General features: G+C 44.7%; 10 protein-coding genes and 2 pseudogenes across 13 annotated transcripts; 6 read left to right on the top strand and 6 right to left on the bottom strand.

The window, feature by feature from the left end:
• Window positions 1-13,166: 13,166 nt before the first annotated feature.
• Window positions 13,167-17,018, bottom strand: TSC22D3 (TSC22 domain family member 3). The gene is made up of 3 exons (XM_028089724.2): window positions 16,637-17,018; window positions 15,821-15,872; window positions 13,167-14,715 (listed from the first exon to the last, which is right to left on the bottom strand). The coding sequence occupies exons 1-3, from the start codon at window positions 16,756-16,758 to the stop codon at window positions 14,485-14,487; spliced, it is 405 nt and encodes a 134-aa protein (XP_027945525.1). The 5' UTR covers window positions 16,759-17,018; the 3' UTR covers window positions 13,167-14,484.
• A 41,368-nt stretch (window positions 17,019-58,386) lies between these two features.
• Window positions 58,387-75,020, bottom strand: LOC114198367 (uncharacterized). Its single transcript, XM_088028542.1, has 3 exons — window positions 74,661-75,020; window positions 73,641-74,066; window positions 58,387-58,588 (listed from the first exon to the last, which is right to left on the bottom strand). The coding sequence occupies exons 1-3, from the start codon at window positions 74,750-74,752 to the stop codon at window positions 58,387-58,389; spliced, it is 720 nt and encodes a 239-aa protein (XP_087884668.1). The 5' UTR covers window positions 74,753-75,020.
• An 18,863-nt stretch (window positions 75,021-93,883) lies between these two features.
• On the top strand, window positions 93,884-94,408 carry NCBP2L (nuclear cap binding protein subunit 2 like). The gene has a single exon (XM_028089759.1). It carries the CDS (start codon window positions 93,884-93,886, stop codon window positions 94,406-94,408), a length of 525 nt encoding a protein of 174 aa, XP_027945560.1.
• A 31,975-nt stretch (window positions 94,409-126,383) lies between these two features.
• On the top strand, window positions 126,384-219,449 carry MID2 (midline 2). Of its 2 annotated transcripts, none has more exons than XM_028089763.2 (10): window positions 126,384-126,456; window positions 139,385-140,100; window positions 152,672-152,767; window positions 195,329-195,436; window positions 197,026-197,174; window positions 207,682-207,809; window positions 208,750-208,893; window positions 216,345-216,506; window positions 217,923-218,130; window positions 218,520-219,449. In XM_028089763.2, the coding sequence occupies exons 2-10, from the start codon at window positions 139,441-139,443 to the stop codon at window positions 218,920-218,922; spliced, it is 2,058 nt and encodes a 685-aa protein (XP_027945564.1). In that variant the 5' UTR covers window positions 126,384-126,456; window positions 139,385-139,440; the 3' UTR covers window positions 218,923-219,449. The 2 variants fall into 2 exon arrangements, with proteins under 2 accessions (XP_027945564.1, XP_027945563.1); XM_028089762.1 differs by having other exon boundaries at window positions 208,750-208,983.
• A 22,653-nt stretch (window positions 219,450-242,102) lies between these two features.
• On the top strand, window positions 242,103-268,090 carry LOC148163005 (NACHT, LRR and PYD domains-containing protein 12-like; annotated as a pseudogene).
• LOC114198364 (testis-expressed protein 13A) lies at window positions 254,169-255,452 on the bottom strand. 2 transcript variants are annotated; one of them, XM_088028951.1, is made up of 2 exons: window positions 254,994-255,452; window positions 254,169-254,906 (listed from the first exon to the last, which is right to left on the bottom strand). In XM_088028951.1, exons 1-2 carry the CDS (start codon window positions 255,450-255,452, stop codon window positions 254,169-254,171), a joined length of 1,197 nt encoding a protein of 398 aa, XP_087885077.1. The 2 variants fall into 2 exon arrangements, with proteins under 2 accessions (XP_087885077.1, XP_087885078.1); XM_088028952.1 differs by having other exon boundaries at window positions 254,997-255,452.
• Window positions 268,091-334,977: 66,887 nt separating the features above from the next.
• Window positions 334,978-354,628, top strand: VSIG1 (V-set and immunoglobulin domain containing 1). Its single transcript, XM_028089737.2, has 6 exons — window positions 334,978-335,135; window positions 344,011-344,209; window positions 348,960-349,115; window positions 349,522-349,641; window positions 352,767-352,920; window positions 353,369-354,628. The coding sequence occupies exons 1-6, from the start codon at window positions 334,983-334,985 to the stop codon at window positions 353,700-353,702; spliced, it is 1,116 nt and encodes a 371-aa protein (XP_027945538.1). The 5' UTR covers window positions 334,978-334,982; the 3' UTR covers window positions 353,703-354,628.
• Window positions 354,629-354,720: 92 nt separating this feature from the next.
• On the bottom strand, window positions 354,721-366,792 carry PSMD10 (proteasome 26S subunit, non-ATPase 10). The gene is made up of 5 exons (XM_028089730.2): window positions 366,614-366,792; window positions 364,317-364,415; window positions 363,286-363,432; window positions 363,025-363,191; window positions 354,721-360,801 (listed from the first exon to the last, which is right to left on the bottom strand). Exons 1-5 carry the CDS (start codon window positions 366,725-366,727, stop codon window positions 360,648-360,650), a joined length of 681 nt encoding a protein of 226 aa, XP_027945531.1. The 5' UTR covers window positions 366,728-366,792; the 3' UTR covers window positions 354,721-360,647.
• On the top strand, window positions 364,341-420,775 carry ATG4A (autophagy related 4A cysteine peptidase). 2 transcript variants are annotated; one of them, XM_028089727.2, is made up of 14 exons: window positions 364,341-364,559; window positions 366,741-367,037; window positions 401,731-401,841; window positions 403,169-403,240; window positions 405,560-405,658; window positions 408,101-408,202; window positions 408,378-408,450; window positions 411,671-411,750; window positions 412,404-412,591; window positions 412,713-412,791; window positions 416,731-416,876; window positions 418,125-418,181; window positions 419,584-419,692; window positions 420,239-420,775. In XM_028089727.2, the coding sequence occupies exons 2-14, from the start codon at window positions 366,785-366,787 to the stop codon at window positions 420,307-420,309; spliced, it is 1,440 nt and encodes a 479-aa protein (XP_027945528.1). In that variant the 5' UTR covers window positions 364,341-364,559; window positions 366,741-366,784; the 3' UTR covers window positions 420,310-420,775. The 2 variants fall into 2 exon arrangements, with proteins under 2 accessions (XP_027945528.1, XP_027945530.1); XM_028089729.2 differs by lacking the exons at window positions 364,341-364,559; window positions 366,741-367,037 and adding an exon at window positions 401,440-401,658.
• Window positions 420,776-423,942: 3,167 nt separating this feature from the next.
• COL4A6 (collagen type IV alpha 6 chain) lies at window positions 423,943-567,599 on the bottom strand. The gene is made up of 45 exons (XM_088028541.1): window positions 567,552-567,599; window positions 565,847-565,930; window positions 483,355-483,489; window positions 482,052-482,096; window positions 476,269-476,385; window positions 472,795-472,863; window positions 471,321-471,356; window positions 468,270-468,332; window positions 467,448-467,483; window positions 467,229-467,270; window positions 466,160-466,252; window positions 464,586-464,639; window positions 461,458-461,517; window positions 460,361-460,405; window positions 459,833-459,886; window positions 458,307-458,376; window positions 457,248-457,361; window positions 456,188-456,328; window positions 455,226-455,330; window positions 454,006-454,166; window positions 453,330-453,509; window positions 452,585-452,768; window positions 449,873-449,926; window positions 447,147-447,218; window positions 446,756-446,863; window positions 445,452-445,673; window positions 444,899-445,060; window positions 443,108-443,278; window positions 442,326-442,469; window positions 441,751-441,876; window positions 441,079-441,260; window positions 439,083-439,146; window positions 437,979-438,053; window positions 437,353-437,460; window positions 437,152-437,259; window positions 436,566-436,637; window positions 436,112-436,237; window positions 432,229-432,345; window positions 431,734-431,895; window positions 431,443-431,541; window positions 429,449-429,595; window positions 428,604-428,720; window positions 427,545-427,736; window positions 426,495-426,781; window positions 423,943-424,203 (listed from the first exon to the last, which is right to left on the bottom strand). The coding sequence occupies exons 1-45, from the start codon at window positions 567,597-567,599 to the stop codon at window positions 423,943-423,945; spliced, it is 5,112 nt and encodes a 1,703-aa protein (XP_087884667.1).
• On the bottom strand, window positions 497,829-498,226 carry LOC114198357 (small ribosomal subunit protein eS12 pseudogene; annotated as a pseudogene).
• LOC114198356 (ubiquitin-ribosomal protein eL40 fusion protein) lies at window positions 503,676-504,213 on the top strand. Its single transcript, XM_028089752.2, has one exon. It carries the CDS (start codon window positions 503,729-503,731, stop codon window positions 504,113-504,115), a length of 387 nt encoding a protein of 128 aa, XP_027945553.1. The 5' UTR covers window positions 503,676-503,728; the 3' UTR covers window positions 504,116-504,213.
• Window positions 567,600-576,716: the final 9,117 nt, after the last annotated feature.

Raw genomic sequence — 576,716 nt, 5'->3', positions numbered from 1 at the left:
ATTGGAATCATACAGCTATGTGGCCTTTTCAGGTTGGCTTCTTTCACGTTGTAATATGCATCTAAGTTCCTCCGTGTCTTTTCGTGGCTCCACAGCACATTTTAGTATTGAATAATCTCCCATTGTCTGGATGTACCATAGTTTTATTTATCCACTCATCTACAGAAGGACATCTTGGTTGCTTCCAAGTATGGGCAGTTATGAATAAAGCTGCTGTAAATATCCGTGCGCAAAATTTTTATGTGGACATAAGGATTCATCACATTCGGGGAAATACCATGAAGTGTGATGGCTGGATTGTATGGTTAAGTATATGTTCAGTTTTATACAAAACTGCCAAACTGTTTTCTGAGGTGGCTGTACCATTTTGCATTCCCACCAGCAATGAATGAGCATTCCTGTAGCGTCACATCCTCACCGGCATTTGGTGTTGTCAGAGTTTTCAACTTTGGCCATTCTAAAAGATACGTAGTAGGATCCCATTGTTTCCATTTGCATTTCCCTGATGACATATGATGTTGACCATTTTTTCATATGCTAACCTGACATCTGTATGTTGTCTTTTCAGGTCTTTTGTCCATTTTAAAATCAGGTTGTTCATTTTCTTTTTTTTTTTAACTTTTTAAAAAAGATTTTATTTATTTATTTGACAGAGAGACACAGCGAGAGAGGGAACACAAGCAGGGGGAGTGGGAGAGGGAGAATCAGGCTTCCCGCTGAGCAGGGAGCCCGACGCGGGGCTCGATCCCAGGACTCTGGGACCATGACCTGAGCCGAAGGCAGACTTTTAACGACTGAGCCACCCCCGTGCCCCAGGTTGTTCATTTTCTTATTGTTGAGTTTTAAGAGTGCCTTGTATATTTTGGGTAACTATCCTTTATCAGATGTGTCTTTTGCAAATATGTTCTCCCAATTTGTGGCTTAGCTTCTCATTATCTTGACAGTGTCTTTCATAGAACGGAAGTTTTACATTTTTTTCAGAAGTTTTTAATTTTAATGAAGTTCATCTTATCAGTTATTTCTTCCTTAAATATTTGATAGAATTCACCAGTGAGCCCATTTGCGCCTGGTGCTTTTTTTTGGAAGGCTATTAATTATTGATTCAATTTCTTTAATAGCTATAGGCCTATTCAGATTGCCTATTTCATCTTGTGTGAATTTTGGAAGATTGTCTTTTAAGGAATTTGTCCATTTATCTAGGTCATGAAATTTGGGTCACAAAATTGTTCATAATATCCCTATAATATCGTTTTAATGTCCATAGGATCTGTAGCAGTGGCTCCTCTTTCATTTCTGATATTAGTAATTTATGTCTTCTTTTTTTCTTAGCCTGGTTAGAGACCTATAGATTTTAACGAACTTTTCTTTTTTTTTTTAAAGATTTATTTATTATTTATTTTGAGAGAGTGAGAATGAGAGAGAGAGAGAGAGTACATGAGAGGGGGGAGGGTCAGAGGGAGAAGCAGACTCCCTGCTGAGCAGGGAGCCCAATGTGGGACTCGATCCCGGGACTCCAGGATCACGACCTGAGCCGAAGGCAGTCGCTTAACCAACTGAGCCACCCAGGCGCCCTTTAATGAACTTTTCTTTATTTTTATTTTTTTAAAAAAATTATTTATTTATTTATCTATTTATTTATTTGAGAGAGAGTGCAGGAGTGGGAGGAGGGGCAGAGGGAGAAGAAGAAGCAGACCCCCCGCTGAGTGGGAGGCCCAATAGATCCCAGGACCCTGGGATCATGACCTGAGCTGAAGGCAGATGCTTAACTGACTGAGCCACCCAGGCGCCCCTTTAATGATCTTTTCGAAAAACCAGCTTTTGGGGCGCCTGGGTGGCTCAGTTGGTTGGGCGACTGCCTTCGGCTCAGGTCGTGATCCTGGAGTCCCAGGATCGAGTCCCGCATCGGGCTCCCTGCTCAGCGGGGAGTCTGCTTCTCCCTCTGACCCTCTCCCCTCTCATGCTCTCTCTCTATCTCATTCTCTCTCTCAAATAAATAAATAAAATCTTTAAAAAAAAAAAAGAAAGAAAGAAAAACCAGCTTTTGGTTTTGTTGATTATCTTTGATTTCCTGTTTTCAATTTCATTAATTTCTGCTCTGTTTTTTTATTACTTATTTTCTTCTGCATATTTTGTATTTAATTTGCTCTTCTTTTTCTAGTTTCCTAAAGTGGAAGTTTAGATTTTTTTATTTTAAATCTAAGGCTTATCTACACTGAGCCACCAGAAATTCTTTAGAGTTTAGGTTTTCCTACCGCAGCCCTGGTTCCCATGGAGGTTTCTGCTTCTGGGCTTTGGCTTCAGGTTGTGATTCTTTGTATCTCCTTGTCTGTCTCCCCAATTTTGGAGACAGAAGTTTGCCCTGTGACCTCACCTCTCTTATGGATCTAAGCTTTTTACTTGTTATTTGATGGAGTAGTGACCTCTAAGCTCCTTACATGCTGGACTGGAAACCAGAAGTGACTGTGGTTTTTCTGTGTGTGTGTGTGTTTTGCCTCCCTGCATACACTGTAAGCTCGGTCAGTATAGGAACCTTTTCTGTCTTCATCTTATATCTTCAGTGCCTAGCACTGTGCCTGTCACATGGTAGGCGCTCGACACTGAATGCATGCATATTCAATGAAAAAATAAAGGACAGGGAGTCAGAAGACCCAGGCTATGTGATTTTGGGCAAGTTCCTTCCTCTATCCCAGTCTCAGCTTCCTCTCTGATGTTGTTCTTGTGGTTTTTTTTGGTTTTTTGGGGGATGTTTGTCTTGTTTTTCTTTTAAGTAGGCTCCATGCCCAGCGTGGGGCTTGAACTCACGCCCCTGAGATCAAGACCTGAGCTGAGATTGAGTCAGATGCTTAACCGACTGAGCCACCCAGGTGCCCCAGTTCTTGTTTGTTTCTTTATGGCCTCCCCCCTCCCTCTCCTAGAATGTAGACTCCATGAGATCAGCAACCTTTGTCAGAGAGCCCAGCATGCAATAGATTCTTCATTGCTTGTTGAATGAACAAATGGATGACCCAATGACTGAATCTACAAAAGAAGGGGGTTTGCCTTGGTACTTCGATGGCAGGGATTTCTGGGAACTTTCCCCTTCCCATACCCTAATGGGGTGCCTGTCTGGGCTAGTTTTATGTACTCCTAAGAGAGCTTAAGGCCTGTCTAGGAGAGAAACGCAAATAGGTCGCATGGGTTAAGATGATCAGAAGTATATGGAAAAACAACTTACCAAACTTTGGAACACAGGGGCTTCGTTTTGTGTCACCCCAGGAGGGCCCAGTCTGTGCTCCAACATGTGTGTCCGACCACAATTGGAGGCTTGATGCTGAGCCCTCCAGAGCCACATAGACTTAGGTAATGTGACCCCGTTCCTTGGTTTTGCAAAGAAGGGGGTGTGTAATGGGGAGAAGAGAAAGAGAGTACCAGTTTCTTCCTAAGGGCAAAAAACAGAATGTTCAGCATTTGTGGGAGGGGCAGGAGTTATGTTCTGCTTGAGGAGTTCTTGCTCACTGGATGGGCAGAGTCAGGTGACAGACTTCCATAGCTCGGCCTGGTACCAGAATGGGCCCTGCCCAATGTCAGGAAAAATGTTTCAAGTCTTAGTTTGCCCCAGCAATTTGGAACGGTGCCCTGCTGTCCCATTTCACAGACTTGCAGGGGGTGGGGGATTGAAGGCAATTAAGCTGTAGGACCTTCTAAGGAAACTCTTGTTGAAGAATTCAACTGGGAGCCCCTAGGACCAAAGTTCCAAAGGACCCCTTGCCTTTTGCCAGGAGAAACCCATTCCTTGATCCTCTGCAAGGCAGAAGTTGCTGAGACGTTATGGATGCCTTTGGGGTGAGAAGAAGGGACTTACAGTGAGTGATCTGTCCTTCAGTGACACTTAGTGGTCTGTGTCATTCTTCATAAGGCTAGCAACTGCTCTTCAGCAAGTTTGAAGACTGTTGGAACAGATCCTGTATTCTCAGGTTTGGGGAACTGGATGTAATTGGGTAATTTTTAACCACAAAGATCTTTGAGGTCTGCAAAAAGCTGCATTCCCATGGAAAATAATCCCTTCAAATTAACATCTCGATGCAGCCTGTCTTGAGTGTGAGGTCGATGGGTGGGGGATGGTGGTGATTAGTGCGATGAGGCCGGACTGGAGGCCTTGCAAGGCCTCCTGCAGCCCCGAGACTCGACAGTTCCATGTGGATGTTACTTTTACAGCCACCAAAATCTGAGAGGGGATTCTCTGGAATTTTGACTTTGGATATCGGAGCCCCAGATTTTGACCTGCAGCTGCCCATTTTAGGGATCACTATCTTTTTACCTCCATAAAGACATTTAAGAGGTTAGTCTGGGCTCCCAGTTTCTAGAATCTCTCTGGTGAGAGGCCTCTTGGATCACATCCTGAGGTCCCCTTGGATGAGCAATTCTGGGAAAATGTTATGCAGCAGCAGAGACCCCCCCCCCCACCACCACCCAACCAAGGGTGTACTCTGCTTGCTCTGTTCTCAGGGCAGATGGCCACACCTGTGCCAGCTCTGGCCCACAGCAGTAGGCATATCCCCCTTTGTGGAAGTCAACAGTGACAGACCCTTCCATGATGCTTTTCTATGCCCTCCTCCTTTCTTCTCCCTCCTTCTCACCTCTCAATACATCCGAACTCCTAGGGAAGAAACTGCTGGTTGCTTACTCTAACATCCGTTCTTCTCTTCCTTAAAAACAGAAACTTGGATTTGTTTGGGGATGGCAATGTACCCATTTAAAGAAAGCCGGCCTCAGGAGGAGTGACCAAACTGAGTTTTGGCCAAGGAGATGTTAAGCAGAAGTGTTGTGCAGTATTTCTCAGAAGCTTCCTCAAAAGGAAGGAGTGATTTTTCTTCCCCTTTCTCCTTTCTGCTGTCTGGATTGTGGATACAATGGCCGGAGCTTGAGCAGCCCTAATGAGCAATGAGGCAACATGCTAAATAGGGTGGGATGGCAGGTTGGAAGAAGTTTAGGTCTCTGCTGACTTTACAGAGTCAGCCTGTCAATCCTGGACTGCCTGCCTTCAGACTTCTCTTATGGGAGGCATAAACTTCTATCTTTTTAAAGCAACTGTTAGTATTTTTTCTGTTATGAGAATCAGAGCTGATCCTAACTAACACGGTACCCACTACTTAAAATGAGACTGTAGCTTGACAAGTCACTCCAGATAATGGGGTGGAGTTTTATGGGTTAAAATATGGATATGGAGAAAAGTGAGCTTCTGTAGAATACCTTAAAGGAAAACAGTGGGGATTTTCTTTTTAATTAATTAATTAATTAATTACTTTAGAGAGCGTGTGAGCGGTGGGGAGGGGCAGAGGGAGAGAGAGAAAGAATCTCAAGCAGACTCCATGCTGAGTGCAGAGCCTGATGGGGGGCTCCATCTCACAACCCTGAGATCATGACCTGAGTCGAAATCAGGAGTCAGATGCTTAACCGACTGAGTCACCCGGGCAGCCCAAAGGTGGGGATCTTCTTAGTCAAGAGGCAGAGAAACACCACTGGGTTGTATGCATTTTCCCTTCACAACAAGCCCCATGAAAACCCACATCACATCTCTCAGATTTGCCCCAGTATTCTCAGTGCTTAGCCCAGTGCCTGACACACAGAACAGGTTCAATTAAAAAGTTATTAAGTTAATAAATAAGTCATCGCTTTCATAATTGATGTAATCAACAGGCCATTGACCTGTATGATTTGAAACCCGCCCATCCCCATCCACAGATTTCTTCTGCAACCCACCATCATCTGCCACAATATCTGAAGCTCATATAAATTTATCTATTAATCAGTCCATGTCAGGTACCGTGTTCGATCCTGGGGTTGGAGCAGTGAGCAAAACAGGTGTGGGTCCTGCCCTTGGGGAGCTTCCAGTGCAGTGAGGTAGAAGCAACAAACAAAAATATGTGAATTAGTCATTACAATCTGGGATAAATGCAGTGAAGGAAACAATAACGAGGGCAACTTCTTTAGACAGGGTTATGGGCAAAAGCGGATGGGAACAAACTTGGCCGTGCCGAGAGTGGGGTGGCGGTGCTGGTGGGAGCATTCTGGACTGAGGGATCCACATGCACAAAGGCTCCGAGGGTGTTCAAGGAATGAAAGAAGCTCGGTAGGGCTGGAGCTTGCTCAGAGCAAAGGAGTGACACGCAGAAAGGCTGGAGAGGACAGCAGAGGCCGGATCACGTAGGCACTTGCCGGCCAGGGGAGGGAGTTTGGACTCTATCCTAAGTGCCATGATAAGCCTTTGATAAGCTCCAAGCAAGGGAACACCAGGAGCTGATTTTGCATTAAGAAAGTCACTCTGACTGCTGTGTGGAATGGGACAAGGTCCACTGGGCAAGCAGGGAGCCCGATGCGCGAGACTTGCGCCCACATGAGACAGGGAGCCCATGTGAAAGATGAGGGTGGCTTATACCGGGTAGTGGCAACAGGGCTGGAAAGAAATAGAGGGGATTGGGGGTGCAACTGTTGAAGGTCAAGTGGACCAGACGGGCAATGGACTGGATGTGGGAGCTGAGGGGGAGGGAGGAATCTAGGGTTCTGGTTTGAACAGCTGTGTGGATGGTGGTGCCTTACACTGAGGTAGGATACACTAGGGGAGCTGGGAGTTCAGACTTTAATTCTCATCCAGTGGATCTTGATATACTCGTGAAACATACAAGCACAGCTGGTGAAACATACACATGGAGCTGTGCAGGAGACAGCTGGATACTGGAGGCTGGAGCCCAGGGAAATGCTTAGGACTGGAAGTGTAAACTTGAGAGTCATTAGGGCGGTAATGTTGCTTTAGACCTTGGAAGTGGATGGCCCCCACTAGAGAGAGAGTACAGAGGGGGCAGAGCGGAGCCCAGAGGCGCTCCAACAGTTAGAGGAGGAGAGGCATGCAGAGGTGATTGAGAAGGGAACGTAGAATTATTTGTGTGCTACCCATCCTCCCCAACAGAATGTTTTAGAGTTTGAGGAGGCTGGTGAATAGCACCCCTTCTCTTCTGCCTGCAATCAGAATCAGTCGACACACACACACACACACACACACACACACACACACACACACACAGGAGAGAAGAATATCGCCTTTATTAAGCATGAAGCAGCCTGTCTCATTGGCTCTCTCCATACGGAAACATTAAATGAGCTCCATGTCTGACTTGGTCTGTGCCTAGCAGAGTACTTGGCACACAGTAGGTACCAATGTTTGTTGAATGAATGGATCCAGATGTCAAGATTGAAACGATCTTCACCCATCATCCAAGAATTACCTGGGGAGCTTTAAACTGCCCATGCACAAGTTCTAATCCCAGACTGATTTTCTCGACATTTCTGGGAATGAGGCTGAGGCAGCGGGTTGCAATAAACTCTTGCCAGGTGACTCCAATGTACAGTCAAGGTCAAGAACTATTGCTCTGATGGGGCACCTGGGTGGCTCAGTGGGTTAAACATCCAACTCTTGGTTTCGGCTCAGGTCATGATCTCACAGATGTGGGATCTCGTGGGATCAAGCCCCACGTTGGGCTCCGCACTCAGCAGGGAGTCAGCTTGAGATTCTCTCTCTCCCTCTCCCTCTGCCCCTCCTGCTCGTGCTTTCTCTCTCTCTAAAATAAAATAAATAATTCTTAAAAAAAAAAAAACTATTGCTCTGGTCCAATTCCTCATTTTACAGATGGGGATACTGAGGCCCAGAGCGAGAGGGTCCATCTGTAACACTAGGGGACTCGCCCTGGCCCTGCTGTCGACCCTGTGAGTAGCTGGGACAAGGCTGTTTCTCTCTATGGGCTTCTGGGTCCTCCTCTGGGGGTGAGGAGGTTGGGACAGCCCCCTCCAGCCCTAAAGGCGTATTACTCTATTCTCTTATCCCAGGGATTACTGAATTTGCTGGGTCATCACTTGCTGCCTCGAGATGCTTCTGCAGGATGAGTAGGTTAGTTCCGCACCTGAAATGACTGGGTTCTGGATGGCAGTAGGCAGCAAAGCTGAGATGTTTGGGACAGTTCAGGACCTACAGAGCCAGTCTTTGGTAGAGAATTTGTTCGGTTTTCCCTTAGGTGGTGGCAGCAGGAAGCTCATCAGGGGAACAAGAACAAAACAGCAAAGGAGCCCAGCTGAGGAAGATCCAATGGGCTGGGGCCACCCTTCTTGTTTGTTCACAATCCTCCTCTTCTAGTTCTTGTTTTCCTTCGCCCACCCCCTCTGACTTACGTCTGCTTCCTGCTCTCTCCAGTTATCTGCATCAAACACAAGTCTTTCGGAGGCGACCCTGTTCCTCTGCCGATCTAAAGACGTCCTCCCCTGCAACTCACCCACCCTCTCCCATTTGAGTTTGGTGACTCAGAGCTTATGTGTGGTCACAATATGGACAACAAGAAGGGCTTCGTGAAACGAGAGAGGCTGGGATAAGGCTGTAGGTGGCTCCTGGCTCTACTAAATCACATGGGGTATTGGGGTGCTGAGCCACGGGTTGATTTTTAAAGGTGGATATTTCTCCAACAGCCTAATCAGAACTCAATATGAGGATGAACAGAATCTGGGGGATGGAAGGAAAACTGAGGCCTAGAGCAAAAAGGTAATGTCTAGAAGTCTCACGGCTAATGGGCTGGCCCTTCCTGGCCTGGGTGCTTACTAAGCAGTGGGCTTAGAAATGATCGTGGGTAATCATTTTGTTTTGCACGCGGGAAATCAGGTCTGGTGACACCAATGACTTGCCCAAAGTCACACAACTTGTTGGCCAAAGACTAGGACTATACCCCAGGACTCCCAACTCTTCTTTTTAGAGTACCTCAGCTGCCCCAAAGAGACCTTTAGGGACTAGTTTATTCTGCTAGATGGTGGGGCCTTGATGACTCTGAAGAGGAAATGCTGCCCCCCCCGCCAAAAAAAAGGACCAAAGGATAAAAACGGAGCCATCACAGACCTCAATGTTCCCAGGGGGGTTTTCCTGTCTCTTTCTGTGACACCACCCCTGCTTGGCCCTTCCTCCTCCCTCATGGGGCCTCTCTGGGGGCGGCCTCCACGGTGTGGCTCTGGGCTTCGGCTTGGCCTCTTCTGCACCCACTTCCGGGGGCGCAGGTCCACTCACATCATCACTGCAGCTCTTGTGACCTGCAGACAATCCTGCACCTGGCGCTCTAGCCCTGGACTTTCTAATATTACGCTCCACAGCTCGTTCTAGGCTATTTCCATATGTGAATATGTTGAGCTCGGCTGCAAATCAAATTTGGCATTCACCTTCCCTCTGAAAATCTGCAGCCCTGTTCCGACACCCGTTCCCTTCGGTGTGTCCGGAGTCTCTCAGTCCAAACTCAGATCTGTCAGGTCACCAGAGGCTGGGGTGGAAGGGGGCGGGAGTGGGGACTCGGTGTTTAACGGGTCCAGAGTTTCAGTCTGGGAAGCTGAAAAAGTTCCGGAGATGGATGGTGGTGCCACGGTTAAAAACAACAGAACCAAACCAAACAAACTCTCAAGTGACCCTTGACTCATGGCTCCTTCGCTCTCTCCTCCCGGGCTCGCTCTGTGACTGCGTCGGGCTGATTTTTCGCTTTGCGCTTCAAAGGTTCATATCCTCCAGCATCACCAAGAGAGTGATCAGCTCCGGAGCCCCACTCCCCTCTTTAGTCTGGGAGTGGGGCCTGGAATCTGCATTTAAAGGAACTTCCCCACCTACCTCCTGCGGATGGATCCCAGACCACGCTTAGAGAAACACGCCCTTTCGGTGTCTCTTGGTTTTGTCCCCTTTGTCTCCTTTCCACGGAGCCCCGCCCCCTGCCCCGCCCCGTGCCTGACCCCCCCCCCCCCCCCCCCCCCCCGGCTGGCCCGCATCACCTCACACCTGCCTTTCTCCGCCCCAGCCTCTCTGGCTGCCAGCACCCATCGTCTGCAAATATCTCTGGCATCACATCACTGCCTTGCTTAGAAGCCTACCATGGCTCCCTCAGACCTATTAGATCCTAGCTCAATTCATTTGGCTGGGAGCCAGCCAAGTTGGCCTCCCGTCCTCTGTCTTTCCCTCTTCCCTGTTCGCTCCCATCCCCCCACGGAGGCCCGATGGTCATGTTTGATCTTACGGTGGCCCCTCCGCTAGTTTGGGGTGGTCTCCTTTCTACCTGTCCCCGAGACACTTCTGCTGACACAGGAGGAATTCCGAAAACTGTGGAGATTCTCTGGCCCGTTTCTCAGTGTATCTGTCTCCCCTCCCCACCAATCCTGGTTCTGCCATCACTAGCTCTGGGACGTCCCCGGGCAAGCTGCTTCCCCTTTTCCTGCCTTACCGTTTTCATTTTCCCATCTGCAAAACGGGGATCTTAATGGTACATCCTCCTAGGTTTGTGGAAAGGATTCGAAGGGGCAATACATGTAAAAGGACTTAGAACGGTGTCTGGCCCAAAGTGTGGGCCATGGAGGTGTTGGCTGTTATTACTAAGTATTGTGATTATGGCCCCTTCCAGCCAGCTTCCCCCCCCACCCCTCCCACCCCGGGAGACCACTTCTGCTTGGAATAGCTACCCAAAGGAGTTCTCTGTCAATCCTTGCCTGATCTAGCAGAGGTGGTTAAATATTAAGTATTTGGGTTCCAATGAGCTTCTCTGCATGAGACAACCTGAGGAACTGGGCTGTCTACAAAGCTCTAATTATGTTCATTAATTGCTAACCGACAAGGAGGAGAGAGGGTGAGATTTGAAAGCAAGAGATTTTTCCAGAATACGCACGATGATGTTAGGGCCACTTCAAAATACCCTAAAGGGACAGGGGGCTGTGGGCCTTTTTTCCTATGATCTTTCTAGACTCCTTCTCCCTACACTACAGTCCCAACCACCCAGCTTCCTGATCTGCTTGCCCCCTGGGTTCCTTCTGGGAGCCCAACCAGGAAAGCCTTTCCCTGCAGTACTTCCCAGCCCGAGAGCTTTGCACCTTGTACCCCAGTAGTCCTTGTCTGTAAATAATCTACCGCCCACATTTCTGTTCTACTTTTCAAATCCACCTCTCTGCTTTTGTGGCAAATACAATGGATTCCTTTAAAAGCACCACTGAATTCATTATGTGCCCCCCCCACCTCCCCAGTGAACACTAAAAATTCAACTACTTTTGGGTTGGGGGAAGTCTGAGCATATTTTTGACATTTTCCGAGGGCCCCTTGCTGTCACAGAGGCTTGGAACCACTGCCCAATGGGGTACATGGGAGCCGTGAGAGGAGCACCAAGCTCGAAGGCTCTCAGTTTAGTTTCCCTGTCAAATGGAGGTAAATCACAACTGCCTCTTTTCCTAAGGTCAAGAAACCGAATGTTCCACATTCATGAGGAGGGGCATGGAGCAGCGGGGCATGGATCCCCGTCATGGGGATCAGGTGAGATAAGAGATATGAGGGTTCTGGGGGAGGAGGCAAGCCCCGGCAGGAGAGCATCAGTGTTGCTGTTCCTCTGGTTCTTGTCCTTGTTCTGGGTCCAGCTGGACCAGCTGAGCCCAGAACCCCAAAACCCATGAAGGTCCTTCCAAGGAGCAGCGTGTTCTTTTTGCCTTTCCCCACCCCTACTGGGTTTTCTGGGGAACAACAACACAGTTCTGCTCCTGGATGTGACTAACAGCCACAAAGTTCCTCTTATCTAGTCTAGCAACCGCTGTGCCTCAGAAGCTGTAGTGTTTGTCTCTGTTTAGTCGCGGTTGCCTAGGAAACAAAGCTGTTCTCTCTTTCCCACTATGGGACCGCGGGCCAGTTTTTTCCCCTTTCTTGTAGGGAAGGGCTGGATGACCAGAGAGGGCCGTGGGTTTGCTGAGCCATCTTCTGGGTTTGTGTTTTGTTTTGTTTTGTTTTGTTTTGTTTGCAACTGTGGGTTCTTGTTTGGCTGCAGAGTGGGTGTGGGAAGTCTCCAGCTGAACTGAAAAGTCGAAAAGTCCCTCAGCGCTTCGTGAAAGGGGGAGGGGCTCGTGGACTGGGGAGAGCCGTGTGTGGGCAGCTGTGAAATGTGCATGCCCTGGTCAAATCGGCTGGCCTGGACAATGACCTTGGCGTCAGGAGTAGAGAGGTTAGGAGCAGGTGGGGCAATTGGGATTTGAGAGGCCAGCAAGCCGAGGTTTGTCATGTTCTCAAGGAGAGTTCTGGCAACTGGAAAAGAACAGGTCATCCATCACGTCTGACCTCTACAGCGAAGGAAGCGTGGCATTTTGAATATATTTGGGCAGCGATTGGTGCAAGGGACGGGGCTGAGGCCTCTTGGTCCTTGAAGTTTGTGGCTCAGGAAAATCGGAGTTCTGCTAAATTTCGAGTGGCAAAGGGATAGGCGTAGATGCTATAGGAGGCTGAGACGGAAGGGGATCATCCCCCCGGGGAATACGGCAGGGCTCAGTACACAGCGCAGGGTCCAAGGTGGCTCCAAGTGAGGGGTGTGGTGGTGGTGGTGGGGTGCATGGAATACCCATCAACAGAATCAGAGAAACGGCAGGACTCTGGACGCCAGAGGCTTGGGGCCAGGGAAAGGGTGATGGGTGAGAACGGACCCCAAAGGGAGCCAGAGGAAGGAAGTGGAGTCAGGATCCTTAGATCCGGCCGTGGCCACACAGCTGGTGGGGTTTGTGAGCCAACTCTCAGCAGTGACAGGTACACCGGCAGGGATCCAGGGCATCTTTCCTGGGGGGAGGGGGATTCGATTTGGGCACCGCATACGTTCTGTGTCCTTTTCTCACGACGGTCCTCTTCGCTCCTTTGCTAAGGTCAAGGGTCTCACGTGGAATGGTATTAAGGAGGATGCACGAAGTGATCCCGATGTTTTCAGAAGAGGGAAGAGGCCCACTCGTGTTTATTTGGTCCCCTCACATGGATATCATGCCCTTTTCTTCTGGGCCTCCTTGGGAGGTCTCCTTCCGCCCAAATCGTCCCCTCAAGCTGAGGTTACGTGTTACCGGTCACCTTGCCACTCACTCTGAAGCCATCTTACGAAAGCAGGAGCGGGACAGAGTGACAGATGTGGGGTGGAGTCCCAATTCGCCTAATAGCCGTGTCTCTGGACAAGTCACTTACACGGGCTGAGCCTCAGTCTCCTCACCTGTACAACGGGGGTATTTATGCTGGATTAAGGACATAGCCCTGGCCTGCCACTTAGGGGGTGCTCACCAATGTTCAGGGAGTCAGAGAAACAGCACCCCCGGCCACCCACTCCATTTATACTCAGACGCCAGGTTTATTTTTAGAAAAAAAAAAAGAGCAAAGTTTATTGAAATTTCAAGCTACATTTGAAAAATCAAAATCCAAATCCTGGAGACATATCAGGATAAGGTGTCAGAAAGTGGAAAGTGTTCACTGCCTCAGAACTCCCCCCAGACACAAACTCCCTGAGCACATCACCCAGGCACCAGTTGGGTCAAAGCCACCCCCTTGTCCATCCCTTGTCCACAAGGGGACACCAGCAAGCCAATCATTCCGTTCACTTGAGAATTTTCCACAAACATAAAGAACAAAAGTTTTTGCATGACAATGTGAAGGCCCCCGGCTGATCTTCTCTCAACCCCATTCTATGTAGTCAGCACCAGTGAATGGTGGGTTTGGCATTCGAAAGGGGGCCTCCCATGTCTTCAGGGGACAGATGGGGCAAGGGCTGCAGCAGCAAGGCATCCGTGGCGGCTGCGTTCAGAGGCTGGCCCCTCCCCGCCTTTACTCTGTAGTCTTACTTAACATAAAGGACGAACTGCATCAACTTGGTAAATGACAGTCAAAGAATTAGCCTGAAGAGATAAGGGACCAGTTGATACCCCCAAAGCCGGTTAGGCCCTTCAACACATAGGTGTATGTGTGTGTGTGTATACGTCGCTACACTAAGATATAGATCTAGCCCTATGGGTTTATATACGCATGTATGGCTATATAGAAAAACTATGCCAACGCTAACCAAACAGAACTTTGTAAGCGGTCATCCCAAAGCCGTAATCCCACACTGGGCTGTGCACAAAGCCATGCATTAGACCATATTAACCAACAGAAGGCGGACTTGGCTCAATCTCTCCTATCTGTGGCCCTGCCTTGGCCAGGCAGGGGAGAAGAGAGAGGTTGCCTCTGCTCAAAACACAAGTGGCTTCTTCATACGAACAGTCGTTGTCAGGTGAAGCTGCTGAAGATGTCCATGGAAATGAAAAAAACAGACCCCTTATGCTTTCTGGAGTAAACTGGCGTCACATCTCACACTACCTTTCTCCTTTGCCAGTTGCGGCTAAGTTGCCCAGGCCCTGGGAGCCCCCAGGGCACGGTGGCATGAGAGGCTCACTGGCGGGGGGGGGGGGGGGAGGTGACGAGGCCCCATGCAACTCAGCCTTCAGAGACCTGCTCTTTGTCAGGGGTCTGTCACTGGAGTGGACCCAGGTGGCCATGTCCTTAGGACATCTCTTGGCACCAGCTACGCTAGGTGTAAAGTTCTCCACGTGAGATGACGCTTGGGGAACCAAAAACAAACTGGAAAGAACTAGGTAGAACAAGTTTAGTGGCTCTGCCCACCCTGAGGACAGAGCCACTTACACCGCAGAACCACCGGGGGCCTCGGGCGCTTGCGGGGTTTCAGGAACCGGCTCCTCAGGGCTCAGACGGGACTGGAACTTCTCCAGCTGCTCTGGGCTCGCCAGGGTCTTCAAGAGGGTGTTCTCGCGCTCCAGCTGGGAGTTCTTCTCCACCAGCTCTCGGATCTGCTCCTTCAGGATCTCCACCTCCTCTCTGACTGCGTACATCAGATGATTCTTCACCAGATCCTACCACAGGGGGAATCACAACAAAGCCGTCCAGTAGCCGTCGCGGGCTCTCTGTGGCACCGTCACCCCGCCGTCGGGGCGTCCCCTGGGCCACCGAGCCCCGACCTCCCCTCAGCACGCTGGCCCCGAGGCCTCGTTCCTCTGAAACACTTTGGCCTCACCCAGGAGAGCTGCACGACTGGGTCATGGCCGAGCTGGGAGCCCAGCTTTGAGCTGCAGAGGATCCCCCTCTGCAAGTTTCTAGTGGCTTTCAAAGCTGGCTGCTTAGGAGTCCTCTGCAGGTTGGTTGCAGGCGCTTGGCTCTAGCCTCACTGCCACCTCAGGTCCTTTTGCTGGCCCACCTCCCAGGGAGGACCTGCGGGCCACCCCAGTCTGTCTGCCGTACACATCTTCCCCAAGAGAACAAAACCGGCTCTTCTGGAGCCTCCTCCCCTCCAACACGACTCAGCACACCAAGCTGGAGTTGCGCCTGCGGTGCGGCCTGGCCTGACAGGACACCGGCCCTGGGGGAAGGTGCCAGGATGGGCACCTCTGCTCCGAATCTGAGGACCGCGCCGGGAGCAGGGAGCGGTGTCCCTGGACACCAGGGCGCAGAGAAGTGGTTGCTAACGGCTGGATGCCCCAACCCCCTGCAGCCATTTTGGCTGCCCGGTGGAGTCTGACCTCTACCTGGTAAGGAGAGGGAGAAGGCTGGGGTGCTTTGCTTCCTGTTTCTTCCCAACTCCTGACCCCAGCCCAGGCTCTGCAGAGGCACTGCAGTGAGCCTGCATCCAATGAGCTCCGGCCCCTGCCAGATGCCGGCTGCAGACAAATGCAAATGTCTCAGCTCCCTGCCCTGCCACCTGCCCAGGGGTGAGCCAGAGGCTGCAGCAAAGAGAGGGAGGAGGAGAGGAGGGGATCCAGCCAGAGCAGACTGCAAATGCCCTAAAAAGGTGCCCCTCTGACCGGACGCTACCTAGGGCCTCCAAGAGGAGGGGAGGCAGGCTGTTGGCTTCCCCAGACTCTTGGCATAAATAGCTTTTGCACCCACCCCCTCAGTCCTGTCCCAAGTTACATAAGCAGCGGCTAGGTCTGAGGACGGGAATGACGCAGTGATGCCACTCACCATGGCCTGCTCGATCTTGTTGTCTATGGCCACCACGCTGGCTCCAGAAGCACTGCCAAGACAAAAAGCAAAGCGACCGCGTTACCCACTTGGTTCCACTCAGAGCACTTGGCAGCTGTGGCCAAAGTCCTCCATCTGCCCCGGTTCTTCCTCTCTCCCGCCTCCCTGGCCCAGAATCCCGGGCACTTTGTCCCCCAGGCCGCCCCGGCAGGAAGCTGCAGCTGCACCTCCCCAACCCTCTGGCTCCCCGCCGCAGCCGCCCAGAGCTCCGCGTGGAGCCGCGCGCGGGTCCCCGGGCGCACTGGCGAGCGTGGCCTGCTCTGCCGGCCCCGGCGACAAGCAAACAATGCGGGCGTGCGGCGCAGGGAGTCCCCCCACCCCCCCGCCGGCGGCCCATTCCGACGCCGGCCCAGAAGGGCCCCGGGCGGACCCACCGCGCTCCGAAGCTAGCTAGGAATTCCTTCTCGGCTCGAAAGCTTCCGGCCTGCTCCCCGGAGGCGCACGGCGCGCGGCCAGCCCCCTGCCCAGCCCGGCCCAGCCCGGCCCAGCCCGGCCCCGCCGCCCCTCTGCCGCCAGCTGCCTCCGCCTCGGGCTGCAGCAGCTCTTTCTCACGGCGCGGCGGCCGCAGGGACGCTCCGACGGCGGCTCCCAGCGCGGCGGTGACCCTCCCCTCCCTGCGTCCCCTACCCCCGCCCCTTCCCAGGATGCTGCACCGCGGGGAACAGGGACCGGCGGCGCACGGCTCGCTCGGAGATCCCGCTCGCAGCCCAGCCCCCGCCGGCGCCTCGGCTTCGGGAGCTGAGGCCAGGGGTTTACCTGTTATCCAGCTTAACGGAAACCACATCCCCTCCAAGCAGGGAAGAGAAGAAGGAGATGTTGAAATTGTGCAGCTGATAGACCGCCACCTCCATGGGGGTCTGATACATTTCGGCGTTCATGGCTCGGGCGGCCGCGGAGCTCTGGCCGGGCTGGGCGGGCTGGGCGGGCTGGGCGGGCTGGGCGGCTGCCGGGCGCTGGCGCGCTGCACGGGGCTGGGCTCTGCGAGTCGGGCCCCGGGGGCTACGAGGGGGGCGAAGGCTCCCGATCGGACCCGAAGCCAGGCAGGCGCTTCAGGGTTGAAGGGAAGTGACTCGAGGGGTGTCACCTAGTGTGTCACAAACTCCACAGCCGCCAGTCCAACCCAGACTCGGAGATATTTCGGCTCCTGCTTCTTTATATAGGAGGAGCCGGCTGCGTCACATGGCGTCAGGGGCCATGCAAATGAGTCCTGTACCGGGCTTTGTGGTCCAGTTAAACCACATCCCCTCCCTGAACCTTAGGCTAGGACTGTAAACAGTTCAGCACTTTCCTGTGCCAGCTGGCATCTCCAAAGAGGGCTCTGGAGATTGGTAAAAACCAAACTGGAGCGGATTCTTCGAGAAATAAGTAAGAATGCCCTAACCAGAGCAGAGAGCGCTCAGTAAAGGGGGGCGCTGGTTTTCAAAGCTCTTCCTCAGGTGTCAGCCGGCATACCCCCCAGGGCTTTGCAATGCCATCGCACACCACACGCCCTGGGTACCCACCTTCACCATCAGGAGGCTCACCTCCTTCCCACCGCCTGCCTCCTCAGCCTTCTCTTCCACACACATACTTTGTCACCTGCATGTCCCATCACCCAGCCAGCTGGCCCGCTGGTCTGCCCCCAACCCCAGCAACTATCCACTGACCCCCTCCTTTGGATGTACCCCTCTGTGTGCTGACACATGCACAGATCTGTGACATGCTCGGGTCAAGAGAGAGTCCCAAGAACTCAGATGAGTGGGGGAACATGTACAAGGGGGAAGCTGGGGGCCAGGTGGGTGACAGAAGAGGTGGGGGGGAGAGACAGCAGGGGAACGAGTGCTGGAGTGACTACAAGATGCCAGCCCCTTTTTCTTTGGTCGCCACACCCTACTTTGCAGAGAAAATCCATTCAACATTATCCAGGATTTCATGTCCGTATTGTTAAAAACAAGATCTTGTCACTTTCCTATAAAGAGCAAATGACAACAAAACTACAAAACAAGGTTACTTACAAACCATCCCAAGAAAACATTTGCTCCATGATGGGTCCAGCCATAGGTAGGGTAAAGAGGCTACTTCAGGAACATACCGATTCCGAGTTACAAGGAAAATGAGGAGATTGTTGTTTACTAAGAGTTACATAGTTTCCATCAAAATACCTTTTCCTTCTTTTCAAGCTTCAAGCTTATAAAAGGCAGCAGAGGCTTGAGGTGCTTTGCTCCTTCGCTGTCCTAAGTGAGGCCACCTGGTGGACAGAGGCGGAATTGCAGCCAGAAGGAGCAACCTAGCCTGAAGAAGGGACAGGTGATGATGCAACCGCATTATTTACACCAACTCAGGGCCATAAGGAGAACATTGGGTTCCACCACACATACAATAGTCTGGATGAAGCTAGGGCCAGTGCCCATGAATCAGTTTGTGATTCAGGCTGTGGTCCAAAGAAATACCCTAATGCAATCACGCTACTGGAAAAGTACTAGGGCCTCTTATCAGCAAAGAAGGTAGTTATTATTTGCCTCAGGATATTTCTCCTAACCAGGTGCCTCGCACCGGCACCCTGGCCGAGGCCCCAGTTAGGCCCAGTCTTAAGGCCTTGCTTTTCTCCAGGCTACCAGTGCACTTATGCCAAGGAACAGCCAATATTGGCCACCATGACACGGGGCTCCCCCTGGGAAGAATCGACAAAGCACTGACAAGAGGACTACCTAAGCACACCTACCCCAGCAGCCCAGTGTGGTGTTTTTCTTCACCCTAGGTGAGGTGGGAGACCCTCCCAATCTCAGGATACTATGTTGCCTTTAGGTCACAAGCCCTCAAAACAAGGTGTTTATTTGCACTCAGCTGTGTGTAGTAGGCAGAACAAAGGGCAGACTCTATTTATAGGTCACTGAGAATATTGGCTGAGAAAAAAAAAAGCTTTCTTAAATCAGAAGCTTAACTGATGCTGGAATTCCATGATATATTAATCTGCCCTCTGTGCCACACAGAGCTTTCTTGGCCCCAGGAAGAGTCTCAGACCTGCCACTGGCTTGTAAATCTTCCTTGAACTAACTATTGCTACCCACCCCCAAGATTCCAAGGGAGATGATGAAAACAAAGAGAAATAAATAAGCTGGGTTGGCAGAGAAAAAAACCACCCCCTGGGAGACAAGGCATAGGACAGAAAAAAACGTAGCTCCTTCCAGGGGGACTCCCTTATATGGAGGCAGAGACAGAAATCAAGGTAGTTTGGGAAGGGAAAGGAAGCAAAGTCAAGTTTGCAAGCAAGGCTGTGTTTGAACTGTAACTTAATGGTACTTCAATTACAAATAAACTGAGTTTGGTGGAGCCCCTGGGGGGCTCTATTGGCTAAACTTTTGACTCACTTTCAGCTCAGGTCATGATCTCAGGGTTGTGAGACTGAGCTCCACGTTGAGCCCCATGGGCTCTGCACTCGGTGCAGAATCTATTGGAGCTTCTCTCCCTCCCCCACTGTACCCCCCCACCCGGGTCGCGCATGCATGTTCTCTCTAAAAATAAATAAAATATTTTTCTAAATAAAAGCTGAGTTTGAGACCCACTGACAATAATGGCTACCATTAAGTGAGTATCAGCTATGGGCCAGACATTTGTGCCAGCTGCACCACAAAGCCTGCTGTGGTGTAGGCACTGTCACCTTCATTTTACAGATGAAGAAACCGTGGGTCTGAGAGGCTACCTTGCCCAAGGTAGCACAGCTAATACATTATAGAGCTGGGACTCCAATCCAGAGACCAAATTCTTTCCCACCACACTTAGTAGTGGGGTAGGGGTAGGTGTGTTGAGTAAGTAAATTAATGCAGTGGGGGCCTGGGTTAGAAGTGCAGGAAAAGTAATGAGGAAGAAGCAAGGATAAGGGCAGGATAAGTGGTCCAGAGGCTGAGTTTTCTGACACTCATGGCAGGGGAGAGCAGCATCAGGGACCAGAAGCATAGCCACAGTGTCCAAGTGAAACCTATAGGGGGGCTGGGCTCTCCCACATCATTTCAAAAGGCATCCCCACAGTCCTCAAAGAAAGCTCGCTCCATCTAGAAAATAGGAGTTATTAATCCAACCGGGTGGCTCCCACAATGAAAATATGTAGCCCTGGGGTAGATGATACCCCAAATAAGGGAAGTCGTCTCAGAATAATAAATCATAGTCCAGTCAAACCTCCAGTTTCTAGGGCCCCACTAACTGGTATCCTTAATCCCCCCCCCAGCTTCCTGCTGTGCTCAGCTTTTAGGAGAATGAAGCCAACCACAAGAAAACAAGCTCCTATCAGGGATTTAGTTTTTAAAAAACAACTTCAGAAGGATGTCCCAGGTTCAGCCCACACTCAGTCTCTCATTCCCTCTACACCTCTAGTTTGTCAGCTGCTAGCCAAGTGAGAAGTGATCACCTTGAGGCCTTAGGATCCACCATTGGCAAACGAAATGATGGCTGGATCCCAGGATCCCAGAGCGCGCTAAGGCAAGACAATGGACCTAAATGCCCCTGTAGAGGGATTTTTCAAACAAGGGCCAGGAGGAAGGGGAGAGGGGAAGAAGGAGGAGGAATCCGAAAGGTTTTCGGCTTAACCCCTGGCACACTAGAAATTCCTCCGCCCAGAATATCTGTGCCAAACCTTGCAGCAAGCGAGTGCAAGTTTGTGCTGTACAAGGTTTCTATGTTCTGATCTAACTTTTCTGAGTAAAGTGCAGATCCATGGGGCTCTCTGTGTCCCTATGTCCCGTGGAGGTGGGCCCCACGAAGGAAAGAGTGGGCTAGGGATTCAACAGCCTGGCCAACCTTGTGTGGATGTATCCAAATTCCCTTTCTTCCATCCTATACCCGACAAACTGGGCTGGACCCAAAGCCAGCCTAGCAACAGTGCCCAGGGCTGATGAGCCAGGTCCTTCGCTGGCACTCAGGTCTAGCCCTCTGGCCACGGGATTCGGCAATTAAACAGACACAGCCGCCCCACCCTCTCTTGGGGGCGACCTTCTAGATGCAGGGTGGCATCATGAGGACAGGGCCAACTCCCTCGGTTTTAGGAAGCCCTGGAATCCGACTTGTTTGAGCTGGAAGAAGTGTCTCAGCATTCCTACCGGTCTGCTCCACTTCGAAAGCCAGACTCTCTAGGACAAGAGCGCTTCCTACTTCGGCTTCCCACGGGACAGCGGGACAGAGACTGGGCAGTCTGGGCCACAGAATGCGTGGGCCGGATCTCAGCATGCTGCTGAGGGGTGGGGAGCAGACTCCGGGTGGGTGCGGCAGGGTTGGGGGTGGCGATAAGGGGGAACATCTCACTTCCCTTTTTGTCACACTTGAAGCATTGTGCACCACGCAGCCCAGAGGAAACTCTTTATAGGCAAGTCTTCCTTATTTTCTACAGGGAATGTTCCACCCAAAGATTTTGGCGATGTTGCCAGCAAAACACAGGGTCTTGTGTCAGGAGAAGCGGAAAAAGACACGATGTGAGAAGTGCGGGACAAGCCACAAAGCAAACACAGGGTTAGGAGCTGGAAAAGGAAATCAAAAAGGATATTGAGCACTGAGGCATGAGCAGTTAATGGGAAGGCTGAAAAACAGCCCTCCCCACTGACTCCTCCACCCCGGCCCTCTTCTGGCTGAAGCTCTGTCTACTGCTACTTACTTACTTGTCCCTTTTTCTGAAGAGGCTGGGGGAATAAGGAGGCTGAAATGCCATCGCTTAATTTGTCCTTGCTTCCGTCTTATCTTCTCTCTTTCCCTCTGGTTCCCCTCCAGTGTGGAAGACCAGAGACAGGAAGGCCACTGCCACTTACATCATCACTCTGGCTTCATGGAAAATCCCCAAAGTCCAGAAGGAGGGAAGCAAGAAGGAAAGACGGTGACAGAGAAAGCGCCTTGTCCTCTGTGGGTCATGTGAACTGCCCTGCACGGCCAAGGCCCAGAACCCCCAAAACTGGGGCGGGCAGGAAAACAGGGGGGAGGATTCGGATACAGATGCAGAAGGCGATGGTGGGAGGGACCCCGAGGAGAACCCTGGTGGAGATGGCCACTGTCTTGGAGAAGCAGCTCCAGCAACCGATTTGGGCCAAACCCTGACACCAAATGACGACAGGAGCAATGAATCGTGCCTTTCAGCTCCCTCGCGGACAGGGTCCCATGTGAGCTTCACAAACAATCTCTGAGTGACGCGAGGGATGGCAGGCAGAACCAAACCCCATTCTGACAGGGCAGTCCGCCCCCTCCCCCTCATTCAGAGAGGTTCAGAAAGTGCTCTGGTCCAAACCATTTTCGTCACCCCAACTTTGGTGGCAAACCATGCATGAAGGGGAGACAGTTTGTCCTGGTGTCTAGGCGAGACTGGAAGTACTGGCAACATGATCCAGGAATGCTGTTTAGCTCAGTGGATCTTAAATCTCATGAACCTTGTGTCAATATTTATGCCTGTCTCCCTTCGCCTTATGCCTCGCAGCTGGGAAACTTTACCTCCATACTTTTTCCAAGCCCTCTTCTCATTTTCCACCCTCCCCACTACCCAGCTCCTGGCCGGAAATAGGTATTCCTGAAGAAGAGACTGCAAAATTAACCTTGGTGAATGGGATCGCCTCCTCCTCTCCTCCCTCTCCACATCGCCCTGATCATTTAAGTCGGTTCACCTCGATTCAGTTCAAGATTGACTGAATGCCTAGTCAAAGTGCAAGGCCCGTTTCAGGGAAATTCAATGAAGCAAACAAACCAACTGGTAGTACAAGTCAAAAATTGTGCTTCCTTCCAGAATAGCCTGGGTTCGATCTCAGTGAAATGTCTGCTTTGGGGAAAAAGCCTAGGGCTTGAGAGTGGGGTAAGGGTAGCTCCGGGTTTGGGAGGGCCACACCCCTGTCATCCCTGGGCATCCCTTAAGACCTCAGAATTGGCTGTGCTTTTTTTCTTCCCACCCTGGCCTTTGGCCCATGCCCATCGTGACAGGGATACCACAGCAGCCAGAAAGTTTGGAGTTTCTATGGGACCGAAGGCTCCTCTGACATTGTGGCCCACAGGAAGTCTCACTCTGATTCTCTTCCTGAACCTTCAGGGTTTAGGAACCGAGGGGTTTGTAAACCTTGTTTGTAAACAAAGCATAGGTCTTTGCTCTCTGAGACAGGTGTCCATGTTTCAGGTGGGGTTCCCCTCTACCTGCCAACCTCTCGGCCTTCCTTCCTTGGTTGGCTCCTCTTGGTCTTAACCTTCATTCCACTTCAACCTCCCAGACCTGCACCATCTTCAGGCAGGCCAATGGCCTCCCCTCCCCCGTGAGGGTCACGTTCCCACCTTCTGGGAATCCCAGCCCACTGCAGCCTGCCCAGGGGCAAGGAAAGAAAGCCGCAAGAACATGGCCGCTCTTCCTGTTTGCCCCCGCCCTCCACCAGCCTATCTGAGCCAGGGAGACACTGGCAGGGCCTCTCCCCATCCCTTCTGCTCTATGGAGCAGCCCCAAGAGCTAAAATTCCAAGCCATTTTTTTCCCTGGCAGTCGCCAGGGTTACTTTGAGTGGTATGTGAAGGACTTGAGGCTATTGGCAATGCTTAGAAGACAAGAACCAGGAAGATCTTATTGGGGCTGTGGAGCCAGCAGAAAAGAGGCCCATGAAGAGGCCAAGGTGGAGCACCCAGCTTCACTGTGGGCCCTGCCAGAGAATGGGTGACCTTTGTAGTGGTACAGGTTTCCTGGGGAACAACAGAACGGTAATAATGCCAGCCTCTTTAGGTGCTTGGGCTCCTGGGCCATGATGGCCAAGCGTTTTGAGCCTCCCCAGGCTCTTGCATTGTACGCCCCAGGCCCTCGCTTACCTCACAGCAGAGCTATTCACCAAGGGCTCCTTTGAGGTAGCTCCTTGATCCTCCGTGGTGGGACTCTGACTGGTGAAGAGGGGCTCTGCCGATTACGAAGGGCCTCCCACTCTCCAGCCACCCCCCCACCCCATCCTGGAGCTTCCTAGATGGAAAGAAGGGAGCCTAGCTGGGGTGAGGGTAAGGGTGGGAGGGCACAGGGGACACACTACTTGGCCGAACAGAAAGGAAGAAGAGACACAAGGCAAGCTCCTCCCTGGGCAGCCCCTCCCCCCCAGCCACGGGAACAGTGCCAGGGATCTCAAAGGAGTCTTGGGAGGGTTAAGGAAAGGCTCCTGGCCTGGTCTGAGAGTTGCTGACAAGGAATATGCACACCTACTCGGGAGGAAAGAGGAGCGCACGCACACACATGTATGTAAACATTCTCTCAGCTGGTCACCAAGTCCCGTTCACAGAGACAGGAAGGAGCGAGGCATCATGCCTATCCTCCCTCTCTGCCTCCCTGTCTCTGGGTCTCTCTCGCTGTTGCCAGCTTCTTCCTGACCCGAAAGAAGTAGAAAGGCAACAGGACATGGCAAGATGGCAAGGCAGGACACTCTAGACCAAGCCAGAGCATCAAAACACATAGCCCGGTTCTCTCTGCCATCCAGAGCTGGTTGCGCTTGGGGCAGGCATCATAGGTGATGGGGGGAGGGTGGTGGGGGGCGGGGAACCAGCTCAAGCCTCACACCGCACACCAGGCCCAGGAAGCCCTGGTGCTGCTGGGCCCACAGGTTTCAAAGATGTCAATCACACATGAAAATAACAGAGAAATAAAAAAAATCAAGCACTACGTGTAAACAATCAATCATATGAACGCCTAAGAAATGGCTCTCACAGGCTCCTCAGGAGGACAGTTCTAACTAGAGCTGGCTCCAGCATCAATGCCACGTGTGACTGGCTACACTAAGAAAAAGTCCTCTCAGCACAAGCTGTTTGCCCAGCCCGACTACTGTAGTGCCTACAAACGTCACTGTCCGAGTCAGACTCCTGGGTTCTCACGATCATCCCCGGGACCTCTTTATAATTTGAGGAATTAGGAACGATTTTTTTTTTTCTCCATGTCAAGAGCCCTGGGAAAGGGCCACCGTCTGCCGCTATCACAAATACTCAAGGAGGAAGTCAATTTTCATATTATTTTGAACAGGGTGGTCATCAGTGGTCAGATCAGCACTGGAAGGCGAGTGGACACACAGCAGGGAGACCTTGCTGGTGGGCTGCAGAGGGAAAGAAATGGGTCCTCATGAGGTTCTTAACATCAGGATCGCCTGGGGAAGCTTGTGGAGAATCCAGACGTCCTGGGCTCCAGGCCTAGATAATCCAGTGGGATGGTATGTGGCTTGGGAAGGATGTTTTCAGATGGGTTGGAGGCAGCTCTTCTGTCCCTGGTCCCTGGGACTGCTTTTGGGAACCAATGGCCTAAAGGTGACAGCCAAGACAGGCTCTACCGAAAGAGTCCCCAGAGTGTCAGGATCACCAAGACCTACTTTGGATGATACACTGCGATGGGGTTCAGCATATTTCAGGCCTCATGTCTGTGGGCTGTTCACTCTTTCCCTTTCACTCTTGAAAACTTGATCAGAACACAAATGAGAGTTGCAATGAGAAGGCTAAACTGAACCTGCTCTGATTTATAAATCAATCTCTGGCAAATTTTGCCTGTTAGGAGGAACAGCTTGCTTCTGAGACTTCACTCACACCAGTTGGTGGGAACCCTTGGCCTGGGAGGCTAGGTACACGGAGGGTGGGCATCCCAGGGCAGGAAGGGAGAAGAACCCCGGGGAGAGGGAGAGAAGAGGGAAGGGCTGATTTTTCTCTAACAGCACAGTTTGGCCTCCCTTCTATAAAAGCCAGCTCTCTGCCTGCCTTGTGGCTGTCACCACTAGGTCAAACGTGGGTCCGTCCGTTCGTTTGGAGGTTGGCTGGAGGGGTGTGACTCATTCCCCCCTTAAGGAGGCTGCTGGGGCTGACTACAAAGAGTCACCAGGATCTCTGCAAACATGCTCATCCCCACCCTGATCCAAACCTCAGCTCCCCTGCCCCTACTGTCCTCACCCCTCCCATGGCTCGTGAGCTCCTCCCTGGCAAGAAGGCTGCCCCCACTGCTCGCTGACTCCGTTCTCCCAAGGGAGGGCAGAAGGGGAATTCGATGCTCTCTGTGGCATGCATCCGGCCTGTGTTTTGGTATTTTATTTTAATTTTATGTTTAATTTACACTGCCTGCTAGGTTTGGGGCTTAAATAAACAAAGGCTATGCTTCCCCCAAGGCCTGGACTTCCTGGTTGCCTGTCAGCAACAGAGTGACCCTTTTAACCTCTTCTCTTGCTCTTTGAGACAGGCAGTGCAGGGGGGTGGGGTTGGAAGAGAAAGATATTTTGGGTCCAAAGCCTGGAAATTCTTAGTGCCAGTTTAAAATACCACCCCCAGCCCCGCCCTTCTCAACAACATGAATGTTAAGTCCCGAAGCCACCTTACCAAGTACAGACTTGTTTTAAAGGCCACGGCAGGAGTGTAAGGGTAAAGCACAAACATGGAAAATTCAGAGTATTTGTATTGATTTTTTTGGGGGGGAAATCTACCTTTGGACGTCTTTGTACCACCAAGCAAAGACAGAAGGGCTCAGGTCTTTGTAGGTGGAGCGGCCTTACACGCCCATGGACTGGGCAGAGCATGGTGGGCCTGCCCGGGAAAGGCTCCCTGCCAAAGCTCATACATCTTAAAAAATAAGAGGAACACAGGCCCCTATGTCCTGGGATAAAGCTCTAACAGCAAAGTAACGAATCCTGGTCAACAGTTCTGACATCCTGTTATTTGCAAAAACTAATAATACTGTGGAGTTTGTTGACAGACTTGCAGAAGAGCTAAAGTAAATATGGAAACTGAGGAATGGCCAAGTATAGACAGTTACTAGCTCAGCAGTTGAGAGGAAGGGAGTTTCACAGATAGTCCTTGGGCATCTTGGGGCACTGGGGTCCCAGCACGGTTGGGAGATAATCCCAGAGGCATCGGTGACATCACTGGGTGATTTCTCTCCAACAATAGGCTGCTGTGATAATAGGCTTGGCCCATGGAGCTGGGTCCTGAGCGCTTAGACAGAGAATAATGGTAAGAATCGAGGGGGACTGCCCTAGTGCGCAGGCCAAGGGAGGTGCTCCCTGAGAAACGCAGCTTTAGCACCCATTCGACATGAACTTGGTCAAGCAGGAAGAAACTACGTCAAGAAGCCAGAGTTTTTTCCACCTTGGCCACTAGCCAGCTGGCGGACTGCTCAGGAGGCTCTAAACCCCCTGTGCTGTCAGCTCCTTATTCATGAAATGGGAATGATGCTTCCTTCCCCAACATACATGCCACACGAGGTGGCTATGTGGACAGACACCCCAAAGTCTGGAAACAGAGATAATAACATCATATTATTTTTTGCAGACTGATGATACTTTTTAAAAAAAAAGATTTCATTTATTCATTTGAGACACAGAGATAGAGAGAGAGAGCATGAGCATGGGGAGAGGCAGAGGGAGAGGGAGAAGCAGGCTCCCCGCTGAGCCAGGAGCCCGACGTGGGGCTCGATCCCAGGATCCTGGGATCATGACCAGAACCGAAGGCAGACGTTCAACCATTTGAGCCACCCGGGCGCCCCAGACTGATGATGTCTTGACAACAATATGTACATATATTTGCCTATGGTTCCAGACTTTGCAGACATCCTGTAGGTGGCATACCTGTGTTCTTTGGGAAGTAAGAAGGGCCACGTGAATGTGACATGCCCTATAATGAGTAAGGGTCTCGGTCCCCAAATGGCTGGTGCAATGGCTTACTGGGTGAGCAGCCCTATCAGTGCTATTTCCAAGTCTGGCATTTCGAACTTTTTGTCCGGTTCCAAGTTTTATTTCCACAGTGTCACAAGTCACTGGTATTGCTTATGGGGACGAGGGTAGCGTGAGGGACTGATGTGAAAGCGGAATCAACATTTAAATTCAGTCTCTTGGGGGTGCCTGGGTGGCTCAGTCTGTTAAGCGTCTGCCTTTGGCTCAGGTCATGATCCCAGGGTCCTGGGATCGAGCCCCGCATTAGGCTCCTTGCTCAGTGGAGAGCCTGCTTCTCCCTCTCCCTCTGCCCCTAACCCCCACGTGGGTGTGCTCTCTCTCTCACTCCCTCTCTCTTTCTATCTCAAATAAATAAAATCTTAAAAAAAAAATTCAGTCTCTTGAAGGTCTTTAGCCATCTGTCCCTGTACTCAGGGCTTGTAACTTGCAGAACGTTCTGGCCTTGAAGGCCTCTCTGATGGCACAAGCAGTCAGTAATCAGCAAGACCGATAGTCTTTCAAGCGGGACTGAAGGCACAGCCAGATAAGATCATGACCGGAAGTGGGCGACGCACAAGGTCTCCAGTGAACATGGATTGGCTTCCTAGATTAGAATACAAGCTCTGCTGGTGTAAGGGCTTATCTTATTCACCACTGTACCACCAGAGTCTGGACCTGTGTCTGGCACACAGTTTCAACATGGTAAATACGTGCTTAATAAATAACCAACAGGTTCGGACAAGTGTTAGAACTTTGCTAAAGGGGAGGAGAGGGTTAGAACTTTGCTAATGAGGAGGAAGGGGAACCCTCTTACACTGTCGGTGGGAATGCATACTGGTGCAGCCACTCTGGAAAACAGTATGGAGGTTCCTCAAAAAGTTGAAAATAGAGCTACCCTACGACCCAGTAATTGTACTACTGTGATACAAATATAGTGATCTGAAGGGGCACCTGCACCCCAATGTTTATAGCAGCAATGTTCACAATAGCCAAACTATGGAAAGAGCCCAGATGTCCATCGATAGATGACATATACATATATATATCCCTATGATGAGTAAGGGTCTCAGTCCCCAAATGCTGCTGGTGCAACGGCTTACTGGGTGAGCAGCCCTATCAGTGCTATTTCCAAGTCTGGCATTTCGAACTTTTTGTCCGGTTCCAAGTTTTATTTCCACAGTGTCACAAGTCACTGGTATTGCTTATATATATATATATATATATATATATATATAGAGAGAGAGAGAGAGAGAGAGAGAGAATTCTACTCAGCCATCAAAAAATGAAATCTTGCCATTTGCAACGACATGGATGGAGCTAGAGGGTATTATGCTAAGCGAAATAAGTCAATTAGAGAAAGAATTATATGATCTCACTGATATGTGGAATTTAAGAAACAAAACAGAGGATTGTAGGGGAAGAGACGAACAAAGAAAACAAGGTGAAATCAGAGAGGGAGGCAAACCATAAGAGACTCTTAACCATAGGAAACAAACTTGAGGGTTGTTGGAGGGGGGTGGAGGGATGGGGTAACTGGGTGATGGACATTAAGGAGGGAGCATGATGTAATGAGCACTGGGTATTATGTAAGACTGATGAATCACTGACCTCTACCTCTGAAACCAATAATACATTATATGCTAATTAATTGAATTTAAATTAAAAAAAATAAAAAAAAATAACTTTGTTAATGGCCTCTGTGGGGGAGAACTATATAGGCAAATTCATGAATTCACCTTCTATTAATACTTGAATTTGGGGACAATCACTGTCTGAGAGCAATTCTGCAGTTAAAAACATGAAAGACTAGTGAAAATCAAACATACTTGGGAAACCCAACCCAAACACAGTTTAATTGAGTAAGTGGCCACTAATGACTTGGAACCAAGGCCCGACCTCTTCAATAAAAGGGATAATTCACCCGTGTGTGCTCCTGGTTCTCCACTAACGCTGGGACTTTGGTCCATTTCCATCTTTAGCTGGAGGGGCTGGGTCAGCTGGGAACAGGGCACCCACAGGGAGCAGTGGAGAGTGATGAAGCCCGGGAGCAGGGCAGCCAAGACTCAGCTGGCAGCAACATCAAAGAGGGATTTGGGGCTAGCAGGCCTGATTCTGAGCGAGTGACAGCCATATAACTGGAACGCTGTGTGTGTTGGGGCGGGGGTGGACAAAAAAAAAAACAAACCAAAAAAAAAAAAAAAAACAAAACACCCTGTCCTGACCAAAAATACCCTGATAGCCACCAAGATAAAGGGAATTCTCACAGTTCATGTCACCATGGGGTTTGAAGTGTTGAGGATCCCTGTTAAAATGAAAAGTCTCTCTCAGAAGGAGAACAGTTCAGTTTTTTCTCAGGGCAGGAACACGATGGCCTGCCTAGTGTGGTCCAAATAGCGGGGGGCTTCTGGGAGACCTGCCCCAGGCTGGCTGGGTCGAGACGGGTGGAGTGCTGCCTGGGAAGGGGCCTCACAAGGGTCCTGGCGAGCTGGTGGCCTTGGGCTCTCGGGGGGTGGGGGACAGGCAGATGTGCCCAAGTATTCCTGGGCTCGCTGTCAAGTGACCAATGTGCCTGAGCGGGTAGCTCTAAGAGCAGTAGAGTTTATGACGTAGGAGATGGTTTTCTCCGGCTCTTCTCAGGGGCACCAGCTCTGAAGAAGCTGTGAGGAGCAGGGATGTGCCGAAGCTTTACGGGGGACATTTATCTTCAGCGTTCCCTATCCAGGGGGTCTCGTTTGCTTGCTCATCAAGGCAGCCTCCCTGGGTCTACCCTCCTCAAGATCGACTTACTCATTTCTAAGCTGGCATAGGTGACAAATGGACTCCTAGGAAGGCCTTGTGGCTGATAAGGGGCTGCTGGGTTCCCCCTCCCTTGGGGTCTTTTCTTTTTACCAAGGGCCTCCCATTAACCCAGAGGAATGAGTCCAGCGGGGGAAGTGCCAGGCAGAAAGGCAGGTTGCTAGGGGAGCTTTCTTTGGCCATTTTCCGCCACTCTCCATTGGCAGTCGCCTTCTTTGCCTGTGCCCCAGGTGACTCTGGCGGCAGACACAATCCTCACACCAGAGTTCGCCAGGGCGGCCCTCGCCCCTCGGCACCCCTCCTTCTTGCTCTTGTAAAACCCTGGCCCTAAAACCCCACTCTAGCGTGACCAGGTGATGGCCAACTGCCTCACACCAGGCAGAGCCGGGTCCACGGAAGGGAGGCTGGGGAGTAGGGCTGGGCAGCCCCCCACCGCCCCCCATGGCCTTGTGAGGCGCTGACAGCTGGGAGAGGACCTGAAACCAGTTAGCCTGGGGCTCCCAGCCAGCAGTGTATTTTCATCTTGTTTTGACTGGGACTGTCCTCCCCTGTGTAAACACGTCCATGTCAGGGGGAAGAAAATGTAGAACGGCTTAAAATAGGTGGGTGGAATGCATCCCACCCATGAATCACCAGCACGGGGAATGCCCTGCAGGTGGACCTCTCTTGAAGCAAACCTGACATAGGAAAGCCTCGATTCAACAAGGGGGGCAGGGATGGACAGCTGTTAGGTCTTGACCTATCACCGGGAGATCTCAAAGCCATGTCTGGTCCAAATAAGAACAGCAGTAGCTCCAATGTACTGATAGTTTAGCAGGCTCTGTACAAAGAGCATTATATATACGTTAGCCTTTGGAACCTTGTCAACAGTTGGGATCCTTGACAGTAGGGGATGTGTATCATATTATCCTTAGGCCCATTTTGTGGATGAGGAAACAGAGGCCCAGGGAGGTTCAGTGACTTGCCCAGGGTCACCTGGCTAGTATGCGGCAGAGGCCCAATATAAACCCCTGGTGTGTGATTCTAAAGCTCTGGGCCGTCTCTAGCTAGGCATTTTGCTTTGTTTTGAGGAGATTTCCAGGCCGGGCTGCCTTCTAGGCACGAATGTTCCTTCCCAGTGAACCCCCTGCATCACAGCTTCAGGGGAACTGGAAACTTTATCAGGGTCAGGGTGGGGAGCCCTAGGGTGGGGGCTGGTTCTTTCCACTGATTAAAGGATTCCCATTGCAGTCCCCTGGGAGCGGGGAGCCCCCTTAGCATGTCAGGATGGGAGAGATTCGCATTTCAACTCAGGGCCTGGCAGACCATTTAAGGGCAACCGCTTGACCGGACTCAGGGAAGGCCCCTCGGAACTGCGAGTGAGTACAAACTGCTCAGACACCAGGCTGGGGAAGGGACAAAAGACTTAGTATAATCTAGTATAAGGAAAGACCAAATGTAAACATGTATGAAACAAAATGTCACAGATCAAGCTGTCGGCGCAGGGCTGGCCCCTGGGGCCCAACTGTGAAGTAGGAGTCTACCTCCAGAACCTTCCTGCTTCCTTTTTCAGGTACCTTCCTCCTCCTGCCTGTCCCCTCGGGCAACCTGTGCTCTCCTGCTACTGGGAGTTTTGTGGGGTCCTTTACTACCATCTGGGGTGCCCTGCCCTCCCTAGCAGTGCCCACTTTAAGGGAGACTCTCAGTCTCCCTCCCCCAAATCCAATGTACCTGGTTTTGGGGCCAATCCTAGAGGACAAATCAGAGAAATGTATTTGTGTCAATGGCAGGTAATGGCTTAATAGGTTTTCCTCAGTCAGATTACAGGGGCTTTAACTCACAGATTTCAGTCAGTGGTATTTTAGGCATGGGTGTGGCGTGGGGGTGGGAAGGGAACAAACTTGGTGGGGGGACGGCCGTGGGAGGGGGGGAGATTGTTTTTCAGGGCTCTTCAAATTTTGCCAAGTAAGCCACATGCTACTCTGACTATAGGTAAGCCTGGCTCTATAGAGAAGGATAAATACCGTGTCCTTATACTTATGCTGTATTCTTTCCAGAACATGGTGGAAAGAGCACTGGAATAGTAATCAGGAGACCTGGGTTCTGGCCCAGTTTTGCCCCTGGCTACCAGAACAAACTTGGAAAATCCCGTAAACATTCTGGACCCCAGTTTCCCCTACATGTAAAATGAGAGGATCGGGGCTGCAAATTGATATTTACTCGGGTGCTTATTTGGTGAATGATACCCCTATTTAGACTGGAAGCTCCATGAAGCCATATGCCAAGGGTCTGTAACAGTGTCTGGCACATAGCAATGCTCAACAAATAGAATGACAGAATGAATGAATGAATGAACTGAAAGAATGAATGGCAAAAGTGACTTCTGAGGTTGCTGCCAGTTCTAATAGTCTCTCAGCCTTGACCTCATCAGATGCAGCTGTGCCTCTGGGTGGAGGGGGCCCAGGCCAAGGGCTGGGTGAAGCCTTCAGGCCCTCTTGTTCGGGACCATGGGGTGCAGGGGCAGCCTCTGGAACCATAGGTAGCAGGCAAGAGTTTCCCTGAGGAGGCCTCCAGGATGCTGGATAGGAGGGTGGTAAGGGCTATAGGAAGGGCAGGGTCGGTCAGGAGGAGTCAGGAGAGTAACTTTTACACAGTTTTCTGTAAAACGGGAAGCCGTGATAACAGAGACCTGATGGGTGTCTGGGCTGAGGTAGGAAAAGTGCCGAGTTGCATGGTGACTCAAGGTCAGGAGCTGGAATGGGGCCCAGAGCTCTCAGGCCTCCGCTCACCCCCATGGGACTACCCCTGGCTCCAGGCCAGCTCCCTGAATAGCTCCCCCACCCCCACCCGCCCCTCCACAATTCCAGCTTCTGAGGCCAACCTGCTTCCTTGTCCAGCCACCCGCTGCCCTCCCCCTCCCCCAGGGCCACATGGACTCCTCCCCCGGCCTCCCTCCAAGGACTCCAGTGCAGTCACCCATCAGCGCTCTCAGAGGCCCACTTCTGGGCAGACCAGCCCCTCATCTCAGTGTCGCCCGCATTCACACCCTGACGCAATTCCTCCCCTTCTTACGCAAAAGGGGGAGCTTTGCCAGCACAGCCTCCCCTCCCCTCCCCTCTGAACATACCCCCTGCTTCCCCTCCCCCACTCCATGGCCAGGGCCCTCTCCCGGGGACACTCTCAGGCATAAATCAGAGGCACTGAGATTTTCTCCCATGGCTTCACCTTTTCCTCCAGCACCCTTCACACTTTAACAGGGGCCACAGTTTCAATCCAATAGAATGAATCTTTAAGAGTGACATTTCAGGTAGTACTTGAAGCAGGAGCGAGCAGAGTGAGAGGAATTTATGGGGCAGGGGGCCCTTCCCAGAATTCCCGAGATAACACTATGGCGGTGCTTACCTCCATACTCTGCTCTGAATGCTCATTAGGCCAATTCTGGCCTTTGCTTCCCCGGGGAATTGGGAGGCCAAAGTTCTGGTTCCATCACTGCCATTTAAACTGTCTGTGTGACCTTGGGCAAGTCAGGTAATCTGAGTCTTGGTTTCTTCATCTGTCAAATGGGAGTCATTACCCCATTCCCTACCCACCTTGCCAGAGCTGTTACGAAAGGACAGCGTGTGTGTGTGTGTGTGGGGGGGGGGGGGAGAGAGAGAGAGAGAGAGAGAGAAAGAGAGTGAGCTTTTTAAATGGCAAGGTCCTGGATAAATATCAGGAATTATTATGTCTCCCTTCTGGTGTGCTTGAAGGACCCATACAGGTTGCACGGTAGTGCCCTCCTTACAAAAAAATGCCAGTGTGCCTCCGGCCCCTTTCCTCTCTCTTGTCCTGTCGCTCCTCCAGGCTTTGGCCCTTAGCCAGGGTTGGTCTCCTATGCATCTCAGCTCTGCTTTAAGAACATCTCCTGCCCTGCCTCTGTCCCCTTCACCACCCCATCACTTTTCCCACAGGCCTTTGTTTACCATCTAAGAGCCTCTAGCCATTCTCTCTCCCTCTCTGGTCACGGTCATGGCCATTGGTGTGCCGAATGACCGCTCTTTCAGCCCTGACTTCAGGCCATCCCCATCAAAAGCTTTGAAGAGGAAGGATTCGGGGGTGGGGGGTTGGGGGTGGTATTGATTGAACTTGACAATTTGCTACAGAGGGTGAACACAGTGCAGAACACCCAGCATGTGCTCAAGAAACACACCATCGTTTGGTTACGTGTGTGTGTTGGGTTGGGGGGAGATTTGGGGGTGGAGTCTGCTTTGGGGCCCCTGAAATCATGCCACCTAGGCAATTGCCTGCTCCACCTCTAGTTTGCCAGGCCGTGCCCACCTGCTCTTCCCGCCCATCTTCCCCTTCACCTCTCAACCCCGACCACGGGCTGAGCTCTTTTATCTCCAAGACCTGCACACGTGCTAGAATCTGATCTTGGGCCTCCCTGGCCTAGTGTCACAGAGCTTCTCTGGTGACCCCACCTTTTCCCCAGGGATGAGAGGCTGGGAGCAGTTTGGGGCACCCTCCGAATTTCCCAGCATAAGCAATCAGCTCCATCTGAAGAACCTCACCCACGAGTCTCTTTACCTGAGAGATTCTGGGTTTCCGTCCCCAGAATGAGGGGCCCCTGAGCTTTTCCTAGAGCCTAGAGAGTGAAGCCCACCAGAGATGTAGTAGCTCTGCTCCTGTACTCGGCCGTGGCAGTCCCCTGGGCTGGAATGTCTCTCAGTCTGGCAAATACCGAAAAGAAGGCTTCTCCCCAGATTGTGGGGGCAAAGCGCTCGCTTTCCCCCCCGAATGCTCCCTCAGGGCTTCATTTCAACACACCCTTCCCCAAAGGAGGAAATCAGAAGCAAAAGGTGACCTTGCCAGGCCTTGCTGGGGACTGGTGACAGGGCCGGCAATGCATGGCTTCATTCTGTTGGCCCTCGCCACCCACCTTCCTCCCTCTGCCTGCTGCCAGGCCCCCAGGGCTGGCAGGCAGGTCCGGGGGAGTTGGGACTCTCTGGAGGCCACTGAGAAGGCTGGTCCTGTAACAGAGATGGTGAAGGCGGGGGGGGGGGGGCGGGGGGGGTGGTCTCAGAGGCCCAAAGGTAAAGCAGCTTAAGAAGTGGTAGGCCTCTGAGATAAGTGAAGGAAGAGGGGAGTCCGAAGAGCAGAGTCGAGGTCTTTGGTGGTGGTGGGAGGTCTGTAAGAAAGATCACGAACTCTCACATTTGTTAAACCAGTAATGGAAAGAATAATGATGCTAATAGGTACTATTTATTGAGAGTTTATTATGTACCAGGCACTGTGCCAAGCGCATTTCATGCATTATTTCATTTATTTCTCACAACAACCCTAGGTAATTTTTTTGTTTTGTTTTGTTTTAACAGATGACACATGAGGGCAGAGCAGCTCAGGGAGGTTGTGACCAGCCCAATGTCACACACCTAGAGCTGGGATTTGAGGACCTCGTTGACTCTGGAACCCACACTCTTCACCCCTAAGCCTGCCCTCACTGTTCCTGCCCCAAGCCTGGGCCCGCTGGCTGAAGGGCCCAACAGGTACCCTCCAGCAGGGTTGGGCCTCCCAACACCCTGAGAGCCTTCATTTCCTGGAATTGACTTTTCTTCACCCCACTTTTTCTCCCTGAAGAGACTAACAATTTCAGTCAGGGATTCTTTTAAGAGCATCCAATGGATGGGACAGGAGTCACACAAGAGGACGGTGCTCTGAATCGAGAAAGAGACCAACTTTTCTCCGGGCTCTGCCATGAAATTATCACGTGACCCCAGGCAGGTTGAATCCTCTTTTAGGCCTTCAGTTTCCATACCTGCCCAGACTTTATCTCTGCTCCCAGACAGAGATCAGTCATGCATAAAATCTAAAGAGCATCAAATTCTTCAGGATGGGCCCCTAACCACCCTCTCCTCTGTGAAAGAAGTCCTGCCAGTTTGAAAGTGTTCCAACTCCCCCACTGTCCACTCGGGGCTTACCCTCTAACACTCACCGCCACCCTCAACATGGGTCTGGGAGCCACTCATACCTCCATGCCAGGAGATGGCTCCTTACCCACCAAGCCCTCTCTACGTGAACATGCATTGGCGTCCCTTCTTGTCACTACTTTGAGATGACCTTGACTTGCCTTTTCCTCCTCTTCTTCCTCTCCTCCTCCCCCCGCCCCAGCCCACTATTGCTCTGGGAACACCATCCTTCTTTCCTCCTGGCAAACACATCTGACGCACACCAGCTGGCTTCCTCCTTGAATGCGCAATCCTCCCCTTTGGCCTACTTGGCATCTTCTGGCCTCTTTTTTGTTGTGTTTTGTTTTCCTACATATTCAGAGAGATGGAAGGAGACCTGAGGACCAGTTAGTTCCATTCCCACCTTTTCTGGCAGGGAGGACAGTGAAATTTGGATAGAGCAAATGACTTGCCCAGGGTGACAGAGCTAGGCAGGGACAGAACTAATACTTCATCTGACTGATTTGGGGGCCACTGTTCTTACTCTCTTTGCCTTTTAGGTAAGGCCTTGGCCCACCAGCCCACCAACCACCACTTCCCTCCCCATCTCCAAATGTCACACCACTCCTGATTGCTTTCCATGTGTGTATCTAGGTTTTCCAACAGAAAAGTAGTCTAGGGGGGCAGGGAGCCAACTAACTCCTACTTCAATGAGGGAAAAAGCAGGGAAATGACCTGCTTAAGGTCATACAGCTCATTAGCGGTAGACGTGGGACCAGGATCTGGGCCTCCTAGTCTCCACTTGGGGCCGTTTCCACTACATCATGATGCAGTGCACCTCTGTGGCTCTCCCATTTTCCCCCTTCTGTCCTCTACTGAAATGTTTCATTCTTGCCTCTTCCTCTCTTCCTTATTTTCTCCTCCTTCCTGACCTCTGTCTTTTTCACAAACCTGCGGGATTTCAGAGCCGGAAGGGACCTCGGGGATCATTTAGTTCCACCCATCACTTAACAAAGGAGAAGACTGACAACAGAAGATGGGAAGTCATTGGCTTGAAACCGGACAGCTAATTAGTGACCCAGCTGGGACACAGGCACAGTTCCCCAACTCCAAGTTCAGTGCTCTTTCAACCACCCTCTTCCCTTATGAGCTTGATGTCTAGAGTCCTTCTTCCTTGAAGAGCCCCCCTGCCCCTGCCATCCAGGTCCAACAAGATCCAAGAGTGCTTGGGCCCAGGGTCCTACGGCATCCCTGGTGAAAGGTAGAAGGAGCAGAGCTAGGAACCACTCCCATCCTCCCACATCCCACCCCAGGAGGCCCCGGCCTGGCCTTGCCGAGAGTGGTGACTATCAAGTATGTGTTGACATAAAGCCATAGCCTCTCGGATTCTCGGTTCATGGCCTAGACGGTGGCGTCAAAGCCCGAGCCGGCTGCAAAACGAGGTCAGTTCACTGTCCTCCCAATGGAAAAATCTTGTAAAATCAATAGCACTTATAACATCAACAGACCCAGAGACCTTTCCTCTGTTTGTTTTTTCCTCCTGAGCCGCTCTTTCTCACCCACCCTGCTGTGAAGGCATAGACAACAAAGGAATCTGCCAAGTGAAGCCAGGAATCTCTGAAGGCCGGCTCCCACCAAACAGAGCCCCTGAACCTCAGGGAGAGAGGGGGCATGTTGAGGTCTGAATGGCTTGTGAAGACCACCCCCCCGAAGGCCCTCCTGGCTCCCTCAAGCGATGCTCATCAGATCCAAGGCCCTCCCTGGCAACTGGTTCCTGGCTGGGTATAACCAGAAGCTGCTCAGAATTCCAGTAGAGATTCTGGAAGCTCAGCCCTACCCTAGCTTTACCACACTGGACCTTCACTAAAGAAGAGAACAACTAGAAAGCCAATTAGACAACACCATGGGGCCTTCCTGCGCTGGGAAGTGTCTGAGGCCCTCAGACTGGAGTGGATGTTGGCTCTTTTCCCAGACATCCTTCCCCCGCCTCCAGTGGGTGTATCCTACCTTCCCTCCATGCACACAGAGGGTGGTTGCCCCTGTGCTGTTATTTGCATGGTCACAAACAGGCTTCTTCCTCCTGTCCCTAAACTGGTTTTACCACAGAGCCTGAAATTCCTACTATCAAATACAGTCCTTTATATGAAAGTATTGTGAGTTTATTCCAGCCTGGATTCATTTGACAAGTAGTTACCGAGTACCTACTCTGTCAGACACTGGCAGCTTCTAGCAACTGTGTTTCGTGCTACTGAGGACGGTTGTGCCTCATGAGTTCCCTTTGAGCACTGAGGGCCAGATGAGATAGCACATTTCTTGCTCTCAGGCAAAGGAATCTTGGGGATGAGATATGAAGGCAGGTCCTGAGAGTGAGTGTGTTCCAGGGTGTGGGTGCCTGGACACTGGGAACATCGAGGCATGGGTGCCTAGGGTGATGAAGTGAGAGATGCCTCTTCCATATAAACTCAGAAGGCCAGGGACAGACACACCCCAGAGGAGTTGTCCTGGGTGGCCGCAAGAGGCAGATGTCAGGACAATCACATGGCACAACTGTGCCTTCTGCCCTCAGTCCCCACAGCAGGGCTCCTTGGCTGTTGGCTTCCCAAGCAAGGCAAAGGATAAGACATTTTGGAAGAAGTGGTTCTCTCTTTTCTGATATGTCCTTGGGACACTAGGTTTGGCTCCTTTTTTGGTCAAGATGTACCCAAGGCATTTAAAGACAACTAGGTACCTCTTTCAGTGGAAAGTTTTCCTGGTTAAACACCCCACCCCCAACCCCATAATGCATGAACCAGGTTTCACAGCTCACCTTCTCCTAGGCAAGGCCTTGGCCCTGTGCCTGCTCCCCCAACCCTGCCCTCTGGGTGATCTTGCCCAAGGATGCCAAGGAAGTTTGTGGCAGGGGCTGGGAGCAGAGCCCAGCTTTCCTGGATCCTGGCCTGGCACTTTTTGCCACCAGACCCTGCAACCTCTCCCTCTCATCTCTTGCCCTTTGTGCTCTGTCTGCACCCTCTGGAGACGTGCACCCCACACTCCCACTAGCGTTTATTGGGTGAGATGTTTCTGCCCAACACCACTCAGCGGTTCAGCCATATGGGGCATAGGGAATCCGGCGGGCCACTGCCCGTGGGGCCAGGCCTGGTGGGGAGGGGAGGACAGGCCACTTTGCTGGTCTGAGATCTGCAAAGCTAGGTCCCTAAGCCAGTCATTTTTTTTTTTAAATCAGGGACCCTAAGTGTAGCCCCTAAACTTGGCATCCCGGAGCTAGGACCAAGTCACCATGGGGCCCCCACTCCCAGGCTTGTTGCTATGACACATGGTTCTACAAGTGCTGAGCGGCATTGTAGGGGCCGGATGCAAACGGCACGCAGCAGGGTCGAGCTGTGAGCCAGTTGGCCAGCTGACATTTCAGGGTCCAAAGAGCTTGTGTGTACTGGACAAGCTGTTTATTGTGGTCTTGGCACTGCCCGGCCCTTCAGACAGCAACAAATGCTCCCAAACTGGGAAAGGAGAGGAAATAAGGAATCAGCCGTAGCCAAAGAAGACCTGGAATCTCTTCCCTCACACCATTTGCTCCCTGCAGCTGACGTGCTGCTGGTGCCAACCATCGGAAGTGCCCCTCTGAGGAAACTGGAGGGGGCAAGCCCCACAAACCCCCATTCGTGAAGACCTAGATCACAGATCGTGTGCATGCTCACGTCGGTACCCTTCTGCCTGCCCAGCTCCCCGAGGCTGCTGCTGCTGGAAGGTCAGGCAGTCCGTATTTGGACTAAGAAGGAGAAATCTTGATGCCACAAGGTCTAAACATGCAGAAGAACTGGTACCCCAAGTAAGTCTGCTGCAGGCTCTACACACACACACACACACACACACACACACACACACACACTACACCCATACCCTCAGGGAGATGGCCATCAGCAGGCCATGATAAAAATGGTCTTTTCGAGTCCTGGCTTGGTCCTTTCAGATATCCTCAGGCTGGGGAAAATGTAGCAAGGACATGTGTGTTAGAGTGCAGGGTGGGGTGGGCAGGTGAGACAAAGAAGATCCCAAATGAAGGAAACCAGGAAGCCAGAGTCCAGAGAAGTTGTGGGGAAGGTGGAACTTTCCAGAAGGATTTGGCCCCATTCATGCCCAGCAGCCAGTCTAGTCTGGCCTATGGCCTGAGGGGAAGCCTTACTTGGGAGGGACGGGATCAAAGCTAAGGGGTTGAACTCTGCCTCAGGCTCTTGACTTCCACCCAGGTTTGTGGTGGCCAGGGCTGGACAAACGACCTGATCTGAGCATCCTGGTCAGGGCCTCTAGTTTGTCAATGGTTTAGCAAGTAGTCAGCCCTATCAGCCCAGCTATGCATAATCGACACCTTCTATACACACGCGCGCACACACACTGCAATAGTAACGAACACCAGCAGTAAACATTCATTGAGTGCCTACTTTGCACCAAACATAGTTCAAAGCACTTCCTATACAGTATGACCATTATATCAATTAACCCTCCCCAAACCCTACAGGGTTGATATTATTTGAATCATTCTCCATGTACAGAGGGGGAGTCTGAGGCTCAGGCAGGACAAAACAACTTACTCCAAGTCCCACCGGGTAGAGTGAGTGGGCTGCATAAGGATTCAAATCGAGCTCTGTCTGGCTCCAAAGCCCGTGCTTATTACACTCCAGGGCCCTTGTGACTCAGCCTACCTGTCTGTTTGTATACAAAAAGCCTCGGGGAAGGAAAGAAGAGAAGGGTCAGAGGGAAGATCCAAGAGTTTGACCTTGGGAAAAGAACCACAACGATGGGAGAGATGGTGGGTGACAGTGTGAAAGAGGGAGGCTGGGCGGCAGAATGTCCACCAGGCACCAGAGCTAAGATCGTCTAAGTCTGCAGCCTCTTGGTGACCCCCACAGACCCCCGCATGGTGCCTGCCACGACACTGGTACTCAGTAAAACTGCCGAAGCACAAATAAGCCCAAACACGGCAACCTTGGGAAATACCTATAGACAGGGTTGCTGCCTTCCATTTGGTAAAACCCAAGCTTTTTTTTTTTTTTTTAAAGATTTTATTTATTATTTGAGAGAGAGAGAGAGAGCTTGAGAAGGGGGAGGGGCAGAGGGAGGAGAAGCAGGCTCGCCGCTGAGCAGGGAGCCGGATGTGGGGCTCGATCCCAGGACACTGGACCCTGGGATCATGACCTGAGCCGAAGGCAGATGCTTCACCAACTGAGCCACCCAGGCGTCCCCAAGACGCATGCTTTAAAGTGGCCTCCGCGAAGTCTGGGTCACCACACATTACTTAAGCCCCCAGCATGTGGCAGGCATTGGGAATAAAGAGACGAAAGCAGTAGGGACCCTAGCCTTGAGATGTGGCCAGGCTGGCAGCGGGGAGATGTTAGATTTGCCTTGAGCCACCCCGAGGGGTCAACTGAGGTGATGGGGGCAGGCTGTGCACAGTCAGGGAACAGAGCTAAGCCCCTGGGCCTCTCTGGGGTTGGGGCTGTCACCTTCAGCTCCATCGTCAGAGCGAGGCAGCCCCCACTGGAACCATTCTTCATCAGGTTGCTTCTACAAAGGCAGCTCAGAGCAGTCTTTTTAGGACAGTGCCGGCCACTTTAACTGGCAAAGCAGAGAGCCTGAGTTGGGTGAGGGCTGGGAGAAGGGAGTGAAACCACAGGAGGTTGCCCTCACCCTCGCTCTCCCTAGCATCTGCCAGTGGACCCCCCACCACCAGAAAGGGGAGAGCACCCTTCTTCGGAGCTCTCCCCCACCCGCTCATCGTCTCCTCCTTCCCTGGGAAGCCCAAGGCTTAGAGAAATGAATCCAAGCAATTAACTAATTAATGAATATGGATGGCAAAGTTGCTGAGGTTGCTGGAAAACACCCTGTTGCCGCCAACACACACAGCCCAGCCAGGCACCCGCCTCCCACTGTGGGCGAAGGGGAGGCTATAGAGGGACTACTTGACTGTGTCTCCCCTAGGCTCCAGCTGCAGCAGCCATGCCCGCCACCCAGCAGGCCCGTGCCCAATGCCAGGAGACCCACTTCGGGGTAGCCCATCCCCTTGCAAGGACAGCCTCCCCCCTCCAGCTGGGGCTGCAATCTGCTCAGTTACTCAGCATCAAGGGTACTCTGTGGTCCAAGGAAGTCCGTCTGTGGGCTCTCCCGACGCAAAGTGCAAGGCTGCAGGAGATGGATGGATGGAGATAGGAGAAAGGGAGAGAAAAGGAGAAGGAGAGACGACGGAGAGACACACACAGCTGGCAGGAGCCCATCTCCAGCTGTTGGGCGGGCTGTTTCCTTTGATAAAGCACTTGGCAGTACTCCCAGTTCTGTAGTTTCTGGCCTGCGAAAGCACACCCAGAGCACGAGCCTGCCTGTGGGAGGACTTCAGCCTTGCTTTGTTTTCTTTCTTTCTTTCTCTTTCTTTCTTTCTTTCTTTCTTTCTTTCTTTCTTTCTTTCTTTCTTTCTTTCTCTCTATCTCTTTTCTTTTTTTTAAGATTTGCAAAATGCCCCTCCCCTTCCAAGGAACCTCACCCCTCCCCACACCCCGGCAAAGTGAAGTTGTACCAACAGGTGATGGGCCACCGGTGTGTCTTCACAGAAAGTCAGTGCCACGGACCCACACTGGAGGGCCTGAGACGGGTGTGCAGTGAGGCCTAGGCGTGTGTGCGTGTGTGCGTGTGTGCGTGTGTGTGTGTGTGTGTGTGTGACCGAGAGACAGAAGGAGCGAGGGAGGGCGAGACTGTGTGTGTTTGTGTTTGAGAGGCTGTGCTTGTTTGTTGTGGCCGACACTGCCTTCTGTGTGGCACATCATCACTGTTCTCCCCGCCTAGGCTCGTTCCAGCTCCTTGATGTCTCCCCGGAAAGGAATGGGAAATAGGGGAAGTCCCAGGGTCACGTGATCATGCAGACCAACAAGCCCTCCCTCCATTCCTTGGTCCTGTGGCTTCGTGGAAGCCTGTCTCCTTCCTCCCTTGTGAAGTGAGGAGCCAGGCTTGAAGGCCTCCAGGGTTCCTCGGAGGAAGCAGAGCGTGGAGTGTCACAGAGCCCCCTGCCAGGCTGTAAACGAGCCTAATGACAAAATGCCCCCACTCTGACCAGCTCTCACAGGGCCTCCACTGGGTCCCCGGTTTCCCAGATTCCTGAGGGGAACTTGATCTGGCCCAGGGGCCTGCACGGGCTCTTCACATCATCCCCAGAAGTCCCCGCTCCTTGGGACCCCCAAAGCACAGAGCTCACTCCCACACCCAGCCAGCCCCGCGGAGGCATGGGAGGCCGGGTCTCTGAGGCAACCTCTCAGGGCTCAGTTGCAAGGCTGCCACCCCCAGGGAGGGGGCCCTGCCCAGCCCAGCCCAGCGGGAGCAACAGAACCTCCTCTGCAGCCCAAGGGGGAGGCAGCCGCGCCACGTGAAGCAGCTCAGGGTGACTGTGAACCACTGATCGCTGCCCCACTGTGCCTGTGGCCCAAACCAGAGTGGCCCTTGGCTCTTTGCAATGGGAGAAACGGAAACGAACACAGCCTGGGAACTTTGGACCAGCTTCCAAACTCACAGTTCCTCAAGTGTCCCTTGTCCCTCACCCCCCCTCCATAAAAAGCACTTACATCCTGAAGAAAGGGAGGACATTGAGACTCACGGGACATCAGAGCCAGAAGGCACTTTAGGAATCATCTAGTCCAACCACTTCATCTTACATGGGGGAAACTGAGGCCCAGAGTGAGGCAGAGACTTCTGCTGGTTAGCAGAACAACTGGCATTGGAAGTCAGGGCACTATCCCAAAGACTTCTGGGTCCTGGCCATGGTTGAAAGAAGATATACCAACCTGAGGCCCAAGCAGGTATTTTGGGACCAAGACGTTATAGACCCAACTCTAAGTGGACCGTGTAGCCCGATGAGCTGAGGGTGGCCATGAGGGTGGTGTGGGGCTCTGAGCACTCTAGGTTCCTTTCACCTGTCTAGAGTCATGACCATTGACACTGCTGGGCCAGATGGACATCATACTGGGGCTCAGTATCAAGCCTGAGTTGAGTTGGGAACCCCTGCTCTTCCTTGCCTTCACCCTTTCTAGAATATATCTTTTAAAAGATTTTATTTATTGGTGAGAGAGAGAGAACAGAGAGAGTGGCAGGCAGAGGGAGAAGCAGGCTCCCCTCAGAGCAAGGAGCCTGATGTGGGACTTGATCTGCAGGACCCTAGGCTCATGACCTGAGCCAAAGGTAGATACTTAACCAACTGAGCCACCCAGGCATCCCTACCCTTTCTAGAATATTTTTTATACTGAGGTTTCAAGGTCTGTAATGGGGTAGAAGCCCAGCCCTAAGTTTTCCACTGGTGGTGGTGGGTGGGAATCCAGATATACAGCCTTTACCACTCCTTGGGGATACAAAGCCCATCTGCTCCTTCCTAGCCCAGAAGTGGGTGGGTGGGAGTGCCTACCAACTTTAAGAAAGCGATAAATCATGGATATCCTCCTCAACTTTGAGCAAGCTCTGGGGCCAGACTGCAGGCAAATGTCAAAGTCCACAAGGCTGACCCTGGCGTGCTCAGGCCAAAATGAAATCGACTGGGTCTGTGCTCAAGCCATGGGCTGGGGCCGAAGCTGAGTTGGCCCTGGCCTCTCCGACATGGCCAGCCTTGCAATACTAGAAGCTGCTAACCCTTTACTATGGCCAGTGTGGAAATAGCACATGCTGTTTTCTGAGACAGGGTGACCTGGATATCTGGGAGCAATTCCATTAAAACAAAGAGCTCAGCATGGAAGACAATCATGCCCACTACTTTCAGTACTTGAACACACACTTTGGAAGCTACTCTGACCACTTCCACTGTCCTTGTTCTTGCTGAGGGCCGTGGTGTATAAGCAACAGAACAAGGTCCTTCTTGATTTTCCACTCATGAGGTTCTGTTCCAAGATTCCAGAAGGTTGCAGCTGCCACTTCATTCCACCTATCATTGTATAGAGCCCATCGTTTTATAAGATGTTTTGGTATGTGTTCTTTTGCATCTGTGGACATGTATCTTTATGATGGTTCTTGAGTTATTTCTCTGCACATATTCCACCCCCCCCCAACTTGACCCAAAGCTCCTGAAGGGTGAGAAGCAGGTCTTGGGTGATTTTTTTCCTCCCTTCCTCCCTCCCCTTGTGGCATTCGGGATAGTGGTGTGGCCAAGAGGATCCTCTCAATAGTCCTTGTTCAACTCAGTAGCTACAACTGAGGAGGCCAGTATAATTTCTGAATTCATCTGTATTCAGCAATGATGGAAATCTGCAGCTGGATGTATCCATTGCTGCAAAGAAAGAGCTATTCTTGAAGGGAGGGCCACCCAAAGCCAACACGTCAGTTGATTTAACCACCCCCTCCCCGTGCCATCTTCATGAAATGACAAATAAGCAGTTGGGAGAAGGGTAGGGTGCCTTGTCCCAAGTGGCCATTAAGCCCAGAAGCTGGACATTCTACTTCCCAGCATCCCCTACTCTGTTTCATCCGTCTTTTTGGCAACAGGGTGTTAGGCTGCTTTCTAGGTTCGTCTTCAGAAGTCGCAGTCTCCCTGAATCAAGCCACATGACTACACCAGATCTAGAGTGAGTTATTGATAGGAGATTATTGAAATTAGAGAACATGTTTGTTCATTTATGGGTATTCATGTATACCTTGTTTATGGGTTTACCTAGGAGAAGATATAAGGGGACTGGTTTTTGATGGTGGGGACACATCTATGGATGGGAACACTGCATATTTATGAATACTTCCCTTAAAATACTTATTCCAATCAGAACTGTCTCTGGATTTTCCTTCCCTCTTATTTCACAAGTGGCCTCCTAGGCTAAGTAGCTAGAAATCTCTCATTTCTAACAGGAAGAATACAAAAGTTGTCCAGAGACCTATGTTTCAGCTAAGACTGAGAATTTAGCTAATATCTCTAAAGAATGAACTACTTACTATTAACCAAGTCATTAATTAGGGTCATGTTTGCACTTCAATTGTCAGCTCCAAACATCTGTTTGTTTAAACCGAGGTCACTTTAGTTTATTACAGTTATAGCCACTGGTGAGATAATCTGCTTAGATTTCACAAGTATGTGTGAATTGCCTACCTCAGCCCTTATTTTCACAGAATAAGAGTTCTCTTGAAGGCACAGGGTCAGACTAAAGATAATAAATGATTTTCCTTCTCAACAGAACTAAAAACAAGGCTTTAATTAATTCACCAAATTCTAGGATTGGATATCTATATTACATTTCTTAATGATGTTAATCTGTCCAAGGGTGACCCATAGGATTCCCATTGATCCAAGAACAATCTTTAGGCAGACATTTCATTGGCTCAGAGATTGTTTCCCAGTCATTAAACCCTGCCCTTCTCAACCGTAGAGTCACCCCCACTTTGTTGGTAGAAACTGCAGGTGGCCAGAGAAAGGGGACGGGGGGGGGGGGGGGCGGGGCCGTGCTAGAGATCATGAAGCAAGGAGGTGGTGGGATTCGGAAAATATCTCCCTAAGGAGGAGGAAGCAGAGGCAGAGAATTTAAGGAGATCTGGGGTAAAGAATAGGGACTAGAGGCCAAGATGGTTCTCCCAGGCAAGCCCAAGACTTGAGGATAGTCCAGACATACACACCCTCACAAACCCTCACCAGACAGACACACACACACCTCTTTCACATACACTTCCTCACTATGACTCTCAAGTTCCATATACAGGAATAGACTCAGATGGAGTGACACACATACATCACACACACAAGAACACCAACTCTCCCAGATGCTATCCTTCCAGCTGTCCCTTCACAAACACAGGTGTCCCTCTCTCCACCCCCACATAAATATATTTACCACCTATTTTTTCATACCTTTTTTGCATACATTTGAAATCTGTTTTTTATGCATATCCACATTACTACCCAAATCCCCTCCACACACTCAAGTCCTGACACATGTGCACAGATACACACACACACACACACACACACACACACACACACACACACACGTCCGCCTTCCCAACAAAGGCAAAAGGAGTCCATGCTCAGTAAAACCTAGTGCTTTCTTCCTTGGTAGAGGAGATCTGAAGGAGTGCCTGGATAGCTAGGTGAATTTGAAAAGTACTTATTCTAATGGCTCTTAGTATGGTGGAAAAGTCCATCAAGGACATTTGAAATCCCTCACAGAGTTCACTCCCTTGGCCTATAGACAAGACACCAGTGGTAACCTTTAGCGACTGCCAAAAGCTTCTAAGACTCTCTTAGTCCTGCTATGTTAGCTGACCTTTGCAAGGAATCATGGGTATTATGAACTAGGGACATTCAGTATAAGATATAAAACAAAACGAAACAAAAACAAAATCTTTCCCTGACATTTAAGAACAATACTAAAGTGTCTGCCCAAATTCACCTGGCAGGCCTGGTCTGCGGCAAGATGGCAAAGAAGGAAAAATTCATTCTAAAGCCCACCTTCCCTGGGTCTTCATCTTGTCCCCTGCCAGGCTTACTCTGCTCTGGCCAAAGAAGACTAGAACTTGGAAAAGGCTTTTGGATTTGACCATGAAGGTAGTCATGGGCAAACTGAGAGGGAGTCTATCAGATCTAAGATCCAAGTGCTAGGCACCGTGACCTACTAGGGCCTTCTGCATCAGAAATCTAGGGTCCAGTGAGTTTTTATCCAAGTCCTACCAGCCTGCCCATTAGAAAGTTCCAATGTGGCTCAGCTAAAAAGCAATGAGATCTGTTATTGACACTGTTTCATTCTGAATAGCATGGAGGACTAAAGGCTTTCTTTACTTAGTTCATTAGTTAGCTAACAAGCATTTTCCAAGCACCTACTGTGCATGGAGCACTGTCCCAGACACTCAGCTCTTGCTGTCTCTGCTCCTGCTATTGAATTTCTGAATACAGGCTGTTGCCAGACATCCAATTTTCTGAGTGCTTGCTCTGACAGGGAACAATGACTAATGAACCAAACATCAGGGAGGGCCCTCTGATCTCCAGCACAGAACATGCCCATAAAGGCAGAGTCTAATTTGTTCAGCAAGCAGCTGCCAATTCTTTTGGGATCTTAATTACCTGGACCAGTTTATATGGGTGAATCCCCTTGGGAGAGAAACCCTAAACCCTGTCTTTCTCACACCCTATCATACCCCAGGCCCCATAAATGGCTTTCACCCCCAGTCATTGCACATGGGTACAAAGTCTGGGCCACAGAAGTTCACCAGACAGGCATTCAGGCACGGCACACAGTCTTCCTTCACACCTCTGTATGCATTTCCCTACACACACACACACGCACACATGCACAGTGGCAGCAGTGGGGTATAGTAGAAAGCACTCTGAACCACGAGTCAGGAGACCTTGGTGTCAACCAGCTCTGCCTCCTCTTTTCTGTGTGACCTTGGGCAACACTGTCTCTGGGCTTCTGCTTCCTTGCTTATCAAATGAGGCTGGGACTAGACCTCCATGGCCTTTCTAGCCCTGGGACTTGACGTTCTGCTTCCTGAGCCTCAGAGGAGCTGTGTGATCAGGTCAGGTTTGTAGGGGCAGCAGCTGGCTCAGGGGCCTGAACAGTCACCATCATGGAGAAGGGGAAATTTCTCTGCCTCCTTGGGTCAACCCTGCCCAAAGGTCCATACTACTTCCCAAACGGTTCACAAACCAGGCTGGTGGATTGGAGGCAAATGTGGGCTCTGCTGTTCGCTTCTATCTCATCTCCCTCCCCCATCATGCCTTGTATAACCATTGTTCCAACTCTCGTTCATTTTAACCAGCCCTTTCGCTCATGGCGCTAGTTCCCTCTAGCAAGCTCTTCAGACAGGCCAATGATTAAATGGTCTCGTGAGTCTCCCAAGTCCGTAAAATGTAAATAACAGCCCCTGCCCTGGTGGCCTTCGTGGGCTTTCCAAAGGATCAAATAAGATAAAGTCTGTGAAAGCGCTTTGGAAATTGTCAAGTGTTATGCAAATGCGAAGGATTATTATTAATGATGGGTGGGGAGGCAGCCATGGATGCAAGGAGCAGCGTGCCAACTTGCCTGCTCTTCTCACCATCTTAGCTGGGTGAAGGCGCCGGCACTGCCAGCCAGCCTGTGGCCAGCCAACACATCAGTAAGGGATGGCGTTTTGCTTGGTGTTACCCCCCATTTTCCCCTAGCAGAGCTCAGGACCAGAGGAAAGAGGACAGGGAAGGAGTAGGTTAATTTGGGCATGGAGAAGAGAAAGGCTTAGAGTGCCTCAAAATTAAAAAAAATTTTTGAAGTAGACCCTTTCTTTCAAACAGGGTCTCAAGGAAAAACCTAATTTATATAACCAAAAAAATAAATAAATAAATAAAATAGAGCTGCCACTGTAGTTGAATAGTTGAGGTTGGGGTGAAGGGCAAGGATCCTCACTGGCTGGGCCCTCTGCTGGCCCTTAAGATCACTCTGATGGGTCCCTAGGCCAAAGGAACACACTGGAAAACTGAAAGTGTAGAGCAGGAGCTCATGCCCAGTGCTCTGAGCATCCAGAGGACAGCCACTGCCTGAGCACTAGGTAGGGATAGGGCACAGAGAAGGAGAGGGGTTAGAGAATGCTGCAGAAAGGTGGACAGAGTTGGGTGCAACACTTTTTGTCTACTCAGCAGCCTTGTCTAGGGCCCCAGGCCTGTGTTCTCGGGTTACCCTAGAATGGGGCTGTAGCTTTGGCTATAAGTGCAGACGGCCTATAAAAAACGCGGATCTAGAAATGGGTAAAACAAAGGCCCAGGAGAAATGAATGTGAACAGTGCTCCTGCTCTCCCGTTTAGCTTTGAGGTGGAAGGAGCTGCTCCCCAGGGTGAGTCCACTGAAGTGGCTCCTTCTAACCTGTGGCCCCACCATGAACGAGCATCCCTGGAATGGGGAGGAGGAAAAGGCCAGAAGGAACTAGTCAGGCATCTTGAGATAGGGGCAGTGGTCAGCCAGGCAGACAGAAACCTGCCACCAGCCCAGGAGCTGAGCAGAGGAGGAGTGTGGGAAGTGCTGGCGAGGACAACGCAGGACCCAGCAATCTAGGTGGGGGGTCTTGGGCCTGGTCAGGACCAGAGCCCAGAAGCGGAGTCACAGAACGAGGAGAGAGAACTGGGGAGTCGGGGGGGGGGGTGGTGGGAAAATGGAGAACAGTTCCCTCCTGGAGCACTTGCTCCATTTTCCCACCCTCCCCACCCAAACAGGCTCAGCAACAGGGCACAGCTGACTGACTAGGCAGAAACCGATCAGATACTGCAGGTACAAGCTGAAGGATCCAGGCCAGATAGGGGTATGTGTGCCCAGGACTTCCACACAGGCAGAACATGGGTGGTTGCTGACCCGGAGGCAGATGGAACAGTGTCAGGGATTTCATTCAAGTCCCTGCAATGGGGAGGATATAATAATAATTTAAAAAATCATCTTAGAGTAAATGATGCTGGCATCCTAGAAACATCCGGTGCTGGTATTTCTATATTATTCAGGCCCTTTGCAAAGAGCCCAGCATCTTTTCTATAGGAGATTCTTATTCCACATGTGTCTTCCCCTGATTCATTTTCCACATGTGGTGGCCTAGAGCTCCTTCTCAAATTACCCTGAGGTAGCTGCTGCAGAGACACGTTTGTTGTGCCAGGGCTGAGCAGGAAATGGGTAACCCAGAGCAGAGGATTAGCAGCAAAAGCTATTTGTGCTTGAAGGAAACGAGAACATGTGGAATTCCGGTGTGCTCGGGCGGAGGGGAAGAGGTCGCTACCTCGGTCCAGACAGTCTTTGTCCCTGCTCCTCTGGAAGGGAGCAGTGGGGCCATCTCGGAAAATGTGTTGGACGAGAGAGTCACTTGGCGAGGGGTTACTTCCCCTGCATAAGCCTGTGTGAGCACAGACATAGGGAAGGAGGTGGAGAGGGGGGCTCCTGAGGGCCCTGGAGAGGAACAGAACACAAGGAGGAAAGAAGAGCAAACAAGCCCAAAATAGCTTAGCAAAAGACCCCTCTGAAGGACTGTAACCCTTGCTCCGTAAGTGGTTAGAGCTCCTCCCTTCAAGCGAGAATGGTTTTGTTATTACAAGTAATTGCCTCACTCCTGCTTTCTCAGATACTTAAAAAGTCAACTGAGTCAGGTACCTATATGGGGTTTTTTCCAGTTTCTTCCCTGCATCTTTCAAAAGCTCATGCCTGGCTGGGTAGGGGGAGGGCACAGAGGCCTAATAGACCCAATTCAGCCCCCCCACTCCCGGTCTTCAGGCTAAGCCGGAGCCTTCCCCCTGATACCCAGCCCCTTGTGTCTGGGCTTCTCTGGGGGGTGGGGTGGGGACACAGCCAGGACTCTCCCAGTTACCTCTGTGAAAGGCAGCCGCGTCCCCAGGGACGGCCTGACGCATGGGTGGAGAGGGTGGCTGCCTGCTTAGTATGATTTGAGGGGTTAAAAGTCAGAACAATCTTGCCCAGAAAGGTCAGCTCCACCAGCCCACAGCTGAGCCTGCAGTTCTCACTTTGCTTGCTCCTTTGGAAGGTCCCAGTTTAAACAGAATTGTGACTTAGGAGGGGAAAGCACATTCAGCGACCGCCAGCTGTTTATACCTTAGCTGGAGCCACTGTATCCCATTAGCGGTAGCAGAAAGCAGGTCTCCCCCAGGGGGATGGATGGCTCAGAGGTCAGGAAGTCAGGAAAGTTCTGGAAGATGTAGTTGAGAGCCCTGAGCTGCTGAGGGTAGTTGGAGGGAGCTTGTGCTAGAAGGGAGACTGGGGAAGAAAAGAGAGTGTCAAAGACAAATCCTACCCAGTTCACCATTTTCCCAAAAGATGGGCCTGCTTCCTCTACCCCGGCTGAAAATGTTTCAGGTTTTGGCAGCAAGGTTTACAACAAGGGAGACACCATCTCCTCTCCAGACAGAGGCATTTCCCCAGAATTCATTCTCATCTCTGCCCACTTAATGCGGGGACCAGGTGCTGGTGAGGTCTGGAGCCAGGGTGCCATTCACCTTCCCTACTGGGCTTCAAGGCCTGACATGAGCCACCCCTTGCTTCCTGAGGAGCAAGAAAACAGTCACTGGTTCTTTGTCATGGTGGGGTGTGTGTGTGGGGGGGGGGATACGTGATCCCTTGGCCAAGCCCCTGCCCTCAGAGACAAAGAATAAGGAAGGAATGCACGAAGTCTTGCACCTGGAGGCCTGGAGTCTGTCTCCACTAGTGCCGGGCACAGACCTGAGTGGAGTGGGTGCTCCCAAAGACAGCTGGGATGGAATTTGCTGGGGTCCCCTTGCATTGCAGAGGTTAGAAGCCATCTGGACAACTAGAGCCCTCAAGATGGAGCACCGCTGCCCAGCTTAGATTCCCCAGAGACACCATGGGAGCCTAATGAGGTTGCCAAGGGAGCGGGTCTGGCAGCCTCGCATCAGGGGACGGGATGTGGAGCAAAGACGCAGTCCCGGGCTCAACAGAGGGCCCAGAGCCAAGATATGCAGGGCAGGCAAAAATGCAAAAATCAATTTGCAAAGACAGCAAGAATTAAGTCTAGCTCTAGCCCTACGCAGTGAGTCCCTCCCCTGCCCCGTCCCCCCCCACCCCACCCCGGGCCTCTGTGGGCTGCAGGGGCTGGAGGAACCCCATCCACCCCACTGCCACAGGGCCAGCCACGGCCACATGGCAGCGGCTGCACACTGCTGTGGCTGGTTCAAGAGTCTTGGCTTGTCACTGCCACACAAAAAGCAGCACCAGCTTCTGTTCACTGTCCTTCACCTCCAGCTCGGCCTCTGGCAGGGCGCACCTGGCCAGCTCTGCTCTGTTTTCTTAAGTGTGGGCTGAGCCAGAGAGTAGCAAGAGAAGGGGGGATGGACTCGAGCGAGGGAGGAAGGATCAGGATGCTGGCCTCCTGAGGCGGCAGAGATTCCGAATGATTCCACTATAGACCGGGAAAGGTAGCCGCGTTGCCTCTTCCAATTCTAGCACTTCTGGGAGTCGTTTCTCAGTTCACACTTCCCTCCTGTGACAGATACATAAATCCTTTGCTGAAGAGGCTGCCGTGCCCCTTCCTGTCTCAGACGTGATTTTCCTCAGATGAATTGCACCACCTCCTTCAGACTTGCATGGGTCAGACGACCAGACCAGGCACAGTGATACAGCCATCGGGCTATTGTGAAGAGGGAGAAGGAGGCTATGATTTCCTGTCAGCAACGTGGCCCTGTATCGCCCCAGGTCAAACCAGGCATCAGCGGACAGGCCTCTTGGAACTTCCTAGACAAATCCACGGCATAAACAACCATACAACATATTCCAAAGACACACAGGAAAGACTTCTGTCTGACAGGAAGTTAAGTGCCACGTATTTCCAGGCGCCTTCTTCCACTTTGCAAAATGTCCATGGCAATACCTGGTCTTGGCTTAGCTTCCCCCTACACCCACTTTCTCCTCCTAGTTTCTGTAGACTCCAGGGATGCAAGCTCATTTTCATAGCAGCCCAAATAATGAGGAAGGCAGAACTACTGAAAAAAAATTAGACCCACAGCATGATTTCAAAGCGAGCAATATGTGATTTTTTTGTCAGATACCTTTTATTTTGGGTTATCCATTGCCACGTCTGATGTTAATTACCCAGCCACGTTAAATTTAACTATGATTGTCTTTGGAATCCATGTATGAGTGGATAACTTATTTTCGCAAGAACCTTCTTTATTTATGCTCAACTTAGACTGGTGTCAAACTGACCCCACATGCCTGAGTACGTAGAGACTCGCTAGAAGGTGGGGGGAGAAGGGGGAGACAACGTGAGAGTCAGTGACTGCCATGGATATCCCACAAAGTGGATAATGAATACAGGAATAATCAAAATGTGACTCTACCCAGATAAAAAGAATGGGGCTATGTGGGTAGGGCGGTTAAATGCGGAGGCTGCAATGAATCGTTAGCACACAATTTAGTAGCATTAAGGAACAAGCATGATCCTGGATGCTCTAAATAGGAAAGAAACACGTAGGGACTATGAGGTCATCTTCCTTCTCTACTCCATGGCCATCGGCCACTAATGAAACTCTACACTGCTCCTGTCTCCTGTCGGACAGCTAGCTCAGGGGGTTAGGGCAGGCGGTTGGGCCCTCCAAGGTTCAGTTACTTTTGCTCCTTTCCTACCTTACCATCTTCCAAATGTGTGTCAGTGGTCAGAGGAGAGATGGAGGGGGGCGGTTGGCTAAAGGCAAAGGTGTGCCTCTTACATTCTCAGCTGTTACACAGGACAGAATGAAATCTCGGGTGGAGAATTTGGACAGTGTCTAGAGGATGGGGAAATACAAACTGGTTCAAAGTGTTTTTTAAAAAATAGATACAGCTAATCTGGCAAAGGGGGCTGAAAAGGGATGGAATAACTACCATTTAAGCATATTAAGTGGTGTATAAGAAAGCTGGAGGACGGAATTTAAGAGGAATGGTCTCGGAGAGCAAAGGTTGTAAAACATTGGAATGTACCACCAAAGGATATTGTGGTATTCCCTTTCTTCGAGGTGTTTGCTGCTCAACTGTCTCTGCCTGGGCCTTTTGCTTAAAGTCGGTTCCAGGGACCAAACAACACAGGAAAGAGATGCAAGGTTCCCGAGGTGCAACCCAGCTGGAAGGTGGGAGACCAGGCCCATAACTTCATCACCTTTCTGCTTCTTTCCTGGGGTTCATCCCCATAATCTGCAAGGTGAGCCCTGGGAGGAAGCAGGGCTAACAGTCACGTTCCCTATCTCAGGGCAAGTGAAGGAGGAAGTGGACCAAACTTATTTACATGGACAGAGCTCATCACAGACTCCCGGGCGGGAATGGGAACCCTGTTCTCCAGTTTGATTTTCTACAAATTTCCCACCAAATCTTGTCCAAATCTGTCCGGAAATCAGCTCCAGTCCATGTAAATTGCCACCGTCACATACTTCCTGTCCTACTGTGGCTTTGTGCGTTCAGAGAAAGATCGTAACCTCTTTGACCTGCTTCCTGGAAATACCTCCTTACATCTGAATTGAAATTGCCAACGAACAATGCTGAGAAGAAATCAGTGGAAGCTGGTGAGGACAGCCCCACTAACTTTCCTGAAGCTTTCCACCCCCCCACCCCCCTCCGTGTGTTCTGGAGTGTGGTAGAGACAGTGCCCCGGAGCAAGGGAAAGGCCTGCTGGTAATCTGGAGTGTTGAGTGTCATGGGGCAGAGCAGGACACCAGGGATATAAAAATAGCAGGGTGTTCTTACACTTGGACTAGGGCTGTCAGAGGAGGTCTTCAAGCTAGGTGTACATGGACGAGATCATCTCAAACCCTACTGGATGGCCCCTACTACCCTCTGGCTCCTCTTGCCCACCTCTGCTAACACTGTGTGGTAGTGGAGCCCCAAATGCCGTGATTTGCTTACCGCTGTCAAGATATTAGCCACATCTGAGTACCACCAGTATTGTTAAGCAACTGACTCTTGGTTTTGTCTCAGGTCATGACCTTGGGGTCGTGAGATGGAGCCCTGCCTCCGGTTCTGCACTCAACACGGAGCCCGCTTGGGACTCTCTCTCTCCCTCTGCCTCTCCCGACCGCTCTCTCTCTCTCTTTCTCTCTCTCAAACAAATCTTAAAACAACAACAACAACAACAACAAAATAACTTAAAGCAGATTCACTTCTTAAAAATGCCCCCGCCTTAGGAATATTTGTGAAATCACAGGGTGTACCCGTTAGACACATTCTCCCCCCTACTACCTGTCAAATAAACAAATAGCCATAAAAATAGAAAAACAAAGTTAGTCCACATAGCACCTAAAATCATCTTGCATACCACCAGCATATGTTTACCACGCTCGGGGGAACAGTACTCTCTGTATAGTGCACGCAGATGGTCCCCACCACCAACAAGCAAGGCTTTATATCCTTCTCCAATGTAAAGCCGGCAGGGCTTGAGAAAGCCCGCCTGGCCCGGAATACCGTTCCTGAGCCCGCCTCCCTCGTGCCTTCCTCTCAGGGCGAGGGCCCGGCCCTTCTTATTTGTCTCCTTTCAGGTGCCAGCACCAGCCAAGGCTGGAGTTTGCACCAGAACACAGGGCCCTTATTCTCAGTCAAGTGTTCCTTCCCTCCGGCTATTTCCCCTGCTGAGAATTCCACACTAGACCTCACTTAGCTCGGACAGTGCCCTCTCTGGAGTGGACTTCTTCAGCCTTGGCCCCAGGGGCTGCATCGGCTGGAGTGCCCCAAGCCCACATCAGTAGCCTGCCTGTCAGGCCAGGCGCTCACACAGGCCCTGGCGACCTCCAGCTGGGGCTGGCCGCCCCGGGAACACATGGTGCCCCTAGCTGGGAACACCGTCTTCCCTGGGAAGCCAGCAACCGGCTCTCTCCCGAGCCTGCTCCTCGGGTGGTCGGCAGGAGAAAAAGCAGGCCCACAGCAGGAACAGGAGAGAAGGGGCCCAAGCATTCTGCCGGCCAGAAAGATGTGTGCTGATGTTAGCTCAGGTCTTTCAGTGACTTACAACTTTTGTTGTTGTTAAACAGATAAAACAGATAATCATCCCCCATCCCTCACCACCCCCACCCCCAGTCTAACCTGGCCACTCAGGGTCTCTGGATAGAAAGTCCTTAGAACAGCAGAACTGCCCCAGGCTGAAAGCTCCGCCCCCTTGGCTGGGGAGGGGCGGGGGGGGCACCCAAAGCCTCCTAACTTCTACCACCCAAGCGAGATGCCTTCTCAAGATCTCTTCTAGTTCAGGGGAGCCCAGCTTGAAAACCCTGTGGTGAGGAAAAGCAAGCCAGGTGAGGACCCAGACCCTACAGCTTTAAAGGATATGCATAAAGATTCTTCTTTGTGACCTTGTTTGTTTGGAGGTGTTAACCTCTATTTGGTCAGGCATGGCACAATCTACCTCCCCTCTTTCTTTTTGTCCTCTGAACTCTCTCCTCCTCCCCTTCCCTCCCTCAAATTCACCTTCTACCTGGCCTCACCTCCCTTCCCCTCAACTCTCTCTTCCCTTTCTTCCGTCTCCCCCTGGGGCAGCCCCTAAGGCGCCAAGGAAGACATAGGGCTCCATATAGTGCAGCACTGTCTCCTGCAGGAATTCCAAGATCCCTTCCAACCTGAGGAATCTAAGATTGATTAACTGAGTGGCAAGAAATGATTGTTGAAGGTACTGAACCACGAAGAATGAGGACTAGTCGCAAGGGAGCAGAGCCTGCGGTGGCGTGGATGGGGGTGCTAGGGCAGTGAGCAAGTGTCTGGACAGGTGTTGGGGGGGGGTGTTCCTCTTCTACTCACTCTCCCTACTGCAGCTTCCCCGGCAGTGGAGGTGCTGATGCGGACACAGGTGGTAGAGGATATTGGAGATGACCTGCTATCCTGGGAGCCCTGCGCCTCATGCCTGGCCCCACAAGGAGCTCTCTGGTTAGTGAAATGTCACCTACCATGATTTACAAACTCTCATCATATAACCCGGGGAGGGGCAAGCGACTCTGAAGGAATCTGAATGCAGTGCAATATACCAAACACCAACACTCACCAAGCAGATTGGTTTCTGGTAGCTCATCTGTGCATTAGTGGGGGTGGGCGGGGGGGGGAGAGTAGCTATATATAGTGAATGTCAAATTCTCAAAGGACCCTGTAGCAGTGGGTCTGGTGAAAGTGGGGGATTTACCAAGAAAGCAGGTTTCTAAGACAAGGGGTCAGTCTAGTCTCTCTTAGGCACTCTTAGATCTGGATGTAAACACCCAAGACTGGAAAATACTCCTAATTCAATTGAGAGTTTCTACAAAGACACATATGAAGAACACGAGAAACGCATTCTGGGTTGAGTACCTGAGTTTTGGGGCTTACAGGGCCACTGGGAGACATTTAGTGGAGAGGCTCATGAGCAACCTCGCATTGACCACACCCCCAAACATCCTAGTTCTCCTTACTAGCTCATTCCAAGACCGTCATCCTTTGAGTTTTGGAAAATCAACCCCAATGTTCTATTCAATCTGGACCCCCTCTTGAGGTCATGACTCTTCACACATTTACCACCTTCTCCTTCCTTTTTCTCGTTCATGTGAACTCCTTCTCCCCGACCCCAGCATTCTAACATTCAGGAGCCCAATGACTTATCCAAAGTGTCTGTGCATCCCATCCATGCACATCAGGATTTAGGAGGCGTTTTCCTGAATATCTGAGTTGGAAGAGACTCTAGACACCGGCTTGGCTCTCCCCTCCCCCGTTTCCTTAATAGGGAAAGCAGCCCACAGAAAGGCAGGGAGTTACTTACTCAAGCTCAAGCATCAGATTGGTGGCAAAGTCGGGACTGGAACCCAGATCTTCTGGATCTAAATCTGACCCACTTTCCACCACCTCGAGCTGTAGCTCCTCCAGGAACTGTGCCTCCTCCACGAGTTCAGGGTCCTCCCCAAGCTGGGGCTCCGCCAGGAGCTGGGGCTCCTCTAGCCTTTCCCCTTTCATCTCACCACTGCCCAGGAAAGCCTTGACTGCCTGGCTGGGGTTAGTTCCTCTTCTCTCTCTCTCTCTCTCTGCACCCCCCCCACCGCCTCCTTCCCTTCCTTCCTCCCTCTCTCCCTTTCCTTCCGTATCTCTCTCAATTGCTCTTTCTGTAGCTGCTGGGCTAGGGCAGGAGCAACTGGAAACTCTCAGGCTCAAAAGAAAAGTGCTCAGGGAGTCTCAGGGCCAGCCTGGGCTGGCTGGGCTGTGGAGGCAGGAGGAAGTTCCCAGCCCTGAGTGCCTTGGGGGCTCCTAGGCTCTGAGGGAAGGCTGGAGCTCCTGGGGTGAGTGCTGCCCTCTGGATCTTCTGCAGAGGCCGGGCCAGCTTCCTAAACTAACTCCCAGACTGAAGGGGTGGGCCGGATCCTCTGGGGGAGCCCAGACGGCGGCTCTGCCAGCCAGCCCCTGTGGTTGGAACTTTCAAAAAGACCAATGTTTCAGCAACTGATTTCTTTTCCAAGCCGAACAGCAGGGCTTTCTGTCCCTCTTGCATGACTGTGGCTGTGGCATGCAGCCCCAGCCTGAGCAGAAGCCGGATTCCAGGGCTGGGACTCCATAACACCCAAACCACTGGTCAATTCTGTTAAATAAAATCAAATAAAAAAAAACACCGTTTTTGGCATCAGGTGGACCCAAAGCTGGTCTCCTGGCATGGAGATATTGTGTACCTACTGGGTTGGGATGTGCACAGCTGTCTAGAGACGAAAAGTCGGAAGATCATTGGGTCAGAGAATCAGGAGACATGGTTTCTCTTTTCAGCTGGTCACTAATTGGCTGTTTGGGGGCAGGTATGCAGCTTCTTCTGGGCCTCAGTTTCCTCATCTGTAATGGGAGGGGATCGGACCAAAGGGCTGCGAAAGCCCCGCTCCTTCTGAGCCTCCGGGTCTCTGTCTAAGATGTGTGTGGAAGCAGAAGGTACTGGCCCCCGACCCTGGGGAGGCGGAGGCTTGGGGTGTTGAAGAGGCAGTCCCCAGCCTCACTGCCCTCTGAAATCCTTGTTCATTTGTTAGCAATGCCCGTAGAGTGCCCTCATCCTTCCATAGGTTTTGATTTCTGGTACAAATTTCATACCTCCCGGCAGCTTGCCCTGCCCACTCACACCCCCCTCCCTCCGACGGAGGAAAGCCAAAAGCCTTCTCAGTCATTTATACCTGAGTGTGAATGAAGAAGGTTTAGAAAGCAAGTCTTGACCAGGAGACAGCCTGCCAGACTGGGTTGCAGATGTTAGCCAGCTCTGGGCAGGAGAGGGTGTGGAACTGATGGAGCAAGGGGAGCGGTCCGTGAGGGGACTGGTGAGAGAGGAAGGCAAGGCAAGGCAGAGAAGGTGTTGTTCTGGTTCTGTGTAAGACTTGCCTAAGGTAATGAAGGCTGGCTTCCCTCTACTGAAGGCTTCCTGGGAGCATCCTCTCACTTAATCTTTCCACTCGCCCTATTCTTTAGATGAGAAAACTGAGGTCCGGGGAAGTCACTTGTCAAGGTCACAGAGTCTGTCAATGGTAGTTTATCAGATGTGAAGCCCCCGTGCTTCATGAGCACACATGAAGACACATAATGTCTTTCTCTGCTTCTTGGTGGCCCCTCCAGGGTCTTCCGCGGGGGTGGGGGGGGAGAGCCCATCCCAGCTCCCTACAGAGGCCAGCACCTCCCACTCCTCTGGTAGAGGGACAGGGAAAAACAGAGGAGGACCCTGCTTCTCTAGGATCCTGGCTCCCCGAGACTCAATGGCCCTGGGCACACCTCACAGAAAATACTAGAATATACTAGCAAAGGCTCCCGCATTTGAATAGGAGAGTAAAGACACAGCATTTTGGAGACCCAGTATTTCTGGGGGCCAATTTCAAGTATCATTTTCAGTGCATTAGTTCTTTATTCTCTTCATTGACCTTCATCCTCTTCATCTGACAAGTGAGCTTTTCAAAGCCTTCCTGATCCTGATTTTCGGCTGATAGGCTATTATGGCCCTTAGAGAATCACTCTACCTAAATGAAGGCTGCTTGATCTAGGCAATGAGAAAATGTCCTTAGGGGCTTGCTTCTCCACGAAGGCCCCAGTGAGCCAGATGAACTCCACAGTCCACATCTTAGGGCATCTTAGTGACTGGGGCTGTTCTGCCTTTCCTCGCTACTGACTTGGAGTAAGAATCGCTCACCGAGGGATACCCGCAATGCCCAGAGTTTTAACAAGGTGACTTCCTTTTGCAGATCTCCTAATCCTAGGGGGAGCCCCCTTAGCTTGTGTTCTCATGGCTTCCTGCACCTTTCCTTCATTACAGTCAATTGTAACGGTGCAGTTATTTATGTAATTATTATTTAATGTCTGTCACCGGCACTAGATTGTAAGTCACCTGCCACAGGGATCCTGCCTGGCTTGTTGGCTGCTGCTGTATCCCTAGTGTCTAATCTTCCTTGGGTGCGTGGAAGGAGGAATCGTCTTCATCCACAAGTAGCTGGGGTGGGCAGTCTTCCTCCAATACCCCCAAGCACAGGAGTGCTCCCCCGATAACAGCTCCCGAGTCCATTCCTCCACCCCATCCCAAGCCCAGGAGAGTGCGTGCTAGCTTTAATGACTGACCTCCTGTGGAAATTTCACAGGCATTTTTATTATGAAAGTATTTTTGTGAAAACACTTCCATATACCACACACGCACTTTGTTCTGACTCAGGAGCACCTGCTTCTGCCTCCTTTGCCTGCCTGTCGCCTCCTGTCCCTGGTCCTTATAACTGGCCCTCTTACACCTTTATCCAGTTCTTTATTTTTACGGCCACCACCTTCCCCACATTTATACATTATTAGAACATGCCATGGTACTTTCATTTAGCTTCTCTGAATGCTTGTTGTCAGGAAGTTCTTCCTATTATCTAATCTCAGTTCTTCGTGCTACAGTAGAGGCCTGTTTCCTCTTGTTCTCTTCCTGGTGTGGTTTGGAAGCAGCTAGTCACCATCTCTGAGTTGTGACTTTTCTTATATTTGAAGATCAACCTCTCTTCTCTCTCTTCACCACCCTCCATTCCACCCTTAAACTCCTCTTAGATCTATCATCTTCGTTCCTTTAGCCTGGCCCCACAGCCCCCTGAAGTCCCAGGTTTATCTCCTGCTGGCTAAATAAGTCTTGCTGGCCTTATCTAGACCCTTCACAATTAGAATCCCTTGGATCACGCTGAGCTCTCAGCTGTCACCCGCCTTGCCATTATGGTGGGGACCAGCCGCTCTCAAATGAAAGCTGTTTGGAGGCCCCTGATCAATTTCTTTGCCCCTCTCCGAGGTGTAGCCTCCCTTCCCTTCTGCATTCAGGTTGTTTTTCAGCCTGGATGAATATCTGATATTTGCAGCCCAGAAAATTTACACCTTGGGTTCCAGAAAGGAGTGCAGCCTGAAGCTCTGTGTCCCACTGCCTCTGTACAACGAGAAGCATTCATAACTCAGAAGGAGGCCCATAAAAAGAAAGGAAAACCCAGACGACCCTCCCCTTCCTTTTTTCTTTACAGTAAATAATTTACAAAACCAAATTTTCCTCCCCACAGGCTATACCCACTTTATCACCGGTCCCCAGGACCAGCCTTTACACATTTCCATACTGTCATGGACTATTTTTAGCAAAGGATGACATTAAGTACTAGTCGCCCCGTGGGCTTCAAACTCATCTCTTCCTCTTGTCAGAATGCTGTTAGTCCTCCTCTTTTGGACCTGACAGCCACTCATGGCCTAGAGATATTTCCGAGGGTGTGAGGAGCTACCTAATGGTACAACTGCAGGGGCTCCTTAGCAAGTCCTCTGCCCAAAATGTCTCCTTAGGCCTGGTCCCGCTGATTGGAATGAGACCAGGGCTGATGATTTCAGTATTAGAGATGCATTTCTTTAGCTTAGATATTACTTCCCCAGGTAGCCTTGTCTGATCCTTCGTTAAACTCTCTGACAGAAGCTTGTTCCTTTTCCCTCTTGGCACTTACTCAGTTTGTAATTATACATTCATTAGTGTGACTGTTTGGTTAATGTCTGTCTATCTCTCCCACTCTGCTGATTGTTCCATGATGGCTGTGACCATGCCTCTTGTGAGTTTCCCCGTTCTATTCCCTGTGTCTAACATTGAGCCTGACCCAGGGAAGGTGTGCAAGAAGTATGTTTTGTTGACTGAATCTGTTCCTGAGTGTAAATGTGAATTCTCTAGAGCACTGGTGGGAAAGGGTATGAGTGTGAGTGCCCAGCATACTAGCTGGGGGAGAGGGTCCCAGAAAGCAAGGGCAGAGTGCTGCTATGGTCAGGTGACTTCCTTCCCCAGGTGACTTGAGGCTGGCTCCTTTTGCTACCCTAGCTCCCTCTCCTATCAGCTTGAGGCTTCCCTCCTTCCTTCGCCTTACCCCAGGGCCTTCACTGGTAGGACATCTGGGAAAGAAGGATTTGAGTAAGGTGCAAACAAAGCGAAAATGGCCTTCTGCAGGGCTGCCAGCAACTTTTGTTCAAAGATATTTGGGAAAATTGTGTATATATTCTCATGGCAGCACCCCGACTTGTCCCTGGTCCTGTGATCTACCTCAGAAGGGGCCTGGTGGAGATCAAGGCCAAGGGTGCTGAGATATGAAGCTCCCGCCGCCCCCCTCAGGCACCTCTGGTGCCCACCCTGGACTGCCCTCCCAAGCTCAACCCACCTGGTTCCCATGAGCTTTCTCCAGGCAGAAAAGCGAGGTGCCTTCCTGCTCTCAGGCCCCAAAGGCCTTCACCTACCCAGGGCTAGCCTAGGTCCCCAAGGAGAGGGGACTAGGGGCCAGCTCGCCCAGAGTCAAATAAGAGCAATGAGAGGAGGACCAGAGTGGGCCCTCCTCTAGTTCCTGAAGCTTGGTGACGCCGGGTTTCAATCCAGGAAGAATAGAAAGTGTTCTTGGCTTCTGTCCCCACTCCAGGCCAGCCCCTTCCTACCCATGATCCCTGCTCAACTGGCAAGGATCCCCTTCCCTGTCTCAACCAGAGAGCCCTGCAGCTGCTTCCCACCATGCCAAAGCCAACCCATTCTTACGGCCCTGCTGGAAGCCGCATCCATGGAGAGACTCTCCCTTCCTAGTTTGCTTTGGCAACGCCCAAGTTCCAGACCTGCGGACCCAGGGCGCAGCAAGCTTAAGGCCTTTCCCCGCAAGGAGCAGGAGTCCCTACTGGACCTGCAGTTGCCTTAGTGGAACTCCTTTGTTCCCTGCTGGCCTTGGGGACAGCTTCTCCACCCCTCCAGCTACACCCTTAGCTCCCGGGGCCCCATCCTGACTTCTGCCACCTTGCCTGTCTTCTTCAGGGCTAGGCAGGGTAGGCACTCAATAAATCCCCAGCAGGTGCTCGAGCAACAGTGGGCCCTTGGTCAATAACTGATGGCTTGATTGACTGAAGCGCTTGGTCACTCAGTCCAAGGCCCAATGAGGGGCTGCCATCATTCATTTCTCCGTGCACCTGGGTTAGCAGAGTATGTTGCCTTCAGACAGAGCAGGGCTTTTTCTTTGTCTGTCTGTCCATCTTCTTTTTTTTACTGCAATGGACTCTGAACTGGAAGGGTAGGGAGGATAGGGAGGAGCGAGGGGCTCAAAGCCCAGGGGGTCTCAAGAAAGGGAAATTCTGCACCTCCACCTCAGGCTCCCCAATATTGACTAGATTCTGGCTGGGATCTGGGGGCCTTCCGGGGCCCAGCTTGCCTGAGCCTTGAGATGATGATCTGGAGTCTGTCAGGATTCCTGAGTCTGAGCTCTGGATACGACCGTGTCTGCTGGTAATTTCCACACGACTTTTCTTTTTACTTTTGTTTCCCTGTTTCCTCCTCTTTTTCTCTAACCGGAGAGCAGTGTCCCCAACTACCCTCAGCCTGTGAGCCATTTACCCACTGGCAGCACAATGATGGGCTCAGGCAAAGACAAGGGAAAAGAAGAAGAGGAACCCTTGGTTTAGTCACAAACTCAGAGCCAAGGAAGTATTAGATTGATTGGCCTACTCTGTGTTGTAGATAGTCAAATGAACTTTAATTAGAGAAATATGTCAGAGAATCCAGTAAGCCTGACTTTGCTGGGGGCTCAGTTGCACCAAGCCAGGTAATGTAATTTTCAGAACAGACCAGGAAGAAAGCTAAGAGTCATTGTTCAGGCCAGCCTGGGGACTTTGAGGCTTCATGGAGAATGGACTGGGAATAGGTCTTCTTTTAAAAGGTCCTCCAGCTTGTAGTAAACCCTTCTGCGTGGGGTCTCAGAGCAGTCCCTGAACCAACAAGCAGATACAAAAGGAAGAGGGACTTCTAAGACATGTCACAGGGCCCCTCCAGATGCACCAGGCTGCCTCTTTAGCAGTGTAGGATCGGGTGATAGAAGAAGTCGCCCTCCATACCCCCCCACCCCCACCCCCGCCAAATGCCCCAAATCACACTAAGTCCACAGCAGCTCACCTGCCTGCTTACATGTGCTGCTGAGTGTGGGGGCTCAGGGGGTATCACCTTTGCAACCTGGTACTTGCCTCTGAGCACACTGCTTGCCTGATGTGATAGGGACAGCAGGCTTTTCCTTTGGAAATAGGATGAGTTCTGTAGACCCCAAGCAGGCTTCTGAATGCCTGGCCCCAGGGAAGCCTGCCACTGAGCAAGCAGAAGCTTGGTGCCTCGGCAACCTGGCTCAGTTACATAAGGCACTATGCGAGATAATGAGTCAGGGCCCTCAGGCTGGCCTAGGCCCAGCCCAGTCTGGGAGTGAGGCTAAGCAAGGTGAGGGAGGGTGGGGGGGGCAGTGGGTAAGCCAGGAAGGAGCCGCTGGAACCACTTCCCTTCTTCTCACCCCCTTCTTCCTCAGGGATAGCAGGCATAGCCAACCAACGGCCTAGACTGCTCTGACAGGAATCCCGGCCAGACCCCTAAGCTGTGAGCAGCTGCTCTCCATCTCCCCTGAAGAGAAGACAAGAGGAAGTGGGTTGAATACCCAAGGCTATTTCGTGAGTAGATTCTTCCTTTGAGGAAGGATGGGGAAGGTCCCTGTGGGGTTCCGTCCACAAGCAGGGCCCTGATTTCAGGCTGGCCTATCTGAGGAAAGCGGCTCCCAGAAGAGGAAGGCTGACAGTGTGCCTGGAACATCACTGACCAAGCCTGCTTCCAGCTCTTGTTTCTCTTCGGGCTAGCGTCTGTGCCATGGGGGGCTTCCCGTTTGGTCTCCCATGCAGGCTGGGATCTCACCCCATTTACACCGTTTCCAAAAGGGCAACAGCCACTTTGGGGCAGGATTTCCAGCTAGAAGGTACAAGTGAATTTGCCTTGCTCTGATGGTCTCTCCTGCCTCAATTAGCATTTGGAAAAGCTTGCTTTCTACTCTTCCAGACCCCTATCTTAGTCCCAGTCCAACTCCTTCCCCCAGCTCGGGGTCGGCATGGTAGACAGTGGCCACCCTAAGCCACTGCCATGACTCCTCGTGAAACCTGCTTTGAGGCTGGGATCTAGGCTTCTGGATTCAAGCAGCTTCCGTTAGCCCACAGGGTTCTATGGAAGGCCTGCTCTGCCAAAGCTGTGGTCTTACAGTGAAGCCCTAACCCTTGTCCCGTTATTGCAGGCATTGGAACAGCACAACATGTCCTGGGCCATTATTGCTGTCTTCATCTAAAAGGGAAATTTCGTCTTTTTGACCCCTGTGGTCATGGAATGCCTTCCCTTGAGTGCACAGAGCACACAGAGTGCTCCACTAAATGGGCCCCAGCTTCAGTCCCACTCAGCATGTTGGCTTCTCTAGGGCTCGAGAGGCGATTGCATGACACCAACCAATTTATTATGTAAACCCAGCCAGCCATGGCAGATTATGGCTTTGTAGTTATCTTGAGGGATGCCTTACATAAGAGGAGAAAGTTCAGGTAGGAACAGCATCGCGATGAGCAAACAGTGCAACGGCCACCACTAGGTGCAGACAGTCAGGGTTGGCCTGGCTCCCCCCACCAGCCCACAAGGTGGGGGCAAGTGCTCTGCTGGGCTCCATCACTCAGAGGACGGGAGACCCTGGCAGCCTTGGCCAGACACATCTATCTCCATTTACCCAGACTCCCTGGCCTTCAGGACCTGTCCTGGAAAGGAGCCAACACTCTACCTGGAATTGAGAGCGTGTTAGTTTATCTTTAGAAGTGCAAATACAAGCAGGAGTGTTAACCTTCTCTTCAAGCAGGGAGGGAAAATAAGGTCACCCTGGAAAGAGTTCTTTTCTGAGGTGTGGGCTCACATGGGTCCATTCCTGGCAAACTGGAGCAGTGGGTGGAATTCCTGCTCCGTTCTTACCATTTTTCTTTTTTTTTTTAAAGATCTTATCTATTTATTTATTTATTTATTTATTTATTAGAGAGAGAGAGAGAGAGAGAGAGAGAGAGAGAGTGAGAGCGTACAAGCAAGGGGGAAGGGGCAGAGGGAGAGGGAGAGGCAGACTCCCTACTGAGCGGGGAGCCTGAGGCAGGGCTCGATCCCAGGACCCTGGGATCATGACCTGAGCCAAAGGCAGACGCTTAACTGACTGAGCCACCAAGGTGCGCCCCCCCTTTTTCTTTAAGACCACAAACCCTCCAGCTACACCTCCCCAACTCCCATGCTGCCCAGAGCCCCATGCTGCAGTGGGCCTTCCATGGACGCCAGCCTTGCCTCTCTACCTCTCTTCTCCAAACTTGGCCTTCCCATGTGTCACTCCCATAGAACCCTACTCCCAGTGAGTTGCCTCCCTGAAAGAAGGTCTGATAAATAAATCCACACAAAGTAGTCAAAGATAAGTAATGATGTCAAATGTGGCTAAAAGGTATGGTAGCCCTTGGCCATTCATGAAAGGGGCACCCTAAAACCTTTGCTAGCCCCTGATTCATGAGCATACCAAAAGCCCACTGTTTCCCCTATAAAACTTCTATTTCCATCACTTCGTTAAACTTTTTAGAGTTCTTTTAATTGTAATCACCAGCCCTAGCTGCTGACTCAGGGAGGGGGGTGTTCTCCCCAAAGAGACAGGGACTCAAAAAGATGCCTGTACACTAGTGTATACGGCAGCATTTTTCACCACAGCCAAGAGGTGGAGGCGACCCAAGTGTCCGTGGACGGGTGAGTGGTCAAACAAAATGTGGTTGATCCACACAATGGAATATTATTCGGTCATTAAGAAGGAATGAAGTACTGTCACATGCCATAACGTGGGGGAGCCTTTAAAACCCTATGCTAAGTTAAAGAAGCCAGATCCAAAAGGCCACATAGGGTATGGTTCCACTTACATAAAATCCCTAGAGCTGACAAGTTCATAGAGACAGAAAGTAGAATAGAGGTTACCGGGGGCTGGGGGGGGGAGGGGAGGATGGGGAGTCAGTGTTTAATAGGTACAGAGTTTCTGTTGGGGCGATGACAGAGTTCTGGAGATGGATGGTGGTGATGGTTGTGCAAGTTCGTGAATGTACCTAATACCACTGAATTGGCTGCTTCAAAGTGGTTAAAACAGCAAATTTTATGTTATATACATTTTACAGCTATGCATGTATATGTTACTTACCTACTTCATATACATACATAAAACACATATATATCATACATACATATATCACATACATACACCAGTGAAAGCCTCTTAGCACATGGAATTCACATCTGTGCCTCAAGAAAAAGACAACTTCTTACATGCTGAGATTCTCATGAGGCATTGAGCCCATGACTGTGAAGTTTGCAGATGCATTTGTGTTGTTAACAGGGAATGTGCCTTAATCCAAGAGTGCCTATTCTTTGTCAGACCACGAGGTACTCAGGAAATAGTTATTTTAAATTACCTTGGGCGAGGGAAGGACTTTCGAAGCTTGATACCAAAAGCGAAAAAATCACAAAGGCAAAGAATGACAGGCTTAACCACATAGAAACCCAAAACCTCACTACAGGAAAAAAAAACTCCATCCTCAAAATCAAATGGCAAATTAGTTGACAAAGGGTTGCAATCTCGAATTCGGGGTTTCTCACGGTGTGGTCTGCATACCACTGGTGCCCTGGAAGAGGAGTTTTAGATGGTACATGGATGTCAAACTGGATCTTAGAGTATGAATTTAGACACTACCGCAGGCAGGTAGGAGAGTCGTTTTGCGCCTCAAATCACACCATGTAAGTGGCTACGCCCTCGGAGGTCAAATCCAGGAACATACACTTATTAAAATCATTAGTTCTAAGACTCACTTAGAGAAGCCCAAATCATTTGTATGCGAATTTTTCTTGGCAATCTGATCTCTGAATCTCCTCTATCTTTCCCCTTGCTGCTATATATCAACTCAATAGGGAAAGTTAAAGGAATTAGTATATGCAAAGCAATTTGACATTTTTGCTATTATTATTTTCTTGTTTTTAAAAAAGATTTTATTTATTCATTTAAGAGAGAGAGACAGAGAGAGCACAAGCAGGGGGAGAGGCAGAGGGAGAGGGAGAAGCAGGCTTCCCGCTGAGTTGGGAGCCCGATGTGGGGCTTGATCCCAGGACCTGGAGATCATGACCTGAGCCGAAGGCAGAGGCTTAACCATCTGAGCCACCCAGGCACCCTGTTATTATTATTTTCTGAGCATCTAAGTGTGGGAACCAGTTGTTGCCAGCTAGAAGCTTATTAAAGTTAGACAACGAGGGCTTTTAGAGCCAGAAGCAAACTTCGATTCAAAGTGTCTCAGGCCACACTGGGCAGGTGCACTTGGGGGCCACAGGCAGAACAGAGCTGATTGAGATGCTTTGGATAAAATCTTAGAAATATATTTGAGGTTACAATATCAATGACAATAACAGACTATGGCAAAAGCTCCCGTTCCAGCTCGCTACACCTTACTGATCAGAGAATTAAGGCCCCTCAAATGTCAACTTTACAAGTTTTTTTCATAGGCTACACTTATTTTAATTTTTTAAAAAGATTTATTTATTTATTTGAGAGAGAGAGAGCGGGAGAGAGAGCATGAGAAGGGGGAGGGGCAGAGGGAGAGGGAGAGAGAGAATCTCAAGCAGGCTCCATGCCCAGCTCGGAGCCTGACATGAGGCTCCATCTCAGGACCCTGAGATCATGACCTGAGCTGAAATCAAGAATTGGACGCTTAACCGACTGAGCCACTTGGGTGCCCCATATTTTATTTTATTTTTTTTTACAATTTTTTAAAGTAGGCTCCATGCTCAATGTGGAGCTTGAACTCACGACCCTGAGATCAAGAGTCGCATGTTCTACCGGCTGAGCCAGCCAGGTGCCCCTCATAGGCTACATTTAAATCGGAAATTTTAGCTGTTTGCCCAGTATATTCTGTCTGCCTCCTAAGTTTTCCAGTTTTAGAAGCATATTCAAATGATAAGGCAGTGTCCCTGAATAAAAGGGTGACCAACCATCCCAGTTTCCCTCGGACTGTCCTGGTTTGAACATTGAAAGTCTTGTTTCCCCAGACTGGAGGGTTGGTCACCCTACCTAGTAAGGACATTTTAACCACTTGATTAGTTTCTGGGCTAATATTTACCTCTGCTTAACAATTCTTTCTTCACAGACAATTCTTTAGTGTCTGATTGATCTTGGGCGGAGTTTTGGCTTTGCTCTTTGCTGTGAGGTATCAGGCAAGTTACTTAATTTTCCCAAGCTTCAATTTCCTTTATTATAAAAGAAAGAAGGGTGACAACAGTACCCATTTCATTGGGTTGGTGTAAGTATTAAGTGAGATTATACAGATAGAATGCTTAGTACATATTGTAAATGTTCAGTAAATGTTAGCTATTAATCTATTATTGTTGTTAGTTACCTAACACAAAATTGAAGGGATGGTATTTATTTATTTATTTTAAAGATTTTTATTTATTTGCGAGAGAAAGAGAGCACGAGTGGAGGGGAGGGGCAGAGGGAGAGGGAGAAGCAGGCTCCCTGCTGAGCAGGGAACCCTGAGGATGTGGGGCTCCATCCCAGGACCCTGAGATCATGACTTGAGCCAAAGGCAGCCCTGTAACTGACTGAGCCACCCAGGCACCCCTAAGGGATGGTATTTAAAACACATCTTCCCTCCTGCTCAGCTCGGAGTCTGCTTCTCTCTCTGCCCCCCCTCCCTGCTTGTGAACTCTCTCTCTCAATCTCAAATAAATAAAATCTTTAAAAAAATAAAACATCTTCCCCTCACCCAGTATTTTAGAGGCACCTTTATATACGAACAAGCTGTGTGCCCATTACCACTTATTCATAAGTATATACACAGCACTGTCCATTGGGACTTCTACCAGGCTAGGAGTAAATGCATGTGGTTCAAACAACAGAAATCACACTTAAATATTAATAAGGATTTTCCAAGACTAGTTTAAAGTTGTAAAATCTTTACAGAGGACCACACCAATAATTAAGCAGTCATCTAGTTAAAACAAACAAACAAACAAACAAAGAAAAAAACAGTTATTGAGTACTGGCTGTCTAACAAGAAGCCGAGGGAAAACCAAGTGACTGTAAAACACGGTCCTACCCTCAAATTGCTTACACTCTTGTGATCCAAGGATTCCAAGAACTAAGCCAGGAGCCGGGGGCAGGTCAAAGTAGACAAACCAGATAGAAATGAAGAATGTGCCCCACCCTTCCTCCCTGGAATACAGGAGCCCTGGCAGCAGGGGAGTGGGCTGCAGGAGGAGAGGCAGGAGAGTTGCTTTTCTAGAGAAAGCAGCCTTGAAAGTCAACAAATTAAAGGAAAAGGACACCCAGGCGGGAATCTGAAATATCAAATCATTAAGTGGAACCAAAGTAGAAGGGATGGCTGAGTTTTGAAGACAGATGCCCAAGGAATAAAGAAGTAAGAAAGAGGAAATTTTCACTTTGGAGAAGGCTGTCCAGCTCAGATACCAGAGAAGTCCTATGACCAGCAATAATGGTCTTCTACTTTGCCAAGGACCATGTCATTCCGGGCAAAACCTAAACCACATTCAGAATCTCCAATCTCTAAGGTCTCAGGAAAGGTCAAGGAAACTGAGACAATGCTTCATCCTTCTAGAACTCTGGGGCTGTTACCATAGAACCCTGTCACCTTCCAGCCTCACAGAAGCCTGAGGGTTTGCTGGTTTGCTGCTCAGCTGTTTGGGACACTGAATTGCTCTGGTTCCAGGAGGCATAGGACTCAGGCACACCTTCTCAACCATTCACCCTGCTCCCTCGACCAATGCCCTCAGCACCCCCACCCCCAACCCATAGTATTTCCAGGCTTTGCCAAGAACCAAGCGTCAACAGGCAGGTGTCAATGGGAGTAGGTGCCGAAGGAGATTTTTCTATTCAAGAAACCCAGACAACCAGGAAACATCCCAAGGTGTGGGGCAAGCCAACACTGATCTCAGGCTCTCAGCCTCATACCTCACTCACCTAGGTCCAACCCTCCTAGGCCCTGAACCTAGGAACCAGAGCTGAGAAAGCATCCCCTCTTAAACTTCAGCAAGGCCATTTCGGGGCAGTTTCTCTCCCCATAGAAAGAGTACAAATGCTACAGGCGCTCTTTCCAGGTTTTTCTGCCACCCCTCCCCCACCACCACTCTCCTACCATGCGGTGCAGGATTGTTAGGAGCCTGTTAGGGCTTTAGCTGGGCAGGGGCTGCCGGTATCTGTGGTGTGAATACACTTCTAGTAATCTTTCACCAGAAAGACTCCCCGGAAACCTGTTCCGTGTGCGGCCTGGTTCCTTTGAGACAATTGCTGCCTCATGCGAAACAATAAATGAGAAAGGGCTTTGACCGCCTGGAAAATGCCTTGTTCGGATAATGCTAACGAAGTTGGCAGCCCCGCTTGTGGGGCTTCGGAGGCAAACCTGGTCTTAGCACCAAGTGAGGGCAGTTCCTGCCAGGGGGATTGCTTTGAAAATTTCCTATGTGTGCTTCACAAAGCCACCCAATGATTCAAAGAATCTGTGGGTGCTCAAAATTCCTTACTACCTTGGCTCAACACGCCACCTGCCCGCAACCTGGAATCTTAGAAGTACAAGGAACCTTAAGAGACCAGAAAGATCAGGGACCTCGCTCAGGTTTGCACACGGAGGTGGAGCTGTAACTCGGAGCAAAACCCTGGTCTCCCACAGCAGGGTTCTCCTTCTCTTACATAACCTGTGTTGTTGAGAGAGAATAAGATCCACCCCACACGCGTGCGCTTACACACACACACACACACACCCCAGTGTCCTGTCTTCATCGTTCTAAGAACACCAAACCTGGGTGTCCTGCTTCCCCTGCCTCAAAACTGCCTCAGTTGGCTCTTACCAGGGTCTCAGACTGGAGGACAGCAGCCACCTCGGGTCTTCCCATTGTGTTTCTCCCCTCCCCCTCCCTTCCCTGCCCTTCAGCAGGATTTCTAGAAAGTCTGACCGCACTCCGACACAGAGCTGCAGAGACAGGGGTTCATCCACCCACCGGTACCAGGATGCTCTCTCTGGGGCTGCTTTTAGCCATCACTGGATATTGAAGGCCGTGATCCATGGAGGAGGTGGGGGTACCCCCATCCAGAGTCTCAAAAAATTCTCACACATGTCTATTTTTTCTTATTCTTCACCCTCCCCCATATCAGCAGCAGCTTAATTTGTCTTGACATTTTGCTTGCCCTCGCTGTCCGTCAGGGCCACTCGGTAATTTAAAAGCCCTTGCAATTTCAATCCGAGTTTGCACATTTAGAAATGGGCTTCTGAGAAGGGTGGAACTCAGATCCCAGGAGCATCCCGTGGCAGAATCTCCAAAACGGCGGCGGAAACGTGCGCATTTGAGGAGGGGGTGCCGCCGGCTACCCCCAAACCGATCTAGGGCTCTGCCCACCTCCTGGACTCCAGTATTTCCCTAGGCAAGTCTCTGCGGGCACCCTTCAAAACAGGGCTCCCACCTGCCGAGCTTCCCCTCTGCCCCACCGGACTCCAGGTAGCCTAAGGGTCCGAGTCAGGTCGCGGCCACCCGGAGCCCCGCCTCCCCAGTGCTCTCCTCTCCCCCACCCCCCACCCCGTGAACGACCCGGACTCCCCTTCCGTCAGAGGTGAGGGTCCAGGAGAGAACGGCGCCAGCCGGGACTGCGTGCCCACCCGTATGCCCAGCCACCCACCTGTGGAAGAAGAGCAGGATGGAGAGCATGGTCTGGTCGATGTTGCGGTTGCAGATGCCCTCATTGATCAGGTAGCAGGGGTCTCGCAGCACGGGCTCTAGCGAATCCTGCCGCATTATGCTGTTGAGCTTGTCGGTGTTGAGGTTCTCGAAGATTAGCTTCTCCTGCAGCTGCCGAAAGTTGCTCACGGTGGGGCTGCCCGGGTTGTTGTTCTCTCCGCTGCTGTCGCGCTGGAGCCCGCTCCGGTGGGCCAGGTCCAGGCAGCAGTTGCAGCAGTCGAGACCGACAGGTGAACGGCAGTCGGTCTTGGGCTGGGCCATCTTCTCAGGCTCGGGGGCCGCCTGGCCCTCGAGGTCAGGGTCGGCTGGCAGGTGCGCGCCCGCCGGGCTAGCCTGAGGGGACTCCAGGGTGTCTGGAAAACACAAGCTGTGAGAAGAGTTGGAAATTAGCGCCCAAAGCCAGCCACCCTCGGCTCGGCTCGGCCCCCTCCTGGCTGTGCTGCTCTGGGTGCGAATAGAAACAGCTGGACAAACAGCTTTGAGCGGATCCTTCGGGCTCACTTCCTCCTCTTCCTCCTCCTCCTCCCCCTCCTCCAGAGGCTGGGGCTGCCCCCCCCCCCAGGTGCCACTCGCGGCCTTAGCGCAGTCCCAAGTTTCCCAAGTGTGAGTGGGGCTCGGCGGACCTGTGGCAGCAGGAAGGGCGGGCAGCAGGGTAGAGGGAGAGCCGGGGCGCGCCCTCGCTCCCTCCCTCCTTTGCTCCCTCCCTCCCCGGCTCGCTGGCTCTCCCGCTCTCGGGCTCCCCTGGGCTGTGCCGGCTGAGCGGTGGCAGGAGCCGAGAGCGAGGGAGCGAGGGAGCCAGTGAGCCAGGAGTCAGCACGGGGCTGTGACAGCATGTAAATTACCCCAGGGGGGCCGGCGGAGAACGCTGTTCCGCCGCTTCCCCGGCGGCCGCCTGGGTCCTGCCCCCCCCAACCCCCGCCCCCACCGCCCGCACCCTCGCAACCCACACGGCCGCTCGCACCCTTGCCCGCGCTCCCGGGAACCCGGCCCGGCTCTCCCCCCGTCCGCGCGCCCGGCGCCGCCGCTCGGGCTCTCTGGCCGCTCAGGGCGCATCCTCCGTCAGGAATCTACTCGCGGCTGGCCGGGAACGCCGCGCCACCCCGGTCTCGAGCGCCGCGGGAGGGCAGATGTTTGGCGTCCCACCGAGGACGGATCCCCCTGCAGGAGAGACGCCGCTCGCTCAAGCCCGTTTTGTCGCTGCCTTAAGCCGTCGCCCCGCCACGAGCCTGTTTCGCCGAGGCGGGGAGGGAAGGGGTCCGCCGACAGAGAGACTGTTGCCCCCGCGGGGAGTCTGAGAGTGCCCGGCACGCTCTCGCGGTGCCCCGGGGAATGCCTTAAACAAAACTCACGGAAGCACGCGCAAACTCGCCTCGGTTTCTGCCCCCTTCTCACTGATCTTCCCTTCTTTCCCCCACGCGCGCTCTCCTCTCTTCCCTGAACCCCATCAGAGGCGATCTCTGCCCGGGCTTCCGGGAATGCCAGCTCCCCGGGCGGCTTCCCGCTGCCTTGCCCCTTCTCCCTCCCTGGGCTCGCGTCTCCGTTTGCCCTTCCGTCTCTGGGCGCTTCTCCTCCACTCTTTTCCCTTTCTTTCATTTTCTTTCTTTTCCGTATTTCTTTCTTTACCCGTTTCCGTTCTTCTTCCTTTTCTTTCTTGCCACCCTTTCCTTATTTCTTTTTTCTCCTTCTCTGCGTTTCCCCAGTTCCCCGCTCTTCTCCCCCATTCCCGCTCTTCTCCTCCGTTCCCCGTCTTCTCCCCCCGTTTTCTTTCTGCCCCTTTCATTTCCCTCATTCGATTCCCCCCCGCGCGTCCTTCGCCTCAGCACCCCCGCTCTCTGCTCAGGTCTGTCCCTTTCTCTTCACTTCACTTATCTTCCCCTACTTTCCCAAGCTTGCCGCCCCCCTTTTTCCGATCCCCGCCTGCCACCTTAGTTCGTCTCTGTCCTCACCCTTTCCAGAGCTGTGGTGAGGAAATGCTCATGGGCACTGGGGGTGGCGTGAAACTGCGAGCGGAGGGGTTCTTGACTCCGAGGAGAGGATGATTCTGGGGCCGAGGAAAGGTGAAAGGTCAAATCCGTGGAGAGCAAGGCAGGCTGGTTCCTCGGGTCATACCCCCGCGGGCTTTACGAGATGTGGGCAAGGGCTGGGTGGGCAAGTGTAGGCTTTCAGGGTGGCTCAAGACTCGGGGAATTGGAATACTCTGAAATGGGGAGGATTCAATAATTATTGGCTCCTGAAAAAAAATTCCAAATATTCATGATGTTCAGTTTTCACATAAAACTCAAATGGATTTCAGTTTCAGTCCGCGCTCCCCACCCCCCTCCGGCACGCTTTTTTTTTTTCCCCCACAAGCCCGGGGCCCTCGCAATAGAGTAGCGTATACTGCCATCTTGTGTTTCAACCCTGGAACATTCCCTGCCTCGGTCACGGAGTTCAATCCCTGGGAGACCACAGAGGTGCCTCCTAGTGGAATCCACACTGCACTGGTTCTGTGAGCGGGAGGAAAACGGAGGCAGATCCATTACGCGAAAAGGGGGCCCCCATGCCCGACCTGAACACCTGGACGCCAGTCAGGGCCAGAGCCACCCTCTTTCTCGGGGAGCTTCACTTGCCTGAGTCCCTGCAGATTGGGCTTTCCATACATTTGAAATTCCTTCTGGGTACCACAAGCAGCAGCCCTGTGACTAGGAGCAAAGGGCAGCCAAATAACTCCCGTTTCCCAGGGCCCTGTGGGTCTTGTGTGGGGGCCCTACGACTTGCGGAAATGGAAGGACCGAGGGAAGAAGGAAGGGCAGTGCTCTCTCTGCTGTAGAGGCCAGAAAACCAGAAACTAGCTGTATCCCTAGCTCCCGACAAGATCCCAGGATCAGAAATAAAGAGGCTTTTGGAGGTCACTGACCAGACCTGCAGAACTGAGAGCACGGTCCTTATGCTCTCACAGTTTAGATGCGTTAATCGCCTCCCCCCTTTTCTTCTTCTTCCCTGTCTTTTTTTTTTTTAATGTTCTTGGGTAAAAGCCAGAGGAGGTATAGTAGAATATGAAATTTCATATGCATTGTGCAGACTTATAGCCTACTGAATTGTTTTTTAATTACGGTGTTTATGATTTTCCCTCTTGTTTATAATTATTTTATGTTAAACATTATAACAAAATGTATTAGCTCCATAAATGTTTACCTAAGTTGTGTTTTGAGAACTGCTGGGGCCTTTTGCTTCTCTATTTGCCTGAGTCCTCTTATCTTGGTGCATAACCTTGGGACGAGGCCCTGGTGGAAGTATTTCCTTCTTGGCATTTGGCACCATTAAACTCAAGATTTTGTCCCCTTGACATTTCCCTTGTTGTAGTCCTTGCTCTCGAGCAGTGTTGTTAATAATTCAGTGCAGCTTTGCATACTATATCCAGGCTGGTCAAGAGCAAATATAACTTAGATATAGAAAAATCTGGATAGTTCAGAGAGAGGGTCCGAAATCTACCGTGTGTTTGCATACAGGTCCAGCTTGTATTGACACACAGTATACCTCCATGGGAGGGCTGACTGGGCAGGACCCCCTTGGCTCCTCTCTGGGAGGCCTCCCTTTGCTCACAGATACTGTGTTCGATGGAGACACCCCAAGCTACAAAATGCTCTTGTGTAAACCCAGAGAGCAGAGGTGGGGGGCACTTCTACTCGGAGCTGGTGGTGGATTTCTGGGTGGAGCAGAAAGGGAAGACAAAGGACATCTCGTTCTCAGATGGGATCATTCAAGAGTCACTTGCTCTGCACTTGGCCTATGCCTGGCATGGTGTTAGTGCAGATTCCCAGGTAAATAAGACACAGCCCAGGCCCTCAAAGAACTCATGGCCTCGCTGGCAAAACAGATACATCAACAGACAAAAACAGTACAAATGGGCAGTGATGATGGAGGCCTGGTGTTTTGTGGGACCAAGTGCCATGGGAGCATGGAGAAGGTGTCAGCTCTGGAAGGAGGGAGGGGCAATCTAGGTGGAGAGAGCAGAGAACAGGGGCAGGGGAGGACCGGTGAGGGCAGCAGGTATGCTGGGGGGCGGGCGGGTGTGGATTACAAAGCAGGTCGGTGTCCTGGGAGAACAAGATGAGAGATGGAATACTGAGAGGTTAGGCTGGAAAGGGATGAGGGACCAGGTCTTAGAGGGGTTCGTGAGACGTGACGGGGGTCCTCTCACTTCACAAGTTGGCCATGCATTTGGCAACTGTTAAAAAGGATAGGGGGTGCCTGGGTGGCTCAGTGGGTTAAGGGTTAAGTGTCTGATTCTTGGTTTCAGCTCAGGTCATGATCTCAGGGTCATGAGAAGGAGCCCCGTGGGGGCGGGCTCCGAGCTCAGCGCAGAGTCTCCTTGAGATTCTTTCCCTCTCCCTCCCCCTCTCCTCTTCCTCCCCCTCTGCTGCTTCTCTCCCTCGGCTCCCCCCCTGCTTGCACTCTCTCTCTCTCTCAGATAAATAAATAAATAAAATATTTTTAAAAAGGGATAGGTATCATTTATTTAGTCTCTGCTATGTGCCAGGCACTTTATTTATTTACTTTTTAAAGCTTTTTCTATTTCCTTTTTTTTAAAGGTTGTATTTATTTATTTGTCGGAGAGAGAGAGAGAGTGCACAAGCAGGGGGAGCGGCAGGCAGAGGCGGAAGCAGGCTCCCCGCTGAGCAAGGAACCTGCCCCACGCAGGGCTCCTTCTCATGACCCTGGGATCATGACCTGAGCCGAAGGCAGACGCTCAAGGGACTGAGCCACCCAGGCATCCCATGCCAGGCACTTTACATATATTATTTCATTTAAGCCTCATGACAACCCTGTGAAACAGGTACTAAATTCCCGGTGATGAAATGGGCTTGGGAAAGGTAAAAAAGCTCTCAGGTCACATACGTCATAGGGCAGACATTCGAATTTGAACCCACCACAGCTTTCTGACTTGGAAGCTTGTGCCTTTAATAATTAGGTGACTTTGTAATGATGGGTTTATCAAACATTTACAAAGTATGACAGCTGTTTTTAAGAAGATTGCACCCTCAAAAAAAAAAAAGGTTGCCATCAACGATTTACTAACATATTTAAAGATTTGTATTTGTACTGTGGAAAGCCAGGAAGGATACTGGCAAATCTGGTATAATAATTAATACTCTAATAGCTGAATTTTTGATCACCTCCTATGTGCCAGCCACCTTGCTAAGTGCTTTACGTGGCACCATCCAGTTTCATTTATCACAACGATCCTGCGAATTAGATACTAACATCCTCACTTAAGGGACGGGGAAACTGAGGCACAGAGAGGTTATGCAGCATATCTAGGCATTTGCAGTCTAGCTAGGTTCAAGGTAAGGCACACAAACAGTGATTTTCAGGCAATCCCGTTTCCCTACCCTCGAAATTCAATTTTGTTCACCTTTCTTCGCTGAGAAAGCAGATTACCCTTCCTGAAACTTTTCACAATTGTTCATCACAGATTTGTAGATTGTTATAGCCAGCAAGGGTTTTAAAACCTGGATCAGGGATTCTTAAACTTATTTGTGCCAAGGACAACCTTGATGGTATAGTGAAGCCTGTGGACCCCTTCTCAGAACAATGTCTTTAGATACATAAAATAGAATATGTAGGATTACAAAGGAAATCAATCACATAATTATGCCATTATCCAGGGCGCCTGGGTGGTTCAGTCGGTTAAGCATCTGCCTTCGGCTCAGGTCATGATCCCGAGTCCTGGGATCGAGCCCTGCATCAGGCTCCCTGCTCAGCCGGGAGTCTGCTTCTACCTCTGCCACTCCCCCTGCTAGGGCTCTCTCTTTCTCAAATAAATAAATGAATGAATGAAATCTTACATTGTTATGCCATTATCCAAAGACCAAAAACAGGAAGTTGTGATATAGTTATAAAAGTGCTTGTTATCCATGTAGTAAATGCCAAGATCTAGATGCAGCTATGATAACCATGGTAACTTCCAAGTAATGAGTGTAACAAGTATTGAAGAACAATACAATACTGTAAGAACAGTAACGTGACCTAAAACTGTGATTGCCACCAGCGACAAAGTCACAGGTGCTAATACTACCGCGGTCTGTTCTCTGCATCTGTAATTGCAGGAAATCTGAATTTCAGTTAACGGTTGCTGAAAACGGAGATGTAACATTTTCCACTGAAGTTTATTTATCCTCTGAATTTTGAAGAATCCTTGCTCTAGACCAACCACCTTGTAATAGTAAAACAATAGCTAGCATGAATGAGCCTTGACTACATGTGAGCTACTGTGCTGGGTCTTTACAGCCATTTCCCATTTATCCCTCATAGCAAGCCTATGAGGTAGCCTTGTTTTATAGCTCTGAGAGAAATGGAATTAATTTTCCAAGGTTACACAGCTGGCAAGTGGAAGAGAATGACAGAAATGTATTTTCTCACAGTTCCAGAGGCTAGAAGTCCGAGATCAAGGCGTTGTGAGGCCTCTCTCCTTGCCTTGTACGTGGACACCTTCTCTCTGTGTCTTTGCATGGTCTTTCCTCTGTCTGTGTCCGTAATCCAAATTTCCTTGTCTTGTAAGGACATCAGTCATACTGGATTAGGGCTCACCTTAATGAACTCATTTTCACTTAATTACCTCTTCAAAGACCCCCATCTCCAAATATGGTCAGATTCTGAGGTCCTGGGGGGTTAGGACTTCAACATACTGGATTGGGGGGAGGATATAGTATAGCCCATTGCAGATCCCAACCACAAGGATTCAGATTTAGTAGGTCTGGAGTGGGGACCAGGGGTTTATAGTTTTAATAGGTCCCCAGATGTTTTTGTTTTTGTTTTTAGAGAGAGGGGGTGGGGAGGGGCAGAGGGAGAGGGAGAGGGAGAGAGAGAATCTTAAGCAGGCTTCAAGCCCAGAGCAGAGCCTGTGACGGGGCTTGATCTTACAACCCTGAGATTGTGACCTGAGCTAAAATCGGGTATTGAGGAGTACACGCGCTGTGATGAGCACTGGGTGTTATACTTAACTAATGAATCATTGAACACTGCATCAAGGACTAATTATGTACTATAGAGTGGCTAACAACATAATAATAATAAAAAAAAAATTCACCTCAAAAAAAAAAAAAAAAGAGTATGACGCTTAGCCGAGTGAGCCACCCAGGTGCCCCTCCTCACCCCGGCTGATTTTTATAGGCAGCCAGGTTTAGGAGCTATTATTTTCCCAACCACAAACTTTCTTAGCACAGTGCTTGGGCATGGTTGATGCTCAATAAATATTTGTTGATTGACCAAGAGGAAATAAAATATGGAGATGAGCAAGTGGGGGAACTTTTAAAGTGTCCTTAAGGATCATCAAGTAGAAGTTAGATAGTTAGAGGTCTCAAATAGACACCTCTGTTTGCAGATAGGGAGCTGGACCTGATGAACTCAATGTCCCTCCCTTCTTACTTTTAGTTTTTTATAATCAAAAAGGACGAGGTGCAAATTTATATGCAAGTGTCAAGAAAAGATGAACTAAGAACTGATGTGAATGGGATAGAGTTAAGAAAACAAAAGTAAGATGCTGGAGCTTTGCCTATTGTTGATATTGTGCGTGCGCATGCGTGTAGGGGATGTTGGAATATGGTTGTATATGACTGAGGATTTATATAGAAGGGTATGTGAATGGGTACTTGTATCAGGTTTCTTTTTAGTTTTTTTTAAAAAAGATTTTGTTTATTTGAGAGGGACAGCAGAGGGAGAGTGAGTGGGAGAAGCAGACTCTCCTGCTGAGCAGAGAGCCTGACGCAGGGGTCGGTCCCAGGACCCTGGGATCATGACCTGAGCTGAAGGCAGACACTTAACTGACTGAGCCACCCAGGTGCCCCATTATATCAGGTTTCTTAATCTCACTTGAGGGCCACTTTACTCTTCTGCATAGAGCTCAATAAATGGTAACCCATTTTAATAATTTTAAAAAAGTAGTAGTAATATAAAGCCCTGGTACTCAAGAATCTCTAGTTTTTCTAGATATTCTTCAAATACTGATTTATTTTACTATAGCTTGGTTTTCCATCCCTCTATTACAACTGGGATTTGCTCTATGCAAAATAGACACATTTTTTTCTCTTGCTGAAATTAAAATATATCCCCCTGTGGAAGGATTCTAGCTAAACTGTTGACAGTGGTGATCTCTAAGGAAGGGGGTGGGATTAGGTGTGGGGGGAGAGGAGTAAGGAGAGGGACTTTCTAGTGTTATCGTTTGCCAAAAAATTAGTACATTGTACTTATATAAGTTAAATACTTGTGTTATTAAAGTAATACAAGATTATTTTAAAAAACTGTTGGTGCAGGATGGTATGAAAAAAGAAGCCTCAGAACTCAGCCACAATTCTGCAAGCTGAGAACAACTTTTATCTTAGCCTCCCTCTTTATAGAACTATTTCATGGAGGTCATATATTATTGCATCCTAATATCTACAGTGTTTTCTTCTGGAGCTTTGAGAGAGAGATAGAGGGAGAGAGGAAGTGAGGGAGAGAGAGAGAGTTATGAGATAAAAGGTGTGATAGATGAAAGCACAGGGTGGTGATTGAAGGAACACAGGGTGGGCATACCTAAGCCAGATTGGAAAGGTCAAGGAAGGCTTCCTGGAAGAGGTGATGCCTGAATTGAGCCTTCAAGATGAATCGGGAAGGCTGAGCCCATTTTCTAGTGCCTAGTAAGCGTTTGCCTAATGTGATAGTAGATTCAAAATACTTAGTGCCGGGGCGCCTGGGTGGCTCAGTCGTTAAGCGTCTGCCTTTGGCTCAGGTCATGATCCCAGGGTCCTGGGATCGAGCCCTGCGTAGGGCTCCCTGCTCCACGGGAAGGCTGCTTCTGCCTCTCCCGCTCCTCCTGCTTGTGTTCCCTCTCTCGCTAGATCTCTCTCTGTCAAATAAATAAATAAAATCTTTAAAAACAAATAAAATAAGGGACGCCTGGGTGGCTCGGTCAGTTGGGCGTCTGCTTTCGGCTCGGGTCGTGATCCCAGGGTCCTGGGATCGAGTCCCGCATCGGGCTCCTTGCTCCAGTGGGGAGCCTGCTTCTCCCTCTGCCTGCCTCTCTCCCTGCTTGTGCTCTGTCTCTCTCTGACAAATAAATACATAAAATCTTTAAAAAATAAAATAAAAAATAAAATAAAATAAAATACTTAGTGCCTATGGGGCGCCTGGGTGGCTCAGTCGTTAAGTGTCTGCCTTCAGCTCAGGTCAGCATCCCGGGGTCTTGGGATCGAGCCCCGCATCGGGCTCCCTGCTCAGTGGGGAGTCTACTTCTCCCTCTCCCACTCCCCCTGCTTGTGTTCCCTCTCTTGCTGTCTCTCTCTCTGTCAAATAAATAAATAAAATCTTAAAAAAATAAAATAAAATACTTAGTGCCTAGCACATAGGAATAAATAGTAGATATCATTATTACCTGACCCTTTCAAACAAATTTGAATGACAACTTTGTGTTCACTATGAGGAATAAATGAGATAATGCACGTAGAGTACTAAAGATGGTGCCAGGCACCTAATAAGTGCACCGTACATGGTGGGGGTTGATAGTGTTGTTGGTAGTGGTTTTATTATTTTGGGGTTCTACTGGACTGAGATGGAATCTTCTGTCTCTGATCTTCTGGGTTGTCTGACTCCGCAGTTTGTCCAGTTACATTCTGTCAGATATGATGTCTCCAAGCATGCTTATGTTCGGAGCTTTTCCTTGGAAGCTTTTCCTCATAACAACCACCAGCTCGGGGCACGTGGGTGGTTTAGTCAGTGAAGCGTCTGCCTTCGACTCAGGTCATGATCCCGGAGTCCTGGGATAGAACCCCGCATCAGGCTCCCTGCTCAGCGGGGAGTCTGCTTCTCTCTCTCCCTCTGCCTCCCCCACTTGTGCTTTCTCTCTCAAATAAATAAATAAAATCTTAAAAAAAACCCAACCACTGGCCCAACCACCACTGCCACCATCACCAGCCACGTGGTGTGCTCATGTTGTAGTCTCCAGAAGCATATAGAACATAGTGGAGCTGATGGTAGAAGTGGTTGCCTCCTGGTTGCCTCAGAAAATATTTTCTGTGTAGTAAAGAGATAGTCTCTGGTTTTCTGATTAGTACAGCCCCTGTATTGCTGAAGACAGCTGGTAGAAGTGAATCGAAAGCCTTCCCCATCTTTTCTAGGCACGCTCATTTTTCTGGATCAGAGGGCAGGGTGTACACAGGCCACAAGTATGCTCCTCACTCCAACCCCATCTTTCCACAAAAGCCAAGAGCAGCTCCTTCCTCACCAGCAGCTGGCGGTCACTTTTTCTCCAGTTTCCCTAGCCAGGGCAACTCTTCTGGTTTTTGCAGAGCTTCATGGGTATTCTAATGGGCATTTATAACTGGTGGATATTGGAGATTGCTAGCTTGCTGCCCTGTTAACCCAGAGTGCCCCAGATATAATCAATCTTCTTAGTGAAGACTTCAGTAAGAAGGCACAAAAGTCCTTTGCTTTTTCTTTTTTTAAAAGAGTTATTTATTGATTTATTTGAGAGAGACGGAGAGAAAGAGAGAGCATGTGCCAGAGGGAAGGGGGTGGCAGAGGGAGAAGGAGGAAGCAGGCTCCCCACTGAGCTGGGAGCCCAAGGGGTGTCTCGATCTCACTACCCTGAGATGATGACCTGAACCAAATCAAGAGTCAGACACTTAACCGCCTGAGCCACCCAGGCACCCCAAGTCCTTTGCTTTTTCCATGGTCCTTTGTGAACTAGTTTTCTGCCCCTCCAGCCTGGGGAGACTGTTTTTAGCAGTCATCTCATTTTACCCAATCCAGGACTCCTTTGCCTTTTTGTGAGGAAAAGCTGTGTTGTACTTTCCTGAAACTTTTGATCTCCTCTGGCAAGAGGGAGGTTAAGGGTAGAAGGAGGCTGAATGAACCTGGGGGCTGCCTGTCAGGGTGTGGGGGTGAGGAGAGTTGTGGGGGAGCCTTGGATGTTGTTTTCTGTCTTCCTCTCTGAGCTGAGAACCCAGGCACATCACGGAGAGCAGGGCAGGAGGGTAACTATCTTGCAGAGGTAACTTGTAAGGCTTTGACTTCGTTTGTAGATCTCAAGCTACTGATTAGGGGCCCCTGACCTAATATAGTAGAAAAATGGTTTGTGTTGTTGTTGCTGGTTTTTAATATCCTTCCCGACGTGTATCTCTCTTTCTGTATTAGCTTTCTGAATCCCGATACTGTGCACTCAGATTGATCTCTTAGCCCTACCTTCCACTCCTTGGGGCATTCTCATTTACCTTCCAGCCACCTCTGGAATTCTGGACTTGGTTTATCTAGTCCTTTGTCCCCACTCCATATATTGACCTAAAGGCAGACTCCAACTCCTACAGAGGCTGAGATCTCAAAGTTCATTCTGAAGTCAATTGTTTGCAAGGTGGCATGCATTTTCCCATAGAAGAAAATATTATCGGGGCGCCTGGGTGGCTCAGTCGGTTGGGCACCTGCCTTCGGTTCGGGTCCTGATCTCAGGGTCCTGGAATCGAGCCCCATGTTGGGCTCTCTGCTCGGCAGGGAGTCTACTTCTCCCTCTCCCTCTGTACTCTCCCTCCCTCTCTCTCTCAGATAAATAAAATTTAAAAAGGAGAGAAGAAAATATTGTTATAAATGGTAGTTACATTTCCAGGCTAACCCAACACTATAAACACACACACACACACACACACACACACACACACACACACACTTTAATGTACTAGAAGTATGGGCCGTTTGCAAGGAAAAGGTTGAAAATCTTGGTCATTCAGCCAAAGCAGGAAGACGATCCAAGGGAATAAGACATGCTTCAGCCTGGACCGATGGCTGGAGTTGGAGTCAAGGAAGTCGAGTTGGATGAGGCAGATGAGGCTTTCATGGAGGTTCTCTAGGGCCATTTCTGACGACTTTGTGAGGCTGCCGGGTGTCACAACACTAGTTTTTTCTAATTTCGCTTCAAAACTGACGGTTTTCAGTAATCATGACTACCATAACCTGGGCTCCTCCTGTGTGAGGATCCTCACATAAGCACTCCGAAGTAAACACTGTGATGACCAGTGTTATTTTACACTGGTTATTTATACTTTACCAGGAGACTGAGGCTCGGGAAGGTCAGTGAGCTTGATGAAGGTTACTAGGTACCGGTACCGTTGGGGAGCAGGTCAGTCGTTTCCCACTCCCCAAACCCAGGCTTTTATCATATGTACCCGGCCAGACTTTTTTCTTTCCCTTATCAGGAGGTACATCGATGGAGCACGGAACATCGAGGGCTATCAGCCATGGTTAGAGTTGTTGGTTAGCTCACAAAGGAAACAAAGAATGGAGCAACCAAGAGAGGTGAAGGAAGGGAGGAAGGGAAAGTGTTTTGCAAGGCAAAAGTTCAACTAAGAACCCAGGTAGGGAGAAGTGCTTCTCAAACTGTTAACTGTGCAAACCAATCATTGGATGGGAGCGATGCAGATTTCTCTTCAGCAGGCCTGGGGAGGAGCCCTGAACTTCCTGCTTTCCTAACAGGCTGCCAGGTGATGCCGCTCCTGTTGGGGCCCAGGGCAACACTGAATTGCAAGGCCACAGAGTGCAAACGATAAACAAAATGATCAAACGTCATTAATACCCCTTTCTTAACTTAATCAGGACCAGCTGCTACACTGAACAGCCACTTTATGACTCTCTTTTCTCCTGTAGGTGGCCCCAGGCCATTATCTTGCTTTGGGTCTGCCTGTCTGATTCAGCATATGCTCAACTGCTCTTTATCTTTCTTTTTTATTTATTTTTTTAAGATTTTTTATTTATTTGTGTGAGAGAGAATGAGAGACAGAGAGCATGAGAGGGAGAAGGGTCAGAGGGAGACGGAGACTCCCTGCTGAGCAGGGAGCCCGATGTGGGACTCGATCCCGGGACTCCAGGATCATGACCCAAGCCGAAGGCAGTTGCCTAACCAACTGAGCCACCCAGGTGCCCCTTTATTTTTCTTTTTTTAAAGATTGATGTATTTGAGAGAAAGTGAGCCTAGAAGGGAGGGGCAGAGGGAGAGGGAGAGAGATTTAGACTCCATGCTGAGCACAGAGCCAGACGTGGGGCTTGATCCCTCGACCCTGAGATCAGGACCTGAGCCGAAACCAAGAGTCGGTCGCTTAACTGACCACGCCACCCAAGTGCCCTTCAGCTGCTCTTTGAAATACAGGTATTAAAGACATATGAGCATCTTCTGCCACTCTGAGCTCTAAGCAACCTTAATCAGGCATTAGTTTCTCTTGGCACAAGCTAGATCTCTGGCCATGGGATTCCAGGCCTCAACAGCTGCTCCCAGCTCTCTTCCACTAGGAACAGTTGTATAAAGGTAAAGCATGTAACCCTGATGTCCCAGCTCTTTCTAATTTCCTTTCTCAGAGCTGCTGCCTTCATCTGTAGCAGGAAACAGCCTGGCTTACTTCTTCTGCATAGTTGAAATAATACCAAGCATTGGTTTAAGGCAGCTATTGGAAAGGCTCTTCACGGGACCCTCCTGCCAATTCCAGAAGGCCAGTAAAATTTGTTTCCTGGAAGGTTATTTGCCTTACCTTGCCACCTACTCTTCCCCCCACCCCCAGGATTTTGATCGTGATCATTCTGAGCCATTCTTCAAGTTTTTCTTCTATTTTTAGAGTCTCTGACTCATTCTTCCCCAATAGCACAAGTCAGGGAGGGCCTTCTATTCTAGCCAAGCTCTACTTTCTAAAGTAGGAAATAGTCTCTCAGTGTCTACAAATCAACTTGACGGTCTGTGGCGCACAATGACTGGATTGCTTTTCCATCTTCTCTCCCTTTTCTCTAACTGTGGCCTTTCTAACTCCCGTTACAGGTAGGTGTTTGCCCAGCCTCCACTCAAATACACTGGATAAGTTCACATTTCATGATTGGATAAATGAAAAACTGTACTGAAAAGGACTTGCAATCTTCCCTTTGTGACTTCTATCCATTAATCTTACTTTTACCATATGGAGCAGAAAGAATCCTTCCAATGTTTCATGACGGCTGTCCTGTCGTCTTTTAAACATCTCTTTGTGAGACTAAACATGTCCAGTTCCCAATCAGTCTGCAGTGGTTTCTTTCCTTCCTTTTTAAAAAAGATTTTATGTATTTATTTATTTGAGAGAGCGAGAGTGAGAGAGCACAAGCAGGGGGAGCAGCAGAGGGAGAGGGAGAGGCAGGCTCCTCGCCAAGCAGGGAGCCCAATGTGGGGCTCCAGCCCAGGACCCTGGGATCATGACCTGAGCTGAAGGCAGACGCTTTCACCGACTGAGCCACCCAGCCCCAATATTTTTTTTAAGGATTTAATTATTTATTTTTGAGAGAGTGAGAGCGTGGGGGGGGTGGGGGTTGAGGGGGAGGGGGAGGGGGAGTGGGAGAGGGAGAGAGAATCTCAAGGAGACTCCTCTCTGAGCGTGGAACCTGACATGGGCCTTGATCTCATGACCCTGAGATAATGACCTGAGCTGAAACCAAGAGCCAATCACTTAAACTGACTGAGCCACCCAGGTGCCCTCAGTCTGCAGTGGTTTCCTGACCCAGATGTAAAATCAGGCACCTGGAAATGGACATACTGCTTCCTGTGTGGTTTGACCTGTGTTGAGTACATTAGGACCCTTCCTTCCTATGATCCTCTAATATGATTTTATGATTCTATTGGCTTAAGCCAACAGGAGGTCATCTCTTCACATGTACTGAGCACCTACTTTGGGTCAGTTACAGTACCTAAGATCTACTAAGCGACCTCTCCAAAGTTTCAGTGGTTGAGGGTCTCTGTTCTCTCTGACCCCGTGGGGCCAGGAGATAGTATGGCTACCCTCTTCCCATACTTCCTGTTGTCTACTGCCCTCCAGGTCTCTCACTTAGTGAAGATGTCAGCACCTCACTTATGGTCTCCCTAACTCTGGCTACCATCCTGAGTGATTTTAATGACTCATCTACAGACTTTATTCTTTCAATCATCTTCACCTCCAATCCACTTCACCAACCCATTCCCATGATCTACTTTGTTTTCAGCAGATAACCTCATCATGTATTCCATTACGCGAATCAAGGCCATCAGATGCTCACTTTCATTTTCCTGCCCTTACCCCGCCCTGCCACATAGCTCCCAATCTCCTTTTTTGGGTTGTTGTTGGTTGTTGTTGTTTTGTCTTACAGGAATAGACATAGCTTGTCCAGTTCAAGGCTAATCCATCTATTTATGCTTTGGAGCCCGTTCTCTCCTACCTCTTGGGGACTTTTCTCCATTGCTTATCCCCTTTCCCATCTATATCCTCAACCTCTCTCTCTCTCTCTTTTATTGGCTGCTTCCCATCAGCATTTAGATCTGCTTGACTCCCATTAAACAAACAAACAAAACTCTTCTTTGACTAAGTTCCCAACTGGCACTCACCCTATTGCTTGCCTTCCATCGTCAAGGAAGCTTTATCAAAACTGAGCAGTCTACACTTGCTGTCTTCATTTCCTCACCTCCCATTCAAAACTCAGCCCGCCCTTTCCCCCACCCAGTCTGGCTTTTCTGACCCCAGAACACCACTGTTAACTGCTCTTGTTAAGGAAACCAATGACATCCTGATTGCTAAACCTAATGAACAATCTGAAGTCTTGATTTTTCTGGGACTCTCTCTGCTGCAGATAACAAAGGATTGCCCTCACTCCACTTCTGTCCTCATGCCTCTCTTGAAAGTGCCTACTCCTTGGCTTTGGTCATGCTGTTCCTCTCCTGATTCTCCTCATTCCTCTTGGTTACTCCTTCCTGTGCCTCTTTGTGGACTTTTCCTCTGCCACCCCTTAAATGTTGGTCTTTGCCAGGATTTTTGTCATTCTATACCTTTCCCCCGATCATCTTATCCATCCCTATGGTTTTATCTACTGTGCTGATGACTCCCTACTCCATAGTTATAGCCTCAGACCTCTCTTGTGAGCTCCAAACCTGAATATTCAATTGTGACTAAACATGTGGGGACGTGTATGTCCCGCAGGTACCTCAGACCCAAGCTCCGTGTGTCACAAATTCATCTTCCTTACTCAAATCTGCCCCCTATCCTCTCTCTACCCCACTACCACCATCTTGGTGATGCAGACCTCTATCCACACAGTTGTCCAGGCCTGAAACTTGGGAGTCACCCTAGACTCTTTATTCAAGCAGTTGCCAAGACTTTTAAGTCTGTCTTCTAAGTCTCTGGTATGTCTTTTCTTTCTTTTTTTTTTAAGATTATTTATTTGAGAGAGAGAGAGAGAGAGAGAGAGAGAGATAGTGAGAGAGAGCATGAGCAGGGAAGAGAGGGAGAAGCAGGCTCCCTGCTGAGCAGGTTGCTTGAAGCAGGGCTGGATCCCAGGCCCCTGGGATCATGACCTGGGCCTGAAGGCAGATGTTTCACCGACTGAGCCACCCAGGCGCCCCTGATATGTCTTTTCTTTATATTACTACAGCATACTAGTCCAGATTCTCCATCCTCTTTCTTTAAACTATTTAAATAGCTTCTCAACTAGTCTCCTGCCTCTTGGCCTACTCCCCCTTTTAATCTGTTCTCCACATTGGGGGCTAGAATAAGTTTTCTGTAATGCGAATCACATCACATCACTCCTCTCTGCTTCAAGCCTTATATGACTCCCCACTGTTTACTGGTAGAGTCCAAGCTGCTCTTTATGCCTTACAAGGGCTTTCACAACCTGGCCCTGCCTACCCGTCCAGTCTTATCTCCTCCTGATGACCTATAATGCTTTCCTTATCCTCGTGTGCCCAGAGAATAGCAAACCAAGCACCCCACAATGCCTCCATGCCTTTGGACACACTGTTCTCTCTGCCTAGAATGACTCCTTGTCCTCCCGCCAAACTCTTACTCAACTTTCAAAATTGAGCTTGGAGTAGGTCAGGAGAGTTACACAAACTAGGAACAGTAATTTGCCTCTGCAGAGAACTGTGTGGCTAGGGCAGAGGTGGGAGACCAGCTTGCCACTTCCATTTTGCATCCTTTTGCACCTTTTGTACTTTGTACCAGACATCTGAATTGCTTACTTGAAACATAAATACAATGTGATCATTAAAAAAAAAAAAAAAAAGACTTGGGGGTCATGTCCTCTAGAAAGTTGCCCCCCCCGCCATTCTTTCCTTCTGAAATCCCCGCCCCCCCCGCTTCTTTGTGCTACCTCTGGGCCTTCTTTGTGCTCCTGGAAGTAAAATAATCACGTTGGTTGTTATTTCTCTTCTAAGCTGTCTGGGCCCCCAGCCTGTGAGCTCCTTGAGGGCAGAAGCATATCTTATCTCTTGTTATTTCCCCAGGATCTAGCACAGTGATCCATGAATGTTTATCCAATGAAGAAATGAGTGGAAAAAATGAAGTATGGGATGCCCCAATGATAAAATAGGGCTCCCAAGCCTGTGCTCTTTCCAGATCTCTCTCCCTCTGTCCCTTTGCCATGTGTCAAATCTAAAAGTAATAAATGACATTTATTAAGTATTATCCATCACCTTGTCAGTTTGGATTTAGCATCATCCAAGGCCGCCCAGATCCATTCAAAGTCCCTCCTACCTCAAGTCACTGGAAGAGTTGATAGGTATTCATATGTCTTATTCTGAGTCACTGAATCACAGAATGGAATAATTTGTCTAATACCTGCCGTTTATTGAACACCTACACCATGTTAATCACTGTGCTAGGTGCTTTTCTTTTTTTTTTTTTACACATGACACTGTCACAGCATATGCTGCAAGGTAGATATTTTGATCCCCGGTTTACAGATGTGGAAATTGAAACTAGCATGGTTAAGCACTTTGCCCAGGGTCACGTTTCTAGTAAGTGGTGAGGCTGAGATTTGAACTGAAGTCTTTTGACTTCAAAATTCATGCTTGATTCATACACAACACTGAAGGAAAGGGGGCCTCTCCACTGCTTTGACTGTTCTGCAAGGGGCTCTCCAAAGTTGGCTTGAAATCCTCAGTGCCTAGTGCTCACTGCTACCCCAGGCAGCCCATTCCATCTTAGGCAGTTTTGACCATTTTAAAAGCTCTTGTTTGTGGTAAGCCAAAATTATAAATGAGCTGAACAAGACACAGCCAAGAATAGAGTCTTTGGCTCACTGCTAGAACTTCCCTTCTGGTCTGACACCAAGCCCTTCCGTTTATTCAACTAGTTATATGCTCATCTCAGCAAACAGCTGGAGCATCCAGCCTATACGCTGCCATCTCATTTACAAGAAAATAATGGGAAACTTTGTCCAATGCCTGGGTGAAATGAAATCCACTCTAGCTATCACATTCTCTGATCTGCCAATCTAGTAACCAGATTTTTTTTTAAAAAAAGGAAAGGAAGTCTGGGAGGGATATTTGTTTTTTAACGGGTCAATTTGTCAATGACTCAAAGTAATGAGTTTCTAGTGGCAGACTTTCAGCCATCATTGACAGGCCATCAGGAAGATGGTTTTTGGGCAGTGGGCTTCCTACTGCTCTTCAAATGACATCTAAATAGGCAGAGCTCCCCCATTTTCATTGCTTTGAATTGCACAGCACTGTTGTTTGCACCTGGTTTTATTTAGGCTTCTATTTCAGTTTTCTATTTAATTTTCCTTTGTGTTCTGCTCTTGCACATATTTTCTGTGTCTGGTTCATTCCCAAAATTTCTACATCCTCCTTCCAAACACACACACACACACACACACACACACACACACACACACACACACCCTCCTTGTCCATTGAGAGTCAGTGCATTACAGCCCCTCCTCAGAAGCCTTCTCTGATGCCCCCACACTGGGTAACTGCTTCTCCTCCTCCTGCGTAATGTAGTGCAAAGTGCCCACAGTGCCCATCACAGAGTAAATCCCCAGTAAATGTTCCTTCCCTTCTTCCCTTTCCTCCATGGATATCTCTACACCAGTGTCGATCATGCCATATTGTATTTTCTTGTTTACTTGTCTGGCTTCTTCCCTCAATTCTGAACTCATGCATGCATTCATTTGACAGATATTTATTGCAATGTCTACTGTGTGTGTGTGCAGATCATTGTTCATGCTTAGAGCTGGGGATACAAATAATTTCTGAACATTGTACTGCTGCCATGTCTTTTTGTTGTTGGATTCATAGCACCTTGCATAGCACCTGGCAAATAAAGAGTGTTCATTAAGTGTTTAAGAGAAAGCATGTCCTCAGCAGGGTTCCTCCAAGTGTGGTCCTTGCACCACTTGCATCTGGATCACGGAGGCCTGAGGGGTGCAGGTTAGATGTTGAACGTGAGTTCCTGGATCTCACTCTAGAGCTACTGAGTCAGAATCTCTGAAGGGCAGGCTGCAAGAGTCTGCATTTCCATCTAGTTCTGCAGGTATTTCTTGCACACTAAAATTTGGGAACTGTTGCAAAACAGGAGGGGGGGGTAGAACTAATGCCTATTTTTGAAAAGTGCAGCTAAAACCGATGGAATCATTTTTAATGCCTCTGACTGCAGCAGGAAAATTTAGTATAGGGGGAAAAGGGCATTAGTTAAAATTCTCTGGGGAGGTTTTTTAAATAGATGGAATATTCAAGTCATTACATCTAAGGCCTTCTAAAGTCTAAGATGAAAAGTAGATTTATTGCTAGTAAAATCCAATCTTAATTTAGGTCAAATTTATGATGCCAGAAAGTTTTCTCTTTTACAGAGCTCCATGTACACTTGATAGTGTCCCTATAGGGACTCTTTGTCTAACCTAACAGTGCAATATATCGATTTCCATATTATAGGCTTGAATGGTAAATTTGGTATTTTAAGTTATGAGAGGGTATACTACAACTGTATTTGTGCTTTGACCCTGATTATATATACCTGATTTATCAGATGCCTGGGCCTCCAATAGGAATGATGGTAGTGCTCATTCTCCATGAAAATTTGATCCATTTTACTGCTTTATGCCATATTTTCCAAGAGCATTCTGTTATTAAATGTGTTCTTTCGTAATAGATTAGGTAGGTAAGAGCTGAGTCAACCGAAGACAGCATAGGTACCCTTGCAAGAAGACTTGCAAAGTTGCATTTTATCACCATGTTCCTGGGACCTGGAACTTTCCATTTTGCGTTTGCCTTGACATGATCCTCATAGTCAAGAGCTATGGTGTCTGTGCATCAGGGCACAAACCTCTTAAATATACACAGGTATGTGTTTCTGTTTCCTTCCCTGTAACTTTAATTTTTTTTTAAATTTAATTTAAGGTTTTGTTGGTGGTGTCATTGCTGCTAAGATGGATCGCGAACAGCTGCCCTCACGGTGTCCACTGGGCACCGTGTCCAACGACCTGAGAATTCTGCAAGGCGATTCCTTCCTGGAGCTGAGCGAGTGCTGGGACCAGCAGTTTGATGGGGATAATGATGATCAGGAGAAATTACTGAAGGAAAGCTCCACACTCTACATGGGGAATCTTTCCTTTCATACTACCGAAGAGCAAATATATGAGCTCTTTAGTAGATGTGGTGATATCAAGCATGTATTTATGGGCCTGGATAAAATTAAGAAAAAGGCATGGGGTTTCTGTTTTGTAGAGTACTATAACAGACTTGATGCCGAAAATGCCATGTGGTTCCTAAACGGGACCCGCCTAGATGATCGTATTATCCACACAGATTGGGATCTAGCCTTTAGAGAGGGCAGACAGTATGGCCACCAACTTGAGGACCAAGTAAGAAACGCGTTTTGTGAAGATTTTGATGTTGGTAGAGGTGGCTCTGGAAAACAGGCTCAGGCCCGTGATAGAAGAGGAATCCATTAGTGAAAAACCTGCAGCTCTGGCCCCTGGAAAAATCTATTAAGGAACGACACCAGGTCAGCAAATAATCCATTTTGTAACAAGTTGAAATTACTTTATGTGCCGAGCAGAGGCCCTTTCGTTGTATTTTTCCTCTCTGAAGCGTTATTAAATGGCACAAACGAGAACATTCTTTTGCTCTTGTCTTAATTTTGAAGCTGGTTGTCAGATTACCAGTTTGACGGTCCGGTAGTCAAAAGTGAAGTGTTCGTTAGGACTAAATTAGGTATAAATTAGGTATCTGAGTCAACCAAAGCATGACTACCATTTCAGGAAGATTTTATGGTCATGTTTCCAGGGCCTGAAATGATTTTTTTAAGAGCTTGTATAAAATAAAGTCAAATCAATGGAAATTTAAAACAATTATCAAAGGAATAAAGGCACATTATTTTAACATAAAAACATAAAAAAATTTAAAAATCTGGAAGAGTTTATAATGAAACAAAAATTCTCTTGGCACACCAATTACTACCCCAGGCCTACTCCCTAGGCAATAACTTTTAATTTTTTTTAAGATTTTATTTTTATTTTTTTAAAGATTTCGTTTATTTATTTGACAGAGAGAGAGAGAGAGCACAAGCAGGGGGAGTGGCAGGCAGAGGGAGAGGGAGAAGCAGGCTCCCCACCTGGCAGGGAGCCCGATGTGGGGCTGAATCCTACCCAGGACCCTGGGATCATGACCTGAGCCAAAGGCAGAGGCTTCCCGGACTGAGCCGCCCAGATGCCCCTTAAGATTTTATTTTTAAGTCATCTCTACATGCAACATGGGACTCAAATTCACAACCACGAGATCAAGAGTCAAATGCTCTTCTGACTGAACCAGCCAGGTGCCACTTAATTTTTTTTGGCAAGTTTATTTGGGGGGTGGGTTCCTTTACTGGTAGGTTCCTTCATATTTCTAAATAAAATGGCTGCAAATAGTATTTATTTTCCTTTTAAAAATCATCTAACTGACTTCCTGCTTTCATAGATGAAGATTTAGTTCACTTACACCCACATTTTCACTTCTCTCCATCCTCTCAATATAGTTTACAACACTTTATTTATGTTTTCTATTGTTACGTAAGTTAGGCTATACTGCAGTAACAAATAATCCAAAAAACCCTTAGTGGCTTACATTCACTAAAGTCTGATCCTCACACTACATTTCCATTGCCGATTGCCTGGGGGGTTCTGCTCCACACCTCAGTGATCATCCTCCTTCTAGGGCCCAGACTGCATAGCCCCCGTTATGAGTGTAAATCAGTTACGGCAATTAACCTCCCTCTTGCTGGCGATGGTTTAGGAATCCAGGCTTAAGCCGATTACAGTTGACAGACCCTGTGATGATAGTTATTCATAAATTCAGGGGCAAACGATGACCAATGGGGACGCCAGCAAGACTGAAATGAAGGATTTTTAGTTTATGTCTTTCCCACTGGATGTGAATAAGTCTGTATATAGTGATTGCTACAAGCAGCCTTCTTACAATCACAGGAGAAACCAGCCCTAGGATGAATTGGACACTTTAAAGGGTGAAAGGAGGGGCCAACGAAACTGCGCCCTGCATGAAATTATGCAGCTGCTGAAATCAACTAACCTTGCCGCGCACACTCTCAGGGTCCTATTGTGTGAGATAAGACATTATTTTATTGTGTAAGCCAGCTTGTTAACATGTACCTGAAAGCACTCTGATACCAAATACTTTTTCTTTTTTTTTAAAGAGAGGGAGAGTGAGAGCACATGAGCGAGTGCACCTGCGCAGTGGGAGCTGAGTGGGGGTGGGGGCGAGGGAGTTGGAGAGAGAGTATCTTAAACAAGCTCCACTCCCAGTACTGAGAGCGGATGTGGGGCTCAATCTCACGACCCCGAGATCATGACCTGAGCCGAAATCAGGAGTCTGACGCTTCACCAACTGAGCCACCCAGGCGCCCCACCAAATACTTTTTCTTAATTATATTCTTGTGTAAATGATTTAAGTTGCTCCCTTGTGAGCCCAAACATATATCTCCAGGGTTCATGACCTTACATCTGGGAAGTCAGATAAAAATCAGCTTCTTGCTCCTGACTCCTTCACTCTCTGACCCGAGGTCATCCTCTCTGGTCAGTAACATTCTTTCCTGAATAAGAGAGGAAAAAGGGATGTCAATTTTTATGGAATGGCTATTATGGGCTGGGCACTTTGCTAGAGGCTTTAAAACAATCTCATTTACTCTGAATAACTCTGTACCTGTGACATAGGTGAGGATACTGATGATCAGGGAAGTGACGTCACCAAGTAGTAGATGGTAGCGCTGGGGTTCAGAGCAAGGGAGTCTATGTCAAAACTGGTGCCCCTAATCAGGGTACTCTTTTGTCTCTTTTCCTTACCTTCAGTCAGGTCACTAGGTCCAAGCCTCTCTTTGAAGTTCCTTTTTCTCTGGAAATTATCCCGCTGAGTACATCGTATCTGAGCTCTCCCTCCACCCCCCACCCCCCACCCCAGCCCCAAGCAAGCTTCTGGAGTGCGTTGTTCTTTCTGCCTTGACATCCAGTATCACTCAGGCTCAACACTAATACCACCCAGCCATATGTATCTTTACTCCCTGGGAGAAAAAGGAGCATTTGACAAGCATTTCTGGCCAGTTTAAATTACTCTGCATACAGTAATGGAGTTCACTAACTTTTTAGGATCTCCCCTTTTGCAACTTCCCTAAAATAGAAGAAGATATGTTTAAAGTCATGGGATTAAAAATTGGATTTTAATTACAAAATGTTTCTGGAGGAGCATCTTGGCATATCTCTCAACCGCTCCTCCTAGTGGCTCCCCACTTGGATTGCTCCCAAGGATGTCTTTTCCTAGGCTCAGAAAAAGCATTTAACAATGTCTTGTGAAACATGCTTTTGGTTAAGTAAAGAAACTTTCATACTGTATGGCTAAAAGAGTCCTCCAGTAGTTCTTACAATATACCATGTTCTTCAAAATCACGCTGAATATATCAATAGAACAAAGGATGAAAATCACATGATCATCTCAATAGGCACAGAAAAAACATTTGAAAAAATTCAATACCCTTTTCATGGTCAAAATGCCCAACAAACTAGGAATAGAACAGAGCTTCCTCACTCTGATAAAGGACATCTATGAAAACCCCACAGCTAACATCATACTCAGTGTTGAAAGACTGAAAGCTTTACCCGTAAGATCAGGAACAAGACACTTTTATTCCATATTGTACTAGAGGTTTTAAGCTAGGACAATTAGGCAAGAAAATAAAACAAAGGACATCTAGATTGGAAAAGAATACATAAAAATATTTTTATTTACAGGTCATATGATCTTGAATAAAGACAATCAGAAGGAGTCCACGAAAAAGAACTATTAGGGCTAATAGCTCAGCAAAGTTGCAGGATACAAAATTGAAATACAAAAATCAATTGCACGTCTATGAACCATCAATTAAAAAATCCAAAATGAGGGGCGCCTGGGTGGCTCAGTCGGTTAAGCGTCTGCCTTCGGTTCCGGTCTTGATCCCAGGGTCCTGGGATTGGGTCTCATAATCGGGCTCCCTGCTCAGCCGGGAGCCTGCTTCTCCCTCTGCCTGCCGCTCCCCCTGCTTATGCTCTCTCTCTCTCTGACAAATAAATAAAATCTTTAAAAAAAATAGTCCAAAATTAAAGTAACAAAGTAATTTCATTTCCAAGAGCATCAGAAAGAAGACAATATTTAGGTGAAAATATAACAAAGTGCTAAACTTATACTCTGAAAACTGCAAAACGTTGTAAGAAATTAAATAAATGGAATAAATGGAAAGATATCCTGTGGTTCATGGATTGGAAGACTTATTAATATTGGTAAGAGGGCAATAACTCCCAAATTGATCTATAGATTCAATGCAATTCCTTTCAAAATCCCAGCCGTTTTTTTTTTTTTTTTGAAATCGGAGAACTGACCGCCAAATTCATATGGAAATGTAATAAAAGAGCCAGAACAATCTTAAAAGAGAAGAACAAAGTTGGAAACCTCACACTTCCTGATTTCGAAAGTTACTACAAAGTGTATATATATATAATAAATAAGACAGTGTTGGGCACCTGAGCGGCTCAGTCGGTTGGGTGTCTGCCTTTGGCTCAGATCGTGATCCCAGGGTCCTGGGATCAAGTCCCGCACCAAGCTCCCTGCTCTTCGGGGAGCCTGCTTCTCCCTCTGCCTCTGTCTCTCTCTCTGTCTCTCATGAATAACTAAATAAAAATCTTTTTTAAAAAAGACAGTGTTGTACTGGCATAAGGGTAGACATACATCAGTGGAATAGAATTAAGAGTATAGAAGTAAATGCTCACATTTACAGTCAAATTGTTTTTGACAAGGGTACCAAGACAATTCAATGGAGAAAGAATAGCCTTTCATTTTTTTCAGTTTTTATTTAAATTTCAATTAGTTAGCATAGAGCATAATTAATTTCAGGTACTCAGTATAGTGATTCAGCACTTCATACAACACCCGGGGCTCATCACAAGTGCCTTCCTTAATGCCCATCACTTATTTAGCCCATCCTTCCCCCCACCCCCCCCCCCCCCCCGGTAACAATCAGTTTGTTGTACTACTAGGTATTTACCCAAAGAATACAAAAATACTAATTCAAAGGGATACATGCACCCCAGTGTTTATAGCAGCATTATCTACAATAGCCAAATTATGGAAATAGCCCAAGGGTCCATCAACTGATGAATGGATAAAGAAGATGTGGTATATACACACAATGGAATATTACTCAGCCATCAAAAAGAATGAAATCTTGCCATTTGCAATGACATGGATGGAGCTAAAGAGTATTATGCTAAGTGAAATAAGCCAGTCATATAACGACAAACACCATATGATTTCACTCATATGCGGAATTTAAGAAACAAAACAAATGAGCAAAGGGAAAAAAGAGAGAGAGAGGCAAAGCAAGAAACAGACTCAACTACAGAGAACAAACTGATAGTCATCACGGGGGAGGTGGGGAAGGGGAGAAGAAGACATCCAGGTGGCCAACGGACACATGAAAAGATGCTCAACATCACTGATCATCAGCGAAATACAAATCAAAACCATGATGAGGTAGCACATCACACCCATCAAAATGGCTAAAATCAACATGAGAAACAAGAGGTATTGATGAGGATGTGGAGAAAGGGGAACCCTCCTGCACTGTTGGTGGGAATGCAAACTGGTGCAACCACTCTTATAGTATGGAGGTTCCTCAAAAAGTTAAAAATAGAACTACTCTATGAACCAGCAATTGCACTACATGAAGAATAGCCTTTTAAACAAATGATGCTGGGACACCTGGATATCCACATGCAAAAAAATGAAGGTGAACGCTTACCACACACCATATATAAAAATTAACTTAAAATGGTTAAAGACTTAATGAGCTAAAACTAAAAATCTTAGAAGAAAACATAGACATAAATCTTTAAGACCTTGGGTTAGGCAATGGCTTCTTAGATATGACACCAAAAAGCACGAATAGCCAAAGAAAAAAATAGATAACTTGGATATCATCAAAATTAAAGACTTTTGTGCTTCAGAGGACACCAATAAGAAAGTAGAAAGACAATGCAAGTAATGGAAGAAACATTTTGCAAATTATATGTCTGATAAGGGACTTGTACCTAGAATATATAAAGAAGTCTTACAGTGAACAATAATAGACAAATAACCCAACTTACAAATGGGCAAAGGATCTAAATAGACGTTTCTCCGAAGAAGAAATACACATAGTCAATAAGCACGTGAAAAGATGCTCAGCATCAGTAGCCATCAGGCAAATGAAAATCAAAACCACAATGTGATGCTACTTCCCAAACACTAAGACAGCTAAAACCAAAAAGTCAGATAATAACAAGCATTGATAAGAACGTAGACTCTGAAACCTTTGTATGTTGACGATAGGAATATAAAGTGGTATGGCTGCTTCAGAAAGAGTTCCTTGAGATGTTAAATAAAGTTGCCATATGACCCAGCAATTCTACCCTTAAGTATATACCCAAAAGTAATGAAAACATATGTCCACACAAAAACGTGTACACAAGTGTGCATAGTACCATAAATTATAATAGCCAAAATGTGGAAACCAACCCAAAGTCCCCTTACCGATGACTGTATAAACAAATGTGGCATATCCTTACCATGAAATATTATTTGGCCGTAAAAAGGAATGAAGAACTGTACATGCTCCATTACGAATGAACTTTGAAAACATTATGCTAACTGAAAGAAACCAGTCAAAAGGGACCACAGATTGTATGATTTCACAGATATAGAATGTCCACAGTAGGTAAATCCATAAAGACAGAAAGTAGATTAATACCAGGATCTGGGGAGAAGTGGGGAAAGTGATTGTTAATGGGTACGAGGTTTCATTTTGGGGTGGCAAAAATGTTTTAAAATTGATTGTAGTGATGGTTGCCCAACTCTGAATATACTATATATAAAATATAATATACTAAATATAAAGCTGTAAATGGATGAATTGTATGGTATGTGACATATCTCAATAAAGCTGTTAAAAATCATGCTGAACTAAAAGCTTATTGGAGGTGGGCAGAGGAAGGAAGAGGCAGGCTATTCTATCTGCGTCTTTTCTGGTAAGATTGAAGGCTTTCCTCTATTAAAATTTCTTACAGAACAGTTGGCCTTCCCTACGACCCTACTTTCGCCAACCCATTTTCTTTCAATTCGTGTTCCTTGATGGGTTTTCCATGGTGCTAGTGCTACCAACACCTTCTTTTGTGGGGAGAGGGAATGTATAGTCAGATATTTGGATTCTTTGCTGTATTCTGTCCTAGAGGAACTATCTGTTTGTCTGGGTAAGGATAAGGCACTGGACCAATTTCTGATCTAAATCCAGGAATAACTGGAACAGATATGTAATGCTATGTTTAGGTTTTTTTTTTTTAAGATTTTATTTATTTATTTGACAGAGATACAGCGAGAGAGGGAACACAAGCAGGGGGAATGAGAGAGGGAGAAGCAGGCTTCCTGCCGAGCAGGGAGCCCGATGTGGGGTTCAATCCCAGGACCCTGGGATCATGACCTGAGCCGAAGGCAGATGCTTAATGACTGAGCCACCCAGGCGCCCCGTACGTTTAGTTTTTAAAAATATTTATTTATTTATTTATTTATTTCAGAGAGAGAGATAGGGAGCGAGGGAGCGAGAGTAAGCAAGCGTCGGGGGGTGGGGAGCAGAGGGAGAGGAAGAAAGAAACTCAAGCAGCCTCCACACTAAACACAGAGCTGATGTGGGACTCGATGTGGGGCTCAATTTCATGACCCTGAGATCAGGACCTGAGCTGAAACCAAGAGCTGGGTGCTTAAACAACCGAGCCACCCAGGTGCCTCCAGCATATTCCAGCATATTCTTTTTATAATACCCCTCCAATCAAGAAATGGAGTTTCCACCCCCCCCTTCTCAAATCTGGGCTGCAACTTGCTCTGACTAATAGAATGGAATAGCGATTATTTATAAAGCTGTCAATGCTGGGCCTTAAGAGGTCCTGCAGCTTTTGTTTTCACAGTTAACTTCTTAGAACATGGTTGTTATTTAGAGAAGTCCAGACTCTCTGGCTGGACAAAAGAGACCATGAGGGAGAGAATTAAGTTGTCCCAGTTGGCAGCCAGCGCCAAGGCTCCAGTCATGTGAGTGGGGCCATCTTGGATCCTCCAGACCCAGTGAAGCTGTCCAATCTGACACCATGTGGGACAAAAATGAGCCTTCCTTACTGAAATCTGCCCAAAGAAGAGACAGGCAAAAACTAACTAAATAAATAAAGTAAAATCTATAAAATAATTATAAATTATAGTAGATTCTACAAAAGGAACAAACAACAGGCTAAGAAGAATAACACAGGAGACATACTTTAGATGCACTGGTGAGGGAAGTCATCTCTAAGGAGTTGACATTTGAGTTCAGACTTGAAGGACACAGAGGAAGAGTGGTTAAGAGTGTACTAGGCAGAAGGAAGACCAAGTGCAAAGACCTTGACTCAAAAGAGAGCTTAGTGTATTTCAAACACTGTTTACCTTCAAACAGGGAAGCTGAAACAAGGAAGATGAGGCCAGAGAGGCCGACAGAGACTGGATTCCCCAAGGTCTAGCCAGTTGGTCAAGAATTTTTTTTCCCCCTAGGTGCACTTAAGGGTTTTAAACAATGGAGTGATGGTGATGTGATCTTTCATTTTGAAAGGGTCATTTTTGCTGCTGTAGGAGAAAGGATGGGGGGGATGCAAGTGGAGAAATCAGGTCATATTGCAATCTAGGCTAAAGCTGAAAGTAGCCAGGTTAGAGTGATGAAGAGAGTGAAGTGTGGCGAACTTTAAGATATGTTTTGAAGATACAGCCTGCTTGATGAGTGTGATGCGAAGAACAGGATAAGGGAAAAGGAAGAATCAAAGATCACGTAGATTTCTGGCTTAGGCAATAGGATTGATGGTGGTGCTCTCTGCTGAAAGTAAGGAAATGATTCGGGGAATCCAGACTTCAGTTTTGGATATGTGAATCGTGATATATGCGTGTGATCTCTCTATACAGGTGTCAAGTGGACAACTGGAACTCAGAAGAGAACTCTGGGAGATTTAGTTTGGGGTCAGCAGGAAAAATGGCACTTAAATTTATGGGAATGGCTGAGATTAGTCAATGAAAGGCTGTAGAAATGAAACGGGAAGAGGGTATAGGACAGATTGCTGAGGAATACCAATACTTAAAAATTAGCTAAAGGAAGAGCAGATAGCAAAAGGGAATGAGTAGTAGCTAAGAAGTTCGGAGGAAAACCACGAGACTGTGGTGTCGACAAAGGCAAGAGAGAAGTGATTTCCAGGGGAAGGAGTGGTCAACAGTGCTGAATGTTGCTGACAGCGTGAGTACAATGAGGACGGATAAGTGCCCGTTACGTTTGGCAATATCTGGGTCATTGGTGACAAGAGCTGCTTTGGTAGGATGGTAGAGGTGGATGTCTGATCGCAACGGATTGAGGATTGAATGGGAAGGCAGGAAGTGAAGACCGCCTATGTGGAGGGCTGTGTCTGTGAAAAGTTGGCTATAAACAGGAATAGATGAATGGGATGGAAGTTGGATATACACTCAAGGGAGAAGGCTTATTTTTAAGATCAGTAGAACTAGAGCGTGCTTGAGCTCTGATGGACATGATCCAAAGGAGAGGGAAGGATTGATGTTGCAGAAGAGAAAAGAGATAGCTGGAGAGAAGACTCCTTGAGGTAAAGAAAAGGGATAGGATTCAGAGCACAATGGAGGGACTGGGTGCCCTCCTGAGGTTTGAGTTCATGAACTTAAAGTGAAACCAATCAGCTTAGTTATGTGATACCCTCCACACTACGCAGCTGTCTGCTTGGGTGAAGGCTCCAAGAAGGCAGATGGCAGAGTTCATTTGGGATTGGAGTTTTGCCAGTAGAGTCAACAGAGGGAGAGAGGTCCAAGGGAATTGACTGTATTCGCAAGGATGAAACACGGATTTGGGACTGGCTGAGGAATGAAATAAAGTCAGAATGGAGGTTGATGGATATTGAGAAGAGTGATGGCCAACAGATTGGAGGGCTTGAAGAGGCTGTGTGTGTGTGTGTGTGTGTGCGTGTGTGTGTGTGTACTGGCAGTGAGGGTGGGTGGCAGAGGAGTGGGATGTTTCAAATAAAAACGGGAGAGGTGATAGAATTTTGGTGATGATAATGTCCAGGGGTGGCCATGGGAGTAGGTGGCTGAGTTGGAGTAAAGGAAAAAGACCATGGGAGATGGATAGGTCAAGGCACTGAGAATCTGGGTGGTTCATCCATGTGAATGCTGAAGCAGTAACTTTGGGCAGAGTAGGAGGCAACATCATCTACACAGTGTGAGTCCATCAGTGTGTTCGCTCTTTTGCAAAGAAGCCAGTTTTTGTGGTTGGGTTCTAACCTCAGCTGGGCCCTCAGAGATACTGGGGAATTTGCCATTTCCCTAATTAGCTCCCTCTCTCATTCCTCAGAACAGCTTCTTTTGACCATGCACTACTTTCCGTATTATGTATCTCTCTCCTCACACTTTGTATGTGACTTTGCTTCCTACTCTTGAAGATAATAGGCCATCAGAAGGGACATCTCTCACGCCAGCTCCTTCCATACAAACTAACTTGCATACGCACAGTTTCATGGTTTCCTCCTTAAGTGGGATCTGTCCGTTCTCCTAAGGCTAATGCCCCATCAATGTGAAGCTCCGTCAACATGCCCCATGCTGGCAACATCCCCTCTCTTCTGTATCTTTACTCTATTTCTACTCGACGTTTGCCCTGAGGCTCTAAACTGGCACACATCTGTCCCAGCTGTACCAAAGCGGCGGTTGCCACCGTGACCACCACGTCCTTCCTCTGGGCTCCCTTCACTGGTAGACATGTTGAAAGTAAAGTGAAACTAGCGGAGAAGGCATGGCTGCCTCCACTTCTTCATCTCAGAATCACTTCTTTGTCTTTTAACTTTTCATTTTGACCGAATTTCAGACTTACAGAAAACTTGCAGTAAGCCTTGAAGAAAAGCCCATTTTGCCTTTTACCCAGATTCCCCAAATGTTAACATTTTTTTTACCACATTTGCTTCATCCTTTTCTCCCACCCCCACCTCCTCCTTCCTTCTCCCCACTCCCTCCCCCACCTCTGGTTCTCTCTCTCTCTCTCTCTCTCTCTCTCACACACACACACACACACACACACACACACACACCCTCTTTTGTTCTGAACCACTTGAGAGTAAGTTGCAGACATATGCCATTTACCCTTCGATACTTCAGAGTATATTTCCCAATAATAAGGACATTGTCTTACATGACCCAGTCACAATGATCAAAATCAGGAGATTAACATTGATACGATATTTACTAATGTACAGATCTAATTCCTAAATCGGATGTCATTGAATGTGTTGATCCAATGATGTCCTCTATAGCAGAACATCTCAATTCACGAGTAGCACTCAGCTTTCACGTCTCTTTTCATCTGAAATAGTTCTACAGTCCTGCGTTTCATGACATTGTCAATTTTGAAAAGTACAGACTACCTATTTTGTAGAATGCCCTGCAATGGGAGTGTATCTGCGTTTTCCTCATGAGTAGATTCAGATTATGTGCTTGTGGAAGGAATGTCACAGAAGTGCTGTGTCCTCAGTAGGCACATGATGTGGATTTGTCCCATGACTGGCCACGTTAACTTTGATCACTTGGATAAGATCCCATGTGCTAGGTTTCTCCACTATAAAGTTACTATTTTTTCCTCTTGTACTAACAGATATCTAGCAGGGAGACTCTTCAAGACTATATAAATATCTTTCTACTCCTCAAACTTTCTTCCACTAGTTTTGGAATCCACTGATGATTCTTGCCAAGTAGTGGCCAAATGCTTTTTTCCCCCAGTTTTACCAGTTCTCCTACATTTTTTAATTGCTGTAAAGATGAGCTTTCCCTTCTCTTCCATGTGTTTATTTCTATCTGTGTGGACTTACAGATTCCTATATTTTTCAAAGGGTTATCATCGTTTACGATGGTACTTTATTTTAATGCTCACATTCTCCAGATTTGGCCAACGGAAGTCTCTCCATGCAGGCTCTAGTATGAATTAGACATGCTTCTCTCACTTCTTAAGTGGTTTGTTACTTTCTTGCACAAACAAGATATTCCAGGCTCATGTCGTACTTTCCTTGCCCTCGTCTTAAAAGCCGTCATTTCTCCAAGGAGTTGGGTTCCTTTTAGTGAAAAATGTCATTGAGGAGCCAAGGTCTGGGTGCTGATTGTGTTTGTTGCCTGTAGAGCTTCACAGCGGACAGAACTATGAGATAGATGTATGTATATACACCTACACTCATATGCACATATGCATATACCTGCAGAAATGAACACGTGTCTTCTTACAACTATGTCTCTTTTGGCACATATCTCTATATGAAAACCAATGAGATCACACCGATGGTCCAATTCCAATTCAACACCACAGAGTCATTCTGTCCTCCTTTTCCATATTTTAATTTTCTTCACCAACAGTAAGATATCTGACTCCCATTATCCACAGTATATTATAATCACTTCTTTACCTACTATACTTGGGCTTTGGTTCTACCAACTCCCCAGAATGATTCTTGCCAAGGACACAAATTTTTGTAATTGCTAAATTCAAAGGTCAATGTGGTCCTAATATTCCTTGACCTCTCCTCTGTGTCTGACTGTTGAAACTGCTCTTTTTTTTTCTGTGTTGTGTAATTTATTTCTTTTATTTTTTGATAGAATATATATCTAGAGCTTTTAAGAGTACATTTTTACCCCTTCTTCCCATAGAGACAATGCGCATATTCTTAAATATTGGACAGTCCACAGAATTGGGGAAGGGTTATGGACTTGATAAAGCCACCACTTGAATTTGCCAGTAATTCAGATAATCCTGAGTATGAATTCAGTCTCCAAAATTTTGGAGTATGGAAAATCCCAAGATAGGAGTTGTATTTATAGTACTGGGGGAAAGATTCTAGGACTCCAGGACACACAGTCCACATTATGGGAAACTCTGCTCATGGGCATCCCGTTACTTTTGGGTCTCAAGGCTTCAGGGCTAGGTTAGACTAGGCCAGAACTCAGGAGACTTTGTGGTTTGAAGTGTTGCTGAGTCTCCTCTCAGTTTTAAGCTAGAAGCTTCCTGGACCTAGAAGCTTTCTGGAGGAGGGCTGGTTGGCATGGGGCCTGTTTGGTTGAGCGTTGTCATCCTATGTGGGGGCCCGAGTGCCTGCTGAGCTGGTGAGTGTGTTGAATCATCAAAACCAAAGCCCATGATGAGTGATGATGAGCATCTTTTCATGTGTCTGTTGGCCATCTGTTTGTCTTCTTCGGAGAAATGTCTGTTCATGTCTTCTGCTCATTTTTTAATTGGATTATTTGTTTTTTGAGTGTTGAGTAAAAAGTTAAAAATAGAACTATCTTATGATCCAGCAATCTGGGTATTTTCTCAAAGAATACAAGAACACTAATTCAAAGGGATACATACACCCCTATGTTTATAGCAGCATTTTTTATGATAGACAAGATATGGAAGGAGCCCGAGTGCCCATCGATTGATGAATAGATAAAGAAGATATATGTATAATGGAATATTATTCAACCATAGAAAGGAATGAAATCTTGCCATTTGCAATAACATGGGTAGAGCTAGAGAGTATAATGCTAAGCAAAATAAGTCAGTCAGAGAAAGACAAATACCACATGATTTCACTCATATGTGGAATTTAAGAAACAAACAAACAAAAACAAGCAAAGGGAAAAAATAAGAGAGAGAGAGAGACAAACTAAGAAACAGACTCTTAACTATAGAGAACAAACTGATGGTCACCAGAGGGGAGTGAGGTAAGTAAGGGGATGGGTGAACTAGGTGATGGGGATTAAGGAGGGCACTTGTGATGAGCACAGGGTGATTTGTGAAAGTGTTGAACTACTATATTGTACAACTGATGTAACACTGTATGGTTAAAAAAAAAAAAAGAAAACAAAACAGGGCACCTGGGTGGCTCAGTCAGTTAAGCGTCTGCCTTCAGCTCAGGTCATGATCTCAGGGTCCTGGGATGGAGCTCCGCATCGGGCTCCTCACTTGGTGGGGAGCCTGCTTCTCCCTCTCCCTCTGCGGCTCCCCCTGCTTGTGCTTTCTCTCTCTCTGACAAATAAATAAGTAAAAATCTTTATTAAAAAAAAACAGACCCTTAAGTTGCTGCACTCCCACAGGGCCATAAGATCTGGCAAGACTCCTCAGTATTTTCACTCAGGCCCTGATCTTCCTTGACCTCTCCTTTGTGTCTGACTCCGTTGAAAGTCCTCCTTCGTGAAACTCTCCACTTCCTTAGTGCAGTAGATAAAATAATGCCCCCCCCCCGCAAGGATGTCCAAGTTCCAATTCCTAGAACTTATGAATAGATCACCGAATGTGGGAAAAGGGCTTTGTAGATGTGATTGAGTTAAGGATCTTGAGATGAGGAGATTATCCTAGATTGTTTGGATAGACCCAATGTAATCAGAAAGGTCTTCACAAGAGGGAAGAAGGAGAGCAGTTAGAAAAGACGTTGTGATGACAGAGGCAGAGGCGGTGAAGGACACGTGACAATACTATGCTACTGGCTTTGGAGATGGAGGAAGTGACCATGAGCCAAGGAATGCGGGTGGTCTCTAGAGGCTGGCAAAGGCAAGCAAAGGGATTATGCCTTATAGCTTCCAGAAAGAACCAGCCCTGTGGACACCTTGACTTTAGCCTAGTGAGACTGATTTTCGATTTCGAACCTACAGGAATATAAGGTAATAAATGTGTGCTGTTCAAAGGCACTAAGTTTGTGGCAGTTTGATAACTAATAGAATAAAAATAGAAATATAGTAGTCCCTCCTTATCTGCAAGGGATATGTTCCAAGACCCCCAGTGGATGCTGAATCTTACATATGCTATGTTTTTTCTTATACCCACATTCCTAGGATGAGGTTTAATTTATGAATGAGGCACAGTGAGAGTTATGACAATAACTAATAATGAAACAGAATGATTATAGCAACATACTGTAATAAAAGTTACGTGAATGTGGTTGCCCTCTCAAAATATCTTAGTGTCCTTCTCTTTAAGATTTTATTTGACAGAAAGAACGAGCGAGCACAAGCAAGGGGAGCAGTAGAGGGAGAGGGAGAAGCAGACTCCCTGCTGAGCAGGGAGCCCGATGCGGGGCTCCATCCCAGGACCCTGGGATCATGACCTGAGCCGAAGGCAGCCGCTTAACCGACTGAGCCACCCAGGTGCCCCACTCTTAGTGTTTCATCTTGTGATGATGTGAGATGATAAAGTGCCTATGTGATGAGACGAAGTGAGGGGAATGACAGAGGCTCTGTGACATAGCATTAGGTTACTAATGACCCTCTCACTGTATGTCAGAAGGGGGATTGTGTGCTTCTGGACCGTGGTGGACAGCGGGTAACTGAAATGGCAGAAAGCAAAACCATGGATCAGGGGGGACTACCGTACCATACAACAGCAATAGAAAACTAATACACAGCTCCACGACACTACACTCTCCTGCTTTTCCTACCTCTCTGGCTGCCCCTCCTCCCTTCTTCCTGGGCTCCTTCCAGGGCTCTTCTTCCTCTGCCACCCCTTAAATGTCAATGTCCCCCAGGGCTCTGCTGGCTTCAGCCCATCCGTCATCTCATTCAGCGTCTCTTCCTGGGTGAACTTATCTGCTCTCATAATTCCACTGCACATACTCATGATTTCCACATCTGTGTCTTCAGTTCTTACGTCTCTTCTGAGCGCCTCATCCACACATCCATTTGTCTCCTCAAGTATTCTGCTTCATTATTCCGTAGACTCCTCAAACTCAGCATGTCCCGAACTGATCTCATTATTCTTTCCCACATTGCCCCATCCTCTTTTCTCCCAAAAGTCTGCTCCTTTTTTCTGCATTCCCTACCCCACATAGTGGCGCCACCACCCCCATGTACCCAATCAGACTGACCTGACTGGTCCTTCCTCTTCCCTTATTTTGTCACAAAGTTCTATTCGAAGTTCTCAATCTCTTTTATATTTGTGTTCTCTTTATTTTTCTTTTTTTTTTAAAGATTTTATTTATTTATTTGACAGAGAGAGACAGCGAGAGCAGGAACACAAGCAGGGGGAGTGGGAGAGGGAGAAGCAGGCTTCCCACTGAGCAGGGAGCCCGACGCGGGGCTCGATCCCAGGACTCTGGGATCATGACCTGAGCTGAAGGCAGACGCTTAATGACTGAGCCACCCAGGCGCCCTGTGTTCTCTTTATCTTTCTTAATATATTGCAATTGTTTCCCAACAGCCGTTCCGCCTCATTCTCCAACCCCTCAAATCCATCCTTCTCATAGCTACCTGAGTAACTTTTCTAAAACACAAATTTCATCATGGCATTCCCCTATTTCAAACCATTCAGAGATGGCTCACAGCTTCTGGATAATGTCCACATTCCTTGGGATGTCACACAGAGTCCTTTGTGATCTATTCTGAGACTATCTCATCAGCCTCTTCTGTTTATTCTACTCTACACTCAACTTATCTGCCTACAATATTATCTATTCATTGCCGTAACCATATTCTCTTTGGCCTCCGTGCCATTGCGCATGCCGTGCCATCTTTCTGAAATGCCCTTTGTCCCACGAATAGGTACTACACTGCTTTCAAGACTCATCTTTCCCTGACTACCCCCCTCCCACTTTCACTGCCTATTAGGATCCCATCCTACATGCTTTGTAGCAGCTTGTATTTATCACATCTCAGTGCTTTGTCACACTTTATTGTAATTGTCTGTTCACTTGCATTTCCCCTACTAGACTGTGGGCTCCTGAGGGCAAGGACTCAGTATACATCAAAAAATAAACTCTTGGGGCGCCTGAGTGGCTCAGTTGGTCAAGCGTCCCAACTCTTGGTTTTGGCTCAGGTCATGATCTCAGGGTCGTGGGGTTAAGCCCCACGTTGGGCCCCATTCTCAGCAGAGAGTCTGCTTGAGATTCTCTTCCTCTCCCTCTCTCCCGCTCATGCTCTCTCTCTCTCAAATAAATAAATAAATCTTAAAAAAACAATTGTCAGTCATTAAAAAAAAAGAAATCTTGCCATTTGTGGGGCGCCTGGGTGGCTCAGATGGTTAAGCGTCTGCCTTCGGCTCAGGTCATGATCCCAGGGTCCTGGGATCGAGTCCCGCATCGGGCTCCCTGCTCCTTGGGAGCCTGCTTCTCCCTCTGCTTCTCTCTCTCTCTCTCTCTCCCTCTGTCTCTCATGAATAAATAAATAAAATCTTTAAAAAAAAAGAAATCTTGCCATTTGTGATAACATGGATGGACCTAGAGGGCATTATGCTAAGGGAAATAAGTCAGAGGGAGAAAGACAAATATCATATGCTTTCACTTACATATGGAATCTAATAAATAAGGCAAATGGGCAAACAGACAAGCAAAACAGACTCTTAAATACAGACAACAAACTGGTGGTTGCCGGAGGGGAGGTGGGTCGGGGGAAGGGCAAAATAGATGAAGACGATTAAGAAGTACAAATTTCCAGTTCTAAAATAAATAAGTCATGGAGATGAAAAGTACAGCATAGGGAATACAGTCGATAATATTGAAATAATGTTGTATGATGACAGATGGTGATTACACTTAACCATGGTGACCACTGAGTAATAGATAGAATTGTGGAGTTAATACGTTGTACACTTGAAACTAATATCACATTGTATATCACTTATACTTCAAAAATAAGGGAAAAAATAGACTCTAGTGTAATGATTTGATTTACATATGGCACCAATGGAAACCAATCAAGTTGCTTTGTAGTCACAGGCTTGTATCTTATTTTATTTTACATGTATACATTGACAATTCCTTGAAATAAAATGTAAGATTTGTATATTAATAGTCATGCATTTTCGTGTAGTTTCTAATCCTCTCATTCTGTCCATCTGGACTTCATTTTCATTCCCCAAAGCTTGTATTTCCTCAGAGGAAAACTTCAAGTCCCTTCTAAATGACTATCTTCAATGAACAGGCAAGTCATTTTCCATAGTTGCACATAACTGAGCTCTTCGTCCTCTCCTGCAAACTTATCAGGAATTGGAGAATCTGAGAGTTGAAAAAGATTTTTATAGGTTTCATTTTCCAGTGCTTCCCATCCCTGATAGCTCATCCAAGGGAGCCGGTATTAAATATACAGATTTGCAAGTCCCACCCCAGAGGTACGATACAGTATAATCTGAGATCGGTATAGAACCCCTGATGGGTCTAATCACCCTGCCAGTGCTTAAATAACCCGGACAGCAGGATAGCATATGCAATTCTTCTTAAACTTGAATGTGGAATTTCACTCGGTAGGTCTGGATAGGGGTCTGGAGGGTCTGCATTTCTAGGAAACTCTCCTGTAATACTATGCTGCTGGTCTTTGGCCCACACTTTGAATAGCAAGGGCATTAAAAGCACAGAGGGCAGAGTCAAAGAAACCTGGGTTCAAATCCTACTTCTGCCACTTTGTTGTTATGCAACCTCGGCAGTTTGCTTCCCTTTCCCAATCAATCTCCAGTTTCCTCCTTTAGAAAACTGATACAATAAGGCCTCATTGAGCTGTTGTGGAGATTTTTTTTTTAGGTATACAAATTGACACAGAGAGCTACTTTTGAAAATTTGAGCAATCTAAACAAATTGAGCTTTCTCTTCATCTTGATTATGCAGAATGATTGGAAGAGAACATCGTTAACGGTATTGTGCCTTCCTATACAGGAATATGTCACTTTTTATTTAAGTCTTTTTTTATGTGTTATGAGACATTAAATGAGATAATGCTTTAAAAGAATTTAGCGCAGTTCCTGGACATCGTAAGTACTCAGTACTTGGTAGATGGTAGCTTTTTCTTTTTAACATTTGTTTATGGAAAATTTCAAACACGTGCAAAGTAGAGAAGATAGTATAAAGGAACGTCCGTGTATCCACCACCCAGTTTCAACAATTATCGACGCATGGCCAATCATGTTTCTTGTGTACAGCAACTCATCCCTCCCTCCTGGATTATTTTATTTTATTTTATTTATTTTAAAGATTTTATTTATTTATTTGAAAGAGAGAGGGAGAGAGAGAGAGAGAACATGAGCTGGGGAGGAGCAGAGTGGGAGAGAGAGGGACAAGCAGACTGTGCTGAGTGTGGAGTCCGACCCAGGGCTGGATCCCAGGACCCTGAGATCATGATCTGAGCTGAAACCAAGATTTGGCTGCTCAACCAACTGAGCCACCCAGGTGCCCCTCCTGGATTATTTTGAGGCAAATCCTAGACACTCGTATCATTTCCTCCATAAACACTTTAGTGTGTATCACTAAAAGCTAAGACCCCCCCCCATTGTGACCATTATGCCACTATTTTCACTTAACACCTTAACATGAAATCCTTAATATATCAAATATCCACTCAGCATTCAAATAACTCCACTTATCTCATAAGCATCTTTTTGAAGTTGGCTTGTTCAAATCAGGATATGAATGGAAGTTGTATTTTTATTAGTATCATTTCTAGTATCATTATTTCTGTCACACAAATATCCAGCCTGGACCCCCCATGACAGGGAGCTTATCAGCTCCCACGGCAGCTCATTTCATCTTTGGATAGCATGACTACGAGGTTTCCATTCAATATAAAGAAGTATTTCTGTCTCCCTGTGTCTTCCATCCACTGGGTCTTACGCAGGACAAATCTACTCCCTCTGACAGCCTGTATTAGTTTCCTGTGGCTGATGTGACAAAGTACCGCAAACCAGGTAGCTTTAAACAGCAGAAATTTATTGACTCAGTTCTGGAGTTCTGAAATCAGTGTGCTGGAGGGCTGTTTTCTTTGAAGGCTCTAGGGTCGAATCCTTCCTGGTCTCTTCCAGGTTCTGGGGACTCCTGTTCTTTGACCTGCGGCAGTGCCACTCCAATCTCTAGCTCCGTCTTCACATGGTCATCTTCCCTCTGTGTGGGTGGCCAGATTTCCTTCTTCTTATAAGGACAGCAGTTACATTGCGTTAAGCAACCCACCCCATGCCAATATGACCTCATCTGAACTAGCTGCATTTGCAAAGACTCCATTCAAAAATAAGGCCACATTCTGACATCCCAGGGGTTAGGACTTCAACATACCTTTTTGGGGAAAATAAGGCCACATTCTGACATCCCAGGGGTTAGGACTTCAACATACCTTTTTGGGGGACACAATATAACCCATAACAGAGCCCTTCTGATATTTGAAGTAAACCATCAACCTTATAGTTTTCCCTTAACCAGGTCATATCTTCCCCGTTCCATCAACCCTTCCTGAGGTTTGGCTTGATTCTTTCCAAACCACTGGCATGTATTGAATAATCCGATTTGGCTCACAGATTGAAATGTTGTTGGGGCCTAGTCTGGCCATGCCGAATAGACACGCACTATCTCCTCACTGGTTCCACGTACTCTATTTCTATCACTGCAGCCTAGGTTTGAATTGGTACATCCCCCTGCCCCGCCCATCCCAGGCCATATTAGGTGTTCCCTTTCTGTTCTTTCGTTTTACCTCTACCATTGCATTTACCACACTATGTGACAGTTATTTGCGTGAAGAAGTATTAAGGGTGTTATAAGTCAAGGGTGTTATAAGTCAACTCTACGTGCCAACATCATGTTATGGCCATAAAATAGCTGATCCGTCAAACATTAATTGAGATTTTACTATGTGCCAGGCACTGTAATGGTGTGATGGATACAATTTTGAATAAAGCATAGTCTTTGCCCTCAGGAAGCTCACAGTCTAAGAAGGGATACAAGCATGGGAACAGACATGTCGGGACAAGTGTTGTGACAGAGGCCAGTTCAGGACACTTTGAAAGTATGGAGGAGAGACTTCTAACCCAGCCCCGGGTGGGGCATGTTAGGGGAAACCTTTCTTGGGGACACCATGCCCTGGGCTGAGTCTGAGAGGATGACAAAGAGTCTGTCAGGCAAACGGGGGGAGGATCAGCGGGAATGGGCATCAAAACAGAGGCTGCCATGCAGTCAAAGGCATAGAATTGTTCGGAGAATTTCAAGGTTGCAAGCTGTCTGGTACTGCTGAAACATAAGCTGTGTGTGAGACATAGTGGGGGATAAGGCTGGCAAGTTTGAGGAGATTTGCGTGGTCCTGAAGTAGCTTGGACTCCATCTTGTAGGCAATGGGGTGTTACATGATCATATTTGCACTCGAAGAAGCTAATTCTGGTGGCTGTGTGGAGATGTGGATAAGGTTAAAACTAGAGGCAGGGAGACCAGCTGCGAGTTGGTGACAGCTACTCGATGTATGATGACTTGAAAAATATTTGAGAAGTTAAACTGTCAAGATTGGGTCAGGGTTTAGCTCTGGGGGGAGTGAAAGACAGAGAGTGAGGAGGCAGAAATGACTTTCAGGTTTCTCGCATGGGGGTGATTCAGTGAGGCCATCATTTGAGACAGGGAATATAAAACATTGACTAGGCTTGAAGAGGAGATATTGAGTTTGGTTTTGGGCATGTTAAACTTGAGGTACCTGTGGGATTTTTCAAGGCTTGGGGTAAGTTCTGGCCTGGAGCTGTAGATTTGGGTGTCATCAGAACAGAGGTAAAAATAGAAACAATGGGAATAGATGGTAGGGCCATCAGGGAGAAATTGGAAAGTGGGAAGAACCAAGAACCGAGGATGAGATATTGGCCAACACCCACATGTTGATGGAGGAGGAGGATCACGCCAAGGACAAAGTAAGAATAGTTATAGAGGTGTGAATGGAACTAGCAAAGTGTGGTGTCATGGAAACCAAAAAAAGAAAGAAAAGAGCAGGAGTGTTAAATGACACTAAAGTATCTAGTAAAATAAAGGTTCCAGGAAAGACCTTGTTTTTTTTTTTTTTTTAAGATTTTATTTATTTATTTGACAGAGAGAGACAGTGAGAGCAGGAACACAAGCGGGGGGAGTGGGAGAGGGAGAAGCAGGCTTCCCGCTGAGCAGGGAGCCCGATGTGGGACTCGATCCCAGGACCCTGGGAACATGACCTGAGCTGAAGGCAGACGCTTAAGGACTGAGCCACCCAGGCGCCCAGGAAAGACCTTGTTTAATGCTTTTCTAAAAACCAAAGAAATGCAAAATTCTATTCCCATTTCCTTGTTCTCTATACTGATTAGCCTCATCAAAGAAGGAAATCAGGTTCACTTGACTCATTCTTAGTGAAAACTGCCTCCCTTTAATCATCTGAGCATTCCAGAATGTTCATTAAGCAAATATTTATCGAGCACTTGCTGTACACCAGGCATTGTTCTAGACTCTGTTCTAGGTTTATCATTGGTAAACCAGACAGACAAAAATCCCTGCTCTCACGGAGCTTATACTTGAGGTGCACCATAGCTATGATTCTGACTCCAGTTCCAATGTGTGGCTGTTTTTCCTCACACCACCAAGTGATTCTTTGACATCAGCTGTGTATCCTACAATTCAACTCAATTCTGACACTATCTATCTGGACATAGTGTCAGAATCCACTGGTTAAGGGCTCAGTCCTACAAGACTGCCCTTCTCCCCACTTCAGATGCCAATCACAAGTCCAGGTTGTCATCTGTGCTTCTGACCCACAGCTATAGATGGAGGGTTCCAGTAACCCCCTTCTTCGGTTCAATTCATTTGCTCAGAACTCAGAGAAATATTTTCTTCACTAGATTCCCAGTTTACTATAAAAAGATATAATTTAGGGGGCACCTGGATGGCCCAGTTGGTTAAGCATCTGACTCTTGATTTTGGCTCAGGTCACGATCTTGGGGTTGTGGGATTGAGCCCCCCCCCCCCCCGTAGTGGGCTCCATGCTCAGCACGGAGTCTGCTGGAGTTTCTCTCCCTCTGCCCCTCTTCCCATTCACATTTCCTTACACACACACTCTCTCTCTAAAATAAATAATAAATCTTTTTTAAAAAGATACAATTTAGGAACAGCGAGATGGAAGAGATGCATAGGGCAAAGTATGTGGTATGTGGGAAGCAGCACAGAACTTCTATGCCCTCTCCCATATCCCAGTCTCCCAGCATCAACATGTGATCACCAACCTGGAAGCTCTCCAACCTGGTCCCTTTGGCTTCATTACATAGCCATGATTGATTAAATCACTGGCCATTGCTGATTGATTCATCCTCCAGCCCTTTCCTTCCCTGGAGGTCAGGGGTAGGGGAGGAGGGACTGAAAGTTCCAACCCTCTAATCACATGGCTGGTTCTCTTGGCAAGCAGCTCCCATCCTTAGGTGTGGTCCAAAAGTCATCTTATTAACATAACAAAAGACATTTTTTTCTGTTCTCATCACTTCGGAAATTCCAAAGAGTTTTAGAAGCTCTGTGCCAGAAACAGGGACAAAGACCAAATATTTATTTCTTATTATAAATCACATTATCCCAATGCATAATACTTCTGAGCTGGATCTAGATCCTGGAATTCTACCTGCTAAACTATGTTACCACATGGGCAAATTACTTAATCTCAGCCTTAGTTTCTTCACCTATAAAATGGGGACATGAAGGATTATTGTTAGGAGGTTATCATTAAGAGTAAAAGAGCTAATACCTGTAAAATGCTTTGAACGGTGTCAGGTGCATAATAAGAGCTCAAAAGAAAATGTTAGTTATTATCCTGGTGTGTGTGGGTGCGGGGAGACAAGTCAACACAAGAAAATATGTTAGTGATAAGTGCAAAGGAAAGAATTAAATTCGGGCGATTTGAAAGCAAGTAAATTCGTAGTTACTTTGGCTTGAATGGTTTACTGTGAGACAGTGATATTTGAGCTGAATTCTGAACCAAAAGCAATTAGCTATGTCAACAGTCCTGGCAAAATACACTCCAGGTTGACCACCTGTGGCCGTTGGGCCAAATCCGGCCCACAGCCTGTTTTTGTAAATAAAGTTTTACTGTTTATGTGTTGTCTATGGCTGCTTTTCGCTGGGAGCTGAGTCGTTGTGACAGAGACCAGATGGCCAGACAAAGCCTAAAATATTTACTGTTCGGTTCGTTACAGAAAAAGTTTGCCCACCCCTGCTTTAGGCGGAGGAGACAGCCAATGCAAAAGCACTAGACAGGGCTGAGCCTGGAGAGTTCAAGGAACAGAAAGGACTGAAATGGGTAAGAGGAAGAGAAGAATGGTACGAATCTTGTCTGTAACTTGCAAAACCCACCTTCTTGCCCTGTTTGAAAGCAGTTCATCTCTAGTCTTAGAGGATCTGGTACTGGCACTTCTCCCGTGTGTCCGACGATTTCCAGATGACAGTGGTTCATTGATCTTATTTGCAAGTTCTCTGTAGCCTCAGGGACTGATTCGCTCAGGCCAAAGGTTTGAACTAATTTAGAGCAGCACTCTTAACCCATCACAGGCCAGTATCCTCCTAATAGTTCAATATCAACAGAAGGCACTACCCCAATCAATGCCTTGTTTAAAATTTGAATACCGTGAGCGCCTGGGTGGCTTAGTCAGTTAAAAGCATCTGCCTTCAGCTCAGATCACGATCCCAGGGTCCTGGGATTGAGCCCCGAGTGGGACTCCCTGCTCAGCGGGGAGCCTACTTCTCCCTCTCCTCCCTGCTTGTGCTCTCTCTCTCTCAAATATATAAATAAAATCTTTAAAGAAAAACAAAAATAAAACTTGAATCCCACTCAACCTCATTTCAATGATATCTTTGAGTTGGAATTTATGGTCACGGATCTTAAGGGAACTCTTATTCGGGTCTATTATTCAGGTACCCCTGCTTTTTGAAAGTTCACATTACCCCATTTTGCATTCACGAAAGACCTACACTAGCCTCTGTTTTCAAGGACCGAAAAGAAATCTGAAGATCCTCCCTTTTACAAAAAGAGATGAAAATCAAAAATAGTGCTCAGTGTTTCAAAGTGAGCCCTCATAGAGGCAGCATGCATCCTGCGCAGTAAGAGGGACGCCACCCAGTTCCTTCCCCTGGACTGACTCTGAGCATCTATCTCAGCGCCAAGCCATCATAACTTTGAACTGTGTCCGAGCACCTGTGCTTTATCGTGACTTATTTTGTGTGTCCGTTAGCAAGCTGTGTCCTAGGGAATCAAAAAAGCCTAAGAGAGGTTATTTTGGGAGCCTCAAAAAATGTTTCATATAATTTCATGGTCATCGCTTCTTTGCCACTGTCCCTTGTTGGCCATTGCCATTTCGGCTTAAGAAAGGTTTTATAGGAATGTTGTACTTTCAGAGAGCGGGGGAGACCTGTATATATCTATAGACCTACATACCGATGCCTATATATCTACATCGACGGTATTTCCAAAACCACATTTTGAGAGATGCTACTGTCCTACGAGATACTAATAAGTGAGAAGAACATAAAAGTTCCATGGTCAAACATATTTGGGAAATGTTAAATAAAGCTAAAACAGGTTTTATGTCTGGCTGGACTTCTTAAAGCCTCGATAAGCTAACGTGCGTTGTATCTCTGAGAGGGAGACTCACTGTTGTAGCATTTCCTAAACTTCTTTTGTTCAAATTCTTTTTTTTTTTTTCCTCAGAAGACCAGTTACTATCTGGAGGGACACTAGTGTTTCTTGAGTCAGTTTCAAAATTGCTGGTGGGGAGGCAGTCAAGGCCCTGAGTAGTGTGTCTGGCCTCCCAGCGTGAATCTGTTACAAATACACTAGTTCTGCCAAAAGGTTCTTTCCGTGTGTGATATTCTCACTGCAGATTGAAGATTGGGGTAGATCTGTATCGGGCTGGGAAGGGTCATCTCTGGAGCATACTCCTTCTTGTTTATTGCCTTTCATCCAGCAAATATTAGTACCTACCATGAGCCAGGTACTGTTCTAGGTGTTGGAGATACACGAGTGATGGAGACAGGGTTCTTGCTCTTGTGGAATGTATGTGCTAGTGTATGTGTATATGGAGGAGGACATATAAATAAACACATACGGTAATTTTAGCTAATGATAAGTGCCCTGAAGGAAATATAGAGGGTGTGTTGTATTAGAGAAAAATGTGAAGGGGTTACTTTAGATAAAGTGGTCAGGGAGGGCTTCTCTAAGTACCTAAGAGAAGGACCCAGACAGCCATGTGGTGAGTAGAAGGAAGAGTATCCAGCAGAGGGAAGAGAACATGCGATGTCCCTGGGATCGCCAAGAGCTTGTGGTCCAAGGCATGTCAGAAGGCCAGTGTGTTTGGATTGTGGTGAGTAAGAGCGAAAGTGGAGCAGGATAAGGTTGGAGAGGTAGGCATGGTCCAGCTAATGCCATGTCTTATAGAGCACGTGAAGCAATTTGAATTTCACTCTAATGGCAGTGAGAAGAAGGAGTAAAATATCGGATTTCCATTTTAAAAAGATCACTCTGGGGGCACCTGAGTGGCTCAGTCAGTTAAGCGTCTGACTTTTGATTTCAGCTCAGGGCGTGATCTCAGGGTTGTGAGATCGAGCCCTGCGTCAGGCTCCATGCTAAGTATGGAGCCTGCTTAAGATTCTCTTTCTCCCTCTCCGTCTGGTCCTCCCCGCTTGCTCGTGCGCTCTTTGTCTCTCTCTCTCTCTCTCTCAAAAAACCACATAAATAAAAATAAATAAAAAGATCACTCTGGCCACAGTACTGACTGCAAAGGGTCAAAAGTGGAAGTGGGGAGACCCAAACAAGACTTGATGGGTTGAACAGTGGATATCGGGGAGAGGAGAAGGTGGCAAAGATGACATCCCGGTGTCTGGTTTAAGCAGTTGGGTGGTGCCATTTACCGTGATGGGGAGGAGTGGAAACCAAGAGCTCGCCTTCAGTCACATTAAGTTAACGTTACAGCTGTCTGTGAGGCCTCCAGATGGAGATGTAAAATAGCCAGGTTTCTATGCACATGCGTCTCAGGGGAGGGGTCTGAGCTGGAGGGATAAAATGGGGATTGTGCTTAAAACCATGGGAGTAGAGGAGGTCACCTAGGGAGGGAGCAGAGATGGAGAACGGAGCCGAGGACTGAGTCTTGGGACACACCAACCTTTGGAGACAGAAGAGCAGGGGGAGGACAGAACAGAACCTGAGGAATAGGCAATGAGATGGGGGAAAAACAAACAAACAAACATGGAGAACGTGGTATCAGAAGCCAGACTCTACGTGACCTGGGGCACTGGTTAGGAAGGCATGGCCAGTGGGAATGTATAGACTTGGGCCTGAAGACTAATTAAAACTCCAGGAAAGGGGCGCCTGGGTGGCCCAGTTGGTTAAGCGTCTGCCTTCGGCTCAGGACATGATTCTGGGGTCCTGGGATCGAGTCCCTGCTTAGCGGGGACTCTGCTTCTCCCTCTCCCTCCTGCTCATGCATGCTCTCTCTCTCCCTCTCAAATAAATAAGTAAAAAATCTTAAAAAAAATAAAACTCCAGGAAAATATTTACCAATGTAATATAAATATCAAAGATTATGTGTGTCTTGTAACAAACAACAATTGGGATAAACTACAAAATTAATAAAAAGCAATACCAAAATATAGATCAAAGGAGGGTAAAGTATCAGGAACGTGCTGTTTCTCCATACAGGGAACATATTTATTTTGAACCACTGTCTCTTAAGCCACGAAATGGTCGGTTCACAACTAGTCTTAGAACAATGTCCTATTGATGAGCCTATGCCAAAGTACCTTTCTTCTCACCATCCTGTTAAGAGCCCCCTGGTTAGAAAAGCCTTTGGTAAACCTCTGGATTTCAGACAACTAGCTGCTTCTTTTGAGAGCAGTATGAAGGTTCCCTTCTGCAGAAGCGACAGTTCTCTTGTGCAACAAAATCTCCCTTCTGTGATTTTTTTCCTTCTGAAACAGACGGGGCTCTGTGCTTCTCTCTGTAGAAAGTATCTGGAGTCATTCCCCCTCTCCCCCTCTCCAATTCTTAGCTGGAAAAAAAAGCGAGCCCATGAGCTGGCCCTTTCACGCTCTAGGACAGTGGTGTGGTGAGTGGGCTTCGGATTAATTCAATTCAACACCTCAAGCTAAATCTGTCAAACATCTTTTTTCCCCCCATGGACCTGATTTATTTTGATAATAGGATCAACACATGTTCTGTACAAAGGTAACCATTAAATAATTATAAACAAATAATTTCATCACATACTCCCAGCCCATTTTGCATCTCCTGCCAGATACGAAACATTTACTTTCATACATTTACAGCAATAATTTGCATAAAACCACTGAACATGGGGATATTTTCAAAGCAGCTGCTTATGTGATGTGATTAGCAAAATCTCCCCCACCCCCACCCCCACCCACACACACTATTAGTCATTCCTTTGAGTTAATACATTGAAGGCCTCTGTTAAAATTAAAACATTATCTACTAATAGAGAGACAAATGGAGCAATTAACATTTTGCTCAAATTAGTTGATTGAAATCCTTAATCAGTAAGGTCCTTTGTGAAAGGGACCCAGAAGCAGTTTTAAGTTTTGACGAGGGAAAGGAAAGGTCCCTAATATGCGCTGGTGCCTGGGGAGGGAAGACGGGGTTCCAGCACTCTGCATGGGACTCTGGCCAGGGACGATCTTGAAAGCACTGGAAACTCAGGTGGAGCTGGGAGGGACACCTGGGTGGCTCAGTCAGTTAAGCTTCTGCCTTTGGCTCAGGTCATGATCCCAGGGTCCTGGGACCGAGTCCCGAATCGGGGAGCCTGCTTCTCCCTCTGCCTGCCTCTCTCTCTCTGACAAACAAACAAATAAATAAAATCTTAAAAAAAAAAAAAAACTCAGATGGAGGGAAGGTTGCTGAAAAGTGAAGGAGAGGGTGGTTTCTGAAGTTTGGTAAAGGCCATTAAAAGCAAATGCTCTCTAAGGGACAGTGCTGCCAAGAGCTAACGAGCTTGATTCAGGTGTCCGTGACCAAAGCAGTCACTGCTCCACGTTTTAGAAAATTCTCCAGCTCTCTGCAGAGATCATATCCAGTGAGGTTAAAGAATTCTAAGGGATCGATTGACTTCTGACTCAACTTTTTTTTTTTTTTTGAGACATAACTTAAAAAATATGTTTCACTACAAAAGAAATTCTCATTGCAGGATAGTCGAACAATTATAAAATATATAGACTCAAACCCGAAAAATCCTCTCAATACCCACCATAATTTCAGGCTCCCGCTATCTAGATGTGCTCCCAGGTTCTTTTCTATGCATTTACCTGCATTTATGTAGGTTGATGCTTGAACAACGCAGAGGTTAGGGGCCCAGACCCCTGTGCACTTGAAAATACGTGTATAACTTTTGACTCCCCCAAAATGTAACTAATAGCCTACTGCCGACCAGAAGCCTTACCGATAACGTAAGTAGTCGATTAACAAATATTTTGTATGTTATATGCATTATATACCATATTTTTTTGTTCTACATTTTTATTTTTTCTTTTAATTCCAGTACCGTTAACATACAGTGTTATATTAGTTTCAGGTGTACAATATAGCTGGATTTTTTAAAAGAATATTTATTTGAGAGAGAGAGAGCGAGCACTAGTGGGGGTGGGAGGAGCAGAGGGAGAGGGAATGAATCTCAAACAGATTCCCCACTGAGCACAGAGCCCAGTCATGGGGCTCGATCTCATAACCCTGACATCATGACCTGAGCAGAAATCAAGAGTCCAACCCACCAACTGAGCCACCTAGGCACCCCGACAATATAGCTGCATTCTTAGGGTAAGCTAGAGAAAAGAAAATGTAATTAAGAAAATCATAAGGAAAATATGTTACAGTACTGTACTGTAAAAAAAAAATCTGTGCGTAAGTGGACCCACGCAGTTCAAGGTCAACTGTATATTTATTTTCTTACACAAACACAACAACCTCTACTTGTTCTGTATACGTCCTTGTTCTTTAAATTAAAAAAAAAATTATTGTGGTAAAATAGACATCACATAAAATTTGCCTATTCTAACCATTTTTGAGTGGCAATTAGTATATTCACAAGGTTGTGTAAGTCCCAACACTATCTAGTTCTAGCACTTTGTCATCGTTCCAAACCGAAACTCTGTAACCACTAAATACTTAACCCCTATTCTCCCCTCTCTTCAGTCCCGGGTATCCTCTATTCTATTTTCTGTCTCTATGCTCCTTGTTCTTTTAAAATTGTTTTTAAAAACGTAATACAGGGACATTATTAAAAACGCGAACAGTACAAAAGGGCGTATACAATGTTAAATACTTCCTCCTATGCTTGACCCCCAGGCAACCAGTGTAATCAGCTTTTCATAGTAGCAAACCATACACCACTTGCTGTTTTCATGTAACCTTTGAGAGAGAGCGAGAGAGAGAGAGAGAGAGAGAGAGAGAGAGAGATACGACATATATATAATTCGTATTTATCCACTCCTCGGTTTTGCCAGGATCAGTTTCCTTCTGACTCAGCTTTAGAAAAAATAAATTTTTTTTTATTGTGGCAAAAACCACATGACATAATATTCACCCTCTCCACCATTTCTTAGTGTACAGTGCAACATTGTCAGCCACGTGCACATTGTTGTGCAACAGATTCCCCAGAACTACCCCCTCCCCGCCCGCCACACACACTCACCCAACTCCTGCATGACGGAAACTCCACATCCATAGAACAACACCTCCCCACTGCACCCACCATTCGACTTTCTGTTTCTGTGAGTTTGACTGTCTTAGATGCCTCCTATAAGTGGAATCATGCAGTATTTGTCCTTCTGTGACTGGCTTGTTTCAAAACTTGGCATATGATACTCGAGGTTCATCCATGTCCTAGCATATGCCAAGATTTCCTTCCCTTTCCAAGACTGACATGAATATGCCACATTCTACTGCATGTATATGCCACCTTTTCTTTATCCTTTAATCTGCCCCTGGGCTCGTAGGTTGCTCTGACCTCGGGTCTAGTGTTAAAATTGCTGCAATGAATGTAAGGGTGCAAATCTCTCTTTGAGATTTTGCTTTCAATTCTTTTGTCTATATTTCCAGAAGTGGGATTGCTGGATCATATGGTAGTTCTATTTTTAATTTTTTTTAGGAACTTCCATACTGTTTTCTGGAGCAGTTGTACCATTTCACACTCCCAGCAACAGTGTACAAGGGTTCCAATTTCTCTAGATCCTCGCCAACACTTCTTACTTTCTGTTTGTTGGCTTGTTTTTAAAATAACAGCCATCCTAACCGGTGTGAGGTGATACCTCATTGTGGTTCTGATTGGCATTTTCCTGATGATTAGATATTAAGCATCTTTTCATATGCTTGGCCATTTGTCTATCTCCTCTGAAGAAATGTCTATTCAAGTCCTTTGCCCATTTTTTAGTTGGGTTATTTGTTTTGTTATTGGGTTGTAGGAGTTCTTTATATATTTTGGATACTAACCCCTTATCAGACATATGGTCTGCCAACATTTTCTCCCCCACTGTTAATTCTTTTGCCGTGCAGAAGTTTTTAAGTCTGATGTAGTCCCAGTTGTCTATTTTTGCTTTCCTTGCCTGTGCTTTTGGCGTGACTCATTAACTTTTATTTCTCTTAGGGTCAGATTTTCATCAGGATAGCCTGGTTGTGATTTTTGCCTTGTTTCCACCTCAGCGCTCTCTAGTACATTGTTTAACAGGGGTGTTGGCTAATTACTATTGGTTCCCTGATGGGATACTCCCAGAGCTACCTTAATTTTTCTGGACTGGTTCCCATGCACGGTAATGGGAGGCTTCCGTGGGAGGGGGGTGTTTCCTTCATTTTCTCTCTTCTTTCCCCTTCATCCCATGTTAGGTGCGGAATCTTTTCTGGGGCATTCTCCTTCTTTCCTCTCCCATCCTCTTTGTCAGTGGGGTAGTGGTCTCTGAGCCAATGACTGGTCAGCGGAGAGGCTGACTCCAGACCAATGAGGCTTCTGGGTTCCAGATGGACCAATTAGCTTATTAGGGACATTGTACCTGGATAGCTGGCATCTGTCCCATTGTCCTCTTTAAGGACCCTCTTGTTTCGCCCATCAAGGATTTGAATGTGCAAATGAAACCCTACTTTCTTTTGTTTTGTTTTTAAATTTTGGTGGCTTTAATCCATCCCCACAACTTCTGCCCAAGGCCAATAAAGCACAGGCATTCTCCCTTTGTAAAAAGAAAGAGGGGTTGGGTTTCCTTCAATTGTCTGCCCTTTTCTGTCTCCTCCACTATTTTTGTTTTACTCTGTAGTTAACTTTGCATTTAGAGCAGCTTCATCTGAGGACCAGCGCGGTGGACCTAGGCACTCTCTTCTCATTGCTGGTTGCAACGGCCTTTTCCTTGTTCTAACCTGGTGGCTTGTGGGACCAGGGGGTTGGCGGGTGGGAGAAGAGTTTGGCCATAGTCTTCCTTCTACATTTCACACACATCCTGCGCTCGCTCGCTCTCGCGCTCTCTCTCTCTTTTGCGCACACACACACACACACGCACACACACACACGCGCACACACACACACGCGCGCGCGCGCGCGCGCGCGCCCGCTCGGGCCCCTCTCGGTGTGTCTTCCTTCAAGATGACAGGGCGCTGGAGAAAAGGCTGCTGGAATCAGCTGGTAGGTACAGTAGTAACCCGAACCCCACCCACCCGCTGCCTTTGCTTGCTCAGGTTTCTCCGGTCACTCCTGCCAGGGGAGAAAACATGTAAACGCGCCTCCACAGGAGGGGCTAGGGGAGCTGGGAGCGGCGGGGGCGGCGGAAGGTGAGCCCGGGAAGGTGGCCGAGCGCCCCTGCTGCCGGGGGCCCTTCCCAGTGCTCCCTCGGGGCGTCAGCCCCAGCCCTGTTTGCCCCCCACCCCCCTTTTCGTAGGGATCGCCTTTTATTTTTTTTTTTCCTCTGCGGCGGCGGAAATGACAGTGTGGTGCTGCCGCGGTGTCATGGTGCTGCCCCTGGACTAAAGGGCGAAAACTCTTAAGTTTGGCTCAGGAGACCCAGCTGCGGTAGCGTCGCGGCCGCCGTGCTGTCCCTGGCGGGGCGCGCGGGCGGGCGGATCCCGGCTGCTGCGCGGCGGCGGCGGCGAAGGCGAAGGCGGGCGGCGGCCTAGAGCGGCGGCGGCGGCGGCGGCGGCCCGGGGAGCTCGCGCCGGAGCCCGAGCCAGCTGCCGGCGGAGGCAGGCGAGCGCCCGGCGCCCTCAGGCGCGCCGAGGAGATGGCTGGCACCCGGGAACGCTATGGGTAAAACGCGCCCCCTCGCCGCGGCCCCGGGAGCCGAGCGCCACCGCCCGCGCCAGCCACGGCCCGGGCTCGGCTCCCGCTCCCGCTCCGGCCGCCTCTCAGGTGCCGCTGGGGCCCGGCGCGGGCCGAGGGCTCCGGGGCTCGGCGGGGCAGGGTGACGGGGCCCGCGAGGCTCGAGGTGGCGGCGGCGGCGGCGGCCTCTCTTCCCCCGCCCCCCCACCTCCCCGGCCTGGCCCAGGCGCCCGTCGCTGCCCTCTTGGGACGGAGTTTGCACTCCGGGGTGCGGGGCGGGGGCGGCCCGAGGCCTCCAGCGCCGCGACCGGCCCGGCGCAGGGCAGTGGAACGGCTCCCCCGGCGCCTGGGCGTGAGTCTGGGAAAGGGCACCGCCGCCTTCCCACGCTCCCGCGGCCCGCAGCCTCCTCGGCCCGGGCGGCGCCCCTTGGCCGGCCCTCCGCCCGGCGGTGGCTGCTGCAGCAGCCCGAGATGCTGCGGACACCCCGCCGGCGGGGAGGCCCGGCGAAACTTAATCCCTTTTCTGCCAGGGGAGCGATCCTCCAGTCTCCGCCTGGGTGGTTTCCTTATTTCTGGCCTAGCTGTGAAACCAGCCCAGTGGGGGAGAGGGCGAACTTACCTATGTCCAGAGGACAGACTGCGACTGAACCGGGGAGAGGTGGGGTTTTTCCATTCCTGGCTCCTAAGAATTAAGTAAATAGCGGCGGAGTGGATTTACAGAAACATTTTTGGTGATGCTAAGGTTTAGGTTACTTAGTACTTGGTGTGTAGCGCGTTCTTTCTCTGGAGGCGTTTTTTGTTTTTGTGGGTTTGTTTGTTTGTTTGTTTGTTTGTTTTGTTGTTCCGCAGAGCAGGAAATTGGGATCCTGGGGTCTTTAGTTTCTTCACTTTCTCTCTTCCACACTCCCCTACCCGCCTTCGCGCTCACTTGCGTTCTTCCTGCGCCGTCACACATCTACCTGCCCACCCAGATCTCCCACCAGACCCTATCCGTCCCCTACACTGCCCCCCACCAACCTGTGCACTCCGTCTGCCGCCCAGCCCTGCAGCCTCTTGCTTCTCAACCCGTTTGCCTTTTTGAGGATTTCTGAGTGTGGAGCGGGTGGATAGTGATGGTTGTGTGTCTGTGAGGAGGAGCCCTTACCCAGGAATATAGTGGAGTCTGTTGAAATAGACAAGTCATGTGTGTGGGTTGATTCCTTGGATTCTCAAGTTGGGCCATAAGGGCTGCCTTTAACCCTATTCTGTTCCCTCCCAGGACACTCTAATCGCTTCTCTGGCGATGTTCCAATAGAAGGGGCATGCTGAATAGAGAGCTTCCCTCCCCTCCTTCTGGCTTAACCTCAGCTGATTACCCCAACCCTCACGTCCCCCTCTTCACCCTTCACCCGTCTCCACTCATACTAACTGCCCTAAGGGGGAAACAGTCTTGGCTATTTTTTATATATTCCTGCCCAATCAATTAACTTAATACAGATATAAAATGTGAATTAGATTTTTCCTGACTGTTCCTCACAACTTGATTTATGTGGTTGAAATACAGGTCTAGGAGTCAAGAAGATCAAGAGTTTATCCCAAATCTGATGTTACATTGGCTTTATGGCCTTAGGACATTCCTATGACCTTTCTTTCATAGTTGATGCACTTGTGTAAAAGGCATAATATTGTGTACTGGGTATTGTGAGTCTCGGCTTGGTCCATTGAAGATGAAAGGGTTCTATAAACCCTCAGCATTATACTTTTCAAATAAAGTACCTCATTTACCTTTTATTGGGCTAATAGATTGACTGGGTGCAAGGAGGAACCCTAGTTTACTGGAAACCTTGCCATTATTAGTCCCCCTGGGAGCCAAATCCATCACTGTACTCAGGACTCCTTTTTTGTTGTTGTTGTTGTTGTTCCTAGTGCATGTACAACTGAATGAAAACAAGCATAAAACTAGGCATGCAGAGTAATGGTGATTATTTTAAGTCGAGGCTTGAATCATATCTAATGTATTCCAACCTAACAGTCTGAGTCAGACTCATTTGAAAACATAACCTCACCCATTTTTAGTCTATATGGGGGCAGTTAATTTCTACTGAAAAGTGGCATAAATAATTGTAGGCATGGCAATATAAGCATGATTAGCATCTAGCAGCGGTGAGTCAACAATATTTATTAAGCATCTACAATGTGCAGAGTTCTCTGCTGACCGGGCTGAGGCCCCAGTCTTGGCCTAGCACTTTGGCCTCCTGCTTGTTTGAGGCCTACTTCCTTACTTGCAGCTCCAGGAGTAAGACAGGGAGGAGCAAGGCAGGGGGAGAGGCCAGGGACAAGAAGGGGTGATTGTTTCCCTCCCTCTTTCGTGACCACTAGACTTCTCATCTAGCATGTTCTACCTTGCAAGGCCACCCCTGGGAAGCAGTGCCACAAATCAGGGTGACTTGGTTGCTTCGTGAATATATCATCTGAACAGTGCAAATTGATTTAGATGAAATTGGTTTAGTTAATCCCTCCTCTAAGTGCAGGGCAACTTGCTCCAACTTGCAGATCCTAAAGCAGTGCCAGTGGAGTCTCATAATTGCATCCAAAAATTGCTCTGGGTAGTGCGCCCATCCATTCCCTCCTCCCTCCTCCCATAAAACCTGCTGACGCCATGACAGTTGAGAAGAAAACTGCAGAAGGAGTAGGTCTTTATCTCTCAGCAAACCTCATTGGCTTGGTGAAGAGGAGAGAATGTCCTCTCTGCACTCAGGTTCTTTCTTTCCCATCAGGGGCACAGAGCCCAGAACAAGAGGGGAGGGGAGGGCTGAGGCACAGAATGTGTCTCGAATGGCTGTTTCCAGAGGCACCTGCTTGACCTCTTGTGTGTCTGTCATCTAGTCTTTATGGATCTTGGGAACTCCCTAGCTGTTAGGCCGTGTGGTTCCACGGCTAGTGGAGGCCAGGGGGTGCTCCATTTCCATTTAGCGTGGATTTTTTTTTTTTTTTGGCCTCCTGTGCAAAGGGGGAAATCGAGGCACTGTGTATATAAAATGCCTCCTTACTTAAGCCGGGGGTCTTGACTTAGAGCATTGCATCTTCAAAATAGGACGTGGAACGGGTTGATCCTGGATATATGACAGTTCGGGAGAGCTGCCCATTGTCCACTTTTTGATGACTGCAATGTTGGTACCCAGGTGGTATTACTGTAATCTCTGTATTTTAGGTCTCTCAAAAACCATTGTGTTCATCACCAAGCAGTATAGAGCAGAGACTAGAAAAGTGTTTCTCAGCCAGTGTATTGGCTCATGCTAACAAGTGAGAAGACCGGATGAGTGGTGTCGAGACAAGAAATTCCAACTCCGGGGCACCTGGGGTGCTCAGCCATTAAGCGTCTGCCTTCGACTCAGGTCATGATCCCAGGGTCCTGGGATCGAGCCCCACATCAGGCTCCCTGCTCAGTGGGGAGCCTGCTTCTCCCTCTCCCATTCTCCCTGCTTATGTTCCCTCTCTCGCTGTGTCTCTATCTGTCAAATAAATAAAATTAAATAAAAAAAAAAAGAAATTCCAACTCCAATTATCCCCCTGGGCAGACTGCTTGCTGGTCTCCTTTTCATTTCCCCTCTCTTCCAAGGATCGATATGTTTTTCTCTCTATTTCCATGAATTAAAACTCTGCTCAAAGTCTTCCGTGGGCCCCAGAGGTTGGTGGCTCTTCCTACTGTTTCTCTTTTTCCATCTTCCGCTTCTCCGTGACCATAGGCAGACAGAATCTTTTGATAGTTAATCTCCCAGCTCCGGCGCTTCCCTTAGAAATCCCATGAGCTGCTCAGACTGCTAGATGGGTTACGGTGTGGGTGGTGGAGGGGTTTTGAACAGTGTTCCAACACCCCACCACTCCCTTGTCCACGTGCGGTTCACCTGAGTGCACACTAGGGTGTTGGTTCAGTCTAAGTGGGTTAGCAAAGTATCATTAGTAAGATTTGTCCTACTTGGGTTCTTGTCTCCCTGCACAGCTCTGACTGCTTGACCTTGGGCTCGGTCTCAGCCTCTTTCCTGCAGGTCAGACTCCTCTGGTTGATGAACAGCATCCCCAGTCTTTGGATCTTTTCTCTAACAGAGACCAAAGGATCTGATAACAAACTCATTATGTAAACTCAAATCCTCCTGAAACCAAAAATCCCAGTGTTTACGGTTTGCCCCGTTAGGAGCATAACTTATGGGCCTGGGAGACAGTGCTAATGTAGGACGGTGAAGTGTGTGAATGTATACAGCCCAGAGATAGAAAAATGGTTTACGGTCCAGAATCCTCAATCGCTTTGTCTATAGCCTTTTGTTCAGTGTTGCTAGGATCCATGTGATTCCCCAGGGAGTAGAAGCTTGATTTCAAATAGGCTTCTGTTCTCTGTCCCTTGTCTCTGACCTGAACTTGGGGTGCTCTCAGCCTAACTCACATTCAACAGTATGCCCTACATACATATATTGCCAGTTTTATTCTGTGGGAGTGGAGAGGGCTGCCCATCCAGGTGTGTCCCTGAACATTTAAACATTTACAAACATTGCCCTGGGTAAGAGAGCTTGGGAAAAGCAGTCCTAGAACAGATGGGAAGCTGGACTGGTAGCACGAGGTGGATTAAGTTGGTTCTCCCTTTGTTCACCCTTATGACTGCCGGTGTGTTCTGCATGAAGATAAAGGTGTCATGAATTGTACTAAGGATTCCTGTCAATTATCCTGGGTTACCTTGGCAAATCCTCCTCTTGGTTCCTGAGATTAGTCTTTTGCCTTCGTAGCAAACGTAGGACTTTTAGTTCTGCTATTGTGATATTCACTGTAATGTTTATGGTGATTCTATTATATAAAATGGCCAATGGTTGACTTTAGGAGCTAATTATTGTAAAGAAAACATCGTTAAATCCACATGCTATAAAATATTAAGTAGGCTTTAATGATCTTTCAGACAGGAACTGGTTCTGGTGCTTTCTGTCAGTTGGTCATCACCCTCCAGTCCTGAGCTCTCCCCGTGCATGATAAAAGCTGAAAAGAAGAGAGACAGTTCTTCCCTTGGGGGGACTCCAGTATAACAGGGGAGACATATGAGCATAAGAAATACCACAATCAGACACATGGTCCTCCAGAAAACTTGCGGGGGAGTGTGACTGTTCTCCATCATGCCAACCGTGTGTTTGGGATGAATTTCCAAACATTTGCTGCTTTCCTCAATAACTTGCTTTGTATCCACCCGTCTGTGAATGTATGATGAGAATATCTCCCTATTTATAAAGCAAGTTAATAATTTTATTTTGTCCTCATGTGATCCTCATAAGAGCCTGTGAGCTGGGGTAGGGCCAGTATTTTTCAAGCCACAGATGAGGAGGCTGTGGCCCAGACACTTTAAATGTCTTACCTAGGACCCACTCAGCTAATTCAGCTTAGAGCCAGGACTATAACCAGGCTCTGTTTTGAGGATCAAATGAGATAATGGCTTTGGAACCATTTGGAAACTATCACACGGTACACAAACGTAAGATGGCTATTACTGACCACCTAGCCTCTTTTTTTCTAGGTTTCTATTTCTAGTCCGGGTCCTTTTAGGGTGAGAATTCTATGCATTGGTTGCCTTTTGTGTTCCCAAATGATCTCTTTTTATCCCCCCCCCCCCCAGCTTCAATGGGTCCTTTCCTACTAAGAGCATTCCAGGATTTGGTTGTCTTTCTTTTCAGTTCCAAAAGGTGTTCTCGTTGTCCTCTAGGAACACCCATTATATCTTCCTTAAGGAAGGTTATACCTTCCTGTTGTACCTCCTTCCTTAAGGAGGTACAACAGGCAAAACCAGCCACTGTCCTTCAGCATCTTGGCTTAGCCAAAGGAAAGTAATGCATTTGGTTCCTTTCATGATGGTGCCCTTCACTGGTCAGCCTTTCTGGTCACACCAATAAATAAGATTTGTGTTTTGAGGAGCTAGTTTTCAATAAAGCCACCGTGTCTTTCCTATGTGGGAGCAGAGAGCGAGAGCTCTGTAATAATCCGATGTCAGAGCTGGAAAACATCTTAAAGAGAACGGCTGGTGATTCTAGTTCAACTTGCACGACATTTTACAGTTAGGGAAACATCAGACTAAGCCGGGACTCATTCTCTCATCCCCCAAGGCAGGGAGATGGGTTTGCAGTGTTTTAAGGAAAAGCTCATGGGACATCCATGTTAATATCCTGAAGAATGTTTATTTTCCATTAATTTGTTTTTAAAACAAGTCCTGCAGCTCAGCTCAATCTTCATTCTACAGCCCAGAGGTCAGGCTTGGTTTCACACTCTCGGTTTTTCTGTGCAGAAGGGATGTGTGTGGGCGGGGGGGGGGGGGGGGGGAGAGCTGTGGCTCCTCAGGGAGGTAGTGAGAGCCCAGGGCTACGCTCTGCAGACCTGGGAGATGAAAACTAGACTGAATCTAAACTGCTGAAATATGGGGGCATTTAATTATGTTCCAATAACATTTGAAATAATAGAATTCTGCCAAGTGCAGATCACAGCTTTTCTCCGTGATCGGAGTTAACGGCATGCCAGATTTGGAGGGCAATGCCGAAATCAATCTTTCATTTGGTAGGTGTAGAATGCATTATTTTTATCTTAACCACCTGCACGGAAGCTCCTCTTTTGTATTTCCACTTACTCACACAGCCTTATGATACCTTCTTATCGTTTTGTCTCATCGACCTCTGTTTTTCAGGGGTCTCAGCCTGAAGGGGGTGCAGGGTGAAGATAAGGCAGGCAGAAACAGTTGTAAAACCAAGCAAGGGCAAATACGTAAACATACTAAATGATACAGAAGGGAACAAATCAGTGTCTGCGGATGTGGGCATTTGTTTCTTAACATGGCAATTGGTATGCCCTCCCGGGCATTTCATCAGTGCATTTGTATGACAAACCATTGTGTTTTCTGGCAAAAGCTTCCTGATTACCTGTTATCGAGTGGCACTATATCAGGTTCACATCCTGTCTTTATCTTTAGCACACTCTCTAATTCTGCAGAGATCAGTGATTCACAGACTTTTGGAAGTTGCAACACTTTGCCATTGTTTCATTTTTGTCATACTGCTTCCCTCTGTGCTTCCTAAAAGTATTTTGTGATATAGGAGCCAAGTATTTTTAAGGAGTCTTATGGTTTTTATTTTATTTCACTTTTAAAGATTTTATTTATTTATTTTAGAGAGAGAGAGAGAGAGAGAGAGAGATCGAGGGAAGGGGCAGAGGGAGAGGGAGAGAGGGAATCCTAAGCAGACTCCACACCAAGTGTGGAGCGAAGCCCGACCCGGGGCTCGATCCCAGGACCCTGAGATCATGACCTGAGCTGAAACCAAGAGTCAGACGCCCAGCCGACTGAGCCACCCAGCCCCACGCCCCCGTGGTTTTTAACGAATACAAATTGGGAGCTGAGAACTTTCTGACAACCATTGATCATTAGAGGTGTTCTAGGATGTTGCAAAACCTAGACAGGGAATCATTGACCCAGAAAAACAATAGAAAGAAGTAATCCGGGAGGGTTTAGAATGACTACATAGTTATATAGATGGCAATATAGTATAGTAGTGATCTGTTTACGCTCCAGGGTCAGACCTGGGTTTGAATCTTCTTTAAAAAAATTCACATGTAATTCATGTATCATAGTGTTCACCACTTTAAAGTGTACAATTCAGTGGATTTTAGTATATTCACGAAGTTGTGCAACGATCACCACTAATTCCTGAACATTTTCTTCATCATCCCCAAAAGAAACTCTGTACCCATTAGTAGTCACCCCCCTTCCCTCTCTCTCCCCAGCCCTTGGCAATCACTAACCTACTTTCTGTTCTTATGGATTTGCCTATTCTGGGCATTTCATATAAAGAGAATCAAACAGTTTTTGACCTTTGGTGACTGGCTTCTTTCACTTAGCATAATGCTTTCAATGCTCACGCATGTTGTGGTATGGATCAGTACTTTATTACTTTCTCTTGATGAATAATATCCCATTGTATGGATGTACCATATTTGTTTTTCCCTTCATCAGTTGATGGACATTTGGGTTATTTCTACCATTTGGCTATTATGACTGGTGCTGCTATGAACATTTGTGTACAAGTTTTTGAGTGAGCACATCTTCAGTTCTTCTGGGTTGTATGCTAACTCCACATTTAACCATCTGAGGAATTGCCAAACTATTTCCTAAAGCAGATGTGCCATTTTACATTCCCACCAGCAATGTATGAGGGTTCCAGTTTTTCCATATCCTGGCTGACATTTGCTATTTTTTAAAATTATAGTCATCCTAGTGGGTGTGAAGTAGTAATAGAGCCATCCCAATGAGTACAAAGTGGTATTTCAGTGTGCTTTTGATTTGCATTTCCCTAATGGCTAATGATATTGAATATCTTTTCATATGCTTACTGATCCTTTATTTGTATATCATCTTTGGAGAAATGTCTATTTAGATCATTTGCTCATTTTGGGGGTCTTTTTATTGTGGAGTTTTAAGAGTTCTGTTTATTTCTAGATACTAGACCCATATCACATCTGTGACTAGCAAATATTTTTCCCCCATTCTGTGAGTTGTCTTTTTACTTTCTTGATGTTGTCATTTGCAGCACAGAAGTTTTAAATTTTGATAAAGTCCAATTTATCTATTTTTTTCTTTGGCTGCTTGTGCATTTGATGTAATATAAGAAACCCTTCCTTAATTTAAGTTCACAAAGATTTACACCTATGTTTCCATCCAAGATTTTAAGTTTTTGCACTTTCATTTAGGTTGTTGATTTATTTTGAGATAACTTTTATATATGGTGTGAGGTAGGATTCTAACTTCATCACCTTTTTTTTTTTTTTTTTTTTGCATGTGGCTATTCAGTTGTCCTAATACCATTTGTTGAAAAGATTATTCTTTCCTCACCGAGTGGACTTGGAATCCATGTCAAAAGTTACTTGCCCATAAACTTATGAGCATATCAGTTTATTTCTGGACTCTCAGTCTTATTCTGGGCTTGAATCTTAGTTCTGCTACTTGCAAATAAATGTAATCTGGGACAAGTTACTTTTTTTTGGTAATAATACTACCTACCTTTTAGAGGGTCGTTGTGAAAATTAAATGAGACAATGCATGTAAAGGGTATTATTTAGTGTGGCACATAGTACATGCCAGATAAATTTTAAGGGGAAATGTGCTTAGATAATCAGGGAAGTAGTAAAAACAGGAGATAGTTGAAAGGATGCTGAAATATTAGGAATGTCCAGAACAAGGTGGCCTCATAAATGAGAGATGAGATGAACAGATGTTTGGAAAAGTTGAAAGAAATATTCAATTCCCTGGTCTTGGCTACAGCAGTTGCTAGATAATGATGAAACAGAACAGAATAGAAACAGTATAGAAAAGTTACCATAAGCAACAGATTGGAACCATCTTATATTATTCTTTATAGAGCTGAAATCAGTTAAGGTGGGTTATTTTAGAGCACTCGTGTTTGACATTTTTCTGTTAAGGACTCTTTTGAGAACATTTTGAATGCTGTGGACAACCCTCTCCCCATGAGAATGCATATATGACAAACACACAGTGTTCTTCAGACAGTTCTAGGAGGTTCAGAAATCCCTGGTTAAAAGTCCTATCTTGACCTTATTTGAAGCAATGCTGACCCATAGCATAGTTTCCCAAGCCTAATTTCATAGTGAGGTTCAAGTGTCCCATTTACTCCAGAACAATATTTACAGTTTCAGGGAAACTCGGAGAGCTTTTCCTCTTGTACGGAAGAATTTGTATGGCACCCTCCTAAGATTTAGAAGAGTACCACAAATACTCTAATTGTTTTTCTATAGGTTTCAGCACGTAGAGGTCTTTCAGCAATGCTCCTGACCAACTGTCATTTTGGAGGGGGGCCTTCCTCAGTTCTCCCAGGTAGCTCCCAACACGGACATTGAAGAGTGCAGACTTGCAGTCCTGGAAGAGATAGTAATAGAAATGCTGTGTGAGGTGGAGTTGGGCCTAGAAGAAAAAGATATGATTCTGGAAGGGACTCGGAATGGGAGGCAGCTTCAGAGAAACTCAGGGGGACACAGAGAGACAAAAATAGAAGCGGAAACATGCTGTTTAGAAACCCTCTTGCATATAGTCAAGATAAACTTCAGTGAAGGAGGTGAGATGATTGAAATGAAGGTGTAGGGGAAAGAGTACAGGCATTGGCATCAGCCTGACCCAGTGCCCTGGGTATGTATGTTCCTGGTTGATTTACTTAGCAGTGCTGAGCCCCAGTCTCCTAACTGTAATATGGGCATGGTAGTTCCTTACAGACTTCTTGACGGAATTTAATGAAGGAATATGTGTAAAGGGCTTAACAGTACTCAGAATACAGGAGGTGCTCAATAAATGGTAGGTCCCTTCTTCTGACTTCTACTTTATGGGATCCTTCATTTAACAATTACTGAATACCTATGTATGTATGAGGCTCTGAATAAAACTATGAAATAGTTGATGCCCTCAAGAAGCAGGGAGAGTTAGCTGAAGACACAGATATGTAAGTGAAATAAAACAGAATGTTCTGGAAGCCACCAGTGGCTGTGGCGATAAACATGTAAATGAGCGAACTCCTAGGTTTGTAGGCTTGGATAGCGATATTCCCCAGATAGGGAAAACTGGAAGGAGAGCAGGTGTTTGGGGTTTTTGTGGTGGGGACCGGTGGGGGGTGGTGAATAACAAGGTCATTTATGGACATGTTGAATTTGAGCAGTGGGGCTATCAAAGGATATATTTCTGCCTGGAGCAAAAGTTGGAATCCATCATCTCTAACTAGAGTCGCTTCCAATTTTAAGAGTCTGTGATATATGCACATTGTAATTGTTTTACTTTTTCATCTCTATAGGTGAATGCTGATAGATATTAGAAGCCACATGTGGCCGGCCAACAATTTTGAGGCACTCGTTAATCGTAAACTACGACTAACCATGTGTCTCACGTTTGAAAAAAGTGGTCATATAAGCATCTGAACTTACCCAACCGAGAGTGGCTGTTTTACAAAAAAAAAAAAAAAAGACTCTACTTTTACAGCCCAGTTTCCTATAGATTTCCATTAAATAGCTAGTTAGTTCAGTGCACTTAAATGTTTGATTTAGAAACAGCTTTTAGGGATGCATCTGTTGTACTTACTCAGTGGCAGAATCGAAATTTCAAGCCTTGGTGAGGGTCTCCAATGATAGTGAGCTGATGAACAAAAATTATTCAAAAACCAAGGACGGTTTTCTCTTTTCTATAAATAGGATTAACATTTTCTGTCGATAAGACATATTTTTCCTCAGTTAGGGCTAGCTTAGAACATTTATCTGTGTTGATTTTAATTAACGGAAGACCCATGGCAGTATCTATTATGTTCAGCTCAGAAATGTCTGCGGGAGAAGAGATAGATTGACCAAGAGATTAGTTTCATGTTAATTGGGTGAAAAGACACATGGGGAGGTGTGCTTCATAGTAGGCTTGTGCTAGTTCAGTGGGTGTGTAATAATAAAACCCAGCCAAAACCACAAGGTAATACATCTTCATTATTGATCAGCAACTATTGCTGAGTAAGTTGAAAAGTCATAGTCCCTTCTCATTGAGCTTGATGAGATGAAGAGCTTGCCGAAGGTGAGGGAAGGAAGTGAAAACTAGCACCATTTGTCTCTAGTAACTCAGCTTACTAGAAACAGGATAGAGCAGGAATTTCCATGAGTGGTAACAGGAAGTAATTAAGGTTCACACTCTGAAGAACTTATTATTCTATGCTGAGAAGTCCATTTTTCCAAAGCCCTCTTTTCTTCTTTTTACACAGGCTCTCAGAATGGAATCATTTCAAGAAGGAGAGAGTTAGTTTGAAATATGGCCTTATTTTCCTTCCACTGGATGTAGAATAAGCACAGCCCCTATATTTTACCTTGAAGTAAAATACAGAAAAATATTGGAGAATGGAGATGGAGAATTTCGCAGGGCCTCAGGCTCATCATAGTCTAGGACCAGAAATGTCAGTGGACAGTATGTGAGGGACGGCTCCGTGCTGGTACTGTGAGCTGGAATAGTAATGTTAACCAGTAAACCAGGATTCAGAGGTGGCCACACGGTTCTGTTTATTAGTGCAGGAACATAAACTCAGGCATTTGTTGAAAACAAGGTTTGAAGCGGGGGAGGGTGGGGGAGAGAGGCTTTTTGATTAATTCCCAGATCGCTTTCCTATTGCTCCAGCGTTGCTGGGGAATCGAGCATGCAAGAGCCTCCGTTGGTTAGTGTGTAGCCACTCTGCATCCAGGTTTCCTTTGGAGACGCTTAGTGACTCCTGCTTTGTATTCCTCGCAGGTGAAAGCCCAGCCTCTGTGGTTCTTAATGCCCCAGCAGGATTATTTTCACTAAAGATGGAAACACTGGAGTCGGAATTGACCTGTCCAATCTGCCTGGAGTTGTTCGAAGACCCCCTTCTGCTCCCTTGTGCCCACAGCCTCTGCTTCAGCTGTGCCCACCGCATCCTGGTCTCGAGCTGCAGCTCTGGAGAATCCATTGAACCCATTACCGCTTTCCAGTGTCCCACGTGCAGGTATGTTATCTCGCTGAACCACCGGGGCCTGGACGGCCTCAAGAGGAATGTGACTTTGCAGAACATTATCGATCGCTTCCAGAAGGCTTCAGTCAGTGGGCCCAATTCCCCAAGTGAGAGCCGCCGGGAGAGGACTTACAGGCCCAGCACGGCCATGTCTAGTGAGCGAATTGCTTGCCAGTTCTGTGAGCAGGACCCGCCAAGGGATGCAGTGAAGACATGCATCACCTGTGAGGTCTCCTACTGTGACCGGTGCCTGCGGGCCACACACCCCAACAAGAAACCTTTCACCAGCCACCGCCTGGTGGAACCAGTGCCAGACACGCATCTTCGAGGGATCACCTGCCTGGACCATGAGAACGAGAAAGTGAACATGTATTGTGTATCCGATGACCAATTGATCTGTGCCTTATGCAAACTGGTGGGACGTCACCGAGACCATCAGGTCGCGTCCCTGAACGACCGATTTGAGAAACTCAAGGTAAGGGATCTGGGAAATATCCCTTAAACAGCTTGGTCTCTCTTATACACCGCCGTATGGGTAACGAGTTCCCTAACAAAGCTAGGTCCGCTTTTCCTATGTGGCACGGCCGTTAGCCCCCAAATTGCTCTCGCGAGGAATAGCCTACCCACTCGCAAGCCCTCACTGGAGCCTGTTTCGTCGGTTGCATAAACCTGCTTGCATTCCTTCATCTCTGGCCAGTTCTGGATGAGTTCAGGCCCCTGGCCCCACGCGCCACACCAGTAGCCCGTCCAGGGAAACAAGTCCCTCTCTCCTCTGTCAGTGGCAGATTGCACACTACCTATCTTTGTCCGTGATCTTTCCACCTCTTCTTTTAAGTATGTGAGTACGGGTGTAGGTGTACTCTAATTAGCATAGGTGCCGATATGCATGCGTATGAGGAGAGCAAGGGGAAAGCTGGGCGAGTCTCCGTGGAGGTGTGGGTGGAGGTGTCTGAGTGTATCCATACGTAGGCAAGAGATCTGTGTGGAGGACAGTGGCGTCTGTGTTTGCTCGCTCCCTATGCTAAAGAAACAAAGGCCTGGGGTTGGCTGCTTGCTACAAATTGCCCTCAAGCCCTTAACGGGGGGCTAATTCTAAGCCCGCCTTAAAAAAAAAGAAAAAAAAAAAGGAACTTCAGTTTACCACGACGTCAGAAGGGATAATCCAATGTCTGAACTAGAACTTTAAACCGAAGGCAATCAGTCTCGAATCCAGGATCCGATTTCGTGCCTGTGCTCGTTTTTGTGGGTTGCAGACTGAACTTCCCTGCCTCGGAAGTTCCCAGTCTTCCATTTGTGTTCCGCGAACGGAGTTTTCCGAGGTTGCCATGCCATATAATCTTTGTGCGCAAGGCTAAGTGCCCATTTTGTAAGACCGTCCTGCCTCACGTTGATGTTAACAAACGTCAGCTCTGGAAAATTGTTTTATTCCCGTTGCCTGCCCGCTCTGTGGCTTAACTGCTCTTAAGAAGGGAGCTATTTAGCAGAAATTCCAGGAAAATAAAATGTTTAAATGACTGACAAGATGACCATCCCCAATAGGGACTGGCTATAGAAGCCGAGCTGGAAGGAAGAGCCAGATAGGATGGAAGGAGGGCAAGAAGGAAGTGGGGATTTTCCTCTTGCCATGCCCTGAACAAGCCACGGTAACTTACCTGAAGATTTCATGAGGTTGGGGAAGGTAGCAATACTCCGAATAGGATATATTTTCCCCTCCCGTAATTTGTTGCAAGCTGACAATGGTTTGGGCCTTCTTTGATTTTTTATTTATATCTAATGTTTACAAATTTGTACAAAGTTCAGTGTTTATCTGTGGATTTCACTCAAGGTAATATTCTCATTCACTTCAAAACTGCGGCGAGGAATGATCTGATTGACTTCATTTCTTAGACGCCTAAGACGCTAAGCCTTGCACTTGGTCTAGCTGAAGCCTTACACTGTAATGTGGTATAAACTAAGATTCTGAGAGGTTAAGTGATTTGGTCAAAGTCACAGAATTGGAACGGGAACTCAGCTTCTAGACCCCGCGTTAAGTATCCTTTCGGCTGTGGCCTGCCGCTGCTTTGTTTTGGACCTAAGTTTTGCCCATGAAATGTGATTTGAAACTTAACTTTATGCTCTGGCAATTGCACATTTCATGGGTCACAGATAAATGATTACCAGCATCAAGGAAAGGACATACTGTATACACTTACAGCTTCATAATGGCAAGAGGTGGGGGTGGGGCTGTGGGAAGAGGGGGGATATGGAGAGGATGGAGCAATCTCTGCCAAATATTTGCAGGTGTTGGAACTATAATAAGGCATTGGCCTTGAGAAATACTCCAAACAGAAAACTCTGTATCCATATGTACGACTGAGATAACAAAAGACTGGATAGAATAAGCCTGTATCTGCAGAACACCAGCTTTTTGAAAACATCCGAAAACATGAAAACACTGGATGACTGATTAGATATTTGGCACCACACAGCCATAGTCCTAGTCTCCAGGGTTGGATGGAGCACAAAAGTATTTTACCAAAAGATACTTTAGTCTGTAACTAATCAGTAATTTTTGCAGAAAGAAAAGCCAGATTTTTGAATTGTTCCCCTTTAATTTTTTTAGGAAATGCACAGAAAATTCTGATTATAAATTAAGTGGAAACTTTTTTTTTTTTTTGCTCATTTTTGGACCGAGAGTGGAAACATATGAATCATTCCCAACCGTGTGGTTTGTTATGTTGTCTGGAACATCTTGGACTTTGGAGAGGGAGAGGTGCTGCGTGTGCGTGTGTGTGTGTGTGTGTGTGTGTGTGTGTGTGTGTGTGTGTGTGTGTTGGATGTGTGGGGATCACTTTGGTTTGGTTTCCAAGTGTAAAGGCTATCAGTTCTCCACATGAAGCAGAGAGGAGGTCTGGCTTTTAGTGTCACATATATTCACACTTCTTTGGGTTAATTTTAATTTAAAGGCATTTAGGATTATCCCCTTAATCTGCTGGATTCTTCCCCAAGGAGAAAGGAGAAAACTGGTCATCAGAAGTTATGGGGGAGATGGCCTGGAGCATACTCTTCTGGCCATGAGGGGAGCATGGGAGTCCTGCAGAAGAAGGGGAAGGAGGATAGTACAGACATCTAGGGGTTTTACTTTCTGGCCAGTAAGTGAAATGGGGTTTATTTGTTCTTTTCGGTTCTGGAGCCTTACTGTTGGCCTTTATAAATACCCTTTCTGTACTAACCTCCCTGAGTAGGATTAGTGGTCTCTAGTATTTATTTGTTCAATAAAGAATAAACACACTGTTACAAGACGAAAGGTCAGAATAACCAGAAGCCAGCCTGTCTTCTTAACATGTGCTCAATCCAGATTAGAGGGTTTGGGATACTTACTATGGTTTATTATTCTTATTTAGTTGTCCGTTCTAAGTACATGCCCTTCCGAAGTCCACTAGTGGTTCAATTAATTCTTCAGTTGCAAAGAACAACTTTGTTCACCGCAGTTATAACAGTAGAAAGGCCTATCAGAGTCATTATTTCCTCCATCCCTTCTCTTTCCACTTACCAGTCCCAATATATATTCTTAGCTCATGATATGTGCCGTATTTCTATAAAAATGCTTCACATGTTAAGAGTTTTCATTGGCCGCGAGTTTCTCCCCTTGGAAAAGATCGATACTATTGCATTAATAAATGTTGGCTTTATAAAAAGAGGTCAAATTTCAGTGGCTCTGTATTGATGACAGATCGCAACGTGGTGTTCTAAGTCCCGTACGACTTGGTTCGCATGCCGCCCTTCCGTCTTTCCCCCCTACCACTCTCAGACATGCTACCTTCATCTGCCCAGACTAGCCTCCTAACTGTCTGCTCAACATACCACCCCTTCTCTTTGCTGCCTCCTAACTTTGACCCATGCTCTTTTCTTGACCGGCTTAGGAATCCTACCTGTTCTTTAGTCCCCAGCTAAAACCCCACAAGGCCCACTCCAAAACACCCCAACTATCCCATAAATTCTTTGAGGCCAGGCACAATGTCTTTTATTTCTTCAGTATCCTCCTTAGTGCCTTGCACATATAGTATATGCTCAAGACATTCAAATGAATGGAACCTTTATAATGGATCTGCAGGAGGTATACCACCAGCGTCTATAGCTTGCTTTAGCTCTCATCTTATAAGACATAAATCTGTCTTGCCATTGTGACTACTTTAGAGGTCTGAAAAAAAAATCTTCTGTGGACTACTGATAATGTTAAAAACCAGAGTGCTAGAAGTATGGCATGTCCTTAATTTTAAGTGCCTATTCATTTGGATCCCTGAATTTTCCAACTGCCTAACCCTATGGTGACATCTGTATAAATCAGATGCAATTATTATAATTCTCTTTGAGAGTGATGTCTTCACATTTCCATGCCCATAGCCTGCCAAAAATATAGCTGATGAAAACCAGGGGGAATAGAGGAATTTCCTGAAAGGAATAAACAAGCACATTTTCTTTTTCTCATTACATTTCCACAAATTCATTACTACAAATAATTCTTAAATGCAGTTACATTTACATATCAGGGATCTTGTTGTTATAAAATATTACCTGGCACTACAGTAAGCTTTTCGTTATGGGAAAGTAAAGCGCACGCACACACACACACACACTCACCACCCCGCCCCCCGACACACAGAAAGAGAGGCTGAGACAGAGAGAGCTAAAGATTGCTAGACAAAGAGAAAGGAGATATGAGACTTGGAGAATGTTCAAAGGAAAGCCACAACGAGAGTTAAAAGGTTGGAAAATATGATATTCTAGAATCTTATCAGAGTTGATTACTTGCCCTTCTTCCTACTCAGTCACTCTGTCATCCACCCACCCATTCTCACTCAGCTACCACCTTCTCCCAGTCATTTGTCTGCTCACCCACTCGACACCCACTTCTGTCTGCCAAGACAGATACCCTCTCAACTTATCTACCACTGGGCCTTTGACTGTTTTGGAACCAGCATGACTATTAATATAAGAGAAAGAAAGAAATATCTTCATGAAGGCCTGGGTTGAGAGGGAGTATATTTGCATACATATGTATGTGTTGCCATATATGAGTGTGTGTATTTCTGCATGGCGGAGAAGCTGCGAATGATTCTGTTTGTTTGTCTATGTATATCTATAAACGTGTGTCACTGTGCATGAGGAGGAGAGAGTGTCTGTGTTCATCTTCTGTAGGCGTATCTGTAGGGAAGTCGGGTATGAGGATGCCATGCGCGTAAGGCCATGAATGTGGTCCCCCTAAGAAGGGTCATGGCCTCAGTAGAACCTATCCTGAGACTAAGGATCTCCCTAATAAATGAGCCATGTCATAAATTCTCATGATAAGAAGAGGCTTCAGTGAGGCCAGGTTGGGTTACTGTAGGTGAGGGAGCAGAAAAAGTTGTTTCTCCATTTCACTCACTTAGGTACCGAATCACAGTAGCAAAATACCATACAAGCAAAGCGTTTGGGTCCAGATTTGCACTCTCTACAGCATGGTGGTGGAGGTATGGGGGTGAAGGTAATACCTGGCATGGGGTTTCTAAACTAGCTAAACTAGCCTTCAACTCCTGATCATAAAATCATTCCTACTTGTGGATCTGGCTTCTCTGTGGTCTCATAATTGTCCACGACATGCTCCCCATTATTTATAATATGTATCAAATCTCTACGCATTTTGTGGGGGCAGGGGGGATAAAATGCATTTTATTCCATCTCGACTCAAACTGTGTGCTAAGACTCATCTGAACTCCTGTTCTTTTCCCTCTAATAATTATATGGAGTCTCTGGCTCTGTTCTCACATAGTATTAATGTGTTGGAAGGTATTTTCTATTTTTTTTATTGGTTTGAGAGCAGGCTTAGCAAGTGGATACTCCTATTATCTGCGCTGCTATCTCTCTGTTTTTTGTCATTTCTCTTGTCCCAAGTCTTCTCCTCACCACCATCTGCAAGGAGCTAACAATCGTCAGTCCGAGCACAATTTATGAAACTGTTGACTCAGAGATTGATTCCTGGGCAGATGAAAATCCTGTCTATTCTTATTGGGCAAAGGACATATTCCAGAAACATAATATAGGCGAGGAAAGATGAAGGAAAGAAGAATTATTAAGCCCAAAGACACAAAGTTGAAAGGGGGAAAATGTGATAATGACACGCAAGTTCTCAAAGGGTTGATGTAATGAGGTAATGTCTTGTTCTTTATCTCCCCTGAAGACAGAACAGATATTAACTTAAACTGTAGCACCAGGGATCGAGGCCAGGGATTCATTCATTCACTTAACAAACAATTCATGAACACTCATTTTGTTTACTGAACACTTCAACTGTTCAAGTCATCGTGGTAGGAGCTGGGGACACAGGAAATCAGGCACAGTCCCCGCCCTGCAGAGCTTTGAACTTACTAAGAGAGACAGATAAGTACATCAAAAATTCCAAAGCAGTATGGTAAGTGCCATGACAGAGGTGTGCACAGGACGCTCGGACACACAAAGGAAGAATTAAGGAAAGGGAGTCATGGGGCTCAAAACAGGGAATCATGAATGAATTAGTTGGAGAGGAGGGTCAAACTAGAGACTGTGAAGAACAAGTTGGCAGGACTTGGGTGAATGGCTGACTGTATGGTTACAGATGGTGGAGAGAAAGAATTAAAAAATGACTTTAGAGTAGGAGATGTCTTGAAGAATAGTGGTACTGGGGATAGAAATGGGGAAATTAGGACGGAGCTAGCAGTTTTGGTGGGATGATTTGACTTTAGCTTTGAGTTTGATATGATCGTGGGTCATTCAACATTCGTTCATTCATCAAACATTTACTGAACACCTATTGGATGCTAAGTACCAGAAAGGATGTTGGGGTTACGTTGATAAAGAGAGCACAGTCCCAGCCCTGGTGGAGCTTTCAGCTCACTGTGGGGAGACAGATAGTTAAGAACACAGTTATAAGACAGTGTGGTGAGTTCTATGACAGTGGAAGCACAAGGGATTGAGAGAGAGCATGGGAGGGACATCCATCAAAAGAGACTTTGGGCGGGTTTTTGGATGCCCTGTTGGGGGATGGGGATGGAGTAAGGGGCAGCCAGGGCTCTCGCAGAAAGAAAATAGTTTGCTCAAATATCTGGAGCAGGGAAAACATGGGGGTACTCTCAGAACTGAAAGGGCAAATGTTCTAGAAGGAGTTGAAATTCAGGCCTCTGTGGTGGCTGAAAGATCAGGGCTAGAGACGTAGATTGAGTGCCTTCAGCATGGAGGTAGAGTCATGCAGTGGTGAGCTGAGTGAGGGCTCAGGATTGAGCCTTGCACACTCAGCGTCTAGAAGGTAGACATGAAGGAAGAGCGTGTGAAAGGGGAAGGAGAGGATATTCACGAGAGGCAGGAACTGAAGAGGAATATTTCAAGTAGAATACAACATTGAGGACTCCAGGAAAGTAGAGTCGGCTTTGGCTCACTATTCTGTTATCCAAATAAAACACTGGATTTAGGTTTTTAGTACGGGTTTTCTTATAGAAGGTCCAAATAAAAATTGACACATTTAAGCTAGAGATTTAGCCATGCAATGCACCTGAGGAGAGGGGAAAGAAAAAAAAAATGCAGGATGGTTGGCGATAGCGTTCCTGATAAGGGCACTAGGGGAGTCATGGCTCTTTGCGGAATAATGTCAGAACATTCTGGAAAGAAGAGGGATGGCCTCCTGGTTCCCACCAGGGTGGGTTCACCTGGCTTGAGGACCAGTCTGGCTATTCTCCAATGAACTTCAGGTAGAGTAGAACTTGTGGATCGAGCATATCACCTGTATCTCATTCCGGGACATAGTCTGTATCTACACAACAGCAAATAAATGTTTGGGGAAGGAGTACACGCTGGCAGAAGGGGTGTGGGCTTCAGTTGGTGGACCAGATGGTGTGTTCTGCTGTTGAAAGGCCATATGTAATTGATATATAAAGTGACAGACTGAAGCAAAAGCAAAGTAAGTATTTTAAGACAAGCAGTTAAAAAAAGAAAGCAGAATGTGACCCCAAAAGTGTGCTAAGATTTTTGGTTACCGGCTTTTGGAATAGCTAGGAACATCAGTGAGCAGACAGGATGTCAGAAAAAAAGAGCATGTCGATAAATAGTCAAGGGGTCACTGGCTCAGATCATTTTTGAAGATGAAGTTGCCTTCTGTGAATTGGGAAGGCTCCAGGTTTGGGGTACATCGGCCTTTCTTCCCTTCCCTTCTCCTCCTGCATCCCCCAAAGGTCAATTCCCACATCAAAACAGTTGGGATCGCGTGTAGATTTAAATAACGTTCCCCTCATGCCTTCTAGAAAGCAAAAGAGTTTACAGGCATTTGGTGACAGTTCTACGTGTTTAAATAGAACAGGCAGAAAGGCATCACCCCTTTCTAGGCTTCAAGACGAACCGTGTCAGGTAGGGGGTGTATCAGTGTGCTCACGTATGTGTGAATACATGTGCCTTCATGGAGCATGGCAAGTGGCAATCGTGGTCGAGAGCATGTGCCATCAACGGAATGCCTGGCTTTAATGACGAGGCAGTGTTTTGACGGATAGCTTGGTTTCTTGAGGGAGCCAGCGAGAAAGTTACCTGAAACAACGTGTGTCTACAGAAATGGAGGGAAAAAAAAAACAAACCCAGCAACTGGGGCTCCTGGGTGGCTCAGTCAGTTAAGCGTCTGCCTTCTGCTGGGGTCACGGTCCCGGGGTCCTGGGATCGAACCCCGTGTCAGGCTCCCTGCTCAGCGGAGAGTCTGCTTCTCCCTCTCCCTCCCTCTCTCCCTCCCCCTCTCCCCCCTGCGCGTGCTCTTGCTCTCTCTCAAATGAATAAATAAAAAAATCTTTTAAAAACCCCAGTAATTATTTGAGAGGGCTAAAGAAGCCATTTCTTTTTATGGGATGCTGTCTGGAAGAACAGCCCATGCCTGGTATCTCAGACATGGCCAACATTCTCCTCTTTGTGAAGGGTAGAGCAGAACACAAAGAGGCCAAGTCTACATGATACAAATGAAGCGGAACTCAGATAAAAAACCGGCATCGGTGTTGACCGTCAGTTTAGCTCACTTGGGCCTTTTAAAACCTCAGTTATGCAAAGCAGCCAAGTATCCCCCTCACGTGGTGCTGCTTAGACCCGTGTAGAATTTCGTGAAGGCTGTAATGATGGAGTCATCTGGAGGTGACGAGGGGCTTAGTCTCATGCTGCACCCCCACCCTCTGAGCCCCACACAGGGGAAGCACAGAAGGACCCAGAGGTAACCTCCTGTGGCAGGAAATGGGAGCTTCATCCTGCTCCCCTGCCAACCTCCTGTTCCCCGTTTCCTCCCAGCAGATATCTCCATTCCAATCTCCCCTGCCACTCTGGCTCTCTCTTTGTCATGGTTCAGCTTTCTGAGAAAGCTACACTAACGAGGCCTGGACAGAGGGAGCCAGGCTCAGTGATTCACTGGACAGCACCAGAGAAGAACAAAACAAACGGGTGTTTCAAAACCAACCCGCAACAACACAACACCAGAAAGACGCGTTGAATTTTCCATAAGCAGACTGTACACACACACACACACACACACACACACACACACACACACACATATTCTCTTGGTCTACTTCGCCAGAATATAGGCAAGATAATTACTTGGCTAAATCAATGAAATCATTCGAGCCTACAGTGACCCCGAATTTCTAGTTCTAAATGATTCGCCATTGCCAGGCATGATAAGGAAGGGTGAAGAAATGGAATGCATACTTGCAGCAATTCTCCGTTTCCCTTTACATATGTTCATTATCGAGAATCAATTCCAGTTTGAGAGGAGGCTTTCATTCCTTGCAAATGAAGAGGAAGTGAGTAAGTAAATGTTCGGGGTTTTCCTCAAATTATGTCTCATAACGTAAGAAAACAGTGGCAAAAAGCCATCAGCAGATGGTGTTTTCATTAGCCAGAGATTTATTTTTCCAAGCATTTTCATATTAATGAAGTAAAGTTGAAATTAGAGTCATCTTGTCAGTTTTAGTTCTGTGGTGTTAAAATGTGCTGGCTTTCTGCAAATTGCTAGGGGGCTGAAGCAAAATAAGCATTTGCCATAATTTTTGATGGTAACCCAAGGTCCGTAGTCAAACCAGACCCCAAATTATGTGTTCAGCCCTAATTTTTGTTTTCCGTGGCTTTACAGAAGCTGCGAGTCTCAGTGCTGGGCCATAAATGAGGAACACACAGCAGGGGCACTTAGTCCTGCTTGACACTATGAATTATTTATAGGCTATTAGTTTCACGACAAGTGTTGCAACAGGTTGCATGGACTTGTTAGAAAACATTTTCCCCATGGAATCCTGTGTTTGAATGGAAACACATTACAGTCTGAAACACAGATTTCTAATACTGTATCTGCTCTGAGTTCATCAATCTACATTATATCTACCTCCTCAGTCCATATAGTCAATGGTGAGACATGGGATTTCCACGGGTCTAGGAATCTGGACCCCTGTGCTAGGAGAAGTCATAACTGATGGGGCCCATTGCCTGTGCCCACTGTCTAACCTAAGCTGGACAATTTCATCGTACCATAGGTCTGTCTTAGTCACCCCCCAAGCCAAATTTTTGAAGAGGAGTCCAGACGTGCCGCCTCCACATCGTCACTACTGAGGGACTCCCTAACTCTGTACCTTTTAGCATTTGCTTCCAAACCCCACTGAAACGCCTTTTTCAGAGGTCACCAGTGACTTCTAATTACCAAATCCGACTGCTTTTTCTTAGTCCTCCTATTTCTTGCCCTCTCTGCATAGCGGACAGGGACAAGTCCTTTCTCGAAACGTGTTTCTCTCGATTATCCTCTCAGCTTGGCCCAGACCTGCAGTACCAATGGCCTTGAACATCACAGCTTCCTCTGAACCAGTGTCCCTGCCCCTAGGCTCTCCTGTTTCAGTCTGCCCTACGTTATTGCTGGTAGGTTGAACTCATAAATGCTGCCCAGATTATGTCATTGTCTTGCTCCAAAGCCTTTGGCAAGTCCCCACTGCTAAAAAATAAAAATAGGTACAAAATCCCCACTTAGGCATTCAAGACCTTCAAAACAGGACCTCCAGCTGCATTTCCAACCTTGCCCCCCACTACTCTCTTGTACCCTCTGTTCTAGCCAAATTCAACTTCTCTTCCCCGAACACGTCCTTATACTTTATTCCCTTTCACTCACATTATTCGTTGTGTATGGAACACCCTGTCCTCCTTCATTTCTGTTTGTTAAAATTTGCCTTGTCCTTCAAGACCCACTTTCGTTTCCCCTCCTCTTTCTCTTGGAATTCACTGCCCCCTCACCAGAGCAGGTATCTGATCTCTGAACTTCTGCCATTTTTTTGTCTCGTGACATCTACTTAGCTTAGAGATCATGTTCAAATCAACAGTTGCTGCCCTTCTTTCTCCCTTCTTCACTCTCTTTGCCCTTGCTAAGGAGAAGGCCACGGATGGAGACGGTTGGGGAGTTAAAGAGGGCCAGGGGAGACCCTGTGCCCAAGCCAAGAACAGTGGAATAAATGGGGGAAAGTGACTTCCACGGGAATAAAGCCAAAGAAACCAAGGGAGATCTGGCAAGAAGGGGAGCAAAACTTAAGCTGGTTCTCATAATCCAGTTTGAGAACAAGTGACATCAGACTGCCCATCCTAGAAATACATATATCCATGGGAATACATCCTCTGGGATGGACTTATGGGCCAGTGCCAAGAATACTAAGGAGCCACAGCTACTTAGTAGACAAGAAAGGGGCCAAGTACATGAGTCCTCTCCCCATTCCTCCATTCCCTCCTATCAAAAACATGAACTTTGGACAACTACAAACCGTAGGAGCCATGGAGACAGCAATGAAGTGATGTACACAACCAAGGGAAGGAATGTTAGCAGAATAAGGGCCAGAAGTTGGGGTATTACATTGGAACAGACTTGGTGGGGGTGTGGGGATGGTGAGTGAGAGAGGAGTGGATTTTGGGACTGGTCCTAGAGGAAAAGCCACCAGAGCTGAGGACTTGGGAATGGGGAGGAATATAAAAGCCCATTATCAACCTACCGTGAATAACATTCTGTTTTCTTCACATAAGGAATGGGAGGGAGTAGCTTGCGCAACTGGAAATACACTAAGAGTTCTGAGTACTGTTGTACTCCTGTTATTTTAAACAGATTTGCAAAGTGCTTCTCCTGTGTACCAGAAAGGATCTATGTACCAGTAAGCAATGATAAGCAATGGATGTCCTACCTTGATACACCAGGTGTCACGTTTTTGAAGTCTATCGTCTCCATGGGCTATTCCTTAGGGCCAAAAAAGGGAAGCTGTGAGATACAATGCTCTATTTTGACGAACCTCACAGTTAAAATACTGTCTTTTTTTCCCCTGAAGGAACCTACTGATAAATCTAAAATGTTTCCAAGGGGAAAAAAAAAAAAAAAAAACCCGAGAAAAAAAAATCATGAATACTGGGGAAAGGCTGTGACTGAGGCTAGAGAACTGGGTTCTAGGCCCAGCTTTGTCATCTACTAATTGTAGGACTGCAAAGAACACTTTACCCCCATTCTGAAGCTCAGTTCTCATCTGTAAAATGCTGACATATCCTACCTCATGGATTGTTGTGGTTATTAAATGTTGTATATGAAATTGCCTAGCAGAGTGTCTGGCAAGTACTATTTGTTCAATAAATTATGGTTCCCTTAGTCTACTCATCTGTAAAAGAGAGGATAATACCTCTTCTCCTTATGTCATTGGATTACTATGAAGGCAAAATGAAATACTATGAAATACTTTAAAAAGTTAAAAATATTGTAGAAAACATAAAGTCGCCTTAACATTAAATTCCTATATCCACAAAGTCATGAATGTCATCTTTTCTCCAATAATGAGAGCCTGGACCAAATGCACAGTGTTATTCATTAGCACCTAGAACAGTGCTTGGCCCACAGCAAGTGCTCAATGAATCTTTGAAATGTTTGCCAACTGACTGAATGATCTCCACATGATATTGGTTCTTAAGCTCATTGAACCTTTCTTATTTTTTCCCCTCTTCCCTGTTTCCCTCTGGCTTCATACTCTCGGGGATGGCAGCAAACTCTGGAGATGAACCTCACCAACCTGGTTAAGCGCAACAGTGAACTAGAAAATCAAATGGCCAAACTAATACAGATCTGCCAGCAAGTTGAGGTACGTAACAGAAACTTTTGCAATTCTTTCAGAGGACCCGGATCAGGCGATCCTTGGGGGGACACTTGAGCCTTGTCAAGAGTGTAGCTCAGCCATTTGGAGTGAAGGGCTGAATGATAGTTCTAGGAAGTCTCATTCCCTTAAGATGCTTGTTCCAAGAAGAGTGTCAGATGGCTATTGTTTGAACAGAAATAGGTGGGTGGTGGCCATGAACTGGGGAGACAGCAGTCCAGGGGGTAATCCGTTCTTTCCAAGTGGCAGGCAATATGAGAATCCAACATGCAGTGTGTTTCTTCTTTCATTAAACTGGACATCTTAGCTCCCTAAAGAGATCCCTGGGGTGTCACAGGGGCATCTGGGAATCCTGGGTCCTTGGAGTCGGGCGAGGTTCGTTCCGGGCAGTATTGTGTCTGTGAGAGTACTTATCAGGATTGCTTCTCCTGTCCCTAGCCTCTCCTCCCTTTGTCCCCACGCACCTCCCTTGATCCTCACTCATCACCGTCCCACTTGCTCTTGTCATCAACAAATGCTCTCTGTGTTCAAGTTGTCTGAACTGTAAAGTGTCATACAAGTCTAAAGTTTTTGAAACCTCTTACCTACGTCAAGGTGACATCAAAGAGCAGAGCTTACAAGAGGAGTCAGTCTTTTCATAAGTGGCTGTAATAAAAGAAAGCTGTTACTTCTCTTTCTTTCTCAAGAGCACAGGACTTCAGCTGTAGCGTTTGGTTTTTGTGTTGGTTTTGTTGAAGAGGCAGCGGTAGGGCTTCAAGTCTAAAGCGGGTCAGGTAAAATGTTATAGCACTCTTCCTGGGCAGTGATTGGACAGAAATGTTTCTAATTCTATTTATAATCTCATGGTCTAGTTTTAACCTTACTTGCGTGACAGATAAATGTAGTGGTTCAAGTTAAATCCCACCTAGGGTTTTCTACTTAAGGGAGTGTGAGAATCTTCTAGTAAGAAAAAGAATCCTCTTATACGAGTAAGCACTCCTAATTGTTTGGATGTCTTCAAGTCTTGCATTTCTTAAAGTAGGGTGTACTTGGATGATGAGCATACCATAGCAATTTAATCCGTGCTAGGCACTTTGTTTGTGGAAGAGAGTGGTGCTTTATGGAGGGTGCAGAGAACACCAGTTAAACTCAGGGGTGAGATTGTGGAAATGTAGCAGGACATTTAGGGAGAAGCCCAAGGAAATGGAAAGAAAGAACCCTGGAAGGTAAGTTACAAAATGGGGCTCTAGACTTGACGCTGCCATTAACCGGTGGTATGAATTTGAGTAAGTCACTTAACCTCTCCGCTTCAGGGTCCTTACCTGTAAAGTAAGGGGTTGAACTGACTCCCTGACCTTCGATGTGTCTTCCAGATTTCAGGGGTCATGATTCTGCGAACGGTTACTTTCTTTATTCTCTTCTTTGGTCTTTGATTTCGTCCTTTACTACGTGCGGGGAGAAACAAAGCAGAAGGCATTTTAGAGTGCTTTTCAGCTAGTCGAACTCTGTTCCACTCTATCAAAGCTTCTGATTATGCTGTTAGATTACAGTATAAGAAACCCACACTAGTGGAGAGACAAGGAAGTATTGTAAGCAGGAGACAAGATAAGGGATCCCTTGGCTTAGAATTCTCATGGTTGAGGGTGGGGTAACAGCTATAGTGAATAAAACGTGGTTAGAAATTATAATTATCACCTTCCTCATTCTCATCAAAAAGACTATTAAGTATAGTGTAAGTTGTAGTCAAATTAGCAAAGTAAGCAGTTTGTTTTCATTGCTTATTTGCCCTGAGACCTCTCTAACATCTCATCATCCCACCCCTGGGCAGTTTATCACTCTGACCAGCCTCACCCAAACAGAACCCGGTTCCAGCCCTTCCCAGCCCACTGCACCAATCAGACCTTTGTATTCAGGGCCCCACTCTTTTCAAGCAGCGAGGAGCTAGTCTCATAAAACAATGCATCATTGTGTTCATAGAGGAGGACTCATTCTGGCCCTCTAGGTAACAGGCAATGTTTTAACAGTGCCTTTCTGAAGTCAGTATTTGGGCTTGAGCCTTGCAGGAGATGACACCAGTGCTGCCAAATATAAGCCAAGTGGGAGGGAAGAGCAGCCCCATGATGAACCAGCAAAGGGGCGGGGGGTTAAGAGGCTCCCTTAGAGATGCTCGTTAAATCCCTTGCGTAGGCCGCTGTCTGCTCGGGCACACAAAAGGTCACCTTTTGCTAATACTTACTTAGGCACAGCTTTGTACCAGGTACAAAGAAAACAGCATGGGTGGGCACAGTATCTGCCTTCGGAAGGCTTACACACTGCGCAAACCCACCCCGATACGGATATACACATGCGGGCCATAGAGACAATGGAATAAAAATGTTAACCGACGGTTGGCAAAGAACCATGAGATCCGGCATTACATGTCAAGGGTGAGAGTGTATTTGGGGAGTTATCTCCATAGGCGCTCCAGTTTAGGATTCTTTTTTTATTTTTTTAAAGATTTCATTTATTTGACACAGAGAGAGACACAGCGAGAGAGGGATCACAAGCAGGGGGAGTGGGAGAGGGAGAAGCAGGCTTCCCACTGAGCAGGGAACCCGATGCGGGGCTCGATCCCAGGACCCTGGGACCATGACCTGAGCTGAAGGCAGACGCTTAGCGACTGAGCCACCCAGGCGCCCCCAGTTTAGGATTCTATCTTTGACAGGAACCCTGCAAGATGGCTTATGGAAGAGTGTGGCTGTGCTCTATGACATCATCCCTTCTGAAAGGTTGGGATGTGCCCTGAACTTCCCCATAATAATAGGGTGAGTCCAGGGTACTTATTATACTCATTCAGCGCAGAGCCTGTGTGTCCAGACGGCTTTGGAACAAGCCCCGGGATTAGAAATGCAGCTAAAGAAGGGACTTGAGACTTCATAAATGCTTATAAATACTTTATACAATGAAATAAATAGTAGGAGACTGGTTGTCATGAGAACCGGACACTAAAGGGTGATGTGAATTTTTTTTTTTCTTATTCTATCGAATCCAGCTTTGTCTATAAGGAATGACTCTATTTGCAGTGTGAACCAGGCCTTTCACGTTGGGCGGGGGTGGAGGATACCAGCGAAGGCACTTCTGAGAAAACTGGAATAGGGCTATTTTCCTGCCAGACCTGTTCCCCTTCCTTATTGTCTGCAAATGTTTTTGTCGCAGATTGACTTTTCATAAAGTGGCCGTAAATACTGCCTCTCTCCTGGTTCTTTCTTCTTGTTCTCTGTTCTCCCCAGAAAGTAAACAAGGCTGCAGTCTTCCTATTATTACAGAAACAGAGATTAGGATCACCACAGATTTGTTAGCTGAATTCCTTAGTAAGTCAGCCTGTTCCAGTTGCTGCCCAGCTTCCAGAATTCAGGGGATAGGCAGTTGGAAACTGTTTTTTTTTTTTTTTTTTGGTTGGGGCTGGAGAGCATGGGAAGGAGGCAGGAGCAGAAGGAAGAGTCCTTTAATCTGGTTAAGGGAGGGCCATGCTTTGACCCCCCCCCCCACTCTGGCCACTTGATCTCTATATATAGTTCTTTGTCCTTTCTCATCAGGCATCCTTTGTTTACATTTCCAAAGGAAATCTCTGTTTAATGCATAGCCAAGGGAAAATGTATACCAACAGATGAATATTTCCTCTTGGTTTCCAAGACCGTGCCGTTTTGTGAATAACAAGCATTCCTGAAGATATTGAGGGGAAGAAAAATAGTTAAGTACTTGGGGATCGGTCAGTTGACAACAAAGCGTTTCTTGAGCCAACACTGCGTACTCAGTGCAGTGGGCAATTTGGGAACTATAAAAGAAACATATGCTGTTGCTGGCCTCCTGGAACTTTTGAGTCTAGCTAGGGAAAATACAGTTTCTAGTAAGAAAGAGAAGCATTTAGGAAGCAGCACGCAGTGTAGGGAAGGTAGCCTTTCCGTTTTTACTTCTTTAGCGTCGTTGGTAAGTGTCAGGGAACTGAGCCCACGAAAGCACCTTCCTGGATATTTTGTGTGGCATCTGTTTACAACAGTCCAATGGGTTAGTCCATCCCAGAAGTCCCATGGGCAGATTGATTTCTTTCTGGTCCTTCTCAAGCCTTTTAAGGAGCTGGGTGGCTTCCCTTAGCTCGGTCTTAGCCTCAGTTGCTTTCAGAAGTCTTACTGTAGGTGGCTCGGCGTTCTCCCCCCTTTCTGCCCGTATCACGTGCTGACAGGGTATTTGGCTTGTGAAGGGCAAGCAGCGATGCCTAACTGCTTCTCCAAGCAGAAAAATAGGTGTTTGAACGGGAATTAATTTTTAAAAACCACGCTTCTGTGGATGATTTCAGCAGATGCTCCTTAAAACGATTTAGAGTGGTGGAGCTAGGAGCAAGAATCGAATCGAAAGCATTAAAGCACAAATCTGTTGGTTGGAAGAGTCTTCTCCAAGCCCCGAGGACATGATGAAATGAAGGCGTGAGTAGAGTGAAGTCAGTGTAATCAGGGAAAATCTCATAGAGAAAATGCATTTTAGCCAAATGTTTAGGGAGGAAAAATAAATGACTCCCTCTGCCAAGACAGAGAGCGGAGAGGCATTAGAGGAGGTGGAAAAGAGCCTGTCATATGGGCAAAATGGTATGCTACGCCCTGGGTGGACACTGGGTAGACAGAGATAAATAGGAAATGGTCCCTGCCCTCAACTCAAGGGAGCTTACCTGACAGGTAAAATGTCAAATACAGTGTGAAGTGGTAATTATTGTAATGAAGGTAAGTGCAAGATGACAGGCTAGCGTGGAGAAAGAAACACCTAAGTCTGCCCAAGGGACTTAGGAAAGATGGCAGAATGGAGATTAAAAAAAAAAATCGAGTTCTCTCGAAATAAGTGTTGAATTTTGCCAATGAGAGTGAGGTAAGGTAGTGAAGGGGACCCCATGCAAGAACACGGAAGGGTAAAGAGCACAGAGATGTGCAGGGCACGTCTTGGTTCAGCCAGAATGTGAAAGGTGAGACTCATTCATTGCAAGAGGTGAGTGTGGAGTCCCACGGGCGAGGGCCTAAATAATGAAGGGCCCTGTAGGCCATACGTAGGTATTTGGACTTTGTCCTGAAGACTCTGGAGAGCCATGGAAGGATTTAAAGCAGGGGAATAACTGGATAAGACCTGCATTTCAGGACTGCTCTGTTGTAGTGCCCCCACCCCCGATGGAGCAGGGGTCAAAGGTCAAAGGTGAAGGCAAAGAGACCACTTTGGTGGCTTTTTACTGATGCAGGGAGAGACAAAGGCCCAACCTAAGGTAGTGGTAGTAGGGTTAGGGAGGAGGGGATACATTCAAAACACTTTTGGGAGGTAGAATCAGTATTACTTGGTGATCAGTTAGATGCAGTGGGTGAAGGGGTGAAGAGAAGAGTAGGATGATCCCCAGGTTTCTGTCTTGGGTCGCTGAATGGATGTGTCAACTTTTAACTAAGTCAGGAAACACAGATGGAGGTCTTTTTAGACACGAGAGGTTTGTCACGCTGTGAGCCAGATAGTCAGGTAAGAAATGCCTAGTAGGCAGCTGTCTGACTGGATCTGGAGGTCAGGAGTGAGGTCTGGGGAAGTGAAAAAGACCTAGGACTCATCAGCACCTAAGTAGCACATAAAGCCACGGAGAAAGTCTAGAACGAGAAGGCCCGGGACAGATCAGCCCAATTGTGTGTTACGCAGAGTACAACGACAAACCGACCTTCCCGAAATAAATGGAGAGTGTGGAGCTTTTCATGAGATTACTGAGGAATGGTGTGCCTTTAAAAAATTTTTAAATATCAGAGGGGCACCTGGGAGGCTCAGTCAGTTACAAGTCTGACTCCTGGTTTTGGCTTAGGTCGTGATCTCAAGGCTGTGAGATCGAGCCCTGCCTCAGGCTCTGCGCTCAGCGAGGAGTCCGCTTGAGTTTGTCTCTCCCTCTCCCTCTGCCCCTCCCACCTGTGTGCTCTCTCTCTTTAAAAAATAAATATTTAAAAAAAATTTACGGGGCGCCTGGGTGGCTCAGTTGGTTAAGCGTCTGCCTTTGGCTCAGGTCATGATCTTAGGGTCCTGGGATTGAGCCCCATATTGGGCTCCCTGCTCAGCGGGGAGTCTGCTTCTCCTTCTTTCTCTACCCCTCCACCTGCTCATGCTCACTCTCTCTGTCTCTGTCTCTCTCTCAAATACATAAATAAAATTTTTTAAAAATTTAAATATCAGAAGTAAGTGATTCATTTGTGCAAACAGTCAACATTTTAGGAATTACCTTCATACAGACTATAATAAGTAACACTTAATGAAGATTTCCTATGTTCCAGGTGAGCACTTTATATATGTAAACTCATTTCATCCTTCCAACAACTCTTAAACACTATTATTACCCCTGCTTTACAGGTAAAACATTAAGATACAGAGGGATTGAAGTGATTTTACCAAGGTCATGCTGCTAGTAGGTAACAGAGTAGGGGTTTGAATCCAGTCCCTTTAGCTCCAGAGCCTGGGCCCCTAACCACCCCGCTGTGCTTCCTTTGGCAAAGCCAAGGTACACACCGCTTGGCTATCTCTTGTCCATCACCAGTGGTTCCTGACCCATCGTGAGGATGATTTGGAGTCAGGGGTGTGAGTGAAGGATGTGAACGCCGGAGGAGAGCAAAGGAGAAATGAAAAACAGAAGGGAGGAGGGACACCGTCCAAACGGAGGATCACAACAGCAAAGGAAGAGAAGGCTTCACGGTGTGGAAGGTTTGGTAGAGTCCATTGGAGTAGTAGCAACATCATACGGGAAGGTATCATTAGTGACCTCTGGGAGAGAGGGTTCAGTGGAAAGGTGAGGATGGAAGACAGACTCAGAGAGGTCAAGGAGATAGTCAAGTTGTAAGGAAATGCAGACCACCAGGAGTTTGATAGCAAAGGTGAAAAAAGGATTCGAGTGGTAGTTATTAACCTTTTGAAGTGCAGAACAATCCGACTCACCCCCCCACACACATAAACTCTAGTCGTTTATTCTGTGACCGGGCAGCTAGTAATAGGAGTCACTAGATCCACTCTGACTCACACCGCCCATGCTTCATTTCTCCTCCTCACTTGGCTTCCAGCCACCTTTCCAGCCCAGGGCCCTCTTGCCCAGCTCCAAAGCCTCAGTTTCTACAATTCCGTCCTTCCAGAAATGGTATATAGGTTCTGGGATGCAGCGTGCCATGGTAGGTTTGCAGCTGGGCAGACAGGAGTCATGCTTGCTGTTGTAGCCTTGGACGTGTAACTACTCTGCGCTCGCTTTCATCCTCTGTAGGGCTTAGACTAATCATATCTTGAAGGGAAAGGTAGTACATGCAAAGCACTTGCTACTGTGCCTGGGATAGTCAAGGCTCAATAAATGGTAGTAGCAGTTGTTGGTGTAGTGAGAGGAGTAGGGGTAGTAACAGGAGCGGGGCTGTTAGCAATAGTAGTACTTAGTGATATTTCTGGGCACCACACCTTTGCCAGAGATTCCTCTCCCAGACCTCAGGACTTCTAGAGGTATTTATCTTTATTTCCGAGGGTGGGGAGGACAGTGATTCCTGAATGCGCACCATCAATTTCAAATTTAACGTACATGAACTAGAACGCTCCTTGGGAAGGAGGGTGTAGTGAAGTGCAGCACTAAAAATGCCGGGAATCTCAGCCATGTGACCCTAGTCAATAACCCATCAACAACTTGCGAAGGTGGTACAGTAAAAAGGGATCTTGTGCTCAATAAGCTGCTCATTTTCAGTTACTGAATTAAATTTTACCTAGTGGGGAAAAAGTTCACTGCCCTTCTGCAAGAATATCTAAGGGAGTCTTTAAGTTGATACTTAGGTAAACTTGCCTGTTATCGGGCCCATATTCCTCTTGATTACTGCCTGTAAGCCAAGGCAAAATAAATACATAAACTAATAAATAAAATTAAAAAAAATAGAAAAAAGAACACTTTTAGGGAGGGACACATACTGTCATTTCTAGTGATTTTAAAAAGAGAGCGTTCTTTGGGATTTTTAGAATGTTTATTAGCCAAAATGTTCTGTATTTTTGTGAGAGATCACAGAGCAAGTGGAGCCGACTTAACAGCTCCTGAGGAAGATTTGGGCTAGTAGCACCTGGTGAGAATAAAATAGCTATTTTGAAACCAACGTGGAATTACAGGTGGAAAAAACGATTTCCATGAACAATAAAACGTTAAGTGCATAGTGACCTAGCCAGTCTATTCATTTATACCACTGAAATGATTAATTCAGAGTATTACATCCAATCCTATTAAGTGTATGGCAATTGACATTTAATATAGATGAAAAACCTAAATCAACTGTGGAAATCCAAGGTGTGCGCAGAGCCTATTTTTATACTAGGAAAGCAAAGGCTTTATGATTTTTCAGTCATCTAAAGTATTCCATTCTTTTTCAAACATACTTTTTGACAATTCTTGCTAAATTCCAGCAAAATAGAAAATTCGAGGACGTAACTGCTACATTTGAAACATTTGGAGGGTATGGACACATGGCAGGGTTGTAAGGATAAAATGGGTTAGGATTAATACTGTTTTTCCTCTCCTCCTCCCCCACATCTGTAGGGCATCTAGGCTCTCTGGTGTACTCATGTTTTCATAGTCAAAACAGTTCATAGAGGCACACACTCTCGTTCTGTTTTTGCACTTTCTTTGGCGCAATGAAGCTCATTTTATAGCCCCATTTCCCATCTGCTGCCTTCCCCCTCCAGTTCCCGTTTCTCAGTGTTCAAATTCCAGGTTACTCACCGAATGACCAGAACACCTGTCTAATTTTGGACCCCCTCCTGGCTCTGCTCTTTGCACAGCCCACCCAGGTTCCCCACGTCCAGCATGCCCTTGGAAGGTTGGTGGAATTCTAATAATTCAAGCGAAAGTCCTGTCAAGCCCACTCTGTACCTTTAAATGTTTCCAGTTCTACCCCGACCTCCAATCTCTCTTGCCTCAATCCAACCCCCCAAAAGACCAAACCAAGCCAAAACAAAGACAAAAAGCCCCCGTAAAATGAAAATAGCCACCACCACTAAACAGACATGCACATAGCCATTGAGATGCCCTTTCTGGGGCGCCTGGGTGGCACAGTCGGTTGGGCTTCTGCCTTCAGCTCAGGTCATGATCTCAGGGTCCTGGGATCGAGCCCCGAGCCCCGAGCCCCACGTCGTCTGGGCTCCCTGCTTAGTGGGGAGTCTGCTTCTATCTCTCTTTCTGCCCTTCCCCCACTCATGCGCGAGTGCGCGTGCATGCTCTCGCTCTTTCTCAAATAAATAAAATCTTCAAAAAAAAAGAAAGAAAGAAAAAGAAAGAAAGAAAGAAAGAAAGAAAGAAAGAAAGAAAGAAAGAAAGAAAGAAAGAAAAATGCCTGTCTAGAGAAGTCTAGCTGTGTGATAGGGTGAGCAGGCATTGGGAATGGGAAAGAATCCTAATTGAATCATATGTGCCGGGCTCTATGCTAGAGGCATTCTTGTCCCTGATCCCACTTTGTGTTGGTGACAACCCCATGATACCATTGGTGGCACTCTTGTTTTACAAGTGATGCACCCGAGGATGAGAGAAGTTAGATGCTTTTTTACTCCATTAAATAGCTCTAGAGGCATAGATGGTCTCTTCGGAAGCCCGGTCCATGGCAAGCCTCTCAGGTACGGATCTTTGAGAGCCCGGAGCAGCTCTGTCCTCACAGCCCTTGGCGGGGTAGGAAGCAGAGGAAGGATTGCCACTCGAGTTGGCAGAGGGAAGCAGGAGCGTCCACCACTCAGGCACTTTTACTTGCTCAGATTATTTTTGTGCTGTGAGACCCAAGTGAGGGGTGAAAATCGAGCGGGGTAGCTCCAGGTTGCCGACACGGACCCGAGTCACACGGGCAGTTTACTGTGGGACCTGCACTTCCTTCCGGAGACTGCTTGGTGGGGTCCTCCTCCCGGGCTTGTGCATGAGCGTGTTGCCAGGTAAAAGCAGTCTCCGTGCCACACATGTTTCTCTTAATAGTTACAAAAGAGGTTGACAGCAAGATGTACTCTCAAAAGCGGACTTAATGTTACCACATTTAAACAGCCTGTGAGTAAATACAATACCCCAATGACTGCAAATACATAGATTTCCTCAGAAAAAGAGTGGGTGCATTGTTACTCTTAATGGTGGATCCGTGTCCTTTGGTGGAGATTATTGAGAAGTGCACGTATGCCCAGGGAATCAGCTCTTTACTCCACACCTCAGCCCCCGCCCACTACTCCTCTCACCTAGCTCGTATGTTCAATCCAAGTTTACCCCTTCTCGGGCAGTTCTGGAAACTCTCATTACCGCCAAGAGCTTTGTGGGCATTAGCTCATTTAATCCTCACAATAACCTTGTGAGGGAAGGACTGTTATGATTCTCAGTTTGCAGATGGGCAAACTGAGGCATAGAGCACGGAACTAATTTGTACAAAGTCACAGATAGGTGGCAGAGGGAGGGTTGGTATCTGGCCAGACTCTGGAGTTCCTGCTCTTATGACCATATGCTGTATTAAAAGTGATGCGAAAAGCTGAAAAGGTTCGTCAATCAGTGGCTCTATGTACCGCCTTTTGCAAGTTGCTGATTATCGTGCCTATGGTCAGGGTAAGGACAGATGTCTATCTGGATAACCAGTCTTGGTGTGTTATGTGAGTGTGCATCCATGTGGGAACGGCTTGGTGTGTATCTGGAGCAGTATGTGGGCACGCCTTTTTTTTTTTTTTTAAAGATTTTATTTATTTATTTGAGAGAGAGAATGAGAGAGAGAGAAAGGTCAGAGGGAGAAGCAGGCTCCCTGCTGAGCAGGGAGCCCGATGTGGGACTCGATCCCGGGACTCCAGGATCATGACCTGAGCTGAAGGCTCAGGCGCCCTGTGGGCATGCCTTTTTAAAAAAATATTTATTTATTTATTTGAGAGAGAATGAGTGGGGAGAGGGGCAGAGGCAGAGGGAAAAGCAGGCTCCCCGCTGAGCAAGGAGCCCGATGTGGGACTCGATCCCAGGACCCTGGGATCATGCATGACTTGAGCTGAAGGCAGATGCTTAACTGACTGAGCCACCCAGGTGCCCTGGGCATGCCTTTCTTTGTGGTGATACACTTTCCGTAGAGCATGAACATGCTTTACATGCCTTTGCACTTGCTATATACATCTGTCTGTCTATTTCGTAGATGGCTGCCTCTGTGCGCGCGCGCGCGCGCGTGTGTGTGTGTAGGGGTGATATTATAAAGCGGGCATATGTGGAAAGAAGAACATATGTCCAGTGAGAGAATTAGTGTTTAAACTGGATCATGAGGTCTTCTTCTTTGACCTCTGTTTTTTTTCCCCCCCTGAGAGGGTTCTTCACAAACCCTTAGTATTTTCCACATAAAGGAGGAGAAACTGGGACACAACTGGAGGAGATTGCCTTTTGTTTCCTCCGATTGGAAGTGTCGTCTCTTGTGTTCAGAGCAGGTGTCCCCTCTCGTCTCCTCTATATCCCACACCGGTTTCCAGCTTCTCCTTAGCAACATCAAAGGCATGAGACAATCATTGGCCTTGGAATAATTTTTTAAACCAGTGAAGCTTTAGCTACAAAACTGCATTGTACCAATGGGAGTCCATGTCCTATAGAGCCACAGGGTTCCACCTTTAGCTCCTCCACTCCCACTCTATATCCGGGTAATTGTGCACTGGCCCAGATCAGCGGGTGGAGGAGCGCGCCAAGATGTCTTCCTAGAAACATGCCAGGTGGAGAGGCAATCACAGGGCATGAGGACCATCAGAGAAGGTGAGAGGAACAAGGCAGGAAAGGATCACAATGGGAGTTAGCACGTATATGAAAAAGAAGCGGAAAATAATCACAGTGTGCCAGTTTACTACACACGACAGTGTGCACACACAACAGAATTCTTGCCAAGTTTGTGGGGTGTTCTAGCACCCGAAGAGCTCTGAATTTTCTAGCCTCCCTATTCTGGGCTATTCTGGGATTCTGATTGCCACCCAGTCATCAGCCAAGAAATCTGAACTATTTTAGAAGGATTCCATTGGCTTTCGAATGAAATGGAATTTATGTTATATTGGTAGTACAGAGAGAACATTTATATTTAAGAGGCAAAAAAAAAAAAAATCTGATCTCACACACGAGTAGGCAAATTGTATGTTGTCTGCACGCCGGGGAGTAGAATTAAACATCTTCATGCTTTCATACTCCATTTCTGTCAAAACCAGGATATTGGCAGCAAACCATCTGAAGAAAACCACTGACCTCCAGTGAGTCCATGCTTAATGCTAACCCACTGTACAGCTCTTAACCCAGTGACATGTCATTAGCCCAGTAGGCAAAAGCCTGGGTTTTGGTGTTATTATTTGTGGTCTTTTAAACAGTAACTACCCTTATAGAGAGTCAGTAAAACCTATGTCACTTTTTCCTTTGTGAACCTTTATCAGAAGGTATTTATTAAACTCCACTGCGTGCTTTGTTAGCATTGTTTGAAGTGCTCTGGGGACTAGGGCAGGTATGTAAGTCACTGTCTTTGTCCTCAAGGACGTTATTGTCTAGTTGGGGAAGCAGCCCTAACGGTATGAAGCAGCTGTAAGCAATACAAAATAAAATCACTGAGTGCGAAATCGTGTGATACCAACTTTACGTGCTGTTAAGAGGTCCGAGGAGCAGGAGGTTGAAGAAGGCTAACGTTATCATCACTATATCATCAATAGCTACCATTTACTGACACTTAATATGTGCTATTGTGCTGTGTGCTTCACAGGCATTATCTCATTTAATCCTCTCACCTACCTCTGACATAGGCATGGTCATTATCCCCATTTTTTTTCAGATGAGGAAATTCAGATAACTAAGTGACTTAGGCAAGGGACGTGTTGGGATGTGAGATTTAGAGAGGCCAGGAAGGACCTGATCACAAAAGACCTGAAAACTCACGTTAAGAAGTTTGGAAGTCATCCCAAGGTCAGAAGGAAGCCCGTTAAAAGTTAGTGTGAAGCCATTTTAAGTATGGGGATAGTGTGTCTTTAAACAGATTGTGCTACCTGGCTGCTGTGTTAAGAGCACGTTGAGAAGATTCAAGACCAAAGATGGAGGGACAAGGTAGGTGACTGTTGTAGCATGGTGCGTGGTATATAGTCGGTGCTCGGTGCACATTTGTTGGGTGGATGGATAGTTAGGTGGAGGGATGGGTGGATTAATTTAAGGAGGAGAGTCTAGTGGACAGAACAAGTGAAGTAACAATAAAGGATAGAAGGGGACAGATTTGAGTTTTATTTAGGAAGTAAAATGTATGGGATTTGATCCTTCATTGGATATAGGGGATGAGGAAGGGAAGTTAAGAATGATGCCCAGGATTTCTGAGGGGCCAAGCGGTGCCATTTATTCATTTAAGGGACATGAGGGAAGAATCACATCTAAAGGAAAAGGATATGGGAAGGAGATGTGTTAGGGTTTTGGAAACACTGAGTTTGTGGTGCCCGTGCTTATGCAAACAAAAATGTCACTAAGCCGTTAGATACGTGGGTCTCAGTTTCAGGAGAGGAGCTTAGGATGGAAATAAGGATAAGCAAGGCAAATAGGGATCTTTTTGGGGTGACAGAATTATTCTTAAGTTGGATTGCCGTAGTGATTACACGATTCCGTAAATTTACCAAAAATCATTGAATTGTCCCCTTAAAACAGATGCACTTAGTGGTATGTAAATTGTATCTCAACAAAGATTTTAAAAATTAAAAAAAAAAAGATAAGCAAGGCACTGTCATATAGATGGTAGTACTGAGGCCTTCGAAGTGGGTGAAATCACATAAGAGAGTTCGTATATTAGAACTCTGAGAATACTGGCATCTAAGGTACAGGCAAAGGAGTTGGAGTGATCAGAAGGATAACTAGCAGAATTAGGGCCATGGAACCTGAGGGAAGAGAGTATAGTATTTACAGAAGAAGTGAATGGATGATCTTTTTTGTTTTAATGAGAGGACAGACATAAATATCTTTAAATGCCAATGGGAAGGAGACATTTGACAGGGAGAAGTTGAGTGAAGGAAAGAGAAGGGAAGATGAATCAAGCAAGGACCCGGAGAGGATGGGATGCAGAGCATAGGTAGAGGGGTGAACTTTCTAGGGGAGGAGAGATCTCACTTCTTTGTAACAGACAGGAGGGAAGGATGGTTGAGGATGCAGGTATGTTTGTTTACTGGCTTGTGAGAATTGGAGGGAATTCTCTAGAGTGAATCCTTTTCTCTTTGTGAAGAAGGAAGTAAAATCATTTGCTGTGTTTTTACTATGAGAAAGGAGGTGGTGAGCTTGGAACTCTGAGGACTGTAAGAGTTGAATCCACTACATAGATGTAGAGAGAGCTGTTAAGAGGAATATAAGATCAGTAGGAAACATTGGGAGCCCACTTGAAGCTGAACACTAGGAATTCATCTATTTGCTTGTTTGTTTATTTATTTTTAGAGAAAGAGCACGAGCCTGGGGTGGGGATGGGGAGAGGCAGAGGGCGAGGGAGAATCTTAAACAAGCTCCACACCCAGCGCAGAGTCCGATGCGGGACTCGATCTCATGACCTGAGCCAAAATCAAAGGTTGGATGCTTAACTGACTGAGCTCCCCAGGTGTCCCTGGACACTACGAATTTAAAGGGGGAATCAATCTATGCTTGTGTGATCAGCATATAGGTTACACTTAAAACCATGGGAATGAAAATGCCCAGGGAGAGTATGCTGGTTAGGTAAGGGGGAGGGGAATGGAGATTATCTATCTATCTATCTATCTATCTATCTATCTATCTGTCATCTATCTATCATCTATCTAATGTTGTATCATTATATTAGTGATATAAACCTTTTGTCACCTGTGTTGTGATTTTTTTTTTTTTTGATTGTCATTTATCTATATGCTTGTGTAGCTTTTGTTTTTTTTCTGGCTTGTAGAGGAAGGTCTCTCCTCCTTAAATTTCTTTTCATATTTTTAGTGACTTTCTTTTTTGTATTTTAAGTCTTTAGTAGATCTGGAGTTTATTTTAGGATAAAAGGTTTTGCAGCTTATTTTAAGATACAGAGTTTTGTTTTCTTCCAGATAAATAGCTACTATGCCAAGACCATTTATGCATATAACAGTCCTTACCCCATTGAATGGATTTGCCACCATTGCCATATATTGGGTTTCCATATGTACTTGGAAATATTCTAGACTCTACTCTGTTCCACTCATTTAATTTGATGTTCATATGCCAATACCTTCTATTTTCATTATAGTGGATTTATGGTAACTTTTAATATTTGGTGATATCCACTATTTCTTTGTCAAAATTTTCTTGCTATTCTTGAATATTTTGTTCTCATTCTTTGCATGAACTTTAAAATAATTTTATCCAGTTACAAAATATACTCAATTTGGATTGTGGTTATCATTGTATTACAGTTACTAATTTTAGGAAGAAATGACGATAAATTTTCCTAATCAGAATCATGGTATATCTCTGCATTTTTTGTAAGTTGTATTTTGGGGACCGTCTCTTGAATATTTTATTGTTTTCCTCAAAGAGGTATAGGAACTTTCTTGCTAAATTGATCCTTAGGCATTTTATGTTCTTGTCCCTGTTGTGAATGGGTTGCTTTTGTATTTTCATTTAAAACCGCATATGGAGAAAAGGTCTTGATTATATATATTTTCTTGTATATAATAATCTTACCAAATTAGGTCTCTTAGCTAAAAAAAAAAAAAACCTAGAGACTCTTGGGTTTATCTGAAGTACTTACTTTTCTTTAAAACCAATATTTATACCAATTATTTAATTTTCTCATTTTCTTTTGCCTCAGCTAAAACATGAAAAACACTGCTTAATAATAGTGGTAATATCAGTCATCCTTGCCTTGTTCATGATCTGGGAAGGACTTTAGCATTTTCCCCATTTAGTATGATATTTGCTATTTATTTTTTTAGCATATTTAAAAGTGATCATTTATGTAGAGTTTTTATTTGGACTGGCTGCTTAAAATCCACCATGGTGGGAGTCTGCACCATGGAAATCAGCAAGCACTACAAATAGTGGCTTTTTTTGAGAGCCAATTATTAAATGTTTACCAATACACTATTGTCTATGAGTGTATCCACTTTCCATTGTCAGTATTGTATTGTGTTTTTTTGTTTTGTTTTACTTTCTCTTTTTCCATAATCAGGATTTTCAAAGAATCTGCTCTTGATTTTAATTATCCTTTGTATGATAGTTTCATTTTGATTCTGTTAATTTCAGCTTTTTAAAAATGAAATCCTCTCTTTTGATTTCTTTTAGTTTATTTCATTGTCCTTTTCAAGTTTCTCTTAAGTTGAAAAATTCATTTATTTTCAATCTTTATACATTTTCCTGAATAGGGCTTTAAGTGTATCCTGTAGATATTTTATTAAGTGTTTTTTTCATTATTTTCTATAAAATTAAGAATTTCAGTTTTGATTTCCTCTTTGATTCTAAAATTATGTAGGGATGTGTGTCTTAATTTCCAAGTGATTAAGGATTTAGGGTTTTATATTTTTGTTATTTTCTTATTTTACAGGATTCTGATTGGAGAAGGTAGACTATAAAATCTCTACTTTTTAAAATCTATCTATATTATGTTGTTCTTTGTGGCTCAGTACATGATCAGTGGTCAACATTCCATGAATAGAACAGAATAAAGTATATTTTCTATAGGATGCAGAGTTCTAGACATGACTATTACGTTCCTTTATTGGTAGTTTTTTTTTAAATCCTCTATATCCTCGCTTATTTTTTTTTTTTTAGTGTGAAACCTACTTACTTCATCTGTCGATTTCACACTGTATTTTTTTTTGTCTTACCATTTCTCTATTTTTAAGAATATTTGTTTCCTAGAAGTACAACTGACAGTTTAAAGCAAAGGCATATTTTTAAAGTTATTAATACATATTGTCAACAATCTCTGCTCACCAAGGCAATTTATACTCCCACCAGAAATGTACAAGGGAGCAGATGGGGCTTTCCTAAGTTTTCCTCTACCATGCTGTTGTGGAATGCTACTGAATTCGGTCACCTACATTTGCCTTTTTTTTTTGTCCTCTCTCTAAGAGAGAAATTCTTGGATGCCAGGCAGTAGTCAAGAGCAGGAGCTCCCACTGGATTAGGGTTAGGGTCAACAAAATTGATGGATGTCATCCGGTAGGCCTCGTATTCCCATAGCACATTGAGTCTTTAGGGTTCGGGTTGCCTCAATACAGAAAGAGGTCAGAGAAATCAGTGGTTTTGATTAAGCAATTAAATATCCCCATGTTAGGGGCGCCTGGGTGGCTCAGTCGGTTAAGCATCTGCCTTCAGCTCAGGTCATGATCCCAGGGTCCTGGGATAGAGTCCCATGTTGGGCTCCCTGCTCAGTGGGGAGTCTGTTCCTCCCTCTCTGACTGCTGCTCCCCCTGCTTGTGCTCTCTCTCTCTCTCTCTCTCTCAAATAAATAAATAAAAACTTAAAAAAAAATAATCCTCATGTTGGTCTTTACGTAGCTCCCTCTACAGTTCCTGCTGACCCCACACCTGAATCCCCGAGACTCACTGTCTCTGTCCTGTCCAATAACTGACTTTTTCTTCTTTATTTTTAAAGATTTTATTTATTTATTTGTCAGCGCGCACAAGCTGGGGGGAGGGGCAGAGGGCGAGGGAGAAGCAGGCTCCCCGCTGAGCAGGGAGCCCGATGTGGGACTCGATCCTAGGACCCTGGGATCATGACCTGAGCCGAAGACAGATGCTTGAACAACTGAGCCACCCAGGTGCCCCGACTGACTTTTTTTTCCTAATACTTCCTTCAAAACTTGTTTTCTGGGACACTGAAATTGCTAATGCTTCACGAATGAAGGAAAACTGCTGTACAGAGAGGTGCATTTTCACAAAAGACATATATTCTGACGGTAGAATTTTAAGGGTCAAAAATTTGAGTGGAGGCAGTGCATGGTACTGATGGGGTCTTCTTTTTTCCCCACTATATAACAGCGGTATTTAATTATTCTTTAGAAATATGTACGGCCTTTGAAAACTCCGTATTAAATTCCTCTTCATAAAGTATCTAAGTCAAACAAGCCAACTGTAAAAGCACATTTTTGAATATAATTCAGAAAATTTAAATATGGAACAAACCTTAGATGAATTTTATTAAGGAATTATTTATTCACTGTGATTATGCAACAAAATATATTTTTATTTTTGAGACGCAAACTGAAGTATTTAGGGGTGAAATGATATACAGTGTTTTGCATTTGCTTTAAAATGCTCCAGGAAAACATGGTGGGGGTGGGTACAAGGCATTTCATCATATTCTCTAGTTTTGAATATGCTTAGAAAATTTTATAATAAAACTGCTTAAAATGATAACAACAGCATCACTGCAGCCAGTAAAACAATGCTAAAATGTATAAAGAAAACATTTTTAAGTTTTCCCTACCCTCTCTCCATTGAAATCTTCTGTGGCCTGGCTTATTTTTTGTCTACCAAATCCATTTCTGTCAAAGTCACATTGTTTGAAGCTCCTCAGTGAGGAAAATGTGACAACAGGGAAAGATCCAGGTTTGAGAACTAAACCACATTACTGTCCAAAGGCTGCGCACAGGAAACTGGCTGCCAGTCAACGCATCCTTCCTTAGAAAATGCATTTGGAATCTGGTGCTGGAGATGTGAGATCTGAACTCGAAGAGATCATAAGCCCGAATTCCTGCAGTATATTCATGTTCAGAACAAGGTAGCTGAAATTAGCTCCCTATTCAAGTAAGGCCACCCCAGCCCTTTTGGTTCTAGATGAGGTGAAGAAGAATGATTTATAGAAAAGAAATAATTTCTGAGTAATAACTTAAGCCTTTACATGACTTAGAAACAGATTCATGTGTGCACACATACATGCTTACAAGTTACAAATTCCCAAACTGTCTCAGTTAGCCGATAAAAGATTATGGAAGTTTCCGTTGTAAATAATAAATCACCAAGAGTTGAGGGCGCCTGGGTGGCTCAGATGGTTAAGCGTCTGCCTTCGGCTCAGGTCATGATCCCAGGGTCCTGGGATTGAGTCCCACATCGGGCTCCCTGCTCCTTGGGAGCCTGCTTCTCTCTCTCTCTCTCTCATGAGTAAATAAATAAAATCTTTAAAAAAAAATAAATCACCAAGAGTTGAAAGGCCAGCCAACCTATTTTACAGTAAGACACGTATATGTACACATAAATCAAAGCCTGAATCTCAGCTTTCTGAGAAAGAAAAACTGCTTATTTCCAGACTAGAGCAGCAAGTTGAGGTGGTGGAGCGGGGAAGGGCATCTCTATTACTTACCTACTAACTATGGTCCAGGTTCTATGCTAAGACCGTGATCTTTATTTTCTCATTTGATTCTTAACAACAACCTGTGAGATAGGTAATAATTGTTTCTGTTTCACTCCTCAGAAAGGGGGCCTTCGAGATGGTAATTGACTTGGTTGAGGTCACTCAGCTTGTAAGTGTCAAAAGCTGGAATTCAGGCTCAGGCCTGCTTGACTTCAAATCCAGAGCTCTTTCCACTCTACTTTGCTGCTTCCTGGGAGAAAAAGGTGCTGAGAAGAAATGGAAACTGAGCACAAAAAAATCCTCAAAAAGAAAAAAAAAAAAAAAGGAAGGTGTTTTTTTTTCCCCCCTCCAAAAAAAAAAACAACAACAAAAAAACATAGTTATAGCTACAAAGAGAGTGATCAAAGGGCAAGCTAACTTTCATGGTTAGAATGAAACAGGAAATCTGAAGGAGCCTGGCCTTGGGATTAGAAAAACTGGTTTTGGTTGTAACTCCATCACTTTCTAGCTTCCACGACTTTGATAATTTACTTTTACCTCTCTGGATCTTGGTTTCCTCATTCATAAAATGCAGAAAGTAATGCCTGTCCTATGTACCTCATAAGGTTGTTACAGAGATCAAACACAGAGATCATACCTATCGGAAAGCACTCTCTAGGCTAAACCACAAAAGCCACATAGCTGTAACAACTATGCTAATTGTAGTTAATGATTTCTTTGATTAACAGTAACAACATATTAAGCTCTTTGGAATTTCCCAGCTAGTTGAGATTCCTTGTCCTTTGCTTTATATGTTCTCTAGAAGCTACTGGATTTCCCCAAGGGAGGAACTGAGCCCAGAGTCCTAGGCAGAAAGTAAAGACCCAGAGTAAATTGCACGCTGTGCTCCCTCAAACCCTCACCATTTATATATAGGTGAATCATGCGAAGAGAAACATCAGGGGCAGATCTGTAAGGGGAAAAGAAGCTCCAAAAAGGTAGCCTTTTTGTCTGAGCAAGTGTGATGATGGGGCACACAGATCTATCTGCTTTGTCTTAGTGGCGGTGAAGAGAGATCATGAATGATAGGCTATATACACAGGACCGTGCAGACAAACACACACGCACACATATGTGAGCCTCAGGACTTTTCACCATAAGACAGCATCCATCAGGATAGGATCCCTGGATGAGCCAGTGTAACCTAGAGCCATCTCTGACTCCACAAATCCTTTCATAACAACGCACTCTCTGTTCATAACTTTGACAACTGCCTCTCATCCTTCCTCGTCAATACCCCAGGCAGGCTAACTGGTGGATTCCCTGCTCTGTAGAGCAGGGATTGGATGTGGGAAGGTGCATATTCATCAATGCATTAACAAGCATTTTAATGAGCCTTCAAAGTGTAGAGCTCTACTCTGCTTGGAGCTGAGAGTACAGGACACATAGGTTCCTCTCCCTCAGGGAGCACCGCAGAGGACACTAAAATGGAATGGAATTACGGCATTATATTTTTATACATGGAGGAATGTGTTAGGTAGCTTTCTTGCCTACATACCTATTTCTCCTCGACTCGACCTAATATCTTTTGGGCTCTGAGCCGGGGGGATTGTGTAAATTATGGGGGAACCCAGAGCAGAAAAACAGAATAACAAGCTGGGACCAGCCAAATTTCTTCCCAGCCAAGGATGTGAAATGTAATCGGTATTTTGTCAGAAATTAGCAGTGACCTCCCTCCTGGCATCAGGCCCCTGCTCTGAACAGAGAGAGTAGGTGATGGTCTGGCTTCTGGGAGGAAGAGAGCCCATCTTACCTCCCAAGACAGGGCAAACCTTGTCCAGCAGTGTGGAGATAACCGCATTTGGGAATGAGGTCTAGGTGCTTAAGGTGTGAAAAGAAGAATAAGAAAAGGGACGTGACAAACTGAGGGACAAGCAACTCATGACCCACTATGTTTCAGAAAGCAAAAGCAGTCAGGAAACTGAATAAAAATAAATCCGATGATGAAACAATCGTGGTTGTAAAAATAAAAAAAAAAATAAAACAAAACAGAAACGACTATTTGACTACCTATCACGTATCAGAAAATGTATTAGGTGCTTTATTTCTGTGATTCCCTTTAATAAGCATGTGCAGAACCCTTTGAGGCTAGATGCTAGTATTATCCTTGTTTACAGAAGGGGAAACTTGGCCCACCCACCCAAAACCAAACAGGTGGTTGGTAAAGCAGCAGAACCAAGAGTCTGATGTGAGGCTGTCTGACTTTAAAGCCCATTCTTCTAATGATCGCCAGTTTTAATTTTGGGTTTTGGTTCAGTAAAGATAAACCCCCACCCCAGGACTCCCAGGGACCCTTCCCAGAGAGCCCCTACACCCCCCACTTTCTCTCTTTTTGTCTTTCTCTCTCTCTCCCCATCCCTACCAAGATAACCTGACTAAGGCCTCTCTTCGGGATCCCCTGGGCCCCTTGGGCCCCTTGGGCTTTTCACTGTACAAACCCCTTAGCTCTAGTCTCTGTCCTGACTCATGAGGTACTTGGGACCACTGGAAATAGGTTCTCAAGATATCTTTGTTACCTAGTCATGGAGCTGGGTATTGTGCAGAGGGCTCCCTTCTCACTGATGTGCTTATATAAAATTCTTCAGGGCCCCTCGTCCTGGGGCTCTTTCCTGGTTTTTCTCCATCTTCTTTCACTATCCCCCACTCTTCCACCCCACTCTACCCTTTCAGCTTGGAAGCAATATAGGCCTTTCTTGAGCTATTTGTACTCTTTCACTTGGCCCTTGCTTCTTCTAGTGACCATCTGCCTTTTCTGAACATGGGACCAGTTTTTTTTTTTTTTCCTTTTGTCATCTGAAGTCCCCTGTCTCAGAAAGAATGATTTCTTTCTCCGAATATGCCCTCCCTGACCTTAGCTGTCAGACTGTGTATGTCCCTGGCCCTTCGGGTTAGAGATTCTTGGCTCTGTGTATACAGGGAGTATCAGGGTGCTGAGGCCATCTCCCAGAAACAGAGGTCTTGCGGAGGGATGCTCAGGTCAGACTTGAGTACAGAGAGGGGCTAAATGCTTCCCACAGTCTAGTCTGTGGCTAGAGAAGCCATAATCTTTCAATGGCTTTGCCCCTGTTCTCCTTCCCTCACATAATTCTGTAGTGGTGAAGGGCAATCAATGACAAGGAGGGCTTGGGAAAAAGGCCGGGACTAGAAATCAGGAAGCCTGGGTTCTACTTACTGACTCTGGCACCCAGTAGCTGCATGGACTTGGGCAGAGCAGCCTGCGTGTACCCTTTACACTGCCTGCTCTGCTGTACTGCAGTGACCTGATGACATCTTGTTTCCTTTGTTGGCCTCTCGGCTTCTTGGAGGCAATGGCCATGACCGTGCCATAGTCATTACAGAAACTGCAGGTCCTAAATAGTCTCCCTGACCCATTCTGCCCCCCCAATCCATTTTCCACACTGCTCTGGGCACGAGCTTTTTAAAATGCAAAGCCCGCATGTCACCCCCCGCTACCACCAACTGAAGGGTTTCTTCAGTTGTTTCTCATCACCATTAAGATAAAGGTTTATAAGACCCATCATGACCTGGACCCTGCCTATGTCTCTGGCATGCCCTTTTACCACCTGCATTTTATCCTGTGTTCATTCCACAAATACTTAAGCATATTTCTGCCTTGGGCCAGGCATTGGGGATGCAGAGTAAACATGGCACCCATCCTTATAGAACTTACACCCCTCTTTCCTGCTGGCTGACTGCTGCTTGTCCTTTAAGACTCAACTCAGGCATCACCTCCTACAGGAAGCCATCGCTCATGCCCTATTCCATTTCTCTCTAGCTCCCTAATCCGGTTCAGATGTTTCCCCCTTGTGTACCTGGAGCACTCTATACACACTTCCATCATAGCACTTCTGTGTACCAATTTGTCTCCCCACCAGACTGTAAACTCTGAGAGCGGGAACCGTGTCCCCTTCACTTTTTTATACCCAGCACATGGCTTGGTACACAGTAGCTATTGAGAAAAGATAATTGAATAAACAGTACCCTCTGGTGGCTAGCTGTTATAAGTACAACCTTTTATGCATCATAAAAGTGAGTAAACCACAGGCAATTACCCAAGAGAGGTAATTTTTTTTTCTTTTAACATTGGGTAAGGAACCATTTCAGAATGTGTGGTCTCTTAGGACCTAGGTTGTCGTTCCAACATCTTTCTAAATCTTTCATAATGCAGCAAATAATATGTAAATGATGGAACAAAATCACCATTTTGAGTAATTGGGTAAAAAGAAAATATAAGGGAAATTTGTCTCATGCAATGAAAAAATGTAACCTGCTGTACAATTTTTCATTATACCTTTATTTCAGGGCCCACAAGCTCACATTCACTCATTCATTCAACAAACATTTGTTGAATACCTGTTGGGTGCCAGGCACTATTCTAGGTGTTGGGGATAGAGTAGTAAATGAAACAAAGTCCTTAACTGTAAGCTTACATTCTAGTTAGGGGAGGAGCACAATAGCAAATATATTTTTATTAGGGGTTATGCGTGCTATGGATAAAAATAAACCAGGGGAGAGTGACATCACCAAGATGGCGACCTAGGTTGCTCCTGACTTTTCTTCCCCTCCCAAGAAGAACAACTAACATCAATTCAAGAACAGGACCCCACTGAGAAAATCCTAGAATATGGGGGTGAAGCTGAAGCACCCTTTTGCTCCACAGAGACCCAGGCAGACTGTATGAGAATGGTGAGAAGTGGCTACACATTGACCACATTGCACCTCCTACAGCCTAGTGCAGCACCGTGCAGAGAGGTCTCCCCTGAGCCTCCAGTTCCTCCAGTGGGAAAAGAGAACCCAGTGGGGACACCCATCTCCCCCTGACATTGTGGGTCACTTTGTGAGAACCCCTACTCTGATCTCACACTATGGGGATTGCAGGAGTATCTCTGGGGCTCAACCACTGGGAATCTGACTATGATGGAGAAGGGGGAGTGGATTACAACAACTAGTGTGTATGGATCTTGGCCCAGATAGTAATCCCAACAGCAGCTTTGCTTATCTACGGAATCAAGTTGGGGGAATACTCTAACCAAAGTACATTGTGGGGTGCAGATCTAGATTTGGATCCTCAAACAAGGAGTTTTGCCAGCCCTAGAGACCAGTTTGTCCCGGTCCAAGCAAGGAGCTGAATCATAGTCCCACCCACTGTGGAGAGTGTTTTCCAGCCCCATCTGACCAGAAGGGCTGGTGACAATATCTGGAAGCAGTGCAGCCCAGTGACATGAACAGAGAGGCCAGCAGGCAGAGCTGATCACCCCCAGGGCAAAGCTAGCCCTGGACACAAAACATTCTGTATGTATAGGCAGGGGGATTAATTCATAGCTAAGGCTGAGGGTAGCTCCTGGCTTATGCCAGTGGGAGAGACTGGGAAATTGAGAGTGACCTGGAGTAGCCTCTCCCACTCTCTCCTAGGCAAGGTTGCTGAGACATAGCCCCACCAACCATGAAGATTGTCTTCTGGCCCTTTCTAACCAGAATGGCTGGAGACAACTCCCGAAAGCTGTGCAGCCCAGCGGCATTCAAGCTGAAAAGCAAGTGGGCAGAACTGGTCATTTTCAGAATAAAGCCAGTGGCCCTGTTCAGTCAGGGAACTTGGGGTGTGGGCTGGCTTGAGTTAAAACAACAAAGAGCTTTACTGCCTTTAGAGCTGCTTCTCCTGCTGTGCCCAGTGAGGGAATCTAATTCATAGCCCTGCTCATCACTGAATAAAACCTTCAGATTGTCTGACCAGGGAACCTAACCAGAGGACATGGGAAGCTGCATAGTCCATTCAACAGCCCTAAGTATACTGGCACTTAAATAGAGAGCACAGCCAGTGGGTTCCCCCTTCTGCAGAGCAAAACATGTGGCCTCACCTGACAAGGGAATCCAATGCACACTCGGGCCTGATTATGGCCCCCAAACGACAAGCTGTACAGACCCTGAGCCCTGGCCTGCTTCCTTGCCAGGGCAGGGAAGCTAATTCATATCCACATCCACTAGTGAATGTAGTCCCAGTCCCAACCATCCCGTAATTCTGACCAGATAATCCAGGCAACAGTAGAGCCCATCCTTCAGCCTCACTTGGGTAGGGAACCAAGCCAGCAGTTCTATCCAGCTGTTCCCAGCCAGTGGCACACACCCCCATTCCTGTCCTCAGAGCTCAAGCTATTGCCTTATCCAAAAATAGACCATAATAGCAATCCCATCTGCCCAAGGACATTAAGAGCAGATGCCCAGAAAACCCAAACTGAGCTGACTGGTGAAGAACTATCTCTGCCAAAGCAAATCTATAAAGTTTGGAAGAGGAGCTCAGTTACTTAAATGCATAGATAGAAATGTAAGGAATCAAGGATCATGAAAAAGTAGGTAAATATAACACCACCAAAGGAAACTAATAAAGCACTAATTACTGACCCATTAATTACTGGAGATCTATGAACTGTCAGGCAGTGCATTTGGAATAATCCTATTAAGGAAATTTAATGAACAACTACAAGGAAACACAGACAACTAAATGAAATTAGGAAAACAATGCATGAACAAAATGAGAATTTTGATGAAGAAATAGCAACCAACAACAACAAAAAAAACCCATAAACAAACAGAAATGTTAGAGTTGAAAAATACCATAACTAAACTTAAGAATCCAATAGAGAGTTTCAAAAGTAGGCTTGACCATGTAGAAGAAATAAACAGTGACCTGGAGGATATGACATTGTGAATTATCCAATTGAAGGAGAGAAAAAAAGTGTGAAAAAGTGAGAAAAGCCCGTGGGAATTATGGGACAAAATGAAAAGAAACAATGGTCACATTATGATGAATTATGGGACAATATGAAAAGAAACAATATTCACATTATGGGAATTCCAGGAGGGGAAAAGAAAGAGAAAGAGAAGAAAGTATATTTAAAGCAATAATGGCTGAAAATTTCCCAAACCCAGGGAAGAAATGGACATCCAGATATATGAGGCCCAAAGGATCCCAGATAGGTTGAATCCAAATAGGACTACACCAAGACACATGATTAAATTGTCAAAAGTCAAAAGAAAGAATTTTTAAAAACAGTGAGAGAAAAGAGAGACACTACATACAAGGGAACCCCCCATAAGATTGGTGGATTTCTCAACAAAAACTTTTCAGGCCAGGAGAGAATGGAATGACATATTCAAAATATTGGAAAAAATAACTCTTTTTTTGAGATTTATTTATTTTTATTTTATTATGTTAATCACCATACATTACATCATTAGTTTTTGATGTAGTGTTCCATGATTCATTGTTTGCGTATAACACCCAGTGCTCCATTCAGTACATGCCCTCTTTAATACCCATCACCAGGCTAACCCATCCCCCCACCCCTCTCCCCTCTAGAACCCTCAGTTTGTTTCTCAGAGTCCATAGTCTCTCATGGTTCGTCTCCCCCTCCGATTTCCCCCCTTCATTTTTCCCTTCCTACTCTTCTTTTTTTTTTTTTTTAACATATAATGTATTGTTTCAGAGGTACAGGTCTGTGATTCAACAGTCTTACACAATTCACAGCGCTCACCATAGCACATACTGTCCCCAGTGTCTATCACCCAGCCACCCCATCCCTCTTACCCCCCACCACTCCAGCAACCCTCAGTTTGTTTCCTTAGATTAAGAATTCCTCATATCAGTGAGATCATATGATACTTGTCTTTCTCTGATTGAGTTATTTCACTCCAGTTCCATCCATGTCATTGCAAAAGGCAAGATTTCATGATTTCATTCCTATTGATGGCTGCATAATATTCCATTGTATATATATATATACCACATCTTCTTTATCCATTCATCTGTTGATGGACATCTTCGCTCTTTCCATAGTTTGGCTATTGTGGACATTACTGCTACAAACATCGGGGTGCATGTACCCCTTCGGATCACTACATTTGTATCTTTGGGGTAAATACCCAGTAATGCAATTGCTGGGTCATATGGTAGCTCTATTTTCAACTTTTTGAGGAAAAAAATAACTCTTTTTTTTTTTAAGATTTTATTTATTTGAGAGAGAGAGAATGAGAGATAGAGAACACGAGAGGGAAGAGGGTCAGAGGGAGAAGCAGACTCCCTGCTGAGCAGGGAGCCCGATGTGGGACTCGATCCCGGGACTCCAGGATCATGACCTGAGCCAAAGGCAGTCGCCCAACCAACTGAGCCACCCAGGCACCCGAAAAAAATAACTCTTGACCAAGAATCCCATACCCAGGAAAGCTGTTGTTCTTCAGAAACGAAGGGATAAAAACTTTCTCAAACAAACAAAAGTGAGGGAGTTCATTACCATCAGACCTGCCTTACAGGAAATGCTAATGGCAGTTCTTTGGAAGTAAAACTATGCTAATTAACATCATAAAAACATAAAACGTTAGCATAAATCTCACTGGTAATGGTAGATATATCATCATAGTTAGATTCTGCAATATGGTAATAGTGGTGTATAATTGTGGTGTGTAATAATACTTACATAGCACTTACATATGTACAATATTTACATAATAATAGTGGTGTATAATAATACAACTCTAGTTTAAAAGTTTAAAAAAACGAACATAGTAAAAGTAACCATAACTACAATAATCTGTTATTAGTTACACAATATTAAAAACATATAAATATAACATTAGTAACCTAAAATTTGAGGAGAGGAGAAGTAAAAGTATAAAGTTTACGAATTTTATTGAAGTTAAAATTTTATCAGTTTAAGAAAGTATTATAAATTTAAAATATTTTATGTTAGCCTCATGTTAACAAGGGAAAATCCTATAATAATTACACAAAAGAACACTATAAAGAAGTCAAATCATACTGACACAAAAAGACATCAAAACACACAAAAAGATAGCAGGATAAGAAACAAAGGAAAGGGGGATCTGTGAAACAACCAGAAAATAATTTTTTAAAATGGCAATAGTAAGTCTTTACCTATAAATAATTACTTGAAATGTAAATGGATTACATTCTTCAGTTAAAAGACAAAAATTGGCTGAATGCCTAAAAAAAAATTCGAAAACATGCTGCCTATAAGAGACTCACTTTAGCCTTAAAGACACACATAGACTGAGAGTGAAGCGATGGAAAAAGACATTTCAAAAAAAAGCAAGTGTAGCTATAATTATATCAGACAATATAGACTTTAAACTAAAAGTGGTAAAAAGAGACAAAGAAGGTCATTATATAATGATCAATATATCAAGATGATATAACACTTGTAAATATTTATGTGCCCAACATCAGAGCACATAAATATATACAGCAAAAACTAACAGAGCTAAAAGGAGAAATAAGCAGTAATATAATAATAGTTGGGGACTTAATACCCCACTCTCAACAACGGATAGATCATTCAGACAGAGAATCAATAAATAAACAAATTTGAACAACATTGTAAACCAAATGGACCTAATAGACATATACAGAACATACTATCCACAGCAGCACTTCTCAAGTGCACAGGGAACATTTTTTAGATAGACCATATGTTAGGCCACAAAACAAGTCTTAGAAAATTCAAGAAGATTGAAATCATACCACGTATCTTCTCTAACCATGGTGGCATGAAACTAAAAATCAACAAAAAGAGGAAAACTGGAAAATTCATGAGCACATGGAAATTAAACAATGCTCTCCTGAACCAGTGGGTCAAAGAAGAAGTTAAAGGGGAAATAAAAAGTTGCATGAGACAAACAAAACGGAAATAAAACATACCAAAATGTGTAGGATGCAATAAAAACAGTTCTAAGAGGGAAGTTCAACAGCAATAAATGCCTACATTTAAGAAGCAAGAAAGATCCCAAATAAAGAACCTGACTCTATACCATAAAGAACTAGAAAAAAAAGAACAAACTGAGCCCAAAGTTAGCAGAAGAAAGGAAATAATAAAGATTGGAGCAGAAATCAATGAAATAGAGAACAGAAAAACAATAGAAAAGATTAACCAAACTAAGCATTTGTTCTTTGAAAGGATAAACAAAATTAACAAACCTTTAGCTACACTAACCAAGGAAAAAAGAGAAAGGGCCCAAGTCAACAAAATAATAAATGAAAAAGGAGACATTACAACTGATACTACAGAAATTTGAAGGATCCTAAGAGCCTACTGTGAGCAACTATATGCCAACAAACTGGACAACCTAGAAGAGATGAAGAAAATTTTTGAAACGTACAGTTTACCAAGACTGAATCAGAAAGAAATCTGAATAGACCAATTATTAGTAAGGAGATTGAGTCAATAATTTATAACCTCCTAACAAATCAAAACTCAGGACCAGATGGCTTACCTGGTGAATTTTACTAAATATTTAAAGAAGAATTAATGCTTATTCTCAAATTCTTCTAAAAATTTCAAGAGGAGGGAATGCTTCCAAACTCATTTTACAAGGCCAGCATTATCCTGATACCAAAACCAGAAAAGAAAACTACAGGCCAATATCCCTGATGAATATAGATACAAAAATTCTCAATAAAGTACTAGCAAACTAAATTTAGCTGCACATTAAAAGGATCATAAACCATGATCAAGTGGGATTTACCCCTGGGATGTTAGGATAGTTCAACATTTGCAAATCAGTCAATGATATATATTTCATTAATAGAATGAAAGAAAAGAATTATGTGATCATTTCAATAGACGCAGAAGAAGCATTTGACAAAATTCAATATCCATTCATGGTAAAATCTCTTAACAAATGAGGCATAGAAATAACATATCTCAACATAATAAAGGCTATATATGACCAGACCACAGCTAACATCATATACAGTGGTAAGTATTTGAAAGCTTTTCCTTTAAGATCAGGACCAAGACAAGGGTGCCCACTCTCAGCACTCCTATGCAACATAGTACTAGAAGTCCTAGCTAGAGCAATCACGTAAGAAAAAGAAAAGGTATCAGAATTGGAAAGGAAGTAAAATTGTCTCTTATTTGCAGATGACATGAGTTTATATATAGAAAATCCTAAAGTCTTGACCAAAAAACTGTTAGATCTAATTAATGGATTCAGTGAAGTTGCAGGATATAAATATTAGTAGCATTTCTATACATTAACAATGAATTTTCTGAAAAAGAAGTTGATGCCATTTATAATAGCATCAAAAACAATAAAATACTTATGAATAAATGTAACTAAGGAAAAAGATTTCTACTCTGAAAACTAAGACATTGATGAAAGAAATAGAAGAAACAAATAAATTAAAAACTATCCCATGTTCTTGGATTGGAAGAATTAATACTGTTAAAACGTCAATACTACCAAAAGCCATCTTTGGAGTCAATGCAATTCCTATCAAGATTCCAATGGCATTTTTTACCAAAGGAGAAAAAACACTCCCAAAATTTATATGGAATTACAAGAGACCCCAAATAGCCAAAGAAATTCTGAGAAAGAAGAACAAAATAGGAGGCATCACACATCCTGATTTGAAGCTATATTATAAAGTCATAGTCATCAAAACAGTATAGTACTGGCATAAAAACAGACAAATACACCAGTGGAACAGACTCGAGAGCCCAGATATAAACCCAAGCATATATAGTCAACTAATACTTGACGAGAGCCAAGAACACTGAATGGAGAAAAGACAGTGTTTTCAATAAATGGTGCTAACCATTGGATATTCAATATCCACTTGAATATTGGATATTCAAATGCAAAGGAATGGAAGTGGATCCTATCTTAGATCACTCACAAAAATTAACTCGGAGTAGGGGCGCCTGGGTGGCTCAGTCGGTTAAGCATCCAACTCTTGATTTCAGCTCAGGTCATGATCTCAGGGTTGTGAGATCGAGGTCCATGTCCGGCTTCATGCTGGGCTTGGAGCCTGCTTAGGATTCTTTCTCTCCCTCTTCCTCTGCCCCTCTCCCCTCCCTCTCTAAAAGAAAATAACTCCAAATAGATTAAAGACTTAAACATAAGACCTGAAAGCATGAAACTCCTAGAAGAAAACACAGGAATAAAACTCCTTGATATGTATATTTGTGACTTTTTTTGGATATGACATCTAAAGCACAAGCAGAAAAATAAGTGGGACTGCATCAAACTAAAAAGTTCTACATAACAAAATAAACCATCAACAAAGTGAAAAAACAACCTACAGAATGGGAAAAAATATTTGCAAAACATGTATCTGATAAGGGGTTAATATCCAAAATACTTAAAGAACTCATCCAACTCCATAGCAGAAAACCAAATATCCCAATTAGAAAATGGGCAAAGGACCTGAATAGACATTTCTCCAAAGAAGATATACAAAAGGCCAGCCAGTATATGAAAAGACGCTCCGCATCACTAGTCACTAGGGAAATATAAATTAAAACCACAATGAGAGGGGCGCCTGGGTGGCTCAGATGGTTAAGTGTCTGCCTTCGGCTCGGGTCGTGATCCCAGGGTCCTGGGATCGAGCCCCACATCTGGCTCCTGGCTTGGCTGGGAGCCTGCTTCTCCCTCTCCCTCTGCCTCTCCCCCTGCTCATGCTCTCTCTCTCTCTCTCTCTCTCTCTCTAGCTCTGTGTCTCAAATGAATAAATAAAATCTTAAAAAAAAAACACAATGTGATATCACCTCACGACTGTTAGGATAACCATCATCAAAAAGACGAGGTAGCAAATGTTGGCATGGATGTGGAGAAAAGGAAACCCTCTGTGAGCTGTTGGTGGGATTATAAATTGGTACAGCCACTATGGAAAACAGTATGGAAGATCGTCAAAAAATTAAAAGTAGAACTACCATATGATCCATATATATATATTGGATCTGGAAAATATATTATATTTTGGATATATTCTGGAAATATATCCAAAGGGAATGAAAACCCTAACTCAAAAAGAGATCTGCACTCCCATGTTCATAGCAGCATTGTTTACAATAGCCAAGACATGGAAACAACCTAAGAGTCCATCAATGGATGAATGGATAAGAAGCTGTAGTATATAATATAATAGAATATTATTCAGCCATAAAACACCGAGGAAATCCTATCATTTGTGACAACACAGATGGACCTTGAAGGCATTAATGCTAAGTGAAATAAGTCAGAGAAAAAGAGACACTATGCAATCTCACTTATACGTGGAATCTAAAAAAACCCCAAACTCATAAAGAGATCAGAATTGTGGTTACCAGAGGCAGGGTAAGGGAAATTGGAGGAAGATGGTCAAACGGTACAAACTTCCAGTTATAAGATAAATAATACTAGGGATATAATGTACAACGTGATGACTGGAGCTAACACTGCTGTATGATGTATAGGAAAATAAAGAGAGTAAATCCTATGAGTTTTCATCACAAGGAGAAAGTGGGTTTCCCCCCCTTTTTTTTCTTTTCTTGTTATTCTATCTAAATGAGAACATGGATGTTAGCTGAACCTATTGGGGTAATTACATATATTTCACAATGTATGTAAATCAAAACGTCATGCTGGTGTGCCTTAAACTCACAGTGATGTCTGTCATTAATTTCTCAATAAAACTGGAAAAATATAAACTAGGGTGAGAGATGAGATATCACTTGAGCAAAGGCCTGAATACATTTTAGTTATAACTTCAGAGAACTATACAGATGTTGGTTCACCAGACCTGCCTAAAACATTATGGGACTTTGGGAGTTTTCTTTCTTTCATTTTTTCTTTTAAATTTTGAAATAAGTTTAATTTGACATAGAAGTTGCTAAAATAACATAGAAGGTTCCCACCTATGATTCAGCTACTCTTCCCCAGTGTTAACATCTTACATAACCACACAACTACCACAACCAGGAAATTGTCACTAGTACAATATTCTACTAAGCAAACTACAGACCTCATTCAAATTCCACCAGTTTTCACATGCCCTTAACCTTTTAGGGTTGGGGGAGATTCCATCATTCCATGACTTTTATCACGTATAGATTTGTGTAATCACCATCATAATTAGAATAATACAAATTCATCACCCCAAAGAAACTCATTTTTTGCTACCTCTTTATAGTCACATCTGCCCCCCTGGCAACCACTGATCTGTTCTTCATCACTGATAATTTTATAATTTCTGAAATGTTATGTACATGGAAACATACGGTATATAATGTATTATGATTAACATATTATGATTTGCTTAATGTCGCTCATCGTAATGCCCTTGAGATCCATTCATGTTGTTGTGTGTATCAATAGTTTTTTAAATTTTTTTATTGCTGATGTTTCACAATTTGTGTATCCATGCCGCCACTGAAGAGCATTTCAGCTTTTTCCAGTTTTTGGCTAATACGTGTAAAGATGTTATGAACATTCATGTACTTTTTTGTGTGTGTGGACATGAATGTTCATATTTCTGTGGTGAAATATAGAGTCTTATGTCTTTAGAGGGGTTTATAAACAAGTGCTGTGCTTAACAAAATGAGTGGTAGAGTGGAAAGAACACAAAAGATTTGGCTTCAGCCTTGTTCTGTCATTAATTAGTAGTATGATGTTGGGTAAGCCCTTCTATCTGAGACTCAAATTTCTATCTGTAAAGTGAGAGGCTAGAAACCTATGATTTCTTTAGTTATTTATTTATTTTTTTTATTGAGAGGGAGATGGGGTAGAGGGGCAAAGGGAGAGGGAGAGAGGGAATCAATCAGGCTCCATGCCCAGCAAAGAGCCCAACGTAGGGCTCAGTCTCACCACCCTGAGATCATGACCTGAGCTGAAATCAAGAGTCAGACACTTAACCGACTGAGCCCCCCAGGCGCCCCTCTTCAGTCTTTTCCACATCTAACAGTTCTCTGATTCTGAAGAGAGAGAAAGGAGGTTTCTATCTCATTTCGTATGGTATTCATAGCCATACACGTAGAATACCAGCTACAAGCCTAGATTATACCTCTCCCACTTTTTTCTGACATGTTCTAAATAGTTACCCTGTGTGGAAAGAGAATATGGGGATGAAAGTAACTAATCTTAATGCGACAAAGGCTTGGGGGTCTGATCCCTGTGGAGAAAGGACTCTAAAACTAACACAGAATTGCCACATGGCACAGGGTCATTCCTAAGTCATGTATATGGAGCAAATTGTCCTCTCCCTCTGTTGCCAATATTTTTATTAGTCAGACTCAGGGTAAAATAAACATGGAATATGTGTGTGTGTCCATATATATATATATGTGCATTATGTATATTTTCTAAATGTTGCATTATGTGCATTTTTATACTGTATATATATTTTTTAAAGTCAGGAAGTAATTACACAAAATATTTGCAATGGGTAAGTCTGAGGGATGTGATTATCTGGAGAGGCAATTCTGAGAGGAAAAGAAGCATGTGTGTGGGCATAGTCTGTCTCTCCAGTTCTCTCTCTCTCTCTCTCTTTCTCACACACACACACACACACACACACACACACACACACACACACACACATTGGTTAAAATCATGGACAAGAGCCAAACTTGCCTGGGTGCAAATCCAGGCTCTGCCATGTGCTGGTTCTGTGATCTTGGGCAAGTAACATAATCTCTGTCTCCCAGTTTCTTCTGTGGAATGACAATGATACTAATAGTGCCAACTTCAGAGGGTTAATAAGATGTAAATGAGTTAAAATATATGAAGCAATTTGAACAGTGCCTGTTGCATTGCAGGAAGTGTGTTTGTCAGTTGATGTCTGTGTCTGTCACTTCTCGAGATGGCCTGGCTGCCACCTCCCCATCCACATGGCTTTTCCAACTGCAGTAGTCCCATCTCCCACCCACCTCTACCCGCTAGAACCCTTCACCCACTCCTCTGCCAAAAAAATTAACTTAGGCACTGAGGCAGTAGGTTGCATAACTTTGCCTCAGTAATTTTTTTGCCCCCTAAGCTGTATTTACTCCAGTCCAGGGGACTAAAAATCCTATTAATAATTTTGCATAAATTGAATTTAAATAAAAAGGGAAAAAAAATAATTTTGCATATCCGCTAGGCCTTTAAGTGATCACCCTCCCCCCAAATCTAAAGAAACAGATAAAATCCATTTGAAAAACAGCCCCCCCTTCATTTAGTTATTATAGAAAGCTGGCAGGACCATCTTTGAAATGTTACATTGTTTTGCTTTAGAAAACGAAAAAAGAAGATTGTCTCATCTTCCTCTTCCTTTTATACCTTTGAACCTTTTCCATACAAAGGGCTGTGGGGTGGTGGTGATGGCAGTGTGTGTGTGTGTGTGTGTGTGTGTGTGTGTGTGTATGTGTGTGTGTGTGTTATCCCCCTAGTGTGATCTGGATGAATCCCTGAGCTTAGACGCTGCTGTAGTCAGTGCTACATCTGCTTCATAAACATTGTGGTTTCTTATTTTTCCCCCAGGCTTATTGAGATATAATTGACATACAACATGGCATAAGTTTAAGGTGCACAGTGTGATGGTTTGATATACATGCATATTACAAAATGATTACCACGATAAAGCTAGTTAACACATTCACCACCTCACATAGTTACCTTTTTTTTGTCTGTGTGGTGAGAACATTTAGCACCTCTCTCTTAGCAGTTTTCAAGTATACAACACAGTCTTTTTAACCGTAATCAAGGAATCTAACAAAGCTGAACTCATGGAAACAGAGAGAACATCGCATTTTCTTGAACGCATCGTTTTAAGAGAGTAATGAATTCTTTGCAGTATCGTAAGGTGACAAGGCTGTTCATAACAACTCGTTGATAATCCATCAGATGTCCAATTTACCTCCCACTTTTCCTTCTCATCTCCTTTGCACAAGGAATGATTTTCCCACTTCTTTGAGTACTGTGCTGGCTTTTCCTCTTCCCCTTGTTCTCAACCAGGTTGTTAACTAACAATGGTTAAGGTGTTACTCTAGTTTTAAGATCCTGACATTTTTTCCCAGGTACACCCAAAGCCTCAAGGTAAGAGCGCAGCTCTCCGTAATGAATCTGCAACCTCCGTTTCTAGCCTTATTTCCCTCCCTTCAGCCCGTGAGGCTGCTCTGCTTTATTGAAACATCCTCTACTTTCCTGGCTGTGCTTTTGTTCATGCCCTTCGTAGCATTCTCTTTGCCTAGAATTCTCTCCATTTAAACCTCATTTCTGTATGCCCAAGTCCTGCTCATCCTCGAAGACAGCTCAGCTACCTGAAACCTTCCCCGATCCCCCAGCTGCCCTTTGCTACGGGCAAAATTAGTTTTCTCTTCTCTGTGCCCTCGTAGAGCTTTGTTTGTGTTCTGTTCTTTGTTTTTTGTTCTGCTCTACCTTAAATTGTAGTTAGCTGAATTCACACTCATCTCCTCCACTAGACTCTAAGTGCCTCGAAGGCAGAAGCTGAGTCTTTTTCATCATTCTGCCCCACGTGGGAACCCCCATAGTGCCTAGTACATAGTGTAGGCCCTCGATCAATGCTTCTGATAAAAACTCCCCCAAATGATCTTTAATGCTGGTGTTTCAAAATCTTCTGGGGGGAGGTTGTGGCCATCTCTTCGGACATTCCCAGGGAATGAACTAGGCTGGCATTGACCGTAGAGTGGAGGATACTGAGATGAAGATGCATAGGAGGTGTTCTGTCCATTACCGCATAAATGAATGTCTCTTGACTCTGGCTATAGAGCTCATCCGCTACTTCATCCATATTGTCCCACCTGACCAGGAAATCTCAGTTCCTTCTGAACTCCTGTGCAGTGCTCTGAAGGGCTGATGGATGTGACTGAGCTGAGGGGAGGCTATGAGTAAGGAAGTTTCTCATGGGGATGAGTTGGAGGGAAGGCTGATGCACTTTGAACCCAAGAATAAAAGACCTATAGAATGAGCATGTGGGAGATCCCCCAAGAAACTATCAAATAAGCTCTCTGAAAGCAGCTGAGGGTAAAGAGGTCTAGTCCATTTACATTTCAATACGGAATAGAAACAATTACCAAAATCCTACTTTTTTGTGGCTTCTTAAGCCTTTGCAACTTGTGGCTTTTGTGAACTCCCACGTATTTATTTCCTTGTAGTGACCAGCAGTAAAATCCTTCTCATGAGACGTGTGTGCCTGTGTCAGGGAACGGTGGAAATTGGAGGAAGACTAGGTCTGACTATGGGTTTAATCTTTGGGCTGGGAGGTAGGAAGGAACTTTGGGAAACAGTAGGGTGGGCGGTGGGATAAAAACGTGCAAGTCAAATTCTTGCTGCCTTTGGGAAGAAAGAAAAGAGACAGAGCAGAGAAGAGGACCTAGAGACCTGACAGGGGAGGTCTGTGCTCCCTAGTGCTCAGGCCTTGGAAGCCTCATGCTGAGACTCAGTCTTAGACATCAGAATCTGCTCCCCGCCCCCACAAAAATTGCCCTTTTTAGGGAGTGGAGAGCTTTATACAAGTAGGTTGCCAAGATTGCTCTAATGGTATTTTTCAGAGAGGATTGATTTTTCCACAGATAAAAAGGCTTCTTGTCAAACCCACTAACCCAAACCAAAGAGCAAAGACCGAATAAAGATCTGGAATCTTCCACCAACCAACCAACCAACCAACCAACCTGTCAACCAATCAACCAAAAATGCTTATCAAGATAAAGCCAGTTGTTTTCAACTAAGGGTTAATAAGCAAGTGAAATACATCAGTGCGTTTTCAAGGAAAACTGCAGACAAGGAAAATACCAGGGCTTTCAAGTACCTTCCAAGCAATTTGACATGTTTTATTCACATCATGAAGACAGTTTTACCCTGGAGTAGTTCCTATTCAGAAAACACTCAAGGAATCTGCTCTTTTGGGCTGCTTCTTGACATGGAAAAATTTTAATGTCACTGCTTTACCTTTAGTTTGGGATTTTGCCTCTTCAGCCAAATTTCTGCTCTATTGCTTGTGCCTGGCTGTTGGATTTTGCTCACTGCAGCTGTCCAAACCCCTCCCTCACCCCCTCACTTCCATCTACATCTTCTCCACAAAACGCATTTACTATAGTCCATTTTCTAATGTTTGTCATTCTTATTGGGCTTTTTCATTTTACTAAATCACTAAGTAAATGTTTGTTGTGTGTAAGGCATTGTGCCTCTTACGGCAGGAGCAACAGAGTGACGTCAAAACTTTCCTCAAGGAGGTTGCTGTCTAATTGAAGATTTTCAAGCCAGGAAGTGCTTCTCGTATTTGACCTTTCCTTTTGATTCCTGTTACTCTCTTTGGCTAGGCCCTGTTGACATCACAATAGTTTCCTAACAGCCCCCCCCAGCTTACCATAACCCCCAATCGAATCAATCCCAGTTCATCTCTTTAAAAAAAAAAAAGTTGACTTGATGGTTGCCAGAGGAGGGGCCAAAGGGGAGGGAGAATGGGTAAATGGGGGAAGGGGAGTGGGAGGTATGGGCTTCCAGTTATGGAATGGATAAGTCACAGGGAATGAAGGGTACAGAATAGGGAATGTAGTCGGTGGTATTGTAATAGCGTCGAATGGTGACAGACGGTCGATGCACATGTGGTGAGCCCAGCACTGTGTTGTTCACCCCAAACTAATGTAACATTGTGTGTCAGCTAATACTCAAATAAAATATATATATATTTAAAAAATTCATTCTCTCACCATCCAACCCTCCAAAAAATATTTTTCAAAGATGCCATATTGCCTAATCAACAAGGCAATTTCGTTAGCTTGGTTCAAAATTTCCCTCCCTTTTACCTTTGAAAGCTAAGTCCTGTCTATCTTTAAGAATCAAGTCCCATTTCATCCAGGCATCTTTTCTCCATTTCCCCACCGAGAGCGATCTTTCCCTTCAGTTTGTGTAGATTATATCCCACATCACTCATTGGTATGCTGCCTTGACTTGTTTGTTTTATATGCATGTGGCTTTTCCCCATTCAGATTGCAAATTTATTGAGAGCAGGGCCTGAGCATAATGCATTACACACAAAAGATGCTTAATACAAGTTTGTTGATGAAGACGGGGATGATTTTCCTGATTTCAGGGTGTGTATAGGATGGCTTATGAGGGTGAGTGGCAAAGGAAAGATTCTGGAGGGAGAGGAGTGAATTAATAAGGCTTTTACAGTCACAGTCCAAAAGGGTGATAAGGGCTTCAACTTACTAATTCCTTGGCTCAGAGCTACATTGTATTGCCAGAAGAATTTTAGTGAGTTTGAAAAGAGAAGGAGGGGCAGGAGTTTGGGACTGCGGTGAATTTATGTGGGGGATGAGGGAGAGGTAGATATCAGAAGTAACTGAACCTGAGTAACTTCAATAATGATAGTAGCATTAGAAAAGAAAGAAAGAAAGAAAGAAAGAAAAAGAAAGAAAGAAAGAAAGAAAGAAAGAAAGAAAGAAAGAAAGAAAGAAAGAAAGAAAGAAAAAGAAAGAAAGAAAAAGAAAGAAATCAGAGGTGGAAGCCAGATTTAGAGGGGAGATGAAGTTTTTAAAAACTTTTTTAAAGATTTTTATTTATTTATCTGACAGAGAGGGAGAGAGAGAGAGCACAAGCAGGGGGACGGGCAGAGGCAGAGGGAGATTCAGGCTCCCCAAAGAGCAAGGAGCCTGATGTGGGGCTCAATCCCAGGACCCTAGGATCATGACCTGAGCCAAAGGCAGACACTTAACCAACTGAGCCACCCAGGTGCCCGATGAGTTTGTTTTTAGACATACTGAATTTAGGGTAACTTGAGTAACCAAGTGGACACGTCTAGCAAGCTGTGAGATACACCCTACCCCCGTTCAATTCAATGCAACAAATATTTACTGAACATCTACCATATGCCAGTCACTATGTTGGAGAGACAGTCAAAGAAGACACAAGCCCTGGCCTCCAGAACTCATGTTTGAGTGGGGAAGACAGACTAATAAATTCCTCTGGTATAAGGTAGTAAATGGTATAATTGAATTATATATAAAATGCTATGGGGATATAAATAGGGGACGAATTGTGTCCAAGCAGGTGAGGAAAAGTTACAGGAGTGATGAGTTTTGAGCAAGGCCTGGAAAGATAAAGTAGAAGTTTGTTCAGTGAACAAATAGGGAAATGGCTTTCCAACTGAAAGAAGTCTCGAGCGAAGGCACAGGGCACGGAAGTGCGGGGCAGTCTAGTAATCTGAAATGACTAAAGAGAGTGGGATGCAGAATAAAGATGGATGGAGCAAAAGAGGTGACAGGTGTCAGAAACTGGGCAGGAATTGTTACACTAGCCTGGGGAGGCAATCTAGTGCAACAGTTAGTGGTGTGGACTATAGTGTCAGACTCCCTGGATCCAAATCCCATCTCTGCCACTTACTAGGTGTGTGACCTTGAGTGAGTCCTTTAGTCTCTCTGTGCTCAGTTTTCCCATCTGTAAAATGGGACTGATGGTACCTGCCTCATAGGATTGCTCTCATGGTTGAGAGAGCTAGTATATGTAAACTGATTGGGGTCATGCCTGGCATTTAGTGAATGTTATGTAAAGGTTAGCCCAAGGGCTAAATGGCAAGAAACAGAGCACTACACCATTTTGTACTACTCCCTCAGCAGCTTCAAAAGGAAACTATAAATGGGAACTAAGTCTCCAGATACTCTAAGCACACATCCGGGGAGCACTCGATGAATCTCCTCTTCTCACACGAGCTGGAGTTTCTCGAGAGGGTGAGTTTCTCTGCCTTGGAAATGTAGATCCAATTTAAGGAAAGGGTGAGGAGCCTGAGGGGGGAAAAAAATTTGAATGGCCAGAGTGGGACTGTTGGTTCACAATAAGTGGGAACTCTCATTATGGCATTCCCTCCGGCAAGCGGAACTAAAACAAAATCAGGCGGTGATACCGCAAGCATATTTTATTTCAGTTAAGTAAGAAACAGGAAATTGGCCAGCAGGGACCTTACAGGATGAGCGAACAGGCAGCAGGGTCCAGTGATAGTATTTTGCTGGGCTTGAAGTATGTAAAGGGATCCCCTGAAGGGGGCCAGCAATTGGAAATGCAGCCCTACTTTGCTAATGAAGCATATCTCGCCCCTGGAGTTCGGATGCTCTCAAGTAACCCATTGTCTGTTCCTCAGCTTTCTAGAGCTCTACTTGAGTGCTCCTTGAATAGACTCTTGGAATGATTGTACTTCCCTGTGTGACTGCTCTGTGTGCTGCTCAGATGGAACAGAACCTCGTCCGCCCACCCAGCCAGCCCAGGGGTTTCACTTGACAGAACTCGGTTTGAATTCTGGTTTTACCACTTAATAGCTGTGTGATCTTGAGCAGGTCACTAAAATTGTCTGAGCTTCAGTTTCTCCATCTTGAAATGGGAACAGAAACGGCTCCTCTGTTATGATAATTACAGGAAAGAATTTATCTATGAAGCACTTGGAACATTAAGTCCTTAAGAGATGTAAGTTCATCTCCCTTCCTTTGCCTTTACACTTATGCCACCCAAAGACCCCTGCTCTCATTTTAGCCCTTCTGAGGGCTTCCTCCCATCTAATGTCAAGAGTAGTAGAGATGGGAAGAAGGAGAAATCAGTATAAGGAAAGACAATGAAAAATGGTGGCTCTTTTTTTAACCCCCCCCCACTCTGACTTTGTAGTAGAGAGATTTTGATGTAGTCAGTATTCCAAAATAGGAAAGATATTCAGATGCTGGATGGCCGAAGATGAGAAATATCTACCGAGACATCATGAAAACTCTATGAAAATATATCTACACATGTGTGTATTTACTGTGAAGTCACAGCTGTGCATTCGTATGTTTTAGGATGAGAAGGGGACAAGGAAAATCAAAAACATTTTTTTTAGGATGGTAGAAATAGATTGTTGTAATGTTATCTTAATATTGGTGTGCCTGTGGAGAGGGCTCCTCTCTTCCTGACATACTTATATCTCCTTACCCTCTTTTCTTTTTTTTAAAAAAGATTTTCTTTATTTATTTGACAGAGAGAGACACAGCGAGAGCAGGAACACAGCAGGGGTAGTGGGAGAGGGAGAAGCAGGCTTCCTGTGGAGCAGGGAGCCCAATGCGGGGCTCGATCCCAGGACCCTGGGAGCCAAAGGCAGATGCTTAATGACTGAGCCACCCAGGCGTCCCTCTTTACCCTCTTTTCAAAAGAGCAGCAGGAGGAAAGGGTGCTGGAGTAAAGGGAATTGTACAGTGGGAATAACATGCCCCCATCTCATCTGTCCTTCTGCCCAGCCTTCCATTAATCATCATGATCTACCAGAGGCCGGAGAGCTTCCTGTCTGTGGTGCTTCAATGCCTTTGCATCATTAATATCATCATCTCTACCCTTCTTCTAGGAGAGGATCTAATGAGGGAGGTATGGAAGAAGTTCTGCATGCTTAGCTGTCAATCCGAACCTTTGAGAGCCAGCAGGGGAAAAAGGCAGCAATCACTGTGTAATATTCTGGACTTTCTTGGCAGGTGAATACTGCTATGCATGAGGCAAAACTCATGGAAGAATGTGACGAGTTGGTAGAGATCATCCAGCAGAGGAAACAAATGATCGCTGTCAAAATCAAAGAGACAAAGGTAAAGCATGGAGCTTCAGTGAGGCCAAGGCAGAGTTGACTTTACAAATGTCAGAGTTTCATCCTGATGATTCCAGTTTGAACTTGGATCGTGAAAGTAAGAAGAAATGGGGTTGGAGGGAGCGAGGCAAAGAAGAAGCGATGTTTGGCCTAGTGCTATAAACCTGGTAAAAATGATGAGAGTTCTGGGGTATTGGAAATATTCTATACCTTGACCTAGTTGACGGTTACATGGGTGTGTATATATGCAAAAAAATAAAAAGTCATTGAGTTGTCCATTTCAGACGTGGGTGCTTTACTGTATGTATGTTATGTCAATCCAAAAAGAAAAAAAAAAGTGGTCACCTGGGTGGCTCAGTTGGTTAAGCGACTGCCTTCGGCTCACGTCATGATCCTGGAGTCCCAGGATTGAGTCCCGCATCAGGCTTCCTGCTCAGCAGGGAGTCTGCTTCTCCCTCTGACCCTCTTCCCTCTCGTGCTTTCTATCTCTCATTCTCTCTCTCTCTCAAATAAATAAATAAAATCTTTAAAAAAAAAAGTGATGGTAGAAATGTGGGCCAGAATTATGGAAGGACCATGCATGCTATTATAAGGACTTTGGGCTTAATCAAAAAGGCATTGGGAAACCATTCTTGTTTCTTAGGAAGGGAGAGACTGATATGGCAGAAGTATGCAGGATGGATCCAAATAGGATGATACTGAAGTCAGGGAAGCAATCTCAGAGGCTTATGGAATGATTCTTGATAGGAGTTGATGAAGACTTAAACCAGGGAAATGCCAGCACAAATGGAAGGGAAGGATAGAACAGGCATTACTAGAAAGGAAATGATGGGAATCATCGGCTGATCTGCTGTAAAAGATGAAGGGGAAAGAGAAGACTTCCAGGCTTTTAGCCTGGGAACTGAAGAAGCATGGTCAAGGTCAGGTGTGAGCCTCCATGCATCTGTAGGCTTATTGGTCTGCCGGTCAGTGTAGTGATTATAAGCTAATGCTGGGTATACAACGTGAGGAGTTATGAGAGTCTGGAGTGATGATCAATACTTTGTGCCAAGCTGGGTGGTGCCAGCTAACGTAGGAATTGAAATTACTGAGAACACAGATCTGTGAACGCACAGGTGTGCATAAGGATCCGTAGAGAAATACATACATCGGAATGTAGATCCTCATGAAGAACAAGGAGGTACTTTTTATTAAACACGGTTGTGAAAATATATCGACCGTAAAATGTATTGATGTTGATCCCTGGGTGGCAGGGTTTCCTTTTATACTTTTTGTTTTCTAGATACTCTATAGTGAGCATGCACTGTTGTTCTAATCGGAAAAATTAAGGTTATCAATAAAAAGGAGGTAGATGACCGAGAGTATATGACGGGGTGTGTCACAGCCTAAGTAAGTGGCCTGTAGGTGGGAAGAGGGGCTGGCAAGACATAGACCGGAGGGTGAGAAGCTGAGTGGTTTGCACAGGGGCCATGGGATATTAATAGGCCTTATTTTTAGAATCACTGCAGTAGATCGCCTTTGTGTTGTTGTATCGTTTTTAATTAAGCCCTGCATACTGAAGCTCATTTTTCTTCTGCTCATTCCTTTAAGGTTATGAAACTGAGAAAGTTGGCACAACAGGTGGCTAATTGCCGCCAGTGTCTTGAGCGGTCAACGGTCCTCATCAACCAGGCTGAACATATCCTGAAAGAAAATGACCAGGCCCGGTTTCTCCAGTCTGCAAAAAATATTGCCGAGAGGTGAGCTCCTTCTGTTCTTTTCTCCAGGCCTGCCCTTAGGAAAAGGGTGCAGCCGGGAGTCACTTGTATCTGTTCGGGCATGTACGCGGTAGCTGCCAGATCGTTTTACTAAAGCCTCGGTGGTACATTTGCCCTGTGCATTTCTGGCACCTTTCTCTCTGGGTAGCTTTACCACTTCCCCCAGTGCACAGCCAACCACGTACCTGGCTCTGCCCTAGCTCTCCGCTGCCTACTCAGTGCTGCAGTTTTCTTCTCTTGTTGTTTTTCTTTCTTTTTTTTTTTTTAAAGATTTTATCTATTTATTTGTCAGAGAGAGAGAGAGAGCACAAGCAGGGCGAGTGGCAGGCAGAAGGGGAAGCAGGCTCCCCGCTGAGCAGGGAGCCCGATGCGGGGCTTGATCCCAGGACCCCGGGATCACGACCTGAGCCGAAGGCAGCCGCCCAACCGACTGAGCCACTCAGGCGCCCCAATGTGCTGGAGCTTTCTATGTTGGTGTTAGTGTAGGGGCAGAGAGACTTTTGGCCACAGAGATAGGTGTGTCTTTGTGCAGTTTTTATTGCTTTCATTTAGTTATCTCTCACACAGATGGATAGAGCAGTAATTCTTAGGCTTTTATTTAATCAGTCACCCCTTGAAAACGTGATGAATGTCCTGAGCCCTCTGGGGAAAATGCATATTAGGTATATACACGTGGAATTTTGCCTACGATCCCAGAGGACTCGTGGATCTTTCGAAGGCCATCTATATACCATGTGCAAAGAATCTGAAGTCTAAAGTGGAACATTGCTCAGTAGAGTCAAGGGGCTCGAGAGACTCATTAGGCGAATTTGACCTCCTTCTATCTCTCTCTCATTTACCGAAGGCTTTGGCTCCATGTTCACAGTATTCCTTCCTGTTGCTTCTGCCATCATTCCGGGAGACACTGGCAGCATCCACATGGCTGACCCCATCTAATACGCTAGCCATCCATTTTCCTGGCTCCTTGCCATTCCCTCCTCCAGTGACCCTCACCTCTGCTCCCCTTCATCTACCCACTCCCATGCTGAACCTCGCCGTCACTCAGAATTATGCTGAAATCATAAATTAAACACCCCACGTTCTAGCTACAACCTCTGTATTTACAGTTGATTGCTTTTCTTCCAAAGCTTCTAGTCTTCAACTTCATTGGGACCCCTAAGACCCAACTCCTACCTACCAGCTACCTACTGTCTTTACTTCTTTCTTTGGCCTCTTGAGGGTCTGTGATTTCTCACTTCAGCTGCTCACTCTCGTTGCAATATACCCACTTTCCTGGCCCCACTGTCTTTTTATCACACCAACCATCCTGATCGAACCCCCAACCCTGAATCATCCCAGCTCTTCCCACCTTTTCTTTTTTATTTTTTTTTAAGATTTTATTTATTTATTTGACAGAGAAAGACATAGCGAGAGAGGGAACACAAGCAGGGGGAGTGGGAGAGGGAGAAGCAGGCTTCCCGCGGAGCAGGGAACCCCATGTGGGACTCGATCCCAGGACCCCGGGATCATGACCTGAGCCGAAGGCAGACGCCTAATGACTGAGCCACCCAGGCGCCCTCTTTTTCTTTTTTAAAAATATTTTATTTATTTATTTGAGAGAGACAAAGATAGTGAGAGAGAGAGCACGAGTGGGGAGCAGAGGGAGAAGCAGGATTCCTGCTGAGCAGGGAGCCTGATGTGGGACTCGATCCCAGGACCCTGGGATCATGACCTGAGCCAGAGGCAGACGCTTAACCGACTGAGCCCACCCAGGCACCCTGCTTCCCACCTTTTCCATGTCTGTATTTGAGTTGCAGAACCCAGCTAGAGAAAACCACATAACCAAAGAGGTTGGTACTACTGCACCACACATTTATGGCTTCTAATCTCACTGGGGCCCCCATATCCTTCTGTGTCGCTTTGGTCAGCTTTCTTTTTGCTTTGTCTCCCTAATGGCTATTTCAGATTTTCTGTGTTCAACTCAAAAATTCCAACCCTGCCACTTTCCCACTCATGCCCAGCAAATGACTTCATGTCCTATTTTAGAGAGAGAGAAAAAGTGGTAGGTATGAAAGGACAAAGTTCTCAGCTTCTCAGACCGAAATGCTGGGCATACCTACATCCACATCTGTGACTTCTGCCTCCACCCCCCTTTTTTAAGTAAACTCCATGCCCATTGTGGAGCCCAAGGCGGGGCTTGAACTCACAATCCTGAGATCAAGACCTGAGCTGAGATCAAGAGTTAGATCAAGCTTAACCGACTGAGCCACGCAGGCGCCCCTCCCTTTTGATTATAGTAGAGAGAGGTCCCTTCATTTGTGTTATGGCCACATGCTTCCTTTTTTTCCATAGCTTCAGTTTCTCCCTTTCTCTAGTTGACTCCACATGCACTTTTAAACCCACTTACGTCTCTCCTATCTAAAAAATATAATATTAATTAATTAATTAATCTTCTCCTCACCACTGATTTCTGTTCTCCAATAAGAATAATATTGAGCATTTACTCTGTGTTGAGCATTATTCTAAGCCCTTGTGTTAACTCATTTAATCCTCACAAGAACCTCATGAGTTAGAGGCTATTATTATCCCCATTTTATAAGAGAATGAGAGAATGAGGCTCTGAGAGGTTATGTGATTTGCCTAAGATCACCCAACTAGTAAGGAATGGAGGCAGGATTCAAATCTAGGGAGTCTACACTTTTCCAACAAAGCCAAGCAATTTCAACTCTGTTAGGTATTTCTTTTGACATGACCTTTACATTTCTAAATGCATCCTTATATTGCTATGTTCCCCCCAATTTTAGACATTAACAATTGACTTCTGCAAACCTGGAAATTTGTCAGCCATCATTTCCTCAAATTTTAAAAAGATTTTATTTCTTTATCTGAGAGAGAAAGAGAGAGAGAGAGAGCAGGTGGAGGGGCGGAGGGAGGGAGAGACTCTCAAGCAGACTTCACACGAGCACGGAGCCTGATGTGGGGCTTGATCTCATGACCCTGAGATCCTGATCTGAGCCGAAACCAAGAGCTGGATGCTTAACTGACTGAGCCACCCAGGTGTTCCCCTCAAGGATTCTTCATGCCATCCCCTTCCTTTCTTATACGGACTCCAATTACATGTATGTTAGGCTGCTTGAAGTTTGTCTCAGCTCACTGATGCTCTGTTCATATTTTAGCCATTTTTTCTCTGTGTTTCATTTTGATAGTTTCTCTCTTTTTAAGATTTTATTTATTTAGTTGGGGGGGGCACAAGTGGGGAGAGGGGCAGAGGGAGAAACAGACTCCCTGCTGAGCAGGGAGCCCGATGCGGAGCTCGATCCCGGGACTCAGAAATCATGATCTGAGCCAAAGGCAGATGCTTAACCTACTGAATCACTCATGTGCCCCTCATTTTGATAGTTTCTAATATGTCTTGGCATTCACTAACCTTTTCTTCTGTAATGCCTAATCTGCCATTAATCTCTCCAGTGTATTTTTCATCTCAGACATTGTAGTTTTCATCTCTAGAAGTTCAGTTTGGGTCTTTCAATAACATCCATATCTCTACTTAACATATTTAGCTTTTCCTCTAGCTTTTGAATATATGGCATGCAACACTAATTCAAAAAGATGTATGCACCCCTGTGTTTATTGCATTATTTACAATAGCCAAGCAACTTACATGTCCATTGATATATGAATAGATAAAGAAGATGTAATACACACACATATACACACACACACACAGGACTATTACACAGCCATAAAAAAGGATGTGATCTTGCCATTTGCAACAACATGGATGGACCATGCTAAGTGAAATAAGTCAGACTGAGAAAGACAAATGCCGTATGATTTCACTCATGTGGAATCTAAAACAAAACAAAACAAAAACAAAACAAATGAATAAACAAACAAAAAGCAAAATCAGACTTATAAATATGGAGAACAAACTGACAGTTGCCAAGGGCAAGCGGGTGGGATATGGGCAAAATGGGTGAAGGGTAGAGGGGGATACAGGCTTCCAGTTATGGAATGAGTAAGTCACGGGAATAAAAGACACAGTATAGGGAATATAGTCAATGCCATTGTAATAGCATTATATGGTGACAGATGGGAGCTACACTTGTGGTGAGCACAGCATAACGTATAGACTTGTCAAAACACTGTGTTGTGTACCTCAAACTAATGTAACATTGTGTGTCAACTATACTCAAAAGAAAATTAGAATCAAAATGTAAACAGAGCATGGAATACAGTTATCATAACTGTCATAATGTCTAATTCTAACATCCATGTCAGTTCTGGGTCAGTTTCAATTGATTGCTTTTTCTCCTCATTATGGGTTATATTTTCTTCTTTCTTTGCCTATCTGATCTTTTTTTTTTTGGATGTTAGACATAATGAAATTTATCTTACTGGGTGCTGTATATTTTTGTATTTCTATAAATATTCTTAAGCTTTGTTCTAGGACACAGTTAAGTTACTTGAAAATAGCTTGATCCTTTTGGGTCTTGTTTTTAAGATTTGTTAGGTGGAATCAGAGCAGTGTTTAGTCTGAAGCACATTTGTCCACACTAGTGAGGCAAGACGTTTCTGAGTACTCTCCTGAGTGCTCCATGCGTCATGAGATTTTCCAGTCTGTCTCTTGGGAACAGACACTCTTCCTGATCCTTTGTGAGCACCAGGGATTGTTCCCTTTCATCCTTTTTAAAAAAAAAATTTAAATTTATTCATTTGAGAGAGAGCGAGAGCACGAGCAAGGGGGAGGGTCAGAGGGAAAGGGAGAAGACTCCCCTGCTGAGCAGGGAGCCCGACGTGGGGCTCCACCCCAGGACCCTAGGATTATGACCTGAGCTGAAGGCAGACACTTAATGGACTGAGCCACCCAGGTGCCCCTCCCTCTCGTCTCTTTAGGGGGGGCTCTTTCCTTGGCCTTTGGCAGTTTCCTCACATGCATGTGTTGATCAGTATTTTGTTGAATACTTGGAGGGGAACCTTCTGAAGGTCTCCAGAATTCTCTCTGTGCAGCCTTCTCCTCTCTGGTACTCTGCTCTGTGAACTCCAGCCAACTTAGTCTCCCAGACTCTCAGTGTTCTTAGAGACTTCATCAGGCTCTGCCTGATCTCCCCTTCATGTACCATTTTACTCTCTTAATTTTGTTGGAACAATTTTCCCCACTGTCTTCTAAGAAAGAGTACATGGGAAGTAAGTTTTTGAGAGCTTTTTGTTTAAAAAGTATTTGAAAGTTACATTTGATAAGTTGGAAATAAATTTCCCTTATAGTTTTGAAGGCATGGTCTATTGTCTCCTAACTTCCAGTGTTGGGCTGAGAAACCCACTGCTATTTTGATTCCTGATCTTTTAAATGTGACCTATATTTTAAAATTTGAAGCCTTTTAGGTCTTATCTTTAATCCAGTTTTTCTGAAATTTTTCCGAGATATGCCTTGGTGTGGGTCTTTTATCATTCATTTTTGTTGGGCACTAAGTAGGTCTTTCCAATCTGGAGCCTACTGACTTTTCACTCTGGGAAATTCTCTTACATTATTCACTAATAATTTCCTCCCAGTTATTTTCTCTTTTCTCTCTTTCTGGGACTCTAATTAGTCAGAGGTTGGACATTCTAGATTTTCTCTCTGATGTTTAAAATCTTTCATTTCCTAGTTTTCATGACACTGTCTTCTTCTTCTGTTATCTGAGATGTTTCCTTAATTTTTCATCAGTCCGTCTATTAAAATTTTAATTTCAGCCTTCTTATTTTTATTTATAAGAGCTCTTTCTTGATCTTGGCTTCTTTTTTTAGCATTCTGTCCTTGCTTTGTAGATGCAAACTATTTGTTTATCTTCTTGAAGACATGGACAGTCATTTAAAAAGCTTCTTCTAAACTCTGCGTTTGTTTTGGTCTCTTCCAAGTTCCTTTTCTCTCTTAGCTTGTTTTAGTTTCTGTCTTTCCCTGAATGTCTGGTAAGCTTTTGGCTGCCTGTTTGAATTTAAGCACTAGAAGGTGACTGCAAGATCTGAAGGGATGGGAACAGCTTGTTGCATGGTGAATGTCACTCTACGATAATAAGGTGGAATGCTGGGTTTTTACCGAGGGGACCCAAGTGTCAGTTCTGTGTTTTCTCTTCAGTCAGTTTCCCCTGGAAGGAATTCACGAATCTCCTGCTTCTGGCGGGGGAGGAGGGGTATTAAGCCTGGCTCCCACCATTCTGGGAGCCAAGCAAGGAAAAGTGGCTGAGGGTTTTAAGACTGCTTTTGGTACAACGTCAAAGCTCTGCGGAAAGTGAACCTCACATCTCCTGCCAGGACGAGGGAGGAGTAGTCTCTGGTCGAGTGGATCTGGGCTCTAGCTCTTCTTCATACAAACTTTCAACTGTCGGCGGCACAAAATCAGCTTGATGTCGTTGGCTTCCTGACCCAGCTTTCTCTGGTCTGTTGTTGGTTACCGCTCACCCAGCCCTTTCTAGCTTCCAAACATTTGTTGACAATCTCTCACTTGCTGGCATGTCTTTTTCCATTCTCTTTGTCTTTGTGGGTTTATGACATTTTATTCTTTGACTGTCATTTCAGTGGTATTTCATGAGAGCAGAGATAAAACATAAATTTAAACCACTGTATTTAATCATCCTCACTCACTCTTCAACTCTCTGAAATGTCTTCTGCCTAGTTTCCTGAGTGTTCTTTCCGAGGTCACCAAATGGATACCTTGTTGCTAAATCTAATCGACATTCCTTTGTTTTATCTTACTGTTTTGTCTTACTTAATCACTCAGTAACATTTGTCCCTACTGACGATGATTCCTACTTGAAATTTCTCTGCCCTTTGCTTCCATGAACACTCCTGCTTTTCTCCCTACCTACCTAGTTTCTTTTGCCTTTGGGAGCAAATCACCTTTGACTTATTCCTTTAATGCTGTTCTTTATGATTCTGTTTTAGGCTATTCTCTTCTCTCTTGAGAATCATCTGTCCAACCTAAATATCTTCATCAGCGGTTTCACACAGGGTCTGAAATTCTTGCCCACCAATAATAATTGTAATAATCTATTATGGACCAAGACTTCAGTTAAAATGAAATTTCCACTGGGAGAGTATTCCTTTCCCCTTACAAATGACACTTACCATATTGTCCTTGAGAGATAACTAATGTTGTTTTGCTTAAACATATTAAACATAGAAACACACACTTACATATACCCCGATGCCATTTTTACTCATCCTTAACTTCCCAGCCACTGTTAACATTTGGGAGTATAGTACCCCAATTTGTAGATTTTTATTTTTATTTTTTTTAAGATTTTTATTTATTTGAGAGGGAGAAAGAGTGCATGACTGAGGAGGGGCAGAGAGGAAGGGAGAAAGAATCTGAAGCAGACTCCGCACTGAGCATGGAGCCTGATTTGGGGCTTGATCCCACGACTGTGAGATCATGACCTGAGCCAAAACCAAGAGTCAGACACTTAACTGACTGAGCCACTCAGGCGCCCCTAGATATAATATATATTTCACAAACAGAAGGTCATGCTGCATATACTTCATTATACTCTATGTTTGAAACTTAACAATATATCATGAACTTGTCCCTGTCATTGGATATTATTGGATAACCTGATTTCCAGTGGCCTAGTAGTATTTCATCTTTTGATGTATAACACATTACTTAGCTCAGTCCCCATGGTTAGACAGTTAGCTTACATATGGTATGTTGAGTGCCCTTACAGTTGTATCTTTGCTTACACCTCAGTTATTTCCTTAATAAAAAATGTATGAAGTAGAACTGTGGGGTCAAAGAATATTTGCATTTTAATCTATATTGGTATTTAATGCCAAATTGATCTCCAAAATCTGTTATCAATTTCAGTCCTAATAAAATATGTAGGCATTATCTCATACAGGCATAAAAAGCTCCTATAAGAGACGATGGACTCTGAAAAACAAACTGAAGGTTCTAGAGGGGAGGGGGTGGGGGGATGGGTTAGCCTGGTGCTGGGTACTAAAGAGGACATTTTCTGCAGGGAGCACTGGGTGTTATGCACAAACAATGAATCATGGAACACTACATCAAAAACTACTGATGTAATGTATGGTGATTAACATAACAATAAAAAATTTTTAAGAAGCTCCTATAATTGTCATTATTTATAATCTTAAATGCTATCTCATTTTAATTTACATTTATTTGATTCCTTATGTAGTTGGGCTTTTAAATATATTTTTAAGATGTTTTATTTTTTTATTTGAGAGAGAGAGTGAGTGAGTGAGAGAGAACATAAGTCAGGGGAGAGGCAGAGGGAGAGAGAGAGAGAGAGAAGCGGGCTCCCTGCTGAGGATCCTGGGATCATGACCTGAGCCAAGGGCAGACGCTTAACTGACTGAGCCACCAAGGCATCCCGGGCTTTGCAATATATTTGTTCCCTATTTGTTTTCCTGTGGTGTGAATTAACTTTTTGTTTTATTTGTCTATGCTCCTTTCACTACTCTCCTTTTTGCTCATTCCTAAACACCTTAAAATCTGTTCTGCCCCCAGTTTTGACCCCTTCCAGTCCATCCCTGCAGCCAGCGTACTCTTCCTAAACATAAATTTGAGCCTCACTTCTCTGCCTAAAGTGCTTCAGTGGCCCACACTGCTCTCCGGATAAAGTGCAAAGCTTGCAATATGGCCCACAAGACCCTGCATGACTTTGCTAATTCTCCAGCGTTCGGGCAAGGGAGAGCGCACACATCCACATAGTTTCTGCTTACCTAACTCCTACTCACTGTGTAGGTCATTGTGTAAAATGAACTTCCTCTGGGGAGATTTCCCTTAGTGCCCAAGTCCCTGCCAGGTGGGTTTTGTGTATGTTACAGTCCCTTTGTAGCAGCACTTCTATTGCCTATTTAGTATCTTTCTCCTCCATGAACTGTGAACTTTGTGAGGGCAAGGACCACAATTGTGTGTCTCCAGTGTGCTTAGCACAGTGCCTGGCACATTGGTTGTGCTCAGTGAGTGTTGGATGGATGGATGGATGGACGGGTGGATGGATGGATGGATGGAAGAAAGAAGATTGGGGAGGCCAGGAAGAAATTTCATGAGCCAATTTTCTGCCTTAACTCTTGCCCTCTAGGGGTTGTTGTCTTCTTACTCATCAAATCCTGGAAGAGGGGCCATTCAGTGTGAGACCTGAAGATTATACTGCTAGTCTTTCATTTGTTTATTCTGGCCTACAGTTCATTCCTGAATCATCTCTATTTTCACAAACAGCCAAGAGGTCCTGTTGGTAGAAGTGTAGCAGGGTGTACATGCATGAGGATATATGTTTGTTTAACTCCTCAACCCCTTAAAACTAGTTCACCATGGAAGTTTCCTCTCTGGCCTTCTTACATTCAGTGCCTCTTCCCTTCATTCTACCTGCATATTGTTGCCAAATTAATGTTTCTTTCCATTCTGTCATTTGCATGTTCAAGGATCTTCAGTGGCTCTGGTTCAGAAGGTCTGTCACAGGGCCTCAACATGTATGCTTTGGTCAAAACTCCCCGAGAGGATTTTGATGTGTAATCATGGTTAAGAATTGCTGAAGCACAAAAAAATTTACCTAATTTTTTTTTTAAAAGAGCTGTCTAAATTGGTTCAGGGTATAGAGCTTAGAATCCAATGAACATGGATTCAGTTATATTTCTTTTTTTTTTTCTGACCCTTACAGGTTGTGTGACTTTAGGCAAGTTACTTAAGCTTTCTATGTGTCATTTCTTGTTTACATTATATCTCATTGTCATTTACAAAATGTAAATAACATTTACTACACAGGATTATGGCAAGAGGTAAATTAAGCAATGTGCGTAAAGTGCATGCATGGTCTCTTCTATCTACTAAATGCTCAGTAAATGTTAGCAGCTGTGTTGTTGTTAGTCATTCCATTATTCATTCAACAATTGCTTGCCATGTGTCCAACACTGTGTTACAGACCATGGAAGATATGAGAGGTACAAAATATACACCCTGCTTTTGAGATGCTTAGTACTAGCTGGGGAGATAAAACTAGCATAGCATTATATAATCATAATAAATAATAATAAAATTAAATTCAAATGTTTTAAAAGACTGAATAAAGTACAGTATTCAGGTGAAGGCTTGAACTCAGCCCCAGCATGCTGGCTTGTTTATTAGCACAAAAAAAATAGAGGGGGAGAAAAAAAAAATCTCTCAAACTGCACTTACCCAGCCTTCAGAGGTCTAGTTTTGATGCTGCCTGCCAGATGGAAAATGATGCAGAAGGGAAAAAATCCTGTATTTACTTCTCAAAATTAAGACAGGATGGGGGAGTGTGTCTGAGGGGTGAACATATGTGAATAAATATGGTATAACCCTTAGCTGGTTCCTGATGATTAAATTTTAAATGGTTTCCATTGGAAAAGCACAGATATGATATTTTTCACTTAATGAATTAAGCCCTATGAGTCATTTATTTTCACCTTGTTGAGCCAGAAATCAAACATTGGATAAAGGTTGCAAACCGATTTTGATGTGTATTGATGGACTTTTTCTCTTTTCCAGGGTCGCTATGGCAACAGCATCTTCTCAAGTTCTGATTCCAGACATCAATTTTAATGATGCCTTTGAAAACTTTGCTTTAGATTTTTCCAGAGAAAAGAAATTGCTGGAGGGGCTAGATTATTTAACAGGTGTGAAAATACTGTGGTTTCCTTCCCATTTTAATGCTTGTCTTTTGGTGTTCTCTTACTTTAAGGTAATCGGAAAAGGACAATATTTGTAATGAAGATGCTTTTAGAACCTTTAAGACAATACATGTATCCTTTTAGATAGAATATATTTTAGCTCATGTGACAGAAAAGAAAGATGATGTGTCAAATATTTCTGGGGGCAGACGGGTATACCATCATACCTAAAGGTCAAGAAGAAACAAGACATCGCTGATGGATTTCTCCTTATGAGCCTATCAGCAATATATTGTTCCTTGTTGTTGAGGGGGTTAGAACTCAGGTGGCAATTATGGACTATTAAAGAATGTCCCGCATAGGTACAGGTACCATTCAAATTGTTTTAAGGAAATTTGAGGATCTGGCAGATTAGGACGAAAAATGTCACAATTTTAGGAAATGAGGGATGCAAACAGCCTATGAAAAATGCTGGCTACCTTCAGGATTATTGAATGGCCACTTCGTGAGAAAAATACACATGTACAATAACTTTGCATTGTCTTATTTTTGTTAACATATTAAAATAACTGTCACTTATTGAACTACTTTATGCCAGACACTGTGTATTAATTTTATAGTATAAATATGTACCACAAATCTGTGAGGTAATGATCATCCCTTATTTCACAGACGAGGGAACACATATTAATTTGCGCTTGGCCATCCTGCCCAGAATAAATGATAAAACTTTTTTAAAATAAAGAGAAACAGGTCGAAGGTCATGCAATAAGAAAACCACGTGACCGCTGGAGGTCTCAGCACGTGGCTTCCATCGAACGCTTCTTTTTTACCAAGAGAACCTCCTCGCCACGAGATGTTGAGTTGGGCAGCAAGAGTGACAATTGTTAAAATTTCAGAACAGAGAGTGTGCCTTTCTCACCTGCTTTTCCACCTTTCCTTACAGCCCCAAATCCACCATCTATCCGAGAGGAACTCTGTACTGCCTCCCATGACACCATTACAGTCCACTGGATCTCGGATGATGAGTTCAGCATCAGCTCCTATGAGCTTCAGTACACCATATTCACTGGCCAGGCTAACTTCATCAGTAAGTCATGGTGTAGTTGGGGCCTGTGGCCAGAGATAAGGAAATGTAAGGAAGCAGTAAGCTGCTCAAGATTGGCCGGGGCGCCACGAGGCAAGTGTTTGTAAGACATGTTAGGTTGTTGAGTATAGTGTTTCTCGTAGACAGTGCAAGCTCCCCCAGGGCATTGCAAAGACCATATTGCTGGGTGGACAAGCAAGGTGTGTATTTCCTTGCTGGGGCAGTCACGGGGGCCACTCCCATTTGTTTATGTAATCCTTGGCCTTTCCTCAGTTCATCCATGTCACTCTACTCACCCTGAGTCAGAACCCAGCGAAGAATTCATTCCTGGGTAGCCACGCCACCATCATTGCTGATTCTGTGTGTGTGAACATCTCTCTCCTTGGCTCTTCTTCCACTTCATTATCGTGATAAAATACGTCACGCTCAAGGATGACTACTTCCTTCCCCCGGACCTATTTGTGTCAGCGACTGTAGTGATAAGCCTTCTGCCTTTGTCACTGTACCCCCTCTCCCCCCCCTCCGAGAATGACACCAAATACAAAAAACGTGTCAGTGGGCCACAAAATGAAATCTGTTCAAAAAGCAGTCACTGAGCTCACATGTTATGGTTTCACCTTCTGATGAATTGGAGCAAGACGAGGCAGAATAGAAACTTGACTCATCGATGGCTAGATAAGAGGGACCCGGCTGTGAGTTCCCCTCCCTGTGCGGGGGAGAACTGGAAAGCAGAATTAAAACTGGCTTCAAGACCGGAACCCATTCCCACCCTAAGGTGCACCCTGGGTCCCCGCCCTAGTCCGCAGAGCTGCAAAGTAGTATTTTCTTTTACCTTTGTGCTTGTGCTTCTGTGTCTGACTTCGCAGGCCCACACGAGAGGAATTTTCCCAATGAAACCCTTCAAATAGGCTTCCTTTTCCTGTCTGGTGCCAATGCTGGGCCACATGGTGGGCTGGGGAGGTGAGAGGACATTGGGGGTCACACTCGAAAAACACTTGCCTCGTGCAGCTCCAACCTAAGCCACTTGGCCTGAGTAGCTGTGCTCCTAGGTGTTGTTTTTTGTTTTTTGTTTTTTGTTTTTTTCAGCTTACGGAGTCACACACTCTAAGGCCTCCCTGACATGCTTTCCTGCCCTTGTCTGTCTCTCTCCTGCTCTGGCAAGTCTTACAGCCAGCAACTGAGCTTCTCCTTCCTGAGAGGGGGAAGGCGGTGGTCTCCTGGGAGCTGAGACATAAGTCCAAGCAACAAAGATCTAAAGGCTGTCCTCTCCCTTTTCAAAGATATATAGTCCTTTGTAGAAGAACTTAAAGGATAATTCTTAATGGCAATAGGATCATAGCACCTTAGGATTGGAAGGAACCTTAGAAGGCCTTTAGGCTAATCTTCTTCCCTTCTACCAGGCACCCAGTGTATGATTGTCCTGTCTCTACTGGAACAGTTCCAGTTCCAGGGATGGGTAGCCCATTTCTAACAAAATAACTCATTCAGTTGTTGTGCAGCTATAAATAATTGTCAGGGCTTCCTTATGGAGGGCCTAACTCTTCCTCCTAGTAAATAACAATGACAATAAGAATTGATACGTGCATTCTGCTTTGTCATTTATAAATGCTCCCACATACATCATCTCACTGAGTCCTCATGAGTTCTGCCTTAGGCTTATGAAATAGATGATACTAATTCTATTTTATGGCTGAAGAAGCTGAGGTTCAAATGAAATGAGTTGCCCAAGGTCACAGAGCTACAAACTGATGGAGTCAAGGTTTGAACCCAAGCCTGTCAGACTTCAAGCTTAATGTTTCTTGAATTAAACCCACAGCTACTGATTAGTCCCAATCTTGCCCTTTTGTGCCTCAGTAATGAACCTGATCCATTTCTCCCATGACAGTTCTTCAGATAACTTTAGGTAGCTCGCATGTACGTCCCGTCTAAATTTTCTCCTTTCCAGGCTAAACATCCTTAGTTCTTTGAATCGCTCCTTAGGTGACATGGTTTCAGGCCCTTTACTGTCATGGTATCCTTTTTAGGAACACACTCCTGTGTGTCAAAGTGCTTTATAAAATGCACTGTCAAGGGGCGCCTGGGTGGCTCAATTGGTTAAGCGCCCGACTCTTGGTTTTGGCTTAGGTCGTGATCTCAGTGTCCTGGGATCCCGTCCCGCATTGGGCTCTGTGCTCATCATGGAGTCTGCTTGAGATTCTCTCTCCCCCTGCCTCTCCTGCTTGTGCTTTCTCTCTCTAAAATAAATGAATAAAATCTTTAAAAAATGTGCTGTCAAAAAAGTGAATACAGTACTCCAAAAGTGGTCTGACCACCACAGAAGACAGCTGGATTATTTCTCTTATACATTTGCTGATGCCCCCCAGCCCCGAACCTTTTTACTCCAGTAGTCACATTGACAACTGAGTATTGACTACTGAGCATGTAGTCACTTGGAATCCCTAGTTCTTTCAAATCCTTGATTGTCTAAACCGAAATGCAACACCTTGAATTCATCCCTGTTACATTTTGTCTGGTTAGCTTTGACTTCACATTCCAGCCTGCCAAAATCCTTTTAAATCCAGTTTCTGCCTTCCCAGCCTGCCTTCTCTGTCTTCTTCCAGTCAAGTGGAATAGGACAGGGACAGAGCCCTGAGCAAAATTCCATCTGGCAATGGGCAGATGAGACGAAACTATTTCAGGTGCCCCTGGGTGGCTCAGTAGGTTGAGCCTCTGACTCTTGATTGTGGCTCATGGTCATGATCTCAGGATCCTGGGATCGAGCCCCATGTTGGGCTCTGAGCTCAGCAGGGAGTCTGCTTGTCCCGCTTCTCCCCCTCAAATTAAGTAAGTAAGTAAGTAAGTAAGTAAGTAAGTAAGTAAATAAATAAATAAATAAATAAAATCTTTTAAAAAAAGATGAGACTAGTTTACTGGGAATATTCATGAAGATTCAAGGTCCTAGCCTTATCTGTCGGTCTGGCCTACCACTGTTCTGCCACTGTTGATTGAACCTTGGCTCTGAGAGTTACTTTCCCTTGAGGTTTTTCCACATTTTCTCTTCTTAAACCACTTTGTTGATATACACTGATATACAACAAAAAGTTGTCCATCAACAGATGAACAGATAAAGAAAATGTGTTATGTCCATATAATAAAATATAGTTCAATCTTAAAAAAGAAGGAAATTCTGCCATTTGTGACAACATGGATGAACCTGGAGGGCATTATGCTAAGTGAAATAAGCCAGACACAGAAAGACAAATACTACGTGATACCATTTATATAAGGAATCTTAAAATAATCAAACTCCACATTTTCTTTAGCCAGAAATTTCTTCCTTGCTGACTAGAATTTTGTCTGGAGAAGCTGTTCCCCTTATTTTTCTTTTTCCTTCTCTTTTTTCCTTCCTTCCTTCCTTCCTTCCTTCCTTCCTTCCTTCCTTCCTTCCTTCCTTCCTTCCTTCCTTCCTTCCTTCCTTCCTTCCTTCCTTCCTTTTTTAGCTTTCTCCCTTCATCTGTAACTATTTCCCCACCTCCTCTAAGATTTGGAATGGTCACAAGCCAATGTTTCCGATGATGCTGTTAGCTGAATTCAAACAGATGTTTGGCTGATTGTCTTCCCCATTACTGTCTATCTTTCCTCTATTTCAATTTTGTGTTTTGCATTTTGGAAGCACTGGCTATACCCTCTGTCTGGCCAGGCAGCCTGTAACATACTGCCCCAAAGATAAAACTTCTGTTTCCTCTCCTTTTCATTTCCATGCAAATGTTCTCCACCACACATTTAGACTCGGGTTCATGGATTTCCATATTGTGGTCTTTCCCGTTTGAACAAGGTATATACTTCCATTACCAGAATTCACTTGTCAACCCCATATCACCAAGTCCCATTGATACCCAGAAAAATCCTCTTTTTACCTTTTCAAAATTTAGAAATGGTTTCAAAATTATAGAAAAGTTGTAAGAGTAGCACAAAGAATGCCCATATACTCTTTACCCAGATTCATCTGTTGTTAATATTTTGTCCCATTTCCTTTATAATTTGCTAGAAGTCCCCATCTCTCTCTATTTCTGAACCATTTGAGAGTAAATTGCATACATCATGACCTTTGACCACTAAATTCTTCAGTGTAGGTTTTCTAAGAATAAGGAAACTCTTATATAACCACAGTGTGGTTATCAACTTGAAGAGTTTTGATACAATACTTTTTCTGATTCCGCCATTCATATTCCAGTTTTGACAGTTGACCCAATAACACCCTTTATAACGTATAAAGGACCTGATATTGTCCTTTAGAGTCGAGGATCGGGTATTGCACTTAAATTGTCATTATCCCTAGGCCCCTTTAATCTGGAACACTTCCTCAGCCTTTCTTTGTCTTTAACGACATTGACATCTAAAATCCCTTTTTATTTCTTTATTATACTGTCCCTTATTTTGGGTCCCTCTGATGTTTCCTCACGATTTATATTCAAATTATGCATTCATGGCTGGAATACTGCATCGGAGATGTTGCATCCTCCTTAGGACATCACATCTGGAGGCATGTGATATCCACTTGCCCTTCGTTGGGGATGCTAATTTTGTTCAGCTGGTCGAAGGCGTTGCTGGGTTTCTTCACCACGTAGTTACTATTTTTCTTTTTGCTACTAATAAGCAGTCCATGTGGTCATGTGGTGATACTTTGAGATAATGAAAATGTCCTGCTTCCTCATCAAACCCATCCCGCCCCCACTCCTGTTTTAGCATCAGTCAAAAATTCTGCCTGGTCCAGTCTTTACTCTGATGATTGCAAAATGATGATTTTCCGAATGAACGTTCCCTCCCCCATTTACTAGTTGGCACTCTGCATTCTACTGTAAGCAATAGCCCCACCCTCTATTTATCTACTGCTCAGTATGGACTCATAAATTCTCTTTCTTTAGTGGTTTATAATTCTTCACTGCCCTTGCTTATTTTGATGCTCAGGTTGTCCAGATTGAGCCAGTAAGGACCGTTTAAGCTGACTCCTGGGTCCTTAAATTCTCCCATCATTTTCTTGAGCACTTTACTTCTAGCAGAACAAAAGATTCTAGGCTCCTATTGACCTTATCCTGCCCCAGCCTTGAAATCAGCCATTTTTCCAAGGAACCCTGGTTCCTTTTAACGGGAGGATGTTATTAGAGAACAAGATCTGGGTACTAGAAACACACACATGTACCCGTGTATGTATACATATGCACGCGCATAATACTCAGACGCACACACCTAACGTACGTGCACATATGGATACACACACACATCTATAGAACTCAAGAGTTCATAACAGTACCTCCAATTCCAGTCCATCCCCACAGGTTCTTTCTTGCCTTCCCCCGTTCCATATTGGTACGTTCCGACTTCCACAGTGAGAACCCTGGCTCCCAACGACATCAACACACGTGCTCATTTGCTTAATCCCGTAATGTATCTAACAGTTTCAGAAGTGCTTTGCCCATACCATGACAGAAACAAACAACAGTTCAGGATTTGTTTTCAGTCTTCCTCCTTCCCCCTTCCCCTTGGTGTGGTGGTTTTTCATCTGAAGTGCAGTTGGGTTCATTTGTTTCACTTCCCTTCAGTTTTCGTCCCCACTCTTCCCATTCGTATTGATTTAATTGTGCTTTTCTGAATTCATAAGGCAACAGGGTGTTTCCCAAAGGGGAAATGAGACAGAAAAGGTGTATTCAAACAAGTACCCTTCTCTCTCCTCTCTTTTTAATCCCATGCCCCTACCGCTCTCCCTTTGCCCGCCAACTTCAAATATATGTACGTTCTCTTATTTGCCTTTCTTTCTTGAAAAAAAAAAAGCATACTATCCATGCTCTGCAATTTGCTTTTTTTCAACTAACAGTATACCCTGAAAATCATTCCATATCAGTTAATTGAGATCTTCCTCATTCTTTTTCATAGCTACATAGTACTTCGTTGTGAAGTTCGGTCTTTTGTATTGTTAGAAGCATATGTGGAAGACCATTTATTTCTCTCTTTGTATTAAAATTCAGTGTGTAGTTTATGATTCATACTGTGAATTGGTACATGGATAACCAAGCCCTCCAATATTATTCCTGGCCCTTATCTTTCTTCTCTTTTCATGAGCATGACTGAGCATCTTCACCAGTTACTCTTTCTAGAACATCTCTGTTTGCCCTCCATTATGCTTCTTTTTCTGGTTTTATTTGAGGCTTTTTCAACTTCCCACCAAATTCATTATAAAGCTCTCATGATCAGATCTCTTTCAAAACACTCATGATTATTATTTTTTTCTAAAACACTCATGATTATTTTTAATTTTCAGCCTCACTAATTCCTTTACGAGTGCTGCATAGAAGTGACTAAATTCACTGCTCATTTTCCTTGCCCGTTCCTTTGCATGCTTTGCTAGAATGGTGGTTAAAAAGCAGTAAACTGATTGAAGAGCAGATAACAGAACAGAGAAGTCTCGATAATTCATAAACCAGAACGTCAACCCCTCTTTTACTCACAGTTAGCCAAATACATGTTTTTAATTATGCACATTTTTCTCTGTTTAAGTCAGTGTTTATGGTCCAAAGAGTTTCGAAAGCAGAAACCTAGATCTCTGAGTTTGGGAGGGAAGAAGGTTCCAGGCAACAGTGTGTTCCTGGACCACCCAACCTCAAATGGGTATTAGAACCAGGAAGGGGCAAAAATGGGTAGTGTCAAGTGAGGAGACGGTAATGTTTGCTTTGGTTCTCATGCCATCTCCTTGGCTTCCTTATGATACCTCGGAGCCCAGGAGGGGGTGGGAGAGATGAGCCATAAGCCCTGAAAACTTCGCTACCTTGCAGGGACAAAGCAACGTTGTGTCCACCTCATGAATTGTCCCAGAGTGGAGAGCGCAGTGGACTAGGGTGAGAGACCAGGGTTATACTCAGCACCATCACCATCTGTCTGTGGCCTTGGGCAAGTCACTTTTCTTCTCTCAATCCTAGTTTCCCATTTGTAAAATGAGGGAAATAGGGCGTGTAGGTGTCCTGTTGGCTCTGAGATTCCATGTTCCTGTGCTCTCTGCCCAGCGCCTCTCCATCCATACCAGGCCAGGCTCAGCTGTCAGAGGATTGGACCTTGGCTGTAAAGATCCAGAGACTCCATAAAAGTGATGATTCTGAGACTTTTCTAGAGTGGCCTTTCCCATATTATCGGGCAGAAAACTGAAGCCACCTAACTTTCACTAGTGGTGGCATTCAACTGCCAGAGGCAAGGAGCCTGGTGTAAGCCTAGCTCCGTGGGAGGAAAGAGACAGAAGATATTTAGCTCACTCTGTCTCCTGGGACTCAAAAGAAACAAAATGAAATTCACTTTTTTTTTTTTTTTTTTTTTTTTGGTGGTGGTAGCGGAGGTTGGGGCGGGGGGGCTTTTGATGAATTTTCAATGTTCTTCTCATCCTATCTCTATTACCTCCTGGTTAATGTCCTTGTCTCTATCCCCCTCCACAGGCCTGTACAATTCAGTGGATAGCTGGATGATTGTGCCCAACATTAAACAGAACCACTACACAGTGCATGGACTTCAGAGCGGGACCCGCTACATCTTCATTGTTAAAGCCATAAACCAAGCAGGCAGCCGGAACAGTGAACCCACCCGACTAAAAACAAATAGTACGTTGGGGTGATTCCAAAAGGAGAGCTCCATTTTCCCCTCCGCAGGGACTCACAGCAGTGCAAGAGAGCAGAGGCACTGAGTAGAGGAGCTTTAATAGTTTATGCTTTGGGCACAGGGTTTGTTGGTGCCCTTGGGAAATACATGAACACAAAGATATGTACAAAGTATATGTAGTAGTAGCTGGTATTTGGGGAGGGTGTTAGTAAAGTAAAGGGTTTTTCTCTGCACCCCATCCCATGCTAGGGGAACAGTTGTGTAAGACAGTACTTTGGAATAATCTGGTAGACTCCTGCAGAGAAGCCATCCATACCTGATAGGAATGCTTCTGACCTAAGGTGACTGGAAATCCAACTAACTCGGCTTAACAAATAGTATTTTTTTTTTCTCTCTTTCTCACATAGCAAGAAGTTTGAAGGTAGGCAGTTCGGGGCTGGTGCAGCAGCTAGTTCCGTGATGTTGTAACAGACCCAAGCTCCTTCTCCCTTTGGGTATTGACTTACTGTCACATGGCCACAATATGGCCCTTGCAACCTCCAGATGCCACATTTCCTTTTAAGATAGGAAGAGGGGGAGAGGGTTGGTGCATAGGATGGCTCTCTCTTCTATGGGGAAAGCCTGGCACTTTTTCCACAAGTGTCCTCAACCCTGTCTGACTTCTGTTTCCATCTACTTCCATCTTATTAGCCACCCCTAGCAGCAAGAGAGGCTAGAATATTTCGCTTTTCTAGCCTCTATGGTGAAAGAGGAGACGGGGGAGTGTGTTCGCCAACAGTGTCTGCCATGGACCCATTTTGTATAATACAGCTCTTGCCATACCCAGCAGTTGGATTCTAGTCATTTGTTTCATCATCTGGTTATAAGGAATCCTCTGTCACGAATGATCCTACACAACAAATGTTTTCTCTGATCATTCCGGATGCATCAGTCACTCTAACGAAGTTACCTAATCATATGTTATTTACATCCCCATTGTAAGAGGGTAGAAAGATGGTCTTCACTGAGTTCTTCTTGTTTTTTTTTTTTTTGTTCTGCCACCAACCAGCAATTACCTCATCAGTTCCCCTCACTTTGTCTCACCTCAAGTACTCCTTCCCCTAAGACCTACTCAAATCCCAAGCCAACCACTGAAATAAAGCAGAATACAAAACATACCTGAGAACATGAAAGCCTGAGAGCCCCCTCTTAATTTGATAACCCGTTGAGGGAGGCAGCTTATTCTTCTTTTATTGAAAATGGTGGCTTCAGGCCCTACTTCCTTAATATAATCCAAATAGCAGCCAACTTGCACTGGCCCAAGAATGATCATCCTATCAAGAATCCCCTGGTAGCGATAGTCCTGGAGGACAGAGATGGCATTCTTAAATACTTTCCCATGCATTGTCTTTTTTTTTTTTTTTTTTACTTTTTTTCAGGCCAACCCTTTAAACTGGATCCCAAAATGACTCACAAGAAGTTGAAGATCTCCAATGATGGGCTGCAGATGGAGAAGGATGAGAGCTCTCTGAAGAAGAGCCATACCCCGGAGAGGTTTAGTGGCACAGGCTGCTATGGAGCAGCAGGAAACATATTCATTGACAGTGGCTGCCACTACTGGGAGGTGGTCATGGGTTCCTCCACCTGGTGAGTGGATCCCACTTTTATTTTTTCTCCTCCTTTTTTCCTGCCATTAGTTTCCTGGGAGATCCAGGTCCATAGCACGAACATAGTACCCGTAGGTCAGGGTTAAGAGGCAGGTGATGAAAACCATGCCTAGAAAAATTGGCCAGCTTTTACAAAAACAAAAATATAAAATCTTGTGAAATACACCGGGCCAGGAGTTGGAAATTCCTCCAGCACTCTAACTGCTGACTTCATAAAGCTCTCATGCTATCAACATTATGGGTCTAAATGTAAACTATTTAGTAAAGGAAGAAGCATGCATCAGATTTCTTATATATCCCACATGGTGCCTAGCACCACTCAGCTCACTAATAAGTGTTTATTTCTCTCTCCTTTCAACGGTCTCACAGGTATGCAATTGGTATTGCCTACAAATCAGCTCCCAAGAATGAATGGATTGGCAAGAATGCCTCCTCGTGGGTCTTCTCTCGATGCAATAGTAACTTTGTAGTGAGACATAACAACAAGGAAATGCTGGTGGATGTGCCCCCACAGTTGAAACGTCTCGGGGTTCTTCTGGATTACGACAACAACATGCTGTCTTTCTATGACCCAGCTAACTCTCTCCATCTTCATACTTTTGACGTGACCTTCATTCTTCCAGTTTGCCCAACATTCACAATCTGGAACAAATCCCTAATGATCCTGTCCGGCTTGCCTGCCCCAGATTTTATTGATTACCCTGAGCGGCAGGAATGCAACTGCAGGCCTCAAGAATCCCCTTATGTTTCCGGGATGAAAGCTTGCCATTAAGTTTCCAGAGAGTGTATAAGTCACTGGCTCTCCAGTCCAGCAGTTCTTCCCCTCCTAAACCTCAGTTAGTGTCCAATATACAAGATACAAAATAAAGTTCATCTGAAGCATCCAAAATAACTAGATATTATAGATTTAATTTTCGTGCATTAACGCTTGTATTCGAATTAATGTATTGAGTCTCTCAGAACGAATTATCTGAGGAGTCTGGGTTCAAGCCATTGGAGGAGAAATTTAGAGAATACCTCTCTTATCATTGGAGAATTAAAAATTCCCAGTGATTTAGGAGTATAAATGATATTGGAAGGAATTAGGATAATTCTAAGTAAATAATGTAGAAAGATGCTCTGAACAAGGGGCTAGCCAGCCGGAAAGGTGTGTGTGTGGAGGGTGTCAGCCTTTCTGGCACCGGCCCGTTTGGCCAAGTAGAATTTTGAAGTGTCGAAGGATCACATATTATATGTAGTTTTTGATAAAAAGCCTACAATCAAGGATTTATTATACGAAGAACATGTATGTGTATATATAACATATATATAAAATGAATAAATAATATATGTTATGTATTCATTTTATAATTATATATACATAATAAATTTTTTGATTTGCTCATTTGAGTGAGAAACATACTGGAAGGAAAAATAAGTTATATCATTCATTTTTGTCCCCTAAAGGGAACATCATCAAAATCAGGCAACATTTCCTCCCTCCCTCCATTCATCCGTCCCCTTCTCCCTCCTGTCACACACACATGTGCAATAATGACATAGATGGTGGGAAGAGCTCTAAATTGGATTAGGAGAGATTGGGGGACAAGATTGCACAAGAGATGCTATTGCTGGATAGAAAATTGATCCAAGCAGAAGCACAGTTTCACTGAGGCTACTTAATGGAGGAGGTTCCTTTGAATTGTTTAAAAATTCCGTCACAGAATGTCTCAAAGAGATACCGTTTTATTACTCTCAAATACATACAGTTACTAGAATTAGGCTAAAAAAAAAGAGTTGCATAATGGTTGTTCTTTAGGAACTTTATTTACTTAATCAGTAAGAATGGAGTGTTCTAGATCAAACAACCATTTGCATATAAATGTGCTTGTATTTTCGGATAAAACACTTCTGAAGTGCTTCAGAATGCCGGAGAACAGTCTGTTTTCCTAAACAGGTTAAAGAATTGTTCCTCTTGCGATCTTGTTTACACTAGTCATCTGCTTAGCGGACCCTTCAGTGGCAAATGCAAATATAACTTTCATCCCTCCCAGTCTTCCTCGCTATTGTTGAAGGGCATCAAGTTTTACGGTCTGTGCTTTTGTCAGTTCCACTGCAGGGACTGGGGATGTCAGAACCAGAGCTTTCTCCTTCCCAGGAGATAAGTCCACCTCAAGGAGTCTGCTTCTCGGGAGTTGCAAAAATATTACTTTTGTACAAAGCAGTAGCTGTCCCAAGCCACCAGACGAGCCTTGAAACAATGCCAAAACGTCTCCCCTCTTCCTTCCGACCACCTCGGTGGACATTCATTCATTCATTCATTCAACAAACTACTAGATGCTGGGTACCACTCTGCTGCTGATGTATTGATAAAAACACGTCCCTTGCTGTCAAATGCCTTACTATTCTGTAGGAGAGACAAAGTATCTATATAAATCCCCTAAATAACAGCTTTGTATTGTTTGTTCACCTAACAGGGAAAGCAGGACTGATGCGCATACAGATGGCAGGCTCAAACTTATGTTATCTAGCAGCAACATCCGCCTTTTGGTTGAAAAAACTGTATGTCATTTTTGCTAATTAGGAAAGGAGCAACCTCAGTCAGATCCAGCAGTGCCGGGAGCTAGCTTGCTGCCGTGGAAAGCCTTTGGACTAACATAATCCTAGTTCTTCTGCCATTTCCTAGCGGTGTGACCTAGGGTAAGCACTTCACTTCTTCGGGCCTCTGTTTCCTCTTCTGTAAAATAATACCTACCTCACAAGGCTGTTGCAAAGATTTCAAAAGATAGCACATGTAAACTGCCTAGCACAGCACCTGGCATGTAGTGAAGTGCGCAAGAAATATTAACCTCCTCCTCCCGGCCCCGGTCCCGGCCCCAGTACGGTGTAGTGGTGCTTTAAAACGATGCCTTTCATTTCTCAGTTACTCTGGTCTCTCCTCGAGGGCTCAGCCCCCAGTTTTTAAACAAAAGAAATGATTTCCCCACCCCCCCCCCCTTCAGAAAACCTCTCACTGGCTCCCATAGCATTCAGTAGAAGGTCCCATTTACTTAGGGTTTGGCCTTTCAGGTCCCCGTTTGCTTTCCCAGCTTCATCCTTTGCCACTTTCCTCCTTCCACTTGTTACTCTAGACAAGGTCAACTCTTCATACAAGTTGTTCTCTGGGCCTGGAATAGAAACATTCCTAACAGTTCTGATGCCCAGAGTGAACAGGAATTGTTCTGACATTGAGGGAATCGTGTGAAAATGCTATAAATGCAGAACACACCCCCTCCACCCCAGTCCAATTCCCTTTACCTTATCCTCGGGGCTCCCCAGCTATTCATTTTTTTGTGCCCTTTAGGTTTTAGTGGCCTGGGACAAAGCTTCAATTTCCCCTCCTTACATTTGACCCTAGCCTAGACTACCTTTCCCCACCCCGCCCCTCTCAACCAGATTGACTCCTGACCCTCTCCCCCTGCCCCTAGCCTGGGGTATGTTCTCATCTGAGCTCTCATGGCACCCTGAGCGTTCCCCATCCCCTTCTCAGCAATAATCACCTTGTATAGCAGTGTTTTTCGAAGTGTGGTCCTCAGACTGCCTGTTAGAGTCACCTTTGGTGTTTGTTAAAACAATTGATCCTAGACCCCACTCCTGATCTACTTAATTGGACTATCTGGGCACATAAGTGGAATTTTACATTTTGAACAAGTTCCCAGGTAATTCTGATGCACACAAAAGTTTAATGTATAATAATCATCTTCCCTACTAGACTGTGAATACCTTGAGGGCAGGGACTGTGTCTTTTGTTGTTGTATTTTTTAATACTCGGCATGGTGTGTGGAACAGAGTGGTTGCCTGACTAGTGTTTATTGAATGAATGTATGAATGACGAATGAATAAGCAAAGTTTCCCTGTTGTACTCTGATATCCATACCGGTGTTTGTTATTTCCTGGGCAGAAAAGCTTGGTTACTTCTCCATTTGGGCTATGTTAATATTATTTTGCAAATGTCCCAGGACTCACACATATAAATGACTATTGTCTGCCTCAGAATTTCTTTGGAAGTTAACTTGGGGAATTGTCTAGAGCATGTGGCACTATTCTTTTCAAGAACTTTCCAATCTTTTCAAACTTCGTTCTTTGAAGGTGGATTTAAGTTTGGGCTATAGCCAAAAATCACTCAGAGCTTAACCTACTGAATAATGCAGGAAATTAAACTGGGTTTGAGGTAAGCAATGACGTTTCTGAGCCAAATAATGAACAGTGCTTTCCAAGAAACAACATGGTGGTAAAGTACACCTGTGGGGGTGTGGTGAGTCCCGGAGACTGCAAGGCTTTCATAGATAGTGGCAAGGCCAGGGACCTTATTGACTGCCTCTAGCTAAATAAACCCAGTTGGACAAAGGGACCTGTATTTAACATCTTCAAGGAAGGTGACGCCCTCAGTTTTCATTGTTGTTGCCCTACTCAATCTATTCCCCTACAGTCCTTTCTGCTAGCAAATTATTCTTTCTGTCTGCAATTTATGCTTGTTTCCACTTTTTTATATTGTCTTATTGAAGAAAGCACAAAATTAATCAAAATAAAGTTAAACCTGTTTTGAGAATATGACAGAAATTTTAATGCCACATTGGAGTTGTGACTACTTGTAAGTAAGAATTGCTGCATCTGTATGTGTTTTTATCATGTAATTCCATTGTGTAACTTTGGATGCAGTGAAATTCAGATTTCAGCAAAATCACTTTTATGTTCTTTTCAGCTTAAATACACTAGGTGAATTTTCTAAGCTTCCATGGTTTACATATTTATATATGACTACCTGGATGGAGCAATCCATGGATGGACTTTTTGATAAGCTCAAATATTTGATACCCTTTCCTCTACAGAATGGAAATGTGAGGCTGACAGATAAGAACCACTCCCATGCTTATTTCAATTCCTGAAGCCAATTGCAGCCTTGGAGCCGTTGTCTGTATTTGGCTGTGTATTACAAGTTGGCCAGGTGGACTGCCATCAGGGCAGGTAAAACTGCCTTTTACGGTCTGGTCTGCCAGCTTCAGACATATACTGTGTTGTTGTTGTTGGCTAGAATATTTATTAGACTATTGTCGGACTATTTTTTATTAAATATTTTATCCCAGGCTTGTTTGTACTGGGAGCTCTGGACCAATAGTGTCTCTCCTAGTGACAGAAATCTGAGCATCTGTGGATTACACAGCCTCATCCTTCTAAAATATCCCAGCCATCCAAAATGCTATATTATGAATTAAATAAATATATATGTATTCATGAGTTCTCGATTGTCTTTAACTGGAGTTTAAATTGGGGGAAGATGAAAAGAAAGATGGCCATGGGTTACTGGAATTGTCTAAATGACTTGGGGGAAATCAGATATCATATAAAAGGTAGAGATCTGGGCAGAGAAGATCCAGGGGGTCCAGAAATTGGGATCCAATCATGAAGACTGGTTTCAGGAGCAGACAACAGTCAGGAAGAGTAAAGAAATGAAGGTATAAGGCCCAAAGAGACATGCACATTACTTTTTAGGGATTGAAGCAGAAACTGGGAATTAAGGAATAACAAAGAAAATCCCACAGCTGGAACCTATTGGTTAAGGTCCAAGTAGGGCCAGAAGTGACTTGAAACAGGTTGTCAGAACAAGGGCCTATAGAAATGATGGCCCCAACACAAGAAGATTAAAATATAAAAGAGACAAGAATTTGGAATATCAGGGCCTTAGTGTTCTAACTGGAGAGCAACCTAGGCAAAGGCCAAATATGGGGTTATTACCCACAGCTAAGATTGGGATGTGACATTTGGAAAGTCTGGTTCTATTTGATAGGCTAGGCCAGAGAAGATATGGGGTTCTTTATGTTCCCCTACCTAGGAATAGGGTTCCTCCTGGAGTCCCAGTGAAACTGAGCCTGTAGGTGGGGGTGAGGTGATCTGTTTATAAAGATTAGGAGTAACAGAGGCCATCAAGTAGGTTGTTACATGGACAGTGGAAATGTATACAGCATGATAGCTAATGAGAATGACTCTCCTCCACTGTGAATTTCCAGGGGTGGAGGATCAAGGTGGTCTTCCTGTAACTGTTGGGCACGATACGCAAATTACAACTGTGACTGGCCTGGATGGGTCATTCAAGAGGCATTCATTGTGTTCCCAGTATTCCTCTCATTTGTCTGGGGGACATACTAACATGGAAAAAGTATTCCTAACATTTATAATCTAGTGGGGCATCCAATTCAATAATTCATCCCAGATAGTTTTTAACCTACAAACTCAAATTACTCATGGTAGCTGAAAAAGGAAGCCTTTACAGAAGACACAGGGGTGAGAGTAGAAGCTCTTACCAGACTTGTACCTAAGACATACATAGTAAATGCTGATTGAATAGAAACAGAACCTGGTAAGCAGAATGACAAGCAGGCCACCTTGTACACTATGAAGTTTGTCTTAGGTGAACCTCACAGCACCACTTGTATAATCCCTCTTGGGCACATATCTCTGGTCCAGCATCCCCACAATTTCCTCTTTGTAACAGGCAACCGTTCTTTAAGGCCAGTCTTCTTCAAAGGGAATAACTAGAAAACTAATAAATTAGCCATCGATAATGTGCTAATGGAGGAGGATGGGGAAAATTCACACCTCTTCCAGCTTCCCACTCTACCTCTTCCTTCCTTCTCAGAAAATAAGAAAATGTTAACAAGAGCCTTCTAGGGACAATGCTTTTGTTGTCCAATCTGGGGGTTTGGACAAGGTGGGGAGGGCAAGCTGTAGACTTGCAGGTTTGAAAGGGTCAGCCAGCAATGCTCTGGCAGGCTTGTAGGGGACATATTTGGGTTGTCTTTAACTCTACTTACTGTCAGGTTAGCCTTGTTCACAGAATGCAGAGGATCTGCTACTTCTCCAGCCAGACTGAAGTCCCAGAAAATGGAATTGGGGCTGGTTTTCTCTTTCATGTCCAGTGGCAGGAAAAAGCCATTATGATCTACACATCTTTTTGCCCAGCTTAACTCCCTCGGTGATAAGGGAGGGTGTTGTGCTAGGCCAGGAATGTGAAATTCACAGCAAGCAGCTGTCAAGCACACAAGTCCAAGGCCTGGCTGATTCAGCAGGTAAAGGTACAATGGATCATTTGTTTGATTCAAACAGTTCATTATTTACACAACGAAAGAAAGAGTAGTCCAAGATTCCTGCTCCTAGTGGTCCTTGTCCCAAACACCAAAAAGGATGACACCAAAAAAGGGATCAGAGGACTGCAGTGGTAGTTGTGGGACATCCCTTTGCTAAGAAGCCAATTATAGTACATAGCTCTGTTCTGAGAGGGATGAGTCAGGAAGTCTCTTAACTCATCAGATCCCAGGAGGTGGGAGGGGATGAAAAACAAGATCTTGACAGCCTTCCAGGGGCTGGGGGGATAAGGAGGCAGTGGGAGAAAAGCAGCAGTGGCCTTGAAGCAGCTCCTTGTAGGCCTCCCGTCCGCTAGTGCCCTGGGAGGATCGCAGGTGTTCTGCCAAGACTCAGACTAGTTACGGTTCAAGCCTTTGCCTGCAGGACCTGTGTAGATAGCGTGAGGCTGCCTGGGTGCAAATGGAGGAGCTGTTCTCCTACAGCAGCTCGCTGAACAGCCGGGTACCTTCCCTGGGGAGGGTGGGAAGCCAAAGGAAGCAAAGTCAGGGTCTGTTGAGGAACTCCCCCGCTCCCTCCCTTCTGCTGACCTTCCATTCATGTCCTTGCACTCCGCTCAGTGCCTTTGAGGTCAGGATGGTGTGGAGCCAGGGATTAAAGGAGTAACGGGACACACAACAAATTCAGACCCAGCAAAGTTCAGTACCAAGGCCAGAGAATCCCAAAGCCCAAGTCCTTTGCTATCTCTGGCTTAGTTTTTCAACTAGGAATTGAAATGTATGAGTAATTTCTAAGGTCCCTTTTAGCTCTAACAGTGGGCATTTCCATAAATGCAAATTTTCTGAAGGTAGTGGTAGGAGCCTAATCTGCACACCTACCTCAAGAATGTGGGGAAATCAGAGTAGATCATCAGGAACCTATGACTAGAACAGAAAGGTAGATAACATTGCGGTCACTTTGGGAGCTCCATCAGACTCCCTTTCGAGGTGACTGTACTCCTTTTTACACACTTCTTTTCACCCAGAGCTCCCATGCCAGTCTCCCCCACTTACATTTGAGACCATTATTTTTGAGCTTTCCACTTCAGCCGTCTTCCCCTGTTTTATTCACTAACTGTACAAAATACAGATCCTGCTCTAGTTAGGTCCGAGTTTCAAATTTCAGGCCAGCTGTCTGACAGTTTTCCATGTATCCACGTAGGAAATCTACATTGCCAAAGACATTCCACTTTCCAAAGGCAGAACAGGACACTTGATACAGAAACCAACAAGGGTCCTATGTGCCACCTTCCCCAATCACAGCCTTTCTTCCTCAAACTTCCACAAATATACTCCTTACATGGAAGAGAGAGAGTCTTGGCACTTATCATGCAATTACTCACTTATTCATTCATTCAACGAATAGTTTAGTGACTGAATCTTCGTGTCAGGGGCTGGGGTTCAGTGATGACTGAAACACATAGTCTCTGCCCTCATGAGACTCATAACAATCTAGAGGGGAGACAGACCACCGATGAATGAACCTTTGTAATAACAGGAGCTATCACTGATTGCTTACACGTCCCCGACACTATTCCAAGCATTTGAAACATAGTAACTAATTTAATCCTTCCAGCAACCCTAGGAGCTAAAGACTGTTATTGGGTCCATAGAACACGAAGAGTCAATCCCTGTGCCCTTGCCCAGACCGGTAGATTCCGTGGTGCCTGCTGAGCAGCTAGCAAGGCTCCTGGCCTGAGCTGCCTCTGGCGCGGGGGTAAAGGAGTTTAAGGCCCAGCACCTCAGAAATGATCCCGGCCAGTGGCGCCAGGATTTGGGGTTGACCAGGAAGGATTCCCAGGACTGTGCCAGACACCCTCAAAACCAGCCCCGCCACGGCTTTCCCATTCTTTTTCCTCCCAGTAACCCCCCCCAGTACCCCCCTTTCCAGGCCGGCCCCTCCCTGTGAACCGCCTCTTCTCTGAGTCATTTCCCCTTCCCCACCCCAAAGACCTTGGCTCTCTCTCTGGAGCCCTTTCCTCTGGCAGGAAATTGAGGGAGGGCCGACTAGCTTTGAGAACCAGGTGAGCGCTTTTCCCAGCGGATGAGAAACGCCCCCTCCTCCCCCCACCCCGTTCGGAGGGACAGGAAATGGTCGGAGTTCCCGCAGCCCCGGAGGCTCGGCTTCCCTGCCGCCTGAAGGCCCTAGCGGCCGAGCGTGGGAGGTGCCCCGCCCCGCCCGGTGTCTCCTGGGATGTGAGGAGGGAAGTGGCGGCCCAGTCAAGACCGGCCGGAGGGGCCGCCGCAGGCTCGGGCGGGGTGAGCTGAGCGCGCTGGGACGGGCACTCGCTGCCGGAGAAGCTGGGCCACGGAGCCCGAGCTGGAAGCGGGAGATGCGCATGTGTGGAGAGGGGCGCAGAGGTGCCGATGAGGGGAGGCGCCTCTGTGCGGGGATGAGCGGGTGTGGGGGCCACACGCGCGCGTGTGGCGACTTCCAGGGGTGTGTGTGGAGGTGTGCGTGGAGAGTGGCGGCGCGTGCGTGTGGGGGTACGTGCGTGTAGGCGTGCGTCAGGGGGAGGGGAGAGCGGGAAGGACCGCTGACTGACGGCGGGGGTGGGACTGACACTGCGTGCGTGCGGGACTGAGGTCGAGATGTCAGCGCAGCTCCGGCCGACAGAGCCGAAAGTCATGACTCTTAACTTTTATTTTCAGAGGTGGGGAGGGAGGGAAGACATGACCCCTTTGAAAATCCGGGGAAACTGTTGACCATCTCCTGGAAAAAAAAAAAAAAAAGGCACACGGGTTGCATGCAAGCAGAGAGGGCTCCTGGGCCCGTGGACGGCCATCCGTGGTCCCCAGATCATGGCTTCAAGTGGGGAGAAACCCCTATTGGTCACTTTAGGATCTACCATCGTGTCTTTGGACTGTGTGAGAGGAGGAACGAGGAACGGGACAGATGACTGAGCTGTTGCCTGCTCTCTCTGCGGGCCCGCCTCGGCTCGGCGTCGCTTCGAGGCTGGGTTTGCTGGGCCTCTGGGTCCTGGTGCCCTCGGAGAGGGGTGACAAGGCGGGATCACCCCCCCTTCCCGCCTAGTGAACGACTGGAGGAGGGGATCTCGTGGCCATCCCCTGAAGCCGGGGCGCGGGAGGTGGGGGGCGATCTCATTAGCCTCAGACCTGCTGGTGAGTGCCTTGCTAAGGGGGCGGCGCAGGGCCTGGGAGCACGCCCTTGTTTGATTGCCACCCCAGGGTCTCGACAGCCTCTGTGGACTGTTGGAAGGAGGACTCTAAAGTTGGCGCTTTGGCGGGGGGAGACCGGCTTGGGTTCTGATCCCATCTTTGCCATTAACTAACCGTGGGACACGAAGCAATTGTCCTTATCTTCCCGGGTGTCACTTTCCTCATTTATAAAACAGGGTAGTAGCCCACGGGGTTGTTGGAAGTGTAACCAAGACTACAATAAATTCCCAGCACATGGAAGCATTCAATAAATGGCAGCAAAAGTAGAAATATATAGATTTCCAGAGAAGTTAAATTAAAATATTTTATTCTGGAAGAGTGTATTAAACTGATGGTTTCTTTTTGGTCTATTCTAGGCACACTTGGTTGTGCCATCTTCATACAAAGCCCACCAAGCCCATTCCATAAAGTCACACACCTGAAGTAAGTGGGACTTTAATTTGAATTCTTTGCAACATTGAGGTAGGTAATGATTAGCCCACTATCAGCTCTCACCTGGATGGCTGCGTTAGTGTTGAAGCCTTCACATGTGCTCTCCTCCCTCCCATGGTCTCCCTGTTGTAGTCACAGTTACTTTTCCCTCTGAGTGACAAAATAACCTCCTGGTTCAGAGCACTGACCTTGATGTCTGACAGATCAGGTTCACATTCCAGCTCCACCCTGCTCCACCACCTTCTGGTTGTGTGATCTTGGACAAATCACTTCAGGATTTAAGAATCCTTTCCCTTAAAAAACAAACAAACAAACAAAAAACACCAAACCAGAATCCTTTCCCTTATCTGTAAAGGGGACGGACAGTGGTGGTCCCTGCCTCATTTAGGAGTTGTGAGAAGTTACAGAGATAATGCATGCAGAGTGGCCCATGGTAACTGCTCAGTAAAGTGGCAGATTAAAAATGGTAAGAGCAGTGAGGCTGCTAATGAGAGAGTGGTTGCAGTGGTATACCATGGAGTCTCGACTGGCTACGGAGTAAAGGGGTGAGGTGGCAATGAGCAGGAAAATGGGAGAAGTCATAGGATGGGAGATCTTGATGAGAATGAGGAGTGGGTATTCTGAGCACCCAGAAGTAATAAGGGTGGGAGCTTGTAGCCAGAGATTGAGAGAGTGGAGTTCAGGAATTCTGAAGAGGAACAGTCCCATGTTTAACAGGTGGTCTGGAAAACTAATGGCTAGAAATGGCATGTGAAGTGACATGTGATCAGGGATTGCAGAAGTAGAGATCAAGGGACAGTGAAGCTCGGGCGTTGGGTGAGTCATCCATAGTCATTGAGGTTGCTTCTATGATGGCAGGGATCAGAATGGAGAGGAAAATGGAGCTAGTGCCAAAGCCAAGGTCCACTCTGATGAACAGGGAGCGGTCATTTATTTTGCAAATATTTACTGAGCTCTTGCTAGATGTCAGGATATAACAGGACAGACAAAAGTCCTAATCTCACAGAGCTTCCAGTCAAGGGGGAGTGATGATTGGCATTAATAATCCCACCCAAAAATAGAAGACTGCAGACTGTGAAAAGAGCTATAAAGGGGGAAAAAGGGGGGGGCTTATATAAGGGCTTAAGCAGGAGGACCTGACCCTGTCCAAAATGTCAGGGAAGTCTTCCCTGAGGAAGTGATGAGAACTGAAGGATCAGTTGGGGTATATAGAGGCGGATGAGGGGTGCGTGGAGGAAGTGTCCCAAGTAGAGGAAATAAGTAGCACGTGCAGAGAGACCTGAAGGTAGAACATGTATAAGGGACTTGAAGAACTGACAGGCATCTCCTATGACTAGGGCATGTTAAGCAATGGGGGGGAGCTGAGGCTGAATGGCAGGCAGCAGGCCTCCTTAATTATTTTAGGTTTTATTCTAGGAGCAATGGGACTACACCTATTAAAGGGTTTTAATTAGGTGAATGACATAATCAGATTTCTCTGTTTTTTTTAAAGATTTTATTTATTTATTCATGAGAGACAGAGAGAGAGAGAGAGAGAGAGAAGCAGAGGGAGAAGCAGGCTCCCCGCTGAGCAGGGAGCCCGATGCGGGACTCAGTCCCAGGACCCTGGGGTCATGACCTGAGCCGAAGGCAGTCGCTTAACCATCTGAGCCACCCAGGCACCCTCAGATTTCTCTATTTGTATGTTAATTCTTTCCCCCCCAGTTTTACTGAGATATGATTGAGATATAACATTGTTTAAGGTGTAGAACATAATGATTTGATACATGTACATATTGGAAAATTATTACAATATTTCTTAGTAATGCATAACTATATGCTCATTATAAAAAATCAAAATAATCAAACACAGAAGTATGTAAATTGTGAAAATCTAGTTTGTACTTTTGTGTGTATATACACACACGTATGATACAAGTATACATTGTTGTATTTGTATATAATATAATTATATATATAAAATATAGCAACTGGCTTTTTCCACTTAACTGTGTCTTTGACTTTTTCCATGTCTTTATTTTTTACTCAGTAATATATAAGTATATTTTCATGGTAAAAGATCAGAACAATATACAGGTATAGAGAGAATGAATTTTGAAACTTGCCTTTCTCGCTCCATCCCTATTTGCCATCCCGCCAAAAAAACAAAACAAAACAAAACCATCAACACTTTGGTGAATATCCTTATGGTTTCCTTTCCATGCATTTATATTAAAAAAGAAGTACTTATACACATATAGAATTTTTTACGTAACTGGAGTCATTCATATTGTTATGCTGCTTTTAAATTTCTTATTTATTGACTTAATTCACATATGACACATGAATATATACACTTTTCTTTCAAAGGATTAGAGTTTTAAAGGGAAGGCTAGAAGCTTCTGTCACTGATTTCCTCCCTGCCCCTCCTCCTGCCTACTCACTGTTTGGCTTATCTTCTCTTAGACTCTTTCTGTTCATTTGCAAACATTCTCTCTCCCTCCCTCTCTCTCTCTCTTCCTCATACACACAGAATATATAGTATTATTTAGTGTTATTAAAAACTGTAAATTGTGGGCACCTGGGTGTCTCAGTTGGTTAAGCAACTGCCTTTGGCTCAGGTCATGGTCCTGGAGTCCCAGGATCGAGTCCCGCATCGGGCTCCCTGCTCGGCGGGGAGTCTGCTTCTCCCTCTGACCCTCCTCCCTCTCATGCTCTCTGTCTCTCATTCTCTCTCTCGCAAATAAATAAAAAATCTTAAAAAAAAACCACTATAAATTGTATTGTGCTTATATGTCTTGCTTTGCTACTTGCTTTCACTCATTATGTCTGAGAAATTTTCATGTTAGTACATATACATCTAACTTGTCCTTTTTCACTGTTGCATAGTATTCTACAGAATACATAGGCTATAATTTGTGTAGCGATTTCCCCACTGACATGGTTATTTCCAACTTTTTTGTTAATATAAAACGCACTGCAATGTAAATCCTTGTACATGCCTCTCTCTTTCCTTTCGCTACTTACTTCTAAATGCTATCTTTAGTCAATACTAGATTTTTATGTATACTTAGGTTTATTTCAGGATTCTCTATTCAGTTCTACTGATCCATTTATTTATACCTGCATTCACACCACATTTTTAATTTCTATAGTTTTATAATTAATATCTGGCACGGAAAGAGCCTTCTTTTTTCTTCAAATTTTTTTTGTTATTCTTGCATATTTAATTTTTATAAGGATATTAGAGTGAGATCATCATACCCATATAGAATCTTATTGGGGATTTTGTTGACATTGTATTGAATTTATAGATTTAACTGGGGAGAATTTGTATCTTTACATTGAGTCTTCCTTTTTATGAATAAACATGGCTCTCTACTCAAATTTTTAAGTTCTTTAGTAATGTTTTATAGTTTTCTTATAATATGTCTTGAACATACCTTGTTTGGGTCGTTTCTATAGGCTTTATAGTTTTTGTTGCTACTATTAACAGGATTTTTTCTTTCATTTTATAATTATGGGTATATAAGAAAACTATTGGATTTTGTATGAAATCATGTGTGTCCAACAACTTTACTGAATTCTGTTTTATTTCTGATAGTCTGTTCATTGATTCTATTGGATTTTCTAGGTAGGCAAAGAGATTATGTGCAGATATTGATAGTTTTGTCTCTGTCTTCAACCTGTATACTATGTGCATTTTTTTCATTTTTGCCTGAATGCATTGGCTAGGACCCTGTATAAGATTGAATAGTAGCAATGATATCAGACATCCTTATCTTTTTTTTAATTTTTAAAAAAAATTTTTATTGTTATGTTAATCACCATACATTACATCATTAGTTCTTGATGTAGTGTTCCATGATTCATTGTTTGTGCATAACACCCAGTGCTCCACGCAGAACGTGCCCTCTTTAATACCCATCACCAGGCTAACCCATCCCCCCACCCCCCTCCCCTCTAGAACCCTCAGGTTGTTTTTCAGAGTCCATCGTCTCTCATGGTTCGTCTCCCCCTCCGACTTACTCCCCTTCATTCTTCCCCTCCTGCTATCTTCTTCTTTTTCTTTCTTCTTAACATATGTTGCATTATTTGTTTCAGAAGTACAGATCCGTGATTCAACAGTCTTGTACAATTCACAGCGCTCACCATAGCACATACCCTCCCCGATGTCCATCACCCCGCCACCCCATCCCTCCCACCCCCCCACCACTCCAGCAACTCTCAGTTTGTTTCCTGAGATTAAGAATTCCTCATATCAGTGAGGTCGTATGATACATGTCTTCCTCTGATTGACTTATTTCACTCAGCATAACACCCTCCAGTTCCATCCATGTCATTGCAAATGGCAAGATCTCATTCCTTTTGATGGCTGCATAATATTCCATTGTGTATATATACCACTTCTTCTTTATCCATTCATCTGTCGATGGACATCTTGGCTCTTTCCACAGTTTGGCTCTTGTGGACATTGCTGCTGTAAACATCGGGGTGCACGCACCCCTTCGGGCCCCTACATTCAGACATCCTTATCTTATCGCTCCCTTTAATAGATATGCTTCTAAGTGAAATACGTCAGTCAGAGAAAGACAAATACCATATGATTGCACTCATGTGGAATTTAAGAAAGAACACAGATGAACATATGAGAAGGGGAAAATTAAAACAGGAGAGCGGGAAACAAGCCATAAGTGACTTTTAATGACAGAGAACAAACTGAGGGCTGATGGAGGAAGGTGGGGTGGGATGGGCTAGGTGGGTGATGGGTATTAAAGAGGGCACTTGTGATGAACACTGGATGTTGTATGTAAGTGATGAATCACTGCATTTTACTCCAGAAACCATTATTGCACTATATGATAACTAAAAATTTTAAATTAAAAAATAAGAATGCTCCTAAAATTTCATCAAGTATGATGCTTGCGGTGGGTTTCTGGTAGTTGCTCTTTATTAAATAAGTTTTCTTTAATGCTTAACTTTTGGGGGGCTTTCTTTTTAAAAGCAAGAATGGGTATGAAATTTTGTCATTTGCTTTTTTACCAATAAGTTGGCCATATAGGTGTTTCTCCTTTAAATAGTTAATGCATTTAAGTGCATTGAGAGTGTTTTAAAAACCTCCAGTTATGAAAATTTCCAAACATAAATGACCGTAGAGAGTTAAATAAACCCCACGTACCCATAATTCAACTTCAGTAGCCATCAGCATTTGCTGTACTTGGTTCTGCTATCCCACTCCGCTCTTTTGCTGGGATATTTTAGGCTAATCATGAGTGTCATCTGACTTCACTCCTAAATATTTCAGTGTGCATCACAAAAATTATAGCACAAAGGACATCTTCTCGTATAATCATAATGCCACTACCACACTACTACCCAGCACGTATAAGATTTTTCTGATTGCCTAAAATATGTTTTTACCACTAGGGTTTGTTCCAATCAGGATCCAACCAAGGTTAACTTGTTGTATTAGGTTATATCTCTTAAGTTTCTTTCAAGTTTTTAAAAAACTAAGACAGAGCAATACCTCCTCTTTTTTATTTTCATGCCATTGGTTTGTTGAAGACACGTCCGTTTGTCCTGTAGACTTACCCACAATATGGATTTGGCTGATTACTTCCTCGAGGTGCTGTTTTACTTATTTTTGTATTGCCCATATTTCCTGTTTACTGGAAGGTAGAGCTAAACACTTGATTAGATTTAGGTTCTTTATTATTACTTGGTGAGACTGTCTCATGATTGATACTGTGTACTTCCTTTTACATAGATTGCTCATCTTACTTTTAGTGATACTGAAAGAGAATTGAAATTGTGATAGTCTTATCCCTTCAGTGTAATGTTCTCCATCATCTTTTCACCTAATGGCTTTACCATCCTTTTGATAACTATTATCTGAATCAATTATTTCATTAAGGGTTCCAAAGTAATGATTCTATCATTCTTTCAGCATTTCTCAGCTAGCATACCACTCTTTAAGAACTCTCTCTCATCTACTATGGCTATTTGATACGCCTAAAATACAGTTCCTATAGGAAAGACATGATAAATGCTTAACTCTTTCCCTGTAATTGCCAATTTTCCAAGTAAGGAGTTGGTGCCTTGTTACCCTTTGACAGATCTGTAAATGTTAAAGCTTCCCTGTGTTTCTAGGATTAATCTATGATTAATGATGTATCTTTTTAAATGTACTATGGAATTTGAGTGACTAATATTTTATTTGGCAGTTTTGTATCTGTGTTCACAAGCGAGATTGCCTGTAGCATTAATCTTCAACCTGGGGCTGAACCACCCCTCTGTGGGGCATTTGGAAATGTCTGGAAGTGCTTTAGTTGTCAGTTTCTTGGGTGTGTGTGGGGGCAGTCCTACTGGTATTTAGTAGATCAGGACCAGGGATGCTAAAGGAAGAATTGTCTTACCAAAAAACGCCGTTAGCACACCTGTAAAAAATGATGGCCTATAGTTCATGCTTGTTTGATTTTGATATTAAGGTTATGCATTTTTATATTTAAGTTCATAAGTGAGGTGGGTCTGTAATTTCTTTCCTTTTACTTGTCAGTTTCGATATCAAGATGATATACTAACCTTATAACCGTATGGTGTCATTTCCCTTCTTTCACTTTTCTATGGAAAATTTTACATAAAGTTTGATTAATCTGTTCCTAGACAGTTGGTCAAACTCTCCCACAAAGCTTTTTGGGCTGGTGACTTTTGAAGTAGATTATTATTATTTCATATTCTTCTTTGATTAATTGGCTTATTTAAGTTTTTTATTTTGTAGGCCAACTTTAGTTATTTATTTTCTTGGGAATTATCCATTTCACCTAGGTTTTTTAAGTTGCTGGTATAAAAGTTATACATAGTACTTTTTTGATAATTTTTTAATCTCTGTTTTTCTAGTTTGGCTCCCTTTTATTTTATTAATTAGTGCCTTCTTTTTGAAATCATACTTGCTAAAAATTTGTCCATTTTATTGGTCTTATTTATTATCATTTTTAATTTTAATTTTTTAAAAGATTTTTATTTATTTGAGAGAGAGAGGGAGCATGAGCAGGGGGTGGGGATGGGGAGGGGAGGAGCAGAGGGAGAGGGAGAAGCAGACTCCCTTCTGAGCAGGGAGCCTGATATGGGGCTCAATCCCAGGACCCTGGGCTCATGACCGGAGCCGAAGGCAGATGCTTAATGACTGAGCCACCCAGGCACCCCATAGTCTTTTTTTTTTTTTTTAAGATTTTACTTATTTATTTGAGGGAGAGAGAGAGAGAGAGCACGAGCAGGGGGAGGGGCAGAGGGAGAGGGACAGGCAGACTCACTGCCAAGCTCAGAGCCAGAAACAGGGCTCCATCCCAGGACGCTGGGATCATGACCTGAGCTGAAGTCAGGACTTAACCGACTGAGCCACCCAGGCACCCCTTTATTCGTCTTTTCAAAGAACTAGCATTTCCTTTTATTGATCTACTCTATTTTCTTATTGTTTGCTTTCAATTTCAGTAATTATTTTTTTATTGAGGTGTAATTAACAAACATATTAGTTTCAGGTGTACAACATAGTGATTTGGTATTTGTAGATATTGTAAAAATGATCACCACAGGGCGCCTGGGTGGCTCAGTTGGTTGGGCGACTGCCTTCGGCTCGGGTCATGATCCTGGAGTCCCGGGATCGAGTCCCACGTCGGGCTCCCTGCTCGGCGGGGAGCCTGCTTCTCCCTCTGGCCCTCACCCCTCTCACGTGCTCTCTCTCTCATTCTCACTCTCTCAAATAAATAAATAAATCTTAAAAAAATAAAAAAAAATGATCACCACAATAATTCTAGTTAATATCTATCACCATACAGAATTTTTTTCTTTTTTTAAATTTTTCTACATAATTTATTGTGAGGTGATCAATGTTAAATATTAATCTTCTTCTGTTTCAATTCATGTCTTCTTGACCAATTCTTTTTTCCTTCCAGTTGCATGCCTTTGAGGCAATGAATTTTTTTTTTAAGATTTTATTTATTTATTCATGAGAGACAGAGAGAGAGAGAGAGAGAGAAGCAGAGGGAGAAGCAGGCTCCCCGCTGAGCAGGGAACCCGATGCGGGACTCGATCCCAGGACCCTGGGATCATGACCTGAGCCGAAGGCAGACGCTTAACCATCTGAGCCACCCAGGCGCCCTGAGGCAATGAATTTTAACCACGATAGTTTTGCACTTGAGTATTCATCTGTAGCTACCTATATGCTCATTACATGCAGTTGTGCTCCTAGTGGTTTTATCAGAGCCATCCTGTGAACAGTTTCTGGAAAACATCAGGACAACCTTCATTCATCTTCACCTCATAGGCTCTGTTGCACCTTGAAGAGCCCAGCAACTGGCCCGCAGACCCTGCCGCCTGGCCCGTGTGGCCGACGGTGCCCCACACCCAGAAATTTTTTTCTTATGATGAGAACTTTTATTTTTTTAAAAGATTTTATTTATTTGAGAGACAGACACAGAGACAGTGAGAGAGAACACGATCAGGGAGGAGAGGGAGAAGCAGGCTCCCCGCTGGGCAGGGAGCCCGATGTGGGGCTCAATCCCAGGACCCTGGGACCATGACCTGAGCCGAAGGCAGACACTTAACGACTAAGCCACCCAGGCAGCCCATGTTAATTGAGATAAAATTGACATATAATATTTTATTAGTTTTAGGTGTACAACATAATGATTTGATATATGTATATATTACAAAATGATTGCCACAGTAAGTTTGGTTTATTGATTTTATTTAATTGATATTGATTTTAAGTATGTACTATTATATCTACCCTTTTAAAGTGTACAATTTAGTGATTTCTAGTATATTTACAATGCTGTGCAGCCATCACTACTACCTGGTTCCCGAATATTTCCAGCATCCCAGGCAGAAATCCTGTAACCATTAACAGTTACTACCGATTCCTCCTTTCTCTCAATTCCTAGCAACCACTAAATGTACTTTCTGTGTCTACGAATTTGCCTTTTCTGTACATTTCATATAAATGGAATCATGCAATATGTGGCCTTTTGTGTCTGGCTTCTTTCACTTAGCATGTTTTCAAGGTTCATCCATGTTGTAGCACATATCAATACTTTGTGCCTTATTATGGCTGAATAATATTTCATTGTAAGTATATACCGCATTTTGTTTATTGGTTCATCAGTCGATGGACATTAGGATTGTTTCCACCTTTCTGCTCTTGTGTATAGTGCTGCTGTGAATATCCTTGTGCAAATTTTTGTTTAAATACCTGTTTTCAGTTCTTTTGGATATATACCTGGGAGGGGAATTGCCAGGTCATATGGTAATTGTATGTTTAACTTATTGAGGTCCTGCCAAACTTTTCCACAGTGGCTGCACCGTTTTATATTCCTATGAGCAATAAATGAGGGTTCCAGTTTCTCCACATCCGTACCATTTTGAAAATTATAGCCATACTAGTGAATCTGGAATAGATTATTATTCAGTTATAAATAGAAATGAAGTACTGATATATGCTATAACATGGATGAACCTTGAAAACACGCTAAGTGAAAGAAGCCAGACACGAGACCATTATTGTATTATTCTGTTTATATGCAATGTCCAGAATAGACAAATCCTTAGAGACAGAAAGCAGAATTGTGGTTGCTAGGGAACGTGGGATGGGGAGAATGGGGAGTGTTTGCTTAAAGGGCACAGTGTCTTTTTGGGGTGATGAAAATGTTCTGGGATTAGATAGTGATGGTTGCAAAACTTTATGAAGATACTACAAATCATTGAATTGTATACTTTAAAGGGGTGAATTTTATGATATGTGAATTAAATCTCAATTAAAAAAAGCAGAGTCTCATTTTAGGCCCGGAGTTGAAATTTGATGTTTAAATTTGTAGCATTTCTCTCCTATTTTTGGCAGCATGCATACCATGTAGAGTCACCATGAAAAGTTGTGTAGTTTGTTGACTGAAGAGGCACATAGCCAAGCGTCTGAATGGGGACTGAAATTAGCCCATATCCTGCTGTCTAACCTGTGTTCCCTAGTTCAGTACTGACTCAGCCCAGAAGAAGAAGCACCATTTTACCCTTTTGTAATTCAGCTGCCCAGAGGAGACCTCTTACCTTGATTTGTCTTCTGGGAGAGGGCATCTTGTACTACTTTGCTTTAAAGATGTGATTTTTTTTTTTTTTTTTTTTAGAAAAAAGATTTTATTTATTTGACAGAGACAGCGAGAGAGAGAACACAAGCAGGGGGAGTGGGAGTGGGAGAAGCAGGCTTCCCGCGGAGCAGGGAGCCCGATGCGGGGCTCGATCCCAGGACCCTGGGATCATGACCCGAGCCCAAGGCAGATGCTTAACGACTGAGCCACCCAGGTGCCCCAAGATGTGATATGTTCTAATGGAGATCCTAGTACAATGGATACTGCTTTCCTATCCTGGAATCTCACAGCCTTTTACTCAGTCTAATAACCAGTTATAAAATACCCCCATAATCTCCCCAAAGGTCTGTTGACTGTAACTCACTCTCTGGTATAATTTCTATGTCAGGGATTTTTTTTTAGCTGCAGGCAATAGAACTTGGTTCTGATTTTTGGAAGACTACTGGAGTTGATCAAAACCAAAGGAAATGCTGAAAAACAAGGCACTCAAGGAGGTCCAGAACTAAGGAAGCTTGGAGTATTTGGGTAACAGCAACTTAGTCCTTATAAGTCTCCCCTCAGGCTTTTAAATTCAGGCACAGAGAATCTGATAATTTCACTAAGAGGGCTAGGGTTTCTTACCAGAACACAGATCAGTGAAAGAATGCTGGACAAACCAAATAAAGGAGGTAAGAAAAAGATGGACGTTAACATCCAAGTGGAGATGTTGAATAAATCTTCAGATGTATAAATGTAGATTGCAGAGTAGAGGGCTAGACTGGGATAAACAATTAGAGGTTATAAGGATGAGTGAAATAATGGGCATGGTTGAAATTTCCCAGGAAGAGTGTAAGTGGCCATGCATCCCTCCAGCATCATTACCTGAGGGCCGGAACACTTACCGGAGCAATTTGTGATTGGAGGATTGTTTCTTTGTTGTGGAGGGCATGATATTCCTAGTAATTGGGAAAAGAGTCTGGGGCATGGAACTATAACACTGTGCTGGGAACATTCCATCTCGTAAGAATGAAGTTGTTACGTGGAGATTTTAATGGAATGTAACTTCTTTCGGTTAGTTATAATAAATGTCAGCTTATTTTCCATCTCATATTATTTATATTGCATTTGGTCCAGTGCTAAATGTTTTATGTATGTCATCTAATTTAATCCTGACAACATATTAATGAAATTGTTATTATTATCACCATATTTTACAGATGGGCTACTGTAGTCTCAGACTTTAAGCAATCTACTGAACATATTGCTAGAAAGCAGTGGAAATGAAATTTAAGTAAGGTCTACGTGAATTCAAAGACATTTCTACTCCATATCAAATGATAGAGCAATGCCAAGATTGGCCATGGTTTAGGATTATTGAGCCTCTGCTCTGTACCATGTAGTGTATTGAAGACTTTATATGCATTATCTCATTTAATGTTCATAATAACCTTATAAGGAAAGTACTGTTGTTTCTTTAGGAACTGTTAAATTCCTATTTAACAGTTGAGGAGTCTGAGGTTTAGAGATGTTAATTCAATGGTTGTCACATAGTAAGTGGTAGAGTCAGGGCTTGAACACTTCTGTTTGATCCCAAAGCCTGTGTGCATCACCAGTACACTCTCCTCTATCAAAAATAACTGAATCTTTGAACAGTGGCTCTCTTCCCTGGCTGAGTATTAGAATCACCTGGGAAGCTTAAAAAAAAAATCGATGCCAAACCTCATCATCAAATATTCTGATTTAATTTATCAGGAATGCAGACTAGGCCTTGGATTTCTTTCTTAAAAAGCCTTTATTCATTCATCCAACTTACTCGCTAAACATTTAATGTCTTCTGTGTGCCAAACACTTCCTAGGCATTTACTTCCTAGCAAGATGTATCAGTCAGCTATTGTCACAATGATACGTAGCAACAATTATAAAATCTTAGTGGCATGAAAAACTAAGAACTTATTAAGCACTTACTCTCACATTTCTGGAGTCCAGCCAGGAGTCAGCTGATTAAGCAGGGCCTTGTGGGGCAACTGATTTAGGTTGGAGTGACTACTTTAATTGCTTCAGGATGGTGAGTAAACTGGTGTGGTTCTGCCTCATGCATTTCTCCTCAGACCACTGGACTAGTTGGCACTTGTGTCTCTCCTGGCTCATCTCCTGCCAGTGGTAGAATCACAAGAGGGGACGTGTCCAACTGTGCAAGCATATTTCAAGCCCCTGCTTGAGTCACATCTGTGTATATTTCATTAGCCAAAGCAAGTCTCAAGGCTGAGCTCAAGCACGGGAGGTGGGGAAAAAAGCCTCACTTCTGTTGTGTGGACTTGCAGAGTTCATGGCAAAGGCTGAAAATTGGGGCCAATAATTCAATTTAGGTGGGAAAGAATAAAAATGAACAACAAGCGGTGTACATAAGAAAATTACCAAGTGTGTTAGAAAGTGATAGTAATAGTGCAAAAAATTTCTGGAGGGTGATAATGAAGGTGATCTTCATATGCAGCTAGGACTGAGAACCACTGATCTTACAGTGTTCGACCTGGAAGAAACCTGGGCTAACATTCCCTCAGCCCTTGTGAAAATAAAACAGATCCAGAAAGTAGAAGAATCTTACTCAAGGTCCATAGGTCCATAGCTATAGAAATGGAACTAGGGCCTATGTCCCCTAACACTGTAGACTGTTTCTCTTATATACCACAGTATTCCAATCTATGGTCTTAGAATTCTTTATTAATGGCACCAAAAATATGCTGTGGCAAGACACAGTCCTTCTTTTTTATCTTGACCCTAGACATTAGAGGTGTACTGTCTAAATCCAGTGCTTCCTTTAGTAACCCAATTCAGAGCCCAATTTCACATTTCCCATATTCGTACTGTTCAAAAGTTTACAGGCATTCTACCCTCTTTTAGTTTTTCTCCTCTTCAAGTTAAAGACTGTTGGTTTTGATCTATCTTCTTGTGACGCCATAGTCCCACCCTAGCAATCTACTTGATTATTGGGCCTTCTTTCTTCCCCAACTCTGTAACGCCTTGAGTCATCTTTCTTGAGTTCCTTTTTACTTTGAGCCTCCACTAGGCCTTTCAGTCATCCTTTCTGTTTTGGATTACAGTCGTCTTGATTTGCTAGGATGAACAGTCAAAAGAAAAGAAAAGATATGGAACCTGCTTGTACTTGGAGTTTATTGTCTGAACAGAAAGGTGAGTAACTGGATGAGGTAAGAGAGGGTATAATCTAGCTAATCCTGTTCATTCTTTTTCTCCTACTTCTCCTCATGGACTTCAGGAATTTTTTTTGAATCTTTAACATTGTGTTGCGTGTGTATAGGTGTATATATATTGAGACATTACATGGATATGATATTTACCCATTAATAATCTCTTGAAAATGTCTCCACAATTTTTGTGTTTTCCGAAGTGAGGAAAAAGAAAAGAGAAGAGGCAACTGTGGTTTCTACTGTTTTCCATGATCCCCAAAGCATTTTTAATCCTAAAAGACCCTCAAATCTCTCCCTTTACTGTAACCACAGATTTTCACAGGAGACAGCACAAAAGAGCAAAGAGCGAAGATTGCTGGAGTCCTTCCGTCCTTCCCTTGTGGCTGATTCCTGAACTCCAAGGAATATTTACTTATGAGGAATAGAAATTGGTTATCTTCAACGGACCACTCACTTGCCTGCCCATTTCTGTGACATTCCAATATCTGCCTCTCCAGAGTCTGCTTCCTCCTCTCCACCTCGTCAGTCACACCTTCTCCCAAGTATAAATCTCACTCTTGCTTTTAAAAGGTATGCAAGTACTAAAAACCTATAGAAATGTGGGGGCTGTGTGTGCATGCACACGTGCGTGTGTGTATGTAGGCACGCGTGTCTGCCTTTGTGTATTTCTCTCTATATACCTATATATGTAAGTATTTGGGTTGAGTCTATGTGTATACGTATTTAAATTGTAGGTCATTGTATATATCTGTCACACTACCATCAGCAATGTCTTATTTCTCATTAACAAGTTCAGCTTAACAGAAGCTTCAACAAAAGCAATAGGCTAATGCTCAGTGGAAAGCCAAATACCAGAAACAGTCACTTCAAATAATGTATGCCTCTTTAAGTTAATGCCTAAAATTTTCCTTACAGAGCATATAAATGTAAATGTTTATACCCTAAATATATGTGTGTGAAGGTCTCACATTAGTTATAAAACAATTTTGTGGGTGGGTTGGAATAGATGTGAGGTGACTTACTTCCTTGTATTTCTGTCTGGGGAACAGTGGGAATTGCTGTAACAGGGTGGCTAAATTTCTGTATATTTCGTGTTTCGATATGAAGGTGTATTTGTGCTACTCTTTTTCTTTTTTTCTTAACATATACCAACTCTTTCCTCCCACAGCTGCTTCAAATTCTCAGGCTCCATATTCATGGAAGGATCTCACAGGTAGATGTTTTCTCTCTTTTACTCTCCTTTTGTTTTGTGAAAAATGCCTCCTATAAACCTGGCTTCTCATCCGCATTCCATTCCCATCTCTCCCCCCCATATTCACTGGACAGCAACCATTGATATAACAAATAGGACTTTTATATCACATAGAGTAGATATTTGAATACTAGAAGGACCACTGATGGTGATCAGGCACCATATGTACGAACTTTATGGCTAGAACAGACTCTAAGTTGAGGCCAGCAAGTTACAGCTAGTGGGCCAAATCAAGCCAGGGGCCTGTTGTTGTAAATAAAGTTTTACTAGAACCAGCCATGCCCACTCATTTACATATTGTCTATGGCCACCTTCAAGCTAAGATGACAGAGTTGAATAAGGGCAACAGAGACCCCAAAGCCTAAACTATTTGCAGAATTTTACAGAGGAAGTTTGCCACCACTTCTCTGGATCAGCATTCCCCAAGCAGTTCTACAGAGCACTGTGGTCCAGGAGATAATAACTTCGCTCTTAGGAAAGGGTTCTATAGTCATTTAAGACTAGAGAGTGCTGGATTAAACCAAATTAAACAGCCTTTTTTGTTTTTTTCTTTTTTTACCATAGGCCATTTCAGATCCTTTCACATGCTAACATGCATTGAGAAACTCTAAAAGGAGACAAAGGGTGCATTCCCCTTAACTTATTTGACCACTGGACTTCTTTTCCACAGCTCTCTTATTAATATCTTGTGAAATAGTGCTCCAAGGAACAGTTACTTGGGAAATGACAGCTTAGACATTCACCTAACAGAAGTTTAAACTTGATAACTGACTCCTTGGATTATTTTTTCTAGTTGCAGAAAGTGAAAAGCTATGTAGTATGGTATTTAAGCATAGAGACCATGGCTTTAGACAAACCTTAATCTTAATTAAGTCTCTACCACTTACTAGCTGTTGAACCTTGGACAGCTTATCTAATGCAATAAGCAGGACTGGCTACATAATTGGTGGGCTGTGGTGCAAAATGAAAAGGCAGGACCCCTTATTCAAAAGTATTCAGAATTTCAAAATAGCAACAGCAGAGCATTACACCCGTGGTTCCTTCTGAGCACGAGACCCGTGCACAGATTTACACCCATGAACTCATAACCCTGGTTATAAGTTTCAATGTCCTTAACTATAAAATGTGGATAATACCTACTTCGTGGGACTATGGTAAGAATTAAATCAGAAATGTATATAAAGAGCCTAGTAAAGTGTCTGGCACAGAATAGGAAGTAATAAGTGACTTGTTTTTAATTCAAAAGCATTTATAGCTGTATTCCATAATTACTTATTGAGTGTCTACTATGTGCCAGGCACCATGCTAGGTACTTAAGGTATTATGGTGAAGAATACAAATAAGGTCCCTGTCTTCATGTAGATTATTGTTTAGTGGGAAAGACAGTGAAAAAATGAACAACACAAGTATAAATTGTGATAAGAGCTATAAAGCAAAAACAGGGTGCCGGGAAAGGGAATAATAGAGAGGATCTGCTTTAAATGGAGTGGTCGGGCAAGTACTCTTCTAGGAAGTAATGTTTAAGTTGAGATCTGAAGGATGAGGAAAAGCTCTCCACAAGAAGAGCAACTCTTAAGAAAAAGAAGAAGATAGCAGGAGAGGAAGAATGAAGGGGAGTAAGTCAGAGGGGGAGACGAACCATAAGAGATGATGGACTCTGAAAAACAAACTGAGGGCTCTAGAGGGGAGGAGGGTAGGGGGATGGGTTAGCCTGGTGATGGGTATTAAAGAGGGCACATTCTGCATGGAGCACTGGGTGTTATGAACAAACAATGAATCATGGAACACTACATCAAAAACAAATGATGTAATATATGGTGATTAACATAACAATAAAAAATTAAAAAAAAAAAAGAAGAGCAACTCTTACCACTAGCTAGTGGAAAGGCCCTAAAGTGGGAGAGAACTTGGCATTTGTTAGAAACTGAAAGCAGGCTAATGTGGCTTGAGTGTAGGGTCTGAGGAGAGTGATTTGTGGTATACCTTGTAAGATAAGGTAAGAGTTTTAGATTTTATATGAAGTGCAATGAAAAGCTCTTTTTTTTTTAAAGATTTTATTTTATTTGACAGAGAGATAGAGAGCACAAGTAAGCAGAGAGGCAGGCAGAGAGGGAGAAGCAGGCTCTCTGCTGAGCAGGGAGCCTGACGCAGGGCTCGATCCCAGGACCCCAGGATCATGACCCAAGCCGAAGGCAGCCGCTTAACCGACTGAGCCACCCAGGCGCCCCTGCAATGAAAAGCTCTTGAAAGGTTTTGGGCATGGCAGTCACATGATGTAATTGGTATTTTTAGAAGATCATGTTGGCTGCTGTGTGGAGGGGAGCCATAGATAAGCTAGAGTAGATGAGTAGGAGGCTATTTCAGCAGTCCAGGAAAGAGTTGATAGTGCCTTGTACTTGGGTGGTATTTGAGGATGTAGAGATAAATAAAGGAATTGGAGGCTTATTTTGGAGGTATAAATAATAGGCCTTGCTAATTGATTGAATATGGAGGATTCAAGAGGAGAAAAAGAAATAAAGAATGATTCCTAACATTTTTCTGAGCAACTTGGTGGCACCGTTTAACTGAGATGAAATGCCTGGGGAGGGTTTTTTTTTTTTTTCTTTTTTGAGGGGGGCAGCCATGTAGAAATCAAGAGCTCAGGTCTAGACATGTAAAATTGGAGGACCCTTTAAGATGTCCTAGTGGAGAGGGTGGTATGTGTTACAGTTGTTTGTACTGTTGTCTCGGATTCTGTGATTACTAACTCTTGGTGTCACGTCATTAGAATACCAGGAAATATTTAGAAAACATCTAAAAGAAAAATACCTAAACATAGGAGTCTATAAATGTTATCACCGTGGCAAACACATAGAGTCATGACTGCTTGTTTTAAAAGAACATGGTATATCAGAAAAGACACCGTGTGGGATTCCTCAACAAGATAATTTTATCGATATGGAACATGTATTTGTTCCCGATGAAGAGGGCTCCAGCTCCTCCCAAGCTGTGGTTCTTCAGGGATGTGCGGGGATTGGGAAAACGGCTGTAGTACACAAGTTCATGTTCGACTGGGCAGTCAGGAATGGTCACTCCAGGCAGGTCTGACTATCTCATCTATGTACGCTGCAGAGAAATAAGCCATATTGCTAACCTGAGTGCTGCCGACCTGATCATGAACACTTTTCAAGATATAGATGGACCAATCCTGGACATTATTCTTGTATATACAGAGAAGCTTCTGTTCATTCTCGATGGATTCCCTGAGCTTCAGTACTCTGTAGGTAACCAGAGAGGGGATCTTAGTGCTAATTTCCAGAAGAAGCCAGTAGAGACCCTCTTATGTAGTTTTGTGAGGAAGAAAACTGTTCGCCAAATCTTCCCTGCTGATAACTGCCCGGCCTACAACCATGAAGAAGCTCCACTCTCTGTTAACAAACAACCTACCCAGGCAGAGATTGTATGGTTTACAGATGCTGAAAAGAGAGCGTATTTCTTGAGTCAGTTTTCAGGTGCCGATGCAGCAACGAGGGTCTTTTATGAGCTTCGACAAAATGAAAGCCTTGACATTATGTCCTCTCTTCCCATCATCACCTGGATGATTTGCAGGGTCCTATAGTCACAGGGAGATGGTGACAGGACTCTTATGAGGTCACTTCAGACCATGACTGATGTGTATCTGTTCTACTTTTCCAAGTGCCTCAAAACCCTTCCAGGCATCTGGGTGTGGAAAGGACAAAGTTGCCTGTGGGGCCTTTGCTCTTTGGCTGCCGGGGGACTGCAGAACCAGCAGGTCCTAGTTCAGGTCAGTGACCTCAGGAGACATGGGATAGGAGTATATGATATCAATTGCACTTTTCTAAATCACTTTTTGAAAAAAACTGAAGGAGGTGTCAACATCTACGCTTTCCTTCACTTCAGTTTCCAAGAGTTCTTGACTGCTGTGTTCTATGCCCTGAAGAATGACAGCAACTGGATGTTTTTTGATCAAGTGGGGAGAACGTGGCAAGAAATAATCCAACAATATGGAAAAGGGTTTTCATCACTAACGATACAGTTCTTATTTGGCCTCTTACATAAAGGAAAGGGAAAGGCCGTGGAAACTACTTTTGGAAGAAAAGTCTCTCCAGGACGTCAAGAGGAGTTATTGAAGTGGACTGAGAAAGAAATAAAGGATAAATCTAGGTTACAGATTGAGCCAATAGACTTGTTTCACTGTTTGTATGAGATTCAGGAAGAAGAATATGCAAAAAGGATAACTGATGATTTAGTCAATTACATTGCTTCAACCTACCTATACGAAAACGGACATTCTGGCTCTGTCATTCTGTGTAAAAAGCAGTCACAGTCACCTGTCAGTGTCTCTGAAGTCTCAGCACCTACTTGGATTTGAGGAGGAAGAACGAGCCTCCGCATTCATGCCACCAGGCTTGATAATCAGTGAGTATATGAATGTATTTTCTCTAATATTTTGGCCTTCAGAAAAAATAGGCATTCTTCTTTTTTTTTAAAGATTTTATTTATTTATTCATGAGAGACAGAGAGAGAGAGAGAGAGAGGCAGAGGGAGGAGCAGGCTCCACGGGACTCGATCCCAGGACCCTGGGATCATGACCTGAGCCGAAGGCAGATGCTTAACCATCTGAGCCACACAGGCGCCCTCTTGTTTATTTCAAGTATTCAGGCACATGATCATTTTGAGCATTATTGATAAATGAATCATCTCCACTTTCCCTATTTTATGTCAGTCACCCCAATAAGGATTTATTGACTATCTATCACATATTGAACACTAGCTTCGGTAGACAATGAGGGAAAGTTAACATTTCTGAGCACTTACTATATGCCAGGCACTGTGCTAGCCACTATAAATGTGTGTGTATTAGTCTTCTCTGTCACTCTGTGAATGTGCTCTATAATTATAAAGTGTTATGAGCATGTAAGTAATCAAGATTATCATTGAGGACTCTGCTATTTTGGTGTCAATGACTATTCTTAAAAAGGTGGTAAACTTAACACTGAATCACTCTCCTCTACATATACTTTATCATTGAGACCTCAAAGAGCTCCAGGTTGGTAAGGGTCAGAACTGCACTCCTGTGTATATTGCCGTAAAGCCTGGGCTTTTTCCATCAGGCTTGCACCTTCACAAAGGGTCCAGAGCTTGCACCTTCACAAAGGAGGTCAAAGAGGCTTCGGTAAACCACTTAAATAATACAGATTCTGTATACTAAAAACAGAGTTCTACTGACTTATTGACTAAAGCAGCCAAGAAGATTTATACCTGTGTTATCTAGAAAATGCCACTGGTCATAAGTCTTTTCTCAATACTTGGGTTAAGATGAACAGTGCTGGGGCGCCTGGGTGACTCAGTTGGTTAAGCGTCTGACTCTTGATTTCCGCTCAGGTCACGATCTCAGGGTTGTGAGATCGAGCTCTCTGCTGAGTGTGGAGCTGGCTTAAGACTGGGTGGCTCAGTTGTTGGGTGTCTGCCTTCGGCTCAGGTCATGGTCCCAGGGTCCTGGGGTCGAGCCCCACATCGGGCTCCCTGCTCGGCAGGAGGCCTGCTTCTCCCTCTCCCACTCCCCCTGCTTGTGTTCCCTCTCTCTCGCTGTGTCTCTCTCTCTCAAATAGAATCTTTAAAAAAAAGTTTCTCTTTCCCTCTGCCCCACTTGTGCACGCGCGCTCTCTCTCTCCAAAAAAAAAAAAAAAAAAAAAGGATATTGCAATCCTTTAGTTGTGGGACCAGCTGAGGGGTAGGGGACCTTGAGAAGAAGAGATTGGGGAGTGAGTTAACCCGTCTTTTCTCTGATAGTTGTTATTTCCTCATTGGGCAGTAGCATAGAGATAGAAATGAGCATGGGATATGTGTGTTGAAGGGAGGTGAGCGGGGGAAGGAAAGTGCAGCAAGAGTTGTGTTTGGGATTAGAGTGGAAGGGGTAAGAGAAGTTACATGGACTCAGAATTACAAAGGCCCTTGTCTAGTGTCTTGACAAATTCATGACAGTTTCAATCCAGATGTATATTGTAAAATAAAATAATGGACAAATACACTGAGAATTTTTAAACACTGATGGAAACAAAAAGGGGCTTCTGGTTCATTCTAGACTTCCAGAAAATCAGCCTTAGATGGGAGTCCCTATCTTAACCCTGTTGCCTTTATCAGAGTTAAACTTTCTTCAAAATTTAACCCAAAATATTCCTTTCATAAGCATGTTGACTTGAGATTTTACTATTGAACTTTTCTAGTTTTTTTTGTTGTTCAAATATAATTGACATAGTTTCAGGTGTACTGTATAGTGATTCAACAATTCCCTACTCAGTGCTCATCACCAGAAGTGCACTCTTAATCGCCTTCATCTATTTCACCCATCCCCCACCCACCTCCCCTCTGGCAACCACCAATTTGTTCCATTTAAGAGTCTGTTTTTGCCTTTTTTTCTTTGTTCATTTATTTCTTAAATTCCACATATGAAATTGTGTGGTATTTGTCTTTCTCTGTTTGCTTTCACTTAGCACAATACCCTCTAGGCCCATCCATGTTGTTGCAAAATGGCAAGATTTCATTCTTTTTTATGGCTAATATTCCATTGTATGTATTTGCCACATCTTTATCCATCCATCCATCGATGGACACTTGGGTTGCTTCCATAATGTGGCTATTGTAAATAATACTGCTCTAAACATACGGGTGCATATATTATTTTTGAATTAGTGTTTGTTTTCTTTGGGTGTTCCTCAAAAAAATTAAAAAGAAGGGGCACCTGGGTGGCTCAGTCATTTGGCATCTGCCTTCGGCTCAGGTCATGATCCCAGGGTCTTGGGATTGAGCCCCACATCAGCAGGGAGCCTGCTTCTCCCTCTCCCTGCTGCTCCCCCCTACTTGTGCTATTTCTGTCAAATAAATAAAACCTTTAAAAAATTTATAAAAAATAATTAAAAATAAAAGTACCATATGAACTTTTCTAGTTTTCAATTATAGTTAATTCTTCTATTAGTACTGACAACCAAGAAATAGTTATATTATAAAGATAGCTTGGGCAAGTTACTTGACTTCTCTGAGCATCTGCAAAATGATTAAAATATCCATCCCTGTGTTGAGGACCTGATAAGATGATTTGTCTATGTAAAGTGCTTACCTTGGTACCTGGCATACAGTAACATGGCTTGGGCTTTGAAGTCAGACAGACCTGAGTGCTAACCTCCATTCTGTTCCTACCTATGTGACCTTAGGCAAATATCTTAACTTTTTTGTGCCTTAATTTCCTTATCTGCAAAATGGGGTAATACCTCTTAAGGATTTTGGAAGGGGTGAATGAATACTAGTAGGGTGACAGAAGCCAAAATTAACCTTTTACTTAAAATTTTAACTATTTTGTTGTAAATTATTTTTGCTCTTTCATCTCTTTTAGGTCCTTCCAGCTGTGCAATTTGCCAGTGTCTCGGCTACACGTGCCCTGCCAAGCACTGCGTAATCCATACGGTAAAATCAAAGACCTGAAGTAAGTTGAACTTTGCTTTAAACACTTAGGTATTTGCAAGGTAAAGATGAGGTTGCTAGAAACTGCACTGATCGGACCTGAAAACAAAATATAACTAGTGCTCAGCTTCTCCACAGTGGAACAGCAAATGATAAGATATGCTACGAACCTAGAAGGGGTAGAGAGTCAGGCACAGATCCCTGCTGGCCCCTCCAGCCTCTTCCCCTTTTGTATGTGCTATTTTTGCTGCAGGAGTAGGTGGCAGATTAAAGCATCTAAGAGATTTGTGTCTGGTGCCCCTCCTGGACCTACCCCCCTTCTCCTTCCAGATTCCCACTGTCGTCCTCCTTGGTTTTCTTTGTTGGGTCCCATCCCATTCCATGCAGCTCAGTGATCTTTTTCTCTCCCTCCATGTCTCACCCCCATCCCCTGTAGTTACTCCCCAAAGTACCATTGCTCAGAATCTCCCCGCCCCTGCCCTTCATTTCTTGCTCACTCTCAGGTGTCTTGTCAGCTTGTCAGTCCGCATCAGGAGCACACAGGCACAAGCCCCCTTGTTTCCAAACCCCTCCTCACCGCATAGATCAGTGTCTGCTCTCCTTCCCTTCTGTCCCAGAGGAAGAGGCGGCCTTTCCAATCCTACCCGAGCCAGTAAATTCATTTTTTTTATTTTTGTAAGCATTTATTTCACTTTACACAACACATAAGTACATAACGATCTAAAAGCCCTCCACCCTATTGTCCCAGACAGACCCCACCCCACTTTATATCCCCAACACCCCACCTCCTGCTTACCATCCCCTGACCCTGATCTCACCCTCCCCAGGTAATACCTTGTTTGCTAAATGTCTTTCCAGACCTTTTCTATGCTTTGTCAAACATCAATCAATAACATCAATAACAAAAGGCACATATAAATCTATAATATACATATCATACATATGCAGAGTTACAGAACTTTGGGGGGTTTTGTTTCACACACACAAAACTGGCTTATTTTTTTTTCATTGAACAGTACAGTGGACATGCCTCCAATACAGTATGCGGGGGTCTGTCTCCTCCGCTTTCTTCAGCTGTCTCCTTCCCCATGGTTCAAGTTTCTCCCCTGTTCCAAAGAACCCTCTTCTCTCAGCCCTGTATCCAACCCCACTCCTTCCCTTCACAGCCAGAACTACTCGAAGAGCTCGCCCTGACTGCACTTCCTTGCTTCCTATTTACTCCCCAGTCCTTGTGGTTTGGCTTCTGCCCCTCCCCAGCCTAGATCTGCTCAGAGATCAAAAGTGAATAGCAGACCCAGTGAACACTTTTCACCTCCTATCTTAGGGTCTCCCCTGCAGCCACGGGCACTGCAGAATATGCTCTACTTGCATCTCCCTTCCCCCTGTTCTGACTGCTCCTAAGGACCTCCCTGCCTCCATGGTTCCCAAACAGTGGCAGTTTTGCTCTCCAGTGGACGTGTGGCAATATCTGGAGACATTTTTGGCTGTGACACCTAGGGGGTAGAGACCAGGGATTCTGCCAAACATCCTACAGTGTACTGGATAGCCCCCTGCAATAAAGAATTACTCACTCTCAAGTGTCAAGAGTACCCTAGAAAGATATAGATGAGCCCTGCCCTAGAAGGCTATAAATGAGCCCAGAGGTTTTCTGAAAATGCAAGTTAGGGCTCTTGCCCCAAACCCTGATGGTTGTCCACACCTGCCCCAATAGGAGACAGCCCAGAGTCACAGCCAGCTGCTGTAGAGATGTCCCAGGGCCATGACAGCTTCAGACCCTAGGTCAAGAGAGTCCCTGGGTAATATCCAGGGCTCTTCTAGTTGTCTTATTATGGTCCAGGTGTGAAACCTCACCATCTTTCCATCTGTGGGCTAACCCATACATTGAGCCTCCCTCAACACCACTCACAGTCATGAGAAAGGAGACACAGACCATCCTCCCCCCTCCCTCTTTCCCAGTTTACCCCCTCCCCCTGGAAATTGATTTCCCTTTGGGATATGTTCTATTCCACATTTCTGAATTCACTGAGGGATTTGTAGCCAGATTCCCCTCCCAGTATTATTCTGGTGGTGGTTTGGGAGAGAGAATCCCTCAGGATGGCACCACACTGGTCGGTGGTCTAAACCAGTAAACGCTCTGGGCACTATCAGTTGCTGACTCACCTCTTAGGCAGTGGCAGGAGTTTCCAGTTCTGCCACTGGGGATTGGGGAGGGCTCTCCTGTTGTGGAGCTAGACAGCCATAGCAGGCCTCGTCTGCAACTGGTGCTGGTGTCCCCTGTTTGTAGATCTGAAAGATTTTCTTAGGAGTGGCAAATCTCTGCTGTGTTTTAAGTCCAGGGTTAACTACAGGCCTGTTTTGATCGTTTCTCATGATATAACTTGATCAGAACATGAACAAGCTTCCTGTCCAATTCATTCCTGGAAACAGTGAGGATGCAGGAATCCTCACTATACCCGTAACTCTCTGATACTTCTCCCCAGCCAAGTTCTGACAGTTTCTTTGACAATCTATGGTTTGTAACTGCTCTTCTGGTGCCAATTTCTGACTTGGAAATAACCTGGTTGCCCAGAACAGGAACCCACTCAAGTTAGCTTAAAGAAATGGGGATCTGTGTAGATTGGATTTTCACGATTGCACAATTGCAGAGAATGGAAAAGTGGTCATGCTACCATTTCTCCAACTCTTAGGGTTGCAGGATCAACTCCTGTGCTGCTTCTCTGTGCCTTATCTGCTCCCTGGGACCCCATTCTGGCATTCTCTAAAAGACATTTGGCTTCTATAAAGCACACAGTCCCGCTCCCTGACAACCAGTACCAGGCCTTGGCCCCAACTCCAAATAACCCACTGTTTCCTTACCCAACACCACCCTGACTATGGAATCTGCCTCTCTGTTCACATTCTCTAGTGTGAGAACCTGTTTGGCTCAGGATGGGTCAGGTGGCCACTCCTGCTCCAATCATATACAGCCTAGGTGGGGAGAGGGGTGGGTTGCCATATACATGGCTGCTCGGGTCCACCAGATACAAGGGTTGGGGAGGGAGACACATACAAACAGAAGCTACAGTGCTTTTGGGGTGTGGAATGCTAATGCTCTGGAACACAAAGGGGGTCAATCAAAACATGTCTCTCCCTGTCACTCTACACCCTCTCCACTTCCCACCCATCCCCTCCCCCCACTCCACCCAGTTTCCTCCTTCACCTCCCCCCAACCTTGAAAATTGATTTCCCATTGGTATATGTTTTTGTTCAGGGGTTTCACATTTCTAAAATTACTGAGGGCTTTGCAGCCAGATTCCCCTCCCACAGCGGTAGCAAATTTCCCTCCTTGAAAAATTCACAGCTTTACACCAAGGGCAGTCCCAATCCCCAGGCCTGCGAGATATGGGAGGTCTTCTCTGCTGACGGGGTTTGGAATCTCTCCTGTCTCTTTGGGATTCTTGAGGGTCTGTTCCCTGGGACCCCCCAACAGACCGCTGGCTACCATCAAAGGGCCTCCTCTTGGGAGTTGTCTGAGATGGAGCTCCTGCTGTGAATGTTGCTGCTGGTGGGGATGGTGCGGGCGCGGGTGCGGGTGCGGGTGCGGGTGCGGGTGCGGGTGTGGGTGTGGGTGCAGGTGGGAAGGGGGATGAGGGGCATGAGTAGGAGTATGTGAATGAGGTAGGGAGCTGGACAGGGAGGGGTGGTGGTGTGACTCTGGTCCTAGAGAAATAAAACATGGCTGTTTCCACTGACCTGAGCTCTCCCTCCCTCTGCCCACCAGTGGTGTAATTTTCCTGGTCCATGGCTCCAACCAGGTGCATGAGGCCTCCACCCAGCTCCTTTGCGGCTTCTGCCCCCAGTGCATCCTTCTGTCTTCTTTCTCTTCCTGTGGCACCAGCAGCAGTAACAGAGGTAGCAGCAGCTTGGGATTCCTCCTCCTCCTCACAGGCCCCTTCTGTCCCAGCCCCACTGGCGGTGGCCAGGCCTGGCTCCTCTGAGGCTTGGCCCTGCTCCCTGGTACACCCCAGCTGTTGGGAGACAGGAGAGCAGGGTTGAGACTCATTCTGGGGACGGGGCAGGGAGATGGGGTGGGGATCAAGTAGAGATAATCTTACAACCTGTAAGAGCTTCCACCTCAGGAGCTTCTGTTCCTTCTGTATCTCCGCCAGGTTTGCCTGTGTCTGCCGCAGCCGGAAGGCTGACTCCTTGCGCTCCATCTCCTGCTGCTCTGTGAACTCCTTTAGGTCTGTGGCCAAGGCCTCTGCAGCGGACTTATGCAGTTTGGCAAAATCATGCAGCCAGTGCACCCTGTGCCCCTGTAACTGGCTCTGCCTGCGGGCAAAGCGCACGCCCAGGGCCAGGCTGCTCCAGGCACAGGCGTCTTTGGCCTGGCTGGGCACTGCGCTGTCTTCCAGGATGTCCCTGAGCTTGTTCTCCACCTCCTCCCAGGACAGGGATATATTCTCGAGGTAGAACTCAGGGCCTCTCGTGTGCCCGGCCATCTTCTCATTGATGAAGGCCACCACACTGTTGTGCTGGAACCCAGCACTGGGGTCATCAGGTTTCAAGGACATGACGACTGAGCACCTTAGGGGTTTGGCTGTCCCTGTGGGATGAATCAACCAGTTGTCCACTCTGCAGGGTCCCTCCCTGCCCCCTGGCCCCCTCACCGCCTGCCCCATGCTCCCCCTCGCCACCCTTGCCGACCCTTCAACCCCCGTCTCCTGCTCCTGCTTCCCCTCCGCCCCCCCCGCCGCCCCCCCGCTTCCCCGCCGCCGCCCACTTGTCCCCCGCCCCCCCCGCTTCCCCGCCGCCGCCCCCCCACTTGTCCCCCGCCCCCCCCGCCGCCGCCCCCGCACTTGTCCCCCGCCCCCCCCGCTTCCCCGCCGCCGCCCCCCCACTTGTCCCCCGCCCCCCCCGCTTCCCCGCCGCCGCCCCCCCACTTGTCCCCCGCCGCCCCACTTGTCCCCCGCCCCCCCCGCTTCCCCGCCGCCCCCCCACTTGTCCCCCGCCCCCCCCGCTTCCCCGCCGCCGCCCCCCCACTTGTCCCCCGCCCCCCCCGCTTCCCCGCCGCCGCCCCCCCACTTGTCCCCCGCCCCCCCCGCTTCCCCGCCGCCGCCGCCCCACTTGTCCCCCGCCCCCCCGCTTCCCCGCCGCCGCCCCCCCCGCTTCCCCGCCGACGCCCCACTTGTCCCCCGCCCCCCCCGCTTCCCCGCCGCCGCCCCCCCACTTGTCCCCCGCCCCCCCGCTTCCCCGCCGCCGCCCCCCCACTTGTCCCCCGCCCCCCGCTTCCCCTCCGCCGTCCCCCCCACTTGCCCCCGTCCCTCACCCCAGCCCCCCACAACACGCCGCCCTCAGTCTCCACCCACCTGCTGCCCTGCCCTTTCCCTTCCCCCCTCAGACCCTCTTAAAGGCCCCCTGACTGGCTTGCCCCACCGCGTACACCTCCTACCAAACCTCACCTCTAACGCCGGGGCCAGATAGGGTGCCAGCTAACCACGCCTACCGACGAAGCCTGAAGAGAGAGCGCACCTTTCCCTTCTAGGACTCCGGGGGAAAAGGAAGCCTTGGGGCCAACCCTCGAGGCTTTTACTTTAGGACTGTTCCAACTTCCAGAGACAGTGGGGGTGCGTGGGAATTTGTGAGAAAGGTTCCTCCCGAACTCCAGGACCTAAAAGAACCCACTACATTGCTGAAAGTCGCTGATGGTGGTAAACAACAACAGTGGTTAGAAAAGACTTAGAATCGAGAACGTGAAGTACTCATAATCAAGTACAGGAAGTTCTACCCCCCTCCATAATGGTTTGTCCCACGCCAGGGGGCCCTTGCCTCCTAGAGATGGAATGTTCTAGAACTCAAAGCAGCCCCAATCCCTCATTGGCTTTCCTCGGAGGAAGAGGGCGGAGCCTGGGAACAGCTTCGTCGCCCATTGGCTCAGCACTGAACATTCTAGTCACCGTAAACCGTCTTAAATTCTGGCCATTTCATCCCGAAACCATCTCTCGAATCTGTCCGCCTTCACACGCCAGGCACCCTAGTCCAGCTCCCCCTACCTGTATATCTTCCTAGACCACTGCAGCCCTCTGATACCTGGTCTGTCTCCTTCCTACCCTGACGTCAGAGGGATCTGAGCATGTCAGTTTAAACCTCCAATGGCTTTCTGAGGCCTACTGGAAAAAACAGACTTAAGGTTTAGTCCTACTTTGCCACTTACTAGATGACCTTCTGCTATAATTGAATCTTAGTTTCTACCTATGGGCCTACCGTGAGTACTGAGTAACAAAGTGCATGGAAATTTGATGTAATGTTTTCTATGATCGCATTTTTGTAAAATATACAAATTGTGTGTGTGTGTATGTGTACGTTTCTATGATCTTGAAGAAGGGAGTGGGAGGGTATACACTAGACTCTTAACATTGGTTATCTCTGGGAAGTGGAACTGGAGAGGAGGTTTGGAAAAAGCTTTGATCTTTTTAAAATACATCTTTCTATGATTGCATTTGTTACAAAAACATATATTTCTATATGTATGCATGCATTAAAAATCTGAAAAGTCATGTACCAAAATGTTAACAGTGGTTATTTTGGGGTGGTAGGAATATAGTACTAAAAAAACTATATTTTTCTCTATTGTGGAGATTATTTATATGTTTTTTTAAAAAAACATTTAAACTATTTTTTGATAACTTGTGATCATTGTAAATAATTTTTAAATATCTATAATGTGAATGCATCCCTATAATCTTGCCCTTCCCCAACCTAGAAGATAACTACTAGTGATAGTTTGATATATATCCATCTAGTCTTTTAATAGAGGCCATAGTAAATACAGTTGACCCTTGAACAACACAGGATTTGAACTGTGGAGGTCCACTTACCTGTGGATTTTTAAAATAAATTCAGTACAGTACTATAAATGTATTTTCTCTTCCTTATGATTTTCTTAGTTAAAAAAAAAACATTTTCTTTTCTCTAGCTTACTCTATTATTGTAAGAATATAGTATGTAATACGTATAACCTACAAATATGTGTTAGTCGACTATTTTACTGTTAAGGCTTCTGGTCAACAGTAGGCTATTATCAGTTAAGTTTTGGGGAAGTCAGAAGATAGGCAGATTTTCAGATGTGTGGAGGTCGGAACCCCTAACCCCTGAGTTGTTCAAGGGTCAGCTGTAATTGGCGGGTTCTCAAACAAAGCGTCCTCATACTTGTCTAATGGCCTTTGCCCAGGCTGCTCCATGAGTGCCCCATGTCCCTGGGCTCCTCCTGTTCTCCCTGCTCCCATTCTCTTCATCCACCTAACTCCTGCTCAATTTCTCTTCCCCTTTCACAACAGCACTCAAATATTTCGTTCTCTTATAAGTATTTCTTGGTCCTCCAACTCCCACCCCAAGCTAGGCAGAATTGTGCTACCTTTCTGTGTCCCCATGATACCTTACGCATACCACTTGCAGTACTTTTCAAGGCCAGGTCTGGGTCTTAATTATTTTGGTGTTTTCAGCATCTGGCATAGTGGTAAGCACCCAGTAAGTTAATTGTTGAGTGTATTGAAAGAATTCATTACATCAGTAAGGTACGAACAGATACCTTTAAAGAGAGTCCCATTTTCTTTCTTCTCTGAAATATCTTTTTCTCCACACAGACTGATTTTCTGCCACCTCACAGCTTCTTGTGGTAGGGACCTCTCTTTAGTATTTGAAACTAACCAGTATTTGAGAGATTTGGAGTTTGTAAAAAATACCCTGGAAGATTCAGGAATGAAGCTTCTGTGTGAAGGATTATTACAGCCAAACTGTATCTTACAGACATTGAGGTAACTGATAGTCGGAGAATTTGTTGTCTGTGTTCGTTTCATTTTTGGTCAATTTCTGCTTGCATTGGGGGGAGGGATGGGCAGAGCATGAACAAGATAATGAGGTCATTCTTCTCTTCTCTGAAGGTTCTACCGATGCCTTATTTCTCCTTCTTGTGGGGCACTGGCAGCTGTTCTCAGTACCAGTCGGTGGCTCACTGATCTGGAATTTAGTGAAACCAAACTGGAAGCTTCAGCTTTGAAATTGCTTGTGAAGGCTTAAAAGATCCAAATTGCAAATTACAGAAGCTCAAGTAAGTTGTAACTATTAGTTTTCTTGCTGTAAGAAAAAAAAATTTAAATATGCAACTCAAGATGGATGTTGTGTGATCAAAACACATTTTGAAGAATCATGGAGAGGAAGAATAAAAGTGACAGACTCTAAAATTGTTCCTATGCAACAAGTTTAGGAAAAGAATTTTCATTGTAGGTGACAATAACATCAATGACTATGATAATAACCCACACTTACTGAACAATCACTTTGTGCTGAGCATAGTGCTGACTGCTTTGTATCTGTGATTTCCTTTAATTGTAAAACAGCTCTGAGAGGTTTCAGATTATTATGTCCGTTTTAGCAGATGAGGAAATAGGGACCCAAGGTCATAAGACCAAATAACATGGCCAAGGCACAGTTCAGAACCCACATGTATCTGACTTCAAAGTCCATGGTAATGATTTTATTTTATTTTATTATTTTTAAAGATTATTTATTTATTTGACAGAGAGAGTTAGCGAGAGCAGGAACACAAGTGGGGGAGTGGGAGAAGGGGAAGCAGGTTTCTCGCTGAGCAGGGAGCCCGATGCAGGGCTCGATCCCAGGACCCTGGGACCATGACCCGAGCCGAAGGCAGACGCTTAACGACTGAGCCACCCAGGCGCCCCTTTGGTAATGATTTTAGTAAAAAAGTTTATCATATATGTATTAGGGTTGTCCAGAGAAACAGAACAAATAAGATGTATATAAATTTATAATTTATAAATATACAAATTGACTCTTGAACTGCACGGGGGTTGGGGCACCAACCCCACCCCCCACAGTCGGAAATCCACGTATAACTTTTGATCCTCCAAAAGCTTAACTACTAATAGCCTGATGTTGAGTGGAAGCCTTACTGATAACATGAACAGTTGACTGACACATATTCTGTATATGATATATATTATATACTGTATTCTTATAAGAAAGTAAGCTGGAGAAAAGAAAATATTACTAAGAAAATCATAAGGAAGAGAAAATACATTTATAGTACTGTATTGCATTTATGAAAAAAAACTCGTGTTTAAGTGAACCCATGCAGTTCAAACCTGTGTTGTTCAGGGGTCAACTGTATAGAGATTTATTTTAAGGAATTGGCTCATGTGGATTAGGGTGGCTGTCAAGTTCAATATTTGCAAGGTAGGCCAACAGGCTGGAGACACAGGGAAAAGCTCATGTTGCAGTTCAAGTCCAAAGACATTCTGCTTGTGAGAATGCTCTCTTCTTCCCCGGGAGGTCAGTCGATTTCTTTAAAACCTTTCAACTGATTAGGCAAGGCCCACCCAAATTATGGAGGGTAAATTACTTTACCCAAAGTCCCTGATTTAAATGTTAATCTCATCTAAAAAATACCTTCCCAGATACATCTAGAATAATTTTTGACCAAATATCTGGATATATGACTTAGCCAATGTGATACAATTAACCATTGCAATATATATATGGGTTTATTTACTTTTTTTTAAAGTAGACTTCACACTGAGTTCCAGTGGAGCTCAGTGCAGGGTTTGAACTCATGACCTTGGGATCAAGACCTGAGCTGAGATCAAGAGTCGGACGCTTAACCAACTGAGCCACCCAGGCACCCCTATATGTGGGGTTTTTAAAAGCAAAAGCTCTTTAACATTAAAGCTTTCTAAAATCCACTTTGAAACTCCTTTTTTCCCCCAAAATGCCTCTTTTTAAAACTTCTAAATTGGGGAGATATAGACATGTATACTTACGAGCCCTCTTCAAGGCTAAGGTTGGAGCCTGGTAACTCAAGAGAAAATTGAGGACTCAAAGATTGTAGTATATATCATAGAAATTCTTGAAAGTAATGGAAGAAAAAGTTGATGGGATTCAAGAAATTGGACTACTCAATATGGAGAAACAAAGATTAAGAAGACAGGAAGGTCGGTAAAAACCACTCTTTGTCCCAAAGACGGCATATTACATGGATGATGATGGTGGACTGGGTCTCCAAGGATGGAAAATTAATAAATAATGAACTTTTAGATCTTTTGACTATAAAGCTTATTAAAGATATTATAGCATTTCCCCCATGGGACTTGAAAGAAGCTATGAGATAGAATTCTAAATTCATGCAGGGAGTTAAAATAAGATTAGGTCATCTTGATATTTCCTCCCAACACTTTTTTGGAGGGGCAGTCAACACTTACTGAGTTGCTACTGGGGGACACAGTGTTGTGGGAGCAAAGTATGATTCTCCCCTGGAGGCTGTGACGTTATCAAGGTTGGCAGTCTTGTATAGGTGGGCCTTTATTTTCTTTGATCATGAGGTACTGTGGGTAGGGGGTGAGTAGGACAATAAAGCAGCCCGTTCTGTCTCTGTTCATCTCTCTTTCTCTCCAGGTTGTGTGCTAGCTTTCTCCCTGAAAGCTCAGAGGTTGTTTGCAAGTATCTTGCCTCTGTTCTCATTTGCAGTCCACACCTCACTGAGCTGGACCTGAGTGAAAATCCCCTGGGGGACACAGGGGTGAAGTATGTTTGTGAAGGTCTCAGACATTCCAACTGTAAAGTGGAGAAGCTAGAGTAAGTTTCTTAGAACTGTCTGGCATCATCTTATGACTGTTGAACTTGGTGAATGCCTGCTATGTGCCAGGATCTATGCTTGGGCTTGGCAGAAGTTATTTCACCCAATTCATTCCTTCCAATAACCATATAAAATGGATTTTTTAATCCCCATTGTACAGATGTGGAAACTGAATATCACAGGGAAACGTGACTTGTCCAAGGTCACACCACTCAAAAGTGGTATAGTCAGGATGAGACTCCAAAATCTGTCTCCAGATCTCCCGCTCTTCCCAGTATACAGCCATCTTTTTTTTTTTTTTTTTTTTTTAGATTTTATTTATTTATTCATGAGAGACAGAGAGAGAGACAGAGAGAGAGAGAGGCAGAGGGAGAAGCAGGCTCCCAAGGAGCAGGGAGCCCAATGCGGGACTCGATCCCAAGACCCCGGGATCATGACCTGAGCCAAAGGCAGACGCTTAACCATCTGAGCCACCCAGGCGCCCAGTATACAGCCATCTTGCATGTTTGCAGGAATGACACTACTTAAATATTAAGAATATTTACCGTGCACCCAACACAGCACTTGATATGGGTTGAGTTATCAGAGGGACAAGTGACAAGGCTGCCCTTAAGGACACACAGATATGAACCCACTGGAGAACAACACAGTTCAATGTGCAATGAAGTGCCCAACACTGTGGAATCATTTAGAAATGCCAGATGAGCCCAGGGAAAGGTACGAGGTCACTGTGGGCTGGAGACCTCAGGAAGTGGCTTTGTGAAGGAGGTGTGCCAGGAGCTGGAACTTGAAGGGAGGCTAGGAAAACATTCTCAGAAAGCTAAGAGACAGCAGTGGCTGATTTTACTTCTTTATTTCTTGGTAGCTTGAGCACATGTTACTTAACAGATGCTAGCTGTATGGAGCTCTCTTCTTTCTTGCAAGTGAGTCAGACTTTAAAAGAGCTGTTTGTGTTTGCCAGTGCCCTGGGGGACACAGGGCTACAGCATCTCTGTGAAGGTCTGCAGCATGCAAAGGGTATTCTCAAGACTCTTGTGTAAGTGTCTGCTTATCCTTATTCTCACGGGTCTTGGCACTTGAGATTCAGTGGGACTCCATGGTTAATGGCCACCTTGGTATCCCCATTCCTCCAGGCTTTCTGAATGTTCCCTTTCTGCAGCTTGTTGTGAGTCCCTTGCCCACGTCCTGAGCTCCACCCAGAGCCTGACAAGGCTGCTTCTAATTAATAACAAAATTGAAGACTTGGGACTGAAATTGCTGTGTGAAGGATTAAAACAGCCTGACTGTCAGTTAAAGGATCTGGCATAAGTATCATGGACTGTAGCCACAGGCAGAGTTTCCTGATGTTTCAGCAACTCTTAAAATTAAATGAGTATTTTTTGGCCTGGTGATCGAATCTCCAAGGAAGCAATAAATGAAGAACCAAATAATTTAGGGAGTATAAATGTTCCCCTCTCCACACTCTCTGCTTGGCCCTGGCCCAAGGGATTTTTTTTTCACACGATACTCTGAGTTTCTAATGTGTTTTTGTAGTGGGCCAACAGAATTCCTCAAGTAACTCAGTGCAGATGAAATGATGCCAGCCTTCTCTACCTTACTTCCTGGCGGATGGTGGACCTGCCGCCTGACTGGAGAGTGCTGTCAGGATTTGTGCAATGTACTCTACACCAATGAGTACCTAAGAGACCTTGACCTCAGTGATAGTGCCTTAGGGGACGAGGGTATGCAGGTGCTGTGTGAAGGGCTGAAACACCCCTCTTGCAAACTGCAGACCTTGTGGTAAGTGCACAGTGACTCTTTGCTCACTGGGCTCTTGTTCCAGGCTCTATATGAAATGGAGGGTCATTGTGGAACTTTCTTGAATCCCCAATTCCCCGTAGGTTAGCAGAATGTCATCTCACAGATGCATGTTGTGGAGCTCTTTCCTCTGTCCTCAACAGAAATGAGAACCTAACATCGCTAGGCCTAAGTGGAAACGACCTCAAGGATTTTGGAGTGCAAATGCTGTATGATGCACTGATTCAGCCAATATGTAAACTACAGACATTCTAGTAAGTTACTAAGGCGGGGGAGGTGGGAGGGAGAGGGTCAAGATAGACATGTGGGGTTTGATCATAGCCCATTGTGGTGAGGAAAGAAGAAAAACTGAGGGCAAGACATGCCTAGGCAAAATATCAAAGTAAGTGAAGTGACCAGTAGGCCTCCTCCTTGGACGCAGGGCCAGGGCCAGAGGCAGAGAACAGGCAGCACTGGATCTCACTGCTAAGAGGAGCAGCATGGAAGAAGAGTACCAGATCTAGATTCTGTTAGGTCCGGCTTAAATACTGGGTTTAGCATCACTAGCTACATAACCATGCTTACTTAACCTCCCTGAACTTTAGTATCCGTGTCTGTAAAATGGAGCTAATACTAGTACCTGACTATCTGGTTTAACAGGGGGATTGAATGAAGTGAAACATTAGTTATAAATGTACCTAGTACAACCTTTGACACATAGGTGGTACTCCATAAATGTTAGATTCTTTCCCTTTTCTCTTCTCATACTTGCCAGGGGTCTTAATATTTACATTTGAGAGTCTTCAAGACTCAAGAAATGAAGCTGTAATGATGCAATTATAGGAAGTGGAGGTCTTGACCCTTTCTGGTCAATGTCCATCTGCCAGCTCAGCAGGCTGGCATGACACACAAAGTCACTCTTAATTAGGATACAGCTATGCTCTGTTGGCAGCTAACCAGTGACCAAATGGCCATTCATTTCTGGCATTCAGAACTGGAACACATAATGGAAAATAAAGGCCGAGTGCAAAAATTCCACATTTCAAAGCCAATTTGACGGATTGAAGTGTAAATGAAAACAACATAAAGGCCTGATTACAAGTCTGGCTGAAAGAGAAGCTGGTTCTCTACTAGCAAAGTGAAGGATGTTAGTTTCAAAGGCTTGAAAGTGTGGTGATTACTGCCCAGAAAGAGAGAATCATTCACGACATGATGAGCCTCAGAGATTTAGGGACCTCCATTCCGGGGTGTCTTTCTCAAAAGAGGTAACTGCCGTCTATATTGTCCACAGGTTGGAATAAGCTTAATGATCAATCCCAGTGTTTCTTCAAATACTGAGTAATTTAATGTGGTGGCACTCTATAGTATGTATGCTTCAGCAAAGGTCTTAAGTGACAGCGAGGAGAAATTACTTTGTGATGGAATGCCATATTTGCTTTTTATTGTAAATTATTACACTATTTCCTGTATCTCTTGCTCTTTGCCTTTTAACCGATGTGCTTCCATTGTGTTTTCAGGACAACCTTCAAACCCTTATAACTTGTCAGTTGACAAGTTGATAACAGTGTGCAATAATAGCTCAGAATACAAAATAAAGGACACACACACACACACACACACACAGAATAGACACCATTCACTGACCTCAAATCAATTTTGATTGTTAGAGTATATGGAAGTCAAACTGTAACTAATAGAAATATATACTTCCGCGAGTAAGGTGAGAGGAAATTATGGATGATTTAATGTTGTGGTGGGATTGAAAGGGGGTGTAATTCCAGGAGAGCCTTCTAAAAGGGGGAGTCTCAGCTGGAAATTGCAAAGACTGGAGGAAGAAGGTTACTTTCTAAGAGTTGCTGGAGTGTGGGGCTGAATCTTATTCCTCATTGTATTCTCCGCCCCACACCATAAAGTTCCTTGCTCAGCTTTGCATATAGGAAATACGTATAGAAGACCACAATTAGTAATTTAGAGCATCTGGAGGCAAGGAATGGAGACAGTTAATGACATGTTCAATAAAGACTAAGTGTCTAGACATTCAGAAGGTCAAGGAATAAAAGAGGCTGTGGCCTTAGAGTGGCAGAGGCTCACCATTCATTCATTCCACAAATTCTTGCTGAATATCTGCTATGTGCTAGGCAAGTGTGCCAGGTGCTAGGAGACAAGAGTAAATAAGACATAAGACAGTCTATGCTCTTCAGGGGCTACGGGGCTTAGTGGTAGAGACAGGCACAGAAACTGAAGAATACAATAGGGTGATCATGTGGTCTTAAGGGAGTCCTGGCAGGAGACAACTCACCCAGCCCAAGAGGGTCAGGGAAAGCTTCTTGGAGGAAGGACCACCTGAGTTAAGTCTCAGGACTATTAATAGCCAGGAGAAATGGGGGTAAAGATGAAGAAGGGTAGCCCACGCTCAGAAGATAGCATGAATAAGGTAGCCAGACAATAAGCTGCATGGTTTATGGTACCTGATGGGGAAAAGGATGGGAAATATCCAAGGAGTTTGCTCTTGCTGGAGCATAAAGTACAAAACAGAGTGTGTCAAGAAGTAAGACTGAGGGGGTAGGGCAAGGCCTTGTATGCCATATGTGGTTAGTAAGACCTGTTAGCAGAATTCTGAGTGAAAACTCAGTCATTGCTCTCTTTCTCTCACATACTCTAGTGGTGGTCCATTTCGAGGCCTCTTCTCATCTTTCCAAAACTGGTCCCCAAGATAGAGCCAGTTTTGCTTCCAAAGTTGGTTGGAGAGTCAGTCCACTGCTGCTCTGTTTCTCACTGCCACAGGGGGCTGATCTTAAGAACTGACCCTAACCAGTCCCACAGAAGTTTGGTTACTAGACAGTGATGCCCTGGCTGGTCTGGATCCCTGCTAGCCCTGCAGTGCCATCATACTTGGGCTCTGAGGTTACAGATATATTAGTCCACACATAAACATGCAACTATTGTTCTCTAAAGTATTATATGTGTCAGGGTGGTTGGGTCTAGAGGAGCTCCCGGAATCAACCACAGGTGTGTGGTGTGTGTGTGTGTGTGTGTGTGTGTGTGTATGTGTGTGTGTGTATATATATATATATATATATATATATATATATATATATATATATAAGACCTGCCCTTGCCCCAGAAAGGTGTAGGCCCCTGAGTTGGGTCAGGGGCCCCACTTGAGCCTTTTTCTTTCGTCAAGATAATTTTATTTTATGGGCCTTGGTGCCTTTCCCAGGCACTGGGCCTTGGGTAAAGGCCCCTAAACTCACCCTGATGCATGTTCCTAATTCTAAATTTGGAAAGAAGGGGTTGAGAGTAATTGGTCTCTTAATTCCCAGAAGACCTCTGGGCTTCCTAAGCATATCGGCCCACCTCTTGCCCAACAGTGAGCTCTACACATCAAGAGGTAAGGCAACCTTTGCTAAGTCACTCAAAAAAAATTCTCAAGGTCTTGTTACACTTTCATGGCATTAAATATCTACTTACCCTACAGTTTCATAGTTAGCAGGGTTACTCATTTCACTTTGCTAAAGATTAGTTTCTATCCAGTAAAAACTAAAATCTTAACCTCACTACACACTTGAAAGAGCTTGTACCTTCTTTTGTAGTCAATGGGTTTTAACTGGGGACACACATGTGGAGTTTGAAGTCCTTGTTACACACTGTGGGAAGTTTTCTAGTAGGTGGGCAGTTGGATATAGGAGTGTGCCCCGGAGATGATAGCTGAAGCCATGCCAATGGATGAGATCCTCTAGGGAGAGTGAGAAGAGAAGAACCCCTGAGGAACATCTCTGGGGAATTAGCCTTGGGCAATACCAACTTTTAAGAGGTGGGTATGGAAAGGAAAACCCATGGAGTAAACCAGGAGAGAAACGGTGTCCTGGAAGCTATGGGAAACGTGAGTTTCAAGGAAGAAGTGCTCAACAGTGTCAAATGCAGCAGAGAGGGCCCAAAAGGATGAGTCCTGAAACAGATATCCATTGGATTTAGTCATTAGGAGGCCATAGGTGACGCTGTCAAGAGCTGTTTCAGTGGTGTGGTGGGGCTGGAAACCAGACTGCTGTGACTTGAAGAGATTGGAGATGAGGAAGAGGAGAAAGAGCAGAGACTAATCTTTCAAGAAGTTTGTGAAAAGGGGGCGCCTGTGTGGCTCAGTCTGTTAAGCATCTGCCTTCGGCCTCAGGTCATGATTCCAGCGTCCTGGGATCGGCCCTGCGTCAGGCTCCCTGTTCTGTGGGGAGTCTGCTCCCCCCTGCTCTTGCTCATTCGCTCTCATAAATGAATGAATGAATGAATGAATGAGTAAGTAAGTTTGTGAAAAGGAGAAAAGATTTGGGGCTGTAGCTGGGAGGACTTTTGGAACTGCGGGAAGGAGGGAGTTTTCTTTTTCCTTCTTGTTGAGGATAGGCGAATTTGTAGGCTGAATGAAAGGAACCCATAGAGAGGGAGAGGTTACATATACAGGAGCAGGAGCTACTGGGCTAATACAGCAGGCCTTGGACAAAGGCAGAGAGGGACGAGAGTGAGAGTCCAAGAGGAAGTGAAGCATTTTCTCAAGGAGAGAAGCCAAGGCTGAGGGAGGAGGTAGATGGCTAAGTGGGTGAAGTAACTGAGTGGTGCTAGGGAGCAAGTAGAATGGGAATCTCATCCTCGAGGATAGGAAAACTAGTGAGGGCATCTGTTGGCTTGACTTGACACAAGATTCTTTTCATTTTTCATAGCATTGACACGGATCATTTACACGAAGAAACATTCAGAAAGATGGAAGCTTTAAAAATGAGCAAGCCCGGAATCACCTGGTAGTTTACAAGGAGCATATAGACCCCCCCCCCCAATCTGGCACCATCTTTAACAGTTGTGCATTATTCTTCTTCTAATCCTGTTAACCTTTGCTGAGGACCCTAGTGTGAAGCAAGCGGCAGTGATAGCTATTTCTTCCATAGAATCATACACTAAGTAGGACGTGAAAGGCAGAAGCGCTTTAGTTCAAATGTCTTCAGCAATAATACCTTACATTCATATGTTGTGTTATACAGTCTACTGTGTTTCCACAGAAATCCTCAAAGGTAGGAAGGTGAGGCTCCGAGAGGTTGTGAGTAACTCTAGGTCATGCACCTCATTAGTGAGAGAACTGGGACTAGAATCTAGCCAGGCCTTACAACACCCAGACCGGGCAGGGAAACAGTAGAGAAAAGATATGAATGAGTCAACGTAGAGGAACAAGATACTTGAAGTAATTAAAGGGCAAGAGGGTGTACAAACCCGTGTTCTGTCTTGTGGTGCTGATTTTAAGTGAAACTCTAATGCACAAAAGAAAGAGAGAGGAATGAGTTGGATTGATAGGGAAAGACTTCCTGGAGGTGCAGCTTGATGTGGGCCTTGAGAATGAGCAGGATTGAGACAGGGGAGATATACTGGCTCATGGCTGTCAGACTGCGGGCATAGCACGGGGCTGTGTTTGTGAGCAGCTCACCAAAAGCGCCTAGGGAGAGACAGACGGCAGTAAAGTTTCCTGAGCTGCAGCACTGTCTGCATCCTAGGCTCCTAAGGGTGCTCTCCAGTTCCCAGGCTCAGATCCCTTTCTGAACTTTTAATACCTACCCTGTGTGTTCTTGTTCATGGACTCCTGTGGCCGACTCACTCCTCACCCCTGACAACATGTCACATAGCCAGCATGGATCCTACACGACCCCATGTCCTCTCTCTGCCCAGCTTCCACAGAACACCAGACGAGACAAGTGGAGGGAGGGAATGCCAGGCAAAGAAAATAGCACAAAGTCCACGAAATAGGAGTGAATGTGGTGTGGGATGGACAGAAAGGTAGGCTGACCTGATTAAGGTACAGAGTTGTTTCTGGAAGCTACTTGACTAGCTCTGTGACCTTAAATAAGTCACTTGGACTCTTACAGTTTCTGTTTTCTCATCTGTAAAATGGGGATAAAATGGCATTAATATTGCAGGACTGTTGTTCCTAACATGGTGCCAGCCCCCACACAGTAGGCCCTAGAATGGTGGCTGTTCGTAGGAGTGTAGAAATGTACTATAACTCAGCCGTGTAGTCTTCGAGCTCCCAGATTTTCCTGCTGTGTAATCGGTGTTAACTGCGCATTTGAACGAACTGTGTGTGCTGGAGACAGCAAAGCTAGCAGGAGAGACGCACAGTGGGAAGTTACCGCAAGTGAGAGGTCCAGCTGCTTCGTGTTCTCATCCATCATCGCATGTTGTTCCTTGCAAACCTGGGAGATGGTAACTTTCAGTCAGGAGACCACATCTGGCCTGAGAAGAATGGCCAAGACAGCTCTTTGTTTCCAGTTTTCTCAAGTTCTTTCCCTTTAGCTATTTAAGACTTATTTATTGAGAATTATTAGGTGCCAGGTTTTGTGCCAAGTGTTGGCTTTACAGAGACGGATATGCCTTTTCCTGTGCATGTCCCCTACCATCTTCTCTAACTGCCCGGGTCCCTCTGTCAGTCTGGTAAACATCTGATAAAACTCAGTCACATTAAGAACTCAAGGATATAATATGGAATGAAAGATTGCAGAACTCTGTGTGCATGTGTGTTTGTGTATGTCCTGTTTGTATCCAAAAGGATAAATATACATGTGTATGTATATGTCTAGAATATGTGTGGAAGAATGTGTACAAGAAACTGCTAACAGGAGTTATCTCTGTCAGGAGGAATTTGACAAGCAGGGGCAGTGAGAGAAGAGGAAAGAAACTTTCCATTTTTTATCTATAGCCCTCTGTTCTACTTGATGTTTTTACCACTGGCCTGTATTATTTTTGTAATTAGTAAACTTGATGTTAAAAATAACACTGATTTATACTGAGGACTTACTTTTCTTCTTTTCAAACATGACAATTTAGGAGAAAATACAGGGCAGGCATTTATAAGCATGATAGAAGCCTAAAGGAAAAGAATGAAAGATTTGACATCAAAATTAAAAATCTCTTTATGAGAAAAATACATAAATAAAATGAAAAGACTAGTGATTAGCTGGAAGAACATATTTGGCACATGTAAATATAACAAATCTATGAAAAACAAAACATGAAGGACTTCCAGCAATGATGAAATAACAGTGAATGGATTCATCTTCCCACATTAACAACTCAAAAAATGGGCAAAATATACGAAATGACACTTTTCAGACATTGGATAACAGGCAGGGTTGGTAAAAATAAAAAACAAATGGCAAGATGGTAGTTTTAAACAGAACCATATAGCAACCCAATTAAAAGGTTGAGATTGGTAGAATACAAAATTAAAAAAAAAAAAACAACAACCACCATATGCTGCCTATAGGAAACCCACTTTAAACGTAAAAACAAAACAAAAAAAATAAAAAATAAGTAAATATAAAAACACAAATAGGTTAAACATAAAAGGGAAAAGATACACCATGTTAACATTGATTTTAAAAAAACTGGAGTGACTATATTATGATCAGAGAAAGCAGATTGCAAGCAAAGAATATTACCAGAAATAGGGCTATTTTATAACAATAACGTGGTTAATTCATCCTGAGGACATAACATCCCAAAAATATATGTACCTAAATAATACATTCAAAATACATGAAGCAAAAACTGGCTGAGCGAGGAGAAATAGACAAATCCACAATTTTAGAGACTTCAACATCTTTCTCAATAATTGACAAACCAAGGAGACAGAAAATAAGCAAGAATATGTAGATGATTTGAACAACACAGATAATAAATTTGACCTAATTGACACCTACACAACACTCAACCCAACAACAACAGAAAGCATATTCTTTACAAATGCACTTTGAACATTTACCAAGATAGACCACATCTCTGCGATATAACAAGTCTCAATAAAGTTAAAGGATTCAAGTCATATAAAATACGTTCTCTGACCACAATGGAGCTAAATTAAAAATCGGTAAAAGAAAGATATATGGAAAATTCTCTGAGTATTTGGACTTCTAAATATCTAAATAGTCTATGGCTTGAGAGTAAGTCTCAAACAAAATTAGAAAGTATTTTAAACTGAATGATACGAAAATATGAGACATACAAATTTGTGGGATATAGCTAGAGTGGTGCTTAGAGGGACATTTATAGCACCAAACAGCTATATTAGAAAAGAAAGATCTTAAATCAACGACTTCAACTTCCACAATAAGAAACTAGAAAAAGAACAAGTTTAATTCAAAACAAGCAGAAGAAAGGAAATAATAAATATAAGAACAGACTATATATATACTATATGATTCCATTTTTATAAAATTCTAGAAAATTCAAAGTACTCTATTGTAATAGATGATTAGTGGTTACCTAGCAATAGAATTGGGGAGAGGAAGGGATGCAGATGCATTATAAAGGGGCACAAAAATATTTGGAGGTGATGGATATGCTCATTATCTTGTCTGTAGTGGTGGTTTCATCAAATTGTACTTTTTAAATATGTCTAGCTTATTGTATGTGAATTACATCTTAATAGAGCTGTAAACGCACACGTGTGCATGTGCGCGTGTGCACGCGTGCGCACACCCACACACACCACAATCATGTCTGAAAGATTTAAGAAGACCAGTTGTCTAACCCCCTTATTCTACAGATAAGGAACCTGGGGTCCAAAGAGGGCAAGATCACACAGCCAATTCTTAAGACTGGGATTAGAATTTAAGTGTCCTTATTCCTAGTCTTGCTCTTAGTATATCGAAGGCAGAGCTCAGATTAAGGAACAAATTAAATGGTGGATTTTCAATCTTTTGTGGTATACCCCTGGGAAAGAGACATGGACATGGTGAAAAGGAGTGACTTTCCCAGGATTCTTTCAATGACTGCTGGAACTGGCTCATACTGACTCATGAATATTGGTGGTTACATTTTCAGGAATTTTGCGAGTCAGTTGTTAAAGCCATTATTAGAAATTAAATGATATAAACTTGCAATTAAATAAATTTTTAGTAAAATAAAGATCATAAATACTCTAAACTCACCACTTCCTAATTATTTTGCTACATTTTACTATCATCTGTGCTCTTGAGGTTATTCACGTCTATTGTATCTTGTGGAGGAAATGTTAAATGATGGTGTTCTATTCTGCATCTCTTCCCTATTCCATGTTCAATGACATCACCTTGATAGCTTGAAATTGGCTACAGTGGGAGTGTTTGCACCACAGAAATCAGCAAATGCTACATATAGAGATCCCCCCCACACACACTCCCACCAGAGATCTGGTTGTTAAACATTTACCAGAACATATCTGCCTTGAAGCATTACTTGCCCTGGGATTCATTTAAGGCTGGCCTAGAAGGCAACCCATCAGTGCCTAAAGTTGTGCTAGGTAAATTGTGGGCAGGCAATAAATGTTTAAGGGTAATCAGCCATCCCAGTGTGTCTATACTTTTGATTCCTGAACATCCCAGGGAACTCCTCAGTCCTGGGCAAGCCAGGATGGTTGATCATCCTAGTGTTTGCACATTTTTTTTTAATAAAAGGAACCAGGTGTGTAAATCAATTGAAAACTCTCTCTTTTCTTGGGGAAATAGCCCAAATAGATTTCCTTCTGTGAGATAACTAGTGGCACGGTGCCTAAAGCTCCACACATTACACGATCTCAATAGTAGCCAGGAGGAATGACAGGATCTTACGTATGGTAGGTGATCGAGAAATGCCCATTGGTGGTAGGAGACTGGAGAGAGGCAGGCCCACAATTAGAATGGAGGCCCAAAGATAGTGGTAGTTCTGGAGTTTGGTCTACCAGCTGGTGGCAACTGCAGGTGGCAACAGACAGAGGCAGGCTGGGGTTGGGGAAGCCTCAAAAGAGTATCAAAAAAGACTGTGACAATGGGTGTGAATGCTAAAGGGGATGGCTGCAACTTAGAAGTGTTCGTTGTGGTTGTTAGCACTTTGAGGACATCAAAGGAGTTTACTGGGAAGGATGTGCCCATTCCTCTTGGTTTTCCTTTTCTTCTGTTCAAGGCTCACGGCTTCCAAAAGCTGAGTAGGCAGTTGTCCTATGGAGCATGGGAAAGTTTTCTCTGACCGAAGATCGGCCCTGTCCTTCCCCCCAACCCAGTCCTGCAATTTTCACCAAAGTCAGTCTCTCTTCATGAGGAAAAAGAAGCTAGTAGCAGCCTGTTAACATTTGACCTCAGATTAGTAAATTAGTTTCTGATTTGTTCCCAAGAGTCTAGAACATACAGAGCAAGTGAGCTTTGGTGGTGAGAAAAGGAGAGGGGAAGGTTCTGGAGCATTGGCAAACAACACACCAGCCCTGGTCTGGGCATATCAGTAAGAGCCTAAACTGGAGGTAATGACCTGGGCAAGGAAGGGCACTATCACAAACAAATGTCACACGCTTTCCAGTTTTATTTATGGTTGATTCGGTTTCTTTTGCCCACTTGTCTCATTCTTGCTTTTCCAACTCCAGGAAATCATCCTTGAAAAGGTTCCAGTCCCTGTGTGACTGTGTCACACTCCTCCCCAAGCCATTCGGTAATCGCCATCAGAAGGGGTGGGGGAGGTATGGCTCCTTTTCCAAAAGAAGCAGATAATAATTAATAATAGTAATAGAAATTATTACTGTTCAAGCACTTAGTTGTGACAGGCATTGTGTTTTACTGTATTTTCTTTTGTTCTTTACTCTTTATTACTGAAGTACAGTTGACACACAATGTTACATTAGTTTCGGGGGTACAGCACAGTGACTCCACAACTCTCCATCCTATATGCTGTGCTCACAAGTGTAGCTACCACCTGTCACCATGCAACCCCAGTACAACCCCGCTGACAATATTCCCCATGCTGTACCTTTCATCCCAATGACTTCTTCATCTCATAATTGGCAGCCTGTACCTCTCACTCATCTTTACCCATTTTACCCATCCTTCCCATCCCCCTATCCTCTGGTAACAATCAGTTTGTTCTCTGTATATATGGGTCTGTTTCTGCTTTTTTATTTGTTTTTTAGATTCGACATATAAGTGAAATCATATGGTATGTGTCTTTCTCTGACTTATTTCACCGAGCATAATATCCTCTAGTTTCATCCATGTTGTTTGCAAATGGCAAGATCTCATTCTTTTTTATGGCTTAGTAATACTCAATTGTGTGCTGTGCTGTGTGTGTGTGTGTGTGTGTGTCTGTGTGTGTGTGTGTGTGTATTGTCATATCTTCTTTATCCACTTATCTATTGACAGACATTTAGGTTGCTTCCATATCTTGGCTATTATAAATAATGCTGAAATAAATATAGGGCTGCATATATCTTTTCAAATTAGTGTTTTTGTTTTCTTTGGATAAATATCCAGTAGTAGCATTATTTGATTGTGTGGTATTTCTATTTCTAATATTTTGAGGAAACTTGATACTGTTTTCCAAAGTGGCTGTACCAATTTACATTCTCCCAGTAGAGCACAAGGGTTCCTTTCTCTCCATATCCTCGCCACCACTTGTTATTTCTTATCTTTTCAATTCTAGCCATTCTGACAGGTGTAAGGTGGTACCACGTTGTGGTTTTTTTTTTTAAGATTTTATTTATTTGAGAGAGAGAGTGCATGCACAAGTGGGGGGAGGGGCAGAGGGAGAGGGACAAGCAGACTCCCCGCTGAGCATGGAGCCCAATGCTGGCCAGATCCCAGGACCCTGAGATCATGACCTGAGCTGAAGTCAGATGCTTAACAGACTGAGCCATCCAGGCTCCCCTCTCATTGTGTTTTTTTTTAAATTTTTTATTGTTATGTTAATCACCATACATTACATCATTAGTTTTTGTTGTAGTGTTCCATGATTCATTGTGCATAACACCCAGTGCTCCACGCAGAACATGCCCTCTTTAATACCCATCACCAGGCTAACCCATCCCCCCACCCCCCCTCCCCTCTAGAACCCTCAGTTTGTTTTTCAGAGTCCATCGTCTCTCATGGTTTGTCTCCCTCTCCGACTTACTCCCCTTCATTCTTCCCCTCCTGCTATCTTCTTCTTCTTTTTTTTTTCTTAACATATATTGCATTATTTGTTTCAGAAGTACAGATCTGTGATTCAACAGTCTTGCACAATTCACAGCGCTCACCATAGCACATACCCTCCCCAATGTCTATCACCAGCAACCCCATCCCTCCCACCCCCCACCACTCCAGCAACCCTCAGTTTGTTTCCTGAGATTAAGAATTCCTCATATCAGTGAGGTCTTTTGATACGTGTCTTTCTCTGATTGACTTATTTCATTGTGGTTTTGATTTGCATTTCCCTGATGATGATTTTGAGCATATATTCATGTGTCTGTTGGCCATCTTGTATGTCTTCTTTGGATAAAGGTCTGTTCAGGTTCTCTGCCCATTTGTTCATCAGATTGTTTGTTTTTTATATGTTCAGTTGTATAAGTTCTTTATATATTTTGGATATTAACTTCTTATTAGATATATCATTTACAAATATCTTCTCCTATGCAGTAGGTTGCCTTTTCATTTTGTTGATGCTTTCCTTCACTGTGCAAAGCTTTTTATTTTGGTGTAGTCCCAATAGCTTATTTTTGCTTTTGTTTCCCTTGCTTGAGGGAAGGATATATCTAGAAAAATGTTGCTAAGGCTGATGTCAAACAGATTACTCTGTTTTCTTCTATGAAGAAACATGAAACCATGTCTCAACATTTAGGTCCATAATCCATTTTGAGTTTTTTTTGTGTGTATGGTGTGAGAAACTGCTCCTGTTTCATTCTTTTGCATACAGCTGCCCAGTTTTCTCAAGACCATTTATTGAAGAGACTGTCTTTTTTCCCATTGTATATTCTTGCTTCCTTTGTCATAGATTAGTTGACCATCTTGGCATGAGTTTATTTCCGGGCTCTCTAATTTGTTCCATTGATCTACTTGTCTGTTTTTGTGCTGGTACCATACTGTTTTGATTACTACAGCTTTGTAGTATAGTTTGATATCTGGGATTGTGATACTTCCAGCTTTGTTCTTCTTCCTCAAGATTGCTTTGGATATTTAGAGTCTTTTATGGTTTCATAGAAATTTTAATAATATTTGTTTTAGTTCTGTGAAAAATACTATTGGTATTTTAATAGGGATTGCCTTGAATCTGTAGATTACTTTGGGTAGTGCAGACATTTTAACAATATTTTAATCCATGAGTATGGTATGTTTTTCCATTTGTTTGTGTTGCCTCCAATTTCTTTCATCAGTGTTTTTTTTTTTTACAGATTTTACTTATTTATTTGAGAGAGAGAGAATGAGAGATAGAGAGCACGAGAGGGAAGAGGATCAGAGGGAGAAGCAGAATCCCTGCTGAGCAGGGAGTCCAATGTGGGACTCGATCCCGGGACTCCAGGATCATGACCTGAGCCGAAGGCAGTCGCTTAACCAACTGAGCCACCCAGGCGCCCCTTTCATCAGTGTTTATAGATTTCATAGTACATGTCTTTAACCTCCTTGGTTAAGTTTATTCCTGGGTATTTTATTATTTTTGGTGCAATTGTAGGTTGAATTTTTTCTTAATTTCTTTTTCTGCTACTTTGTTATTAGTATAGAAATGCAACAGATTTCTCTATATTAATTTTGTATCCTGCAACATTACTGAATTGTTACTTCAAATAGTTTTCTGGTAGAATATTTAGGGTTTTCTATGTATTATAATTTCTTGTTTAATTCTATGAAGTAGATATTTATTTTCTTCATGTTATATATGAGATGCAGAGTTGTCAAGTAATTTGCCAAAGGTCCCATAGGTAGTAAATGGCAGAGCCCAAATTCAAACCTGTCTGACCCCAAAACTTGTGTTAACAACCATACTTCTTCATGTAGACTCTGTCTAGGGTTGTAGAAAGAAGGAAGTAGACATAAAAGAATAATTATTTCATTCAACAAACGTATATGCACTTCCTATTATGTGCTGGACCTATAGGGTATAAAAAATGAGTACACACAGTCCTTGCACTTAACATGATTACAGTTGAACAGAGGGGATACATCCTCCATTCTAATAGATCTAATAGAAGGCAGAGTTGGATCAGGACCGTAACATAATAATGATAATAGCTACCAATTATTGAGAACATACTATGTACCAGGTACTATGCAAATACATTCTTCACACATATATTCCTCATGGCAACTCTGGGACTATTACTACATTTTATAGTTTGGGAAACAAGGCTAGTAGAGGCTTCATTAACTTCTATGGCTCAGAATAGTGTGTTACTGGCCTCTTCAGAGGCAGAAGGAGGGAACTAGACTGAACATTCACTTATGCCTCCTTTTCAAGTGAACTAAAGGGATCTGCACCCAACTCAGAGCCTACAAACAAGAGCCACCAGCTGCTCCAAGATCACATGTACCTCAGCCAGCACCTAGTCTGAAGCAGCCTGACATTATACTTTCATTGCATTTGGAACTGTGAGAACAGTGAAAGCCACCAGATTCCCATTACTGGCCATCATCATATATGCACCCCCTTTTTTGTTTAAGATTATGTATTCAGGGCACCTGGGTGGCTCAGATGGTTGAGCGTCTGCCTTCGGCTCAGGTCATGATCCCAGAGTCCCGCATCGGGCTTCCTGCTCCCTGGGAGCCTGCTTCTCCCTCTGCCTCTCTCTCTCTCTCTGTGTCTCTCATGAATAAATAAACAAAATCTTAAAAAAATAAAAAAATAAAATTATGTATTCATCATATCACGTGCACTGGGTGATATACTCAACTAATGAATTATTGAACATTATATCAAAAACTAATGAGGTACTATACCTTGGCTAATTGAATTTAAATTAAAAAATTAAAAACCAAAATAAATAAATAAAATGGAGAGTCTATCCAATTGATCAGACAAAATAAATAAATAAAATTATTTATTCATTATGATTGTACCAAGTGCCCCTGAACTGTATACTTTCAAATGGTTAAAATGATACATTTTATGTTATGTTTATTTTACCACAATAAAAAACATCTATTACACAAAATGTTGACTTTTTTTGAAGGGTGACTTTTTTTTTTTTACCCTGTTCAGTTAGCCACCATATAGTACATCATTAGTTTTTGATGTAGCATTCAACAATTCATTATGCAATGTTTCATATATATCACATGGTTACAGAAAGTCACTTTCCTTCAGAAATGTCCAAAAGCTAAATACTCTATTATGGAGTTCATAATCAGGGCAACAGAGCCTTTTCCCAAGAGACCAGCTCTGCCACCACCTCAGCAGTTTGGAGGGCAGGCAGCCTTGCTGTAGTCATCTCTCACGTTCTCATATTATTTTGTGCTACTTCTCCCCAGCTCTTCTTCCCATGACATCCTTCCCTCACAAAGATGTCCACTATGTCCACCAGATCCTTTGTTACGTGAGAAACAGGCTCTCCTACATGTTCTTCCTCCTCACCAAATGCTACTTGCTCCTCCTTGTCCTAGCTGACTCTGGCATTTTGCCAAGGACATTCATCTATAGGGACCAAAAGAGGGACTTGCATCTTCCTGCTTTTCTGAGGAAGCTTCCAGGCCATTGTTCCTTTGCCCTCTTGGAAATACGATGTTAAGGCACCTGCCAGTGGAATCAATCACTTACCGTACCTTGTTTCTGTTGCCTAGATCCTGGTCATGCCCTCAAAATAATCCTGGCCTTTTAGCCTCTAACACATAGCCTTTCTTTTCTTTCTTTTTTTAAAGATTTTATTTATTTATTTGAGAGAGAGAGAGAGCATGAGCAAGGAGGGGGACAGAGGGAGAGGGAGAATCAGGCTCCCCACTGAGCAGAGAACCTGACGTGGGGCTTGATCCCAGGACCTTGGGATCATGACCTGAGCCAGAGGGAGACACTTAACTGGCTGAGCCACCCAGGCACTTCCTAACACATAGCCTTTCTTGCCAACATTCATGTCATCATCCTGGGGTCTTCACTGTTCACCTGGTTTATGCATCCAAAACTTTGGCCTAGCAGTTCTTGACTTCTTAAAACCTAATGATTTATTAATGCCTCCATTTTATTTACCCTCTTTCATGGCTACCCTCTAGACCTGTGCAGCCCAAACAGTAACCACTACTCACATGCAGCTATTTACATTTTAATGAACTAAGATTAAATAAAAATTTCAAATCAGCTCCTCAGTTGCACTAGCCACATTTCAAGTACTCAATAGCCACACATGGCTAGTGGCTGCCATATTAGATAATGCAGATAGAGAAAATTTTTATCATTGGAGAAAGTTCTATTAGATAGCATAGCTCATAATTTCATTCTCACCCAGAACGGCTCCACCTCAAAAATATTTAAAAATGTGTTGTATATTTACAATTTGCTAGGCACTGTTCAAGGGGCTGAGGATACAGTGGTGAACAAAACAAGCATTGTTTATTAAAATTTACTATACAGCTATAGTATAAAGACAGTGTGGCATTGGAACAGGGAAAGACACATAGGTCATTAAAACAGAATAGAGAACTTAGAAATAAACCCACACAAATATGCTCAACTTTTTTGTTTTTACAAAGCTGTTCAATACAGGAGTGATAGCCTTTTCAACAAACAGCAAATTTGATAAGCAATTCGATATTCATAGGCACACACACAAAAGAAAATATGAACTTCAGCCTAAACTTCACACCTTATAAAATAATTAAGATGAATTGCAGATGTAAATATAAAGTGTAAAATGGTAAAACTTTAGAAAATGTATAGGAGGGGCGCCTGGGTGGCTCAGTCGTTAAGTGTCTGCCTTCGGCTCGGGTCATGATCACAGGGTCCTGGGATCGAGCCCCACATCAGGCTCCATGCTCTGCGGGAGGCCTGCTTCTCCCTCTCTCACTCCCACTGCTTGTGCTCCCTCTCTCACTGTGTCTCTCTCAGTCAAATAAATAAATAAATAAAATCTTTAAAAAAATGTATAGGAGAAAATCTTCTGGATCTAGGGCTACATAAAACTTAAAAATTAAGAACTTTTGCTCTGCAAAAGATTCTGTTAAGAGGATGAAAAGACAAACTACAAACCAGGAGAAAATGTTTACAAACCATGTTTCCAACAAAGGAATCATATCTAAAATATATAAAGAACTCTCAAAACTCAACAGAAAAAAATCAGACAATTTAATTAGAAAATGAGCAAAAGACATGAACAGACATTTTACTGAAGAGGATATACAGATGTCAAATAAGCACCCAAACCAATATTAGACATTATTAGCCATTATAAGAATACAAATAGAACCACAATAAAATATCACCACACACCTACCAGAATGGCAAAAATAAAAATAGTAATAACACTAAATGCTGATAACGATGCAGAGAAACAATCACTCATACATTGCTGGTGGAAACATAAAATGGTATAGCCACTGTGGAAAACGGGTTGTCAGTTTCTTATAAAACTAAACATACAACTACCATATGACCCAGTAATTGTACTCCTGGGCATTTATCCCAGAGAAATGTGAATTTATGTTCCCACAAAAACCTATATATAAATATTCATTGGAATTTTATTCCTAATAATTCCAAACTCGAAACAACACAAATGTTCTTCAACAGATGACTAGAGAACAGGTAAATAAGTTTTAAAAAATATGGTACATCCATACCCTGGAATACTACTCAGCAATAAAAAGAAATATTGACTGATACATGTGAAGACCTGGATGAATCTTCAGATAATTATTGTGAGTGAAAAAAACAAATCTCAAAAGATTACATACTTTATGATTCTGTTTATATAATCTTGAAATGACAAAATTTAGAAATGGAGGACATATTAGGGGCTAAGGGCAAGGATGGGGGAGAGCAAGGATCTGGGAACACTTAGAAGTGGCTATGGCTATAAAAAGTACTGCAAGAGATACTTGCAGTAATGGAACTGTTCTATATATTTGACTATCATTGTCAATATGCTGTCAAAGTTTTGCAGGATGTTACGGCTGGAAAAAGCTGGGTGAAGGGTGAGATCTCTGTCTTATTTTTTACAACTGCATAGGACTCTACAATCATAAGTTCAGTTTTTAAAAAGCCAAGGAAAATGAACATCTCAAGAAGGAGTAAGTGATTGGTCAAATGTTGCCAAGAAGTCTAGAAAGATAAGAAATGAAAAATGCCCGTCAGTTTTGACAATATGGAGGTTACTGTGACCTCAGGAGCTGTTTTGCCATAAGTTAAGGGGCTGGAAACCAGATGGAAATGGGATGAGGTTTAAGTAGGAGGCAAGGAAACAATGACAGTAAGAAGAGACAACTCTTTCAAGAAGTTTGGCTGCGAAAGGAATGGTGGTAACTTGAGTGAAGTGTGGAGTTAAGCAATTTTTGTTTGTTTTGTTTTGTGTTTTTTTTTTTAATGAAGATGCTTGAACATGTTTAAACCTGTTGAGAAGGATCCAATGGAGAGGGAAAAATTGAATGAACAAGAGAGGGAAGTGATCATTAATAACACAAGGCTCCTGAAAGATAGCAGACAATGGGATCAAAAGTATACATAAGAGGTACTGCCATTGGAGAGAAGTGGTATCACCTTTTTCTAATATAACAGAAGAGAATAAGATGAGGATGGAACCAGATAATTTTCTCTGTGATGCTGCAAGAACTGCTGAGAGCAAAGGTGGATGTGAAGGGAGGAGGGAGATATATATATGAAGGAGAACTGGGATTTAAGGAGATGGAAAAGGATTGAAATATTTTTATCTGGAGAATGAGTTGACCAAAGAAATTCACCAGGATTGTCTGGCAGTGATGTGGGTGCATTTAGGATTGATGATCTTGAATTTCTTGTAAATCAGTATAACTGGTTGTGTGAACTTCCCTAACCGTGCTCGGGTGAAGATACAGAGAAAACAGAATTGGATTTAGCAGGGTAGGGTTTTACGAAACAAGTTTAAGGCAAGGAAGCTTAGTACTGCCAAGAACGTCACTGAAATGATGAACCATGTCATCTCAGCTAAGTAATGAAGTAAAAAAAGTCCTGATAGATTGGGAGGAAATAGATGGATCCATGGACTTTAGGAGCTGAGGAGTGATCATAGTGTTAATTGAAAAAACTGGGAATAGGAGGTTGTTGCTGAAGATGGGGATGCTTGAACTCGTGGCTTTGGCAATGAAGCAATTTCAGGTAATAACAAGATCTGGGGTGTAAGTATGGGTATGTGTGATTAAGAGGAAAGAGAAGGTCTTTTGAGATGAAGAGGTCAAGGAACTGAGATGTCAGCTGGGTTAGTTTGGGAGATGTTGAAATCACTCAGGATAGAGCTAGGGCTTAACCTGAAAAGAAAAGTTGTGGATCAGGGACCAAAGTCATTAGTAAATAAAAAGGAGTGGCCCAAAGGTAATTTGATGAGTGAAGAGGGAAAGAAGGAATAAAATTAAATGGCCTCAAAGGATTGGATTTTGTTTTTATAGTTTTAGGCTTTGTTTCAGGAGCATAGGTAAGTAATGGTCTGAAAGCAGAAATGGGGAGCAAGAAGAACACCAATTTCACTCTTCATCTTGCTTTGAGGACAGAAAAGATTAACCCTACTCTAGAGGGCTGTAGTGGTGGCCACAAGGTCTTATGTAACAGATTCACTGAAGAGTCTGAGGATATATGATGGCTTACTGGATATTATGAGGCAGTTTGTGGGTATAGAGGAAAATTTCTGGGGGTGGAGGAAGAGTGGAGTACTGAATCAGGGGCAAGGAAGTACGTGACATTATGGGGATGGTGGTGGAATAGCTGCTGGGGGAGGAAGAGTAGTGATAACCAGGGTGAAGACTTAGTGGATTTAGTCTGAGCAGATCTTGGAGAATAGAAATCAAGCCTAATGGCTAGAGTTCCCTCAGCCTAACATCTATAGTCTCTGCCTCTTTGGATTAATATGGTAGCAAAGCCAGAGGTTATAGTTTCTGCATTGGTATGGCCTGGAGTGTCACTGGTCCCAGAAGAGGTGGCTTCAGGTCTCAATCCTTGTGTCCTGGAGTTGTGGTAGCTCTGGTGGCTACAGTTCCACTTTTCTGACCAGCACCTTCTGTCTCTCTAGTCTTTATGTTTTTATTGTCACTGAAGTTACTCTTCTAACTCATTTAACTCTTTAGTCCTTTGGCCCTTTCGTTATTTCCCAAGCAATCTATCAGCCCTGTCTTCTTCATTTCCACCCCAGACAACTATATTACTAATATTTTCAAACTGCCTTGCCACTAGTCCACCCATTGTACTCTTATAATAGCAGAACCCTGAACCTAGGTCAAACCAAAATGTCTGTCTCCTATGCATGGAGATTGACTTCAGTCTCAGCTGGGCTTTCCACACTGCCATGGATCCTTCCTGGGCCCTTCATCAGCATTCTCTTCCATTCACCCAAGAAGTAAGTTCAGGTCTTTATCAGTTTTCCTAAGTTCCTTTCCTCCTGTCTCTCAGCAGATAACCTGGACTCCCACTTTACCATAAATACAGAGGCCAGAAATAACCTCAACTTCCTGCCACCCAAACTGATACAACCCTCATAGACATAGGCATCTGTCTAAGGTTAAGCATGACATCTATGTTCTGTATCCTCCTTCCTTCTTAGGAACTTGATCCATTGTTTGAAAACCCTCTCTTCTTGTCCCCTAGCTGTATCTTCAACCTCTCCTTCTCTACTAGCTTCCCTTTGTCACACACACACACACACACACACACACACACACACACACACCATACACACATACACACATACACTGCTGGGTATAAATAGATCAAATATCATTCATCCTGGAAAAAACAAATTCTCTTGTCAAAAAAATATTTCTCTGATATTTTATTCAAAAATCTATTTTGGCAGAATTAATTACATTTCCACTGCACAAAAGCTTGTGTTGGGGGCTGGGGGGAAGAGAAGGGAAGATAATAGAAGGAAAAGGAATGGAAAGGAGGGGGAAGAGAAGGGATGGGAAGAGAAGAGAAAACAAGACAAGATAAGAAAACACAAGAGAAGACAAGAGAAGAGGAAAGAAGGATGCTGACAGTGTAAGCTATAATGTTTCAACACAGCATGTAGGAATATCAAGCAGCTATTGGAATGATGCTTGCACAGCACATTTTTCATCATGGCAAAATGTTTATAATATATTTTAATTGAAAAACAAATTACAGAACAATATGAACGGTTTGATAACACTTGTAAAAATGTGTGTGTGTGTGTGTGTGTGTGTGTGTGTGTGTGTGTGTTATATAAGGCAGTGATGGGCCAAAGAGATAAATGTCAAAATGTTACCCATGATCTGGTTTGTGGGATACCTTTGATTCACCAATATTTTCTACATTCTCTACATTAAACATGTAAATTTTGTAATAAGGATAAAAACCTCCCTAGACACTAGACCATTCCCTCTCTGTAGCTACACCTTATCTCTTTTTTCCTTCAAATCTAAACTTTTTGAATAGTCTCCACTCACTGTTTCCATTTCTTCCCTCTCAAGTCTCTCAGTTGTTTGCAATATGGCCTGAATTCCCACCACCTACTGAAACCATCCTCACCAAGGTTACCCATGATATCTTTTTTGCTTATCTACTGGATATTTTCTGTACTTATCTGACCTACCCAATTTGTTGGCCTGGTTGATACTATATTATGGATTACTCTGTTCTTCCTTGTACTCCTTCACCTCTTGGGTCCCAGGATCACACTGTTTCTAGGTTTCCTGGCAGCAAGGGTGTTAACTGAAAAGGCAGCCAAATATGGGTTTAAATCCTGGCTCTGTCACTGACTAGCAGCATAAACTTGGACTTAATGTCTCTGGGGCTCAGTTTCCTTCTCAGAGGATGATAATGCCTGCTTCATAAAGTTTTGTTCAGGATGAAATGAGCCGATGCTGATGAAACATTTAGCAGTCACTGGGACATGGCAATGGTAGTAAGTGACAGTAGTAGCATTAGTAAAATTATTATCATCATTATTATTATTATTATTCTGACTTCTCTGAATTTTCTTCTTAGGTTCCCCTTTAAATGTCAGTGCTCTCTAGGGTTCTGTCCTGGGTCTTGTTCTCTTCTGATGCTAAACCCTGTCCTTGGATGATCTCATCCATGCTCATGGTTTCAACTACCACCATATGTTGATAAACTGTCAAATCTTTACCTTCATCCATACCTTTCTCTAGAGTTCCAGACTCTACTAACCATCTGCCTGAGGTTCACCACTTGAATGTCTCCTACCGGAATTTCAGAGATGAGAGGATTGTGTAGATCAGTGGTTATCAACTGAGGACCATTTTGTTTGGAGTCATTTTTAGTGGTCATGGCTGGTGGCCGTGTGGAGGGTGTGTGTCTCATTGAAATCAAGTAGGTAGAGGCCAGGAATGCAGTTAAACATCCTACAATACACAGGACAGACTCTCACAACAAAGAATTTTCTGGCCCCAAATGTCAATAGTGTCAAGGTTGAGATTCCCTGGCATAAATAACCTCTAAAGGCTCAGCTCTGACATTTTGTAGGGAACATTCAAGTGATGATTAACAGGGACTAGAGAAAGAGGTGGCATGATTAAGATCACAAGGGGTTTCAGTGACAGAATGATCATTGATCCCATCCTCCTCGTTGCTTATTTGCCTTCCACCCCTCTTGTTGCTTTTCTTCTGCTTCCTTTGTAAACTCTTCTTCCTGTATCCATTCCTTAAACAGCTATCCATTCAGTCTTTTGTCCTCATCTCTGCCCCTCTCAACATCTCTCCCTAGTTCCATAATCTCATCTAGTTCCATGACTTCAACTTCAACCTGTGTATTGCTGACTTCCAGGTCTATGTTTCCAGGCCAGACTTTGATCTCTCAAGGTCCAGATTCATAGAGTCACATAACTATCTATGTGCTATTATTCAGAATACCTTCTAAACATAATTTCCCTTCCCATATCCAAGGCTTGAGGATTTTGAAGGACTATAATGCATGCTATGTTATTCCCTGTGCCCTCTCCTTTATTCACATAGCTGGGTACTGTCTCATGTTCCAGACCAATTTTTCACTTTTTTCTGTCTATCAAAATGTACCCATCTAGTATTCCCCTCCCTGGAATCCTGGAAGGTGGCAAGTGCTAGTCTTATATATTCATTCATACATATATTTGCCAAATGACTGACTTAGTATGTTTGAGACAGCGCTGCTCTTGAGGAATTAATATAAGGCTATTTTATTTTTTATTTTACTTTTTTCTTAAAGATTTTATTTATTTATTTAAGAGAGATGGAGAGAGAGAGCAATAGCAGGGGGTAGGGAGGGGCAGAGGAAGAGGGAGAAACAGACTCCCCCTGAGCAGGGAGCCTGACATGGGGCTCCATCCCAGGACCCTGAGATCATGACCTGAGCTGAAGGCAGACGCTTAACCAACTGAGCCACCCAGGCGCCCCTATATAAGGCTACTTTAGAAGATATAACTGATTAGGCTTTATCCCGGTTCTGTCATTAACTGGCTATGTGACATTGGGTAATTTAGTTTCCTTTTCTGGGCCTCAGTTTCCTTATCTGCAAGCTGAGAGGGTTAGATGAGGACAGATTCCAGAATATGCCTGATTATAACAATTACCAGAACTACTTGTTAAAAATAAAAATTTCCAGGCACTTCTCCAAAGTAGTATGAGTTGTTATGTCATAGAGTTAACCAAATAAAATCACCTGTGTCAACCTTACCTGCAACAGACAAACTCAAGTGCAAAAACCCATCTGCAAAACTCAGGATTCTCCTTTCAGTCCAGCTCTGTCCCATCCCAGAGGACCCAACACACTTCGGCATTCCCAGCATTAATGTCTCCCCAAATCCCCCTACCACTCCATAGCTGTAGGAGAGGTCACATCTGTTGGGGTTAAGAGGAGGCATAAAATCAGGGAAAGCTTCATGGAAGAGGTTGCTGGAGCTAGGCGCAGGATTTCACTAAAGGTGAAGGGAAAGAATTTTGCAGAAAGAAGCCATGGTGTGCACCTATTTATTCAAACGATGTTTACTGGTAACTACTATGTGCCAGGCTCGAAGAGCAAGGTTTCGGTTAGAAGAACATGGGCTTTGGAGTCAGAGGGACCTGGGTCCCAAAGACCTGTTTGTTGTACTCTCATCCACCCCACCTCCCTCACTGCCTACAGCAGCCTTCTGTTCTCCTCAGGCCAAAGAGGCAGCTTCCACTCCTGCTGAGTCTGTCCAATCCCTGCTCCCCAACATCAGAGGCATGTTTTGGTGACGTTGGAATTTGTAGCAACTTCGACTCTAAGTATGCAAACTCAGGTACAAAACTTTGAGTCTCTCATCCCCAATCTCTGATCAGGAAACATCTCTCAGGGCCCATTTGCACAGGTTGCTGCCCCCCCCAAGCCTCTGTGCACATGTGCAGTGGTCTGTGGCAACCATGTTGTCTCCTTTTTCTCCGGGGGGTGTCTGTGGTCATGTGGTTACCAGGGGCTGCATGTGCTTGTGAGATTTTCTGCTCTATACCATCAGTGTTAGTGTGAAAAGGTTTGTAGTTATGGTAACCCTATAGTTTGTTTTCCCAAGGTGGGCTGTAAAAGTGGCACTTTTAATTATTATGCTGTGACAAGAGTGACCATATATCGAGACTTGCCCCACAGGGAAGTAAGTCACAGTAAGTCATTCTATTTATATCCTTATAAGGAGTCTCAACTCCAGGGTACACAATTAGGGGTGAAAATTTCCATATGAAAGCAGGGGATCTGGCCCAGAAAGGCAGTTTGAACCTCTTGGTGATAAGTCTGAGTATATTGCATTAGTGTTCTCCAGTACTGGGTTATAATTTGCTTGCAACAAAGTGGAGTCAAAAATCAGGGTGTGGGGCACCTGGGTGGCTCAGTCAGTTGAATGTCTGCCTTTGGCCCAGGTCATGATCCGAGGGTCCTGGGTTCGAGCCCCGCATCAGGCTCCCTGCTCAGCGGGAAGCCTGCTTCTCCCTCTCCCTCTGCTGTTCCCCTTGCTTGTGCACACGCTCTCTCTCTCTCTGTTTCTATTTCTCTCTCTCAAATAAATAAATAAAAAATTTTAAAAAATCTTATTTGTGTCAGTAGTGACCCCATGCACTCCCACTCTCCTGTGATCTGATGGCTGCAGCAGCTTCTGTGGGTCTTGACCCCGCCTGTAACTAACAGACTCCCAGCCCACCAAAGGACATGGTGCCTTTGGGCTACAGGCTTGGTGGGTCAACAGGAATGGCGGTAGCTTGGACACAAAAGGGGCTGTGAGGAGCTGTGAGGGCCCAAAAAGGCTGGTCAGCATGGATGCTAGCTAGGCCACCTGAACTTTAGCTCACAGACCCACAGAGTTCTGGGGATCTGGTGTGACTGCTGTTTCCCAGTTGCATGAGATGCTACGTGGCACTGGAGACAATAGAGAAAGGTCTTGCCGGACCAGGAGTTAGTATGGAATCCTGATAGAAGACAAGTGGAGGAGTCAGAAGCCAATGAGTGGTCTTCATTCTATAAAATACTGATAATGGAAGAGAGCAAGGGTAAAATAACATGCCACATTTGGTCAAAAGGAAGTGTTCAATACCGGGAAGATTTTCTGTCCCATTTTAGAAATCCTGTGTATATAAAGGCTGCTCTTAAAAGAAAACTTATTTTGTTACGTCTACATTGGCTTCTAGATGTGAGGACTCTTGCAAATGCCCCAGTTTTTCTCTTTTTAAAGATTAAACAATTTTTTTGAGATAAATTTCACTATTTTAACCATTTTTAAAAAGATTTATTTATTTATCTATCTATTTATTTATTGAGCATGCGTGGGAAGGGCAGAGGGAGAGGGAGAGAGAATCTCAAGCAGACTCCTGCTGAGCATGGAGCCGGATGCAGGGCTCTATCTCATGACCCTGAGATCATGACCTGAGCTGAAACCAAGAGTCAGACACTTAACCACCTGCACCACCCAGGTGCCCCTGAACATAGGCTTTTCAATTCTCTTAAGTATATACCTTGGAGTGGAAATCCTGGGTCCTACAGTAACTCTAACTTAACTTTTTGAAGAACGACCAAAATTTTTTCCACAGTGGCTGCACCATTTTATGTTCCCAATGGCAATGTATGAGGGTTCTAATTTCTCCACATTCTCACTGACAATACATTGGTATTTTCCATTTCTTTGATTATAGCCACTCTAATGGTTGTATCTCATTGTGGTCTTGATTCACATTTCCCAAATAACTAATGATCTTTGCATGTGTTTACTGGTCATTTGTATATCTTCTTTGGAGATACGTCTTTTCAAGTTTTTTGTCCATTTTTAAATTAGATTGTTTGCCTTTTATTGTTGAGTTGCAAGTGTTCTAATATATTTTGTATACTAGACCATTACCAACTATATGATTTGTAAATATTTTCTCTAATCCAGTGAGTTGTCTTTTCACTTGATGGTGTCCTTTGACATAGAAAAGTTTTTTTTTTCCTCTTTTTTTTAATCTACCTTCCAGTTAGTTAACATACAGTGTAATATTAGTTTCAGGCATACCATATAGTGATTCAACACTTCCATACAACACCTGGTGCTCATCACAACAAGTCACTGCTTAATCTCTATCACCTATTTCACCCACCCCCCACCCCCTCCCCTCTGGTAACCATCACTTTGTTCTCTTGAGTTAAGAGTCTGTTTCTTGGTTTGCCTCTCTCTCTCTCTCCTTTTTCCCTTTGCTTATTTGTTTTGTTTCTTAAATTCCACATATGAGTGAAATCTTATGGTATTTGTCTTTCTCTCACTGACTTATTTCACTTAGCATAGTACTCTCTAGCTCCATCCATGTTGTTGCAGATGGCAAGATTTCATTCTTTTTTATGGCTAGGTAATATTCCACTGTAAGTGTATACCACATCTTCCTTCTCCATTTATCAGTGGATGGACACTTGAGCTGTTTCCATAATTTGGCTATTGTAGATTATGCTGTTATAAACATTGGGGTATATGTATCCCTTGGAATTAGTCTTTTTGTATTCTTTGAGCAAATACTTAGTAGTGCAATTGCTGGATGGTAGGGTAGTTCTATTTTTAACTTTTTGAGAAAACTGCATACTGTTTTCCAGAGTGGCTGCGCCAGCTTTCATTCCCCAAAACAGTGCAAGAATGTTCCCCTTTCTCCACATCCTCACCAACATCTGTTGTTTCTTATGTTGTTGATTTAGCCATTCTAACAGTTGTCAGGTGCTATCTCATTATAGTTTTGATTTGTATTTCCCTGATGATGAGTGATGTTGAGCATCTTTTCATGTGTCTGTTGGCCATCTGTATATCTTCTTTGGAAAAATGTCTACTGATATCTTCTGCCATTTTTTATTTGGATTATTCATTTTTTGGGTATTGAGTTTTATAAGTTCTTTATATATTTTGGATACTAACCCATTATCAGATATGTCATTTGAAAATATCTTCTCCCATTCTAAAGAGTGCCTTTTAGTTTTGTTGATTGTTTCCTTTGCTGTGCAGAAGCTTTATATTTTGATGTAGTCCCAATAGTTTATTTTTGCTTTTCTTTCCGTTGTCTTAGGAGACATATCTAGAAAGAAGTTGCTATGGCTAATGTCAAAGAGGTTACTGCCTGTGTTTTCCTCTAGGATTTTTATGGTTTCAGGTCTCATATTTACGTCTTTAATCCACTTTGAATTTATTTTGTGTATGGTCTAAGAAAGTGGTCCAGTTTTGAGACACCTGGGTGGCTCAGTTGGTTGAGCGTCTGACTCTTGATTTTGTCTCAGGTCATGATCTCACGGTTGTGAGATCGAGCCCTGTGTCAGGCTCCATGCTTATTTGCAGAGTCTGCTTGAGATCCTCTCTCTCCTCTGCCCTTTCCCCTGCTCACATTCACATGCTCTTTCTCTCTCTAAAATAAATAAAAATAAATCTTTTTTTTTTGAAGAAAGTGGTCCAGTTTCATTCTTTTGCATGTGGCTGTCCAATTTTCCCAACACCAATTGTTGAAGAGACTGTCTTTCCCACTGGTTATTCTTTCCTGCTTTGTCAAAGATCAAGTGACCATATAGTTGTGGGTTCATTTCATTGATGGAGTCCAGTTTATTTTTTGTTTGGTTGCTCGTCCTTTTGGTATCTTATTTACAAAATGACTGCCTAATCCAAACTATGGAGATATATCGCCTATGTTTTATTCTAAGAGTTTTTTAGTGTTACTTCTTACATTTAGGTCTTGGATTCACTTTGAACTAATTTTTGCATATTATGTGAGGTAAGGGTCCAAATTATCTTTATTTTTTTAATGTGGATATTCATCTATTCCTTTGAATGGTCTTCCCATATTTGTTAAAAACCAACTGCCCATAGATGTATGAATTTATTTCTAGACTCTAAACTTTGTCCATCGATCTACAAGTCTGTCCTTATGACAGTATCCCACTGTTTTGATTCCTCTAGGTTTGTAGAAAGTTTTGAAGTTGGGAAGTGTTAGTCCCCAGCTTTGTTCTTCCTTTTCAAGATTGTATTTTTTATTCTGGGTTCCTTGCATTTCCATATGAATTTTAGTACCAGATTGTCAATTTCTCCAGAAAAGTCTTTTGGAATTTTGATAAGGACTACTTTGAGTCTGTAGATCAATCCAGTGAGTATTGCCATCTTAAGAGTATTAAGTCTTCCAATTCATGAACATGGGATGCCTTTATAGAACTAGAGAGAAGCTCATCAAGGAAACAGAAGGCCTGAACAGTACTATAAGATCTAACAGACATCTGGAGAGCACTCCACCCAACAACAACAGAATATTCTTCTCAAATGCGCATTAAACATTCTCCAGGATAGGGGTGCCTGAGTGGCTCAGTTGGTTAAGTGTCTGCCTTTGGCTCAGGTCCTGGGATCTAGCCCCATGTCAGGCTCCCTACTCAGCAGGGAGTCTGTTTCTCCCTCTCCCTCTGCCCCTCCCCTGCTCCTTCTCTTTCTCTCTCTCTCTCTCTCCTTCAAAATAAATAAATAAAATCTTTAAAAAAAATTCTCCAGGATAGACGACATATTAGGCAACAAGTTTCAATAAATTTTAAAAGACTGCAATCATACAAAATATGTTCTATTGCCATAATGGAACGAAATTAGTAATCAATAACAGAATTAAACATGGAAAATTCACAATTAAGTAGAAACTAAACACAGTAGCTAATGAGTCAAAGAAATGACAAAGTAAATTAAGAAGTACTCTGAGATGAATGAAAACACAAAAGATGAAAACACATGGGATGCAGGAAAAGCAGTGCTCATAAGGAAGTTTATAGCATTAAAATACCTACATTAAAAAAGAAGAAATATCTAAAATCAATAACCTAATTTTCCACCTTAAGAAAATGGAAAAACAAGAGGAAACTAACCGCAAAGGAAGAAGAAGAAAAGTAATAATAAAGATTAGGGCGTAAATTGAATTAGAGAAAAGGAAATAGAGAAAATCAAGTAAACCAAAAGTTCATTCTTTGAAAAAAACAACAAAATTGACAAACCTTTACCTAGACTGACCAAGAAAAAGAAGGACTCAAATTACTAAAATCAGGAATCAAACTCAATACATTACTACCAACCTTATAGAAATTAAAAAAAAAAGGATTATGAGAGAATACCATTAAGAAATGTACACCAAAAACTTAGTTTATATAGTTTATAGTATTGTTCAGGGTTTATGGTATTTTTCAGGTCTTCTATTTCCTTGATAATCTTCTCTTAATTTGTTCTATCCATTAGTGGGGTATTGAAAATTTCAACTGTTATTGTAGAACTATTTCTCATTTCAGTTCTGTCCATTTTTGCCTCAGGTATTTTAGAACTCTATTGTTAGGGGAAGTTGTGTTTATAATTGTTATGTATTTTCAAAAGTTTTACATTTTTATCATTATATATCCTTCTTTGTCTCTTGCAACAATTTTTGTCTTAAATAAGACTTGTTTGATATGAGTATAGCCACTCTAGCTCCCTTTTGGTTTTTATTTGCATGAATATCTTTTCCCATCCTTTATATTCAACCTATTTGTGTTTGGTTATAAATGAGTCTCTTATAGACAGCACATACCTACCTGGAACATGTTTTTTCTTTCCATTCTGTTATTCTCTGCCTTTTGAGAGTTCAATCCACTTATATTTTATATAATTACCAAGAAGGAAGAACTTCCTTCTCCTTCTGCCATTTCACTATTTATTTTCTTTGTTCCTCAATTCCTTCATTACTGAATTATTTTGTGTTCATTAGGTATTTTCTAGTGTAACATTTTAATTCCTTAGTCATTTCTTTTTTTTTCAAAGATTTTATTTATTTGAGAGAGAGAATGAGAGACAGAGAGCACGAGAGGGAAGAGGGTCAGAGGGAGAAGCAGACTCTCCACTGAGCGGAGAGCCCGATGCGGGACTCGATCCCAGGACTCCAGGATCATGACCTGAACCGAAGGCAGTCGCTTAACCAACTGAGCCACCCAGGCGCCCCAGTCATTTCTTTTAATATATATTTTGAGGTATTTTCTTGGTGGTTGCCCTGGGGATCACAATTAACATTCTAATCTATAACAATCAAGGACCAGAAAAACTTCTAGCTATCTGGAGTGAAGGCAGACAATAGTAAGTACATATTTAAATCCCTGTGATCTCTCCCTCTCCCTGAGGGAGTTGTGCAAAGTTCAATTGTAAATGTTCAAAGGGTCCCCAAGTCTATGGTTCCTGTCCATGTCCCATCTTAAGAGTTCTTCAGGGGTTATGAATCTGGCAGATGAAACATTCACTGGCAACTTCAGCTACTACCTGATTAAGATTTTCTCAATGTTGTCCCAGAGTAGTTTTCAAGTTTGTTTACTATGATGGATCATAGCCTGCAAATTTCTCATCAAGCTTTATTTCAGAAAGACCGGAGAGACCAAAGGACAGTCTTGGTATCTCTGTAGCCTATTTGATAGTAGGAACATTGAGATTTCTCTCACTATCTTTTTTTTTTTCACAGTCTGATGCTTTAACTGCATTTTGCTCAAGGTTTCATAGAAGTAATCTGGAATAATCAGGTAATCTTTAATTTGCTGAACCAGTTAAGCTTGGGTGAGAGTACTCTGTTTAGCATTCTGTTCGGCCAAGGCATTTCCTTTTGCTCCATGGGTTTGTTCCTTAGTATGTTTCAACTTTAATTATAGCCACTTCCATGGAGAGGAGCAAGGCATCTAGTAAAGCTTGAACATGCTCACACTGCTTTTTGGAAGTACCAGCAGCTGTTAGAAAACCCTGTTGTTTGTATAGCATGCCAAAATAACAAACCACACCAAAGGCATATCTGTTTTCTGTGTATATGTTAGTCTTTTGACTCCTTGTAGGCTGCAAATTTAGCTAGTTGTGCTAACTTGACTTCAGGAAGGAAATTGTATTCAGCAAGCTGTTGGGAAGTAGTGACAGCATACCCAACTTGAGAATATACTTGGTTAGTCTCAAGATATGACTCATCTACAAAGAATTCTTAGTCTGGGTTTTATAGAGATGTTTCAGGGAAATAAGAGATAGCTAGGGGTGCAGGGTGGTTCAGTCGGTTAAGTGCCTTTGGCTCAGCTCATGATCCCTGGGTCCTGGGATCAAGCCCTGTGTCAGGTTCCCTATGTGGCAGGGAGTCTGCTTCTTCCTCTCCCTCTGTTGCCCCCCCCCACTTGTGCTCTCTCTCTCTCTCTCTCTCTCAAATAAATAAAAAAAGAGAGAGAAAGACAGGTAAAGTTCTTAGGTTAAATTTAAACAATCATGAGGTTCTCCCCTCTCTGGAAGAGGAAATAAGATATGACACCAAAATGTACAAATGGCCAATAAACACATGAAGACACTCAACAACATTAGTCATCAGGGAAATTCAAATCAAAACCACACTGAGATACTACTTCACATCCACAATGATAGCTATAATCAAAAAAGCCAAGTGTGAGGATGTGGAAATGGAAACCCTATGCATTGCTGGTAGCAATGTAAAATGGCATAGTCACTGTGGAATAGTTTGGTAGTTTCTCAAAAAGTTAAATATAGAGTTATATGATCTAGCAATTCCAGTCCTAGGGATATACTGAGGAGAATTAAAAATGTATGTCCATGCAAAAACTTGTGCATGAATGTTCATAGTAATGTTATTCATATTAGCTAAAAAGTGGAAACAAACCTAAATGTTCATCAACTGATGAATGGTTAAACAAAATGTGATACAGGCATATGATGGAATGTTCTTTAGCAAGAAAAAGTAATGAAGTACTGATGCATACTACAACATGAATGACCCTTAAAACATAATAGGTGAAAAAAGCTAGACACAAAAGCCCACATATGGTTTGATTCTATTGACATGAAAAGTCCAGAATATACAAATCCATAGATATAGAAGGAAGAAAACAGTTGCCCATGTTTGGGGAAAAGAGGGACTAAGAAGTGACTGCTAATGGGTATGGCTTTGCTTTGGGGGATGATGAAAATCTTTGGGAATTAGATAGTGGTGATGGTTGCACAACTTTGTGAATATACTAAAAACCACTGAATTGTGCACTGAAAATGGATAAATTTTATGGTTTCTGAATTCTTTCTCATTTAAAAAAAGGATTTTGTTTATTTATTTGAGAGAGAGAGGGAGAACAAGTGAGAGGGAGAGGGAGAGAGAATCTGAAGCAGATTCCACATTGAGTGAGAACAGAGCCCATCGTGGGGCTCAATCCCACAACCGCAAGATCATGACCTGAGCCAAAACCAAGAGTCAGACATTTAATTGACTAAGCCACCCAGGCACCCCAATTGTATCTCAATTTTTAAAAAGAGTATGGCTCCTATAGATGATAATATATGCTGAGGAGGAAAGCAGCAGTTAATAGGAAGTGAGTCTGAAAGCAGAGAAATGTTGAGTGCTTTGGTGAAAAGAGTTTGAATTGCATGAGGTACCATTAGTTAGAAAGGTGACCCCAAGATTAAATGTAGCTGGAGCTACTACCCTTAGACAAGAGAAATATGTTTAACTACTGGGTAGAGAGAAAGGTTGAGATATGTTTAATTGGGTAGAGATATGTTTAACTACTGAGCAGAGAGAATGAATCTCTGATTTTCATTATATTTCTAAGATAAAACTCCAAGAACTTAACCATTTCTTTTATATACAAACAGAAAAAAAATAGTATAATCTGAGGGTGACTCAGAATGGTAGGGCTGTGGATAGTAACTTTGAGTTCATCAAAGGCTAACTCTGTAGTGACCTCTGAAGGCAGAGGATCAGGGATGCCAATTTTAGTCATGTCATAGTAGGTGGAAGTTAATTCCAAAGAGCTGGGAATCCACCACCTGCAATATCCTCTAAATCTGCTAAGTTGTCTTTTGGTAACAGGATGAGGGCAGTTTTGAATGGCTGTATTTCTATCTACTTAGAGGGATTTGTCTTCCTAGGATATATCAGGGCTTAGACAGCGGATCTGAGTCTAACAAAATTGTAATTTATCTTTACAAACTATATGTCCTTTTATAGCCCAAGTTTCTAAGAGATAAAGAGAGCCCTCTTGAGAAGAGATTAGATTAGGTGGATCTAAGAGCAACTCACCTGCATGTTGGATTAGGTAGAGGGACAGAGAAAGTGTAAGTCTTGGAGATTATGATTGAGAACCTGAGATAACTCTTGGAGATTATGATTGAGAACCTGAGATAAGATAACCCTGAAGGGGCTTCAGTGAGGTCTTGTAGCATCAGAGTCCAGGTGTATTGCTGTTTTTCCAAGTTAAGACGAAAAGGTATTGGGAATCAGGATGTAAGGGAACTCTAAAGAAGACTAAACAGACATCTACTACTCGGAAGTGTGTTGAATTTGGAAGTATAGAAACCAAGGTAGTGTGTGCGTTGGGGACTGTAGGGAAATGTGGGCAATACCGTATGATATATAATCCTTATGTCTTGTACAAAGTGGTACCTATGTCCATAAGTCTGTTTTTTGCTGGATGGTTAGGAGTTTTGCAGGCACTAGTACAAAGAATGATTAAGCCTTTAACTATAAAATCTGCCACAATGGTCATACTCCCTCTAGTGCTTCAGGTTTTAGGGGATACTGGCCAATTCAGCCAGAGGCATTGTGGGGTCAGTAGAGATTTGTAAAAGTTCTTTCTATGTCCTTTATTTTTCCCATGTCTGTAGATGAGGAAGCCCAGAGGATATTGGGTACTGAAGAAGATAAATTAGAAAACTGAAGTAATTTTTAGGGGACTCAGGAGTAGGCTTTAGGTGGTACTCAAGTAGTTGAGGGAAGCCACCATAAGATGGCATACTGGGTTATCAGACTCTAAGAGATCAAGAAAAAGGCCTTTGGGTACACACCTAATAGTAGATCCTGACTGTGCCCAAAGGTCCTTTCTCAGTAGGTTGGGGAGAAGGGAAGGACTGCAGCAAAAGTCATATTGAGAAGTTAAGTGTCCCTAAGAGATAAGCAAATGGTTAGAAGAGAGAGAGAAAATGTGTTCAATGGGTAAGGCCCACCTGAGATTTTTTATTAACCTGGCAGAGTGTGGTGAGAAACTGAAAGCAATTAAAGGTATTGAGTATGGCTCCAGTGTCTGCTAAAAATGAGATTGAATGATCATTTATGAATACATAAAATTATTTCTCTTTGCTGATCCAAAGGCAATTGGGAAAAGTGGAGGATGCTTTCGTTGGGGAGGGGAATCATTTTTTTCTTTAAAAAATTTTTAATTTGATTTTATTTTAATTCCCCTATAGTTAAATACAGTGTTCTATTAGATTCAGGTGTACAATATAGTGATTCAACAATCCCATATATTACTCAGTGCTCATCAAGGTAAGTGTACTGTTAATCACCACCTATTTCTCCCATGCCTCTACCCACCTCCCCTCTGCTAACCATCAGTTTGTTCTCTATAGTTAAGAGTCTGTTTTTTGGTTTGTCTCTTTTTCTTCCTTCATTCATTTGTATTGCTTCTTAAATTCCACATATTATAATAATATTATAATTCTATTTTTAGTTTTTTGAAGAACCTCCATACTATTTTCCACAGTGGCTGCATCAGTTTGCATTCTTACCAACAGTGCACAAAGGTTCCTTTTTTCTACATCCTTACCAATGTTTATTGTTTCTTGAGTTTTTGATGTTAGACATTCTGACAGGTATGAGGTGATATCTCATTGTGGTTTTGATTTGCATTTCCCTGATGATGGTGATGTTGAGCATCTTTTCATGTGTCTATTGTCCATCTGTGTGTCTTTTGAGAAATGTCTATTCATGTCTTCTGCCCATTTTTTAATTTTTAATTTGATTTGTTTTCTTGGTGTTGAGTTGTATCAGTTGTTTATTTTTTTAAAATTTTAAAAAATTTGTCAGAGAGCGAGAGAGAGCACAGGCATGGGGAGAAGCAGGCTCCCCACTGAGCAAGGAACCTGATACAGGACTCAATCCCAGGACCCTGGGATCATGAGCTGAGCCAAAGGCAGATGCTTAACTGACTGAGCTACTTTGGCTACTCAGGGTCTTTTGTAGTTCCATACAAATTTTACGATTGTTTGTTCTAGTTCTATGAAAAATGCTGTTGGTATTTTGATGGGGATTGCATTAAATTTGTAGATTGCTTTAGGTTGTATGGACATTTTAATAATATTTGTTCTTCCAATCTATGAGCATGGAATGTCTTTCTAATTGTTTGTATCATCAATTTTTTTTTATCAGTGTTTTCTAGGTTTCAGAGTACAAATCTTTCACTTCTTTGGTTAAGTTTATTTCCAGGTATTTTATTATTTTTGGTGCAATTGTAAATGGGATTTTCTTAATTTTTCTTTCTGCTGCCCTATTATTAGTGTTTAGAAATGCAACAGATTTATGTACATTGATTTTGTATCCTGCAACCTTACTGAATTCATTTATCAGTTTTGGTAATTTTTGGGGGGAGTCTTTAGAGTTTTCTATATATAATATTATATAATATTATGTCATCTGCAAATAGGGTTTTACACTATTTACATCTTCCTTACCAATTTGAATGTCTTTTATTCCTTTGGCTGTCTAATTGCTATGGCTAGGACTTCCAGTACTATGCTAAATAAAAATGGTGAGAGTGGACATCCTTGTCTTGTTCCTATTTTAGAGGAAAACCTCTCAGTTTTTCCTCATTGTGATGTTAGCTGTGGATTTTTCACATATTTCTCATCAGAGAAATCTCTCACCTGCTCAGCTTGATTACTTTCCATTACTTTGTCCTCTAGATCACTGATTCATTCTTCTGCTCCCCTTAGCTATTTATTCCATCTAGTGTATTTTTAATTTCATGTATTATATTCTCCATCTCTGATTGGTCCTTTTTTATTTCTTTGTTAAGAGTCTTACTGATGTCCTTCACCCTTTTCTCAAGCACAGTGAGTATCTTTATGATCATTACTTTAAATTCTCTATCAGGCATATTACTTATCTCAATTTTGCCTAGGTCTCTTGCTGTGATTTTTGTCCTGTTCTTTCATTTGAGACATATTACTCTGTCTCCTCATTTTGTCTACCTCTCTGTGTCTGTTTCTCTGTGTTAGGAAAGTCAGATACATCTCTTGCTCTTGAAAGATGAGGTCCTGTAGTGCCCTGCTGTGTAATGTTCCCTGTTCACCAGAACTTGGAGCTTCGAGGGTATCTCCTACATGTGTTGCCTATGCCCTACTGTTGTGGCTGAGCAGCCTTTTCCTTCAATTCAGTTGTCTGCATTGCCTCTCTTTTTCTGTTGTGGGCAGTGTTTGGTTCCTGTGGTATTAGTGGGCCAGACTTGGGCCTCCTTGGGGTTGAATTGAGTCAGACCAGTCATTTTCCAGAGATGTAGTAGCACCAAACTACAGGGTGCTTTCCCTGTTTTGTTCCCTGAGAAGCTTTCATTGGTGGATGGGGCCTGCAGTCCGACCAGCTGTCTGCCCCCAGCCCCACTGCTGGGGCTGCAGTCTGACAGATGTTTGTGATTATCTTTTCCTCTTCCCAGGACAGGAGTCACTTTGAAGTGGTGCTGGCCCCTGTTGGGGCTGCTTGCACACTGCCATGCTTGTGGTGCCACTTTGGATGGGCTCTGGCCAAGAGCATATTGGAGGGGTAGATCTGCAAAGTGTGAGGGGAGGGAGGTACTGCATTAGCAAGGTTTGAATGCTGGACCTCTGCAAGAGGGCACCTGCCACCACCACCCGAACTGAGGCCAGCCAGGTTGTAGTGGGGAGATCCACAAAGCATGGGGGTGTGGGAATGGGAGGTGTGGTGTTTGCAAGGTTTGTGCCAATTCTCTGGAGGAGGGGACCTGCAGCACCAGGACTATAACAGGCCTGGCTGGAGACAGTGGATCCACCAAGCATGGAGGTGCTGGATATGTAGTATTAGCAAGTTAGGTAGCAAGTTTTGGCATCACACTGGTTGCTGCAGATGGTTGTGTGTTTATGCTGGGCCACAGGGGAGGGAAATGGAGCCTGCTGACTCCTTTGTTCTGGAGGAGTCTCCCAATGATCTTTGTCCCTCTAGGATACACTCTGAATTTAATAATTCTAACTCCTGTACGACCCAATTGTTTTTCAAACTGCTGCTGCTTTGCTGTATCTCTGTGGGCTGTTTGTTGTGCTGTCTCTTTAAGGGTGGACACTCAGTTTCCCCTCATGCTCCCAGCTCTTCCAGAGCCGAGCACACTGATTTTTAAAATTATAGGTTTTAAGACCTACTGGTTGTAAGAACTCATGCAATTCCGTTCCTCTGGTTTTCAAAGCCAAATGTCATGGGGATTTGTCTTCCCAGGGCAGGCTCCTTGGTGTGATCATCTCTTTCTCTCCCCTCTTAGTGCCCATGAGACAGTCACGTGTGTCTGTTTAGCTCCCCATTGAGTCTCAAATTTTCCTCCCACAGACAGTCACGTGTGTCTGTTTAGCTCCCCATTGAGTCTCAAACTTTCCTATTCTCTTTGATGTGGCCTCTTCTCTACATTTAGTTGTGGAGCTTGTTCTGCCAGTCTTCAGGTTGTTTTCTGGGTTATTTACACTGGTGTGAATGTTATCTCATTGTACCCATGGGATGAAGTGAGCTTAGAGTCCTCCTACTCTGCCATCTTCCCAGCATCTCTTCTCCAGAATCACTGTATTTATGATGGAGCAAACTTTGTTGGGTTGCCAGATAAAATACAGGATGTCCAGTTAAATTTAGATGTCAGATGCAATGAATCATTTTTTAATGTGTGTCCCAGATATTTCATGAGATATACTCATGCTAATACATCTTGTCATTTATCTGAAATTCAAAATTTCCTATATTTTTATTTTCTAAATTTGGCAACCTAGCTGTGTCTTGTTTCCTGGTCAAAGCAGGACAGTAGCAAGCCCCCTGTCATTTTCTCTGCAATATCTACAAGTGTTCATGTCTCTCTCTCTGTGTTGTATTTGTGGAGGGCCTTTTATTTCCCTTAAGCTGTTTAAGTTATAATGGCATAAATTTGTAGCGTGTGGCTTTTTCTTTGTTTATTATGCTCCCCACAAAATGCTGAACTAAACAGTCCTGGACTCAAAGTGCTGTAACTCATGAATGGGTGTGGCCTGCCAGCCTATTTTATGCTTATGAATAGCATCTGATATTTCAGGCTTAAGGCCACTAACAAAAGATGTGCAGATTGCGGTTGGGGTGTTAGCATTGATACCCAACTCGGAGTATTCCTTAAATGTGGTTTGTAATGGGTCCCTAAAATTAGAGACAGATTCATCACACCCTTGTTGACAGGTTTGGATTGTTCCTCAGTCAATGAAAGAGGGAAAACCTTCAGGGATTGCCTAGAAGGTCTTTCCCTCTGTCTCTGCTCAGGGAGATCCTGTCCCATTTCTCAAAACCTAGCTCAGATACCACCTCCTTCATGCAGCCTTCTATCTCTATGGCTTTTGCATGCTTGGAGAGTTCTGAAGGTAGGGATTTAAAGGTTAAAGGGAGCTGAAAAAGGGAAAGAGGAAGAGAAAGAGGGCACAACAAAGGACAGAGAACAGGAGAGGTAAAAATCCAGGAGGGAGTTGGGTTATCAGGGGCAGACACAGAGTTAGAAAGAAGGAGTTCTTTAGGGAGGCAGAAGGCTGAGGTTGTTTTAAGACTCAATAGATTGGAATCTTTCTGATCTTTTTCTTTTCTCAGCATCACTTTACCAGTTAAAGAAAGCTGCCTGTTGGTAGTTAGCCATTTTATTTCCTTTTTGTTCTAAGGCACGAGTCTTGATGTGTTCCCAGAATCCCAAATGGACCCCTGCAATTCAAAATTGCCTTCCTCAAATTCATTCCACTTAGGCCATAATAAAAGATCCAACATAGAAGAAGAGAGAAAGGCATTCTACCTTAGGATCTCATTCTCTGCTCCCAGAGAACATAGAGGGACAGAGAATTCCCAAAGACAAAAAGAAATAGAGGCAGTGACTTCAGTCAGACAATAGGTTAACCCTTTCAAAGAATCAAAGCCTGCAATTTTCATGCTACAACAAAGAACTGGAGCACATGAGTGGGAACAGGACTTACCATTTGACCCAATAGGGGACTCTGAGAAGAGAGAAAGAGATTCCTTGACTTGCTGTGTTCTTGTCTGAAATCTCAGTAGGTTTGGGGGCTTATTCAGACCCAACTGGAGTCATAGCATCAGACTGTTACAGACAAAAATAGTTAAAGTGACTCAAATAGAGGTTACAGCCTTTATTCAGTTGTGGCACATCCGGGAGTACCTTGACATCAGTAACTCCCTGAGCTGAAATAGGTTGGAGTTTTCATAGGGTGAGGAGAAGAGAAGTGTATAGGACTATAGTCTTGCCCCAGGATGCAGTTTTCTTTGTCTGTAAGTGCCACACAACTTAGAGGCTTTACTCTGTACTTAGTAGAGCAAGCAAGGCCCCCCAGCTAGCACTTCTGCTTCATTTCCAGCTTTGTTTTTCCCTACATCTTTCCTTCTCTGCCACTCTGTGGCCCAACACAGTAAAACTGTTGCCCAGATGAACCTCTGTGTTTGTGCACAGGTTGTTGAAGTGCCTTTCTCCACATCCCCACTTCAGTTTTCTTCTCCTGACTAACATCTCCGATTCTTTGAGAGCCATCTCCTTTGAGAAGCTTTCACTCACTCCTTCCTGTGCTTCCCCAAACCTTGGATAACTATTAGTGGCACTGTATTGTCATTCCTTGTCTACTTGTCATCTTTTCCACAAGTCTGAGTATATTATGTGTGGGACATAAGGGCATGTGGTAAATAAGTGTTTGGTAAAAGAATAAGTGGAATGAATATATGTCTGCAATGTCATTTGTTATATGTAAACATGCACCAAGAAAAATATAGAGGTTCCCTTCTCTATCCACTCATCCATTTACCCAGCAAATATTTATTGAGCTCTTATTGTATGGAAGGGACTGTTCTAGGTGATGGAGATACAAGAATGAACATGCCAGACAAAGTCCCTGCCTTCACACATCTCATATTTTAGTGTGGGAAGACACACTAAAATATGTAATATTTTAAACAAAATGTGTAATATAATGCAAGATGGTGATAAATGTTAAGAGAAGAAAATAAAAGCAGGGTAAGGGCTTAGAGGGTGACAGGTATACTTTCCAATAGGGTAGCTGGAGAAGGGATCTCTGGGAAGGTGACATTTGACCAAAGGTTTGGGGGAAGGGTGGGAGCATGATTGGCATATTTGAGGAATAACAAGGAGGCCAGAGTGGCTACAGAGGAGTGAGCAAGGGCGAGAGCAATGGGAGGTGAGGTCAGAGAGGCAATGGACGGCTAGACCATCTTATCATCACCCCTCTCAACCACCCATTGAACACAAATCTTGGTGAATAATGGAGTAAAGAATGTCAGTCTTGCTGGGATGTGTGGTGGCAGTGCCAGGGAGATATGCATAGGTCAAAACAGCTTCCCCCACAGATATATGCTTCTCGTAGTGCCCTCTCTACCCAGAGTCTTTACCACAGGGCTCTCAGATGCAGGTCCCACCTGAGACCAGGCCCTGTTTGCCTTGGGAGGGTCATGAACCTGTGGAGATTGGCCAAAGTTATTTCCTGCTAGTTGGAGTTGGGACCAGGCTGTGCACCTCCACCCAGTTGGAAAGGACTCCAGAGTTGTTATTCATCAGATATGCTGCTGTTTAGAACAAGTCCTGAGTTTCCCACTTCTACACCTTTTCCTCTCCCAGGAAGTCACACCAAAAGAGTCAGGAGACCTATGTTCTACTTCCTGCTTGACCTCCACAATGGGTGGTGAGAGCTAGGGCAGGTCTGGTGCTCTGTGAAAGGAAGGACTGAGACTTGATGTTCTAGTGTTGTATGTTGCACCTGTGTCTTGACTTTGCATGATGGGCCACCTGATTTCTTTTTTTTTTTTTATCATTATTATGTTCAGTTAGCCACCATATCGTACACCATGAGTTTTTGATGTAGTGTTCAATAATTCATTATTTGCGTATAATACCCAGTGCTCATCATATCACGTGCCCTCCTTAATACCCATCACCTGGCTACCCCAGTCCCCCAGCCCCCTCAGCCACCTGATTTCTAACCTTAGAAGTGGGCCTTCTATTACCCTTTTCTTGTAGCTGTACCCAGGTGTGAGCATAGCTGTGTTGCCTATTCAGAAGAGGTGGTAAGTGGTGAGGTTTGACTGAAGCCCCAAGGTCTCTTTTCCCAAACATCTCCCACAGCTTCTCCTCTCCTGCACACCCTGACATTCTCACCATTAATCATTCCTCTCAAGCAAAGGTGGAGGCCATCTCCAGAGGTGACACCTGGGAGCCCGCAGGCCCATACACCCGACCTGCCCAAGTGGGACTCAACTATCTTCCTAGCATGCAGAAAGAAAGGACATCTCCTCTAAAGGAGAGACACAAGGCTCCAGGACTGTCAGAAAACCACTGGCAAAGGCTCAGGCCAGGCTCCCTGCTGAGTGGCTCTGAGCAGCTCCCAAGCACGAAGAACAAGGGACCACAAGAAGCCCACTGCCTGGGAATGCTGCAATGGATGGTGGCTCTGAAGAAAAACTTGGTTGCTCTTGTAGCTTGGTTTGGGGCTTGCTGCTGAGTAAAGTCTTCCTGAGCTGTGGTGTTTTCAGACCTTGAGGCACAGTTTAACCCCCTAAATGAGCATAAGGAGGAGGACACAATTTGTTAAGGCCTGGTAACTCAGAGGAAGCTTGCACATTCCTGCTTTGCCGATTTCAGGTCTGTGCTTTCCCCAGAGTTGCTGTTGCAAAGGACTGTGGGAGCCCTAAGTCCTCCTTCCCATCAGAAGTGTCGAACTATGGGGCACCTGGGTGGCTCAGTCAGTTAAACGTCTGCCTTCCACTCAGGTCATCATCTCAGGGTCCTGGGATTAAGCCCTGCATCATTGGGCTCCTTGCTCAGCAGGGAGTCGGCTTCTCCCTCTCCCTCTGCCTCTCCACGGCCCACTCATGCTTGTGTACTCTCTCTCACTCTCTCTCAAATAAATAAATAAATAGAAATTTTAAAAAAGAAGTGTCGAACTAGACAGGAAGGCTTGAAGCAGTAGAGGAGGCTATGGGGGATGGGGGTGCTGCTGCAGCCCAGTGGCCCAATACCTGCAGCCAAGAAGGGACCCCAGCTGAAGGAGAAGATATTTCCCTTAGACTCTTAGGGTTAGAGTGTGCCATGAGCTCAGCCAGGCCTGGGTTCCTGGCCCAAATGCTTCCTTTATGAGCTCTCTTTGTAAATATAGGGTCATATTAGGAACCCGGATGTCCCTTCACTTTAAACCAGGAGTCACAAGATCGCATGAGGTGAGCCAGGTATAAGCAGTCGGCGGTGGGGACTGGGAGAGCCCCATCTGAAAGCAGCAACCACTCCTCAGCTGTCCTCGGTTGCCATGCTGAAATTCGCCTGGAGGGGCCTACCTACCAGTTGTTTTTAAGAGAAAGATCTTTACACGATGATTTTAGAAATTTCCCACATGTTTCCATGTTGATAAGGAATTGCATTTGTATGGGGCCCCTGGGTGGCTCAGTCCGTTGGGCTTCTGACTCTTGGTTTTGGCTCAGGTTGTGATTTCACAGGTCATGGATTGAGCCCTGGGTCAGGCTTTGCGCTCAGCCAGGAGTCTGCTTGGGGTTTCTCTCCCTCTGTCCCTCCCCCTGTTCTCCCTCTCTCTCAAACAAATGAATAAATCTTTTTAAAAAAAGGAATTACATTTGTATATAACAGCAAGTGTGTCTAATACCACTTACTATATGCAGGCATTGTTCTAAGCACTTTGCAAATAATAACTTGTCCAATTTTTTTTAAGATTTTATTTATTTGAGAGAGAGAGAGAGAGAGAGAGAGAGCACATGCGAGGGGGGAGGGTCAGAGGGAGAAGCAGACTCCCTGCTGAGCAGGGAGCCCGACACGGGATTTGATCCCAGGACTCCAGGACCATGACTTGAGCCGAAGGCAGTCGCCCAACCAACTGAGCCACCCAGGCGCCAATTCTTGTCCTTTTCTTGTAACTTGTCCAGTTCTTATAACAATAACAACCTCATGAGGTAGGTCTTCCCTCACCTCATTTATTGATGAGAAAAATGAGGCCCAAAGGAATTAAGTAACTTGCTCACAGTCCCTCAGCTGGTAAGTGGCAGAGCCGGGCTTAAAGCCAAGCTGCCTGACTCTGTAGTCCATGCTCTTTGTCGCTATGTTATGCTGCCTCATTAAAACTAGCAAACGAGCAAACAAAGCCCAGCAAACACAAAACACCATGTAGGACAAAAACCAAACAGGAGAGCAGATGCAAAACAAGCCCTTCATTTGCTTCCTCCGCTTTAAACCAAATCCAACAGAATTTGACACCTCTGCCATTTTCTTCTGCTTTTGTTGTCTGTCTTCTTTGTAAGCTTCTTCATGCCTGATCCCCATCTTAACACCTCTCTTTTTTAGATATTCCCAACACTGATTTCTTTTCAGCCCTTTCATAAAGCAAACTGGCCTCTTTGCCTTGTCAATTTTGCTCTCTGAAATGTGACCTCTCACTTTTCATTGTTCATTCTCCATCTTTACCTTCAAAAATTCTACTCAAATCCTCCCAGAATCCCTGTCACCTGCCAGGTGGAGGTGGATCCCATGAACTTACTTTGTAATGAAGATTTGGCGGAATCACAGCCATCCCTTGCAATGGCCCACATTTCTCTTTCTGTACTTATATTCATTTAGTTTCTGTGTTGCATAATGCAGTCTTTTATAGTCACATACTTCTTAGTATTAATCCCTGTTTTGTGTGTATTTATCTTGTCTTCCCAGCAAGAGCGTAAGCCAGACAAGCAGGGGCTGTGTTGACTATGTATTCTACCATCTCTTTTTCAAGAAGTCGCATCACATAATCGGCAAAGGCATGGGCTTTGGAGAACTCTCTCTTGGACCCAAGCCTTGGCTTTGCCACTTACAAACTGTGTGACCAATGACAATTCATATGATCTCTCAATTTTGCTCTCTGAAATGTGACCTCTCACTCTCTCTTGGACCCAAGCCTTGGCTTTGCCACTTACAAACTGTGTGACCAATGACAATTCATATGATCTCTCCAAACCTCTTTCATAAAATTATCATGAGACATAATGCATATAAAATGCTTAACCCGGGGCCTGACTATCATCTAGTAAGCCTTAGCATTTGACAACTTTTATTACTATGTCATAGGTACCATTAATCAGCTCTGGCAGCTGTGAAGGTGTTCAATCTCTTGACTCCAAAAAGATGTCTGGTTTTTAGGATTAACTTCACTCAGGCATTGTTAGGAAGTGTTGAAAAGCATTGGCTAAAAAGCAAGCAAGCAAGCAAACAAACAAACAAAAAACCCAGGACCCTACAATTGTACAATTAGAATGTAATTTTTTTTTTTTTTTGGTTCAAGTCAAGCTTGACCTCTCCCAATTGGAAGGAATTGGAAGATCTAGGACCTCTTTGGGTTGAATAGGTGGGTACATGTGTGTGCAGATGTGCGCATGCTTGTGCCTACACATACATGTGAATTTTTCAAAGCAGAGCCTATGACATGTGTTTGTATAGTGCGTCAACACAAATCACCTAGGAGTAGGCTTCCCCAAACACTTTAATGTACACAGCAGGTTGAGTCACACTATCAGTTAACATAGAGTTCCTGGTACTAACCCTTTCCAGACTCCCTACTATCGCTAGGTAAGCAATCCTAGGCTACTCAACACAAGCTGACTCATACTTACTGTTAAAACATGACTTGCCAAAGGAGAACTTTCTGCAGGATTCTTCCCTCCAGGACAGGAAACAAAGATTTCCCAAATTTAAGAGGAGAGAACCTCCATGGCCCTACCTAGATATACTCCTGTTTCACAGTCTTATTAAAAGCCATTTCTGGCAGTTCTCTGGAGGACTCCCAGTAAGGTGTCCTGAGAGCACATTAAGGACACCAGGTTAACAGTTGAGAAAAATTCCAGTCCTTACACATGGGGATGGAAGGGAGAAAGGAAACTCTTTCACTGTGTAACACCATCACAGGATTCACTTGAGAGTCTATAGTCTGGGACTCCCAGCTTCTTCGTTTGGAGAACTGTAAAATTATGTGCCACTTCTTTTTACTGTTTTCAAGGCAAGTAGGTGTTAACCTGGAATAGGAAATATGTTGTTGTTGATGATAATGGTGTTATCCTAGGTTTGTTTTTCAACAAATACACCAGATCATGCACATCCAAATGAGTGCTACCCTTTCAAATAGTCACATTGACGTATCATATACTTGAAAAAGTGAATTCACCAAACATAACTACTCTGGGTCCCTAAAGTCACAATATACCATAAGTTATGAGCACATATTCTGGAGCCAGCCGACTTGAGCTGAGGTCTTGGCTCCGGTGCTTATGTGGTCTTCAAAAAAATTCTCTCTGAGCCTCATTTTTAGCAATAAGGGGGTTACCAGGGACTGACGCTTTGACCAATAACAGCCTTATTTGCAAGGAGGATGACTGGCTGCCATTTCCCAACAGGGAACTGATAGAGCAAGATTAAAATGACTGCTCACTAGCTGTGTATAATAAAGGATGGGGAGGGGGAGCAGGAGCAAATAGGTACTGCCCCGTGAAGAGAACAGAAAACTGCCCAACTACATGTGAAATAGGATGTGGGTTATATAACAGGAATAGTTGAGATCTGTTGAGAGAGGGGAGAATGAGTCCTGAGTCTATGTGTTGCTATAAATGAGATTTGAGCAAATTGCTTCATTTCCCAGTGCTTCTGTTTCTTTACCTATAAAATGGGGATAATACTATTACTTACCTCATAAGTCTGTGAAGAAGATTAAGTGAGATACTGCATATAAAGCACTTAGCACAGTGCCTGACCAATAACAAGCTTTGTGTGTGTGTGTGTGTGTGTGTGTGTGTGTGTGTGTGTTTGTGTGTAAAATCACCTAAACACGGTCCTTATCCTCTTTAGGAGCTTGCATTTTTAGAGGTATGAAGAGCACCAGGACATGAAGATTGTGCTATCCTAAGTGCTGTGCGAAAGGTACTGATTAATGCTGTTAAGGTGAGATCACATCATGTGGGAACCAGGAGACAGTCTCTGGAGGAGTTAACAGTTGTGATAAGGCTCACAGGATGAGTAGGTTTTTGACAATTCACTTTGGTGCGGTGGTAGATCTGGGAGGAGGGAATAGCCTTGTAGAGGCACAGGGATGGAAAAGTGAGGCATATGTTCAGGGAAGAGAGTATTCAATTTTGTTTGGAGATCACTTGTAAGACTTCGGCCATCCCTGACATTGTTTGGTGTTACAAATCTCAGAAAATAGGGCGCCTGGGTGGCTCAGTTGGTTAAGCGACTGCCTTCGGCTCAGGTCATGATCCTGGAGTCCCGGGATCGAGTCCCGCATTGGGCTCCCCGCTCAGCGGGGAGTCTGCTTCTCCCTCTGACCCTCCCCCCTCTCATGTGCTCTCTCTCTCTCTCTCATTCTCTCTCTCAAATGAATGAATAAAATCTTAAAAAAAAAAAACAAATCTCAGAAAATAGGCAGCAAAGGTAGGTTGGACACCTATTGAAAGCTAGATAAAAATTCTTATGTGGCAAAAAGGTGATGGGGAGTCGTGGATGATTTTTGAGTATGAGAATGACCTGATGATATTAGACTTTAGGAAAACTTAGGTGGCAGGATTGTTTAGGATGGATTGGAGAGGGAGGAAAATTGGAGGCCAGGAGATGGGCTAGGAGGTTACCACCACCATCTAAATGAGAGCTAACAGGGACTGAACTAGAGGATGACAGGAGTCATCCTCACTTCTCTCAACTGACCTCAGCTATATATATATATAAAATCCTGTTATATAACCCACATCCTATTTCACATGTAGTTGGGCAGTTTTCTGTTCTCCTCATGGGGCAGTACCTATTTGCTCCTGCTCCCCCTCCCCATCCTTTATTGCACACATCTAGTGAGCAGCTATTTTTTTTAAAGATTTATTTATTTTAGAGAGAGAGAATGCACAAGTGGGAGGGGCAGAGAGAGAGAGAATCTCAAGCATACCCTGCCCTAAACGCAGAGCCTGGGATGGGGCTCGATCTCACGACCCTGAGATCACGACCCTGATCACAATCTGAGCTGAAACCAAGAGTCGGTCGTTAAACGGACTGCACCACAGGCACCCCTCGTGAGCAGCCATTTTGTTCGTTTGTTTATTTATTTATTTATTTATTTATTTATTTATTTATTTATTTTTACCAGTTCCCCGTTGGGAAATGGCTGCCAGTCATCCTCCTTGCTGATAAAGCTGTTGTTCATCAAAGCCTCAGGAGATGGAAAAGAAAAGATGGGCTGAAGAGAAGTTCTCAGTAGGATCTGGTCCTTCTGGAATGGCAGAGTAAGCAAAGTAAGAGTCAAAGAGTACCCCAGTGAAGAGCTAAGGGGGGGTGCAGCAACAGTGGTTGGGCAGTGGCACAGGTTTGGTGACCAGAGGATGACATGTGTGAAGTTACTCTGAGGCGCCAGTGGGCCATAGAAGTGGAGTTGCCCGGCAGGGAGTCAGAAGGAGCAATGAGGACTCAATAGTGCTGTGATTGCACAAAGAATGTTTGAAACACTTTCTTTGGAACCATTCCAACAGGAAAGAATTAAAGTCTTTAGACTCTAAGCACTGACTAGATTATGCCCTTCTATACGTAATTCAGAATTTTAAAAGTCCCTACAAAACCATAAAATATATAGAAGGAAGTCCAATAAATTCTGATTTTCCCATGATGACTATTTCAGGGATTAAAAAATATATATGAGAAAATTTACTCCCAAATCTGTCTCTCTGTCTCGATCTCATGCTGGTGCCATAAGTAAGAATGGTCTCAGTCTGTCTTTTGAAAACCCAAGACTGCCAACTGAGCTGGTTCCCAAGCCCCACAAAGACAGCAGGCTCATTACTTTATAATTATGCCGTTTCTTTTTTTTTAAGATTTTATTTATTTATTTGAGAGAGAGGGAGAGAGAGTGCGCACAAGCAGGGGGGAGCAGCAGGCAGAGGTGGGGAGAGAAGCAGGCTTCCCACCGAGCAGGAAACCCAGTGTAGGGCTCCATCCCAGGACCCTGGGCTCAAGACCTGAACTGAAGGCAGACGCTTAACCACCTGAGCCACCCAGGTGCCCCTATGCCTCATTTCTTGGGCACAAAACAGCATTTTGATGAACTTGAACACCTACCTTATTTAATAAAATTAGTCTGAAATGACCTAGCTATTTCCAAAGACCAAATTCCCTCAAAGGGTAATGATCTGTTCCTATTTAGGACACTAGGACATTTAAAAAACATTTCTACTGATCTCACACAATACACAAAAATCAAATCTGAATGGGTTAAATTCAGATTCCCAAATCCATTCATTTAACAAATACTGAGTACCTACTATGTGCAAGGCACTGTTCTAGGCCCTTGGAGTAAATAGTAAATGAAATAGACGGAAATCCCTGTCCTCTTGAAACTTACATTCTAGGGGCGCCTGGGTGGCTCAGTCTGTAAAGCGTCTGCTTTCTGCTCAGGTCATGATCCCAGGGTCCTGCGATTGAGCCCTGTGTCGGGGCTCCCTGCTCAGTGGGGAGTCTGCTTCTCTCTCTCCCTCTGCACCCCCCACTTCTTCTCTCGCTTTCTCTCTCTCTCTCAAATAAATAAATAAAATCTTAAAAAGAAGAGAGAGAGAAATTTACATTCTAGCTGGGTGGAAAAGTTAACCACAAGTAAACAGCATAGTATGTTGGAAGGTAATGAATGCTATGTGATAAGGAAAAGGCAGTAGGGGATTGGGAGGGCTGGAGTGGAGAAATCTGCAGTTTTAAACTGTGTACTCATGGGCAGCATTGTTGAAAACTAACATTCAAGCAAAGACTTGAAGAAGATGTGAGTTGGACCTGCTGATACCTGGATTTAAAGGGTCACAGACAGAGGAAACCACCAGTGTAAACGCCCCCGAAAGTGGGAGCATGCCTGGCTTATTCAAGAGTCAGCAAGAACAGTGTGGTTGGATCAGGGTGAGAGGGAAGGAGTGGTAGGAGATGAGGTAGGTTGGACGGGTGGTGGAAGGGGTGAGGTAGATCATTTTATAGGGTCTTCTGAACAACTTTAAAACAATTTTTAAAGATTTATTTATTTGAGGGGGGAGGGGCAGACAGAGGGGGACAGAGAGACTCTCTAGCACACTCTACGCTGAGTGTCAAGCCCCACCCAGGGCTGGATCCCAGGACCCTGAGATCATGACCTGAGCAGAAACCAAGAGTCAAACACAGATGACTGAGCCACCCAGGTGCCCCATAGGCTACTTTAAAGACTTTGGCTTTTACTGTGAGAGAAACTGAGAACTATTGGACGATCTTGAGCAAAAGTGAGATGGGATCTGACTTACATGTAAAAGGATCATTCTGGCTGCTGTGATGAGAATAGACTGTAAGGGGAAAAGGAAGAAACAGGGAGACCAGTTAGGAAGCCATTGCAGTGAGCCTGGCAATTGATGGTGGCAGCTCAGCCCAGGGTGGTAACAGTGAAAGTGGGGAAGGTCATCGGAGTCTGGGTCTATTTTGAACATGGACCCAAAAGAATTTGCTGACGATTCGATGTGGTACATGAGGGGAGGAGAGGAATCAAGGATGACACCAGGGCTTTTGGCCTGAGCAACTGGAAGCACAGAGTTGCCATAACTGAAAGGCAGGACAAAATTATAGAAGCATTAAGAGAAAGTATAATATTATATATTAATATATATTATATAATAATATAAATTAACATTTCTATAGGCTGGGATCAGGGAAGGCTTTCTTAAGGAAGACATGAAACTCAGAAGCTACGAAGAAAAAAAAATTGCTAGATTAACTAGAACAAAATGCAAACCTTCTTTATGGTGGAAGATGTAAAATTTTTTAATAAAAAGTTAGGCTGGAAGAAAATATAATATATGCACCAAACTTAATTCCTTTTTAATTAATTCTTGGTTATCAATCAATCAATTAATCCTTAATTATGGGGTATGAAATTAAGATTCCTAAGGTATAAGGAGCACTTCAATGATACTGAAAGACATAATTCAATGAAAAGTGTCCTAAGGCCATAAATAGGCAATTCACAGGGAATGGAACACCAATTAAGCCAGCAAACCTATGAAAAAAGGCTCAGCCTCACCAGAGAACTACAAATTAAAACAGCAATGTGACACCAGTTCTCACCCATGGTACTAGTAAAAATAAATGGTATACTTTTCACTATTGACAAGGGTGTGGAGAGACAGGCACTCTCATACACTCTTAATGGAGGTGTCAATTTATAAAGGATTTCCGGTGGACAATATTGCAGACTCTACCAAAATTTAAAGCGTCCGTCTCCTTTGATTCAGCAGTTCCAGTTCTAGGTACCTAATCTACAGAAATAATCATGCAAGTGGGCGGAGATGTAGGCAAAGGGACATCCATTTCACCGTTGTTAATAGTAGTGACAAACTGAAGGCAATGCAAGAATTGACCAACAAGAGAATGGTTAAGTGAGTTGTGGTACATCTGTACAGTGAAATGCTCTGCAGCCTTCGAACACATAAGGTAGCTTCTAAGGTGGCGTCGCAAATGCTGACCCAAAGAGACAATAAAAATACTTTTTCAAGGGGAAAACAAACTATCGAATGATATGCATAGTATGATTACCTTTATGATTCAAAAAACCACCACCATGTGCGTGTGTGTATGTGTGTGTCTGTGTGTGTGTGAGAGAGAGAGAGAGAGAGAGAGAGAACTCGCAGAAGCTCTGAGAAAAACATGAAACTCCCATTGCTTGTGCTCATGGTGTGCAATTACACCCGTGGTTAAGAGAATGTAGGCTTTCTTTTTATTCCCTGAGTACTTCTTTTTTGTTCTTTGAAATCCCATTACAATCAAAATGTGTTATTTTTGTAATTTTTAAGTTAACAAAAATGAGAAATAAGTCAGAGGCTGCAGATTTCTGAAAGTTCCCAAAGACTCCTGGAAACAGTAGCATGATTGATACGTGACAGTCCCACTGTGTCACTGTGATGGGAGGGACAGCATCTAATGCGTGCTCTGTGGCCTTGGGAAAGACACAACGTTTCTGAGCCTCTGTTTTTTATACAGAGAAGGGAGATAATTCCTCCCCTGTTTATTTTAGTCAGTTGCGAAGATAAAATGGAAAAGCGGCTTAAAAGTTATAAAGCCGTGTAAAAATATGAAGCATATTTAACAGTACTTCATGTGCTAGTTAATGACCCACTTCTTTGTCAATAACATCAAAATTCAATACCAAGAAGAGAACTTAGATGATCTCTTTGAGTTTGTTTTCACAGAATTCTTCCTGTCCCAATTGGGTGCGACGTAAGCAGCAATGTAGGCATTTTACTTAAATGTTCTAGAGAGTTCTGTGTTTGTCTGAGATAGTCTGTGTGCAGATGGGTTTTGGCAATAGCCTTAAGTCATACTTTCCACCCCACCCACTTCAGGGCCAGCTAGCTTGGACAGCAGCGGATTAATTAGAAAGCTTTTACTTAGCCCTTGCTTTGTGCTTAGCATTCCACCATGAGCAGATGGCCAGACATCCAAGTTCACCTGGGACTGTTATGATTTACACCGTCTGTCCCATGTAATGCCAATAGCAGCCTATTCACTCTCAAAAGTGTCCTAGGTTTAATGATGAATTATATGCTCACCTATGGGGCATGGAAGGAGACATAGGAAGCCCTTGACTTACAAACACCTGACTTAGAAACCTCTTTCCCTATCCCAGCTCTTCACCACTGGAGAAGCCAGTACTACTTTCATGGATCTTTTGGAGACTTAATGGATTCAGAGGTCAAGGCAGGGCCAAGGCTGAGAATAGTTGATGTGGACCTCCAGAGGGCTGCCCTCCAAATTGCCCTCCTCGGCAAAACCTCCTCCCTCAGACCATTTATCTTTATTGCATTGCCTGATACTCCTGGTGGGAGATTCATTTGGGGTGGAGGAGGCAAGCATTCTCTTTTCAATAGTGTAAACCGGTTGAAGAATGTTCATGGCAATTTTTTCCCCTTCCTAACATGGAGCTGATTGTCTGCTTATACAGAAGAGGGGTATTTCTGGGAGGCATAAGGTTAGAAAGGAAAAGGTAGTCTTGGAGCGTGAGTTATTCTGGTGAGTAAGACCCTTCCTTAGGGCAAGCTAGGAACTCAAGGGTCCTGGGGGCCATGAGAGTTGGGGACAGAAAAGAAGGTGGGTGTCAAAAGCATACAGTAGTTATTTGCAGGGGGGGGATGTTGCTTTGGGCTCAACACATATCCTAGGAAGGGAAAGGAATGTTCTTTTTCGGCCCCCTGCTGCTCCTTCTCCTCTTCCCCTGCTCTGTATGGCCCAGGACCCAGAATTCACACCGGTGGTAGACTATGTGCCTCATAAGTCTGGAAATGAGTCTTCCGTTTAAAGCATCCTGCTTTGGCAGGAATGTGTGCTCTTAGATTCAGTCAATGGGCTTACCAGTACATTTTGGTATATAGCCTTTCTTAACTTGGCGGCTGCCTTATAAGACTTTGTCTCTGCCCTGGAGGGGCTCACAGCTATTGGATTTAGGGGAGACCCAGTTAATAAATAGGAAACTACTGGAAAACAATCAAGTGCCAACTGTAGTGTATTGGTTCTAAGTACAATGCAAATCTATTCAAAGTGGAGCCCAGAGAGGGGTGGTAAACATTAAAAATTTAAAAATAAAGCTTTTCATATAAGACAGCATTACTGATCTGCCCTATGAATCTGCTTAGACAGCAAGAAGATAGAGGAGAAAATTCTAAGCAGTGTTGGAATTCACCTGGAGCCAAGGTCTGGCACCAGCCATGAGCATGGACAGGAAAGGCTGTGGAAGGAATCAGGAAGCAGTGGGAAACTGGCCTGGCTAAGGTGAGTGGGGCTCAAACATTTCCTGTAAATTAAAGTTCATAAAACAGGGTGCCTGGCTTGCTCGGTTGGAAGAGCATGCAACTCTTGATCTCGAGGTTATGAGTTTGAGCCCTGCCGCCAGGTGTACAGATTACTTCAATCAATGAAAACTTAAAAAAAAAAGTTCATAAAACACATCACTGTAGCGTGCCCATGTTTCGTGTGACTGAACACTGTGAGGCAAGAAATTGCAACAGCATTTTTCGGGTGGGTGAAGTTCAGATGAGGGGACGGTCAGGTCTTGGAAGGCTGGGAATCCAGATTAAGGACTCGGGTCTTGTTGGAAGGAGTCCGTCGTGGTGTTAACTGAAGATGCTTGGTCAGGGTAGGAACATCGGACCTAAGAACCTGGGGTTGAAGCAGCAGATTGGTGAAAGGACAGATCTGAGAGCCATTGCACTGGTGAAAACAGCAGGATTTAGAGATCATCTAGGAAGAGCCCGAGGAGGCCTTCATGCCTCTCAACTTAAACGTGACAGGAACTCTTGTTAGCAAAGGCTTCTCACCAAGGCAACCTGCCATTCCCTTCTAGGGAACCCCCTTTCCAAAGAAATCCCATTACATCTACTCATTAACCTAATTCTGCAAAAGTTGAGACTCATCCAATGGAAGTCTTAAAGCATTTATTCAACTCACCTGGTGGCACAGCGTTCGGTTGGGGGAATGCTATAGGGTTTCTAACCCGGAAGACCAAAGCACGCTATTCGTTCTACCGCCAAAGTGGTGAGAACCACCACAGCTTCAAAAAAAGTGTAGCGTGTCCAGAGTTTGTTCACACAGAAGTGCATGCTTTTTGCTTCCTAACCCCTGTGTCCTTCCTGTGAACCCTGTCTCCTGAGAAAATCTTAGAGCACCAATTTACTAACCTAATTTGTGAAAGGAGGTTGGTGAATCCATGCTGGAAGGCTTCGATGGAAATATTTGAAATTAATTAGCCTTGTCGGCTTTTATTCGTATAGGCTCACTTCCAACTGTATATCCCCCCCAAGTTTAACTTTTTAATAAGATTGATTTTAAACGCTAAAACTCAGAGAATCTGTGTACAAAGAGCTTGAAGAATTTAAATGCATGGGTTTATTATTAACACAGTAGCAAATATATCAAAGGAAACACGCCCCATGAAAAGTGTTTCAAAGAAACACAAATCTGCTCTGAGAAAGGACTGTACCCAATAAGTAAGCCCGAAGAGGCTGTTTGCTTCGTGATGCCTGCAGATAAGCCTGGCCAAGCTCGGTGTGATTGAAGGAGGCAGTCTGAGACTCAGCCTAGCCCAGGCAAGCAACCGGCCCTCGGCTGCGCTCGACGAACATTGACACAATGGTGTTCGCATTTTGGAAGGTCTTTCTGATCCTAAGCTGCCTTGCTGGTAAGGAAAGGATCTCCAAATCATCAAAGATGATTGGGGACTGAGTTTTCTCTTAAGCTGAAATCGTGAATTTTTCCATGAATGTTCTCCTCTTGCACTTCAAAGGAATTATGATTACTTTGCTGAATAAAGTAATTTTCAGAGCTCTAGCTTAGCAAATATAGGCCATGTTGTAAATGTAATTTTATGGAGCTTCTGAATTAAAATTTTCTCACAAAAATCACAGGAGTTTTCTTTCTCTCTCTCACTCTCTTTTTTTAATCTGGAAGGTGAACAGATTAATTTGCTCAGCAGCTGAAGTTTGCACTCAGGATAGTTCCCCCCTCCCCCTCTTTTATTTTAGTGATTCTTTTAAGGGAACTCACTGTGATCCACTTGCTTTGTTACGACAAGCAGAGCCTGGCTTGGAGGGCCTGCTATGCTTTACTCTGTAACATTTCTTTAGGAGTTGCAGTTTTCCAAACCAAAGACCTTATTTTGGAAAATATGTGAGTGATTTATTGTTGTGCACGATATGGGTGTTTTTAGGGATTGGAGCAAAACAAAATCATTTTTAGAATCAAGATCCTGATGTTGGTAAGACCCAGGAGAGATCACTAATTCAGAAAATCCCTTGGCTCGTTTTTTCAAATACCAGATCCATTTGAATCTCTTTTTATGATGTTAACTCTATGGTAGGTACAATAATAATGTTTACAGTCATTCTGATACAGTTAAGCCATTGGTAATATTAGGCAGTCGTTGGAAGGAGGGTCACTGAGCATATTTAATGACAGAAGAAAAATGTCCAGGATAAAATATTAAGTGAAAAAGCAGATACACACATTTGACTAGAATAAATTGTGAGAAGGTTATATACCAAAGTGCTCATGGTGATTGCCTCTGGGTGATGGGATTATAGATGACTTGTTTTATTCCTCAGCTTTTCCCTATTTTCTGGAGTTTCTACAAAGAATATTATACTATTTTCATAATTAAAAATTGTGACTTTTCAAAATTACATGATATTCAGTAATAGTTCTCTAAATGTTTGTTTCTCAGTGCTTAAACAGACATGTTCTGTGGAGTCATCAGAAGGCAATATTGTATTTATCCTGTGATCTAACTAGGACTTAGAGCTGGAACAAGCCACCTTTCTCAGCTTCTATCCTGGTGCGAACACGTCACAGTGCCCCCCCCCCCCCCGCCTCCAGGAATATTCATTTTAAACTTTAACTTTAGACGGTGCAAGTCTTTGTTCCTTCTTAAAGAGCTTCCAGTCATTAGCTAATTGGGTTGCCCCTGGGCCTTCTGCACCAGCCCCCTAAAATCACACATGTAGTTAATCCCCATTTCCTTATGTGAGGCCTTATGCAGGCTTACACTAGACACCAGTTTTGGAATAGTTACAAGAATGACTTTTAACATAACTAACTAATTTTTACTGATTACAAATGTAATGTGTGGGTGTTGTGGACAGGTCGAATATATGAAAACATATAAATAAAATAAAAATCACCCGCAATCTTACCACTCAGAGATTTGAGTGAATTTTTTACATATATTTTTTTCCTTCACAGGTATGTATACATATATCATGGCAAAATTGGATTTCCACCTTGTATACAGTTTTCTATTGTTTGAAAACTTACTTAGATGACGTCAGGATCTTATTTGATTGTGACTTTTAGAGCAAGGCCCAATCGGAGTGACCCAATAAATACTTTAGAGCCTTTGTTCTTCAAGGACTATATAATCAGTTTTGTTGGTATAGTGTATATCTTGTGTATCTATACGTATATGGTGGCCCGTAGGAAAATACAGTCGTGTCAGTCTAGCAGGTAGAATGGAAATATGGTATAATATATTGCTGTTTGCTGTGCTTACATCCGTATGGAATTCGGAGAAAGGAAGATTTCCGTAGTCTATACTTGGAATTGGTAGTGTCACTCAGTTGATCCAAATACGTCTGTGAAACAATGATAATGTTTTTATCGAGGCGTAATTTGATGTGCTACCTGGACTGGTTTCCCATCAGGAAGAATGTCATGTTTTTTGGTGTCAAGCACGGTGCCTGGCACATTGTAGGCTCATAGTAAATGTTTGTTGAAAGAATGAATTAGCGGGGCGCCTGCGTGGCTCAGTCGTTAGGCTTCTGCCTTCGGCTCAGGTCACGATCCTGGGGTCCTGGGATTGAGCCCCGCATCGGGCTCCCTGCTCAGCGAGGAGCCTGCTTCTCCCTCTGCCTGCCGCTTCCCCTGCTTGTGTTCCCTCTCTCGCTGTGTCTCTCTCTGTCATATAAATAAATAAAATCTTAAAAAAAAGATTTAAAAAATAAAGAATGAATGAATTACCTTCTGAAATGCTACCATTTGGAACAACATGGATGGACCTTGAGGATGTTATGCTAAGTGAAATAAGTCAGACAGAGAAAGACAAATACTGTAGGATATCACTTAGAAGTGGAATCTACAAAAGCCAAACTCATAGAAACAGAGTAGAATGATGGTTACCAGGGGCTGGGGAGGTGTTAGACAAAGGGTACAAATTTCCAGTTAGAAGATGAGCAAGTTCTGAGGATCTAATGTACAGCATGGTGACTCTAGTTAATAATATTGTATATATACTTGAAAGTTGCTAAGAGAGTAGATCTTAAATGCTCTCACCACAAAAAAGAGATGGTAATTATGTGATGTGATGGAGGTGTTTAGTTCACACTATGGTGGTAGTCATTTTGCAATATGTAAGTGCATCAACGCATTGCACACCTTACACTCATGCTTTGTTTTTTGTCAATTTTATGTCAGTAAAGCTGGAAAAATAAAAGAATGAATTACCTTCCCAAACCCCAAGCATTCAGAAATAATTTTCACATTCATATTTAAAATCAATTTTCTGTACAATTAAGCAAGACAGATTTTAATCAGAATCTTTCTGTATAATGGCATATGTCAATTATACTGCAATAGAAGTTGATATGATCAAAAAAATCTTTCTGATGACTTCTTAGGAAGTCTTAGGTTGCATTCCATTTCAGGAAAATCATTTCCATCAACAATGTCTTCTGCAAAAATTCACACATATCATTTAGATACTTGTAATATATGTTAGTCACCTGTTAACAAGGTATTTTAATGTTATTTTCATTTTCTGGCTGTATGGGCTAGCACTTCAAAGCAGTAATATACTGGAGCTTTAGTCTCATGCTCAAATCCAAAAAGTGATCCCTTGGTTATATTATAAGTCAAAAATGAAGCAATTATATGCGAGGTTGCTGGAAATTAAATCACTTCAAATGCATCATGTTAAGTATGGTTATTTGAGGAATATTTTTGCTGTGGTATATTAAGAGAATAATTCCCCATAAGCACGGTGCCTGCCATATTGTAGGCATTAAGTACACGAGTGAACAATCATTATCAAACCATGAAAGAAAACATCTTTTAAAAACAATTAATTTAAGTGTATAGAGTTCGGATTAGTTTCTTTTAATAATCACCACTGAATTTTAAAAACAACCACGCATATTTTAACCACATATGTGTTGTTTCGCTTTCTCATCCAGCCAGGACAGTGAGGGAGAGTGCAGTTCTGAGTTTTATTTAATTCAGGCACTAATCTACAGGTTGCTATTCATTCACCGTCTTGTTAATACAGAGATTTTTCTGACTTTTTCTGTTTTAAAATAATTTCCCAATTTAGAGTAAATTAATCCAAAGGGAGGGAACTTTTTTTTTTACCTGCCACTCACAGAAGGTTACATTTGTACTCTTCACTCTCCACACGTGACTATCTCAACTTAAATTAATTCAAGTGAAATGAAATGAGAAATTCAGTTCCTCAGTCACCTAGCCACATTCCACGTGCTCAGCAACCACATGTGGGTAATGACTTACTGAATTGGACGGTAATGCAGAGATAGAATATTTACACCATCACAGGAAATCCTGTTGGATGGGCTAGAGGCTGATCTCCATGGCTTAAGTAATGTGCACTAATGGAATCAGGTGACATTTTTTAAAAGTTCATCTGGAAATATGTAGCTTTGGGTTCTGAAGCATACTGTTGCTCTATTAGGGAGGGACAACTTCTGAAAACCATCTTTTCTTCAGAATTTAAGGATTGATTGTGGTGCTGTATTAGGAATCTGGACAATAAGATGGTCTAGAGATACTGCCTGGCCAACGGTTACCTATTTATAGGACAATGTGTAGTATTCTTAAAAAAAAAATACAGTTTCACAGTAGATTTGGAGGTTACCATCCTTATTCCAAGGTGATACTGTCGAGCTTCTACAGATCTCAAATTATTTATGTATTTGTATGTCTTCTATTTTTAAAAACGTTGCAGATGTTTAAATCACATTTATAGTTCCTAAAGCCTTGATTTTCATTTGCCCTCATTCTGGTCTGTGCTCTAAATGGCTTCCTGCTGCGTTGATAGGGCGGGCAGAGATTGTGTCTGTCTTGTTCATTGATTGCCCCGTGTTTAGCACTGTATGTGGCACAAAACAGGTGCTCAACAGGTATTTGCTAGTAGACAGCACGGCCTCTTGCATGGCTTGCCTTGTGTGAGAGCCGTGCTTACTTTGCCTTCCAGCGTTTGCTGAGAGCAGCCTTTGAAGGGTATTGGGTTGGGGGGGGAGGTGCTTACTTTGTCATAACCTCCCACCATTAGCTAGTCCCATAACAGACACTGGGACCTGAACTAGAAGACAAAAATGATGGCCAAATAATACCTTCAACATCTGTTTTTAGGGGAAAGTTTCTGGGAACTTTAATGGCCACCAAATGCCCATTCCGTCCTTTTTATTTTGGACACTTAAAAGACATTTGGAAGTCATCATTTGAGCATAGCCAAAGATGTGTCTAACTTCCAGGAAAAAATGAGATGCAGTCTTTGAGGGCAGGAGAGAGCCACTTAGCCTTCCCCAGTAAAGCTTCCATTGGAAAGAGTAGCTGTTTGCTGTGGATCCGTTTTGTTTTTTGGAGAGGCAAAATGGGACCTAGGAGAGCATGGAGAGAACATGGGGAAGAGGAAAACTGCACGGAGTCAGAAGGTGCTGCATTGGTGTCTATCTTAAATCACTTTTCTCAGTTGATCACCATATCGGTTGCCCTATAAACACCCAAACTCTGGCAGAGAAGCAGCTGGACTAGGTGGCTTGGCTGTGACAGAGAACTTGGCTATTGAATAGGGAAAACCAGGGGTCTCAGTACATGGTTTGCTTTTTCTTCTAATTTTTCAAAATGTTTGTCAATTCCCTGAGTTATGTTTGCCTGTCATTAAGTAAGAAAATTTTTAAATTAGGGAAGTGTTGGGGTATGCAGAATTGGGAAGGGGGCCAGGATTTGTCTTTCTGTACTATTTCCTCTGATCTTTCCATGATCTCTATGTCTTCACTCTCTTCTTATCTGTAACCCTGCAAGCAGCCAGAACTCCGACCCGGGTTCCCCTGCAGCATGGAGAGTGTCTCTTAAACTTGACCTTTTCTTCTAATACCGGTCTGACAGTCTTATGTTCCATCCTGGAGAACTTCTATACTCTTGCAATGGGTAATAACCAGTTAATCAGATGTGCCAGTGCCTATACAGTGTTACCCAAAGTATTGTTCCCTATCACAGCCCTTTTGAAAGATGCTTACATAGTCCTGAGAATTTGAAGCAAGTTTTGGGGTAGGGGTCTCTTTGGTGTTCCTCCAAATCATAGGGGCAGCTCACGCTTTTGGAAGGCCACCAGTTCTCAAACTTGGTGGCCTCGGGACCCTGTTACACTCTGAAAACTTGAGGGAAATTGCTAGTTTGGATAAAAGGGCATGGATCTGCTTGTCCTTGCTTCTTTCTGCTTAGCACAAGTATAAACCCTCCCTGGAAATAATGCAAGAGACAACCAAGAGAAAACTCTGAAAGATGGTAAGAAGAAGCAAAGTGGTTTGGAGCCCTGGGAATAACACAATGGCAAAGTGTCCTGTTTCTTTCCACCCCAAAGAAGAAGGGTAGCCAGTTCTGGCATTTCCAGATCCCAACCTAGCAACAGAGGGCAGCCTAGGGAAGCTTATTCTTCCACCAGATCTAATGAGAGTCCCTCTGACATCAAGTGAGCCCAACACCACCGGGTGAGTCATCAGAAGCCACCCTAACAAGAGTAGACAAAGGAAGCATTCTTTTTCCCCACTGGGCCTGAGACTCCTCACTTTCATCTAGAGATACTGAGGTGGGAGGGTAGAACAGACAAGAGGAATGAAGTCACAGCAAATGCTCAGTTCTAGAAGCTCTGAGACTCTCTCCCCACCCCCGAGACACAGGAGTAGCCCGGGCTCCCAGTAGGAGTGTCCTACCATACCGATCCCCCACTGAGAGACCCCCAGCAACCTGACCTGAGGAAACCCTTCCACCCCCTCAGGCAAAAGAATCAGAGACAAACAGAAGCCCTAGTGATAGCGGATAAACCAAAGAGACCAAAACAACACTGCAGAGACTCTGGAAATTAAACTAGCGTTAGAATCCCAGCCCACAAAAGTAGGCTGAGCCCTGTGGGTAAAACATGAAACCAAAGAAAAGAGACTGTCTGCTAAAATGACAGATTTAAATGGGAGTTTCCTAACATGATAGACAAAATGTCTGCGGGTTTGGACAAATGTATAATGACATGTATCTGCCATATATTATCATGTAGAATATATTCACTGCCCTAAAAATCCTCTGTGCTCCACCTATTCATGCCTTCCTCCCCACTAACCCCTTGAATCCAATGATCTTTTTACTGTCTCTATAGTTTTGTCTTTTCCAGAATATCAGAATTGAAATCATATAGTATACAGACTTTCCAGATTGGCTTTTTTCACCTAGTAATATGCATTTAATGTCCCTCCATATCTTTCCATGGCTTAATACCTCTTCTTTTTAGCACTGAATAATATTCTGTTGTTTGTATATACCACGGTTTATGTATTTTTATTTTATGTTTAAAAGTATTTTTAAAAAGATTTATTTATATTTAGAGGGAGAGAGAGAGCAAGAGAGCACAAGTGGGCGGAGGGGCAGAGGGAGAGAGAAATCGAGAGAGAGAATCCGCAAACAGACTCCCCACTGAGTGGGGATCCCGCGGGGCTTGATCCCAGGACCCTGAGATCATGACCTGAGCCAAAATCAAGAGTCTGACACTCAACCGACTGAGCTACCCAGGCGCCCCTATATACCACAGTTTATTAATCCATTCACCTACTGAAGGACGTCTTGGTTACTTCCAAGTTTGGACAATTAGAAATAAGGCTGCTGTAAACATTCATGTGCAGGTTTTTGTGTGGATATAAATTTTCAACCTTTTTGGGTAAATACCAAGGAGCATAATTGCTGGATAGTATCATAATAGTGTGTTTAGTTTTGTAAATAAACACCAAACTGTCTTCCAAAATGCCTGTACCATTTTGCATTCCCACCATTAATGAATGAGAGTTCCTGTTGTTCCACATCCTCACTAACATTTGGTGTTGTCGGTGTTCTGGATTTGGGCCACTCTAATGGGTGTGTAGTAGTATCTCATTGTTTTAATTTGCATCCCCCGATGACATAGGATGTGAAGCATCATTTCATATGCTTATTTGCCATCTGTATATCATCTTTGGTGAGATGTCTGTTGAGGTCTTTAATCCATTTTAATGTGGTGGTTTGTTTTCTTATTAATGAGTTTTAAGAGTTCTTTGTATATTTTGGATAGCAGACCATTATCAAATATGTCTTTTGCAAATAGTCTCTGTTAGTCTGTGGCTTTAGTCTTCTCATTCTCTTGACAGTGTCTTTTGCAGAGCAGAATATTTTAGTTTTAATAAAGTCCAGCTTACCAATTATTTCTTTCATGGATTGTGCCTTTGGTGGTGTATCTAAAAAACTCATTACTTGGGGCGCCTGTGTGGCTCAGTTGGTTAAGCGACTGCCTTCAGCTCAGGTCATGGTCCTGGAGTCCCGGGACCGAGTCCCACATTGGGCTCCCTGCTCGGCGGGGAGTCTGCTTCTCCCTCTGACCCTCCCCCCTCTCATGCTCTCTCTCTCTCATTCTCTCTAATAAGTAAATAAAATCTTTAAAAAAATTCATTACTATACCCAGATCATCTGGGTTTTCTCCTATGTTATATTCTAGGAGTTTTATATTTTACTTTTTTCATTTAGATCTGTGATCCATTTTGAGATGATTTTTGTGAAGGGTGTAAGGTCTGTGGCTAGATTCATTTTTTGTACATAGGCATCCAGTTGTTCTAGCACCATTTGTTGAAAAGATTATCTTTGTTCCATTGTATTGCCTTTGCTCCTTCCTTTGTCAAAGATCAGCTGACTGTTTTATGTGGGTATATTTCAGGGCTCTCTATTGTGTTCCATTGATTTATTTGTCTATTTTTTTCACCAGTACTATACAGTCTTGATTACTATAGCTTTATAGAAAGTCTTGAAGTAGTGTCAGTCCTCCAAATTTTTCTTCTTCAATATTGTGTTGGCCATTCTGGGTCTTTTACTTCATACAAACTTTAGAATAACCTTGCCAATATCCACAAAATAACTTCCTGGGATTTTGATTAGAATAACATTGACTTGATAGATCTAGTTGGGAAGAACTGACATCTTAAAAATGTTGAGTCTCCCTATTCTATTGATACGTAGATTACCTCTCCATTTATTTGTGTTTTTTTTTTTAAATTACTTTCATCAGAGTTTTCTAGTTTTCCTCATTTAGCTTTTGTATAGATTTTGTTAGATTTATACTCAGGTATTTCATTTTAGGGGATGCTAATGTAAATGGTACTGTGTTTTTAATTTCAAATTCCACATGTTCATGGCCAGTATATAATGAAAGCATTTAACTTTTGTGCGTTAATCTTGTATCCTGAACACTGGCTTTAATTGCTATTAGTTCCATAAGTTTTCTTTGTTGTTGTTGATTCTTTTGGATTTTTTCTACATAGGCAATCACGACATCTGTTATTTCCTTCACAATCTGTATACATTTTATTTCCTTTTTGTATCTTATTGCATTAGGTAGAACTTCCAGAATTAGGTTGAAAAGGAGTGATGAGAGGTAACATCCTTGTCTTGCTCCTGATCTTAGTAGGAAAGCTTCTAGTTTCTCACCATAAAGGATGATGTTAGCTGCAGTTTTTTTTGTAGATGTTCTTGATCAAGTTGAGGAAGTTCCCCTATATTCCTAGTTGAGAGTTTTTATCACAAATGGATGTTGGACTTTGGCAAATGCTTTTTCCGCATATACTGATATGATCATGTGATTTTCAAAAATCTGTTCATGTGATAGATTGCATTAATTCTTTTTCAAATTTTGAGCCAGCCTTGCAGACCTGAGATAAATCCCACTTGGCCATGGTGTGGGATTATTTTTATGCATGGTTGGATTTGATTTACTAGTATTTTGTTGAGGATTTTTGCATCTGTGTTCATTAGAGATATTGGTCTATAGTTTTCTTGTAATGTCTTTGTCTGGTTTTAGTATTAGGGTGATGTTGACATTATAGGATGAGTTAGGCAATATTTCTTCTGTTCTATCTTCTGAGAGAGATTGTAGAAAATTGTTAAAATTTCTTCCTTAAATGTTTGGTAGAATTCACCAGTGAACCCATCTGGGCCTGGTGCTTTCTGTTTTGGAAGGTTATTAATTATTGATTCAATTTCTTTAGTAGATATAGAGTAGATACAGGCCGGCCAAAATTGTCTACTTCTTGTGTGAGAGTTTTAGTAGGTTGTGTTTTTCAAGGAATTGCCCCATTTTATCTAGGTTATCAAATTTGTAGGCATAGAGTTGTTCCTAGTATTCTTTTATTATCCTTTTAATGTCCATGGTATCTATAGTCATGCTCTCTTTCATTTCTGATATTAGCAATTTGTGTTCACTGTACTTTTTTCTTAGCCAAGTTAGAGTCTTTTCAATTTTATCATCTTTGCCAATAACCAGTTTTGGTTTCATTGGTTTTCTGTATTGATTTCTTATTTTCAATTTCATTGATTTCTGCTCTAATTTTTATTATTTATTTTCTTCTGCTTTGGATTTAATTTGTTCTTTTTTTCTAGTTTCCTAAAGTGCAAGCTTATGTGATTGATTTTAGATCTTTCCTGTTTTCTAATATATGCATTCAATGCTGCAAATTTCCCTCTAAGTGACGCTTTTGTTGCACACCCACAAATTTTTATAAGTTGTGTTTTCATTTGCATTAATTAAAAATATTTTAAAATTTCTCTTGAGATTTCTTTGACTCATGTGTTCTTTAGAAGTGTGTTGTTTAATCTCCATGTATTTTGGGACTTCCCAGTAATCTTTTTGTTAATTTATTTCTACTTTAATTCCATTGTGGTCTGGGAGCAGACATCGTGTGATTTCTCTTCTTTTAAATGTGTTAAGATTTGTTTTAAGGCCCATAATGTGGTCTATCTTGGTGAGTATTCATAGTGGGTTACTTTTTAAGATTTATTTATTTGAGAGATGGGGGAAAGGCAGAGAGAGAGAGAGAGAGTCAGAATCTTTAAGCAGACTCCATGCTGAGCAAGGAGCCTGACATTGGGCTTGATCCCACTACCCTGAGATCATGACCTGAGACAAAACCAAGAATCAGATGCTTAAATGACGGCACCACCCAGGCGTCCCCATAATGTTTGAAAATATATCTCTTCGTATAAAACACTTCACCCAACCATAGCAGAATGCACTTGTTTCCCCGAGCCCCCACAGAACATTTACCAAGATAGAATATGTGCTTGGCCATAAAAAAAAAACCCTCCACAAATGTAAAAGAATTAAAATCATGCAGAATCTGTTCTCTGAGCACAATGGAATCAAACTAGAAATCAAGAACAGAAAGAGAACAGGAAAGTCTCTAAACAGTTGGGAATTATACAACACACTTCTAAATAACCCATGGACCAAAAAGGAAATCTCAAAGGAAATTTAAAGAATATACATAAAGCTGAATTAAAATGAAAACATAACATATGGAAATATGTAATATGCAACTAAAGCAGTGCTGAGGGAGAAAATTATAGCACTGAATGCTTCCATTTGAAATTAAGAAAAGTGTCAAGTCAATAATTGAGGTTTCTAGGAACTGGAAGAAGAGTAAAATAAACCCAAAGCAAAGAGAAGAAAGGAAGTAATGAAGAGCTGAAATCAATGAAATTGAGATAAGAAAGTTATTATTATTTTTTTTTTAAGATTTTACTTATTTGTTTGACAGAGAGAGACAGCCAGAGAGAGAACACAAGCAGGGGGAGTGGGAGAGAGAGAAGCAGGCTTCCCGTGGAGCAGGGAGCCCGATGCAGGGCTCAATCCCAGGACCCTGGGATCATGACCTGAGCCGAAGGCAGACACTTAACGACTGAGCCACCCAGGCGTCCCGAGATAAGAAAATTATTAAATGAAACAAAAATCTGGTTCTTCGAACAAAGTAGATTAATAATATTAACAAACCTCTAGCAAGATTGGTAAAAATAAAAAGAGATAAGACACAAATCTCCAATATCAAAAATGAAATATAGGATATCAGCACAGATCCTGAAGTCTGTGAAAAATATAATAAGGAAATACTGTGAACAACTTTACATTCATATATTTGACAAATTAGAAGAAATGGACCAATTCCCCCAAAACAACAAACTACTAAAACTCACCCAAAATAAAGTAGATAATCTGAATATCCCCAAACCCTTAAAGAAATTGAATTCATAATTTAAAAGGCTACTGAAAAAGAAATATCCAGGCCTAGATACTTTCACTGGATAATTCTACCAAACATTTAAAAAAATAATTAACAACAATTTTACACAATCTCTTCCAAAACATAGAAGAGGAGGGAACACTTTCAACTAATTTTATGAGGCTAGTATTACCCTAATATTAAAACCAGACAGTACAGAAATAGAAAACTATAGACCAAATTCTTTCATGAACTTAGACTCAAAAACCCACAACAAAATACTAGGAAATTGAATCCTACTATGTTTAAAAAGAATTCTACACCATGACCAAGTGGGATTTATTTCAGGTATGTAAGGCTGGCTCAACACTCAAAGTCATTCAGTGTAATCTGTCATATCAACTGGCTAAAGAAAAAAGCAAATGATTCTATCAATTGATACAGAAAGAGCATCTGACAAAATCCAATACTCATTCATGATAAAGACTCTCAGCAAGTTAAGCAAAAGGTGTGTTCGTTTCCAAGAGCTGCTGTCACAAATTGCCAGAAACTGGGTGGCTTAAAACAAGAGAAATTTATTCTCTCACAGTTCTGGAGGCTGAAAGTCTGAAGTTAAAGCTTTGGCAATATTGTTTCTCTCTAAAATCTCTGAAGGAGAATCTGTGTCATGCCTTTCTGCTACTTGGCTTCTAGAAATTCTTGGTGTCTCTTTGTGTGTATATACAATGCTCCAATGTTTGATTTTATCTTCATATGGCCTTTCTCTTTGTGTATCTGTGTCAAATCTCCCTCTCCTTTTTCTAATAGGGACAACAATCACTGGATTTAAAGCCCACCCTAAATCCAGATTCATTTCTTCTCAAGATCCTTAAATTAATTACATTGCAAAGACCCTATTTCCAAATAAAGTCACATTCACAGATATCAGGAATTAGAACTTGTACATATCTTTTGTTGGGACACAATTTAACCCATGACAAAGGAGAATTACCTCAACTTGATTAAAAGCATCTACAAATAACCTAACAGCTAACATGTTTTGAATTATGTTATGTACATGTTGTACACGTAAAGTACTGGAAGTTATAGCCACTGCAATAAGGTAATAAAAAGAAATCAAAAGCATATAAATTGGAAAGGAAGAAATAAAACTGTCTCTACCCAAGAAGAGACTGGAATCTAGATTATATAAAGAAACTCTCCAAATTCACCAGTTGAAAATTAAATAATCAATCCAATTAGAAAATGTGCTAAAGATATGAACAGGCCTTTCGCTGAGGAAGATATACAAATGGCAAATTATCACATAAAAAGTTGTTTAGCATCATTAAATTGCATCAGGGAAAGACACATTAAAATCACAATGATATATTACTACCCACTTATTATAATGACTAAAGTAGAGGATAGTGACAACACCAGAGATTGGGGTGTTGAGAGACTGGGGGTGGAGAGATTGGACCTCTCATATGTTATTGGTGGGAATGTTTATTGGTATAGCCACTCTGGAAAACAATGTGGCTGGATTTCAGTTTGTTTGTTTGTTTGTTGCCTTTTGTATTTTTTAAAGTAGGACCTTTGCCCAGTGTGGAGCCCAACATGGGGCTTGAAACCATGACCCCGAGATCAAGACCTGAGTTGAGATCAAGAGTCGGACACTCAACTGACTGAGCCACCCAGGCACCCCTGTTTTTGTTTTTAATAAAACTAAACATGTCACTACCATCTGACCCATCAATTGCACTCTTGGGAATTTATCCCAGTGAAATAGAAATTTATGTTCCTACAAAAAACTGTACATCAGAGTTTTATCCAACAGCTAAAACCTGGAAACAACCTAGATGTCCCTAAATGGGTGAATTGTTAAACGGATTGAATACTCCTAACCAATAAATGGCAATGAGTTACCAATACAATAATTTAATAATTTATTATAATATACAGTAATATCATTTTGATCTTAAAGCCTCTCAAAATGGTCTTAGGGATAAGGTGACCAACTCATCCTGGTTTTCCTGAGATTTTCCTGATTTAAGCACTGAACATCCTAGCAAAATCAGTATGGTTTGCCTGAGACCTGGTTTTAAAACTGAAAGTTCCTCCAAAGAAGACATACAAATGGCCAACAGACACATGAAAAAAATGCTCAACATCACTCATCATCAGGGAAATACAAATCAAAGTCACAATGAGATACCACCTCGCACCTGTCAGAATGGCTAAAATAACAACTCAGGAAACAATAGATGTTGGCAAGGATGTGGAGAAAGGGGAACCCTCCTACACTGTTGGTGGGAATGCAAACTGGTGCAGCCACTCTGGAAAACAAAGTTAAAAATAGAACCACCCTATGACCCAGCAATTGCACTATTAGGGATTTATCCAAAGGATAAATTTTTTTTAAATTATTTTATTGTTATGTTAATCATCATATATTACATCATTAGTTTTTGATGTAGTGTTCCATGATTCATTGTTTGTGCATAACACCCAGTGCTCCATGCAGATTGTGCCCTCTTTAATACCCATCACCAGGTTAACCCATCCCCCTACCCTCCTCCCCTCTAGAACCCTCAGTTTGTTTTTCAGAGTCCATTGTCTCTCATGGTTCATCTCCCCCTCTGACTTACTCCCCTTCATTCTTCCCCTCCTGCTATCTTCTTTTTCTTTCTTCTTAACATATGTTGCATTATTTATTTCAGAAGTACAGATCTGTGATTCAACAGTCTTGCACAATTCACAGCACTCACCATAGCCCATACCCTACCCAATGTCTATCACCCAGCCACCCCATCCCTCCCACCCCCCACCACTCCAGCAACACTCAGTTTGTTTCCTGAGATTAAGAATTCCTCATATCAGTGAGGTCATATGATACATGTCTTTCTCTGATTGACTTATTTCACTCAGCATAACACCCTCCAGTTCCATTCACGTCATTGCAAATGGCAAGATCTCATTCCTTTTGATGGCTGCATAATATTCCATTGTGTATATATACCACTTCTTCTTTATCCATTCATCTGTCGATGGACATCTTGGCTCTTTCCACAGTTTGGCTATTGTGGACATTGCTGCTATAAACATTGGGGTGCACATACCCCTTCGGATCCCTACATTTGTATCTTTGGGGTAAATACCCAGTAGTGCAATTGCTGGATCGTAGGGTAGCTCTATTTTCAACTGTTTGAGGAACCTCCATACTGTTTTCCAGAGTGGCTGCACCAGCTTGCATTCCCACCAACAGTGTAGGAGGGTTCCCCTTTCTCCACATCCCCACCAACATCTGTCGTTTCCTGACTTGTTCATTTTAGCCATTCTGACTGGTGTAAGGTGGTATCTCATTGAGGTTTTGATTTGGATTTCCCTGATGCCGAGCGATGTGGAGCACTTTTTCATGTGTCTGTTGGCCATTTGGATGTCTTCTTTGGAAAAATGTCTGTTCATGCCTTCTGCCCATTTCTTGATTGGATTATTTGTTCTTTGGGTGTTGAGTTTGATAAGTTCTTTATAGATTTTGGATACTAGCCCTTTATCTGATATGTCATTTGCAAATATTTTCTCCCATTCTGTCGGTTGTCTTTTGGTTTTGTGGACTGTTTCTTTTGCTGTGCAAAAGCTTTTTATCTTGATGAAATCCCAATAGTTCATTTTTGCCCTGGCTTCCCTTGCCTTTGGCGATGTTTCTAGGAAGAAGTTGCTGCGGCTGAGGTCGAAGAGGTTGCTGCCTGTGTTCTCCTTTAGGATTTGGATGGACTCCTGTCTCATGTTTAGGTCTTTCAACCATCTGGAGTCTATTTTTGTGTGTGGTGTAAGGAAATGGTCCAGTTTCATTCTTCTGCATGTGGCTGTCCAATTTTCCCAACACCGTTTGTTGAAGAGACTGTCTTTTTGCCATTGGACATTCTTTCCTGCTTTGTCAAAGATAAGTTGACCATAGAGTTGAGGGTCCATTTCTGGGCTCTCGATTCTGTTCCATTGATCTATGTGTCTGTTTTTGTGCCAGTACCATACTGTCTTGATGATGACAGCTTTGTAATAGAGCTGGAAGTCCGGAATTGTGATGCCACCAGCTTTGCTTTTCTTTTTCAACATTCCTCTGGCTATTCGGGGTCTCTTCTGGTTCCATACAAATTTTAGGATTATTTGTTCCATTTCTTTGAAAAAAGTGGATGGTATTTTGATGGGGACCAAAATACTGATTCCAAGGGGCACATGCACCCCAATGTTTATAGCAGTAATGTCCACAATAGCCAAATTATGGAGAGAGCCCAAATGTCCATCGACTGATGAATGGATAAATAAGAGTTGGTACACACACACACACACACACACACACACACACACACACACACACACACACAGTGGAATATTACTCAGCCGTCAAAAAGAATGAAATCTTGCCATTTGCAACAACATGGACAGAACTAGTCCATGTGCTAATGTGTCAGTCAGAGAAAGAAATTCCATACGATTTCACTCCTATGTGGAATTTAAGAAACAAAACAGATGAACATAGGGGAAGGGAAGGAAAATAAAATAAGATAAAAACAGAGAGGGAGGCAAACCATAAGAGACTCTTAACAATAGAGAACAAACTGAGGGTTGCTGGAGGGGAGGTGGGTGGGGGGATGGGTTAAACGGGTGATGGGCATTAAGGAGGACACTTGCTGGGATGAACTCCGGGTGTTGTATGTAAGTGATGAATCACTGAATTCTACTCCTGAAACCAACACTACACTATATGTTAACTAACTTCAATTTAAATAAAAACTTGGAAGAAAAAAACCTGAAAGTTCCACATCCAAGAAATCTGTTAATCCTGGGCAACCTGGATTAGTTTTTCCCCATATTCATGGACCTTTCTGGGTCCCTGGACAACATTTTAAGAACCTCTGTTTAAGGCCATCCTTATACAGAAGAATTAGCAGTTCGGTGTTATTACCTCACCATCACATAGGATTTGAGTTTCATTACATTGTAATTTGTTAGAAACTCCCCTACCCCCACGCCAATTGCTGGCTCAGCTTTCCTGTACAGTTCAGTCTACCTCCTCCTCCTCACCCTGGATACCTCAAACAAGATGTCATTGAAAATGCTTTGTAATGGGGGCGCCTGGGTGGCTCAGTCAGTTAAGCGGCTGCCTTCGGCTCAGGTCGTGATCCCAGGGTCCTGGGATCGAGCCCCACATCGGGCTCCCTGCTCAGCAGGGAGCCTGCTTCTCCCCTGCCTGCCGTTCCCCCTGCTTGTGCTTGCTCTCTGTCTCTCTCTCTCGTTCTGTGTCAAATAAATTAATAAAAAATATTAAAAAAAAGAAAATGCTTTGTAATGAAAGAGCGTCCTCAGAATGTGAGAGTGTACCATTTTCTTTTTGATGATTATTTTTTCAGGTCAAGTTAATATGGTGCAGGTGACCATCCCAAACAGTGTTGTGAATGTGACTGTTGGATCCAATGCTACACTTGTCTGCACCTACACCAGCACTGTGGCCTCCCGGGACAAGCTCTCAATCCAGTGGTCATTCTTCCACAAGAAGGACTTTCCGCCAGCTTCCGTAAGGACTTTTTTCCTCAACTATTCCCCGATGGTAGTTCTGACATAAACTGTTGGGGTCAGTGTGTGAAGGAGTGGTAAACCAGTGACAACAGTGGCAGAATCTCAGGTACAAAGAGTTTGAAGATAGTTGTTTAGGGAAGACCATCATGTATGTGATGTGGCCTTTGTCCTCTCTTCATAATCAGTTATAGCCTGTTATCTCAAATCTGAGTAGGTCAGCATCCAGTGTATCGTGTTTTCTAGAGTAGACAGGAATGGTCCTTCTCCTAGGTGAAATAAGCAGTAGTTCTGAAAGGGCTCCTCCTCCCCCCAAATAATCTCCCCATTATTTCCAGAAGACCCCAGTTCAAATACACGTCCTACTTGATCTGCAGATCTCTGTCAAATGTAGTATCTGGGATCTGCCCATCAGGTGAGCTAGCTCATTGTGCTAGATGAATCCTGATGGAATGAGACTCCCAGATGGCTGGAGAGGGGCTAAGGTAGTGATGAACCCTGAGTAATCAAGGGCAACAAGAAGCTAGAGGGTGGAGGACCGGGCAGATAGGCTGGGGTTAAGGGTCAGAGGTTGCTAGAAGGAAGTGGGTGAAAGTCAAAGGAGAATGTTCTACCTGTAAGCTTGTCTATTTTCAGGTTTTCTTCATCTGGCCCAAGGACAAAAATTATATACTCAAAATTGTGTGTGTGTGTGTGTGTGTGTGTGTGTGTGAGAGAGAGAGAGAGAGAGAGAGAGAGAAGGCATGCAGAATTCTGCATGAGTGTGCAACATGTCTGCCAACACATATCCCTTAAGGGAAAAGGCCTATAGCTTTCATCAGATTTTCAAAAAGATATATGATCCAAAACAAGGAGTTCAGAGAAGAAACAAATCAGTATGGTTTGGAATAGTTGGATGTAGTTGAATTGGGGTTTTGATTAGTAGAAAAATGGAGAGCGAGCTGAATGGACTAGAGGAGGTTGAAGGACAGGGGTAGAGAAGAAGGAGGCTGCTAGCTTGGAGGAGCCACACCTTGGCCAGTGTGGCTTCAGCCATCTCTGGGCCTTCGGAGGTGCTAGATCCTCTCTTTACCAGAGGTCCTGAACACTTTTGTAGCAGGAAACACCATTCAAGAGGTGATTTCATTAATGCCACCCTCTAGTCAGTGTTCGACATGTTTGCTTAGGACTGGTTTCCTCAGACATGTGTCTGAATCACTCTGTGCCTCTCTTCAAAACATGGTGGAATGCTAATGCTCTTCTATATATCTCATGGGGAATCAGCTGACATGCTGCATGTGAAAAGGCTTGGGAAAAATACAAAGGCCTGTAAGTTTTCTCCCTTGTAAACACCTTTATCATCATAAGCAGCAGCAGCAGCAACAACAACAACAGTGATTTTACCTCCTTTTGTCACCCAGATGCCCTGACCCAAGACCTCACATATTGCAATCAACTGAGAAATCATCCCTTTGCAGGTTGCTCTCTTGTATTTTGGATGGCAATAATCACATGAAGTTTCTTCCTTTTTAAAATTCAGTTTCCTGAATAGTCTTTTCAGTGCATTCTTTATCTGTAGGCTTGAAGTCCTTCCCATTTAGCCAGTAGGGGCTGAAATTAGAGAAGCCTTGCCAATATATTTTGAATGATTTTTATGTGTGGTACTCAAATCCAGATGTCCTCGACTGCCTGGAAGTGAGGCCAGGCCAACCTGAGGTCAAAAATATGAATTGTTCTTTACGCCTCCTCTGCCACTGGAATTTACAAGGCCATCTCTTGGTTGAACCAAGTAGTTCTGAGTTGGGAGATGCAGGGCAGAAGGATCTTGTGACCAGCAATGAGTTTTTTCTAGACCTGGAGATGCACAGAAGGTGTAGGTGATGGAACGGGGTGTGGCTTGACCTCGGGACATCTGTTAGAGGCACTTTGGAAAGAAACTTTATTAACAAGTATGTATTTACTGAGTAGCTTTTTTACTTGCCATTTGCCTCATTCTTCAAAATCTCAGGTACAGGCAAGGCAAGTAATTTAAGGTATCTAAGCTTTTGAGATGTCCAAATCAAAGGAGCTCCTCTGCACTGAGCCGCTGATTCAGTGAGAACATGCTTCTTGATCTTAAAATATTTTAGATATTTCTCTGATGCATGAGACCTTGGTTATGCCTGTGCCTTAGCTGCATAGGAGACAGGGTGGGTGGTGGGTGGTCTAGCTCTTGGCTTAGAGACAGTGAAAACCACCTCCGAAAAGCCAAGCTTTCTCTTCTTTCTCTTTTTCCATCTTGTTTCAGCTTGCCCCAGCAAGGTCCCCATTTCAACCATCGTTAGGTCTCTACCTCCAAAGAACTGGAGGCTCTCACCTTTTTCCCCATACCCAGCAGGCATGGGCTTCTCTCTCCGCTTTTCCAGATGAGTAGTTTTGGAGCACCAGTGGAAACTTCCTGATGGTTATTGGTTCTACTCCTTGCTCTGCTACTTAGTTGCTGGCTGGATGACCTTAGACAAGCCAGTTGACCTTCCAGAGGGTCAGTTTTCCCATCTGTGTAGTGGGGCTACTTACCTACTTCATAGGTTTACTGTGAAGATTAAATGAGATGATGCTTGTAAAGCACTGGGAAGTCTTTCACATAGTAGCCATTCAATGAATGTGAGCTATTATTAGTAGTATCATTACTTACAAAATGGTGATTTTGTAAAATCCCTAGCCCATCCACACTCCCTGCATCATGGGCGCTTAGGGATCCAGCCCAACAAAGACATTTAGTATAGCTCAACAGCTGGGACAGAGCTCTTGGGGGAGTCCTGGCCCAGGATTAGTTTCCCGTTTCACCGCCTGCCAGGTTTCCGTGGCTGAAGGGAGGGGTTAGCCTTCTTTGCCTGCTCCTCTCCCTGAACAGAGAGTCCACTCAACAAAGAAGTTGTAGACATCTTCAGTTGAGATGGTATTTTTCAAAATGGGATTTGGCCTCTATTTCGAATTTGTTTCTTCTTTGAGTACTTCCATGCATTCAGAATTCTGTAGAGCACGTTGTATGCTAATCTAGGGATGGCTGGTGAGCATTTTGGGGATGATAAAAAGAGACTGCTGTGCTATGAGACAATTCTCTGATTTATGGCAGTAAGATGTTGCCAGACTGATCACTGAGTGATTCAATTCAACTCCTGGGTTGATGTGGCAGTATATCGTGTAGCATTCAGCTCTCAGACCCACCCATTTCTGCTCAAACACAGCACGGCCCGTGCCTCAATACTGAGGGTATGGAGGAAAAGGCAGTCAGTCAGTGTCTAAATATGGCGCATGCAAGAGACGCTCGGGGAAGATGTAGCTGGACCTCTCAGGTAAGAACACCAGTTGGTGTACTACTGGACCCCTTCATTGTTTGCAATATCTAGGGCCATGGCACCAACCTTTAGGAGTGGGGTTGGATGGTCCAAGTTTGGTAACAGTCCAAATCAGCACAGGCTCCTGGCAAAACTGGGACGGTCTTGAGTTTGCCTTCTCACGCCCATGTCTGGACTTCTTTTCAGCCTCCTCCAAAAGGCTCAGGGACTTATTGCTGCCTCGAGCAGGGCAGGGGCCCGGTCTTGCCATAGGCTCGTACTCTTCTCCCACCCCAAAAATCATTGTGTTAAAGGAGCAGTTGACTCCAAGGCATAGTGTTTCTCCATACCCAGGGGAGGGTGTTATCACTTACTGACTCTCCCCTCCAAGGGGTTCCTTTGGTGAATGGGGACTGCAGAAGTAGCCCATAAGTCTTCTGACCAGGAGGGCCAGGACGTTTATTAGCACGGTCCTCCTCTTAGAGAAGCCCTCCTCTCAGAAGACAGGGACAGTTTCAGATGATCAGTCCCTCAGCAGGGACTTTCAGCTGAAGACTCTAGGCCCTGGAACAGGCAGGTTAGCATGGAAGTTTTGGGTAGTTTGATGCCCCTCTGATCACACCGATTTTCTCCTCTTCCACCCAGCCAGTAACTGGTAAAACTAAGGAAACCTCACCTGCCCATGAACAGAACTGGCACTGATCCTACTTAGCATGGGTCTCGCAGACAATACTTACTCTTCTAGAACATCCGTAGTGGATGAAACCTGTTGCCATTTTCATCTTCCCCAGCATACATTTAATGTGGACAACTCCCTTCTAGAACCTAGTGTCTTCGTATTCTCTGGCTGTTCAAATTCTCCCCACCTGGACTGTCCTCTTCAGATAGCATTATATCAAATGCTTTCCAAATGTTGGCAGGGTGGGGGTGTACCATCTCCTCACATGCATTTGAAAAGGAAGGGGATGTTGGTATAATGGTTATAAATGAGAGTCACTGCTGGCAGTTAGTAGTAGGTGGTGGCTAGAGATGCTAGATGTCTTGCAATATGCAGGCTAAACCCACAGGAGAAAGAACGGTCTGCCCAAAATATCAGTGTCACTCCCATGGAGAAACTGTCCACTTTCTTCCCTTCCCACCACCCCCTCCCATCAAAGTTTATCTATTCTGTATCCCATGGCCTCAGGTATATCTTCTTGCTAAACCTGATCAATCAATCTAATGCTGAGGTGCTAGGGACTGGTGATGCTAATTTATTTTGTTCTCTTCCAAAGAAAATCCTTTAAGTGTAGACTTGTTCCATGCCTTCACCCCAAAGAAGCAGTTCAAATGGTGGGGACCTCGGGCAAATGGCAGGCTGGGAAGGGAGTGGTTTGAAGGCAGGGATGTCTATCTTTTGGTGTTCTTTCCCTTCCATGTGCAATCTCAGCTCCCCACCCCCACCCCAAGAACCGTCCAGAAAAAGTGCGGGGCTTGAGATCATTGCCATTCCCCCCTCCTCACCTCCCACAGCTAGCCCCTTTATGAGTAGTGCAGGAAAACGAGAAGCTGAAGGGAAAGAATGGGTGCTTTGCTGTGGGTTTCCACACCCTCCACATTTCCAAAAGGGGGGAACCCACAAAAGCAGCTCTGGAGGCTAAATGCATTTATTAATTCCAACTCAGACTCAAACAGAAAGCAGACTGAATTCTTTCAACCCTTCTTGTTTATATTCCAGCCTCTGGTTAGAGAACTGTGTCACAAAGCTGAGGGGGGAAAAAAAATCTTTTTGGACAAATCTGGCTCCCAGCTGCATGGCCTCATGTGAATAGGAACTTGGCACCATAGGAGGGGAGAGGCTGTTGTCGCAGCTGGCAAACATTGAAGGCATCAGGTGGCAGGCCCACTCAGCATGGGCAGCACCATGCCAATGAATAGTAGCAATCGGCAGGAAAAGGGTTGGGAAAGATTACCTAGGGTTCCCCCCCACCCCCACCCCCCCGCCAAGCAGGACTAGGAGTGCTATTTTCGTGTATTCGGGGAGAATCAGGAGGTCTGGATTCCAGGTCTGGTTATAAATTGTGTGACCTTGGACAAATCACTTCCTCTATTGGGGCCTCAGTGTCCTTTTCTGTTATTGAAGAGGATGAATCGGAGGTTGCAAACTGGCGGCCTCTGGGCCTGAATAGACCGGTGGATTCATGTTGGTTGACCAGCCCAGTATTTTGTTTGTTTGTTTCTACAGTTTGGAAGCCTTGTTTGTATTGGCTCTCCAGTTCGCCATGGTCCCCGCTGTCCTCTGTGATCTTACCACCATCCACCAGCCCCTCTCAGCTATTTCCCATATTTCTAATATCCATCTGGCTCCTGAAGAGTCGTCAACCTTAGAAACCATGAATGAAGTGATCTCAAAGGGGGTCTTGTAACTAATGTGTCATTATGACTCTACATATCAGCCTCTATCATCACGGAGGAGCAGAGGGTACCTGGGGCGGGGCGGGGGGGAGTAGGGCAGCCACGAAGGGCAGGTGGGCAACAAATTAACAAGTACCACTTAAGGGAACACTTGGATGGATTTTTCTTTAAGCAGATTTGCCACCCTGTCCCCCCACCCCAAAGGATGTGTTGGCCCATGGAACATCCATGGCTTTTCCTGGACCTCATTTGCTTTGATCTCTCAATTGACAATATACGTTCTTTGAAAAGGTACAAGTCCCACAGGATCATGGGCTGAGTCTTGGCCATTGTTCAGCTTTGATTTTTCAAAGAGTTATTCTTTTGTGGAAAATGGCACCACGTTTCAGTACTTCCTGTGTGATTAGATAAGCAGTTTCAGGAAAACATTTCTGTTTTTTTTTTCTTTACAAGGACAGTGTGACAGCTTGGACTTCCCCTAACAGAAAGTCCCTCCATCTGTGTGTCTGGCCACTGGCTAGCCCTGGGGACTTTCCTTCTCAGGCCTAGGCCTTTCCCTTTTAGGTGTCCATTGTTATCCCTCTTTAGCTCCATTCCTATCCCTGACACCCTTCAGTATTATTTGTGAGAGGGCAAGATATATGGGGGGGCGGTGTGAGGAGTGAGGGTAGAAGGGATGGGAAGGGTCCTTTTTAGAGGGAAGTTACAAGTCCAGGGCCTCATAACTTATCTGCTCATTTCACCTGAATTCATGACCAAAGGTGAGACTTTTACAGTGGCTTCTTTGCATGTTCTAGTCCTGGCCTAAAACACACACTCTCTTGGCTCCCTGCTCTGGGCAGAAACAAGGTCTTTTCTCCCAGGCCCTCTGACACTCACTGTGGGCCACAGGCAGAACTGATGTATCTCATTGTGATGTCGCCAAGCCTCAGCATAAAACAGGCTGACTTACCCCCCAGTCTTCCTGGGAGCAGGGGAAGCAGCCAGATGTCTACATTGTAAAAGGGCTTCCTGGATGGCCTGCAGGCTGTGTTCCAGGTAAGAGTTCACAGGGCCTCAGATTGTTGATTAGCAAGTAAATAAGCCCCACGCTGGCTAGTGAAATGGAAAGCCCGATAGCTTGGGTGTCAACTCAGAGGAAGGCAATAGACCTATGACCAGCTGAACCTCCTCCTGGACCCCTTGAATACCTTCAGTTAACATTGGCTTTCCGGTTTATAAGTCCAACAAGACCCCTTTGGGGCAAACGTTGGTGATTTCAGTAGGTGTGAATGGACAAATTGAATTATAAATGGCTCATTTGGGGCAGGAAAGAAAGCTAGTTGATGTTAGACAACCAGAGGAGAGGGACAAGTTTTTTTCTCCTTAAATATGGTCTTTGAATTTTCCCTCAGAATCTACCTTTCTGCTTTCGCTTAAAACTATATTGGCTTTTGATTTGAAGGAGAATATATCTGAATTTATCTTGATCGTTATCTTTTGGTTGGCTGATTGCCTTTCCTCTCTCATTATCCTATTAAGGTAAAGAGCACTGAACAAGGAGTTAGAACCAGGTTCTAGACCTTTCCTCACTTAACTTTGTGTGTGTGTGTCTTTTTTTTTTTTTAACCTCTCTGGGCTTCAGCTTCCTCTAGAAAGTAAGGAGAGTGAATTAAATGAATAAGGCCCTTTTAGTAGATTTTATGAAAACCTTAATTAGTTCCACTGGACTAGGACGATACCAGTTTATTAAAAAATAAACCATCACTTGAATGACACACATTTATATGAAACTAACAAAGTGTGTAGGATGTGTGTGTATGTTGAAGAAACCTCAGGGATCACCTAGTCCAGTGATTTCCAAGCTTCAGTCCTTTATGTCTCATCTTTATGATTTTTGTCATAATTGTGTGTCACCAGCAGTATTATTTAATGTCATTTTCTATAGTGACTTGGTTTTTTAAAATTTTTTAAATATCTACCTTAGTGTCACCCTAAGCAATAATACCCATGAAGTCACAGATGCGATATGCAAGGTATGTGTCTTTCTAGTAAGTTTTCATTTATGTACCACCTAAAATCAGCTTATGTGCCTATACCTGGGGAATACATCTCAATTTGGAGGACATTGCTCTGGCTCCTCGTTCAGATGTGGAAACGAAAGGTTGGAGAGTTTAAATCACATTGTTTCTCATCACAAAGCAGGTTGCCGTGGAGGCATGACCGGAGGCCCCACCTTCCCTATATCACAGTCAGAGGCAGAGCTGTGGCTAAAGCCCAGGTCATCTGACTCCTAGACCAGGCCTCTTTCCACCTCACCATGCTGCTCCCACGGTTGCCATTATGATCTAACTATTCATGATCTTTACTAGAGATGGGACTAGAACCCAGATCTTCCTCGAGTGTGGTGAATCATAGTAATAATAAATGAAGCCTGTGACTTTGGATGAGTCATTTAATCTTTCTGGATTTGAGGGCCCTTATTTGCCCAAATGAAAGAATAATTCCAGTTCTGCCCCCTGCCACATGGGGAGAAAGGGAGGAGCCGCCATTGACGAAGCATTTCCTAGGCCACTATGAGGGGATGGGACCAAATGATTACTCAGGGGCCTCTCTGCTCTGAAATGTGACTCTTCTAACAAACAGGATAAACCCGAGTTTGCTTATCCAGAGGAGTAGGTGTGTATGAAAGGAGTACGAATATTCTAACTCTTAGGGAAACTGAATGGTCCCGTAGTCCCACTGAGTAAAAAAAAAAAAAAAAAAAAAAAAAAAAAGTTTATAAAGTGGGGTTAAAAGTGATGGTTTTGGCTTTCCCATCAGGCATTTGTGTTTTATACAGTGAGTTTCCTCCAGGTAGACTCCTCAGGTGAGCATCTTGATCTAGCCTAAGCTTAGCAGTTGAACCCTGTCAGCTCCAGCTGTTTATCATCTCTAAGATCGGCCCACGTCCCTGCTCTGATGACATCACAGAAGGGCTGCGCGCTCACATGAGGAGGTGGTTGTGCCCAGCTGTGAGAAAGCTAAAACACCCCACTGAATTGAGACCCCCCCCCCTTTGCCATGGGATCTGTTCCGTGCGGGAGGGGTGGGTGGGAATGTTGCCTCTTGCCAACAAAGGTAATGTCAGATGGAGGGTGCTTCCGGGTAGCTTATCTTAGCTCTGGACACTCTCCAGTTCTCATTTCTGACATTTTTCTGTCCTAGATTTACTATTCTGAAGGTGGACAAGCCGTAGCCATCGGGCAATTTAAAGATCGAATTGTAGGGTCCAACGATCCAGATAACGCATCTATCACCATTTCGCATATGCAACCAGCAGATAGTGGTGTCTACATCTGTGATGTTAACAACCCCCCTGACTTTGCCGGAAAGAATCAAGGCATCCTCCAAGTCAATGTGTTAGGTATGGGCATTTTTTTCTGTTTTTTTTTTTTTTTCCTCTTCTTGGAACAACTTAGGACCTGCAATGAGCCAGGGCAGTGAGTTATGGTGCTAATTAAGTCCCAGGGGGTAAATATCCTCCCTGCTCCTTTTCTTGTCGGGGAAATAGAGACACACCACCAGCCCAACCCTTAGAGTAACACTGAGAAATCACTCACAAAACATGTTGAAACAATTGCCAAACCGTAAGTGCTGCCAAAACGACAGCAGAAGATGACCCAATCTCCGGGGATTCGTGTCTCTGAAGGGTGGAATGAGGACAGATGGGACGACATACCATCCCCACTAAAGGATCACTAGCAACTGGAGGGAGCCTCCGATTAGAGCCAGTCCTACCTAGGGCAGATAACTGTCTATTTATGATCTCTCCTAAGCCAGCCACAATTCCCACCATGAAATCCTTCTTTTGAGTAAAGGCAGGAGGGTCCCTTTTAAAAATATTAGCACTATCTGGAAAAAGGACCACAGGTTAAGCCAGAGTTGAGAATATGGGCACAGATAATCATTATGTGACATTCGGCAAGTCATATCTGCTTTTCAAATGCACCTGGAGTGGTTCGTTTATACAGTATTTACTGAGTGCTTCCTATTTTGTGCCAGGAGCCATGAAGTTTACAATGATGGAGGCATGGTTTCTGCTGATGTCTAGCACTCCTTCCAATCTCTGAGAGGACAATGGGAGCTTTGCTCCTGTCTGGAGGCCTAGCAAGGTCTTATCTGCAGGCCTTCAGAAGTACTGAAGGGAGAGAGGAAAGAGTTGTCAACCCTCACCAATTAACCAGTTGAGCTGAGGGCTCTCCCATTTCTAAGTGATCCCAAATGGAGCCGATCTAGTCATTGTTCTTTTCAAGCTGTGTACATCCATCACAGGAAAGGAGGAACTAGATCAAACCAGCGACCTGAAAACTGACTGGCTTGGAAAAGCAGCAATTAGTAAAAGGTGCACACCTAGGAGAACCTTCCAGAGTTGTCTGAGCTTGCCTCCCAGGTGACGCCCCAACCTCATCTGGAAAGGAGGGAAAGGTAGTCAGGAGCTGAGTTTTAAGAGTGGGGTAGTTCAATCGTGCCTTTATTTTGCTGAGCCCCATGCTAGGTATTGGGGTACAGGGAGAAGACAAGAGAATTACACACAAACCCTTTCCTGGGAGAGTTGATGTTCCAATTTGGAAGACTGGTCATTTACCTGGGAACTAAACAATGAAGCACAGATGCTAGGAGTCCAAAGGCTTAGGTTCTAGTTCGTACTTTGCTACTCAGTGGCCTCGGGCCTGTCAGTCCACTTTTCTCTGGCCATTTTGAGATGGAGTTGTAATTCCTGCCCTGTCTTCACAGGTTTGTTATGAGGATCAAACGATAGACTGGAGATTCCACATTAAAAGCATTTGAGGGATTAGTCCTCTCATGGTTTCCTGCTGCTCCCTGGCTCTGGGTTGTCCAAGCCAAGCCTCTTTATCTCGGAGCTAAAGTTAGACAGGAAGGTTAATAATCTTACATTTAAAGCTCAGAGAATCCTAAGAAGTTGAGAGTCATTTCCTCTTCAAGTTGCTTTCCCATGAGTCTTTGGGTCCGTTGTTCCTTCAATGACTGTGTCATGACTTTTCCTTAAGCATCCAGGATCCAGGCAAGGTAAAGGGCAGAAGAATCTGTGGATTATCTTGTTTGGGAACTCTCAAGAATTCTATTTTTATTAGTTGGGGTAAGAACCAAGGTCTTGTACAGATACATGCTTTCTGGAAATCTTGAGACTGATAATTTTCTCAAAAGAATCGCAGAGGCTGTTTGCAGTTCTCAAGTTCTATGGCCTATGAGTGTCTGTCCTGCTTGCCCTGACTGAGGGTTGGGGCATAGTGGGGGCAAGGGGGTAAGGGAGGCCAACTGTGGGGAGAGGTGTTGATATTTCCTTAGTGACCACGCTTCCTAGCAGTGCATTGCCCAGAGACATTCCATGATGCAGTGATGGACGTAGATCCCACTCCTTCATGCATAAATTCATTCAGCAAATCCTGAACACACATCTGGTTACTGTGCTACACAACGGAGATGGGAAGATGTAAAAGATAGGATTTCAGCCCTCTAAAAGTTTCGAGAATAGGGGCTGAGATGGCAGGGCACGACTTAGGTAAAGGAAACAGCTATGAGCAAAGGCCCAGGTGGTTTGGACGACCATTCATTTGAGAGGCTTCCATTAGGTATGACAGCCTTGGAAAATGCATCTCTGAAAAATACCCAGGTAGAAGTTTGAATAATTATTTTGTATGCATTTGGAATGAGCATCATATTCCTTCTGTGATTTGGCACCTAAAAAGAAAATGATGAATTTAGGGAAGGCTTGGGCAATGAAGCATTTTCATTTTCATTGATTTTTCTGCAGTGAGCCTCTCGCTCCCACCCCCATTCTGCTGAAAGCAATAATGCTAAATGGTAGATCGATGGCTTTGCCAGTAAAACATCCAAGTTCTACTGGGGTCGTTAGCTGGATGAAATGTCAATTCAATCCTGATTCAGTAGTTGTAGAAAATATATATAGGTTTGGGACGTGGTTCAAAGTGATTCGCTAAGTGTTTTGTTAATAAAAAATAAAAGGAGGAAACTGTGTTCAGAAAAAAAAAAAAGCCTGTCTGGGGTTGATTCTGGGCTCTAGAAACACCCCCATTTAATTTCTGTTCAAAATTCTGTAAAGGCCATCAAGTCATCATGGTTTTAAACAGGCCGTATCTAAATCTAGTGACGCTTGCAATGGACTTCCGGTTAAATAGCCTAGCTTAGGGGAAGCAAACCGAATAAGATGTCCCCATCCGAGAAAATCAATGGTAAGGATAAGAGAATAAAGAGCTAATGGGAAAAATACTTAATTTTTTAAAAGATTTTATTTAGTTAGTTGTCAGAGACAGCACAAGCAGGGGGAGCGGCCAGCAGAGGCAGAGGGAGAAGCAGACTCCCCGCGGAGCAGGGAGCCCGATGCAGGGCTCGATCCCAGGACCCTGGGATCATGACCTGAGCCGAAGGCAGACGCTTAACCGACTGAGCCGCCCAGGCGTTCTGAAAAATACTTAATTTAAAACCACTTGTCTAAAAGATAGGGATGGTGCAGGGTTTCAGAGAGTTACAGCCATCTCTGTCTCCTCGCTCCTGTGTACAGCGGGTTAGAGTCTGAGACCGGAAGATTAACTTCAGTAGAAAACTATAAAATGTGGCAGTAGAAATTAGTCCTGCCGGTGGCCAAGAGCAATTCCGTGTGCGAGGCACTGTGGACATCATTTTATTTATCTAAATTCAGTGTGTGTGGATTAGTCAGAAGCCAGACAGTCTCTTGTTCGGGCCTCTTGTTCACATTTATACAGATGAGTCAGCTGAGGTTTGGTTGGGTGAGGGTACTTGCCTAAACACACCCAGAGTAAAACTGCAGGCAGTGGTCTGGGTGGAGCCAGCGCTGTGCTCTTCACTGCTGCCTCCAAAGGGTTTTATACCTAAGTTAAGATAAGCAAGGTGAGGTGGTAAGTACTGAAATTCAGATTATTGTCTATACGGAACACGAGGCTTAGAACAAGCTGTGAGCAGTAAGACGAATGAGGAGATCCAGATCTTCCGTTTCCCGCAGGACCCCTCCCACAGAGATGTTTCATAAACAGCTAAGACTCAGTATGTCCCCAAATGACGGTATCATTGCCCCTTTCTCCTCCTCCCTCCGTCCCAGAAAACCTGCCCCTCCCCTGTTTATCTTGGGATAAACCCAGCTGTCCAAATCAGAAACCTGGGAGCCATCACCGCCTGTGCCCTCTTCCTCATGCCCCCTATTCGTTTGGCCACCAAGTCCCATCGAATCTACTTCCTTGAGACCTTTTGATCCTGCCTCCTCCTCTCCCTTGGTTCAGGCACCCTCAGCGTGCGAGCCAACCGTCTAAAGCATTAAGGATGACCACCATCCTTCCCCTACTTAAGTTCCTTCCTTGGTCCTCCTTGCCATCTGTGTAAAATACATGAAATACAAAGCCCTCCAAGCTGTAGCTTCTGCAGCTCTCTGGCCTCATCTCCCACTTCAGACATTACTTGGGCACTTCCGGTGCCTAGTGCAGTGCCAGGCACACAGAAGGGGTGAAAGGTGAGTAAAGATTTCAGCACTGCGTAGCACACCCCCTCCAAAATGGGCTTCCCTGACCGGTGAGGGACGCGGGCCAATTCAGACCCTCCAATAATTTTGGGTCACCCACCCCCAGAGATACAAATGCCCAAACGTGATTCCTGAAGGAAAGGAAAGATACAGCATTGATAAAACAAAGGTTGTAAAAAGAATAAATAACAACTTAATCTCAAAGTATCTAAAGGTTCTATTTTCCCCTAAAACCTGGGCTTCAAATGTATAAACTGTGTCCTTAGTCATTTAGTGTTTGCTTACATTTGGCTGTCTTAATAAAGGCATATTTTAAGACACAATGTGGAAATTCATGGTCATGAATCTGGGGAGGCAGGCAGACGGAAGAGGAAGAGATGCCGCTAGAATCTTAATGGCCTGGCGCCTGGCAGGTCCTTGAACCTGAAGTGCTCTACTCCCACCTGGCGGTACAATCGGAAAACGGTCACAGGAAGTTCATAAAGCTTTCAAAAACTGAGCGCCCAGCACGGCAGGCTACAAAATGACAGTAGGAAGTGGCTGCTGATTGTGACAGGTTTCAACTCCCCCTGCAGCATTTTTACTCTGTGTCATTGCCTTACAGTCAAACCTTCTAAGCCCTTTTGCAGCATCCAAGGAGTCCCAGAAACTGGCCATCCGATATCTCTTTCTTGCCTCTCTGTGCTTGGGACACCTTCCCCTGTGTACTACTGGTATAAACTCGAAGCTGGAGACATCATCCCAGTAAAAGAAAACTTCAGTAAGTCCAGCCCACTGCAGCCCCTGGCAAGGCCTGGTGTGTGTGGTTGGCTGACAGATGGCACGTGTGTGTGGCTGGTTGCTCGTCTTTAGAGCTCAGTCGTCTGGGAAGGGGAGGGGAAAAAGCAGATCTCCTAGCAAGATGACTGTGGTCTGGTCTTACTCCCAACCTCTAGTAGTCAAGCCTGTTTCTGGCTCACTTAGAGGTGGTGGATTTGGAGGGAAGAGGCATGCTCCCAGGTGGACTACCTCTGGAAGAGTCCCAAGGGGTCTAGTGGGACCCTGGACAGCTCAAGAAAGGGGAGGCCAATGTGAGGGAGTGGGTGGGCACGGAGTGATTCAGCTATGATGACATGATCTGTACCCACCATAGGAGATTTCAAGAGTCTATATCCTGTTTTTGACAGACCCAGCCACTGGGACTTTGGTTATTGGAAATCTGACCAGTTTTGAACAAGGTTATTACCAGTGCACGGCTAGCAACAACCTTGGCAACAGTTCCTGCGAAATTGACTTAACTTCTTCCCGTGAGTTGATCATCCAACTTTAACGCACTTTCTCCTTAAGTCAAGTATCCTGGGCCTGCCAACCAAGTGAATTAATTAGGATCCCTGCTTAGTCCTTCCTGCCTCTCTGGTGATTTTGGTGGTTTATTTATAAGTTGATATGCTGAATTATTACCATCCTAATATCTAAATGCTTACATGATACTTAATATGTGCCATACACTGCCCTAAAGCATTTACAAAATTCTTGTTTAACCCTCACACAATTTCTAAAAAGTAGATATTACTATTTAATAAATAAAACAGCAGCCCCATGGATAGTAACAGGCTGGATTTTCTTTGCGATGCTGTTGGTGAATCCGGGGGAAACCGGCGATCTATGTTGGACATGGAGCTCACAGACTTTCCAGTTCTTCTGCAATTTGTTAAGATCTGCCTCTAATAATAGTAATAATAACACTTGTACCTACAACCACAGTAGCTAATATTTGTGGAGCACAAATTATGTGCCAGGCACGTGGCCGGGTGCTGTGAGCATTATCTCACTCAGTCTTCCAACCACCCCGTCTAGGAGGCACAATATATTGTTAGCCTCATTTTGCTGAAAAGGAAACTGAAACTCAAGGAGATAAGTGACTTTCCCAAGGTTATCCAGGTAGTGACTGGCAGGGCCAGGATGCCTTTTTATTTTTTCTAAAGATTTTATTTATTTGTCAGAGGGAGGGAGGGAGAGAGCACAAGCAGGGGGAGCGGCAGGTAGAGGGAGATGCAGGCTTCTCGCTGAGCTAGGAGCCCATTGTGGGGCTGAGCCCAAGGCAGATGCTTAACTGACTGAGCCACCCAGGCGCCCCTTGCCACATCTTTGAATAATCCCTTAATAACACTTAGGATCATGTCATCTATTCATTATTCCTAACTCACTTTGAATCTGTGACTAATACATACCGTATCCAGGTGGCCAGTTCCCTTGGACCATTGCTCTCCTAGGAAGCTAAGCTTTCTTCCTTTCACTTGTCCCGAATCAAACATTTTCCAATTCCAGGCTTCTTCTTCATTCACCTAATTTCTGTTCAAAGGTGAAGAGATGTCTTTTGGGTCTTCGTCTGTGGGCTCATTCTCCCCCTAGTCCTTTGATCATTTCTGCTGTATCTCTCTGTATCTTCCCCAGGCCCATTTTGCGTTCCAGTAGTTATACTGTACCTGTAGAGACTCAGGAGTTGTATTTGAGCCTTGCTTCCGCCCAAATACTCTTTTTAAATGATGTTGGCACTTGGTTGTCTGCCTGCCTGCCTGCCTGCCTCCCTCCCTTCCCGCCTGCTTCCCTGTCTCCCTCCTTCAAACCTTAGTTTGACATCTGCTATATGCCAGGAACTATCATAGATGATGCAGATACAGAGATTAATAAGATCTATGTCTTACACTCAAGGAACTCACAGTTTAGCTAGAGGGACAAACAGTAAAATGTGTTAAATGCTAGAATAGCCATCTGTACAGGGTCCCTAGGACCCTAAAGAAGAAACAATTAATTATGTTTATAAAGCCAGGGCCAGCTGTACTGACAAAGTGCTATTTGAGCTGGCTCTTGAAAGGACTTGCAAAGCCTGTTTCTTTATCTATAAAACAGGGATGGAGGTGAAAGGCAGCTAACGGATGATGATACTATACAGCAGCAGGCTTAGGAGGGCAACCAGTCCATGCTGGGTGAGGAGGATGGAGGGTTCCAGAAGGGATGTCTTCAAGGGAAAAAATCATAAGAAACCAATAGATTATCTGATGGTTTTAAATCTACTGAAAGGAGTTTTGACAGTTTTGGTGAAAATGTTGGGGGTTACTAGTTATACATTTAAAAAAATCCCCAAATGAGGCAATTATTAACCTCAACGAAAAATTTTAAATGTACAGGAACAATAATATGGGGGGGGGGCGCCTGGTGGCTCAGTCAGTTAAGCGTCTGACTCTTGATCTCGGCTCAGGTCTCAATCTCAGGGTTGTGAGTTCAAGCCCTGAGTTGGGCTCCCAGCGTGGAGACCATTTAAAAAAAAATTTCTTAAATAAAAACCAAGAATCATAGGATGTATTATGTTCTGCAGCTGTGAATGATATTTACATGGTCATAATCCTGTGGACTTTGATGTCACTACGGTTTGTGCTATAGAACCTATAAACTCAGAACGTGTGAGCGGGGTGGAGTAAGAAGACAATCTCCACCGTTCCAGGGGAGGATGTCATCAAAAAAAATGACAAAAATTGGAAAGTTAAAAGAAGCACAATAGAAACATGGGGGCAAATACCAGATGATTAAAAAAAAAGAGAGAGTTAAGAGTGGTCGCCTCTAGAGAATGGGACACAAAGATGGGGAGGAGCAGGGACGGGGACTGCTGCTTCTTTGCTAGAAGTCTAGTAGACTTTCCAAATCATGCACACGGATTCCTTTAACCATAAAAAGTTGAAAGAATGACCAGGCAACTCAACTAGCCTCTCATCTCAAAATATAAAATGTCCAGCCTTGCAGCCTTGTTTGAAGGGAGGCGGGTGGGGATGGGCCCACTGGAACTCAGGGAAGGTCTCCCAGGGACAGCACAAGGTCTGGTGCTCAGCTGGATCATCGCACATTCGCTGAGTTTTTCCAAAGACTGATCGGATAGACCAGATGCCTGTTTATGGATATGGGCATATCCTTTTCCGGTGGCCAGAATGCCTGAGGTTCCTTGGTGAGCATGGCATCCGAGGGAGAGGTTTATAGGGACCTACTTCACCTAGGCTCCGCATAAGCCTGGTGAAATGTCCCTGCCTGTATCAGAAGTCCTTTCTCCGGTTACCAGATTGTAGCTCTGTGGTGTCTCTTTCATTGATCAAGCAGAGGCCCATTGAAGACTCACTTCCCTCAGCCCTGTTTTGAAAGTGAGCCCCGCGCCCCCCTCCCCCAAGTTGGCATATGTCTTCTTTATGTGTATCAGTGTGAATGGGTGAGCTCCACAGTTGAGCCAGGGTGAGTCCAACTGGCAAGAGTTCTAGGGGTTTCCAGCCTATACAAGTCATTTCCCCCACCGTACGAGGGCTCCAGATATTCCACACTGGTCACAAATGCACACGTGTGGGGCAGACAGTATGTTCCACTTTACCAACCAGCTGCTTGTTTCTTCTAGATCCGGAAGTTGGAATCATCATTGGGGCGCTGGTGGGTACCCTGGTGGGTGCTGCCATTATCATCTCTGTTGTATGCTTCGCAAGGAGCAAGGCAAAGGCCAAGGCAAAGGGGAAGGAGAGGAAGAGAAATTCAAAAACCAGCACAGAACTTGAGTAAGATCTTACTTTGTTGTCTTTACTTGAACGCTGACATTTGTCGGGCGCAGCTCTATTCACCAGCTCTTCCTCAGCGCCCCCTTTAGACCAACATATCAGAGGTGTCTTTCTGCTCCCCTCACTGCTTCTAGAAACGACGGGTGGTGGCAGCTACCAGCTCCCGACCACCGTGTGCCAGACTCTGCTCTAAGCTCTAGGTCTCTCAACTCCTTTAACCAGCTTTGGGACCCTAGTTTTTCTGTCTCGGACTCTCATTCTCTGGTCGAGACCTAACCTCTCTGGTCGGGAGCGAAGACGAACGCGTGGTGTGACAGTGAGTCAGAATCTCAGACATCACAGAGGTCCTGAACAGATTGGAACCTGTGGTCACTGAAGCTACAGAGCCTAGGGCTCCACGTGAAATGCTGAACCCTAACTCGTTCTTCCCTGGGCCTTCTTCCTGCAGACCAATGACAAAGATAAACCAGAGTACAGAGCTCGAGGCAATGCCGGCCGAACACGTTCTCCAACTAGAAGCGACTCTGCCATCTTCTGGCCGGGAGAATGACCCCGATACCATCCTGGGGCCAGATCACGAGCCTATCCCTGAGCCTGAGTCTGTCCGGGAGCCCGCCCCACAGCCTGCCCCGGTGCCTGAGCTCGAGATAGAGCTGGAGCTCGAGCCCGAGCCCGAGCCCGAGCCCGAGCCCGAGCCCGAGCCCGAGCCGGAGTCTGAGCCCGAGCCCGGGATTGTAATGGAGCCCTTGTGTGACAGGGAAAAGGGAGTGAATAAGCCATAGGCTGCTAGCCTAAGTACAGTGTTCATCAGTAAGAAACCCATTACTGGCATTTGGAGTTGCCCTAATCAATCTCCCACCACGCCCCTCTCTTCTGACCTGCCCTCTTCTAACAAGGTGCTCCTACCATGGATCCAAAATAAACAAGTCAAGATAAATGCAAGGGTTCCTGCGTTACTTACACTTTTACTAACATGCAAGCGTGACTAATGACAAAGCAAGTGATTTCTAATTCGGTTGAAAGCGTTTTGCAGCAATATCTCCATTGTACTTTGGAAAATCTTATTTCTCTATTTTCAGCTACTCTGTTACATTCCGCACGCATACATGACAAGGTGGCATTGATTGGATCCAGTGTTATTCCTAAGATCAGTTGGTCAGGGCTTCCCTAATTCATTTTCACATTGGCCACGAAGACAAGAATTTGCCAGCATTCTCTGAGATTGGGGGTAAAAAAAATCCTCAAAAATTCCAGAGGAGAATATGTAAAGGGTACATATTAAAATGGGTACCTATTTAAAATATTAAAATTAATATTATATTAGATTTCCCAAGGGACCACCCTGCTATAGGGTTTGCTTGAGCATAGCAAAATTTTTAAATCACCTAATTTTTAAATGCAAGATAATGTACAGGCGAACAATTCCAAATAACATGTTCCTTCGGTGACCACAAAATGTTGATATCATGGGTGATGTACCATTTAGCTTTTAATGAGATGTTATCACTATGTCTGATGCTACTTTAGAAGGGCCAGAATAGGTAAGTGTTCTAAATGAACACTTAAGATCTGTTTTAGATAATCTGAACTAATTATTTAATCTGTTTCACTGGTGAGATAGTCCACATTAATACATACCATTCTTGTATAAATGCTAAATATTAACTAACATGCTAGAATGTTTTTCCCATTGATCATATTTTCCCCACATTCCACCTTGAAGAAATTTATAGGTAGACTTTTTCATTTGTGTAATCAGATGTAAATCTTATTTTGAGGCTCAATAAATACTCAATAAAATCGTATTTGAATGACCCTAAGGTAAATCTTTTATTAACATTATCGACATATACTTCACATACAATAAAGCACACCCATTTCAAGTGTACCATTGGATGAGATTTGACAGACGTATATGCCCATGAAACCACCACAGTTTAAATACAGCATTTCCATCAATCCAAAGTGTTTCCTATGCCCCTCTGTGCAATCCCACTGTCACTCCAGCCCTAGGCAACCACTGATTTGCTTTCTGTCATTAGAGATTAGCTTTGCCTTTTCTTGGACTATGTATAAATGCGATCATACAGTCTGTCCTTGTTTTGTGTCTGATTTCAAGGTGAATCTTTTTTAAATGAAGTAATGAATCTCTAACTTATCACATCCCGATTTTCATGTAGGGCATTTTCTTAAGCTGCGAAGCCCTTATATAGAGAACATACCTATACACTAATTGAGGTAGAGCCTTTATTGGTTTTAAGGTAGACTGAACTTAACATTTACACTTGTCTGGAGCCATGGAGAGAAATAACAAGCTTTTACTTAGGTATTTTCTTTAATGTGTCGATTTTCAGCCAATTGTAGGGATTTTTTGGAGCATCTATAATTCCATTCACATTAAATACAGTATTATGATACACATTGTCTGATGGGTCCAGTAAGCAAAATGATGAAGGTTTTGAGAGTGATCTAATATTTAAAGTTTAAAAACTAAACACCAGCAGTGTAAAAATCTCAATTACCAGAACACCAAAGTAGCTGGAATTCACTTTTCTCTTCCACTTTTATAATAGAGGCGAATCACAAGAAAGACTAATATATAATACTCAATAGCTGTACCCCCAAATTTCTGATGGATCAGCACTGAGCAGGAAGGAAGTCACTCTTGGTGATCCTACAGAACTCTGTCCTGATTAGCGTTGTTCTGGTCAAAATACTGATGAATAGTTGGATTTAGTGGTTCTCAACTTTTTTTGAGGTCATGGATCACCTTGAAAATCTGTTGAAAACTCAGGCCCCCTCTCCATAAGAAAAACGCTTATATACACAAAGTGTCATGTACTGTTTTAGGTAAATTACAGACTCCCTGAATCCAAGATTAAGAACTAGTGACTTGGATAAAAACACAGAAGGGACACTTAACAAATGTGTGAATGCCTTCCTCCTGGGGAGAATGATTACTATGTTGTAGGACTCAAAACGATCTCGATAGCCCGGAAGCTAAGCTGAAATCAAACAGGAATGGAAGGGAAAGTCCAGATTTAAAAATATAGAGTACATGTTGCCCATGAAGAAACCTTAGCTGGGCAAGGCTGGGAAGTAGGCGAGGTTAATCTGAAGCGGTATCTTTGGATCTCTCCTTTCAGTGCCCCTCCTGGCCATCCGGCGTCTTAGTTTCTAAACACCCAGGATTCTCATGCACCTACTAGCTCAGTGACCCACTCAGCTGTGCATCCCTCAGGCATAATTCATTGCTCAGGACCTACCTCTACCCTTGCAACCGCTTTATTTTTTACAGATTTTATCTATTTATTTGAGAGAGAGATTGCACACGAGTGGGGGGAAGGGGCAGAGGGAAAGAATCTCCAAGCAGACTCCCCGCTGAGCACAGAGCCTGGATGTGGGGCTCAGTGTCAGGACCCTGAGCTCATGACCTGAGCCGAAATCAAGAGTTGGACACTCAACGGACTGGGCCCTCCAGCCCCCCTCCCTTGGTCCCATTTTAAAAAGCAGTTGTTGTGTGACCTGTTCTTGTCTCGTGACCATGATCTTTTATCATCCGGTGATGTCATTTGGATTGATAATGAACGAGCTCTTTTTTGAGTATTTCACCTTTTGAAAGGGGACCCTTGAACACAGGGAATTCCTTAATCCAAAGAGTCTAAATGGTGGGATTTCAAGCACCAGAACAATCCCGAGGGGAGCTACTTCTGGAAAAAGGAGTCTTCTCGCATCAAACCATGTGGGTTATCATCTACGCTACCTACTTGTAAGCCACTCGGGGTGAGTGCAAGTTTCATCTCGGTCTCCTCAGTCTTCTATTAGCATATCCATAATACACCATGTATTTGTTTGCAATAAATCCTGAGACCCTGTAAAATATGAAATCGTAACAAAATTTTCACCAAAGTTTACTTGGGCAGGAAAGTGGGCTCATGTTAAAGAGCTTTCCAACAAGGGAACCAAGCAAAGGCAGATGAGAAAATAAGTAATAGAATGGATCATTACCCACACATTCTGATTAAACTTCAAATTATTTCAGCATAATTCTCATTCAGAGAGGGTACTACCGGGTTTATTTTGCCATAGAGAGTTAAAATTTAAGTGGGTGGTCCCAATGAAATCCCAGGTTTCTTAACCATTCACTTCTCACTATCTAAAAAGATTTCCAGGAACTTCCCTCAGCTCTTTGTTTCTGTACTTAGCAACTGGGAAATGCTAAAGTCAACAGAACAGCTTTTTGGCTGTAGGTATTTATTCTCCTCAAATTCATCTGTTTATTCAGTCATCCGCTGGGTATTAATGGATTGAACGGCTGCTATGAACCAGGTACTGTGGCCGGTGACACAATGAGTAGCATTAGAGCTACCTCTTGTCCCCGAGTAGCTTACAGCCTCGCTAACTATGACAATTTCTTGCATGTTATCAACAGTAGTGTACTGACAGCAGGCAAGGAGGGATGGAATTTGTACTGCACAGGGGAAGGCCTCCAAATTATAGGCCTCCTTTCTCTGTGAGAAAAAGGGACTAAAACATAGTGATTCTTGACCAATAGCTAAGAAATCACGTGCACTGATATCTCCAGTGGCCTTCAGAGTACCAGGTGACCTCTACCCCCAATACACACTGGGAAGTTCATATTTGCAGCTCTTACCCTGGCCTTTGTGTAACTTGGGCTCGATGAGCTTTCACTAAGAAAAGCTAGAAGAGCTAGGAGGGGGCTTTGGGAGAACAGCACTCAACCTTTTTCAACCGCAGCACACGTGAGGGTCATAGCACACACAATGGCCCACTCCTGACTCTGATGGGGTGGAGGGGGGAGATAATAAGAGAGTTACCTTCTTAGTTAGGCAGACAGGAAGGGGTAAACGTTTAAAAAGTTGGGTCATTCCTATTTATCCGCACCCAATCCCCAGAGGAGACTCCCTGAGTGAGGAGAGAAAATAATCTATCTGCCCGACATTATACTGAGTGGACTAGATCCCAGTGTAATGCTCTTTCAACGGCAACAAATTAATTTCAATGAAACAAACCCAAAGTTGTAGTAATAAAAGATTGTTTTACAATGTCTATGTGCTGGAAAACAGGTCAGAGGGTCTCATGAAAGCTTCAAACCAATCAACAGTCAATAATCTTGTCTTTGAAGCTTTGGTTTCAACAAGGCAAAACAAAGCAAAGGCTTAGAGATGTTACCAAAGGTTCCAGGAAACCAAAAACAAACCACCAAAGTAAAGAAAAGCAGGTTGGGGGAGGGGGGGCGAAGATGCTACAACTACCAGGTAATTATCAAAATGCCACAGTACTTTCCATTTGGTCCAGTTTTTGACTAGAGGCAGACAGAAAATGGCCCAGGATCCAGGAAAGCTCCATTCCTCTGGCTCTGGGTATTTTCTCAACTGTAACATGGGAGACGATTTTTTGCCTTCTTAAAGGCTGCAGTGGAGAATGGATTATAAATGTTTGTAAACTATATAGTGTGGTAGAACTATACTGTTGTAAAAACCACATCCCCTGCTAATTGGTTCAATACTCTTTTTTTCTCTTGACCAGAGATTCTTAACCTTTTGGGGAGTCACAGATCCCTCTGAGAATCTGGTAAAAGCTACAGAAAGAACGCTTTTCCCGGAAAAATAGACATACAGATGTCTGCAATTTCAGGCAGTCAGAACTGTGACGCTGGAGCCATAGAACCCAAAGTAAAGAGCCCCCACACCGTATCACACTTGCCGGCAGACTGACCTGGGGGCTCGACAGCGTGACACGGTATGGAAAGAGCAGCAGACAGAGCCATGTCATGACCTCACTGTAGCTGACACAGTTAAGAAATGGGGAAATCAGAACACAGGGGTCATTCAGTTAAACTGCTAAGTCAAAGATTATGAAGTAAGACGCTGATTTACCCTGAGTATCACAGAAACTCCCTCAAACTGTGGATTCCCTCCAAGAGATACTTACACTTTTTTTCCCCACTGTTCCTATTTACCTACATCTTTCAGCTTATATTCAGTTAAGCTTTACAACTGAAATTCTCATCTTTCTTGAGGTCATTTGGAAGCAACTATAAAACCTGCTGACCTTGAATCACCTTCATCTCTACTGGGTTTCCTATATGAACAGATAACAATCTGATCAGTATCCAGGGCCATTAATATCCTTATAATATATAGTTGATATTTATAAAATGCCAGTAGCCTACAAATTAACTGAGGCTCGGTTTCATCTGTTTCTTATTAAAGAACTAAGATCAGTTTTCTTTCACACCCAAAAAGCCGATTACCTCAGACAAGAAATGTCTGAGTTTATGAAATGTCTTACTTTATGAAGAGTAAATGCCTTCAGACCTAACAGGCCCGATTAGATGAGATACGACTTTACTCTGTTCACTGCTAAAAACCACTGGAAAGAAATTATTTCCCCTGTCATCAATTCTATCCCTGGCATTCAATAAACAAACGTTTAGTTGCATAAGAAGATGCTTCCCTGATTAACATTTGTAAAGATCGGCACTCAAAATATTTATGTAAAGGTTTTACATTATCAACGACAGGACACCATTCGTGTTTACAGAACTCATTTCAGCTACTGGCGATTAAGTCTCTGACCCACAATTAATGCAAGTTTGTGGGCTCACTAGGATCACTTATTTTAAGCAATATTTGCAGCATGAGATTCAAATTAAAAAAATAATTTGAAGAGTCACTTGGAGTTCATTAGATTTTATGACAATAGCAATCATTTACGTTGTTTCCCTAAATTGAGATCAAGGTTACACTTATTTTCTTTGCTCACATTTAATTAGCAATTCAGAAGATTACTATTTTTAAAGATTTTAGCTGCAGCTCAAGCTTCGCTAATTTTATTGACGTTAGAGCTAGCAAAACTGAGAAATGTCTTTATGAAGGATTTTAAGGCTTACTACATGGGGTGTCTAACCGATTTGAAAGGGAAACTGGGAGATTCTCGCAACATTTTATTTTTTGTTTCTGAAATACAAATCAAAATACATTTTTGTTACATATCACATTAACAAGTTTGACATTTCTTCCCAATACAGGATGACTTAATGTAGGTACTTTAAAACTTCTGTTTTAAAAACAATACATTTTATTTTGGAGGGAAAGAGCTCATTAAAAAGACACATGGGTACACAGGCTCTTATTTTTCATTATTTTAGTGTTTAGGAATTCTGAACTTGGATAGCATGGCCTCCAACTGAAAATTTGGTCCTTTAAAATATATACGTATTCCTCCCAAAACAAAAAGATCGAAACGTATTGTTGAAAAAACAGAAATTTTCGGTATAGGCCTCTGAGTGAGCTTGAGAGACAAGTTAGGATGTGTTTCAACTGGACAGTGGAACATTCAAGAACCTACTTAGAAACACGTGACAAACAGCCTGGTGCTATTGGGGTTGTTGTGCCTCAGAGGGGAGGGTGCTAAAGATGCACCAAAGCCACAGAACCCACTAACTCAAAATTAACCCAAATTCGGTACGGCATAATATACAACAAGAGTAGAACAATCTCAACAGTTATTCAATGCCTGGCAAGCTAGTTATAAGCTTATGACAAAGACCTCAGCAGGAACAATATTCGACACGTTTCTAAGACTTTGAAGACGAAAACACTTCATTGTTCGTGGACGATGGATTGTGCACAAGGACATGAGTTTCCAGGATACCGGGGACAACCACAGAAACATACACAGGAAGAATACATCCAAGCTGCTTAACCTTCCACCATTCTCTTGAGTATTAAACCCAAACCACCTCTGGCCACTTGCAGGGGTGTCTTTTCTTCTTTATTCTCAATGTAAATGCTTGCTCCTTGGGACACCAGCAGTTTCGCTTCTTCCACTCTCTCCTCGTCACAGGCTAAGTGTCTGAAATTGAGGACCACAAAGAGTGATTACTCCCTACCAATTCTATGTAACGATGAGAATTTCCTGATAGGTGGTCTGAACTGCCTATTACTAGGTGGTATAATATTAGAATATTTAGTCAGGAAAGGAAAGACCGATTTGCGTGGGAAAGACTACTCGTAAAGCTAAAATTCCGTGGAACAGCCTTATGGTACCAGATCACGTATCGTAATTCTGGACACATGACCATCGAAGAAGGGATCTAAATGCCAGCCTAAGAACAGCTTCCATATTTTATGGAGATCAGAGTAGTCTGCCCCAAAGGCACCCAATACTTCGGGGCTACAATTTAGAAAAGCCCCAGCTCATAATCTGCTAACAGCAATTGGTGTGGTTGGAATTTTGGAAAAGCAGTTCAAAAGGTGTTGTTATCTCCTTTGATCCTTACATCCACCTTGTAAGTTAACATGGTGGTAATTATCCCCACTTTACAGCTGAAATTGTGGCTGAGGTCGAAGTCCTTACCTATGTTGACAGGGCTGGGCGGTGACTGAGGGGGAAACCTCAGCGGGCACTTATGGTTTATCAGGCAGGGTATCAAGCACTTTACCTGTCATGTTATCTAAGCCTCACAACAGTCTAGTGAGGAAGGAATTATTATCCTCATATCACAGGTGCAGAAATTAAGGCTCAGGAAGGTTAAGTTACTTCTCCAAGTTACTTAATGTACGTGTTTAATATAGTCGGTTAAGTGGCTGAGTTTGAACTGAGTAAACAGCATCTAGCTATCCCCAAATCCTAGGCTCTTCCCGGGACCCTGTCCCGCCTGTCTCCTAGGTTTCTTACTTGTTTATGGAGAAAAGGGCTAGCACATGGGCAAGTCTTTCTAAACAGAGTCACTCGGGACTAAAGAAAAGATTTTTAAAACGAAGAGTTAGGAAAACAATACTTGAAAAAGACTGAATCTCACTTTAGACTAAAAAGGAGACTCAGAATTTCTGGTTCAAAAGAGTCACCACTCACTAAGGAAGAAAAGTAGCCATGTACCGTAGAAAAAAATACCAAGGCAGAGGATGGCCTCAGGTGATGGGCATGAATCAATTCCAGATGGATCTGAGTTACATGAAGAACAGGAACTCTCAACCAAAACCAATGCAATGTCTTTGTTTGCTTTTTTTTTTTTTAAAGCCTACAATAAAATACAGGTAAATATTTAACTAATTTCAGGGTGAGAAAGGACTTTCCAGTCATGAGGGAAGATTAATAGGTCTGACTACTTAGAAGCTGAAAAACTTCTGTTCTTTAGAAAAAATAATGAACATGAAAAGACAAACTGGGGAAAAAAAAGTTTCGACTAACACAGCAAGTTAGTATTTTTAGCACGTCAAGTCAAGGGCACTTGAAAAAAAAAAATCACAAAAAATAAATTAATTCCCCGAAAGCAGAGAAAGGGACACACAAAAGGTTCTAATTTAGAGCAGAAATCTAATCAGTTGGAGGCATTAAAAGATGTTTCACTTCGCTGATAATAAAAAAAATGCAAACGACAACTTGAAATACGTCTGATATAACAGAAGGCTATTTTCCGTGTTAGTGAGGTAACAGGCACTCTCAAACCTGCTGTCAGGCGGGGCCAGTGATACAACTCCTCTGGAAGCACTGTGGCGATATATAGCAATAGTCTCAAAATGTGTGTATTCGTTGACTCAGCAGTCCCACTTCTGGGAGTCTATACTAAGGTAATAATCAACAATATGGCCAAAGATTTTTGTACAAACTTGGTCAGTGTAGCATGATTTATATTCATGGAAAACTCAAAAAAGCTTAAACAATACAGTCAGAGGAATGATTAAATCCTGGCACATCCATAAAATGGAATTGTATACAGCCATGCAAAAAATGTTTTAAAAACATTTAATAAAAAAATATTTAGGAACATTGGAAAATGCTCACAATATACTATGAGGTTAAAGGAATAGGATATAATTACATACATAGCATGATCCCAATTTTGCAAAAAAACTCCTTTAAATATGCATATTTGCATACAAAAGAATGGGAGGAAATATATGAAAAGTACAGAGGCAATTTTAACTTTTATCCTTACACTTTTGTGTGCTTCCAAATTTTTTGTCATACACATGTATTATGATTATAAGCAGAAAAAAAAGAAACGACGTGTGAGAATTAGTGCAAGCAGGCTAATGTCAAGGAGAGCACAAATGACCGCTACTTGTCACTTACAGAGGAGTGTTACCCTCAGTGTCTTGGATATTTGTGGATGCTTTGTAGTACAGAAGGATATGAATCATCTTCAAGTTACCCTTGGCTGCCGCCCGGTGCATTGCTGTGGCCTCATAATGGTCCTTAGCATCTGGATTAGCCCCGCCTTCCAGTAACATGACAGCGATCTGGAACCCCGGGGAAGAAAACAATGCAGACGTCTAGTTGTGTTCATGTACAGGTTCAGAACTCAAGAGGGGCAGCCAAGGAACGGGAGCCTACCTCGTGCCTGTTTTTGGAGGCTGCGTAATGTAGGGGGGTACAGCCATTTTGGTTGACGGCATTCACTTGAGCACCTTTACCCAGAAGGGCTTTTACGATCTCATCCCGGCCAGCAGAAGCAGCAATATGAAGAGGAGACCAACCTGCCTATGAAAGAGATAGGCGGTACAAAAAACGGGGGGTGGGGGGTGGGGAAGGCACAGGGATTAATGCTGACATGTAGGTAGGGTTTACAAAGAGCTGTGTGTGAATGATTTAAAAAAAAATAACCTTCTTTTCCCCTCATTTAACACTGCAGAACATTTGGAAAGTAGATGTATACAGGAGGGATGCCAAACCACCCATAATCCCGTAACACAGAAATAATGATACAGGAGTAATTCTAATGTGTTTTCCAGTTGGGATTATAGGACATAAAGTTCTGTGAGTTGCATTTCCCACAATGTCCACTTCTTGTCTTGTTGTGAGAATTTCCTACGCCCTTCTCTGGATTCTTGACTTTATTGGTTGCATATTATTTTATTAATATGGCTATGCCTACTGTATTCAACCAATCCTACACTGAATTTTTATTTCTTTGCTATTATAAATATTCCTTCAGTGAGCATCCTTGAAAAGGCATCTTTGCCTACAAAACATTTCCATCCTTATTCTTCACCAAGTTTTATCTTAATATAACCAATACCATTACAATAAATCTCTGTGTAACAACAATAAAAGGATACCCAGGCCCTGAGTATTCAAGCAATGCTCACACACAAAAAAAGCCTTCCAACATAATAAAAAGGATTTGTGGTCTTGTAGCCTTAATCTGCATGTTAACCTTAAATTATGGGGTACGAGTGGCAGAACCAACATTCTAAAATAATGCACCCACTAGACCTGTGTGAGGTCACCAAGGCCCTGCCATAACTAACTGCCTAGTCATAAAGGTTACAATTTCGTTTGTGAGCGTGATACTCAGTCCTCAGTAAACACCAGTCTGGAGTCTAAAGATAACCGGGCCTTTATCAACTCTGCCTAGGACTCACATCATCTTTATCATTCACTGGCACTCCAAGTTGCAGCAAGAATTCCACAATTTCTGTATGTCCGGCTGAGCACGCCCAGTGCAACGCAGTTCTGCTGTCCTGCATGGGAAACAAGAGAAGCAAGACGGTCGACATTCTTGAAGAGAAACAGAAGAAGGAAGGAAAGAATGCCGAAAAAGAGTAATACTGGGGCCAGCAAGCCTATAGTTTGGGAACAAGAAATGGAGAGCACAGGATCCTCTGGTAGGTAAACTTACACCACATTACTTACTGTTGTAAGAGAGACCAAGGTTTCAGTAACATGGGGGAGAACCCATTGATGAATGTAATTCTGGGCAGAATCCGGCCTCGAAAGCAGTTGAGCACGAAACTGATTTCACTGCTTTGGCAGAAATACACCTTCGGCTATTTACTATGACGTTATTTATGTACTGTTATGCCAGGCACTCTGCTGGGAGTTTTGCAGTCATTGTTTCATTTAATCTCCATGATCCTGCACAGTGGACATCATCCCCATTTTCCAGATAAGGAAACTAAGACTCCTCAGGCTAAACAACTTGTCCAAGGTCACACAGCTAGTAAATGGTGAAACTGGGCCATAAACCCATCTGACGTTGAAATTTCTAGATGCTCTGGAAAGAATGAACGAACTTTATGGGCAAGAAATGTTCATAAAACTAGTTGAGATTATCTACAGATTCATTTAAAAAGCATACCACACACAAAATGAGAGAGCAACATTACTTTAAAAAGTTAATAAGCCAGGAGTTAGTTGTGTTTCTCAAAGGGAATTTCTTTTTTTTGCAGTGACAGCTGTATTTCTTAGCTCTATGGAAAAGAAAGTGGTATTTTAAACTTTATTACAAAAGAATTCAAACACATAAAAATAGAGAGACTATAATAGAAACCCATATGTCTATTACCTAGATTTAATATTTTGCCATATTTGCCTCACTTCATTTCCTCGATGAGGTTTTTAAAAACAAATCCTAAATATCATGATTTTTCATCCCTAAATATTTCAGTATCTAAAGAATAAGGATGCTGTCCAACAGAGCTATGAGGCCATTATCACACCTACCATAATTAACACTAACTCCTTGATAACATCTAAAAGTTGGTATTCAGATTTCCCCAGCTGTCCCCCAAATGTTTTTTAATAGTTAGCTTGTTTGAATCAGGCTCCAGACAAGGCCCATAATTTGCATTTGACTGTTGGTTCTTAAAGTCACTTGACCTGGAATAGCTTCCCTCTTTTTTATTCCATTGACTCAATGAAGAATAGATTATTAAATCTTAATTTGACATTAACTTAAATTTCAAGTATTAAATACTATCAGACCATCATGAAGGTAAATTAGGTAAAGGTAAAGCCATTTGCAGGTTGAGCCATAAAGAAAAGCCCCAGAAGTCAGTCTCCTGACTTCTACTCTTCCCAAAGACACAAAATGGAGATTTGTAAATCCCTGACACTGTATTGCTTAGTGCTTAGCATGGTACCTGTCATAAAGAATGCAATCTATACATATTTGTTGGCTTGCTGAGGTCACCGTGAATCTTTCTAGAAACTCGGGGTGAAAGCATGAGGGCCCTTTGAGCAGAAAGCTTCCGAAAGTCCATTCACTTTTGTTCTGCCTCTGCCTAGGAATGCCCGTTCACTGCCCCAGGAAAATCCCACTCATCCTTCAAGATCTAACCAACCTTCCCTCCTTTGCAAAACCTTTTCAATTATCACAACATTCGCTCTTCTAAGGGAGATTAAATCAGGTCCTGCCATTCTGTGTTCTGAAAGCACCACGTAAACTTCTCTCCAGGGTAGTCACCACAATTTGTTACCGGACGTATGATTTGGGGTTACTTTATTGACGTCTGCTTCTTCCACTCGACTGTATCCCCAGCTCCTAGCAAACTGCCTGGCACAGAATTGGCGTTCGGTTACACGTGTTTCATGGAATAAAACGACGAGTAAGAAGTAAAGAAACCCATTAAAAAAAATAAAAAAGCTTTCCTCCACGGGTAGCTCAAAGATTGGGCATTTCTGAGAAACGCGGTAAACGTTCTAGAAATACCCAAAATTCAGCGAGCTAAGTACCGCCCCTCCTCCCCCAAATATTTGAGGTTTGCGGGGCTAGCTCCCGCCGCCCAATTCCGAGTCCTGAGGTGACCCCGGCTAAGGATGGGGCGGCGGGGGCGGGGATCTGGCCCTTACGGAACCGGCCTCCCTTGGGCCCGGCCAGGCAGCCACCTTAGGCCTCGTCGATGCCGCCGCCTGCGGAGAGGCCCCAGCGCTGCTTTACCTGGTCAGTCCTAGTAGCCAGGGATTTATCGGCCAGGATCCTCTCCTTCAACTCCTCCAGCTTCCCGCTGTAGGCCAGGTTGCAGACCATTAGGTTAGACACACACCCCTCCATGTCTCTTTCCCAGGATCACCGTGAAGCGCGACCCACGACCGCCTCACGTCGCCAGCTATGACTGCCAATCAAAAGAGCCGACTGAGTTCCACCAATCACTGGTCTTCCTCGTTCCTTTGCTTCTTTCCCACCCCGGGGAGCCTCTGGGAGTTGCAGTTTGAGCGCGGTTCTGGGCGGGGAGGCGCCTTTGCTGCTCTCTCCGACTCTGCCCCTAGCAGCGCGGAACTACAGGTCCCAGGGTCCCTTGCGGCCGCCGTAGTCAAGTGGCCGGTGGAATTGGCCCAGGATGACAGCTGGAGAATGGAGTCAGGTACGGGGAGCGGCTTCGTGTGGAACCGGGGTGGGTGGTCGCTGTTGGGCCATTGAGTCGGCCGCGAGAAACGGGTGCGGGGTCCTGGCAAGAGAGTTATGGGAGCCTGAGGATCCTGTCCCACGGGGGCCCTGACCTGCAGTGGCAGGCGGAAGGGACAACAGTAGGAGCTGAGGACTACCTCCTGGGCTCGTGCGGGTGGCGGCGGCTACCCTCCCCCTCCCTGCCGCCGCCAAAGGAGTGGAAACAAGTAGGGGTTAATTATTCTGACATCTCGGCGGAGTGGCATCAGGGCAGAATTCTGTCACAGCAGTGATAGCATTACTCCGTAGTAAGGTGATGTGCCAGGGTGATGCCAAAGGCAGGGTGTGAGGCCATAGGAGCCACTTGATATCTAATTGACCTCGGTGAGTCCATGGCCTGGTGACATCACAACTTGATGAGAGTCATCTTGATACTGTGGTATGGTGTTGGCCCTTTAATGTCATGATAATAACGATGACATCGAGGCTTTGCTAGAAATATTAAGCTAATAGCGTTTCTATTTATGGAAATCCCAAAGAGATGCAAGGCTTATCCTTTATAGGACATATCCAGGAGGGCTTTATGCCAAAACTAGGTAATGATAAGAATACACTCAAGAAAGAGACTGATTATGTTTATATTTATCCTGTTATGGTGTAGAGCAGGGCTTGGCAAACTTTCTGTGAAGCGCCAGATAGTAAATAGTTCAGGCGTTGCAGGCCAAAAGGCAAAATTGCGGATAATTTGTAGGCACTTATATAACAAGAGAGAAAACAAATTTCAACAAATGTTTATTGATGAAATCCAAAATAAAACAATAGTTGAGTACTTTTTTTTTGTTGTTATACAGGACTACTAGTAGAAATAATGGAATTCTTTTGGGGGGATAACATTTTATTTAATTGGGGCTCACAGAGTTCCCCATCTTAAAAATCATGTCAAGTGTTCATCCGTTAATGCTGATCTGTAATGAGATTTTCTTATTTCATCTTTGTAAATGTCTTTTCACAATGATAGGTACTGCCAAATACTGATATCAACCCACAAGCATATTCTTGTTAATTTTTATTTGATTTTTAAAATTTCCGAATAGCTTTAGCTTTATAGAAAAATTGCAAAGGTAGTACAAAATTCCTGTGTACCCTTCACCCAGTTTCCCCTACTGTTCTTTTCTTATTTTTAACAGCTTTATTGAAATGTATTTTATGTACCATAAAATTCACTCAGTTCAAATGTATAATTAAATGATTTTTAGTAACTTTACTGAGTGGTGCAACCATCACCATAATCAGTCTTAGATCACTCCCCCAATAAGATCCTTCGTGCTCATTTATAGTTAAAACTTGTTCCCACTCCCAGCCCCAGGTAATGACTAATCTACCTTCTGTCTCTATAAATTTGCCTATTCTTGACATTTCATCTAAATAAAATCTTACAATATGTGGTCTTTTGTGCCTGGCTTCTTTCACTTAGCATGATATTTTTAAGGTTCATCCATATTGTAGCATGTATCAGTACCTCATTAATTTTTATTTCCAAATAGTATTCTATTTTATGGCTATAACACACTTTTTCTGTCTACTCAGTAGTTCATAGGTTGTTTCCAATTGTTGGCTATTACTACTAATGTTAGCTGCTAAGAACATTTGTGTACAAGTCGGCCCGTGGACCTATGTGTTCATTTCTTATTGGTAGATACCTAAGGGTGGGATTACTGGGACATAGGGCAAATTTATGTTTAACTTTTCGAGGAACTGCAAAACTGGTTTCCTTGATGGCAGCACTATTTGCTTTTCGGCCAGCAATGTAGGAGGGTTTCTGTTTCTCCAAATCCTTGCCAACATTTGTTATTGTCTGTCTTTTTACCATAGCCATTCTAAATGGGTGTGAAATGATAACTCATTGTGGTTATAATTTGTATTTCCTTAATGACTAGTGATGGTGAGCATCGTCTTGTGTGCTTATTAGCCAGTTGTGTATCTTCTTGGATGAAGTGTCTGTTCTCATATTTTCCCCATTTTTGAATTGAGTTATTATCTTTATTGTCTTTTCATTGTTGAATTGTAAGAATTGTTTATACCTTCTAGATACAAGTCCTTGCCAGATATATGATACGTGGGTATTACTACTAGCCTGTTGCTTGCCTTTTCATTTTCTTAATGGTGTCTTTTGAAGTGCAAAGGTTTTGAATTTTGATGAGTTCCAATTTATAATTTTTTCTTTTGTGAACCATGCTTTTGGTGTTTTACATTTTTTAAAGTGTACAGTTTATTATTAATGTATTTTAGAGTTGTGTTACCATCAACACAATCTTATTTAAAAGATTTCCATCACGCCGGAAAGAAACCTCGTGCCCATTTCAGTCACTCCTCATTGCTACTCCCAGCCTTAGGCAACCAATAATCTATTTTCTGTTTCTATGGATTTTCATTTTCTGGGTTTTCATACAAACAGACACAATATGTGGTCTTTTGTGTCTGCCTTCTTTCACTTAGCATGTTTTTGACCTTTATCCAAGTTTTACTATGTAGCAGTACTTTGTTCCTTTTTATAGCTGAATAATATTCCATTGTATGGGTATACAATATTTTATCTGTTCATCAGTTGATGGGAATTTAGGTGGTTTCCACCTTTTGGTTGTTATGAATAATGCTCCTATAAACATTCATGTGCAAGTTTCTGTGCAGACATGTGTATTCATTTCTCTTGGTACATATCTAGGAGTAGAATTGCTAGGCCACAGGGCAGCTCTTTTTAACCTTGTGAAGAACTGCCAAACTGTTTTCTACAACCGCTGCACTGTTTTACAGTCCCACCAGCAATGTATGAGGGTTTCAATGTCTCCATCCCTTTGCCAACACTTGTTAATGTCTGTCTTTTTGATTATAGCCATTCTAGTGGGTGTGAAGTGGTGTATCATTGTGATTTTGTTGTTTTGACTTGTTATGGGAAGTGTGTAAAGCATGTTGACCTTACTTTTGGTTCAAACAGTGGTAGTTGTTGAAATGACTTTTCTTCAATGTAAGTTTCACAAAGAAGTGCTGTTTTGCCTTGTTGTTTTAGATTGAATTAATTAAAAAACATTATCAAGTCTGCAGCGAAAGCTCATTTCCAGAGCCATTCAGTGTTTGATTTTGTCCAACAGTTTAAAAATGTAAAAATCATTCCTACTTTGTTTCTCAGATGAAAAACATGAGTGGTCTTAATCTGGCCTGCCAGATGCAGTTTGCTGGTGGTGGGTCTAGAGTAAGTGTCCTGTATGTAGTAGGTGTTCAATAAATGTCTTGTTAATTACAGAGATACAGCAGGCTGGTTGTGTGGTATTCACACAGGATTGAATATAGTAATATTTTACCTTAATAATACATCAAGGAATTGGATTTGATTGCTAAGAACAGCTGGAAAAACAACTCTAAGTACCTCTCCTACTGAGTGACTTGTTTGGGTTATCTTCTTTTGTAGATGGTGTCTTGTACTTTTATTTTATTTATTTTTATTTAATTTTTAAATTTATTTTATTTTTTCTTTTGCTACCATATGGCAGTTAACTTTCAATTCTGAGTCCCCTGAGGCTAAGGGTAAGGTAACCCTTGACTTTTTGAAGGCTGAAAGACAAACAGATCTATAAGGGAGAAGGTTTCTTTTGTCTCTGGCCCCAAGTTATGGAGGAACAAGGTGGTGACTGTTTATCTATCAAGAGTCAAAGGAGGCCCCTTTTAGGGACTGACTCCCTTGTTGCTCATATGATTGAATGTTTCCTGTTGCCTTTTCTACATGGTCACCTAGATTTTAGGTCCTAGAACAAGCCAGATTCATCTTCTGGACTAAGAATAACTAACATTTATCAATCACATGTGTCAGATAGTGGTCTTATATCTCATTTAATCCTTCACAACAATCCTACGAGGTAGGTACTATTATCCTTCCAGTCCCCACCTATTTAAAAATGAGAATGCAGGTTCAGAGAATCGAAGCAATCTAACATGCCTAAGGCCACACGATTTAGTAAAAGTTGGAGCTAAAGTTGAAATCTGTGCCTAACACCCTAGCACTTAACCACTGCAACATAGTGCTCGATATTGCTGAAAATGAAATTATATATAAATGAAAACCTCAGATAAGGCAACACTAATTCCTACAGCTCTTTCAGGCTGTAACTCTACCTCTGATAGTAAGAAAATGACATGTTTTTCATGCTCTAGAGCAATGCTGTTGTATAGAACTCTTTGTGATGATGGAAAAGTTCTATTATCTATGCTGGTCTAGTATGGTAGTGTTAACTTTAAAAATAAAACTGTTGGGGCGCCTGGGTGGCTCAGTTAAGCGTCTGCCTTTGGTTCAGGTCATGATCCCCAGGTCCCAGGGTCCTAGGATCGAGCCCAGCATCGGGCTCCCTGCTCCGCAGGGAGCCTGCTTCTCCCCCTCCCTCTGTCTGCTGCTCTGCCTACCTCTGCTCTCTCTCTCTCTCTCTCTGTCAAATAAATAAATAAAATCTTTAAAAAAATAAAAAAATAAAAATAAAATAAAACTGTCAGTTACTTTAACGGCAAAAATGGGTTTATTCAGGAATAGCAGAGAATCACAATTCAGGACGTGCAAGCTACAGCAAAACCATAGGCAAGTCTGGAGAACAAAGAAGAATGTGGTTTTATAGAGGAAAGCGGGGAGTTGGGAGGACCTGTTATAAGCAAAAAGCCCATTGTAGTAAACTGGGAGTTTGAAGTGTAGTAGCTTTTTACTGGTTGAGTTGTGACAGTCTCTCATCGGCTGGGCCATTTCCACCCAAGGAGAAAATCTTTCTTCCTCCTGCTGGGATAATAAAGGAAGGCTTCTTCCTGTTGGGAATACAAGACAGGTCTCTTCCTGTTGGGGGTCTGCAATTGACAAGTGGTAAGGTGTGAGAGTTCCCCCTTCTGGCCTCTTGACTCCATTTTACTGATGTTTCCCTTTATTAATTTTCACAACAGCTACTAGTCCCATTGAGCGCTTGAAATGTGTCTAGGAACTAAATTTTAAATTTCATTTAATTTTAATTATTTTAAATTTGAACAGCTTCATTTGGCTAATGGTTATAATTTTGGACAGTGCAGAGAGAGGCAATTTCCCCTCATGTGCCCCTTTCTAATCATTGCTAAATATTTTACTCAATGCAAATACTCTTTTCATCGCACAACTGGAAATGAATATATTCTATAGTGAAACAAACTTGAGGACACCTTACACAGGGTGAATGCAAATCAGTAAACTGTGTAACAGTCTCAGGAATACGTCCTGGGTTACCCAGAATGAAACTCCTCCATCCCTACCACTTACTGGATAAAGTTTGAACAACTGGCCTGAAGACGTTTTGCAATTCATAATTCATTGTTTGAAGATGTAATTCATTTATGTGGCTTACTGCAAAACCTTCACAATTGCCAGTTGCCTGGTTTAACAGGAGATGTTTTAATCTGTGGTTATAATATTTTTTTAAGCACATGTTTTGATGTTATGGATAAATGTCTTTGGTATATGTCACTGGCCTATATACACCTTCTCCATTTAAAATCTATCCCTTAGTACAACCAACTATTATAATAAAACATTTTATTTACTTTTCCTTGTGTTTTAGCTTCCACATTCTTGTTTCTAAGTTATTCTGTAAGTGGTTTCTTTTTTTTTAACTTTTTAAAAATCAATAATAAAAGACTCACCCATTGTAGAAATAGTACAGAAAAACTCTGTATATTCTTCATCCAGTTTGCCCCAATCATATGATTTTATGTAATCATAATACAATATGAAAAGCAGGAAATTGATGTTGGAATGATGTGTGTGTACAGTTCTGTGTTACTTTATCACATGAGTAGATTTGTGTAACCATCGTGGCAATCAAGATACAGAAATATTCCATCACTAGAAAGCTACCCATTTATGGTTGCACCCACCACTTACCCCAGATAAATACTAATGTGTTCTCCTTCTCTATAATTTTGTCGTTTTGAGAATTTTATATAAATGGAATCAAAAAGTGTGTGACTTTTCCATTTTTTTGCTTCGTACTTTTACTTCAGATCCATCCAAGTTGATAAGTGTATCAATAGTTTCTTCTTTTTTATTGCTGGGTATTCCATGCCTTGGATATACTAAAATTAGGATGAAGTTCACCCCTTCTATTGAGGGACATTTTGGTTATTTCCAGTTTGGGGCTATTACAAATAAAACTGTTATGAACATTTGAGTATAGGATTTTGTGTAGACCTAAGTTTTTGTTTCTCTGATGTAAATGCCCAGGAGGACAATTGCTGGGTCCTATGGTAAGTGTATGTTTAGTTTTTAAAGAAACTGACAAACAATTTTACCATTTTATATCCCTACTGGCAATGTATGAGAGATCCAGCTTCTCTGCATCCTTGCTGGTACTGGTAATGTCACTGTTTTCAGTTGAGCCATTCTGATAGGTGCACAGTGATTAATAACTTATTGTGATTTTATTTGCATTTCTGTAATGGCTAAGCAGAGTCAACATTTTTTTTATGTGTTTATTTGCCACCCCCGTATCTTCTTCAGAGAAATGTTTCTTTGTATACTTCGCCCGTTTTCTAATTGCATTGTTTGGGTTTGGTTTTTGTGTGTGTGTGTTTTAAACTGTCAAGTTTTGAGAGTTGTGTGTATAGTCTAGATACAAGTTGTTTGTCATATACGTAATTTGCAAGTATTCTCTAGCAGCCTATGGCTTGTCTTTTTATCTTATTAATAGGATTTTTCACAGAGCAAGAACTTAATTGCGATGGTGTCCAATTCACTGATTTGTTTTTTCTTTTCTGGATTGTGCTTTTGTTGTACTAACTCTTCATCAAGCCCTGTATCTCAAAGATTTTCTCCTGGATTTTTTATAAAAGTTTTCTAGTTACATTTAACATTTAAGTCCACAATCCATTTTCATGTAATTTTTGTATATAATGTGAGGTTTGAGTTGAGATTAATATTCTAAACTGCAGATACCCAATTGCTTCAGCTTCATTGAATTGCTTTTGTACTGTGGTAAAAAAAAAAAAAATGAGTATGCTGAATTCGTATAGGCCTATTTCTGGGTTTTCTGTCCTGACTCATGTGTCTATCTATGTGTCTGTCGTTCTGCCACACCCCAGAGTCTTAATTACTATAACTCTGTAATAAGTTTAAAAATTGGGTAGAGTGATTCCTCCTACTTTATTATTTTTTAAATATTGCTTGTTTCTTTTCCTTTTCCTATATGTTTTAGAATAATCTTGCCTATATCTTAAACAAATTGCTATGATGTTGATAGGAATTATATTAGACTTGTATATCAGTTTGGGGAGAGCAGATATCTTTACTGTGTTGAGTTTTTCAATCCGTGAATGGGGACTGTCTCTCCATTTATTTAGATTTTCTTTTATTTCTTTTCTTGGCATTGTGTTGTTTTCAGCATACAAGTCTTATACATATGTTTTGAGAATTATAACTATTTCGTTTATTTGAGTGACTCTCAATGGTATTGTATTTTGAACTTTGGTTTCCATGTGTCCATTGCTAGTATATAGTAATGCAGATGATTTTTGTATGATGATCTTGCACCCTGCAATGTTGCTGAATTTGCTAAGTTCTAGGTGGTTGTTTTATGTTTGTTTGTTTTGGTTGATTTCTTCAATTTTCTTTGTAGACCATCTTGTCATCTGCAAGTAGGGACAATGATATTTCTTCCTTCTTATTCGATATGCTTTTTATTTATTTTTTCTTCCCTTATTGTTCTGTCCAGGACTTCTGGTATGTTGAATAGCAGTGGTGATAGCTGAACCCTTGCCTTGTTCCCAATCTTAGCAAAGAAGCAGTCAGTCTTTCAGCATTAAGTATGATGTTAGCTGTAGGTTTTTCTTTCTTTCTTTTTTTGTAGATATTCTTTCTATTTATTTATTTATTTTATTATTATGTTATGTTAATCACCATACACTACATCATTAGTTTTTGATGTAGTGTTCCATGATTCATTGTTTGCACATAACACCCAGTGCTCCATGCAGTACGTGCCCTCCTTAATACCCACCACCAGGCCAACTCATCCCCCCACCCCCCCTCCCCTCTAGAACCCTCAGTTTGTTTTCAGAGTCCATAGTCTCTCATGGTTCATCTCCCCCTCCGATTTCCCCCCCTTCCTTTTGTAGATATTCGTTTGAAAGTTGAGGTAAATGGTGCATGGGTGGCTCAGTGGGTTAAGTGTCCAACTCATGATTTCGGCTCAGGTCAAGTCATGATCTTACGGATTCTGGAATCAAGCCCCATGTCGGGCTCCATGCTCATTGGGGAGTCAGCTTGATATTCTCTCCCTCTGCCCCTCCTCCACCCTCTCTCATTCTCAAATAAACAAATCTTTTTTTTTCCCAGATTTCTTTTTTTTAATTGTTATGTTAATCACCATATATTACATCATTAGTTTTTGGTGCAGTGTTCCATGATTCATTGTTTGTTCATAACACCCAGTGCTCCATGCAGAATGTGCCCTCCTCAATACCCATCACCAGGCTAACCCATCCCCCTACCACACTCCCCTCTAGAACCCTCAGTTTGTTTTTCAGAGTCCATCATCTCTCATGGTTCGTCTCCCCCTCTGACATACTCCCCTTTTCTTCCTCTCCTGTTATCTTATTCTTTTTCTTCTTTTTCTTTTTTCTTAAAATATGTTGTGTTATTTGTTTCAGAAGTACAGATCTGTAAACAAATCTTAAAAAAAAAAGCTGAGGCAATTTCCTTTCAATTTCCAATGTTCTAAGCATTTTTTAAAATCACAAATGAGTGTTGAATTTTGTTAAATAGCTCTTCTGTATCAGTTGATATGAGCATTATTAGTTGTCTCATTTTGTCATAATATGGTAGATTACACTGATTGATTTCCAGATACTGAACTAGCCATGCATCCCTGGAATAAACCCATTTGGTCATGTAGTGTATAAATTTGTTTATATATTACAGAATTCTATTTGCTAATGTTTTGTTAAGGATTTGTGTGTCTGTACTCATGAATGATATTGCTTGTTATTTAATTTTTTGTACTATCTTTGTCTGATCTTAGTATCAATGAAATATTGGCCTTATAATAGTTGGGAAGTATTCACTCTTCTATTTTCTGGAAGAGATTGTGTAATATCAGTATTAATTCTCTGTCAAGTGGTTGGAAGAGTTCTCCAGTGTGACCATCTGGGCCCAGAGATTTCTTTTTTTGGAGTTTTAAAAGTGCAGATTCAATTTCTGTAATAGTCATAGGGCTACTCATATTATCTGTTTCATACTGGGTGAGTATGTGTTTACGGTTTTCAAGGAAGTGGTCCAATCTATCTAAATTGTAAAATTTATATGTGTACATTTGTTTGTAGTATTCCCTTGTTATCTTTTGGGAGTTTGCAGAGTCTCTAGTGATATTCCCTATCTCATTCTGATATTAATTTGTGTCTTCTCTCTTTTTTCAGTTTGTCACTCTTGCTAGAGGTTTATTGATTTTATTGACCTTTTCAAAGAATCAGCTGTTTATTTCATTGATTTTTATTTTTCAATCTCATTGACTTCTGCTCTACCTATTATTTCCTTCCTTTTGCTTTCTTTGGGTTTATTTTGCTCTTCTTTTTGTAGTTTTTTAAGGTGGAAAGTTAGATTTTTTTAATTTGAGACTTTTCTCCTTTCTAAGGTACATATTTAGTGCTACGAATTTCCCGCTCAGCAGTGGTTTAGCTTCATGTCACATGTTTTTTCTTGCAGTAAATAATACATAATATTAGATCCACTCTCAACAAATTTTTAATTCTACATTACAGTATTGTTAACTCTAGGCATGATGTTGTACGGCAGATTTCTAGAACTTTCTCATCTGGCATGGCTGAAACTCTATACCCATTGAACAGCAACTCCCCAATTCTCTCTCTGGCAAGCCTCTGGCAACCTCTGTTGTTCTAAGTTCTGTTTCTTTGAGTTTGAATACTTCAGATACCTCATGTAAGCAGAATGAGGCAGTATCTGATGTTCTGTGACTAGCTCATTTCACTTAGCATAATGTCCTCAAGGTTCATCCATGTTGTAGCATGTGACAGGATTTCTATTTATATGGCAGACTAATATTCTACTGTATGTATATACCACATTTTCTTTATCCATTTATCTATTGATATACATTTAGGTTATTTCTACCTCTTGGCTATTGTAGATAATGCTGCAATGAACATGGCAGTGCAAATACCTTTTCCAGATCCTGATCTTAGTTCTTCTGAATAAATACCCCAAAATGGGATTGCTGGATCATATGGTAGTTCCCTTGTTAATTTTTTGAGGAACTGCCACAGTGTTTTATATAGCAGCTCTTCCATTTGTTCATTCCCACCAACAGTGCACAAGGCTTCCGGTTTCTCCACATGCTCACCAACATTTGTTATTTCTTCTTCTTTTTTTTTTTTTTTTAAATAATGGCCATCCTAATAAGTGTGAGGGTGATACCTGGTTGTGGTTTTGATTTGCATTTCCCTGACAATTAGCGATGTTGAGCATCTTTTCATATACCTGTTGGCTATTTGTGTGTCTTCTTTGGAAGAATGTCTATCCAAATTCTTTGCTCAGTTTTAAGTAGTTATTTTGGTTTTTATTTTATTTATTTATTTTTTTTGCTATTGAGTTGTAGGGGTTCCTTACATATTTTGTATATTAAACGCTGATCGGATACATGGTTTAAAAATATATTCTCCTATTCTGTAGGTTGTCTTTTCATTCTATTGATTGTTTCCTTTGCTGAACAGAAGCTTTTTAGTTTGATGTAGTCCCACCTTTCTGTTTATGCTTTGGTTGCCTGTGCTTTTAGTGTCATATTTAAGAAGTTATTGCCAAGACCAATGTCAAAAAGCTTTTGCCCTGTTTTCTTCAAGGCATTTTATAGTTTAGAGCTTATGTTGAAGTCTGTAATTTTGAGCTGATTTTTGTGTATGGTGTAAGATAAGGGCCCAATTTTTCTTTTGCATGTGGATGTCATTTTCCCAACACTGTTTGTTGAAGAGATATCCCTTCTTCATTGTGTACTCCTGGCACCCTTGTCAAAGATCATTTGACTATATATGTGTGAGTTTATTTCTGGCCACTGTGTTCTATTCCGTTGGTCTATGTGTCTGTCTTTATGCCAGTGCCATACTGTTTTGATTGCTATAACCTTGTAATATATTTTGAAATTAGGAAATATGTGGCCTCTAGCATTGTTTTTCTTTCTCAGAATTCTTTTGGCTATTTGAGGTCCTTTGTGGTTTCATATGAATTTTAGGATAGTTTTTTCTGTTTCTGTAAAAATGGCATGAGGATTTTGATAGGGATAACCAGTGTGTAGATTGATTTGGATAATGTGGATGTTTGCACAGTATTGTCTTCCAATCCACAAACATGGGATGTCTTGCAATTTATTTGTGCCTTTAAATTCCTTTCAGTAATGCTTTCTATAATTTACAGTATACAAGTTGGTCACCTCCTTGGTTAAGTTTACTTGTAACGTTTTTATTATTTTTCATTCTATTTTAATGGAATCATTTCCTAAATATTTTTTTTCAGATAGCTCATTGCTATTATATGGAAATATGACTGATTTTTTGTATGTTGATTTTGTATCCTATAAACAATATTTAGAGTACATGCTAAATTCACTTACTCTAACAATTTTTGTGGAGTCTTTAGGGTTTTTACTTATAAGGTTATGTCATGTACAAACAAAGCTAATTTTATTTCTTTCTTTTTGATTTAAATGTTATTTATTTTGCCTAATTGCTCTGGCTAGGACTTCTAGTACTAGATTGAATAGAAATGGTGACACTGGGTATCCTTGTCTCATTCCTGATCTTAAAGGAAAGCTTTCAGTTTTTCACCATTGAGTATGATGTTATCTGTGGACTTTTTATACATGACCATTATTATTTTCAGGTAGTTTTCCTTTTATTCTTAGTTTGTTGAATTTAGAATACTCAACTTTCAACATGAAAAGGTGTTGAATTTTGTCAATTGCCTAATCTGAATCTATTGAGATTATCATGTGATGTCCCCCCCATTATATTAATGTGGTGTATCACATTGATTGATTTGCATACGTTGGCTCATCCCTTCCATCCCAGGGAGAAATCCTACTTGGTTGTGGTATATGATTTTTAAAAATATGTTATTGAATTTGGTTTGCTCATATTTTTGAAGATTTTTGCATCTATATTCACCAGGGAAATTGGCCTGCAATTTTCATTCCATCTAGTGTCCTTTTCTAGTTTTGGTATCAGGGTAGGGCGGCCTCACAAAATGAGTTTGGAAGTGTTCCCTCCTTTTCAGTTTTTTGGAAGAGTTTACGAAAAATTGGCTTCAGAAATTATTTTTTAAAAAGAATAGTTAATTCTGTAAGCTAAGAATTCTTAACTTAAAGAATGAATTTAAAGTTCATTCTTTCAGGGCACCTGGGTGGCTCAGTTGGTTAAGCATCTGACTCTTGATTTTGGCTCAGGTCATGATCTCAGGGTTGCGAGATCGAGCCCCTCATTGGGCTCTGTGCTGAGCACAGAGCCTGCGTAAGAGTCTCTCCCTCTTCCTGTGCCTGTCACCCCGTGCTTGCGCACTCTCTCTCTTTAAAATAAATAAATAAATAGATAGATAAATGAATAAAATTAAAACTAATAAAGTTAATACTTTAAAAGAAGTTAATTCTTCTTTAAATGTTTGACAGAATTCACCAGTGAATCCATCTGGGCCTAGGCTTTTATTTGTTCAGAGTTTTTTGATGACTGAGTCAATCTCCTTACTAGTTATACTTCTGTTCAGATTTTTCTGGTTCTTCACAGTTTATTATTGATGAGTTGTATATATTTAGGAATTCAACCATTTCTTTTACTTTGTCTAATTTGTTGGCTTATAATTGTTCATAGTAGTCTCTGATAATCCTTTTAATTTCTGTGTCATTGGTTATGATATTTCCTCTTTCATATCTGCTTTTATTTATCTGGGTATTCTATTTTCTTAGCTAATGTAGCTAAAGATTGTCAATTTTCTTGATCTTTTTAAAAAACCACCTATTAGTATTTGATAAACCTCTAGCCAGACTCCTCAAAAAAAAAAAAAGAAAGAAAGAAAAAAGACTCAAATAAACAAAATCACAAACAAAAGAGAAGAAATAACAACCAACACCACAGAAACACAAATAATTGTAAGAGAATATTATGAAAACCTATATGCCAACAAATTGGACAACCTAGAAGAAATGGATAAATTCCTAGAAACATATAACCTACCAAAACCGAAGCAGGAAGAAAGAGAAAATTTGAACAGACTAGTTACCAGCAAGGAGATTGAATCAGTAATCAAAAAACTCCCAACAAACAAAAGTCCAGGACCAAACAGCTTCACAGGTAAATTCAACCAGACATGTAAAGATTTAATACCTATACTTCTCAAACTAGTCTAAAAAATAGAAGAGGAGGGAAAACCTCCAAATTTATTCTATGAAGTCAGTATCACCCTGATACCAAAACCAGATAAAGACACCATACACAAAAAAAGAGAACTACAGGCCAGTATCTTTGTAAAAATCCTCAACAAGAAACTAGTAAACTGATTCCAACAATACATTAAAAAAATCATTCACCATGAGCAAGTGGGATTTATTTCTGGGATGCAAGAGTGGTTCAATATTCACAAATCGGTCAATGTGATACATCATCTCAATAAGAGAAAGGATAAAAACTATATATCATTTCAATAGATGCAGAAAAAGCATTTGACAAAGTACAACATCCATTCATGATAAAAACCAAAACAACCTTGAAAAAGAAAAGGAAAGCTGAAAGCATCACAATTCCGGACTCAAAGTTATATCACAAAGCTGTAGTAATCAAGACAGCATGGTACTAGTACAAATATAGACACATAGATCAATGGAACATAATAGAAAATCCAGAAATAAGCACACAATTATATGATCAGTTAATCTTCGACAAAGCAGGAAAGAATATCCAATGGGAAAAAGATAGTCTCTTCAATAAATGGTATTAGGAAAATTGGTCTGCTACATGCAAAAGAATGAAATTAGATCACTTTTTTACACCATACACCAAGAGAAACTCAAAATGGATTAAAGACCTAAATGTGAGACCTTAGTCCATAAAAGTCTTAGAAGAGAGCACAGGCAGTAATGTCTCTGACATCAGCCATAGCAACATTTTTCTAAATATTATCTACTGTGGCAAGGGAAATAAAAGCAAAAATAAACTATTGGTATTACATCAAAATAAAAAGCTTCTGCACAGTGAAGGAAACAATCAACAAAACTAAAAGTCAACCTACTGAATGGGAGAAGATATTTTCAAATGACGTCTCTGATAATGTGTTAGTATCTAAAATATATAAAGAACTTATAAAACTCAGTGCCCAAAACATGAATAATCCAATTAAAAAATGGGTGGAAGACATGAACAGACATTTCTCTAAAGAAGACATCCATATGACCAACCGACACATGAAAAGATGTTCAGCATCACTCGTCATCAGGGAAATGCAAATCAAAACTACAGTGAGATATCTGTCAAAATGGTTAAAATAAAAAACAAGAAACAAGTGTTGGTGAGAGTGTGGAGAAAATGGAACACTCATGCACCATTGGTGGGAATGCAAACTGGTGCAGCCACTGTGGAAAACTGTAAGCGGTTTCCTCAAAAAGTTAAAAACAGAGGGTAGCCTAGGTGGCTCATTCGGTTAAATGTCTGACTCTTGGTTTCAGCTCAGGTCATGATCTCAGGGTCGTAAGATTGAGCTCTGCATCAGGCTCCGCACTCAGCGCGGAGTCTGCTTATGATTCTCTCCCTCTCCCTCCCTCTCCATCCCCAATGCCCCTCCCCCTGCTTGCCCACTCTCTCTCTAAAATAAATAAATAAAATCTTTTTTAAAAGTCAAAAATAGAACTACCCTATGATCTAGTAACTGCACTACTGTGTATTTACCCCAAAATACAAAAACACTAATTCAAACATGCACCCTTATGTTTATAGTAACATTATTTACAATAGCCAAGATATGGAAGCAGCCCAAGTGTCCATCAATAGATGAATGGATAAAGAAATTTTATATATATATATATATATTTTTACATGTATATACATGTATATGTTTGTTTAGTATATATAATGGAATATTATTCAGCCATGAAAAAGAATGAAATCTTGCCATTTGCAACATCATGGATGGAACTAGAGTATAGGATAATGCTAGTATTATGCTAAGCAAAATAAGTCAGTCAGAGAAAGACAAATACCATATGATCTCACTCATATGTGGAATTTAAGAAACAAAACAAATGAGCAATGGAAAACAAAAGAGAGAGAGAAACCAAGAAACAGACTCTTAACTATAGAGAACAAACTGGTGGTTACCAGAGGGGAGGTGGGTGGAGGGGTGGGTGAACTAGGTGATGGGGATCAAGGAGTGCACCTGTTGTGATGAATACCAGGTGATGTATGGAAGTGTTGAATCACTATATTGTACACCTGAAACTAATATAACACTATATGTTAACTATACTGGAATTAAAATAAAAACTTAATTAAAAATTTTTTCTTGGGTGAGCCCAGTATATGTATTATCTCACTGTTTCTTTATTTCTTTCTTTATTATTTATTTATTTATTTTTAAAGATTTTATTTATTTATTCATAAGAGACAGAGAGAGAGAGAGGCAGAGGGAGAAGCAGAGGGAGAAGCAGGCTCCCAAGGAGCAGGGAGCCCGATGCGGGACTCGATCCCAGGACCCTGGGATCATGACCTGAGCTGAAGGCAGATGCTTAACCATCTGAGCCACCCAGGCGCCCTTCACTGTTGGTTTCTATTGATTGTCTTTTCTCACTCAACTTGAGATACTCCTGGCTTTTTGTATGAGGAATTTTCTGTTGTATCCTGGGCATTTTGAGTATTATGTTATGAGACTCTGGATCTTATTTCAGTCTTCTGTTTTAGCATATCTGCTCTGAGACTGCTCTGATGAAAGGATGGGAGCATAGCTTCATTATGGCCAGAGGGAGGTGGGATTCAAGGTTTCCCATTCACCATTCATTGATACTAGGGTAGGAATAGGGGCATCTCATTATTACTGGGCAGGGGTAGAATTTCACGCTCCCCACTAGACCTCTGCTGACAGAACCCTGGCTTGGAGAGAGAAGAACATCTTGCTATTGCTTATGGCCTCCTTCTCCATCATGTTCTGGGGGCTTCATTACTGCCTGGCAGGGATGAAATTACCAGATGCCCACTAAGCCTCTTCTGAACCCACCTCAAAGAGAGGGGCAGGTGGGTGTGTGACTGTTTACTGCCAGATGAAGTTGGAAGTCTAGGCTCTGCACTTGGCCTTTGCTGATGGGTGTGGGGTAGGGCCCCCTTTTTTTTTTTTCCTGTGGTGCTTGGCTAGAGTACAGAAGTTATTATCTAAAAGGTTTCTGCCTTGGGCACCTGGGTGGCTCCGTCAATTAAGTGTCCGACTCTTGATTTCAGCTCAGGTCATGATCTCAGGGTCCTGGGATCGAGGCCTATGTCAGGGCTCTGTGCCTCATTGGGAAGTCTGCCTGAGGATTCTCTCCTTCTTCCCCTGCCCCTTCCCCTTCTCTCTCGCTCTCTCTCTCAAATAAATCAATAAATCTTAAAAAAAATAAAAGGTTTTTATCTTGCTAGGCTACCACTTTGTATTCCTTTGGCTAGAGCTTTTTTGGGGTCTATTTTTGTCTGGACCCATTGGTACTTCTGGGTGGCTGGCTTCTCCATCACTGGGTCCAGGATGCATTACTCAAAAACAAGACCCAGAAAACTTACTTGGGTCTTGAGGTCCCTAGCCAGACTATCTTCTCTCTACCTTTCAAAGCTATATCATATACAAATATTACATGATATTAATGATATTAATATATATATATAGTGTATATATATATGTATAAAATAATGTCCAGTGTTCGGTATATATTATATATATATAATGTTCAGTGTTTTAGCCATGTTTATTGGGAAGAATAAAGAAAGTGTTTATTCTGTCTTTTCTTGGAACCAGAAGACGTATAAGGGGTTACTTAAAACATGAATTCTGTTACTTATAGCCTTTCTCACTGTAAAAACCTAGTTAAGAATGGATAAAATCACTGACTCCTACCCACAATGGTGTACTTCTTCTTCTTCTTCTTCTTCTTCTTCTTCTTCTTCTTCTTCTTCTTCTTTTTTGACTGTTTTTACTCTGTGGTAAAAAGCACATAACATAAAAATTACTCTCTTATTTTAAGTGTATAGTTTAGTACTGTTAAATATATTCAATTATCATGAAATAGATCTCCGGAACTTTTTCATCTTAAAAATTTGAAACTCTGTACCCATTAAACAGCAACTTACTTTTTTTCTAGTCCCTGGCAGCCACCATTCTACTTTCTGTTTCTATGAGTTTGACTAGTTTTGATATCTCATGTAAAGTAGAATGATACAGTATTTGTCCTTCTTTGGCTTTTTTTTTCACTGAGTGTAGTGTCCTCAAGGTTCATCCATATTGAAGCATATGACAGGATTTCCTTCCTTTTTAAGGCTGAATAATATTTTATTGTACATTTATACATATATACCACATTTTGTTTATTCAGTCATCCACTAATGGACATTTGGATTGTTTCTACCTCTTGGCTACTGAGAATAATGCTGCTATGGACATGGATGTTCAAATATCTCTTCAAGACCCTGATTTCAGTTCTTTTGAATATGTATACCCAGAAATGGAATTGCCAGATCATAAGGCAATTCTATTTTTTATTTTTTGAGGAACCTCCAGGATTGTTTCCCATTGTGGTTGCACCATTTTACAATCCTACCAACAGTGTACAAGGCTTCCAACTCTTCTATATTCTTGATAACTCTTGTTATTTTCCATAGCCATCCTAATGGGTATGAGGTGATAGCTCATTGAAGTTTTTTTTTTATTTTTTATTATGTTCAATTAGCCAACATATAATACATCATTAGTTTTTGATGTAGTATTCAATGATTCACTAGTTGTGTATAACACCCAGTGCTCATCACATCACATGCCCTTCTTAATGCCCATCACCTTGTTACCGTATCCTCCCAACCCTCTCCCCTCTGTAACCCTCAATTTGTTCCCCAGAGTCCAGAGTCTCTCCTGGTTTGTCTCCCTCTCTGGTTTCTTCCCATTCAGTTTTCCCTCCCTTCCCCGCTTGTCCTCTGTGCTACCCCTTTTATTCCACATCATTGAAGTTTTAATGTACGTCTCTCTGATGATTAATGATGTTGGGCATTTTTTATATGCTTGTTGGTTATTCATATATCATCTTTGGAGAAGTGTCTATTCAAGTCATTTGTCCATTTTAAAAGATTGGATTATTTGATTTTTGTCTTTGAGTTGTAGGAGTTCATTATGTGTTCCAGATATTAATCCCTTAATGGCTATATTATTTGCAAATATTTTCTCACATTCCATAGGCTTCCTTTTCAGTGTGATGATTGTGTACTTTAATGCACAAAAGTTTTGAAGTTTGCTGCAGTCCCATTTGTTTGTTGTTTTTTGCTTTTGTTACTTGTCCTTTTGGTGTAATATCCAAGAAGTCATTGCCACATCCAACGTCAGGAAGCTTTTCCTCTATGTTTTCTTCTAGACGTTTTATACTTTTAGATCTTATGTTTAGGTCTTTTTTTTTAAGATTTTATTTATTTATTTGAGAGAGAGAGAGAGAATGAGAGATAGAGAGCACGAGAGGGAAGAGGGTCAGAGGGAGAAGCAGACTCCCCGTTGAGCAAGGAGCCCGATGTGGGACTCGATCCCGGGACTCCAGGATCATGACCTGAGCCGAAGGCAGTCGCCCAACCAACTGAGCCACCCAGGCGCCCTTATGTTTAGGTCTTTAATTCATTTTGAGTTAATTTTTGAATATGGTGTATGATAAGAGTCCAACTTCTTTCTTTTGCATGTGGATATCCAGTTTTCCCACTACCATTTGTCAAAAGGACTGTCCTTTTCTCCTTGAGTTGTCTTGGTACCCTTGTCAAAGACCATTTGACCATATATACAATGGTTTATTTCTGAGCTTTCTAGCCTATTCTCTTAGTCAATTTGTTTATCTTTATGCCAGTATCAAAGTGTTTTGACTACTGTATCTTTGAAATATGTTTTGAATGAAGGAAGTGTGAATCCTTTGTTCTTCTCTTTAAAAATCGTTTTGGCTCTTTGGAATTCCTTGAGATTCCTTATGAATTTATCTATTTCTGCAAGAAATGCCGTTGGGATTTTGAGGAATTGTGTTGAATCTGTAGATTGTTTTGGGTAATATGGATATCTTAACAATATTAAGTCTTTCAACCCATGAACACAGATCTCTTTCCATTTATTTGTATCATCTTTAATTTCTTTCAGTAATGTTTTCTATTTTCCCACTGGTATACTTCTATATACTAAATAAAAGTAGACTATCAAGTAAAAATTCTTTGTTACACCTTGCTTTTCCAGTAATTTCAGAGTACAGATGGTACCCCATCCGTGGATCCCACAAATTATTTGCTGCTTGCCGCAATTGCTGCCCGTACCAGAGGCTCTGCTTATTCAGACGTTGAAGCCTTAGCAAACTCCTTTATGATACAGGATCTGCATCCCATTTTTCTCTTTATTCACTATCATTACATTTCCCTTAAAACTATTCTTTTTTTTATAATGTTATGTTAGTCACCATACAATACATCATTAATTTTTGATGTAGTGTTCCATGATTCATTGTTTGTGCATAACACCCAGTGCTCCATGCAGTACGTGCCCGTCTTGTTTAGTGACTCTAAACTTGAAACCCTGGCAGGACTGCTTAAGGGTAGCCATAAAAAAGGCAGAACCAGGCTTTGGATGGAGAGAGACTTCAAAGTAAACCCAGCTCTGAGCCCTGCCTCCTCCATGAATCCTTCTCTGATTATGCTATCCCAGGCTCATCTCCTTTTTCTGACCTCCTGATAACACTTGGGTCTATTATACCATCAGCATTCATCTCATCTTACCGACTAAAGTAGAACCTCAGTTACCTCACTCTTTCTGGGAAAAAGGCATTTTGAGTAACCAATTTTCCAAATGGCTCATGATTCCCTTGAAGCACCATAAGCCTTTAACATTTTAACAATCGTGAATGGAATTTTCCAAAGGGGGGGGGAATAACCCAACCAAGAAGCAATTTACTCCTCTGATTTCTTATACAGCATTTATGGACATAATCTAATTTTTTGAGTGAGGATCATTGTTATGACTATAAGTTATTATATGCTATAATGCAGTGGTATTCTAAGGCCTGTTGAAATGTGATTTAATGGTTGTCCCTGCACTGCATGGTCCCAGACCATTTAGTCTTTGTGTATGTGTGTATATGTGAATCCATATTAGCTTTTTATGATACTCTGTTTCCTTATCAGCTGGCCCTTCTTGCTGCTGTCAATCTACTTTTATAAAATCAGCTTTTATCCCCTAGCTCAGAAGGTTCATGAAAGACTGGGACTCGATAGCTGAAGGGAATGCTTCTCAAGGGTCCTGAAAACTTCAGGGTTTACCTTCTCTAGTCTGTTTTGTTTATCTGTAGGTTTGCTCTAATTTGGAGAACTTAACTGTGGGACTAAGAACAAAATCTCCAGGAACAGGAACCACTGGGGCCCTTGAAACCAAATCACCCTGGTTTTTCCTTCTGTCAAGCTCCTTTCACACTGCATGACTCTCCAATCAGACATTTCCTGCTGGATCTGCTGGAAAGAATAGTTGGTGACAGGAAGCATTTTGAGGCAACTCTGGCCTATATCACTTCCTGTCATCAGAGGAACAAACATCAAAAGGTGACACTTAAGAAAAGGCACTTTCTATTTGGGGCTCTGTGACGAGGAGTACTCAGGTCTCTGACAAGGAGCTCAGAGTGGGGAGTATTTTTAAATTTTGCTATCGTGGTCACGATGGATGGCAGAAAGTAGAAATGGGAACAGCCTTTAGGGACAGTTATTGTGAAATTCATAACAGAGAGGGGGAACTATGGCATGAGCGTTGCAGAAGCAGTTCAAAGTTCTAGAAGTATGAACTGAATATAATGGAAATTACATGGCTAGAGATACACTTCAAAATCATAATTGGGAAAAGGAAAGAAACAGTTATTCATCCTACTTCCCTGTACACATCTATTTTCAGTATTTATTATCATGGAATTGTTTCAACTTTTCAGAGATGTTAGAATTTGAGTGCACTTGCTGATCCTAACTCTCTGGTGAAATGTAAGATGTGCGAAACTAAAGTACAAGCTTTGAAATTTAAGTACATTTTCTCTTGGCCACGACCAGGCACAAGTTCTAATGAAACACTTAGCTTTGGGGTTATTAACACTCACTTAAAGTTTACAAAGCACTTTTACATCCATTCTCTCATTTGATCCTCACTATAGCCCATGGGGAAGGTATTATCTACATTTTATGGGTAAGGAAAGGGAATCTTAGTTTAAAAGAGTAACCCAAAGTGACTTGCTTAGCAAAAGGAGAGCAGAAATAGAACCTGGCTCTTCTAATTCATAAGCTAGAGTTTTCTTCAGTCTACTATACTTTCTTCCACTAAGATGGGGGAAAATTCAATATATTTCTCAGATGAAGACCAACTAATGCTATAGTAGAAAAGAAGAATTAATAAATTTGGGAATTTGTAATCAAAGTGAGCCTGCAAAATAGAGAGCATTTTGGAATGCTAGAAGTTGAAAAATCCAGTAAATTAGCCCTACATTTAATAATATCTGAAGCCCCAAAATACTTTCACTTGGATTTGATGTGTGTGTGTTGCGGGGGGGGGGAGAGAAATTACTATATCTCTGCTCCTGATAACAAAGAATATTTTGTTGTTAGCATAATTTTGATCTGTACTGCCAATCTGTACCAGAAATAAATCCCGTATAGAGACTTACCTTTTTCTCTTTTCTTGAATTGAGGTATTGTTTACATACAGTTAAGTACACAAATCTTAAGCATACAGCTCAGTGAAATTTTATGTATGTGCACCCTCCAGCCAGATCAAGATAAAGAGCACTTCTTCTCCCACCTCTGCTGCTCCAAAGTTTCCGTTTTACCTCCTCCCACCAGCCAACACCACCTCCCAAAGGTAACAACTATACTGACCACTATCATCATAGATTAGTTTTGCCTGATTTCAGATTTTATATAAACAGAATCATATCGTATGTACTATTTTGTGTCTGGCTTCTTTTGTTTAACATGTCTGTGAGATTCATCTGTGTTTTGTACATAATATTAGTTCCTTTTTGTTGCTGTGTACCATTATTATGAATGTTTCACCACAGTTGATCCATCCTCCTTGTCTTAGTCCATTCAGGCTGCTGTAACAAAACTTCATAGACCAGGTGGCATAAACAACAAACATTTATTTCTCACAGTTCTGGAGGCTGGGAAGCCCAAGATCGTGGCACCAGCAGGTTTGGTATCTGGTGAGGTCTCTCTGGCTTGCAAATGGCTACCTTCTTCTTGTGTCCTCGCACGATGGAGAGAGATCATCTCTCTGATGTTTCTTCTTTTAAGGGAACTGATCCCATTCACGGGGATTCTATCCTCATGACCTAATTACCTTCCAAAGGGCCCACCGCCAAATACCATCTTACTGGGGATTAGGGCTTCAACATATGAATTTGGGGAGAACACTAACACTGTGTTAATAGCACCCCATTGATAGACACTTGGATAGTTTCTAGGTTTTGGATATTATGAATAAAGCTGCTATGAGCATTTTTGACCATAGATTTCAGTGGACACTGGCACTCATTTTTCTTGGCCATAAACCTAGGAGTGGAGTCGCCAGGGTAGGTGCAATAAAAAGACATTTTTAACTTAGAATAAGTTAACTTAGTATTAATGAGAGAACTGATGGCTGAGCATCTTATAAGAAACCCCACTTTAGGAGTTAACAATGGATCTGTGTTTTGTTTAGCAGATCAAGATTTTTCTGCCTGGCAGATACTGGAGAGTATTTTTGCTGTGGTTGGTGGGCTGGGTCTTTCATGCTTTTCAGTAGATAGATATCTATTTTCCTGGTGTCTGGTACATAGAGCGTGTGTCAGGGATGAGGAGCCATTTTATTGCAAACTGCATCTTTTTTAGATGGAGTAAAGCTGTCTTTTTTGGGGGGCAACGTGGCTCAAATAATGACAAAATAATTTTGGAAACTGAAGTACACTTTACAGAAATTTGCCCTAGGGTTAACTTGGAATACAACTCTTGTTTTGAAAGTGAAGGTACATGTATAATTTTATGCAATCCAAAAACTTAACTCTGGCAGTATAATTTCACATGACATCAAAGGTAAAGAATTTTTAAACATCATATGTCTGCTGGCAATGTTTACTAATGAAGTGTGATGTTGAAAGGGTATGGGGAAAATTCCCGTGGTCTTGGAAGCGGGTGAGGTGATTGTAAACAGAGGCAAAAACTGGGCAAGTGCCCTCCCTAAATGAAGAGTTACTGTTCCTGGAAAGGACTCGAGAGTTTCTCCCATTGTGCTGTACCAGTGAGCATGCCCCAAGACAGAGACCCACCTTAACCCCTTCCCTGACAAAGATGGTCACTTCAGGTTTGTTTTTTTTTTTTTTCAACAGAAGTTAATTTAATAATGTTTACAAGCCAACAGCTAAGATTGGCATTACAGGCAATTACTTGTTGCCCTGTTTCTATTCTGCTCATGGTGAGATACCCAGACTTCCTCCTGAGTGTTTGAAAGCGTTCAGGGGCTCCATGAAGCCTGGGTTAAGTCCAGGAGCCTTAGCAAGGCTTCCAAGGCCAACATCTCCTAGGCTTGTTTGCCTCTCCAGCCTCAACCCCTGACAGTCTCCACATGGCCTCACCATTCCACAGTCTCTCAGCCCTTGGCATTTTGATCCAAGCTGCTCCTCTGCCTGGAACATCCTTCCCCTACCCTATTTGCTTAACTCTGACCATTTAAGGCTGTCCTGTCATCACCTCTCTTCCCCAAGCCTTCTCTGTACCCTAGGAACATCTGAGATGGTCCTCTGCTGTGCTTCCTTAGCTCCCCCGTGCAAACACTGACCATACTGCATAAAAATGAACTCTCTTTCTTTCTCTCTTCCCATTAGACTTGGGATTGCTTAACACATGTTACCATCCGCAAGGCCTAGTACAATGTCGGTCATATGGTAGGTACTCCGCAAAGGATTGTTAAATTGATGTTTGTATAAAGGTATAAAACAGCTTTTATTTTATTTTTTAAAAGGCTTTATTTATTTATTTGACAGAGAGAGCACAAGCAGGGGGAACAGTAGAGGGAGAGGGAGAAGCAGGCTCCCTGCCGAGCAGAGAGCCCGATGCGGGGCTCGATCCCAGGACCCTGGGATCATGACCTGAGCCGAAGGCAGACGCTTAACCATCTGAGCCACCCAGGCGCCCCTAAACCAGCTTTTAGACTTTTGTCAGTGTGCCCATTCATTCCATAAACATTTGATGGGCCTTAGGGGACACCTTTTTGCAAAGCCCTATGATTGGAGCTTTAGGGGATATGGAGATAAGCACTACGTGGACTGACATGGGAGTTCGTTCCAATAGCAGAGAGATGACGTGCCTGCAAATAATAATAAGCTGGAGAACAAAGTGCCCAGTGCCATAAAAGAGATAAAAATAAGGGACTGTAGAAGCTTAGAAGAAGGGAAAAGTACTTCTTGGTGGGAAAATTGAAGAAGGGTTCATAGAGAAAGTAGCATTTGAGGTGGGACTGAAATATAAGTAGGACATGAATGAGCAGAGAGCCTCCAATGTATCATATGGTTTCTTCTGGCCAAAAAGAGTAGATCTCCTGAAGGAATAATGAGCAGTGGAGAACAAATATAAATGTAGAAGGTGGCCATATTGGAGAGAGCCTTAAATTCCAGGCTGATGAGTTCATATTTGATTCCTATCAGTTGGAGCAATCTTGGAAGCCCGAGCAAGTTCTTGAGCAGCTCAATGACAAAAGTGAAGAGATCCGTTAAGATTAGTCTGGTAATTGTGTATTTTAGTATCTTCTTAGTAAATTATTATTAATTAATTGCCAGTAATTACTTTTACTAAATAGTGTGGAAAAACTTCAAGGCCTGTAGCTCCTTGACCTTTTTGCACTAGTCCTTTCTCACTGGAAATCTAGATGAGGTAAAGAGATCATATGACCAATTAGTTCTGAGAAATGAACATTGAAACTGACGGAGGAAGGAAGCACTAGCAAGACAGAAATGGCTCATAAAAATGCATAGACACATAAAGAGTTGTTTGCTTAGGAACCGTGTCCAAAACATTGCCATCAGCTGTCTGGAAAAATCTGGACACAGTATATGAATTATATTGTTAATATTTATTCCTTCGGAGTAGTTTAGATCACTTCCAGTTAAAAATAATTACACTAAAAAAATAATACTCTTCTAACCTTGGACTGTCTACACTTACTCTGCCCTATAAACAGTGGGTACTGCATTGTCAGTTTCTTTTATAGTATGTTATATAACCAGAGCATCTGATTTCTTGCCACCTTAGGCCAGGCCTTCACCACTTCATGTCTGGATTATTACAACAACTTTCTCATTGCTGTCCCTTGTCTCCAACGCCTTGGACGCAGCTTTTAACAGCAAGGCAGAGTGGGAAGAATACCGGATGGAAAGGTTAACTTGGTTTGAATCCTGGTTATACTGCTCACTAGCTAATATGACTCCGGGCAAGTCTCTTCAGCTCCCTGAAACTCAGTTCCTTCAACTCTAAACTGGAAGTAATGATCTTTGCCCTGGCAAAGATCTCAAGAGGCTGCCTCAAGGATCATGTGAAAGCGCTCTGAAAGCTGTCCATTGCTTGGCTGCGACTTGGACTCTACCATCCAGTCCCGGGCCTCTCTCTAATCTCATTGCCCAGTATTCTCCAGAATTTAGCCCCCTCTCTGACACACACATACTTCATAGTATTCCCCTAATCTGGAATGTTCTCCTGTCTTATCTCTGTTCATCCTAGTTGAAGCAATCATTTAAGCACCAGTTAAAATCCCATGTCCTCTTCGAAATCATTCCTGATAGCTCTAATGCTCATTGATTTCCCCCTCTTCTGGATTTTGCTAGCATTCAGTTATTATCAACACTTGCTTATGCATTGCCTTTTATTGTTAGATTTTTCATGGACATAAGGCTCATATCTTTAGATACTATGCTTTTATGATGCCTTCAATTGCTCATTTAACATTTAGTGAATGTTTCTGAGGATACATCCTCTGTATCCCTCACAGAACCAAGTACAGAAGTTAGTAAGTAATTGTTGGCTCACTTATTTAGAAATTCACATACAGACTCTCTTAAAAGAAAGAGACAAGTAAACCCATCTTCTTTCCCCAGAGCTTGAGGTACCCCTCCTAACAACCCACCCTACCTCTACCGCCTCCAGAACCATAGATAGGTTGTTAGGATAGGTCAGCCCAATAGAACTTGCTGTGATGATGGAACTATCCTATAGCTGTGCTGTCCACTATGGTAGCCACTAGCCACATGTGGCTATCGAGTGCTTGAAATGGGGCTAGTGCAACTGAGTCACTTGAATTTTAGTTGTATTTAATTTTAATCAGTTTAAGTGTGAGCAGCTGGATGTAGCTAGTGGCTACCGTATGGACAGTGTAGGTCTAGACCACTGGCTTTCCAACTTTTTTGATTCAGCAATACAATGGGAAATATATTGTAAATTGCCACCCAGTTTATATACACACAAACAAGTCTCATGAAATGATATTAATCCTTATTACATGTGATATGTTCTAATATTTTTCCGTTCTATTTAATTTCATTTTTAAAAAATGCTGGCTGCGACCCACTGTGTAGATTTCACAGCCTGCTGAGGAGTTACAATGTGCTGTTTGAAAAAACACTGCTCATTTTATAGATGGAGAATCTAAGGCCCAAAGAAGTGCAGTTAAGTTCTTCAAGGTCACATAGCTAGTTAGTGGCAGGGTAGGACTAGAACCTAAACTTTAGGTTTCCTAGGCTAGAGCTATTTTTAAGAGTGGTGAGGAGTGATTCCTCCTTTTCTACACCTGCCAAAAAAAAACCCACATTTTTTTCTTAGAGAGAGAGAGGGTATGCACATGTGTGGGGGCGGGAGGGGCAGAGGGAGAGGGAGAGTGAGAATATTAAGCAGGCTCCACCCCCAGTGCAGAGCCCAACCTGGGGCTTGATCCCACGACCCTGAGATCCTGACCTGAGCCGAAATCTGGAGTCTGACGTTTAACTGAGCCACCCAGGTGGCTCCACATTTTTTTATGTTAGAGAAAAATTATTTGATATATTCCTCATTTTTGCTAAATATTTTCATGATATCTTGCTTCCTACATGAATCATAAGCCCTATATTTGAGTATTCCTATTCTTTTGGTTTGGAAACTGTCCAAAATCAAAGATGCAATACCACAGGGACTTTTTTTGGACCAACTGCATGACGGCAACCACACTTTGCACTTAGTAGATTGAGTCTTAACAACAAAACCTGTTGATAAATAATCAAGGTGATTCTCACCTCAGTTTGTGGGATAGTTGCCTCAAGTCTTGAATTATAAAGCCAGTCAAATATTTTTTATCCACCCATCCATCTATCCATCCATTCATCCATCCGTCCATCCATCCATCCATCCATCCATCCATCCATCCATCCATCCATCCATCCAATGTCCTGCCTTCTCTGTCTTATCAACGAAGATAAGCCTCACCAAAATGGCATCTTTTTATTCTTCTGAAAAATAGATCTCTCCAAAAAGAGCAGAGTTACCTTATCAAAAGCAAAAAGGGGCAGCAATTTAGAGGTGCAGTGATCTGTGTGTTAGGTGCATTCCTTACCAGTTCGTGCATGGAATCCCATTCCCTCATGGATGTTTCTAAATGCATTTCAGTCAGCAGATAGCAGACAATAATTTGTCCTTAAGTGAGAACAACAACAAAAATATACTTAAAGAAGCAACAAGTTTTTCAAAAGAATCACTTTAAAGATTTACTCATTTTTATTTTAGAGCGGCGGGGGAAGGATAGAGAGAGGGAAAGGGAGAGAGAATCTCCAGCAGACTCCCCACTGAGCGCAGAGCCACACATGGGGCTTAATCTGATGACCCTGAGATCACAACCTGAGCCAAAATCAAGAGTTGGACGCTTAACTGACTGAGCCACCCAGGCGCCCCCAAAAGAATCACTTTAAAGGAAAACCAAAGAGTCCAATTTTGCATTTCATTGGATTCTTGCTGCCATTGTCAGTAGGATGAATTGACTGAAATCTGTAAGAAATGTATTTTGTGAGGCCAAGTTATTTATGGCGCAGTTGATTTTTCTAGCTGTAAAGGGTGCTATCATTTGTCAGTCACTCAACAATGGTCCTTTGCCAACTGGACTGGTTATCCCTTTGCTGAATTTGCCCTGAAATTTGTGAGGTGCGGCCTCCTGCACTCCACCACCACCAGCACCAGTCAGCTCAATAGAATCTCCTAAAGTCATAAAGTCTAGCTGAATCCTAACCCTTCGGTTAAGATTCTATATTGTAAGTCTAAAATGATAAATGTTTTCTTGGGGTGCCAGAGTTTATACTGGTCTGTAGAGAAATCATTCACGTCTTTCGCACTATTTGACAACCCAGCATCGCTAGGATTTGACTTCCTGAATACATTCAAGAAAACTTGCAGTTTGGGACATGACAGTCCCCCTTGAAATGACGAGAATTGTTGTCCAGTTCTCTGTTTTCTAGGTTCTTGGTTATCAGGAAAGCAGGGCAGTGGGAGGAAGAGAAATGGCAGATGGGGCAGGGTGTGTGCCTGGATGGGCAGAGGCTGGCGAGACCAGAACACTGAGTGGACCCAGGAGGAAGGGGGTGAAGGCACATTTTAGGCTGAGCTGTGTTGTTTTGAATTCCACCTGCCTCCCGAGGCTCTGCTAATCTACCTGCTGTCTACCATGTCCCTTGTCACAATCCCCACGCAGGTTGACTTCCTCCACTTTTTTTTTTTTTTTACCCCCCTCCTTTTATCAACCAAACCCATGAGTCCTACAGGTTCTGGCTAGATCACACTTTATCTCTGTACCCCACATCATGTTTTTCTGCTCCCATTTAATCATCCACACTTGCAAACTGCAAGTTATTTTTGTCTCTCTCCCTCCCTCTCTCCCTGTATCTCTCTCTCTCCCCCCCAACCCCACCCCACATTCAGTTGCTTGCCAAATCCTTTTAATGTTCCCTCAACCAGGAATTTCTTCCCTTCCCCCTTCCCACTTATATCTTATTTCCATTAGGGCTCAGCTCAGATACCACCTTCTCTAAGTTGTGGAAGGCCCACTCACCCCCAGTTGGAATTAATCATTTGTTGCTTTCCACATCACTTTCTTTCTTTATGGAGTTATACTTGACACACAATAATCTATTAGTTTCAGGTGTACAACCTAGTATTTTGATTTTTTTTTTGATATTTTGATATATTATGAAATGATCACCTTGGTAGGGCTAATTACCATCTGTCATTGTACAAAATTATCACAATATTATTGACTATATTCCCTATGCTGTACATTACATCACTTTCCTTTATTATAGTACTTATTGTTATTAGTTGTTCCCAGACCTATCCTCTCCACTAGATTAAAAGCTTTTGGAGGATGGATGCTACAGCTCAGTAATGTTTTAGCCTCTGTGCACATAGTAGGTACTCAGTAAAAGTTTATGGAATGAATGTATTAATGAATATTCGACTCTTACCATACCCATCTTCCACAGACATTTTCTTATGTTTTTGAAGTTGTTATGTGATATGTTAAATATATATGTACTGCTGAGAAGGCTGTTCTGGAATCAGCCGTATTCTGGCATGCCTTTGGAATCAGGTGGCCTACAAGGAAGATATGCTGTGGTATCTCGGCCCCTTCTGGCCCTGAGATTCTGTGACCATGACATTTCAGTTTAGAGAATTTGTGTTGGTTTGTGGGACACAAGCCCCACAGAATCTAGGAGCCGTCATGTACAAGTGTCTCTGGTAAGCCCTATTAGAAGATGTGTCGTTCAAAGCCATTTTCTCATTTGCTTGCAATTTTATGAAATAACCCTTAGAAATCTAGTCAATGACTGGAAAATGTATTAAAGTAAGACATAGCAGAAATGGCAGAGTGAGGGCCTCTGAAAAGTCTATCCAGTCTAACAATGGAAAAAACTGGCAAAAATGGTCAGAATCAACATTTTCAGAACTGTGGACATTCACCAAAGGCTTGCAACGATCTGGGGAGTATTTATTCAAGAAAAGCAGCTGCGTTTTGGTAAGAATAGTGAGCTTTGTGGTGTTTTCACTTGCCCTATGCCCATCCGTTGCTCTCCAGCCCTAGAGGAGCCTTGAGAATGTATAGCCTCCAATCACAGGGAAAGCCAGTAGCCTGACAGCCATTGTAGGACACAGAATGGGGTTGAAGTTCCTGTAAAGCCACATTTTTATTTTATTTTTTAAAAGTTTATTTATTTGAGAGAGATAGAGAAAGAGAGAGAGAGAGCATGAGCAGGGGGAGGGGCAGGGGCAGAGGGAGAGAGAGAAGCAGACTCCCTGCTGAGCAGGGGGTCTGACGTGGGGCTTGATCCCAGGACCCCAAGATCATGCATGACCTGAGCCGAAGGCAGGTGCTTAACCAACTGAGCCACCCAGGCACCCCAAGCCTCATTTTTAGAGAACTGTCATTATTTGATCTTTCTGATGGTTCCTTGGAAGACCCCACTTGCAAGACTGTATTTATTTGCCTGACTTGGAGGGGCAGGGGCTTTTTTCATATATATATATATAAAACTATTAGAGGTGCAGCCACCATGGGAAACAGTATGGAGGTTCCTCAAAAATTAAAAATAGGAATATCATATGATCTAGTAATTCCATTTCTGGGTATTTACCTGAAGAAAACAAAAACACGAATTAGAAAAGATGTATGTACCCCTATGTTTGTTATAGCATTATTTACACTAGCCAAGATATGGAAGCAACCCAACTGTCCATCAGTAGATGAAAGGATAAAGAAGATTGTGTGTGTGTGTGTGTGTGTGTATAATGGAATATTACTCAACCATAAAAACAAATGAAATCTTGCCATTTGTGACAACATGGTTGGATCTAGAGGGTATTATGTTAAATGAAATAAGTCAGGCAGAGAAAGACAGGTATGATATAATGTGGAATCTAAACAACAACAAAGCCAAAAGAAAACAATTCCTCCTTTCAAACAAACAAACCAGGCACAGACTCATAATTACAGAGAACAAACTGGTGGTTGCCAGAGGGGAGGTGGGTGAGGGGATGGGTAAAATAGTTGATGGGGATTAAGAAGTATAAACTTCCAGTTATAAAATAAATAAGTCATGGGGACTGAAAGTATAGCATAGGGAATATAGTCAATAATATTGTAATAATTTTATATGGTGACAGAGGGTGGCTACGCTTATTGTGCTGACCACTGAGTAATGTATAAATTGTCAAGTCACTGTGTTGTACACCTAGAATTAATATAATATTGTATGTCATCTATACTTCAATTAAAAATAAAATGATAAAATAAGAAAACCATTATAGAGGCAACTGATTAACTTCATGGCTGCCTGAGGCAGTAGATAACCAAAAAGCTTAAAAGAAAAAGCTAAGGAATAGCATGTCTTGGAGCTTGAAAAATTTGGACATACCCCTGGGAATCTGGAAGACTATCTGCATACTCAGGGCTGCATGCATTCCCAGTGTTGTGTACGTGCTCAGGAAAGACCTGAGGGGGCTCTAAGCTTTCACTCTGGCTGATCCCAAACTCTGCACAAGGGAAGACTAAGGCAGTTATCACCTGCCTGGCTGAGTGTTGAAGCATGTCCCAACATGTACACAGAGCCTCTTGGCCAAGATTGGGAAACTTGCTGTTTCCAGGAGTTTAAGGAAGTCTTTGTTCATTTATTAGCTGACCACTAAGCCAACCCAGCAGAGACTTCAGTGCAATAATCATTATTAAAGTAAAATGGAACAGAGTTAAGCCTGTTGTTCATCAGACCTTGTAGAAGCAGATTCTTGGTCCACCCAGCTGCGGTCTTTGTAACTCTGCCTGTATAGTCCCTATCTCTTTCAAGAGGCTGAAAGGGCAGGAACTCAGATGGGGCTGATGTCTTGTTTCTTGTTTTTAAGACAAGATAAAGATATCCTTTATCCTTTAAAAAGGACTGTGTTAGTCAGAAGTGATTCTGTTGGAAATGCGACTTCACTTCTGCACCTCGGTGATGTCCCAGTTTGCTTCTTCATCGCTCTGAGTTCTCCTTGTGGATGACCTATTCCCCTTTCCTAGGGTATATTCCCCTGGATATACCCTCCCCATGTTACCGTTCTTTGCTTCTGTTAACCTTATCTTCTGTGCTGGCTTTCATTTGCTTCATCCACGTGGCTTCACCTGGGGCTGGCTGTAGCCTGACACACTGCATTCTGGGAGTCCATCTTCTAAGGGGAGAATCAGGAAGAATAGAGACAGTAATGACCTTCTTGCTGGCCCGAGAAATGCTGAAGAGCAAGGGGACAATTCTCTGGCTACCATTTTTGTCAGGGCCATCCCAAATGAAGCAGCACAGTTCTCACAGGCTTGAAGGGGCTGTACTAATTTGACCAGATGGCTGGGCCATGACTCACTGAGACAGGGTCGGCGATAGAGAAATGTTGTTGTTGTTGTTGTTGGCCAGTACTAAAAAAAGACCCAAGGCTTATATGCATACATGCTGTACGTTCATCCATTGCCGCCCTTCCTCACCCCCACCAAGGGAATGCCAGACAGGCTGCCCCTTTCCTGCACTCCTCTCAAGCTCCTTATTTTCTGACTCTGTTTCTAGGCTACACTGGATGTTCATTTTGACCTGATTTCTTCTGCCTGTGAGGGGTAGAGAGTAGGGTGGGAAGGTACATGGTGTGACTTACACCACCTCAGTCCACCACCTCCTGGGGATGGCCTGACCTGGGTGGTCATTTTTAGCCTGGTATTTCCTGGGCCTGGGCCAGGGGCTGAGGCCAGTGGAAGAAAGGCTAAGATGGCACAGGTTCCCTGGCAGATTCGGCAGTGATGAGCTTTTGCTGGGGAACAAAATGACTGCCTCATTTCTAACCTCTTTAGATTTGAAATACTGCTGGAGCCTCTAACCTTAATGATGAACAACATCCTGAGCAGAAAAGCTACTTAAATCCCTGAAAGATTGGGCTTCTGTAATAAGTTTCGAGAAAAGCAGTATCCCTGGGTAGTGTGTTTCTAAAATTATGACTTCAAACAAATTGTAATTTCAATTTGCACAAATTATACATAGTATAACTTCAGCCTCCAACCAAGTAGTTTGAGCAGGTGAACCTGTTTTCATGATCAGATGGGACACATTTATATTTAGGAGCACTTATTTCTATGAAAACAACATGCTCCTGCCTTAGAAAACAAAGCCAAAAGAAAACAATTCCTCCTTTGAAGTGGGTTAAACATATCTCACAATGTCATTTTTACAGGAAAACTATTCCCATGGGGCTCTCAGGGACGGCTTTGGGAGAGTCCCTGCAGCTGCTTGGAGCTGCACAAAAGGGCCCCTACTCTCTCTGAGCTCCCTTCCCCATAGGAGCCGGGGAGCCTCCAAGAGCTCAGAGAAGGCGTGTGTTGGATGTCTTAGCTTTGAACTTGCAGTGCATTGAAGTATGAACTATGAAATATACTATCAATTTGATTTCTCTGGTTACAGGTTAAAATAGGTTTTTGTGGGCTAGCTTGGAAACTTATTTACCACCTACAATATTATTTTCTCTCCGAAAATTGCTTAAAGAGAACTTTTGAGATAGGACCCCTTCATAAGTCAGTCTTAACTCTTTTAGCAGACTCTTTCCCCACAGGTGGTACAAAAGTGAATTTTACCTCATCCCACATTATGTGCTCCTAAGTTCTGAGAGTCTGGCCCATGAACTGCAATGTTTAATTGTGTTTTATTCAGTTGGTTTATTTTGAGAGAGAACCGCAGGCATCTGTGAATCCCAAGAACAAGTTAGTTTTATCTTCAGCTTCAAGATCCCTCTTTGCAGAAGTCATATGTGAATAAAATGGCAAACGAGAGTACTGTGAAAACATCTGGGCTTCCAGCTGAAATCTTACATTTTCACAGCTGTGTTATCTTTCACGTTTGTCACAGCCCCTTCCAAAGCCACTGGCTGCTTGAAACCTCACAGTGTTTCCTGTGACGTGGGCAGGAGTTAGGTGTGAAAACATTAGGTGTTATCGTATTACCTCGACACACTCTTGCTTAGGACAAGCTAGCTAAGTGGCTATTTACAAAAAAAGACCCCATGACGGGAAGGTTCTGAAATGACTGCGACTAAGTATTCAGAGATGGTGCCAAATGGGACGATGAGAAAGGGGAGGTAAAGATATAGCTGGTCAAAAGGAAAGCCCTCTACTAAAGGACTTGGAGGCCTCCTGAGTATCTTTGTTCCTTAAAGAAAAGGATTTGCTTCCATGTGATTCAAGCCAATGACCTTCCACCTTCAGGACAGAGGTAATAATCAGTAAGCCACAGAAGCAAACCTTCCTTTACATTTTGCTGTGAGTTTCTCTCCTTTTCTTTCAGTTTTATCTAAGTATGAAAACCAGATTACTATTTTTGCTGACTACCTAGAAGAATTTCCAGATACAGATGAGCTGGTATGGATCTTGGGGAAACAGCATCTCCTCAAAACGGGTAAGGTTTGGTAGCATTTGTCTGTGAGAACCCAAATGAGGTGGGTGCCCGAGGTTAAGGTCCTATCCATTTTTCCTTGTCGGGTTGGTGGAACGTTACTTTGGTCACCATTAATGGCACTCAGGCAGATATATGTACCTTGTAGCCAGAGGAGTTCAAGCCTCAGACCCCTTGCTTGCATAGGTCCCTTCCAAGGCCCCAAGAGTTCATGGGGAGTTCATGTGGTCCTAAGTGTTGGTACAATTTGAAAAAGTCAGATATATTTTTATTCTTCTCTTTAAAGGAGAGCCCCTGAATTCTGTAAGCCTTGGGTTTCATAAACCATGCACCCACTCCTAGTATCACTGACCAGTACTTAGTCTGCAATGCCTGGGCTACATACTTCTCATTCCCTTGTGTCCTTTTCTGTCTAGATTCAAAACGCTGCCACCTAGGGGACTTCTAATCAGCCCATGGCTGTCAGAAACTCTCAGACACTAAGGAGTCTTGTAGTTGTCGATCTTCCACTGACTGTTACTGTCTCGGTGTATTCTGACCTCATATAGAACTTTTAGCCACTGCAGCTAGATGGGAAAGAGGCTGGGATATTTCTTCCCTACCCTTGTATACTTAGAGATTGGGGAAGACCTTTTCACCTAACACTGCTAACAACCCAGCACCCAGATGAAGCCTGAGCTTGGAGAGAGTCAACCCTGCTTTTTCTGTTTATCTGAGGAGAGATCCTCTTTGGAGGCCCTAGCATGGAGGAGGAAGTAGGAAGGGGCTGATCACAATGCAAAAAATGCTTTGAAGAAAGACACAAAAGCACTTGTGATGTTCTGTGTCCATTTAGATTATGATGCCAGTTGCAATAGGTAGTGTGGACACACTTTTACACACTTAATTTGCTTAGCAGGGATCTCTCCTTTTTAGTTAAACATATGCACATGCACACACATGTGCCCCCCCCCCCCAGTTTTAGATAATGGACAGCGGGTACCGATGAGAGATCCAACCAACTGTCATCATTCAGGCAGGGGCTGATTGCCTTGCTAGTAGGTTATCCTTGCTTTTCCTATTCCTTGTCTTTTGGCTGTGACCCCATGTTGCTCAGTGAGAGGGAGACAAGGAACCACCCAGCCAGTAGTTCTGGTCCAAACCTAGGTGAGGAGGAATGCTGAAATTACTTGGCTAAGATGAGATTGGGTTTCCTCTGCACTTCCCTTGCCCTCTTACAATAGAATTGACTGGTTATTTGAAAATGAGTTGGCTGCTGGCTCAGAAATCAAAGGCAGATATTTTTAGATGGGATATGGTGATTTAATTGTAATTTCACATTTAATTACAGAAAAATCTAAGCTGTTGTCTGATATAAGTGCTCGCCTATGGTTTACATACAGAAGGAAATTTTCACCAATTGGTAGGTATATCATTTGTTGTGCTGTGCTTTCTTCCTTGTAGATAGCTTGCCTGAGGTTATCAGTGACTTCACAGAAACCTCAGAATTAACAGCTCACTGTGGCAAAGGACAGGCTTTAGGGGAATAGCTAAGTCTTAAACTTTATTTGGAAGTTTCATTGCCAAAGTGCCTTATCGTGTATGGTTCCTTGGCGTTAAGGTGTCACGCCAGCATACTTTTGAGTCCAACTCCAAGTGTTCAGGCACCAGATTGTATTCCTCGTTTTACTTCCCGGAGCACGAGGAAAGTCAAACTTCTAATTTGGGTCATATTTACTAAATTGTAATCCACTTCTTTGTGGCGCTACGTGATCATTAAAGACAAGTATTCCTTGAAAGAAAGAAAAGAATTCCTTTGTTGTCTTCCCCCTATGAAATGAAAGCGCCTTGCCCCTGGAAGATGAATTATTATAGATTTCCTTGGACTAATTATAGGCTGTTAGGGTACCAGCTGCTGTCTAGAAAAACAGGACAGGTCAATAAGCTAAGCGAATAGCCTCCCTTTAGAGAAAATCCGTAAAATGCTTGCGAGTAGGGTGGCCTATTCCCGGTATCGTGGCCCTGTAGGAAAAGGGTACATCAAATCCAAATGATAGAAGCTGTTCTCCTAAGAGAAAATCCGTCTGACTGGTTTTGATGCAGGCCTGGACCTAGTAACTGGAGTGAAATCCTCTTTTCTGATAAGTGCCCAAAACCCAAGTTTACATGGGCAGTGTTTGCTCTCCGCAGGAGTACCCAAGCAGGACAACAATCCAAGAACAATCTTTAGTACCCAGGGGTTTGGAACTGTTAACTTTCTCTAGGTGAAGAGATCTTCACAAGGCTTGAGAACATTTGCAGTTCAACTCTGACAACGTTTTGGCAATAGACGATCTCTTCTTTATGTGAACTTCACTGCATCCTTCTTGTACAAACGTGGCCTATAATCCGCCATTAGCAAGAGCCAAAGGGCTCCCCCTTCCAGTTGACGGGTTGGCTCAATCCTCCCCGTCTTACTGTAGCAACTCTCCTTCAGTCCCCATGACCAAAGGAAAAGGGTGGTCCCCTATGGCCGTCTTATGAGGCTGGTGACCCTCTTTAAAGTCAGTCTGGTGAGGTGGTGCTCATAGCATCGTTTTCCACTTCCATGTTGGGGGGATGGAAAGCAACGAAAGCAGAATGTCTCCTCTGCCATCCAAGTTATTTGATTTCACTGGTACCTCGAAAAAGGATATTGAGCTCAGGCTGGCCACGTACGTGGGGTTTTCGTTACATCAGGTATTCTTAAAGTGGAACCCATTGTCTTACTTCGTTTGTTAACTGGTTTTAGGCCTTTTAGAGATGTGGCCCATTTCTCATGTATTAGCAGTGTTTTTAATGACGGCCATGTGCTTAACACCAGATATTTACACCATCCTGAGTGGGTTGTAGAACGCTTTCACAGATATTTTCTCCTTCAGTGTTTACAGTATCCCCCGATGCTAGGCAGGGTATGTGCTGTTGTTCCCAATCCACAGTTGAGACTTGGATCAGGCATCTAGAGACAGTCCTTCTGATGCCTAATCTAGGACTCTTTCCTCTATTTTATTTATTTTTTAATTTTTAATTTTTTTAAAGATTTTATTTATTTATTCATGAAAGAGAGAGAGGCAGAGGGAGAAGCAGGCTCCCAAGGAGCAGGGAGCCCAATGCGGGACTTGAGCCCAGGACTCTGGGATCTTGACCTGAGCCGAAGGCAGACGCTTAACCATCTGAGCCACCCAGGCGCCCTCTTTCCTCTATTTTATATTGTCCTTCTTGCTGTTCAGATCTTCCTGATGTATATTTAGCACAGTCAAGAGCCTTCCAGATCTCTTTGACCACGCCGATGATTCCCCTTGGTGGCACTGATTCCTTAACTAAGGTTAAGACTGGCTTCCCTGAGAAGTGAGCCAAGCAAAGCCAGGTTTGGTCAGGCAGATAATGATATGGTGTGGGTTAGTATTGGTAGTCATACCTGGCGGTCATCGACCACAACTGCATGCACACCGAGCGAGAAGTCTCCAAGCAGGAAGCGTGAGGGGCAGGGTTTGTTCATTTGTAGGTTTTGTCTTTGGCCATAGAAACTTTCGGTTAACTCTGCGTCACCTTTGCAAGTCCCACCCTCTAACAAACCCTGTTGGCTGTCTGGCTGTCTCTCTCGCCTCTCTTTTCAGAGTCCGTGTGTCTGTCTGTCTGTCTTAGATGATTCCCACGTACGCTGATGTTTTGGGAGAGGGCAATTTAGGGAACTCACAGTCATTCCCGTCCGTTTTGCCAACAGGGGGAACGGGCCCTTCATCAGATGCTGGCTGGGGATGTATGCTACGCTGCGGACAAATGATGCTGGCTCAGGCGCTGATCTGCAGACACTTGGGAAGGGGTGAGTTAAATGGGTCCTCCCTCGGAGCCCTCTGCATTAGCACTGCCTGCTGGTGGCTTAGCATTGGGGCCGAGTGGCAGGAACACTCGGTAACAGAGCTGAAGGCCCTACAGTGCTCTCTGCAGGCCCCAGTGGCGGGCGGCGGTGGGGGGGGGGGGGGGGGACGAGTCACCAAAGCCTCCCACGAGAAGGAAACAGCCGGCATTTCCTTGTGACTCATCCAGCCCCAGAGTTATTTTCCTGGGACAGAATTGAACAGGGAGGGAGTGGTGTCATTTAGAGTTTCCATCTTCACTATTGTTCAAGCAAGTCCTTAAACAGGTCAGATAACAAAGAGAGCAGGAAGAAGGGTGTGGCGAGTGGTCTGTTTCTTGACCTCGTTTAAAATGTCTGCCTGGTGAGGGATGGAAGTGACCTAAAGGAAGTGCTTGATGAGGGAGCGGGTGCTATTTTGGTTTGGGTTCGCTGAGAATGTCCACTGGGCGACGAAGGAATCCTTAAATTAGATTTCTCAGGAGGCCGCTTCATTAAGAACCTTCCGGTCATCTTTGTTGAAGCCCTTGAGTCTTGCTTTCTTGAGCCATGTGCGTGCTTCCCTGTGGGCATCTGGAGGATGACCTTGGCTGGGTGCCCGTGCAGGCACTTGGGTGAAAGGCGGGTTTCACCTGGGGATGAGGAAGGAAAAGGGCCCCTTGGAAGAGAAGGTACCTGCTGAGCTCATTGGCTGTTTCTCCCTGAGATTCCTTCAAACCCCCGCCCCCGCCCCCCCGCCGGCTGCCACCACCCCGCCCATGCAGCCTCACGCATCCCGCTGCAGTTGCCAGAGCAGATGGGAAAGATCCAGGGAGATTTTAGGGCTTTGAGGCCTTCTCTTCAGGGTTTAGAATAACCTGAACCTGCTTCTCCTGGGGAGTATCATAATTCCAGTTTTACAGATGAAGAAATTGAGGCTCAAGAAGTAAGGTGACTTGCCCAGGGTCAAACAGCCAAGAGAAGGCATGGATTGGAGAATAGACAAAGGCAGGTCTCCCGACTTCTTGTGCAGTGATGTCTCCACTGTACACATCTGGCTCAGAGCAGATCCATTCTCTTTAACTTCCCGTGTGTAAAACACAGCAAGATGATTCTCCTGGAAGTGACTTTTGTGGGAAGCAAGTGAGGAAGACATAAAACCCCACAGTCAGCCGTATGAGTTGTTTTAACAGAAAAGCAAACAGCAGGGAGAATTTGGAAATCGATCTTGCAGCTGAGATAAATTCAAAGATGGAATTTTGTAAAAGACGTATTTTGGAGCGCTTCCTATTCACTTACTTCATTGTTAAGGTGGAGTGCCCACGTATCACTGTCATCAGTCAATATTTAGTGGTACTTAGCAGCCAGCTAATCAGGATTTCCCCAAACTTGGACAAGTTGGTAGCAAATGATGAAAAAAAAAAAAAAAAGTTGGATGCGGTTCACCTTCTGAAGACTGTGCTGGCTACAAGGTTTAAAACTTTGGTTTCAGAACTATTAGAAGCAAAGAGATCAGAAGACTCTGGAGATAATGGCCTTTGACTTCAAGAAGACTTCAGTCGTGAAGTTAAACTCTTTGTAAAATCTCAGGAAAGAAATTTGTGTCTCAGAAACCAAGTAAGCCCCAGAGAGACAGAGTTCCTAGAGCTGAGGGGATGGGAGAAGCACATCATCTACAGTGGAGATTAGGGAGAATTTTTGCAGTTGTTCCGGGTCCTGGGATAAATAGGCTCTGTGGCATTTGGGGGGGAGGGCATGCCTAAGGTGCAGAAGGGATTCCTCTAGATGTAATTATTTGGGTTTTGGTCACAAAGAAACCTTGAACACTTGATAGCAAAGGCATTTGTTTTTCCAAAGGTCGGTGTGGACTTTTTCAAAGTTGTGTAAAAATGGCAGCTTGCCAAATTTTTTGAGCTTCCTTAGTTGTGAATTGTGTCTAATCCCCTGCGCACTGTTGAGTGTCCAAATAGCACTTGCCCCATGAGACTCTTTCGGCAATGCTGCCAAAATATACAGACCAAAGCCGTTGCCGTCTGTATGGAGATGAGACAATATGGCATCAGGGTGATATAAGGATATACTTCCGGGTCTTGTGGCGACCTCCTGCTCACAGAGTAGCTGACCAGAAAAGCCTTTTCTGACGTTGTTTTCATGTAATATTTATCTAGCTTCAGCCCTTGGGCTAAGTCAACTCCTTGGTCAACTTGTTGTTTTGCTTTTACTTTACACCCACTGAGACTTTGAAAGTAATGTCTCCAGATGTCTTTGTCATCAAAATTGAAGTTTACTTAGGAATGTTCTAACCCAACGGCCCCTGCCTTCTAGCTGCAACTCCTTTGTTTTCCTTCTAACCTCGTAGTTACGATAAGAGTGCAGAGAGGTAATAAGCAGTTATAAAAATGACTTTAACTCATTTCTTTTCCTAAAAAGACTGGAACTGGGAGAAACAAAAAGAACAACCCAAAGAATACCAACAGATCCTCCAGTGCTTCTTAGATAGAAAGGACTGTTGCTACTCTATCCATCAAATGGGTAAGGTCACATCGGTGGTTTTAAGGCAATGTCTGTACCCACTGCTCTCATCCCCTGCCTTATATGTGGCTCTGTGAATTGTCCATCTGCTTAATTATTTATGCAAAAAACTAGGAGCCTGTGGCGTGCTGGAAGAACTTTTGCTAACGTCTTTTTTTTCCCCACGTAAAAACAGCACAAATGGGTGTAGGAGAAGGGAAATCAATCGGCGAATGGTTTGGACCAAATACAGTTGCACAGGTGTTAAAGTAAGTAAAAGAGTCTGGCGTCTGCCTTACCGTTCTGTCTCCTATGCCTCCCTCTCCTGCTAACCCCGTGTCCCATCAGTCTAGCTCTTCTTGCCATCCCACTGAGCTGCCAAATATCTGTGCCATTTCGCTCAGACAGTTCTTTGAGTGGGTGCGTGCGGACATCTGTTCTGGTAGATCAGAGTTGTAGCCATTGGTACCGGTAGATGGGGAGGCACCTCAGGACTCCTTCAGTGTCTCTTCCCTCTCTGGGTTGGTGCTTACCTTCCAGAGAACCATCAGCCTGACGGTCACTTTGAAGCCAAAGGGCTAATACTAAGTGGCGGCAGAGGCTGAGGCAGCCTACGCAAGACCCAGACTCCCACCTTGTAGAGTATAAAAGGCCTCATCCATTCATTCCTTCAGTAGTTACTGAGTGGCTCTACCGTGCTAAGTGCTGGGTATATGGAAATAAACTCGACACGGTCCTTGCCTCGGGGAGCTCGCCACCTATGGGAGGAGACCAACCCTGAGGGAGTCTTGGGGTCAGTTTGTCATCTCTTAGCAGACTCCGGGTACCCCGGCGTGGTACTTTTGCCGTTGTTCTGTTAAATCACCGAACTCACCTCCCACAGGAAGGGGCAAGGTGGAGAATCTAAGACCAACATTTTAGAAGTGAACGGGGTGAGTGGCATCAGCACCTACACCTGCAGGGCCCCTCACCTGTTGTCCCTCTCCTTCCTGACGCCTGCCACTGAATGCAAACTCCGTGAGGGCAGAGATTGTATTTGTTTCATTCACTACTGTAACACTAGCACATAAAACTGCCTGGCACCCACAGGTGCTCAACAAATACTTGAAGGATGAATGAAGATGGCATCCAGAATCTGGGGCCGGATTTAGGCCATCAGAAGGTTGGAACCATCTGGACTCAGGGTGTAGCTTGCTTCTTCAATTCCTGGGCTCTCTGGAGGATGATGGTGGGACCTGCTCCATGACAAGTACCGAGGGGGCACTGTTTCAGTTATTAGCCAGTCTTCTCTGAACCAGAGTGCTCTGGAAGTATGCTCACGAGGGGAGTAGGCTGGATTTCCTGGGGACCCAAGTGAAATCGGTATCTTGGCCTTACTCCTAGCTAATGGTTCAACCCCTCTGAGAGCACTTTCTTGCCTTAGTCCATAATTCCTTTGGACGGCACGGTTGACTCTGCTGAGTGAAGATCTGGCAGTATTTCGGGAACTGGTATGGGAAGCCAGGGTAGAACACATAGAAGATTAATCAGAAGGGCCATGCTGGGCCCCAGACCCAGCCTGAAATGGTTGGTTTTTTACGTGACGTCCCTCAGAGTTTGCTTCTGTCTTCTAAATTTTGAAGTTCTTAACAACAGACAAATGGAAACATACATTTTTTTAAAGATTTTTTTTAATGGGGCGCCTGGGTGGCTCAGTTGGTTAAGCGACTGCCTTCAGCTCAGGTCATGATCCTGGGGTCCCGGGATCGAGTCCCGCATCAGGCTCCCTGCTCTGCGGGGAGTCTGCTTCTCCCTCTGACCCTCTTCCCTCTCGTGCTCTCTCTCTCTCATTCTCTCTCTCTCAAATAAATAAATAAAATCTTTAAAAAAAAAAAGACTTTTTTAATGTATTCATTTGAGACAGAGAGATACAGAGAGAGAACATGAGCAGGGGAGAGGCAGAGGGAGAGGGAGAAGCAGGCTCCCAGCCGAGCCAGGAGCCCGATGTGGGACTCAGTCCCAGGACCCTGGGATCATGACCTGAGCCGAAGGCAGACGCTTAACCATCTGAGCCACCCAGGTGCCCCGGAAACATACATTTTTAAAAGAATTTAAGTGGGTCGGGCACCTGGGTGGCTCAACTGCTTAAGCAATTGCCTTCGGCTCAGGTCATGATCCTGGAGTCCCGGGATCGAGTCCCGCATCGGGCTCCCTGCTCAGCGGGGAATCTGCTTCTCCCTCTGACCCTCCCCCCACTCATGCTCTCTCTCTCTCTCTTTCTCTCTCAAATAAATAAATAAATCTTTTAAAAAAAAAGAACTTAAGCAGGTCTTGATTCATTATTATTGTTACCGTTAACAACAGAGTATTAGTATATCAAGGAAAGGTAATATATCAAAAGGAATGAAATTAAAGTTTAATGGTAATTAACCTCTTCCTGGGAGTTACTTTGGTTAGGAAAAGAATGAGGTTTTTTTTTTTCTTTCTTTCTTTGTGAGAGTGTGCACAAGCAGAGGGAGTGGCAGGCGGAGGGAGAAGCAGCCCCCCCACCCCCCCAGCAAGGAACTGGACACGGGACTCAGTCCCAGGACCCTGGGAGCATGACCTTAGCCAAAGGCAGACACTTAACCAACTGAGCCACCCAGGCGCCCCTGTTTTTGTTTTTGTTTTGTTTTTCTTTTGTCCAGTGAGACTGGGCTTTACCCAAGAATCCCAGAAGTACTCAGGTTAAACATGCCTTCTTTCAGATGGGCGACAGGGAAACATAAGGGAGATATGGTCATGCTGCTTTACCCAGACCATGGATGATCCCTCTGTGAAAGGGGTTTTCTTTCTAACCCCTTCCAAAGTCACACAATTCAGCATGCTCTCTGTCTTCAGCTGTTGACCAGCGAGGCCCCACACCAAGGCCATCTTTAGCCCAAGTTTCTCGAACAGTGTTTGCACTGCACATGGGGAGGGGTGTAAGAGATCTCTCTCTCTCTCTCTCTCTCTCTCTCTCTCTGCATTTTCCTGGGCCTTATTCTACGTATTATCTATGCTCCCAAATGTGTGTGTGTGTGTATACATATAAATATAAATGTTTATATATATATATATATATATATATATTTATGACAGTTTCCTTTTTTGGGGGGGAAAAAAACCCAGTAAGTCAGAATGTCTTATTTGAGAAGAGAAAACAAAATCTCTTGGGAGCAGAAATGTTGGTACCTTTTCTCTTTCACCCAGCAGGAATGACGTCATCTTGTGAGGTAGATTTTTCCATTTTGTAAAGCAGGGCTCTCTTTTTTTCAGGGTTTGAAAACAGTGACTCTGTGGCATTCTCAAGGGTCCTGGACATGGAATGTTCCAGAGCTCTTGGTCAGGGGGGCCAGAGCTTGACCCAAACTCTAACTTCTCTGTGGCTTAGTGTTCGGTGACTTTAGGGACAGGGGGCATAGATTGTACTGCTCCCTGCTGATGTTGCCTTCTTCCCCAATTTTGACCTCATTGTGCATTGCTTTGCAGAAAACTTGCTTTATTTGACGAATGGAATTCCTTGGCTGTTTATGTTTCAATGGATAACACAGTGGTCATTGAAGATATCAGTGAGTCCCTCGCCTATTTACCTTCCTGGTTGGTGGGTGGTTGAGGTCCTTCCTCAACATTCAGAAAGTGTGTGTGTATGTGTGTGTGAGAGAGAACGACAGACAGACAGACACTGACCCTGGCCTGTTCCACCAAAGTAGGGAAACTTCGGGGAGCACAAGACTCCCTGTGCCTTTTCTTCTCTTCCCTTTCAGCTTTCTGAAAGGAAGAAAACAATGAGAGGGTCCTCTCTCTCTGGAAGGGCCCAGACCCTTTCCCTGTAGCATACTCAGAGTGAGGATAATCAGTTAAATCACCTACAGGTCTTCTGCCGAGGCCCCCATTTGCCCAGCCATGTGCTCTCCCTGATGGGGTTAGAGAAACCAAAAGATACAGCCCCTGTCTCAGAGGCCCTTGCAGACTAGTTGAGAAATAAGATTTTCTCAATGAGCCCCTAAGATCTGGCAGGAGGTGAGTGCTCAGGTGCCAGAAGGAAGAGAAGTAAGGGCTGGAGGAGTGGCCTGGGCTTCCTGTGGGAGGCGGGGCAAGCTGGTCCCTGCTGGTGGGGCGGGGGGAGCTTCTAAGCAGGAGGTGAGGTGGCCCTCAGTTTTGCCCTCGGCATATCTCGGATGATGATTCCCCTTGACCCAACTCTCTTGTCTTCCCTTTCCAGAAAAAATGTGCTGTGTCCTTCCCTTGAGTGCAGACACAGTGGGTGAGAGCCCCGCCGACACTCTGAATGCTTCGAACCAGAGTAAGGGCACCCCTGCGGGCTGCCCAACCTGGAAACCCCTGCTGCTCATTGTGCCCCTTCGCCTGGGCATAAACCAAATCAACCCTGTCTATGTTGATGCATTCAAAGTAAGTCATTCCTTTTCCCGGGCCCATTGCCGCCTGCCCATCACACCGCCATGTGAGCACAGAGATCCGTGAGCAGCAGTCCACAAGTGAGTTGAGAATCTTGCATTCTCTTTCCCTCTAGGAGTGTTTTAAGATGCCACAGTCTTTAGGGGCATTAGGAGGAAAACCAAATAACGCCTATTATTTCATAGGATTCTTAGGTAAGAAAAGAGGACTCACAAGTAAGTCGTCACGGGCTAGGGGAGGGCGGGCAGAAGGTTTGCACGGGAGCCCAGGCAATTCTGGTTAGGGGGCCCTCATCTTGCCCGGAGGTGCCATGGCCTCTGGTCAGCTCATCCTGTCTCTGGCCTGATCTGTGGAGAGTAACACTTCTTGGTGCCCGATGGAGAGCACAGCCCCCTCAGTGCCGCCACCGCCTTGCCTCTTGAAAAGATGGTTCCACGGCTGCTTGCCCACTGGACCACCCCAGGGGCACAGCATCTTTTTAGCATCTCTCTCTCCTTTCTGTGGGGGCCCAGGGTGGCAGGGTTTCACTCCCCTGGCACTGTGGATCCCCCTCTCCTTGGGGCTTGGGCATTCAGGCTAGGACCCGTCCTCTGGCTTCCCAGGCTCACGCAGCTGGGCCTGCTGCCTCATCGTTCAGAGCCGTGACCAGGTAGAACTGAGAGGAGGCAAAGACAGAGCTATCCTTTTTCTGGTAATGGGGGCTAAGCCTGAAAACCACTAACGTTCCTAATGCGGATCCTAACAGGCAACCCAGCATTCCCTTGCCTCGGCTGATGCCTCTGGAACCCTAGCCACCGTATAGGCTAGCTGTGATCTGAGTCATTTAAGGCCCTTGGCACACCAGGCGAGCTAGCCCAGTGCTTCTCAAACTCTAATGTGCACACAGATCACCCTGAGAGCCGATTAAAATGCAGGTTCAGTAGGTCCGGGGTGAGATTCTGCACTTCTAACTAGGCGGGCCTGATGCTGCTCGTGTAAACACCACACATTGCGTACCAAGGGCCCAGACACCTGGTTGGTGCTGAAGAGCACAGGGAAGGGAGTGGTGTGGCCTGGAACTTGGCCTTGAGGAATATGAGCTTGGATTACAAGGGAGAGCCTTGGATGGGCAAGGGGAGCCAGACCAGGCACGGGGAGTGGCATGAGGGATGCGCAGAGGAGAGGGTGAAGTGAGCTCGCACCCCTCGCCGTCCCACTCCGTTGGAGATTCAGAGAGCTGAGGTGGCTTGGGAAACAGACATCCCTGGCCCTGCATGTGGTCTCCCACTTGCCAGCTAGCTGTGTCATGGCAGGAAAAGAATATCCACTCTTTTCGTCTCAGTTTCTTCTTGTGGAAAATAGGGCCAGGGCCCCTGGCCGGCTCAGTCAGGGGTAGAGCACGCGACTCTTGCTCTCGGGGTCGTGAGTTCGAGCCCCACGTTGGGCATAGAGTTTACTTTAAAAAACAAAAAAGAAAATAGGGCTCACCCCTGCCTCGCCGTGTTGTCACCTCACAGTAGAGCACTCAGCCAAGAGCCGGGCACATAGTGCGCACCCAGTGAAAGGTGGCCCCACCCTTCTGGACCCCCAACACCCGCCTTTGCTTTGCTCCTCACTCTTCTCTTTAAGGTGAGGTTTCTACAGGGTGGCCTGAGCTCTCGCTATTGCTGCCATCTGTTGGTCAAGCCGGAGAACCACAGCTTGATGGAACATTGGCACACCAAGGAGACATTTATTTTTCTCAGTACAAAATCCAGTCTTTGGAGTCCTATAAATGTAGATGCCTTCCGCTTCTAAGCTTTTGGGTTCCTGTCAAAGAAAAGGTCGCAAAGATCAATTTTCTCTTTTTCTGTGCTCGAGGCCAAGGCTGAAACAGATTGGAAAATAATTTTGGAGGGACTGCAAGGGACAATGTGTGGGATTCCCCGGGGGATCCTGGTCTCTCTTACCCCAAATTACCCAGAAAGAGTTTGCCAAGCCAGCATAGCCCCTCTGTTTCGTGAGGCCAGTGGGTCAGGGTGACTTTTGTGGAGGTTGACTACTCATTAAAGGGGTGTGGGCAACCCTCAGCTCCCCAGAGAGAGGTTTGCACCGTTCCCATTTGCCCATTGCCTTTCTTAAATCCTTTGCTTCGCCTTTATTTGAGGCCCCAAAGTCCTCCTGAATCCCCTTTTCTGACTTACCCCCTTACTGCATTATGTTGGGGGTTCCAGATTGGTTGAATGTCTGAAGGGAGGGAACAGATGAGCACTGCCATTTGCTGACACAGCTGTGTTGTGTCAGGGACCCTGCAAAGTCCCAACCCCAGATAGATAGATAGGGAACATACATACACATATAGGTATAGATAGCTAGTCCTATATAGAGACATAGATAGCACGGTACCCCTGTGAGTTAAAGCTTACTATGGTGAAACTAAGAGTTAGAGGGGTTGTTGCCTCAAGGCCACCCAGCTAGAAAGTAGCCAAGCCAGCATTCAATTCCAATTTGGCCATCTCTGCCTACCATGCCACATTGCTTCCCAAGGGCCCTCTTTCCTGGTGGGAAGCTGGGAAAAGCTCTCGATGTGTGACACTATGTCCAGGATGAGAGTCTGGCTGTCTTATTTTGCCTACTTAGACAGGAGATGTTTGTCCCCTGCACTTGGGTGAAGGTTGCCACTGGAGATCCATTGCAGGTGGTTGACCAGACAGCCTCTTGTTCTCAGGCCTAATTAGAGACCTTGGTTTGGTCCCCACATCCCTTCTAGGACCTTTTAGGGATTCTACTGTATCTCTCAGAAATAACGCAGCCTGCAAAGCTCCACTACACACACACACACACACACACACACACACACACACACACACACACACACACACACACGGAAAGGGCCAGAATCACAGAGGATGCTCTTATTATCCAATTATTCTCAGCACCTTAACTTGAAACACTCTGGCAGAATGCTCTATCCTAACCCCGCTCTGGATTTCTATTTTCTTGTGCACAACTTCCTTTTCTTCTTACTTGTCTATGGTCATAGTAGGCTTCCTTCTGAACATCCTGGTTGTTGCTTTTCTTTGTGACTTGAAGCTTTTGGGGTATAACTGGTCTCACGTAGCTGTGGTCTAGGGTCAATATATATGTCTGTGAGAGAGACAAGTTAAGCTATTCATCAGGCATCAGAAACGTTCTCTGCTGACAGAAGCACTTAGATGTGGCCCAGCACAATCCTGGATACCATTCCAGGGAGAGTCTTGGGGGGCATCTTTCCCTACCCCATCCTCCTGCCTTGGGTAGATCTCTCTTCGGTTGCCCAACCCAGTCCACAACACAGAGGCTCAGCTGGTCCCGAGGCCCAGACGGTGAGGTTGGGGTGCTACCTTTGCCAACTCAGCATGCCACTGATGAGCATTGGAGGGCCTCTCAGCCCTTTGAATATCAAAGTACAAGTTTTATTATCTCAGACTCCTCCCAGGTCATTATTGGGCTGTGCTTTTTCACCTTAATGAAGCATGGTTTTTCTCTCCTCTGTGCAGGCCCATCATCTCAAAGTGCATTTCCTCAGTGAGGTGTATCTGTACTGGTATCAAAGTGACTAGGGCAACGCTTTCCACTGGGAATTGCTAACTTGCTAGCTAATCGAGACCAGAAGTCAGAGTCCATCCATGGCAGAGTCAGCATTCCCATTTCTTTGGGAAGGAAGGCCAAGGCCTTTTTTTTTTTTTTCTTACCAGATGTGCTCTCTGACCACAGGTCTGAGAACCAATGGCTTGAAGCGAGATGCTTCCCACTGTGGAAAGAGGAAGAAAGCTCCCTAATGACACCTGGGCTCACGCCCTGGTGATCGTACCTACCACCTCTTTGCTAACTGCTGCTCACAGAGCCTGCCATGTCATCTGTGGTCTCTCATTCGCACATTTTCTCAAACCCATCCCTCTCCATTTTTGGTCTTGGGCTTTGAGGAGATGTAAATGCTAGGGCTAGTCTTCTCGTTGAATGATTGGATTTGGCTTCCTTCAAGCATGATCACCCAAATTTAGGCTTTCTGTCATCTCATTCCCATTGTCACCAAAGGGAGGGGTTAAGAAAACCAGAGCGCCTCCTCCCGAGGGACAGCAGTGGGGCCAGGGCCAGTGGTTCTTTCTAGATTAAGCTTGTCTCATCCCAAACAGGCAATGAGCTCATTTTCTTGGACCCTCACACAACCCAGACTTTTGTTGACACCGAAGAGAATGGAACAGTTGACGACCAGACTTTCCATTGCCTGCAGTCCCCGCAGCGAATGAACATCTTGAACTTGGATCCTTCCGTAGCGCTGGTGGGTATCTGAAGGTTGGGTGGGCCAAGAGATACAACGCCACCCTGTTATAGATTGGTTCCCTGGGAGTTCTCCGGGTTGCTACGTAGGACAGCGAGAGTAGGTTCACTCACTAGGCCCCACCCCCCGAGAGGTACCATGGTAGAGTGGGGCTAGGGTTGGACCCTGAAGGCAAACTACTAGAGTTGGAATCCAGGCCCTGTCACTTACTAGCTGTGGACTTATGGGGAGTCCTTGAACTTTTCTGAGCCTCAGCCTTCTCCTCCCTAAAATGAGCAAAACAATACTTCCTTCAGGGTCGTGGGAGGCATACCATGCATAAGGCACTCAGCACAGTGCTGGGCACATTGTAAGCATTCTGTAAATGTCGGTTATCATTAGTGTTACAGTCTTTCCCCTTTTACTTCTTGCGCCCTAATTATTGCCACCCAGGCACCCGGAATAAGGCAGGACATAGTTAGGGAGGGATCAGGGGGCAAGATCTTTTGGGTGGATAGCACTCATTTCCCTGGGCACGCAATCCAGGAAGATGCAGGGTTTTCCCCCTGGAGATATGCCGACCGTCTACACACGCTGAAGGAACAGCTGCCTGTGAAGTTACCGGTGGTTCTGAGGCCTGTCTGCATCCTCTCCTCCAGTTTAACCCGATTCTCAGAGCACCAGAGACTGAGAGCGGACATGAGTCCTCCTCTCGTTTCGGACCATTCTTTCACTACTGTAGGATGGCTCTGAGGATGGGGAAGGAGGTGGATGGTTCTCTTTATTCTAACAGATCACTTCCTTCAGGTCAAAGCCATCTTGTTGTGCACTGCCTCTATAGCTAAAAGTACTATCTGGCTTTTGTTGGTTGGTTTATCGACTGTTCTCTATGGATGTGTCTATTTGCGCACTGAGCGTAATGGAATTGACCCCATGCTTTGGAGACTGGTCTTCACGTTACTGTATCTCACAGTATGAGGGGAGGGTGACAGGGAGGGACAGGGAGGGAGAGGAAGGGAGGGGGCGAGAATGAGAGAAAGAGGGAGAGGGAGAGATGGAATGAGTGAGTAAATGTGTGTGTCCAGGTAAGGCAGTGACCCGGGAGAGGGGGCAATGCAGCCAGTGTGTTTCGCTCCTGTCAGGAGACGCATCTAAAGAGAGCGGCCCCCATCCTAGCTCTGGGCCAGCAGCGCCATCTTGGAGTACAAAGCGCCTGATTCGGTGCCCCTAACCAGTTCTAAGTTATGTTCTCTTGCTTTTCCCCCCAAGGGATTTTTCTGCAAAGAAGAAAAGGACTTTGATAGCTGGTGCAGCCTCGTGCAGAAGGTAAAGACGTGTGTTTTCCTTAGTCTTAAAAGCAGAAGTTATTCAACAGGATCCCTTTTCAAGACTGCTTCACGTAGTGACATGAGTCTAGCCTGATAGGATTGTATTGCAAGGGAAAAACTAAGATGTGGGGCATCATGCCTAACTCTGGGGGGAACCAGAGCAAAACCTTTGCTTGAAATATGCTTAGTATGTCAAGTGGGTGATATTTTTAGCTACATAATGTCTCATCTGATTATGCCTACAAGTCACACGAAATATTCAACGAATATTCCACCCTTTTCACTTAAAAATGCTAACTTCACGTAGTTTGGCCTAAAGCCTTCCTCATTCTGTTCGTAGCACTGAGATGGTTGAAGGAACCAAACTGCTTCTCTGTTTGTTTCGTGGTCTGTTTACAGTTGCATATAGTCCATGATGTAGTTTAGGGGGCTTATCTTTCTCTTAGCTGTCTCATTTCTATAAAGTGTAGGCACGCTGCCATTAAAGGAAACACGATTTGCAGGAATGTGTGTAAACACCCAAGCCAGATATTCTCTCTTCTCGGTATTTTGTGTAAAAGGATATTTACTGTTTTGCTGGCTCACCAGTCTTGGTATTTGCCCCCCGCATCCTCGCTTCTAACACATGCCAAGCATGTGGGAGACATTGATCAATGCTTATGAAAGAAGGGCGACCACAGGGAGTAGTTGAAAAGCGCCCTGGATGGGGTGGCGGGAGACTTGCTGTTCTCCTATCTGCAACAAAAGGGAAAAAGAAGAGAAAGAGTTTGGGGAGATGGGAGCCCAGAGCCTCCTGCAAGTGTAAGGAGGGCAGATTTTTTCTTCACAAGCGCACAGGTAATTGACACTAATGTCCCTAGCTGACTCTGCAGCCACAGTTAATCACTGGCTGGGACAAAATGGAGAATTCTTTTCTAAAGGCAATACTTAATCTGTCAGAATGCAGCGAAGCTCTAGTCACACCCCCTGTAAAGTTTGAATGAAAGCTCTCTGGTAAGACTCTGCCATCTAAATTAGGACATACACCACAAGTGTTGGACTAAAATCAAAACCCCGCCAACACTATGTCCCAGGATCCTCTGGGGGGCAGATTTCACGTAATTAACACACATTTCCTTGGAGCCAACACATCAGGAACAGCTCGGTGCTGAACTGAGTTAGGTGCAGGCAACTGGCCTTCCGTCAGCTACTCCCTCCAGTGTCCTTCACAGACCAGCGCAAGAATTGAAGGGGGCTGGGTCTTCAGATGATCAAGTAGAGGATGGGCACACTGGCCAGGGCTTTGTTCTCGCCTTTCTACAACCAGGTCACTCTTGCAGGGCTTGGGATCACAGATGGACAACCGGACCGAAATGTGTAGTCAGTGTGAAATGTTTACAGCCGTTTCTGTGTGTCCTCAGGAAATCCTAAAGGAAAACTTAAGGATGTTTGAATTAGTTCAGAAACGCCCATCGCACTGGCCTCCCTTTGTTCCTCCAGCCAAGCCAGAAGTGACAACCACTGGGGCAGGTAAGCCATTGTTCGCGGGCTCTTGGGTAGCGGTTGTTTCACAAGACCGAAGCGACTGTGGCTCACGCTTTCCATGGAAGGTACAGTTTCTCCTCAGCTGGCCTGAGCAAGGAGTGGTGTCCCCGATGATTTTAATCTTCCAGTGAACTGATCTTTACCAATTTCAAAGCCTGATAGTTGAAGAAAATGAGCTCGATGCAAAAGGGCCATGCAAAATCAAAAATGACGAGAACGTGTATTCATGGTCTGGCCCCAAAAACAAATCAGGGGCCAGGGGTGATTCAAAAGGTACCTCAAAGACCCCAGAGCCTCATCCTCATCCCTGGGAATAAGAGCGTGTAACGAGCTCAATTGTTTTTGCTTCTTTCGAAAGAATCTCTAGTGCTTGTCCGCGGTTCCCCCTGGAACCGTGGAGAGTCTCCTCCACAGAAGCTTTTCTGTAGCAAAACCATTAAAAAATGAATAGTCTTAACTACCGCGTAACTGTACTGACCACTTCAACCCGAGTATCAAGCTTTCTTCTTTCTCATTTCCATATTCCGATAGAATTCATTGACTCCACGGAACAACTAGAGGAGTTTGACCTGGAGGAAGATTTCGAGATCCTGAGCGTCTAGGGTAGTGGAAACACGACTTGGAGGTCTGTCTTCGATCCAGCACCGGAAGAACACGAATCCATTACATGAGACTTTTCTAGTCAGCAAGTGCCTGATATGCCAACAGCATACGAACTTGATAGCAATCATGACTGAGCCAATTACCATTTCTCAGAAAACGAACGATAACAACCCTTCCCCAGAACGAACTAGAACAATCATGGAACATAGGAGCAGAAAGGTTAGGAGCCGTCCCTTGCTTCCCAGCTTGTCTTACCTGGCCACAGCGAGTCTGCAGCTACTGAAACGAGGAGATGGATGTCTAGCAGATAGACAGCAACTCCCACCTTGCTTCAAGCACCAGCAGAGGAGAGATGGTTACCCTGTGCTTCTTCCCCCTTTCAGGAGTGACCTCTTTTGGGCTAAATACTAAGAGGCCATCTGTTCTCTTGCTCTAAAAATAAAGTGATTGCATCAGGGAGAAAAAGGTCTTATTAAGTTATTTGGATATGTATTTTAAATGGTTATAATCCAGATCAAAAATCTGCCCGAGAAATTACAGCAAATGCACACTGGTTGTTCTCATTCCTATCTGAGGGAACCTTGCTGTCTGATGGGTCGCTGTCACCATCCTTACTGATCTTTTTGTCAGATGTCACCCTGCCCTTCAATCAAGTCATGATCACTTTATTTTTATTTATTTATTTAAAAACTCTTTTTAAAATAGATTTTATTTATTTGAGAGAGGGAGCATGAGTTGGGGGGAGGGGCAGAGGGAGAGGGAGAAGCAGACTCTCCGTGAAGCAGGGAGCCCGACGCACGGCTCGATCCCAGGACCCTGGGTTCATGACCTGAGCTGAAGGCAGACGCCTAACCGACTGAGCCACCCCGGCGCCCCAAGTCATGATCACTTTAAATCAGCAGTGGGCAAATTTTCCTGCCAAGGGCCAAATAGTAAACACTTTCAGTTTCGTGGGCCAGGCGGCCTGTGTCACAGCCACTCAGCTCTGCGGTCAAAGCGCAAAAGCAGCCAACACCAGCGGGCACACAAATGAGCCTGGCTATAAGCCAATAAAGTTTTATTTACAAAAACAGGTGGCGAGCTGGATTTGGCGTGCAGGCTGTAAGTTTGCCAATCACTGACTTAAAATTGTTGATTCGGGGGAAATAAAAAATGGTGTTTGACTTTGACTCCATATTGGTTCACAGCCACAGTTAGAAAAAATTATTCACGTGGTGACATTTAATCCGTGCAGCAAATGCAATTCCAAACCGTTTCGGGATGAGCAACATAGCAAATCTTAAAGTACATTTTCATCAAATTGGCTTTGCTAAACCCTCTTTTGTGTGGCTGCACCTCAAGCCTAAGTGGCATCTTCCCGTGTTCCTTTCCTCCCCTCTTAACGTGGGTGCATTTCACCCCCTTCCTCCACCAAGGCCTGAGGAAGGCCAGCAACCATTAGCTTGAAAGCCAGCACCAGAGCAAAGCTGGTTTTGTTTCATTTGTATATGTAGCAATATTAGAACATTTATTTCCTTAAATTCCATTTTTCTTCTTTTTTTTTTCCAGTAGGTAATATATTCCAGTGGTTCAGAAATCAAAAGGTGCAAAATGGTATGCGATGAAAATGTCTCTCCCTCCCACAGGTCGGTGACCTTCCCCGAATACTCCCAGCATCATTTCTTTCTTGTTTATCCGTCCAGAAGATATGTTTTATGCATATACAAATATATGCATATATGCCTTGGATTTGATTTTTTTTTTTATAAGATTTTATTTATATATTTGACAGAGAGAGAGAAAGACAGTGAGAGAGGAAACACAAGCAGGGGGAGTGGGGGAGAGGGAGAAGCAGGCTTCCCGTGGAGCAGGGAGCCCGATGCGGGGCTCGATCCCAGGACTCTGGGATCATGACCTGAGCCGAAGGCAGACGCTTAATGACTGAGCCACCCAGGCGCCCCGCCTTGGATTTGATTTTAACAACCTCAACATTTCTCTAGTTTTTAAAAAAGATTTTATTTTTGAGACAGAGCATGTGCGCGTGAGGGGGGTTGTGGAGGGGCAGAGGGAGAGGGTGAGCCTCAAGCAAACTCCTCGCTGAGCACGGAGCCCGACGTGGGGCTCGGCCTCACGACCCTGAGATCATGACCTGAGCAGAAACCAAGAGTCAGACGCCTAACTGACTGTGCCACCCAGGTGCCCCAACATTTCTCTACTTTCGATTTATCTATAAAAGATCCTGAAGCCCCAGAAGTATGGAAACCCGTTTCTTGAACTCTAGCATGGACGGGGCTAAAAGCAGTTGTGGGCAGATTTTGAAACTGAGTTGTGGATTTGTTGCCTTCTGCCCTTTGACCTTTAATTGTACTTTTCCCACCTCAGTGTTGTGTTGTAAAGCTCAGCTTGCAGTAACAGGCTCTGAGGGGGACTCACGAATTATAGCGAAATGGACTTTAGAAAAGTATTCATCAGAGAATGTCAAAAGAGTCAAATGTTGATGTTTGGTTCCTTTTATTTGCAATGTACAAAGCTGGCAGCATGCTTATTACTCAGGAGGTGAAGGTAACAATAATTCAGATTATACTGATTATGCTTTCTCTGTGTTGGTCCGGTTTACATAATATTTAAGGAAAGAGAATCACCTGGAAGGAGTTGCCTCATGTTAACATAGCTAAGTATTCTGGGAAACTGATAATCAGAGGAAATGGTTAAAACACATCCCCCTGCAGAGAATATAATACACTTTATAGTCAACTCAGTCTTGCTTTAGGTCTGCCAACTGCTAAGGAGAGGAGTGTGCTAGATTTGTATGAGGTTTAACAAAGTATTAAAATAGTTTAACAGGCTACCTGTGAAAAGAGCAATTGGATGGACATTTTAATGGCAAGTCTCTAACGACAGCCTCAGAACGCTGAGGACCCGACACACCGCGGCTTCGACTTGCCCCACCAAACACATCTGGATGGCATTTGGAATAAACAGGGACCTCTGAGAAACTGGGACAAGGGTTTTGCCTCGTTTTGTTCCTGGAGTCAAAAGCAAAATTCACACCTCCTTACCCATCCCCCTCCCCGCCCCCCAGCCTGGGAGAAAGGGGTGTGGTTCTCATTTCCCTTTCTGGGCCCCCGGCTGCATTCCATGCCTCCCCTGCTCTACTCTGGACCAGGCCAAGTCCTAGGTCTCTGGCTGGGGAGGGAGCCAGCAAGGAGGAAGTGATTCGTTGGGCACCATCCGAAGTTAACGAGCCCCCTCCTGAAGCACTCTGGGGCCCAGCCGCGCTCACTCTCGAAGGAATCGGAGAGCACCCCGGGCTGCCGGACAAGTTTCTTTTCTGAACGTGGAAACACCGGCTTCTGGTTTAAGCCAAAGAATGTGTGGTGACCTCGGAGTCTAAGAAAGCAGTCGCCCAGCAGGTCTTTCCGAGGCAGCCGTGAATAAGCATGCAAACCTCCGAATCCAGCGGCAGCACCAGGTTGAAGTGGGACAGCCGACCTCAGGAGGGCGGGCTGACCAGTGCCCAGCAGCCCAGCCCGCGGGAGACTTGACAGAGGGGCACCCGGGCATGGGGCCTTCCTTCTTCAGCTCGTCCAGGGCTGTGAGGGGCCCGCTGTGTGGGGGAGGGGCGGGCAGGGGGCAGGGGGACACGTGCCACCCTACAGGCTTTTCATACACACCTGGCAGCGGCTGACCCGGGTGTGGAGCCGCCCGGCCTTGAGCGTTTCAGATACCGGTTCCTCCCTAAACTGCTGCCTCTCTTCCACCGCCGTCAGCCAGAAACTGTACTTGTTGGCAAAGTAGTGGCAGGTGCCCCGGGCCCCACTGCACTCGATGAAAGGAGTGGCTCGGAAATCCTCCAGGCAGGAGCCCGGGGAGACCAGGGCCTGGCCGCCGCCCTCGGCGCCCGCCGCAGTGTGCTGCAAGACACGGTCAGCGCGTGGGCTGTGCGCCCGCCGGAGCTCCGGCGCCTCGGCTCAGCCCCAGCATCTAGCCAGCACCCCCAAAGCTCACATTACAGGACCAGGGGCTGCTCGTCCTCGGGGCCGGGAGCGTCCCCTCCGAGCTCCCCAAGGGTCCTCCTAACCCACCGCGCTTGGGCAGCGGGGACCTCTCGGCCAGAGTGCCCCCCCCTCCCCGCCAAACTGTGGGTGTCCCGCCGAGTTCCGAGGCGTGTTCGGGGGCTCCCTGCCGATCCCCGCGGGCAGGTAAGTCCGAGAAAGGCTGGATGAAGGCGGACTCAGGAGGTTTGAGGATGCGGGTCTTCTCCGAGCCCTGGTCTACTCCAAGCCCTTGGTGGTGACCCCCAAGAAGAGAAAGAGCACGCCTGGAACCCCACCAAGTGGCTAAACCCTGGGCCCCTCCCCCAGCCTATCTGTGAATAGCGCTGGCTCTGCAGTTACCTTCCTCAGAACTTCTTACGTTTTCCATCTGTACCACACCCTTCAGGGCAACAGAGAGCGTTTGTTGCTTGCTGCGTACAAGAGGGCCTCGCATGTGGCCTAGTGTCCCGGCCCTCCCGTCAGGGCCCCTTCAGCATCCAATGTCAGTGCCATTCATTAGCCCATAGTCGCCAGTCACTGTACCCACAGACAGCAGTCCCGGGTCTCTGCACTCCCCACCCCGTCTCCCTTCACAGCAGCTGGGGTATTAGCTGGACCACAGGGGGTGAGGAAGAGGCTTCATCCCCCACCCCCCGGGGGTCAGCAAATGGCCAATGGGACAGATGCCCAAGTTGGACGCTCAGGGATGGCTTGGCTTTACAGAACTCCCGGAGGGTTGGTCTCCCTATAAGGGATCTTTCCTGACAAATGAAACATCAAAGTTTTCCTCATTTGGATCCTCAGACAGAACACTTTCCGGAACAGACGACACACCTCCCTGCCTTGCTAAATGGCAGACGTTGCGTCTTTTACACTTTGCGCAGGACTCAGGCTTATTGTTGGGAATGTTGCTTTTTGTGTTGGGCGGTTGTGTCCCCATACCAAGGGACACAACTTGTAGAGTTCTTAGGCCACCTTTGAATCATTTTCTCTTTTCTCCTTCTTATAGGCATGTCTTATAGCTCCACGATGCCATATTAGGCAGTCCAAATTCCCACCCTTACAGGTTTTCAGGAAAATATGGATATTCTAGAATGTTAGAATTCTGTGTAAAGTAAGAGTAAAGAGATTGTGACTAAGGACTTAAGAGTGCTCCCGGGAGCAAGACACATGCGATTTTGTACAACTTTTTTACCATTGCTTGTGGAAGCTCAGAGGCCTTTTCGACTCGTTTCCTGGCCTGGGTGGTGGATGGGACAGAATGAGAGGTGAGGCGATTCCGTATTACTTGGGGATAAATGGCCCGATTCCACCAAGAGAGCAGAACAAGGAAGTACCTCCTCCCAGGCAGGTACACCAATGTGAGGAGGCCTAAGGCTTTGGTAATTCTTCAAAGACGCTTTCTCATCATCTCACCCCCGGCGATTTAGCAAGGAAGCTCTGGGGACGCAGGGTACTTCCGCGGGTGCCACCCTCATGTTCCCTGGGAGCGATTCTGGCCTGAAACCTGACCTTTCACTCATTGAATGTCCCCACCCCACCCCCCGATAGTCACACGGAATGGCGTGTGAGGGCCTTGATGCCTCTTTGGGCTTGCAGACGTTCTCAGCTCTTTCCTAGCAAGATGTACAGCCTTCCCACGGCAACGGGTAGCAGCAGCAAAGATCCCAGCAAGGATGTAGAAACACAGCGTGCCCTCATCTGAGCCTTTCAGGAGGTTATGAGAGGTGGCCAGAGGGACCTGGGTCGGTGGGCAGAAGAGGAGGGGCGCCCATGCCCAGCCTGGGCAATGAAGAGTGTGTCCGGCCTTGAGTGGGGACAGCCTCTCCCTCACTGTCCCCTGGGATCGGGTGTCACCTCCCTCCCTCGCTTGTGGCATACCTGAAGCTGGCATGGAGACCTTAGGGCCTCTGCCAGCGATTCATATTCTCACCCCGGGACTCTCTGGGTGCAAACTGCTCCTTTCTACTCACCCTCAGAATTACCCATCATTCATGCAGGACTGGGCCAAGGTCAGGCCAAGCCTCTTCCTTCTTTTCAAATTCTGTGGTTCCTACCTCATGTCACCTGGGCCTGCGAGCCCGACTGAGGGACCCTCCCAGGGCTTCCCCCGCTTCCCCGCCACCCTCTGCCTCTACAGCGGGGAAGGGGGCAGGGCAGGGCCTCACCATGAGGAAGGAGTATCCGATCCAGAGGCTGCGCCAGCCCGGGGGGCACGGCGGGATGGTGACGTCCTGGCTGTGCACGGCGATGGCCTGCGAGGGCGCCTCGCACACAGAACAGCGGCTGATGTACTGGGGGATCTGGGCCTGGCCGACGGGCATCATGGGAATGGGGGCAGTGGTGGAGAGCCAGTAGGATTTATCGTTGCGCCCGGCGTAGTGGCACACTTCGTCGACGTTGCAGTAGATGAAGGGCATGGTGCTGAAGCGGGGTAGGCAGGAGCCAGCAAAGCCTGGAAGGAGAGCAGGTGGGCAGGGGCTTTGGTGTAAGGTGTGGCTGAGAGGCGGGGCTGAGACTGTCCCCGGCGCCACTAGGGCTGGACAGGCCGGGTTGGCATCCAATCGCTTGTCCCAGAGCAGGGACGACCCTCCTTCCAGGCCTGGCACATGGTACATCCACTGGCGTCTGTTGGTCAAATCCTATTTTCAACTCACCAGGGAAGTTTGAGAATGAAAGGAATCTTTGTATAAGCCGCATAACGACTCCCTAATTAATCTGTGGCGTAAAACCGGCATTTAATAGAGCGAGTCTGTGGTTCAGAGTCGGCACACCTGTAGACAATACAATTAATTCCTGGGTAATTGCTGTTGCCCCACAGGTCATATTATTATTATTACTCCTGCTAATCTCTAATGTGTAATGGATGCTTAACATGCCAGACATTGTCCTAAGCGTTTTCCGCTGGGTGATTCATGTAATCCTTACGATCCTTGTGCCTCTGAGATAGGTACGAGCATTAGCTTTGTTTCCATTTGAGGAGCAAGTGGAAGCTCAGAGGGGCCGAGGAATTTGTCCAGGGTCCCCCGCCTGTAAGTGGGAGAGCCAGGGTTTAAACCCAGATCCGCCTGATGCAACAGCTGGTGTTCGAACCCTGCTGCCCAACGGTGGGCCCGCCCCGGGCCGGGAGGACCGAGGAGGGGAGCTCTTGATCCTCCTTGGTGGTGGTGGGGGGGGGGTGGAGGATGGCCAGGGCTGGTGTCAGAGCCAGTACTTACCCAGGTCCTGGTTGTGGGCTTTCTCCTGCCCCTCCACGAACAGCAAGCTGTAGCCCACCCACAGCCGGCTCGTCCCGACGGGGCACAGGGGCACCTGTTCCGACTGGCTGTGCTTCACCAACGTGTACCCCACTCTCACGCTCTGCCCAGGCACTCCAGCCCTCCCGAAGGGACCCTTCTTCCCTGGAGCACCTGAGAGGGAGAGAGCGGGAAAGGGGGCTGAGCCGCTCATAAGGGCAGCTACAGACTTCGTGGCGAGCACCGAGCGCGGCACACCGCATGGCTCACTGGATCCTCACAGCAACATGATTACCCCGGCTGGCAGATAAGGGAACAGGCTCACAAGTGCCGTAGCCCGTGGAGCTGGAATGCCAACTCAGGTGTATCCAGCAGCAGAGTTCCTATTTGAAAAAGTGTGCTACCCAGCTCCCCTCCCACTGCCACCTGGCCTCAGGTCCTCTACGAGGGGATCTTGCAGGCTCTCCCAGGACATAACCGAGACCCTGCTGAATCAGAGGCAGCAGAAGCAGAATTGGGACTAGCGGGGCAAAAATCACACCCACTCTCCTGCCCATGGCAGACGGGGCTTATTAATCGCCCCCCTTTTCCATTGAGCCTCAGAGCCGTTCTCCACGCAGGACAACTGATTTGCCATCTCCATTGTCAAATGGGAGGTAAGTAGCAGCCATTCCTCATCTCAGACTTTCTTATGCCTTGAACCGCCCCCTTCCCATCCATGTCAGAATCCCAGGGTAGAAGAGGGGAGGTGCAGGGCCAGGGCCCAGGCTAGAGGACAGTCATAGCTCTCCCGAGAGCTGGGAGAGAACCCAGAGAAGGATTTGGAAGGAGTCCTTTGCCTTCCAGAAGGTGGGGGTCTCATCCTTCCTAGGCTCAGAGGTGGGGTGGGAGCGAATGGAATGCAGTCTGGTCTTCCAGGCTCCTAGTAGTGTCAAGCTTTACTGCCCGGTTTCCTGTTTCTCAGATTTGAGATTTGGGCTCATTCCAAAGCCTCCCATCCTCACGGAAACCCTCTGCCCCCTGGGGCTGACATCACCAGACCTTCAAATCCTGGAGGGCCTTGCAGTCCGGGGAGACCAGGGTCACCAAGAGCCCCAGGCGGGCCGGGGAGTCCGTTGAGACCATTTTTGCCAGGGATGCCAGGGAAACCTTTGGAGCCTGCAAGGGGAGAAGGCCGGCAGCTCAGACACCGTGTGTGGGAGGTCCGCGAGAACAGGCCCCAGAGAAAAAAAGGACTCGTGTGTCATGCCCAGGACTTACCAGGAGAGGGCGCAGTGGCCATCATTTTAGAGCACTCAGGCTGAGCCTCCTGGGCTAGTCCCTAGCTGGAGTCCCGAGTCCGGGCATATCTGTCCTGGGACCACTGCTCTGCACTTAGCCCTTCTGAGCCCCCCTCACACCTATTTCTCCCTCCCTTCCTCTCATCCTCCCAGCAACGCCCAGAATGCACAGAAACTGTCGGAGTCCCACGTCAGAGATGAGGACACCTGGGCCCGGAGAGACTACTCACTTACCAGAGCTGGTGCATCAGCTGGGATTAGAAGCTGGGTTTCCCGGGCCTCCCAGCCCCGGGCTTTGTCCCTGGCTCTTGATCCCCCACCGCACTCCCTCCTTCCCTGGGCAGCACATTTAGAGAGGGACGCGCTGCCCAGAGTAGTCGCTCTGCTCTGCGCACACATTCTCTAAAGCCAAGTACATCTGCTGACCTTGCTGGCCCTCCTTCCCGGCAAGAAGCTCAGGGGCTTTTGTGAAGGAAAGGAGGAAATGCCCCATGAAGGTGCATCCTCGGAGCTGGAGATCCCAGCCACTTGCTTCAGCCTCTCAGCCAAGGCCGTCTTAGCTCCCCCTCCCCCCGAGAAGTCCCCTGTCACTGGTGCTCTCCTTACCTTGGAGGCCTACAGGGCCTTGAACCCCAGGGTCTCCCGTAAGACCAGGGATGCCATCAATGCCCGGTAGACCCATGGGTCCAGGAGGAACCTGGACAGCTTCTGCAATTGGTGTTTGTCCAGGAGCACCTCGGGGTCCAGAAAAGCCTGGGGGGTAAGTGGAGGAGATGGAAATATCAGGTGGGGGCAAAGGAGGCAACTGGCATGGGGCCCCAGAAGCCCGCCTTTCTACCGGGCAATCGCCTGCTTTCTGCCTCTGCCTCTGTCTGCCTCCACAGTCCCCAGTGGATCCCTCCAGGATGACTGTCACCATGCTTTACATGATGTCCTCTTTACCCACCTACCTCCCCAGTGAATTGGTGGCTTCTTCAAGGCAGGGAATGGGTTACATTCATCGCGTTTCCTCAGGGCCCGGCATAGGGCCTGGGACATGGTAGACAAGTCAGGACGCGACTGTGGCAAAGGAGCTGGGCTGGGCCTTTGTTCGGGGCTGGGGTCGCTGGTTCACTCCCTCACTGGTCAGAGCACAGCGCCAAGGAGGCCAAGGGGAGGCGTCCTCGGAGGTTTAGTGGGCACCACGGCCTGGGACCTTGAGCCTGTCCTGCCGGTTTACTCATAGCCACATGTGCCAATCTGCTTACTAATTCACTGACCAAATATTTCTCAGGTGCCTACTATGTGCCACACCCTGGTAGACTGAGGGATGGAGCAGTGAATAAGACAGACCGCTGTGGAGACTACGGTCCGTTGACAGAGATGGAAGATGCATAACCTGACAAATACCGTTCGTCTTCCTGCCAGTTGTGAGAAGCGCTACAAAGGAAATGAACAGTGCAGTGGCAGTGACACGGATGGTGACAGTGAGCCGAGGGGGCTCTGGGGTGGAGAACCGGCTTGAGAAAGAGGGGATAAGTGGCCTCTTACAAGCAGTGACATTTAAGCTGAGACCATTAGAGAGTTAGAAGGAGTGGGGGTGGAGGGGAGGGCAAGAGGACTCTAGGAAGTAGAATTCTCCTGTGCAAAGGCCCTGGGGTCAACCAGGTTGGCTAAATGAAAGAGGCAGGTGTGGCAAAGAAGGGGAACAGAAAAGGGGAAGGGCTGATGATGAGGATGAATTGGGAGGTGTCCCCTGGGACTTTGGGAGCCACAGTTTATTGCTCTGCTATGGGAAGCCAGTGGATGACTTATGGCGTAAAAGGTCTCTCCGACTGCTTCGTGGAGAAATGATTGTTGGGGGAGCTGCCCAATGGGGGAGGAAGCTGGGAGGCCGGTTAGCAGGTGGCTGCCGTGATTCCTGTGAGAACCAGCGGTGCTCTGGACCCGGGTGGCAGCAAGGGAGGTGCTGAGAGGTGAGCAGATGCGAGGCGCATCAAGAGGAGGCAGCCCGCGGGGCTTGCTGAGAGGTGGGGGATGCGTGAGGGGCTGGCGGTAAAGGATAGAAAGGGTCCTTCTTCATTTCCAGAATTGAGCCCGTGGGTAAGTGGCAATGAGTGCAAACCAAACCGAACGTGCCCACCAAGGCAGAAGGCATGCAGAGGGGAGATCAGTAGCCGGCCCCATGGTGGCAGTGGCCTTCAGTCCCAGGAGCTGCTGGAGGCAGAGATGTCCCCAAGGCCTGTCCCCTGGGAATCGGGTGTCACCTCCCTCCCTCGCTTGTGGCATACCTGAAGCTGGCATGGAGACCTTAGGGCCTCTGCCAGCGATTCATATTCTCACCCCTGCACTCTCTGGGTGCAAACTGCTCCTATCTACTCAGCCTCAGAATTACCCATCATTCATGCAGGACTGGGCCAAGGTCAGGCCAAGCCTCTTCCTTCTTTTCAAATTCTGTGGTTCCTACCTCATGAACCACGGTATGTCCCTGGAGGAACTTCCTGCTGCTGCCTCAGACACCCAGGCTTTCCTGGTGTGGTGAGCAGTAACTCCTGTGGGCACGTGACCCCCAGACCTGTCCCTCGAGCTCAGGATCAGCCGGGCGTGTGCTCTCAACTCACCTCTGGGCCCTGCCTTCCCCTTCATTCCGGGAAGTCCTGGGTCTCCGGGTGGCCCAACCTTGCCTGGAATCCCCATGAAGCCAGGCTCACCTCTCACGCCTGGCAAAGTCCAAAGGAGAGCAAGTCAGGGCCTCGCACGGTGGTGCGGGTGAGGGGTGGTGGGGTGAAGACGAGGCAGATTTGAGGGCGGGAAGAGCACGATCAGCGGGCCTCTCTTCACGGGGCTGCGGGAAGGGGCTATCTCTAACTGTGGAGTGGGAAAGGGCCCAACCACCGGCTGAGCAGCCATACCTTTCAGTCCTAGCTCTCCAGGGAGGCCGGAGAAACCTGGAATTCCTTGGTCTCCCTTGGACCCTTGAGAGCCAGGAACTCCAGGGAAGCCGGGGTCTCCAGGGTCACCTTGATCGGAGGATGGCCCAGGGGGCCCCGGGGGCCCCGGGGAGCCTGGGCGGCCTAAGGATAAGATCAGAAGAGGAATGAGGGCCGGTGAGCAGGAAGTGGCCACTGCTGAAGGCCTCAGCGCTGCTAGGAAGCCAAAGCCTGTTTCCCAGGGCAGAGAATGTTCCCTTGCTGTGTGTGGGGTCCCAGGGCCTGGTCCTTCCTGATCGCTCTGAGCAAATGCAGCCCGTTCCAGTCCCCTGTTGTCCCTGCTGGGGGAGGGATGTGAGGCCAAGCAGGCCCATGCCTGTCCAGCAGTAGGAATGGGGCCGGACTGTATTAGGACCTCTCCCAAATCCGGACAAAAGGTGAAGGCCAAACCTCTTGCGGGGGGCTTCCTGTCTTTACCTCGCTCTCCATCTAGGCCTGGTCGCCCAGGGTCGCCAGGCTGTCCCGCTATGACTGAGGGCAAGGAGAGGCCTGGGGCACCGGGCAGACCAGCAGGGCCCTGGAGACCTGGGAAACCTGCAAAGAAGAAATAAAAAGGGGCCGCTATGGGCTTGGTGTGGCCAGGCTCTCCCAGAGAAAGTGGAAGCGGTTAGGTAGGGGCCAGACCGGCGAACGCCAGCAGAGGGCTCTTCTCCCGTCGGTCGGTTGGTCTCCCTTTGCAGCCAGCCGAGGAGCACAGCCCACACGAGGTCACAGTGACTCCCTGTTCCACCCCCCGCCCCGCGCACCCCCCTCCACCCCCCAGCAGGTGCCGCAGTTCCTCCTCGGGAGGGAGCTTTGGAAAGTTCTAGCTTCCAGTGTCACTGGAAATGGAACTATTTCAGACAGATTTCCCTCAAATGGGGAAGAAAAGAAGGCATGACTGCAACATCTGGAACTGAAGTTTCTTTAAAGTGTTTTTTAAACCTTCTGGCCCTGTGGGCACATTTTCACTGAATTAGCCAGTTATGTCTGGGGCTGCCCAGAGAAGGTATGAGGGCCGAGGTGGGGCACGGGCTCCAGCCAGAAGAGCCGCGTGCTGGGTCCGAATGCAGGCCCCAAGGGCAGTACGGCTCCTGGTGTCTCGTAGGGCTAGTTTCTGGGTCTTCTAGGCAAACTGGGAAAGGCTTTGACAGGCAATCGGTGATACCAGCTGGCTGCTTGCTTAATTGCCTATAGAACAAATTTCTCTATACCACATCCCGCCCCCGCCTTTTGGTCAAAGAGAAAAGCTATTTATTAGAGTAGATAAAGAATACCTGTCTGCTCCGATATTTTTTACTTCTTTTCTGTTTGTGGAACGATTTCTACTATAACGTTCAAAACCAGAAAATTTCAACTGATTACAGAAGATTTATTGAATATGCATATGAAGACATACATGGAATCCTGATGGGAAACCACATCAAAGCCATATGTAAAATGTCAAAGTCCATCTTATACTTGTAGCATGAAAGAAATGTATTTATTATTTTGGCATATTCTAGGATACATTCCAATGACGAGAAATAGATTCCTACTGGTTGAAAACTATTCTGGTGGTCGAGATGATTTTTTGTTTCTTTGTAACAATAAAATCCAAAAATACTAATGTTGAATTTTTATTTTTCTGATGAAGAAAGCCAGAAATATTAATGTGGAACTTACTGTATTCTGTTAAAGAAATAGTAAATCCATAAAAATGCATAAAGAGAGATGGCGGACTGGTGAATTCCGGTGGTTTTTACAGCTCATTAGTGAACTGAATGCAGAGGGAACATAAAGAATAAAAAAGTAAATTTCAAGAAAAGACTCCAATTATTATAGGTCTGGAGACGAAACAAAAGAAAACAAGAAAAACAAGTTGTTAAGCCACGTGGTGTTACTTTTAAGTATGGTCAGTTATGTCTTGATGAATCTTTCAAGTATTTTTCTTTGTCACAAAGGTAAACATCTGAACAGAGAGACATATTGTGTTTTTTCCTGAAAATATAGCTTTATATATACACATACATATATTTTCATATATAAATATAAAATATATATATGGTGAAATGAAGCAAAAAGCAATAAACAAGATACCAGATGGTGCTGTGGGCAGCACACAGAGTATAAAAAGCTCCCATAGTAGTTTTTGGAGCTGCCTTCTCTTTTTATCTGTTTTTTGAGTTTAGAATTGTACCAATCTAGCATTAAAACTGAAATAAAGGTCCTCCTGGTCTCAAGTAGTTAAAAAAAAAAAAAAAGCTCATGTATTTCTTTAAGAATGAGACACTTTAAAGGAGCACATGAAAATGCCCGATGGCATGTTTTTCCAACTCATTTCAGTGTCTGAGACTTAAAAAAAGCTTAGATGCACAAATGCAGCCTCTAAATATCTAGTGCAAATGCGACAACGAAGGGTGTGATTCAAAGTTATTTAGATAAAGGTATTATAGGGACAGGGACTGCTTTAGGAAGTTTGCTTCAGGGTAAATCTTCATTTTACACTGATTTCTATGATCGTAACAGAGTTAGGTTTCTATGGGGGGGGAAGATATTTGCTGTATACTTTTAAAACAATGTTTTAATTAAATATTGAGAACAACAGAATATTTATAAATCGCAAGTAAAAACTCACCCAGATAACAATGAACATCTCTGCTCCCACCACCCAGTTTAAGACAAAGATGGCATTACCTTTGAACTTCTTTGCATGCCCTTCGCAGATCCCTACCACCTTCCCTCCCTCTCGAGGGGCTACCACTCCTGAATTTTGTGTTTATCATTCCCACAGTTTGACCACACATATCTGTGTCCCTAAACGATATATTGCTTGTTTTCATTTATTTATAAACTTTAATCAGTGGAATCATACCCAATGGTTTTGTTTTTGTTTTTTTAAAATCAACATCATGTTCCTGAGCTGTATCCATCTTCACATGTGTTGTTTACTACATTTTTCATTGTGATTTTGTTATTACCTCAGAGAGCAAAAGGAAATGGATAATTTAATGACCAGGCATCCATAGTCAAGATGGGAAACCATCTGGGTTTTGCTTCTATCTGGGTCCCCTCTTTTCTACCTCCTGTGAAAGTAGCCACACTCTCTCCCTATGGGCTCAGACCCTGTGGGAGCCCCCACTCGGAAGAAGCCGCTGGCTTTCAGAAAAGAACAGGTTGGTCCCGACCAAAAGAAAGAGTAAACACAGAGAGAGCAGATGCACCAATATAAAATTCAGCAGAAAATGAATTAATGTAGAAATCAGTTCCTGGAAAACAGACACGCATTATACAAACATGCACATAAATTAGATGCGTGGGGACCTCAAGCTCCAGAACCATAACGGAGGAGCAGAACATTTTGCAAATAGGATTGCCCTGGGGAACACATCATGATATAACGGACAATGTTTCTTGAGCACCTACTATGTGCCAGGTGCTGCACTAAGTGCTTTTATACCTATTACCTCACTCCTCATTGGTTCCTCACCAAACCTGTGTTCTCGACTCTCTTATTATGCCCATTTTACAGAAAAGGAAAATGAAGGGTCCATTGGGGATTGAGGGGCAAGTCACTTCCTTGTTCAAGGTCATATAGCCAGTGAGGGGGTAGAGCTGGAATCTGAATCCAGTGGTCTGACTTCAGAGCCCATACTCCTAGGTGTGATGCTACACTAAATCTGTTTCCTGTTTTACATCGAGTGCCATGTATCTGGGTCTTCAGAACATTCGCAAGGAGAGGGAGAGACTCAGATTTCATTCTCGCCATTTGAGAGGTGGGGAAAGGAAAGCTCGGAAGGAGACTTCAGTTGATATCATGAGTCAGGAGCCGAGATTAGGGCAAAACCTGCTTTCTAGTAAACCCGACAGATCCTAACTGAGTGCCTGTGAGTGTCTCTCCTAGGGAGACATTTATCCTCAGTCTTGGGCTCCTTCCGGCAGCCATGCTGTCTTAGAGCCCTGGGAGTAGAGCGCCATCCACCCTGGACGCTGAGGAACTTCCGGCAAATCTCTTGCTAAGTGGACAAGCCCTGGACCTCAGGACCTTTAAAGTCAGGCCCTGGCCAAGGTCACAAGAGAGCCCCTGGGGTTAATAAGGGAGAGCAGGAGGGAATACGGAGGCTAGAAGGAGCTCACCGGACTGCTCCTTGACACACCTTCCAGGAAAGCCCTAGGCATGCCCCCCCCCCAGCAGTCAGTTCCACTGGGTTCCGAGCTCCCCAGAGATGTGAAGACATGCACAGCTCAACCCTGTGAGCCACGTGGCCCTGAGGAGCCCCGACCTTGGCTCCCCAGCTGGGCCTTACTCAGCTTCTATAAGGCCTGACTTGGGCTCACTTACCTCGGCCACCTTTTTGTCCTTTCACGCCTGGCTTCCCTGGGGTACCGAGGCCAGTTCCTGGAGAACCTCTTTCCCCTTTGGGACCGGGCAGGCCAGCTGGCCCAGGCACGCCGGTTATACTAGGTCCTAGGAGGAGATGCAGACAGAAGAGGGACAAAACTCAGTGCGGGCGAGGCCCTCATGCCTAGCTCACGGGCTGGGGGCCTGCCTGACGCGCACCAGAAGCTGAGTACTGAAGTAATCGGAAGGAGAGCTCATTCTGGGTAGAAGAACAAACTCCTTCCCCCTTCCTCCTTCCTCCACAAATCAAGGCACCTCAGATCGGGGGCCTGGCAAGGAGATCTGTGAGCTGAAGGATATGGGATACCCCACAGTTGAGAACCCATGGCCAGCCCCCTGCCAGCCTTCTGGAAGAGCCGATGCTCTCCTCCTTGCCCTTGAGGGTCTTCCTTACCTGGAGTTCCGTGGGTTCCCTTGGTTCCTGGAAGCCCATTCAGTCCATGTAAACCAGGAAGTCCAGGGAAACCTGAGGAGACAGAGTTATCAGAAATGGCTCTGGCAACTTTGGAATCGTGAAGGGTCAGCCAAAGTTCCTGCCCCCCAGGGCCTTCCAAAGTCCTCATTTTAAAGGTCATGGTCTTTCTGGAGGCCTTACTTAATGCCCTAAGGGGGAGCAGACCGCTCCCTAACCTCCACCCTAGCTTTTCCTGAGTCTCATTAGAGACCCATACAGCTTTAAGAGCAGGGTGGTAGATGATTAGGTCTCTTCGAGGACGCAGTGAGTTGCCACCTCCCAGAGACTCGCTACCCAACCCTGAAGTCAGGGGAAGCCTATGTGTGCCAGGACAACAGCCTTGCTCGCTAACTCTTCTCTCCATGGATTCCCTGTTCTTCTCTTCCTGTTATCTGTCACATGGCCAGTCAGTGACTCCCCCGGAAATGGCTTGCCCCCAGAGAGTGTCTCCTAATATAAAGGAGCTGCTGTCCTTTTTCTGAGGGAAGAACCTCTTTCCCCACGGCCTCCTCTCAAATAGACATACCTTTGGTTCCCATTAGGCCAGAAGGTCCCAGGGGCCCAGTTGCCCCTGGATGGCCTGGAGAACCCGGAAACCCTGGATTTCCTCTCATGCCTGCAATCCCGGGGAGTCCTGAAAGTGAAAGCAAGGCAGGAGCTCAGAGTGGGCCACGGCTTGAAGCTGACCCTCACTTTTTCAGAATATAGTCGTTGGGTGGCACCGTACCTGGGGAGCCGGGAAGGCCAACATCTCCAGAAATACCAACATTCCCATCTTCACCTTTGCTTCCTGGGAAACCCACATCGCCAATGAATCCATCTGTTCCTTTCTCACCTACAACATCAAGAAAAATGCTGAGTGGTCAGGCCCCGTTTCGGGCACCGTGTTTTTCCCAGGGGAGGGGGAGCAGGAAAGGAAAGCTACTTGAACTGTCAAGAGAGCCTGGTCCAATGAAAAACTTTGAAAAGGATGGTAATAGAAGACCTGTCTTTGCATTTGCAAGGTGCTGCCCGCTAAGGTAAGTAAACGTGCTCTGTGTGCCCCCATAAGGAGGAACAGTGGGTGGAAATGGGTGGAAATGTTCGAGAACCAGTTTAGATAATTATAAACGGAGGAAGTGGATGCCATTATCCCAAAGGTCTTATTCGACTTAACTCATGAGTCTCAAAGGAAAAGTAGACTGGTTTGCTTGGGGAAACCGTGGGCTGCCTATGAGTGGATACGTGTCAGGGTAGGAATTTCTTTGCACTGGAAAGAAGTTACAGAACTCGGGGTTGACCTCCCCAATTCCTCCCGATCCTCAGTTTTGAGGAGCTTGTGAGACACGTGAGATAAAAGGACAGTAGACTTACCTTTAAAACCAGACTCCCCAGGTTGTCCCTTGGGTCCTGGGCTACCGGAAATTCCAAGTGTCTGACCTTGATCTCCTGGGGATATGAAGATATTGTCCAAGTGGTCAGGAGAAGCTAGAGCTCATTTTGCAGCAAAGAGATCTTTTGATGGCAAAACCTTTTCAGATTCAACGTAGCCAGAGATCTTTGACAAAACTATGCATTGGGTAAAAAGTGACCAATCACCAAAAAAAGGCTGGGATGTTATCAGGCTACTGTCAAGAAATGCTGCTATGTGAAGCATATCTCCATTGGGAAGACATCGCTAGGTTCAGTATGGGCAGAGAAGATGGGAGGAGGGGTGCTAAAACATCACCAGAATGGAACAATGATGATGGCAAGTATGGGAAATTTTCCTGCCCCGTGGGCTGGGCTCAGCAGGGAAAAAAACTGTCTTGAGCCGAGGCCCTCTTCTGCTGCTGAGTTTGGAAGGCAAGTGGGTCAAACCACTGTTTGTCACACGTCTTTGAGGAGCAAAGCCCTTTGCAAAGGGGTCTTGGCCAAAGGGGAAAGGTAAATCAATTCACTTCCCCTTGAACACCGAGTTTCCTTCCCCAAGAACCCTGAGCCTGCTAGAAATCCACCTTGCTCTGGAAACACCCATTAAAAGAGAAAATGCTCCTCACTTTTTTAAAATTATTAATTATGTTCAGTTAGCCAGCATATAGTACATCATTAGTTTTTGATGTAGTGTTCAATGATTCATTAGTTGCGTATAACACCCAGTGCTCATCACAACATGCACCCTCCTTAATGTCCATCACCCTGTTACCCCATCCCCCCACACCCTTCCCTTCTGTAACCCTCAGTTTGTTTCCTGGAGTCTCTCATGGTTTCTCTCCCTCTCTGGTTTCTTCCCATTCAGTTGTCCCTCCCTTCCCCTGTGGTCCTCTGCACTATTCCTTATGTTCCACATGTGAGTGAAACCATATGGTAATTGTCTTTCTCTGCTTGACGTATTTCACTTAGCATCTATACAATGGAATATTACTCAGCCATCAGAAAGGATGAATACCCCCCATTTGCATCGACATGGATGGAACTGGAAGGGATTATGCTCCTCACCTTTTGAACCTGGGAGACCAGATGTTCCTGGGAGTCCGGGAGTTCCATTGAGACCCTTTGAACCCTTCGAAAAATATGGAAATCGTTTCTGCCCGGAGCTCAGGGCCTCCCACGCTCTCACCGCCCCCCCCCCCCCCACAAACCATTGCCTGAGAGAGGTCTACTGTGTACGCTGTGGCAGGGGTGGGTGGGTGGAGGAGGCATCCTGCGGAAGGGAAGGTGATGAGCCAAGGGTGGAAAAACATAGTCAGGGTTTTTAGGGGAGGGACTCTATCTGCAAATTAATCCTGGTCTCGTCATTCATAACTTCCCAATGGCTATCAAAATGAGAATCTTGGGAAATCAAGGTATGGCTGTTGTAGCAAGTCTCTTTGAAAATACAGGACGTGACCGTCCGGCCGGATTCTTGGTGGTGTGCTCTGCAGACAGTCAGCTAGCAGCACCCATGCCAAAGCTCTGGAGCCACAACGCACAAGGAAAAGGATTGCCTCACCGGGCAGGGCGACAGCCCTCAGCTGCGAGTCCTGCAAGCTTCGGGTCCCTGCAAGGAACCACGTAGCAGGCTGGATGTGCGCAGGTCCTGGAGTCTGCGTTTGGGCTGATGTGACCATTTTCACAGGAAAAACTGCCTTGACTGACTCATGTCCAGCACTCTGTCTGAGTCTGGGACATGGGCGTGTCAGCTGCCATCAGTCCAGTGACTCCCCCGGAAGTTGGTGTGGTTTTGAGTTGCGGAGCCATCCGTAGTAAAGACGTACACTACCTAGTGCCTTGCGTGGGAATCTGAGTTCTGGGCCGGGTCTCTGTGTTCGCTGACCTCCCCACCCTGGATGCCCCCTCCATTTGCCTGGCTTTTTCCACACATTTGGGATATCTGTTCATTCTGAGCCTTTGCTCATGCTGGGACCCCTCCCAGAATGCTTTCCCACTTTGACTCCATCCCTCCTAGGGCAGGAGGGGTCAGGACCATCCAGCTAAGAATACTTTCTTTTGCAGTTGCTTCTGGGATGTGTGTGTGTGTGTGTGTGTGTGTGTGTGTGTGTGTGTGTGTGTGTGTTCTCTCCACTCTCCATCAGATGGACTGATGCTTTTAGAGGGACAGGGACTTTGCCTGCAGGGAGGACAGGCATTCTGGGATCCAGTTCATTCGGTCCCTTCAGTACTGCTACTATGACGGCTACTACTTATGGAGAGCCCACCATTTGCCAGATACCAAGCTAAGCGCTTTACGTGGATTAGCGCGTTTAATCCTCACTGCTGTCCCGAAGGAGGTTTGAGGATCATTCCCGTTTTGTGCAGATGAGAAACGCGAGGCTCAGGCAAGGTAAGCAATATGCACAGAATCACAGAGCTGATGAGCGGGGGACAGAGATCCGAACCCAGCTCCATCTCGTGCCTATGCCTATTCTGTTGCCCTGCCTTTGAAGGACCCAGACAAGCTGATTTGGTTATTTGCCACTTGTCAACAATGACCTTTCTGAAATCACAACGTCAAGAGGCCTGTACCAAAGTCTTACGATGTGCCTAGCTCAAGGGCGGGGGCGGCGGCGGGGTGCGGACTTCTAGAAGAATGTGTAAGGACTCGTTCTCAAGGCCTGACAATCTCGTTGAGGAAATCGGGCCCACACAGAACCAACTGGGATTCATATAAGCAATGAGAAGTGCAGCATGCCTGCAGGGTGGGAGCTCCGAGACTACTGGGGGAGTGGGTGCCTGGGGCTGGGGCCCAAAGCACGGGTGGGCATTAGCCAGTTAGTTGCAGAGGAGGAGGCTCTGCCCTGTGGGGGAGAGAGCATGAACAAAGGTCCAGAGGAAGGAACCTTCAGGAAAGGGGTGGGGGAAGACCTGCCAGACTCAGGGAGAGGGCTTCATCTAGGGTGAGCTAGGGGAAGGGGCCGGGAAGTGGGCTGGGGCCAGAAAGATGGGGTGCAGGGGCCTGTCCCCCTGCTACAGAAGTCCTTCCCTGGTGCAGAGACCAAGAGCTGGGTGCACTTACGCTTTCCCCTGGTATTCCTGGGAAACCTGTGATTCCAGGGGACCCCTTCAGGCCAGGTAAGCCCCGTTGTCCTGCGGAGCCAGGGAGGCCTGCTCTCCCAATGAGTCCCTTGATGGTACTGGGGAAGCCGGGAGCTCCAGGCAATCCTGGTGGCCCCGGGGGGCCGACCTCTCCTTTGTCACCTGGGAAAGAAGTAAAGGGCTTAGAGAAAAGATCCTGGGCAAGAGCAAACCTGCTCCCCAAAGGTGCAGGACCCTGGATCACAGGCAAACAAAGTGTAGCCTTGGGGACTTGGGGATGGCTAGCGGGGGGGGGGGGGACGGTGTGAAGGTGTGGGTGGGGGAGGTGCCTTCAGCCTTAGGGGGCACCAGTCAGCACCACCCCGGCTCAACACTGCCAGTGCCCATGCCCCAGCATCTGCCAGGCTTCTCCGGGGGGAACAACAGGGGTACCACAGCCTGTGGTTCAAAACTTCAGTTCTAGAGTGGCAATGAAAAGTGGCAGCCTTGAAGTCCAGACGCCCCTCAGGCCCAGAGAAGGCAGCCTCCCTGGACCGCCTGCCGCCACCCACACTGCCACTTTGCGGGGGGGCGTCTTGTGCTGCGGGGCCTCTTTTCTCAGGAGGGAAGTTGAAGATGAGCGTTTCTCCTGCCCGTTGCCTGCCCCCGGCACCTCTGGGCCCAGGAAATCCGGTGGATCCAGCTGAGCCTCTCGAGCCTTTGTCTCCTTTGAACCGAATGTTCAGTGTGGGCGGTCTTGGGCCGGGTATTCCAGCTGGCCCTGGGTCGCCTCTGTCTCCTGCGGGGGGGAGGGGAGTAGATCGTGAGACCCTCATGAGAGGAAGCTTAGACACGGGGTCAGGCACGGGCTGACCTTTCATCTCAGCTCCTCCCGCACCACCCCCAGGCCTCCTTTCCGGGCCCTGCCCCGCCCCTGGCTCCCCAGCTTCCCACCTATGTGCATGCCCTCTCCCTGGACGGGCCCAAGCCGGCCAGCAACTTTGAAGCCTACTCCAAACCCCTCTCCACTGAGCGTCTGGGAACGTACCATGAGGCCTCTAACATGCGGCAAAAAACTCACAAGTGATTAGATCTTTTGGTTTAAAAGCCAAGGTTTGGGGTTCAGAAGCCCCAAATCTCATTATCTAACACAGGATGGGTATAAGCCACAACAGCTTCAAGGTCGATGGACAAAATGTACCTTGGGAAGCGGGGCTAGCAAGTTCAGAATTCAGTTCCCGAGCTCACCTTTTTCACCCGCACCACCAGCCCGTCCAGATGGTCCCGCTCTTCCGGCTGACCCAGAAATGCCCTTTAATCCACTTGCGCCAGGAATACCTGGGAGACCAGGCATCCCCGGGAAACCAGCCAGCCCAACAGACCCCTTCTCACCTGTTGAGAAACGAGAACTTCTATTATTATCCCTGCCTGACATACAAGGAAATGGGCCGCTCAGAGAGGTTAAATAACTTACCCCAAATCACACAGCTTGGCAGTTGCAAAGAAGGGATTCCAACCCACATTTCTCTAAGTCCAAAGCCCCAGCTGTTAATGTTTACATATTATACTACTTCCCTGAACAGGGACGTGGCACTAAAGCAACAGGAAGGAAAGAGGAGGTGGGCGCCTCTCTTACGATGTGCCAAGTTAGAGCTCATGGGTGGCACAGAAAGGAAAAAAAAAAAAAAGCCTAGGACCGGGAGGCAGAGAGGTGAGCCCTAGCCAGGTGCTGTTGCTAATCGGCTGTGTGACCTTGGGCCCGTCATTTGCCTCTGTATAAGATGGAGACGCCTCCCCTCCAACCTCTGGTGGTCTAGCAGAAACGGAGAGCCATCGGGCCCCATGGAAGGGGTGGAGCAAATGAGTATACCCAGCGTGGCGGTCACTGTCCTGGGCCTTCCTGACAGCGTTACCCAGCCCAGCGCTCCACCCAGCCAGCAGCGGGGGTGACTCACCTTAGGTGGGAGCCTTCCCTTAGCACGGCTCCGCCCGACGCTCTTACCACAAACAGTCCCACCCACTTTACTTACCCTTCAGACCTGGCAGGCCTGGCAACCCAGTGTTCCCTGGCAAGCCTGAGCTCCCCAAGAAGCCAACCAGCCCTGGAGATCCCGGAAGGCCTTTCAGCCCCGGCAGGCCTCTCTTTCCAGCTGATGAAGGGGGACCTGTCTCGCCTCTTACACCTTTCTTTCCAGGATGTCCTGAATTAGCACAGGAGAGAACACAGGACAGCCGTCAAGGGAGGCTGTGTCCAGATCTGGGCCACTGCCCGTTCCCATGGCTTCTGGTTGGCTGGCTGGCTGGGTGTTGGAAATGGTCCCTTAACAATGGCCCTGTGCAGGCTGCTAACTGGCAGGCTTCTCAGCTCGCTGAAGCCTTAGCGCTTACCACCCCGAGCCTCATGCACGCCAGTGGCTATTACTTTCAGCATGGCACGGTGGCTGGCAGGGTGCGCAAACCCCTTCCGATTAGAACTTCTTCCCCCTTTTATGAATGTGGTTCACATCTTCGCCTGTGAATGGAGCTCTGGGAAGCCAGGGCGGCAACTGGACCCTAGCTCCCTGGTACGTCCATTCTGAGCCACGCCACAATGACTGTTTCCTGAGCCAATCTGGTGAAGCAGAGGTTAAAGCCGGACATTGTTTCAGCCTCCCAGGGAGCCATGGATACAGGGCTGCCCTTTTAATCCCTCTTGCAAGCAGTTAAGTCAGCCAGTTCCTTGGCATTAAGGCTGAAAGACCCCCTAGTGCCAAGTCCTGTAGAAATCCCCAAGGCCCATTTGGTCTCCTAGGTATTCTGGGATTTCTTTCACCAGGCTTTAAGTTGGTCAATGGGATTAACCTCCTGAGCTGCTGCCAAAGTGGAATGTTCAGGTACAAAGCAAGGAAATTAAAAAACCAAAGGATTAAATCAGTGACGACAGAGGTATGTGGGCCCCCGAGGACCTCAATGAATGGCTGACTTGGCTTTCCATGAATTGAAAAGCATCCAGGAGCTGCAAGCCCCAGGATTCTAATGGGGGGCTGGGAAGGGGATTCCACAACAAGGGAAGGAAATTCAATGGGGGCCAGCCCCCCAGCATGAGTCCGGGGACCCCTGGCCTTGCCAGGCTCTAGCATATAGTCCGAGAATTCCTCGAGCAGCGAAGCCGGTGGGGGTGTTAGCCTGTGAGCTTGCGTAGTTTTCTCACCTGGACGGCCCATGGGAAGACCCCAGAAACACAGAAGGCTAAAGGGGATAAAAAGCAGTTGAGCGGTTCTGCAAAAACTCAACTTCAGTCACGTGGCCAGGAGTAAGGTGGGGAGGTAACATAGTCACTGAGGCAGGGGTGAGGCAGGTGGCAGGAGGAGCAGGGGAGCCTCGAACACTAGGCTGGAGCCGGGGGGGGTGTCAGCCCCACGGTCCAGTCCTCAGAGGCATGCTCGCCCAAGAGGCAGGCCACCATGCAGCCACCCTCTGCTCAAGCTTCTGCCCCCTGACCCCAAGCAGGCTCCCCAGGGCCCCAGCCGAGCCAGCGGAGATGGCTAGACACCCCTGCACAACTAGGGTGGTTTCTCGAACTGGGAAAGGGGGAGCGAGGCCATGGGGGAGGGGTGGGGAGGGATGAGAGCTACCTACCCTTTTGGAAGCTAAAGTACAGAAATCTCTTCTGCTTGGCACTGCCAGGGCCCCCTGAGATTGGGAACTGTGAGAGGTTGGGAAAGTCGAGGATCCTTCTAGACCCTGCCCCTGGTGCACTCCTTCTGTTGCCCCTCGGGGCGCCAGGGCCCAAGGCCCGGCTTAAGGCTGTCAAGCTGGGGCTCCTCCTCTAAAGAACCTACCTGAAGGGCCCGGAAAGCCTGGTGCACCCGGGAGCCCGGGTTTGCCCTTGACGCCAAATAGACCATCAGGCCCAGGGGGCCCTGGCTGTCCCACGTGGCCCGGTGTGCCAGGGCTGCCCCGTTCACCTTTGGGGCCTAACAGGCCCGACTTCCCAAGCAAACCTAGTGAAAGGAAGGGGCAGATGATCAACAGCCTGGATGGACAGCAGGGACTGGTGACCAAAGCAACTTGCCGCGCAAGAGCATGGCCCAGGGTACATCCCCGTGCTACGGCCTCCTCTGTTCCAGCCCTCGCGGCAAATCAGAGGCTGTACCAGAAACCGGACTCTCCATCATGGTCACTTCCAGATTGACTAAGTAAGGAGAACAGACTCCGGTGATTTAAGAAAAAGTTCCCAGAAGGGAGAGACAGAACAAAATGACTTTTCAGTGTCACCCCCTCATGGAGCCACCACCCCAGGCTCAAGCGTGTATTCATGAATACATGCAAGGCTATGCCGGTCACCGAAAGACTTTCCACAGACTGTTAAATAAGTGAGTCAAAAAGACTCACCCTTGGGTCCTGGAAGGCCAGAGTCTCCAGGAAATCCTCTGTCCCCTGGCAATCCCTGTAGGCCTTGCTCCCCCGGAGCACCATCCTCAGCACCAAAGATGTCACCAGGGGCTCCCTTGGAACCGGGTAAACCTGGACTGCCAAGTTCCCCGGGCAAGCCATCTTTCCCAGGGAACCCAGGAAACCCAGGCAAGCCCTTCTCCCCACGAGGTCCAGGAAATCCTAAATGTAAAGAGGCAAAAAATAAAAAGGCCATGGAGGTTTAGAAGGGATAGGTCTGGGTAGAGATCTCGGAGACAGATTTGGGTTTTTCTATTACAAAAGCTAACATTTCAATAATGTGTGTCACTTCTCTTGAAAGGCAAGAGCCTCTGGTCCTGGGAGGACATGCCCAGAGGTGGGGACTGCACCCTGTGAGCTGCAGAAGGTTCTAGCTCAGTGAGGCCAGGCCTGGGGCTGAGCCCAGTAACCCACTCCCCGGGCGGCTCCACTGGCCGAAGGGCCCAGGTGATACCCAGGACTCTCCGTCAAAGGCCCAATTTCTTCTGGAGTCATCTATCCTCTGCTGTCATGCCTCCCTCCTCCGTGGGTGGTTGGAGGGGTTTGAAGCTGGATAAATAAACCATGGAGGGTCTGGCCCGTGACGATCCCCGTGCCGCAGAGCAGGCTGGTTCAAAAACTGAGTGGGGGTCAGAACTACCTGGGGAGGGGGGGCTAGGCCACACCCAAATGGCTGGGCACCACCGCCCCCTGCCCCGAGCTTCTGAGCAGTAGCTCTGCCGAGGGGCCAAGAGTCTGCATTGTTATTAACAGGTTCCCAGGAGACGCTGGTGCTGCAGCTCTGGGGAACACAGTTTAAGAACCACTGGGGCAGTGGAGAACAAGCTTGCCGCAGGGTGTGAGCAAAGGGATAGAAAGAAACCACTTCCCTCTGACTCATCTGAACATCTTTGTGTGACCTAGAAGGATTCGATCCAGGAACTTGCCAGAGGCTTGGCAGTCAGCTAAGCGGTGGAGTCCTAGCTCTGTCACTAGTGACTTTGTGACCTCAGGCAAAGGCACTTTCCACCTGAGCTTCATCTGAAAGTGAAGGGCTTGTCCTGGCTGATGGCCCTGACCACTCTGACTCACTGCCACGCTCTAGCTTGAAGCCTTGTCTCACCTGAGTACGAGATCAAAACCACCCCGCCCACACCAGAGCACAAACCTCACTGCCTGGGATCAATGGATGGCTGGCAACCACGATTCAAAGCCACAGTCACAGGGGAGGAGAGAAGCAGGCGAGGAAAAGCTTCGTTCCTTACCTGGCAATTCAGGAAGTTGAACCAATCCTGGACTTCCAGGCTCTCCTTTATTTCCACGCAGTCCAGGCTGGCCTGGGGTCCCAGGGAGGCCACGGGCCCCTTTAGGGCCTGCGAACCCGAACATGAGTGGTGAGGGGAAAGGAAAGTCAGGGTGCCTGGTCACCTTTGCGATGTTCACTCAAGAATCCTAGTCTCTTGGGCAGGGCAGGGGGCCTCTTAGCCTTACCCCACCGCACGGACCGCTCCAGGAGCCATTCTATTTCCTCACTGCTCAAGGCCACCCTCTCGGGAGGAATGTGCCCCCCCAAATGCTGCCAGCCTGGGCCCCGCTTCCTTGGGCTCATGGCCCTTATGAGTATGCTCAGTGGCTTTCTCTGGACTCATTCCATACCTGGGAATCCGGGAGCTCCTGGTAAGCCTGATGGACCATAGGACCCAGGAATTATACACGGCAAGGTGATGCCTGTAAGAGGTATCACGTATCACGTAAGCATCCGGTGAGCCCGCCAAGTCAGGAACGATTTCCCCCTAGCATGCTCCTTTACTCCCATCCCCTCAGATGGCACAACCAAGTTCTTCCCATCCAGCAGCTGGGAGCCCATGCAGAAGAATCCTGGCATCAGAAGCTCTTGGGAGTTACTCCCAGTGCAACTCCTTGTAGATAAGAGTATCCCCTAGGGGCCAAGTGCCAGAAAGCCACCTCCTAAACCAACGTCCAGTGGGCAGGCAGTCATCTATGCAGGAGATGTCCCCTAACAAGATCTCTGAGAGGTAGCTTATGTAGGAGCAGCACCAAAGGGCGACTGCCTACTCGCCCCACCCTCATATGGAGCCTCTCCCTAGGATGGGGGCTTGGGGTTCGTCCTGAGGGTCCATTATGGCCATGTGACTAGATTGGAGGGCTTGCAGCCAAGACCCCTTGAGTTCACATGTCCGCCCTTTTCTTGAAATGAAAACAACCCACTGGGTTCTTTTGCCCCACCTCATTTGGGATCTACAGAAACCTACTGACGATGACCCTGGGTCTGAGGTAGCTGTATTGCTGTACTAGGCAAACATTGAAGGCCACGCTCTTGGCCATGACACACAGTGACCCTTCCCTTAGCTCCTCCTTTGAAAATGTCAACTCTGCGACTCAGGGAGAAGCAGTAGTCAGTTTCAGGGTTCAAGACATTGAAATTGGCAGGCAGAGCCCCTTCCCTAGCAAATTCCTCCTTGCTCGTTCATAGTGCAAATAAAGAGTCTATATAAGATCACAGAGGGCAGGTTTAATAAAATACCGATGAACAAATTGTGTGTCGGCTCCCTCAAGTGCCATTTACAAACAACTGCTATGCTAATTAAAATTAGTCTTGCCTATTCATTAAAACAATCCCCCAAGGGCTGCCTAAAGCCACAGAGCCAATAGTTCTAGTAAACTGCGATAGCTTTTGCCCATACTTAAGAGAAATCACAAATTGCATTTCTTGCAGATATGTATACAAGCTATGATTCAGATTGCACACTCAACTGGCTGCCATTCCTCCTCCACGTGTTCTAGTCCTAAAACAAAATGGGGGATTGAACGGTACAGTTTATTGGTTAAGAGTTTGGGCTCTGAGGCCAGAGAGACCTGAGCTTGCCTCCTAGTTCTGCTACACTCACTAGTCGTGGGGGCAAGATACTTCAACCTCCCTGAGTCTCAGGCATAAAACAGAAGCTACTCTTCTTAGACGGTGTTTGTGAGGATGACAAGACAGGATGCTAGCAGCATTTCACCGGGTGCCCAGGACCCTGGTGGTTGCTCAGTAAATGGCCGTTTTTGTTTGTTTGTTTGTTTGTTTGTTTGTTTTTAATCATCTTATTTAGGGAGGAGTATTCAGAAGAGCTCCTCCAAGGCCATCCCCTGGTTTCTACCTTAGTCCGGTTAGCGACACTACTCTATAGCCTGGGCAGGGACTGTCTGCCTTCTAGACCGCAGGTCCTGAGAGTCATACTTCTACAGCTGGAGAGAGGGCGTTAGGGCCTGACCGTTCCCCATAGGTGCTCACACCCACCTGCCAGGTGCTGAGATGATGGTGCTATTTCTGAGGGCCATCTCCCTACTATAGAACTATATAACCTGTGGGTAAGCTCGTCATGATAAGATGCTCGGCCGGGTGAGGGCTGCGAATCCTGTGCTCAGCTTGGGCCTTGGTCCTTTGGACTAGACGGAAGAGCGGCTTCCCTGGATGCTATCACAAGAGGGACCCTGCAGACGATTCTCATGTCCCCGCTATTTCAATAGCCCGTTGACTCCAATGTATCAAACACTGCCGTTTCATTGCTTCCAATCTTATGAAACAAAGGGTAAAATCCAAATATCTCTGCACTGGCTGCAAACATGAACATCCATCCTCACTCCATTCATTAGATAAGTTTCATAAATTCTTTTCACTTGTGACAGCCAGATAAAAACAAACCTTTAGAGGATGGGGCCAAGGACAGGCATCTGGAAAGGCTCCAGGACAGACCTGTGCGCCACAGCACACTTGTGTATTGCGAGCAGAGGGTCAAAACGCTCAGGAGGGAAGAACTTCAAGTCACCCTGGTACCTGGCTCTTTCACTTTACACCTCTGTCTTCTACTTTCCAACCCTGAATTCAGAGCCTTCTCCCCACCACAAAGCAGAAATCAGCTCTCTCTGCCTTCTGTTTCATAAGTGCAACACACGAGCAAATTAATGAGAATTTAGTGTCTTCAGAATGTGTCTTCAGAATAAAAAGTGCCTCTGCTTCTGGAGATTCTAACATCTCCGTTTACTCTGGGTCCCATGAATGAACATCAGACATGTGTGCATCCTTCCGGGTACCTCCCAAGGCAAGTTATGGCCCCAGTTAAGTTCACAAAATGAAGGTGCTCCAGGCAGACATCAGCCAAGCCATCGACATGCATGGTGAAGGAAATTAGTCTCTCTCAGAGACCGCATGCCCACTTACTGCTTTGTGCCCCAGCCTTAGGATCACCCCCTTCCCCCAACCAGAGGCTCCAGTGCGGTGCTCAGGCCATCATGAGTGTCTGAGATAGAGGTGAACGAAAAGGAAGGAAGCTTTTGCCCACACTGGTGTTTGAGAACCTCGACACTGAGCTAGCTCTCACCTCCCTCTGTGACTAAGTGTCCTTTACCAACGTTCTCCCTGCAGCAGCAATCACCTAGACCAATCGAGTAAAGAAGAAAATTAAACCGGGACAGCAGTTTCTTGAGGTCCAAGGGAAGTCTGGCCTGCAGCCTGGGTATGCCCACCGATCACAGTCCCTGTCTGGATTGAAGGGAGAGAGCTGACACACACATGGGATCAAGGACACAGTAGCTGTTTCGGTAATAACCAGGGTGATGGATTACTATGAGCATCTGGATCAGAGCCTCTTTGGAAACAGCCAGTTGTCTGCTGGTCCAAGGTTTGTAATAATTCACACCACTCGGGTGAAAGGCTTCTAATGACTACATTCCCTTTCTGGCAATGCAGCCATCCTAGCCTGGGCTACCACTGGTCGGAGTGAGTACATTAAGAATAGCATCTTCAGGGGGCTCAGTCAGTTAAGCATCTGACTCTTGACTTCGGCTCAGGTCTGATCTCAGGGTCATGAGATGGAGCCGTGCGTTGGGCTCTGCGCTGGGCGTGGAGCCTGCTTCAGATTCTCTCCCTCTGCCCCTGTCCGCTCACCCTGCTGCTCACACACTCTCTTAAAAAAATAATAGAATAGCATCTTTTGTTTCAATGGCAACAGTAATGGCCACAATGCAAATGTCTAGACCTCATAGGTTATGTGTTCTTAAAATTGCGTGGAATAAAATTGCTAGGTTTGAGGAGCTGTGTTTGGTTGCCATGGAGAGAAAAAAGAAAGCCGATGCTCTTAGTTGAAGTAATTTTTTGGAAAATCGTGGTACTGCAACAAGACCATTTTCTGCATAAGGCATCTCCCAGGCTAGAGTTTACTCTAGGACTATGTTCCTAGGAACTTTCTGTGTCTGGGGCCTAGTGATGTTTAGGGTAGAAATGGTCCCATGGGCCTCCTTCTGTTGACTCAGCTTATTGTCAAACAATCAGAATGTTGATAATATCCAGATTTGAGTGTGTGTAAGTATGTATGGACCGTCTCAGTATAACTCAGTTTAAAAACCTAGTGTCTACACAAATGGTTGGCCTAGAATAAAGACCCAGTTGGCAGAGGGGCAGTGGAATGACCATGAATAATGTCTCTGGGAACAGAGCTAGATGCAAAGTTATGGCTGACACCAGGACTTGCAAAAGGCAGGATGACTGAGTCTGACAAAAATTCCTCACAGTTTTCATAGGACTTTGTAAACTGAAATACTGACTTGGTTTTAAGAATCTTGAATCATCGATTCTTAACCTGTACCATCATCCTCGTTATACCAATGCACACAAGTAGATTTTAAGGTAAATAAAATTTGACAAGACCTGGTTTCTGTCTTTTTTTTTTTTTTGGTAATTCTTCAAGGTGACAAGGTAGAAAGAGAAGAAACAGGTCTAAGAAATAGCCCTTTGGTTATTGAGAAACCCCTTTCTTCGGTGAATGTATGTTAGTCTCTTAAGGAATATTGCACTGTACTAGGCAAATCGAGAAATGCCAAAAAGGATTGCCTTCCTTAGTATCCAGCTGCTTACAAAGCAGTTGGGAAAAGCAAAAGCATTTATGGAAGAAAATACATAATTGAAGTGGCAGTGACATCCTGGGGAGGTCAAGAGAAGTCTTAGTGAAGTGGGGCTTGCACCCTGAAAGATGGATAAAACCTGATTGCATAGAAAAAAGAGCAAGAACATTCCAGAAACAGAAAGAAGAGGAAGAACATTCCATAAAAAGGCCACCCCTTGTGGCTTCAAGCCTAGGGGCATAACACAATGATAGCAATAATTCACAAATATTACATCGGCAACAGTGTTCATAGCAGAATTGAGTGGGGGAAAGTCTGGAGGTAGGAGAGGAGAAACCATGTAGGAAGTTGTCACCATTCACCCACTCACCCAACCATCCACCCATCCTTCCTTCCAACTGTCCATTTATTCCAACAGGCATGGAGGGTATATTTGATAAGCTGGGCATGAGATAAGAGCTCAGTAGCGAGAAGAGGAAGGAAAGAATATAAACACTGCAAATGAAGAATAAGAGATGAATTTCGAGTTTTCAAACTTCAGATGACCGTAAGTAGGGTGGTGTGATTAATGGAAACCGAAGTTGGGATGAAGAGCTGTTCTGGAAGAAGGCGAGTTATTAGCATGGCACCTTTGCCATCTACAAGCAGGGCTGTCACTCGTTAGAGTTCCCGCAATTCAGGGACAAAAAGAAGCTTTCTAAATGGGAGGGATTTAAGGTAGGAAATAGAGCTGAGACTAGATACAAGTAGGGTCTGTTGTCAATCTGAGACCTCAGGAATGAAGGAAAGGCTCTTCCCTGCTGATGACCTTATCATCTAACTTAGGGGGGACACCTATTCCATCTCCGGCTCATTACTCCAGTGGTACTTGTAACAAAATGGACATCTGGCATCTGCTTGAAATTTTCCAGGGACTGTGAGCTCATAAGCTCCCAAGGCAGCTCTGTTACCTTTTCAGACAGGTCTGTTAGGAAGTTTTCTTACTAAGTAGGACTGAAATCTACATTGCTCTGTGTAGGTGTACCATAGTATAATTTTGATCCTTTTTCCATATGAAAACCCTTAGAAATTGCAAGCAGTGATTATAATCAGCCAAGTCTCTTCGTCTGACACATTTCATGCGCCCGGGTCAGAGCCACACTCCACGAAGGGTCAGTTTCTCAAGTCCCAGACCATCTGATTCCATGACTCACCGGGAAGCCCAGGGAGGCCTTGTTGCCCTGGTAATCCATCAATTCCTTGATCTCCAGGAAGCCCACGAGGTCCAGGAGAGCCCGGCAGCCCAATTCCTGGGGGGCCGGTTGGACCACTGTGGCCCTTTTCACCAGGAAGTCCTGGTAACCCCTTTTCACCTGGGAAGCCCTGTCCACCGTCACCCTAGACAACACAGAAGAAAGAATGAAAGCCCAACTGAAAGATGGATCAGGGGAGGCTTCTGACCATAAGAAAAGAGGTAACCAGTGTGGTCATTTGGCTAAAATCCTCGATCCCTCTAGTTTCTCAATCAATTCCTCTGATTTGGTTAATGGGAATGAAGCTAGTCAACCCTCGGAGATTTGATGATGCAAAACCTTCTAGATCAGTGGTGGGGAGGGGGGCAGGAAACAGGAGCAGGGTGACAGTGCTTGGGGGCCCAGAAAGCAGCTGGATTACTTGCGGGGGGCGGGGGGAAGTTACTGAGAAGCTGAAGCATTTTAAGCGATAGGGTCGATAGTTAACGAGCATTTATCAACTGAGACAATGACCCATGCCCAGGGAAAGACTCTCATCTTACCTAAAGGAGAAGCACAGAGCAGAAAGTGTTAGCGGCAGAGGCCAGAAGAGATGCTGGGCACTCTGTTCTGCCCTGTCTCATGGTCTAGTGGCCGTCAGAACCCCCACCCCCAAAGTCAGCCGTGAGGCTTTATAGAGCTCGACACCCAGGAACGATCAACTTACCGGGAGGCCTGGCAGACCTGGCAAACCTGGTATTCCTTCCTTGCCTGGGGCTCCGGTCTCCCCAGGGAGCCCCTGGGGGCCAGGATCACCCTGCTGCCCCGGCACCCCTGATCCTGAACTGAGAGTTGGTTCCCCTTTCTCTCCTTTGGGGCCCGCAGGACCAGGAGGCCCAAATAAACCCTGACAACGAGAGAAAAGGGCAGAATCAGGAGATGCAGACATGGTAGGACTCTGGCACTTAGCCTAGGTCTGACCTGGAGCAGATCCTCGGGTACCTTTTGGCACTGCTCTGGGCCCTTGAATATGTCATCATCTTGGGTCACAATTGCCCATTTATTTTCTTACCTTTCTCAAAGTTGAAATTTTTGAGGATGGTAACCTTGTCTTAGTTTGATTTAATCTTCAGGGCCCTGGGGCGGTGCTAAGCAAATACAAATGATTTTGTGGAAGGAAGGGATTAAGGGAGGGAGGGATGGAGGGAACATAGGCAGGTCATTGCACAAGGGGACTTTGGACATCATCTGGTCTGACTTTTTCATACTACAGATCCGAACCATGAAGCTTTGTTTTATCCCCATCTCTTTTTCCTGTGTTTTAGAAAAGTGCTTGGGGCAGGAGTAAGGGACCCTGGAGAGCTCCCAGTCCTCCCTCGGGGCCAAAGTTGGGTAAGACTTACTGGAGTCCCTGATGGGCCCTGTGCACCCCCAGAGCCTGGATCTCCTCTGGTTCCTTTAAGGCCTGGAAGGCCTATGAGGCCAGGTGGCCCAGGCAGGCCTGGCTCCCCAGGTGGTCCGGTGTTTGGGACACCACCGTCACAGGCACAAAAGCCCAAGTCCCCTGGGGGAAAAAGAAGACAATGGTTAAACAAAGTGGGCCACCTTTCCAAGAAAAAGGATGATATGACCGTGGTGATCTGTGCCTTGAACAACCCCATGGAGGGAATCAGAAAGCCTGGTAACAGGTATCAGGAAGTACCCTAGCTCTGTAGTGAGGCAAGAAAGGGCTCAGGCTCACATCCTACGTCAAAGCTTGCAATTCCCTTCCTTTTCCCTCCAAATAGTCCTCCTTGGAGCTGAACAACAGAGATGGAACTTGTAAAAAAAAAAAACTTCCAAACCAGCTCCATTAATAAGCAGTGACATGTTAGGAGGCGGCACTGAGAAAGGGGACAAGGAAGTGAGGGCCATTCTGCTTGAGGTCGAGGAGAGCTGCTCATTCTGTGAGAGAAGAGGAAAGATCTCAGATACTTGAAACCCCTCGGCAATCCCCAAACCTCTCCTCGGCCAGCAGTCTCACGTCTTCCTCCACCCTGGCCTGGGCCGCAACTAAAATGAATTGATTTATTTGCACTTTAGCATCTGGCCCTCAAGAGCGTGCAACAGAGGAATGACCCAGAGGCCGCAGGATGATGGATGGAGCTATGCCGCCGAAGGCTGTGCTAATCGGTCAGCCCTTCACCATCAGTGGGGACCCAAGGTTGTTTTCCTGGGGCCTGTTGGCTTTTCTGGAGTGCCAGGTCTTGACCTGTTCAGACTCCTTTCCTTCAGGCTGAAGGTAATGATATGTGACTTCTGGCCTTTGGCCTTGCACACTGGGAAGGGGTGCAGCATGGGCTGGCTAATAGCTGGGGCTGCTGGCCACAGCTTCTGCTGGTGGATGGGGTAGAAAGAGGAAGAGGAGCCCACGAGCCACTTCGTCCCATGTGACCTCAATTGCTAGCCTCAGTCTCCGAGCCCTAAATGTGGAGCACTGCCAAGAATCCTATAATCAAATCCCTGATCAAGCCCCCCAGCTGCTTCTGTTCAGGTTCCCAAAGCTGTGTGTCTACTCATGCCCCAGAAACCTTCTGCAAGGATTTTGGGGGAACACAGAAACCCAAGGCGACAAAAAAATCACCTTTCATTCCTTTGAGGCCTGGGTTTCCTTTTGGACCTCGTTCTCCTCGGAGACCAGGGAAGCCTGGCTCTGCATTCTGTAGGGTTCCAGTCTCAAATGCTGGACCTTCAGGGAAAGGGAAACATCAAAGATAGGCGCATCACACATGACTAAGCACAGCAGCTCGGTTGCTAAGGCCTGTGTCCTTGAGGCTCAGCAACCAAAGCAGAGACAGGGACCCAACGTCTGTGGCAAATCTTCTCCCCTGGTGGCCCTCGTCACTCTACTATGACTTACAGAAGGGCTACTATGTTCCAGGCACCGGACTGGACACTGAGGGGACAGGAATGACCAAGACAGCTTCAGTAAGTCAGCGGTCCTAATGTCTACCCCAGAAAGTGCTCTTGGGACAACAGAGGAAATGGTGTTCCTGGGGTTTAGATGACAACGACACTTCTTGGGGTTTAGGTGACAACGAAACATGCTGAGCCTGTGTCCAGCCTTTCTCTTAGAATCTAGGGTCCCATGCTCAGGTAGAAGACATAAGGAGAATAAACCCTGTCGAGGCTTTGGGCAACTGTCTTGAGGATCCAGGCTTGGCTTCCCATGTCTCAGGCTCCTATCTCCACCCCACTGCAGCCCTGAGGACCAGGGGAAGCTTGAGAGAGCCAACGTTGCTTGTTCACGAGCTGTGAGACCAGAGGTGGAGGGGCTGAGAACAACGGAGGGTGGGATGAAATGATTACACAAACTGGAAGGCATTAGGTAGCGTCTGGGCATCGAGGTGGCCTTAGCTTGCTTGCTCCTTGATGAGGCTCTGACCGTTCTGGTCGCTAACCTCTAGCAGCAAGGCTCTGACTCAGGAGCATCATGTGTCCCGGATATTTCTCCTGTGAAATGCTCTCTCCCTCAAGAATCACAACTGTTCTGCAGTCCCAATCACACCTGAGTCTCAAGACCAAAGAGGGAAATGAACGACTTACCAGGTGGGCCCGGTAGGCCGGGCAGGCCTGGCAAACCGTCTCTGCCAGGGGGACCAGCTGTCCCAACTGTGGTGCGGCCTGGGTTTCCTCGGTCCCCCTTCAGACCTGGAACTCCTTGGGGCCCTAGGGCACCTGGGATACCTGGAAGGATAAGCCCACACAATAATGCTAATCACATCATCTTATTCTTCCAGGGGTGTTCCAATCAGCGGCATATGCTGGAAACTCCCTCCAAGGGAAGAATTTGGGAGACAATTTGCCCTTCTCTTGCATCAGAGTTAGAAAGGTCCTTAGGAATCATCTAGCCCAACCTCCTAGGAAGTTGAGGCCAAAGGACATGGGGAAACATGGTCAAGGGTGCAGAGCTTTTTGGTGGAGAACCTGAGCAGAAAACCTGGTGTCCAGTCTCCTCCTTTTTGATTTTTCAACCTCGGTGGTGGGATCAGCTGTACCCCTTCCAAGTGGTTGCTTTCAAAGCACAGGGATCCGTCCAGATGCCCATCTCCAAGGAACTTAGACACTTATGCCTTTCAAAGTCCTCTCTGAAGCTTTATATTTGGCTCATCACGGCCTCTGAGAATCTGGCATGGCCTTTCTCTATTCACTACTACAGAATGACAAATGGGTGTGCTCCTCCAATGGTGGGTTCAGTCATGGGCTCCTGGGCCATTTAGTGCCTGAGGTAAGCAGAGAGTGAGGGTCCGGGTACAAAACTCTCCTCTAGGCTTCCGTAAGCCCCTGCTGGCAAGCATCAGCTGGGATGGCAAACCCATAGAAGAGTGATAGGGCTCCAGCAGTCCAATGCCAGCCCCCTCTAGTTGCTGCAAACCCCAAAAGGATTGCCTGTCTAGCAACACCACATCATTCAGGCCAAAGGAAAGCTGCTTGCCCAGGTCCTATCCTCATATACATTAGCCTTGGGCTGGTGGTGGGGGACTTAGTGACTATAGTCTACCTTTCCTTTGACTTTGGCTAGGTATGTACCCAGACCAGACAGGGGTATAGAAGGGGATGCTGGGCACCAGCATGTCTATGTAGGGAGTGGGTTAGTTTGTTTCACCTGGTAAAGCCAGTAAGCCAGGGATGCCAGAAGGGCCAGGCAGGCCCTGGATACCTTCGTCTCCTTTAAGTCCTGGGAGGCCTGGCATCCCGGGGTCTCCAGGATAACCTGGCATTGCGATGAAAAAAAAAAAAAAAAAGCAGTAAGCAAACCCAGAAGAGGCCTACAAATGCCACAGAATGCCTAAGAAGGGTTGCAAGGAGATGTCCTCAGGGTAGAAGTCTCTTTCTTGCCCTTCACAGGTCTCCCAGATGCTGATGGCCCCGTGTGATCACGGGCTGACTGGAGCTAAGGCCCCACTAGTGTTCAGAACCGGTCTGGCCAGGGCTAACATTCCATGGTAAGATCTGGTAAGTACTAGGAAGGTTCTTCTACTACTGTTAACCTGCTGTCATGCCTCAAGTATCTACCATTTGGGATTAAGGTGTTGAAGTCTACTACTCATGTTATGCCCATAGGTTTCCAGGAAGCCACTGTCAATCATTAACATCCTGGCTTCAATGAGTTTACTGGACAGGGCGTGGGCCAGAGAGGATGAGAGGGGAGAAGTAATTTCAGAGACCGAGGCAGAAGAGGTACAGTAGTAGAAGCCTTTGCTCAAGCAAGCAGTCACTGGAGACACACTGGAGAAGGCAATGGGAACAGGTGGATACTTTCCCACCTCCTATGCGATTGTCAAACCCAAACACACATGGGATCATGCATATGAGACCCCAAGTGTCCCACAGTATCAGGCTAAAGTCAGCCTAGCTGGGGAGGATATCAATCCTGCCCTAAGCATCATTAGGAGAACAACTTTCAGCAAGTCCAGGCCCAGTCCGACCAAAACCCTAGTCTTGGTGGACCTAACACAAACACAGAGTGTAGGCCTTGGCTTCTTTGCCCGAAGACATTGGAGTTAGCTTCATTCCCCAAGTACAGGACCCATGAGGGGCCCTTGAGGGTGCTGGCTTCAGCAACAATCCATTGGCTGACAAAGTATCCTCTTAACAATTATAGGGACTCTAGAATGTCACCCCCAGTCCTTTCTTTTTCACTCCAGTCAATGAAAAGTTGCACCTGAGATCACAGCACCATCTGTATCGATGAAAACATCTGGGCCTGGCAGGCCAATGCCACCCTTTTCACCCTGTAAAGATTCAACTGGTTAAACACAAACATTCCCATGACCTTATCACTCAAGCTCTATGTGCCCTCAAAGCCATTCCCTGGGAAAATGAAAGCTTTCTCCTTCTGCAACCCCTGATTCCCAGGGCCAACTAGTGCACAGGTTAATTATGAAGTCCAATAAATTTCAGATGAAGGTAACGCAAAGCATGTCAGGAGTCCGACGCTCAATTTGCAAACCTGTCAAAAATAAGGGATCCCAATTTTATTTTGCAACCTGATTCCTGGATCATCTGCTTCTGGGCCTGGGACATAGATCCCAAGAGAAGACAATGTTGCTGCACCAAAGAGGTGCAAAGGAAGGGGCAGTTTCAACATTTTTTTCCCACTGTAAGCGGGCCCAGGACTCTGCTACCTTCACTGGCCTCGTTAGTGGATGATTTCAGGCAGAGGAAGTCAAAGGAGTCCTAAGTCCCCCAAAAGGGGGATTCAGGTATCAGAATCAGATACAGTGGCTTATCCCAGTGGGGTGGTGGGAGCTGCCTGCCCCCGGAACAGGTGATAAGGGGATGCATTCTCTGTAGACAACTTAAAAACAATCATAAAACTGGGGCGCCTGGGTGGCTCAGTCGGTTAAGCGTTTGCCTTCAGCTCAGGTCAGGGTCCCGGGGTCCTGGGATCGAGCCCCACATCGGACTCCCTGCTCAGCGGGAAGCCTGCTTCTCCCTCTCCCACTCCCCCTGCTTGTGCTCCCTCTCTCGCTGTGTCTCTCTCTGTCAAATAAATAAATAAAATCTTTAAAAAATCTTAAAACCAAAAATTTGGCATTTCTAAGCAGTGTCAATAGTAGAATATTCCTCCTTGGAGAGATGGATTTGCTCCTGCAGCCCTCCCCTCTACCTCCCCGACTTTAGTCTACCTCTGATCAAGTAGTATCTAAGGAAGGCTCATTGGCTTTGTGTGCTGAAAGTAGGGTTCATGCACTTCATGTGAAAAGAGTAACATTTACAATGTTAAAATAGCAAAAGAATACTTCATCTCATAGGCAGGCATTCACTATGGTCCAGGTGTTTGCGTCCCCCCTGCCCCCGATTCATTCTGAAAACCGAATGCCCGAAGTGACGGTGCTAGGAGGTAGGGCCTTTGGGAGGGGATCAGGTCATGAGTGCGGAGCCCCCACGATTGGGACTAGTGCCCTTATAAGAGGAGGCCAAGAGAGCTAGCTTGCCCCTTCCACCATGTGAAGACACAGTGAGAAGTAAGTGACCTGGAAGGGGACCCTCACTCATGCTGGCATCCTGATCTCGGGCTTCCGGCCTCCAGGACTGTGAGGAATAATTTTCTATTTTTTTTTTTTTTATAAGCCACCCCGTGTGTGATAGTTTCTTAGAGTGGCCAAATGGACTAAAGCGCATTTATGGGAATTCTTCACCCTTCCACCACCCCAATCCTGGATTTTCACTTCCCAGCAACATTACCTTAATTCCTGGGAATCCATTAAGCCCAGGGAAACCTGAGGACCCCTTCTTGCCCTGTGACAGAAACACAGTTACAACTAGTCAAATGTCTAAGAACATAGGAGGGACTGGTCTTTGGATGAGGCCAGGGCAAATGGCACAGGGATCTTGGCTGGCCTTCCAGGGTATGCATGGATTCTACCCCACTTGGGAGGGCATACAATGTTCCAGAAGGCAATATGGCATGAGGTAGCCAACGCGCCTGTTAGGAGGTATATGGGCCCCAAGGCTAGGGATGGCAAGCAGGCTGGCCTCTCTAGCCCCTGATTACAAAATAAAGAAGTAGGGCCATAGCACGGCACTGGATTGGTCAACGCTGGATACTCAGACAAAAGAAGAGAGCGGCTGAGATTATACCCATCAAAAGGAGGTAGACAATTTGTATTATAAGCAGTGGCTCCCTCTGGACCGGTGGCATGTTAACTAAAGCAAGGGGGCCTTTTGATTAGGACTTTACATGCGGGCTTTTAGTGATATTAACCAAAATACCTGACTCCCTGGAGGGCCTTGGCGTCCTTCTAAACCCATTGGACCCTGTAAAGAGAATGGAGCCACCTTAGAAAGATTAATAGCCCACACTAGAAAAAGCCAATAGACTTACGTAACAAAGCTTTCCCACTGAGTTCAGGACTTAGCCAGTTCCTAAAATCAGGTAAGAGAATGTCCCTAGACCTGGCTTAATGACTTTTTTCTAAGCACTAATCCATCAGGCTGAATAGTCACACAGAGCATTTTTAAAGAGCAAAATAAATGGAAACATTTTAAGTACTGGGTGGAATTTGGTAGAAAGGCTGGGTGGTATAATACTTAGTCTGCATTAGTTCCAAGTCATGACATTTTTAAATAGATTGTGGGAGGGCCTCTTGTCTCTCACCCCCACTGCATTCTTTGCTGGTGATTATGTCTTTTCAAGACAAGGGAGTAGAGAAAAGTAGAGAAATAAATGGCAGGGTAAAGGGCAAACATTGCTGAACACTCAAAGGATTCTTAACGAGCTTTATGACTAAGCCAAAATCACAGTTCTCTAAATGTTACCTCTTTAAGGCTAAGGTTGGCCAATTGCTTATAGCCTAACACCTAAGTGCCTGAAGCACTTAGAATAACAAAAGCTAACAATTATTTCTCCACTTGAAGAGGGGTTATTACTAGAAATTGTTGACTGAAAATGTCATTTGCTATGTTCTAGACCATCCCAGACTTGTTTCTGTCCTATAAAGATTATACTTGGCCCTCTTCCATTACTACAACATCTGTACCCTAGCCCACGTTCCCCCAGGTTAGAAGGTAGTGAAGGCAAGACAACGCTCACCCCATTATTAGCCCAGATGACAATTCTCTATGACAACAAGGAAAAGAAGTTGGCTGAGGAGCCATTCCTTATTCAAGGGAGCCACTAAGTCAAGAAAATGGGGGCAAAGTGAAAAGGAGGAGGTCTCAGGGACCTGGCAGAGGGCCGAGGAAGAAAAATAAGAGAAGCTTCGGTGGCCATTAAGTTATACAACATAAAGATGCGAACAGGCCAAAAAATGGACCCGATGGACCGGATAACCTGACAGACCCGGGCAAGCAACATTCCAGGTTCATACCCTAGGTCCTGGCAAACCAGGGATTCCCTTTTCTCCCTTTTCTCCAGCAGTTCCAAATCCCTAGAGGAAAAAAAAAAAAAAAAAAGAAACCACAAGTTATAACATCCATTTCCTGATAGGTCTCCTGGCTCCATCCAAAGTAGGGAGCTAACTTCGAATCAAGGCCATTGCCATTGCCATTGCCATTGGGGAGGCTCACCATGCTGAGTCTCTTGTCACTGCCTGAGAAGCCCATAGGGCCTTCGAAGAGTTTGGACCATTCATTCAAGGTTCCCTCTTGGTTTTAGAAGTAATGTCTTGTCCCCCTGGACATGATTGCATGTCTTCACAGCTACATGGACTAACAGCATAGAAATGATTAGATATCTGACTTCATTGGTTTGACAGATGGTGAGACTAATACTCAGAACAGTACAGCACCTTGTATGGGTTACAGAATGGATGAGCCAGCCAGGTCTTCAAACTTCCATTCCAGGACCTTTTGTATGAGAAACAGGCTGTTTTCTACCACCTAGGAGCTTGTTTCTTTGACCCATAAATGGAGAACTGTGTTAATCCTTGGGAGTCAATACTGGTGGGAAGAACTTTTGCCATTTGAAGTCATGATGGCTGCATCATCCTCTTCGATGGGAAGGATTATTTCTATCTAGGTGTGATCTAGACCCCTGCGGGCCCTAGCAGTACTCCAAAGGGCACTATGAGACGGTCTTCAACCCCTCTTGCCCTGATCAAAGGAGGTGAGGGCTTGCAGCCATGGACATGACTTGGGGACTCTCTAGGGACAAGCAGAAATTCAAAAAACAGTGAGTGAGAAAGTTTCCTTCCCTCTGGGTCCAAGGCAAGCACATTCTGGGCCCTTGAAGTACAGAAGAGTTCACTACCAAAGTGGATAACGTCTTTCATGGCCATTTTGTTGTTATTGTTTAAACATGGAATTTCTGGAGCATAGGTTTTGGCAAACAACATTTAGGCCTATTGTAAGAGTGAAGGAGGCAGGGACGCTTTCTTGAATGTAAGCTTGTGAAACACAGTAAATGTTGTGGCATGTCTCCTGTCATCTCTTCCTCTTATATACTCAGAGCATTCCCATGGGTACTGAAAGCTGGCTGAATAGCCCTTAGCTTTCTAGGCCCAAGTGGGGTTTTTTGGTTGTTGTTATTGTTTTTAATGTAGGGCTTTTTTGTGTGTGTGGCTTTTTTTGTGTGGGGTGGAGGGTGGAGTGTGCATCTGTGAAGGGTCTAGTTCAAAGCTGACTTTGGTTCCTGCTTGTCTTTCTTTTCTTCTCCATCTCTAGTTCTGTGGCACATGGCTCAGACCTCATGCTGAATAGGATTTCTATTTGAAAGGGTCAAGTTGAACACAAACTTATTTGAAATCGTAGTGCTGCATCTCAAATTGGAAACCAAGGCATGCTGCTGCCCGGTGGAACACGTCTCCGGGCCTCCGAAGCCAAGCACCGTGACCTGTCCACGGAAGCTGTGGCAGCCCGCACTGCCCCAGACTCTGAACAGCACTAAGATGGGTCATGTAGGAGAGTTGGTAAGCAGGAGGTCTATACCACACTCTCTTCCATCGCCTCCAAGACACGCTACTGCACGCTACACCATACAAGGTCATCCCATACATCCTTGTTGAATTCAATAGAATGACTCAGAGAACAAAGCAAAAGGTGAAGCGTATCCAGGAACTCTCTCATGCTTAGAACACTAGCTCAGTCGTTCCTAGGCCTACTGGCTAGGGCCCTGGTCTCCTGCTATTTTTGGTTCAAGGATATTAGTAGTTCTGCAAAAACTCAACTTCAGTCACGTGGCCAGGAGTAAGGTGTGGGAGGTAACATAGTCACTGAGACAGGGGTGAGGCGGGTGGTATGAGGAGCAGGCGAGCCTCGAAAACTAGGCTGGAGCTAGGGGGTGTCAGCCCCGTGGCCCAGTCCTCAGAGGCATGCTTGTCCGAGAGGCAGGCCACCTTGCAGCCACCCTCTGCTCAAGCTTCTCCCCCCCCACCCCAAGCAGGCTCCCCATGGCCCCAGCCGAGCCAGCAGAGATGGCTAGACCCACCTGCACAACTAGGGTGGTTTCTCGAACTGGGAAAAGGGGGAGTGAGGCCACAGGGGAGCCTGGATGGGGCTCAATCTCACGACCCTAAGATTGCGACCCTGAGCTGAAACCAAGAGTCAGACGCTTAACTGAGTCACCCAGGTGCCCCGTAACTATGTTTTTAAAAAGTTCTTATCTCTTAGAAATACTGAATTCTTTTATGTTGAAATAAGTCTGTTATTTGCTTCAGCGTTTCCTTCGGCCAAAAACGCTCTTCCTGATCCTCGTGGGACTTGCTTCTTCATAATGTGCACTTCCTCAGAGAGGCCCTTCATGACCGCTCTGCCCAAAGTAGCCCACCCTATTCTCACGCCACACTCCATCACTTTACCCTTTCTTTAACCTTCTATGTATCACTTATTATGATAAGAACTTGTTCTTGATTCATTTGTTTACTTGTTTTTGTCTGCTTCCCTCACTCCCCCATTAGAATGAACTCTCCTCAAGGACAAGAACTTTTACTTCTTTGACTGTTATTTACTGTTGTCCAGCAGAATGCCTGGCCCCTAGGCACCCTCAAAATGTGTATGTTGAGTGAAAGACGCTAAGATACAAGGGCAGATAGGAGAGTGAAGATAGGATTACTAAGATTAACTACCATTTACTGAACAACTGATACATGCCAGGCACGTACGAAGTCCTTTCCATTCATATTATCTCATTTAATCCTCATAACCATGCCATTATCACCCCCCCCCCCTTTTTGGAGGGAAACTGGAACTCAGGAAGCTTAAGAAACTTGTCCAAGGTCACATAGCTAGAAATCAGTGAAATCAGAAGTCAAGCCTAGGTCTGTTTTAATTTTAGAACTTGAGCTACTAACTGCTAAGATATATAGCCTCATGAAGAGCCATGCTAATATCCCCATGGGTTCGAGAAACATGAACATTTCCTTAAATGTTTTCCAGTAATGAAGATTGGTAGAATGCTCTCCAATAACCACAGGAAGAGGTCTTCCTGTTAGTCTTCTATTGCTATAGCTTTTGTCCCAGCAGGTCCTTGAATACATGTTGACCCAACAGGGAGACTTACCGGGAGACCTGGAGGGCCACTTATTCCTGGGAAACCCGGAAGCCCTGGTTCACCCTGGAAAATGAGCCAAAAATTAGTGAGTAGCAGCAGGAAACAGTAAACATAGAGGATATGGCTCCTGTGAGCTGCTTGGGCTGGGCAGTGGGCAACCAAGGGGGTATCCTGTGGTATAAATTCCCCAGGAGCCCCAACTAATACCTGCACCAAGATATCAGTTTGGGGAGCCCTTGTGGTATAGGAAGGACCAAGGCCCATGGCAGGGAATGAAAACTGTCTAAAACAGAATCTCAAATGTTGAAGCTAATTGGGAGACAGAAAAGATGATCATCTGCTGTCTTTCTAGTGGAAGAAGCCATTCAGTGTGATTTCCTGTTGCAAATTCCAGGCTGCAAAGAAATCAACAGTTTGGGGAAAAGAGTAACAATTACAGTTTGGATGGGGACCCATAACACTGTAATCTGTCCTTCTCCGATATGCTAATTTACCTAGTTGTGCCATGGAAGGGCTCCCTAAGGTTTGGGAATGATCAAGGAGGCAGGCAATCTTTCATATGCTCCCAAACTGTTCCCAAATTAATGATTGCTTTCTGTAAACCTGAAGAGGGCCTGGAGCTGTTGCTTCCACAAAGACAAAATTGAAGACATGGGAGTAAACACCTTCCCCTGCCTGGGTCCCTTGACCATAGGCACAGAATCACAACACTTAAGGGAACCCTAGAAAGGAAGGGAATGCAGGTTACTAAAGATATCTACCCACCTTAACAGCATACAGGTATTCGAGTATTACCAGGTGTACACTCACTCACATTGAAACAGAGAATGTAACATATCTTAGTTAAACAGGTCTACAGCTTCAGCCACGGTAGTTCATATCAGGTGAATCAGGGCATCTACTGCCACTTGGTGACAGTATGCCCTATTTGTAGGGTCAAATTTTGAGGGCAAATAACTTCTTTAAAAAGATAACTTAGGGGTGCCTGGGTGGCTCAGTCGTTAAGCATCTGCCTTGGGCTCAGGTCATGATCCTAGGGTTCTGGGCTCGAGCCCCGCATCGGGCTCCCTGCTCTGCGGCAAGCCTGCTTCTCCTTCTCCCACTCCCCCTGCTTGTGTTCCCTCTCTTGCTGTGTCTCTCTCTGTCAAATAAATAAATAAAATCTTAAAAAAAATAAAAAGATAACTTAAAAGCAACCATGTATACCATATGTGTTCTGTCACAAAGTGCTTTGGGGACAACATAAGTATTGAGAGGGAATAAGTTAGGAGGGAAAAAACCCAACTACTTAATACTTGTTTTAAGTTATTCAGGATCTTGATAATTGAATTTGAAAAACCAAAACACAGAAAATAGGACAAATGCCCAGAAGCCCAGGCACACTCCTATCCACGCACCCAAACAGGGACTTTTTAGAAGTTTTTCAGAGGGGACAGCACAAAGAAGGTTTTACCCTCACTTCCAAACAAAAAAGCATGATCCAGAACCCTCTATCTTTCCAGGAGAGTCTGGTTATTAGAGTTGAACTTTGGTATTAATAGGAAAAGGGTGGTTAGCATTTCCTAGGCTTAAATGTTCACTACCTTGGATCCTTTCTTCCCTTTGGGAAATCCCATAAATTCCAGCTCCCCGGTAGATGGTGGGGGTCCTGCAGGGCCTGGGAGGCCAACATCTCCCTGTAAGATCAAAGGGAATGTTAAGCAAAGCAGAAAGGTTTGTCCTCTGGATGTCATTCACAAATAAACTGTCCATTCCTTTGGCCTCTTTACCCTCACCCTTGCCTCAGCGAGGAAGCAAAACTCTCGGTACCAAGGGGCTGGGAAGAGTTATAAGCCTGGCCAAATGCATTTTGTACCAGCACTGCAGAGGGAAAAAGCAAGATTGGTGAAAGGAAACCACAGGTTCGCGGTTGCCAGGGTCATGCATCAAAGGGTGTTGAGAAGAGAGCAAAAAAGGCTTTTGAGCAAGGAGAATGGCCACTTCTTGGCAATGGCGATCAGACTCTGATTGGCCCAGTCCTTGCCAAGAGCAAAGGCAGAGGCAGTGATGTCTGTGTTGGAACACCGGAGGTTGGATTTGCTCCTTGGAGGCAGTGCGATCTACAAAATGCAGCCGTGCAGGGTGGAGAAGGCAAGCTCCCAGGCTTCCTCGAGCCTCCCAAAATCACTGTACGGTTTGTGCAGATGGAAACAGGGGAACGAGGGAAGGGAAGTAAAAGAGAATGGTGAGAGGTTGAGGAGGAGAGAGGAGAAGGAGGAGGAGGCAGAAGAGGAAGGACAGAGGGAAGAGGAGAAGCAAAGGAGAGGAAAGAAAAGGTGACACAATATACAGAACATCAGGGAAATACCCAGGTGGGAGGAGGAGGGAATTGATTTCAACAGAGTATGTTGGTAAGACACGCACATTTCACAGGTCAGAAGCAGGGAGACTACATACAGTATTTGGAAGGAAAAAGACCCCAGGAGCCGACGTGTGGCGTGTGTACACGCAGCCCCTCCAGGGATCCCACCACACGACCCACGTGGAGTGGGAAGTGCTCATTTCCCAAGGCAAAGATCCAAGTGCCCTTAAAATGAGCAAGCACAGGTGTGCAGCCAGAGATGGTGCTGGGAGCACATGGAAGGCAGATTGTATTTTCCAAAATCTATTTACCTTGACTCCTTTCTCTCCTTGGAAACCTAACCCCATATTCCCCTGGGGCACAGGGTTGCAGGGAGGAAAAACAAAATCAATTACTAAGCAAGCTCCAGGAACTTAAATTGGAATGCAGTATTTTACCAGGAAGTGTGTTTAACCAAACCAGAGTCTCTCTGGGGAAACTAGAACACTTAGTGGTAGGAGGCCAAGTGCCCTAAGACAGAGTATACTTACATCAGGACCAGGGAAGCCGGGGGGGCCTGGAGGACCCTGTATTAAAAATGAAAGGAACATGCACTTGTTAGTTTCAGACAAAAAGAACCTGGGCGTATGGAGAGTCCCTGGAGATGAGTCTCCCAACCCCTCAGTATAGTCTGGATTTAGCACTGCAGATTCTAGCTCCCTCTCCCATGGTGCCCCACCCCGTTTTTTAAATCTCCTTTGAAATCTTCCCAATTGACCTGATAACCACGTTCATGCTAAGGTGGTAAAGATTCATGCATCATTCCTCCCAAAAGGCTACACATTTAAAAAATACTGGCCCTGGGGAAAGCTAAACCAAAGTAATCAGTGGTGAGACTTCATGCACCAGAGAGAGAACATTCTGGAAAGGCGCCTTTCCCAGAACCACGTGGGGATAACTGACTATGTTCTTTCCATACCGGTGAGGGCAAATACGTTTGGTATCCAAAAGACAGGTAGGTAGGTAGCCCTGTCCAAGGTGGAGTGTGGAGGATTTCGAAGTTGCTTCTGTGTTCAGGGTGGGTGATCATGGTGAAGGTGTGATTAATTAGCAGGGTCCATCATGGGCGAGGGGGGTAGAAGGTGGAAATAGGTGTGCCAGGCGCTGCCATCCCTGAGCACAGAGTCAGAAAGACTCTGACAAAGACAACAATCAGCTCCTTATGAGAGCAGGCTTCACTTGACTCCTCCAAGAATGGAGGTTGCCTTTTTCCACTAGGAGAGCCTACACAGGCTTATATTTAATCGGTGGCCCTGCTGGGAAAGGATTCATGGGAATACTGTGATCATGTGGTCGATTTAGGTCGGTCTTACTTGCAATCCTGGTGGCCCCATGAGTCCTACAGCTCCTGGGGACCCGGGTGCTCCTGGTGGGCCCTAGAGAGGCAAGTTTTTACGAAGGTCAGAAAAAAAGAGTTTCTCAAGAAAATTGGAAATACACGTCTGCAAGAGGGGCAAAAGAATGTTCATAGCAACTTTATTCATAGTAGCAAACAATTGGAAATTTCCCAGGTGTCCACTGATACAAGGACTGATAAATAACTGATACATCTACACAGTGGAATAAATACTGAACAATAAAAAGTAACAACCTACTGATAAGTTATAATGTGGATGAATCCTGAAAGCATTGTGCTAAGTGAAAGAAGCCAGACCCCCAAAGGCTACATATTATATTATTTCCTTTATAAAAAGTTCTAGAATGGGAAAAACTGAACTATGATGGCGAGAAATCTGCACAGTGGTTTCCTTTGGGCGGTGGCAGGGATTGACTGGGAAGGGGCAGAAGGGAAGTTTCTGAGGCGATGAGAATGTTCTATACCTTAAGATGGGTTTGGGTTACATAGGAGTATGTCTTTGTCAAAACTCAGGAAATGTTCCATTTAAGATTTGTTTATTTCATTGCACGTAATTTTTACATTAAAAGAAAAACTGCAAAGACATATTGAAGTCTAGCTAATGATAGACATGCTGTAGTATTTAGAGGTAAGAGTACTACTGTCTGCAGTTTACTTCAAAATGCATCAACGATAAGATGGATTGATGGATGGATAGAGATGGATAGATGGATAGAAGTGGGATAAAGCAAGCATAGTAAAATATTAATGGTATAGGTGTTCACAGCAAAATTCATTCCCCTTTGCTCTAATATTTGAAATTTTTTTATATTAAAGTGATATAAAAAACAAAAACTTCAAAAGAAAGTAAAACACTTATATTAACATCAAATAAAGAAGACTCTGGGACAAAGAATATTACTAGAGATGAAGAGGGGGCATTTTGTCATGATAAACTAAGTCAATTCATCAAGAACACATAACAGTCTTAGATGTATATGCATCTAATAGCGTAGCTTCAAAATACACAAAACAGAATTGCAAGGAGAAATAAACAAATCCACAACTAGAGTTGGAGAATTTTAACATCCCTCCCTCAGTAATTAAGAGAACAACTAGATTTTTTAAAAAATCAGTAAAGACACAAAGATCTAAACAACACTGTCAACTTACCTTGACCCGATGGACATTTTTTAGATCACTATACCCCAAAGCAGCTGAAAACATATTCTCTTTAAGAGCATACGGCACATTCACCGAGACCGTTTCGTATGCTGAGCCATGAAACAAACCTCAACAGATTTAAAAGGTTTGAAACGCTACAGAGTGTTCACCCACACTGCACTGAGATCAAAGTAGAAACCAACCACATAAAGATGGCTGGGCAGCTGCCAAATATCGGGAAATTAAACAACGCACATTTCCGTGGGTCAAAGAGAAACGCAGAAGAAGAATGAGAAACTATTTGAAACTGAATTGCTAAGGACAGTATTACAAGCAAGACAATAAAATCTGAAAAGAAAGACGGTTATGGGGAAAGGGATGGCCCAATGAAAATGGGGGGACAGTAATGAGGTGATAGGTAAGGGATGGAGAGGCTAAGCAAAGTCACAAGAAAGTAGGGGTTCAGAGGGTCCCCAGGAAACAGAACCCTGCTTTGACAAAATAACCTGGGGTCCCCTTACTGATCACAAATCTCTTATTCAGCCACCAAACCATCCTCCCCCGATCTAAATGATTTTTTTTTGTCATGCCTGCGAATACTGTCGATGAACACTTGTACCTTTGTGGGCAGAGCAATGACTCCCTAGGAGAAGCTAGGCAGCCAACAACGTGGGTGTGATTCTGCAAATGTAGTTAACACACCAACTAAGCCAGTGTTGCCTGGTGAAGGGGACCCTTATGCCCTTGGTCTTCACTCACCTCTGTTTGCGTGCATGCTTGCACGCAGCCTGTTTCTTGCCTACCTCTTCCCACATGGCTCTCTCTGTTTAGAAAGCTTCCTCCCATTGCGGGCCAGCCCAAACATCACCCGCAGTTCTCAGAGGTTACCTTCTCCATCTTAGATAGAAAGTCTCCCATGATGTAGCTTTAGGTGGACAGCATCTCTTCCTCCAAGTTGGTGAGGAATTCGTATGCCACAGTCCTACTAGTTTTTCACATCTTGGGGTGTGTGTGTTGGGGTATGGGGTGGGCAGAGACCCTGACTACACTGTCTCGGGGATCACTCATAGCACCTTGCGGCTAGTAGGAGCTCAATAGTGGTTCTGGAACGAAAGATGAAAGGCAGGAACCCTGACATAGGAAAGAAGGAAGAAAGAAGGGGCTTTTCCGAAGCCACTTTAAAGGAAAGCAACAATGAAGTGGCAACCCAAGGAAATAGAAAGTTCTTACTTTTTTAAAGATTTTATTTTTTTATTTGAGAGAGAGAGAGAACAAGCGCGGGGGAGCAGAGGGAGAGGGAGAAGCAGACTCCCCGCGGAGCAGGGAGCCCGATGCAGGGTTCGATCCCAGGACTCTGGGATCATGACCTGAGCCGAAGGCAGACGCTTCACGGACTCACCCACCCAGGTGCCCCAGAAAGTTTTTATTAATGCAACTCACGGCCTTGCACGGACTCCCAAATATTAGGAGTCCCTCAAAGGAATTTCTAGACAGAACAGCTTTCACAGAAGAGTGTTCTTTTTTGTTTTAACCCGCAGCATTCTGAACACACAGAGAACAGTTAGTAGACACTTGCCGAATGAAAGGCGAAATTCTTTCCGAATGCATCGCAGGGAGTAGGAAGGTCCCTGGCCTAAGGGTCCGAAAGGCTACCTCCTGTGCAACTTGAGGGGGACAGCCGACCCTCTCAGAACTTTCTCACCCGGAAAATATCAACAGTGTGACCCGCTCTACCTCAACTGTCCGGATTTTCCTTGAGAAAGTCTACAAAGACCTTCGAACGCCGTAGCGAGGAGGAATGCAAAAGGACCCGCAGCGACTGCCAACCAAACATTGGGCGCTCCACCCAGAAATGACAACTTACAGTTATTCCATCCAGTCCAGGCAGCCCAGGCTCCCCCTGAGAAACAGACAAAGGCAGGACACGGGAGAGATTAATTAAGCCTGCACTATTATTTCATAGATAACGGACCTATGCTTTACGGGCAGAAAAACGCATTGCTGATGCTCGGGCCTCCTCTGTCAAGGTCTTGTGTTTTAAATAATGCATGAATTGGGCCTATTCAACCACTTACTTTTTTTTTTCCTATGAAAAATCTGGACTCTAGAAGACACATATTATAGCCTTGGTTGAACGGGATTTCATATTTTACTTGGAGTAATTAATTTTCACCTTTGCTAGGAACTCATCAATTAGAAACTGCTTCTGTGGGCTGGTGATTCTCCTGCTCTTTTTGGAAGAAAGCGAAGCTACCTTCCCGTGTGCCTTCATCCCCAGAGAATCTGTGCCCTTATGAATACAATGCAAATCAGACATTTCAAGGGAGAATCAACAGAGCATACAGTCTCTGATTACGTTTTAATTACTTTGCAGCATCTTAAGTCACTGTATGAATCTGTAATATAACCATCTTGTGGAAATTGCTGTGTTCCACTGGGTCCAGGGTCTCCGTGATTTTTGGCAAAGCCGTTTCATCAATGTTTGCTATGACAATGGCTATACTTTGACACCTGCTAGTCTAACCCCGTTTGGTCAAAAAAAATCAGCTCTCTGCAGCACGGGAAGAGCACTGCCTGGGTTTTAGCTCTTCGGTAAACCGGCTATGTGAGTCTGAGCAAGGCACATAGCCTCAGTGTACCTCAGTTTTTCTATCTGTAAAATGAGCAACATGAAGCCATCGGCTACCAGGGGGACGATGAGCTCACCTCCCACTCTGCAAGGGAATAGAGTCAATCATTTGGGCACCAGAATTTCCAGGTTAGCATACACCAAGAGTACAGTCACAAGAATACAGAAGGTTCTTGTCAATTCTAGGAAGAGATGAAAGTTTCCAGCCAGCTGCAGAGCTGATGGGCAATTTTTGCAGACAGCCAGGGGCCCTGCGAGGGTAATGGGCTGGTGTGCAGGTACAGGAAAGGGCGGGGCCATCATCTTGGGCCGGTGGCCATGCCGAGATGGGCAGAGACATAACATGGCTTTATACCAAGGTATGCAGACATCAAGGATTGTAGGGTAGACAAAAGGTATCTGCCTCCTGGAAATGTCTTGGCTTGTCAAAGAAAATGATACCCAGGCAAACTGTTTGTTTGCTGATCTGTCTCCTATTTTTGGTCTAGATCCTATAAAGCAAATCTCTTTGACAGTACGGTTGCAAACATTTCTGTCAGTGTTTCCATCACAAAAAAAGCTCCGGATCCCTTTTAAATCTAGCTTGGTCTGCTCCTTAAATAGAGACACAGATGCTAGTTCTGGAAATGTTTTATTGGAGCTGGGGCCCAATCCTGGGGAACCCAACTTATAGCCAGCCTACTTAGCTGTCCGCCTTAGGGGCTCTTACCTTCATTCCTTTGAAAGTACCTTGGGTGAGGACAGGTTCACCTTTAAAGCCTTTCTGACCAGGAAGCCCCTGAGTAAAATAAGAAACACTTGTGAAGAAATGCGCACACACAGAGAGAATTTTGTCAACAGTATGATCTGATCACACAGAGGACACAACAGTGAGATTCTGGAACTATGTGGTTTGTTCTATGGCTGTGCTAAGGGGCAAAGTACATCCCCCAAACAGGTGCTGAGTCTCAAGATATATGCCTGCTTCCCCATCTCCCCAGTCAGGAGTCTGTAAAGGGATGAGAAAGTAGGAGACTTCGACTCTGTTCAGAACACTGATCTGAACATCCACATATAACACACATGTTCATAAGCCTACTGCTCATCTGCTCCACCCCTCACAGGTATGTCCCTGACACGGCCTCTGGCTAGGACAGAGCTTAGAGAACTTCGGTAAAGAGCCAGATAGTAAAGAATTTAGACTTTGTGGGCCATATTTGGGCTCTGTCTTGTATTCTTCTCTCATTCTACACAAACTTTTAAAAATATCAAACCAAGCCTCAGTCATGGGTCACACCGGCCAGTCTGCGGCCCTCCGGGTTAGGAGATATTTACAAAACCATCTGCATCCTGTGATTCTGCCACAAAATCTCAGCTTCAACGCCTGTCTAAGAGGCTTGGTGTGTCTCACTGTTAACATGGAGAACAGTTCAAAGTACGCCGAACCTGACTACCAACCAGACTTTTTACTGTCCCCCTAATGTCTGCTAAAGTGTGTCCTCCTGGGGAAAGTCAATGTCCCTATATCTAAGGGGAAGTCAGGATTAGTATTGGAGGTAGGACTAAGCTTTGGGGACTGAAGAGTTGGCTGAAGTATGGATTCCTCGAGCTCAAGGATCATAGGTGTGATAGAAGAACAGTGGGTCCCCGAAGCACCTTCTTTCCGGACGCTTCCTGTTTCCCCTTATACTTATGGCCGCTCCTTTCATCAAAGAGGCTTGACAGAATATCCACTCAAGATTCAGCAGCGTTAGTAAGGGTTCAGCTTAGTAAAATCTATGCCCAAGTTCCTATTTAAGCTTAAGGGGAGGCTTAGGGACAGGATTAGGTTTTACCCTTGTCCTTTTGGCTGTCAGGATGTTTATTACCTCAAGATTTCTTTTCTCCCTCTTGGGGGCAGCATTTCCTCACTTTGCTGGGTTTCCATTCTCTAAACACAGATGTGATTTGTTCTCCTCTTCTGTTGCCATGGCAGTGTTGGGAGGCCTTTGTGACTCAAACAAGCTCATACTATGTTGGTAATACGTCCTTCTCCAACCCCCACCCCCGCTGCATATTGGTTTGGTCTTTAGATGTCAAGGTCCTCTTTGCCAATCTGAGGCTTGTGCTTCGTCTATCTCACTTTCTTATGCGGATACCCACACCCACGACTTGGTCACTGAAGCCAATGGTGCTACTCTTCCAATAAAATACTAACTAACTAATGCTTCAATGAATATAGGGGGCATATATCTTTTTGGATTAGTGTTTTTGTTTTCTTGGTATAAATACCCCGGTATGGAAATAACCTAAGTGTCTGTCGATGGATGAATGGATAAAGAAGATGTGATACACACACACACACACACACACACACACACACACACACACACACACACACACACACACACACAGTGGAATACTACTCAGCCATAAAAAAGAATGAAATCTTGCCATTTGCAACAACATGGCTAGACCTCAAGGGCATTACACTAAGTGAAATAAGCCAGGCAGAGAAAGACAAATACTGTATGATTTCCCTGATATGTGGAATCAAAAGCAAAACCAAAACAAATGAACACACAAAACAAAACAAATTTCAGATACAGAGAACAGACTGGTGGTTGGCGGGGGCGGGGGTGGCTGGGAAGGGGATGGGTGAAATGTATGATGGGGATCAATAGGTATAAATATCCAGTGACAAAATAAGGAAGTCATGGGGATGTCATGTACAGCATGGTGACTATAGTCAATAATATATTTTTAAAAGATTTTATTATTAAGTAATCTCTATACCTTAATGTGGGGCTCAAACTTACAACCCCGAGATCAAGAGTTGCATCCTCCACTGACTGAGTCAGCCAGGTGCCCCCAGGGTAAATAATATTTTATTGCATACCTGAAAGTTGCTAAGAGAGGAGATCTTGAAGGTTCTCACCATAAGAAAAAAAATTCGTCGCTCTGTATGGTGACAGATGGTAACTAGACTTAGTGTGGTGACCATTTTGCAATGTATACAAATATCGGATCGTTATGTTGTACGCCTGAAACTAACATGATGTTAGATGTCAATTATACTCTAATTATAACAAAGAAAAAGAATGTGGGATAGCACCGGAATAAGACATACTGAAAAAATGCCAATTAATTCATGTAGCTACGGAATCTAATAGTGTGATTTCTAGCTAAATCTATCACCTCAGTACCCTTAGTAGCTTAGATTATTTCAAGTAAGGTTGACAATGGGCTTGAATGTGTTATTTTTCTCTTTCCAGTCGCTTGTAAAAGCAGCCTTGCAAGGGCATGGTATATATTAGAGATCCTTCAGATCCAAATATCTGGGCCCTACCTGGATGAATAGAATTAAATAAAAGTGGTGAGAGCAGGATCTAAAAAATGCTCTACCAATCCTGGAAGCAAGGGTTATGGGGGTGGGTTGTGGGGGGATGGGGGCAAACTATGTCAGTGTAGAGTAGTATTTCTCAATTCTTTCTCACTATGGACACTTTGGGACACATGACTTCTTTGATGTTGGAGGAAAGCCATCTTGTGCTAGTAGCATACCCTGAGTGGTGACAACCAAAACTGTCACTAGTAACTGTCAAATGTTCCTTGGAGGTGGGGAATCACCCCTGGTCAAGAATCACTGGTTTATTTTTTTTTAATTTTTTAAAAAATTTTATTTATTTATTTGAGAGAGAGAGAGAGAGTGAGAGAGAGAGAGCCCAAGAGGGGGTAGGGTCAGAGGGAGAAGCAGACTCCCTGCTGAACAGGGAGCCCTATGCGGGACTCGATCCTGGGACTCCGGGATCATGACCTGAGCTGAAGGCAGTCTCTTAACCAACTGAGCCACCCAGGCGCCCCAAGAATCACTGGTTTAGACCAAGCCTGCCAAGCCCTTTGGGTCATTGTCAGTGCTCCCATGATCCCACGTAAGCCTTCCAAGTACTGCATTTTCCAATGTCATCTGATGTGGGAACATGTCAAATAGCCCAAGTATATATACTTTGCTCTGAAATGTACTAGAGGCTCTTCACAACCTTCCCAACTCTAAAAGTTTTGTTTGAAAAAGAAAAAAAAAAAAAAAACCCTCTGAGGAGTGGAGCATGTGCACACCCCCCGCAACTGGTATTCTTTAGATGCAGATGCTTAACGAGGTCTCCATAAAAGCAGGGAAAGGTGAAGAATGCCTTTTGAGATAATGGACAAAGATCCGGCAACGTACAGGTGGTCCGAGAAGCCCAGGATAGCCATCAGGGCCCGGATATCCAACAGCTCCTTGCGTGCCATTACAGCCATCCAGGCCAGGTGGGCCCCTGGGCCCTGGCTGTCCGGGGTGGCCCTGTTCCAAGAGAAAAGAAGGGATCACATCAGCTGCAGGCCTCTGACCTACCCTGACAAGCTCCACAGGAAGAGAAACCAAGTGTCCTGCCCATCGCTGGCTCCTTGTCCTATGAGAACTATGCTCTTAGAGCTTTCGTCCACACTCAGGTGTACGGAGCTGATGACAACCCAGGGGGGGCCCCTCCCTGAAGGATTGATGCTTTAATCAGACCCCTGCTGAAACCGAAGGGACCAAGCCTAAAGAGATGGGATACACAGGGTGGTGCAACTTCATCTTCCCGGGGTACAAAGATGTACTAAGACAGGGCTTAGCTGGCTGGCAGCCGAAGGGTTACCATCAGGGAATCATGCCAGGCCTTGGGACTTCCTCAGAACAGACCGGAACCCGGGCAGCCTGGTGTGGCTGTCTGTATTGGAAAAGCCTGGGGCTTTTTTTTTAAATATGGCTCTGCCTAGGAAAGGATGTTGGCTGTTGGTCAACAGAGCAGAAGCAGTTTCCACAGCACCACCTCTATGCTTTCGCCTCTTCTCCATACTTGCTACTGAGACAGTTGTTTTGCCGGGGGGATTAGCAATCATTCACATGATTGATCAGAATTCAAGAGTTTCCCAGAGTTGAGCTTAGAGTCTACCTTTTCGTGGGGAACAGATCTTTTAAAATCTGTCAAAAGCAGGGTGTGTGTTGGGTTACAGAGCAAAGAGATGACCTGAAAGCCCAGAAATCTGGACGGGTCAATAAAAGGTTGACTCCGACCCTGCCACATGCACTTTTTAAAGCCAACCATGGATATTTCATAATTTGGGGGAAACGTGCCACACATTCGAAACTCAACTTTTTGAATCATTAGGGGAAATGAGCTTTTATCAAATTCTTACTGAGAAAATGCTCCATAGGATTTTGATACAGTTTCATTGTTATTACGTTGGTACGAGATAGTCTGATACAAAAGTATGAGTCTAGACTGCTGGACTCATGGAATGCTAAGAACAGAAGAATGGTCAAGAAACTTATCTTCGCAATAAACCTGCTACAGTCTGTACCTGCTCAGGCTCAGGTGATGAATTTTAGCTGTGCTGGGGACACCGAGAACAGCTTACTAAGTCGTCAACATTTTATTCCCAAACGAAATGGCTCTTCTTGTTTGCCCTGAAGATCCACGCTCCACCTTCCCCAGATCTGTGCCTTGGGAGGCTGAACTTTATGAACGGTGCCGCCTAGGCTCCCTTTCTCTCTCTCTCCCAGTTGTCTTTGGCCACTGGGAGACACAGGCAGAAGATCAAAGAGCGGGAGGAGAAAGAGCACAGGTTGTTTATTTCCCGCATGCCCTCCCTCCCTGGCCATATTTTGGACAATGGCCACATTTCTCTACAAGTCTTCGTTGAGCAGCCACTATTCCTTGGCTCCAGATCTGACCAGTGTCCAGTGTCCAGTTCCACTTTCACCGTTCTTTCTTTCCACTTTGGGCCTAGAGGCAGCCAAAGCTTTTGTGTCAGCGGCTTTGCAATCCATTGCTGTTGCCCTGAATCATGCCTACATCCTTTAAATATACCCTTCACGCCACTCTCTTCAGTTAATCCTTTCAGGTGGAGTATCTATTTCTTCCCGGGATCCTGATCGCCACTTTAAAATATCCCAGCCAAATGTGCTAGGGGTTATCGCTAAGCTGGGTAACAGGGATGAGTTAAGGCAAAGACAATATGTTGGCTCAGTCCTAGGGACCCACCTTACTCCTGGAGCCTTGGTTGTGTTTGACACCAAAACTTCCTGGCTTCTTATCCCTTGGTATCTACATTTTTTTTTAACTTGGGCCCCAATCCTGTGGTTTTCTTGCCTGAATTCCTTTTTTTAAAAATATTTATTTATTTATTTTAGAGAGCAAGCACGATGAGGGGGAGGGGCAGAGGAAGAGAGAGAATCTCAAGCAGATTCTGCGCTGAGTGCGGAGCCCGACGTGGGGCCCATCTTACGACCCTGAGATCATGACCTGAGCTGAAATCAAGAGTCAGATGCTCCATTGACTGAGCCACCCAGGCTCCCCTTGCCTGAATTCCTAATATCTTCTATTAGGATTCCAGGCGGCACCTGTTCACTCTTTGCCCCCTTAGCTGAATTCTCTGGAATTAACCGCTGGCATTTGATTCAGACCTGTCAGCCTTGTCTTGTTCAGCTGAGGTGACAGCTAAAGCACGTTCTGAGTCAGCGAGACTTGTGTTCCAATCCCAGCTTTGCCTCTCCCCGGCTTGAGCCTCAGTTTCTTCATCCGTAAAAAATGGAGATGAACAATACTACCTCCTAGGGTTGTTGTCAACATCAAAATGAAATGAACAGTTTATGGCTACAATTAAACGAGGCTAAGTTTACTACATAGGAGCTCAATGAACAGGAAGTCTACTTCTCCCAGGCAAGTCAGCAAGGATACGCCACCGGGCTGAAGTTCTATCTCCTTCGAATTCTCAGTAGTACCACAGCATTTCGGGCAATGGGCCCCTTCTGGTTTTAGCTAATGATTTTACAGATGTGTGTGTCAGCTTTCAAGGGGAACGTAGCTCTTTGAGAGAGGAGACCATGATTCTCTACAACTGCAAGGTGCCAAATACACAGGATAAGAAGATATGCTGTAATTCAGAAAAGCAATGTTCCTGAGAACCCAGATTTCAAAGGGAAAAGTTTCCGTTTGGTGAGTGGTGTGTGTTCATTCTGAAGATATAAATCTGGTGTGTTCATTTACGAGTCTCTAGGAAGGGAAATGTTTGAGATTAACTCCAGGAGAAAAGCTAAACATACATTGCAAAGGACAACTTGAAAACTTCTGCTCCCAACCTTATGTGAACTGAAAACAGTTGATAAACATACATTTCTTGTGGGTGCCAACAGCTCCAACGCACAGCTGTGATATCATGAAAAACCACAAGCCTACCGCCCTGAGTCTATGTTAGTCTAATGTTGACTATCTTGATGAATGCTTGTTTGTTCATTCTCCCAACTGGTTGCTGTGCCCCTTGGTGCACAGACTTGGATGATCATAAAATGATTACTTGCTCACTCATGTTGAAACTACCTACATGGCAGCAACAATGGAGTTTTGGGACCAAAACCAGTGACACATATGTTAGCGATCAGCCAATATTAAGCGGGGAATCAGATTTGTGCAGTGATCCAGTTTAGTAAGATGTGTTGGGAAAGCTGTTGGTTTCAGCTGCCGAAAGTAGAGCAAAATAATTAGTCTGGCTGGGCCAAGGGTGTCTATGTCTTCCTGTGTCTGAGGGAGTCCTGCCAGTCTGACAACTGTTGCTTGTGTGGGCACTAAGGGTTGGAGCCAGTCCTGCAGATATTTCTAGCGTTCTAGTATGTGGTGAATTCAGCCCTGGGGTCTCTGAGGCCTCCGAGTGGAGCAGAAGATGTACTCTGCATTTTCAAGAAAGCTAGATAAGACCATCAGACAAGACAATTAATAAATACCATGGGCCACATGTAATAAGGAGCTAGACACCGAGGACCCCTAGGAGATTAGAGATGGAAGGGAGAGGTAAGCAGCAAACAGAAGGTGCCCAATAAATACATCTTGAACTGCTGGAAGAGGGGGAAGGAACAAGGGAGAATAATTTCACTGAGTAAGAGAGTCTTGGAGCCTGAAGCTAAAGTAATCAATGGTCAAAAGCAAACATAGGCAACTTTTGGTCAAGGGAAGGGCCAAGGGAGTGGGGGCTTCTATCAGGAGCAGTGCATTCATTTGGAGGAATCTGTACACCTGTACCTCATTCTCCCAAGTAATGAAGCCCCAGAGAGAAGCGAGCAATTCCTGCAAGCCCTAGTGCTCTCCTGGCCACATGCTGGAGAGAGAAGTATCCAGCTGGACTCTGGGGCACGTCCCAGTTCAGAATTGAAATCAGCCTCTGTGTCACAGGATTCGCTTCCTTCCAGCCCCCATTAAAAAGAGACTGCAGGAGGAAGAGCCCAGTGCTGCTGTAAGCTCCAAATCCCCCACTCAGCTCCACAGGAGGAATGGAAGAGGCGCTCTCCAGCTTTCTCGTTTTCCTTACCCCCTGGCTCCCAGAAGGCACACAATCCGAGCAGAGACTCTGGATAAAGTGCCGATAGGAAGACAGCCAGGGGAAAATGCCAGAGGATGTCATGAAAGGACAGCTAACCCCATCCACTTATGTCCCTGCTGGCCCATTTCTGGGCATTTTGCAGATTCTGCAGTTGGATAAAATGCAGAATTCTGATGGCCGATTTGTTGATACAGATAACAAATATAAGGAAACAAGACTCTGTCCTCCAACTCCACAACTGTATACTAGAGCTGGAAAGAAAATGGATCAGATAATATCTTTTTATTATTTTTTTTCAACTGAGCAGATAATATCTTTTTAAAATATTTTATTTATTTGAGAGAGAGAGCATACAGGCAGGGAGAGGGAGAAGCAGGCTTCCCACTGAGCAGGGAGCCTGATGTGGGGCTCGATCCCAGGACCCCGGGATCATGACCTGAGCTGAAGGCAGACGCTTAACCGGCTGAGCCACCCAGGTGCCCCCAGATGATAATGTCTTTGAGGGTAGATCCATATGCTTTTTCTGTATCCCTGTAGTAGAGAGACAGCATCTAGCAAGTGTACAAGAAATACCTACAGATTGGCACAAGGAGGTTTAAGCCCCCTTCCTTGCTACTAGATGATAACGCAGTATAACGCAAGAAGCTGTTAAGTCCAGGATTTGCCAAAGTGTGCTTAGATATGGTGCAGAAGAAGCCCTTCGAGGTTGTTGGAAGGATAAAAGCAGGCTCTAAAACCTCCCTCAAACAAAGAAGCTCTACTTTTCCCTGATTCGTACACTGAGCTTCCTTCCACACAACCTTTGGGTCTTCTCTGAAACAAGGCTGAAAACCATTGCTATAGACAAAACACAGCCCAGGCTACAGATTAGCTATCTAGACACATGCCAAAAGGCAGAACTAAAAAATGACAGCAGCAAGTTGCAAATACTGTATTTTAAATGTTAATCGTGGACTCTCCAGTGGTGGGATAAATAAGAATACAGGGTGAAAACGGAGCAACCAAGGGGTCGGACCAGATAAAATGGGAAAAGGAGATGTCTGTAAGCTCCAAATTCCTCACTTATCTCCAGCAAAACCAGGTCCTCAGGATAAAGGGAAGGGGCCGTCTCCGTGTGATCTCTGGAATAGTCGCTCTGTAAAAGCTAAAGGGAAATTCACTCTGGAATGAGATAAGGCTGAAGAGAACAAATTACTGGAGTGAAATGTATTGAGATAACACTAAATATTTTTCTGCCTAATTTTATGTATCCTCTAAATATTCTTTTTTTCCTTAATTTTCTTATAATGAGTATGCATGTGCTCTGATGTGTGTCTCCACACATCATCTCCAGTTAAAGCTCCCCTCAACCCACAAGACCTAATTCTTTTTGGCTAACGTATTGACAGTTATGCCTGCACATGTCCCACCTGGCTGATTTAAGTGCTACCTGTAACTAAATCCCCGGGAAAGTGTGTGCGACCACTTCGCTTCAAGCCTGAACATCAAGCATCTCAACACTTGACCCGGAGCACGCTTGTGTGAGACAGGATGTGGTGAAGGCCAAGGTGAGTGCACTGTGAGGCACGACCTAGAAGTGATGCTGAAAAATGCCTCTGGGGACATACTCACCGGAATCCCATTGATGCCGAGAAAGCCAGGAACTCCCATGGGACCCTAAAACAAGGAGTAGGAAGAGGAAGGTGTAAGAGACAATCTAATTGATCTCCACTAGATTCAGTGGGTTCTTTCATGTGATTCATGACCTAAGTTAAGAAGTGTTGTGCACCTCCTTCTCCACATTGTGTCACGTTGCTCCCTACTCCAGGTCCAGGTGGTCACTTGCCTCTACCCACGGTGTTAAATATGTTTGTGTTCTGAGACCAGTTTTTATCTTGAGCAATATGGCGCCCGACCAAAAATAATAGCTCAATATTACATGCTGCTTTGACATCTGGGAAAACTGGGAGGGCCTCTAAAGGCCTAGCCCCAAGCTCCCCTGTCTTCACTGCTGCCATAGAGGAGGTCTGAGGTCTGCTAGGGAAATGGCCCTCCTTATCAAACAGAGCAGGTGCAGTTCCTGCTTCTCCCTGAGTCGTGGGTTTCGGTCCCTGATGGCTCATTAAATTATTCAAACAAGCCAACCACATCCTCCCACGGGAACAAAAGGGCACCTCACCCTTTTGACACTACAAAGGCTACCTCTCACAGCCCCTTCTGGTTTATTCTGTTCCAGAGTGCAGCCCCCCACACACCATGTGGCCCTGCGTGGTGTGTGGTGTCCTTCTACCCTGTGCCGTTGAGTATAGGTAACTAATAAACCTGATGCCAATCTCTTCCATCCGAGGTCAGGGGTCATGTCTTCTGCCATCCCCAGAACCTTAGGGTGGGAATCCCTCCCTTAACAGTGGGCTGAATAGGAGGTGATTAAAATCTGCAGGGAATATAAACTAAGCTGCTAAACTCAGCCAGCTACCATGACATGATCAATCTCCTTTCTTGCATCTCTTTCCCTACCTTTGTGGCCCAGACTGCTTCCCAGCATTCTGACACTTTGCTTCCCAGTCTCCTTGCTTGGATTCCTGACCTCTCCTGCCCAGCTGCTTGAACTTCTGACCCATGCCCACCTCGAACCCACCTGAAATCCCAGCCCGGCAAGCCCGCGTGTCCAGCAAGTAGCCAACACATGCGCTTTAACGGCTTGCTTTCCATGAGGGTCTCTCTAGAAATGGGTTGATCCAGGGTCTCTCTAGAAATGGGTTGATCCATTGGCAGCATACCGTCCAGGCTGTTTCTCATTAAAGTCTGTGGCCTGGCACCGAGGGACTCAGGATTAGTATTATTTCCATAAGCGAACAGAACTGAGATTTAGAACCTTTTGCCTTCATACGTGTGGTCCACGAGTCAAAGAGAAAGCAGGCTTTGGTGTTTTTACCTTATCTCCTTTTGGTCCGTATGGTCCCAGAGGGCCTGGGGAGCCTCTCTCTCCTCTCAACCCTGCTAAACCACTAGGGCCAGCAGATCCCTGTGGACCTGTTGGACCTTGAATTCCGACTGGTCCCGGTCGCCCCTAAGATGGAGAGAACGGGTGCAATTAGCCAACAGAGGACTCAACATCAACACTCCCCATTTTCCCATGCACAGAGAACACTGTCATCGCTTCACTGAATAATTTTGGCTTAGAGATCTGTGAGGCATGCCAAAGTTCCAGACACAGATCAGAGAAGGCTATTTTCGGGGCCGCTAAGCTTGTTTGGATAGAACATATTTTATAAGCGCATTTAATAAGATTCATGTGCACCAAGATCCTTCAACTTTGTACTTCTTAGGAGATTAGTTATTCAGGCGGGCTAATATTGTCCTCTTTCTAGTTGATGCCAGGCCATCCATCAGATTGTCAAAATGGTGAAAGAACAGAACGCTGGAGAGCATCGTGACATTTTATAACTCACATTCAAATGGCCAATCCCATACTTGCAGTGAAGTCCAGAAAGGGCTAGGCCTAAAGAACATTGCCTCGGGGTGGGGGTGGGGTCCAGAGAGGAGAGAAAGATCCAGAGAGGGGAAAACCCAGAAACCCATAGGCTGACCAACCTGCAAAAGCTCATCTTTGTTTACAGATCCCAGGGCCCCATCACTGCAACTGGAAACAGATGCTTACAGGGAACACACACACACACACACACACACACACACACACACACACACACACTGTTTACTTGTTCCTTCTCTATTTCTCCCTCTTTCCCTTCAACCCACCATCTGTAGAGTGTTGAATGTGTAAAATTCAAGAAGCCTGCAACTATCCATTAAGTATCAATTATGATAGCAAGAGGGAGCAGCTTGAGGATTTTGAATGCGTTAGTTATAAAGTGTCTGCAACAATTAAGTCTGAGAGTTCAGGCTGACATTTCAAAGCTGACCGAGATAGAGAATTAACCCCAGTGGGTGCAACACAGGCGGGCTAGTCTATCATTTAGAACAAATCCCAGTAGGTACCGAATATTCTTGGCAGAAAGATGAAAACCATTAGTAATGTGCATTACCTCTCAGAGAACACCACGCCATACCAGGTAGAGAGCCTATTTTCATGAACGTTTCCCATCTCCACCTCTTGGCCCTTTTACTGACTATCTGCAATTTCCCACACATCTGCTAAAAACTCAGGAAAGCCCATTAGACGTACCCTTTAATATTCACCTTCAAGGGTTGCTTTTTAAAAGGCTGGAAACAGGACAGATGCTTTAGGTAGTGGTCAGAGTCACGTACTGGAGATGCAACTGGCCACCAGCTGTGCGGGGCCTTTGGAGTAAAATTTCCAGTGTCAATTAGGCCCACGAAGACCAATAACTCATCCAAAGAAGTACAAAGATGTTCTTCCTAAGGAGATGCAATTTTCTGGGGGTACCACCCACCACTAACCTTCTCCAGCACCCAACAGGTAACTTCTAAAGGGTGCTAGGCTGTGGAGTGCTTAATGGCTTATTTCTGGGGACGCTGGAATGGGATGAGAACTTTCACTTTTTATGCTCTTACCTCCCACTGTTGGAATTTTGTTTATAATGATTCTGTTATTTATTACTCTTGTAAGTTTATGTGTGTGTGTGTGTGTGCGCGTGTATGTGTGTGTATAAAGAAAAAGACCAATAACAGTACTAAAAAGAAAAAGACCAATACCAATACTTAAAAAAAATAATGCTGGAGGGTTGAGGATTAACAAAGAAGTCCAGAAAGTAGGCCTAGCTTTCAAGACTAATGTCCACAAAACCACAGCAAACAGTACAGGTCTAGAACAGAGCCTAAGTGGTCCAGGAGCACAAAGAAAGGGTTGGCCATGGAGGGTTTGTGAAATGCTTACGTTCTGTCCATGGCTGGGGGGAGTCATGGCCCACACTGGAAAGGCTGAGGGGGCCCCAACTGAGGCGGGCCTGGAAAGCAAAGAAGGAAAGTTGAAGACTTGACGGAGGAGTGCATAGGGAACCCTCAGAGGTTTGGGGACAGGGGACGAATGGGAGGAAGGCAGCATTTCAGGGCTGAGATTCCAGCCTGCCTGAGGCTAGAACAAGGGAGACAGATAAGAACCAGCTGTTGGGGAAGGTGGGGACTGGTTGGTGGGAGGATGGGGCCCAGGATGGGGCCCAGGATGGGCTTGCTGAGGCCAGGTTATTACTAGCAAAGAGGACGCAGGCAGGGCACTGAGTGCTTGACCCAAATCTGAGGACTGCCCAAAGCTTTCTCACATCAAGGGATGGGAGGTGGAGAACACGATGAACCACTGGACTGAGAGAGCAGATTGTGGTGTGGCCCAGTTCCCATCCTGCTCGCATCACTGGGGCCTGAGCAGGGCCTGGCTGGCACACTCCAGCTCTGGTCTCTTGCCTCTGTGAGCACACGTTCAGCAAGAGTAACCAAGGAGACGTAGGAGTGAGGTGATTCTAAGGCTGCACTTAACAGGAAATCTGATTCCATCGAGAAAAGGCAGGATTCCCTGGCCCGCTCCCTTTCTCTTGGCTGGCCAGCCATGCTGAATTTGCCACAGAGAGCTTAGAGTGAGTCTCTTAAAGGACTCGTAGATTCTTTGGATTCTAGTTCTTTTTCCAAAGGGCCTTCTGAAATGGCCCCCCTCGGGGGCATGCGTACCTCTGAGGTACAGCCTCTGGGCTGGCCCCAGCTAGAAAGCTCTCAGACCTACCTAAGGGCCAGAAGCGGGGCCTGCAGGATGTCTCGAGGCTTCTGGGGTACCACTAGCCTAGAACTGCCTCCTCAGTGGGGTGCCAGGCCCTTCTGGATCATAGAATCCGAGACGAGGACTCTTCCTCCCCACTGCGGTGCCATCATACAGTGGGACGCAGCACCGCCAACAGATGACGACCACCACGGAAAGAAGGGAGAGACACATTTGCTTTGTGGGGTGTTTTGTCAGCCATCTGCAGATATGCTTGCTCAGTGCTTCCAGCTGTATGTCCTTTTTCGCTCGTCTCCAAGGCATGGGGTTCCTGTCCCTGTGCCCACTCTACTGATGAAGCTTAACCCTAAATCAATGATGAACTGCCTTTTTTTTTTTTTTTTTTTTAAATTTGGTCCTCCGAAGAAGCGATCGGTGGCACCTTTCATAATGGCCAGCAGAGGTCAGTGTAAGAACACAGCAGCTGCAGATAAGCAGGTGGGTGGGTGGGCCTCTCTCACTACAAATAAAAAGAAATCAAACCCATGTCAGAGAAGTCACAGAATGTTCGAGCAGAAAGGGCCCTCGGAGACCATTTCATCTAGGTTCTATTTTATACATGGGGGAAAAAAAGAAGCCAAGAGAAGGGGAAGGACTTTGTTCGGGTCCCATAGCTAGTGAGGAAAACAGCGTGGGACTCCAACCAGACTGCCGGCTGCCAGTGTGGGGCCCTTTCCCTGTTCGCCAGTGGCAGATGTCCTAGGGGGTCCTTGAGGCTGCCCCCCTTACCCCGGGCCCGCCCCTGGGACTGTCCCCATCAGTAGGCTGCAGCAGCCAGATGCTCACACATCATTTCTCTCTTCCTAACTCTGATCATTTCCCAGAGCCAATCTGAAACACCAGCACTGTTGGGACTGCTAGCAGAATTTCAATGGGCTTGGACCAATGCCCTGCCCTCATACATGTCATTTATTTTGGCAAATAGACCCAGACAGGGCAGAAGGGACTCCACCCAGTCTTTCCAACAAGCTCTCCTGCCTCCATCTGCTAGGGATTTTAAATATGCGCAGCAGGGTCGAATTCTCCAGAGACTGAGCTGGGACTTGTGCCTGAGGCCAGGAACGACAGTGCCTGACTGATGCGCAGGCTGCCTGCTTCCTGCTGACCACAGGGCATTGGGGCTAGCATGCGGTTTCGGGTCACCTTAGATCAGACCACACCCACAGCTCCGGCCCCACATCACTGGGGTAACAGACCCAGTAATGGGTCTGCATATGAAAGACAGTAGTCCCTCCCTATTCGTGGGTATGTGTACCACAACCCCCGGTGGTGGCCTGAAACTGCAGATAGTACCAAACTATATATATATGTATATATATATACTATCATTTTTCCTCTACACACATACCTGGGATAAAGTTTAATTTGTAAACCAGGCACAGGACAAGATTGACAATAATAATAAAACAGAACAACTATTAACAATTTGCTGTAAAAAAAAAAGTTATGTGAATGTGGTGTCTCTCTCAAAATATCTTACTGTTCTGGACTCACCCTTCTTGGGATGATGTGAGATGGTAAAAGGCCTACGTGGTGAGATGACATGAGGGCAACGACGTAGGCACGGTGACGTAGTGGTAGGCTACTAGTGAATAGGTCAGAGGGAGGATCATCTGCTTCCGGACCATGGTCGACCACGGGTAACTGAAACCACGGAAAGCAAAACCGTGGAGAAGGGGAGACTGTTGTGGTACACAGGCGCAGAAATAGCCTCAAAGAATCATAAAAGCACATGCCTCAGACTAGGCACTAGTGTGAAATGGAGGGGGGGTGGCTTTTCCTTATTAGCCCCCTTTTTGTCTTTTTATCCCTTCCTGAAGTTTCCAGTGTCCTTCTCCCATCAAATTAAAATTTAAGCCTATGGAAGAAACTGAAACTCATTGCCACTGAGGCATAAATGACTGACAACAACTTAGAGCTTTACTTCTCCCCAAGGGGATTTGTATTTTAATGGAGAGCAAAGCATTAAGCTAGGGGATGCAAATGATATTTATGAAACAGAAGGGAAAAGGGAGCATGTGCAGGCTTTCCTGAGGATCCAGCTCTATAGCAGGAGGCGGTGTAGTGTTGTTACCTGGTATGGTGGTGCTGGATCTGGAGTCAGACAGAGCTGGAGTCAAATCTCCTTACTGCCATGTAATAGCTAGGTGACCTTGGGCAAGTGATGTAACCACTGAGTCTCTAGAGCGCTGAGAAATAATAGCTCTGGTGTAGGGTTATTGTAGGCATTTAAGTGAGTTAATGAATGCCTGGCTGGTAACATGAAAGTATCCGTTCCCTTCCCTCTTTAGGTATCATTTACAGTAAAATGGAAAAGTTATGATTGAGTATATTTTTTAAAGATTTTATTTATTTATTTGACAGAGAGAGAGAGAGACACCGAGAGCAGGAACAGAAGCAGGAGGAGCGGGAGAGGCAGAAGCAGGGCCCCCGCTGAGCAGGGAGCCCAATGCGAGGCTCGATCCCAGGACCCTGGGATCATGACCTGAGCCAAAGGCAGACGCTTAACAACCGAGCCACCCAAGCATCCCATGACTGGGTATTTTTAATGTTCGTTCTCTTAAGTTTAAGTGGGAGATGCACAGATATCATTGAGAAACTCTCTTTGGGGCAGGGATGTGTGCTCAGGAATGAAGGAGCATGTATGCCAGCACCCCACATCTATGAGAGCACTGCCCCCCTTTCTTGGTGTTGGTGTCTTGGCTCTCCTGGGCACTCAGCTCTTCAGTGTCTGCTCATTCTCCTAAAGGAACTTCCTCTACATGCTAATGACTCCCCAGTCTGAACCTCCAGCCCCGATTGCTCTTCTCAGTATACCAGAATATATATGGTATAACTAATGGCTTATAACTAATGGCTCACCAGGCCTCTCCACCTGGATATACCATCCCAAACTCGATGTGACCAAAGCTGAACTCATCATCTTCTCCTCAACCCCATTCCCGAAACCAGCTCCTTCCTCTTGAGTAAATGGAACTAACTCAGCAAATGACAGTCTATCCACAAAGTTGACTAAACCAGAAACCTAAGGGTTCTCCATGACCTCTCTTCCCTCATCTTCTGCATCCAATCCACCAGCAAGGGCTGTCAATTCCACCTCCAAAATGCAACTCAAACCTGTCCATTTCTCTCTATCCCCATGGTCTTCGTCCAGGTCTTCCTCATGTCTCCCCTAGAGTGTTGCCATAGCCTCCCTCTTGGTCTGCCATCCTCCAATCTTGCTTTACTTTCTTTTAGCATCCTGTCCCAGGGCCTTTGTACATGTCTCTGCTCTCCTAGTTAGCTCCTATTTATCATTCAGGCTCCAAGATATCAGCTCCTCCAGGGGCGCCTGGGTGGCTCAGTCGGTTAAGTGCCTGACTCTTGATTTCGATTCAGGTCATGATCTCAGGGTCATGAGAGCGAACCCTGTGTTGAGCCCTGCATTGAGTCCCACACTGGGTGCAGCCTGCTTAAGATTCTCTCTTTCCCTCTCCCTCTAGCCTTCACACCCCCCTCACTCGTTTGCTCGCACATGCTCTCTCTTTCTAAAAAAAATTTTAAAAAGATGTCAGCTCCTCCAGGGAGCCTTCCATGATTACTCCCACCTCACGGAAGGGGCTAGATCTCCTGTTTGTGTCTATAACCCCCAACAGATTGAGCTCCTTGAGGACAGGTCATGTTCTTATTCCCCCATTGAATCACCTGCGCTAAGTACAGTGCCTAGTACACAGCGGGAGCTCAGTAAATGCTGAATGAATGGAGAAATGCATGAATGAATATGCACACTGAGAAGCCAGTGGTCAGGCACAGCAATAACTTCGTTGGAAGTCTAGATAGCCACCCCAGAGTGCAATCGAGAACCATCTGATCACAGAACCGCAGAAAAGATTGCTGCTCAAGACTTAGGAACTCATCCCGTTCAGGATGGAGAAGCTGATGCCCAGAAAGGGAAAGGAACTTAACCAAAGTCCATACAGTATCAACTCTACATATAAAGGAAGGGAGAGGATGGGGCAGCAAGACCAGAGACACGGAACCCAGTGAGGAGGCTGTGACCTCCTGAAGAGAAATAACGGTGACCTGGACTAGGTTCATGGCAGTGAAGACAGGGAAAAGAGAGATTTAAGAGTGATTTCAGAGGGTAAAAACCATACAATGTAGTGCTGGTTGGAATTGGTGGGTTAGACAGAGGGAGGTGTGAAGGATGACTACCAGGTTTCTTGATTGGGCAACTGAGTGGATCTCCTCACTGACATGAGGAAGCCTAGGGGAAGAAGAGTCTTGGGTGGAAGATGAGGAGTCTACCTTTGGAGAAGTGGGGATTAAGATACCTGGGGACCATGTAGGGAGATATTCTGCACCTGTTGCTCTCACTAGACCGAAGGTCTGAGAGGGCGGGGCACTCAGTTGACACCTTTACCATGGTATCTCCAGAGATGCTGTGTCTGTTATGGAGTAGACACTCTATTTTGAGGTGTACTTGTCGAGTGAATGGAAATACAGAATTAAATGTTCACTTGGGAATCTTCGCGAAGGCCACCCCCAAGTCTCATTAGCTAGGGGAAAAATTAGATGAAAAGACTTTGTTGTTATCCTGGAAAAGCCCTGAGTGGCCTTTGGGGAAAATGAAGTGGAGATCCCTGACCTCCAGCCTAGGAACTAGATGGCTTGAACTTACGTTCCAACTTGAATTCCCATCTTAACCATGGGGCTGGGGAGGAGGAAATGCAAGAACTTACCAGACTCTGGCCTGAGTAGTTAGCAGTCTCGCTCTTAGCCATGAAATATGTGGTAAGAAAGAAACTAATGATAACACCCCCAGGGGCAGAATACTTAAGACACTTCCAGATGCTTTTCCTTTCACCATTCCTTTGGAAGATCACAATACATCTGGGTGGTAGGCTGAGGGCACCAAACTGCATAGCAGTTAGCCAGCTGGGCTTGCTAATGTCATACAGTTGGTCAGTGGCAAAGCTGGTATCAGGGCCCCCCAGTCAACTCTGTGCTCCTTCTGTTGCAACATATGGAGGTAGGATAGCCTTCCACAGAGGCCTACACTCCACTCTCCTAGTAGTACTAGCTCTAATGGGCTACCATCGTGTGCAGAAGTAAATAACAGAGAAAGAACACCAGTAGGCGAAGAATAGGACTAGTGTATGACAAAGACTCATATCATCCAGATAGACAGACCATTTTGTAGCCAAGGAAGCCCTGGTTCAGCTTGATGAGGACAGCATCATCCACAGTTGGCCGGCAATCTGCCCATCTACATACATACATACATACATACACATATACATAAATGGTGATTGGTGTCTAGCAAAGTGTGAACCCCCCAAATTGTTAGCGTCTGCCACAGCTAAGAAGCAGTATCAGAGGCTCGTCCTCAACACTCAAAGGAAAACACATTTATTTTCTAGTTCTTAAGCTATAATCAGTGTTTGAAGCAGCCAGCCCAGGCATGAAGACATGCATCTACACGTTTTGTTTGCAAAGACACACACCCATTCCAGTGGCTATTGTGAGCTTGTTGAAATTTTTGGAAAGACACCTCCCAGAGTGATAAAGTTAACTCTTACTAGGCAACACTCTGCATCCCTCCCTTCTACATGTTCATTCACATTTCTCTTCTATATTTTTGTAATTAAAAAATGTTTTGGGGGGCGCCTGGGTGGCTCAGTCATTAAGCGTCTGCCTTCGGCTCAGGTCATGATCTCAGGGTCCTGGGATCTAGCCCTGCATTGGGCTCCCCACTCAGCGGGAAGCCTGCTTCTCCCTCTCCCACTCCCCCTGCTTGTGTTCCCTCTCTTGCTGTGTCTCTCTGTCAAATAAATAAAATCTTCTAAAAAAAGAATGACTTAAAAAAAAATTTAAGTAGGTTCCATGCCCAACGTGGGGCTTGAACTCATGACCCTGCGATCAAGAATTGCAAGCTCTACTAACTGAGCCAGCCAGGCACCCCTAACATACCTCTTCTAAAACATAATAATGACCTTCTTTCTACCAAGTACTTACTAAATCCCATCTCCTCTAATCCATCTCTCTAATAGCCCCAATGGGTGGGTATTAGACTTACTTTACAGGTGAGGAAACTGAAACCCAAACACAGAGAGGGTAAGAAACCTGCTTGAGGTTACACATCAGACAACTGGCGAAGCTAATTTTGGTGATCCAAAAGCCTCTGCTTCCACCAAACTACATTGCCTCTCTGCATCGAATAATGTTCTGAATGTAGAATCCCAAACTCACTTGAAAGGGGGCAATGAGAGCTACTCTGGGTGGAAAATACTGTCATTTGCATTGCTAGCAGAACAACTGATCTCAATTTGCCCAAATTTCTCACTGGAACAGGTAACATTTAACAGAAACTCAATGGAATTAATAAATGAAGTCCTAAAAGGCAGTTCAAGGTATGACACTTCCCAGAATTTTTTTAAAACAATGGGGAGATATCTTTTTTTTTTTAAGATTTTATTTATTTATTTGAGAGAGAGAGAATGAGAGATAGAGAGCACGAGAGGGAAGAGGGTCAGAGGGAGAAGCGGACTCCCCGCTGAGCAGGGAGCCCGACGCGGGACTCGATCCCGGGACTCCAGGATCATGACCTGAGCCGAAGGCAGTCGCTTAACCAACTGAGCCACCCAGGCGCCCTGGGAATATCTTTTTAATTTCTTCCCACCTCCTCCTTTTCGTCCCCCTCCTTCTCTCCTTCCCCCTCCTCCTCTTCCTCTTCATTTTTTAATTGTTCCACAGTTAAAATGGCCTCTTTAATTGCTCTGTGGATTATGGACAGTTTACTAGGCTTGTGAAGACAAATTCTGATGTGCTATGAGCCCTTAATGCTAGCATATTAAATTAGGAGCAGAAAAGGGAATAGAGGCACAAGATACTAATTTGATGATCATTGTGCTGAGCAGAAATTGGAGAGTTTTGTCTTTAAACGTGTTATAGTTTCCCTTGTCCCCGGGGAATGCCAATAATTGTTAAAATAGGATGAAGCAGAGATGTCTGCTAGACAGAAGCAAATAAGTTGATGAAGAATTTTCAGGTCTCATAAAATGACATCAGAAACCAGACCAGACTTTTGTGTCAATATCGTAACTGGGAAGTCTAAGAACCAAAAATCAAATAAAACTATAACTATGACCAATAACAGGCCATAAAAAAACCAGAACAACCACTCCTGTAAGCATTACAGATAGTTGAATGAGCCCCCCACACCCCTTTGAATGGACACACAGTCTATACAAAGAGCCCCAGTGTACTACAGAGCATGTACTGAGTTTCTGGACTGCACGAGAAAATAAATATGGCTCTTCTTGGGACGAATTTCACCTAAAACTGATAGACGTGTTGGAAAAACTTGAAATCCTTACTTTGCCATAATTTTGTTTTCCTTCTTTGAATTTAGAAGGCAACTTGTGTATGATTTGATGGCCCAGGGCTCTTAAGAAAGCCTTCTAGTAAACTTGGATTGACGTTGTCATTGCTTCTCAGAAAAACCTCCTGTTTAAAGCAGAATCTTGAGGTTTAGGTTCTATTCCCCGTTCTCACTTTCTAGCTGGATGATCTTGAGAAAGCCAATTGATCTCTAGGCCTTAGTTTTATCATCAGCAAAATAGAGCTATTATATGCCCCACCTATTTCCTGGGTTGCTTTGAGCATCAGTTAAGACAGTGTATGTGAGAGGGGCTGAGGGTTCATTCTATCGACAAAGCTTTGCTTTTGGGGAAAAATAAAACTCTAATAACCAAACTCCCAATTTTTAAAAACGTCCATTTGCTAGGTTTATAAGGCATGAAGCCCTGAAATCAATAAAGGGCTCACGAGGAGGAGGTTTCAGTAGGAAAAAAAAAAAAAAAAATTGAATGAAATGAAGAGCAGAATTTAAAGCTGAGAAAGGTGGGGACAAATTGACTGTCTAGCACAGGATTCTAATTATAGTTTAAAAATGATTGGACCTGCACTATCATCTTATTATTGTAGTTTTTTAAAATGTGGTTTAAAATACATGGTTTAATTACAACCCGAAGCCGATCTTTTTCTTTTAGCATTTCTAGCAAAAACATAGCCATGGTTTTATTCTAAAAATCAAAGTGAAACAGGACTTGCCAGGAACTCACTTGACAGCAATTTTTGCTGCAGTGTATCTATTCCAATAGACAAGGAATGCTTGTGGCCTTTTTCTCTGACACAATAAATTACCCACCATTGATATACTGCACAACCTTTGGTCCAATACTGAGTTGATGTGAGCTGGATTGCTTCTGGATCAATGCTGGCTTCCCCAAGTCTCTGATGAGAAGCCATCAAGGTTTGGGAGTTGGAGGGAACATGGAGTAACCAACTACTGCTCTTTAAACAGAAGAATAAAAGGAAGGTAGGATCAAAGAAATTCCCTGTTGGGACCCTTGCCAAAGAGCTCAGGGAGCTCTGAAAGGGGAGGGATGAGCATGGAAGGGAGAACAACTTACTCACATAGTCTCAGTGGTTCTCTGGCAGAGCCACACCCCTGTATTCATTTAGAACCAGAGGAGGATCCAGATCCACACCCATGCAGATAAAGAGATACACATTCTAACCCAAATATACAGGACCGTAGGCACAGGAGGCTGCTAAAATGGCAGGGCTTACTAGTATTCTGGCATAGTCCACCATATACCTCTCAGCCAGCCATGGAGAAGCTAGGATGATTTACTTCTCCCCCACCTATGCAGTAGTCCCTAAGGACAAGTAAAGTCATCCACACAGACACGTACAAGCCAAAAAGGATATGGGAAGGGGTCTGGAGAGCGAGGGTTCCACAATCCTGGTATCTTTTCCTTTTATGTGATGGTTAATTAGAAGCTGAGGTGAAATCTAGCGCTGTGTGCAACAGGAAAGACGGGCCATAGTGGCGATGAACATAGTGGTGATGGGGTACAGATTTGAAAAGTAGAAGCTCCAGAAGCATAGTGGCATCAAGAATAAGAGCTACAAGGGGCGCCTGGGTGGCTAAGTCAGTTGGGCATCTGCCTTCAGCTCAGGTCATGATCCCAGGGTCCTGCGTTGGGCTCCCTGCTCAGCTCGGAGCCTGCTTCTCTCTCTCTCTCCTTCTGCCCCTCCCCGCTGCTCGTTTTTTCTCTCTCTTTCTCTCAAATAAATAAAATCTTAAAAATAAAAGAGTAAGAGCTGCAAGCTTGCATTGGAGAGGTGATTCAGATTTCAAAGTGTTTGCCCATCCACAACTCCATTTAATGTTCATAATAACCTTGTCCTCGAACTAGAGAAAGTAATTGAGGCCCAGAGGTTAATGAACTTGTCCATGGCCACACAGATTATGAGCAGCACAGCCAGACCTTCTTACTCCCAGTCTAGTGCTCTTTCCTCTACTCCCTTCATAAAGTGACGGGTCAATTCTAGGTTAAAAAAAAATTCCCACTACCATGTCATGTAACTCCACCAAAAACCCTCGTTCTGGACCTCATCAAATCCTCCTGATTCTTCCCTTCATCTTTCCTGGTGCCCAGTGGCACCCTTAGTAACCCATTAAGTAAATGCACCAAGGACAAAGAACCCAAGTAAATCTACGTGGTCCCCTCATAACTTATCAATTTAGTAAACATTTGTTGAGTGCTTACTATGTGTCAGCCACGGAATTACATGTTGGGAACGCAGAGAGAAACACACCATGGACCTTGCCCTGGAGATGTCAGTCTGAGTCAGAAAGATGAGTTATGTACACACATGAGTATATCATAAGGCAGAGGAAGACAGGGGGGATATGATTCTGAACCCAACCAAAGGACGTTGATAAGTTTGTCTTAGAAATAGAGGAGGGCCTTTTATTCCTCCAAAGGACAGAGTGGAGGAGGATGAATTAAAAAAAAAAAAAGGCCCAGGCCAAGTTTTGGTAAGTGAGAGGTAAGTGGAGAAAGTCCATTTCAAATGGACCTCCATTTTCACAATCGATGTCGGAAGCGAGGTTACATTAAGAGTGAGCGTAGCTGAGGCTCAGCTGGAGAGGGCCGGGAGGAGATGCTATGGGGGACATGGCAGGAAGTCAATTGTTAGAAAAGTGTGAAGGGCTGCCAAGCAGCCCTGGGAGCTCTGCTGACTTTAGAGAACATGCTTTTGTCGAGGAAGCTTTCCTCAAACAATACTTTGGCAGCCCAGGAGCTGGAGCAGGCAAAGCAGGTGGTGGGGGTTTTCCAGGGTTGGGCTCTGGCACAGACATCAGAAGTACTGGGGGTGAAGATGGGGGTGAGGGAGAGGGATAGGTCCAATAGGAGAACATGAGAGTCTTGTTGGCATCGCTGATCTTGGGGCCCAGGCTGGAGAATGATCTGGAAGCGAGCTAGCAATTCCTGATAAACAAATTACTGACTAGAAAAGCTGGCTTTGCTCAAAGCGAGAAGTCTGAACTAGCTGTAGCTATGAATTAGGGAGAGCATTGAGGACTTGAGTCAGTGCCGTCAGGACAAATCGGGAGCCAGAGAGCGCAACCTGGAGATTCACGCGTGGAGAAAAATCCACTGTTAGCCATGCCAGGCCACATGTACCGAAGACTGAAGACCTTGTAGTTGGGTCTAGCGCCCAACTTGAAGGGCGATGGCTTTAGCCAATGCAGAGTCCACGCTATGCGTAAGGGGGGAAGCAGGCAGCTCACATGCTCACAGCTCACTATACCTTCCCTACCTCTAGAGTGTCATTTACATTTTTGTCACATCATGCTCTGCCCAACTATTCCCTTAGTGACAGTAGCGATGTTTTGCAGCAATGATCTGCTTCCCAGAGAAAGCAGAGCTAGGGATGAATCAGGAAACTCTTCTGAGAGGAATCCAGGTGGGACACTGGGGAGGGAAGCAAAACTAGCCAAACCTTAGGACCTGAGGTAGAAAAAGAGATTAAAAAGCTGCCGGCCAGTCCAGGGGCCTGGTCTGGGGAGGTTAATGGGGCAACAGGCCCTATGGCCCCTTACCTCTCCATCCATCACCACTTTTCTTTTTTTTTTTTTTTTTTTCATTCTCTGGTTTCATGAGGTTTTTCAAAGCTTCTAGGTCTGGTGCTGGCAACGTCACAGAAAAAGTTAACAGAGAATTCCGCAGAGATAAAGTCCCCAGTGAAGCCTGTCCTAGCCAAGAATAGTGACTGTTGTCCCCTCAAGCTGAGTGGTAAACAAACCTTCAAGTGCTTTCTTTCCCCTTCAAGGCTTTGAGAGCTTCAGGTCCTTTGGCCTGAGAACCCAGCAGCTAAATGCTTCTCTTGACTTGCTGACTGACAAAGAGAGGTGCGTTTAGTCCAGTTTTAACCATTCCCTGGAACTCAGAAGAAGAAAAGAAAGTAAGAGGGGGGCAAAATGCAGGGAAGCTCTAGTAAGGCCATATGGGAGAAGGAAGATCTCCCAAGGGTGAAGTGAAGGGCCATGACTAGGAGAACGTTTGAATCAAAGTGTAGAGCAAAGCTTGCTTTCAGTGAGCAATTGCCAGGTAGATGGCACCGGGGCTCAGGGGAGCCCTCCTATCCTACCCTACTCTAGTAACTACCCTTCCTCCCCCTTATATCTTCTGGACTGGTTGCTTTCCTTCAGTCTTCAAAACATGCTCTGGTCTGCCTGATGCCAAAAAGTAAAACAAAAATCTTTCCTCCCACCCCCTGACCAACGCCATCTCTCCACCACTGTGTCTTTTTTTTTTTTTGGAACAAGAACCAAGTTTATTTGTTCATTTCTTGCATTTGAAGTATTCCTCGATGACATCCTTCACCTGAGACTCTTTACTGTAGTCCTTAACCACCACACAACTGCAACCAACCACTTTACAGGGCTTTCCCTGTCTGTCTGTTTTACAGAGGCCTACCCATTCCCCTAGTTTTTTGTTGTCATCAACCTTGATTAGGTTTATTTGGTGTTCAGCACAAAGGGCCTCCACCAACTTGACATACATAGGCTCATCACAGTTGGATGCAAGCACACAAAGATGGGCTTGGTGCTTGTCTAAGGCTTTGGCAGCTTCACGAATTCCACGTGCTAGGCCATCGTGGATGAGGGCGGTCTTCAGCACCTCTTGTAAACAGTATTAACGTCCATTACACCTCCAGCAGCAATGCCTTCCTCAACCATGGATAAGACTCCACCACTGTGTCTTTCCAGAACACACTTCTTGATAGACTAGACAACACTCACTGCCTCCACTTCCTCTCTTACCAATCTTCCCAATTCCTGGCAGTCTGAGCCTACCAGTGCCTCCTTCTTGAAAGCATCCTCTGGAAAGTCACCAGGAAACTGGAAAGTAAATTCGAATCCCATAGACCTTCTTTGTGGCTCTTGTCCTTGCTGAACACTCTTTTCCCTTCTGCAACCATCTCCTTGGCTTTCCCTGCATGACACTATGGGTCCTCCGGTCTTTTATCATCTCAGTCCTCTTCACGGGCCCCTTCTCTTTGGCCCCAAGGCTCTTGCTCCTTTCTCAGTGATTCTATCCACCTCCTGAAACTTCTACTATCTCCTCTATAAAGATGAGACACCACTCTAATTTATTTCTCAGGCCCTGTCAATTTCTCAAGTCCATGTCTACACTCCCCTTACTGGTCCCCTTAGGGATCAATAACAAAAGCCTAGCTCAGTCCCTCATTAGCTCTCACCTGGATAATAACAGCCTCTGGAGTTCTGCCTGCATCCGAACATTGCTGCCAATCTAACACACTGGACCGTAATCTTCCTAGATCTGATCGTATTGCTCTTCTGCTCAAAAACTGTAAATCCCTCCCTGTTATTTTCAAAATAAAACCCATACTCCTTAACCAGGCATTGAAAGCCTTTCACCATTCAGCTCCCACCTGTCTTTGCAGGCTTATTTTCCACTAAACACCCCTGGCTGCCCTAGACTCCAGGCGTGAGTCTCCTTGATGATACTGAAAATCTATCCTGTACTCGCTCACCACCTGGCTTCACCCAAGTGATTCCCTTGTCAAACATACCCCTCTTTTCCACAACTCTCTCTCAAGGCTCTATCTTTCATTCAAAGCTCAGCTCAAATCTGATCTCTTTGCAAAAGACTTCTCAGATTTCCCTGGTTGGGGTTATCATCTCCCTTCTCGTAGCACGTAAAAATTTTTTGTGTGTGTTGTTTGGAACTCAGCTATAGAGAGCTGAGTTAATCACACCCCTCAGTTCATGGCAAAATAGTATCATTAGTCCATATAAGGTTCCTCCTTTTATTGTATTACTTTCCTTCACCCAAACCTCCATTTTCATTCTTGTCCCCTCGCATGGACCTTCTATAATGCATCAGATGTAAGTCCAGGATATAGATAGATAGATAGATAGATAGATAGATAGATAGATAGATACTTGTCGTTGTTATTGGTGGTGATGGGGTGTGTGTGTGTGTTTAAGTTGATGTAACTACAAAAGAATTTCTTATCTTTTCACAAGAATGTTTTCAAGATCTCTTTGATATTTGCACAACTACTTTCTGGCTTCTAATCAAATGATTCTGTGATAAACATCCTTGTAAGCATCCCATTTTAGAACCCCGGAGAGGTTCCCCAGGACACATACTCAGGAGTGAGGTTGCTGGGTTGTAGGAACACATCCATTGTTACTAGCAATACATGCCATCCCATTGCTCTTCAAAAAGCTAGACCAGCTTACACTCCCATGAGCAATGCTGAGGATTTCTTTTTCCCCACATGCTCATAAACACTTGGTGTTATCTTTTTAATTTTTGTCAGTTGGATGAGTATAACTTGATATCTCACTGCTATTTTGATTTGTATTTCTCTGAATACAAGCTAAATCTATCATCTTTTCGTATGCTTGTTAGCCAATCCAGTATCCCCTTCTGTGAACTGTCCATTCTGTGGATATGCTTTGCCTTTTTTTTTCCTGTTGTGTTTTCTGCCTTTTTCTTGTTCCTTGGACATTCTAGATATCAATGCCTTGCCAGGTTTAGACATTATAAATATCTTCTCCTAGTCTAGCACTTGTCTGTCAACTTTGTCTAAGATGTCATTGATTGAATTGAAAGCCTTAAGTTTGATGTAGTAAAATTCATGACTTCTTTACCTTCTGTGCTGTACTTCAGGGTCTTATTTATGAAGTCCTATACCATCTCAAACTATAAAGAAAGTCTCCTTCATTTATAGTTTTACTTTTCACTCTTAGGCTTTTAATCCACCCGGAAGTCACCTTCGTATGTTATATGGGGGTAATAACCCAACGTTACTTTTCTTCACATAGCAGTGCTTCTCAAACCTTTTCACGTCATAGCACAGAGAGAATATGATAGTATTTTCTTGGCATAATGTGGGAAACTGAAGGGGCTGCTCATGGCCAGAGGTGGAGGTTTCCAGCTTGGGAACTCTGGCCATGTTAGAGGTCCTGCCTGGTCATCCGAAGGGTCAAAGGGATCAATAATAGCTCTACATTCCTGTTATCCATGTGTGGCTTTCGGTGTGGCACACTGATTGAGAAGCTCTGTCACACGGTGATCCACTCTTTCTAATACCAAACAATCCATCCTTCCCTTGCTGTGAAATTGCATTGATATTATCGTATTTCTGAGCTCTATATTCTATTCCTTTGTTTTATTTGCCTTTTACGGTGCCAGTCCTACAGTAATTTATTATTATTATTATTATTTTATCTTTGCAGCATGTCTCAAACTGTAGAAAGGCAAGTCTCTATTCTTTTTCAAAATAGACTTGGATATTCACAGACGTTTATTCTTCTATATGCATTCTAGAATCAGTTTTTTCAGGTTCATTAAAACATCCTGCTGGAATTTTTTTTTAAAGATTTTATTTATTTATTTGAGAGAGAGAGAGAATGAGAGAGACAGAAAGCACATGAGAGGGGGGAGGGTCAGAGGGAGAAGCAGACTGCCTGCCAAGCAGGGAGCCCGATGCGGGACTCGATCCAGGGACTCCAGGATCATGACCTGAGCCGAAGGCAGTCGCTTAACCAACTGAGCCACCCAGGCGCCCAATCCTGCTGGAATTTTTGTTGGAAGGGCACTGAAGTGGTAGGTTTGGGAGAAACTGACATCTGTACAATGCTAAGTCATCCCATTCGTCCGTATGGTGTCTACCACCCTTTAGTCAGAGATTTTTATATCTACTAGTAGAATTTAAAAACTTTATCTATAAAAAGTCTAATATCCTTTTTGTTAGATGAATTACTAACAACAAAAGATATGTTACAGGTTTTCTTTTTTGTTGTTATTGTGAATGGTGATTTTATATACAGAATTTCGTATGTCTGTCATTTTATTCAGAGTGTGCGCTGAACCAGAAGTCCATGTCCAAAGGCCTTCCCTAACTGGGCTTAGGGCATCTGAAGACAGGCCTTTGATTCACCTTTCACCCCAGTAGGTGCTCACTTAAATGTTGTTAGTTAAACTGAATAGAGGGGACTGCAAAGTACTTCAGAATGCTCTGGAAATTACCATCCATGTAATTTTTCTGACAAAAATGCCATGTGACTCTCACTTAAAACTAAACGCCATGTTACTTCAAATCAGATGCTGAAGGAAGGAGAGGGAAGGAGGAAAAACAGATTACTGCAAATGTATAGTTTTGACTTTTGAACCATGTTAATGTTTTGTATATCCCACCCAAATTAAACTATGAAAGAGGGAGGGGGAAGGATCTTTGAAACTGAATAGAAACCCCAACAAATGGAAGTTAATTGTGGTGGGTAATAACTGAGAGGGGACATATACATGGGAGACTTCTGGGTGGGGACAACGTTCTGTATTTTGATCTGCTTGTTGCCTACATGGGGGTGTTCACGTTGTAAAAATTCCTTGTGCTGTACACTTATGATTTGGGCACATCTTATTATAATGTGTAATTTAAAAGTACAAAAAATTTAAAAAACGACATTTACAGGACTATCATGAGTAATATAAATGTATATAAAACACTTAATATAGTGCCTGCACATAATAATAACACTGAGTATTTACAGTATGTCACCCTTGTGCTAAACACCTCCTAAGGATGGTCTCATTTAATGCTCGGGGAAGTCTTATGAAGGAGATATTGTTATCATCTACACTTGATATGTAAGGGAAATGAGGCAAAGAGAGGTTAAACTACTACTCACAGTCATATAGTTGGAAAGTGGGAGAAGCCCTATTCAAAGCCAGGTTTCTGCTCTCTTAACCCCTATGCTGAAGTGACATTCAGTAAATAGTGCTATTGTGATGTTTTATATATTTAAAAAATATAAACCAAATAAAAGACAATCTAATATGTATTATATAAAATACATAAAAAGTATATAATAAACATATTATTATATATATACATATATACACATATATATGTATATATATAAATAATATATATATATACGCACGTGTGTGTGTGTGTATTACCATTTAGAAGCCTGAAAGAAAAGCACCCTCTGGAGAAAAAAAGGGTTCCAGATCGTGCTGCTTTCTGTCAGATTGTTTCTACTGCTCATTCCTACCTCCTTTTCAAAATGATGGGTCATAATAGAATCAATTTTTTTTCTTTTTAAAGATTATTTATTTATTTATTTATTTATCGGAGAGAGAGAGAGCACAGGCAGGGGGAGCGGCAGGCAGAAGGAGAAGCAGGCTCCCCGCTGAGCAGGGAGCCCGATGTGGGGCTCGATCCCAGGACCTTGGGATCACGACCTGAGCTGAAGGCAGACGCTTAACCGACCGAGCCACCCAGGCACCCCATCAGTTTTTTTTAAGTAAGCTTTACACCCAATGTGGGGCCTGAATTCACAACCCTGAGATCAAGTGTCACATGCTCTACCAACTGAGCCAACCAGGTACCCCCCCAGTTTTTCTTTTTTAATAAACTTTTTTACTTTGGAACAATCTTAGATTTATATAAAACTTGCAAAGAAAGCAGAGTTCCCATATACTCCACATGCCCATTACCTGGTTTCCCCTGATGTTAACATCTAACATAATTATTGTACATTTATCAAAACTGAAACATTAACATTGGTATGATACTATCAACAAAACTCCATACTTTATTCAGAGTTCGTCAGTTTTTACACGAATTCCCTTCCTCTGTTCCAAGAGCCAAACCAGGATACATCATCACATTTAGTGAAATGTATTACATTTTAAAAATTGTGGTAAAAATGCACACCTTACATTTACCATTTTAACCGATTTCAAGTGTATAATTCTGTGGCATTAAGTACATTTACATTGTTGTGCAACCATCACGACCACCCATCCCTAGAACTTTTTCATCTTTCCCAACTGAAACTTGTAAAATGCATTTTTACAACCAAGAAAACCTATAGTCCAGAGTAGCTGGAGCCAGAGAGAAACACATACAACCATGCAATTAGCAACTACCTTGTACCAGACCAGACGGAGAGGTTGATTTACATGGAAACCATGGAAATAGCTAAGTATAAGCAGTACGTATAGGAAACATCTAGATGGGGTTAGGGGTAAACCTTCTTTTTTAAAAAAAATTTATTTTATTATGTTATGTTACTCACCATACAATACACTATTAATACACAAAACTTTGGCAATAAAAAGGTAAGCAACCCGAACGAGGTGGTCGAGTGGTTTGGTGGCGGCGGCCTTGCGGATTCGCGCCAGACGCAGAGATGCAGATCTTTGTGAAGACCCTGACGGGCAAGACCATCACCCTCGAGGTCGAGCCCAGTGACACTATTGAGAATGTCAAAGCCAAAATCCAAGACAAGGAGGGCATCCCGCCTGACCAGCAGCGTCTGATTTTTGCGGGCAAACAGCTGGAAGATGGCCGTACTCTGTCAGACTATAATATCCAGAAAGAGTCCACCCTGCACTTGGTGCTTCGCCTCCGGGGTGGCATCATTGAGCCTTCCCTCCGCCAGCTGGCCCAGAAATACAACTGTGACAAGATGATCTGCCGCAAGTGTTACGCTCGCCTGCACCCCCGTGCTGTCAACTGCCGCAAGAAGAAGTGCGGCCACACCAACAACCTGCGCCCCAAAAAGAAGGTCAAATAAGGCCCCTCCACCGGCTCTTCCTTTGTCCACAGGGCAGCTTCCTGCCCGAGCCCCAAGGGCCTGGGGCCTCAATAAAGTTTCCCTTTCATTGAAAAAAAAAAAAAGGTAAGCAACCCATTGGAGTGAAACTCATAACCTGAACAAGCAGCTGCAGATGGTTTTGAGAGGAGGTAACTCTGTGCAACCAATCCCAAAGCAAATCAGTCACCAGGAAGAAAAAGGAGACTGTACCCCGGTTCTCAGAAAAGAACCTAAAACCAGTCACTTCACTCATTGCCTAGCAGTTACCCAAAAATGGGTGTGACCCCTGAGTAACTCAAGTGATCGAGCCCCGGCACACACCTCATGGACGCTGTACCATTAAGCAATGGTCAGAAGGCTACACAGTCAAGCAGCTGGAATTGGAGATAATCTTATAGTATGTCAAGAGCTCCCATGGTTATTGTTGCAAGTGTTTGACCATAGGAGGAAGATTCCCTAGAGTAGAAACTTGAGAGACGCTCTCAATCACCTGGGGATCTTACTAGAATGCAGGTTCTGATTCAGTAGGTCAGGAGTGAGGCCTGAGGTTCTGCAGGTGCAGAACCATGGGCTCCCAGGTGATGCTGCTAATCGGTGGGCTGCACTTTGAGTAGCGAGGCTCTGAATTAGTTCTCAAGTTGGCCGCGTGTTGGAACCACCTGAGGAGCTCCAAAACCTACTGATGTCTGTCTGGGTCATGTTCCCTGAGAGTCTGATTTAATGAATTAGATTAGGGTATCCAATGGACTGGATTAGGTTCTCCTAAAGTTCATATGTTGAAGCCCTCACCCCTTCCATGTAATTGTATTGGAGAAAGGGTCTTTAAGGAGGTGATTTAGGTTAAAGATCATTAGAAGGGTGGAGTTCTGAATGGAGACAATTGGTGCCCTTGTAAGAAGAGGACTAGACACCAGAGTTCTCTCCACCAGGTGGGGACACAGCAAGAAAGTGGCCTTCCACAAGCCAGGAAGAGAGCTCTCCCCAGAACCCAACCATGCTGACACCCGATCTTAGACTTCTGGCCTCCAGAACTGTAAGAAGATAAATGTCTGCTGTCTTCAAGCCACTCGGTCTACGATATTTTGTTCCAATTGCCCAAGCTGAGATAGTGTGTGGGCCGGGCTTTGGGAGGTTTAAGAAGCTCCCCAGGTGATACTAATGCGCAGCCAAGGCTGAGAACCTCTGCTCTAAATAGCAGTTGAAGTGAATGCATGTCAAATTTGCATCTTCCTTGCACCCATCTGAATACAAAGCCCGCCCTGCCCCCGCCCCCCCAGCACATATGCTTGGAGAACTACCAGCCCACGTCACTGATTCATTACAGGACAGACAGGAGTCCCTCTCCTGCTCAAACAGCTTAGTCATACCCATCAAACACATGAGTGCCCTGCTTAACAGTTGTGACAGCTTATGTGACATTTAATAAAATGGTAACTGTCGTATTTTCTCTTAGTTCTGTTTAGGAGAAAGGCTGGAGACAACGTTAAATGATTTGTATTTTCCGTTCCTGGCCTTAACCAAGACTTATGATCTTCTAACCTGAGTGGGCATCTGGAAAGTCCTGTGAAGAATGAGCTCTTCAGCTATGTTCATCAACTTTTTTTTTTTTTTTTGCTTCTTTCACAGGAGAATGAAAGGAGAGTTTTAAACACTCTTTTCTGATTATACCAAGCAAGGCTGCACTGGCGTAATGTGGTATTTAGTGCTCACCTTTAAGCAACATTTTCTGAGTTAGAATGCTCAGAATCAACATCAAGCTTGGTCAGAAAAGAATAGATTTAATTTGAAAGACCTTCCTGGCAAAATCAAAGGGCCCAGGGAGATGAATCAAAGTCTTTTGTTGGTCATCTCCTGTGCACTGGGGGTCACCAAGTCAAAACCACACAACTGTGAGCTCGGTTTGCTTTAGGTTCTGCTTCTCTTTAGGCTGACCAGTGGTACCAGAGTTTCCCAAGGCCCAGGCCCAGGGCACCTGGGAAATACACACCTAAGCACTTGACCTGCCAAATGGCACGGCTGTTTTGACCAACCGATCTATGGGGCAGCCCCTAATCGTGGAACTGCCCCTGGATTGTTGTGAGGGTCAAATGCAAATCTTCCATGGGAAAGTGCTTTGAAAAAGGACTCGGCACTAGGTAAATATGATCCCAGCATGGTGATGAGGCTGTTAGAATGTTTGATCATGCTGAAATGGTTAGGATGAGCAAACTGTAGGTAGGCTGGTTTAGGTAGCCTAAGCACCATTCCTTTCCCACGTGCAAATAATCAAGAAATAATAATGGAAATTCCTAATGGCTTCCCTGAGTTCACTCATGCTACTTAGCTCCAGGTACTCATCCAAAAAAATAAATAAATAATAATAAAAAAATAAAACCAGCTTGGACAGCCACAGAGCTGGATTTGATCCACAGTGAAGAGATGTCTGTTTTCTGACACCATTCAGGTATTCCCTGGCCACGTTAGCAGAAGGTAAAAAGAAGACATTCTGGGGGGACGAGTTATGTGCTAAAAAGACACCGGGCCCTCACAAATTCTCTCCTAACCCACAGCTTGGCAGAAATAAGGTTTTCTTCTTTAACTGTCACAGAAGTTTGGGGATAAAATCACAGAGGAAAATACTCCCATCAGTACATGTGACAAGACAATAAAGAAATGCTCTTGCAAACTTTCCCAACGAGCTTTCAAAAAGACAGTTTTAACAGAAGGGTGCACGCATGCATGCACCCACAGGAACAGGTCAGGCCAATAACACTCCGAATGCCCAGGTCCAAGGAGCCTCTTTCACTAGTCTGCGTTTTGATCCTACCTCCAACTCGTCCAACAGAAGGCTCACTGTTGTGAGATGTTTACTTGTCATTAATTAGCTCAATTAAATGGTGCACTGAGCAGAGGGAACACCATGTTATTGTAAGCATTCACAGCAGTCCCATGGAAGGAACTCCGGGCCCAGGGGTTACAGACAGAAAAGATGTATGTGCCCAAAACTTCTCCGGCCCACCCCTGAGAAACTGTGGCTTTGGGGCCGTTGTCTTCTGCATTTAGCAAAGAGCAAAAGCTCCAGACCGCCGAGCTCAGTGTGCAAGGGATCATCTGCCCTGGCCACATGGAGAGGACAGAGGGTTGCCAGTGAAATCGGGCTTGGTGGTCATCTGCATGTGAGCCACCTCCAAAAGGGGCACAGACCACAGAGTTCAATCGGCAGGTGACATTCGTGAACAAGCTTTATACCCTGTCCTCAAAAAGGCATGCATCTCAGCCGAGGCAACAGTGCGGTACTTTGGCTCCTGTTACCTGGATCCTGTGCAGGTAGGTTCCAGTGACCTGAAGAGGGAATTCAACCTCCACAGTCTAGTCTAGTTCGGGTCTGCCACTCAAATGCATTCTAGATTTCTCAGCAAGCAAAAGGCCAGCAGAGCTCCAAGAACTGAGAGGTCAGTGTAACCTTTCGACAGAGGCTCAAACCAGTATTCTAATAGACTACATAGAGGCAGCCAAGAAGGAGATAAACACATCAAACCCAAAGCCACTGCGCATCTCTATTCCTTTTTCCTGTTTCCATGGCACTGATCACTTTGGTGCCTCTGAACAACTGGGAGCGATAATTTTCTTTCTTTTGTTATCCCAGAAGAGGTTTTGAGACTACTAAGTGCTTCATCTCTGTTTTCTTCATCTCTTTCATGTGTGAGACTCTGAGAACTCTGGGTTGGCATTTTTGCTGGGTTGCTCACCAGCACTTAACTATCTGTGTGATCCCGGGCCGACGACTTAACTTCTCTGGGTCTCCGTTTTCTTAGCTTCGATGTGAGGTTAGCCATAGCCCCTACTCGTCTGGGTTGTGGTAAGGATTAGATGAGATAACTCATTTTTATCAGTTAAAGTACTTGGCTCTGAAGGGCAAGAAATCAACTCAGTGTATGTTAAAGTGTGTTTTAGGCTGTCTACAGCTGCCCACAAAGCCTAAAGTATTTACCACCTGGCCCTTCACGGAAAATGTTTGCCCACTCCTGCTCTCTCTCCTTCCAGTAAATCCAGTAAATTTTGCTTCCTTTGTGTTTGTCCCATCTGCGACATAGAGAGTTCCAGAATAGACAGAAGGGTGGAGGAGGCTTTAGGGCCTAGGTAAGCAGGAGCAATCAGGTCAGGGGGCCATGGCCACAGCCACTGACTACCACCATGGTTGAATTCGGTCTCATTGTCTTAGCCTTCCGTTGGTCCAGATTGCAAGTTGCTGGAGAAGTGTCCTACTGGTTCAGCATGGGTCCTATGCCCACACCCTAGCTGCCCAGGAGCAGGTAAAGAGAGTGTCTGGCCTCCTTTGTCTTCCCCCAGGGAGAGGCAGGGCCCCGGCCCACCACAAGACTCACACAATGAGAGGTTCTTTCCAGCTAGAAAAGGCATCTGGGTGCTGAGTGATTGAAAAATGACATATATTCCCTTTGCCCCATAAAGTGCTTGGCACGGTGCCTTGCACACTGAAAGAAAGCTCTTGCTGGTTTCAACTATGCTGCTGCTGCTGATTGGTATTCTCACTAGGTGTGGGCACCAAGCTTGATCCAACGCGGGTGCCCAGTGGGGGCCAGGCCTTTCCTCTGCTCCCCCTCTTCCCCTATGCCTTGTGGAATTTCCTGTAACTCACTCCCCACCCCCCCAGCCCCCCCGCACTCATGGGTTGGAATCCTTACTCTGCTACTTCCTAGCTGTGTGACCTGGGAGCAGTTTCCCCACCTATAAAATCATTCAGTTTCCCATTTATGGAAAATGGAGTAATGATAATAATAGCACTTGCTTCCCAGAGGTTGTCGTAAGGGTTAATCAAATCAACTTGGGTAATAAAGTGCTTACAACCGTGCCTGGTACATAAATGTTTACTATTGTTATTCCGTCTCTTCTCACAGCTGCTCTCCTCCCAAGTTTCAACTCCCCAGTCCGTGTCTGCTATCTGATCACTGCCCCCAGCTTCACCAACACCGTCCCTCCCATTTCTCACTGCCCTCAGGCCATTTCTGTTGAGATGCTGGGCTGCGATCCAAACCAGTGTATGTTATCCAGTAGCCACTGCCCTCCCTTGACCACCCCAGACTTGAAGCCTCAGAGCTGTCATGGATTCCCTTCCCTCCCCTTCATCTTCTATTGATCACTGAGACCTGTCCAGACTCCCTTTGAAATGTTGCCTGCCTCTTTTCTCCCTCTTCAATTGTCATGACATTTGCATTTCAGGCCTAAGGTTTTTGAAATGGCCTATCAACTTGTCTGCTTGCTTCTCCCAACCTGCCCCACCCCAGCCCACCCTGGCCACAGCCCATTCATCTTAGGCACAAAGAGCAGATTCAACTTCCTAAAAGATTAAAGGCTAGGGGCCGTGAAGCTCCTCGAAAGTCTTCAGTGCTTTTCTTTCCCCAGAAAAGGGGTTCTTGAACTGCGGTCCACGAATGAGCCTCAGAGCGTTCATTGCCTGCCCTACCCTCCTTGAAATGAAATGTATGAGAAAGCAGCTGTGCATGGATTTTTGGGGAGAGGAGAGTATACGTAGCATCATTCATCAGATTCTTCAAGGGCTCCGCGGTCCCAAAATGGTCAGCTGATGTTCTAGGACAGTGGCATCCAGGGTCGGGGCACAGGCCCCCCGGGGGGAGTGCAAGATGATTCTTTGGCATGTGAGAAGGAAATATCGGAACTTTGACATTTTCATTACATCATCCTTTGTGATTTTTGTGTATGCCTTATTATATATGAGTGCATTAGTACAAGTATACAGTTTATAAATAAATATACATATATTGGGATATACTAATGTATTTTTCTTTTTTTTAAGGATTTTATTTATTTATTTGACAGAGAGAGCGCATGTGCACAAGCAGGGGGAGCGGCAGGCAGAGGGAGAGGGAGAGGGAGAAGCAGGCTTCCCGCTGAGCAGGGAGCCTGACATGGGGCTCCATCCCAGGACCCTGGGATCATGACCTGAGCCAAAGGCAGACACTTAACTGACTGAGCCACCCTGGCACCCCAAGCAGGAAATATCTAATGTATTTCTTTGATAGGAGTGTATGATCCAGATATTTTTGAAAATCCTGCTTTAAAGAATCAAATCGAAATTCCTCTGCTCTTTGCTCTCTGGTCTGAAGCTGTTTTTTTCTGCCCTTGTGTCTTTTATGTGACCCCTCCACATACATTATAGGCTCATTCCCACCTCTGGACCTTGGTTCATGTGCTTCTCTTTGCACAGACTGCCCTCTTCCTCCTCTCCATATTAAAATTATATCCATTTTCTGAGGCTCCAGGAAAAGTCCCGCTTCCATCAAGAAGCCCATTCTGACTAATCCATCTGTTCCATCACTAGAAAACTCTCTGGAGCGCTTATTATGTCACTCCAGCAGATGGTTCTTAAATGTGTAGATTTTACTGACTTATCTCCAACAACCAGAAAGCAAGCTCATTGAAGGAAGATTACAGAAATGTTTTCCATCTCCTCGATAGGACCTAGCCCAGTACTAGAACCAATGCTTAACAGAGACTTGCTGAATGGAGCCAACGCAACAAGCCGCTGGGATATAGAGTCCTCTGGTGGTCTTACCAATGATAAGGCTCTTGGGCAAAGAAGTGAACTCACATGAAGCAGGGACTCTCAGTCCCTGAGGATGACCTAGAAAGCAGGTGTCAAGGGGTAAAAAGTCTAAGCAAACAAAATCCTGTCTAGTCACCCCAGAAAGCTTTATATTTCCAGTCCATTTCCCCCAGAGATCCCAAATTCCTGTTGAGGCTGATTTGATAAATGTATTTGAGGGGCAAAGTATTAATGACTGATAATGTAGTTAATGCCTGACCCCATCGTACATAATGGTGGCACCAAGAGACCTTCGGGGGAGTGATGAAAGACTGTCAGTTATAGGCACTAACAGGATTGAAGGGGAGATCTGGGCTTGAGATTTCTCCGGTCCTTCGCATCACACCCCAAAAATGAATAGGCCGGGGGGGGGAGCGGAAAAATGGGACATCAGATGTTTCACCGCACAAAGAGGTGAAGTGCCTATCTGAGATCAGAGTAAGCACGACAGCCTTCCATGACAATCTGCCTCCACCCTCTCTGGAGGCTGCTGTGTGTGTGTATATATATATATATATATATATATATATATATATATATATATATATATATAATCATACAATTTGTGATTAAAATGCCCTCCATTGCACAGTACAGTGTAGGTTGCAGTGACATGAGAGACACGGAGCTTGAAATACTTCAGAATCCAAATAACTCTAAATTTGAGGCTGCGTTGATTGCAACGGGTCAGTCTCCCCCTCAGGCTGTGGAGCTGTGCCAATGAAACGCCAGGAACACAGAATGGCATCCCGTTCCCATCTCTGTTCAGCAGGAAGTCCAGAGGCTCAGAAAGGGAACCAGCTGGCTGAGCAAGGAAATCATACATTTCCAAACAATTTCCAATTAGCTGTAAAGTACCAGCTCTCTATAGAGCGCTGCCTTTTACGTCAAGTCTTTTGGGAAAAGGAGCCCTGATGGCTGGAGGTGAAAATCGAGACCCCCCCCCCAACATCTCCTTGAGAAGGGGACACGTAAAAAACTGGCTCTTGGGGTTTAAAGTTTCCGTCCACTACAGAGTGGCGGATGTGCATTGGGCAAACATCCTGAGATGAACTCTTTACCTATTTCAATTACTCTCGGCTAAAGTCTATGGAATAATTAATTCCAGCCCCCTTGTCATCGCTTGCATGATCTAGAGAAGTTCACGGGCATTGATGACAAGGCTGTCAACCTCTCCCTAAAGCGCCATTCCTTTGTGTGCATAGGCTCCCCTTTCGCATCTGCTCAATCTCTGGAGGACAGAGGCCTTTGTCTCCAAAATCCCTCCCTCCACAATACAATCAGGGCTTAAGTGACTCCCTGGGCCTGTAGAACCAGTCACAATGCCCCACGCTTCCTGCCCTGAGAGCCCAGAATTCATGACCGTGCAGATAAATGAATTACACACTTGGCCAGAGATTAAGCCTGGTCCTTTGTACAGCAACCTCTGAGGTCTGGGGGAAGATTTGACCTGTCAGGATCTGTGTTCATTTTGCCTTGATGAGAGGCAGAGCAAAGCGGTTCTGGCTGTACAATCCCACACCCTGGGGTGTGATAATCAGCAAATTGCAGACAAGGAATTGGCTATTGCCCGATTCTCATTGTCCAGGGCCCAGGCTGAACTGTTCGGTGGCTGGCAGGTTGTTTCTCTGACTACAGATGGCAGATCCATCTCTTGCCAGGCAAGCCAAGGAAGAACAGCATCCCGAGCTGTGGTGCCAGCTACAAAGGGGTCACAGGAATTTCAAGAGGCCAAATGCACAGAGCTAAGTTCATCCAGAATCCCACCCAAGGGACTGAGGCAGGAGGGACACTTGGGTCCGAACTCCGTCCACCTCCTTGCCTTTAAACCCAAGGATTTAGGTAGAGCTAGGAGACTCTGAGAATCTTTTAAACAAGAAAACCCCCAAATTGCTACTTCAAACCTATTCCTTAACAAGTCAACTCAGTAACCTGCAAATGTGAGTCACTTAAACCCCAGACATCTTCAGATTTCCAGGGGCTTTTGTATGTGAGCTGTCTGGGGTCTGAAGGGTAACACTCCTCAGGTCTCTGCTCAAGTGTCTCTTCCTTAGAGAGACCGATCTTGAGGCCCTGATCTACATCCCACCCCCTTGTTGTCATCTCTAACCATGCATGTTCATTTTCTTTCATGGCACGTATCCTAACTTTTAATTATCTATATTCACTCATTGGTTCAACGAATATTTATTACATGTTTACTGGCTCAGTTCTAGGCTCTGCAGATACAGCAGTGAATGAAACAGACAAAAATCCCCTGCCTTCATGTAGCTCGCATTATAGTAGAGGAGATAAAGATATAAAAATAAGGTTATGTTACATAGTAAATAAAGGCCCAAACATGAATTCTCATGCCAAGAAATATTTGCAAGAAGTTGTACACTGGTCAACGTATATCCCTATAATGTACAGTCATGAGCTAATTATGTTTCTTTTTATTTTCTAGAGGAGATAAATCTGATCTGAACTCACAAGAACAAAGTGGTTTTCAGCACAGGAAAGCAGCATCCTTATAGCTATTTCCACTATCTGTTAAATAACAAAAAGTACTCACTTTGCATTATGTTTATACTTCTATAATAATATTTATCTCTCTGAATTGTGATTGTTAATCTCTTGGGCTCCTTCTATCCCTGGGTAGAGAGGCACCTGAGGGCAGGGACTATGTCTTACTCATCTTTGTATCCCTAGAATTCAGCCAGGTGGTCATAAGTTTTTGTTGAAATGAGAATCCTGGACCCTGTCATAGGTCCTGAGACCATGGAATGATTTGCGTGTTAAAGCCCAGGAACCAAGTAAGAGTAGAGGATGCATCTAGCTCCACAGGGTCCAGGCCAGGCTGGGGCAGAACTAGAACCCCCACTTCTTTCCCAAGCTGGAGAAGGCACTGTCTGATTCAGGAACCTTTCCTCAGCCCTTGGGAATTTTATTCTAGGATTGATGGGTTCCTGTCGGTCCCATCTTTCAGAGAACTCCTTAATTTATTAAGTCATTTGTTAGAGATTACAGTAAATCTTTTATGTAATGGGGATTCTTAGAGTATGGACTATGAAAGTCTATGGAATTGTTTGGTTCACTGAGGCCTAAGGGGAAGACCTTTACTGATGCAAATCTTTCTAAATTGTCAGAGGCAACATTCCTGCCTCACAAGATAGAGTCACAGGGAGATGATAGAAAAGCTTTCTTTGCTGTTTGAGGACTAGGTGGGCTCTGAGTTATTTTCCAGTAGATCATTTTCCATTGTCTGAGACTGTAGTTGTTAGAGATGTAGAGAAGTATATAAGTAGAGAACCCAGTATGCTATTTGGAGGCTCCTTTATTTTTCTGGCCTATATCCCTGACTTCTCAGATCATTTCCCTATCATATACGCTTCTTCCTAAAGAAGAATGCCACAGATATCCCAGATAGCAGGGGTTCTGGCTTATCAAGATTTTACTGAGCATTTCAGTGGGATAGCTGTAATCCCATGGGCACACTTACTTTAAGGGAAATGATTTTCACTCTATAATCTTCTTCCCTAAGATGGCTGAAATAGGGTTTCAACAAAAGCACGCCTGGACAGTTGAAGATACCAGGGGACTATTGTCGTTTGGTTTGGATAAACACTCCAAGTGCCAAAGAATGTGACACAAGGGGATAATTAGTTCCTCCCTAGGGAAGAAAAAAAGGTGAAACCTACCAATTGCACACGTTAAATGCACATTGACTTGAGGCTGAAATGTCCATTTTATACAGCTCCCACACTTTCTCCAAATTTTGTATCGATAGATGTGGTCACGCCAGTGGGCACTCTGAATATTACTGCTTATCACGGGGGATTGTGCAGAATGGAAAAGGGGTCAGAGGCGGGTATATGCCAGGGTCACAGGGGCTGTGGTGGAAGCATGGGAGTGGTTGGAGAGAGGGTAAGTTAAGCTTGAAGAAACCACCAGTGGGGCAAAGCATTTTGTTTACGTTACCTTATCCAGGCAAATCCTCAACTTCTTAACTCCAGCGATATAAAAGAAACAGTGGAAAATGGTGCCTCGGAGAAAAAGCAAACGCTGACCAAGTTTTGTATAAACTCTTCCCTAGATCTGTCAGGGAAGCCTTCCAAAAGTTGGAAGCCTTAAGAAGCCTCTATCGCTCTTGAAAGTGCCCTTACAAAGAACCCCCAGTGTTGGTTTTCCTGATTGTTCAAGCCCCCCTGAGCCTCTCAGAGAAAAAGAAAAAGAAAGGGCACCCCAGAATGGGGGGGGGGCTACTTCCTGAAGAGAGCTGTCTGCAAAGTTCTGCTCTGATGGCTTGCTGTTTGAATTGGACCAAGGAGAGGGTCTACGTTGTCTAGGAGAATCTGTGTTAGCGCTCCACACTTAAGTAACTCTAAAATGTAGAGCAGCACTTATCAAAGTGCCAGGGGTTCAAACCCTTGGTAACTGAAAGAACTCAAGAAAGGGCTGATGGTTCAATAAAGAGACTAGGAAGCCTGCCCAAGGCCTACCACAAACAACACCACATTTGGAGGCTCTTTCCTCTTCCCTGCTCTTCTCCCCTCTTTCCCCTAACTCTGTTAAATCCAAGTTTTGTGTGTACCCTGGATCTGTTTTTCAGTTCTCTCTTGTCACACTGGTCTGCCAACCTCACCCTGTTAGCAAACCCTGACTCCTTTTCTTGCCCATGTTCATTTTCCACCCTTCCTCCTAATTATCTGGCAGTCAGCACATTCGGCCTCTCTTCCAACTCTAAGCTCTTAGGACAACACTCAACCATGGCCCAAACCCCTATGACATAACAACAGATGCCATCACAAAACCTTTAAAATTAGGTTAAATGGCAAAGGCTTAATAGAAAATGAGGTATCTTTAGTACTAGAGATACAGTTACTATAAGGTCATCATAAGGGCAAGAGGAGGGAGACTTGGTCTCAGCTCTACCATCAACTCTCTGTGCTCTTTAATGAGTACCTCCTTTTCTTTGGATCTCAGTTTCCTTATTTGAAAAAGAAGACTTGTGAGTGAAATCAGTCCTCTTTCAAAGAAGGATACCCAAACCACTGGTGGTTTGGGGTGGTACATAGATAAACATTTTTATTCTAGTAATTTTATATATATTCTATCTTACATTTGGAATACACTGGTTTTCCACCTAGTTTCATTTTAAGATACATGTAGCCAGGTAAAAGCAGAACCAAACTAAAGAAAAGCACTTAGCAAAATAATAAGTACTACACATAGCAAGAGTAAAGGCGTTATGCAAATTTTGACTTGGATTCAGTGAAGGACAGGCTAAATGATTCCTACTGGCTCTAGAATTCTGGGTCAATTAAACAATAACAACTAAGACTTTATAGCATTTATTATGTGCCAGGCATGTCCCAGTGTTCTAAGAATTGTATATATTAAATCATGTAATTTCATAACAACCTTATAAGGTAGACACTTTATTACCTCTATGTTACAGATTAGAAAACAGGTATAAAGGGACAAAGAACTTGTTTAATGTGACACAATTTAAGAGCTTGAGCCAGGATTTGAACTCAGGAAGAATAGATCCAGAAGCCACACTGTTTTAACTGCTATATCAGTGCTTCTCAAAGTGTGGTTCCTGGGCCAGCAGCATCAACATCACTTGGGAACTTGTTAGAAACTCAAATTACCAGGTCTCTATTCCAGGCCTACTGAATCAGAAATTCAGAGCAGAGTCCAATAATCTGTGTTTTAATAAGCCCTACAGGTGTTTCTGACACACACTCACATCTGAGCATGTACTATGCTGTAATGAACCAATGGCAGCAATTGTGGAATGATGGGAGAGTGATTTGGATGGCAAATTGAGACAGAGTGAAGGTAAATGCAGGATTGGAGAGACTTGGCTATGTCTGATAGCAGAAGGCAGAGAGCCAGATTACAGAAACTGAGAAGAGGAAGAAAGCAGAGTAGCTTGGGGTTACAAAGGACAATGAGTATGCCTATCTTTCAGAGGACTGGAAAAGACAGAGGTGGACCCAGGGAGGAAGAAGAAGATGATGCTTTGGATTTCTTGCCTGTCTGACAAAAAACAACAACAACAACAACAACAACAACAAAAAACCTGATGAATTTAGTGGTGGTGGAGGGGAACGGATCAAGGAAAAGGTGATTGAGTCGAAGTGCTGTGAGCCACAACATTGACATGGGTGAAATAATATTTACTTACAGTGCTTTAGGTCAGAGTAGCAGCTGGAGATGATTTTCCAATGAACCAAGCCCAGTGATTCTTAGGGCTTTGTGGCAGCCAGGAAAATGTGCCACTCACAACCCTTGCTTGGGGAGCATAATTGACAGATGGCCTTAATGCTGGCCCTCTGGATCCATCACTACACTGGAGCTGAAGATACGCTTCCAACAGGCAGTTCCCAGCCAATGACTGAATGTGGCAAGAATAAGGTAGGGCCCATTCGCATGAAACAGGCACTCCTCTGATGGGTGACTTTGGCTTAAGAACTCCTTGATGGCTTGGCTGAAACTTTCTTAGAACTGTGATTGTATTGGACAATCCTCTTCCCCCCCTTCACAAGAGTTAGACTTGCACTGTCATCTGCAGCCCCTACTCTCTTCGGATCCCTTCCCTTTTTGCCTCACAGGCACCTAACTCAATAAATCTCTTTTTTAAGATTTTATTTATTTATTTGAGAGAGAGCGGGCATGAGCGAGAGAACACAAGCAAGGGGAACAGCAAAAGGAAAGGGAGAGGCAGACTCCCCACTGAGCAGGGAGCCCAACATGGGGCTCGATCCCAGGACCCTGAGATCATGACCTCAGCCGAAAGCAGATGCTTCACTGACTGAGGCACCCAGGTGCCCCTCAATAAATCTCTTGTATGGCTAAATGCCATCTTGGATTCTGCTTTATAGAGGATTCTTCCTCAGCCATGATTTGCTGGATGAGTGAAGATGTGGACTCCGAAAATATCTTGAGATTGGATGGTTTTTAAGTTAAGAGTAGCAAACATTCAAGGAGGTAAAGAGGAGCAGAAGTAAAGTATCTGATAACCTTAACCCTGGACCTTTATAATAGGGGACCCACTTCATTCAGATTCCCTCAGTAATACAGAGACAAATATCAGGTATTTACAAGTTAGTATTTGTAAAATTCACTTTTGTGCTGGTCTTATTCTCTAGTCTTGGATTTCCACAGGAAAAGCTTTGACACAAGGCCTTGAGCCTAGTGGTTTGCAAGGAAGCAATGATCTGGGGGAATCATACTGTGGGATGAGTTACCGTCACTCTTGAATAACTGGAAGGTATCTGATTCCATGTGAAAATGAGGATGGTGGTGATAGCACGATTGAAAAAGAAGACTGATGCCTGATTTTTCAGAGGTTGAAGAAGCTGAGGTTGGCAGTCAGACTTTCCTTTTTTAAAAGTGTACACTTCTACTACATACACTCTTTGGGAGGGGCCTCGCCCAGGCTAAACATCCCTGGGAGAAGTAACAGCCTAGGATCCCACACCTTAGAGGACATAATCCGTGAAACAATTGCAATAGATTCATTAGGGATGAGCTGTGGTGTCTCCTTTAAAGAGAAGCTGAGATATTATGGGGGAAAATCCCAAATATTTACAACTCTACCTTTTCCACTTTTGCCCTGGTGGGGAGGACACTCACACCCTCTTCTCTGTAAAAAAACCCCTGGGTGACTGGATCACTTCTTCGAGACCCCAGAGTATGGCAAGAACCAAGTCAGTCTCGTAAATGAAATTACAAGTAGAAGTCACGAGCTGAAGGGTGAGGTTGTTTGTGTGTGTGCGGGGGGGGGGGGGGACTGGGGGATTGAGCCCCTCCTACTCATGCCTCCAGAATAGCTGAGCACCTCAGACACACTGGAATTTAGTCTACTTAGAAAATGATAAGGAACCAATTGCAAAAACAAGAATGGGATCTTTAAGACACAACAAAGAGTTAAAAAAAAAAAAAGAAAGGAGGGTAAACTACTCTAATACAACTTGCTGTGTAGTGGGAATGTTCAACCACAAGGGAAACTTTAGGACATGAACACATTTTATAAACAGAGGCACTGAATGTTTGGTCAGAAACAGATGCACCTGGCAGTCAAGGGATAATGCCATTAACCAGAATTATACCTTTCTCCTGATTGTTCATTTATAGTAATTATACCATTGAGTAAATAAATAATTGTGATTCCTCCTTTGCAAATTATTTAACATCTCCAACCTAAAGGATCATTTGGAGCATAAAGACAATCTAAAGAACTGATAACCAAGACTTACGGGTTCCTGCTATTGCCTCTTATTAGAATCGCAGGCTTCTCTATTGAAACTGGGAGGGCTCCACTCTTAGATACTGCCTGACAATGATATCAATGTTGTTAGACTTAATAAACAGTATTTTTTCTTAATAAACAATTTTTGCATAGGAGCAACCCCTATGGAGGGCACAGGCCATAAGAAAGAGGAACAGCTTATTAGGTGGAGAGCAACACATGAAAAAAAGGCAAACACCCAGGAATTTGCTAATGATAACAGTAAAGATCATAGCTGTTAATCAGTACCACACATTTCCAGCAAGTCGTGCTAAGCTAGGTTTGGTCCTCTCAACTAACAGGATGCTATTTCTTCCTTCTAGTCAGGTGGCCCTGGACACAGATGTCCGGAAAACATGTAAGGCCAACTTGTGGGAAGATATACCAAGTAACCTGTTTGCATGTAGCCATCTTGCAAACCAATGGATTGACCCCATTTACTAGCCAGGGCTATCCAGCCTCAACTGTCCGGGCAAGTAGACATCATTTCCAGTAAGTTCAAGGGCAATTAAATCTTGCACCAAACATCCAGGGTATGATTACCACATAGTGAGTTCGAGGTGGTGTCTTGCCAAGTCTGAGTCAGGAGGCTGGGATATGGTCCCATTTTTGCCACCAACTGACTTGGTGACCTTGCATACACCTCTCCTCTCTTCTTTCTATAAGGGGAATAGAGCGGGTGCTCTTGAGGGTTCCTTTCAGCTCTAGAGCTCTCATTTTTGTTCCTTACAAATTGATCATGTCCCCATGGCAAAAATTAGAGAGGGGAAAAAAGTTTCATCTTAAATGTTGTCGGATGATTGCCTTAACTGTTTTTTTTTTTAAGATGTATTTATTTATCTTGGGGGGGAGGGGCAGAAGGAGAGATAGAATCCTCAAGCAGGCTCCTTGCTGAGCACAGTGCCTGATGTGGGGCTCAATCCCACCACCCGAGCCAAAATCAAGATCATGACCCGAGCCAAAATCAAGAGTCAGCTGCTTAACCGTCTGAGCCACTCAGGCGTCCTGACTTAACTGTTTCGATCCTGGCTGAGAAGAATTCTGAACCTAGGTTCAAACTTATCAGGAAAAGAAAGCCAAAGACAAAGGAATGGGTGGGAAATGACAGCTTTCAAGCCATGGATTTACCATCCCAGACACAGACAATACCACTTGGGCAACTGGATCATACCACTTAGAAGCCTCCATTCTAACCAGTCCATGGAACTGGAGTTAGGGATGCTTTCAAATACTCTTAGACTGATCACGAGTGCTATATGCTCTCTAAGACCCATACCTTGATGAATAAATGCTATTATTATTTAAGTATATGATTGCTGGTAGTAATGACTAATAATAATACTTAATATTATTTACTATATCGAGACAAATATCATAAATTTGGAAGCAGGAAAGGCAAGTCCAGGAATAGCCATAGCTGATTTTCAACTCAATGAGTTGTATAATGAAGACCTGCCGCTGTTTTCAATTCAGACAGATTAATAACTCTCTGCAGCCAGTGCTATGGGATATAGATCAATAAACTATTAAATAGCAAAGAAACATTTTGCAAATTAAGTAAACAAACTCTCTTTTTTGTATGAAAAATGTTTAATTAATGTGGAATGATGGCAGTTGATTCTGTGCAATCTGCTGCGTATATCTTAGAATGCCCTACAGTAATACTGTTTCCCCAGTTTAACATAGTGCAGCTAAAAGCATATTAACATTTCAGACAGAAAAAAAAGAGGAAATTAGTTCAATGGCTTGCCACCTCCTTTCACTTTTTAGTGGAACTAATAAGAACTCCGGAGTTGTGTATTTTGAAACCTCAACACATCGAGAATATTTGATTGTATGCCACCTTCCACATCAGAGAGAGAGCATTCCTACTGAACAGTGTTTACCAACCACTTCTTTAATCTTCCCCAGATTAGAAGCCATCCCTAGCATAGATAATGGCCTTCTGGCAGGAGCTAGCCAATGCTATTGCTAATCATCTAGCATTATGCTGCCCTATACAGCAGCTACTAATCACAAGTGGCTATCACATTTAAATTAATAAAATAAAATTTAAGATCCAGATCCTCGGCCACATTAGCCACATTTCAAGTGCTCAGTAGCTATATGTAGCTAGAGGCTATCTTACTGGACGACCTGGATATAGAACATTTCCAACACTGCAGAAAGTTCTACTGAATGGCACTGCTCCAGGGAGCCTAAGTATATTAATTACATCTAGAGGTGGTAGGAGTTTTGAAATGGGTTAAAGAAAGCTTCCAGGAAGATTCAGAACTGGAAGGAGTTTTTTTAAAATTCAAATTAATCACCTTTATTGTGTAGATTAGGAACCTGTGAGCCAGAGAAGGTCACAGAGCTAATGTGTAGCAGAGTTAAGACAAGAATCCAGGCTGTCTGATTCTGGGGCCCCTGCTCATTCCATGGTCTTGTTGATATACCTACAGTATTTTCCTGGTTATTCTACTAGCTCAGGGTTAGCGCCCATCAATGTCACCAGCTCTACTCCAGTAGCCAGATGTTCCCATCGTCTCCCCCTACCCCATCCACTTATATTTTAGAGAGAAAACATCAGGAGAACACTAAGTGGGGTTGGAGGTTGGGAGGAGTGTGCAATTATGCAAGTAAATACCTAGCTCCAGAATTAGGAGTAAACATTCCAACTGATCTATAAATATTTAACCAAAGTCATACATCTGGGCCCCAAAGACAGGAGTTTGTTCTTGGCATTTACAATTAAAATGGATTAATTCCTTGACACAATGTTAATACTAACCTTTCTTGAGTATAAACATGTCCTAGGCTACCCTGCACTGAGTGTAAATGTATAGGAACAGATTATTCACTTGAAACGAGCTCTTGGCAAAAACACAATGGTCTATTCTCAGAGTACATGCATGGGAATGTTGCATCAGTGAGGGGTTTGCTGGGTCCTGTTTCACATGGGTTGGGGGAAAGGCAATGGTCTTGTTTACAAGGAAAATTAGGCTGTCCTCCAGAGCTTTGGCTGTTGGGACTCAATCGGATGCATCCGAGACTGGATCCCAAACCTCCCATAGCAGTTCTAGGATGGTACGTTTTCGTGGCTGCCATTCTCTCAACTACCCCCAATTGCTGCTGGGCCTACAGAGATGGCTAGGCCCCAGTTTACTACTTCTTACAGGACTCACACTGCTTTTCAAAGCAGGTTACCTCTGCCAAGATGCCCTGAAATGGGAAGTGCAAGGACAAAGTAATCTGCATTAACAAGAGGGGTTAGTCTTCTAAGCCTCAGGCTCTCTTTATGTCCTTTTTACTTCTCTCCTTTGGTGTCATTTCTCCATCAAGACAGTCATGGTTCTCCCCTCCTGAGAGTATTGGAGGTATCGGGGACTTACTGTGTGGGTTTTGTTCATATTTAAAAACAAGGATCCAACGAGGGCATGTTTAAATCAAATACATTAATCACTAATGATGGAAATTCAAGCATAAGTGAGGAAACAGATGTGATTTTTAACATGCATTTTGAGGAAGAAGGGGAGTCCTGCTATATCCTGCAAATCTCACCATCTCTGGTGGGACCATCCCTGCAAAGCAGACTGTCTATGGTTCTCCGACTGTCTTACACAACTCATGGGAGGCAGGTAAACATAAAGGCAAAGCTTCTAAAAGGAAGGAATCACATCCCTTCTGTTTGCTTCAAAAGGCACTAGCATGGTGATAGGGTACAGGACTTGCTACCCCCAAATATGGCACCTTGGCATATTGACCCTTTTAAGCTGGAAGAATCTGAGAAAACAGCAGAAGCAGGAAGGTAACTCTGACCTGCCCCACACCCTTCTCCCCTAAAACAGGTCATAAAAACCTCATGTGCGAGGTGCCCTCCCCATACCCAGAGGAAAGGAGCATCCTTATATCCAAAGACAAAGGGACACTGAGAAGAATCTGAACAGACAGGCCTTGCTAAGTTTCCACCAGTTTATTACACCCACCTCATACTCCTTAACCTATCATATTTCTATACAGCTGCCCACTCTTCATCAAACCTAGCATAAAAATACACAAATCTAATGACTTTTTCGGGTCATTTCCTTATGAAGACTCCCCTGCCATGTAACAATCACATTAAATACATTTGTGTGTTTTCCCCCTGTTAATCTATCTCTTTCAGTTTAATTTTCAGATCCGAACACGGACCCTAAGAGGGTTGAGGAAAAACGTTTCCTCCCCTACAAGAGCCAGTCACGGATTGGTAGTTAGGCTGCCTATTTGCATGCCTCTAGCTTTAAATATTTAAAATACATCTTTGTCTTTACAAAGACTCTGTCTCTTAAAAGCATCAGTTGCTCTATTTTTTACATGACTATCTGAAAAAAAATTTAAATAAACCATCATCAAAAACCTTTGTTTACAGGGGTAGAAGATATTGGAATCTACATTTTATCAACACAGATACATTCAGTAGCTTTTTGTTTAAAAAAAAATGAGTGGCTGTAGCCAATGTTTACTAAGTCCAGGAAGACCCATAAGACCACCACAACCATCATAAATGATAGATTCTAGTGGGTAAACAAGGTTTAGGGAAGAGAAGCAGTTCTACCACCTAACATCACGCCAAAACACTACACTAGGTCAGCGATAAATCCATAAGAAAAGAGACATGAAATCCACCTGATTAGGTTCTCACATGAGATTCCTGCATCCCAGTTCTTAAAGCAGTGATTCTCAGTTGTAGCTGCACATTAGAATCATCCAAGTTCCACCCTTGAGAGTTGGACCCAGGTACTGGTGTTTTTAAAACGTTTACCAGGAGATCCTGGTGTGCACTCAGGGTTGATAAACACTGTCCTAGAGCAAAAGGTTCTGTTCAAAGTTCTTATTCATCTGAAGCATTAAGAAGAGCTTATAAAAGTGGTTCTCAAACCTGACTGTACATCAGCATCCTCCTTGAACTTTTAGAAAATAAACTCTTGGGACCTGTCCCCATATCTCCAAATTAGAAATTTTGAGTTGGCCCCATGAACCCATAATTTTACATGCTCCCCAGATAATTCTCATGCAGCCAGCCTGGCAGTTTCTTGTTGAAGGAAGTACATTTGAGAACTCCTCAGCAATCAACCCTGGATGCTCAGATGCCTGAATCTCACTTCCAGAGAATCTGATTTAATTGGTCTGGGGTGGACCCCAGGTACCAGTATTTTCTTTAAAAGCTCCCAGTAATTTGTGTGCAATCAGGTTAAGAAACCTTGGAGCAAGAGTGGCAAAAAAAAAAAAAAAAAAAAAAAAGTAGCCCATTTGCTGGCTCTCTGTATGTTCATGTCCATGGCAGACATCACTAATCGATTCTGGCACTCTTTCCTGGCCACATGTGGCCTCATAATTCTTCTCACTACATTGTTTATAGTGTTTAAGTGGACATAGAACCACTGTTTGCCATTTTATTTATTTTTTTTAAATTTTTTTAAATTTATTTATTAGAGAGAGAGAGAGAATGAGAGATAGCACGAGAGGGAAGAGGGTCAGAGGGAGAAGCAGACTCCCCGCTGAGCAGGGAGCCCGATGTGGGACTCGATCCCGGGACTCCAAGATCATGACCTGAGCCGAAGGCAGTCGCTTAACCAACTGAGCCACCCAGGCGCCCCACACTGTTTGCCATTTTAGATTTTGCCTGGCAGAAATCTAATAAGCTCTGGAGATCCCTTCCTGGCTTTTGTTTCTAGGTATAGTATTTAAGTGTCCAGATTGTTGTTTCAAAGCAGGAAAAGGCGGAAGCCAGAGGTGGCTGCAATAGAGAGATCCATCCTCTAGCTACCCCTACTACCCAGTGAAGCTCTTTCAACTCCATCTTCTGCTGCAAGTAGAAAACCTTATGCAGAGTAATTTATCTCTTCATATTGGGTTAATGAAGGGTCTCTGTATGACCTTCTAATATCAAGTATACAGGAAAGGCCAAGTGTAAAGGGAATTCACTCCATATTTCCCTCGAACCTCTGATGAGAGTTCTTGTTTGTACATCCCAATCCACTTTCCATAAACATTCCACCTATTGGTGGTTGTCTTATCACAGGACTCATACCCAGCATGCTGAACCTTTGTCCCAGATTACTGTATGTGGGAGAACACTTGAACTTCAGAATGAAACTCTTCTCTTGCTGTGCTGCTTCCTGCTTTGGAGAAGAAGAAGGGCCAAATGGGCCAGGAGTTTCGGCAGTTTCTCCTGTAGCTGATAATTAATGTGGTATGTGAGGAGGGCAGAAAGAACATATTTATTTCTTCTAAAGAAGGGCCTCTTTCTCTGGGGCCGGTTGTTTCAACAAATGCAAAACAAAGAACTGCAGGAAGACACAGGGCCTTTTCCCTTGGTAACCTGCAATAAAGCACCTTTAAAGGCCACAGATCCTAATTCTGATTAGGAGTGGAGAACTAAGTGCACACTGAGCATGCCAAGGATCCAGAAGTCTGCCAATGAGGAAAGTTCAGTGGGAGGCAAGCAGCCTGGCATTAAGGGAAAGAGGAGGCGCTTTGGAGTCAGAATATGTCCAATGTCTCTACCACTTATTAGCTGTGTGACTCGGAGCAAATTACTTAACTTCTCTTAGCCTCAGTTATCTTACCCACAAAATGGAGGATTATAATAATACCTTCCTCTTAGGCTAGTGGAAAAGATTAAATTAGACAGTGATAGCTTTCTATAAAGCCTCTTAGAATAGATCAGTGCCCAGCAAACACTAACACTCAATGAAGGGTAGCTAATATTATTATTTGATTAGGTCACTACACTGCTTCAAAATCCATATTAGCCTCTCTCAGGGGATTGATTATTCCTGGACGATCAGCATCAGAATGACCTGGGAGGGCTTGTTAGAATGCAGATTCCTAGGCAACATTCTGGATCTAAAGACTCAGGACTGGGCCTCGATTTAGGAATAAGCCATTTTAGCAAATACTCTGGTGATTCTGCTTCACGTTTAAGTAGGGTATTATGCTAAGCGAAATCAATCAGTCAGAGAAAGACAAATACAAATATGATTTCACTCATATATGGAATTTAAGAAAAGCAGGTAAACATAGGGGAAGGGAAGGAAAAATAAAATAAGATAAAAACAGAAAGGGAGGCATTAAGGAGGGCCCTTGATGTAATGAGCCCTGGGTGTTATATGCAACTAATGAATCACAAAATTCTACCCCTGAAACTAATAATACACTATATGTTAACTAAATTGAATTTAAATAAAAAATAAATAAAAAATAAAAAGGAACCACTGATCTATATAATTAATAGGGCTAATCATATCTGGCTTGTTTATCCCACAGAAAACACAATTTATATGGGGAAAACTGTGTACAAGTACTCTAGGCAAACATTACACACTTTCTAGGTGGCATTAAGTAAAATCATTTAGATGACAGGAAAGGAAATGGAGAGAATTTCAGGATTCCAGGTTCAGAGGGAATCCTGAAAACACAGGAAACTTTCTCTGCCTTCATTGCTTTTCTCTATCTGTAAGTGGCATAAGAATTAACAAAGGTATGTTTTGACTGAATTCTACAAAGATGCCAAAATCATTTTTAACTAGCATTTTTTGGGATATATTATAAGCCACAGCAGCAGTCAATAAGATAGACAAAGCTTCTTGCCTTTGCTAAGCTTATGTTCTACTTGGAAGAGACAGATAGTAAACAATTTTAAAAGTTGAGACTAAAGAATCATCCATTCTTTAGTTCATTCACCCACTCACTCTCTTTTTCAACAAACATGATGCTTATATCTAGAGGAAGAAAAAAAAATCCAAGTAATTATAAGTCAATAAGCACTACAAAGAAATACATGGGACGACAAAGAAATGTGTGGCACTAAGGGATTATGTGTCTAAGGGAGGATACTATCAAGGCAGGTCTAATACAGTGGTGATTTTTATAGAAAACGATATTTGAGTTGTCAACTAGAGGATGAATAAACCAGGTGAAGAGGGTGGGGGTGGGAGTGAAAGAAGAAACAGTTGATGATAAGCATTTCAGAAAGAAGCAGCATGTTGAAGGCCCAGAAGTTGAAGAGAACATGGTGCATTTGAGGATATTGGAATGACTGCTGAGGATTGTGCTATGGACTAAATTATCTGTTTTCCTGCCAAATTCATATGTTGAAACCTACTCCCCCAGTGTGCTGGTATTTGGAGGTGGGGCCTTTGGGAGGTGATTAGCTCATGAGGGTAGAGCCTTCATGAATGGGATTAGCGCCCTTATAAAAGAAGCCCCAGAGAGCAACTTCACCCCTTCCACCATGTGAGGACACAGCAAGAAGATGGCCATCTACGAACCAAGGAGCAGGCTCTCATCAGACACCAGACAGACAGACAGACAGACAAGGTCTGTCAGCACCTTGGTCTTGGACTTCCCAGCTTCCAGAACTGTGAGTGATAAATTTCTGTTGCTTATAAGTGACCCAGTCTATGGTATTTTGGTTATAGCAGCCCAAATGAACTAAAACAGATGGAGGGGTGGGGAGAATGCTAGAATGTGGAGAGGAAGACAGAGCCACCAGGTCATAATGTCCCACGCTGCTATGATGAAGAGTTTGGACTTTATTCTGAGTGCAGTGGAGAACTGTTAAAAGGGTTTCTAATCAGGGAAGTAATAAAACACAGATGCCCCAAGTAATAGAGAAAAAAAATGACATAAATGATAAGCAGAACAAAGGCATGACTCAGAAATAACTCTATGTACAATAGAGGCAAAGGTGAGCCACTGTAGTTGGGAAGGGCATTGTGGAAGGCAGACATGACCTGGACCTGATAAATGAGAGAGACTTGGTTATGGGGTAGTTCATTTCGGGTGGAGGAAAACACCTGAGTGGAGTAGAAACCTTAAAGTGAACATGGCCACGTGGGAAGATGAAACATGAGAAAACCCCCCATCTTTTTTCTTCGTGGAAATATGTTTTGTTGCTGGTATTTTGATGTTGGAAGACTATAATGATAGAAATCTGGAAAATCACTTTGTGAGATAGGTGAATGGATGCAAGTGGAGATGCCAGAGTCACAAATCAAAGGTAATCTGAGGAAAATGGTGAGAGGAAGAATAGAGTTGGTAATGGCTTAAACATTCTGTTTTACAAATGAGCAAAAAACTAGGTGTTCCTCAGTCCAGGAACAGGAAGATGTTGGGAATCACCTTCCCACAAAGTACAGGCTTTGAAATGGGAGAAGATCATGAAAACAGCTTGAGAGCTCCATGAAGAAAGACTCTGTATCTTTGCTGTTCACCAATGTGGCCTTAACACTTAGCATAATGCCTGGCAAATGGTAGAAACTGAGTAAATATGGTACTTCTTAATACCAGAGCCAGATATTAAATGTGTGGATCTTGTGTCTAGGGGCCCTGAAAGTATGAAGGGTCTAGGTTTCCCATAAGCACAGTTGTGGGGGTGGGGGCCAGTAGGCTTTGCTGTTTGTCATCAACTTGGCTCAACTTCTACATTAGTTTACTATTCCTGCTGTAACAAATGACCACGGACCTAGTAGCTTAACAACACAAATTTATCATCTTCCTCTTCTGTAAGTCACAAGTCTGAAATGGGTCTCACCAGGCCAAAATCAAAATATTGGCAGAATGGCATTCCTTTCTGAAGGCTCTGGGAGACAATTCATTTCTTTGCCTTTCTAGTTTCTAAAGACTGCCCACATTCCTTGGTTGATAGCTCCTTCCTCCACCTTCAAAACCAGCAACTACTTGTAAGGACCTGTGTGATTACACAGAGCCAACCTGCAAATCCAGAATACTCTTTCCATCTCAAGGTCAGTTGATTAGCAACATTACCTCTATCTGCAACCTTAATTCCTCCCTGGCATATAAGGTAGCATGTTCACATGTTCTGGGAATTAGAATGTGGACATCTTTGGGATGGGGAGGCATTATTCTGCTTATTGCAAGCTTCCGTCTATGAAACTGGTAAATACACTCTACTGGACAGTGCTCCCTTCTTGCAAAGGGAGCATACCATTTACTTAACACAGTACATTGACTGTATAGTAGAGCTCTCTTGTATAACACTATCAGAATAGGTAATTGGCTAAAGTGAAGAATCATATAAAAGAATACATACAGTCCTTAAGCATTTTATTTCAACTTAAAACATACAAATGTACATTCATTCACCAGTCTGGTGATATGATGTAAGACCAAGGCCTTTACTGGAGTGTGAGTCCCCAGCTGGAATTTCAGATTCTTTTTTGCATAGGTTATATCCCTCATGTATCTCATTTGATTTCCAGGTTAGGTTATTTTTTTTCTAACAATGGAGCAGGTTTTTAAATTTTTAAATTTGTATTTGTTTATTTATTTATTTATTTATTTATTTATTTATTTATTTATAGAGCATGAGCAGGAGGGCTAGAGGGAGAGGGAGAAACTTGAGCTATGTGCTGAGTGTGGAGCCGATGCGGGGCTCCATCTCACGACCCTGAGATCACAACCTGAGCTGAAACCAAGAGTTCGATGCTCAACTGACTGGGCCACCCAGGCTCCCCAACAATAGGGCTGCTTTTAAAAGTAACTTTTCTTTATCAAATCTTTCCAAAGCATTGACGTTGTTTTTCAGAGAAACAATAGCTTCTCTTTTATACTCACATTTCATAAATTTACAGTAAGTTACCTAATTATATTAGCAAGTACAACTGGCATAAATGCGTTTGGCAAGAAAACAACTAGTTTTTGGTAAGTGTCAACTCAACACATGGGAGCAGAAGTGTAAGGGTCAACCAGAGTGTAATTTACTGTCCAGGATCTTCCCTTGTGCCCTGAGCATTGGTCAGTATATATTTCAGTAGGAAGGAAAAGTATCAACTTAGTCCACCAAGTCAGCTAAATGGAGGTCAGTGAGGGGAGCTTTTACTATATTTAAGAGTTTACTAAAAAAGGAACAATCAGTAGATACCACAGAATCTCAATATCCTCTTCTTGAAAGTTCCCGCAAAGGTGCATCAGCTAATATTAATAACGGTTAGCATTTATTTAGTGCTTATTATGTGCCCAGCATTGTGCCACTTTATAAACATTATTTTATTTCATCCTCACAACAACCGTATGAAGTAGGATGCAGTAAGCCCACTTGGTAGATGAGATAACTAAAATTTAGGGTTGCCCAATGTCCCGAATCAAAAGACATTCAAGTCTAGGCACTCTACCTACAGAGCCCACACTTATTGCTACTGTACTATGCCAACTACCTGACCAGCAAGACGGGAATCATAATATGTGGTACCACACTCTAGCTGCTTCCTTGCTTCCTTCCTCTTCTGTAGTCCAATGATGGATCATTCCAAAGCAGAAGGCAAACTATCTATGGCAATGCCCCTAACCGGACTTCTTTGTTTTCCTTATCTCCTCTGACATGGTAGCTGTACAGCTCGCTCTCCCTAGCAATGAGCCAGAAAGATAATCAAGAACCAAAAGCAGACACTGCTTGAATTTATTGACGTTCTTTATCAGCAGCAGCTATTTCTTTCCAGCAGCATTTTTTTTTTTTACACATTTGTTCTTACTTACTTTCCCTCTGAATTTAGCTATCATCTCTGAAGGCTCAAGGACAACCATCATTTCCTCTTGGTTCTACCACTATAAAGGTCACTCATTTACCTTCTGCCTTCAGAAATCCCTGCAAGTAACCTGTCTTCCAGTCTTCCATGGAAGTATGGAGAAAGATCAGAACTCAGTTTCCTTGCTATGACTAAGCCACATTAGCCCTTAGAATCAAGAGATTAGGTGGAGCCGCCCTGAATGGTAAAGCCAGACAGCCATATCAAGCAGCTGCTGGAAGTTATGCTACAGAAAAAAAATCAGGAAAGGAAACTATGCCAAAGGAAATGGAGGGGCTTTCAGAGACTGAGGTCATGGAGACCTCTGTCAAGAATATTCACATGAGGCAAACACACTGTCAGTGCATGTTGACCAGAAACCCAGAGGAGGAGAATGTAAGGTCAGATGGTACCTTTGTGCCTTAGGATGCTAGAAGCCAGATTTAGGAGTGCTAGTGTATCGAAAGACAGAAGCACAGCGTTACCATGGAGACTCACACCTGAAAAAAATCTCACAGGTTCTATCAGAGATACTAGCTCAAATTTCTTCAGGCTAGGTTTGAGCAGCTTGGACTAAAATTCTACCCAGCCAGACTGGGCAGGAATGGGCAGATTCATGATTTGAGTGCCACTAAAAGAACTCTGTACAAAGGCAGTCAGAGAAGGGCTAAGAGGAAACTAGACTGGACCTATTAACATCTAAACACAGCTCAGAGTCCGTGATAACCATGTTGACAGAATGCAGGTAATTATAATAGTCCCATTTTTCAAAGAACCAGAGTATGGTGGGGTTTGAGGTCACTCTGGTCCAACTATCATGTGATGTTTGGATTCTTGTTTTAAAGATCTATTTGTATTAAAAATGGAAAGGTTCATACGTCTGTTTCAGGGACAGGAGAATTTGTGTCTGCGTGTTTTAGTGGGGGGTGGGGTGGGGATGGGAGCTAGCCTGCACCTCCAGGTAGGTCCAAATGGAAGAGTAGATGGTGATGACTGTGAAGGAGGCCCATGGGCCAAATCCCAGGGACATAAGGGAGAACAAAAAAGGACCTGGCCATAAGAATTCATTCCCAAAAGAAAGGAGTCATGGACCTTTAACTAACTGATAGGGCACATGTTATGGAATCGTGGAATTCAGTGTGGTAAAAAGCTGAGAGGATTAGAAGCCATGACAGTTGAGTTTGCATTCCAGCCATGTCCAAATTTTCTGTATGACCTTGGGCAAATCATTTCAGCCTTCTGGGTCTTAGATTTCTTATCTGCAAAATGAAAATAGTCATATCTACCGTGCCTACCTATGGAAGATTCCATTATTGAGCCCAATTCTTTGCCCTTCCTCTATCTGTGCCCACTTGACTCATTTCTGCTGTAAAATATGTGGAGTATACCTCCTATTCATCGACTCTGCACTCCATCATGTAACTGGCTTTAGCAAACTGGATGATGATGTGGCAGTAACAAGGAGCCAGTTAGAAGCCCAGGCCCTAAGAGGCATTAGTGTTTCTTCTCACTCTTGCATCTCTGCCTCAACCATGAAAATAGCAGGCTCAGCCTATCCCATGGTTCTAGGAGGATGAGGAACATGGGAAGTGCAGTCACTACCAGCCTGGACCAGGTAACCCCCAGCTTGTCCCAGACTCATGATTGAGCCCAACTTAGACTGGCCAAGGCCCAGCAAACCTACAGTCTGGTGAGAAATTATAAACATTGTTTGAAGCCACTGAGTTTTGGGGTGGTTCATGACAGAGTGAAAGCTAATTGATTTGCCAACTTCTAGAGGTGATCTGAGTCTCAACTGTGATAATATATGAAAGCACTTTTCCAAAATTTCCAAAGTTTATACAAATGTAATGGACTGTTCTAAGAGCAGCTTGAAGGGCTAGAATGGTAGGGCCAAGTGGAGTTTGGTCATGTTCTGTTACTGCAAGTTTTAATGGAAAAGGTCCCTTTTGCCACAAGAAAACTAGGGGAGGCAAGTCCCAAGGTTCCACTCCAGTGACCTCATCCCGAAACCATGTTGCCCACGAATTCCTGTTCAGGCACTTGAGGAAGGACAACAAAGCCTAGAGTAAAATGAGATAGAAAAAAGATGACTTAATGAGAAGTCTCCCAGACTTCTTCAGACAGCAGGACAGGATGCCAACAGCTCTTCACTCTGCCTCCTCAAATACTTGCACTGTTCATTGAATCTGCCATAAAATTCATCGGCGTTGGTGGAATCTTGTGGGCTGTGGCCGGCAGGCTTGCTGGGCAATAATTCTGTCAGCTCTCAATTCCAAGCAACTGTCTCTGAGAGTTCCAAAAGCTAAACACAGGAAAACCACACCAGCCACAGGCCTCATTAACCAATAAACCCTTGATGAAAAGCAGGATCTCACACGGTTGTTTCTGGTACAAAACTCCCCCAAGGGAGGGGGAGAGTTGTACTTAAAAGTCCCATTGGCCTGACTAAGATGCTCCTATCCTTCACAATTTATTTCAGAGTTTGGGTCAGGCCAGTATTTCCACCAATAAAATAAATATCAGAAGGGACAGTTAGAAGGCCTTGGCAAGAAAAGTATAAGTAAACATAAGAGCACAGGCAGGGGTATTTGGAGAAGTAATATTAACTGGGCTCAGTGGAATAGAGAGTAAATTATTTACACTCCTAAGGATTCAGGTTAGACTCAGCCATTTAAGGGAGGGAGGAATGGACCATCTCCTGCTCCAGCTACAAGTAACCAGCTTCCATATCCCACGCCAAGGCTTGAACCACAGGCAAAGGTATGAATCACAACCAGATACAGCCCAGCAAGTTCCACCTTGGGGGTCTATAAAGGGGGAAAAAAACCTCTGCACTCTCTCTATTGGCAGCTGGGATTGCTAGTTCTCCCTTTATGCAACTGTCCAAAGGGAGTTCCCTCCTTTATACAGAGTGAGAAGAAGACACACTACTTTAAACCACTTTATTCCTGCCATGTTTCCCTTGTGAAATCCATCCCTCATCCACCCACCCTGAGCGACGGTGAGTCTACAGTGGATGAATTCCCTTGTTATCCAGGGACACCCAAGAACACCCAACACCTCATCAACCACGTTACCCTTTCTTTAACCACAATGCCCAAACAGATACCTTGGATCACATGCATTACTACCAGCCTACCAAGCCCAAACTTGCAACCCTTCCTTGTCCTTCACTCCCACAACTAGTAGGTCCTTCAAATTGGTCTTTTCTTCAGGAGTATCTCTTGGTTTGCCCTGTTCCTCTCTCCTCTCATTGTTTTGCCCTATAATAAGGTTTGTTTCCTCATGCTTTGATTCCTCTAACAGCCTGTAAGCTCCCTGGCTTCTCGGTTTTCTCTAACTTTTCTTCCTGTTCCACTCAGGTCATCTTCCTCACCTACCATTTTGAAAAATCAGTTAATTCCCCTTCTTTTCAAGAACAAGAATGACTCCTAGTTTCTTATGGTATCAAAGCCTCTGTGTGGCAGTCCCATCACTCAAACTTTACTCTCTGTGTCAAACACCAACTTCAGGCCAGTACCTGGAAAACTAGTTCCCACCTTTGAGACTTTGCTCAAACAATTTCCTTTGCCCAGAATGCTCCTTGAGACCTCCTCAACGGCCTTACCCTTCCATGTATGCAGAGCCAGCCTCAGATTTCTATCTCCCCATGAAAATTCTCCTAATAATACTAATGAGATGAATGGAAATCTAATTAAGAAGAAACCAACCAAACAGCAACAAAAGCAAGATGAGCCAGAGGATTCCCAGTCTTCTTGCTGCTGGGTTATTGGTGGCTTCTTCAGCAATGCCTTTTTTTACACATCCCTCTTTTTCTATTTCAATAAGAACATTTAAATTCAAGATGGCACTCTCTACTCCGTCTGTTGTTGATGGTTCTCTATTTTGGCTGTGTATTAGAATCAGCTGGGGAGCTTTTAAAACACTGGATGCCCAGGTTGTACCACAGACCATTAGTTCAAAATCTCTGGGGGTGGTGTGTTCTAGGTATCAGTATTTTAATTGCTCTAGGGGAGACCAATGTTGAGCACCACCAATCCAGATGAGTACTATAATCTCCTGCCAGGTTTTCTCCATCCCTTGCTTCTCTCAACTGTTCCACTTTTCACTGCCGTTTAAATTCTCAGCTCCAAGTGTTTCATTCCCTTACTCAAAATATTTTAATGGAATATATAAATGTAGGTTTTTTCATTTCTGTATTCTTCTCTAGAATACAAAATGTTTAAATATCATTTTTACATGTGTACTAGTTTTCTATTGCTGCATAACAAATTTCCATAAATTCAGCAGTTTAAACTTAGCAGCTTAAAACAACACAAATTCATTAAGTCACAGTTTCAATGAGCCAGGAGTCTGAGCATGGTTTAACTGGGCCCTCTGCTAAGGGTCTCTCACTGTTTTAAAATGTAGGTTTTGGGGGCACCTGGGTGGCTCAGTCAGTTTAGCGGCTGCCTTTGGCTAAGCTCATGATCCCAGGGTCCTGGGATCGAGTCCAGCATCGGGCTCCCTGCTCAGCGGGGAGCCTTCTTCTCCCGCTCCCTCTGCCATCCCCCCTGCTTGTGCTATCTCTCTCTCTGTCAAATAAATAAAATCTTAAAAATAAAATGTAGGTTTTATTACCAATCAAGTATGGTGAAGCCAACAGATCAGAGAATGACAGCCATTGGAAAGATAGTTTGTAACTGCAGGTCCCAAGAGGAGGGCACAGCATGCCCCACAGGGCCACAAGGGGAAGCCCCAGCGTTGGTCAGGAGGTAGAAGGAGTAAGGGGACAACGTGGGCGAGAGCCTTTACTGCAGTTTCCATGGAAAAGGCAAGCAGGGTAAGCAGGTTTAGGATTAGGCTAGTTTGAATAATTTCAGAGGGCTCTGGGGTATAGGAGCTATCATTGGTTGTCTGGTACCTGGCTCTGAGATGGTTAGGGCAGGGGAATATTGCCTCCTAGAGTGTAAGAGCCAGATAGAGGAGGTGGTTCAGATATGGGGTCTGGATTGGCTGGTTTGCATATGAAACGTACCCACCTGGGAAAGTCATTTGCTATCTCTAGAAATTGGCTAAACCTGAGAGGGACAATCTCTCCCCAGATGCCACAGCATCAAGAATGCAGAAAATATAGTTAATACCCTCACCAGGTTGAAATCACAGTATCAGCCAGGGCTGCGGACCCAAGCTCGCAGCTTATTGGAAGAATTGAGTTCCTTGTGGTTTTAGTACTGAGGTCGCTGATATCTTGCTAGCTGACTATTGGGGGTCCTCTCAGCTCCTAGAGGCTGCTCTCAGGTCCTAGCCAAATGGCTCTCTCACACCATGAAGATTCTTCTTTAAAGCCAGATGAAAATTCTTATATAATGCAATGTAATTAGAGGCATGACTATCTCATCATCTTTGCCATAATAACCTAACTTAATCAAGGGAGTGACTCACATCATATTCACATCTGCCCACTCTCAAGGAGAGGGGATTATACAGAGCATATAGGCAAGTAGCAGGAATCTTAGAACTATGCCTCCCAAGGTATGGAATTATTTATATGTATATATTTGCACGGGAGCAAAGTCTGGAGGATATTAGTGTGAATCATCTCTGTTGAGGGGCTTTCTGGTGGTATTCTCTTTTTAGATAAATTTTTATTCTGTAAAGCACATGTATTATTTAGGAGTTAAGGAAGGAAAATAGGAAGGAAAGGAAAAGGGATGAAGGAAGAATCTTCAGTTGCTTAATGAACTAAGTACAAATCTATCCTATCCAAACATGTTCTCCATAACATAATCCCAACTCTGTTCAAGGACTCATCTTCCAATACTCCCTTCAAATGATCCCATATTCAAGCCAAACTAAGTACCCTGGCCCACATTTTAGCCTATGCTTGTCTACCTGTATGGCACACTCATTACTGCATTGCTTTATTTCTGTCAAAATCCTATCCATCCCTCAAGGCCCACTGCTATCTCCTCTGCAAACTAATTCTTGATCCCACCAGTCACGAGTGCTTCCTCTTGCTTTTGAAATCCCTGAGCAATAGAGGATAGGGGTTAAGCTCTGAAACTCTGTTATATTGCCTATGTTCTACACTTGGCTCTTGCTATTCTTGCTAAGAGATCAGGGGTAAATTGCTTAACTTTTAATAAGTCAGGACCACTGCTCAGACAAGATAGAGCAATTGGGAGGAGAGGCTTTAATTCATAATCCAAGGGGAACTATCAGAGTGGGAACACGGAATTGAAACATCTAAGTCAGAAACCCAAAAGAAACCACTATGCCTTTATAAGAAAATCAACTGTGTAGGACTGAGACTGGGATGGGGGTGCAAATGAGTGGAGCTTTGAAGTTCAAGCCCAAAGCATAACCTTTGCCTTGGAAAATTCCCTAGCCAAAGTCACAGACACTAAAGAGGAGGAAGCAAATGCTCTATGAAACCAGGCAATGTCATCAATGATGCCTCCCAGGCCATTTCTCCAAAACGGAGAGTTCTTCCTATTTGCAGTGATGTATGAGTATGTTAATTCCAAGTGAGGAAATTTCATTTGTGATTTTTTTGGAAATTGAATTCATCCAAGAGAAACAACCGTCCCAACAATTTTCTCCTCCATTTATTCCAGTCAGATTATGAGAAGCAAAGCAAAGAATAGTGTTTTCCAGACCTGTGCTTAAAAGAAACCGAGCACCACATCATCTGTTTTAGCTCTCCGAACTGGCACAGTGAGGCGCACTAGGATTGCCAAGCTCTGCCAGGCTCCCTGGGAAGTGAAGCCTATACTTTGACTCCACCAAACTATCTATGAAATTGGCATTCATTGGGTACACCAGGTTAACTCACTGTGGACCTGGATTCTGATTTGTAAATCCTTATTTTCTGTGCCTATTTAATAATTGAGAGACACATCGATGAAAGATAGCACCTTATGTTACAAAGCAATAGCTGTATTATTATGATTTATCATTTGTTTGGCACCTACCACGTGCCAGATACTTTGTATCCATGATCTCAGTGAATCCTTATATTCCCTTGTGAAGGATGAGAAGCCATTTGGGTGCAGCAAAATGGGAGCCTGAACTATATTCTTCACTGATCTCTTTTTTCTCTGGCCTCCTGGAGTAACTCAGGATCTAAGGACTTGGCTCAGAATACCCCAAAGCAACTTCTTCCAGTTCCTGTGTCAAGTGGCTCTTCCTAAGATAGAAGGCCACTCTGATATTTAGAAGAAGTGTCTGTTGCTACAGTGATAGATGGTTTGGGGAAGCAGATCACTAGAATGAGAAAACTGAGGGTTGCAGCTTCTAACAGGCTATGGACCCTCAACCGAATTCTTTTACCTTTCTGGGGCTCTAGTTCCTCATCTGTACATGAGAGGGTCAGACTAGATTTATGGTTTGAAAATTTTCAAAAGCCATGGAAGTTTTGTTACCCTAAATCTTATAGAAGTTCAAAGCAGTGGGACTGGTTGAAAGGGCTGGAGGCAAGAAGGGCAGAGAGGCAGACTTGAAAAGAACTCTGCTGCATCTTAGGGCATGAGGGTCCATGGTTTGAAGACACAGTTGTACTAGGTGAAAACGAAAGGTCTGACAGTTGATGGTTCATAAGCTGGACAGTCTACTTTTAGACTTTGCAGTGTATGTTTCCCTTCCCCAAGCGGAAAATAGAATATTATCCAAAGATGAGGACCATGCCGTGACCGTCTTACATCTCTACTCCGGTACCTAGCTCAATGCTGTAATGCTTAACAGGTGTTCAGTAAATACTTGCTACGTACCTGTTGGTTCAAAGAGAATGCTTGCCCTGGGTTGTCTGTATCTAAAGATGAGCATCCGCTTTTGGGCATAGGGTGACCCTCTAAAATTTTGAGAGGGAAGCCAGTCTCAAAGACTAACATTCTATTCTTTTCATTACTTATTGCTGACTATTGTGGGATCTAATGTCCTTGATTACAGGGCATGGCGGGACGAGGTGCTTTATAGCTGAGACACTTCAAAAAACCCGTTAAAATCTACCACGGTAAATGGCATACAATGTGACAAGAATGTATTAGACATGCGCTCCCGAGAAAAAAGGGCCTGGGAAGAAGGTAGAGTCTCTTTAATGGAGGGCCCTGTGGAAGGAAGATTGTTAGATACTAATTTGCTGTTTGAAAAGATGTTCTGATAATACAAGACAACATATGAAGGGCCACACTTGAGAAATGTGAGCAAGATGAAGAACCCCCACATACAGAGGCAGAAAGAACTGTAACACCTTCGACAGGTTTAGTGTTCTATTTATTGATTTGTTAACACTACACTATAGCCCTGACTGACTAGTAGAGGACAGACAACCCTTGTGCTTTAGGTTTAATCCACTGAAAAGAAAGGTACGGAGACCTAAGGCTGAATTGTCCTTTTGTATTATTAGGTGAAACTCTCAACAAGTTTTTTTCTTAAAGACCACAACACACACACACACACACACACACACACACACACACACACACACACACACATCTTTGATTTGCCTCATTTGGGGCAATTCACTATTTGGATCCAAACATTTTGCGGATCTGGAGCCAGCCAGTTCAAAGAATGTTATGTTTTCCAAATCAATAAAAAAGAGGGTTCAGAAGGACAGGCACTCAGCTAGCAAGTGTTTGCAATTTACAGTGTTAAGAGCCATTGACAGTTCAAGTGTGCACCTCAGTCTTTTGACAGTCTTGGTCAATGAGGGGTTAGTTAAAATAAATGGAACAAAGTTCCAGTTTTGGGAGCTCATAGCATGCTTCCATGCCTAACAAAGTTTTACTTCTCTCCTTCACCTGGAAAACAACTTAACCTCTTAGTATCCATTTTTTTATTGGGGGCAAACTCCCACCTGATCCCATGAGTTATCTTCCCTTTAAGTCAACTCTCCACCCTCATCCTTCATTTCATCCCAACAGCAAGGTCTTACTACAAACAAAACCGTACCTGACAAACAGCATCTGCTCTTTTCCCAAGTGGCCCAGAGAGTATATTCTGGGTCCACTGGATGCCAAATCAGAAATCACAATGGACAGGGCACAGAAGGTCAGTGAGTGTGTTTCCTGAATCTACTCCGTTGTAACCTTAGTGTACATGTTCACAATAGAAGAGCCCAGGGGAAAAGAGTCTTCCCCTGAGGTCACAGTGCGGGGTCCAAATCAGCCCTGGAACTTCCATCCCAACCTCTTCCACCAAACCATTTCTCTAGGTTGTTAGTTTGCTGTATGAAACCCCTATCGATATTCTACCTCAAAATTTACTATTATTACATGTAAAGAATAATGGTGGTGGTGATGCTAATAATAGACAAGCAGTGTGATTATAGGAGAAGGGAGCTTATATGGGGTGGAAAGTAAGATATGTCATTCTGCAATGTCTGAGCAGAAGGTTGTTAATGCAATCCAAGCCCATTAGCAACTGGAAAGTGCCCAGGCCTGACTTCCTGCAGATTTTCTGATCTACGTTGCTCAAGATAGCACACAGAGCTAGTGTAGAATACTCCTTAGGATCACTCAGTGAGTTGGTCACACACTTGGTTTGTATGGCACCTTGAAAGAACTGCCATTTTCCAGCAAGGCTTTCTTTCCTGACAAAAACAGATCAATTGCATGCCCACCTACCATCCCTTAAAAAGAATGGCATCCATTTTGGCATTATGAGAGCAATAATACCCCCAGAAATACTGAAAGTCTTCAAAAGGATTAATGACTTGTAATCACCAAGCTATGTGAGATTTAGGAATAGTTATACGGCCAACCAAAAGAAAGTCTGGGTAGGAGTCATATGGCTCATAGAAAAGATCGTATCTATCATGTACCAAATTTTTCTCCGTGAGGAAGGAGGCACTGGGGTCCCGGGGCATGCAATATGGATGCCCCTGTGAAAGTTGGTTTCAGCTGCAGGTGTTAGTGACTTTATTAGGAAAGAAAGAAACTGAGCTGTTTCAGGACTAGAGCAAAAACAGACTGAATGACCCTGGTTTCTTGGCCAGGATAAACATAGGCATAAGTCAAACAAAATGTTAAACTCCACCTCCAGATTGGTGTCACTGATTGGGGAAACGGAGCAACTCTGGCAGTTTGTTTGAGATCAGCTCAAAAGTAGATGGAGGTATGGGGGCTGGAAGTCAAACAACCCCAAAACAAATTAATCAGATTTTTATTTTTTGAGTATCAAAAACACTTAGGTGCAGTCTCATTCAAATTATTTTTAAGCCAGGAGTCATGATTTTATTCAAACTGGATCAGGACCTCTCTTGCCCTGATAAGGCTCTGAACTTGAAAAGTGGTGGTTAGCTGTCCCCCTATTTTGGGTCTCCCATTCTTCACGAAGTGTTAGAACTCTGACATTGTAGCTGGGCACAAAGCTACCCAGAATAAAGACTACAATTCTTGATCTCACTTTCAGACAAGTGTGACCCTGGGACTAAGTTCTGGCCAACAGGATGTAAGGGAAAATGACATCATGTGATTTCTAAGTGTCTTTAAATGGGTGGGGGTGCATACCCTTTTCCAACCTAGTTCCCATCCTGCTGATTGGAATGCAGACTATGATGGTTGGAGCTAGAGCAGCCATTTTGGATCATAAAATGGAAACTATATATTGAGGATGGTAGAACAATAAGACAGAAGCCTGGGTCCCTGATGACCATGGAACTGCCATGCAAGCCCTCAACTACCTATACAGACTTTTATATCATCTCAGACATTAAGTTTTTCATATCTAGACGTTCTATTTGGGTCTTTTGAATGTCTTCCTTGTTTTTACTTAACATGCTCAATCTTTCCTCTTGCCTCTTGAACAAATGGAGAAGAGTTATAATAACTGTTTAAAAGTCTTTGTCTACTAATCCTATCATCTGTGCTATTTCTTGGTCAGTTTTGATTGATTTGTCTCCTTATTATGGGTTGTATTTTCCTTCTTCTTTTGAATGCCTGGTAGCTTTCGATTGGCTGTCATGTGAATTTTATGTTGTTGGACGTTGGATACTTTATATTTCTATAAATAGTCTTGAGCTTTGTTCTGGAACACAGTTAGGTTACTTGGAAACAGGTTGATCCTTTCAAGGCTTGTTTTTTAAACTTCATTAGGCAGGTCTAGAGCAGCCTTGAGTCTAGGGCTAATTTGGCACCATGGCTGAGGCAAGACCCTTTTGAGTTCTCTGATCTATGAATTATGAGATTTTCCATTCTGGCTGGTGGGGACAGGTACTATTCCTGGTTCTGTGTGATCTTTATTCTTTCTGCTCCTTTTGGGTGGTTCTTTTCCTGGCCTCATATGTGTGTGTTGATCAGTATGTAGCCAGAGATTCAAGGGGGAACTCTTCTCAGATCTCTCGAGTTCTCTTTCTACATAGCTCTCTCCTCTCCAGTACTCTGTCCTGCAAATTCTAGCTGCCTTAGTTTTCCTGACTCCCGGCTCTGTCTCCTCATCCACGTGGCCCTGCCTGGGTTCCCTCTCCCTGCATCACTGCCTGGAAACTCTCTCCAGGCAGTAAGCTGGGGCAATCGTAGGGCTTACCTTGTTTGTTTCCTGTCTCTCAGAGATCACTGTTCTTTGTTGCCTGGTGTCCAATGTCTGAAGACTATTGTTTTCATTTCGTCTGGTTTTCCACTTGTTTCAGGCAGGAGGGTAAATCCGGTCCCTGTTACTCCATCTTGGCCAGAACTGGGGACTTTTACATCAGAGAGAAATAAATGGCTGTATTGTTTAACCCACTGTTATTTTGGGTTTTCTGTCATTTGCAGCCAAGTCTAATCCTAACAAATACAGGGCTGATCCTTGATTTATTTAGAACAGTTTCTGACTTTAATATAGAGAAGCTAAGATTTTTAGAATAACCAGAGACTTGCATAATGCCTAAGTAAGGTCAAATACCTGGATGAAAACTGAAAGCTCTGTCATTTCCCATGAGAAGAGTGGTGCTTAAGCAGCCAAATCAATTCCAGCTGGTGCCAGTAGACAAAATAAAGTACATTTTTTTGCTTAGTGTGATTAATTTCTCATTCATGGAGACAGTACAATTGGAGAGGAATTTATTCAATAAACGTTTCCTGAACATCTACTGCAGCCTAGGCACTAGGCCAAGTTCCAGGGATATATGTACAGATGGGGCATAAGCCTCCCACCAGCAGTTCACCATTTAGATAAGGAACCCCTTATTTAGATAAGATCTCTTGTCATGTGACTAGCTCATGAATTTGGCTAAGAGGCTTAGTGCCATTTTTTTTTTTAAATAAATCTCTTCTATTTTTTTCTTTTAATTAGGGAAAATGCCTTCTCAACCCATGGTTCTGCAATGAACCATGTAATTTATATTTTCAGTAATAAAATAATTTGTACTTTCCACATAAAGAAGCTTCTCCTGGAACGGGATATTCACAGAGTCCAAGCTTTACTACTATGGCAGTGGAGAAATAGGCGGGACACCAACCTAACCAAATGATCGAGCTTAATGTTGCCAGCAGTGGGGAAAATGACATCATGCTGCACTGGTTGTGAGGCACTGAGAAGGGTATAACGTCACAGAAAACAAGGTCTAACCTCAATGTATTCAAGAGAAATAATCAGACAAATCCAACTGAGAGACATTCTGCAGAGCAACTGGCCTAGACTCTGCAAAAATGTTGATGTCATCCAAAACAAAAGAGAAAGAAAGATGGGGTCTGGGGTTCTAGACTAAAGGAGACCAAAGAGACCAACAGCCAAATGCAATGCATAATATTGCATTAGATTCTGTATCAAAAAGACACAGTTCTAAGGAAATTATTGAGACAACTGGGGAAGTTTGAATACAGACGTTCTACCTGTAGATTGTGTCAGGGTTATACTTCCTGAGTGCCCTTGTTCTTAGGAGATTCTTGCTCAAGTATTTAGGGGTGAAGAGTCAAGATTTCTGCAACTCACTCTCCAATGGTTCATCAAAATAAACGGTGGAAAAGCCGATGTGGAAAAATATGAAGAACTGGTCAGTCTAGGTGAAGGGTATATGCACAGGGGCTCATTGTTCTACTGTAACTTTTCTGAAGCCTTGAAAATGTTCAAAATAGAAAGTTGGTGGGAAGATAAAAAGCTCGTGACAACTAAAAAAAGGAAAAAAGTTTCTCTAATCCCTGTGATAGGTATGAGCTTTGGCTTTGCTGAGAGGTTTCATGAGAGGCCAGACTTGGACTTGTCACCAGACTTGGACAGTAACCAGAAGCTTCTCTGTTCTTCTAGGCCTTCCCTCAAATTGTCCCATCATCTGGAGTATCCTAACGATCACCTTGTACTCCCTTCACCTCCCTTTTTCACATCTGAAAACTAAGCTCTTTGAATAATGCCCATACTTTAATTCTCACTGAATTTATGTAAACTCAGGAAAGCAACGGGCTCCAAGCTAATATTCTCCTTCTAGTGGTGTGCTGGAACTGGCCTGCACTGGCTTAAACTGGTTAGTCCTGGTTCACATGGGCCAAACACATTGGCAGTTCAAAATCAGCCATGGTGGAAATATTTACCACATGGGTATCTGCACATGGCCTCTACCGCCTCTCCCAGAGCCAGTGGTTAAACATTTACCAGAACACTACTGACTTTAAATCCTTACCCTGTGAGAAGTGTCCTGCAGACCCTCTAATTGTTTTACAGCCTTTCTGAAGGATCCTCAAGTTCTCTGAGGATTGATAACAAAATATCCCATAGAATGGCGGCCTCTATGTAGCCCAAGAGTAGGCTTTGACTCAACTGAAGATGTAGGTAGGAAGAAGGTAGTCTACAGTAAAAAGGAAAGAATGTTGGCTCTGCCCTCATCCAAAGTGGCTTTTTATTGGGCGGCAATTTAGTGAAGTGGAAAAGAGTGCTGGACCAGGAGACCAAAGGCCCTGTCACTTACTGACTTTATAAACTTGGGCAAGGCTATTAACCGCTCCAAGCCACAATTTTGTCATCTGTAAAATGGGAGCATTAGCAGAAGCACCTATCTCACAGAGTTGCTATTAGGTGGTATGGGATTCCTGTAATCTGTATTTTCAAACGGAGACCCATAGTCAATCACATACAACCATCAGAGCTAATGTTTAATAAGCGTTGAGGGGCACCTGGGTGGCTCAGTCGGTTAATGTTTAATAAGCGTTTACTAGAAGACAAACATTGTACTCATGTATTTAGACATATAATCTCGCTTAGACTTACTTCACCACAATTTTACAAATTTGGAATTATTAATAAATCAGGAAACTGATCTTAGAACTGTGCCCAAAGCAATATAGTATGTGCCTAGTACATGTTTATTGTTATTGATAATCCCTTGTATTTGTGAATAATTGAATCTAGTCTGCATAACAACATGGTGAACAAGCTAGAGAAGTGTTTATAGCTTTAGCTAAGGCTCAATGTCAGTATCTTGCTAAGAGGCAACAAAGCAGGGAGTAAAATTAAACCTTTGGGACTCCCTTTCAGTGCTCTGCTTCCTGCGTGACTTTGGTCATTACACTACCAATCTCCCTGCCTGTTTTCTTGTGTCTGGGGTGACCAATTCATCCCAGCTTGCACAGCAATTTCCCCGTTTTAACTTAAAGTCTCATGTCTTGGAAAACTCCTTAGTCCTGGGTAATCCAGAATGACTGGTCCCCCTACTTTCCCTCTCATTCACAGAATAGACCCAGACCTCTTGCCAAGAAACCCTACTTGGTTGCCACCTCATTCCTGTATACTTTCTCAGTCTTTTCTGAGGGCTCCTCTCTGCTGCCTATCGAACATTTCCCCTATAATTTTCATGTTCTTTCAGTCTTTTTAAAAAGTTGGGTATGGATTATAATTATTCTCATTACAAACTCGTGATCACATGGTACAAATAATTGTTTTCCGTATTTCTCACTTAACGTTGTATCATAAGCATTTTTCCAAGTCGTTCTTCAAGGAAGCATCATGTTAGCGAGTACATGATATTCCACCACGAGGGCTATACCTTATTTCTTTACTTAACCATTCCCCTATTGTATGACATTTAGTTTTTTCCCCATCTTTTTTCACTGTTATAAATAGGGTTCTGGGGCGCCTGGATGGCTCAGTCATTGGATGTCTGCCTTAGGCTCAGGTCATGATCCCAGGGTCCTGGGGTTGAGCCCCACGTCGGGCTCCATGCTCCGCAGGAAGCCTGCCTCTCCCTCTCCCACTCCCCCTGCTTGTGTTCCCTCTCTCGCTATGTCTCTCTCTGTCAAATAAATGAATAAAATCTTAAAAAAATAAATACATACATAAATAAATAGGGTTCTGATGAATATCTTCATTCATAAATCTTTCTGTACTGCTTTGATTATTTCCCTCAATTGACATTATAAGAGCGGAATTACTGGGTCAGAGGCTATGAACATGTTTAAGACTATTGATACATATTGCCAAAATGCAGAGAAAATCGATTGGGAAGGGAAATTGCCAGTATTCACTTTAGAGATACATTTGGAAATGGTTTGAACAATATCTGGGTGATTGTGGGGCTTCATTTCATAAATGGCTCCATGGGGAGAACTCACTTTGGAAAGCACTTTCAAGTTAAAAGCTAAGAAAGGTGAAACAAATTGTATATAAAACGTTTAGTCAATGTGTATCGTCTTGTTTATTTTATTTTATTTTTTAAGATTTTATTTATTTATTTGAGAGAGAGAGAATGAGAGATAGAGAGCACGAGAAGGAAGAGGGTCAGAGGGAGAAGCAGACTCCCTGCCGAGCAGGGAGCCCGATGTGGGACTCGATCCTGGGACTCCAGGATCATGACCTGAGCCGAAGGCAGTCGCTTAACTAACTGAGCCACCCAGGCGCCCTCGTCTTGTTTATTTTAGGTGGCATTTTATAGTTAGGTGAAAAAGATGATACAGAGGAGGCCCCTTTTATAATCGTATGTACAGTGTCTCTATGCCCCTTATAACGCATCTGCCTTAATTTGATTATTTAGAATTATTGCGGTCCTACTGTAATTGTATCTTTGCTAATATGACAAATTGTTGGTCATATTTTTTAATTTATTTGATACAGTGTCCTTGGTCTGATATATAGCTCCAATTATAATATTGTTCTTAAGGAAGCAATCTTCTTTGGATGTTACTTCTAGGATTGCACTTAGAGTCCACAGGGGGAACCGCATATACCATCATTCTTTCCTCCTCCCACTGACCACTAGAGGGAAGAAAACATTCAGAGGTAGCTCACAGCGTTCTCTCCATCCTCCAAAAGGACCAAGGTGGTTTCCAACTGAGGCCACCTGCTTAACACTGTCACACCCTTCAGCGATTTCCTGCTGAGGCTATTTCTGGAGCACCCAGACGCCATACTTGCAAATTGGGGCCACCTCTTAGAACTGTCGTTTCATTCCCCAGAAGGTTACAGAGCTCTTTAAGGAAGAAAACCATCTCCTCTTGCTTGTTGCACTTTCTTTAGAGATCAAGGGAAGCAGATAATAAATGTAGAGTGATAGAAGCTATCATTCTATTTGTGACCCCTGAAAATGAGAACACACGAGGTACTCAAGACAAAAATCCCAGGACCCGTCTGTAGAACACAGTGAACTTGTGTGCAGCTGCAAGAGAAATAAATCCCTGCAGGAACCTGCCTCAATCCAACCCAGAATCTCTCTCAGTCCCTCCCCGATTTTCTCAGCCACACCTCAGACTCTTGGCCAACTCCTGCCACCATACAGTAGAAAAATACCATAAGCCTCACTTCAAGAATTCTCTGGCCAAGCAGCAAGTCAGCTTTATTGCTGGGATCATTTTATCCTTGTGCCTAAGTCTCCAAGTGTGTGGCCTGTGGTTACCAGCAGCACTCTGGTGTTGTGGGAGGGCATTATTATAGTATAGCTGCTGAGGGTATATCAGTTGGAACCAGATGGATCTGGCATCTAATCCCAGCCTCACCACGTTCTAGCTCTGCAATCCTTGGTTTCCTCAATCTTTAAAATGGGGAGGATAATACTACTTACTTTTATTAAAGATTATAAGAATTAAATAAGATAATGAATGCAAAGGAGAGTCCTTAGCAAAGTGTCTGGTGTATGGTAAATAATTCATGGCGACTCCTATTATTAGTCAAGTTCGGGTCTCTGGTGTTTGCTCTTACTATGTGTAAGGGTATCCTTCTGTTTGGAACTCTGCTGATTGCTCACCCGGTCCATGTTTGGAGAGGATGTCGGAATCGACTTAAGCCCTAAACGGATAACCGGGCTTGCAATCTAGATTCCAAATCCTCATCTCAACCTGCTGACTCTGTTGGGGCCTTTTCACCTCTCTCCAACCACACAGGTCTGGCGGGGCTACGTGATCTCGGGCGGGTCAGACCCAACCTGATACCAGGAAGCTTCTGGATATGCTCAGTATCCTACAGGGCCAGTGAAGTGTTGCTTTTCAGATGACAACAGGGAATCATTGTCGTTTCTTAAAGAGGGAAATGCTGTGATTGCTGTGAGGAAAGCAGGTGGAGATTTAATGCCAAAAGTGATCTTTATGCTTTTAGTTGATTAAACTGGCAAGAATTTGCAAGAGCTATTTAACTTGATTAGTATACTGCTTGGTATACTATCATTCACTTCTTCATGTAACAATTTTTTTTTTATCAAAGTTTGCCTGGTGGGCAGGCTGCCTAGGGAGATTCAAGGCCATACAGCTTGATGGGTTCTCTATAATTCCCCAATCCACTCATTCACTGATGCCACCAAAAGAACTATTGGCATTTATTGAACACGTACTCTGTTTCAAGGCATTGCATTATACATTTAGTATGCATATTTGGTTTAGCCCTCACAAGTATATGGACTATTATTATTTCCATTTTACAGCTGAGAAAACTGAGGCTCATAGAGCTTCGCTGTCCAGAGTAACACATTCAGCATAGGGAAACCAGATCAGAACTTAAACTCCACACTTCCTGCCAAAATTTTGTTCATGTCACTGTGCTAAGTAATGGCTTCTTATTAAACAAAACTAGTCCTAAGATGGCATAACAAATTAAGGAGCTAAAAGACTTTTAGACCTTCAGTGCAAATTAACGTCAGTAGCTGAGAGCAGATTTTGACAGGGGAACTGTGTACTGTATATTAGTGTGTGTATGGAGGAGGTGTGGGCAGGAAGACAGTGGTTTCTAGGGACACCAAAGCCATCAATCCCTTGAGGGACAAAGGAGCAGGAAGTGGAAGAGAGAAACAGAAAGTTACAATTTTCCCTTTGGTTTCCCTACTAGTGAAAATGTTAATGGACGGGACACATAAAGGGCCATTAGGGAGCTCGAAAGGGATGCATGGGTTTGGGGACCAGTGAGATCTGCCTCTGACTCTGAGCTCCTACCACTTGCTTACATGCTGTGGGAAACTGGCAAATCACTTAACCTCTCTAAATCTTTGTTTCCTCATCTGTAAAATGGTGAACTTCGTGGTATGACATTTACATCTCATTAAAAATATTAAAGGATACAATATATATAAGATACCTAGCACAAAGCCTGGCACAGAGTAAATACTTTATAAATGGTAAAAACTATTTTTATCTCATTATTATGTGCTATCCCTATAGCTTTTTATGATGATGATGGTGAAAGAGATGACAATCACTACCTCTGATAGTTCTGAAGGCAACCCCTGTATCTCAGTAGGAAGAATACGTCTCCATGAGCACATTAGTCAAGAGAAGGAGATGAGTGGGTCGTTTCTGGATACATTTAGATCACAGATGGGATAACGAGGCTAGGAGCTCATTTGGCACCTATGGGAGGCCCAGGGGACTCAGGCAGCTGGGTCACCTTTCCAGAATGAATTACAACTTCCCCCTTGGGCTCTATCAACACTTCTTTCAGGAGCCTTGGCTATCTGTGGGCCCAGATGGATACTCGAGGATTTTTGACAAATAATAACAGAACTGCCAAAAGCCACCAACAGCCCAGCCAGTTGGAAAATCATGGTGACCTTTATGTGTCTTGTGTATTTATTAAACACCTACTGAAAGGCTTAAAAATAAGACTGTTGTCAAGAAAAAAAATTAGAAAATGTAAAACCTAAGTTAATTTTTGGAAGAACTTTGAGTTGATGGCAAGTTCAAACTCAAAGAAAATAAATGCTGATTTGAAAGTAAAGTTGCATTAACATAATTCCCTTTGAAGTCAATGATTTGGGTTCTATAAGTTAAAAAAAAAAATCCTTCGGAGTTTTATGTAAGCTAGATAGGCTGACCCATCCGCAAAGCAGGTTAGTTACCGCATATGGGCTATAATGCAAGTAAGCAGGAGTGTAGGTTTTGGGTGGTCAGGGACTGGAAACATGTGGGTGTTATTGAATAGCATTTCTTAGGTTCTAAGCTATGGACATATTGCTAGAAGCAGGTGGTAAAAGAGAGAAAGGAAAGGCTAGCCATCATTTAATACCACAGTTGGCAGTAGTCAATGGCATGAGTATTATAAAAACTAGACATTCTATTTTGAATGGAAAAAAAAGAAACTTGATGCAAATAGCCTATTTGATTATTACCTCATTTTCACTCCAAATGTTGCCAAATTATGTTATTAAAACGATCAGCAACACCTAACAGACGTGTTGAATGTTCACAAGTTTCCTAACAAGATTTGAGTTGTGTGCTTTTTCTAATGGCTACCCCTAAGGGACCAAATTCTCAGTCTAATATGCCACTTGCCAGTTCTTAAAGATGGCCGTAGGAGCCTATTAGCGTACAAAATTGTTCAAAGTTCAAGATGACTGAAAATGAAGTTTAACCAGTCCCGTGAGTAAAATGGATTTATGTTGCTTACTCTGTCAAACCCAACAGATAAGCTCTATTCATGCTAACATTTGGCCACAGTTCCACTTCTCCCCCATACCTCGGATAGGAGGAATTGAGATGATTAATGGGTGAGAACTGCTACTCCCTGTGTTTTATGGTCCCATCATTTATGAAGAGGAGAGTAAAAGTGGCTAGGATGTGAGTCCCTTCTGGATGCTCTGGATTCCCATGAGCCTCTAGGCACCCACCCCCAACCCGGGTCAAGCTCTTCCAAATCTGTTTCTCCTCTAAGGTCCCACTCCAGTCTCATGCCCTCATCAACTCTTCCTGTCCCTGGCAAACTGTTTTCTGCATATATATCCAGGCTTGAATATATACTCTTCCATTGAATAAAGTTCTATACAAGGGAAGATCAAGACAAACTAAATACTGATCCCATGTTCAAGGGCCTCAAAGCCCAGTAGGTGAGAATAATGATAATTATAATAGCAATAACATCAGTGATAACAGCTGTAGTAGTGGTGATGATGATGATGATTTATTAAGTGCTTAATGTGTGCTAAGCTCTTTACATACATTACCTTATTTAATCCTCACAAGAACTCTTACTTGTTCCTTCATTCAACAGAACAAAACAAATCAGACCAAGTCCCTCTCCATGTAGAGCAAAGGAAACTGAGAAACTTCCTCCATCGAGGTAGGAGGAGAATCCAAGGGGTGGTATCTTGGAAGTCAAGCAAAGTAAGTTTTTCAAGAGAGTGAACAGCCATTTCAAATGCTGGTGGTAGGCCAAGTAAGTAGACTGAGAGATGATCATTGGAATTAGCAATGGATGTCACTGGTGACCTTTAGGAGAAAGGAGTGGTGGCTATGAAAGCCTGATTAGAGTAGATTCAAGAGAGAACAGGAAAAGTGAAGATTTTCAGTATAAACAGCTATTCCAAGGGGTAATGCTGTAAGGGAAGCAGAGAAAGGGGATGAACTATAGGAGAACATGACGATAAGGGAGGGTTTGATCATGCTAACAGCTAATAATTAATGGAACACTTGGTGTCAGGCATGACATCGATTGCTTTATGTGTATGAATTAGCCTATGCAACGATCATAACAACCCTGTGAGATAGCTACTACCACTCCAGGTCACAGATGAAGAAACTGAAGCTCAGAATGGTTAAGCCATTTGCTTGATGTAGGGTTTCTCAACCTTGGCATCTTGACATGTTGGGCCAGATAATTTCACGTTGTAGGGGAAGGGTCCTGTGCATTGTAGGATGTTTAACAGCATCCTTGTCCTCTACCCACTAGATGCCAGTAGCACGCCACCAATTATAGCAATCAAAACTGTTTCCAGGGGCACCTGGGTGGCTCAGTTAAGCCTCAGGTCGTGGTTCCAGGGTCCTGGGTTCGAGCCCCACATTGGGCTTCCTGCTTGGCGGGAAGCCTGCTTCTCCCTCTCCCACTCCCCCTGCTTGTGTTCCCTCTCTCACTGTCTCTCTCTGTGTCAAATAAATAAATAAATAAAATCTTAAAAAAAAAAACAAAACTGTTTCCAGACCTGGCCAAATATTCCCTGGGGGACAAGAGTGCCCTTGGTTGTGAACCATGGGGTAAAGATCACATATGTAGTAAACAACAGAGCCAGGTCTTAAAAGATTGGTTTATCTGGCTCCAACACCTGTGCTCTCAACCACTGGACTTATTTGTACTACGAAGATGATAAATTTCCCCTACCCTCTTCTGGGTACCTGCGGATTTCTGGGAAGTATGAAGAGTATCTGGCCACTGGGCCGAGTAAGTGCCTTCCTGCTCACAAGTTCTGTGGTTTGGGCTTGCATGTAGTCCCTGAATCTGACTCTTTCTCTTTCCCTTTCTCGTTCCCAAACACCACACACACACACACACACACACACACACACACACACACACACACATCCCTGGCCTTCATAATCAAGGCAAGTTTTTTTTCCCCACTCTGGAACTCCCTACGTAAGAGGAAATGGTTGTTGGACTAGATGATTCCTAAAGTGCCTTCTGGCTCTGATGTCCTGTGAGTCTCAATGTCCTCCCTTTCTTCAGGAGGTAAATGCTTTTTATGGAGGGGGGTGAGGGACAAGGGACACTTGAGGACCTTTGAGTTTGGAAGCTGGTCCAAGGTTCTCAGGCTATGTTGTTTGTTTCCATTTCTCCCATTGCAAAGAGCCAAGGGCCACTCTGGTTTGGGCCACAGGCACAGTGGGGCAGCGATCAGTGGTTCACGGTCACCCTGAGCTGCTTCAAGTGGGGCGGCTGCCTCCCCCTTGGGCTGCAGAGGAGGTTCTGTTGCTCCCGCTGGGCTGGGCTGGGCTGGGCAGGGCCCCCTCCCTGGGGGGTGGCAGTCTTGTGACTGAGCCCCAAGAGGTTGCCTCAGAGACCCGGTCTCCCGTGCCTCCGTGGGGCTGGCTGGGTGTGGAAGCGAGCTCTGTGCTTGGGGGTCCCAAGGAGCGGGGACTTCTGGGGATGATGTGAAGAGCCTGTGCAGGCCCCTGGGCCAGATCAAGTTCCCTTCAGGAATCTGGGAAACCGGGGACCCAGTGGAGGCCCTGTGGGAGCTGGTCAGAGTGGGGGCATTTTGTCATTAGGCTCGTTTACAGCCTGGCAGGGGGCTCTGTGACACTCCATGCTCTGCTTCCTCCGAGGAACCCTGGAGGCCTTCAAGCCCGGCTCCTCACTTCACAAGGGAGGAAGGAGACAGGCTTCCATCCTGCTCTCAGAGCTTTAGTTAGGTTTTGATGCAATTTGGAAGGTAAAACTCAGTGAGCTGTTAGTTTGCCTTACCCCGGTTATCAGTCACTGGAACCACGGGCTCACACTTCCCACAGTGGATTTTATGAGGTCACTAAACTCCCCAGCACATGTCTCAAAACCCAGTCCATGTTAGCCATCGTGGGGCTCCGGGTGTCTTTGCCCTCCTGAGCCTCTCTGAGTCTCTATGTTTCTATCTATGTACGGGTGGGTACTTTTCAGGTTTGGGGGGATCACTATGTGGATATACAGGTTTAGGTACATTTCTGAGTTCATGGAGTGTCTGAATGGGTTTTAAGAAAAATAAATGTTGCTCTATGTGAACATGTGTGGCTTTTCTCTCTGTGTATACTCAGTTAATAATTCTTCAACTGAATTGCAAAGACTGTGTTTAACCCCTGGCTTCCTTCCCTCCCTGAGCTTTGTGAAGTTTAAGGCTCTGTTCTTACAGCAAAGAGGCCCCGTCTGGGGAGCCTGTTTAGACCTGTCTCTTCCTTTTGTTTGCTTTCTTTTTGTCTCTCTATGGGGAAACCTGGCTCTTGAACCCTGGTTACCCCTCATTCCATTCTGGGCCCCACAGCATGTTTCTCCCCAGCTCCCTCCCTCCTTTGCTCATAGCTTTACTGGCATTTCCCCAGCAACATGTGAAGGGGGCAGCAATCAGTGACTGGTGTCAGCTCCAAGAGGGAACCCAACTAAAACACTGGAATGCCAAGTCACTACAATTACTTGAACTAGCAAAGACATGCATGGGGACAGAGATCAGGGTTTTTTTGGTATGGACAGTAACTAAACATATACATTAATTTCCCTGGGGTCCAAAGGAATGAGCATTTTTTTTCCTTTGGGTTTTCAAAAATTAAAGACTAAAACTAAGCTTGTAAAACAGGATTAAAAAGTGTAAAAGCTGTCATAGCAAAGCCAGGCGCTCAGTCAAGTCTGTGGAATGAGCCTGCCATGGTCACAGCTGGTAATTCAGCATAAGGACACAATGCTGAGGTACGCCGTAGATATCTCCGCTGACCATGCTTCCAAATTTGTCTTAAGGGAAACAATGGCTTCCTTCTTTCATGATTCCCAAGCCCTACCTTTCGCTCATAACTCCTGTAACAAAATGTGTCAATTAGGAAACAGAAGCTCTTTCAGAACCCACTGAGTTGGCCTTTCTCACTGGGCCCTGCACTGATGGCAGGAGCTCTTAGCATCCCATGGAGAAAAGCATCACACAGTCTCCCCTATAATCAAGACAAGGGTCACCTCTGTGCTGCGGATTCTACTTGGTTTGGGGATGAATTTTCCTCCTTTGGGATCAGTAGGGACTAACAAGTGGAGATACTCATCTCCAAGGAGTTAGAGGAATGTGAGGGGGGAAAAGGAGCTAGGCCGGTCTTCCAGCTCATTAAAAAATAAATAAAAAGGTGATACATTCATCTAAAATGAAGCCCTCGTTATCCAATCACTGTTTTAGGTGAATGTGGATGTGTGTCTGTGCTGTGTGTTCAAGGCTGGAGAGAATCATTGAAAGAAACATAGGATCTGAGCAGCAGAAAACGATGCACTTTCCATTCTATGGTGCTAGGGGAGCTGGGATAGGCCACTTAACCTCTCAAAAATAGGCCACATTCTACCTGCCTCTCATGTCTCTCTACTCCAATCTGCCCTGCACGACCCCCACCAAATTAATGCTCCGAAAGAAACTTTTTTTGTCATAACATTAAAAAAACACTTTGTTTCCCCGTACGGGCCACCAAAAAAGAAGAAAAAAAAAACACTTTGTTTAATCACTCTAGTCCATACTAATATCTCCTTTTGAGGACCTGTGCTCTGCCTTTCAGACTTTCAATCAGATACAGTGCCTTGTAGTGTGTGTGTGTGTGTGTGTGTGTGTGTGTGTGTGTGTGTGTGTGTGTGTATAGTCTCCCTAAATAGAAGTCTGGTCCTTGTAATATGTTTGCATTCCCCACAGTGCCTGCACCAATATTTAGCCCCCAGAGTGCTGCTTTCTTAAATCATGTCTAATGGGCTCGAACCTCACACAATACAATGAGAAAAAGAAAATACAGAACATAGTCTGGGACCTCTACCTCTATAAATAAAGGTGGCCATTAAATAAATGGTCACGTGCCCCATTTGTTAAAATAAAAGTTCTTTTGAAGAGATGACAGTGAAGCAAATTTCTGCAACGCAATGCACATTTTTTCCCCATTGACTTCTACTATAGCTTAAGAGAGATGCCGTGCAATTAATTTTCTTAAACAGTCTTGGAAGATTTCCATTAATGCAAGTCTTCTCAGAATAGACACCAAATGACTTCCCTGACATACACTTGGGAATTTCATCTACACACATTTCCAACTCCATTGCAGTGAACTGCCATAACAATGAGTGGCCTACATAGAGGGAGAGCCCTGCACCAGAACTCTAACAACTGACATGACTCCTCACAAAACCTGTAGTCACGGACACAACCCAGGCTTTCCTAATGTGTGCATTTTATTTCTTTAGTTTTTATTTTTAAAAAAATTTTTAAGATTTAATTTATTTATTTGTCAGAGAGAGAGAGCTCACAAGCAGGAGGGAGGGGCAGAGGAAGAGGGAGAAGCAGGCTCCCCACTGAGCAAGGAGCCCGATGTGGGGCTCGATCCCAGGACCCCAGGATCGTGACCGGAACCGAAGCTTAACCGCTTAACCGACTAAGCCACCCAGGCGTCCCCTCTTTAGTTTTTAAAAGACAGGAGTATGAGGAAAACATTTTAAAACCCAGACAAGGATGTAAACAGATGCTATACATGCAAGCAGGAGTTACTTCTCACTGAGGCAGGGGAAGGACTATGAATTTACTGGTGTCTGGTCTACGTCTTAGCAGATTTTCTCCACCACAAGTGTCCCTCTCTTCACAACAATCCAACCCAAGTGAGCTCATCTGGTTATGGTCATGGGATAAAGAGGCCATTTGGCAGACAGGAAAGAACACTGGGCAGGGGGGTGGAATACTTGTTTCAAATCTCAGCGATGCCACTTACAAGGGACCTTGGGAAAGCCTCTTAACCTCTCTGAAGCTGTTTCTTCTACAAGTCTTCCTATTTAAAGTGAGGGTAAGAGCTTTCAGAGGCATGCTAGGAAAGCCTTTTATGAACAATAATATGCCACTTGGGGCTTGGATCCAACCTTCTAGGCTTGAAATTTTATGATTTTTACATTTCTTTACTGTCTCACTTCTCCCAACTCCTGAGATTCTCATTGCTTTATTTTTTGTAAAGTTGCCAAGGTGAAGCTCTAAAGTTGATGGCGTGGCCATTCTATAGGGAAAGAGCAAAAGATTTCAGGGCAGTTATTTTTCTTTTATTCAAAGTTCTTTTGCCTCTGTTTGTGGGTCCCCATCTATTCTAAGTATGGTCTGGGTCAGTGGCCTCCCAATATTTCTGATTGCCTACCTTTTTCAGTGAAAAAAAAATGTGAGCATGCTTCCTCTCTTTCCGTCTGTCTCTCTCTCTTTATGTATATAATACACACAATATGATATATTATTAATAATTATTTAAATTATATACATGTCCTACCCCACATATATATAATGAAACACATAAGATACAGAACATGTAAAAAGATGAAACAGATCTCATGTCAAATGTCCTGTTGTGATGGCCTCCTTATATTATTAGCTAACATTTCAAGGCACAGTATACACTTAGGACAAGATTTTTCATTATTGAGAATGGGTGTAAATCCATATTTTATATAGTCTTCTTGATTATTCCTGCATTACTTTTTTTGCCACCTTCTGGCCGGGTATAATTAGATTGTCGTGGTTTTTACCTTATAATGAGGCTGATGGAAAAACTCAGTCTAGGAGTAGGAGAAGTGTGAGCCCTGCCATTTTCACATGCTCACGTTATTAGTTTTATCTTTAAGACATGGTTTATTTGCAGGAATTTTCTTAAGCCACTTACCCATTTTGTAAGGGTTAATGTAGCTAGAGAATATAATCCATAAATCCACTTAACTGGGCCCAAGGAAGTAGCAACATCTCTGGTATAGGTCCAGGGGAAAAAAATGTGAGGGCCCCAGCATCACCACTCCTGTCTTGTGGGCTCCCACTCTTCCCTCAGAATACCTTATGGGGCATATGCAACGGGAAAGCCAAAGACGGACCCACCGGATGAGGGTGCCGGGGACAGTATATGCACCACATATTCGACAGGCTTCATAATAGCAGTAATAATGGCTAACACTCACATGGTGCTCAGTGTACCGCACACTGTTGTAAGCACTTTACATAAATTAAATAATTCAATCCAAATCTTAATTGCTTTCTAGACATTCTCAATTTAAATGGGGAGTTGTAGTATTTTCTTTTAAATTGCCAATGGACTAACTTGTGTACATGGCACTCCCTCCTTCCCCCAATTTTGGAGCCCACTGATCCAGGCTCTGAGCGTGAGAATCTCTGGATAAGTGGGTATGCTTCTATAAAGTCCATCACAGCAACTCTTTCTGACATCCTGCTGCTGTAGGCTGATGGAAATATTCTGCCAGTGCACTGTGCTCACTGCCATTTGCCAAGAAGGAACAAGACACTGACTATATCTCATAATGATTTTTAAAAGATTTTATTTCTTTATTTGAGAGAGAGAGAGAGCACAAGCCAGGGGAAGGACAAGGAAGCAGACTCCCCACTGAGCAGGGAGCCTGACGCGGGACTCGATCCCAGGACTCTGGAATCATGACCTGAGCTGAAGGTAGACCCTTGACTGAGCCACCCAGGCGTCCTATCCCATAATGTTTTTAAACAAATCCCAAGTTTTTAAAAAAAGATTTTATTTATTTATTTGACAGAGAGAGAGAGAGAGCACAAGCCGGGGGAGCAGCAGAGAGAGAAGCAGACTCCCTGCTGAGCAGGGAGCCTGATGCGGGGCTCGATCCCGGGACCCTGGGATCATGACCTGAGCCAAGTGCAGATGCTTAACGACTGAGCCACCCAGGCGCCCCAACAAATCCCAAGTTTTAATATCCTGCATGAGAACATGCCTTTTGATGGATGGCCAAAAATGGACTAGTGAAACAGGAAGTGATCCTAGGCACCTGAAAGCAGAGGGGAGGAAGTGGGTGAGGACGCCATGGCGGGGACAACAGGAAGGAGGGATGGAGAGCTAGAGATGCCGGAGCAAGAGGGAGGGAAGCATGGATGGCCAAAGGAGGAAGTTAGGAAAAGGGTAACCAGCTGGCAAGGGAAGATGATGGCAGACTCTACGAGGAGACAATATGTCACACACTGGCATGCAGGATGCTTGCCCATGTCTTGACAGCCAATGTCTCTGACATATGGCTCAGTGGGCCAGTCCAAGGAAAACCGAGCGGTCTCTAGAGATCTGTGCTCACAACTCCAGGGATGCAGGGGGGACACTGCTTCCTTTCATCAGAATGGCATATGTAATGTATTCAAGCAGTGCAAGGATCAAGCAATGCTTAAGCTAAAGAGTGAGTCCGTGAAGCCAGAACTGTGGGAAGAAAGAATTCCTGGGCAAGGCAGGGAAGATATTTGGGGGGCATGGGTGGTGAGGAGACATCCCTGTGGTTCTCTTCAAATCACACCAGTCAGATGACCAAGGAGCGGGGAGGGCCGCACATTCCCGCAGGAGTGCAGCTTCAGCTGTGAGAAGCTTCCAGCATTGGCAGTAAAACGCCCCAGCAATTGATTTACATCAGAGGCAGCTGCCAAGACACCACTCCAAAGGGTAGGGCACTGTCAGACATCGCCTTCCATATCTCCCTGCAACACTAGAAAGCATGATAAGACACCCCGGGGGCAAGGGACTGTCACGGTGCAGTATAGTAACGGTGTCTGACTTAGATGATCAGAGCCAGTGGGTTCTTTGAGATTACCCAGCACAAACCCTTCATTTTACTTAGAGGTAAACTGAGACCCTGAGAAGGGGAAGCATCAGCCCAAGTCACCCAGTTAGCAAAACTCCGGCCTGGCACTGGGGTCTCTGGATATCTAAAGGGGTGCTCTTGACTCCACGACTGTGTATTATCTCCTCCTCTGGCTCCTTGGCTCCTTTCTAACAGAAGCCTCCCTCACTAGTATGGATAATATATTCTACAAACCCCATACTGCCCCAGAATGATCAAAGAAGGGATTAAGATAACCACAAACATCTGCCGGGCTATGAGTGCACCTTGATTTGGTGCAGAGACACTACATTTTAACCTTATCGTCAATTATCCTGCACCTAAATAACAAAACCCCAAAGCAAGCTATAGGAACCAGAGTGTGGGAAAGAGCAGGGTGTGGGGTGGGGGGCAGCTTACAGCTAACAGGATCTAGAAACAATATGGAAATGACTGCCCTGGCTCCTTGCCTTCTTTTAGCAGAAGGGACTCCCCCTGAGACAGGGGACTCTCATCTGCTTCACAGCAACCTCACAGCTAATCCAGGTTGTGGAGAGTAAGGCTGGACCCCTACCCATCCTCATTGGTGGGTCAATTGGTCAGTCCTTCACAAAACAGTTTGTAGTGTCTATCGGCCCCACAGAATCTAAAAAGACCCAGCCTCTACCCTTTAGGAGTTCCTAAGCTAGTGGAGAACAGACAAGTCAATGGTTCAGCTATGGTCCAGCATGAGAGGAATAGTGAGAAAGGAGATAACCTCAGCCTTGCAGATCACAGAAGGCTCCACATGGAGGTGAAGCCTGCGTTCGGTTTCAAAGGATGGGTAAACAGAAGCAAGCCAGCAGAGAGAGGGCGGACCCAGTGGAAGGAGAGTACATGGAAATGGAGTGGCAGGTATAAAACCCGGAGCCCTGCTTAAAAGCATAGCAGGTTCTGTGAACTGTAAAGAGCTCGGTTCATGTGTCTGGTTTGGTTGTGCTTTCTGAAGGAGGAGGCTCCTGGTGGTGAGAACTGATGTGGGAGAGGCAGTCAAGCACCCGGCCACAGAGGACTTCCTAAGCCTACTAGAGCTAAGATTTTACTGTGAGATCTACCGGGAGCCACTGAAGGATTTTGAGCAAGAGTTTCAGGATCATTATTTATGTTCTGGAAAGATTATAACAGCAGAGTGGCGAACAGCTGGGAGAGAGTGAGACTGGTGGTTGGAGGACCAGTCTGGGGGCTCATAGGGTAATTCAGGCAAGACAATATACGGACCTGGACTGGACAAATAAGTATGGAGACGGGTGGATGGATTTGGGCTTTGTTTCGGAAGATAAACGGACAGGATGTGATGATGAACTGGAGGTGGCGGTGGAGAAAGGTTTCTGGCTTGAGCAATAAAGTGCATGGTGGTGCCATTTGCTGAGATAGAGAAGGCAGCTAAGACTTAGGAAGGGGCATGTCTGGTGGGAGGTGATAGCGGAATTCTGTATGAGACATGGTTGTGGTGCTAGTAAAAACCCAAGTAGAGATAGCCAATAAGAAATTGACCACACCAGGGGCACCTGGGTGGCTCAGTCAGTTAAGTGTCTGCCTTCGGCTCAGGTCATGGTCCCAGGGTCCTGGGATCGAGCCCCGCATCGGGCTCCCTGCTCCTCGGGGAGTCTGCTTCTCTCTCTCCTTCTGCCTGCTTATTTTCTCTCTTTCTCTCTCCCTGTCAAATAAATACATACAATCTTTAAAAAAATAATAGTAATAAAAAAGAAATTGACTATGCTGACCTGAAACTAAGGAGAAAGGTGTGAGCTAAAGGTAGAGATTTAATATTTATCATTGCATGGGTGGCAGAGGAAATCCCTGGCATCTATGAAACCACCCTAAGAGAGGCCTCTCATGAGCAGAGTAGCAGGATGAGGACAAAACCCTGGGGGGTCCCAGTGAGAGTAGGAAAAACACGAGGAGAGAAGAACATCATGAGATCCAAGGGAACAGAGCGTTTCAGGAAGGAGGTGTCTCGGGCGGCAGAGAGGCGACGGGAGATAAAGAATGAAGAATGTCCATTTGGATCTGGCAACCAGCAGGTTACTGGGGCCCCGTGTTCGCAGCGAGGCCAGCCCGCGGAGGGCCGAGGAGTGGGTGGGCAATGAAGGCAATCGGCTTCAGTACAGGCGCCTGGAGCACGGCCCGGCCACCCAAGGAGCTCACGAGCAACATAAGCTTCGCCTTGGGAGCGGTGGAGGATAAGGACACTGGTGTGCATGGTAGTGGTCGGTCAGGGTAAGGGCGTCGGGGGGTGGGCACACAGGGAGAAGGGAAAGATGGCCACCAAAATTGCCCAAATCAGGAGCCAATGGAAAGGCCTCTGGGTAGCTATGGCACCGGTCTGCTGGCACGGGGAACGCCAGCTATTTGCAGGAGGAGAGTCAAACAAAACTAAACCAAACCAAACCAAACCCAAGAAACAAAACTAGTGGTCAATGCATCTGGGCCTGGAATTCATGGGAAACACACAGTTTTTTTACAGAGGAGAAGCAGGAAGCAGGCTGCAGATGAGGAGATAAAAGACCTGGGGTGTTTCACGTGAAACTCTCTAGCTAGGACACAGCGGTAAAACAGGGACAAACAGCCTTTATGGGAAGGGGGGGAATCCCAATATTCCCCACGGTTTGGGATTATCTGTGACAATGCTCCTTTAGGTGGCATGCATAATTTGGAGCTCACCATGCTGTATATAAACGCCAGCCAGAACACTGCAAAAACAGGGAAAAGTCTGAAATCGTATTAAGGAATACAGCAGGCTTGGAACAAAACACACAGTCCCACCAGCTCCCAACTCAAGCACACACCGATGCAGTACAATGCAGAGACAACTTGCAAATCCAGTAGGGAAAAAATGGGAAGAGGTGGAGATGGAAAAGGGATATTTTTTTGTTCAATCTAATGCACCCCCACCAAAAAAATATACTAGGGAAGAGAAAAACTCCAAAGAATGGTTCTCCGAGTTAATAAAACATACCCCCACCCCCTGCCCAGAAAGAAAACTGAAAATCAAATCGTGAAGTCCAAATTTCAGTGTCCAGGGAGAAGAAAAGAAACCCTTTCTTTAACATTAGCAGGTATGCTATCTTTTAAAGTTGACATTCTCCTGAAGGAGGCTAAGTAAGTTTCGCCACTGTCAGGCTAGTGAGCTTGGCCAAGACACTTGCAGCATAGAGATAATATGGACCCTGAGAGAAGATGCTTTGGAAAAGTACCAAAGCAGTACACCAATGTTAGGCAGAGGCTTTTTTTTTTTTTAGATTTTTTTATTTATTAAAGACAGAGAGAGCACAAGCAGGGGGAGAGGCAGAGGGAGAAGCAGACTCCCCGCAGAGCTGGAAGCTCGACGTGGGGCTCGATCCCAGCACCTGGAGATGGTGACCTGAGCCGAAAGCAGACACTCAACCATCTGAGCCACCTAGGCGCCCCTAGGCAGAGGCCTTTTACCAGGCAGGGCAAACCCTCGAGGAGGCAGTTCGAGAGCACGTAAGCCAGAAGGGGGTTGGTTTGCCGTTGTGCAGGAGCATTAGGTGTTGTGTAAATGTCCTAGTCAGTTCAAGAGGCCTTTGGCAAAGGAAAAGTACACACTGCCCAGCAAGCTATGTACTTGATGTTTCCCCAAGGCAGGAGGCAGTCCTGCCAAGGGCTGCGGCATATCTCAGGGGTGACCCCGACGTTCCATTCCCCTCCCAGCTCGCAGAGCTCGAAGGGAACAGCTTGAAATCTAAATGGGGCCCGCTGCTCAGCTAAGGAAAACAGTCTCAAATCTTTCTGACATCTGCACAAAAGGGGTACTGAGGGGCTGTCCTGCAGGGTCAACAGTGCTAGAGCCAGTTTAAACAATCCTGCTTGGCCCTGGGAACGCAGGGGGGTAGAGAGAATGACGCAAAGGGACCCGGTGGCCGGGGTAGCTTCAAGCATCCGCGCTCACAGGGTCTGCCTCACGCGCACCGGCCTCCTGATCTATCTGGGAAATAGGACATCCCTGGTCTTGGCTCATGAATTACAGCTTGGTCTGGTTCAGTAACCTGGACAAATGTTCCCAGCAACTACAGACTTCACAAACTCTAGGATCATGTTTAACGTTTAACTGGGTGGGCTCTGAACCTTTTAAATATTGAGAAAAAAGAATCAGTGCAGTGATATTCTATTTTCCCCAGTCCTGCAGCCCTTCAGCCACTCATGTTTCCAAACGAGAAGACAGACGAGGGCTCCAGATGCTTGGAAGCCAAATGAAAGCTCCTTACTGAGGAAATCCACTGCCTTCCATCTTCAAAGATCAAACTCTCAGCCAGAGGTTAAACAATGTGGTCATCTTTGGCATGTTTGTCTGGTGTGGGACTAACTTCTGTTCAGATATATAATAAGATTTTCTACTTTTAAAGGCTCTGCACCCCCAACCAACAGCCCGGATCTGCTTCGCAGTTCCCCGGTGGCGGGGTCTGACTGACTTGCCTCCTGTCCTCTACAATCTGCCAGGAAATGCCCTTTTGCAGCAAACTGCAAATCTCATCCGCTTCCACTTGGGCTATTTTTTATTTATGATATCTTTGCAGAGGAAAGGTAAGTCAGTCAGAATCACTCATTATGAAAGTGGGCAGAGGACATGTCCAGGAAATTCACAGAAGAAATACACATGTTCCATGAATATGGGAAAAGACGCTTAAACTCACATGTAGTCTGGGAATCGGGAGGATTTTCACCCATATTAGCAAGAATATCAAATGTGGGCAAGGGCATAGACAGGTGGGCACTCCTGTACAGTGCTGATGGGAGTGTAAATTGGAGTTTTTTGTGGGGTAAGTGAGCACTAGCTTTGAGAGTTAAAAATCTTTATTACCTTGTATCTGGAAATTCTGATCCTATAAGTACAAGAAGGTCTGTTTGTGGATTTCCACTGGGGCACTGCCACTTTTTAAAACAGGAAACATTTGGAAACAACCTAAGTGTTCATCAAAAGGGGAATGAATGGCTGGATTAAACAATGGGGGAGAGAAAAAGATCTTAAGGACATATTAAATGGCTAAAAAAAAAAAACCCAAAACAAAACAAGGCACAGAATATATACTTATGATTGTAGTTTGGAAAAAACAAACAAACAAACCAGAAAATGAAAGTATTTTTATTCATATTTCTACGTATCTCTGATTATGTCCAGGAAAAGACCGGAAAGACAACAGGGGGACTGGAGTCTCAAAGGACACTTCTGCTTCACTTCTATTGCTTGCATGTTGTTTAAGAATGTATTCATATATTTATTATAGAACTATCTTTCTTCTAAAGTGTTTCCTGGTTGAAGATCAGAGGCAGAGGCATGCGCCTTGGTGGCTATAGTGAACATGACTTCTCCGGGAGGCAACAGTGGGTAAAAGTAAATAGGCAAGAAATCAAAGGACCCGGGTAATAGTCTGAATCTGTCATCAATTTGCTGTGTGACCCCGGGAATTTATTTTCCTTCTCAGAGTCTGCTTTCTCTATACAATCAGTGGATAAGATGAGAAGCTCACTAAGACACTGTCTCTTTCTGATATCTTAGGATTCTCTAAGTCTATGCCTTTAATGTATAATGAATGGGTCTGGTCCCTTTTGATGAGGAGATGGCTTTTTCTCTTCCTTCAAATTCTGGCATAGTTTGATATTTCACTTTACTCCAAATGGAAGATAATGAAAGAAAAGGTGGAGTGGCCACTCTGTTTCCTGTTTGGCCATGTTTTTGAGGGTCTGGTTGACCTATTTATGCTCCCTTCCTTTGACAGTGTAAGCTCTTAGGCGTTTTTGAATGTGATCAGAGTGCAGACACAATGCTGCAAGTCAGAAGATCTGAATTCTACAGGATGGCTATAAATCCCGGGGACATAGATTATATTTCATTTTGTAAAAATGGAACCCCCTCGAATGCTTTTTTTCCGAGTTACACTAAAGATGTCAGTTTATTCTGTGAGAGTCAGGGGTACAAATCATCTGGGGCAATGCTTCCCATATGCATACACAAGGGCTGATGGAAACACTCTGCTAACACACTGTACTCCCTGCAATTTGCCAATAAGGACCAAGACACTGAATATATCCCAGAACGTTTTTAAACAAATCCTAGCTTCTAATATAATATCTACAAATCATTCTTCATGGGCAGTCACCTGGATTTTTGGACTTTAAGGCTACCCTGGAAACTTTTTTTTTTTTTAAGATTTTTATTTATTTGTCAGAGAGAGAGAGGGAGCTTAAGCAGTGCTCACATCCCCGTTGTGTAGATAACCAGTGGACTGCTTGTTCCCCAGAGAGAAGGACCAAGTGGCTAAAAATGAGCTATGAAAATGTACATCTAGGGTGCCTGGGTGGCTCAGTCGTTAAGCGTCTGCCTTCGGCTCAGGTCATGATCCCAGGGTCCTGGGACCAAACCCCACATCGGGCTCCCTGCTCCGCGGGAAGCCTGCTTCTCCCTCTCCCCCTCCCCCTGCTTGTGCTCCTGTTCTCGCTGTCTCTGTCTCTGTCAAATAAATAAATAAAATCTTTAAAAAAAAAAAAGAAAATGTACATCTATCTACAAACATAATCTGGTTCTTCACAACCTAATTGGCTTTTGGAAATACTCCAGATGAAACCTTGAGAAAACGTTGGCATTAAGTCAATGGAGGAAACCTCTTCCTGCTCCCTCAGAGACCTTGACCAACCTAGTTCTGCCTCTCATCTGGTTAGCAAAGCTCCTTGCAGCTGGTCCTCATCACTTTGCTTATTCCATGAATTCACAAGAGTAAATTCTAAGCAGTTTAATTCTAAAGAAAACACGCACACGCACACGCACACGTCAGATCACAACTCCTTTGACTGTGTGTCTTTCAGCAATGGAAGAAGCCACTTACTCTCGCGCCTTTCTCAGGAAAGCATTTCCAGCCCCCACTGCAGTCTTGGCCCCCACATGGCTTTCCATAGGACTTCTTCTCTCCCTATTTAAAAAAAAAAGAGAGAGAGAGAGAAAGAGAAAAGTTAGTAAACCATGCGAACAAAGAAGCGATGTAGCCCCAGGGAACCTAACCCTTAGCTACACTCCTCCTAACCAAGTAAATTTAGAGTGGCTTAATCATCTCATTTGACGGCGTCATGAGTCACACTGGATTTGTGTATTTGGTGTTCATGGAGAAAGCAGTAGCTATAGCAGAGAACTTGAGAGAAATTTCGAGTGCTAGAAACATGATGATAGATGAAAACGGCCACCCTGTACTCTGCTCTTGGAACTGTCCTCCTCAGGCTCTACTTTCAACACGTCATTCAAACCTTACAGTAACACCCCTGTGCCCCAGTTAGTCAGATCCAAATGCCTCACTTGGTACCGTACAGTATACCCTCAACTGTTCAACTTCCTTTTTTCTTATCTGCTTGATGATGAGGATGATGATGATGATTACTAGCTGAATTTCTACAAAGCCCCTGCGTGACCTGACCAGCACTGACTCTCTCTAACCTCATCTCCTCACTCTCTCCCAGGCTGACTCCGCTTCAATCACACTGGTATTTCATTCTATAAAAACTTAAGCCTGTTTATGCCTCAGGGCCTTTGCCCTTCCTGTTATTTCTGCCTGGAATGCTCTTCCCCTAGATGTTGGGGTTTTTTTATTATTATTATTATTGCTGGCCTCTTTTCATCAACCAGGTCTTAGTTCAATTGTCTACTCTCGGAGACACCTTTCCTGACTACTGAACCTAAGGCAGACCCCAGTTCCTTCCAATCATATCACTGTGCTCTCTTTTCAACATTAACATTCTCTCTCCTGCCCCCCACTAGAATGTAAGCTCCATGTAAGTAGCGACCTCATCTATATTGTCCAATGTTATATCCCCAATGTCGAAAAGAGCGGATGGCACATAGAACGTTTTGATGACCATCTGAATGGAGCTGGGATTTGAACCCAGGTCTGACTAACTCCAAAGCCCTGACCTTAACCCTTGGCCTTAGAGTTTTCTAAGTCCTCTGTCTACCAGAGCCTCAATGCAAGGGTTCAGAAATAAGGAAACTGCCATTCTGACGCTATCCACCTTGGGGGGAGGGAGTCAAACATAAATTCTAACTATTATCTGTAATAAGAGCTTTATCTCTGGGATGGATTTAGTATCATCCAACTTTTTTTGTTTAAATGTTGGCTGTTCTTTTTTTTTTTTCTCAAAAGAGAAAGGCACATTTACGAGCCCTGCCTCATACTTAATCATTCTTGCCTCTTTGTACTGTGTCTTTTCCTAATTCCCAGGGAGCACTGTGAATTTCTCAGATGGTTTTTTATCTCTTTAGACATTCCCACAACACGTTATCACTGCAACACCTCAGTAATAAGGTAGTGGTGACAGAGCTCTGACAAAATATTGCTATTTTAGATTCCAAACACCTTCTTGATATGAGATATTTTATCTCTTATATGCCTTTGACATGGTAAGTGTTATTGTACACTTTCCAGTTTGCCTTCCATTTTATAGAATACAGGACAGGCAAGTATTCATAAGGGTGAGATCAAGAGGCGCTGTGGCGGGGGAAGGAGTTGGGGGGGCTGGTGTACCATAAAGAACAGAGGGACAGACCTTCACCTGTGCTGTCACCTTTGTCTCCTGCCGAGAACTATATTTCATGGGGTAATGGGTAATTTGTATTTGCTTCCACATATATTTCTGTATTTTCCAAGCCATCTTCAGCGAGCATATATAATTGGTAAGGAGAAAAGCAATTATGTTACTAAATGATGCAAGTCACCCCCTTCAAGGGAGAGGACTCAGCAGGCATTGCCAGAGCTGTTTGGATATCCGTTTGGAGCTACACAGGGCCTATGTCCAAACAATGCCTTTTGGGTGTCCCACAAAATTTGTCTGTCACGGACCCAACGTTTCCAGATCACTCGTATGGAGCAAGGGAGCTGGCTAAGACAGGGGATAAAATCCTATTCATGGGAGCTGGGCAAAAATGGAAGGGACAGAAGCTAAGGTTTCTTGGGAACTCGGCCGAACAAGTAGGCAAAGACACCCAGCTAACAGACAGGAAGCCATCACTGCCCTCGGTCGCTGAGGGAAGTAACCAGAGAAGCCCCACTGGCCACAAGGCAATTTCCTGTAATTCTGGCCCTGGCAGTTCCCCCAGGAGTCTTCAGTTACAGTGAGGGCGGGGAGGAATGAAAGGAGTGGCTTCCAGGGAACATGACAAGACCAGGCTCTGAGGAAGTTTCTTCCCTCTCCTGGCTTGTCTGCAGACCCTCCAACCCCTGCTCCACCAGGCCACATCACTGGTGTCATTCCCGTCCTGGAATGCTCTCTGCTTCCTCTCCAAACCCAACCCCCTCCCCACATCCACAGAAAATTCGAACTGGAAGGGCCCTGAGAGATCATCAAATACAGGATGATCTTCATTCTATCAGACTGGCGCACCATTTTTTTTTTTTTTTTTTTTTTACTGTAAGTATTCCTTGTCTTTTCTTGCTATCCTGAAAAGAAATTCATCGGAATCAGTGATAATGAAGATGTAAACAGTACTTTAAATAGCACATATTATGCCATAACTCTGTTGTAAAGCAAAAACGAAAGTCGTTTATAATGAAACAATATATATTCTAATCTGTAAATGTCCATACGTCACTTTGGTAGAAGACGTGATGAAGCTGTCAGAGGCTAGCAGCTCAGTGCAGGATCACTACGAATGGGACAGCCAGCTGAAGCAGAATGACCCTGGGATGTGGTATCAGTGACTCAAGCACCATGAATACAGTTGCTATTACCATGGTAATAATGCACAGTAAAGTTCTGGGGAAAAAAAGTTCAATACTTCCTTTGTTTATTGTGTAGCTTTAATCAGTAAAAACAAAACCATGAAAAATTCATCTTGAGATGTAATGCTATGTTCTAGGCTCAGATAATTATAAACAGAGTTTTCACTTTCATGAATGTCCAGAGGTCTTCTAAAGGTAGGGCAAGATACAAGACAAGTCTTTTTTTTTTTAAGATTTTATTTATTTGACAGAGAGACACAGTGAGAGAGGGAACACAAGCAGGGGAGTGAGAGAAGGAGAAGCAGGCTTCCCGGCTGAGCAGGGAGCCCAATGCAGGGCTCGATCCCAGGACCCTGGGACCATGACCTGAGCCGAAGGCAGACACTTAACGACTGAGCCAATTGAAGACAATTGTTCATAGTGTGCCGAACACCCGCCATTCCTGGCTCCTACCTAAGAGCCACCCCCCAATCATTTTCACAACCAAAACTGCCCTCACAATTTCCAAAATACCTCCTAGGAGTAGGGTACTTCTGGTAAGAACTAGTAGTCTAATCCACATCACTCATTTTCCAGATAAGAACCCTGAAGGAAAGAACTTTGGTCCTGATCACACTGTTAGCGAGTGAACCCTCACACTTCAGATACTAATTCCACATTCTTCCCACTATTCCATACCTCTCAAGGCCAAGTTCAAGTTCCATTTCTTCCATGAGCACTCCAGCTCAGCAAAATGACATAGCAGGCCCACCCACTGGGCAAGTGTCACATGTTGCTGAGGGACAGTCCTTGCAATGTTTCTGAGGTTGCATGGTTGAGTCTTGTTTCCTCAACCAAACAGTGATGTTGATAAGGGAAAGGTCAACCTATTTTTACTTCTCTGGGTGTTCCCATAGTGTTAGAGGGGTGACCTACATTCTAGCCATTACCTGGGACAGTGTACCTTGGATAAGCATATAAGCTCTGGAGTGAATCTGTAGAGGCTTAAATCCCAGCCTAGTTGGGATTGATCTGAGACAAGTGACTTAAAATGTCAAATGGAAATGGCAACAACATCTGCTGTCGAGGGGTTGGTTGGAGGATTCAATAAGATAAAGCACGGGGGCACCTGGGTGGCTCGGTCGTTGAGCATCTGCCTTCGGCTGAGGTCATGGTCCCAGGGTCCTGGGATCGAGTCCCGCATCGGGCTCCCTGCTCAGCAGGAAGCCTGCTTCTCCCTCTCCCACTCCCCTTGCTTGTGTTCCCTCTCTTACTGTGTCTCTCTCTGTCAAAGAAATAAATAAAATCTTCCAAAAAAAAAAAAAAAAGATAAAGCACGCAAAGCACAGTGCCTGGCTCATGGTGAGCACTCAGTGTCAGTTATTATTATTACATGGATATTAGCTATGCCACACTCTCGCATTTCTGTAACACCCTGGCCTCCCTCTGGAGCTGAGAGTCAAGTGGGATGCAATGATATATCCATGCCAGTTTGTCTACGGCTGATATCTACTCAGCTTCGTTAGGACATCCATTTGGATTTGTTGATGTCTGCATATAATTGATCGTGTACTATTTTTAATAGCACCAGTATCACATCTATCCATTTGCTGATGCTGGTTCCCTCGTCCAAAATGCCTTCCCTACCCCCTTTTCCCATTTATCACAAACCAAACTTCTACGCATTTTTCAAAAGCCAGCTCAAACACCATGGTCTTGGTGAAGACCCGTTCCAACCCCCACCCCCGACCCAGCGCCAATTTTTCCCTCTCAGTGATTTCTGGCAGAAGTTCTTTTTTTTAATATTTTATTTTGTTTTGTTTTAAGATTTTATTTATTTGTCAGAGAGAGAGAGATAAAGGGAAAGAAAGAGCACAACCAGGGGAAGCGGCAGGCAGAGGGAGAGGGAGAAGCTGGATCCCCGCTGAGCAAGGAGTCCAACTCGGGACTCGATCCCAGGACCCCAGGATCATGACCTGAGCCGAAGGCAGAGGCTTAACCAACTGAGCCACCCAGGTGCCCTCATACAGTAACTTCTGAGCAGAGAATAGTATTTCTTTAAGCGTGGCCCTTGGGCCAGTGTCATTAGCTCTGGAAACCTGTTAGAAATGTAAATCATTGCCCCCTCCTAGACCTAATCAATCATAAACTTCAGAGTGGGGCTTAGCAACCTATTGTTTTAACAAGCACTTTGGGTGATTCTGCTGCACAGAAAAGTTTGAGGACTCCTGCTAGAGAAAATGAGGGAGTGAGCTAAGTAGTTAATCTGGGGAAAGAGTGTTCCAGGCAAAGGGAAGAGCAAGAGCCAAGGGGGGAGATGAGAGAACATGCTTGATGTTTTGGCTGCGCAGCAAGGAGGCCAGAGTGCTGGGATGGAGTAAAAGTGAAAGAAATGATGATGAGTTCAGAGATGTAATAGGAGCCGGATCGTGAAAGATTTTAGAGACCACCGTAAGAACTTTGCCTTTGGAAACAAATGAGCAAAGGGGAAAAAAAGAGAGGCAGAGAGACAAATCAAGAAGGAAACTCTTAACTCTAGAGAACACACTGATGGTTATTAGAGGGGAGGTGGGTGGGGGAATGGGGGAACGAGGTGATGGGGATTAAGGAGGGCACTTGTCCTGATGAGCACAGGGTGATGCAGGGAAGTGTTGGAGCACTATATTGTACACCTGAAACTCATATTACACTGTATGTTCACTAACTGGACTATAAAGGAAAACTTTAAAAAATGATTTTGAGCCCAGGAGTGACATCTCCTGTTGGAGTAGCAACTTTGAAAGGGAGGTCAAGGATTCTGGTTTTGAGGGCATCTGGGTGGCTCAGTCAGTGAAGCATCTGCCTTTGGCTCAGGTCATGATCTCGGGGTCCTGGGATCGAGCCCGGCGTCGGGCTCCCTGCTCAGCGAGGATCTGCTTCTCCCTCTCCCTCTGTTCCTCCCCCCACCCCTGCTTGTGCTCTCTCTCTCGCAAATAAATAAAATCTTAAAAAATACGTTTGAGAATTCTGGTTTTGAGATGTCTAACAGACATCTAAGTGGAGAAGTCAGATGGCTAGTAGATTCTGTAGGTCAGCTAGCTATGGAATCTGGAGTCCCAGGGAGAATGACTAGCTTGGACATGTACACGTAGTGCTTTGGTCAGTACAGACTCGACTCTGTTATAGTCACAAACCCCAAATCTCAGTGGTTTAAAACAACTAAGGTTTATTTTTTATTCATGTCACGATCCAATGAGGGAGAGGTGGGTCTCCTTAGTGGCTTTTTTTCTCCCCCCCAAAGGTGACTTGGATTTTCAAGCTGCATCTGTGTAGCAACTCCACTCCCTCAGATGCTAATACTTTCTCTGAAATCCCCCCTGATGTGCTCATATTGCCCTTTGCAAGAACTAGACACGGTGGATGACCTAAGAGCATGGAAAGTAGGAGAGAACAGGGATTATCTGGTGAGCACCGTCTCTGCCACCATGGGTATGTATATAAAGCCATAAGACTAGATGATACTACCAAGGGAGGAAATGTAGGAAAAGAGTGACAGACTGTGCTAAATTGTTGATAAGTCAAGCAAAATGCGGGATGAGAACACACCAACTGATTTAGCCATGTGGCAATCTGGACCACAGCAATTTCAGAAAGGAGAACCAGGGAAACATGGTAGGACTGTAAGGCAGCTCTAAGGGCCCACTTGAGGTGAGTGGTCATGAACTTAAAGGAACACCAGTTATCAACACTGTGAGGTTTTCTTTAGCCTTGTTCAGCCATGTGGGTATAGATGCAGATTAGCGGAAGAAATGGATTTAATCAAAGTTGGGTTCTGTTAGGTGAGAGTGCTAAAGGACAAGAAAGGCAAGGGATTCAAAGGTGTAGAGAACAAAGGAATTGTAACGGTGGACCATGGATTCTAGGCTTCCTAAGGGGGGAAGTGAGCACAGGCAGGCAGTGGGTAAGAGGCAGTGAAAAGCGTAATAGAATAATAGATGATGGATTCTGGCGAAGTTGAAGAAATGTGTGGGTTTCTGAGTTGTGACCGGATCTTGGAAGAAAGAAGAGGTGATGCCATAGAGAGGCTAGGGCCTGTTACTACTCTACATAGTGCAAAATGAGATAGAATGGAATAGAATAATTTCTCCTTGAAGTAGCTTGGTAAATGGTTGAAATGGTTGTTCAATCCTGATTTCATACAACGTAACAGAACTATTCCGTTTTGGTAACTTGAGGTTTCTTCAAAACACCTTTCACACCAAATCTCATTGGATTTCCTACAACAAGTCTGAAATGGGTATTTCAGACGTACAGGTATGTGTAGGAACATACACCCATACACAATGTTTCAATGATTTCTTTTTATCTTCAACTACCCTCCCAGACAGTAAGTTCCTCTGAGATTGAAGACTTTGATTTATGCACCATAAGGCAAATCAATTTAAAACCAACCCTCTAAGCCTCGATGTTGTGAACTATAAAATAGGTATAAATTTTGCTTCATGGGTTTCATGAGGTTAGGGATACTGTCCCTAGCAAAATGCCTGGCACATCTGGTATGCTCAACATATGCTAGCTGGTATTATTTATAGTTCCAGCATCTAGCACTGTGCCTGCCCTACCTCACAGGGGCCCACTCAGTGACTGATGTGCATTTCCAAGATGAGGAAATGGAGGCTGAGCTGTCAGTGACTTCTTCCATATTGGAAGTTCAAGTGTCAGAGCTGGGATAGGAACTCCGGTATCCTCACTCTCTGTCTCTTGTTTGTTGTTGTTATTGTTGTTTTTCCATCAGAACCACTGCCACTAGTTCCAGGAATTAGCCTAAAATTGAGGAGTCAGGAAAAGAAAGATAAGGGTCAAGAGAGAGGTACGCTTTTTCTTCTTTTGCATTTTCTTAATCAACATTGGTCTACTTGCCTTATAATAATACTACTTGTATCATTTCTACACTTTCTAAACAACCTTCATATATGATTCTCATAAATCTTTTTGGAACATACAAAAGAAGAATTTTTATATGTCCATTTTTCAGATGAAAAAAAGCCCCACACAAACCTGAAACTCAGAGAGCTGGTGTCACTTGCTAGTTAAATTACAAAGCGAAGACTCAAAGTCAGGGTTTCTCTTTTCAGTGCACAGCTAAACTTCTAAAAGGGAAAAGTGATACAAGATGCTGAGATGCCATTTTATCAGTTGCGGGTGGTCTCGGGGCCCAGAAACCCAGAGAGGCCTCTTTGGCTGAATCAGAACTATTCCTGGGGCCACATTCATGACCATGGCTAGCGTTCCCCTAACAAGCCACGCCCCTTTAGCATCCGTCTAGGTTTCCGAACTTCAGGCTAATAATACAGAGAGTCTGGCTTCACTTTGAGCAATTTTAAAACAAAACCTGTTCATTGAAATTTACACACATATGCACATTAAACCAAGCTGAGTCTTGTTCCGTGTTCAATGTGCATTTGCTTTTTAAGAACAGCTCCCTCTGAGTTTATGAATGAAAGGCTCTGGGGAAAGAAGGAAGTGATCTATGGGAGCTGGCTCCTTACCAGGTGGAACTTGTCACCCACACTTTATTTTAAGGATGACGCTGATACCAGACATTACTGAGTAGTTCAGGAAGGCATTTCCATCCGACATCTGTCTGTGTTCACACACATCCACAAACAGCTGATGGCGACAGGGGGTGGGGAGGAGAACAGCCATGCTGGATTTCACTTGGAAAAGCCCTAGCCAGCCAGAATGAACCAGGGCCCACAGGGATGTACTGTTCAGTGAGACCTTAAAATGAATTTGCGAAGCAAATGCTTAGCACACAAAGAGACAAACTAAATGTTACCCATAATGTTCTTAAAGTAGATACCTCCCTCTCTCTTGCCAGTAAGTACTTACTGAGCAGCTATGAAAAAACAGCATTTCCTAGGGTCAGTCACTGGGAGCAGGTGAGGAATCTTTAAGCTTTAAGGCTGGAAAGGGCCTAAGGACGAGAGGTCCCACAGTTCACACATAGGGTGACCGGATTTAGCAAACAAAAATGCAGGCAGCTGAGTTAAATTTGAATTTCAGAAAAACAAGGAAACACTTTTTATAAGTGTGTCCCAAATTAGCATAAATATTTGGGACACACTTATAATAGGAAAAATCCATTTGTTGTTTATCTGAAATTTAAATTTTTTTAAAGATTATTTATTTATTTATTTGACAGAGAGATAGAAGCACTAGTAGGCAGAGAGGCAGGCAGAGGGAGAAGCAGGCTCCCCGCTGAGCAGGGAGCCTGATGCGGGACTCGATCCCAGGACCCTGGGATCATGACCTGAGCTGAAGGCAGCCACTTAACTGACTGAGCCACCCAGGTGCCCCTTGAAATTTAAATTTAACTCTATGTCCTATTTTTTAATCTGGAAATCCAACCAGTGGCATATGACATCACACACTTGTGTGACAAGTTTGGTTGTGAGGTGTGTTCAAGGAATGGCTAGTAATATTTAAAGTACAAACTCTGCAACTTACTTTTTAGAAAATTAAGAGGGTAGTTGAGTTTCTGTAATTGGGTCACTCTTCCTCATTTGCATCCTAATATCCAAAGCAGGAAGGAGAGGTAGAGTTATAACTGACAATGTGAGGATTAGATTTATTCATTTGCTCAACGAGTATTTACTGAGTGCCAGGCACTGTGCTAGGTGGTGGGGATATGATGATAAAAACATTGAATATGACTTGTATGGGAATGTTCGTAGAGCTTTATGCATAATAACCCCAAAGTGGAAAGAGCTCAAATTTCCACCAATGGGTGAATGGATAAACAAATTGTAGTATATTTGTACAATGGGACACTATTCAAGAATAAAAAAATGAACAAATTATTTTTATAAAGATTTTTATTTATTTATTGAACAGTGAGAGAGAGAGAGCACGAGCAGGGGGAGCGGCAGGCAGAGGGAGAAGCAGACTCCCCGCTGAGCAGGGAGCCTGATGTGGGGCTCGATCCCAGGACCCCGGGGATCATGACCCAAGCCGAAGGCAGACGCTTATCGACTGAGCTACCCGGGTGCTCCCGAACAAACTAGTGATACACGTAACTGCATGGATGAATCTCACAGACATTCGAGAAGCCCCACATAAGAGTACATTTAGTACGAGTCCACTTATACAAAGCTCTAGAATAGGCAAAGCAAGTCCGAGATAACAGAAATCATTATAGTGGGGCGCCTGGCTGGCTCAGTTGGTTGGGTGACTGCCTTCGGCTCAGGTCATGATCCCGGAGTCCTGGGATCGAGTCCCACATCAGGCTCCTGGCTCAGCGGGGAGCCTGCTTCTCCCTCTGACCCTCTCCCCTCTCATGCTGTTTCTCTCTCTCTCTCTCTCAAATAAATCAATAAAATCTTTAAAAAAAAAAGAAATCATTATAGTGGTCATCTCTGCGGGGGGGCGGGGGAGAGGTGAAGTTGACTCAGAGGTAGAAGGGTACTTTCTGGGATGGCAGACATGGTCTATATTTTGTTTGGAGTGATGTTTATGAGTGTACACATTAGTCAAAAGTCATGAAACTATACGTTTTTTAAACATTTTTTAAAGATACTTATTTTTAGAAGAGAGAGAGTGTGCGTGCACACACACACACAAGCAAGGAGGGGGCTGAGGGGGAGGAAGAGAGTCTCTGGCAGACTCCCTGCTGAGCCTGGAGCCCGATGTGGGGCTCGATCTCACAACCCTGAGATCATGACCTGAGCCAAAATCAAGAGTTGGACGCTTAACCAACTGAGCCACCCAGGCACCTGAAAGTATATGTTTATAATCTGTATCTTTCATTGTTTGTAAACTATAATTCAGTTTAAAAAATAAATATAGTCCCTGCCATCAGGGAGCTTACATTCTCATATGGAATACAGATCAATTATACAAATATTTAAAGAATAATAATTGTGAAAAGTATGACAGAGAAACACAGGGTGCTAGGAAACTTTACAATATTTAAGTCATAAAGACATAAACATTATTCTTTCATTCAACAAAGACTTATTGAATGCCTGCCTAC

Source organism: Eumetopias jubatus, unplaced genomic scaffold (assembly GCF_037043125.1).
Source record: "Eumetopias jubatus isolate StellerSeaLion01/CBP00866 unplaced genomic scaffold, mEumJub1_p1.0 scaffold_11, whole genome shotgun sequence".
NCBI lineage: Eukaryota > Metazoa > Chordata > Mammalia > Carnivora > Otariidae > Eumetopias > Eumetopias jubatus.
The sequence above is the reverse complement of the archived record's forward strand: the minus strand, read 5'-3'. Positions and strand labels throughout refer to the sequence as shown.

What these genes read in the sequence shown, in the direction of transcription:
- TSC22D3 (XM_028089724.2), bottom strand. Translation starts at nt 16,758, where the DNA reads ATGAACGCCGAAATGTATCAGACCCCCATGGAGGTGGCGGTCTATCAG. An exon ending in TCCGTTAAGCTGGATAACAG is followed by an intron (nt 15,873 to 16,636) that starts GTAAACCCCTGG and finishes TTGTCTTGGCAG; the next exon opens with TGCTTCTGGAGCCAGCGTGG. An exon ending in ACAAGATCGAGCAGGCCATG is followed by an intron (nt 14,716 to 15,820) that starts GTGAGTGGCATC and finishes CCCCTGTGGTAG; the next exon opens with GATCTGGTGAAGAATCATCT.
- LOC114198367 (XM_088028542.1), bottom strand. Translation starts at nt 74,752, where the DNA reads ATGCGCCCTGAGCGGCCAGAGAGCCCGAGCGGCGGCGCCGGGCGCGCG. An exon ending in TCCCGGGAGCGCGGGCAAGG is followed by an intron (nt 74,067 to 74,660) that starts GTGCGAGCGGCC and finishes CTCTTCTCACAG; the next exon opens with CTTGTGTTTTCCAGACACCC. An exon ending in ATCCTGCTCTTCTTCCACAG is followed by an intron (nt 58,589 to 73,640) that starts GTGGGTGGCTGG and finishes TTTCCTGGGCAG; the next exon opens with TGGTGAGATGAAAGGGGAAA.
- NCBP2L (XM_028089759.1), top strand. Translation starts at nt 93,884, where the DNA reads ATGGATCGCGAACAGCTGCCCTCACGGTGTCCACTGGGCACCGTGTCC.
- MID2 (XM_028089762.1), top strand. Translation starts at nt 139,441, where the DNA reads ATGGAAACACTGGAGTCGGAATTGACCTGTCCAATCTGCCTGGAGTTG. An exon ending in ACCGATTTGAGAAACTCAAG is followed by an intron (nt 140,101 to 152,671) that starts GTAAGGGATCTG and finishes CGGGGATGGCAG; the next exon opens with CAAACTCTGGAGATGAACCT. An exon ending in GGGGCTAGATTATTTAACAG is followed by an intron (nt 207,810 to 208,749) that starts GTGTGAAAATAC and finishes CTTTCCTTACAG; the next exon opens with CCCCAAATCCACCATCTATC.
- LOC114198364 (XM_088028951.1), bottom strand. Translation starts at nt 255,452, where the DNA reads ATGTCCTTGAAACCTGATGACCCCAGTGCTGGGTTCCAGCACAACAGT. An exon ending in GGTGGAAGCTCTTACAGGTT is followed by an intron (nt 254,907 to 254,993) that starts GTAAGATTATCT and finishes GTCTCCCAACAG; the next exon opens with CTGGGGTGTACCAGGGAGCA.
- VSIG1 (XM_028089737.2), top strand. Translation starts at nt 334,983, where the DNA reads ATGGTGCAGGTGACCATCCCAAACAGTGTTGTGAATGTGACTGTTGGA. An exon ending in CCTCCAAGTCAATGTGTTAG is followed by an intron (nt 344,210 to 348,959) that starts GTATGGGCATTT and finishes ATTGCCTTACAG; the next exon opens with TCAAACCTTCTAAGCCCTTT. An exon ending in CCCAGTAAAAGAAAACTTCA is followed by an intron (nt 349,116 to 349,521) that starts GTAAGTCCAGCC and finishes TGTTTTTGACAG; the next exon opens with ACCCAGCCACTGGGACTTTG.
- PSMD10 (XM_028089730.2), bottom strand. Translation starts at nt 366,727, where the DNA reads ATGGAGGGGTGTGTGTCTAACCTAATGGTCTGCAACCTGGCCTACAGC. An exon ending in TGGCTACTAGGACTGACCAG is followed by an intron (nt 364,416 to 366,613) that starts GTAAAGCAGCGC and finishes TTTCCCATGCAG; the next exon opens with GACAGCAGAACTGCGTTGCA. An exon ending in ACTGAGGGTAACACTCCTCT is followed by an intron (nt 360,802 to 363,024) that starts GTAAGTGACAAG and finishes CCTCAATTTCAG; the next exon opens with ACACTTAGCCTGTGACGAGG.
- ATG4A (XM_028089727.2), top strand. Translation starts at nt 366,785, where the DNA reads ATGACTGCCAATCAAAAGAGCCGACTGAGTTCCACCAATCACTGGTCT. An exon ending in ACAGCATCTCCTCAAAACGG is followed by an intron (nt 401,842 to 403,168) that starts GTAAGGTTTGGT and finishes ATTTAATTACAG; the next exon opens with AAAAATCTAAGCTGTTGTCT. An exon ending in AGTGGTCATTGAAGATATCA is followed by an intron (nt 411,751 to 412,403) that starts GTGAGTCCCTCG and finishes TTCCCTTTCCAG; the next exon opens with AAAAAATGTGCTGTGTCCTT.
- LOC114198356 (XM_028089752.2), top strand. Translation starts at nt 503,729, where the DNA reads ATGCAGATCTTTGTGAAGACCCTGACGGGCAAGACCATCACCCTCGAG.
- COL4A6 (XM_088028541.1), bottom strand. Translation starts at nt 567,599, where the DNA reads ATGAAATATAGTTCTCGGCAGGAGACAAAGGTGACAGCACAGGTGAAG. An exon ending in AGGAGCTCCCGGATTCCCAG is followed by an intron (nt 446,864 to 447,146) that starts GTATGGAATGAG and finishes TCGGGTTCGCAG; the next exon opens with GCCCTAAAGGGGCCCGTGGC. An exon ending in AGGCCCTGTAGGCCTCCAAG is followed by an intron (nt 428,721 to 429,448) that starts GTAAGGAGAGCA and finishes CTCCCCTTGCAG; the next exon opens with GCTCCAAAGGTTTCCCTGGC.